Genomic DNA, 576,716 nt, shown 5'->3' with positions numbered 1-576,716 from the left:
ATTTTGCTGGTGTCTCTGCTGCCAGCACTTTACTGTTATTTGACAGACAAATTCTTTACAATGTACTAACTTATTCTTTTAAGGACTTTGTCAAATACATCTTTAACTGTTTTGTTATGCAGTAAATGCTTATTACACCCAGAAATAAAAATAATAAGCAATGAAAGAAACATATCTAAAATGTAAGAAAACAGGAGAGTGCTGAATACTTTTTCTCCAAGCTTTACATCTGGGATGTCCCTCTGCTGTGAAAATGTAAGAATCTGTTTCTGACAAACATTGCACTGAGCACTACAGTAACACGGCACGAGAGTCGAAGGCTAAAAGTCACCAAGTCTGTCATTGAGCGAGCCCCACAGTCGTGATGAAGTTGTTCGCCGTGAACTGTGAGCCGCAGCTCATGTAAAGTGACAGCTTAATGTCCTCATTACAATAGCAGGGACAGTAGCTCCTCTGATCAGTCAACAGGCACTGACAAGGCGAGTGTGCTTTGTAGAGCATAAGAGGTGTCTATCCTCTTGAACTAAAAGCATATTTCACTCTAAATCTAAACATGGAAGTCTGGGAAAAAAAGAGCTAGAAAATGCAATCGAATCCTATTTAAAATGGCATTAACACTGTGTTCTATACTTTAGCTTAAACCTCACAACACCTTAGGCTGTACACAAAAAGAGCAAACTATATTCACATGACGTTTCTTGTAAATTAATGGTGGAGGTACAGGAAGTTGGAAGAGCTTAGCTCCAGCTTGGTGGCTTCTGCTTTCACAAAGGCTCGCTCTTGAGAAACGGCTCACCACAACACCCCTCCAGTCCGCCCACACAAGGATTAAAAAGTGTTAGACGTTGCATTATGTTTCTCAAAATTAAGACCACGTTTCACCCGAATCCCGTGGCATCTTGCAGCAAAAACAATTCTATTGTGTATCCCCGGATTTCTAGTGGAATCCAACTTGGTGGCATAAAAACCAAGTTTGTAAACATTAGTGAGACTATATATTTAAACCTCCCCGACAGCAGCTGGTGACAAATGTGCGGGTTATATTACTGTACTAGGGATCAATGTGGATGTCTTCACTCCCAAAGTGATTCACTAATACCATTTGCTCTAGTTGCTTGTCTAAAATAAATAGGTCTGTTAATATTCACATGGAAATGTATGTCTGATGTCATCAAATTACTCCTCACAATTTTTCAAGCAGCCAATAGCAACTTTGTAAATATTACCAAGTAACCAGTAGTAGAATTAAAGTAAAACACTACTCTTAAAGCACTGAAATTAATTAATTCAACACTGCATTTCCAAATCCACTCCTCCTCCTCCTGTGTTCTTCAGTCATTCAACTTCAAGGGCTTAATGTGTGTATGCACAAAAGCCATGCAAATTACATTTCCCATACATAAACTGGTATTTACTGGTATTTACTTTAGATCACAGAGTTTTCTTTAATTAAAGATGGAAAAATAGTGATAAACTAAATCTGATAATACAACCTAGTTTGTTTAGGTTGCAGGTTCACTGATTTTATGTTATTTCTTTTGCAGTATAATTTGCAGTACAATGATTTGTGTGACCAATTTTATCACGTTTTATTCACATTGGAGAAGTTATTTTATTTCACAATAGTTGCATTTTTTTTATTACTATATCAGTCACCATGAAGGTGAGGCTTGCATCCAGTACATTTTGAGTCTTAACCTTAAAATCAAAGCCGGACGGAATCAATCAAGCAGGAAGCGGTTGTGCTATATGCTTTGTGAGTCTCAAACACACACAGTTACATTCATACTGGGAAGAATGAGCACAGAGCAGACCATTGTGCAATATCCAGTAACATGTCAGAATTAACAGGCAGAGTTATGGAACAGAGCAGTTGCTCAGAGGGATTCACGTGAGTCTTATTTCACTTTAGTTGGGTTACACAACAGGACTTTTCACTAAAAACTGGAATATAATGGGCTCCTTTGTGTATTTACAGGGCTTGGACCGGAGGGGCCCGATGAAGTCTGTTTTATTATTAACTGGATGAGTCATGTGTGCATCTCACATACCTGCATTCTTTCAGTACATAAAAATGTCTTGATATGTTTCTCGCAGTTACCAAGTTGTCTCTGCTCTATCTATTATAAATGTGACAGTGCATTGCTATGCTATTCAACCATCATCAGGCTGACAGGTAGGGGACATTATTATCACTGGCATCAAAGGGAAAGGGGAAAAACAACATGTCTCGCCTTTGAAATACAATTCCACAGGCGGTCAAAGTGAGAACACCCGACACCAGTGAACAGAGACATTTTAATCATCATATCCCATCTCATATCTCTTGTCATGTATAGCAGATAACATTAATAGAGAAGGCCAACAGCTGCAACCCAGGGGTATAATGTCGAGCTTGCGCCCTCAAGCTTGTTGGGAGCACGGGGATTACAGACTGTGACAATACGAGAAATGAAGAGCAATGAATGTGACTTCAAAGCATAATACAAACCTCTATTATAGAAAAAGGAGCAGGTGTCTGAATGGGGCGAAAATACTGCCAGTGGCGACCAAACAAAAAGACTGATTATGCAATATTGGTCACATTGGGGATGCTTTAAAGCTTGGTTAGGTAACATTGAAGTATCAGCAACAGTAGGCTACATTTTAAATATTGCCCAAATATTGCCCAACCAAAAAACCCAGCCCAGTGTTATCAACTTTTTTCCATTGAAAGTATTAGCTGCAAAAGTCATAAAATCTAGAGATAATGTCGAATGTCACCAAGTCAGCAACACTGAAAACCAGTCACTTCAGGCCTCCCTCTAAAGCTAATCGATTTTTTTATTATCATTATAAATCCAATCAACGAATATGGCTATTGTTAGTATTCACTGGTATATTTTTTTGGAAGTGTTGGAAACGAAAAGGAGCGTGTTTGAGTTATCAGCATATAAGAAAACTAAATTATTGACATCAATAGAATTATTGATGTCAGTAAGATTATTAATGATTATTAATAATAACGGGGCACCACCCTGCGAACAGGAACCAATAACCAAACTATAGACTAAGTCTCATTATTAGTGTTCACTCATAATGTCAACAGTCAAAGTACTATTACACATTCAGAGTGAAGGTGAAGGTGTTGAGGATGAGCACAGACCACATATCCAGCTATTATCACAATACATGCACAAAGTAATCACAGACAGCTGCTCTTTAAAGTATAATCGAGTTTATTCATTTCCAATAATAATGATCTAATCAACTAATATCCAAACTAACAACAAAACTATACATTCATGAGCACGCTATCTAAAATCAACAAACTATGGTAAAGGGGGGGAGTGTGTGTGTGCATGCAGAGTGTGTGTAAGGGGGAGGGGCAAGAGAACAGCTCAGACAATGTATGACGTAATCTGAAACGTGGCGACGTCTCTCGCAAGACCACAAGATGATGCGAGACTATAATGGCGGTAGACAATAGAGGTCTCGTTATCTACATGTGCCTGAAGCTGTTAGCACACCCCGGAGCAACATTAGCTTAAAGCTATATGTGTGTGTGTGGGTTAGTAAAAGAAGAGAGAAAGCAAACAAAATAAAAGGGTAAATCCTCCAAACAAAAGATTAAGGTCCTCCCCGTCGCGGTGGAGTACGGAAGATTGTCCTCTCATGTACCGAAGCACAGCTGGCGATCTTTGATCCGCACAGCCGCGGTTCTGGCCTTTGAACTGATGAGAAACAACTTCCGCCTCCGCTAGGGGTGAACCATCTCAACACGAATTGCGGCAGTATTGAAATAAAACAGCATTAACGATCTCGATCATTAATCTCAGTGATTATTGAGCATACACACCACGTTATAAGAATGACAGTAACTTAAGCAACACAAACAACATAATAAACATAATGACCTAACTCTGCCCAGACTCTATTCGCCTTACTATGAGGTGGTTGAAGAGGTGGTCGTTCTGAGTTTGTCGGTGGAACTCTATGAAGGTAGATTTGTGTCTTTATTACGCAAACAAAAAATGTTTTGAAAGCAAATTTCTCGCACTGCAATCAAAAATCAAGTTTGTAAGTGAAAATATATAAACTGAGAATAAATTATTTGTTAGTTTTTCTTATGAAACTATAATTTTTGGTTGCAAAACAAAAACTTTTGCTTTAAAAAAAAAAACCTTTTCTTTCAAAACGAAAAGCTATGGTTTCAAAACGAAAAGCTACGGTTTCAAAACCAAAACCAAAACGTAAAGCTACGAGTTGAGTTTGGACGTAGCGGGCGGGGCATACGCTGCTGAATGAGCCAGGAATTTCTATTGGTGGGTTCGACTTACGTTACATGCACGCAGAAAGTGAAGCTTCATGTCAACAACACCTCATGTCGTTCTTTAAAAAAAGAGACTCTACGACACTAACAACATGAAAACAAAGTGAAGTGCTACCACATTTATAATAATTGTGACAAAACAGAGCAATATTACCTCCATGCCGCTCATCACAGTAACCTCTACAGTGGAAGTAGATGCCGGGATCCAAGTCGAACCCACCAATAGAAACTCCTGGCTCATTCAGCAGCGTATGCCCCGCCCACTACGTCCAAACTCAACTCGTAGCTTTACGTTTTGGTTTTGGTTTTGAAACCGTAGCTTTTCGTTTTGAAACCATAGCTTTTCGTTTTGAAACCGTAGCTTTTCGTTTTGAAAGCAAAGGTTTTTTTTTTAAAGCAAAAGTTTTTGTTTTGCAACCAAAAATTATAGTTTCATAAGCAAAACTAACAAATAATTTATTCTCAGTTTATATATTTTCACTTACAAACTTGATTTTTGATTGCAGTGCGAGAAATTTGCTTTCAAAACATTTTTTTTTGTTTGCGTAATAAAGACACAAATCTACCTTCATAGAACTCAGGCAGCGCAGCTCCGTGCGATTAGATTCTCTCGGTAGCAGAGAATATCTTTGGCTCAGTAAGGGAATTCCCATCCTCACTCCTTGTTGTGAACTTCTTTGTAGTGGGGGTTTGATGCTTTATCAAACTCAAATCAGGATTCGCCTTTTCATTCAAAAGGGAATACCTGATTTCTTTGTCTCAAGGCACATGGTGAATCCACATGAAGTCTCCAGCAACACGCAATGAGTGCACCTCATTACAGTCCAGCAACAGCCACGATTAGCTCTTTTTTATTTATTTTTATTTTATTAAGGCATTTGATTAATTGATTGCTGTCGGGATAAGAGAATTTCAACAAATATACTATAAAATTACCTAGCTTTAAGATTTAAAGGTGCTATATGTAACATTTTAAAACAAAATCACAGTCAAACTAGCTGTGTTACCATAGAGTTTGGTAACTTGGCCGTCGCCAGTGACACAATAAGGTGTGTACAATGGAATGCGGAATAAGACATTTTTAGGCAACCAAAAACTTTCATTACCTGAAAACGCACTGTGAAAGGGTTAAAGTTGAAAGAGGAAATCACAGACAAACTCCCAGACCAAAAAACGCTGCGGTAGTGACCTGTAAATCACAAGGTAGCCACGCCCCAAAGCATACTCTACTTTATGAACTATTTGACTCTAAATGGGACTATAATTTATGAAATGAACATCATGCTGTATTGAAAATGACTTGAAACTAGCGATAAAGACCTTAAACTCATGTTTACAATGAATATTTACTGAGGTGATAAATCAAGTGATAAGTAGAGTCATTTTCTCATAGATTTCTATACAATTGGACTTCTTTTTTCCAACCACAAGAGCCGCCCCCTGATGGCCAGTAGAAAGAATGCTTATTGTTTATTGCGCTTCTAAATTGGCTTCACTTTTCAGACCTGGCACTTGCCGCCTGTGTGTCACCTTGGTATAATTACTGTAAACAAATGGGAATATACCTCTACATAACACCACTGCTGTTGTTATAATTACATTTTCCACAAACTCCATTGTAAACCATTCTCCTCCCCTTCACTAGCACCACTGCTGAAACAATAAACTAATCAATTTAGTCAGTCTTATATTGGCTTGCACAAAGACAGGAAGTAAAGGACTTTGTTTGTGTTATTTGATTATCTGTAAAATAAGTTTAGGAGACCATTGTATCTTTAGCTAACTTTATTAGCTGAAGATTAGCATAACACCGAGAGTGTTGACTGACTGGATTCATACAACTCCAAGTGCGGACTGCAGACCGTAAATGCCCTCGTCTGACATCACACACACCTGATAACTCCGCTCTGCATGTCGATGAAGTAGTACCATTACATTACAGCCTGGTACAGGTAGCCTGCAGTGGTTTATCACAGCTTTTTTGCTGTGCGAAACAGCAGTGAGAAGAAAAGTAATAATGTGCAAAACATGAAGGTTGTTGGCCGTAAAATCAAAACAATGACCTATAAGATGTTAAAGTATAGAGCGAAAGGAACTGCGGATAATTCTATTCATGACAACTGGTTAATTAAAAAATATCAATTAGAGCAGCTTTAAGATGACAAAAATGTATTAATGGTAAAATGTTGTACAGTTGTAGACCCTCTAATCTGTTTTACAGGAGGATCAGTGAGTGACCCTGGTACTGCTGTATGAATCATTGTTTATAGTTGCCCTGCAGATGATTATCTGAGCCATTGGCTCAGATAATCATCAGTTTTAACAACCAAATAAAATATTCCTGAAAATTTTCAGACAACAAACATAAACAGACATAAAAATAAACGGTAAAATAAGACAAGTCAGGCACTAAAAAAGACATTTTGTATTATGGCAGTTTACAAATAAGCCTACAGAGTCCTGTAGAATGTGGTAAATTCAGAGAAAGTGAAATTATTTTGAGAGCACAAGAAAATAGCATTTCCAGCTGGCAAATCCCTGGCCACCATTTTTCTTCAGAACAAATTGCATTTACAGTAAAGAAATCCGCCATGGTGTCATTCCTCTATAACCTGAACATCTTTTCACTTTATTAAGCACCTTCTTTCGAGGTGCAGCAGTGTCTCTGTGTGTGTTACAATAATCAAAGCAGTGTTTCTTGTTTCTGGGCTGAACCCCTCTGTTCTCTGGTAATTGTGGAGATGCATCTCTCCTCCCCGTTAATCTCTGGACTCGGTCCCCGACCGAGCCTTAATGGGGATTTTTTAACTGTGACCAGGGCAGAGGCCTCTGATTTCACAGTTCTGTCAGCCCCTGTTACAGTATTTTAATGGTCGTACTTGTAACAGACACACACTGTATATTTTTATTTTAGGTGATGTAATGTTCAGAAATTTCTCAAACAGAGAGGAAGAAGGCCATAGTGGAGAAGAAGGCCACTGAGGAGAAGAAGCAGCAGCCCCCCCCCCCCCTTTGCACTCTTTGTTCCATCAGCAAGCAGGGCAGGAGTCAGCAGGTCCAGGTCAAAATCAAAAGTATTTAATATTGTTAACAGAAGCCAAAACAATCACAAACCAAATTACACTACCGATAGTCAAATATTTCAAGAAATATGAGACCCCGTTCATACCACGGGACAGATTGATGTATCTGCCCCATGGTACGAAGGAAGTCTGATTCTCTCAGGGGACAAACAGCTCCTTTGCCCCCCCAGAGTTACATTCCTCAACCTATCGATCAGCTCCACGATTGGCTGAAGTCCAATGAGCTCCTCCTTGGATCCTGACCCATTGTCCTGGGCAGACACCTCAGTGAACTACCCTCCTCCCCCGCAGATTGACACCTCCTGGCATTCCTCAAACCCCCATCACAGACACTCAATATACATTCAATGACCACACTCCTTGGTTTAACACTTCCCAAGTAACCACACTGTGACACATAATATCCAGCACTAGGAAAAAAAACTTAAAATTCTTAAAAAAAAACAACTTAAAATTCCTCACAGTGAGATGCCGGCTGTGAAGGCCAGTAACAATTGATTTGGCTATGAGGATTTGAAGAATAAAAGAGCCCAGGCATTCGCTGGTATTATAAACAGAACATTGCTTCTCCACTCATAGGTGGCATTGGAATGATTCTATATAATGTATACCATCAATGACAAATTAGACTATTGTTTTATCAGAGGCAGACAACTATAATAATTTCCTTTTTTGCAATCAAAAATCATAGTCTTTTCAGTATTGAGTGAGAAAAACAGGTATTTGGACATTCATCATAAATCTGTCTGTGTGGGCAGGCCGGTGTGCCTGTTGCCATGGAGCCACAAAATAACCATAGTTGCACTGGCAAGTGTAGCTTACAAATCAAGGACAGAATGTTTTTGAGCAGTGCTGAGGAATGGGTATCAGACGATTTAGCTTCCAAACAGACCGTTCTTAACATTGTCCAAGAAAATGTCAAGAACAGTTGTTCATTGTTGTATAGCTGCCACTGATTTATGCAAATACGGTCTACAAATGAATTGATTTGAGTGGCTGTGTGCAAATCAATCCTCTAAGCGCAAAGCTTTTAAGATCAAAGACTGGGCTTGACTCAAAATAGCAAAAATGAGGTGTTTAAGCTGAAACTGAAATTTGAAATTGAGGACTTTTGTAATAGACTTCTTATATACAGTCTATGTAACAGACTGATTTCACCGCTAGCCGTCCCTGCTGCGGGCAGCAGTTCCATTTTCTTTTGGCCGCGGCAGCTTTCTGTGCAGCCTCTCCCGGTCCTGGTCTTTCCGGTCTTTTCCTGCTTAATGTGTGCGCTGCCAACTTCCACTATTAGATATGCAGATAGATATTGGCGTTTTGTTTTTTGTTGAAGTGTGTTTTGTTTATTACCGCTAATAATAATGCCAACTAATGTTTGACTGTGTGAAAGACGGATTTAACATGACTACGGTCTAACTCAATATATTCACAGGTGCTTAGGAGTGTTTCATGATTGCCTGCAACTACCAACATCTCTGAAACAGCTAATTCTGCAGACAAACATGTCTAAATTTGAGATAAGTTCAATATACAAAAGCACCCAGTTTAAAAGGCACAAAAATCTCTCGCTCAACGCCCCCAAACAAAAATCACAATCACAAATGTACATATGATACCTTATGGCCAAATTTTAGGCTATTTGACAGGCTTATGGTCGATGAAAGATGACATGCATTTTTTTTAAATCAACAGATATATTTCTGCCATCCCTTAAAGTCTCCATGCCACCCTTTTGCCATACCATGAATATTTCTCTAGATCCGCCACTACACATGGCATACTCTACTGTACTCACTCAACTACTTTCTCTTTTCTTGCCAAAAAAGAAATGCATTATTTTTGGATTATATTCCATTGATATGACAATAGACAACAATACATTCACAGACTAATTCTCAACAATGTTTCTATCACATCCATCATCTATATCAGATGACTGACTGCAGTGAGCATTGTTTGGAAAGAGAGTACCACATTCCTTTATGTTATGTATTATTTCCCAAGTAGGTAGGCCTTAACAGAACAGCAGCTAAGTCTGAATCATGATCCCATATTGCTGCAGCTCAGTTGCCAACTGAGTGTCCCTCCACTATAAATGGTGAAGAGGAGAGGAATTATTTTTAAAATCCTTCATAAAATCCCTACATAAGCTGTATCAATATCAACTGAACTTTTCAAGCACATGAGCAATCGTGTCTGCAGGCCTAAAGCTTGAGAAGTAATCTCAGACATATGCGGGATGATTTCAAATAAAATAAAAGGCCTTAAGAGACACCATCCCTAAAACACCTTCCCAACCCCCTTGCATCCCTCCTGCCCTGATAGCGGAACAAGGGGCGATTTAATCATTCAGATTGACCGGTAGCCGGCAAGGTATTTGACTTTGTCCCCTCTGCTCCCTGTCAACAGTTTATTTTCTGCCCGGGCCGAGTGGCAGCTACTTTGCCTTCTGCCACACGCTTGTCAACGAGCAGAGACTTGCTGTGTCAATATCTCTTAGTCCCAAGCAGATACACATCTAAAGGACAGCACTGTGAGCTGGGGGGGTTAATCAATTTTATCTGACCTTAATTTATACAGAGTAAATAATGAACTGGCCTCCTTGTATTAAACATTAACAGAAAAATCGTTGAGCGGTGGGGCCTGGTGGGTTCAGGTCAGGCAGGATGGGGATTTGCTTTGGCTTTTACAAGCTTTGCAAAGTGACTTAGAGCAGTCTTTTCCAAAGTGGGCTCCAGGGAGAACACAGGGGTCAACATGAGCAATATGTCATGTTCAGAAACCCGACCTCGTTCATGTACTCCATACAAAATAAATACTCAATAGTTTACTTCAGAATTTTTTATTTGTTGTGCACTTAAACCGGCATCATTTTGTGCCCTCTGTAATTGTAACTGTAATTTTCACATCTATCAGGACACTTATCGTTCTAGTGTGGTAATGTTTGAGGGAAACCAAAAGTAAATATAGTGTACAAATATCGAGTGATTTCAGACACAGACGTCCTTTCATTTCAGTACAGCCTTTTCTCATATTGGGCTTTGACTTGTCTTGCCAGTCATCTTTAATAATATTCATTACATCTGTGTTTGAGAGTCAAAATGTGAGAACTACCAATTCTAAAAGTAATTACAAGTTAGGGACGATCAAAAGGTGACATGCAAGATCCATCACCGTTATTTATTATATCCATAATATCTACGTCATTATGCAGTTAATCCTTTGATACACAACATGGGTCAAAAGTGACCCGACGGAGTTTTAATTGTAAATATCTTTGCAATAAATTTCTTTCATCATTCAGAATTCCAGGAATTCCTCAATTAACTAGTTTTTGATCATTACAAATTCTTATTTTCATTTGTCCAAAATGATCCGTATTCATTTTATATGTTATTTCATGCATGGCTGTGTTTCTTTGCTATATTTTTAAAAATATATTAATTTAATCATTTAATATTACAAAGTATTCATTAAAATATCTTGTTTTTGATTACCATAAATCATTAGTTTAATTTTCTCTGTCTTAATTTTTGAACTAAAATTGTTTTTGTATTACTACATCAAGTTTACACACATGGGTCAAAAATAACGAGTGTGAATTTGATAGGAACCTTTGATTTGTAAATGTTTGCAGTTAGGAACATGTTTATTGCGGACAAATTTTCACAGGCCACACTTGTCAGAACTACTAAACAGGCTGCTTTTGCTCATCGGATTCTTGTAAGTCATATTTAGGGCCCGAGCACCGACGAAGTCGGGCGAAGGCCCTATTGTAATTCAAAGAATTATTATTATTAGGCCCGAGCACCGATGAAGTCGGGCGAAGGCCCTATTGTAATTCAAAGAATTATTATTATTAGGGCCCGAGCACCGATGAAGTCGGGCGAAGGCCCTATTGTAATTCAAAGAATTATTATTATTATTATTATTTCTCCTCTAAAATTGCATTTTTCAGGGCTTTATCATACTCAAAACCTCCCCAAATTTGGCAGGCGGATCAAGACTGCATGAAAATTTGAGATTTTATGGGTTGCATGCTCATGTATGACAAAATGGCTCACTAGCGCCCCCTATAGTTTCACAGGCCACGGCCTTCACCTAATATGTCTGATTAACATGAACTTTGACACACATATTCAGCTCCATCTGCTCTACAATCATTACACTCAAATTTTTTAGCTCCGCCCATTCAGATTTCCACCATTTTCATTTTTGTGAAAAACACCTTTTTGCAAACTGCTCCTAAACGCTGTGTCAGATTGCTACCAAATTTGCTGTGGATCATTATTCATTCAATTTCATCAAAACCCCCCCAAAAGTTTTTTGATAACTTATCGCGTCAAGTTATGGGCCAATGAACTTATCAGGGGCGTGGCTCTGTACATCAATCAACCTCACTTTAAAACCATTGTGCCTATCATCACAAAATTTGAGGGAAAATGTCCACATAGCAATCTGTAACGTACCCTCACATTTTCATTTCCTTCAGCCACTAGGGGACGCTACAGTAGTTAGCTATTTTTGGCCATTTTTCCCGTTTTCAGGCTTTGTATTTTCACGAACTCCTCCTACAGTATTTAATGCGATCGGCTTCAAATTTGGTCAGCACAATCTTAAGACTTTTATTATGAAAAGTTATCAAAATCATGAGTTTTCATGCAACAACCTTGGCGTGGCGTGGCATCCATTTTGGTAAATTTTTCATGAAAATTGAAGTTGTTGTAACTCCAAGGTACATTCTCAAATCTGCCCAAAATTTCTTATGCAGGATGCTAGTCCAGGCCTAAAAACATTCCCATGCCTCAATTTTCACATTATCATAGTGCCACCTACTGGCAAAGGGAAATGACAAGTTTTACACTTTGATGTACTCACCTAGCCATTTCACCAGATCAACCTCACATTCTAGAAAGAAAGCCTTTAGACATTGACGATAGTTCATCATGAACAGGTTTCGTATAACTCTGTTGCCGTGGTAACGCTTTGTTCACCATGAAAAAGCAAGCTAATTTTTCTGTGATTTGGGATACTCAAAAACTCATGAAACTTTGTACATATGTCGTAGGTGATGAAATTAAAGATCTCATGTGGATTTTTGGCTTGGTCGTTATAAATTGTCTCGATAGCGCCCCCTGCAGATTTTCAACAAAGCAGCCCCAGCGCCTCGTTTAACCTACATGTATGAAATGTGGTTGCCACATGTATCCTATGGAGACTTACAAAAAAGTCTCTTGGGACCATGCTCTAAAATCAACCAAAAGTCGTCCATTTTGATTTTTATGTGAATTTTCCCTCGATTTCTAATCGCTATACTTTAACGAACTCCTCCTAGGGACTTTGTCAGAGCCACTTCATTTTTGGACAGTACAATCCAAAAACCTTTGTGATTAAAAGTTATCAAAAGCTTTATGTTTGAGCACATTTCCATGCCAAAATGTTCTCAAAGTCATAGCGCCACCTACTGGCAAAAGGAAATGACACGTTTTATACTTTGATGTACTCCTCCTAGCCAGTTGATCTGATGGACCTCACATTTTCTGAGGAAAGCCTTGAGACATTGATGATACTTCATAATGAATTTTGTGAGTTTTCGTTAAAATATGTTGCCATGGCAACGCATTATTCACCATGAAATGGAAGCTCAGTTTTCTGTGGCTTAGGATGAACAAATAGTCATGGAACTTTGCACTTGTGTCAAAGGTGATAAACATAAATAACTAATATGGGGTTTTGCCTTTTCTTTTAGAAATTGCCTTGACAGCGCCCCCTACCAATATTCAAAAGAGCAGCCCCAGCGGTACATTTCACCTAGATGTATGAAATTTAGTAGACACATGTAACACATTGAGACTTAAAAAAAAGTCTCTTGAGACTATGCTCTAAATTATACTGGAAGTCTGATTGATTTTTGTTTGAATTTTCCATTAATTTTTGACCATTTCTAGGCACTATACTTTAACGAACTCCTCCTAGGGAATTTTGCGGATCCAATTCAAATTTGGTCAGTACTATCTAAAGACCTTTGTGATTAAAAGTTATCAAATTCTTTACGTTTGATTGAATGGTGTAGCCGTGGCGTGGCGGCCAAATTTACGTGACTCCCCATGAAACAGCAAGCTGATGTATCTCCACTGGACTTGTTCAAATCTGTCCCAAACTTGCCATGCTTGATACCAGTTATGGCCTGAGGATGTCTACAAGCCAATTTTCCATATAAGTCAAAGCGCCACCTCATGGCGAAAGGAAATCTGTGTTATTTGACAAACAATATCCGATTCACATGTAATTTACATGATGTTGTCTACACTTGATATAGACCCTAAAAGAGCACTTGTTGTAGAGCAACATAATGCATGTTTGCATGTGTTCTCTAGCGCCACATAGTGGATTCAGGAACTAGTAGAATATTGGTGCAGCACTTGTTAAAAATTAATTCAGACATCAGGATATAAATAGTTTTCTAAAACCAAGTTAAAACTGTACAAGTATGGGTAAAAATAGATATGGGTGGATAAAATGTATTTCAATAAGAGACTCATAAGCTTTACAGTTCAAAAGTTGCAGTTCATGCAAATGAGCATAGTTTGTTTGATAAGTACATGATTCAGAACGTGTGTTCTCCCTAACAGCCTAACTTGTGTAGCAGTATGATATGTCAATCTTTGTTTTGACTTTGTTTAATCGGCTTGTCCTGAAACTAACAGCCAATCCAAGCCCATTCTCATGTAGAGGGGTGGGGCTTAGTCGTATGCGGCCAGGTTCAGTGTGTTGGAGAAATGGATAAGCGAATTATCACCATCAAGTGAATAGTGACTATTGTGAGAGTGCAATAATGTTCATAACTTAATGGCTGACTAACAGTTATCCTATGGTTTGGACTGTTGTGATGTACAAGAGGTAAATACGAGTTTGTGAATTGTTTTCTATACTGTGACTAAATGTTATAGTGTAAAACAAGTTGTGTTACTAATCGCGATTAGCCGTTAGCATTAGCATAATAACCGTTATCTTTGCTTTCATAATGTTAGCTGTGCTTTTATACTGTTAGCTGTGCATTTGAAACCAGTTGTTAAGCCCCAGCCTATTTCTAGGCCTCAGCTCGAAAATAGCATACCCATACTACAATGAGTGTAGTGTTGCAACTGTAAGGGCTATTTTAATGTTTGGTAATAAAATAACACTAACACTTGTGAGATGTGTTTATATGTGTAAATATCAGTAGATATGTTACTGGTTAAGAGTAAATTAAGATGGCACACAGCACAAATTGAAAATTCTAACTTTCGCCTGAAAAAAAAAGCAATTTCAGGATATTTTTTTTAAGAAATCATGTAGATCCAAGCTTTCAAGCTGTCCCAGATCATAGAACTATATGTCTCTATTCACATTTTCACTTAGATAAAGTGAAGCATTCATAAGCTAGAGAGGATACAGTACAGAAATTTCAGGCGAGGATTCCAATATTTACACATGTTGCACAATGAGTGTTATTTTAACTTTATGATGTACCAAACTATATATTTCACTTGTATATATCACTAATGGTGTTCACTACATCTAAATAGAGCAGTTTGGGCTTTATTTGAAGGCCCTAAGCCCTTTCTAAGCTCTTTCTAAGTCTCTGTGTTCATTCAACTTTTTTCAGATCCAGCCCTCTCTCTCTGTTCAGGGCTGCAGCTCAGCCCCCCTTTCTCCGATTTTCGCCATTGAGCCCTCCTATAAGCCAATAGAATTGCAGGGAATTGAAAGTTAGATGATTGACAGCACTAATAGCCAATCAGAATAAAAAATGTTCCATCTGATGTCAGATCTGAAATCCAATTTGCTGAGACTACATCCCTCCCCAGAAGCCGACCAGTATCGGAGAGACACGAATCGAACGGATTCACACGGAGCACATGCAGCTGGACATACAGAGACGTGGAAGTACGGAAATATTTCATTTTTTCGCTGTGATTCGACCAAAAGTGAGTACAATATTCAATAAAGCTGTGTGACTTTTTTGTGCTTGATGCTGAATATCTCTGCGATGGTTTACCGGGGAGAGAAATGGAGGATATCTCCGTAATCTGCGTCAAGCGGACATGCTTTTTCATGCAGCATTTTCGTAGCTAGCACGTAGCAGCTGTTTTCTCTGGTCAGGTCCAGTGATATTGAGTTATGATTTATGATATTTTGTTATTTGTTTGCTTGGCTGATGGGAGTTGTGGCTTGGTTCATGTTGTTCCCAAGTTTCTGATGTTTTTCCAGAACTATAACATCATTATATTCGTTCTTCGTGGGTTCTTTGGCAGTCACTTTGTACACTAAACTCTGTACGTTTTATGTACACTTGCGTCCAAATGGGGGACCTAGGGGCTTAAGCTATTGCTAGATCACCATGAAGTAGTTTATGGACTTGTTGCTTAGATGATTTATTTGATTCAGGAGACGGACGTTGGACTGTGACTAAATGTTACAGTGTAAAACAAGTTGTGTTGCTAATCGCGATTAGCCGTTAGCATTAGCATACTAATCGTTAGCTTTGCTTTCATACTGTTAGCTGTGCATTTGAAACCAGTTGTTAAGACAAGCTATTGCTAGATCACCATGAAGTAGTGTATGGACTTGTTGCTTGGATGATTTATTTGAATCAGGAGACAGACGTTTGACTGTACGAGAGAATCGGGAAGGCTCATTTGGATAGATTTATTTGTAACTTGGGATACTCAAGGAACTTTGTACATATGTCATAGGTGATGCAAATACAGATTTCATGTGGATTTTTGGCTTGGCCGTTATAAATTGCCTCGATAGTGCCCCCTGCAAATTTTCAACAAAGCAGCCCCAGCCCCATGTATGAAATTTAGTAGGCACATGTACCACATGTAGATTTAAAAAAAGTCTCTTGAGACTATGCTGTAAACCATACTGGAAGTCTGGTCTGATCTTTGTGTGCATTTTCCATTCATTTTTTACCATTTCTAGGTGCTATACTTTAACAAACTCCTCCTAAGGAGTTTTTCAGATCCACTACAATCTAAAGACCTTTGTGATTAAAAGTTATCAAAAGCTTTACGTTTGATTGAATGGTGTAGCCGTGGCGTGGCGGCCATTTTACGTGACTCCCCATGAAACAGCAAGCTGATGTATCTCCACTGGACTTGTTCAAATCTGTCCCAAACTTGCCATGCTTCATAACAGTCATGGCTTGAGGATGTCTACAAGCTAATTTTCCATCTAAGTCAAAGCGCCACCTAATGGCGAAAGGAAATCAGCGTTATTTGACAAACAATATCCGATTCACATGAAAGTTACATGATGTTGTCTACACTTGATATAGAGCAACATAAATTATGTTGACGCACGTTGTTTAGCGCCACACAGTGGTTGCAGGAAGTGGTGGACTATTTGCAAAGCACAATTTCCAGGGTCAAATACTCCAAGCAGGAAAAAAACGTCTAACTCGTGGTCGCGTTATCTGATGGTCGCAGACATTCTTGGCCGCGTAAGCTGAGGTCTCGTAAGTACCCTCGACGTACGCAAAGATGCGAGGGCCCGCTCATCGCTGCTTGCAGCTTTAATTATTTAGGGCCTGAGCCACCGACAACGTCGGGCCAGCGAAGGCCCTATTGAAATTGTATTGGTTATTATTAGGGCCCGAGCCACCGACAACGTCGGGCCAGCGAAGGCCCTATTGAGTTTCTAAGGGGTTTTATTATTATTAGGGCCCGAGCCACCGACAACGTCGGGCCAGCGAAGGCCCTATTGAAATTCTATGGGGTATTATTATTATTAGGGCCCGAGCACCGACGTAGTCGGAGCGGAGGACCTATTGTTATTCTAATGTTTTTTATTATTATTATTATTATTATTATTATTAGGGCCCGAGCACCGACATAGTCGGAGCGGAGGACCTATTGTTATTCTAATGTTTTTTATTATTATTATTATTAGGGCCCGAGCACCGACGTAGTCGGAGCGGAGGACCTATTGTTATTCTAATGTTTTTTATTATTAGGGCCCGAGCACCGACGTAGTCGGAGCGGAGGACCTATTGTTATTCTAATGTTTTTTATTATTATTATTATTATTATTATTATTATTATTATTATTATCGTACCAGTTTCATCGCAAAAAGGAGGTGCTTGGGATACTGGGAATCTTTTGAAATTTGGCACAAAATTCAATCGTGGTGAAAATTCCAGTATTATTGGGGTGTCCAGCTGCGGCATGACATTTTGGCTCGATAGCGCCCCCTACAGAGTAGCCCCAACTTTGGGTTTCACCTAGCTGTATGAAATTTGGTAGGTATGTGGAACGTGATGAGACGTACAAAAAAGTCAAAAGGAGGTATATCCTAAACCAAAAAGGATGTCGCCATTTTGAATTTTATGACGTTTTTGGACCGTTTCAAGGCGCCGTACTTTAACGAACTCCTCCTAGAGATTAAACCCGATTGCCTTCAGATTTGGTCAGTATGCTCTTGAGACCTTGGCAGTGAAACGATACTCAAAGATCAAAAAGTTATCAAACTATGTGTCCGTGGCGTGGCGGCAAAAAAACACCATTCGCCATTAAACAAGAAGTTGTTGTAACTCGGCTGTACATTGCCTAATCTGCTCCAAATTTCTCATATGTCATAACATCCTGACCCTGAACACATGTATATGACAATTTAGAATCATAGTAATAGCGCCACCTAGTGGCAACAGGAAGTCATAGGTTGTGTACTTTGACACCCTACTGCTCACAGATTAATCGGATCCCTCTCAAATTTTGTCACAAAAGCCTTAAGACCTTGATAATGCTACATTGTGAAAATTGTAGGAAGTTGTCGAAGCGTGGCGACGTGGCGGCTCTGCGAATTTCGATCCTTCGCCATGAACGAATAAACTGATGTAACTCGACTCCGCATCATCAGATCTTTACCAGATTTCACATGTTTGATTAAACTCCAGGCCTGAAGACATCTGCAAGCCAATTTTGAATCATAGTCATAGCGCCACCTACTGGCAACAGTAAGTTAAAGTCTTTATACTTTGGCTTGTTTCTCTTAGTTGGAAAATCAGATCAACATCAAATTTGTTCCACACAAATGTAAGAAGTTCATAATGCCAGTTCATGAAGCTTTTGATGTTTCGTCAAATGCCGTTGCCGTGGTAACGCAGTCTTCGCCGTGAAAAACGATGGTCATTTGGAGAGGTTAAAAAAGCTCGAAACACAAGCAAACTTGACACACAGATCACAAGGCCAAAGTGTAGTTATATAATATGATTTTATTCAATCAGAGTGTCAAATCGGCTCAATAGCGCCCCCTACAAAATTTCGACGAAGCAGCCCTCACAGTACGTTTCACATAGAATAACAAAATTTGGTAGGCACATGTATCACATGTGGACTCAAAAAAAAGTCTCTTGGGGCCATGCCCTAAACCCAACCGGAAGTCAGCCATTTTGAATTTAGTCTGAATTTCTAGTGTCGTTTTTGCAATTTCCAGGCGCTCTACTTTAACAAACTCCTCCCAGGGAATTAATCAGATCAACTTAGAATTTGGTCAGAACAATCGAAAGACCTTTGTGATTAAAAGTTACTCAAAGCTTGTTGTTTCATGAAATGCTGTTGCCGTGGCGATGCATTCCTCGCCATGAAAAACAAAGGTGTTTTTGAGGGGCTAAAAATACTCAAAACAAAATCAAACTTGTCACACACATTTAAAATCCTGAATGTAGTTATCTGATGTGATTTTAATGCTTCAGAGTGGCAACTCGGCTCGATGGCGCCCCCTACAATATTTCGACGATGCAGCCCTCGCTGTACGTTTCACCTAGATGTATGAAATTAAGTAAGCAGGTGTATCACATGTAGACTTAAAAAAAAGTCTTAGGGGTCCATGCTCTAAACCCAACCGGAAGTCAGCCAATTTGAATTTTGTATGAATTTCTTGTGGTTTTATTTCCTTTTCCAGGTGCTGCACTACGAACTCCTCCTGGGAAATAATCCAATCAGCTTAGAATTTGGTCAGAACAACCTAAAGACCTTAACGATTAAAAGTTACTAAAAGCTTGATGTTTCATCGGATAACATGGACTTGGTGTAGCGTCAATTTTACATGATTCGCCATCATCCATCAAGCTTTTGTAACTCAACCTTACTTTGTCAAAACTGCCCCAAACTTGACATGCTTGATTGCTGTCGTGATTTTAGGACTTCTGCATGCCAATATTAACTCATAGTCATAGCGCCACCTACTGGCAACCACGGACGTAAACAGAATTCTATAATAACAGCGGCCCAAACAGGGTTTGTGGGCACACCATGAGAAAAAGACTTCTCTGATCTAAATATGTGCAAACTAAGATGCTTGGAGAACAAAAGTTAATCAACAGTGTTTTTCAAACCATGTCAGTGGGCATTAGTATAAATGATCTGTCCAGAGCTTCTACATGAGAATCAGGTTAAATGTTACAATGAATGCTTCACACTACAATCTAAAGTTACAGAAGAGCTTAAAATGAAAACAGTGTCAAATTAAAGTGTTCAAGTAAAAACAAATGACACTGCTGTTCTGTTAACTTTCATGTAAGTCCAAATACAATCAGCAGGACACTGTAGGGAGTTGAACTTCGTCACAGTAAACTGACAGTCTGTTATATTTCAAACATTGAAGTGCATTTACGCACATTCATTTTCTTAAAGATCTTAACAGGCTTACATCTATGATTGTATTGGAGGTACACTTAAAACATTTGAGGTTTAAGACCTGGCAACATGATCTTGCTACGCTGCAGGTCGACGCAGGAAAAATCATCTAACTCGTGCACGCAGTGTATGATGGTCACAGAAATGCATGGCCGCGTCATCCAGAGTCTGACGGTTACAGAAATGTATGGCAACGTCAAGCAGAGTCCTGCCAGTACCCTCGACGTGCGTGAAGTTGCGAGGGCCCGATCAATGCTGCTTGCAGCTTTAATTATTATTATTATTCTGATTTTTATTTTTGTACTTTGGGCGCATATTTGGGATACTTGCCATGCATGAAAACTCACCAAATTTTGCAGACTTGTCAGGCCTGGTGAAAATAGAGGTATGATATAGGTTTCATATATGTGTGAAAAGAAATGTCTCTCTAGCGCCCCCTCAAATTTGGACCGGCGACGCCCCTTGGCCAGTATGTCCGATTTACTCGAAATTCGACACACATGTCCAGATCCACTAGCTCTACAAAAAAGCCTTCCAGACCCCTAATCTCCGCCTTGAAAAATTTTCCGCCATCTTAAATTTTGTGAAAAACACATTTTTGAGAACTCCTCCTACACACTTGGTCCGATTGCTACCAAATTTTCTGTGGATCATTATTGGATCATGATCACATGAATTTGTCAAAAGCTTGTTGATATCTTAAAGCGTTAAGAAGATACGGACCAATGAACTTCTTGGGGCGTGGCTTGTTTTTCAATACACATAACTTCTCAACCGTGTATCCTAAAATCACCAAATTTGCAGTATTTGTGCATATTGCATGGTGGAACATACCCTGCAATTTTCATTCCATTCAACCCATAGGGGGCGCTACAGTATTTCACTGAATTTCAGTTTTTTGGTGATTTTTCATGTTTTCAGCCTTTGTATTTTAACAAACTCCTCCTAGAGAATTCATGCGATCAATTTCAGATTTGGTCAGGATGCTCTTAAAACCTTTGTGTTGAAAAGTTATCAAAAGCTAGAGTTTTCATTAAAGAACCTTGACGTGGCGGGGCGGCCATTTTGCCTCATTGGCCGGGAAAAAAGAAGTTGTTATAACTCCAAGGTACATTATTCAATCTGCACGAAATTTCTTTTGCATGATGCTGCTTCAACTCCTAGCACATTTCAATTGAAAAATGTTCAATAACTTATAGCGCCACCTACTGGCAAAAGGAAATGTCATATTTTATACTTTTATTTACTCCTCCTAGCCAGTTCACCAGATCAGTCTGAAATTTTGTAAAGATAGTCTTAACACGTTGATGATGCACCATCATGAATATTGGGAGTTTTCGTTGAACGCTGTTGCCGCGGCAACGCATCATTCGCCATGAAAAAGTAGGCTGATGGATCAGTGGCTTGCGATGCTCAAAAACTCATGGAACTTTATACATGTGTTATAGGTAATGGGAGGACATATTTTATATGGGTGTTTGGCTTGGCCGTTTTAAATTGCCTCCATAGCGCCCTCTACAATATTTCAAAAGAGCAGCCCCAGCGCTACGTTTGAGGTACCTGTATGAAACTTGGTAGGATTATGTATCTCAGAGAGACTTACAAATAAGTCTCTTGGGACTATGCTCTAAACCGTACCGGAAGTCGGCCATTTTGATTTTTGTGTCATTTTTCAATGGATTTAGGCTCATTTCTAGTCGCTATTCTTTAACGAACTCCTCCTAGGCAATTTGTCGGATCCACTTCAAATTTGGTCGGTACAGTCTCAAGACCTTTGTGATTAAAAGTTATCAAAAGCTTTACGTTTGATGGAATGGCTTAGCCGTAGCGGGCGGCTACTTTACATGATTCCCCATGAAAAAAGCTGATGTAACTCAGCCGGACTTGTTCCAAACGCTCCTAAACTTCCCATGCTTGATAACACTCATGGCCTGAGGATGTCTACAAGCTAATTTTCACTAATACTCACAGCGCCACCTGCTGGCCAAAGTAATTCTGCGTTTTTTGACAACTGGCATCCGATTTACATGACTTTTACACAATGTTGTCTACAGTTGTTATAGAGCAACATAAAACATGTTTTTGCATGCTCTGTAGCACCACACAGCGGATACAGGATGCTGTGGACTATTTGCAGGGCATCATTTCCTGCATCACGCAGTCCAAGCAGAAAAAAGCATCGGACTCGTAAGAGTGTTGTCCGACTGTCGCAGACGATCTCGGCTGCATATGTTGGAGTCCCGTCGGCACCCCTGACGTGCGGGAGGAGGCGAGGGCCCGTTCATTGCTGCTTGCAGCTTTAATTTACAATTGTTTTACCTAAGAAAATATTTGATATTTTGTGAAAAGATAACTGCACATAATATTTGAACATTACTTCACCTTGACATCCATTACTGGTGGGAAAGAGAAATATGTCCAATGTCATTAACATATTCTATTCTAGCTAGCTAATGTTAGCTTATGTTATTTAGGTCATTTCTAGCTAATGATAGCTAGGTCAACATGACATTCTATTCTAGCTAGCTAAGGTCAGCTAATGTCAGCTAGGTCAACAAAATAAAACTTGAAATAGAACAGTATACTGTATACTGTATACTTGATCAACTGATAGTTGAAAATATTATTTGGATTTTCTTTATCCACAGTGTTAGTATGGCTCGTTGCAGTCATGCCAGATGTACAGCTGAAATGGCCGTAGAGGTGCTACATTACATTACATTACAGTCATTTAGCAGACACTTTTATCCAAAGCAACTTACAATAAGTGTATTCAACATAGGTATTCAAGAGAACTACTAGTCACCAGAAGTCATAAGTGAATCTCCTTGCTTACACAAGCATCTAAGAGCATGAACCAGAGCATAAACCAGAGCAAAAGTACAGTGCAGAAACAAACGAATACAATAAATGCAACAAACCAATATGAATACAATAAGTGCAACAAACTAGTATGAATACAATAAGTGCAACAAACTAGTATGAATACAATACGTGCTGAGTGGAAGGCTCAAGGTAGTATAGTACTTCTTGAAGAGGTGAGTTTTCAGCCTGCACCGAAAGATGGGCAGCTACTCTGCTGTCCTGATGTCAGTGGGGAGTTCGTTCCACCACTGGGAAATGACCACTGGGAAATGACAAGACCAGTTCTTACAATGGTAAGATAAGTTATGCGAGCAAATGACAGAACCCAGAGATGTTGTGTAGAGCGAGAAGAGAAGGGGGCCCAGGACTGAACCTTGTGGAACCCCAGTAGTCAGCATGTGTGGTTCCGACACGGCCCCCCTCCATGTCACCTGGTAGGATCGACCTGTCAGGTAGGATGCAAACAGGGAAAGTGTTTGAGATGGGCCTGAGACGCCCATCCCCTCGAGGGTGGAGAGGATGCTACATAAAGAACAGGATGAGGAAGATGAAGCAATTCTTGATCCTGATTCTGAGTCTGACATCTCTTTGTACTGATGACCTAGACTAGACTATATGAGTTTATTGAATCACTTTTCTTTTCTTTTATTTATTAATTTTATACATTCACCACAGTTCACTACAGTAACACTACAGATACACTTACAGTTCAATATCAGTGTTATCGGTTGTATGGTGTATGTTATGTGTGAGTGTGACAAAGTAAACATTTCAAATATTAAATGTGTAATTCTTTGGTCCAAATCATTGCTAAAATAATATTTTTTTTAACAAAATCATTATTTTAATGTCTTTTTTAAATATTTATCACACTTACACACATGGGTCATTTTTGACCCATGTGTGTAAACTTGATGTAAAAATAAAAAAAATAGTTCATAAAGCAAGAAAGGAAAAATTTAAATAAGGATTTGTGGTAATCAAAAACAAGATATTTAATGAATACTTTGAATATTAAATGATGAAATATATTGATTTCCAAAAATATAGCAAAGAAACCCTCAGCCATCCATGAAATAACATTGTAGGTCAATACGGGTCATTTCTGACCCATGTTGTGCCTTAGAAGGGGTTTGCATAGCTTATGTATCAAATTAAGGGAGTAACGCAAGTAAAGTTGAGCCCATATGAACACCAAGCTCTCATTATGTTAAATTGTTATTTTGACATACTATCAGTTTAACATATTTCATTTTGTAGTTAAAGTAAATGCAGTTTTGGAGGGATATTTGTTTTATTTCAACTCTTTCAGGAATGTAATTTTTCACACACACATCAATCAAAGTGTTATGTGGCATCATCCTTTATGAATGCTACCTCCTGCAAACAAACTTCCTGCATTTTAAGTGGGAGTCTTTCTCAGTGAAAACATTTTGTGATGGTAAAGTGTGTATTTTGGGATCGCCCATGAACTGAAGAGAACGTGTGTGCAGATCTGATCATATACATTTTTGTAAAAGCCACAGTCAATGTGTTTTATTTCACTGATTAGTGGAACAAGTTGGCAATCATGTGCAGAGTTTGGACTTTTACTTACAGTAAACTAAAAATGTCCTTATGGAAAAATGACTTGACTGAGCTCAGGGCTCAGACTGAGGACGGTGAAGCTTGCAATCTCTGTTACCAATCATCTGCCCGATGTGTAGAAAAGTAAAGATCAACGTCATTAAACATTAAATCTTGACTGATCCTGTAGCCGTGACGGGTAATTATAAATAATGACTGAAGTTACTGCTGCTGTGCCAACTGCGTAAAAATGCTCATTTTTAATTTGGAGATGCTCGTGTCAAGATACAGACATAACAGATTATTTAGTGACATGTAAACATAATCAAAAGATTCATCATTCCAATGCATTTCAGAACAGAAAGATGCTGAAATTAACATACAGTGATTGAGGAGAGGTCTGTGTGTGTGTGTGTGTGTGTGTGTGTGTGTGTGTGTGTGTGTGTGTGTGTGTGTGTGCGTCCAACAGAGGGATTTTGTCTCGGAGCTGGCATGTGGGGAATGCAAGCCTGATGTGTCCCGTGTGTGGAGGCAGCCATTGTATATTTTTCATTAAGGAGTGGCTTTGTGGCTTTGGCCCAACACATTATTTCATGGAGACTAAATTAAGTTATCCGTGTGCACAAATCATTGGTAACACTTCATAATAAGGGTTCAAATCAACTTGAGTACTGTTTAACTAATGCATGCTTAATGATGATTTAATGCACGGATTATGCAGGAGGTACTGGGGATTCCTGATCATTCACATAGAAATAAATAAAAAAATATTATATTTTTTGAGTGTTTTGTCAAACTGGTCGTCAGATGCAAACAAATTGCTGCATTACTGATCCTACATTTACAACCTGGGTGGAACATTTGTTCCCCTTTTGTTATTATTATTATGACTATTGCAATGTTTTTCCTACTGTTTAAAAGCGTCATAGTGCTCAATTGTTCCGTTTGGGTTTAACATTTTAGATTAATGGATTAGAAAAAGAATGGATTGCTAAACAGGAATGCTGTTTATAACATTGACCTAAGTAACCCAGCACCAAGTAGTATCTAAACTTCTCCAGTCAAGTGTGATCCAGTCGGTGCATGCATTCAATCCTGTTTGTGCCCAGTTGCAGAGAAAGATGACAATTTGTATGGCTTTGCTTGCAGCCAATTACCGCGTTCTTCAGTCATTCTTCGATTTAATTCGACATGTGATACAAACGGGGGAAGGAATTGTCAGTCAATACTGCTGTATGAGCGCTGTGCAGTTTGGCGGCGATTAGCTAGCCACAGACAGCTAGATGCAGCTTCCATTCACATTATGGGTATTGCATGAAGTTCTCTAGTATCTGCATCACTTTAAGGGTACTAGTATTTGTATCGGCATAGTCATTTTTCAAACAATACCCAGTCCTCCTTACTGTATGCCATTTTAGTAACGTCAGCCCAGATCTCAGCCAATGAACTGGTGAGTAAACTGTGCAGGTAGAGGAAGGGTAAAATGCAAAACTGGCTGTAAAAATCTTTCTACTAGATCAGATCAGGCATCATCACCACCTTTTGCTTCTCAAACTTGACACACAAAGGATTGTGAATTATTATATACCCTGATATTTTTCATTGGTGATCTTGGATGCTGCTGTAGTTTTGAAATACATTATTGCTAATAGGAGATTATGTAATGCAATCCTCCAGCAAAAATAATTTCCAACATAATTTTATGTAGCAAAATGTTTTTTCTTTGCACTTAAAACACATACACATTTTTCCTCAAAACCTGACTATCAACATCAACATATCATTTTTCTATAGCAAAGTGCATTTTTTAATTACAAAAGCCTATTCTTTGCAGAATCTTGCAACTGAGGGGTGACACAATGTGACTGTGGCTTGGTTGTGCTTTGAAAGCATGATTGTATGTTAAGGGGGCTTTGATTGGCCTCACTGAGAGCTGAGTTGCTGTTGCATGTTTACAAGATGAACGGGTAGAACAAGAGGGAAAGAAAGTTAAATAGGAGAGAGAGAAATGGGTGGAAACCATCACAAAAACAAAGGAACATATGGGGTGGCACGACTTCAAATTGGGTGGTTGGGTAAGTTTGACTCCTGCGGCCTTGGTCCATAATTTAGCATTTTGACTCACCTGAAATGGGCAGTGCTCTCTGTGGAATTGGATTTCTTGAAAATATGTAAAAGTCAACTTGTTTGTGAGACTAGAAGCGTATATGCACTCAAAAATAAGGAATTTTCGCACAGTGTATTTTTCATATATTGAACTGTGGTTTCCACTCATAAGCTAACAGATTGTGGTCCTGGACCCCTTCCTTTGCAGAAAAAAGGATTTCTCTTTTTCTTTTTTTACATAGCTGTTTAAGATTCATGTCAGGATCACAGCCTTCACTGATATCGGTCTGCAGGCAACATTCCCACTTTGCTTTAACACCACTGCCTTTATAGCTACAGTAACAATAACTGTGTTCAATTCAAATATTGAACAATAGTACAAAATGTTGTTGGTCGGAGTACAAATGCAGGTATTCACCGCTGACAGTGACTGCAGATCCTCTCCGTTTCCACCAATTGAATCACCGTGGTTATGCTGGCTGCAGCATCCGTGTTATCAGAGACAACTCTCCATGAAATACAGTTATTATAAACCGACACAAGTGGTTGCAGGATATTACTTATAGTGGGAGTGCTGATCATGAACAGGCAGACCGTTTTATCTTCAAAGGAAGCAAACAAAAAGTCTCCTTGGTATTTTTCAGTGTCAAAAGTTTCCTTATCCTAAGTCTCTGAAAATTTGAAGCGCCTGGCTTCAGTGAGGACCAACCGGGCGCATGCCAGAGTACATGTAGCAGTACTATGTAAAGAGAGGATGGCAGCCTTTAGAAAGTAGAGCAGAGCAAGCTTGGGGGGGGGGGGGTAAGTACGTTTTTTATTGAATAATTTATCATAGCTGTAATGCATTCAACACTTTGTCTTGCTCTACAATCCTGAACAAATACAATTAAAGCATTTAAGATAACTTTTAAGAACTTTTTTTAGCGCACGTCTCGTCTGAGAAAGGCCCCGACACTCCTCTGTTGGCCCACCACCACCGGGCTAGCCTTATGGAAGGCCAGCCGGATGGCAGCACCAGATAAGCCCCTTGATTTGTACTCCCAGAGCCAGGAGCCTTGGCTGGTGTTACAAGCTTGAACTCAAGTTCTAAATTTACTTGGGAGAGATAACAGAGAGAGCCAGGCTGCACAAAGACGTCCGTAATGTAGATGAAAGAAGCCTAACGTCCAGATCCCTGACAGGGTTTGTCGGCGAGGCCGAGTGCCAAACGGGTCACAGGCTGGTGACAACAATTGTGCTCGTCCATGCTTTGGAACCATCTCCCCTCGCTCCGTCTTCCTTAGGAGCACTGTCTCGACCCGTCTCATCAGGGATGTGCCACCAGGATGTCAGAGTGATAAATAGGTCTGGTTACATGCCAACAGAAGCCGTCCGCCTGTGTTACTTGTAAGCAGACCACATCAGATCCGGCTGTGTAGCCAAAGAGGCTTGTAGCTGCTTGAACACAAGGCAATGTTGTTCCATTAAGTTACTAAAGGTATATTAGGATTCATACAAGCTACAGTACGTGGCACGCATATTAGCTTTCTATTCAACAATAAAATACTGTCTGGATATGATGCAGTGTGTTTGATTGCATAGTTAGTGCAGTAGTGATCACTAACATACATGTGGTCTATGAGAAGCAGAATAATATGAACTAGTTACACCTGAGTACAAAACTTGTTATTATTATTTCTCTATGTTGGAGTGCATAGCTAAGCGTTTAGTGTTTTTCAAACTCAAACAGATAAGGCTGAATGCATGTCAGAGCATAAACGTGTCCATCCACGAACAATGGTCCGATAATGAGAACATAGTCAAGATAATTAGAATGATGACATTTAGAATTACTCTATTTAATTTGTTCCATGTATTTTCATAGCTATATTAAAAGTGATGGTGAGATTTTTTAATTTGTCTGGAAATGTGAGCGTTGTGGCATTTTAGTAACTGGGAGAAAGAGTTACATTGTATGATGAAAGAAATTAACACATTGTGGACTTTTACATTTGTCATATTACACTTTTTCTTTTCTCAATAGATAATATAAATTTGACCACATTAGGTATTAAGTAAATATAGAAATTAGACAGTATTTCCCCAGTTTTCAGAAACACATGTTCACTTATATTTGCAGAAAATATAAGTGAACAGTTAATTGAACAATTACAGCAGGGGACTAGGTGAAAAATGCAAATGATAAAAAAAAAAGATAATTATTGATTTCTTTCAAAGTTGATTAAATGGTCGGGATTGGGCAGACATGACCTCAATATTTCAAAAAACTTGGCTACAGCCCTGTATTTTCTCTTAGTCTTGTAAATCTACGTGACATTGCAGTAAGCGGTGTCTTTTCTTTATTTTACGTTTATGCAAAACTGGAGAGGCTTTTTCCCTCAACAATATTAATCAGAAAATCATTTACATGAATTAAAGCTTTAACGGTGACATAGGTTTGATAATGAATTGAAATATAATCAGGTACACTGGTGGTTAATTCACTCACACTAAAATGAGGAACAGTTTTCTCCCGTCTGCACCTGCAAAGAGAAAAGGGACCAAAGTAATTTACATCAATGGAAGAAGATTATAAAAAGACAGATGGAAGGATGAAATAAATAAGCAGGGAGTGTTTTGTTGGAGGAGGGAGGTTTCTTGAAGGGTGGCAGAAGCTCTCGCTGTTTGCTCTGAAACAGGATTGGTGGGGCTGGTAACAGGTAATCTACCCATGATAGCAGGAGGACAAGGTGAAGACAATGAACGAACGGAGGGAGGAAAAGATGAACGGACGAAATCAAAGCCCATGCCGACTGAACCTATTGCAAAGCTGAGTTAGTGTATTTCTTTGTTGGGGTCATGGATCTGTAAATGGTCATAAAGGACTCAAAGAACCCTCACATTCAGTAAAGTCGAAACAGCGTGAAATGATTTACAGTGTACTCTGTGAACTCTGAGACAGCTGCAAGCCTGCAAGCGCAGCAGTGGGTCACATGCCCCTAATTTTCTCCTCTCAGTACGCAGTGTTAAATCGCCTCCAAAATACACTGAAGGTTCACTGAACACATCCTGCCTCATGTTGGTTTACATGTCAACCAGCAACAGTGAACGCAACAGCTGTGCACGCTGCTGACAACCGTGTAGAAACGTTTTTGGTCATTTTGTATTCCCCCGCGCACCATGCACAGTTGATCACTCACAGCTCTCCGACACAGGTAAAACACGGTCGGTTCAAATCCCAGCATCACATTTCATCTATTCATTGAATAAAAACCAGCGTGTTATTGCAATTGATGAATACATCGGTTCGGGGGTATGTCAAGCTTCGCTCACTCACCAGAGACATGACACGCAACGCGTTGCACCCAATTCGACCACAACTTGCAGTTTTTTAACGACATGAGTGAGATGCCTAGGTGTCAGGGACCGACTTCACCTCTCCATCTGACAGCACAAACAACATCATTCCTTTTTTTCGCTTCACCATATGTGCAGAAAAACGTTCTATTATTAAACACTACAGGAGATTAAATGAGCATATGACGCACCCATTACTCATTTTGTTCAGCACAACATGATTGGTGTGAAAGATCGGAAAAACCAACCTTGTTCTGAAAAAAGAAAATGTGTTTATTTTTTTGCCGCGTAATATTCATGTTCTGTGGGAAGGTATTCTTGACAAACAACAATTTGAAAATATTTATTGATGTGTGAATAAAAAAAAAAGGTGTGAAAGGCCCTAAAGGGGTATTTAGGTAGTCAACAAAGAGACATTAAGTACCTCACACATGAAGTAAATTTCAATAATTTTCTAGAGGTTTAAATTGCCGGGGTGAAATTGAACCCAAGGATAAAAAAAGATGTCAGTAAATTTGAGGATAAAAGGTTGATGCAATTTTTGTTTTTTTAACAAATTTAAAGTGCAAACACAATTTATCATGTTTTGAAAGGGACCTCAGCAATGTCCATTTCTGTTATCGCTAACAGCAGTGTAGTCTTGTGTTAAACCACTTGAATTCCAGGAATATTGTGTGCTTGCCATGTTAAAAATACGATCTCACGAATTCCATTTAAAGGCGGCATTTATCCTCTTTGCACAAGGAAGCAGTGGGATTTAGGAGGATAATATTCCTGCTGACTTGGAGACATTTCATACACTTTGAAACCCTTGTTTACAGCACCATGGAAAAACCTCAACAATCCGTTTCTGTGTGAAATAAAGAGCAGACCTTTGAGCCTGTTTGCTTATTTGACCTGAGCAAGAAGAGGGCAGAGTAGAAGGAGAAAGAGGGTGATTGGAGTGGAACAGCAACACCAACCCCACCTCCCCGAAGTCCTCTCAACCCCTCAAGGCATGCCCACAACAGCCCCCCACACTTATCCATCAGGAGGGAGTGACAGAGACTTACAAGGCCAGGTTAACCCAGGTTAACCATAGAGTATTTCCACTGGGGTTAACTGTCCTCACCCCAGACAATCCCAAACACCTCCCAATTAAGGAATCTACTATAGTCATCTACTTTTCTTACCCCCCCCCCCCCCGAGGGTCCGAAGGCATATCGAGTCCCTGAGAGGTAAATAGATGGTATATTGAGAGGCGGGCCTTTTCTTCTTTTTTTTATCCAACAGCAGCCTCTGTGCCTAAGGGATTGATTATGGGTCCCATCAGACCAGTGTTTGCACACTCTCTGATCCCCTAATAGAAGCGAAGGTAGCTGCAGAAATAGCAGAGCATTTAGCTCTGACGCTTGTGTGAAGGGGATAAAGGCTTTAGTGGAGAAAATGAATAACCCCTTCTGCTCTTCAAGAAGTGCCAATTGAGCACCAACTTAAGAGTTTAAATTAGGAGATTCTTGGTGCGTCAAATGAGCTCCTAAATAAGCAAAGCCCTTTTAGTTCTCTGTCACTTGAGTCCATAAATTGAGGGCAAAGTAGATATTTCTTTTTTTCAAATGGCAGAATTTGAATCAAACTCTCAATCTCATTTTTAATTCTCCATCCTTTATTTTCTTTTGTTATTTTTTTTTAAACCACAAAGCTCAGACACGTCGCCTTGTGGTGCTTTAAAAAAATTACCTTTTATTCTTTTCTTTTTTTTTACCCAGATGCATAGTTGTCATCTGTCTCACTAATTAGTTGTCTCGAGTTCGTATTCCCAGAAAAATCCATTCACTTGCATGGATATTGCTGGCTTTCACATCTTAAAGCACATTGCTGAATGCCATCTTATCAGCAGTAGAGTATGAGGCGGGCCAAGGAAGTTGTCTCCATTAAACACTTTTAACAATTCAGCTTAAGGTGGTTTTATCGTGTGCCATGAAAATTACAAATACATGTAGTTTAGAGCAACATACTCCACCCATTCAACACAAGTGCAAAATGTCTGTTTAATAATTTTTCAATCAGAAGCATATACAGTGGAATGAAAGAGGTCACCATGATGAGGTATTCATGTTAAGCCTATCAGAAAACTGAACATATTGAGATTGTAGCTCAGCAGTTTGAATGTCTAATCCACCTGACTTGAATGTGTTTGGGAACACACATCACAGTGCTGAACATTTGTAAGTAACCCAAAAAGCAGGACTATCCCATCCAAACCGTAATGGACCTAACAGACATTTAACCTAAGACCCGTTTTGTACCCAAAGGGATCAGGAGGGACAGATGTAAATGAGGGCACAAGACCAGGTCCTACCTCCGCTAACCGGGTCGACAGTGTCAGATGCATCTTCAGGACAGGTCATCTGGTGGTCTCTCTCTCTCTCTCTCTCTCTCTCTCTCTCTCTCTCTCTCTCTCTCTGTCAATCCAGACTGCCTGCTTTGATTCTCTGCTGAATCTGGTGCAATTTAAACGGGTGGTTGAAGTTTGTTGGTACAGGTGCAGAATCTTACGGTGGAGCAAAAGACTGCGACATGCAGGGCAATCATTTTTGAGCTGAGAGAAAATGAAATATAGTGATGTGATTTATGGGTTATGGTTAGGTCAGGCAACCCACGGATGTAATTTACCACCGGGGGACGTACGGGGCATGTCCTCCTCTCTCTTCAAAATCCTATTTTTGTCATCCTCATATTTCACTGTACAGCCAGCACCATTCAGATGAGAGAAGGGAAGAGCAGATACAACATTTTGCATCCTCATCTGGTTGCTTGTAGTTATTCCTCACACTCAAAGCAGTTGAGCTTTACTTGCAGCAGCCAGTGCTTTTCAGAATTGAATTTCACCAGGTTTTTAGTTCTCATGCAATTTACAGGTCACTCTCCTACCCTTTGATTGGTGGAGGTTGTAACTGCAGCCCAGAGAGGGAGACTACAGACAATTCTGTGCTGGATTTGGCTTAAATTAAAATTTGTATTTAAAAAACAACATGCATTCTATTTATTATATTTACAGTTTCTATTCTCCTGAAACAAAATCACAATTGAAGAATCAAACTGTAGCTACACTGGTCCAGCAAAAATGGCGACGCTTCGTACTGATGTATTGATGCCTTTTATTCTCCGCATTCTCTCTCTCTCTCTCTCTCTCGTCAGCATCTCAGACACCGTGAAAACTACAAACAAACAATTTACATAATATTCAACACATGTAAATGCAAATTCAGGTCAACAACAACACACAAACACATGTACAAATCAACTCTATACCGTGTGCACCTCCCGGACCACGCGCACAATCCGTTCAAACTGGGGTCGCTCACTCCTCTCTGCTTTTGCGCCAGCAAACGACCCACAATGCAACAGCCCATGTCAACTCTGGGTGTGGCCCACCACCTCGAGACATTACATGGCGAACCACGACATCCTGAGGCACCACATACGGCACCATACAAACTCCACACATCCACATGTCTCCCTGACAGCTACACTCCCACCAAGTTACTGTGATTTATGATGACCCTTATATGCAAATATTCAAATAAAACCAGTAATTTTCAGAACTTTTTACAGTTTGATAACTGTAAAACATTTTCATGTCAACCTGATACTTTTACCTTTCCACACAGGTAGGCAAATAATATTAGTCCTACTGAAATACATTTGAGTTGTTTTCCACAAGCACGACTAATTTATGAATAGGGCGTTCAAGAATGAGTAGTGAACTTTCTTTCCCTAGCTTTCTATTTCCTATCTGTAGTGTGACTTTTCTCACAAGACCATCTTCATCCTTGCAAGCATCAAGTACTCTTCCAAGTCTCCACTCATTGCGCGAAATCCCTTCCTCTTTGACAATGACGATATCTCCAATCTTCACATTTCTTTTTGAAGAGTGCCAGCGTTGTCTGAAAGTGATGTTTGTCAGGTATTCCTTCCTCCACCTTGATGTTGAGTTTTCCTGTGGCAGTGATCTAGGATCAGCTGTGTGATTACACCATCTCTGGGCAAGATTACTGGATGTTTCAAGTCAAAGGATAAGAAAGCATTCTTTAATCGCCCTCCCACCCTGAGGACACCATCTTGCAATACTGGGTCCACCTGGGACAATGCATGACTATGTGGCAATTTGCCATGACTCAGTATTTGCATGTCCTCTTTAAAGGCATCCTCTTGTGCCAGTTTCACAAGCACCACACTGGCCGCTCTCCTGTCTTCAACATTTATGGATTCCGTTGGTTTGACTCTCTTTGCGAGTCGCTGGATTCGAGCAACAACATTCAGTGCTGTATGCCATTTGGAGATTCTCTTAAATCTCTCCAAGAAACTGTCCTCTTTTACTACCTGTGTCTGTAGTACTTGTGTTATCTTGACTTCAGGATCACCTATCAGAAGCTCTGGAGTTGAGTTTGGTATGACAAGGTCCCTTTTCCACAGGAATTCCGGTCCAGTAAGCCAATTTGAACTCATCAACTCTTCAACTTTGAGGCCTCTGGAAGCGTGATCTGCTGGATTTTGATTAGTGTCGATGTAGTGCCACTGTGCAGGATCAGTTATTTCCCTGATTCTCTGAACTCTGTTCGCAACGAAAACATGAAACCTTCGGGCTTCGTTGTTGATGTAGCCTAAGACTACCTGAGGATCTGTCCAAAAATATTCTTGGTCAATTTTGAGCTCCAGCTCCTCCTTTAGCATGCAGCTGACTGCTGCAGAAACCACTGCAGCCGTTAACTCCAGTCGTGGTATGGTTACGACCTTTGTGGGTGCAACCCTAGCTTTACCCATGACTAAGGCACAATGCACTTTGTCTTCACCTACAACTCGGATATATGAGCATTGACCGTACCCATAGCTACTTGCGTCTGAAAAGTGGTGCAGTTCCATTCTCTGAACCACTCCTAGGTCTTGAGGAACAAAGCACCTTGGAATCTGGTGTTTTCGCAGATTCTCTAGATCATTCAGCCAGTTCTCCCATTGTGGCTTCTGCTCTTTGGGCAGTGATTCGTCCCAACCAATCCCCTTTTGGCACATTTCCTGCAATACTCTCTTTCCCTGTAAGAGGAAGGGAGCCAATAAGCCCAGTGGATCAAACACAGAGGCCACAGTTGAGAGAAGTCCCCGCCGTGTTGCTGGTTTCTCCTCCAGGGAAACTTTAAAGGAGAGTGTGTCAGTGTTGACACACCACTTTACTCCTAACACGGTCTGAACTGGGAGTTCATCATGACTGAGATCAACATCCTGAATTTCACTAGCTCGCTCGCAGTCAGGAATTGACTCCAAGACTTCTCTGCTGTTCGAGATTACCTTGTGGAGGCGTAATTTCCCTTTTTGCGCACACCTTTTGTGCTTCTTTGACTAGTTTGATGGCAGTGTCCACAGATTGTACACTGATGAGGCCGTCATCAACATAGAAATTCTTCCTGATGAAGTTGGCTGCTGCAGGACACTCCTTTTCATTTTTGCTTGCAAGATACTTCATCCCATAACTTGCACAGCCAGGGGAGGATGCTGCTCCAAAGAGATGGACTTTCATGCGGTATTCTTTTGGCTCTGAATTTGTGTCACCATCTTCCCACCACAGAAAGCGTAAGAAATCCCTGTCCTCTTGGCTCACATGAAACCTATGAAACATTTTCTCTACATCACAGATTACAGCAATTGGGTGTTTGCGAAATCTGCACAGCACTCCTGTCAGCCCATTTGTGAGATCAGGTCCAGTCAGTAAGTGATCATTTCCAGATGTCCATCGGTGTTCTGATGCGTTCGTTCATTCAGTAGTTGCAGAAACTGTATATCATCCTGTGATATGCTCTTTTCCCCAGGAGTAGTATCCTTGAAGTCTGCTTCTAGGGCTCTGATGACACTGGCTGGTGTCAATAGTGGAAGTTCCTTAACTGATACACGATGACACAAACCTGTCACTTCTGTTGACGTTGCCACCAGTGAGGAGCTGCCAACAATGCTCCAGCCCAGATCAGTCTTGACGGCATATGGCTCTTCATCATCTCCTGTGATGACTTGTCGAGGCACCAACACTCTGGGGCAGTCATAGCCGATTAGGAGACCAACCTCACAGTCCATTAGCTCTGGTATTTCCTGTGCTAATCTGTTCAGATGTTTCCACCTTTTTGCAGTTTCAGGAGTAGGAATGTGAGAACGTTCAAGTGGAATGAAGTCTCTGGTGTAGACAGGTGGTAAGTTGATAAAGCTTTGTGAGGAAAAACCCCTAACTCTAAGACCACTAACTCTTTCACTCTGTACAATGGAATCTCTTCCCATCATAGTGGTGAGCTTTAACTTGACTGGCTCTAAACTTGCTCCCATCCCGCTACCTATCTCTTGGTCTACAAAGGTGTTGCTACTCTGTGTATCCAACAAGGCATACACTAAGATCTCTGTTTCAGGTGTGGTTGTTGAAGAAATCCATACAGGCAGTATCATGGATGTCCTCCCACCATCGCCTTTGTCTACACAGCAAGAGAGAGAAGACATGTTTTCATCTGCTTGACTGGCATGAGAAGGAGATGGGACTGCAGCCGCAGATGGACGGTTCTCATGAAGTGGTGTCGGATGATACTTCTTACATGTATCACAAATTGCTTTGTTTTTGCAGTCTTTTGAATTGTGTCCTCTCCTAAGACAGCCAAAGCAGAGGTCATTGTCAAATATAAACCTTCTCTTTTCTTCGACAGGCTTATTGGCGAATGTCCGGCATTTGTGGATGGAGTGGCTCTCTCCACAGCACAGGCATGTGACAGGGTTTGAAGATGAGGAGTTTATTCTCTTAAATCTGCTTGACTCGTTTGAGCTGTTCTCCAGAGCATTGTAGGTTCTCATCACAGTCTTATCAGGTGCTTTCATACTTGTGATGAACGCATTAGCCTTTGGGCGCTTTGTATCTCACTTTTCTTCAGTAGTCTTCAAGGCTTGAAAGGAAGTTATAGGATTGCATGCGATTTCAGCTTCTTCAGCAACAAATTCAGCAAACTCATTTAAATGAGGATATTCCTCTGTTCGCTTCAACTGCTTTGTGACGTGACGATTCCAGCGAGAGGTCACCCAGTCAATGAGTTTTTGTAACATTTTCAGATTCTCTTCACAATCATTTAACACCTGGAGCCCTTTGATGTGTGGCATGGCATTGCTGCAGGCTGTCAAAAAATCACTGAATTGTCTCAGTTTAACTGACTCTCTTGAGCCAATCTTTGGCCAGTTGTTCAGTATCTCTCTAAATGCACGCTGGATGACAAAGGGGTGGCCATAGCGGGCATTTAGTGTATCCCATGCCTGGTCGTAGACCTCATCATCCTTTCGATAAAAGCTTCCATCCAATACAGATCGTGCCTCACCACTGATGTACTTCTGCAGATAGAAAAACCTGTCTGCCGGATTTGTGCATCGCTGTTCTATTAATGTCTTAAAACTCATGCTCCACTCTAAGAACTTAAGTGGGTCCCCTGAGAAGACTGAAGGCTCCGGTGCAGGAAGTCTGGTAAGAACCATTGTGTCATGTAGGGCTTGTACTAATGATAGTTCGTTGTTAGTCCTGTTTGTATGTTCTTTGTTATTGCTCTTACATGTTTGTTCCCCTTTAATCTCTGTAAGAGGAACTGGAGGACCATTGGCCAGCTCACTACATGCTACGCGTCTCTCATCCAAGGCTTCACCCGAGTCAGCTTCTGAATATACCTTAAGCTTAGCAGCTATTACTTCAAGATATCTCTGATTTTCCAGTCTTTTAAGTTCTTGCCTTTGTGCAGCAATTGTCTCTTCCATCTTTCTTTCAGCTTTCTTTGCAGCCAACTGTGCAGCACATTTTGCTCTTTTTGCTGTGATGTTTTGCTGTTCCGATGAAGAGTTGGAGTGGCAACTACGAAGAGTGGATTTGGAGATTGTTGTTCCAAATATTGATTGGGCATACTCTTTGTCAAGAACCACATGAAGTCTTGCATTTTCTGCTTTAGCATCAAGCTCCTCTTGCCCCACTTCACTCATGCGTACATTCATGAGCCCCATCAAATCTCTTGTTACTGCAGTGCAAGAATCCATCTTTCTTCTAATTTCTGTAGAAGGCACAGACTGAGAGCTTATAAATTCATACGCATCTTTCACTTGTGTCTCCAGACCTTCAGCAGCATCCGTCATGAATGCCAAGTCTTGGTCGGAGCACTCATCCTTAAGTTGAGCACGTGTTGCGCTCATCTTTTCTTTCCAGCTTTGATATAGCCTGAAGAATTTACTCTCTCTGTGAGAAGCCTCTAGTTGCTTCAGCTCCAACATTTTGGAGGTTAACTTTCTCTCTCGTGAGGATTTCCTGGGTTCAACTCTCTCAGTGGTAGAGGTAGGCTCTATTATTGCTACTCGGTGTATTTCTATTTTTGCATAAATATCACCTATGAGTAACTCTAACCTTTCCCTTTCTACATCATCAGTTTGTGATTTTAATTGTTCATTCAACTTAGTCAGTTCTAATTGCAAAGACTCAATTTGTTCAGTGAGTTGACCATCCTGTGATTCTTCACTGTGCACAGACATTGTGCATTTCAGATATAACACTGTAACACTAAGTAACTGCTAACATGCATAACCTTTACCACCATGTAATTTTGAGCAACCTCAGTGCTTATGTTTTGTAAGTCTGAGTAATTTTCTCAAATGAACCACTTAATATACTCATTACGAAGTGCATTTGAACTCTCAGATCAGAACATTAAACCATTCATAACAATGCCACAAGTAAAGCAAGAACAACCATTGGGCTATAATAGATGAATACACTGTCATAAGTAGACCAATAACTTAACCACAATTTTTTTCTCTCTTTCAACTTTACAAATGTCCATAAAGTGGTGGTGTAACACAGTCAAACCTTATCCAGTCTGCGAGGAAGCCGTGTCTCCTGAATACCGCGACGAGATGAAACAGTCCCTGCACGCTAAAGCCTGTAGACAGGATATTTGCAGAGCTGTAGGTTGCGCTGGCGAATGCTGCCCTCTGTTGATGAAGTCGCGGTACTCTCAACCCGCCGATGTTAGGAGCCAACACTCCCGTCTTCTCCCGTTAATTGGCAAGCTTCCCCTCCTACGTCCTCTCAGTCGGTTAAACGCTGCCCCGGTGGTCGTGCTTCCACCTCTCTGGACACGCGCTGATCCTCACTCTTAACTGTCGGCCACGTTGGCGGTATGTTTTCACTGTAGCTACACTGGTCCAGCAAAAATGGCAACGCTTCGTACTGATGTATTGATGCCTTTTATTCTCCGCATTCTCTCTCTCTCTCTCTCTCTCTCTCTCTCGTCAGCATCTCAGACACCGTGAAAACTACAAACAAACAATTTACATAATATTCAACACATGTAAATGCAAATTCAGGTCAACAACAACACACAAACACATGTACAAATCAACTCTATACCGTGTGCGCCTCCCGGACCACGCGCAGAATCGGTTCAAACTGGGGTCGCTCACTCCTCTGCTTTCGCGCCAGCAAACGACCCACAATGCAACAGCCCATGTCAACTCTGGGTGTGGCCCGCCACCTCGAGACATTACATGGCAAACCACGACATCCTGAGGCACCACATACGGCACCATACAAACTCCACACATCCACATGTCTCCCTGACAGCTACACAAACAATCGATTCAAATTCTGCAAGCACAACCTTCATGCTACCCCACTATTAAAAAATAGTTGCAATGCTCCTGATGCCTTAAAACCTTTAACTGGTTATGAAACACAAATAAATTACCTCTTTATGACCTACATAAGTAAACAAGACCAACAGCCACCAAGATCATCGGGTCCAATGGCCCACTAAAACGATTTACTTCAGTTGGAGCTCCGGCGGGTGGTGGAGCACTCCATGCCCCAGAAGCAGTTTTCTTTCAATAGTTGCACATTGCATGGGAAACATGGTTACAGTCAATTTAGCCCGCTAAAACCACTTTGTGAAAATGTAAGGATTATGGAAAAATAAACAATGTCAGCACTGTCAGCACTGACCAATGAGGGGATTGAGAGGTGTGGGCATGGCCTGCAAAAAGCTTTACACACCATCAGCTGCTCTTACTGTACTGCAACAGGGTTGGTCATCCAGCTCCAAACAAGATGGGTAAACATCTGAAATTAAACAAATTGTCTCTTTACTCAAACATTCAAACCTTCCACTGCCCAGTTCACAGGAGTTTCTCACTTGGAACAGTTGCATTTATTTACTTCCGTGGATTTACACGTTTGCAATTACAATTTACTGTTGCTGGATGACTCAAGGGGAAAACTGCACTGCAACCAAAATGTAACACCAGCCAGTACACAATACCAGTCCACATCATTTGAGCAAAAAATAATTAACAGTATCTCCAACTTTTTGGAAAACGTGAGCGTCTTGAAGTAAAAAACTAGAATGTTTTTTTAAAACCGTAACACTGAGCCAACTGCTTAGTCATTTGTCATAGCTGACGGCATGGGGCTGCACAATGCTCCTCATTCCTCCCCTGTCAGCAACCAGCCATTGTAAATTAAGACAGCTTTAATCACGCCCAGTGCATGGGGTGGAGGTGGTGGTTGTTGTGAGTCGAGAAGGCTCAGCATAGCATGAGGGTCTCTGGGCTGAAGAAAAGCACACCAAACAAGCACAGCAAATTACTGTCATTCTCCTCTAAGTGTGTGTGTGTGTTTTTGAGTGTGTATGTGTGTGTGTGTGTTTGCACATCCATCTGCCTGTGTCACTGGCGTTCCCTCTGCAAGCACTGACAATGCAACGTTTGTGTCTCTGTGTGTCTTCTGGGAGTGTTGTTCTGGTGGAACTTGTGTGCTGTTACTCTCTCTGCTCTCATAAATCTGGGATTATTCTGCACAGATGACTGAACGTGTCCATCTACCTGCGCATGATTCAGGCAAACTAGCCGCTCTCCCGATGTGTTCGCCACGGTTCCGACAACAACCGTGGCTCATTAAACCCCCTTCCCCATAACTACTGCCCACGCACGAGACAAACGCACACTCGCACACATTTTGGAGTGAAATTTGAGGTTGCTGTGTCAGTGGGCAGGCAGTGATGGAGCCTTGTACCAGGGGAGTAATTGAGATGGCCAGTGAAAAGGGGAGCGAGGCTTAGACAACCATCCACACAAGTTCCCGGCTGCCGTCCAATTATACCCAGCAGCCTCCACAACCTCCTGAACTCCAATTACGGCCGGCAAAGCTTGGCTGGTCAGAGAACCTGTCAGCCCTCCCTGCAACCCTCCTCCCTCCCTCCCAACCACAAATGCCGGAGAAGAAATAGCAAAGTCAAAGCATTGTGTGATGTCCTCTGGTGGAGAGAGAAAGAGAGGGATGATGTTGTGTACACGACTTAAACCCGACAAACCTTGAGCCACTAGTTTATTTACATTTAAATAGCAAGTGGTGATGGAGAGATACAAAAGGTAGATAACAGAGGAAGCACTGACATGTAGAGCCATGAGGAGGAACAAATGTACTTTGCTTGAATATTTCCGTTTTCTGATATGTTTTACTTGATATTAATATTTTAAACATTTTAAAGACATGAATATTTTAACAGTTTAACCTCACATCAGCGAATATACCGAGCATGTTTCACGATACGAAGGAAAACTTAAATTAAATTATAGTGATCATGGTTTCAGTGATCTGCTTTATGGATTACACAGCCTGTACATATTCTGTTTAAATACTTTCGTATTATTATACTGTATGTCTCCCAGCTAAAATAAAGGGTCGCTTACATTACAGTCATTTAGCAGACGCTTTTATCCAAAGCAACTTACTACTCAGTATCTATCTATACACCGTAGACGCAGCTACGGGAGCAATTTTTGGGGTTAAGTGTCTTGCTCAAGGACACATTGACATGAAACTAGCGGAGCAGGAGCTGGGGATCGAACCACCGACCCTCTGATTGATTGATTGAAAGGCGGCCCTGTTCTCCACTTAGCCACGGTCACCCCTACGCTTACCAGTGTATGTAATTATTTGATAATTGCTGACATTTTTTTAACTGAAAATTTGGTAGAATTTCTTAAGTTCTAACCTGCTAAACCGGGAGATTTTTTTTTCTGTAAATCTATTTCAATAGTATTCTCACCCCTCTTGCTATAAGTACTTTAGGAAGCTTTCATTTTCAGTCAGCAATCCTCTTTGTCTTACTGACAACAAGCTCTTGCTCTCCATCTACATTTTAACATTCATACATCTTAGAGCAATTCAATTTACAATCCTTCATGGTTCAAGCCAAGCTGACATGATGCTGCAGCAGCTGTTAAAGTGGCTCCAATGCTTTACTGCTAAACTGAAAATGTAAAAATGTAAAGAAAAAAGTTTCTGCCACAACAGGTCATAGTTAAGCAGTTTCGCTTTACAGTTAGCCTAATATGGAAAAATAAGGCTAGCATCAGTTGAAGTTAAACATACCTACCTTTGACCAACGTGTTTGTGTGTGGCACGATCACTGGTAGACTTTTTACTGCACATGTTTCAACCTTCTTCAACAGCATTAGCATGGATGGAGACAAGAGCTATATCTGTCCATATATCCTCACCTGCTGTCTCTCTCCAGGGTCCAAAAGGCATCAAGGTTTGATGAGGCTCCTAAATGTTTGATGAAGCGAAAGTAAATCCAGCTACATTACTCGCTGTACATTCCCTATTGTACGAACATGTAATATAATATTGCTCTACCAATATATGTGTTTTAAAGTTTAGTAATTCCAGACATTGCCATGTTTTATGTCTCAAACCTTCTGTTTGAAAGCTTTGAGATCATACAGGGACAATCTCTGAGGAGCCGATTGTGTTTGTAAATGTACAACTTGACCTTGTCAAAATAATAGAATGAACATGCAGTACGTATCTAGGCTGCTAAGTAAATTGATCAAAGCTGCACTTATCAATATTTTGATATTAATAGTAGATCAAATGACGATGTGAAATTATCTAAGAGAATTATCACCCTAATCTACCTCATTGTTGTTTTTTGGGAACTCAGCTCTCATCAATCTCCAGCTGCAGCGGACAGCCGTTTTTCTACTACCTGCCCAACATCAAACAGCAGACTGACGGTGGTGCATTTAGCAGCTAAAGAGACAACTATTTCCCTCAGAGTTACAAAAGAGAGGTAATATTGGAATCAGATTCCTCAGGTGGACCAAAACATAATATTGCTTGCTGCGTATTTTAGCTACGTCACCCAATTATTAGGTGATAATATGTCCCATGTCCCCACTATGTAAAAATAAAAGAAAAAAGAATGCAACTTAAATTAAGTTAATAACATTGCTCACTGGCTTGTAAAAGGGAGCTGGTCTGACTGTCATCTATACAAGTCCTCCCATTTGTGGCCAGCAATGCAGTATTCCCAACACTTTACAAAAGAAAGTTTCACCCGTGCCATGTATGAACAATGTTGAAATGAACTGGCAGCACCAATCCTCAGCCACAGGTTATTTGATGAGACCTATGACTGCTATGACCACCACGATCACCATGCTGCAAAAGACAAACTAACAGTAATATACAAGGCGCAGATTAACAGCAGCAATCAAGAGCCAGTGTTTTCAAATGTAAATGAGGCCTAGATGCAAATTGCTATATCCATATCCATACCCTTGGGAATTTGATGAGTCAGAAATGCACAGCAACCTTGCAAATGTTAAATTATGTCATTAGCATTTACAACTTCCCCAAAGTTGCTTTATTGCTTTATTGTTGTTCTTCGCGGACAAGGTTTATTGTTCTATTTCCACGCTTGCTTCCCCAATGCCTGTTTTCTTCTATTGAACAAGACCTTTTAGTCATGGCCCGAGGAACTTTTGGAGACTGCTATCTTTATCAAATGTATCTGATCGTTTGCTGTGCATTGCTGTGTTATCGTGTGCTTGTATGGCTTCTTTTGTTATCCCCCCGTTGTGGGTTTCATTTGTCCTTTGGGACTCATAACCAATCCCAGCATTTTGATTGATGCATTCATTTCCCAGTTTCCGCTCGCCCCTAGAGTGATACTTGAACTCCTTTTATACTTACCCAAAGCACCCTGTCATCAGCACAAACCATAGCGTTTGTGCATCAGCGAAAAATTATCCAAAACAGGTTGTGGTTATGACTCCAATCTGGAAGGAAGTAGCTCGGTCTCAATTTTGGCAAGTAATACGAGTCTCTGACTCTCTGCTTTTCAGTGTCGTGGTTTTGAATAGAGGCAAAATGTATGCTGTACTGCGACCATCTTAATATTACTGGCCATCAAAATACCACTTTTGGGTACTTTTGAATTCCTTGCCTCTGTGTGTGGAAGTGTTGAACTGTAGCAGACGGAAATGTCTATGACTTCCTGCATGAGGCTGCAAATGTGAACAGCACTGTTGGCTTTGCAGCTCAAATACCGTGGACAGTGTTGCTGCCTCACAATGTGTTCAGCACTTTGGACAGCTCCATTGGCTTTTGCACATACTGCACTGAACTGTGCTGAACTGGCCCATTTACTCTTAAGTAACAAGAACCTTTGGATACGTTTTGACTTCCATCACCTTTTCACCCTACTGAGCAACTCAGACAGCCCTAAAGGGCCATGTAGGACTATTTACAATTTCATCCTTTACCGGGTTGTTATTTTGTCATAATGAAGCATAAACAGCAATATCCAGCTCATGGAGGGCATTGAACTGTTTGACACCTGACTCCTGCGATGATATAATTTGAAGTCTCACTCCGATTGAACTGTGTTGAATATGTAAGTAACACATTCATTTAGTTATTCATTCCTACTATTTTATATTAAGAAACATTGCCCTTCTCTCCAACAGCGGGAGCAAATCACCCATTGTTTTGTCATTTGTTTCCATTAATGTAATGCTCTTGCTTCAGCCACTGGGACTCCCGGATCATCAGAAAATGGTTTGGAGTTTTAGGGGTTCTATTAGCAGAAAGGGGATATAATAAGCAAAACTATGTTTTCAGTATAATCCCCTAAAACTAAGTTAGCTAAGAATGATCCATTCATATCTACATTGGCAGCAGGAACTCTTCACGTAGTCTGCCATGTTGCACGGCCCAATTATACAGTAGTCCAAAACTGAAAAACCAAACACTGGCCCTAGATATATTCTTTAAAGTTGAACCACGTTTGTGACACTGCTAGATGCCACCAAATCCTACACACTGCCACTTTAATGGTGTTAACATTTCTGTTAACAAAAGAGCAACATGTAGGACTTGACAAGACAAGTCATAATGTAAGGCAGTCTGCATGTAGCCTGAGAGGCAAAAGTCAGGGTAAAACTCCCCCAAGACTAAATTAATCTCCCACAGTTAACTGTTATAAAGCCTTTTAAATCAGGAAGAGACAATATTTGATCAAAACTTTATAAAAAACATTATTTTTTAACAATGATAAATGAATATAGGCGTCTATGGTTACTGACAAGCTGAAAACGGCTTGGCAAAACTTAATACAGAAGCAAAATTGGAAACTGTCAAAAAAACCAATGCAGCAGCTTTGGATGACAGATGTCCCAAGTTTCATTTTATTTAGAGAAGTTTCCAGCACACACATCTATTTAATGTCAACATATTTGCTATTTAGTTTGTACTGGAAGGGGGGGGGGGGGGGGGGGGGGTATATCTACAGATCAGGTGATTCAGAAATGTCAGCACAGTGCCTGTTGTTTATGGTCTTTGCATGGACCCAGCTTCCCTGCTAGACATCCCAGCAGGAGCCTAAGTGCCTAGTTTGCCAACTGGCATGTTTCTGCTCACAGCCTGGACTGCAGCCTAATTTTGCATCTTAGGATTTTTGTTTGTATGTTGAGTCACTGAGTAAATTCTCCTCTCAATTCCCATTTTCATTTGTGTTTTGCTGAGCGAGAACGACAGGCCAACTGGCGAGAATCTAGATTCATCGGTCTGATGGCCGTATGCATAAAGATAATGTTCTCTCTCCACCCACAAGATGACCCTCACAACCCATATACAGGCAACAGAGGAAAGAGCAAGTTGTGCTCAAGTTGTGCAGCTTGAGAAGTGCATGAAACGCTGATGTATTTTTATAGCACAGAAACACAGATGAAAGATCCGGCTGGCACTCTTTTGATGTCAAACCCTCTTCAGACACATTGTGAGTCCAAACTCTTCAAAAAGCGGCTGTCTTTTGTGTCACTTCGGGCAAAATCCACTTGTACTCCTGATATCTGTAATAATATTGCAGAGGTTCTGATGTCTCATCCAGGCTGCTTGTGTCCTGCAAAGTCAAGGCTTGTTTACCGTGACCTTTTCCCATGCCCCAGTGTTATCCATCTTCACCTGTTGATGTTGCGGTTGTTAGTGTCAGCGAAGGTCATTCCTCTACAATAAATGAGGCCAATTCAAGCAGCAGCATCCGCCTTTAGCTGCTAGTTTGATTCCCATGTTTAAAGAAAACACAGAGTGAACGCTATTTTTAAGTTTGTTTAAGGTTCAAGTTCATCATCCACACCACAAAGTCTACTAGCTGTTCTGAAGATTTTATCCCGTTTCCATGGTCATAGATATATCGTTGCTCAATATCACATTTTTCAGAGCTTTTTAAATGGACTGAAGTGGACCTTGTGGTGAGCAGTCCAACCCCATTCTTCCATAATTGTTAATTGTATAAACAGCAACATTATAAAATGGAAAACACAATTGCGGCAACAAAAAAATGCAACTTGGGGGGGTAAACCTAAAAGCTAAGTAAACCTTAAACATTTACGTTGGAAGAGACATGCATGTAAGTGAGTGTAAGAGTGGAAATTGACTCGCCTTCGCTGACACGTCCAAAACTGCCCCTGTGAATGTGTTGCAACAACACAAGAAAAATATTAACCTGGTAACAACTTGTTAGCCTGGAAGATTACTTTCATATGCAGTGTTCACCATTGATCCTATTTGTTAAGATATTGTTTTCTTGCCAGTTACATTGCTGACACCAACATTGCTTGAATGGACAATTGATATCAGCAATGATGACAAAACCCCCAAAAAACAAGAGCCAGAACTTTGAAATGTTGTTATGCTGCTTTAGATGGATCTGTTAAACAGTATGTGAGCAAACACATAATGAACTTGCAGGTATTCACCCTATAGAGCAGGTGGCTAAACAGGGATCACAGTGGAGTTAAGGCAAGGTGAAAATCAACAATGGAATCTGAGTTCAGAGTGTCACTGTGGCTTAAGGCAATGCATCAGATTGTGAGGCTGCACTTTTTCACCATTAGCTGAAGGTAAAGGTCGAGATCTTACAGCAAGGCAATTTATTTTCGCAAATACCAAGTCATAATAAGCTTCAACTTCTCGCGGCTTTGCTTAATACAACTGGGCGAAGAGCCCGTGTTATAATCAGGTTTACAGAGTGCACTTTTGGAACAGTTCAGAATTATTGCAGTTATTTAATATACAATATATCCTGCAATACACGGCAAAGCCAAGGAATGGGCTACTAAAGAGTAGTGGCTCTGGGGCCCCCTCCAATTTTTACTCACTCCTCTGTGTCCCCTTTACAGGATGACATTGCAAGAGGCGCAATGGAGCACATTCTATGGCAATTACTTCATTAAAACAGAAGAGCCCAGTCAACTGGCGGATTATCAGCCTTGTAAAAGTCTTTATTCCTTCGACACACATTAACCTTCTTATTCTCACTATGCTGCAGCCAACATGACAGCTCAGATAAGCACAAATCAAGTGACGGGGGCAGGAAAGCAGATAAATAAAATGTGACACATCTGGTAAAATGTTGTGGAGACAGCATCATCTGATCAGATATGAGTGTTTCTGGAATTTATGGAAGCGTTCCTCAAACCTTTGCAACAGTGCCTCAGAACACTAACTTGAACTTAAAAAATATATATACTTTTTTTAAAGTAAATTAGGTGATTGTTGCTATTATCAGTAACAACCAAGCATTTTTTTATAAGACTTACAGCTGCATAAGCAGTACATTCCCATAACAATGTGAATGTGCCTTGTATGCCCATACAGGTTAAATTGTTATGTGATTATGGCATCCTTCAAATTATTCCGATGGCTTTAGTGTTTACCGAATGTAAAAGCAAGTTCATCATACCAACAATTCATTCTCATTTTACCAGGTCAAATCAGGCCAGTAGCCGAGCTTTTAGAAATATTGAAGTCATCAGTCCAAGTCATACAACTCCAAAATCTGCAATAGTTGCGACGACATACATACAGCTTTTCCAGGGTTGTATGCAATCACACCTCCCACAAGTGTCTGAGAGAAATGGTTCATGATTTATGAAAGAGAGTAAGGCTCAAGTATAGAGGGCGGGTATACCAGCACAAATGAAAGGGGAACTCTGCTAGGGGCTGAGATGAAATCTTGCCCACTTCTGTAGACAAATTATTTTATTTTGTAATGTAGATTACTAAATGTTAATTCAATGCCAGCATTTATGTGTCGAGGTAGAATTTGATCCTGATTGAAATACAGTTTTGAAACTATTTTTATTAATGATGAGTTTAATTAATTTGCAATACAATACAACTCTTGGTCAATTCAGTAGACGAAGCAGTTTTGTCTCTACAGCCTTAATTGGTTTGGTAAGGTTATGTGGCCAATGTAAACTTATGTTGACACATTTTAGATAGGTATTACACTGTAATTGACATTACTGAGTTTATTTCTAAAAGCTATGGTCCCTTTGCACTCCGGTCACCTGATGATGATGTCCTCAAAGCAACTGACTCAAAACAATCTTGGGAAATGGAGGAAAATTAGAAGTTTCATTATCCTGTAATTGCAACTTGTGTCCACAGTAGTCGCTGTTGAGAAAAAGTTACAGGGTCTTGATTTAACTCTGTAGACTTGAGTAAAAGTTATGTGAAGTCTGGCACAGTTGGGGGAATCTGCAGTGGGTCAGCCTTTGAAAGGCAGTTTTATCCAAATACAGAAAGATAAGCAGACCCCCAGGTGGAGGGTTAAATCCCAAGAAACGAATATGAATTATGAAGGACAGACAATATCCGGCCGGATAGAAGAAATGTTTCAAAAACCGGCAGAGAGAGTTGAATAAGAAAGTTGAAAGACGGAAGTCAGATAAAGATTGCAAAGAGATGAGATGGCTCTAGGCATAATGGAGGCAAGCTGTGATCATCTATATCAAAAAGAATCCCCTCAGTAAAATGATTTAACCATTTTGTAGGAAAATCATCGTCAGTACAGACAGCTCAATGCATTATATGGAGCAATCACTGCTTAGTTGTAAAAAATCTTTCAGTCTAACGAGACAACTGGAACTGAGAAACCGGCAACCTGCTTAGTATTGAACACAAAAACGACTAAATGAACTCTTCTTAGCAAAAATAGACACTTGACAGTATATAAACCGGGAGGAAATTAAGCTTGAGGGTAAACGAGGATAGAGCACCCATTGACACATCTTCAAGTGGTACACTAATGCTTATTTAGTCATCTGTAAACTAGCTTTTTGTCACAGCTCCGTCATCATGTGCTCAGTGGAAATAAACAGCTTTGCAGCTGATGGCTGTGGCAGCATATGAAGACCTCCTTCCTAAACATTAGCATGCTTACTCTTTGATCATGGGCTCTGACAGATCTGTGGCAGACATGCGCCATCTTTTTTCAAACAAATGAGTCATGCAGCCGGGTCTTTCGTTGCCGGAGCCCTGCCTTGAGGCTGCATTCTGCAATTAAAACTGTAAAGTGGGGGAACCAGCAGTGCTTCGCTGTTTTACAGTGGCTGCTGCAGAGCATATGGCATCACGCAATGTTAACTCACATAAGCGTTGCTGCAAAAGTTTTTATTCCGCCAGCGAACAAAAGCAAAAACTGTTTGCCGTTTAGAAAAACAACAGCTTTAACTGCGGGACAAACCCAAACATTTTTTACTCTGCCATCTCTTCACTGCATAAATATGGACCTGAAGACCAATCCATACATTATTAGCCACATCCTAATGTGGAAACGTAAAAGGACATTTCATCACTTCTTGTTTGCTTGTGTAGGTCATATGGAAGCATCGGTATACATTGAGACTATTTCATTACCAGTTAAAAGTTCCTTTTAGTAACTTTAAACTTTAAAAGTTCCACAGGTTTTGGGATCTGGATTTTGGAATCCCACAAGGATCTGTCAAGGATAAACATGCCACTGCCTTCTTTACCTTTTCCTCTTCTTACAGGATGAAGACAACCCCAAAGACTTGAATATTGAGAGTACATAGCCGAATGTACCCACTCTTGCAATGAAACATTTTGTCTTTTGAGGATTGCTGTCAGAAGTCACATGTGGAGATGACAGCACAGCTGGGCTTATTCCCATCTTTCCTCTGTCTTTTTTTCTTTCTTCCTTCCTTCCCTCTCCTCTCCATTGCCTGCACCCATCCTCTCCTTGTTCTCCACCGATTCTCTCCCCCTCGTCACTGACCCTCAAAGACAGAGTGCCCTGTTCTGTCTGTCTGCCATTGTCTACCAGTACAAGAATACCAATGGCCAGCAGCTCAAAGCAATTAATTCCTTCGAGGTAGATCCACTGTGTGCCTGACATCAGCCTCCCTGATTATTGTCTCCAAACGCAATCCGATCAATAGCCGCCACCACCTCGCCCTCCCACCACAAAACCCCAGGCATAGTACTTAAAGCCCCTGGTTTTGAAAGCGCTCCGAGCCAAATCGACCGCAGTTTGGAACCCGAGTCCCATAGAAACCTGAATTGTTGCTTCAGAATGATTTTGATGCAGTTATTTTGAGAATAGAGTTGTTAGAAGGGGGATTATCTGTACTGTATTGAAGAATAACTTGACAGCCTTAAATAATCTCTGCGGGGCAAAAAAAAGAAAGAAAAGCTTTGGAAATACTTATTTCATTGGCAGATGGGTAAAGTTGGCAGCGCTACGAAGGTGATGCAGCGAGAGCTCAAACGGGGGCATTAAGATTCTGCCAATGCTCTGCAAATCTTCACTGATGTGCTGGGTTACTGAGGGTGATGTTAAACCATTGAGTAGTGAGAATGGTGTTTAACTGAAGCACAATAACATAACATGATGTTACAACTTTTTTCCCTTACCCTGCCAAAAGGTAATATGAGTAACTGATTTTGTTTATCTACTTCTGCCAGCAGCTTCAAAACAGCTATTCCCTACCATGTTTCATATTGCTTCAAAACAGCATAACCGTCTGATGATTTGTTTACTTTTGATATTTTTATTCTAAATGATGTCTTGGCTTAAGACATATTGTTAAATATTAATAATACTCTACGTCAACAAAGAAGTGAAGCTAGTAGAAAGATAAATGTTGCCAACATGTGCTACATTTTACTTTAGTAAGCATATTCACTGCCTGAAGCGAAAGTAAAGCTATTTTTCTGTCTGACCACTTCCTGGAGTTACGTGTCCGGTGTTGACATTTATAGATTCACTTCAGGTGAGATTTATCAAAATAAGGCCTTGACTTCATGCTAAGGTGAGAACCTGTACACAATAAGTGGATGACACAGTGTGGGGGACGTGAGCACCACCCCAGCTAACCCGCTACAAACTGACAGCAGGATATAACAGTGACAAAACTGGTTGATATGAAATTGCATATCATTTGCACAATCTACAGTATACAAGGGACGGATGGAATAACAGAAACAGATGACGCAGCCCAACAACAACCCGGCACGGGCCTTCATTGCAAAGAGCACAGGCGAATGGGATTGCACTGCTTTGTACAGTTTTTGAATTACTTATGTCCATCCCCTGTATTCTTCATTTATGTTTGATTGGTTAAAAACCTAGTGTAGTTTGTTTAAAATAGTGCAATAATGTGTGTGTGTGTGTGTGTGTGTGTGTGTGTGTGTGTGTGTGTGTGTGTGTGTGTGTGTGTGTGTGCGCGCGCATTGAGTATGCAACTACACCCTTTTATTTGCACTATGTTGGCTAGCAGCTTAAATACTGGTGTATTTGTCAGACCCCATCAGCCACCTGTTGGAAGCCACAGCAGCTGCCAGAATCAAAAGGTTAATCAAAAGGTTAATGATCTCAAGACCCCTGCTGCAACCGAAACTTTGTGTGTTCTGATTATTTGAAAATTGTTACTGCTATGCATGTGGTCACATTAACTGAGCAGTACAATGTGAAACACATTACTGACCTTTGTGGACAGCTTTTCTTTTTTTTTTTTCCTGAAGTGAGGAGGACTCTGCTTTCATGTTTACAAACACTAACTAGAGACCAGCTTGCTGCAACACCAAATCGAGTCAGGGGTGGGGGTGGGGGGGGGGGCAATGGTGCCTTCCCCAGTTACTCCCCTCCTATTTCCGGCACCTGTGGTCAGACCAGCATTGATCTTAGCCTTCATTTTTTATCTCAACAAGACACCTGTTTTATGACAGCATCTTGCACTGTTGCGATTCTTTCCCGTTGACAAAATCTGTCCACATACTGTACGGGCAGACACAAACACCTGGCAAAGTACTGAAAACCACCTCTGTGGTAGTTCTGCTACAGTAGGTGTCTCCAGGGTAAAATTTTGCCATGACGACTCACACACATACTCCTGGTTAAAAACAATACCAGCCTTGCTATTGTGGCTATCTGTTTCCAGAATGGCATAACTCTAAAATCCTTGTCAGTATGCACTTGATATGTAATGCGAATACATTTTGTGTGTTGCTGTGCATATGCAAGCTTGTGTTTGCCTGTTGTTGCTGTGCATATGCAAGCTTGTGTTTGCCTGTTTGTTTATGTGTGCAGGAGCGTGAAGGGGAGCAGAATGGCCTACAAGGCACATTGTGTATCAACTGGTGACATGAAAAAGCACCCTCCAAATCCTTGTTTTAACAGGGGCATGCAGCTGCCCTGAGGACACGGAGAGCACACAAACCCCGCAGACCAGCCGTGTCCAAACATTTCTCACTTTGTACCCATCCAAACCAAATAGTCGTGTGCCGAGCATTGCTGAATAATTGGGTTGGCCCTGCGTGAAGCCTGCCAGGAGAGCGAAACATTCATAACAACTCCAGCGGAGCAACATCACACTTCTGAGATGCAGCAAGCGTTCGTCATGTTGTATTGTTAAAGCATCTAGAGAGACACTTTGAGCTGTATCGCTCTCTCATAACTGGAGGGGAGCGGAGTCTATGTCGATGCACTTGGCTGAAGGCAGAACTGTCTGGCCACTCTGACAGACAACCACCTTGAGTCGAGGGATGGTTTCAACTTTAAGCACAAGGATGGCTGTTGTTGAGTTTTTTTGTTAGTGCTGTCGGTTTACAGTCAAGAGAGAGACAGAGTGATAAACACCACATGGCATGAGACTGCTGTGAGCAATGGTTGCATCTTTACAATTGTTAAGTATTCATAGATCTACAGTACGCTGTGTACTGTGTGCACACAGGAATAATCCTTATGGGGGTATTTCAAAGGATCGTGCAGTGGTTTTGTATCTTTTGAACCATCTGCATCAAATCGTGCACTTTCCATAACAGGTAACTATTTTTGCAAACATTGTTTTTTTGCCACCATTCTAGACATCCATTTGTTTCCATTGTTACCTGTACAAATTTAAAATGTTTAAGGAGGCTGAGGAGGGTTGTGCTATCATTACACTCCGTCTTCATTTCTGTCCAAGTAAAAATATTTTTAAGTAATCAGGGCATTTTATTTTAATCAATGTGCACTTAAAGCAGTAAAATAATGAAATAAAAGTTTAGTTTTAGACAACAATGGATCAGATGACTATTTGCAATCTGAACATGGTCGCTTGTAGTAGCATATTGGAGGAGACCAAACCGGAGCTAAAAGGAGAGTGAACACATTGGTCAAAAGTTGAAAACAGGACTCCAATTGGATAGCTGCTCAATGTCTGCCTGCTGTGTATGTAGGCAACTGTTTGCTAACATGTTCCACGTACCATAATATGATAATATGTCAGATGTTTTGTTTTGAGCTTATTTTTGGCTCAAAAATCTAGCAATTCAGCTTTAACTATATAGCCTGCATTTTGTAAAGTCAACATGATTTGTAGACGGAGCTACAATTTGCAAAAACACTGATATGGCTGTATTAAATGCAGATATGTGCAAGAACTAAACATATTCACTCAAGTTCTCCCAGGTTGAAGTGGCAGAGCTTTATTTAAGGTTCATTTTTAATGACAAGCGGAAAAGCCTGGGGCATGATGGGATGACAGGATGTAGGGAACAAGTGGGTGGCATGGAGGGTGAAGAAGGACCTGAAAAAGGTTGCAGTCTGGTACCCAGTAACACAAACAACTTTTTTATGATTCAAGCACTTAACTGTAAATTGCAGTGCATCATTGTGAACCTGCAACAATCGTAAAAGCAAGCAGTGAAGTAAACTGCATTTGGATTTAAGAGGAAACTTATCAGCCCACAAGCGGCCAATTGAGGAACGTGTCAGGGAGTGCTTTGCCGAGTTGGATGCCTTCATCTCTTTTTAGACATCGACATATGTAACATTGATGGCTTCATCATAATGGCTTTTTCGTATTCAAACTAAGGTCTCAGGAAGGCTGTAAGTGTTCTGTAATGACTCTATTCAAACATTATAGGGCCACTATGGATAGAGCTGCAATTGTTGTGGTGCATGAGATGGAGAATGAGAAATGTAATACAGTGCTCCTTAGAAGGCAGAATATGTTGCGCAAATCTCTCTAACGTTTGTCAGTAGGCAAGTTTTCCGTAGTGTATTTTTCACTGATGCGTCGGGGCGTTGGATGGACAAACAAAGAGGGTTTTGAGGAGTTTCTTTTTGGATCTGTGGAGTTGGAATGAAGTGAGTTTCTCAACGTTCAGGGAGATTAAATTACTGTTGTCTGACTGGGGTCTGGTGGCTTTAAGTAGAGCATATTAGTTTGAAGTTTTGTACATTAATAAATTGTAATATTTGTATTTATTACATAGGGGAAAGGGGCTCAAGTAAGAGTGATTTGAGTTTTCTGGAAAAGTGAGTCGGTGCAGCAAAATAACTGCAGACAAAATGGTGCAGATATTTCATTCACGACTAATTGTTTTAATAGCTCAATGAGGCATATTGGGTGAGAAGCCCAAAAAGTCTGTCATTTTGTAGCATATGAGATGTGGAAAGGCAGAGTGCTGTTGTGCATAATAGCTCACGTAATTACGGAAGACAGCAGAAGACTTGAAGTTGTTCGGAGATAACAAGATGTCGTCTCTTGTTGTGGCTGACATGTTTTCATGGCATAAAGATGATGCCATTAAGCTTGTCATCTGACAAAACAAAGCCCTGTGTAAAATTAAAAGTTGCTGAGAAATAGCAAATGTACAGAGATAAGAAATCAGCAGTGCTTTGATGGCATTTTCCTCTGAAACTCATGGTAGTAGCTTTAAATTAGGTTTAAAGCTTTCAGTGTGAAACAGAGAGAACCTTGTTTCTCCCCACACCAAAGGAGTGGAGTTTGGAGCAGACAGGATATTTACTGCTTTCATTTTGTTTTGAGACAGCAGAGTATTGGTTATTGTGTTACATTATTACTGCTTCCAACTGGGGCTAATTTATTTAGATTAAACAGCACAGTTGTTTCTTTAATGCCTTTTGAAAAAACAAAAAGACAAAAACATAATTTAGTTTTTTGGGTGGGGCATATCATTTTACAGAGAGATTGTTTCATGAAGTACCAGAGAAATAATGCTTGGCCAGGTTGATTCCAAAAGATGAACAAAAAGGTCTGGGACTGTTCTAGCCTGGAGGTATTTGGTAGGATTGTTTGGTCACATCATGAATACACAGTTCATCACTTCATCCTTACTATGCGTCTCTAATAAAGCAAATAACTCATCAATTTGTCAACACCAGGCGGCAACCTCCGGTTATTAAAAGTGAAGCTAATGTGGAGGAGTCTTAAACTTGGATTCTCTTTACTGGCCATCAGGGGGCGACTCCTCTGGTTGCAAAAACTCAGATTGCATGGAAGTCTATGGGGAAATGACCCAAATCCTCAATTGATTTATTACCTCACTAAATATTGTAAACATGAGTTTATGGTCTCAATCAGTAATTAGGGCCCGAGCACCGACGTAGTCGGAGCGGAGGACCTATTGTTATTCTAATGTTTTTTATTAGGGCCCGAGCACCGACGTAGTCGGAGCGGAGGACCTATTGTTATTCTAATGTTTTTTATTATTATTATTATTATTATTATTATTATTATTATTATTATTATTATTATTATTATTAGGGCCCGAGCACCGACGTAGTCGGAGCGGAGGACCTATTGTTATTCTAATGTTTTTTATTAGGGCCCGAGCACCGACGTAGTCGGAGCGGAGGACCTATTGTTATTCTAATGTTTTTTATTATTATTATTATTATTATTATTATTATTATCGTACCAGTTTCATCGCATAAAGGAGGTGCTTGGGATACTGGGAATCTTTTGAAATTTGGCACAAAATTCAATCGTGGTGAAAATTCCAGTATTATTGGGGTGTCCAGCTGCGGCATGACATTTTGGCTCGATAGCGCCCCCTACAGAGTAGCCCCAACTTTGGGTTTCACCTAGCTGTATGAAATTTGGTAGGTATGTGGAACGTGATGGGACGTACAAAAAAGTCAAAAGGAGGTATATCCTAAACCAAACAGGAAGTCGGCCATTTTGAATTTTATGACGTTTTTGGACCGTTTCAAGGCGCCGTACTTTAACGAACTCCTCCTAGAGATTAAACCCGATTGCCTTCAGATTTGGTCAGTATGCTCTTGAGACCTTGGCAGTGAAACGATACTCAAAGATCAAAAAGTTATCGAACTATGTGTCCGTGGCGTGGCGGCAAAAAAACACCATTCGCCATGAAACAGGAAGTTGTTGTAACTTGGCTGTACATTGCCTAATCTGCTCCAAATTTCTCAGATGTCATAACATCCTGACCCTGAACACATGTATATGACAATTTAGAATCATAGTAATAGCGCCACCTAGTGGCAACAGGAAGTCATAGGTTGTGTACTTTGACACCCTACTGCTCACAGATTAATCGGATCCCTCTCAAATTTTGTCACAAAAGCCTTAAGACCTTGATAATGCTTCATTGTGAAAATTGTAGGAAGTTGTCGAAGCGTGGCGACGTGGCGGCTCTGCGAATTTCGATCCTTCGCAATGAACGAATAAATTGATGTAACTCGACTCCGCATCATCAGATCTTTACCAGATTTCACATGTTTGATTAAACTCCAGGCCTGAAGACATCTGCAAGCCAATTTTGAATCATAGTCATAGCGCCACCTACTGGCAACAGTAAGTTAAAGTCTTTATACTTTGGCTTGTTTCTCTTAGTTGGAAAATCAGATCAACATCAAATTTGTTCCACACAAATGTAAGAAGTTCATAATGCCAGTTCTCTAAGCTTTTGATGTTTCGTCGAACGCCGTTGCCGTGGTAACGCAGTCTTCGCCGTGAAAAACGATGGTCATTTGGAGAGGTTAAAAAAGCTCGAAACACAAGCAAACTTGACACACAGATCACAAGGCCAAAATATATTTCTATAATATGATTTTATTCAATCAGAGTGTTAAATCGGCTCAATAGCGCCCCCTACAAAATTTCGACGAAGCAGCCCTCGCAGTACGTTTCACATAGATTAACAAAATTTGGTAGGCACATGTATCACATGTGGACTTAAATAAAAGTCTCTTGGGGCCATGCCCTAAACCCAACCGGAAGTCAGCCATTTTGAATTTAGTCTGAATTTCTAGTGTCGTCTTTTCAATTTCCAGGCGCTCTACTTTAACGAACTCCTCCCAGGGAATTAATCAGATCAACTTAGAATTTGGTCAGAACAATCTAAAGACCTTTGTGATGAAAAGTTACTCAAAGCTTGTTGTTTCGTGAAATGCCGTTGCCGTGGCGACGCATTCTTCGCCACGAAAACCAAAGGTGTTTTTGAGGGGCTAAAAATACTCAAAACAAAATCAAACTTGTCACACACATTTAAAATCCTGAATGTAGTTATCTGATGTGATTTTAATGCTTCAGAGTGGCAACTCTGCTCGATAGCGTCCCCTACAATATTTCGACGATGCAGCCCTCGCAGTACGTTTCACCTAGATGTATAACATTTGGTAAGCAGATGTATCACATGTGGATTTAAAAAAAAGTCGTGGGGGTCCATGCTCTAAACCCAACCGGAAGTCAGCCATTTCTAATTTTGTATGAATTTCTCATGTATTTTTCCCATTTCCAGGTGCTGTACTACGAACTAGTCCTAGGTAATTAATCAGATCAGCTTAGAATTTGGTCAGAACAATCTAAAGACCTTTGTGATTAAAAGTTTAGAATTCATCAAACGTGGACTTGGTGTAGCGGCCATTTTACATGGTTCGCCATCATCCATCAAGCTGTTGTAACTCAACTGTACTTTGTCAAAACTGTCCCAAAGTTGACATGCTTGATTACTGTCATGATTTTAGGACATCTGCGTGCCAATATAAACTCATAGTCATAGCGCCACCTACTGGCAACCACGGACGTAAGCAGGATTCTATAATTACAGCGGCCCGAACACTGAACTTAATAAGGGTTTGTGGACACCATGAGAAAAAGACTTCTCTGATCTAAATATGTGCAAATTAAGATGCTTGGAGAGCAAAAGTTAGACAACAGTGGTTCTCAAACCATGTCAGTGGGCATTAGTATAAATGATCAGTCCAGAGCTTCTACTCGAGAACCAGAATAAATGTTGCAATGAATGCTTCACACTACAATCTAAAGTTACAGAAGAGCTTAAAATGAAAACAGTGTTAAATTAAAGTGTTCAAGTAAAAGCAAATTACACTACTGTTCTGTTAACTTTCATGTGAGTCCAAATACAATCAGCAGGACACTGCACCCAGTAAACTGACAAGTCTGTTATGTTACAAACACTGAAGCGCGTTCACGCACATTCATTTTCTTAATGATCTTAACAGGCTTACATTTATGATTGCATCGGAGTAAACTCAAAATATTTGAGGCATAATACCTGGCAACATGATCTTGCTACGCTGCTGGTCGACGCAGAAATATCATCTAACTCGTGCACGCAGTGTATGATGGTCACAGAAATGCATGACCGCGTCAACCAGAGTCCTGCCGGTATCCTCGACGTGCGCGTAGTTGCGAGGGCCCGATCAATGCTGCTTGCAGCTTTAATTTAAAGTATTTTTCAATGCAGCATGATGTTCATTTAGCATATTATGATCTCGTTGGAGGAAAGTAGACAATAAAGCAGTGTATGCCGTAGAGGGGGGCTACGTAGTGATTGACAGGTCACTACCGCTACCAGAGCTGTACATGGCATACTACACTCCTACGCAGTCCAAATAATGATCACTTTCATTCACTGGTTGCAAAAAAAACAAGATGGTGATGGTGGCCAAAATGCCGAATTTGAGGCTTCAAATTCATAGCCCACAAACCAATGGGTGACGTCACAATGACTACGTCCACTTCTTACATACAGTCTATGGTCAACACACAGGAACTCCTGTTATTTAGGACTATGCATGTAGACACAAGGATGATAAACCTGTCCAGTGGTTTACGCTAATCCACTCCATACTATTTACTGAAGTTTGGCACACCAAACTATCTCCAATAAGGACGAGGTATGCTGATGAATTCAACAAATAAGTGACTGTTAACTGAGATGAGACACTTTAACTCGTGTTTTTGCTATATGAGATTTTAACAACATACTGAAAGTAACTGAAATGAATGGTCGCCTTGCAATATTGTCAGTGTTCCCACTAAAAAGCTAGTTCCAGAATTACCCTGAATAATAGGTTTCCAACAATCTCACATTAAACACCTAGCGATGACTGAGCACTCCTAACATATCGAAAGATAACAGAGTTTTTTATGATCTATGTCTGAGATTGAAATCATGGCTCACATTGGTAAGTGCCTGCCTTTAGGCCTGTGAACCGACCCCCGCTGTCATACTCCTATAACTCCTCTTAAAGTCCCTGGATAGATTTTCATACTTTGAACCTTGATTCATATCCCTTCTTCCCAGCCAGAGCCAGACGTAGTGTTGCCTTCTGTAACCCCTGACCATGAATCCCCAAGTCACTGAGTGAACTAACAGCATTCAGTATGTGACTAGAAATTCAAGCCTGCACATACTCTGACTCTCTCACCTTGGAGTGTCTCAGCTTTGCTCTCTCAGTAAGTTCTATTAAGTAAACGGCGACTGTAAGCTACTGGGCTGTGTCTACTCGCATTCTGTCTTTTTTTTTCTTCCCATACTGCCCAAACTTGTAAAATGAAACTGTCTTAATATCTTCATATTTGGATATGCAGCCAGGTGTTGTGTTCTTAGACAACACTTTGCATATAGACAGAGGGTGTCTGAGGGTGTTATTTCTGAGAGCACAACACATGGAGAATTTTCACCCAGTCACTGGTTAAGATTTCAGAGAAATAGTAGCGCATTTCAAAGATCTACAGCAAATAGTTTGTATATAAAATAATTGTATTGCATTACCTGCATGGTGAATACTGGATAAAGAACCCCTTTGTCTTGTAAAATTGCCATATTAAAAGAATACATTGAGGGCAATGGGATAACCTGTAGCTTACTGCAATGGCTCACATGGTTAATTTCATAAAAATGTCATACTCACCACTCTCGCCTCTGAGTTTCTTTTTATCTCTGAGAAGAAGATCATGATATTCTGCTGCAGAAAACTGCATAATAGTTACATGGCTGCATGCTCAAGGACCTCTCGTTGTTACGGTGACTCACACTTTCATAAAACACCATTTATTGACAGTTATTTTCTGTCATTGACAGCCTGCCGATTCCTCACTTATTACGGCTGATAGGGGCGTCTTATCCGAAAACTTCGAGCTGATTGCCTGTATTCATGATTGCTTGTTTTTAAGTGTATTTTATGATGCCTTACAGCCCCATTGGCGTCTCAACAGCGGATAGCCATTTGTGGGTTGTATTTTTTTCCAATCACACAATACTGCAGTGGTCGTTGAAGACACACCTTGGAGATCTGCCCTCGACCGAGTTTTCATATGTTAATTTATACTTTCAACAAAACTCAACTCCTTTTTTTAAATGAAAAGCCTACCTATAGGAGGAAGTGAAAATAAAAATAAAATTATTTGAAAATTATGGAAAGATCATGGTGGATTAATATTGGTCAGGGTGTAAGCCTAAGTAATGCGCCTGGCATGACTTGTTTAACTGATGGAATTAACCCTGTGGAAATGGAAATTATACAGAATGTAACCATGGAGGAAGCTTTGAATTTGCATGTGGTCCAATTTCCATCATAAATATCATTAAAAATGGGGTATCATTTTTAGGAAATTCTAAGGATTATAACTTTAATTCACGTATTTACACGTGTATCTAAAGTGGCCAGTGTGTCTATATTTCACACATAAATGTCATGTTTCTCTGATATTTCAGATCTAGTCTGATTAGTCTGCAAATAATTCTCCTTAAAGATTATTCTATAAGCACCTTTAAAATTAAATGGGGCCCAGAGTCAAAAACGAAGTTACGAACGTAACTACGGTTCTATGAATCCTGGATGACCGCCAGAGGCAGTGTTTAACACTGGATATCTTCTGTCTCGCGCATGCGCAGGTCGAGTCTTTATATCAACAAAGTCACTTGTGACCTCGGATGACCCCCGTCGTCGATAAGTTCCGGTGTCATCCTGAGATCAGTCCTACGAAATCTTCTCGCGAGCTCACGGGATTCCGAGTGACCAAGAACTCTGGCGGTCATCCAGGATTCATAGAACCGTAGTTACGCTTGTAACTTTCGTTCTATTTCATCCTTACTGACCGCCAGAGGCAGTGTTTAACACTGGATGACTTATATCAACAGAGTCACGAGGAAGCACAAGTACCTACCTCATATAGCTCAGGCAGAGGAACTTGGCCAAAGAACCCTCCCCAGTGGGTGAGGGGTGGCAACATTGACTCTATAGTGTTTGTTAAATGTGCTTGGAGATGCCCATGAGGCCGCAGCACATATATCTTCCACAGGCACACCTCTCAGGGCTGCCCATGACGTGGAGACACTCCTGGTAGAGTGGCCCTTCACTCCGGATGGGAGAGCACGGTCGCTCGCCCTGTATGCATAGGCAATGGCCTCTACTATCCAGTGGGACAGGCGCTGTTTTGAAAGAGCACAGCCCTTCTTAGGCCCACCATAACAGACAAAGAGCTGCTCCGACCGCCGTATGCACACGGTGGCTTCCACATAAGCTCTGAGGGCCCGCACTGGGCACAGCAGCCTTGACCTCTCCTTTCCTGATGGGGGGTCAAACTGTGCAAGCTGGATAGGCTAGTTGGTATGCGAGCGTGTCAGCACCTTTGGGAGAAACGCTGCATTAGGCCACAAAGTAACCCCCGAGCCATCCGAGTTCCACTTCAGACAAGATTCACTCACCGACAGGGCATGCAGCTCGCCTACGCGTTTGGCTGAAGTGATGGCAAGCGAGAAGATGAAAAAGGGCTGATCTCAGGATGACACCGGAACTTATAGATGACGGGGGTCATCCGAGGTCACAGGTGACTTTGTTGATATAAAGACTCAACCTGCGCATGCGCGAGACAGAAGATATCCAGTGTTAAACACTGCCTCTGGCGGTCAGTAAGGATGAAATAGAACAGAAATATGTGGTATTATCTCTTTAGAAAGAAAACTAAATAGCACCATTTAAAATGCAATGTACTTATAAACATATTCCTGAAGTTGTGGTTTCCAGAAAAGCCTTTTTAAATTGTAGTAAAGTGTTATAGCTTTTGAATTGACCCATTAGCAAACTAAAATTAGCTGGAGAGCATAAAACAAACACAAATCCAATACCAGCGACTGATAGGGAGCCATGGCTCATCGATAAATTCATTCAACATGTACACTTTCTGTCTGGCCGATGAGAACCACAGATAAACGACTGACCACTCTGTTCAGCCTAATATTTTATAGGCTCACTGATTGTCTGTGAATCAAAGTCAATCAAAGTGAAATTAAAAAACCAAGAGCTGGATAGTTTAGTTCAACTGAAAAGTGTCTGGTGTCTGTATGCTTTGATCAACACAACATTAATGTCAGTTCCAGTAATACTGGGAGAAGTGACACCAAGCAGTGTTTGGGTTTGACTCGTCCTGTTAAGAGTCCACCAATCCAAATCATTCTGCTATTTGCATCATCTGCTTCGCTGTATTTTTTTTAAGTACTTCACCGTATGTGAAGTCCACTGAATATTACACTGTCAGTGTAAATAAAATGCTGTGTATTCTGCTTTGTTTACCAATGGATAAACAACAAACCAGGATATTTTTCTAAAGTCTCTTCTTATCTCTTGTTCTCTCCTTGAGTCTGAACCAGTCTGTGTCCAGACAGAAGAAAAAGCACATGAAAATAATCCCTTAGACCCAGGAGCTGCACACACTGCGGGAGGGGATTAATGATTCCATGTCATGAATAGGTAATGGCGGGAAAGCATCCCTCCCCACAATTCTTCCTCCGGAGTGATATGCTGGCAATGTTGTCAGGCTTGGTCATTTTAAGAGAGACAACAGACTTGATAGGATGTGTAATGGACTTTTGCAGTTTCCCAAACAGGGGAAACTCCTAATGACAGACACGGCAAAGGGCTTTAATTTGGATCCAGACCTCGTTGCTTCAGCATATTTCCATGTCAAATAATCATTCACCAGAAGCTTATAGTGGCTAATGATAAATAATGTATATTTATGGTAGATAGTAGGATAGATAGAAGAAGTATGGTCATTGTCTCATAGACTTCCATACAATCGGACTTCTTCATAGGAAGACCACCCCAGCTGGTCAGTAGAGAGAATGCAAGTTTTAAAACACTTCCGCATTGGCTTCACTCATCAGATCCGGAGGTTCCTGCCTGAAACAGACTTTGTAACTCTTCTAGCGCTACTCTGAAGGTGCCCTTAAAGGTTCTCTAATTCAGAGCAAATTTATGATTGAGGGATTGCCTCCACACGGCTCTCAACACGATGATGGCTGAGCTGGCGGCTAGAAGCGAACGGTGCCAACAGCGCAAACAAGAGTTAACAGTAATAACCTGAGGGGGAACCGTCATTCTCTGCTCAGGACGACATTTCTCCACTATACCTTTTGTTGAGAGATCGTAGAAAAGTATGAAAGTATAAAAGTATAACTGTTATAACCTGTAACCTTTTGAATCAACGTATAACCCTTGAACCTATAAACCGTTTTACTTTTTGATAGAAGTGATTAAAACCTATAACTTGCTTTACTTTTTGATAGATATGATTAAACATATAAACTGCATATATGCCTTATATAAAGTAGTCACTCTAAACTTATACACTACTTCCTCATCTGAACAGGTTAACAGGTTAATTAATCTGGTAGTCGATCGCGGGTGGCTACGTCATCGTTTCCAAACTTATGAGTTTCCGTCCGTCCACACGAATACGCTACCCGGAGTTTTCAAAGTTATCTGGCTTCGGGATCGTTTCTAAACTCCTCCGTTTACGGTGCTCGGAAATGCCGGCGTAGTGTGGACGCTCAGTGTAAAAGTAGCAAAACATATGCGTTTCCAAACGAAAACGGAGTAATGTGGATGTACTCCAAGTACCCTGAGTGAAGATTTGGCAGTGTTAGACATAAAATGGTGAGAATGTTCACAATAGGCAATAGTAAAGTACAGACGAAGTACATAACTATTACATACAGGGTGCTAGGGTTGCATCCCATTGAGAACACCTAGGGCTTAGCCGTAGAAGAATTTCAAGAAGACAATTAATCCGAAATCCTAACGATTTAGCTACGGGGTGAGATAAAAGGCCGAAGGTTTTGTTCCAACATCTCAAAAAGGAACGTATATCCTTGCAGGTGGGACAGCCGACGGAGTGACCACCGAGTTAGGTGCGAACAACTTCCCCGCCTAGAAACGGGGCAGGCGTCGCTCATGCTTCACTTTACATAGCAAATCGTTTTCACCTTGTCTTATTCTAAGAAATTTGGCCACTGGGCAGTTTGTGCAAACTGGCTAGAAAAACACAAAACATTGCTTTTGGCAAGAAAGATTTTACTATGCAACTTCTGCTAAACAAGTGGCAATTAGAAGATAATAATACTTGCGAAACAAGGGTTACTGCAAGCACATTATGTTAGTTAGAGTCCTGATGGGCAGGTGGCACCTTGCTTGGAAGTTTTGACATGTCAGAGATAAACATTTCAATGGTATTATCAAAAAAATAAGAAAATAAGTAAACACACTGTAGAAGTCATGCGTGCCTGCATTTGGTACCTTTTGAGCCCCCGGGAACAATATTTAATACATATTTAATAAATGTTTTAATATGAATTCATGTGGCGTTATGTTCTGACACAACCCATTGAAGCCAAAAAAACAAACAGAAGCAAGACAATTCTACCAAGTACAGTAGAATAAAGAAATAATGCTCCATTTTTTTACAGTTTAAATTGACATCCTTAGTTGTTGTTTTTTAAAGGAAATCAACACTTCATTAATATCTCTGAAGAGATAGTGTGCAAAAGCACTTGTGGCAAAGCAAAGTGACTGCATCTGATGCCTTGTGACAACGGTAACACATGGTCGTTTTATCCTAAATATGTCCCCTGTCTGACTTGAGGGCTATCCAGGGGCACGCCTATGGCCCATCCGACCTCTAAAAGCTGCAAACATCTTCAGCTTGTTGGAGGCCATTTTAGATTCTGCTGCTTGTGTTGAGAGTCGTGGAAAATGTCTTTGAGAGTGCATGTTGTCCTGATGGCTCGAGCAGTGTGTGGGGGGAACGAGGGTGTTGCTACTTGTTTTTCCCTCTCCCTGTCTCTGAGGCTCGCCACAGTGTCCCTAATTAAGGCATAAGAGCATACTGGGTCAATGTTTAGAAGAGAAGAAGCAATACAAGATTCTCTCCAGATGTTTTTTATTTATTTTATTAACCAACTCCCTGCTTCACATTCATGTAGCTCCACATATTCACCCCACTGAGCTCGCTGGTTAAACATAGTCCCACTAGGAATTGGCAGCTGGTAGGGTAAGTGCTTCATGAACACCTCATCTCTATTCTCTATTCACACCTACATTGTTACAGCCGGCCTGACAACTGGAACCTGTGACCTTACATTTGCAACTGTGACTTCTTTAACCATTATTTTACCCAGGGGTGCAGGATGTGTGTGCACATCATCCGTATATTGCAAAGCCTCCTGATATTCTCGGCCTAGTTATAATGCACCATCCCAATAAACAAATATTAATGAAATAAAACAGCACTAGATGTGTGTTGTGGTATAGGCACAGAGCACAATATCCCTAAATGAAAGAACAGCAGGAGAGAAAAGAAGTGAAGCAATATTGTACCAGCGCCAGGCCTCAGGCACTTAATACTGGTGGGTGAATTTGGTTGCCAGGGCAACAGAGCACCCAGCATTGCTAAAATATATTTTTCATGAGATTGTATAAAAATGGGGAAAAGAAGGTGAAGGGAGAGCAGTGGTGTCACAGTGTTCTTGCATAACTGCAGGAGTGCCACTACAAGCACGGCAGCAGGTGGGCGCGGCGGGTGCTACATCTCCCTTCTTTGGACAACGTGTCACTGTGATCAATTATAACAGGATCCTTCCATAATCCAGCAAAAATAAATAGCCCAAAGGCAATGTAAGCAGGAGGTAATCGCAGAAAATCCCCCATGTAAATAGCAAGTGGAAAAAAATCTAATTGGCTGTTATGTTGCGTTAGTCTGATATCCTAATTGGTATGCATGCTGGAAGTGTAAAGGGAATGGATCCTGTGTTGACACATGGAATACACTTAAAGCTAAACTACAATACAATTATTCCCAGGCAGATTTTTTTTACTCCCGTCGTGCGCCCTGTCTGGAATAACTTTCAAGCTTCAAAAGCACATCAAAAGCCTTGATGGCTGTGACTTAAATCTCACAGTTGGCTGGCCATCAAATTGTGTGCATCAATGATGATGATAACGGTGGGTAATAATGGTTGCAACACGTGCCAAAGAGGAAATGCGGGTGACATTTTGACGTCAAAGAAAGCAGCTACAGCAGTTCGCAACAAGCTCAGATTACCAAATTGAAGTTGTAGGCCTCACTTTGCTTCCGGCAAATTTCTAATCTCCCTTGCTCTGTCAAACGGCTTCCAGGTCTGTGGCAAAACATTTTGGTTCACCACGCAACAGTCCTTGATATGATCCCCAAAAACTGCTCTGCTCAGTGAAAGCTTCATTCAACTGCTGGATGATCTGAGAATCCATTTCCAGCTTGCATCCAGCCGAGATCACCCCCAGTATCAGAAGCACTCAGCCAATACATTCCAATAGGGATCTGAAGATGTTTCCCAGTGGCGAAGATATAACTGCTAATCCTTTTGCTCACAAAATAAACTGAAATTGCTACTCAATGCCGAAGGATAAGTACTATCTAGAGTGAGTGATCTATTTTAGGCTGGCTGAAGCCATATGGTGTTCCACGATCCACAGGGCCCATCCTTCACTTTCACAATTCAGGAAGAGGTGCCCAGAGCTGGGATAAAGAGCTGAGAGGCTCTCCTGTGTCTGTTTGTGCTCTCTGGGTGGACGGTAGCCTCTCTGAATAGCTTGTCCCACTAATTACACCAAACCAGCCCCCACACCCACCCATTGCTGCCTTGTGTTTCCAGATCACACCTTTCTGTTGCTGCCCTCTGTCCTCTCCTATCCTGATTCTTCTGCTCCTGTCCTGATTCGCTGTCCCAGAGGCAATGGCCATGACATGGCCGCTGCGCTACATCATGAATTTTCTTCTCTTAGCCTGGTTCTTTCCTTCTCCTTTTTTAGAACCACTCCCACTGGGATCCCCACTGGCCATTGTGCTAAATACAAGTATTTGGCTAACCCGTCTCACCTACTAAATGCCAGCTTTCTGTCCCTCTCCGTTCTCTACATGCAATAACTCAGGCACAGTGATCCTGGGACTATCGTATTTGTCAGGGGTGACATGTTTAATGATGTCTTGTTTTACCACGACATAGTTGTGCTGAAAACCTCTAACATTTTGTGTTGGCTGTAAACAATTTGCAGATTTGTAGATGCCAGCGTTTGTTCCTGTTGATAAGAAAGATTTTCATGTTTTTACAAGAAACATAAACATTTGAAATCAAAATGCCTGACAATGTTTTCCTCTGCATCTATACAGACAAAGCTGTCAGTATCTGAAGCTGTACACCTGAATCCTGAATGCTACATCTCAATTTAAATAGTGTAAAAATACTTTTACAGATGTGATAATTTTTTTATTGGATCATGTTCACAAATAACTGGTGTCCAACATAAGGCAAGTACCTGTTAAATACAAGGTGCTCACTTGATATTTTTATGATACTGTTGAAAAATGAATAGCCTTTAATGGATCATGGTACACTCGGGGTCACAAAGGATTCACTATTCTTTAAAGCTGGCCAAAGACCCCATTTATCAATGCCTTTTGTAATAATGTAATGGCCTTGTGTAGTATTCAGTCTTGAAATGTGGACTCTGAAGGCTGCAGCATCTGAATTGGAATGCAGCCATAGTTTACACCCAGCTTTAGGGGAAACCTAACGCGCTTTGATACATAATATCATATCTAAACCTGGTTCGTATACCTGAAATCAAAACGAGATCTTCAGATCTTGCGAATCCAGTGATAAAAAGTCAAAAAGATATAAACTGTTTTTACTCATATAACTGTTTTTTAGGTTAATATGAAGGACTAAAAAAGCTTGTGAAGTTCTGGTATATTGAACCAGTTTACTGTAATAGATTTTGGCAGATGCAGTGTGGTGCCTAAGGGAGAACAGAACATCAGACAAATGATGTATCAGACCTAGGAGAGATAAGTGTTTGAAAAAGTTTTTGAAAAGTTCACTGATGTATTGCTCACTCTCTGGCCTTGCACTAGTTTCAAAACATGTATCTTAAACCAGGCTTAGGTATGCTGTATGAAATCCTGCAATGAAGCCATCATAGTGATACAAATACATAACACTAATAATAATTGTAGGTCATGACTGGACATTTGAGAAAACAAATGCCATCACGGTCAGAAAGTGAAAACAGAAAAAAGCTGGTTCTGAACCATGCTGATTCTAGCAACAAAAAATATTGTTCATGACCTTTCAAAACTTTAACTTTATTTTGATCAGAAAGATAAGGCATAAACTAATTACTCTTTTAATGCAAAGTCTTATTTAATGATCTATAGCGTGCGCCTACAGAATCACACAATGCATTCTCCTGATTGGTAAAGCAGCATCCTCCAATGTCCAAAAACATCTCTTCTTCAGGAGTTAATTTTGCTGCTTGACCTTCTGTATGAATAAGCAGCTTCTTGCATTTCGACAGCATTATAGTAACCACAAGTGTGCCTAAATGATCTTTCATTCACACACTCTAAATTTACACTCATGCAGGACAGCAGAGGTGGACAAAACACAGCAAATTTAAGTAAAGACAGGATCACAGTTAGATCTGCTTTACTTTAGTGGATACTGATACATTAAAATATGGCCGAATCAGCTGTGATTGGAATGGCTTGGTGCATGTCTCGTCTTGAGTTATAATGATCAGAATAAATCAGTTCTTCGTGAGCTCTTTTGGACACCAGAGAACATCATTTAAGACATAAGATGCAGTAAAAGTGCTGCATGTCTGTTACTTTCTTGATTTTACCTTGCGGTTGATTGCTGCGTTGATGATGCAGGATGACGTCACCAATACTATAAAATGAGTGACCCATCTGACCACATGACTTTATGTTTACCTCTCTTGGTAACAGACGAGAAATGGCAAAGACATACCATATCATTGGACTAATATATTTTCACCATAAGAGCGTCATTAAAAGAGGCCAAAATGACCACTGTCTAAAAGAAACCACTGTGTTGCAGACAGCTTCTTCATATTTTTTTTAATAATCTATAGAATCCTTATAAAGCTTGAGTGTGTGTTTTTGAAGCTCAGCGTATCATTGGTAGGTCATCCATATCTCCAAGGCCCAGAGTTTTAGCAGTACGACCACAGATTTGTCAGTCATCTCTCTGTCAGATGAAATGATGGTAACTTTTTTTCATTCCCCCAAAAAGGAGATCTAAAGACACTGTGCTTGAGTGTTCCCCGGCACTCGTCGCTAAGATACATCTACTCTCTGGCCACTTGTTTTGCTTTCATTCAGGATGAAAAAAAGAGACTCCTTAATACATTCCCAGATGTCAGATGTACTCTTCTTTTCAACAGAGAATCTGTCTACCTCACAGGCGACCACTTGGCTGAAATTCAAAGAGCGGTGCACTTTTAGAATGATAATCACCTCACAGTGGATTTTTGTGAGGCCCTCCAGCTTCGCTGATGTATGAGCTATTGAATCAAAAAGATGACAGATGCTATCTGAATTAACACAATCCCCCCTCCAAACTTCTCCCTGCTGTCTCAAAGCCCAGCATACAAGTATGATTTGATGTCAAAGGGGACAGCAGCAGTGACTTTATTTTTTATTTTTCAAGAGTCTTTTTAATCAACTGCCACAAAGGGAGCCCTGCTGTCAGCTGACAGGAGATAGGCAGAAGGGGAAAAGCCGAGTGTCAGATTCGAATCCCTCACTGACATTGATTCAATTGAGATCTCTGTGAGGTGAACTCAAATGATGAGATTTAGATCAATCGTGGGCTTTGGATTTGGAGTTTGAAAGAAAACTAATGACACATATATAGAGGATTCCCCACATGAATAGCAGTGATAATGTGACTAAAGGATTCATTAGCATCTTTTAGCACTGCGAGGGTCACAAGGAGAAAAATGCGACCGTTAAGCAAAGACACAAAGGCAGATATTCAATCACGTTATATCCCAGATATTATTTTAAAAACACAGCTATGCAACTGCACCAAAATCATGTGAAGGAATTTCAAAGCGGTATCAAGCAAGCATATGGTGATAACCACATTCTTAAATAAGCAAATGTATCGGACTAGTGTATTCTACAGTATTCTTGTGCTGACCAAGTAGAATCACCCTGGCTGAGAAACTCAAAACTGTCTGAACATCATTAAGGTTATTACACATGAGCACGCTGTGTGCAGGTTATTGACATTATGTGGTTTAATTTGGATATACTCTAAGTTTCATTTCTTTTACTTAATTAGTATTTCATGTTAGCAGTTGGGGGCAGAAGGAAGAAAGAAACATTACCTGACATTTAAGCAGGTAATGTTTACTATGTTCACTCTCTTAGTTTAGCATATTAGCATGCTAACATTTGCTACCATGAAAATATGCGGTGAAATTGAGGAGAAGATCATTAGTTTTCCAGATATTTGGCCAAAGCATTGGACAGATTTACTTTTTTAGGAGGAAGATTACTAAAAGGCATTAAAAAGGAGCCACGAAGTTCCTAGAGTAGCTTTAGAATTGCATTAATCCAGGTAAGGTTTAGGCTAGGCATGCAAGTACAAATTTGCTTCGGATTCACACGATCTCACAGTGCAGTTATATTTACAGTAAAACTTGTATGATTGGAAAGAAAGCTGTTGAGCAAGTAAGTAAAGAGCAAGTGTGATTTACACGTCGAACGTCTGCAGGGGAGCAAGTTACTTTTAGATATTCTTCCCCCCTCTTTCATTTTCTACATCAGAAACACAAGTGTTCCATGACTTTTCCACCCTTTCAATTTAATACATATGTTTCAGACTTTGGCAGATGTCCAGCCCTGGTGAGTTAATATGTTTCAACCTTTTCAATTATGTGCTCAGCAGGTAATAAGGAGAGAGCGTCCAAAGACTTTGATGGTGTAAGCCGATTTTCTCCTTCGCTTCAATCCTAATTGAGTCTCATCGAGCCGCTGATTGGATCCTGATAGGACTCTGCCGTCATCTGATTGCTTGCCAGCTGTAATTTATTTTTTAAATCTAATTAAATCAATCAGCAATGTTAAAGAGATTTATTACTACAAAGTCTTTTAAGCAATTCCACTGAGCTCTGGCATTTATTCATCATAATCTGGACCCTAAAGTACATTAATATGGTACAATAACATTGTTTGTTTAATTACTGAATGTAAATTGGTTACATTTAATTATCCTTGCTTTATTGTGGATCTACAAAGAACAATTATTTGAAGACCTTAAATTAAATACTAAATTAATTTCTTAATATTATTTAAGAACAAACAGTTGCTCAGAACCCCCAAAAAATTATAAAAGCAGCAATGAAATGGTGCTATCTATTGTTTATTTTAATCAACTCTTAAAACCAATTGGAAATCAGCTGAATGCGGTGACTCTCCACTGTGCTGAAGGGCCTCAAAATGGTGGGTAAATTGGCAGGCTAACTCAGTGGTTTATGATGCCCTGAAACACAAAAACAATCACTTCATTTGTCACGCTTAAATTCCTCTGGAACGATACTTCAAATTCCCAAGACATGCAGTCTGTACATCAGAAACTCATTACACGCTTATTACCAGGCAATTAGACAGCAGCGGGCATGTGAGCCAGTTCAATAGATATCTGACACCCCTTGTTATGCTAAATAATCATCTAAAACACTGGGATTTTGGCACTGCAGACTGCGGTATGCCTGTTTATTGCATATGCCAATCTAATGTGCCCTCACGCTTCAAATTGCTCTCTGAATGTAGGCACAGTGCATCCTGGAGTTAGACTGCAAAATTAGTTTACCGAGTTATATCAAAATTAAACTTTTATTAAAAAGTCAGATATCAGCAAGACAGTGTTGTGTCTCTCGCAGTATACTTTTTTGCATACATGGATTATGTTAATATTCTTATTGATGTTAGGAGCAATATTGACTTGGTGTCAATGAATACAAAGAAGTTGGAATGGGCTACACTGATGGGGCATGTTGTTTCAGGTACTGGTAAGATGATGAAATAAGATCCAGGAAGGCTAAGGTTGGATGACATATCCATGCATTTTGAGTTTTATGAGATGCCAACATACTGCACAGTAGAAAACGATGTAGACTGATTGTCAATAACTGGAAAGCTATTGACGAAAAAAAGATTTGCGAGAGCTAAAAACAAATTCAGAGCACTAACTCTGCCAGTCAACATTTGAGAGTGCACACTTACACAGTACAAGAATAGTATCCGGGCTGCCACCGAGAGTATTTTCAAGTCAGTTGACAACACCAAGTTAATAGAAAAGCAGAAGAGGCTTAGGGAGCTTTTTGTCAGTGTTGGACTCGGTACATACTGAACTTGAATATGTATCAGTAGAAAAGCCATAATTGATAGAATAAATTGAATACAAAATCTATCTTCAATGGTCTATATACGGGCAGATTTAGACCCGGATGGACCATGGCTTGGATTGCAGGCAGTAGCACTTTCAAAGTGTCGGCCTATATTCTGTATGTCTGTTTAAGGACTCTGTTGTAATGAGGCCCAAGGAGGCTTTAAAACCGCATATTCGTTCTCCCTGTGGTCCTCCCTGCTCGGCCCCTTCATCTCGGCCACTAATCCTCCCTTTGCAGATTCCCAAGGTAAGGTAAACCGGGGGAACAGTGCAGTGGTTGCAGTTCAACAGTGCATGTTAGGGAACACTTCTGATACAGGTTATTGTAATTCGTCTCACATGGGGACTTCAGGATACCCAAAGAGATGGCAATGCAGTTACGATGGACGGCTTTCAATATTTCCCATTGAGGGGAAAAAAATTGAAATACCTACAGTACATGACTTTCATGCACTTGTTGTAAGTTTTCTTTTTGTCAAGAAGGATTGTTGTACTTCAGTTGAGCAAGGAAATCTCTTCGATCTGCTGACTGAGGCGATGAAAATAATTCAACATTGCATTGCAGTTAATGAAATCACTCTTGAATTTATTTAACAGTGTGTTTTGTCAGCCTTATCTTGTACAAAAAGATAACCCCGATCCTGTAAAATACTGCAGAGTGGCTACAAAAGAGACGTGGAAAATGAAGTGTTGGAAGAGAGTATGAGATGCTTCTATTTCTACTGTTAAGGTGCAGCGCAGATGTAAGAAATGCAAAGGGTAGGCTGGTAGCAAGGAACGCTGTAAACAACAGACAGCAATAATATAAAACGTATGTTGATGCAACCAGAGCAACAAATATGGAGGAGGTCGAAGGGATCATCTTTTATTTCTTTATTTTAATATTAGATGTTTCCATACGCAGACATGAGGTATTAAGAAACTACTAATTCTCCCTACCAATCCTTTACTGGCAGTAGAAAACAATGATTAATCATTAAATAATTTGGTGATACTCTGACTTTTCATCGAAGTTGCGCTGTGCAGCCAGAAACTGCAGGACTGAGATGACGGCCTCCACCAAAAGCTTTCGGGTCTCGCATGTGTCCCTGTTTGCAAGGTGGATCTACTCTTTCAGAAACTACATATATCCTGAAACACACCTAGAAACAGGAGTTACATGTGGAATTTAAGCCTGCACATTTGGTGGCCAGTGCAATTTCATTTGGAAATACAAGCTGCAATATCATTTTTCACAGTATATGACCTAATTTCCAACAATTACAACTTCTTGTTTAAAAAGTGACTGCCCCCATATTTTCACAATGCAGGACAACTTTGATGATTTATGAATGTGTGCTTTTAGGAGTGTACTTAACTAATTCAGGCCTTGGCTTTGAAGGAAGAGCACTGGGACAGACATTCAAACATGTACAGAGTGTGCAGCGCATGCGGAGGTTTCTGTGCACAATTTCAGCGAACGGTGCCTGCTGTGAAGCAGGAATTTCAGGCACACACGTTTCTGATCTCCCCCTTGACAAATCACTTTGATGGTGATTCGCTTGTCTGTTTGCATTCTCAGCAACTGTCCTGAATTTTGTACAAGTCAATTTCCCCAGCTTGTATGCATGTGGCGCCTTTAAAATTGTCTCATTTCCTACCTCAAACTGTCAAGGGGCAGAAGCCACGATGTCATGGTTAAAATAATTATACCTCAGGAAGTGGCACGATGACTTTGTAACTGTCACTCAGGCTTATGCTGATTTATATTTAAATGTTCATTTATGTTACTATCCTTTGTGCTTTGCTCCATTTTTGTCATAGTTAGGAACAAAAAGAAAAGGAATGCATTTTGTTTTTACTTCCGGCCTTTTTTAGTTTGAAGTGTAAATTCTGCAGTATCAGAGTGAGGTTTATTTTTCAATGTCCTGCCAAACTTCCTGCTGTTCAGAATCCACACAATATACAACTGCAAAATTGTGGTTAAGGGCTGTAACATAGCAGCAAATCACAAATTCCATGTGCATTGATACAAGTTAAAGCGTGTCAGTATATATATTAGCGCTGGGCAAGTTAATGTGTTATCACGTTAACGCATTCATTTATTATTTATTTTAATGCAATACACACCGTTGATGCCAGCAAATCACCCAAACAAACAAACGGTGGAGGGAGGCTTCGGCAGACTCCGTTGGATGCAGCGTGTGAGTATAGATAAACAAAAGCAAGACAAGCTAACAAATGCCACAGTGAAGTGGATAGCTACAAACTGCAGGCCGATTAGTATTGTGGAAGATGTCGGTCTGAGGAACGTTCTCAAGGTGCGTTCACATCGCATTTGGTGTGAACGCACCTTTAGGATCGCAACGAATGACGGCACATTTGAGCCTCCCTCAAGATGCACCATCACAAGAAGAATACACGAGTTGTATGAAAAAGAGAGAACTAGCGACGGCGTTACAATGTGCACCAACTGTTGCTCTCACTGGAGACTACTGGACATCGCTGTTTAATGTTTAAGTAAGTTTGACATTAACACATTTATGTCACGAAGGGAGCTCTTGAGGAGGACTCGGACGCAGAGTAGAGGTTCAGCTGACAATCTTTTATTTCCAACGAAAATACACAGGGGAATTCCTGGAAACAAAAAACTCCTCCGAAGAGGGATGAACGGGAAATGCTCTGGCTAAACTAATAGAGCTGGGTAGTATTAAATAACGGGAAGCCAACAAAAACCTCTCTTAGCGAGGAAAGAAGAAAATAATAAAGTAGAACTAAAAATGCTCTGATTTAACTCAAAGAGCTGCAAAGTCAAACAGCAACAGCCAAACCAAAAATCTCTTCTCGAGGAAGGTATTAAACTACAAGTAAAAAAGCTCTGATTTAACTCGAAGAGCTGAATAGTCGTAAAGGCAAAAAGCAAAACCAAAATCTCTCTTACCGAGGAAACAAGAAAATAATCAGTCACTAACAAAAAGGCTGTGAAGCAAAAAACGGCACAAGGCCAACCAAGGACTCTATAACAAGGTTCGGAACCGACGAAACTATGACTTGGACTTGATAATCGCATAAGGCGGGTGTGCAAGACGAAAGGGCATGACACACTGGCACAGGACAAGGGGAGACGCAGGCTATAAGTACACATGAGGGAAGTGGGGGAACAGGTGGACACAATCAGGAATCAGGGAAGACAATCAGACTGGTGACACATGAGGAAGGGCAAGAAACCTGAAACGAGAGGAGAGTTAATTTCCAAAATAAAACAGGAAGTCACAAAACAAACGTGGAGACAGGACAAAAACCCAGCTTGACATACAGGTGTGACAATTTACTCACCAAACCCCTCTGTTTTCCCTACACACGCACACACCATTAGTTTTGCGCTGACCCCATTTGAATTCACACTAATTTTTTGTGACGGTTAGCTTTACAGTGTTGGTCATCCTTGTCTTCTAAAAATAACACACATCTCTAAAATGCTATCGGGAGCAAAAATATGCTGCTAATTTCAAAGACCAGAACATTTTAGAGTGACTAAGTAAAGCGGGTTGTCGTATCAACTGTCAAATGTATTCTGAAAAAAAAATGTATTCTGAGAACAATCATAAAACACAAATTTAAGAAACTCTATAAAGACATCTTGTGTATTACCAAACAGTGCCACAATTATTGTTTTGACATCTACTCTACTACATTAATTTAAGACACTATGGTAATTGCAATAAACACATAAGTCTGTTACCGACAACGCTCTTTATTTTACACTTTGCTGCACTGCTTTACAGCACAAAGGCTGCATGCTTTCAGTGAATACTAACAACAGATGGTGGAAGTGCAGAATGCACGTTGGCTGGTGGGCAAAACTCGAGCTTTGTAGTGGCCTTCAAAACAAGCATAAGTCAGGATGGGAGGAAGAATGATGGCACAGTGTAAGTCTGGCAGGCAGCAGCAAGTTTGTTGGGTAAAAAATGATTCAACATTTATGTGACAGCAGTTCTCACATTAAATGCATGCATTTTAATTATAATTATGTATAGTTATGTAAAGTCAGCACTGTAGTTGGCACTTCTTTCTATGATATCATTTTTTGGTCTGTAGGTTTCAATTATGAAGGATATCTACATCCTTTTCTGATAATTACAACATAGTTTAATTTTCATATCCAATTGCTACATGCTAGTTACAGAAGCATTACACATGTATTTTCATTTGCTTGTGGTATTGTACACATTTTCTTACAAGCCTTTAATTTGTCTTCGTGCACACTTTTCTTCTACCCTTTTAGCATCCAATAGTTCAATGTCTGTTTGTTAGGACTCTATGATTGTTTTTTTTTTCTAATAAATTACCGTGACGTCACCCACTGGTTTGTGGACTGCTGATTTGAAGCTCTGGATTTGGCATTTTAGCGATTGAGATCATAAACTCATGTTTACAATGTTTCCTGAGAAATTAAATCAAATCAAGTTTTCTCATAGACTTCTTTACAATCAGACTTTGCAACCTGAGGAGTCACTCCCTGTTGGCCATGAGAAAGAAAGCACTTCTGAATTAGCTTCACTTTTCAGACCTGGAGGTTGCCACTTCGTCTACATACAATATTTGATTCCAGCCATCATTTTACAACTGCAGCATAGCGTATCCAATTCTTAATTAATTGTATTCCCGAGTCTTTTCAACTGGCTACCCTTCTTCCAGCAGTTCTCATGGTGTCAGTAAGCACTACAATGAACAGAACAGAACCTTCATTTATTTCCCTCGTCACCAGCACCCTCTTGAATGGCACTCTGTCAATTATTGTGCCCTATGTCAGTAATAAGAGAAAGATGTTAATAATTAATTTGTTCGTGAAAGGAAATTCTCATTTTCCTGGAGGTCAGATGTCAGACTCCATCACAGAACAACACCCTGGAGCTGGTTGGGATTCAGTGTCTTGCTCAAGGACACTTGTGCATTCAATGAGGGAACTGGGAGCAGGGACTGATAATTAGAAATGGCCTGTGAACATCAAGAAGGTTAGCAAGTAAAATGAGAGATCATATACACTATTTTATGTCTTCTCCTCCTCTTTACCCTGATCGACAGGTGAAACTGTGGTGTTCCAGCAGAGTGAGCAACCAGCAGTCAATTTTCTCATCCTTCTCCCAGGCCTTTGCCACTGACCTGTTGTCTTTTCATTCATCAACTGTCAGCTCCTCCAATCACTGTTCATTTACACTGCTTTGCTCTCTTCCAAAACCGTAACGGTGCTTGTATACTTGCTTTTAATTACATAATCACATTTGCTTGTTGGCTGCCAAGTGTTACTTTCTAGTTTTGGTTGTGCATGTTCGCTGGTATGTCCGCTAGTTGTCCGCAAGTTGCAATGCCCATGAATGGTTGGGTCAGTGTATCAGGGTGTGAAATAAGGTCAACAGAAAGCTAAACAAATCACAACAACAATAGCAGAGAGTTTTAAGGAGTAACATATCTTCAGTCTGCTGTGTGTAGTAACCTCTTCAAGTCTTGCTAAATGTTTATGCGTGCAAACTTGGAAATTGTCAATTAAGTGATTCTGGTGTCAGCCAGGGATGATCTACCCTTAATGGATGAATATCTTTATTCTCTAGGCGCAATCAAAATACACATACAAATATGTGAATAATAAGGTGCGCATAGCAGCTGCTTTTCTCCTTATATCCTTCTCTCCCAATACGCGTTGGTAAAAAGTATATTATCAACCTTAAAAGTCCTCCTAACACTTTCTGTTTGCTCTTCCAAGATTCTTTTTCCATCTGATACTCACTTTACACCATAATGCTGTGGCTAAATTGTCACATCCTGCTAATTCTGTTAACAATTCTATGCAGATGATGCTCTATGACTCAATTTTAAACCGCAACCGTCTGCGTATATTTTTACAGGTAGATCCTCTGCCATACTCTGTCCTCTATAATTTCTTGCATTCATCGATGACACACACATTTCAACTGCATGGTAAAGTTCTGCTTGCCTTGACTCATTTTTGGTCCTGATCCCTTTCTCTATGCCATGTTTACACTGCAAAACGTAGCCACTCAGTGTAGTAGGGATTCTCAGCTGATCGTCATAGTGAAGGTCCGTGAAACTGTAGTCACATTATCTTAAACAGGATACTTGCTGACTAATTTCAAGGACAAACAGAGGATCGGCACTTTACCAGTTGTACGGCGTAGTATACATAGTGTCTAAAGTTTTGCGAGCTACAATATTTTAAGAATCTGGGTAAAGTGAAAACTGATTTTAGCTTACTATTGATGTAGCTTGGCTATTTAAAAAAGCGGTTTTGTGCACAATGTCCTGTGTTGCGCTCGTAACAATTCTGTCTGACCTGTGTTTTAACTCCGCCTTATAGTATCTTGAAGTTTTTCTAGCCAGTTTGCACAAACTGCCCAGTGGCCAAATTTCTTAGAATAAGACAAGGTGAAAATGATTTGCTATGTAAAGTGAAGCATGAGCGACGCCTGCCCCGTTTCTAGGCGGCAAAGTCGTTCGCACCTAACACGGTGGTCACTCCGTCGGCTGTCCCACCTGCTAGGATATACGTTCCTATTTGAGGTGTTGGAACAAAACCTTCGGCCTTTTATCTCACCCCGTAGCTAAATCGTTAGGATTTCGGATTAATTGTCTTCTTGAAATTCTTTTACGGCTAAGCCCTAGGCATTCTCAATGGGATGCAACCCTAGCACCCTGTATGTAATAGTTATGTACTTTGTCTGTACTTTACTATTGCCTATTGTGAACATTCTCACCATTTATGACTAACACTGCCAAGTCTTCACTCAGGGTACTTACCTTAAGCTCCTCTGCATGCTTCAGTCGTCACTTCTGATCACACCATCAACGGACAGGGGAAGAGGGTTAACTTGTTTTAAAGGACCAGAATACTTTGTTTGGTTTCAGTCTCTTACAAAATGTAAGGCTGGCTTTTTATTTAGGTTGGTCGCACAACAATCACATATAACAATTTCAAGTCAATGAAACAGTTTCTGTGGTACAAGCAATAAGTCTAACACTCCTTCTGTACAGAGTTTTCCTCTTTATCAGTTCTCACTGATTTTGCTATGAGGAATAATCCAGTCACTTTCTAAGGGGGTAAGACCCCTATGTCTAGTTGGGGGGAAAAAGCCCAAACTCACAGATTCTCTGCTCCTTTTTATGCTGCTAAAAAGCTGGCACCTCATTCAGGCTAATGAGTAACTCACATGAAGCCTCCTCTCTCTAAGTCAGACACAGAAGGTAACTGGTTTGATCCTGTTCAGATGAGGAAGTAGTGTATAAGTTTAGATTGACTACTTTATATAAGGCATATATGCAGTTTATATGTTTAATCATTTCTATCAAAAAGTAAAAAGGTTTATAGGTTCAATGGTTATACGTTGATTCAAAAGGTTACAGGTTATAACAGTTATACTTTTCTACTTTTCTACGATCTCTCAACAATCTCTTCAGCTTGCTTCAAACCTCGACAGAGGTAGTACCAAGAATGGAGTAATTCTATTGGTACCACACAACCTTTGCTAATGCGAATGCAAAAATAACAGTTCTAATGAGTAAGGAACTGAACTGGACTGCTTGGTGAAAACAAGGCTATAATCTGACAAAAACCATGACAATTATTGATCTATGATAACCCCTTTGGGGTCTTGCAACAACTGGTCTATGACTAACGTAATATCCTCTTAGCCTGCATCTAAAACACTTGAAGCTCATGCAAAATTCATTAAATCACCTCCATACATTTAGTCATTGTTTACCTCCTGTGGTCACTGCTCAGCCTTCCTTCCCAACCAGATCGCCACTCTGCCTGGTCCTGACTCTTTCCATTCATGTCGACCCAGTAATTAAGTGATTTATCCTCGTCAGTCAAAGCCGTACATTCTCTCCTGAGAGAGGTCACACATAAACATCCACCTAACTGACCTCTTCCCTTGATTTATTCTGGTAAGAGCATCTGGTAAATACTTATACTATTTTATTTATTTTCTAAAACGATGTATGTATATTTTTTATTTAGTTTTTTCAGCCCAAATAAATTTTACTTTAAGGGTACATCTGCTCCTATGAGAGCAGCCTTTAGAGAAAAACAGACAGGCATGAAGGAGACTGTCTTGGCCTTATGGCTTTCTGTGGCATGTCATTAGTCTGCCTAATTAGATAATAATGACTGCCTTCCATTACAGGCTGGTGTAATACACATGGCTCTCAGAGCTTCAGACCACCTTACCCATGCCAAGACAAGTCAACTCAGCTGACAAAGTAGTTCAGTGATTACTTGCTCTCCCATATATCTCTCCTTTTATGTCTTTGTGATTATTCACACAACCAGTCTTTTTTTGCATTCTTAGCCGCTGCCAGGGTTGAGCTCAGGCTGACCTGCTATTCTGACAGACAAACCGGCACGCTGCTCATTTGCAGCTGATGTGCTGTATGTGCTCGAAGCAAAAATGTGTGAGGAATGCTGTACATAAAAGACAGGGTTTTCTCAAATGCTTCATCCTCCTTGAGGCAATATTTTGCAGAACACACACATTATGAAGCCCACTCACATCAAGATAAATGAAAAGAAGGGTCAGCTACGGCCCCCTGTCAGTGAGCATCACAAGGCACACAATCAGGTGTATTTTCAGCAAAGTTTCATTCTTTTGTCCCTTCACAAGCCATCTCTTAGAACTTACAATGACAAATATTCTGAATTTCTTGCCATAAAGATTCCAGCCCACAGTGATGAGCTCTATTGTGCAAATAATGGAAAAGTGCAGTCAAATTAGTTAATCCACATCTGATCATTTTAAAAAGAGTGAGTGCAGCCAGAGTGTTTTTCTTAGGTTTTTAGAATTCAGTTTTAAACGTACCATTTAAAAAACACAAAATCTGGGGCAACATGAATGCATTTTAGAGTCGTTATCAAGTGAATGTCGGGTGAAGAAACGGTTCCTATTATGGATCTCTGGAGCCTTTTTTTTCTGAGGCTGAAAGTTCACGAACTCTTAACCCCAAATTCAAGCAGAATTTTTACAAGTTTCCCAAAGCTATTGGAGTCCTCAGTTATTCACATCCTCAGAAAAGTTAGGTTTGGAGCTGCACAGGTAAAAGTGAACAAAAGTATTTTATGCTGATTCTTCTTGCTTTCCAGATCCTGGTCTGCCCAATGTTCACTGTACAGGCTTTCAAATGTAAACTGAAATCTGGACAGTATTTCCAGATACACAGTCTGACAGACTGTGCAGACTGTTACTACCACATTTCCCAGGAGGGTATGCCTCCAAGCTTGCACCAGGGCAACAGGATTATGACACCGGTCTCTTATTATGCATGTTTTTAGCATTATTGTGTTTGATACTTTGTTTTAAAGAGTTCCCACTGTCCATCTGTGGTTATTTCAACCAGTATTAGGGGCAGATATGGTTAGAATGTGAGCGTGATGGGGTTTAAGTTTAGTGACGCACATTGAAATCAGAGTATGATGATGGATCAATGCAATACTCTACTCTAGAGTGAAAACTTTTGCACTGTGCATGTTTTTGTTTTGTTTTTAATACAGCTCCCTGTTGAACCGGAAGCTTTTTCTCATTAAGAAATCATCCCTACAATATCTATACAAGAAGATGTATGAATTTTAAAGTTTATTTGATAAAAAAAGAAAAGAGATTTTGAAAAACATCAAAACTAAAAATGTTGTGTATTGTGTATTCACAGTTGTTTGGTTTTTCCTGTTTTCCCTTGCAGGGCTCCCTTACTGTATTACTGTCCAATGATAAGTTAAAAGGTATTGCTATACATTTAATGCTTGTCTAATGGCAAGCATGCAGGGTTTGTGAAGCAGGCTTTCGGGCCTTTGGGGTTTGGTTTGGGGCTGTGTTCTGTATTGTCTGTGCCACCTTCATTTTAAATTTACACTCCTTTACAAAGCATGCATGAAAATGTGTTTATGTGGGGAAAAAAAGTATTACTTCTATTGAATATACCAACAATCATTACTGTGCTAAAATGCACCTATTTAGGGCATACAAAGTCCACACATTCGGATTCAAATGTAGATTCAAACTCCTTGGCTTCCTTCTACTCGCTGTGTGATAACTGAAATAATCTTCATAAACATGAATGAAATATATGAAATAACAACGTGCAAATTCAGATGTTCCATACACATAAGGATTATGGGAGTGAATCTGACTTTTAACTCGATCAAAGTCACATTCATCTCTTCTTTGGAACACGTGCTGCGGATTATAGGCTAAGCTGTGCTTTAGCCACACAATGTACGGGACAAAACGGTGAGATCTGTATAGACTGACACATATCAACATATTAACTGACACAAATCCGGTGTGCAGCAGGTGAGTGATGTGTTTACAGGATCTCTCGAGGAAGTCTACTGCATGGATAGCTGATAGCTGTGCTGATAGATCTCTTTTCATACAAGGCAAATCAAATGAAACGAGTAAACCGTTCATTCTGTAAGCTTCACACTTAATTCTAACCCACAGTCGTTATGACTACGATGTGTATCCACCACGAGCAAATGAATTTCAAACAATGCTGCCCAGAATGGAAGGAGAGCTTGCTGGTAATCTGCGTGAAGCTATCAAGAGGATTACACTGTTTTTTTTAAAGATGAAATATGACGACTCTGATGAAAGTGTGAATGTTTCATACAAGGGGAACCGGTGCTGATGTTGAGATCTGCACAAAACAGCAGAGCGATCCATCAGAGTGGGTTGTAAATAAGCTCTTGTGTTAGTGGCTGTAGCTGTGTGGCAGGGCACTTAGATTGATCCTGTTTAAGGTGTCAGCAACACAGCAAGGCACCCTGTGATCTAAGGGCCTGCTGTATACATACAGATAGTATCGGTCAGAGGTATAACATTGGTGTGTGAAAACTGCCATGAAAATTCATACTTTGGTTACCATAAGCAAATATTGTAGGACAGGAATAAAATATGTTGTTAGTCATATATGTTCAATGTGAAAATTTTGCGACTTTCCACATTATGTCAGAAAAATTTGCAAAAAAATTCCGCTGTTGCAAATTAGAAGTTTATGAACAGATTTGTTATGGTACACAGGGCTGCTCCGTTATTTAGTGAAGACAATGTTTTTTGTCCTGTTAATACATGCTTTTACTTTTTGGAGGCATTGACAGCATGGTATACAGAATTACAGTGATCACATGCGGAGTGGCCCTTATCCCACGTCCAACCCTTTATTTTGTTGGTATTAAAAGGCATAATATGCAGGAAAGCTCTCTGTTTGTAAACAGAGCATTCAAAGTTGGCCCCTTCCTCCCCATTGGTTCGACGAGACCATGAAGGACATGTCCCCACATTAAAGGTTGCCAGGACAGAGCCCAGTGTACCACCTGCAGCATCACATATGGTAGCGAAGTCTTCTCCTGATTTATTCTTGTTTTAGAAAAAGCTTTGTCCTCTATTTGTAAGAGGAAGACTTTGCTTTAGACCAAAATGTTGGATGGATAAATGAAGGTTCACCGAAACGTCAATGTCTCTTTTTTTATTTATTTTTAAAGGAGAACGTGTATTTATGACATTGTTGTCACAACAATGGATTTAAGTGTCTCTGCAGATGGCTATCTCATCTTAAAATAACTGCCAAAAGTTTAGTTATGATAAGCTTTTCTTGGCAAACATTTTAGCTTTAAATTACAGTATCTTGTTCATCAAGAATGTCTAAAATGTAGTCGGAATACAATGTCACTTCAAACCTCCCCTGCCCCCACCCTAAACACGCACACACACTCACACACACACACACACACACACACACACAGCATATCTATACCCCATCCATTGAACATGCATCACGTTCAAAGGTATGCCTTCATCAATGCAATTGTCATGTTGAATAACTGTAGTCAATATATGGCTGCCCTGAATGTAATGAGTGTTCATGTCACATAAATCCCCACAGTTCATTAATAAGATGCAATTACCATTTTAAAGACACTGATAATGGCCACAGTGATATGGGGACAACAGAGGACTTCAGTCTAAATCAAAACAATTTAAGGGGTTGATTTCCCGCAATGACTGCCAATTCAGCTGATGGAATGAACGTTCCGCTTCAGCAGCCAGGGAGTATAAAAAATGAGTCTTCTTGTCCTATTGGAGGAAAAAATGTGCCTGTCTCTACAGTGCAAATGTAACCTCTCCTACCTGGCAAACAGGGGGGTGAATAAGAAGCGGGTCTCATCACGCAATCAACCAATCAATCATAACAAGACACAAGAGCGGCAGTGATCATTACGCTCACAAATCAAACATTGCAAAAGTCGTAAATCAGAGCAAATCAACCCAGCTGACAGAAAATCACCCCACTCACCGGCGAAATATTTTGGTCTGTGCTTTTCTATTTAAATGCAAATTAAGTGGCAGGTTTCTCTCAGGCACAGAGCCTCTGGGCAAGGCGATTAGTTTAATTGTGTTTTTTTTTTTTTAGATGACCCTTTTACATCATCAAAAATATGAGTGCGTATGTAGGCAACGGAGCTGGTGTCATCAAGACTAGTTAGCAAGCTTCATACGTTGAATTAAAACTGTGATCAGCATTAAAATGTCAGTTTGTTGCATGTTCGGTTGTCAGAATCCATATTCCAACATCTCATCTCATCTTCGTCCGCTTATCCGGGATCGGGTCGCGGGAGCAACAGCTCCAGCAGGGGACCCCAAACTTCCCTTTCCCGGGCCACATCAGCCAGCTCTGACTGGGGGATCCCGAGGCGCTCCCAGGCCAGTTTGGAGATATAGTCCCTCCACCTGGTCCTGGGCCTCCCTCGGGGTCTCCTCCCAGCTGGTCGTGCCTGGAACACCTCCCTAGGGAGGCGCCCAGGTGACATCCTCACCAGATGCCCGAACCACCTCAACTGGCTCCGTTCCACGCAAAGAAGCAGCGGCTCTACTCCGAGTCCCTCACGGATGACCGAACTTCTCACCCTATCTCTAAGGGAGATGCCAGCCACCCTCCTGAGGAAACCCATTTCGGCCGCTTGTACCCGCGATCTAATTCTTTTGGTCATGACCCAGTCCACATGACCATAGGTGAGGGTAGGAACGAAGATTGCCCGGTAGATAGAGAGCTTTGCCTTGCGGCTCAGCTCTCTTTTTGTCACAACGGTGCGGTAAAGCGACTGCAATACCGCCCCAGCTGCTCCGATTCTCCGGCCAATCTCACGTTCCATTGTTCCCTCACTTGCGAACAAGACCCCGAGGTACTTGGAACTCCTTCACTTGGGGTAAGGACTCATTCCCTACCCGGAGTGGGCAATCCACCGGTTTCCTGCTGAGAACCATGGCCTCAGATTTAGAGGTGCTGATCCTCATCCCAACCGCTTCACACTCGGCTGCGAACCGATCCAGTGAGTGCTGGAGGTCACAGCCCGATGAAGACATCAGGACCACATCATCTGCAAAAAGCAGCGATGCAATCCTCAGTCCACCGAACTGTAAACACTCCTCCCCACGACTACGCCTCGATATCCTGTCCATGAACACCACAAACAGGATTAGTGACAAATCGCAGCCCTGGCGGAGGCCAACCCTCACCGGAAACGAGTTTGACTTACTACCGAGAACCCGGACACAGCTCTCGCTTTGGGCATACAGGGATTGGATGGCCCCCAGAAGTGGCCCCCTCACCCCATACTCCCGCAGCACCTCCCACAGAATCTCCCAGGGGACCCGGTCATACGCCTTCTCCAGGTCCACAAAACACATGTAGACCGGATGTGCATATTCCCAAGCCCCCTCCAGGATCCTTGCGAGAGTGAAGAGCTGGTCCGTTGTTCCACGGCCAGGACGGAATCCGCATTGTTCCTCTTCAATCCGAGGTTCGACTATCGGCCGAACCCTCCTTTCCAGCACCTTGGAGTAGACTTTACCAGGGAGGCTGAGTAGTGTGATACCTCGGTAATTGGCACACACCCTCTGGTCCCCCTTTTTGAACAGGGGAACCACCACCCCGGTCTGCCACTCCATAGGCACCGTCCCAGACCTCCACATAATGTTGAAGAGACGTGTCATCCAAGACAGTCCCTCCACATCCAGTGCCTTTAGCATTTCTGGACGTATCTCATCAATCCCTGGGGCTTTGCCACTGTGGAGTTGTTTGACTACCTCAGTGACTTCCACCAGGGAAATTGATGATGCTCCCCCATCAGCCTCCAGCTCTGCCTCTACAATAGAGGGAGTATTAGTCGGATTCAGGAGTTCCTCAAAGAGCTCCTTCCACCGCCCGATTACCCCCTCAGTTGAAGTCAACAGAGTCCCATCCTTACTGTATACAGCTTGGATGTTTCCCCGTTTTCCCCTCCTGAGGTTCCGGATGGTTTTCCAGAAACACCTTGGTGCCGACCGAAAGTCCTTCTCCATGGCCACTCCGAACTCCTCCCACACCCGCTGCTTTGCCTCCTTCACGGCAGCGGCTGTAGCCCTTCGGGTCTGTCGGTACCTTGCAACTGCCTCAGGAGTCCTCCGGGATAACATATCCCGGAAGGCCTCTTTCTTCAGTCGGACAGCTTCCCTGACCACCGGTGTCCACCACGGTGTTCAAGGGTTACCGCCCCTTGAGGCACCTAAGACCTTGAGACCACAGCTCACCACCGTAGCTTTGGCAATAGAAGCTTTAAACATCGTCCATTCCTGTTCGATGCCCCCAACCTCCACAGGGATGCTAGAAATGCTCCGCCGGAGGTGTGAGTTGAAGGTCTCCCGGACAGGGGCCTCCTCCAGACGTTCCCAGTTTGCCCGCACTACCCGTTTGGGCTTACCAGGTCTGTCCAGAGTTTTCCCCCACCCTCTGACCCAACTCACAACCAGATGGTGATCAGTTGACAGCTCCGCCCCTCTCTTCACCTGAGTGTCCAAAACATACGGCCTCAGATCCGATGATACGATAACAAAATCGATCATCGACCTTCGGCCTAGGGTGCTCTGGTACCACGTACACTTATGAACATCCTTATGCTCGAACATGGTGTTCATTATGGACAATCCATGACTAGCACAGAAGTCCAACAACAAACGACCGCTCGGATTTAGATCAGGGAGGCCGTTCCTCCCAATCACGCCTCTCCAGGTATCCCCATCGTTGCCCACGTGCGCGTTGAAATCCCCCAGCAGAACTATGGAGTCCCCCACTGGAGCCCCATACAGGACTCCAGTCAGGGTCTCTAAGAAGGCCGAATACTTTGAACTGTTGTTTGGTGCATATGCACAGACAACAGTCAGAGTTTTCCCCCCCATAACCCGCAGGCGTAGGGAGGCGACCCTCTCATCCACCGGGGTAAACTCTGACGCAGCGGCACTCAGCCGGGGATTGAGAGACCCCCCTGGCGCCTCACACCCTGGGCAACTCCAGAGAAGAAAAGAGTCCAACCCCTATCCAGGAGTACGGTTCCAGAACCGATGCAGTGCGTAGAGGTAAGCCCCACCAGATCTAACTGGTAGCGCTCCACCTCCCGCACAAGCTCCGGCTCCTTCCCCCACAGAGAGGTGACGTTCCACGTCCCCAGAGCCAGCCTTTGCTGCCCGGGTCTGGTCCGTCGAGGTCCCTGGCCTTCACTGCCACCCATGGGGCAGCGCACCCGACCCCAGCGGTTCCTCCCGCAAGTGGTGAGCCCACAGGATGGAGAGGAGGGAGGTGCCACGTTGCTGCTTCGGGCTGTGCCCGGCCGGGCTCCGTGGCAAACCCGGCCACCAGGCGCTCGCTGTCGGGCCCTCCGACTAGGCCTGGCTCCAGACGTGGGCCCCGGGCTTCCTCCGGGCAGGGTCTCCTTGACTCTTCTTCGTTCTTTCATTGGGGTTTTTGAACCATTCTTAGTCTGGCCCTTCGCCTGAGACCAATTTGCCATGGGAGACCCTACCAGGAGCTCTAGGCTCCAGACAACATAGCCTTCAGGGTTATGAGGGCACTCAAACCTCTCCACCACGTTAAGGTGATAGCTCCCCGGAAAGGTCAGCTTTTGCATATTCCAACAGCTGACTCATATTCAACAGAATTCCGACAGCATCACAACAGTTTCAGAGCAACAGGTGTTCCAGTTTAACGAGTGACCGTGTTAACTGGTGACTCTAAGTCAAATGCTGCCGTGGCTGCTCATAATACGTGAATACGTAAATGGTTGGCGTTAAAACATAAACACAGATGAGTATGTATTGAAGGCCTTTACAAGGACACCTACATGTTCTGTTGGTGTTTTCAACTGCTTCTGTCACTACGAGCAACCACAGACTCATGCGGCTGAGAGTCACCAGTTGACACGGTCACTTGTTAACGGGAACATAGGCAGCGTCTCCAGCTGCAAGCCATTAAACCTGTCTACTACAACTGGACGGATCAGACATTGCTTGTGTTTGTTGCACCCATAATATAACTCAACAAAGTCAAAACTCTAAGTCATGGTCTTTGACGTTCTGTACATGACCTCAGATAACGTAAGCATCTTGTAATGTCTCGCTGGTGTAAAGGTTACACGCTAGGTTTCTCCACCAAATATATGTATTTATCCGACCACTTAATATTAGGTCACTGTATTCTATCCACTCACTAATAGCACACGGATCTGGAAAGACAATTTGTTTAGCTTGCATTCTTGATCTTTGGTTCTTAATAACCTGCATAGCTTTTGCAACCTGCTATGCTTCCGTTACCAAAACTGCATGCACACTCCTAAGTATGTCATCCTTGTTTACAAACTGTAAAAGGGTCGGTACTTCAAAGCTCAGGTAGCATTATTGGGGCCCCTGCCTACTCTGATTTTATGTGTGCTGCATTAGTCAACTGTGGTTTTTGCCTGTGTTGTGTTCAAGGCCTCAGAGGAGCTTGATTGTGGTCCCTAAGCCAGATCTGGAGCACATGGGCCCAGTGCTCCACACGATATAAAGGCCCAGCTTCCAGTGTGGCTGGCTCTCTTCCCTGCCGGCGTCTGCAACCCCCTTTGCTTGCTAATATTCTCCACAGATAGGGACGCGCTGATACCGGTATAAGGTAATGGTGTATTGTATCCCATACTGTGCGCATGTACTTGTACACTCATAAAACTTTGATACAATCGCACCCGATACCCCTACGACAAAGTCACGTTAACCTTTCGTCAGCTGAGCCTAATAAGTCACCCAGCTGCAACGATAAACAATGCACAAACAGATTAAATCAATAATAATGAACGCTAGCTGTCGTGTATAACTGTCGTGTAAAACAGGCAGTCCCCAGTACACCCATCCAAGAGAGTGAACAGCCACGGTATTGCTTGCATTGTTGTGGACACACGCAGCCACTTTCCCCAGTACGTCTCCACAACATCAATTAGTTTAGCTGCATGTCTGCCTGGCTTTTTCTGTCAGGGTTTCTGCCAGCGTATGGTCAAAAGAGAGGGAAAGACAGCATGTGTCATGCTGAGTATGAAGTTAGGAATAACGTTGCAGCTGTGGATGCAGTGTGTGTGCAGTTAATTTGTTCGGGGAATAAATGCTGCAACCCGTGAGGAGAACCAAGTTAAGTTCACCTGTCTTGCTTGTCAACCACCTGCTGATTAAAGTGAAAGGGGTTAGCCCCAACATTAGCTCCGGCTCAGGTGCACTTAGGGTGGGCTGACCTTTAAGGAGGACCCGCGATTCTCATTTAATTGACAAGCAGCTCCTCTGAATTCAATTTTTTTTTTTTCTAATTTTATTTAATTTAATTTATTTTGACATTTTAACTGATAGCGCGGCTAAACGGTTGATTATTAACTCTGCAAACTATGCTCTGTTTGGATCAGGAAAACGCAATATTAAATGCTAAAATGTCAGCAAGAGCATCACATTGTATATTTAATTTGTTTCAGTCAGAAAGTGAACATCTGATGAAAATAAAACATGTTTTCAAAGTTATTGGTAGAACTGTAATGGTATTATTAAGTACTCACATCAGTACTTGGTATTGACAAAAAAAAAATGGTGTTGGCGCATCCCTAGAACGACTACAGCAAAATTTGGCTTTAAAGCCTCAAAGTAGCTCAACAATTTCATGGCTAGAAAGACAACACAAGGAAGAAGGGATGAATGAACCATCACAAAGTGGGTCTCTAGCGTTCCCCGTCTGTGTGCCGAGGAGATATTAGCATTCATATTTTGTTTCAAGAGGGAGGAGAGCATGGCGATGCCTGCAGAGCATGAAGTCCTCCTGCCTTGCCAGCTTCCCCCCTCTTTTTGAAAACTTTCCTCTCCTGGATCCTCGGGAGATGTAATTACTGTGCAGTCAACTTGTAAAACCCATAGTCCAAGGGAATGCATCTCCCCTATCGACCATTCCTGGTTGTTATTTATGCAGTTTTCCTTTGCTAAAATGTATAACATCATAATCAAGAGAAAAAGGGTAATATTTCCACAAGATGAACCAAGAGAAAGTAACAAACAATGCAGTCATTTTATTTAGCTGTGACATCTAACGGGTTACCTTACAGCTGAGATTAGAATGTGCAGTAACACACATGGATGGAAATATTGATCAGTAAGCAATCATGTGCCATACGTCGCCTTTTAGCAGTCACTTTCCCAGCAATGAGCAGAGAGTTGACACAATCTCTTTAATGGTGCTGCAGTCTGCAGCAGAACTGACATCCCTAATAATTTGTGCCTCTCCATGGCTCATTGCTTTTATATTGAGTTTTATAATTCGGTCAGCCATATGGCTACAGTGGAAACTGATTGTTCTGGCCTCTGCCAAGTACTCTGTAAGAGAAACCGTGCTGCTGATGTTCCTTTTAAATATTATTCTTTCATTCGCTGTATTGTGACAGCCATTCAAATTTATTAATCCTTAAAGGAACAGTGTGTAGGATTTAAAGGGATTTATTGGCAGAAATGGAATATAATATGTTTCTTTTGAGTGTACTATCACCTGAAACTAAGAATTGTTGCGTTTTCGTTACCTTAGAATGAGCCGTTCAAATCCACATATGGGTCCTCTTCACAGACGGCACCATGTTTCTACAGTAGCCCAGAGGACGAACCAAACACTGGCCTTTCGCAAGTCTAAATACCATTTAGCCGTAGTTCTCTGGCACACTTGGAAAGGGAGGGGTGAGTGGAGGGGTGTTCAGTTGGTTGCAATCTGACATCAACTCTAGATGCCACTAAATCCTACACACTGCTCCTAAGAAAGACAATACATATGCACTATTTATTATGCATTTGTATGGGTTGTCAGTCATTGTGTTTCAAATAGTATAAAAGAGAGTCAATACCAGGCAGAGAGTCATGTGCAGGTATGGCATGCCATTAGTTGCTACATGATAAATACACTGCTTATACATTATAGAACTGTGTATTTCATTATAGGAGATTTGTAAGAGACATGCCAATCCTCCAAGCCAGTCTTGTCAGTCTTAACCTCCTGCGCACACTCCGACATCACGCAAACAAACATTTACCATATCACATAGCAAATGTTTTCTCTCCCTTCAGATGCCACAGAATACTTTAGAAATTATTCAGGGTGTTGCTGATAAGAATGTGAGCTGTGCCACTTATAAGCTCCAGCGCATGTTTTATTTATAAAGTGTGAAAAATACTGCCCGTCCAAAGCTGCGGAAAACTGTGCCAAGCAAAAAAAAATAAAAAATAGACACTCGTTTAGTGTTTAGTGCAACAAGGAGATATAAGGTACATTCCGTTGTGATGAAGAGTGGATTGTTTTAGTGGGTCACAAAATCTAGCACTCAGAAAAGTAGTATCCAGATGAAAACACACTCTTTTAATCTGAGATATCATCAGAATATATCAAGGATCATTTGAAATTAAAGCTGCAAGCAGCATTGATCGGGCCCTCGCAACTTCACGCACGCCGAGGGTACTGGCAGGACTCTGGTTGACGCGGCCATGCATTTCTGTGACCATCATACATTGCGTGCACAAGTTAAACAGTATTTCCTGCTACTGGCAGGACTCTGGTTGACACGGCCATGCATTTCTGTGACAATCATAAACTGCGTGCACGAGTTAAACTATATTTCCTGCCTCAACCAGCAGCGTAGCAAGATCATGTTGCCAGGTCTTAAGCCTCAAATGTTTTGAGTGTACCTCCGATACAATCATAAATGTAAGCCTGTTAAGATCATTAAGAAAATGAATATGTGTGAATGTGTTTCAGTGTTTATAAAATAACAGACCGTCAGTTTACTGGGATGGGGTTCAACTCCCTGCAGTGTCCTGCTGATTGTATTTGAACTTACATGAAAGTTAACAGAACAGTATTGTCATTTGCTTTTACTTTAACACTTTAATTTAACACTGTTTTCATTTTAAGCTCTTCTGTAACTTTAGATTGTAGTGTGAAGCATTCATTGTAACATTTAACGTGATTTTCATGTCAAAGCTCTGGACAGATCATTTATACTAATGCCCACTGACATGGTTTGAGAACCACTGTTGTCTAACTTTTGCTCTCCAAGCATCTTAGTTTGCACATATTTAGATCAGAGAAGTCTTTTTCTCATGGTGTGCCCACGAACCCTTTAAATAAATTCAGTGTTTGGGCTGCTGTAATTAAAGAATCCTGCTTACTTCTGTGGTTGCCAGTAGGTGGTGCTATGACTATGAGTTAATATTGGCATGCAAAAGTCATAAAATCATGACGGTAATCAAGCATGTTAAGTTTGGGACAGTTTTGTCAAAGTACAGTTGAGTTACAACAGCTTGGTGGATGATGGCGAACCATGTAAAATGGCCGCTACACCAAGTCCATGTTGTTTGATGAAACCTCAAGCTTTTAGTAACTTTTAATCGCTACGGTCTTTAGATTGTTCTGACCAAATTCTAAGCTGATCTGATTAATTCCCTAGGAGGAGTTCGTAGTACAGCACATGGAAATGGAAAAAAACAGGAGAAATTCATACAAAATTCAAAATGGCTGACTTCCGGTTGGGTTTAGAGCATGAACCCCTAGACTTTTAGTTAAGTCTACATGTGATACATCTGCTTACCAAATTTTATACAGCTAGGTGAAACGTACTGCGAGGGCTGCATCGTCAAAAAATTGTAGGGGGCGCTATCGAGCCAACTTGCCGCTCTGAAGCATTAAAATCACATCAGATAACTACATTCAGGATTTTAAATGTGTTTGACAAGTTTGGTTACGTTTTGAGCATTTTTAGCCCCTTAAAAACACTTTTGTTTTTCGTTGCGAAGAATGCGTCGCCACGGCAACGGCCTTTCACGAAACAACAACCTTTGAGTAACTTTTCATCACAAAGATCTTTAGATTGTACTGACCAAATTTGAAGTTGATTTGATTAATTCCCTGGGAGGAGTTCGTTAAAGTAGAGCGCTTGGAAATTGAAAAAAACGACACTAGAAATTCATACAAAATTCAAAATGGCTGACTTCCGGTTGGGTTTAGGGCATGGCCCCAAGATACTTTTATTTAAGTCCACATGTGATACATATTCCTACCAAATTTCATACATCTAGGTCTAACGTACTGCGAGGGCTGCTTTGTCGAAATATTGTAGGGGGCGCTATTGAGCCGACTCTCCACTCTAGAGCAATAGAACCATAACATGTAACTAAACTTTTGGCTTTAAATCTGTGTGCCAAGTTTGCTTATGTTTCAAGCATTTTTAGCCCCTCAAAAGCATCTTCGTTTTTCACGGCGAAGACTGCGTCGCCACGGCAACGGCGTTTGACGAAACATCAAAAGCTTCATGAACTGGCATTATGAACTTATTATATTTGTGTGGAACTAATTTGATGTTCATCAGATTTATCTACTAAGAGAAACATGCCAAAGTATAGAGACTTTTACTTCCTGTTACCAGTAGGTGGCGCTATGACTATTATGCAAAATTGTTCTGTAGATGTCTTCAGGACCAGAGACTCATCAAACATGGGAAATCTGGTAAAGGTCTGATGATGCGGAGTCGAGTTACATCAGTTTATTTGTTCACGGCGAAGGATCGAAATTTGCAGAGCCGCCACGTCGCCACGCTTCGACAACTTCCTACAATTTTCACAAAGAAGCATTATCAAGGTCTTAAGGCTTTTGTGACAAAATTTGAGAGGGATCCGATTAATCTGTGAGCAGTAGAGTGTCAAAGTACACAACCTATCCTGTTGCCACTAGGTGACGCTATTACTATGATTCAAAATTGTCATATACATGTGTTCACGGTCAGGATGTTATGACATATGAGAAATTTGGAGCAGATTAGGCAATGTACAGCCAAGTTACAACAACTTCCTGTTTCATGGCGAATGGTGTTTTTTTGCCGCCCCGCCACGGACACATAGTTCTATAACTTTTTGATCTTTGAGTATCGTTTCACTGCCAAGGTCTCAAGAGCATACTGACCAAATCTGAAGGCAATCGGGTTTAATCTCTAGGAGGAGTTCGTTAAAGTACGGTGCCTTGAAACGGTCCAAAAACGTCATAAAATTCAAAATGGCCGACTTCCTGTTTGGTTTAGGATATACCTCCTTTTGACTTTTTTGTACGTCCCATCACGTTCCACATACCTACCAAATTTCATACAGCTAGGTGAAACCCAAAGTTGGGGCTACTCTGTAGGGGGCGCTATCGAGCCAAAATTTCATGCCGCAGCTGGACACCCCAATAATACTGGAATTTTCACCACGATTGAATTTTGTGCCAAATTTCAAAAGATTCCCAGTATCCCAAGCACCTCCTTTTTGCGATGAAACTGGTACGATAATAATAATAATAATAATTAAAGCTGCAAGCAGCATTGATCGGGCCCTCGCAACTACGCGCACGTCGAGGATACCGGCAGGACTCTGGTTGACGCGGTCATGCATTTCTGTGACCATCATACACTGTGTGCAGAAGTTAGATGATATTTCTGCGTCGACCAGCAGTGTAGCAAGATCATGTTGCCAGGCATTATGCCTCAAATGTTTTGAGTTTACTCCGATGCAATCATAAATGTAAGCCTGTTAAGATCATTAAGAAAATGAATGTGCGTGAATGCGCTTCAGTGTTTGTAACATAACAGACTTGTCAGTTTACTGGGTGCAGTGTCCTGCTGATTGTATTTGGACTCACATGAAAGTTAACAGAACAGTAGTGTAATTTGCTTTTACTTGAACACTTTAATTTAACACTGTTTTCATTTTAAGCTCTTCTGTAACTTTAGATTGTAGTGTGAAGCATTCATTGCAACATTTATTCTGATTCTCGAGTAGAAGCTCTGGACTGATCATTTATACTAATGCCCACTGACATGGTTTGAGAACCACTGTTGTCTAACTTTTGCTCTCCAAGCATCTTAGTTTGCACATATTTAGATCAGAGAAGTCTTTTTCTCATGGTGTGTCCACAAAACCTTTTATTAAGTTCAGTGTTCGGGCCGCTGTAATTATAGAATACTGCTTACGTCCGTGGTTGCCAGTAGGTGGCGCTATGACTATGAGTTAATATTGGCATGCAGATGTCCTAAAATCATGACAGTAATCAAGCATGTCAACTTTGGGACAGTTTTGACAAAGAACAGTTGAGTTACAACAGCTTGATGGATGATGGCGAACCATGTAGAATGGCCGCTACACCAAGTCCATGTTTGATGAATTCTAAACTTTTAATCACAAAGGTCTTTAGATTGTTCTGACCAAATTCTAAGCTGATCTGATTAATTACCTAGGAGGAGTTCGTAGTACAGCACCTGGAAATGGGAAAAATACACAAGAAATTCATACAAAATTAGAAATGGCTGACTTCCGGTTGGGTTTAGAGCATGGACCCCTAAGACTTTTTTTTAAATCCACATGTGATACATCTGCTTACCAAATGTTATATATCTAGGTGAAACGTACTGCGAGGGCTGCATCGTCGAAATATTGTAGGGGGCGCTATCGAGCCGAGTTGCCACTCTGAAGCATTAAATCACATCAGATAACTACATTCAGGATTTTAAATGTGTGTGACAAGTTTGATTTTGTTTTGAGTATTTTTAGCCCCTCAAAAACACTTTTGTTTTTCATGGCGAGGAATACGTCGCCACGGCAACGGCATTTCACGAAACAACAAGCTTTGAGTAACTTTTAATCACAAAGGTCTTTAGATTGTTCTGACCAAATTCTAAGTTGATCTGATTAATTCCCTGGGAGGAGTTCGTTAAAGTAGAGCGCCTGGAAATTGCAAAAACGACACTAGAAATTCAGACTAAATTCAAAATGGCTGACTTCCGGTTGGGTTTAGGGCATGGCCCCAAGAGACTTTTATTTAAGTCCACATGTGATACATGTGCCTACCAAATTTTGTTAATCTATGTGAAACGTACTGCGAGGGCTGCTTCGTCGAAATTTTGTAGGGGGCGCTATTGAGCCGATTTAACACTCTGATTGAATAAAATCATATTATAGAACTACATTTTGGCCTTGTGATCTGTGTGTCAAGTTTGCTTGTGTTTCGAGCTTTTTTAACCTCTCCAAATGACCATCGTTTTTCACGGCGAAGACTGCGTTACCACGGCAACAGCGTTCGACGAAACATCAAAAGCTTAGAGAACTGGCATTATGAACTTCTTACATTTGTGTGGAACAAATTTGATGTTGATCTGATTTTCCAACTTAGAGAAACAAGCCAAAGTATAAAGACTTTAACTTACTGTTGCCAGTAGGTGGCGCTATGACTATGATTCAAAATTGGCTTGCAGATGTCTTCAGGCCTGGAGTTTAATCAAACATGTGAAATCTGGTAAAGATCTGATGATGCGGAGTCGAGTTACATCAGTTTATTCGTTCATGGCGAAGGATCGAAATTCGCAGAGCCGCCACGTCGCCACGCTTCGACAACTTCCTACAATTTTCACAATGAAGCATTATCAAGGTCTTAAGGCTTTTGTGACAAAATTTGAGAGGGATCCGATTAATCTGTGAGCAGTAGGGTGTCAAAGTACACAACCTATGACTTCCTGTTGCCACTAGGTGGCGCTATTACTATGATTCAAAATTGTCATATACATGTGTTCAGGGTCAAGATGTTATGACATATGAGAAATTTGGAGTAGATTAGGCAATGTACAGCCGAGTTACAACAACTTCCTGTTTCATGGCGAATGGTGTTTTTTTGCCGCCACGCCACGGACACATAGTTCTATAACTTTTTGATCTTTGAGTATCGTTTCACTGTCAAGGTCTCAAGAGCATACTGACCAAATCTGAAGGCAATCGGGTTTAATCTCTAGGAGGAGTTTGTTAAAGTACGGCGCCTTGAAACGGTCCAAAAACGTCATAAAATTCAAAATGGACGACTTTTTGTTTGGTTTAGGATATACCTCCTTTTGACTTTTTTGTACGTCCCATCACGTTCCACATACCTACCAAATTTCATACAGCTAGGTGAAACCCAAAGTTGGGGCTACTCTGTAGGGGGCGCTATCGAGCCAAAATGTCATGCCGCAGCTGGACACCCCAATAATACTGGAATTTTCACCACGATTGAATTTTGTGCCAAATTTCAAAAGATTCCCAGTATCCCAAGCACCTCCTTTTTGCGATGAAACTGGTACGATAATAATAATAATAATAATTAAAGCTGCAAGCAGCATTGATCGGGCCCTCGCAACGTCACACACGTCGAGGGTACTGGCAAGACTCTGGTTGATGCGGCAATGCATTTCTGTGACCATCATACACTGCATGCACAAGTTAGATGATATTTCCTGCGTCGACCAGCAGCATAGCAAGACCATGTTGCCAGGTCTTAAGCCTCAAATGTTTTGAGTGTACCTCCGATACAATCATAAATGTAAGCCTGTTAAGATCATTAAGAAAATGAATGTGTGAATGTGCTTCAGTATTTGTAACATAACAGACTGTCAGGTTACTGGGATGGAGTTTAACTCCTTGCAGTGTCCTGCTGATTGTATTTGGACTTACATGAAAGTTAACAGAACAGCAGTGTCATTTGTTTTTACTTGAACACTTTAATTTGACACTGTTTTCATTTTAAGCTCTTCTGTAACTTTAGATTGTAGTGTGAAGCATTCATTGTAACATTTAACTTGATTCTCATGTAGAAGCTCTAGACAGATCATTTATACTAATGCCCACTGACATGGTTTGAAAAACACTGTTGATCAACTTTTGTTCTCCAAGCATCTTAGTTTGCACATATTTAGATCAGAGAAGTCTTTTTCTCATGGTGTGCCCACAAACCCTGTTTGGGCCACTGTTATTATAGAATTCTGTTTACATCCGTGGTTGCCAGTAGGTGGCGCTATGACTATGAGTTAATATTGGCATGCAGAAGACCTAAAATCACGACAGCAATCAAGCATGTCAAGTTTGGGGCAGTTTTGACAAAGTAAGGTTGAGTTACAAAAGCTTGATGGATGATGGCGAATCATGTAAAATTGCCGCGACACCAAGTCCATGTTATCCGATGAAACATCAAGCTTTTAGTAACTTTTAATCGTTAAGGTCTTTAGGTTGTTCTGACCAAATTCTAAGCTGATCGGATTATTTCCCTAGGAGGAGTTCGTAGTGCAGCACCTGGAAAAGGAAATAAAACCACAAGAAATTCATACAAAATTCAAATTGGCTGACTTCCGGTTGGGTTTAGAGCATGGACCCCTAAGACTTTTTTTTAAGTCTACATGTGATACACCTGCTTACTTAATTTCATACATCTAGGTGAAACGTACTGCGAGGGCTGCATCGTCGAAATATTGTAGGGGGCGCTATCGAGCCGAGTTGCCACTCTGAAGCATTAAAATCACATCAGATAACTACATTCAGGATTTTAAATATGTGTGACAAGTTTGATTTTGTTTTGAGTGTTTTTAGCCCCTCAAAAACACCTTTGTTTTTCATGGCGAGGAATGCGTCGCCACGGCAACGGCATTTCACGAAACAACAAGCTTTGAGTAACTTTTAATCACAAAGGTCTTTAGATTGTTCTGACCAAATTCTAAGTTGATCTGATTAGTTCCCTGGGAGGAGTTTGTTAAAGTAGAGTGCCTGGAAATTGCAAAAACGACACTAGAAATTCAGACTAAATTCAAAATGGCTGACTTCCGGTTGGGTTTAGGGCATGGCCCCAAGAGACTTTTATTTAAGACCATATGTGATACATGTGCCTACCAAATTTTGTTAATCTATGTGAAACGTACTGCGAGGGCTGCTTCGTCGAAATTTTGTAGGGGGCGCTATTGAGCCGATTTAACACTCTGATTGAATAAAATCATATTATAGAACTACATTTTGGCCTTGTGATCTGTGTGTCAAGTTTGCTTGTGTTTCGAGCTTTTTTAACCTCTCCAAATGACCATCGTTTTTCACGGCGAAGACTGCGTTACCACGGCAACGGCGTTCGACGAAACATCAAAAGCTTAGAGAACTGGCATTATGAACTTCTTACATTTGTGTGGAACAAATTTGATGTTGATCTGATTTTCCAACTTAGAGAAACAAGCCAAAGTATAAAGACTTTAACTTACTGTTGCCAGTAGGTGGCGCTATGACTATGATTAAAAATTGGCTTGCAGATGTCTTCAGGCCTGGAGTTTAATCAAACATGTGAAATCTGGTAAAGATCTGATGATGCGGAGTCGAGTTACATCAGTTTATTCGTTCATGGCGAAGGATCGAAATTCGCAGAGCCGCCACATCGCCACGCTTCGACAACTTCCTACAATTTTCACAATGAAGCATTATCAAGGTCTTAAGGCTTTTGTGACAAAATTTGAGAAGGATCCGATTAATCTGTGAGCAGTAGGGTGTCAAAGTACACAACCTATGACTTCCTGTTGCCACTAGGTGGCGCTATTACTATGATTCAAAATTGTCATATACATGTGTTCAGGGTCAGGATGTTATGACATATGAGAAATTTGGAGCAGATTAGGCAATGTACAGCCGAGTTACAACAACTTCCTGTTTCATGGCGAATGGTGTTTTTTTGCCGCCACGCCACGGACACATAGTTCGATAACTTTTTTGATCTTTGAGTATTGTTTCACTGCCAAGGTCTCAAGAGCATACTGACCAAATCTGAAGGCAATCGGGTTTAATCTCTAGGAGGAGTTCGTTAAAGTACGGTGCCTTGAAACGGTCCAAAAACGTCATAAAATTCAAAATGGCCGACTTCCTGTTTGGTTTAGGATATACCTCCTTTTGACTTTTTTGTACGTCCCATCACGTTCCACATACCTACCAAATTTCATACAGCTAGGTGAAACCCAAAGTTGGGGCTACTCTGTAGGGGGCGCTATCGAGCCAAAATGTCATGCCGCAGCTGGACACCCAAATAATACTGGAATTTTCACCACGATTGAATTTTGTGCCAAATTTCAAAAGATTCCCAGTATCCCAAGTACCTCCTTTTTGCGATGAAACTGGTACGATAATAATAATAATAATAATAATAATAATAATAATAAAAAACATTAGAATAACTATAGGTCCTCCGCTCCGACTACGTCGGTGCTCGGGCCCTAATAATAATAATAATAATAATAATAATAATAATAATAATAATAATAAAAAACATTAGAATAACAATAGGTCCTCCGCTCCGACTACGTCGGTGCTCGGGCCCTAATAATAATAATAAAAAACATTAGAATAACAATAGGTCCTCCGCTCCGACTACGTCGGTGCTCGGGCCCTAAAAAACATTAGAATAACAATAGGTCCTCCGCTCCGACTACGTCGGTGCTCGGGCCCTAAAAACATTAGAATAACAATAGGTCCTCCGCTCCGACTACGTCGGTGCTCCGGCCCTAATAATAATAAAAAACGTTAGAATAACAATAGGTCCTCCGCTCCGACTACGTCGGTGCTCGGGCCCTAATAATAATAATAATAATAATAATAAAAAACATTAGAATAACAATAGGTCCTCCGCTCCGACTACGTCTGTGCTCGGGCCCTAATAATAATTCCTCCTTCTAAGCACTGCGCTTAGAAGGAGGCTTTCGGTATGTTCCTTGATCTCACAGCTTACATAATATAATTAAGCAGTTTAAGCTGGCTTTATTGACGCAAGCACTGAACGTAGCAGTGTCATGAGGGGGGGGGAATCCCTTCAGAGCCATCCAACCCCAATACACACCAGCCCTTCACCCACCACACTCCACCGTTTCCCTCCTTAGCATGTGTGGATTGATTTAAAAAAAATGACTTTCTTGTATTGTCGTGCCAGGGATTGCCAGGAGGAACCGATTTGTTCCACAGCTCTCTGCTCCCATTGCCCTGCCAGCCTCACATCCTACCCGCTGCTACAGAGAAACTGCGAGGAGGTTGCCTCTCAAATATCGCTCACAGGGAAAACGGGACAGCAGTTAAAGCGGAGTGATACACAGACTGCAGGATCCATTCCATTTCATTATTGCGCCATTTGAATTATTTAACACAAATGCAGAATTGCGGGTGGTAGTTGGTGGAGGCGGAGTATCTGGGATAAGTGAAGGGAGATGAGGAAAAAATATAACTGTGCAAATCAAACCCTGAGTGCTGAATTTTAAAAATGAAATGCATTATTCATGACTAATCACTTCTGGCAGTGATTGCGTGCACACAATTTGCAAGTGGTGGGGAACTGACAAATGTGCAGCAAACATAACACATTTAAGATGTAAATACTCCTATTAAGCCACCAACATACAGGAGATGAAGTTGAAATAATCAGAGGTGCTGTAGCTTGACTTTTGATTTGAGACACTCAGTAGGAGGCTGGCATGTCTCCACGACAATATAGGCTCCTTATTTCAGCAGTGAAGGATGAAGAAGACTGACAAACTCTGCACAATACACCAAAAGTCTTCTGCATATGCATTAAAAAGTCTGGTCCAATAAACACAGTTTTCTAGAGGAAGAAAATCCATTATTATCCAAGTATGCAACCCAATCTCTTACAAAATGTGCTTATGTAATACTAATTTGTTTCATCAAATACATTTTGGAGAAAACACAACTGCTGGCGACATTTTTTCCAATCCAAGTGTATGACGTCAGGGTGGCTGGTGGGGCATAAGAAGCACAGAAGGTTGTTTTACATCCGCAACTACCTGTTGCTAGCTTAAGGCTAAAAAAAATAAAATACTTTACCGTTATGGTTGACTAACTGCTCTCATCAAACTTGTTTCAACACGCAGCTGACTTTGCGTTACCTGTCCAGCACCAAGAGCAGACCTCCTACTATGTCGCTCTTTATACTTTCTGGTTGACGATTACGTGGATTACATATACATTTTTTGGGAAATATAATCAATTTCTACTTTTCGCAGGTATTGCTACGAACAGCGAATGAAGGCAGCTTTAACTGGTGCACATAATGTATAACAAATTAAATACATTGACAGTGAACAGTTTTAAGATACGCTCAATATGTAATTGCAACTGAAGATTGTGACATTACAAGAATAAAGATTGATGTAAAGTAATAAACATGATGGTATACATATCCACCATTCCATTCAGTACCACAAACATTGCATCAGAAATCCCTAAACGTCCTCATGACACTGATGGATTTATCAAACTTGTTCTGAGACCTGGCAGCTGATGGCTTCAAGATTGCAACCCAACTTGCAGCACCCAGGGTACTGAAATGAAATACCTATCTAGGGCTAATATGTCATGGTTTGGATGTCTAATGTCAGTAATCAGAGTATAGTATGGCGTGACTGGAGGGGTGGATGAACCCTGAAGGTGGTAGGCGAACATATTTTAGTCTGAAGGAATAAGCTGCAAAGATACAGAGCTTGTGAATGTGTGAACGCCCACGTCATATGTCAGGGAAAATGAAATGTGCTCCTCGCTACTGCGTTACTGAGAAAAGGAGAGTGAAATGCCTACTATATGTTTATGATTTGAAAGGGCTCTAATTATGATGACTGTATAGGTTTCATTAGGAATGCCTTCTGGGAGAATGCTCTTTTTTTGTGTAAGGTAATCAGCAGAGCCTGAGAGGTGAAATCAGAAAATATAAGGGCTTTCGCACCTTCTTCTCCTGTGCAAAGACTGAGAGATTACCCAGTGTGTTTGCCATGTAAATGCTCTCACTAAAAAGTCATTTTACATTCATAAAAGGTGCTTATCTACAAATATAATTTAAACACAGAGGAGTCAGAATCATTTAGTCAATTCATCAGATAGGAAATTACACAGTCGTATATGTGACTGGACTGACAACAAGAACATGGAGAAAATTCACGATGTATTCTTGGTTCTTAATTTAAACATATCATGTGCTGTACACTTGGTTCACCATATCACTTCCACATGTGCCTGTGGTGCACCAGGGACACAGGAATTTACATAAAGATACTAAATTACATTAATCATTCAGGTAGCAGAAATGTTTGCTTTGATTTATTGTGAGTGGCTTCAAAGTTAAAGATGGCGGGGATTGTTCAGCAAACAATTCAATCACTCAGTGGCATTTTTCTTGTAGAGGGCACAGGGGATAAGGAGCAGAGGGGGGAGGGGTGTACATGGAGATGTGGGGGTTGAGTAATTAGCCAAGCCTCGGGGTAGGGCTTTGCATACTCTCCAGCATTGCAGTCGTCTCATTCCTCATTCATAGAAATGGTCCGCTTCCTCCCCAGTCATATGGCTCCAGTCTAAAAATACCCCAGAGGTCATTTGCCAGGATTATTACGATCAATATTTCCTCGCTGCCTCCCACCTCCCCAGCTGCTCCCAGGTGGGATGCCGGTGCGCTGGAAGAAGCTACGCAGCACCAAGGGGGTCCAGTAACTTTACGAGTTAAGCGCACAAGGGTCAGATCTGAATGGCATGCCGTGACAGAAAACAGATTTCTGATGTAACATTGCAGAGGTCAAAGAGTTGCCCATGTTGCAACCAGGGTTAGACCAATATATCGGTTTCCTGAAGTGTGACAGGCGGGTGTTGAATAGTGATTAGCGGAGTATCGGCCAGTCGGAGCTGTCGGCTCTGATATGACAGAAGGGAGGATTTGATTTCACTCGACAGCGTCAGGGGAGTCGCTCTGTCAAATCTCGCCCTCAGGAGTTGTTAACCTACCTAGAGTACATCTATTTAATCAGAAAGAGTTTCAGTTTCACACGGTGATGTAAAATGTTGTTGCACAGGCCTTTCCAGCAAAACAGACAGAAGTAAGATACTTAATGAATATAAACATCTAACACCTTTTTTTACAAAAGGGCCAGTTCATTCATGGTAACAACACAGGAGCAGACGTATCAGTGTGAAATTATACCTAAATCCACAGGCAAGTGCTTTTCAGAGTGGGCGTACTCCGGTCCGGCGGGACTTCATTAGTGTGCAGGTGGCAGTGCTGGTAATTGGTATGTTTGCAATAGAAACCACACAGAGATAATTGTCCTGGGGGGGGGGGGGGGGGGGGGTTGATAGTCTAATGCATTCAGTGGTCTCCTCCACATACTGCCCAGATGGCTTGGGTTCCATTGTCAAAGGTGTCAGTCGAGGTGGTGGCGTTTAGACTCATCTGGGGATTTTGGAATATTGTGTTTGGTAAAGGCTGCTAAAAAATAAAATGATGAGTAAACAACAAAATCACTTTTTGATGTTCATTATTCATCTGTCTGGACAAATGGAGTGAACCCTATTAAACGGGGTTATGTTTTAGGGCTGGGTTTTTTAATACATTGTCTTTATAACGAATGTCTTAGTGGTTTTAAATTAGGTTTTCTTTCATCTGGGACAGAATCAGTTCCAGTTTTACTTTCTCTCCATATTGTTTTCCACTTTTGTGTGTGATCTTGCCTAGATTTTGCCTAGATTTCTTATTCAACATCAAAATGTGTAATACATTTAAACCTAGAATGGTGAACAAGGTAAATTTAGAATGAGGAATTTTCTCAAGTCTGTTGTGGAAAACGTTCAACATTATAGTTTTTGTTTGTTTCCTTAAAAGATCATGCCTTCGCATCCATGCAACATGCGTTGATCTGACCAGAGCATTTACCTTGTACTCAGTGTCTTTTGAAAGCAAATAAATTGGCCCATTGGGTCACTCCTAGGGGTCCAACGGATCACAAAGCTCACGGTTAGGAGTGTATCACAGTATTGATCAGATCAGCAGAGGGAAAAAAAGAAGCAAATATAACTTTTACAGATGCCCCGATCACTTTTTTTTTGCCGCTGATATGGATTGCAGAGCGTCAATGGGCCATATCTGCCAATTTTCTTTTGCTGTTGTTTTGTTTTGCTATATCAGCTGTTCTACAAGTCTCCAGTTAATTTATTTTTTTACATTATCGTCCTCAAAAATCATTTCAACTGCCCCCAAGTCGATACAAACCATAAAAAATTCTAAATGTTGTCCTTTTACTTTGTTATAGTCATCTATGTTATTTTTTTTTTGCATTACAAAACAGAACACACACAGTTCAAATGATTAGGAAATAAAAGATTGTATTTGTATTGATCTTGTAACTCTAGATATTAGTACTTTTAGGAATTACAAGCTGCTTAGAGCTAGTGTTAGGAAGTTAAATGGGTCATAATTCCCTCTCTAATATATATTTAATATTACAGTGTTTCCCATACCATTATATATATTTTTTTACAGTTTAATTATCATAGTGTGTAATAAAGTGTTACTGCTGCTGTTCCTTTTAAAGTAAAAAGTAGACAATGTAGATATTCTCATCTTTTTGAAAACATTTTTTAAACCTTACTTACAGGCTCTGCACTGAAGGGGCTTGTGCAAGCGCATTGATCCCATTGCTGGACATTCATAGGAGAATGCATGAAAAAATTAGTAACAAGTTTTCATAAGACATCATACAAACAGTTATCAGGATATGTTGTTTAGACACACTCCCTCACAGGGCCTGGTCACCCCTCAGGCTGAAGCAGCTGTATATGCTTGTGTAGTGGGCCTAACTCATTGTGTTGATTAGCATAATGATGTAATTAAAAAAAGACCCACACATAAACCTACATACCTGTAATTGTAGATAAACAACACATTCTTGCTTAAATGCTATCTGTGCCAGGTGCACTGCCATGCCTTAGCAAATGCATACATTCAAATACACTTTATACTTTTTTAAATTAACTTAAATTAACATATAAAGCAAAAACATGCAGGCCACTGAGACTCATGAGTACTGTAGTATTTAGTGGCATTGAACATTTCAAACTGTTGAACAACAAGTAAACATGATTTCTCAATTTAAATATGTGTAACTGGTGGTAGTAACTTAACCCTAAATTATCAAGGAGACGCACCCATGTGTCTGTCTTAACAAACATATTGAGCTAAAAGGTAAACATTTCATATTGCATAATTGGAAGAAAATATTTCATGAACCAGCTGCAAGACATCATCATAAAGTGTAGTGTAATGAGCCTTCAAACATTCACCAGCTCAGGCAGCAAAGATAAAAAACACAAGCTGATGGATGTTTTGAATACCAGACAGCATTCACAGTTAAAATCATTTTCACATCCACTCACAGGACAACAAAAAATATAAGAGATGCAATATTTTCCCTAAAGTCTGTATTTTGTTCCCTATATCAGCACAACCAATATGAAGGTATATAGGTTGTAAAACCCTGTGTTAAATGTAATAATTTTAAATATGGGAGCCAAGCAGGGCTGTAAATGTGTTTTTCACCACTGTGTGCTGTTATTTCATACTGTGTGGCTTTATTTTACACGACTTAGATTTTTTTTTTGCATAGAGAACCCACCGAGAAGCTGGTTGCATCATCAAAGTTTAACAGTGTAAGTGCCTCTTTCTGCTGAGCGCTGACCCTGAGTTACAGGCCCTGCAAACATCTGACACAACTTTTGTTTGGGCTTCTGCCGTTTCTTTTAGCTAATGCGGAGAGATGCCCTGATGTGTGTTCTGTCAGCTTGTCTGCTGCTTACCTTCTGTGCGCAGTTCGGCTGGGAAAGACCAAATCGTAATCTACAAAAGCACACTGTGGCGAACTGTCAGAGTTGAAGCTTGTCCTGCTATCCTCCCCTCTGTACCAAAAAAGCTTTGCATCTCTCTTTGATGTGCCGGCACCTCAGTGCTGCTGGGTATGATGCTCCCAGCTTTTCTTTGCATTCATCCCCTGTCAGTCCAGCTGACATCAGTCAAGAGTCTGCATAAATGAATGCTTTCCAGTCGGCATGAAATGGTTTTGTCACTCAAGAAGAAACGCTCAGCACTCCAAACATTTGACTGCAAAACAGAGGTCGGGTGTTGATGTGGGTGTTTTGGAGACAGGCTTACATGGCCACAAGAGAAAGTCCAGATGTTCTTTTTACGGCTGGCTCAGTGCTAGGATGACTGTTTTAGTGTGCGTCCAACTTGACCTTTTATTTCTTATTGTAGCAAATTTCATTTGCAGAAGTTAATTTTATGATAATCCATAGCATGTCTCTCCTCTTACTCTACTCTCATTCCTAGCATCTGCCTTCTGACCCATTATATAAGACCCACCTTCTTGTAGCTTAGCACCCAATCAAAATGACAACTTGTTAATGTGACAATACTCCCACTGGACTGCGCCACTTTCTGAAATTTAAATTTGCAGAGGTATCTTGACTTTTAGTCTCTTGTGTGGATGCAGCACCAAAAACACTGGATCCATAATCTCCCATAGTGCAGCTCAATGGACCCTTCGCAATACACTTCCTGTCTGATAGACAGAGACGTTTTCACTCCACATCCCTGTTTGTGTACCCCTAGCTGTTATAAAATTGTATTCTCCAAGCCAAGATTAAGAAACAGATAACTGAGTCATAGTTCAATCATATTGTAACTCAGCGCTTGCCATGCAATATTACGTCTGCATGTTTCATTCCAAACAAACACTATTAGGCTACGTGCATAAATGTGTGTTTAGGCAGAAATATACACAGTTGTTTTCCATTTTTCCATGGCTTACTTACCTCTGTATCATATAAAATGTCTATGAGCTTAATTATGAAAAAACATTTAGCTATTATAGCCCATTGATTTATGACTCATGTGAGCAGGTCAAATTTATGATCTGATATGTTTTTCCTTTTCCGTTATGAATACATGTTATGGGTCACAAAAAGCTTTAACTATTGCTTACTTGTGCTGGAATACAATCATATTGAAGAGGACGTCAAAACACACACACATCTACAAATAATAGGGTACTCTGTTGAGACATGGGATGCATTGAAAAGATTAAGGATCCATATAAAGTGTTGTTTGAAGGTCCTCTGTGGTTTTCTTCTCTCTGCCCCATTTCTTCATCACACTCTGCTTAGCTGAGTCATGCAGGAACACTCACGTCATAGATTTGAACCATTTATTGCAACAAATGGAAATACAGTTAACTTTGGCGATGATGGCTCTGCTCTTTGAATGCTCCCCGGATTAGCCAGCAGTTACCAAGCCAAAACGGGGAGCACCGAGCAACAACCACCAAGGGTTTACAGGAATGAGCCAGATGTACACTTTTTTTTTTTTTTTATAAATACATTTCAACCATTTTGCCATGAAAGATGAACTCTGAACTAAAAAAGGGGTGGAGGCTGAGGTGGAGGAGGCAAAGTTTTGCCTGCAGTATGGTCTGTAACAGCATCGGTGTAGAATGAATCAGTGAGGAGGAAGTCTTATTTTAATAAACCTCCTTGGAGTGAGAGTGGGCTGTGATTGGTGTGTGGTAGATTGGAAGCTATGCTACAGTTGGCTGGCTGTCAGCTGGTTACAGCTGGGGGCGTATGACTTCCGTGTCCTGCATGAACTAACGTTATGCTTCATTAAGTCTGTGTACACATCGTGTACAGCAGGCAAGGAAGTACACACATTATCTGTTCTTCTTTCTGTATAAAAAGTGGTGCATTTATTTTAACACCTGGCCTGTTTAGTAGAGGAAAAAGGCCAAAACGAAACGAAACAGAACTAAAAAGCTGCATTTTCATAGTTCAGTGCCCCGTTCCTCGTACGTGGTTCAACTAAGTCGATCAAATGTCCTATTGGCCAGCTTAAATTAACCCGATGATTGATGTCAGGCTATGTCGGTTTCTCAAAGGCTGATCCGCGCTCAAACAATCTCGTTAATTCGAACCAGCCATCAGTTATCAGGATAATTGCGCATGCCCGTCCTACTTCAAAAGGGGGACGCGTCGATCACCGAAACCATGATTTTCTAACAGTAGAATGGCAAATAAAGTCAAAGAAAGAGCCTCTTTTTTCTCCGCTGGCGAGCAGTAGATAATCATGAACTCATATGAAGAATTCTAGACCATAATCATGGCAACATCTAACACCGCCACCGCTGCGAGGGCTAGACAAGAAGCATGGCAAAATATCGCAGACAAGTTAAATGCGTAAGTGTTGGGAAAATGTATAGGCTAATTTTAAGTGCCTCATCACCCCAATCAATCAGCTTATATTTCTTTAGATGTGCCTGCTGGCAGTAGGCTTAATGGAATGCATCATCGAATGAGTAATAATGATCTCAACTCTTTCAGAATAAGTAGATAATAACAAGCCCAAAGAGTATCTAATTGATACAAATTAATAGATACTTGTAGATATATAGATATATACTAATAGATAAAAGGATATATGTACTTGTTGCGCTTATGTATCATGTACTATATGTATATACATGTATGTGTAGATTACCATATAGAAGTAGGAGTTTGAATATGTGTGTGTGAATCTGTGTATGGGCGGATCAGTATGTATGTATGTATTATTCATAATCAGAAATTCAATCAATTGGAGCAGTGAAAATAAATTGTGTGTGATTCTCTCTATTCTTATCATGAGTCCACCTTAATCATTTTCTACAATAATGATATGCTATGGTGTACTAATAGCACTGTCATATAATTATGAGTGCTTTCAACCCAGCCATCAAGAGGACATGGGAGCAAGTAAAAACTAAGCACAAAAACATTATTCAGAATGGTGAGTCAATATAATATGTGCCATGGTAATGTAATGAACACATCCATAAGTTTCTTAAGCGCCGAATAAACTTTCAGAACAGCACGGCATGCAGCGGCTTTCCTGATGTTCTCCACATCGCCGACACTGTACAAAAATGTACTACTCGCAAAAAAGCGCAAGGCTATGCATACAGTCTGTGAGACAATCAATGCTCGGCTGCGGCGTGTGGTGTTCGCAATGTATGGCTTGAGAAGGGCCTTGTAAATAAAGAATCGATAGCGCTTGTATAGGAAGTCATCATGATGTGATAACGGATCTTGGCGATCTTGAAGAGCTCTCTTCCTATAAAACGCTAATCAAACTAATATCGCTCCTTCATCAATGGGATCTCTGAGGAATTGAGCTGACATTTTTTTCTGAGGGAGTGGCAAGCTTATCCAGCTAACTTAAGTTAGCCTGTGCTGGAGCAGGTTCAATTTGATGGATGTGTTGCTATGGTGATTTTGCCAAACTTGCTTTGTGGAACCGAAAAGCCTGACTTATGTAATCTTATTCTGAAAATGATCCGGCTAACTCAGTTAGCCAGGTACGAGGAACGGGGCCCAGTTCGACAGACGTTAGAAATGCTGTCTGCAAAATATTTGTCGGGGAGGGCGAACATCTTGCTCCTGTCCCAAATTATTTACTCATGATGAGCCCGTGTCAAGATGGCAGTTTGACTGTTTGTCTAAAGCTATGTCACATCTGACCAGATGCTCCCAGTGAACTAGAATCAGCTGTGTGTATTTATCTAGCTCACCTTGTGTTATCATCCAGGAGGCTGTCATTGGTCTGATAAGGGCACAGGATTGCTTCTGGATACGTGTAAATGGCCTCCTCTGTCTTCTTTAAATCGCCTTGCTTGGTTATTGCCATCAAGAGGGTTTCCCTGCAAAGATTGCTTCACAAATCAGAAGAACAATTACAGTGCATAGATGAGAGAATTTCGAAAAATGAATTTACAAAAGGAATCCACGCATGGAAGATGAATTAGCAGCTTATCTGCATATTAGTGGAATTAGGGGGAGATGTGTTCATTCACAAGCCAGAGACAGATAAGTGATGTCACATTGCCGAACGTGGCTGCAAAGGTCAATGGTATGTTTACATGGAAGCTGAAGGAAATGACTCCTATGTATCTACATCAGTTATTAGCTGAGCTGCCCACCTAATTAAGTAGCAAGCACGGTAATCAATCACAGGACAAATTGGATTTGGATTGGATTTCTGTGGTCTCTGCGGTGAGCAGCGAATTGTCAAAAGCTGGTGGTTTGACTTTGACTATGACATTCCCAGTCAGATCAGGCAGAAATTAGTCACACACATTAGGACAACGGTAAGATAAGTAGCAGTGTAATGACACACAGGGGCCAGGTTTTCCAGCTCAAGTAATGCCAAATATCCTCTGAAGCATCACCTCTAAGGTCGAATGGGAATGAGGGTCTTTTTGGTGATTATACAACATGGTGGCAACAGAACAGAAAGGGGAAGTACAAATATTTGTTTAAAGTAAAGCAAGGGAGCTCAATGAGGCACCATTACATTTAAAAGCTCCAGCAGATATTCAACATAGAGAATGGAGTAATTACTGTATATATTGCCAGCTGTATAGAATAACTCTCTGTTAATGAGACTATCCCAAGCACACACAGGCAAGCAGAGAAAAAACAGCAGGACTGTTCCAAAACTGTTCACTGTGGGCCGTATTGATTTTGGGTCACTTTCCTAATAAGAGTCGGAAACGTTTTAATGATGGGGAAGGCATCTGGGATGCTTTATGAAATGAAACCAACCAATGTGAAATACAATCAATGTGGCAAAACATAAATCCCCACCTCATGAGTTTCAGTTAACCATGTTTCTCTGTTCAACCATGTCTCTAACAAATCTAACATCAAGTGTTGCCACCCACGGCAAACCCAACATGTCAATCAAAAAGTAATTTGTAATTGGCCCATATAAGCTTTCTGATGAGCCTGTCATCATTAGTGAGCACTTTTCAGAAATGTTAAGTCACCCTTACAAAAACATTAATTTATGTGTTTTTTGATTTGCCAACTTCCTGGTGTCTCCACTGATATGCAGTAGTATCCAATACCTGTAAACAGACTTAGACATGTATAGCTAGAGTTCCCTTATAAGTTTATGGTCATTTCAACAAACGGCTGATGCTGTCATTTTTTTCTGGGAACGACAGTCATGCCAAATCACTTACAGCTCCTTTTGTCTTTGACAAAATCAGCTCTTTACTAAATGATGTAAATCATAACTCGTTTTTGTAGTAAAGCAGCACTGATCGAGTCCCTTGAGGGGTTTTTGTGCAGCAAAATACCAAACGTTGCAAATAAAAAAGCAATCTCTGCAGTTTGTTTGAGAATGAAATTGAAATATGAGGCGTATTATTGAAGCAACAGTATGTGGTTGCGCGAAGCTGAGATTGACGATGACTTTTTCCATATGCTTTGTCCGTTTGCTATAAACCAAACAAAGATAAAATCGGATGAATTGAGAACGAGGAACACAGGCAGCGTTTTAATCTTTTATTCATATCCACATGGAAACGATTACGTGCCAGCGCGCGCACGCACACATACAAACATAAACACACAGCTATTTTGCATACTGTTAAGTATGCACTAAGGAACAGGCTGGGAACCTCAAACGAAGCTGCTGAGTGAATATCAACTCACCTTGTGTAGTGTGTCAGTCTTCATGCGGTGTCTGGTTTGTGTTCAGTTTTCAGATGTCACTCAGTCGGAATCCCCCACCTTTGGTTTTGATTCTTATCTGTGGCAGGTGCCACTCACTATTCCTCCCTCCCAGGGCTTCCCTTTATTTCAAAGAATCTCAGCTTCCACTGATGATAACTGAGAAAGCAGGAGCTTTGTTGAGATGAACAAGGGCAGTATTACACTGTCTGATCATTCTCAAAACCGGTAAAAAATCGGTACTCGCATTTCTTCAGTACACATTGCTCTATTGATCTATGCTCAATTTATTTGCAACAATTTGTATATTCATTTTGTGTGATATTCTTATTGCATCAACTATTGGTGAGTCTCCTTTAAAGTTGTATATCTTTTGTTAGATAACTTCTTATCAGTTCATATTTTTAAAAGTGTGACTTTGGTAGTTAATGTGTTTTTAACTGGTAATCAGGCTTCATGAAACATCCCTTTGGTACCTAAAAAACGCAGCTAAATGTAATAATATTCTGTGGACATTAGGCTTATTTGGAAACCTTTGCCAAAACCATGATTGTATTGCTACATTTATTTCTAATGAATCTAATATCTTAAGTGTTAATTTTAGCGAATTTCAATCTATTCCAACATTCCACCATTGGTTCGATTTCCATTTGTCTCTGCTTTATTTATGGTCAGCAGGTATCAAGTAATGAGAAAATCAAAGCAATGATACATGGAAAACAACAAGTTAATCACATTGGAGAGTGTACACCTGGTAAATGCAACCTTTTATTCAAGCAAAGCACTTAAAGGAGGTCACATTTGAATTTGTTGGCGAGAGTGTGGGGGAGGGGCAGCTAGCAATATCCGTATATTGTTCTCCTGCTCAATTCTGAATATAGTATTACAATGCACATTCTTATTGGGACCACAGCATTTCCTCGTTAGTGAAATTACCTCGTAGTCTTTCATCAATCTAATAGGTACCTCTTTAGATTTTGAAGGAAGTAGTTCCACATTTCGCTGAAATTTGCTTATTTTTTGATGAGAAGAACAATACCACTTTCAAATCTGTACGATAACTATGAAGCTATACAGCCAGTGGCTGACAAGCTTATCTTAGAGGTGTTGGTGGGAGGATTGTGTTATGCTAACTGTTTCCCCCTGTTGTCTGTGCTAAACTAAGCTAACTGCTTATAGCTTCATACTTGGCATACAGACATGAGAGTGGTATCAATCCTCTGATCTAACTCTTGGCAAGAAAGCGAGTAAGCATATTTCCCAAAAGGTCAAACTATTCCTTTAAGTGCAGCAGCACTAAATTAGAGGATTTCAAGAAAATGTAGTCATATTAAACTTTGACGGAAAGTATGAGATGCAATGACTTGCCGAGTAAAATGCAGTCACATCCAGCGGTGAGGATTTAAATAAATCTTTTTTAGCTTACATTTTCCTGAACTGACATTTGTAAAGCTTTAAATGCTGATAATCTAATATTTAAAAACTAAACTAAACCAACGTGAGATTGCATGAAAGCAACAGAATCCCTGTCTGTAGCAGTGACTTAGCAGTAAAAAGGATGAGACCTACTGTGCCTTCCCACAATTCAAAAGGCCAAGTAAACAGACTGTTTTTGTCCTACCATTAGTTTAAGGTTCTTCCTTGTTGCAATGAAAAAGTAACCTTCGGAGGCTTTGAGTGATCAGCTTGTGATTTTCATTGCAGCAGCAGGGGTACAGTATGTGTACAATTTGACTCTTCAAAGAACCACAGTCTTCTGTCTCAAAGTCATATCGACAAATATGTATACAGCTGGGGATTCTTTTTCATCCAGGCATACTTCTAAACAAGTAAAAGAAAGAAAATAAATAAAAGGTGTGTACTGATCAATGTACAGTAGAAATGTACAGTAAAAGAGTGCACTGATATAAGGACACTAATGTTCAGCCTGACATCAAAATCATAAAATTTGGTGGCTGTTACTGAGACAAGAAAAAACTGGGAAAAATACGAATGTTTTAAAACAAAATCAACTCCAAGAAGGCTTCAAGAACACAGGCTTTAAAAACGACCAGTTTACACATAACTGACAATTGACTTTGTCCAATAGTAAACTCACAATCTCAGATTTATTAGCAGCAGGTGACAACCTCCAACAACCCAATGTGGAAGTGCCTTAAACTTGCATTATTTCTAATGGCCATCAGGGGGCAACTCCTCTATTTGCAAATTAAATCTGATTATATAGAAGATGACCCTACTTCTCACTTCATTTATAACCTCAGTAAACATTGTGAACATGAGTTTATGGTCTTAATTGCTAGTAAAGCAGTGTATGCTTTGGGGCGTGGCTACCTTTTGATTGACAGGCGTTTTTGTATTACAACTTGAACTTTTGCTTGAACAGCTTGCTTTTTAGCTCAGTTTCGGACAGTTGATTGTAACCTCTTTGGTTGCCTGAAAATGTCTTATTTAGCGTTCGGTTCAACTTAGCTCCACTCAAAAACCAAGATGGCGACAGCCTATATGCCAAACTCGAGGCTTCAAAGCCACAGTCCACCTTGGCAGATCATATACAGTATACCTAATAGAATGGAATAATATTCAAGACCACTCATTATGTGCACGTTTCTCTTTGACCGTTGTATAAATGGGTAAAAAAAGGTCTTCTAAACAGTACTAACTTGAGCCAATGTTGATTGATGCTGATTAACCTATGTATGTTGTTTCCAGCCTTTTAATGTATCAATTTAAAAACATCTACAGCAGGGTGACAAACCGTCTCCTCCTCCAGCAACTTTGCAAAAAAAAAAAAAAAAAAAAACTCAACATAATTCAAAAAAGCCTTTTGATGAAATATTCTTTTCACCTGCAGCAGATTGACAACAAAGAAAAAATGTCACCTTTCAACACGTTGTCTTCAGCACTTTTGGGAAGGATTGAAATGCTGTGCATCATGCTCCCTGGAACACAAAATGAATAGAATCTGGCAGCATGATTACTGTATAACTCCTCTCAGCTTTGCAGTCAGCTCTATTCAATTCCCAAATAGCCGATAACAAGATAATGTAAAGCAATGTCTTCTACCCAATGTCAATGGGCTGAGGTGGGCCATTCACACTGCAGATATGCAGCCATCATCAGGCCTGTTATTTCTGCTGTCAGACGTGAAGGAGGATGAAGGGGGATGAAAAAGGCAAACTCACAGCAGAGGGACCAAAGGAGGGAATACAGAAAAAAGAAAGAGATTGTTCACTGAAGTAAACCTCCTCATGTTATGTGGGTGTTTTTCTGTTTTTGACCAATGAAACTAACAATGTTTGGATTTTCTTTTTGCTGGAGAATGTTTATGTTGCCGCAGGGGGGTGGCGATGGTGAAGATTTAGGTGATGGAACTAGGACTTAATAAAACAGACAACACTTTGGAGGCTTGTGTTGTTTTAGGCCGTCTCTTGCCTCAATCTGCATAGGCAACAGGGTTAATTAGGAAACCCACTTTACTGATGTGTTTCAAAGGATGAAATTAAAAATTAACCGACAGCCCTTTCACGCCAGCGAGAAACTGTGGTAGATAAACAAGGAGAACACCCCGTCCTGGTTAGAAGCTCTCACAGAAAGTATTCAGCTGCTCCCATGACATAACAAGAAACAGAAGTACTACAGCACAGATGTTATGATCAAAGTAGATTGTGTTCTCCGTGTGACGTACCCTCCTTAAAAACTGCCTTCTGAAAACTTTGGTAAAGTTTTCTTTTTGATGGCAGCGAAGGGTCCGATGTACATTCAAAAGCTGTACAAGCAGTAAAGCATCAGTAAATATGTGTCCAAGCAAAGTTTTAGGGTGATATAAAACTTCCACATTTATGATCGGCCTGTCTGCAGCATATTTGATGCCACAATCAAGCCTGCTCTTCTGAATTACCTGGAAGATTTCCAAATACTGGCCCTTCTGCGATATAAAATGATGTTTGGTCAGAGTGAGTTAGCTCACAGATTCATCACTGTGGCTGATGAAGGGGAGAAACGGAAAGGTATAAGAGATGTTACAGGAAAAGATACTCATGCACTTAGATGTCATTAAAGATTTCAAAAGGATGGTAAAGAGCACATTGACGTGTAGATTGCAGGAGGCAGGTACATCCCTTGACTTTCAAAAAGGATTGCTTGATTTTATTGAGGGATATTATTGCAGTGTTAACCTAATAAACTCAGCATGATTGAGGCTAATTGAAATGTAATGGCATTATTGATTATGTTGACATCATCTAGAGGGCCTTATAATGGAAAGTGTGTTTCTGAATTTTAATCACTTTGGTAGATGGCTGCTTGGAATTATCTTGCTAGAAGTGTGAGAGAAAGTACTAACAACTTGACAAGGTGAATGAAAGTCACACTTTTATACCATGCAGTACTTAGCCATTGGGCGGAAACACAACTCTAAATGAATGATAATGTTGCTCTATAACTGCTAAATGTGTAAATAAGCAACTGTTTGCTAACACGTTCCAGTATCAACTGGAAGGATGTCAGTGTTGTCTCACCTCACCAGCTTGACCTACTCTTTCTTTTGGGCAAATGTAACTCCAATATTCTCTTTCAGCTCTGCTTTAGGTCTCCACCAGCTTTCAAGGGAGATATATGACTCTTTAGCTGTTACTGTAAATACTCCACTATGTCCACCAGCTGGTTGCTAACTGTCTGTCTGCTGTTTGGTTCTGAGCAGCTGGTTTATCGTGGGTTTTTAGAGCTTTTTCGCTGAAAATACTATGAGAGCAGTGAGAGTGAACGAAAACACTAAAGTTATGAGTCAGACAGCTAAACAATGAGCTGAAAATGTCTTTAAAGCTCCATAGAGCTGAGGGAAGCCTCAGATTCTGTAGGTTCATCACTCTGAGCAGCACCTTTGTCACATTGTTTTCACATTTGTATTTGATACGTTGTTATAAGCAATATTAATCGTAACGTTTTAAAGCTGAAGTTTTTACTGAACTCAACAAGAAGCAAAAAATGTAAAGTTGATACAGCTAACAGAATAGCAGATATTTTGAGTCCTGTTGCTTGTAATCTGACAAATGTCTGATATTCACTTTTTTTTTGGGCTCTTCTATGGTCTCCACCAACTTCTGGGAAAATTAAAAAAAAATCTTGATCTCTAGCTGCTAAAAGCTCCACTAATTTCACCAGCTAATCGATGTTGGTGTTTGTATTTTGTTTGATGCTGGGCTGGTAGCTTTTAATGGGTTTATCGTATAAGAGCATTTTCACTGACAGCTGTCTGCTACTGCGGGAATGAAAGTTAACAAGAGTGGGGAGCCTGAACCACAACAGACAGTTACAGGGCCGTAAAACCGAAACGATAAGCTGAAAGATGCTATAACGCTCTGTAGAGAGCAGAGTTGGACAATAGTTTTCTTACACAATCATTCAACCCATTAAACAGATTGGGGACTGAGCAGCTCTACTGTAGTAAAGGTAAACACAGAATGACTCTTATATATCTGTGATAAGATAAATTAAACAAATAGCTGCAGCACCTTCTGGATTTCTTGTTTGGGCTTTTATTTATTATTTCCCTATTTACACACCCTTGCTCTGAGTATTTAGGAGTTTTAAGATCCCTCAGCCTACAGTTAGAGGTTCCTACGTACATTGAGTATATGTAAGATGTTGTCATTTCATGTCTGTTGAATTTCTGCTGTTCTCAAACCCACTAGCTTACCACTACTTCTTACTTTGTGAGACACTTGAAGGCCATTGTTGGCTTTTGACCCATTGTTGTAATGCTGACTGGTCACTTACAGCAGTCAATATGTGTCTATAAAATGAACTTCAAGGCTTTTTGTCCCCTTGCTGTTACAGTTGTTTCATTATCCCCTTCATGATTGTTGTGGAAAACGATATGACAAATTTACTTCAACTATAGACTTTCACAGTACCCAAAAAGCATGGCTCATCTATCTGTCACAGCTTTTTCCTGAATCAATACCTGACAGCGAACAGAAGTATTTCACTCCTAGATGAAGGGTTCTGGGAAGGAGTCAGGAGGTCGTCCAACTTGTTAGCTTGATGAGGATTTTTTTGGTGCTAAATGCGACCAGCTGAATAATTAAACATACACCCGTTTAGCTCTGGGTGCAGTTCACTCAAGACTTGTCCCCTCAATAATTCAGCTTGTTAAGCCTTTTATTAAAATCTCCATCAAATATTTATCTCTCGCTGGGACCTTTCACAACCTTCCTCCTTTTATGATCAACCCTATGGGCAGTTACGATAACTGACAGTTATTATTCTCATGGAACATTTGGAACTGACAATTTTATTCCGTCAACTAATTGTTGTAAAACCTCACAACCAGAACGACTGCCTGGATCAGATCAAATATCTACTTGTCCCACTGAACGTGTCTGCGCCCAAAAAATAATTTTAATTATACAGTGGTATACAAACTGAAATTAAGAGCACTATAGTAAAGAGTAATTTGACGTGTCAGAAATGTTAAAGAGTAAATGAGTAAGAGCAGTGGGTTTTGGAGGAATTTGGCAGTAAAGCACCCAGTATAAACCGCTGTGGATTGTCTTTCACAGGGTAAACATTTCACTTACAGCAGATGCTCAGCAGAGCGTTAGAGTTTGAGTGGCCTCTCCAGGGAAATGGCCTAAATGGGATCACTTGTACTCACAATGGTGCAGACGAGCGCCTAGTAGTGTAATGGACTATAGTTGATCCGTTGATCTGTGATCCGTACAGATCCCCCACACATGGTTCTGCTAGCAAGTGAACCGTATATTAATTAAACATTTTAACCATCATAGTGCGCTGCTTATCATTATTGGCCAATAGTGAGTAAATGTATGCAATCAGGACATTTGCATTATGCTTTCTAGTTTCTGTCCCTGATGATGCTACACTATGAACAACGAAATCCATGTTGAAATCTGCAGGAGAAGAGCTAGTAACGTTGGCACCAACAGCTAGTGTATGGAGGTTCATGCTGAATTCTTTAAAATTGACTACTGGGCAAAGGTAAATTACAACATTGACAGGCGGACACCGACACAAACACTTAAAGGAATCATGGTGTTCATGTGTTTCTTTTAATGACAGCAGTCAATATAACAACTGAACAATTATTTGAACTGTACATTTAACTAAACATCGGAACATTTCTTTTTATGACAATTATCCACAAAGTGTGCAGCTTTTGTCACTGCAGTGTATTTTTCTGGGCTTCTGGAAGAACATTTCCAGAGCCTCTTGATATGGGAAGTCAGAAACGTCTGGCCCATTTATCGGGATCCGCATGCAGGCTGATGATGGTCTCCTTGCAGCCCGTTTAAAAAAACGCAGATATTATTGTCTGCTTTTCAGGTGGTTGATGCGACATTAGGGGTGTAACGGATCACAAACCTCACGGTCTGGTTCGGATCACGGTTCTTGAGTCACGGTTCGGATAATTTTTCGGATCAGAAAAGAAAAGGGGAGGAGACAAATATAACTTTGCTTTCCATTTATTAATTAATACAACTTCATATTCAGGTTTTGGAAAAAATTGTGGTTTGGGTTAAAATAAGTACAGTATGTTTTTTACATAAAATAAGTATGCTTGCTAAATAACTTACCTAGGTGAGGCTAGCTAATTATGTGTAAGTTTTAACTAATAAGATAAAACAAGTTGACTTGGGAGTTGACTTTTGGTTTCACTCGGGACATGGACAGCTGTCTCCTGGGTGAAAGTCAGGAGACAGCTGACTGTCTCCTGACATAATCAATCAAGTTGTTGTCTATTAGCTTTGCTTAGTTACACTGACATTCTGTGACTGTTCTTCCTTTTTGTGGGGTTCACCAGAGCTTTGTGTACATTATATAGCCCAAACCTGAATGCTCTGCTATACCAAATTGTGAGAAAATGGAAAATCCAGAAATAAGTATTTCCTATATTTTAAATCCAAAATACATGTATTGTATTTTGTTACATTTTCTGGCACCAGTATTTTGTATTTTATTTTAATACATGTATTTGAGGGGTATTTTGTATCAAAATACATTTTGATGTATTTTTGCCCATCACCAAGTACAAACAGTGAATAAGAATAGCCTGGCTAAAAGGACAAAGGGCTTCTGCTGCATTGCTGAAGTCCGATTACATACAGTAATGGTTGCTGAATGAAATTCAGCAAAGAGGAAACAATATTCCAGCACTGGACATGAGGTAAAGCAAAGACAGTGGCCTGATCAGATTCCTTCACTATGACTAATGGCCATGCTACAACTACGCTTTGTAGCAGCTAATCATCAACCTGCAGCAGGCAAGCGACATTGTAATCATGTGTTCTGGAGAGGTCTGCCATTCAGACCTAAAACACAGCAAGTGCTCCCTGTGGACCAGCCTCACCAGCTCATTCAATAGGCTCAAGAGGGACACTTTGTGTGGCACCATCTCCTTGACGAATCAGAGAAACATTAGAAGAGGTTTCTAAGCTCTAAAAGTTTTGTTACTCATCCACTTTGGTTTAGTGCAATTTTGAGACTTTGTTGTTGCTGTTAAAAACTGCAGATATCAATAGTATTTAAACAATGGGGGGGGAAATTACTGTGTTTGTCACTATATGATTGAATAAGAAAAATGTATTGAATATGTAATAACATCAAGTTATTTCACAAGTCAATTGGAAACAAACTGTTCCCAAAAAATAAGGAGAGTAATTTACAGCTTAAGTTTCTCAGAGTTTACGAGGTAAACCTGAATGCACCATGTAGTCCCTGTTGGCGTCCACATGCCTGTCGCCCACATACTGTACAAAGCCATGACATAGACACAATCGATTTTAAGTGGACATAGTGCGGCCGAGGCTGAAATTCGCCCAAAAGTTCACTAAGCACTGTTCTTCTCTGTGGGGACAGCTCCATTGGTTGCTGCAGCCTTTAAATTTTATGCAGCCAACAATCTGTAGGTATTCGGTCAACAACATGTTTGATGTTTACATAACTCACGGGGGAAAGCAAACTGTTGCCACACCGATGACTTCAGGGAAGCAGGAGGATTGTTTCCCCATCTCCATCTCCGGCAGCGACCAAGTTTTTTTTTGCCAGTCTTGCTTTTTACTTCGAAGGTTGAAACTGAATGCTCATTTTGATCGATTTTGACAAAGAATCAAAAATCGTTGACCTCCTAGTTCTATGGAGCATTTTGGCATTATTTATGTTTTGCTTTTATGGCCCACAACTTAACAGTCTTGGTTAATTTTTACAATTCTTATCAATCTTGTTTTCTGCCGAAACAGCAGCTATTGTTCAGCAGAAAAGCTCTGATAAAATACTTACCTGCACAGCCCCAAACGGCAGAAAGACAAAGTTAACAACAATATGGTGACCATATGGAGCATTTGGCAGCTAAAGGGGCAGACATTTTCTTCAGGAGTTGTCGGGGTCTAAAACAAAGCTCAATGGAAAGTGATTACTTGTCAGGTGTCTAGAAACATGACTCCAAATTAATGTAATTGTTACTTTTTCGCCTGCTGGATGTAAAATAGGCAATAGTTTGCCAATATGTTTATCATATTAGATTAGTCGTCATGTTATCACGCCAAAGGTCAAAATCTAGAATTAGTTTTCACAATTGTCAGCAAAACAAGTGGACACATCTGAAAGGAAAGCAACTTCGAGTGTGCACTGAAACAAGCAACCTGTCAATTAAACGTAACTGACAGGTTTTCCACTGAGGAAACACCTGACCTCCCTGTGCACCGTCTACCCCTCCACCGCCTACACACATCCATCTCCATTTATCTCAGGGGATCGTGAGTGAGCACACCAGCCTTCAATTTGCAAATAAGCCTGCTTAATTATAGCTAACTGTTGGGTGCGCTCAAAGCCATGAATTATATTCCATAACACTGTCTACAATCGATTTGTTATATCTCATGTGATGGCTATCAACTGCTTAAATACAAGCAGCAATCTCAGAAGCCGAGCCCGTTGGTGTAAGATGGATGGCTTCACAAGGCCTGAATCAATATGTTTCCCAGAAAAGCTGCTCTCACTTTAAAATGAAGAAAAAGATCCTGATTGGTCAGCTTGTTTGAGGCAGCCCATTGACCTGCCCTACTTGTAGATCATCACACATATACAGTACATACAAACACATTTCTTTCTTTCACACCTAAATGACTAAGTGCGTTGCCCAAGGAAACTGTGAATGGTACACAAGAAAGATTTAGAATATATTTTCCATGCACGAAAAGAGAGAAATATGGCTTCCCAGTATGAAAGCAATATGTGCAAGACATGACTAGAAAGAGGAAGCTGTTTGTCTGTAAAATTGCAGCTATAATGGTGTTTAGGTCAAACTCTGGTTCAATTACAAACTTGTAAAATTAAGTTTTTGCTCAATTAAACATCCTGTTATGACACTTACGGTGGAGAAACTTTGTGCCCACAACTAGTAAAGAGCATTTCTGAGTTCTTGGACATTTTTAGGACATTTTACAAGACACTGTCGGGTATTAAGAGGATGACATGGGAGTGAATTTTTCTTCAACTATAAACAGATCCTCTACCTAAGCACACTGCAATTATTGGATGTTTTTGTTTTATATTTTGCCACTTTAAGCGCATCTGCACTAACAATGGATGAAATGCATGGATGATGTTAATGGTGTCACTTGCAATGACGACCCCACAGAAAATTATTACCTGACTCTGCAGCTGATTTGGGAAAAAAGGCTCTTATAAACCAACAACACGCTGCCTGCCCAGCAAAAAACAACAGAGAGAAAAAGTTAACAACTAGCCGACAAAGAAAGTTGACCATCCAGTGACTAAAGAGACAAATATTTTTCTCAGTTGGTGGAGGCCAAAACAAAGCTGAAAGAAGAGTGAATATGTTATTGTATTGATGTTGTGTTTTCTGTTTGTTGCGCTGCCTCCAAGTGGCCAAAACAAAAATGAAGGGCAATTCACATGTTATTTGTATGTTGACAAGACTTTGGTCATTGTAATCATTCCTCCTGTCCATGCTGGCTATGAAGTAACCGCTTCCTGCATCCTTCCAGCAGCAGCAATCTGATATTATTCCTTAATGGACGCACCTACTAAATTACAAGCCGCTGCTGGGTTTCTGAATCAAGGTCTGACTGGGGCTGTATGAAAAGCAGCATAATGTAAATTGGAAACAGAGACTAGCTTAACAACAGCACCAGAGCTTGCGTCTTCAGCTTTAATTGCAAAATGTCATTGCAGAGAAGCATTACTGTATGGGATCAGCCCACAGGAAGACGACATTGAACAGAGGTTGAGATAAGGTAACGTGCTTCTGGCGTCTGTATCTCAGCTCTGCCCTTAAGTCCAAACACAGTCTTCCAGTCTTTCATCTGATTGCGTATGCATATCAGTGTCAAAGACAAGCAGCAACTCGTGCTGCCTACAGAGCTGACTGTGTGTTTGGGTTGTCTGTGTGTCTTCGACATGAGATTGTGGTTGCACTCGCTTCCAGCCCTCCAATACAATACTAGTAGGAATAATTTAATTTGTTGCGATTTTCCGCACAGAACATTATCTATGTGAACAACACTTGAGCAATCACTCAGTAATTTTGTCCAGGCTATAGGAAATCACATCTTGAACACGACGAGTGCGAGGCTCCACATACTGTCGCAGTGTGTGACTTCTCCAAACGCTTAATTTGCGTCACTCCCAAAACTTGGTGCCGATTCCTGCTCCTCCGCCCATTCACGACGCCTCAAGAGGAGGCTGGTAATCACTGCAATTAACGTTCTTCTAATTAAGGCTTTGCTTGGTAGTGCTTTAATGGGCTGCACAATACTGACAAATTAATCCATGCTCAGATAATAAATCTGATTTGACAAAGCACCAAATCATTAACCTCAAGACCCAATGACAGTATCCGACAGAGTGTAAGAGATGCTGTGATTGGTTGCAGCTGGGTACAGGGCTCCAGTTTCTGTCTTTGCTCTAGACCTATTATTTTAATATCCAGATATTGTGTGGCTGTGATGTTTGACACATTTTCAGGGACTGTCAGGAAAGCTTTTATAGTGCCCAACTGTACAGGTCAGTGCATTTCCACACTTTCCTTGATCCTGTTGAACTGGATACACAGGTGGTACGTCATGATCGTATAGTCCTGTGTCTTTTCAGAATCAGAATCAGAGCCGTTTATTTGCCAAGGTATGTTGCACATACCTTGCACATACAAACTTTGTTTGTTTTGTTTTGTTTTGCTTCGTTTTGTTTGTTCTGTTTGACTCTCCCCTATGTAAAGCCTCTTTGGGTACTTAGAAAAGCGCTATATAAAACAAAAGTATTATTAGGGCCCGAGCACCGACGTAGTCGGAGCGGAGGACCTATTGTTATTCTAATGTTTTTTATTATTAGGGCCCGAGCACCGATGTAGTCGGAGCGGAGGACCTATTGTTATTCTAATGTTTTTTATTATTATTATTATTATTATTATTATTATTATTATTATTATTATTATCGTACCAGTTTCATCGCAAAAAGGAGGTGCTTGGGATACTGGGAATCTTTTGAAATTTGGCACAAAATTCAATCGTGGTGAAAATTCCAGTATTATTGGGGTGTCCAGCTGCAGCATGACATTTTGGCTCTATAGCGCCCCCTACAGAGTAGCCCCAACTTTGGGTTTCACCTAGCTGTATGAAATTTGGTAAGTATATGGAACGTGATGGGACGTACAAAAAAGTCAAAAGGAGGTATATCCTAAACCAAACAGGAAGTCGGCCATTTTGAATTTTATGACGTTTTTGGACCGTTTCAAGGCACCGTACTTTAACGAACTCCTCCTAGAGATTAAACCCGATTGCCTTCAGATTTGGTCAGTATGCTCTTGAGACCTTGGGAGTGAAACGATACTCAAAGATCAAAAAGTTATCGAACTATGTGTCCGTGGCGTGGCGGCAAAAAAACACCATTCGCCATGAAAAAGGAAGTTGTTGTAACTTGGCTGTACATTGCCTAATCTGCTCCAAATTTCTCATATGTCATAACATCCTGACCCTGAACACATGTATATGACAATTTAGAATCATAGTAATAGCGCCACCTAGTGGCAACAGGAAGTCATAGGTTGTGTACTTTGACACCCTACTGCTCACAGATTAATCGGATCCCTCTCAAATTTTGTCACAAAAGCCTTAAGACCTTGATAATGCTTCATTGTGAAAATTGTAGGAAGTTGTCGAAGCGTGGCGACGTGGCGGCTCTGCGAATTTCGATCCTTCGCCATGGACGAATAAACTGATGTAACTCGACTCCGCATCATCAGATCTTTACCAGATTTCACATGTTTGATTAAACTCCAGGCCTGAAGACATCTGCAAGCCAATTTTGAATCATAGTCATAGCGCCACCTACTGGCAACAGTAAGTTAAAGTCTTTATACTTTGGCTTGTTTCTCTTAGTTGGAAAATCAGATCAACATCGAATTTGTTCCACACAAATGTAAGAAGTTCATAATGCCAGTTCTCTAAGCTTTTGATGTTTCGTTGAACGCCGTTGCCGTGGTAACGCAGTCTTCGCCGTGAAAAACGATGGTCATTTGGAGAGGTTAAAAAAGCTTGAAACACAAGCAAACTTGACACACAGATCACAAGGCCAAAATGTAGTTCTATAATATAATTTTATTCAATCAGAGTGTTAAATCGGCTCAATAGCGCCCCCTACAAAATTTCGACGAAGCAGCCCTCGCAGTATGTTTCACATAGATTAACAAAATTTGGTAGGCACATGTATCACAAGTGGACTTAAATAAAAGTGTCTTGGGGCCATGCCCTAAACCCAACCGGAAGTCAGCCATTTTGAATTTGGTCTGAATTTCTAGTGTCGTTTTTTCAATTTCCAGGCGCTCTACTTTAACGAACTCCTCCCAGGGAACTAATCAGATCAACTTAGAATTTGGTCAGAACAATCTAAAGACCTTTGTGATTAAAAGTTACTCAAAGCTTGTTGTTTCGTGAAATGCCGTTGCCGTGGCGATGCATTCCTCGCCATGAAAAACAAAGGTGTTTTTGAGGGGCTAAAAATACTCAAAACAAAATCAAACTTGTCACACACATTTAAAATCCTGAATGTAGTTATCTGATGTGATTTTAATGCTTCAGAGTGGCAACTCGGCTCGATAGCGCCCCCTACAATATTTTGACGATGCAGCCCTCGCAGTACGTTTCACCTAGATGTATGAAATTAAGTAAGCAGGTGTATCACATGTAGACTTAAAAAAAAGTCTTAGGGGTCCATGCTCTAAACCCAACCGGAAGTCAGCCAATTTGAATTTTGTATGAATTTCTTGTGGTTTTATTTCCTTTTCCAGGTGCTGCACTACGAACTTCTCCTAGGGAAATAATCCGATCAGCTTAGAATTTGGTCAGAACAATCTAAAGACCTTAACGATTAAAAGTTACTAAAAGCTTGATGTTTCATCGGATAACATGGACTTGGTGTCGCGGCAATTTTACATGATTCGCCATCATCCGTCAAGCTTTTGTAACTCAACCTTACTTTGTCAAAACTGCCCCAAACTTGACATGCTTGATTGCTGTCGTGATTTTAGGACTTCTGCATGCCAATATTAACTCATAGTCATAGCGCCACCTACTGGCAACCACGGACGTAAACAGAATTCTATAATAACAGCGGCCCAAACAGGGTTTGTGGGCACACCATGAGAAAAAGACTTCTCTGATCTAAATATGTGCAAACTAAGATGCTTGGAGAACAAAAGTTAATCAACAGTGTTTTTCAAACCATGTCAGTGGGCATTAGTATAAATGATCTGTCTAGAGCTTCTACATGAGAATCAGGTTAAATGTTACAATGAATGCTTCACACTACAATCTAAAGTTACAGAAGAGCTTAAAATGAAAACAGTGTCAAATTAAAGTGTTCAAGTAAAAACAAATGACACTGCTGTTCTGTTAACTTTCATGTAAGTCCAAATACAATCAGCAGGACACTGCAGGGAGTTGAACTCCATCCCAGTAACCTGACAGTCTGTTATGTTACAAATACTGAAGCACATTCACACGTTCATTTTCGTAATGATCTTAACAGGCTTACATTTATGATTGTATCGGAGGTACACTCAAAACATTTGAGGCTTAAGACCTGGCAACATGGTCTTGCTATGCTGCTGGTCGACGCAGGAAATATCATCTAACTTGTGCATGCAGTGTATGATGGTCACAGAAATGCATTGCCGCATCAACCAGAGTCCTGCCAGTACCCTCGACGTGTGTGACGTTGCGAGGGCCCGATCAATGCTGCTTGCAGCTTTAATATTATTATTATTATTATTAGGGCCCGAGCACCGACGTAGTCGGAGCGGAGGACCTATTGTTATTCTAATGTTTTTTATTATTATTATTATTATTATTATTATTAGGGCCCGAGCACCGACGTAGTCGGAGCGGAGGACCTATTGTTATTCTAATGTTTTTTATTATTATTAGGGCCCGAGCACCGACGTAGTCGGAGCGGAGGACCTATTGTTATTCTAATGTTTTTTATTATTATTATTATTATTATTATTATTAGGGCCCGAGCACCGACGTAGTCGGAGCGGAGGACCTATTGTTATTCTAATGTTTTTTATTATTATTATTATTAGGGCCCGTGCACCGACGTAGTCGGAGCGGAGGACCTATTGTTATTCTAATGTTTTTTATTATTATTATTAGGGCCCGAGCACCGACGTAGTCGGAGCGGAGGACCTATTGTTATTCTAATGTTTTTTATTATTATTATTATTAGGGCCCGAGCACCGACGTAGTCGGAGCGGAGGACCTATTGTTATTCTAATGTTTTTTATTATTATTATTATTATTATTATTATTATTATTATTATTATTATTATTATCGTACCAGTTTCATCGCAAAAAGGAGGTGCTTGGGATACTGGGAATCTTTTGAAATTTGGCACAAAATTCAATCGTGGTGAAAATTCCAGTATTATTGGGGTGTCCAGCTGCGGCATGACATTTTGGCTCTATAGCGCCCCCTACAGAGTAGCCCCAACTTTGGGTTTCACCTAGCTGTATGAAATTTGGTAGGTATGTGGAACGTGATGGGACGTACAAAAAAGTCAAAAGGAGGTATATCCTAAACCAAACAGGAAGTCGGCCATTTTGAATTTTATGACGTTTTTGGACCGTTTCAAGGCGCCGTACTTTAACAAACTCCTCCTAGAGATTAAACCCGATTGCCTTCAGATTTGGTCAGTATGCTCTTGAGACCTTGGCAGTGAAACGATACTCAAAGATCAAAAAGTTATCGAACTATGTGTCCGTGGCGTGGCGGCAAAAAAACACCATTGGTCATGAAACAGGAAGTTGTTGTAACTCGGCTGTACATTGCCTAATCTGCTCCAAATTTCTCATGTCATAACATCCTGACCCTGAACACATGTATATGACAATTTAGAATCATAGTAATAGCGCCACCAAGTGGCAACAGGAAGTCATAGGTTGTGTACTTTGACACCCTACTGCTCACAGATTAATCGGATCCCTCTCAAATTTTGTCACAAAAACCTTAAGACCTTGATAATGCTTCATTGTGAAAATTGTAGGAAGTTGTCAAAGCGTGGCGACGTGGCGGCTCTGCGAATTTCGATCCTTCGCCATGAACGAATAAACTGATGTAACTCGACTCCGCATCATCAGATCTTTACCAGATTTCACATGTTTGATTAAACTCCAGGCCTGAAGACATCTGCAAGCCAATTTTGAATCATAGTCATAGCGCCACCTACTGGCAACAGTAAGTTAAAGTCTTTATACTTTGGCTTGTTTCTCTTAGTTGGAAAATCAGATCAACATCAAATTTGTTCCACACAAATGTAAGAAGTTCATAATGCCAGTTCTCTAAGCTTTTGATGTTTCGTCGAACGCCGTTGCCGTGGTAACGCAGTCTTCGCCGTGAAAAACGATGGTCATTTGGAGAGGTTAAAAAAGCTCGAAACACAAGCAAACTTGACACACAGATCACAAGGCCAAAATGTAGTTCTATAATATGATTTTATTCAATCAGAGTGTTAAATCGGCTCAATAGCGCCCCCTACAAAATTTCGACAAAGCAGCCCTCGCAGTACGTTTCACATAGATTAACAAAATTTGGTAGGCACATGTATCACATGTGGACTTAAATAAAAGTCTCTTGGAGCCATGCCCGAAACCCAACCGGAAGTCAGCCATTTTGAATTTAGTCTGAATTTCTAGTGTCGTTTTTGCAATTTCCAGGCGCTCTACTTTAACGAACTCCTCCCAGGGAACTAATCAGATCAACTTAGAATTTGGTCAGAACAATCTAAAGACCTTTGTGATTAAAAGTTACTCAAAGCTTGTTGTTTCGTGAAATGCTGTTGCCGTGGCGATGCATTCCTCGCCATAAAAAACAAAGGTGTTTTTGAGGGGCTAAAAATACTCAAAACAAAATCAAACTTGTCACACACATTTAAAATCCTGAATGTAGTTATCTGATGTGATTTTAATGCTTCAGAGTGGCAACTCGGCTCGATAGCGCCCCCTACAATATTTCGACGATGCAGCCCTCGCAGTACGTTTCACCTAGATGTATGAAATTAAGTAAGCAGGTGTATCACATGTAGACTTAAAAAAAAGTCTAGGGGTCCATGCTCTAAACCCAACCGGAAGTCAGCCAATTTGAATTTTGTATGAATTTCTTGTGGTTTTATTTCCTTTTCCAGGTGCTGCACTACGAACTCCTCCTAGGGAAATAATCCGATCAGCTTAGAATTTGGTCAGAACAACCTAAAGACCTTAATGATTAAAAGTTACGAAAAGCTTGATGTTTCATCGGATAACATGGACTTGGTGTCGCGGCAATTTTACATGATTCGCCATCATCCATCAAGCTTTTGTAACTCAACCTTACTTTGTCAAAACTGCCCCAAACTTGACATGCTTGATTGCTGTCGTGATTTTAGGACTTCTGCATGCCAATATTAACTCATAGTCATAGCGCCACCTACTGGCAACCACGGACGTAAACAGAATTCTATAATAACAGCGGCCCAAACAGGGTTTGTGGGCACACCATGAGAAAAAGACTTCTCTGATCTAAATATGTGCAAACTAAGATGCTTGAAGAACAAAAGTTAATCAACAGTGTTTTTCAAACCATGTCAGTGGGCATTAGTATAAATGATCTGTCTAGAGCTTCTACATGAGAATCAGGTTAAATGTTACAATGAATGCTTCACACTACAATCTAAAGTTACAGAAGAGCTTAAAATGAAAACAGTGTCAAATTAAAGTGTTCAAGTAAAAACAAATGACACTGCTGTTCTGTTAACTTTCATGTAAGTCCAAATACAATCAGTAGGACACTGCAGGGAGTTGAACTCCATCCCAGTAACCTGACAGTCTGTTATGTTACAAATACTGAAGCACATTCACACGTTCATTTTCTTAATGATCTTAACAGGCTTACATTTATGATTGTATCGGAGGTACACTCAAAACATTTGAGGCTTAAGACCTGGCAACATGGTCTTGCTATGCTGCTGGTCGACGCAGGAAATATCATCTAACTTGTGCATGCAGTGTATGATGGTCACAGAAATGCATTGCCGCATCAACCAGAGTCCTGCCAGTACCCTCGACGTGTGTGACGTTGCGAGGGCCCGATCAATGCTGCTTGCAGCTTTAATTATTATTATTATTATTATCGTACCAGTTTCATCGCAAAAAGGAGGTGCTTGGGATACTGGGAATCTTTTGAAATTTGGCACAAAATTCAATCGTGGTGAAAATTCCAGTATTATTGGGGTGTCCAGCTGCGGCATGACATTTTGGCTCCATAGCGCCCCCTACAGAGTAGCCCCAACTTTGGGTTTCACCTAGCTGTATGAAATTTGGTTGGTATGTGGAACGTGATGGGACGTACAAAAAAGTCAAAAGGAGGTATATCCTAAACCAAACAGGAAGTCGGCCATTTTGAATTTTATGACGTTTTTGGACCGTTTCAAGGCGCCGTACTTTAACAAACTCCTCCTAGAGATTAAACCCGATTGCCTTCAGATTTGGTCAGTATGCTCTTGAGACCTTGGCAGTGAAACGATACTCAAAGATCAAAAAGTTATCGAACTATGTGTCCGTGGCGTGGCGGCAAAAAAACACCATTCGCCATGAAACAGGAAGTTGTTGTAACTCGGCTGTACATTGCCTAATCTGCTCCAAATTTCTCATATGTCATAACATCCTGACCCTGAACACATCTATATGACAATTTTGAATCATAGTAATAGCGCCACCAAGTGGCAACAGGAAGTCATAGGTTGTGTACTTTGACACCCTACTGCTCACAGATTAATCAGATCCTTCTCAAATTTTGTCACAAAAGCCTTAAGACCTTGATAATGCTTCATTGTGAAAATTGTAGGAAGTTGTCGAAGCGTGGCGACGTGGCGGCTCTGCGAATTTCGATCCTTCGCCATGAACGAATAAACTGATGTAACTCGACTCTGCATTATCAGATCTTTACCAGATTTCACATGTTTGATTAAACTCCAGGCCTGAAGACATCTGCAAGCCAATTTTGAATCATAGTCATAGCGCCACCTACTGGCAACAGTAAGTTAAAGTCTTTATACTTTGGCTTGTTTCTCTAAGTTGGAAAATCAGATCAACATCAAATTTGTTCCACACAAATGTAAGAAGTTCATAATGCCAGTTCTCTAAGCTTTTGATGTTTCATCGAACGCCGTTGCCGTGGTAACGCAGTCTTCGCCGTGAAAAACGATGGTCATTTGGAGAGGTTAAAAAAGCTCGAAACACAAGCAAACTTGACACACAGATCACAAGGCCAAAATGTAGTTCTATAATATGATTTTATTCAATCAGAGTGTTAAATCGGCTCAATAGCGCCCCCTACAAAATTTCGACGAAGCAGCCCTCGCAGTACGTTTCACATAGATTAACAAAATTTGGTAGGCACATGTATCACATGTGGACTTAAATAAAAGTCTCTTGGGGCCATGCCCTAAACCCAACCAGAAGTCAGCCATTTTGAAATTTGTATTAATTTCTAGTGTCATTTTAGACATTTCCAGGCGCTCTACTTTAACGAACTCCTCCTAGGGAATTAATCAGATCGACTTCAAATTTGATCAGTACAATCTAAAGATCTTTGTGATGAAAAGTTACTCAAAGGTTGTTGTTTCGTGAAAGGCCGTTGCCGTGGCGATGCATTCTTCGCCACGAAAAACAAAAGTGTTTTTGAGGGGCTAAAAATATTCAAAACGTAACCAAACTTGTCACACACATTTAAAATCCTGAATGTAGTTATCTGATCTGATTTTAATGCTTCAGAGCGGCAAGTTGGCTCGATAGCGCCCCCTACAATTTTTTGACGATGCAGCCCTCACAGTACGTTTCACCTAGCTGTATAAAATTTTGTAAGCAGATGTATCACATGTAGACTTAACAAAAAGTCTTAGGGGTTCATGCTCTAAACCCAACCGGAAGTCAGCCATTTTGAATTATGTATGAATTTCTTGTGGTTTTATTTCCTTTTCCAGGTGCTGCACTACGAATTCCTCCTAGGGAAATAATCCGATCAGCTTAGAATTTGGTCAGAACAACCTAAAGACCTTTACTATTAAAAGTTACTAAAAGCTTGATGTTTCATCGGATAACATGAACTTGGTGTAGCGGCAATTTTACATGATTCGCCATCATCCATCAAGCTTTTGTAACTCAACCTTACTTTGTCAAAACTGCCCCAAACTTGACATGCTTGATTGCTGTCGTGATTTTAGGACTTCTGCATGCCAATATTAACTCATAGTCATAGCGCCACCTACTGGCAACCACGGACGTAAACTGAATTCTTTAATAACAGCGGCCCAAACAGGGTTTGTGGGCACACCATGAGAAAAAGACTTCTCTGATCTAAATATGTGCAAACTAAGATGCTTGGAGAACAAAAGTTAATCAACAGTGTTTTTCAAACCATGTCAGTGGGCATTAGTATAAATGATCTGTCTAGAGCTTCTACATGAGAATCAGGTTAAATGTTACAATGAATGCTTCACACTACAATCTAAAGTTACAGAAGAGCTTAAAATGAAAACAGTGTCAAATTAAAGTGTTCAAGTAAAAACAAATGACACTGCTGTTCTGTTAACTTTCATGTAAGTCCAAATACAATCAGCAGGACACTGCAAGGAGTTAAACTCCATCCCAGTAACCTGACAGTCTGTTATGTTACAAATACTGAAGCACATTCACACATTCATTTTCTTAATGATCTTAGCAGGCTTACATTTATGATTGTATCGGAGGTACACTCAAAACATTTGAGGCTTAAGACCTGGCAACATGGTCTTGCTATGCTGCTGGTCGACGCAGGAAATATCATCTAACTTGTGCACGAAGTGTATGATGGTCACAGAAATGCATTGCCGCATCAACCAGAGTCCTGCCAGTACCCTCGACGTGTGTGACGTTGCGAGGGCCCGATCAATGCTGCTTGCAGCTTTAATTATTATTATTATTATTATCGAACCAGTTTCATCGCAAAAAGGAGGTGCTTGGGATACTGGGAATCTTTTGAAATTTGGCACAAAATTCAATCGTGGTGAAAATTCCAGTATTATTGGGGTGTCCAATATGTGCATGACATTTTGGCTCGATAGCGCCCCCTACAGAGTAGCCCCAACTTTGGGTTTCACCTAGCTGTATGAAATTTGGTAGGTATGTGGAACGTGATGGGACGTACAAAAAAGTCAAAAGGAGGTATATCCTAAACCAAACAGGAAGTCGGCCATTTTGAATTTTATGACGTTTTTGGACCGTTTCAAGGCGCCATACTTTAACAAACTCCTCCTAGAGATTAAACCCGATTGCCTTCAGATTTGGTCAGTATGCTCTTGAGACCTTGGCAGTGAAACGATACTCAAAGATCAAAAAGTTATCAAACTATGTGTCCGTGGCGTGGCGGCAAAAAAACACCATTCGCCATGAAACAGGAAGTTGTTGTAACTCGGCTGTACAATGCCTAATCTGCTCCAAATTTCTCATATGTCATAACATCCTGACCCTGAACACATGTATATGACAATTTTGAATCATAGTAATAGCGCCACCTAGTGGCAACAGGAAGTCATAGGTTGTGTACTTTGACACCCTACTGCTCACAGATTAATCGGATCCCTCTCAAATTTTGTCACAAAAGCCTTAAGACCTTGATAATGCTTCATTGTGAAAATTGTAGGAAGTTGTCGAAGCGTGGCGACGTGGCGGCTCTGCGAATTTCGATCCTTCGCCATGAACGAATAAACTGATGTAACTCGACTCTGCATTATCAGATCTTTACCAGATTTCACATGTTTGATTAAACTCCAGGCCTGAAGACATCTGCAAGCCAATTTTGAATCATAGTCATAGCGCCACCTACTGGCAACAGTAAGTTAAAGTCTTTATACTTTGGCTTGTTTCTCTAAGTTGGAAAATCAGATCAACATCAAATTTGTTCCACACAAATGTAAGAAGTTCATAATGCCAGTTCTCTAAGCTTTTGATGTTTCATCGAACGCCGTTGCCGTGGTAATGCAGTCTTCGCCGTGAAAAACGATGGTCATTTGGAGAGGTTAAAAAAGCTCGAAACACAAGCAAACTTGACACACAGATCACAAGGCCAAAATGTAGTTCTATAATATGATTTTATTCAATCAGAGTGTTAAATCGGCTCAATAGCGCCCCCTACAAAATTTCGACGAAGCAGCCCTCGCAGTACGTTTCACATAGATTAACAAAATTTGGTAGGCACATGTATCACATGTGGACTTAAATAAAAGTCTCTTGGGGCCATGCCCTAAACCCAACCAGAAGTCAGCCATTTTGAAATTTGTATTAATTTCTAGTGTCATTTTAGACATTTCCAGGCGCTCTACTTTAACGAACTCCTCCTAGGGAATTAATCAGATCGACTTCAAATTTGATCAGTACAATCTAAAGATCTTTGTGATGAAAAGTTACTCAAAGGTTGTTGTTTCGTGAAAGGCCGTTGCCGTGGCGATGCATTCTTCGCCACGAAAAACAAAAGTGTTTTTGAGGGGCTAAAAATATTCAAAACGTAACCAAACTTGTCACACACATTTAAAATCCTGAATGTAGTTATCTGATCTGATTTTAATGCTTCAGAGCGGCAAGTTGGCTCGATAGCGCCCCCTACAATTTTTTGACGATGCAGCCCTCACAGTACGTTTCACCTAGCTGTATAAAATTTTGTAAGCAGATGTATCACATGTAGACTTAACAAAAAGTCTTAGGGGTTCATGCTCTAAACCCAACCGGAAGTCAGCCATTTTGAATTATGTATGAATTTCTTGTGGTTTTATTTCCTTTTCCAGGTGCTGCACTACGAATTCCTCCTAGGGAAATAATCCGATCAGCTTAGAATTTGGTCAGAACAACCTAAAGACCTTTACTATTAAAAGTTACTAAAAGCTTGATGTTTCATCGGATAACATGAACTTGGTGTAGCGGCAATTTTACATGATTCGCCATCATCCATCAAGCTTTTGTAACTCAACCTTACTTTGTCAAAACTGCCCCAAACTTGACATGCTTGATTGCTGTCGTGATTTTAGGTCTTCTGCATGCCAATATTAACTCATAGTCATAGCGCCACCTACTGGCAACCACGGACGTAAACTGAATTCTATAATAACAGCGGCCCAAACAGGGTTTGTGGGCACACCATGAGAAAAAGACTTCTCTGATCTAAATATGTGCAAACTAAGATGCTTGAAGAACAAAAGTTAATCAACAGTGTTTTTCAAACCATGTCAGTGGGCATTAGTATAAATGATCTGTCTAGAGCTTCTACATGAGAATCAGGTTAAATGTTACAATGAATGCTTCACACTACAATCTAAAGTTACAGAAGAGCTTAAAATGAAAACAGTGTCAAATTAAAGTGTTCAAGTAAAAACAAATGACACTGCTGTTCTGTTAACTTTCATGTAAGTCCAAATACAATCAGTAGGACACTGCAGGGAGTTGAACTCCATCCCAGTAACCTGACAGTCTGTTATGTTACAAATACTGAAGCACATTCACACGTTCATTTTCTTAATGATCTTAACAGGCTTACATTTATGATTGTATCGGAGGTACACTCAAAACATTTGAGGCTTAAGACCTGGCAACATGGTCTTGCTATGCTGCTGGTCAACGCAGGAAATATCATCTAACTTGTGCATGCAGTGTATGATGGTCACAGAAATGCATTGCCGCATCAACCAGAGTCCTGCCAGTACCCTCGACGTGTGTGACGTTGCGAGGGCCCGATCAATGCTGCTTGCAGCTTTAATTATTTTTATTATTATTATTATCATTATACAAGGAATTTGACATGGCGGGTGGTGCGTAACGTTAAAGAAACAACAACAATCAATCCTAAACACTTTTCCCTGATCTCGATGGAAAACATTATGAGGTCAAGGAATGATGTGACGTAAAATTCATAAATATTTGGGAAATGACAACCCCTGTGCTTAGAGAATCTGACTGCGCCTAGAGAGGACAACATAAATATGCAACGGCGGAGGTTATTAACGAGGGTCTGCCGTGCAAAACTAAAGTTTCAAAGATGGAGTACTAAAAGTGCATCTTAGATACTTTGTCCCGTGCAATCTTACCATGTTGTCTCATGCATTCGATATGAACATGGAAAACCCAGTGAAAATATAACTTAAGTTTCAAGGTTGGGATTAAAATAAAAAAGGAATATGGAGGAATGAAGTGTCGCTTGAAATGTTGCTGCTGTAAGGAATTGTGGGATGGCATTATCTCATTTTCTTTTGTGAAGGATGGTCTAGTGTATCCCGTGCTAAAAGAGATAAGAAAGGAAGCATTGAAGCACCTTTCCTTAGTATTTAGAGAATTCAACTAGCTCTTATCATGGCTGGCACATACTTCTAGGTCATTTCACTCGTTAGGAACCTTCCAAAGCAAAAAAAGACTTTTCGACCATAGCCCCTGACTTCCAATTATGGGAAATCTTAATATTACAGCAAACAATGATATTCAAGACAATAGTGCACTTCCAAATTTCAAGCAACAGTTTGGGGAAGGTTCTTTCCTGTTTGACAATGTGTACATGACTATACCCTCATGCACAAAGATAGGTTTTTCCAAATTGGTGTGGAAGAACTTGAATGGCGTACACAGAGCTCCGACATCAACCCCATGCTACTCAAAATGTTGTGTAAAGCCTTTCTATTAGAGTCAATTCTTTCAGAGCAGCATTTTAATGCCAATGGTTTTGTTCAAACAATCCCATTTGGGTGTACTGTTTAGGTGTCCATACACTTTTTGACCATGTACTGTGTTTTTTGCATTTTTTTGTTTAAGCAATCAAAAGCATAAACAGTTAATATCAGGTTTTGGTATCAGCACTGAGAATAAAACAGGCAGAGCTTCTTTCAAAACTCATCATTTTGTGCCAGTGTTGACTGGTCACACACCTCCACGGCATTGTTCTCTCTCCGTCTCGCTCTCTGTTTTTCTAATACTCACTGCACCACTGCTGTCGCTCTCTCCACCTACATGTTTGCAGGGCACAGAAGCCTTTTGTTGGAGGCTGTTAAAAGCCATTCTGGGAAATACAGGAAATTGCTAACTGAAGCAAAAGTTGACAATGCAGGTTGGGGGGGGGGGGGGGTACACAAAATATGTAAATTAAAACATTTCAGTTACAGGAACACAAGTTGGAAATCAAACTTTTTTGATGTAGAGCAATGTCGGAGCATTTGAGGGTGGATTTATGTCACTCGAGGCTGGATCAACAAACAAGTAAAGAGGGCTCCTAACCAGACAGTACAAGACCAGGGGGAGACTCCTTACTTGTAACTTGATTTATTATCTCATAAACATGAGTTTATGGTCTAAATCACTAGTTTCAAGTCTTCTTCAAAACAGCATGATGTTCATTTAGTAAATAATGATTCCATTTAGAGTGATATAGATGATGAAGCAGGGTATGCTTTAGGGCGTGGCTATTTTGTGATTGACCGGTCTGGGAGCTGTCTATTTTCGTCTTACAACTCTTACCCTTTCACAGTGTGTTTTTTAGTTCATGAAAGTTAATTGTAACATTTTTGGTCGCCTAAAGATTGCTCATTCAATTTATTCAGTTGCACATAGCTGTGTAACTTCTAGTTGCAAAAAAACAAGATGGCGATGGCCAAACTCATGGCTTCAAAGCAGCAGTCCACAAATCAATGGGGGAGGTCATGGTGATGTCCACTTCTTATATATAGTCTATGCTCCCTACAGACAGGGGCCCCCAAGTCCCAGTTGCAATGCTTATCTTGGTCTTAGTAATTGGTTAATGTTCAAATTAGTTTGAAACACAATATGACCTAATGTCTTCCATTATTACCTTACGTTGAGGCCCATATTGTTATGTGATGAAGCTGCAGAGCATAGTGTTCTGTTTGCACTATAGTTAATGTGAGTTTGGAGGTGACAAAGAGGGCTTTAATGCAGGAGCTGAGGGTTACCAGGGGCACAAAATCAAACTGCCCCTGCACTCTCAGATTGGTTTATCAGGCCATGATGTTCCTGTATCATATATCAAACAGTCACCTCATGCACATTTGGTGGGCAGTTGATACATCCTGGTGCCTAGTGGGAAGACCAGAATATGTGCACATTATTACCCTCAGATCTAGTCTTAAAACCAGACAGATGCTGCTCACAATTCTTCAGAGAGTCTTCCTCTGCACTGTGATTGCTAAATTAAGCAGTGAATACCATGCTTTGTGGTGCACATGACTCCCGACTGAAACAGGTCAGCCAGAAACAGAACAGAGAGCCACATCATGCTTCTGACTCTTTCCCCAAAGTCTCACAGTTTAGTTAGTGTGTGTGTGTGTGTGTGTGTGTGTGTGTGTGTGTGTGTGTGTGTGTGTGTGTGTGTGTGTGTGTGTGTGTGTGTGTTCTATAAAATCCCTTTATATGAAATTCATAAGAATTGTTTATGAATGAAAAATAGGGCTTATAAGCTCATAAAAATCCTACAAAAGTAAGACATTTTAAAATGAGACGTCCCATTAAAATTACGCAAAATCTGTGAAATGTATGTAGCAAATTGGATTTTAGTACATGAGCTTATTTAATTTTTTTAAGTTAGGTATTGTAAAGCAGCGGGTACATATATCAGAGAAGTGAGCCAAATGTATGACTCATAAACACAGCCACTTTTATTTCTCACATTTTGCTGAGGTTTGGATCTGAGCCATTGTGTGCTGATCATAATAGAAGCACTTGTGAATCAGACAAATGTTATTAGCACATATTCCAAAATAGTCTCCCGCACTTTTCAAAGCTTTGTAAAATCAGCCCCTATTAAGAGATGGTTCCAGTCTGATATTTTACAATGAACGTGACACTTAGTGATGTTTGTTGCTGTAATCCAGCAGTAGAAGAGCATTCCTCGAGCCTTTCCAAGCCACCATGTTCTGCACTCGCACACATTCTCAATAATTCAATGTGCTCCCAGGAGACTATGGCGGAGGAATGATCTACAATGTGGCCTGTATTGGGAATAGCACTTAGACCTCATCCTAGATGTTGTTTGTTTGGTGCATAGTCAATATGATGGCAGCTCTATCTCTATGATTGATATGTTCCTCTGTATGGGGCCCCAGCTTTCCATTAGAGGACAATGCCTCCCACTGATTTATGCTGTCATGCGAGCAGCTCATTTCCTCATAATCCTTTGTTTTTTAACCATGTTTACAGTTGGGCTTCATTCTCCTCGACCAGTCGCTCCCTTTCAGCGGTCCTCCACCTTTCTTTTTCTCGCCCGGCATTCCTTCGTTGAATGTATTAAGAGTCAGTGGCTGCCGTTCTCTTGGGAGGCAGATTAAGTGTTGAATACTTCTTCATTTCATTTATTCACTCATTTGTGCAGAGCACGCCTCGCCGTGCAAGGTGGGTTTGTGTGGTCGTGGGCCGAAACACACATATTTCGCTTGGCAGAGGCCCACGTGGGACACCAGCAAACAGCTGTTCCTGGAGCAGTGGGCTCTCTTTTTTCAGGGTGCTCTTTTTTTGAAAACTGAACAATCATCTGAGTCATCAATGTTTGGGAAATTAAACATATTTCCCTCGAGCTCTTGCTGCTGCAGCGCCCTTTTCTGTTTCCAACCTAACCAACATGGAAGCAGAGAGAAATGCCAGTGCCAAGGGTAAATTGCTTGTGTACTTTAATCTGTATGAATGGGAGATTGCAGTGGACTGCAGGGAGCCAGGAATTGTAAATGGCGTTTTCGTATACCGATGCATGTCCCTTCTTGACTTTCTGAATTTATTTTGCACATATGTGATTGGAAATAATGTGTGCGGTGTCAAATAGCAAACACACAGGAAGAGGAAAATCTTCCCCGATGCATCCAGTGTTGGTGGCCAAGACGAGGCTAATTGAATTCTCCAGTCCAGTGGTGGAGAATTGCTGCGCGCAGCAGCCAGGGTGATGCAGACACTTGACTCGTGTTTTGGAAAAACTTCTAATTATAAATCGGGAGAAGAGTTTTGTTCACAGATTCAAAGAAAATAATGAAGTCCTCAAATGATTCAAAGTTGTCCCCTTCTATTTTATTTTGCTTGCAAGGGAAAGATGCACCACAGCCACCTCAGTCAGTGTCTGTGGTGAAAAGTTCAACATCGTACAAGATACCAAGCCATTTTATGCACACATGAGTTCACGCCCTGGGCTAAATCATAGACAAGGAGTAGATGTTCTCGTACCCTGGCTATCGTTCTTATCTAAACACATGCCAAGTGTGTTTACTGGGAATCAGTGATGGTTTTATGGTCTGTCTCAAACTTGTCAGACACTGTGTCTTCACTTCCTCTGTCCGAAGTGGGAGTGTGTGACCAGCCGTGAGAAACAAGACACTGTGTTCAATAAAACTGATTAACTACTTCGATAGGACTGCTGTGTTATGTCAGTATTTGTGTTCCTCACCTTACCTTTCAGTTTTACATCTTTTAAAACATTTCATGATATAAGAATATATTTTTTCCCATTACACTCGTGACAGAGGTCAATTAAAAGACCGGTGGCCCAGAGGTCAAACAGCTGATTGAAATTCATAAACATCACACATTCTTCAGTCTCACAGAATCACAGAGGAGACAGAGACCGGTTCACATTTTAAGTTACAATTATTCTTTGTGTTTTACTGCTCACCATGTTTCACTTCTAAATAGTTTTGCCTGTCTGACTTTTGGCAATGTCTCAGCATTTACCTTGGTGAGTACAATGGTATTACTACAGTACCAATAGGAGCATTGGGGGAAATCGAAGACAATAACATCCAAGTTGAGAGAAACTTCCCTTGAACATCTACATAATTGAAAAAATAATTTAATATAATGTGTGACATTAAAGCACATCTTTTTGACTAATATCACATAATGCAGCACTCTCATTTAAAAACATCTATACTTATTATAAATGTATTTTTTCATCTTTTAACTGTATTTTTTCTATTCAATATGTATGTTTCTTGACTTTTGCAGTACTTTTCCTGTTTATGCCCTATTAAGTTAATTTTATGCACCACACACTGAGGCAAATTCCTGATACGTGTAAGCTCATTAGGCAATTATCCTGACTAAGTATGTTAGTGTGCTAACAATTGCTAAGCTAATTAGCTCAAAAACAAAAAGTATTGCTGAGGCTGATGGGACCAACACTGCCATCCCCTGAGCCCTGCCTCCAACATGACTTAAGAGTTACCTGTTGTTGTTGTTGTTGTTTTTTAAGTAAAAACACAATCAATAATGTGTTGTAATAATATGTTTCTTTATGTGGCCATATTACCAACATTTTGATGCTTCACATCACATCACTTTAAATCTGTTGGCCAGATACTTGCAACAGTGGCAAACTTTTCTTCAAACTCTTTATAAATGTTTAGCCACAGTCTAGCTCGTATAAAAGGCTTCTGCTTTTTATTGTCTTTTCCCTTAAGGTGTCGGATACACTGTAAACTTTGTAATGATTTTGAGTCTGCACAGAAGACTTTCACTGCCTCAGTGTGCTGTAATTGTGGAAAGGACCACTTTAATTTCCTGCACACTGTGTATAATGTGCTCTGTGAAATATATTTTGTCTTATTGGAGTTTCATATATTGTACTGGAGCTCTTGTAATATTCCAGAGCTCATTTCTCCTTTTATAAAGTCTGGACGCTTATGTTTAAAACCATTAACTGAAGTTAATATCAAGCTTAATGCTAAATAACAAAGAGTGGTTGTTTATGAGATTTCCCCTGTCTCTTGAAGAACTGTTGCCCTCAGGTGGTGTGTAACCATTACATAACAGACAATATAAGGCAGTGTGGGATGGAGCTGAAAAACGACTCAAGACAAGAAAGCAAGACGTGGTTCCCTCCTGAGACGTGCATGAGAAAACAGAGAAATGTTCTTCATGATGCACCGAGAGAGGTTGTTTGAATATCACATAATTGAAAGCCAAATATGGAGAGAGGAATGAAAATAAAATATTGTTTTTTTCAAATGCAGAACGGTAGCATGAGGTTGTGGGTCTCAAGTCAAACTTCTTCCAGTAGCTGCTGTGACAAACAAATGTCAAAAACTTGTCATGAGTTGCTAAACGTGCTCTCAAAACTTTTTCATCATTTAGAATAGAAACACACAAGGCGTCGTAACATTTAATCTTACAAAAGATATGAACCCACGTGAGTCATTGTTTTTCCTTGTCTCATCGAGACAATCAATGACAAGCAGGCAGGCTAAGAGGAGGAAAAGTGTCCATGTTTTATTCACTCTCGCAGAGTGATATTAAGCCTTGTTGGAAACCCCTGTCCTCGTCCCAGGGGCAGAGTGTTGTGGTGTGCTAATGGATTTCGCAACAAGGGCGCATCTCTTGGCGGTTTGAAGATGCAATTATGCCGGTAATGGTGGTGCCACTGCAAAATGAAAGCATCAGCAGGAGCAAAAATGATCATACACAAGAAGCCAGCAGTGTGCAGCACGACAAGTTTAATCGTGTGTCTCTAATCCTCACCTCAAATAGCATTATCTGTACACTGTTGGAGACACACTGCATTGTACCGGTGACAACAAGATCTAATTATTTCAAGACTACCATCAGTTACAACATCAAAACGTGATGTTTTGCTGTTGATTTTGACAAGGTGGGTGTTGAAGGAAATCATGTTTTACTGCATTGAAAGGTTGTATTTCATGTAATGCCAATCCATTTTCTTTGTTATTGAGGATAACTGTTTGGGAGTAGGAGGCTTTCAACTGTGTCAGCTGATGCTTCCCACTATGTCCATTCCTTTTACAAAATCCCCCCCACCCCCCGAGTTGGAAAAACACTTACTGTAAGACATAAGACAGGACAAAAGAGGTGGTGAATATTTCACTCAGAATTTTGCCTCGCTTTAAAAGGAGAACGGAACATATTGTGTCAAGGACTGAATAATGCAGAGAACCTGAAAAGCGGCAAAAAGGTCATAATAATTCAAAGGGCAATAACAGTGAAATGCTTGAGATGAAGTTGTCATATCGGACCAGCTTTGAACTCCTCTCCAAACATGTGTTCACATGATAAGCACTATGCCAGGGAGGGGGCCCTCCATGCAGCACTGCTCATAATCTGCCTGTGATGTTTGTTCTGCAATCGAGTCGTTATAATGACGATAGAATCAATATGAGACGAGGTCCGTGAAAGTAGACTCACTTTTGGGAAACAGTGTCTGCTCAGTGATGATCTGTGTGTTTTGGGGGAAAAAAATTGTAGGAAACCCCAGCTGCTGGGTATTTATATATATATTAGTGCTGGGCAAATTAATGCATTAATTAATTAACGGGGAAATTTATTTTATCGCGCATTAACGCAGTTTTGTTTTTTTAGCGGACATTTTTAAAACAAGAACCGGTGTTACGGTTTAACCAGGGACCCTGTTAACTGACGACCTTAAGCCGAATGCGGCAATTTGCAACAGCTGCCATAACTACGACAACAACAGACGCATTGGTTAAACCGTAACACCGGGCAGCAGCGGTGAACAGCTGTTTGTGTGGCGTCTCTTCCATCTCTTCCTGTTTCCTTCACCTTCATTCCCCTGGGTCCTAAGTCCCTCCTGCACAGCTTCTTATCACCCTCTATGTACCAACGTACATTTATAACTAATACCACACATATTACACGGTACTCAGTGTTGCATATGTGTCTGACCAAAATACCAAAAAAGCAAAAAATAAATGATTAATTTAAATTATTTTTGTAGAGTTTTTAAAGTGTTTTTGTTTGGAAAATGTATAATAAGCATATCATTTTGATATCACCACTGAGAATTTAACAAATACAAAAAAAGAAAGAAAAAAACATGACGTAGATAGGTTTGCAGTTTTCAAGGTGTTTCAATTTGTAATATTTGAAATTGCATCTATTACACACATGAAAATAAAGTTGTGAACACCAGCTGAATATCTATTCTCAGAATCATTATAACTGTATTTTATCTGTGTTGTGAAGTGGAGCTTCTAATGAAGACCAAGACACGTCTGGTTTGAACGGAGCATTTTACTGTCTGAATTGCAGAAAGTGAACACTCGACATGTGGCTTTCTACGTATCATCATCTAGGTTAGCGTCAAGAAGCACATATCATGCTACTTCCTGGCTCTTCAAAGTAAAAGCACTTCCTGTTTTATGCTTTTCACAATATACAGCTTAACATTATATTATACAATCAAACAATTCACAACAATCTGTTACAATGTAAAGAGAATACTGCTGTTAAAAAGAACCTTATTTGTTTAAAGTGTTTACAAACCAAATGTTATTGCACTTTTGTTCATATAGCAGTACTTTTAAAATAAAAGTGCTCAATACACTACTTTTGAATTCATTATTGAATTTTGCGCATAACAATGCGATTAGTCGCTAAAAAAGCATGTGATTAATCGCGATTAAAAATTGTAATCGTTGCCCAGCACTAATATATATATATATGCCTCTCGTAAGATTCTGTGCCATCTAGATACACTCAAAGCTGATTCAGCTGTGCTAGGGATTCAACTCATATTCAATGGAATGTGATAATTTTGCTTCAGAAATTAAAAAATGCAAGTGTATCTGTATCTGGGATAATTCCTAAAATTTAGGCAGAGGGGGCTTTGATGGCAAAAAGAAAAGATCGAAGTGACTTTGAATGAGGATTCAAAAGGCACCCAAAGGCCACATGCTCTGTAAATGCTTTGGTGGGTACAAAAATAATGTACATATGCTATGGCCTTCACAGTTCATCAATTGCAACCTAGTTGAAGTCCTATGGGAGATTTTTGAGTGGTGTGTTAGACAACCCTCTCCACCATCATCATCAAAGCACCGAATGAGGGAACATTTTTTAGAGAACAATGTTCATCCTTCCAGTAGAGTTCAGAGAATATAATCTATTAGAGGGAGAAGTGAAGCTGTTCTGGAGGCCTGTGGTGATCCAACATTTTAGGACACACATCTATCTGTGTTTTGGTTACTTTTCAGAGACAGAATTTGCACTAGAACTAACAGCTAAAATGAGAATAATAATAATAATACAAAATGTAGTGCCAACTTATTCACTCAATAAATTAAAACATTGGTGGCACTACAGAGAAATAAGCAGCTGGAAAACACAATAAGGTAGTGTAGTGTATGTAATAGTATTCAGTCACTTTAAAGAATATATATAATTTAACATATTTAACAGTTTTATGACCAAAAGAATACTGTTGAAACTGAATCCCTGACATTTTACCTTTGCAGGGACAACATTACGGTAGCGGCCCAGTCTTGGACCCTTACCATGGGCTATACAATTACTGTCAAGGCTGCAGTCTGAGCTGTTAAAAGCACTTGGATACAAGCTTTTCCCGAGAAAGAACTGTCAACAAAGCACAAGCCCTCACAAAGCAAACATGCGCCATGGATGCTGTGTTCATATGCGTCGACTCAAATGTAGGGTTGCATGCAATAGGTGGACACAGCACAAGTACAAGCATGTGTGTGATTCCTCGAGGATGTGGAGAAGACTTATTATATGGTATTATAACTTATTTGAGAGAAAACAAACAATAACATCTCCATTATTTTAAGGGAGACTATAGTGTATTATAAAGATGTAATTTCTACATGTAGGCAGCCATTTTCTTCATTTATTTCCATACATAATAAAAATCAGCAAAGTAAAGACTTCTGTCTAACAGTCTCACGAGATGGATGAGAGTTAAGGTCCTTAGCAAATTACTGAAGTAGATGTGAAAAGAACAGTGGTTGTTATGCCAACCTGCTCACAATGACAAAGTTAATGCTAATAATATAAGGTAAAGGTTACCTCGCTCCCCATGATATGCAAACTGGCACTAAGGACAATGTACAGCTGAGGCTGACAGGAATGAATTCATCTTGAAGGTAGTTATGAAGGAAAAACTGAGTTTTAAGACCAAATTATGGCACTTGATTAAAAGTCTACACTATTACAATCCATTCAATGGGGAACATCCATGTGTGTACCAAACTTCATTAGAAGTAAATTCAATAATATTTCACTCTGGACCCAAACTGTGGGCCGATTTACAATATTGTAATCCCAAGAGGCATGCTACTAGAGCCAAACCTTCATAAAAAAACACACAAATATATCACTTTCAAAACTGGTCAGCAGCAATGAAGACATGACTTGTAGAAAATGAAATAAATGTGCAAAATACTGGGATGGTCCTGCATGTGCAGTTCAAACACATTTTACAATCAATATCAGACAACTAAGTCATGATTGAAAGCCTCTTTCTTTGTAGAAATAAGGAATAACCCAGGCATGGAGTTATGACAGGGAATGTAAGATGAATTTGTGACAAAACATTCTCATTTTGGCAAGACAGCGTCGGTACCTGAGGCTGCCTACAGGCCAGGTCTGCACCAACAGAGCTTCCCAAGGGCTTCTTCCCACCACCTGCTCTCCCAGCTGTGATGGAGCGTCTCCAAAAGCCCTCTTTAGTATTTTGCCATCCACAAGGAAGGGAATGGAACTTGAGTCTAGCTCCAGTTGTTTCTGTAATTCAATAAGTGACTGAAAGGTACAGATACAAAAAGAGGATTGTCTGGGGAGCCTGAGAACGAGGCTTATCGGCAGATTATAGACAGTCCTGTGTTTTGACAGGCTGAGAGCAGATACCGAATCAATCTCCACATCTGGAAATAGAGGGAAATGCTTGATGTCAATGATATAAACCATTTTTTTAGGTCCCACCCAATCCCCTGCTGCCTTATTGTTTCTCTCCAGACCCAGTCTTTTCTCCTATGGGTGACACAGGTCACTTATCACAGGTGGGATTGTCCCTCTGCTGTGAAACACTGACATCTGACTTGACTCGCTCATTACAAGAACGTACATGAATATTAAAACACTGTCACAGCTCAGTGCCAGTGACAGACAATTCCATTTGGAAATCCCTATTCTTTCAGAAATAGGATGAGAGAGAGAGCATGACCAAGATCAATAACTTCCCTCTGTGTTTGTTTATTCTTATCAAGAGCTTACTTTTATGGCACTGTCAAAATTGAGCCCCGGTGATACATGTTATGCATAGCAGGAATCCAATCTCCTCTATGTGAAAACACTGGTTGGGTGATGTCTGATAAGCTTCTACCAACCTCCAATTTTGGACTGGGTGGATACACTGACATGAATGTACTGGCCATGTAAAAAGCATACCTCTTGTATGTATGTATATAATACAATAGCTATCAGAGAGGCAATTGAGATTTTCTAATAGCTCTAAGCAGCTTATAATACATAATTAAAAATACTAATGCCAATTTGTTTTTTAATTGAAGAAAGTATTTCAATGAAAATACAACCCTTATCATTTTAATTATGTATTTTAGTGAAAGTAAATGGATAACGTTTAGAATTATTGATGGTTTACACAGACTTCGAGGCGGTGGTGGAAAAAAGTCCGGAGCCTTGCTGTCAATTATAGTTCTTAGAAAGAAAATCGAAATCAGTAGGTCAGACATAAAAAATCAAAAAACCGAAATCAGCCATTTAAATTTCAGTCGGTGAAAGCCAATACAGAGGTTGGTTGTGACTAGAAATACCTTTTCTTTTATTCTGAAAATATAACGTCATCTGTTCATATATGCTGTTGCTACCAACTGTGAAACTATTAGAACGTCAAATGCAAAAAAAAATGATCTAAAGAAACTACTGTAGAGGTATTCATAAAAGCCATTAGTTCAAAAATTTCCAGAACAACATTAATGTCCCTTTGCCTCCCCTTGGCTGTGCATCGACTTCAAATCTTTACCAGTGTAATTAATATAACCTAGTGATACTAATAGGAAGGAATTCATTTAGTATTTGTCAGGTGATAAAAATCTGGGTGCTCCACCCACAATAACCACAGCAAGCAGTACCTTTGGTTCTTACTGTTTATAGTAAATCACCAATAAATTGTGAATACAAATTATATATTTCGTTGACTATACAGTTACTGTATGTGGCTTACCATATTATCTACAACATGTACCTGTTCACACACATTTACACAGCTAACCTTAGTTGGCTAACATCCTGTTAGCAACTATTTCACACAGCAGAAAATACAATTTGCTATTGGTATTGTAATTCATTTTTTGTTGTGGTGAAGCACCTGATGCTTAATTTTTTTTCAGTCATTTTTGGTATTTGTACATAATGAAATTAAAATGTAATCATTCTGTGTACGGTATACTTTGCAGTTAAATCTACTTTGTCATTAAACACATCTGACACAAAGATCCTCTTCAGTGTGATGAATAGGATAGGACTTGTCAGGATCTGTCAACTGAGCAAAGGGAGGAGGTCACTAGGTGACTCTTTGTATTGTCACAATAATGTCCTTGTTATAAGCACCTCCCATGAAAAAGAGTATTTATCAAGTCACATGTGCAATCCCAATATAAAGCTGACATGTCAACAGCAAATTGAGTTCTAGCCAACCTTGACTGCATTCACTGCAATATCATCAATTCTGCAGACCTCATTGCAAAAAGCTCAGGCACAGTTTCCCATTGCACATTGCACATTTTCCACCTTGATAATGGAGCAAAATTGCATGCACTTACTAAAATGTTGGAAGTTGTGAACAAGAAGCATCTATTGGCAGCAAACTCCCAGAGAGTGGAGAAATGTCCACCCATGCAAAAGGGAATAATGAAGTCAATAGAGCCTGCATGTCCAGCTCGTCTCTCTACTTCCTTCACACTTGCTGATACAAGGTTGTACTAGGCCCTAATGGCTGCTGAGGGACCGTGCTTCAACAGGCAGGGACACAAAACCTGTGTTGTTGCAGAGAGCTGGCTCGTTATTGAAGGCATTAGTCTTTCACAGTAGAACTTCAGGGGTGAAATATTTTTTACGTCTGCCTTAGATGTGTGACTACCTGGGGAGCAATGCAGCTTTTATAGCCCCTGGGCCAAAGCCAGTAGGGGGGTGACACATCCATGGACACACCTGCTGGGTGGGAGTGGGAGGCTTAATCACAGGCTGAGAAAAAAAATGATATGGTGAATCAGTGCAGTTGTTACAACTGAATCAGAGGAGGACCTGGTGTACAATGTACCTCCTGCCGGAAGACACTGCGGAGTCACTGGGATCTTAGTCAATAGTCACAGTTGAACTACAAGTTACCTCATCAGCATGTAGACATGCACTCACATACCAAAAAGCCTGTGGGGGTGGCTGTTGTTACTTCCCTTTGTGAAATTGGATAGCTATTCATTGCTGTACATAGTGACATCATAATTATATGCTGTCTTTGCAGGGACTAGTCGCAGAGTCCCAAAGAGTTTCAAAAGAGGAAATGTGAGGACAGCAGGTGTCCACATCATGTTCCCATCATTCTGCACACTACATAAGGTTAAATGCTAATTTGAGAATCTCACGGAAAATCACATACATTTCCTTCAGTGGATTAGTAGTTGTGACCCCCTATCTTTGGTCAAAGGTTTCAAATTACAGAACCACGGCAGACAGAGTTTCAGCTTCTAAATATATTCCAGAAAATAAACAGAAAACTACTATTCTGTAAAATGCAACTGCAAACAACTTTATTAAAATGCACCTGCAAAGAACTTTTTTCAGGCAGCACAGAAGGAAACAGCAGAATCTGGGTTTAGACCATGGGTGCTTAAAAAGAGGTATTCGGTTTTGTGGCCAATAACATGGATGTATGAAGAGAACTGGATACGACGAGGGAGGCAGGCTTACGGTAATTCCTATGAAAGTTACTCAGTCATGCGTTGAAGCCAAAATGGCTTGACTGGCAAGTGAAAATCTTACCTCAATCTTCCAGCAATCTTACACATCCATGGGCCCATAGAGCAAGCGCATTAGCATTTCCGTTAGCCCTGCCTCCCAGTCCTCGGTCCACCCTAGGTCTCAGGTTCATTCACATGAATGGGTAATAATTATTATAATAATCATCCGCTAAGTGATGTCCATGAGTCATAGACCTCATCCAATGAAAGATTTCACACTGAATATTTAGCCCCATGAGTGTATTCAAAGGTTATCTAAATGTGTTGATTAACAGGTAAACATAATAATCTACTGTATATTTGCCATCACAGACAGTGAATGCTATATCAGTGATACTGAAATAGCATTACTGAATGTGATCGAAAGCCGTTTTCAGTTGAACAAATCCCAAAATGATATTATATGCAGATGACATATTGCTTTGTGTGTGACCCTGATACTTCAAGTGTTTGCACCATTTAAATCAAAAAGTATTGTAAATACAAAAATTCTGGGAATTTTTTGGCTACAATAAAAAAGCCTCCCCCTTTACGTCAAAGTCCAGTTGAGTTTACCAAACTTAACGTATTGCCTTGCTTTATTTAATCAGATTTTCAAATTTCTAAAATCTAAATAAACTCTCTTAAATAACGAGAATAATGTTGTCATGTACACCTGCCTTTACAACAAGGTTGATTACAAATCTCAAAATAAGGTCATAGTTTTTGTTAATGGAAACTTTTTGTCACAGAATATTATAAAAAGGTGTGACAAAGACATTTGAGGGTTATTGTAACAAGGCGTCTTAAACCTTTGTCCCTGAAGTATGATTTTCCCACCAGGCTTTGAACTTAAATCCTTTCCCCTATGGGCAGATAAACAGATTACAGTAAGTAGGGACTTACTAAAAGATAACACTGTTGACTTTTGTGGAACTTAAGGAAAAGATTAACCTTCCTGGCTCCCAGTTATTTTAGATACGACCAGGCTAAGAGTTTTGTTTTGTTTGTTCTTAAACACTGCAGGGACTGTTTATTTCAGAGACATACAAATTCAAAATCCCACCAAAATAATTTTACATTGTGTTATTGAAATGTGGAAAGAGTTGTTCTATCGATGTTCTTTTATAGTTATGTTAATATGTGTTTGCCAATAAAGCAACATTAATACAAAATAAATTACATAGACTTCATGCTTGCTTATTTTGTATACCTTTAAGTGTTAACAGCATGTGTTAGATGCCGTACCTCTCTCTTAGCAAGTTCATTGTTTGAAAAAAGTTTCTACATTTTTCGATAATGGTAAATGGACTGCAATGACACCCCACTTACTTACCTTAGCAGAATAGATAGTAGACAATGATTTCATTCACACACACACACACTCTCTCTCTCAACTACCAACGCAATGGATTCATCATGAAGGCACTAGTCTCGTCAATGTCCTTTTCAGTTACACCTCAAAATGTGATCCAATCAGCAGTTGACCAAACACAAAAGCTGTTTACAAAAACTTTAGTGAAATGTTTTCTCCTCGGCTTTACTGAAGAGTAAAAACATTTTTCTGCTACCCCTTACAGCAGAGGAATAAAACGTTTTTTTAGGAATAAAACGTAAATAATTGTACATCACTGGGCCAGGTCATTTTGGCTACCTGGGATGTGTTGGTGATGCAGAGCGGACACGGACATCTGAGGCTTTGCCAGATAAGCTGCAAAAGCAACATGCGCAGAAGATGTTGGTTCATTTTCCGTTATGAAGTTTAACAAATCGAGAGACAGATCCTCTCTCACTGACGATCACCTCTCAGCTGTCCTTCACATATCCACCTCAGACATTCAACCTGACTTCAGTGCACTCGTTGAAGCCCAACACAGACTAGATTTCTCGCACTGAACTAAAAAACTGAAAATTAAGTAATTTGACTACAAACAATAGTAATAAAAGTACTAATTTTGCAGAAACATCATCCCTGCAGTGTTTTACTATTATATATGGATACTACATATGTGTATTTGTTTAGTTCATTATTCCTGCTGCAGATGTTTCAGGTAAAGCTTATTTTAACTCTGTTATATTCTGTTGTTCAGTTTGGGTATGGAAGGGTTTGAAAAATTATAATGTGCAAAGTAACTAGTAATTAAAGCTGCCAGAGAATTGCAGTGGAGTAAAAAGTACAATATTTCCCTCTGAGATGTAATGAAGTGGAAGTACAAAGTTCAATACAATTTAAATACTCAAGAAAAGTACCTTGAATTTGTACTTAAGTACAGTTATTAAGCAAATGTACTTCCACCACTGATCATAACATTTACTCTTACCACTCACAGCCTATCAAATCCATTCAATTTACTGCTTTTTTTAAAGAGGTGTAATAATATTGAGCAGGATCGAGTTGAGTCTATTGGTCCGGCCCTTCATGTGGCCCCTTGGGAAAAATAATTGCCCACCCCTGCCTTACAGCTATCCAACAATGTATTCCTTCCTACGCATAGAGGGCTCTACACATAATACTCTGTGATAGTTTAATTTGTTCGTGGCACTTACACCAAAGTCTCAAAATGAAAGAGGTTATGATTTATTAATGTTAAAACACATCTGTATATGGGTACGCTTAACAAAAACCTCTTAGCATCAAGTAGATTCTGTACCATGAAATGAATACAGCTGAATCATTCAGAAAACCTACATGCCAAAAAACTGTCAAGCACAAGAGACTATAACTTCCAACAAATAAATGGACCAAGTCTGCAGTTAAGTTGCTCCACTGTATTGTAGAGTAGAAAATCCAACTGGATTTTGCATAATATACTGCAACATGGCAGAAATGCTTTACAATCCAAAGAGTAAATGGTGGCAAATGTTGTTATGGATATTAAGTCATCCATATTGCAGTTAACGTGGGTGGGATTTTATTTTATTCAAAACATTCTTAAAATAAAAATTAATCTTAAAGTCGGTGTTCTCGTCCATTATTAAGGAGGAAATTTAATAAATCTCACGCTGAAAAAGGGAAAGTAGTGAGTTCACTAAAACCATCGCTTTGTCACATGCTGAAAACTAGGTGACTGGCATTACAGCCTTTTATTACAGATAAATTAAATCATTATTGGTAAGGATCACAAACAGACTTTGAGCTGCCTCACAATTGCACTCAATAGATTGAATTTGCTGCTTTTCATTGAAAGTGTCAGGAGTATAACTGCACCATTTAGAGCAAATAACATTTGATAAAAGAATCCATTCTTTAATTCATTCTTACAGTCTAGGACAGAACAATCAATACCTTTTGAAGATGAACTTCATCTTCCAAAGACAGCAAACATTAAAACTAAAACAACAATCGAATGGCATCCAGATGTAAAATGGTTATTTTGAGTTTTTACACCCAAACTTTACTTTAAAGTTATATGAGTTTAAAAGCTTCTTGTAAAATCCCCCAGTCACACCCAAATGTACTGCTTTGTTTCTCCCTCTTTTTTTACCCTTTAGGTGAATGTAATGCAAAATATATAAATTAGCAGAGTATGACATAAGTACAGATGCAAATGTATGTCAAACCTAAACTGTCCACCACCCTGATATACACCAGGCAGCTTTTGGCAAATTTTACCAATGCATAAATAATATTATTTATCCTCATGGTTTAGTGGATACTTTTTTGTGGAACAGGAGACAGTAACATAGATTAAACTTGGCAGAGAGAACTTAGTCGAGCATGTGTAATTTACATACAAGCATGATTCCCTAAACATATAATTAAGTTACAGTATGTGTAAAAAAATTAATATTATAGATGTATGCATTAATTATCATTGTCATTAAAATAATAAATTCTACACCAGCAACTTGGTAAAAAAAATCCTCAAAAGTAAAAGGAATTACAATCTAAATTTAAACCATTTCAATGCATCAACAACTTGGTCAAAACAGGAATTGAAATTCCAGTATATAATGTATATAGTATATAGTAAATACATAAAGAATTTAATTGAGTAGATTGGGCTCATTGTCCCAGATACCCGATTCAGCCATTTCAGTCAGTATCAACCCGATATCGGTATCGGCCTGTCCCTACACCGCAGCACTGTGTCTGTGCTAAAGAAATGTCTCGCTGCACACATTGTCAATATGGTGTGTAGGGGAAAAATGCTCTAGCGTGTTGTCGTAAGCCAATCACAATCGTCTTGGGCACAGGATGCAGCGGCAGTTCCCTTGCACATTAGATAGCACAGAAACCGGTATGGGAGCAGAATGCCACATGAGATACATGGCAGACTTAAACCCACGGTTTACATCTGGTGCATCAAATTGAATGTGTCTAACCCCATTACTGAGATGAAGAGTTAGATTTAGTGCAACATGGACCCTGAATGATAAGTAAAGCAATAAAAAATTCTGAGATATTGAAGTAGCTCTCCAATACTCATTTTGATAAAAATGTAATTCGTAATCAATTCAGACAAACACTGTATATAGGAAAAAACAGATAAACACAGAGGAACTGTGTCTATTATAATTGGCTGTTGGAGTTTGGTTTGGTTGTAGTTTTTCCTGCTGCTTTTATTTCAAAATGACTCACAGATCAATAAGCAACACAAAAAACATGTTCAACTAGTCTTGTTAAAGTGACAGCTCTTTTCAAAGCTTTATCCTGTCTGAGTCCTTATTTGATAATGAAGGAGAATCCATTGTACATTTCACACAGACATGAAGTTGCAGGATGGAATTATTAGATCACATCTTCAGGCCGTCACCCTGTCTGAATAAATCAGGAGGAATATGATCCTCGTAGTATATTACGTTTCTTTGCCCTTACAGCAACCTTCATTTACCCCCTCAAGAAAGGGAAGAAAATTTGACTGATGAACTTAACACAGTGGAAATATATTTTCAAAAAGAATCCTAACGGCAGCATATTCACATAGACATAGAGACACAGTTAAACAGCTATACATAGCTTTTTGACAACAAACAGGAAAATTGTGTAATTATGGTGACGTAGGAATGAAAACAAGATGAAAGACAGAATCTAACATAGCACTTTATTTTAGTAAAGTTGTTAGCCAATATATGTTATATGTTATATAATAATAATAATAATAATAATAATAATAATATATGAGTTTTGCAGTCTATACACAAATAGAGGTGCATTTATAATATTTTTTTCTCATGAGTACTATTTTTTCTTAAATTACATGCTAATATTTGAAATATCACTGCAAACGATACTTTTAATATGTAATTAATTACATCATGACTGCTATAAATGGCCTCAGCTATGCCCAATAGTCTTGTGTAAAGGTTTGTTTTCTAATAATGTTGGAATTTGTGCTTCTGTTCATTGACAGATCTGGTGGGACTGACAAAACCCACGTCTAATTTGTTCCCTCTTTTTCCCTTGGTACTTGGTGCTTGGCTACGTAGCACAATAAAAGCCTTTACACGCAGGATTTTGTTTTCGCATATTTTTTGTCATGAGTACTTACTTTCACACAGAATGCAAATAAAAGACATCAACCAATCACTTGTGTGGAATGGACATTTTCAATACATACACTATAGTGTACTACAACATTGAGGCTCTGTGGTCCGAACCACGACAGCAAACTGTATTAATCCTTTCAACTTTGCAAAGGCAGCACTTACCAGATCCACTTCTTCTGTTCTTACCTTTCACAATAAAAGCCCTAGACATATACACTGTAACTGTTTGCCAGAGGGAACTCAAATTCACGAAGAGCATTTTGCTGAAAAGAAAACTCAATAAAATAGCTCACAGTTGTTGTTGTATAGCTTAAGCTATACAACAATTTACTTCAGACAGACTGCAAGACACGCTCCGGCTCAATAGGGTCCCGGTAGTTGGTCCTCTGCCTGCACAAATCTTTTCAAACCTTTTAATGAAAAAGTGTTGCAATTGTTGCAAATTTGCATCAATGCCGGTATGAATAGTCTTGATTCGTAATATTCGCAGGCGAGTATTTTGCATTTTGGTGTTGTTCATTCGTCATTCCCGCTGTGTGTAAAGGCCTTCAGTCACGCAAGTGGTTATTTTCAGTTAGCAGACTGAAAATTCAAAAACCTGCCCATAGCAGGCCTGATGTTTACCAAATAATAAACAATGGGAACAATTAACGTTGTTTAAAATGATTATTAAGCAGTACTTTCTAAATCAGTTCCAGTACATAGATGGTTTAGCACCAGCAAAATCACCGGCAAGAGTTAAATTTGTTACAGAGTGGCAAAGATGAAATATGAGATGGAATTTTACAGCAAGGGCTTCGAAGACAAATAAGTACTGCAGTTATTACATCTAAGTGGGAAGGCCAACTGACCTTATCGTACAAAATGTAGTGGTGAGTGTTTTAATGATCTCCTTTAATGAACACAAGAGCAGAATAGTAAACAGGATGTAAAGCTCTCAGAGTGGAGACAGCAGCATGACTATGAATTAAATTCTTATCATCCAGAACTGAAAGGGTAACTGCTTCAACAATCCTCTTTCTAAAACTCACAGGCAGCTTATTATGTTTCTGTACAAAAAGACTGTAAATAATTTAAATAAATGTCCCCTTATGGTGGAGACATTTCGTTGATAGATTATAGATTTAAGTCTGTGAACCTAAAACAGGGTGAATGGATTGAAGCACATATGACAATTTGCTTGTCTGTGTCAATGAGGGTTTGGCTGATAAGGACACACAGGAAGGGTGAGCAATGACAATCCAATGTTGTCCCTGACCAGCATTGTTGGATGAGCAATAATAAAGCAATAAGGCACAATGCAATATCCTGACAAATGTAAATAACAACACAAAGCATAATATTGTAGAAGTGATTTGACAGTCACTTGTTAAGGGCTGCCAATCACGTCATAATAAAAAATCATAATTCTGGGTGGACGATTGCCAAGTCAAGACAAACCCCACAAGATATGAGAAAACAGCAATGCAACAGTGAGATCACACTCAGCAATGGAACACACAATATCACCACAGCAATGCAGGAATGAGGCAAAACAGACAGTAGTTGGTTGTCATTGACACAAGCAAAGCAAAAACCAAGAAAGTAGTGTGTGTGTGTGTGTGTGTGTGTGTGTGTGTGTGTGTGTGTGTGTGTGTGTGTGTGTGTGTGTGTGTGTGTGTGTGTGTATGCGAGCATGCAAATGTCACGTCTCAGCAATGGAATACACAGCAACAAGTCAACACATCAATGAAGCAAACAGATTTAAAATTTTAAAGTTGCTGACAGAAACAAAATCAAACCCAACAATGCAGTGGTTGTGATGAGTGTGAGTGGCCGTGCAACAGTTCAAAGTTGAGCACAATCTAGACCTGCACAAACAATACGGTACCAAACTCAAAAATTCCTCTCCAGGCTTTACCACTGATCCCACAAAAAACACGAAATAATACTGATAGCGGACACCCTACCGCTATCTGCGCTATCAAACACACAGCATCGACTATTTCAAGTATTTACAGGGGGTGCTGACTGCAGACCATGAGTCAGTTAGTCAAGCAGTCGGTCAGGTTTGAAGGACTGGCGATTTTCACTAAGGTCAGGAACTCACGGAATAAGTCTGACTGGGAAATAGAAGCAGTGGTTCCCAAACTTTTGTCTGTCAAGCCCCCCTTTGATGATATAGGAACATTGTAAGCCCCCCCCCCCCCCCCCACTGCACCCAACCCATCCCACCCCAAATGGGTCGTACCTTCTTTGTTTTGAATTAAATTGCATTATATAAACTCTATAAATATATATATATATATATATATATATATATATATATATATATATATTTCTAAAATAGGTAGGTCACTTCACTTTTCCACTTCACAGTTTATTGTTCAGTTTGTTTTACTGAAAAGAAATAGCAATAATAAAATCAATTTCCAAAAAGATTGGACTTTAGATTGTTTCAAGTAGTGCTTTCAGACATATTAATTGCATTACATTCTTGAATATATTTTCAAGTAAAATTAACTTAAAATGTTAAAATTGAAGTTAGGAACAGTGCAGCAACTTACATTTCCCCGTTTAACAGTAGGTTTTTCAAACTGAATTAGTGTGCAAGAAAATAAAGAAATCCTACATCAAATAATGATCAAAGACAAGATGTGCAAGTTACTCAGTGCTTTCTCTGCATAGATCACATTCCTATTCCCACATGTAAATTGCTTCCTGACATTTAATTTGTAAATAAAATGACCTTCATTTCTTTTAAGTGCAAACAATGTATATTTCCCCACATTTAACAGCAGGTTCTCTCAAACAAGAAAATAAGATATCCAGCAATGATTGATGTGGATTTACTTTGTTCTGATTGCTTTCAATAAAAGCTTTTTGTGACATACAGATGCAGCTTTTATAAAGTGACTGCTGGACATGACAGTTTTCCAATTTATTTTTGAAAAACTCAAAGTGCTTGTTAACATGTTCGGGTGGTGGGTTTCCAAGTGTCTTTTCAATTTAGTGGGCTTCATACTGTCTGCCGCCAGTATTTTAAGATACACAACACACTGGGGTCTCTCTTCTTGGCCGACCATATTGCTTGTAAATCCCAGGGACAGATATGCCTCGTTATATTTTCTTGCTTTTACCTTTTTTTGTGCCGTTGTTGTGGTGGTCGCGTCGCCTGTTGCAGCTGTAACAAACTTGCCATCTGATTTGCGCTTTACACCAGTCAGAAATCTGTCCCTCTTGGTACATCGCTTCCTTCTTATCTCTTTTTCTCTTTCTCTTTCTCTATCTGACTCTCTCTTTCTCTCTCTGACTCTCTCTTTCTCTTTCTGTCTCTGTCTCTCTCTCTCTCGCGCGCGCTCTCACACTCTCTCTGGTTTTGCCGCTAGTTGGTCTGTAACATGAGCCGCTCTGGGGGGCGTGGTGGGAACACAGTGCATGTCACGTTGGTTCCGCTTGGTTTCTTTTTACTTTTTAGGTGCAACCATATGATATAGTGCCCTATCTTTACAACCTGTTTGTAATTGTATTTCTTATAATTTGATTTTATATTGTGTTACCGGTGTGTGTGTGGGTTGGTGATGAAGCCGCGCCCCCCCTGTAGTTCCACTGCGCCCCCCCCCCAACTTTGGGAGCCACTGGACTAGGGCTTGTTCGAGTTTTCTCACCGATTTATAGCTTCAAGTTTGTATAATTGACACACTTGGTAGTTCTGTACATGGTGTAGGACATCCAAACTCAACTGTGGCCAGATCAGGTTCGCCAGTCTCCATTGAACAAAGAGTGCACATTAAGGTCTGAATGGAAATTAACTCTAAAAGTTGCGTACCAAAACTGGAAAGTATGTAAAGTTGGTACAGGATTTTGTGGAAGAGGGTGACAACTCAATGAATAAGGTCCTCTATTATGCTGAATGAAGTGGTTGAATTGACAGGTACTTCCCCATTTTCCACAATCTTTTGATGTAGGGGCACATTCAGAGTTCCCCTGCAGTTCTTTTTAGAATTGAAAATTGGAAACTCTTGACAAATGAAGCTCTAGCGCAAGTTCAGACAGGAAGACTATCCCCTCATGCTTAGGCTTAAAGGCCTTTCTCCATACGGCTCTCCCACTAGCAGCACGTACTCTATACCGGCTGTCACTGTCAGAGGTGTCATAGACTCAATCAGCTGTTTGTCAGCCGGGTCGCCCTCAGCCAATAGCGCTCTGGCACACCCTCTTCGTCAGCCTATCAGCATGCTGCTGTCTACTTTTAAAGGTGCTGCATCCCCGCCGCCAGCGTCTGCTGCTGTTTCATGCGACTCCGTACCGACGGGCGTTCATGGAAAAACCTCAGTTGTTCGGCTGCTAATCATCGGGCGTTATCCCTCCTTACGATGGCAGACTCAGACACAGAGCTAATAGATGCCGACATGAACGATGCGGCTTCTTTCACATCCACAACTTGGCGCAGCGCTCGGATCGCCACCCGTCATGAGGAAACCGGTCTCGAAATTCAGGAGATGCTAACCGCTCAAGGCATCAATCCGGCTCCGGGCTTAGACGTCTCACAACTTCGAAGCCTGGCGAATGAAGTGGGCCTCGGATCACCAGCCCAGGATGAGCCCATCACCGCAGCTCCTGGCCGCAAACGAGCAAAGAAAACTCACCACGGAGCTCCTCCAGCTAAACGTAAGGCCGGCGCCTCCAGCTCAGCTCAGCTCAACCAATCTCCGGACCTCTCAGCAACTCTTCAGCTGATGGTAAATTCCATACAGGCCATAGATGCCCGGCTCCAGTCCATAGAAGACAACCAAGCATCATCTTCCTCGGCCAGAAATAGTGCTCAGAACCTACAGTACGTCACACCGCCGGCGCCTGCACCCCAGCAAGCGTTCAATCTAATCCTTCCTCAACATTCCCTGGCCTCCGCCATCCCCAATCCCTTTCCAGGTAGGCCGTATATTCCATCTGGAGCAAACATATCGCCTCGCTTAAGAGCAAAAATCCTGCAGGGGAAAGATATTAACCTCATCAGCCTCATACTGCCATCCCCCGAGTGCGACGGTAAAATCACCACCGGAGAGAATTTCACCGCACTTATCAAATCTGCTGACCCAAGATTGTCAAGAGACATGACAATCGCCGAATTTCTAGTCGCTTTCGGCATTTTTCGGGATGTTATATGCTCCGTCTACCCAGATCGCCGACAAGAACTGGACGGGTATTTAGGGCTGATTGGCGACCTTAATCTCAGGTACGGGAATAACACCTTCTTTAAATACCACAAAGGGTTCTCCAGCAAAGCCGCGGTATATTTAGCACAATCCAACATCTGCCTGAACTGGGGGGTCTTGGATACCGAGCTGCTAGTCTTGGTAGTGGGTGGCTCGCAGCCAGTGACTTGCCTAACTTGCGGTACCCCGGGTCACTCTGCACCTCTCTGCCCAATGGTACCATTTCTTCCATCGGAGCTAGGCGCTAAGGCCGAATACAAATGTGACTGCATGAGTTTCAACCAGGATCCACGTCCCCCGGAAAAAACTGACAGCCGTGGCCGAAAGGTGCACATTTACAACAACCAGCCTGTTTGCAATAACTTCAATGAAAATGTATGCACTTACCCCAACTGCATATTCCTTCACATCTGCAGCTACTGCCAAGATGCGCACCCCAAATCAGTATGCCCACGCAGGGCTCGGCCCCAGCAGAAGCGTCGTGGGCCAAGGACTTATTGATGGTCCACCCCTCCACACCAATAAACATCCCAGCTCTTGCATCAGAACTGTCTTCCCATCCTGATTCTGTGTTTGTCGATTACCTGCTCTCCGGCCTCTCCCAAGGTTTCCGGGTTGGGGTCGTCTCACCGCTAGCATCATCTTTCATGTCCAAAAATCTCCAGTCCGCGTTAAAAGAACCCGAGGTAGTGTCTCATCTTCTTAAAAAAGAGGTCAACAAGGGGTACGTAATTGGCCCTTTCAAGGCTTCGCCCTTCTCTGTGTTCCAATCCAGCCCCATAGGAGTGGCAACCAGGAAATACACCGGGAAGAAAAGATTAATTTTCGATCTTTCTGCCCCCCACACGGGATCAGCACCCAGCGTCAATAGTCTCATTCCTCCCGAGCCATTTTCCGACAACGCCATCAAACTCATTAAGCTAGCCGGGCAGGGCGCATGGCTCTCCAAAACGGACATCATAGATGCATTCAAAATAATTCCAATACATCCTTCTCAGTGGCATCTCTTCAGGTTTAAGTGGGAATCTAAACTGTATTTCGCAGTGCGCCTCACGTTCGGGTGTAAAAGCAGTCCGGCAATCTTCAATCAAGTATCCGAAGCCCTTTGCTGGATCCTCTTAAACAGAGTCCGCGTCCCCTCTCTCCTCCACCTGCTCGACGACTTTCTCCTGATAGACCCTCCGCAGGATAACGCAGGCGTATCACTGAGCAAACTTAAGCTCATGTTTAAACATCTTGGCGTTCCGCTCTCCGACGAAAAAACTACCGGTCCGACTACTTGCCTCGAGTTTCTGGGCATTACGCTGGACACCATCGAAATGAAAGCTTCTCTTCCAGCAGAGAAACTCGAGCGTATAGGTGACATTTCTCAGTCCTATACTACATCGGAAGTAGTAACAAAACAGGATCTGCTTTCACTCCTCGGCCATTTAAATTACGCAATGCGCGTCGTTCCCCAGGGCCGCTCGTTCATTTCCAGCTTGCTAGACCTGGCTTCATCCGTGCCAAATTTGCACGACGTCATCTCACTGAACGAAGGGTGCCGCTCCGATCTGCGTTTCTGGTCACGGTTGCTAAGGCATTGGAACGGAGTAACATTCTTTTATGATGACGTGGTTCATTCCTCCGACTCTATAAAGTTTTTTACAGATGCAGCGCCCTCCGTGGGTTTCGGCGGATACTATCAAGGCCAATGGTTCGCCAACAGCTGGCCTCACTCATTCCCCAAGCTCGATTCTTCCTCCGCTCTGTATGAAATCTATCCGATCGCAGTAGCTTGTCACATATGGGGGAAGTTTTGGAGACGAAAACGCATCGCGGTGCAGTGTGACAATCAAGCAGTCGTAGGGATTATTAACAAAGGCCGCTCATCCAGCCTTGTCATCATGCCTTTCATGAGATGCATTTCATGGCTATCCGTCACTCAAAACTTCATATTAACAGCTTGTTTCGTGCCAGGTCATACCAATGTCATCGCTGATGCCTTATCCCGTTTTAAATTTCAGGTATTCAGGAGCCTGTGCCCAGAAGCCAACCCATCTCCAACAGCCGTTCCTCCTCTAGAAGCTCTAATAATTTATTAAATCAGCCATCATTGCAGTCTTACTTAGAATCAGCAAGGTTCTACATGAGGAAAGGCCTAGCAGCATCTACCTTGAAATCCTATGACTTTGCATGGAAAACTTTCGCCTTATTCTGCATTTCCGTGAACTCGCAACTAAAGCCGGTAACAATCTGTGCCGTGCATGCATTTATTTCTCACTGTATGGATGTGCGTCGCTTCAAGCCTCAGTACATTAGAGGTCTGGTCGCAGGGATTCAGTTTAACGCCAGGTGCTTCGATCCTTCTTTTCCCAGCCTGTTTTCTAACCCAGCCATTAAGCTGCTACTTAAAGGCATTTCAAAAGTGTCCCCTCCTTACATGGATAAAAGACTCCCCATTACCCTCTCCACATTGCAAAAAATACTTACAGCTTTAAGACATGGGTGTTTTTCTCCCTACGTAGATTCCCTCTTGGACAGCTGTTTTCTATTAGCTTTCTATGGGTTCCTAAGGAGCGGAGAATTTACTACTGCCTCCAATTCATTCGATCCAACTAAGGACGTCACCTTGTCAGACTTAACCTTTCACCCAGACTTCTTCAGTCTTTTTCTCAAACACTCCAAAACCGGTGGTGCTTGCAGAGTAGTTATTGCCCGCTTGGATTCTCAATTTTGCCCGTTTAAATTCATGTGTAAATATTTAAAAAACAGGTCGGGGACCGAACCCCATGCCCCTCTGTTCCTGACCCCCAATGGTAATCCCATGTCTAAATCCTGGTTTAGCCATCATCTGGAGCAGGTTCTGAAAAAATGCAACCTACCCCCAAAACTCTACTCAGGCCATTCATTTAGAATAGGCGCTGCAACCTCTGCAGCCATACAAGGACAATCTACGGCTACACTACAACAACTGGGGCGCTGGTTGTCCTCAGCTTATGCCTCCTACGTGCGCCCAGACGTCTCCGCCATCATCGGAGCGCAAAGATCCCTAAAACCTTAACTGCCGGTTAAGCTTTGCATATAACTGGTGGTCGGTGGTTGGGGGTCTTTCACTCAGGCAGCTGCACGAAATCATAATGTTCACGTCATGACCGACCCTATAAGTGAATCTTGCAGGATTGCTACGGCCGTTTTCATGTACGAAATGCTTTAAGCGAGTGGTATCATGTGTTGTAAAACTGAAAGCGCATGTCATGTATGCTAATCACTGTCATCCAAGTTTAAACCAGCAGCAGTTCACGAGCCAATGCTGGCTACATCATGCAGTGCAAGCAGGGCACGCAGCCCTTAGCCAATGCTGGCTACATCAGGCAACGCAAGCAGGGCACGCAGCCCTTAGCCACTGCTGGCTACATCAGACAACGCAAGCAGGGCACGCAGCCCTTAGCCACTGCTGGCTACATCAGACAACGCAAGCAGGGCACGCAGCCCTTAGCCACTGCTGGCTACATCAGGCAACGCAAGCAGGGCACGCAGCCCTTAGCCACTGCTGGCTACATCAGGCAACGCAAGCAGGGCACGCAGCCCTTAGCCACTGCTGGCTACATCAGGCAACGCAAGCAGGGCACGCAGCCCTTAGCCACTGCTGGCTACATCAGACAACGCAAGCAGGGCACGCAGCCCTTAGCCACTGCTGGCTACATCAGGCAACGCAAGCAGGGCACGCAGCCCTTAGCCACTGCTGGCTACATCAGACAACGCAAGCAGGGCACGCAGCCCTTAGCCACTGCTGGCTACATCAGGCAACGCAAGCAGGGCACGCAGCCCTTAGCCACTGCTGGCTACATCAGGCAACGCAAGCAGGGCACGCAGCCCTTAGCCACTGCTGGCTACATCAGGCAACGCAAGCAGGGCACGCAGCCCTTAGCCACTGCTGGCTACATCAGACAACGCAAGCAGGGCACGCAGCCCTTAGCCACTGCTGGCTACATCAGGCAACGCAAGCAGGGCACGCAGCCCTTAGCCACTGCTGGCTACATCAGACAACGCAAGCAGGGCACGCAGCCCTTAGCCACTGCTGGCTACATCAGACAACGCAAGCAGGGCACGCAGCCCTTAGCCACTGCTGGCTACATCAGGCAACGCAAGCAGGGCACGCAGCCCTTAGCCACTGCTGGCTACATCAGGCAACGCAAGCAGGGCACGCAGCCCTAGCCACTGCTGGCTACATCTTTCATCACAAGCAGGGCACGCAGACTCTAGCCACTACAACCGGCCATTTGAATTACGCTCCGTTTTGCGGCATCAGACCAATCAGTTTGGGTAAGTGGGTCGTATACTCATATCTGGTAAGTATATCAATTCTATTGGTTACAAGTCGTTCATGGTCTTAACCTATCTGCTCATTTTCATCGCTCACAGTATCGCATTCTAATAATTATCGTCATGCATTCGAAGCAGGAGTACGGGTTTCCATTTAACCTCAATCGCAGTGTAACATTTATCTCTTAGCATTCTGCACCAACTAGCGGAAAGCCATTCAAGTACAGCTTGGTAAGTAAGACTTCTTTTTGGGGGGGAACATATCGCTGTGTTTCCCTCCTCACATTTGGGGATTGATATTGTTGCCGCCCAGGGCAATCACAACTCGATCACAAATCTCCTCGGCGAGTTCAAGCGCCAAATAATTTCTGTGTAACTAATTAATGCATCATTCCGTCATAATAAAATGTTAACTACTAATCAGTCACTTGTCTCTCCTGATTGAAATTAAGCTCTAGCGCAAGTTCAGACAGGAAGACTATCCCCTCATGCTTAGGCTTAAAGGCCTTTCTCCATACGGCTCTCCCACTAGCAGCACGTACTCTATACCGGCTGTCACTGTCAGAGGAGTCATAGACTCAATCAGCTGTTTGTCAGCCGGGTCGCCCTCAGCCAATAGCGCTCTGGCACACCCTCTTCATCAGCCTATCAGCATGCTGCTGTCTACTTTTAAAGGTGCTGCATCCCCGCCACCAGCGTCTGCTGCTGTTTCATGCGACCCTCCTCCTCCCCAGCACCATCCGTCTTCTCGCCGATTCAGCACTCCATCACCATCTCCAGCCAACTCCAGCCGATCCTCCAGCCACCACCACCAGTGTCTGGACTCCTCGGGGGGATTGATATTGTTGCTGCTCAGGGCAATCACAACTCGATCACAAATCTCCTCGGCGAGTTCAAGCGCCAAATAATTTCTGTGTAACTAATTAATGCATCATTCCGTCATAATAAAATGTTAACTACTAATCAGTCACTTGTCTCTCCTGATTGAACTCTGAGGAGGCAGATATTGGTGTAGGTATGGAGGGATGGTCTGGGCTTGTAAAAGTAGCTGAGACTGGGGTGTACTTTCCCTCACTGTATTCAATGGTGAATTTAAATTCCTGGAGCCTTAGTGTCCATCTGATTACCTAAGTTCTGGGTTTAGCAGTTTTAAACACAAGGGTAAAGCTCGTTAAGTCACCACGGTAAAGTGGCAGCCTTTCAGATCAGTCCTCCATTTCTCTAAAGACACACCACAACCAGACATTCCAATTCTGAGGGTGAATAGTCTTACAAATGTGACCACAGGAAGGGCATTAACACCTTTTCCGGTGTGGGAAGGTTTTACCGTATTCTCCAAGCGGCTGTCGGAACAAAGAAACAGGACCACAAAAAAGGTGTGTTTGGACCGGAGGAAGGGGGAGAGTGGTTTGATGCTTGCATAATTGATTATAGAAATGTTCCTCCCAGGACTTTTTGAGGATGATGTCCAGGTTCACAAAAAAAAGATGACCCTTGTTAATTCTCCATACCATTTGGCTCAGCTTCAACTTGACCTGGAACAAACAGTGTCTGTCAGGGTGCACATCCTGACAGCTGCTAGTATCTGCTATTTAGACCCATGGAGGAGAAAACAGTGCCAGAGAAACTGCCCAGCATCTCTTGGATTGTGGAAAGGGTATAAGCATATTTTGCCTTCGCTCACCTTCCTGAGAATCATAACCACTGTATAGGAAGAAGCAGAACAGGAGGGTTTCTCCACTTTCAGCATGTCATCTATGAGTTCCTTCATCACCTTCAGTTTAGGAGGAGAGACCCGGTACAGTTTCTGTCATATTGGTACTGCTTGGTGAGAAGGATCTAATGTTGCAGTCGGCCAGTGCAACCCACTTGTGTGGTACAAACATCTGTGTTGTTGTCATTAACGGTTTTCTCATGTGTTCACCAGTTTTTGGGACTGTGTGGTGGTCCTCCGAAACAGTGTGTTTCTACTACAAAGTTGATTTGTTTGCAAGCGGTGAAGAAGAGGAAGTCCAATCTCAGAGAAGGAAATGGAACCTGATGAATTGCATCCTGAGCTCCAGGATCCAGCCAGAGTGGTTTTCTAGGCAATGGAGTGTGTCTGTCTTTTGGGGCCTTTCCACACATGTTAACTGAGAGTATATCAACAGAATAGAATAACAACAGCTGTACCACTCCAATTTTTTCCACTGTGCTTCCTGAGTCAGCACCGTGTCACTGTGTGACACGGTGTGACACGGTGCTGACACGGTGCTGACTGCTCTGTGTGGGTAAATGTGAACTAAGTGGGGGCTGTTTTGATCAGTACGTTTGCAGGTGGAAGTGATTAAAGGACTTTAACTTCTTGGACTGGTTGTATTGAGCATGGCTGCCTCTCCATCTCCAGTGGAAAACTTGAGCGAGAGTATTGCTTTTTTCCATTTTGCTTTTTGTTTCATCACTTGTGAAAAAAGCACAGCTCATTATGGAAGTTGACTTGCTGCGTCTTTTTGCAGCTACTGTCCCAATGTCATTCACAGCAGAGACTTCAAAGCTGGCTTGCCATATGCAGGTTCACGTTCCTGAAGACTAGCTCAATGACTGCAACTTTCTGTATCAGCTTTCCATTACAGACATTAGGAGTGGTATAGATATTGGAGATGCTGTGCCTAGGTCTTTCATGGCTGGTGACTACTGGTCACCAGTACGTTTTTTCATCATGATAATTTTCTGTGACCTTGAGTCCACATATTGTGTTAGTTACCATACATCAGTGTGCAGGTGGTCTATTGGCTGTACCATTAGGGGCATGAATACCTTGGTATCCTTAAATGCGTTATGACAATGGATTAGTCACTACTTGAGATTAACTGATTTCTCATGAAAGTCGCATTTAATAAAGTTGTTCTTGTACTTCAGAGCGTCTTCTTGTGGTTTATTGGTGCATCCTATAAGTAGTGGACATCTCTCCTCCAAAGATTCATTGACATTTTCTCAGTAGCCTACTGGCAGATTGCCCATTAATCTGTCCATCACATCTACATTGAACAACAGCTCCGCCCTGTGGTGAGGTGCCCAGTGAAATGAACAGCTGATGTAGCTCTGAGATCACTCACTCATTCATGTCCAGTCAGGAGCATTTGGTTTGTCTCCCACCAGCTGGTGGTATATGGTTAGCATCCCGTTTCACTGTAAGGTCATTGTGGTCCTCTGAAAATACATCCAAGAAACTGGAAGCTCCGGGTGGATTCTCCAAATCCTCAAACTGATGTCCCACAGTCCTCCGCTTTGCCGAGGCACATTACCGCATTCTGAATTCAGCTGCAGATATTAAGTCCAGGGTTTAGTGGGTTGGGGAGGTGGGATGCCACTTTTTTGTCACTTGTTAAAGGGTGCCAGGTAGAGTCACATCGCACAAAATAATAGTCATCGGTTGTGGCTAGTACAGTTGTCCCAGTCAAATCAAACACCACAACATGAGCAAAAGCAAACCATAAGTCAATTCAATCAGAAGAGACAAGTGTATGATTAGTAGTTAACATTTATTATGACAGATGATGCATTAATGAGTTGCACAGAAATTCTTTGGCGCTTGAACTTGATGAGGAGATTTGTGATCGAGTTGTGATTGCCCTGAGCGTCATTAATATAAATCCCCCCGTGGAGTCCAGACATTGGTGGTGATGGTGGCTGATGAGGTTGATAGGATGATGAGTTGATGAGGCTGATGAATCTGTGAAGATTGGGCGGAAATGGGGAGGTGGAGGGTTGCGCAACAGCAGCATGAACTACTGAAGGTAGAGAGACGGTCATATTTAAAGACAGACAGCGGCAAGATGATAGGCTAATGATGTCCTTGTGTCGTTGTGCTATTGGCTAGAGACCAGCTGATCTAAACAGCTGATATCATGATTGACAGCCCCAAACAATAACAACAAGGAAATAATGTGTGCATGTATGAGGACTGACAGCAGATGTATGGTAAATAAGCTATGGGCTTAGGCATGCATGGGTATAGTCTTCCTGTCTGAACTTACGCTAGAGCTTCATATCTCAGCAACCCAGCAACATAAAAATGCAGCGGTAAGGGAAATGATCAACCAGTCAATTCAAATTTCAATCAGTTGTTATTGACTCAAGCATGCAAAACCAGAACCGAAATTGTGCTGTGTGTGAAATGTGTATGTGTACGTGAAAGGCACACTTCAACAGGTCAGAACTCCCCAAAAAACACATTCAGCTGAATCCAATGCAGATCTGCACAAACAATAAAACACTAAACTCAGACGTCCACTCCGGGATTTACAGCGGATCCCACAAAACAAAACTGTGCTCTCAGTTTAAAAAGGTATTATCAGGGGTGCTCACTACTACTCGTCCAGCAGACCATCAAGTTTGAAGGGTCGGCATTCATAGTTCTGTCTAGGCCTGGAGCGATCCCTGAATGAACGAGGCTTTGAGGCAGCCCCCAAAGATGGAGGGTGTCTGGCTGCACAAAGGGGCACCACTGTCCTGCGATCAGGTGCACACAGGTGTTTCTGGCATTCTCCTCCACAGTCTCTTCCGGCTCTGAGCCATACTAGTAGATTTGCAACAAACTACGCCGGCAATAGGAGGACGTTTTGATTGGATTGTTGGATGAGTGTGGGTGTAGCTGTGCGGGGAAACACGGATGAACTGTTGGCAGGTGACATCCGAGAACATAAGGGCGATCACAACAATACTTTTAAAATGAATAAAAATGTTGTTTGACCTGTTTGGTGTTGTTTTTCTTAATGGTTTACAAAAACTCTCGGGTACAAATAACCACCATGAGATTACGTCTTTTTTTTTTCATCTCAAACACGTATGAATTGTACATCCCATTTCATCTCATTACATCATCAACTTCCCAAGTGTTTTCAATAAAGCTCTTTGATGGAAAAAAAAAAAGTGTCCATATTGTATCATCACACCTATATCCCGGCCAGTGCTGGGATATAGGGTTACTTGGTAACGCATTACTGTAATATTATTACTTTCCAAAGTAACGAGTAGTGTAAGGAATTATGATTTCAAAAACATAAATATGTTTTTAGAGAAATGAGATGTCCTTTTCTCTGGAGCATCACATGATGCAAACTCAGGTCAACAGCTGATCACAGCTGGATCAGCTGGCTTTAACAGCCATAGAGACTTTTGGTGGAGTTTGTGTCTGTACACATATGCACTGTACTAATACAACACGGCTCTCTCTGACTTCAATTGTATCCATCATAAAATTTAATATGGGAAATAACAGATCATGAAAAGACAAATCTTTGTGATAAATCAACATGTTTTTAACCAGATGGTGAATTAGAAAACAAATAAAATATAGAACTTCGGAATGATACACTTGAGTTTAACCTGTGATGTTTCTTCACTCTGGTATGAAGAGGTATGAAATCAAATAACGGATATCCAATGAGGGGGCGTGTCGGCCATTAAAAGACTACCATGAAGGTTGCTATCTGTATGCTCACTGGTGGCTCCTCAGAGCAGAAATAAGAGCTTTGATACGGCCTTACAGATGGCGCACCAGAACGACGAGGAGCGAGGAAATATCAAATAAGAGAATTAGGGTGTACACCATGTTAGGATTACGCAAACACAAGTCAGGTCAGTATCCATTGTCGCATCAAGTCGAGTTGAACTTCACTGAACTTTTGAACAAATATCGCCTTGGGAGCATGTTTGACTGTGACCTGAGGGAGAGAAGAGAAAAGACTGATTCTACGAGCATGCATTGCACCCCGAGTTCAATATTGTTCACCCTCTGTTGAAATTTGAATAATAAATGCCCAGCCTAAGGTGATGGCTATGAAGCGCCCTGGTAACCGGATGTGTCCTTAATATCAAAGCAGAATATTGAGTTATAACCGACCAGTCTGTTGTGTGTAGAGGTCTGTATGGTTAATCTATAGCAGCCTGGTGTCGTTTTCAGGCGATTTAATGAAGGTAAACACAGTGAACGGCCGTGCTTACTGGCTCCTCACTCTGGCGCGCCACTTCTCAGAGGCTGTGGATTAATCATAATATATGTCCTGCTGCCTTCAGATGCTGCAGGGATTTCATGAATTGAAGGAGAAGCTTTTCACACAGAATAAAGCACCAATGCAGTCTGACTTAGTGACTTTCCTGTTTTAACAACATTAAAGGTTATTTTCTGTCCCAATTTTGATTGGAGGGGGTTACGAAGGTTATATAGTAATAAAACAAGTAACGTAACTAATTACTTTAGATACAAAGTAACAAGAAAGTAACTTTAATACTTTTTAAAGGATAAAATACTTAAAAAGTAACTTATTACACTTCCTGACTAACTTCCCCAACATGGATATTGGCAGTAGAACCACAAGTAAAAAGAAAAAATGTGTTTGTGGTCAGTAGAAGATCTATTTTGTGTGTATGGAGGGTTGCCATCTTTTACTAGTAGAGCTACAGAATGGTCACAAATAGATAGTGGCAGGTTGTTTGTTTAGTAATAGTAACTGGTGTTTGATTGTGTGACGGATTAACTGACTAAACCCAAATATTCACCGGTGCCTACCCGTATCTCGTAATTGCCTGCAGCTACAAACATCTGGAACTGCTCATTCCAGCACCTCCCAGACATCCATCGTCTGCAAAGTGCTCATAGTCAAGCTAATGAGCACATTCGCAATCTTACAAAGGAGATAGGCATACTGGCAGAATTTAAGGACACTCGCTGAATGAAAGGCAGAGCTTGTGCCGCAATGTGCGAATGTGTAAGAATAAACCACCTGGAACAGCTTCTAGCAATCAGGGAGAGGGAGCCCATAACTGAACACCAAAAATGTTACGAATTGTCAAAAAGCACAAGTTAGAAATCTCTCATCTGAAGGAAAGTCTCCAACTCCAGGAGGAGAAAATGGATGCCTCTCAATGCCTGAGCGAGCAGGAGAATGACAAGTTGGTCGCAACTTACGAGGCAGAGAAACAGAAAGTCTCAGACCTTAAAGACCAGATGTCCAAGACGACAGTTGAGAGCCAGAGTAAAGATGAGCTGCAAGCTGAATACCAGAGCAAGGTGAACTTGATTGAGGAACAGATCCACCAGAGGGACACTGAAATCCTGAATATGTGCAAGGAGAAGGAGGGTCTCTCCCATAAGCTCACAGAGACCATGAACCAAGTGAGCAGCAAAGGGGTTGAACTTCTCCAGAGTGAGAGAGCTTGGGAGACAAAATACAATGCTCTTAAGAAGAAATTCGCAAAAGACCTGGCCGAAAAACAACAGAGCTGGGACACAAAAGAACATCTGATGGAGACAAAAGTGAAACAGTTAGAGGAAGACGAGAAGGAACTGGAGGCAAAGTTCACAAAGAAGAAGGAACTGGAGGAGCTCTGTCTAAAAACAAAGAAGAGGAGGGGTTTCTTGTTTTGCAAGAAGACAAAGGATAGAGAGACGGAGTTGCCGACAATTAAAAGCAAAATGTATAGGATGGAGATGAAAAAGAAAGAGAAGCAGGATAAACCTGAGATGAAAAAGAAAGAAAAGCAGGAGGAGGTGGAGAAGAAGAAGTTTTGTTTTTTTTAGCTGGATGCAGAAGAAGAAGAAGTGTGACACTGAGGTGGAGGAGGCTGCTGGTTGATTAGCTACCTCTTCCTCCCACCCTTCACCTCTAAGTACAATTTCATGACATTTTGGTGAATTTAAAGTGCTGGTATGTTTTAATTGTGATTTGAACAGAACTGAAGCTGATCAATAACACAATTCATGTTACAAATAAAAGATGTTCCAAATGGTATTTTAGGTGCTGGTTAACAACAGGAGTTGGTTTTGTAATAGATAATGATATTCTGCAGGAAAAAAATATAACACTGTCATCACTGACAGGCTTATGATTATTTAACACCTGGAACTTGAATTTATCCAGATTTTTCTCCTCATTGAGTTGACTGATAACGAGATGATCCGTAACATCTTTCTCAACTAATACAACCTTCTCACTGTGAGCTGAGCTGATGAAACTCACTGTAACAACTAAAATATATGCATTTCCTGAAGAGAAGGTGTGTGATTGCTGCAACTGCTGCTGTTGCTTCTGGTGAGTGATATGTACAATAATCACAGTTCTGTAAATTGTTAATACATTTTCATAAAAACGGTGCAGGTTCTAATGACTCACCTAATTTGTCCGCATGATTGGAGGTTGCAGCTACTAGAACAAGAGGTAAATTTAAAGATAAAGTATGTGTAATATGACCTTATACAGGTCATAAATAAGTTGTATAAATAAGAAAAAAAATATTTTTGTCAAACAGACTGCAATAATGGCAACATTCCCAAATTTGGTTGCAATCCAAAATTGGACACTTCCAGCCTGTTAATTGCATCAAGCCTTCAAAATATCTTAATTTGGGGGCTTTTCCAAACAAGTATTGATTTGCGATTAAATCAAAATATATATTTCTGCCATAAAAGTCTCCATTCCATCCTCTTGCCACCCCTTGAATAGATTCGCTTTATGTAGGTTTGTTAGCACTGGGTACTGGCTAACGGCACTTTTTCCAGATATAATGGAACAGAGTGAAACAAAAACGCGTGCCCCTTCACTGCATCAGTGGAGCACTGAAAAAAAGCTGAGACCAGCTAAACCTTGATTATGCGCTTCTATATACACTCTATTGTTATAACATAAATGTGAATAAGTAATTTGTCGCCTTAACTTTCTGGCTGTTATTCAGACATAGACCTCTCCAGTTGCAGGACACAGAGCTCATCCATCGGTCACACACAGACATGACCACACATTGCTCCTGCTGTGCTATTACCCTCCACCCCAGCCTCATCTTTTATGAGCACTTATGCATTAGTATTATATAATTCTGTGTTGGATAAGTAGGGGTATATAGTGCAAGTTGTCTTTATAATTGCTTCTTTAAGCATTCTGGGATCAGAGCCACGTACTTTATCACGATGAGAGTGCACTGACTGTAAGGATCAAAATTGGCATTGCACCCATTAAGTACTTTGTTTTTATCATGACCTCCAGTAAACCTGCTTTACATTTCTAATCAATAAAGCCCTACAAGACTGAATGAGCTTGGATGTTTAGTATAATAGAACATTATATGCACTTTATTGAAGTACATCTTACTCAGAAAAGTATTTGGCATCTACGAATATATGAGCTTAGGTTCTGTACCGCTAACATTAATTTAACCACTGGGCAATTGAGCACACAATGACACATGAGAGAGGATCCATTTCACGCTGATAAACAGTGCAAATATACTCATGCATGTTAATGCTCAAAATAAATGTTGTCATTTGGTTGCTCTGATAACTGTGAGGGCAGGTGTAAATTAATTAGCTAATTAAATGGTAGGTGCTTTAGCTAACATAAGATACACATTTATACTAAGCTGAACTTCACAAAGCTAGTTGATAGTGATTCCTGCCATGTCTAAATCAAAGAGTTGGTGTGTAAATTAACACCATCAACTCTCTGAAGCAGGTGTCTTACCATATGCCGCATTAATTACACAAAAATCGCTACTGAGCTGTATGGCAATATGCCCTCTATCTCTTTTCTCTGGCCCTGATGTTATTTATAGCACACATTACAGCCTAAATAGCTGAGGAGAGACAAGAGTGTTTGGTATACAGTGAAGCAGGGAAGTGAATTTTCATATTCATGGGGGCCCAGGGAGGGTATGAGATAGAGTAAATCCAATTGTTTTGAAATTATTCCCATGAACAGAATCAGAGGCAGGCCAAGAAAAAACAAATAGTCAGATGGGATTATTTTCTCCATCGCTAAGTAGTGTACGAGCAGCCAGGACATTGAAATCACTTAAATTCAAGGGCCGGAGATTAGGCATGAGGCCTGATTACTGACCATGCACTCATTGCCAGACTCCCTCAGAGAGCAAACATGTTGTCTGTTCACTCTGTAGGCAGTCAGAGTCTATGGAAGAGCAGGTACATGCTGTGTACATGAAGAGCTTCTGCTGCTCCCTGCGAGGAGGACTTTCAGCACCACGGACAGCACTGCTGCAGAGAAGGAGCTGATCCAGAATGGAAACATGAGTCCTGCACACACAAAACAATCATGTCTTACTTTTTATAAAAGCCTTGGCAGTCACTTTTACATTAGGACAGTAGGGTGGCAGGAAAGGAAATGCGCTGAAGTGCCCACAAGCAAATGACTTGAAGGCATTGATAGCCTCCATCCATAGGACTAAATGTCAATATCTTGACCTCTGCTACTTTGATTATGGACATTCTGTTTTAATCGGTCTGTTGTGAGTCCACCAATTATATGGATATGTAACACTAAATCACTGGCGTACCCATTTCAAACTGGAATTGTAGGTGTTTAACTGAGATTTTACATTCATTTGTAAACTAAATTAGCATTTAAACAATGCAACATTAAAAGTCTCCATCACATGAGCCTGTTAATGCATTTCTGTGGAATTTAAATACATCTCCGACCGATTCTGCAATATATATGTAATCAGACTGAAACATATAATGTTACGTGAGTGTGAATGTATGTAAGCGTGTCTTATCTTGTGTAACTGCAGCACAGCAAAGTGATAGCCCATAAAACTACATTAGGCCATTCTAATAGTCAGTGAGTCTTTTGTTTTAATATGGGGTCGCCTGCTGTTTTATGAACTGTGAGCTTGTCCAGACACATCGGATCATTTCCTGTCTGGAGGCTGGATGAACCACAGCTGACTCCGAGCTCCGGAGGCCAACTAAGGGGCCGTGGGTGGTGATGCTTGGCCCTCTGCCCAGAGCCAGAACATGGAGTCTCTGTGGGCTCAAGGCACAGAGACCTGGCTGACCTCAAGGAACATGGAGTACTATCAAAGTCTACGGTGCCAAAAGGATCAAATACTGACTTTCATCTTAATTTAGGAAGGCAAAGTGCAAGTTCAATGTAAGAGGCACTTGATGGCGAGAGATGTGGACGTAAGATGCTGCTGAGGTCACAGAGGGGTCTGGAGTTTGAAGGAAATGGCAGCTTGTCCACAGGCAGGAGGAAAAGCTGAACACAAATGGAAAAGGACAGCTGATGACAACACAGTCAGCAATGCTAAAATAATTCACATTAGACTATAGCTTGTAAAATCCACAAGGCATGCTTTACTTTGTCCTGTAGCGTGCAGATTTCATCACTGGTTCAATGATGTGAACTTCGTTCTGACTAGTACTGAAAACTGTCACGCAATACTCAAAACATTTTTTAAATTCATGCAATAAAAACTGACTTAAAACCTGAGAGCTAACCAACAGTACTTCAACATGCCCTTAGAAACACTTAAAGGTACTTAACTTAATTGTCACGAGATCTGCTTTTGTTTCCACTGTTGTCCGTCCGCTTTGGGGACAAGTTTCATGTGAATGAATATGGCCACTTTTCAGCAGGTGATACTAAATCCAAGTTTCGGGTAATGTTTCGGAGGTTGGTGGCAGTGCTGCTGATTGTGATTGATCAAGCAGATGTACCATGACATCAAGATCAACTAACCCACAACGAACAGTAACAATCATTTTACTTTACTGGGATAACCAATACTTAAAAAAGTGCCACTTCTTCCATTGCTGTTTATCCCACAAATGCTTATTTCATTTGTCGACAGAAAAAATACATATAGATTAATTTGTTTTTTGTCTTTTTAATGGCATGAATCCAAAATAACCCATTTTGTAAAATACATAGGTACCAACAGTAGTACCAGGGTTCTTAGCAGTGCAGGCTATGGTATGCTCTAGGTCGGGGCTGTTATGTTCCTGCTGTAAAAATGCTATTAACCAAGCCATTAAATCTTTAGTGTGAAATTTCTGCACCTCATTTACAGATTATTCCATGTTGAACAAGAATAATATTTGGAATTCTAGACTAAGACCCCACTAATCAGTTTGGGGGTGAAACGTGGGGGCAGAATTCAACTTTGCTTCTGGAGAACTAAGTTGATGAAAAGCATTTAAATTAAACCAAAACAGTAAAGTTTCAGGCCGTAAAAAGGAAACCAATGAACCTGAAGATGCTAAAATGCTCCATAAAGCAAGGGAGAACTGCTGAGTTAGGTGATAATTATCTGTGGCACACAATCATTTTAGCCAGTGTTTATATAAATAAAGTGATTAGTACAGCTTTGTATTGTTTGTAAAATATAGTGTACAGCACACTATGTAGATTTATCTTTGGGTGTCAAATCATGTTGACTGACAAAAGCAGAAACAGCAATCAGACCAGCGAACAGGCATATTGACAGGTGACTGTTATTGACAGATAAACCTCCTGCCGGACTGTGTATGCAATAAAGATAGAAAATCACCAGGGGGCCGAATTTCTTGCATTAACGAGTCCTTGCTGACAGCAGGAAATTGGGAATTATGTAAAGTGCGAGCTTTCCATTCTGGGTTGGATTTTATGGAAAAGGTTCTGAACTGCCTCTACTCTGCTATAAGAAATTACCTGAGCTCTGACCCCTCGCTTGATAAGGTGGGCACACAGGCGAGGGCCCAATTTATCTCCCAGGGACCTCATGAATATTTACAATTTTTCTAATGCAGTGCACTCAGGTCAATAGGACCGCACTTTCTAATCAACATTGAAGCTATAGGTTAATACCTGAAATTTATTTTTTTTTGTCCCGCAGCATAATCTGATTAGAATATGATGAATGCTACGGCCGTAGTTGATCACAACGAATCTGAATTTCTGACACATGATGCGTTTAAATGCAACGTGTACATGTGAAAGGACAAGGCCGAGGCGGAAGGCAGCTTTGTAGTTTCTCTGATGTGACTGATATTGTCTCTGTACATCCCAGCCTCACTAAGTGGCTGCTCGCTCTGATGTGCAGTGGTTAAAAAGCGAGGCAGATGGGTCTCCAATAGGTCTGAATCTGTGAAGTCAACGAAAAATAAAAAAAATAAAAAGAGAAGAGCTCTTGGCTTTGAACACAGTGCTTTTCCATTGTGCTGCTTTACCTAATTATGCCAGGCCATTCTGCTGACAGACGGAAAGTGCACCGTGACGCCCAATCAGGACTCCATATGTCATTTCCCTTCTCTCTCCTTTTAACCGTTAGTATATTAAACCAGAAATCCGGTGGCTGATTTTCAAAGAGACTTGATTAAACCCAGGAAATGGGACATGATTCCCCATTTAAAATTCATAACGGGCTAACACTTAAGTAATTTAAATCCCCTCTGCCATTAGAGCAGTTGGTATCTGCATCAGATTGAATAATTTCACCTTAACAGCATCAATCCATTTCATTTTCAATTTGAAAGCAAGCAAACTCAGTGGTAGCACCGTTGTGTTCTGAGTGAGTTTTCTCTCAAATGTATGCCAATCGAAATACTGGCCTCCAGAACGAACCACTGCTTGTAATTAAATTAGTTTGACCTTTCAGTTTTGTCCAATTGAAAAGGGGCTGTAAATGAGTAATGAAGATGCTTTTGTGCATATTAATTCTCCATTAGTGTTAAAAAACCTTTTTCACTAACCCTTTCTTGGCAGATGTAGTGTTTCCTGATGAAAAGGGGATATTGTGTTGTAGCTCATGGTGGCTAATGTTAGCTTGTGTTAGTAAACTCTAGTGGACAATGCTGTGTAAATAATGGCCTGTCAGCAACAAAAAACATTAAACCTGCTTGGCATCAGCATTTTTTTAATTTATTTTTTATTTGGAGACCGGGTTAAATCCTTCATCAGGCGCTTAAGTTTGACCACACGCTCCACCATGGCTAAAAAAAAAAATGACGGAATAGTTAGATGATGAGGTGGACCTTGAATTAATTAATAAGGTTGCTGTTGTTGTAACATATGAGGTACTTATCTCCGCAAACCATCTCTGTGCAAGCTTTTCTGCATGAGCACAAATTAGGCTTTCAGTCCACCACGGAACAGAACACAGTTGGGGTTCCTGTGATGCTGTGCTGCCAGACAGCAATAAATAAGGTGATATGTGCGCAGGGGATCGTCAAGGCACTTGAATGAATGTTGCAGAAACTAAGTAAATATAAAAGCACCAGTGCAGTAACTGCTGTAAATCTGGTAATGCTGACTAATCAACTTCTGCACACAGCAGTAGTTTTAGTCAACTACTCGACTAGTCAAATAGTTTGTGAAACCGCTCTGACAGCAAAGTTATTTTAGCAACAAATCCATACGCTCAACATTATTTTAGATTTGTAGTAATCATTACTGTGTTTGACCTCTTTATTAAGAATTCTCTTAACAAGAAATCATCAAAGACACACCTCCTCAGCGAGTCTTTTAAGATATACTTACTGACCACAGGCCTGGAATTCGTCAAAGCAGCATGTGGCATGCACAGATCATCTTCCTCTTCATCTACAATGTATCCCCTCCTGCTTTATTCTAGATTCGGAAACAAACATTGTGAAGGCACCTTTTAGTAATAAATGTGAAAAAAACAATGAGAACTCTTATGCATCATCGAAAATTTCAGATCATGACAAAAACATTAATTCCTTCAATGCAGCAAAAATGTTGAAATGTTGATGTCAAGCAGCGAGGAATCCTCTCATCTGGATCAGACCTCTCACTTAATATTGGTGGCTGTTATCAAAAAGGAATATGTTAGAATGTCAGTGTTACCTTTGATCCAAGCCTCTCATTTAACAAGCCACAGAAAGCAATATCCCTTAGAGCATATATTTTATCCCAGAAATATTCCCTTTCTATCTTTTTTTGATCTTGTAGGACTTACCCATGTTACTGCAGTGAACTACACTGTGGTGGGCTCGTCTCTGGATGCATAAAAACATAGCTATTTAAATCTCTGCAGACAGAATACACATGCAAACTAGAAAATACAGTCGATTTCGCATCGTCATCCACATTATGTTACTACCTCTGTCATAAAATCTTTAAGAGGGCACTGGCCCACAATATGTTTTTGGTTTATTATTCCACAAATGTAGCCTAATGACTACAGGGATTGTTGTTGCTCAGTGTCCACAGCAAAGAGCTGGGAATGAAAGTGAAGACTTTTAAGCCGGAGGGGGAAAAAAAAATCTATTTATTTGGCACAGCCTTCCATACCACCATACCAGCAGTTGCTCTCCCCTTTCCTCTCTTGACTTGAGTTAATTTACAGTTTCAATTTGCGCATTTAGCTGACGCTGATATCCAAAGTAATTAACAGTGAGGGAGCATGTGAAGTTCACAAATTGTTCAAGGACACTTAGACCACGTCACTGACAACGGACATAATTTGTAACTGTTGCCGTTAATGAACCACTGACCCAGTTATAGAACAATCTCTCGCCTGAAGACCACCATAACATTATCTTTGGCATTCATCCTCAGCTGTACAGTAAATTAGCAGCGGTGAGCACTGATGGCTTCAGTGGCTCACATAAGGAGGACACTTATTGTGCATTTAAGACCCATAAATACACAAGGTTTTGTAGGATTCCTGACGCTGCCTGCAGTGATTATTTTTCCTCTAGTGTAAACCCGTGACATTTGCATTCAACTACGAACCCACACAGCAGTTAGGGCACTTTTCCACCAACAAAAAAAGCAATTCCTCCCCTTAACGCCACTGCATTGGTAAGGCAGTGCTGCAGCAGTGGACTCTGGTGGGAATAAATGCAGCATGGTACCATGGCCAAAAAAAAGTTGGATAGCAGCAAAAATGCTGCATCATCTGGCACAAACTGTTCGAGCTAATCAAATGCCTGTGAGTGTGCATACCAGGTAGTATTTTTGCAAAATTGCTGCTTAATATTCCAGCATCGAAGTGTCGGAAAATATTGTGTTGAAGCATCGGGCCTCAAAGAATAAACATGGAAGAGAAGGAACTGGTTTGTATTTTATCTTTCAGACCTTGTACCCTGTAGCGACACGATCAACACAGCCCCTCGCATTTCAACAATCTCAAAGTACCCTTACCCTCAATCTTCCTGGCTTCAATTGAGAGATCAATTCATCATGGGGAAAAAGTTTGTCCTTTTAAATCATCAGACTAAATTAACAAAAGTGAAAGAAGTTGCAAGCAGTGCAGTTTACCACACCCCACAATACTAACATGCTGGATGAAACCAACAGCACACTGAGAAGTTTGTCCTGATAGATAGCACTCGAGGAAAGACCATATGGGACACATAGACATTTCCTTTGTGCTCGACAGTCCGGGCTGAGGGAAGGTCCTGCAGAGACAGGTAACGAGGTAATTGAATTTCAATCTGTTAAGAGCTCCTTCTCACTCCGCCAATCTGACCCAGGTACCTCTCCCCGAGATAAAACCAGACAGCTGCTTTAACTTGACTTCTCCCTTTCTCCTGCTCTTGCTTCATTCTTCCTGTTTCATTGTTAAAAAATCCACACAAGACTTTAAAATTCCCATTTGTTTGAACCAGTTTTCAAACCAGTTGTGACATCACTGAGGCGTGTTTTTTTTCTTTCTTTCTTTTAGATTTTTTTGTAACTACTTTTTTTTTTTTAATAAACAACCCCTTAGCTTTAATCCGTGTGTGTTCTCAGTTTAATGCTCTGCAGCTTGAGGTGAAACGCAATAAGACATTCATTCTCTCTCCTTTCAGCAGTGCGAGTGATGATCCAGGCCAGCGGTGTACGTGAGGGCTGGTTGCTAGGATGCATATTCCTCCAGTTACAAAGCTCTTTGATACCTGCGTCGCTCTATCCTCTCATAGACATGCACCCACTCGCATGGCTCAGGCAAGCCACTTAGACACACACACAAAGACCATACAAACATGCACCATGCAAGTAGGCCTGTTTTTTCTCCAGAACAGGGCAATAACAGCTACTCTCCAGCATAATATCAAGGCAGACTCTCCGCTAGGCAGCTAGACGGGAGCCGTCTAACCACACTAACAAGGTGAGCAGACAGCGTGAGCTGTTGTGGCGGATGTCTGTGCTCCCTCAGGAGGAACCGACAACAACCAGACTGGCACCGCTAATAAGGCCTCAGTGCCGCTCGGCCCCACGCTGGGAGAACAACCGTGCAGCTCACATGGAAAGCTGCTGCTCAGACCAGGATGCGGGTATTTAAACTGCACACACAACCCACATGCCTCATCAGCCTACACTGCTGCTGTCAATGTTATCTTTTCTCCTGTCCACACCGGCTGTTAAGTGATGCTTCCGTTGCACGCCCAACATTGGAAGAAATCAGGGACCGAATCCACGAGCCCTACTAAAGTTCAGCGAAAGCTAACATGAGGATTTAGCATAGCCGGGTTCCAGATCTCTGAATCACTGGCCGCATCTCCGATTTGTTCAGTGATTTAACCAGACAGTTGGAGAAACAGGCAGAGTTTGGTAGGCAGAATTAAGACTGTGGACATTGTCACAAATAGCTAGGTAGCTACCGAGCTACATCCATGAAAAATAGCATCATAAAAATGGCCACCCCATCATCTGTAATGTGCCCTTTTACAACATTTGGCAACCAGTTTTGGGCCAGGTAGAAAGACGGATTGCCTCAGACATTTCATTTGTATACATCTTTTTTTTTTCATTTATCGTACCCCCTCCCCCCACACACACCTTTTCTATTTCATTTTTTAACCTTTTCTTATATCATTTGTGTTCTGTGTGTTTATAAATCGTGTATCATACTTACCATTGAACGTATGTTTTGATATGTCATATTGTAAATTTGTAATAGTGCAGTAGGTGATGGTTACTTATGAGTTTTTGAATTGCATTTTTTGTATAACCGAAAGGGTTAGGGTTAGGTTATCAGAAAAGAAAAGAAAAATGGCCAAACAGGAATTTGTCCCCTATTTCATAGTATTCAGTATATAGTAGAAAAACATCACTTCAGGGCCAGTATGAAAAGGAGGAATAATCAGAGCAACCGATAACTGTTTCAAATTACACATGGTATACAAGTAATGTATCAAGATGAACTTTAAAAGATCCTAAGCCTACCTTTAAGCCGAATGTTCAAAGTTGCACGGAGCATCTTTGAGCATAAGAACCAGAACAGGTTCTACGGGTGACAAATTACGAAGCGAATAAAGCTTTAATGTGCATTTCTGTAAGCTATTAACATATTAACATATAATAGAGGAGAAAACGAGGCTTCTGCTTCAGACAAGACGTTAGAGAAGGTAAAGATGAAGTGCATCCGGCTTGGTTGCCATCTTCTTCTTATTAGCCTTTGCTGCTGTGCCAAGGCTTATTTTGCAGCCTGCATTCTAATGAGACAGAGAGCGAGGAGGGAGGGGGCGGAGGGGGGGATTGTGTAACTCTGTGTTACATAACACAATGTGCATGGCCTTCTCTCTCTCTCTCTTTCTCTCTCTCTCTCTGTATCTCAGACAGAGCAAGCAGGAAGGTTTTTAGGGGTGCTGGTGTTAATGAGGGCGATCTGAAGAGGTGTGTGCCTCATATCTCATTAAGGCACCGTTTCTAATAATGCCGCTGATGAAGAGAAGTTGTTTGGGAGGCAGGGGGACTTGGAGAGTGGACCCCTGGCTTGTCTTTGATTAAAACTCAACCATCAAGTGGCATTCAAGTGGGTTTGCTGGGTAATTAAAGTCGATAAAATGTTATTGCTTTCACCCTCGGCCCACCTGGTTGGTTGGGGATGAACCGGCAGACATTTGCTGGACATTTAGAAAGAGGACAGATCACAATTAGGATTCAGCCTTGATGCTTATATTGATGCTTCTGTGTTGCTTTGCTGATTACAAAACATAAAATCCGTTTTTTTCTTCAGTTACTTTAGCAGATTTGTGTTTCTTTCTTGCACCCTAATTTTCGCTTTTGTACATAAAAGTCTCTTAAATGTAGTTTCTTCTTTGCTTTGGTCGATAATTCAGTAAACAGAAGGTGTGTGTTCTAAGCTTTTTAGAGAAAGTAGCTTTGCCTGCTTGTTTTGCATACGATGCCTTTGATTTTTGAGACTTGTGACCTTATTTCATTGAAGCTCATTGAGCTAACGCAAACATACTCATTCATTCATTCATACAGTACAGAACAGTCTACCTTGTACACAGGGCTGAAAACAACACGTGATTAAAAAAAAGTTTATTCTCGTCTTAAATCTGGTAGTACAAAATTGCGCACACTAAGTAGAAAATTTACAGCTCATTTGACTTTTTCCAAAAATAGATTCAAAACACAGATCAGGCAACATTTCCGGAGAGCAGTTTGTACTCGCTGCTTGAAACAAACATCACCAGTTCATGAGTAGTTGACTTTCACACAGAAGGTCTCCTCCGTCTTCTCCTCCAGGTTGTTCACGTAGACCAGTATCTCCACTGAGCCGGGACTCTGGCTGGGGGCGAATCGTAGTCCGATGGTGTAACTCTCTCCCTCGCTGATCTGAACACAGTGAACGCAACACAACAAGCATGCTTCATATTCATCTGAATGCTTTGTGAGGGCAAGTGATTCTTCCTCTCTCTTCAGCTGGTAACACTTAACTGATCTGTTGCATGAATGACGGAGAAACTTCTGACTTGATTTGATTTTGAATCACTTCACATAACTTAAATTTTGCTTAAATTGATCAAATAGCTGATTCCTCAAATGATTATATCATAAAATGAATAACTTAACAAATAAAAAGAAAGGAGCTTATTGTTTTTCATACACTAAATAACAGTCACAGTTATATGACCATGTTGTCTCTTAACACTTTTACACCATACAGGTTCCACAGTGCTGCCTATAAAATACACAAAAGAGTGGTTTCTACAGATGTCTTTATAGGTTAGATCACAGAAAGAAATCCCAGTATCAGTAGTGTACTCTGAGTAAGAGTGAGATTCAAAACATAAAAATGTTTTGTCCCTTAGAGATGAAGCGCAAGCCACAAACTGAACAATATTTGCCATAACATATATTCAAAAACTGGCCAGAGAAAAACACGTTTACTCTTTAACATGTATTCGCTACCTGCTGGCCAGAGAGCTCTACAAAATAAGAGTCCCCATAAAACATATTCAAAATGATCTTAGAAGACTTTTTTGTTTTTTTAAACAGGAAAACACACATCTAATTTAAGAATTACAAGTTGTTCCTTCCTCTTTAATGTGTGGTCCAATTTCAATGTATGGTCAGCCATTTTCACTCAAAACTCTTATACCATTGTTTGCCTCTCAAACAATATTTATCTTTCTAAAGCAACAATTCAACAGATTTATTGACATTACTCAATGGCAAAAAATTACCAACTGTAGGTAGGGCAGCCTGCCTCCACTGCTGTTGGGAATAACATGGTATGGCTTTGCAAAAATATTAAAATACTGAAGTGCTAAAGTGGCACTGTGTTATTTTATTGCAATGTAATAAATATCCTGTACATGGTGCTAAAGCTTATCCACAGTGTTACTGTGTATCCTCACTGTGGGTTTCAACTGGTTGAGCAAATGAAGATTGTGTGAAATCAGTGAAATATTTCAGGAGGAAATCTCAAATGCATTTCTCTAAAACTTTGTTTTTTGTCTCTTCATCAAAAGTGCAACTTTGATTATTCTTTCCCTAAATAAAGGCACACAATGCCTTATGTTTGGAATGTATTTGTAGCCAAAGCTCAAAGTGTGCAAAAAGGCCCTTAATTTATTAATTTTTTTCTCAGAATTTCAATCAGTCCAGAACAGTCTTCTAGTATTTTTCTGTAAAAGCCAGCAATGGATATATAGGTCAATTTGGAGGATTTACGCCGTAATTTTCCCAAAAGCATAGCAGTATTGATCTGTGCTCTGCTTTCCCTCCTGACAGCTGGTTTTATCATGGTGAGGTAGATCACAAAAGAGAAAAGTGTCTCCACATTTGCTTAATGCTGCGGGCATAGTAAATTCTTTATAAGACACCTGGCTCCTCGCTGACAAGATGGAACAAAACAATGGGCTGTTTTTCACTTTCCGCACCTTCTTCTGTCTAATTGATGCAGTGTCTTCTGGACAGCAGCAGCGAGACTCTTTAATAGTTTATGTGGAAACAGACTCCCTTTGGGTCTCATTCATTTATTTGTTAATATAAAATGCTGGTTTTCCATTTGCTTTGCCGTTTCATCACACCTCAGCCAATGGAAGGCAATGATGGCAGTGACTCTGGTACTTCATGTCTATGTGTGAGTGAATGAGCTATTAGAGACACTCAGTGAGGTAGACAACACAACAATAAAACACCAGCAGTAATGACTTTGTTGTATTCCTCCTGTTTCGGGTCTGGAGGAAAACAAGGAAACCGTTCACTTATCTAACAGCTGAGGAATGAACAGCCAACATGAGAGGCCAGAAATTATCATCGATGTCTTTTACGCACCTGTCAAGATAATAGGAAAGACAGAAACGTTCCTTCATATCTGTTACAGTTCAAATGTTTCTTTTCCACACAAAAGTTCTATTTTTTTACAATCAATATGTCAATCAAAGCGTTTTCCAGTGTCAGTCTGCAAGGCAGTATATCACTGCGACTCAAAGGCAGTGATGTTGCGCACAGCCAATTAATGATTTTAGCTGAGAGTGCACCTAAACCGATTTTTGAGGCTGATACCAGGAGGAAAAGTCAGTGCATTACATTGGTGAAATAATTTAATATAAAAATGTCTCCTCATGTCCACTGTCTTGTGTTCTGGCTGCACTACAGCTCCACCATAACTCTGTTGCAGTTCAAATGTTCACTAGAAACAAACCTACAAATATGTTTTTCAAGTTAATTTTCTTCCGTTTTACAATTGTAACTACACTGATTGTGTGTTGGGTTGTCAAAACACAGTTGACCTACACTCAATACTGTGCCTGAACACATCATGTGCAGACACAGACAGAGGACTCAAAGCTTTTTACTGCTCACGCTACACAGGCTGAGCAGACATTGTACAAGAGTCTTTAAGCAGCCTCTTCTTTTGCAGCTTCATTTCTTCTGGAGTTACTTTTGTGTCTTTATTATGCAATCAAGCAGAATAGGTTTGAGAGCAAAACTTTCCACACTGCTATCAAAAAAAAATGAATTCCAAGTAAAATAGTGATTAAATATGTATCAATGCAAATCCACAATTTTTTTTTTGCAAAAGATGTTTTTTTTTAAACAAAGTGCATCATTTAAAATTAATTTAATTTTCTAAAACTATTGTTGACGTGTAAGCTGTAGCCTGGAGCCTGATCAGGGAGGGTTTTACTGTGTAACATACAAACTGAACATTTTGTGGCGTCAATGTGAATAGAGGAGTAGATAAATGGAAACTATATAACAGAAGCAACCTAATCATAGATAGTCACAGAAAACCTTGGGAAGTGTCAAAAAATGATTTTCTGTCAGTGAAAAGCCTAGTCGCTGATAACAAATACAGCTTGTTCTGTAGCATGATTGGAATATATACAGTAATGTGACATACTCCTAACAGTATACGAAACTGAGTACTAATAAAGAATCCCAACTTATTATCACGAACGGATTTCAATTGTAAAGCCAAAAGCACAATTTGTTAATTTACAATTAAATGCCAGTGGCAGACAGCTTTCTAATATTATCACCACTGGTATGAGCTTTAGTGACATTAGTGACCAGACAATGGTAAAGGTGGCCTCAATATCCAACTTAAATCAGAATGGATGGAGTAGTTTCTATTTTAAGTAGAAAAAAAAAACCTTGCTGACATCAATAACAGCTATCAACTTTGCAGTATTTAAATGTCTTTATCGAATTAGGTTTTCATTGTTATTTCTATTATTAAATTCTAAACAGGATTTTTAAATAAGCTGATCAAAAGGGGTTCCTATCATTGGTGAGTAGGACTCTCCTTTACAGCTAAAACTAATTACGTACAGGGCATTAACAACACAAGGTACCATGTAACTACTTGTACTGATGCGGGCCTTGCTCTCCCTCAACAATAAAGACAAGGTATATAGGTGTTAATTAAAGAAAGTATTGATTTAGCTCCTTTTGAGAGTAAGAAGACTGCATCTCTTATCGCACCTGGAATTTCTCCTCTTTGAACTGGAGCAGGTCTGGATGGTCAGAGCGGAGCAGAAAGGAGCGGCTGCTGGTGTATGGGTTGGTGTAGGTGATTTTCCTAGAGCTTCCACGGCCACCACCGACTGGGACACACACTTCAAATGCCTGCACACACACACACACACACACACACACACACACACACACACACACACACACACACACACACACACACACATACACACACACACACACACCAAAACAAAGACAGACAGACAATTAGTGCCATAACTGATTCATCACTTAATGTAGATTAGATTACTGTTTAACACTAATTCATTTTACACACACACACACACACACACACACACACACACACACACACACACACACACACACACACTGGGTGCTTGCCATGAGACACAAGTAAGACAAGTGCAAGTCATCAAGATTTGAAAAAGAATGGGACTAAATTCTGTGGATTAGACAGAGAGCAACACCACCACATATGAGAGGAAAACATTTCGACACTTAGCTGTAATGTGACCATAACCTTCAATAGTCAGTCAGTTGGTTTAGAAAGGCAGACTGCAGTTATAGAGGGGATTGTCTTTGAGTGCAGGCCTGGGATCAGCTGTCCTTTGCCTTTTCTTGACACTAGTCATAAATGCATTGGGAATATCCAGCTGACCCAGGAACCCACCAGGATGGTTCAATGAGCACTGAATGTGACTCTGAGTCACCAGTGGCTTTGAGTTATACAGACCTTGAAGGGAGCTGTTCATCATATCAATGTTCTTTAGAAGTGCAAAAGGAGAGCCGCCGTAAGAACTGCATCTAAAATCAGTTTCCACACTCCAAAGAGTACTCCACATATTAAGCTTTGCACTACCGTAACATTGTTGGACTCACAATGGACACTTTTAAAAAAGCAAACAATTGATGCAGCAGAACCAGAGATTACCCACAATGCAACGACCACACACTCCTCTGTGACGTCACCCATTGGTTTGTGGACTATAGTTTCAAAGCCTTGATTTCAGAACTTTGGCCGTCGCCATCTTGTTGTTGTTTTTTTGCAACTAGAAGTTCCACAAGATGGAGGAGCTAATTACAACTGCACGCTGAATAAGTTAAAGGACAAAAACACCGACAAGGTAAAAGGATAACATTTACAACTTTTGACGGTTTACACTGACAGCTTGCAAACCAGCCAGTTTGGCAGGCTATTGCAGATGGCCAGTGGGAGCACGTTAGCGTATAACTAGCATGTTCCTGGATACCTGGCAAGCCACAGTAGATCACCAGCCAGGCGAGCAAATACGTACTACTTCACCAAGCATCCAAGAACTTTCTACATTAAAGTACACTCAGATTTATATTTAATGACAAAATGAGGAATCATTTGCGACTTAGAGGCAGTGCAAGATCTGTAAGAGATCAAGAGATTGTCCATGAAAAAGAGGAGAGGGGGCCTTGAATTTAAAAGAAACCATTTTACAGTGTTGAGTACATCATTTGGAGCAGATTAAAGAGGCTGCGATAAGAAGGTCTGTGATTTTGACTCTGCAGTGCTCAAGCCATTTGTACTTCAAACAGACACCTGGCACCTATTGCTGGAACAGTAAAGAAATGAGTGCCACCAACAGTCTCCAAAGCCTCACTAACTAGAGAGTGATGGAGTCATAATGAAAACACACATATTACATACCTTGGACAGTACAGGCCGGTGGACGTTGAGACAGAGCAGCCAGGCAGTGACCAGCCGCCGGTTCTCCACATCCACCGCATTCACATACAGGAAGCGGCTTCCTGCTCGCCACGGCTGCACCTTCAGCTGGAGCTCCTGCACCGCTGCAGGAGGCAAAACGAAGACACCCTCTGGGTCCACCTACAGAAAAAGAAAAGAGTGAGTTTGGAGATTTCTGATTGGTAGTGTTGTGAAAGTGGGAAAGAGATGATGTATGACGAGAAATAGAGGCATTGACCAAGTGACAGAAAGATAGACATTTTATATGGGGGGGACAGAAAAGGACAGAATTAATGGGAAAATGTGGTTAACAGCCTCAGAGGAAAATAAAGGTGTTCGGATTATAGGAGAGTGGGTGAGAGAAAGGGCGAATGAGGTTTTGGGAAAAGAGAGGGGGCAGACAATGAAATGAGAGAAAGTAGAGGCAGAAAAGTGACAGAGAGACAGAAGGATGTGAGAATGAGATTCACTGTGTGGCTCCTTTTCAATCTGTCGAGAAAAGCAAAGCTATTCTCTGGCGGTGAGCTTTATCCGCTTTTATAAGACTCCTCCGATGCATTCCACAGTGAGCTAACCTGCCGAGAGTCAGATCAAAGCGGGCGCTGATGCATACGGTGAAATATTTTTTTTTTTTTTTAAACATCTGTCGCTCCTTCAGTCTGTATGCCATTTCTTCATGGAGAGAACGTTCGGGTCACACTGTATGCACCCATGGTGAATATGACAGTCCATCACTTTTTTTCTTTTTAAATGAGTGAGTAATATACAATGCCCTTTAACTGCAACTCTTTATAAAAAGCATTGTCAAACTCTCTTCCCTCTTTTACCCAGTTAGGAAATTATCTTAAAATAGAGGGCAATCTGACACTCCGGGAACATATTTTCATACGTTCAGGGAGCATACAACCATTGCAAATTTTTCAACTGTGTCAAATTGTGCCCCGACATACGATATATAAATGCAGGAAGCAATAGAGAACCGAATAAAATGAAATGAAAAGAGCCATTATGCTGTCAATCCGCATTTGTACATTCCTGATAATGACTTGAATCTTAACCTGGAGTTATTACAAAAGAGACTGTTGATGTCCCATTGTTTCCTGCTGCTAAGAGAGAACAATTTGCATGAAATCATTTTTGGATCTGCGGGTTGAATATTGCAAAGACAGAAATGAATATGTCAAGAACAAAGCTCTCAACTTCTTATTAGAGAAGGAAGATTCAAGGTATGATTTGAGCTGTTTTGATTCCACTTCTTTTCTTTCTCTGTATGTTCCTTCCCATTCGTGTCAACCGTGTTCAGTTCAAAATCTGAAGCAATTTAAAAAGGGAAGGCAAAAGTGTATTGCGCCAATGCCTCATCTTAGATTAAACACAGGAATAAGGATTAATGGGGAGAATGTACATTTGTTCTAAACACTTGGCTCAACACCTTAAACCAATACTACTGTTGGTTGTCTTGATTGCTCGTCAAAATGCAATCAGACGTGATCCTGAAAAGATCGAAAAATAATTTGACTAAATCCAAAATGACCCAAATACAGAAACAAAACCCAATTATTCACCTCCACCACCAATTAACATGCAGCTAGCATAAAAAAGAGCAGCTATACATGCCACATACGCACTCTCCATCTGCCTCAAAAATAATTTTCTACTGCAATGGTTGTGAGGCTCACAAGATTGGAGCTGGTTGAGGGTCTGCTTGGATCTTCTTGGGTATTAGACATATCAATACACAGATGTACAATGCAACAAGACCCTCTCTGACTCTGAATTTGGACCTGGCGGGACAAAAGTGTTTAGTTACTCTTGAAGATGTGTACCTCGATCTCCTGAGGGTGTGATGAGAAACATTTGACCTTGCGAACGGCCTGCTTCCCCCTCAGCACCAGGGATTGACAGCTCCGCTGGCCAGTCACACAGCTGACATCCACCCGCTCCAAGAAATGCACGTAAATCTGCCATATCTGGGAGGGCGCCGCCATCCACTTATCACTACAGACAAAATCATCATCAGAAACAATTAAGCTAAGGCCCCCTTGAGACGCAGCAGGATCAGCATGAAGTCTGAGATGAGGAGGGCTGATCTACGCCTGTGCGAGCATTTTAAAAAGCAGCAACATCATCATCATCATCATCATCATCATCATCATAATCACCCTCTCACTGCTGTGAAGAAGGGAATTCAGTCTCAGCGGCCCTATAGCTGAATAAGAGAGCTGTGAGTGGGAGGCAATGCAGTCACCTACTCAGCCCCTGCTCTGTGACAACCGCACTAGAGCATTTGGAGATATTTGGAATGGAATTCAAGGGTTTCTGGAAGACATGATATCACCTGTGTTGGATTGAAGCTGCTAATAAGCAATATTTTCAGATGATTTTCAGCATTTTTACATGTTTTAGCTGCCATGCTACAAAGATTCACAATGGATTGCATTGGGTTTCGCCGTAAGGCTTTATTTTATGGCAAATTCTTTCATAATGAATAATTTCAAAAACATTTCCTCAAAACAAGGCTGGTTTATTAACACCAGAAAGATTCACAACTGCCCTGGGCCCCAAACCTCAAACCTCACAGGTTCACTGCATGTAGGTTGGTTTGGGTAATTTGATATAAAATATCAAACCTCCTTTATTAGTTAATCTATTTGCTATGTCTTGTAGAGGTGGGAAAGATGTGTCAAAACAAGCTTCTTTTAACTCCTCCTATATTATTTGAATTTGTATTGAGCTCACATCCGAATATACTTCATATTTCTGAATAACTTTGTGTTTAATCTACTTACTGCACATTAATTGACACACAGAAAAGCGTAGAGACAGGTCGTATTATTCCAACACAGGAGGACTGGATGAGCACAGTGTCTAGGCATTTAATGAAGCTGCCATGTGCAGTCTGCAATGTGTACTATATTTAAAATAAAATGTTCTTGTTATTGAGTCAGTTTCCTGTACAGATTTGTGTATGACTTTGATTTGGCAATCAGAATATCTCATTCTAAACAAATTAAAGGTGCCCTGTGGAGTTTCTGACCACTAGTTGCTGTTATCGCTGCCAGGAGAATCATGCAATCACTCGTGCGTGTACATGCGTTCATGCATGTGTACGCATGTGAGTGTGCACCTTTGTGTCTGTCCACGGCTAACCTCACATTCAGCAAACTGCACAATATTTTGGGTGGCCAGTTGTGGCGGCATGCCCAAGGACCTACCGTGGTGTGATGCCTGTGTTATACTGCCATTGACTATTTGCTGCCTCCTCACTCACTACACTTAACCATTCCCCTAGCCAGTGATAACAAGTGATAACACAGCAGAGTGCATTGCCAGCCCCCAGCCGCTGCTATGGCCCAGAGACACGGTGGAGTGTCTCTGCTCACTTTAATTGTTTTGGATGTTTGGCTATCAGCTACCTGAACTACCACTACACACACTGCTGAGTACCTAGCCGCCACTCAGTCGCTGCTAAGGTGGCAGACAGCTAGATGAATTTATTTTTGTTTTTGGCAAGGCTAAATAACTTGTATTATACAACAGCTTTGAGCCGATTGTCTGCAATCATCGCTGCATGTTTCTGAATTTGAATGGTTTATTTTAAGACTGTCTAGATTGGGGCTTAGCCACTTGTGGGTTGTATTAATTCAATCACACTATACAGACACGGTCATTGCAGACACACCTGGCAGAGATCTGCACTCTATTGCAGTCCAAAATAGAATGCTTCTTCAGGCTAAGTTGTGTGTATGCGTGTGTATATATGTGTGTGTGTTTGTGTTCACTGTGTATTAAATAATACATACGTGAAAACCATCACAAAGAACATTTTTATATGTGGACTGGGACTCCCTGGCACTTTCAAGTACACGTCCTGAGGCTCCCCTGGCGCCTAGACAGATTCAGAGTAAAGAAAGATTTTAAATCGGAGGGGGAAAGGCAGAAACATAAAGAAACCTCACATTAGAACTTTACAGTGCATGGCATGGTCTAAGTAAATGCCTTTTTGTGTATTGTGTTGACATGTGAGCTAGAATAAAGTGATTTCCCTCTGAACAGGAAATGGAGTGAAACACTTCTGCTAATATATTAGTGTGGGATATTGTAGCAGTGTCAGGAAAATGGAAGAAAAATTATGTAATTCTCTCACAAGCATCCTTGTCTGGCAGATGATGTTAGGGTCACTGCAGCGTACGGAAATGTGAGTCCTGACATCTGGGTCTCCAACTGGTTGAAAAAAATGGTTAGTATACCGATGGTAAATATCTGAACAAGACGTTGTATCTAAGCAGTGTGAAGCAGTTATAAATGATATCAGTTTTAAACACTGATTTTAAGGACAAGTTGCATGTGATATATTTTATCCTTACATGCGTATTTACATATAAATATGTGCATATGTGCTGTACAAGCTGTGCTATTTTCTTCATATTATTAATTTTATTTTTTCTTGCTTTTCATTTCCTACTCTATTTCCAGATGCCTCCCTGTTGCTATTACCTCTTTTTGTGATAGAAATTGCATTTTATTGTAAGATTGTTTTTGTTGATATTTTAGTAAAAAAAACACAATGAAGTGAAGGCAGCATACATTATTCATCCCCATCCACCTTGCATACTATTTATGCAGGAGTGTGCGCACATTTATGTTTCTGCTCTTCCTGGAAGATAAGCCGGTGAACCTGCTGATGATGTATGCATGTGAAACTAATACTAAAAATGCAATCATATTTAAATAAATAAGAGGCAATACATGTTACACAAAACTATCCAAGCTAAACTCAGGGATTAAGTGCGTAAACTGTGGGACTGATGGGGCAATGGCTGATGGGAGATGTCTGTGGTAGGGTTATGACTATGCACCACCTGTTGGATCATTCCAGGGCGGCAGGCGGATGGCTTTCTTGAGGAAGCAGAGCTCGGGATGGTATAGCCGGAACGTTTGGTCAACAACGTGAGGTGTCGGCTCCACGTTCACCTGGCAGATGGCCATCGGCTTGCCGTCTTCTGCTTTGAATGCAACCTGTGGAGGGAAGGTTGAAAGTCAGCAGTATCAGCAGCATGCCACTTCCCTACAATAAAACAGTATGTACATCTTCACAGGTGTTAAGAGGTGCAATGTAAGATAATTATAGCTTATTATAACTTTGCTCTTATTAATTAGTTTTGTAATTGCAACAATAAAGTCAACAGAGCGAAGTAATGAGCAGTCAGACATGTTTTGCCAGATTATTTAACACCTTAATTTTGGACCCTAGACCGATTTTTAGGCCCTCAGCTCGAAAATAGCATATCCATACGATGAGTGTAGCGTTGCAACTGTAAAGGCTATTTTAATACTTTTGGTATTAAAATAACCCTCACACTTGTGAGATGTGTTGATATGTGTAAATATCAGTATATATGTTACTGGTTAAGAGTAGATTAAGATGGCACACAGCACAAATTGAAAATTCTAATTTTCGAATGGAAAAAAAAGCAATTTCAGTATATTTCTTTATTAGAAATCATGTAGGTCCAAGCTTTCCAGCTCTCCCAGATCATAGAACTATATGTTGAGGGTCTCTAAACAAATTTTTACTTTGATAAAGTGAAGCTTTATCTAGTACATCTTGATCTAGTACGGAGAGGTCAAACGAGGTCAACCAAAATGTAATTTTGTTCCAGCTGTTTCATTGTAATTTTATATACTATATAATTATATATTTCACTTCTTTTATCACTAATAGTGTTCAATCTATCCATATACAGCAGTTTGGCATCATTTTGAGAGCCTGGATCCTCTCTGAGACTGTTAATGTTTGTCATCCATGGGATTTTATCGACTGAATTCCATTTTTTTTTTCTTCCAGAGCCTTAAAGCCTGTGTGAAGGGCCGATTTGACCCAATGAACGTTCCATAGACGAGTCACAGCCTGCTCTGTTGAAACAACCTAACGTGACTTTGAATGACAGAATCCGTTAGCAAATCATAAAATAAAAACTACCTGAGTGTCAAATTTCTCAAATCCGATTTGCTGAGACGTATAACCCTGCCCCTTCCGCTAGCAGGCACACGAGGCACACGACGGCATTGAATTCACACTGAGACGGATGAGCTGCGCAGATAGATACTAAACATGAACGGATTCTTTTTTTTTTTTGCTGCAGAACATCTCAAAGTAAGGAGCTGGTTTATGATGTGATCGATTATGCGGATTATGACGATGGCTTTGTTTTGTAAGTAAAACTGCGAGGCTGTGTCGTAGCGGAATGTGGAAAAATGGCTGCTACCGTCTGGTCTCTGGAGCTAACGGGTGTTAGCATTGAATTCATTTTTCAAAACGTTATTGGCATAAATGTGGCGAGTGGGACTGCCTAGGGGGCGCTATATCGATTGTGTTACTTGGTATTATACGTAGCTTTGTCATATGTTGTGTTTGGAGTGTGTACAAACAGCTGAGATGACTTTGTAGCGCAGGAGCTGCAGTTTGAGCAGGTATGCGGGATCATTAGGGCCCGAGCACCGACGAAGTCGGGCGAAGGCCCTATTGTAATTCAAAGAATTATTATTAGGGCCCGAGCACCGACGAAGTCGGGCGAAGGCCCTATTGTAATTCAAAGAATTATTATTATTAGGGCCCGAGCCACCGACAACGTCGGGCCAGCGAAGGCCCTATTGAAATTGTATGGGTTATTATGATTTTTATTTTTACACTTTGGGGGCATTTTTGGGATACTTGCCATGCATGAAAACTCACCAAATTTTGCAGACTTGTCAGGTCTGGCGAAAATAGCCATCTGACATAGGTTGCATATTTCAGTGTAAAAAAATGGCTCTCTAGCGCCCCCTACAAGTCGGACCGGCGACGCCCCTCGGCCAGTATGTCCGATTTACTTGAAATTCGACACACATGTCCAGATCCACTAGCTCTACAAAAAAGCCTCACAGACCCCTAAGGTCCGCCTACCTAGATTTTCCGCCATCTTGAATTTTGTGAAAAACACATTTTTGAGAACTCCTCCTACACACTTGGTCCAATTGCTACCAAATTATTCTGTGGATCATTATTGGATCAAGGTCACATGAAGTTATCAAAAGCTTGTTGATATCTTAAAGCGTTTAGAAGATACGGACCAATGAACTTCTTGGGGCGTGGCTTGTTTTTCAATACACATAACTTCTCAACCGTGTATCCTAAAATCACCAAATTTGCAGTATATGTGCATATTGCATGGTGGAACATACCCTGCAATTTTCATTCCATTCAACCCATAGAGGGCGCTACAGTAATTCACTCAATTTCAGTTTTTTGGTGATTTTTCGCATTTTCAGCCTTTGTATTTGAACAAACTCCTCCTAGAGAATTCATGCGATCGACTTCAAATTTGGTCGGGATGCTCTTAAGACCTTTGTGATGAAAAGTTATCAAAAGCTAGAGTTTTCATCAAAGAACCTTGACGTGGCGGGGCGGCCATTTTGCCTCATTGGCCGGGAAGAAAGAAGTTGTTATAACTCCAAGGTACATTATTCAATCTGCACGAAATTTCTTATGCATGATGCTACTTCAACTCTTAGCACATTTCAATTGAAAAATGTTCAATAACTCATAGTGCCACCTACTGGCAAAAGGAAATGTCATATTTTATACTTTTATTTACTCCTCCTAACCAGTTCACCAGATCAGTCTGAAATTTTGTAAAGATAGTCTTAACACGTTGATGATGCACCATCATGAATATTGGGAGTTTTCGTTGAATGCTGTTGCCGCGGCAACGCATCATTCGCCATGAAAAAGTAGGCTGATGGATCAGTGGCTTGCGATGCTCAAAAACTCATGGAACTTTATACATGTGTTATAGGTAATGGGAGGACATATTTTATATGGGTGTTTGGCTAGCGCCCCCTACAATATTTCAAAAGAGCAGCCCCAGCGCTACGTTTGAGGTACCTGTATGAAACTTGGTAGGATTATGTATCTCAGAGAGACTTACAAATAAGTCTCTTGGGACCATGCTCTAAACCGTACCGGAAGTCGGCCATTTTGATTTTTGTGTAATTTTTCAATGGATTTAGGCTCATTTCTAGTCGCTATACTTTAACGAACTCCTCCTAGGCACTTTGTCGGATCCACTTCAAATTTGGTCGGTACAGTCTCAAGACCTTTGTGATTAAAAGTTATCAAAAGCTTTACGTTTGACGGAATGGCTTAGCCGTAGCGGGCGGCTACTTTACGTGACTCCCCATGAAAAAAGCTGATGTAACTCAGCCGGACTTGTTCCAAACACTCCTAAACTTCCCATGCTTGATAACACTCATGGCCTGAGGATGGCGGGAGGAGGCGAGGGCCCGTTCATCGCTGATTGCAGCTTTAATTATTATTATTTCTCCCCTAAAATCGCATTTTTCAGGGCTTTATCATACTCAAAAACTCCCCAAATTTGGCAGGCGGATCAGGACTGCGTGAAAATTTGAGATTTTATGGGTTGCATGCTCATGTATCACAAAATGGCTCACTAGCGCCCCCTACAGTTTCACAGGCCACGGCCTTCACCCAACATGTCTGATTAACATGAACTTTGACACACATATTCAGCTCCATCTGCTCTACAATCATTACACTCAATTTTTTTAGCTCCGCCCATTCAGATTTCCACCATTTTCATTTTTGTGAAAAACACATTTTTGCAAACTGCTCCTAAACGCTGTGTCAGATTGCTACCAAATTTGCTGTGGATCATTATTCATTCAATTTCATCAAACCCCCCCCCAAAGTTTTTTGATAACTTATCGCGTTATCAAGTTATGGGCCAATTAACTTATCAGGGGCGTGGCTCTGTACATCAATCAACCTCACTTTAAAACCATTGTGCCTATCATCACAAAATTTGAGACAAATGTCCACATAGCAATCTGTAACATACCCTCACATTTTCATTTCCTTCAGCCACTAGGGGACGCTACAGTAGTTAGCTCTTTTTGGCCATTTTCCCCGTTTTCAGGCTTTGTATTTTCACGAACTCCTCCTACAGTATTTATGCAATCGGCTTCAAATTTATCAAAATCATGAGTTTTCATGCAACAACCTTGGCGTGGCGTGGCATCCATTTTGGTCAATTTTTCATGAAAATTGAAGTTGTTGTAACTCCAAGGTACATTGTCAAATCTGCCCAAAATTTCTTATGCAGGATGCTAGTCCAGGCCTAAAAACATTCCCATGCCTCAATTTTCACATAATCATAGCGCCACCTACGGGCAAAGGGAAATGACAAGTTTTACACTTTGATGTACTCCGCCTAGCCATTTCACCAGATCAACCTCACATTCTAGAAAGAAAGCCTTTAGACATTGATGATAGTTCATCATGAATATTGTGAGGTTTCGTATAACTCTGTTGCTGTGGCAACGCTTTGTTCGCCATGAAAAAGCAAGCTGATTTTTCTGTGATTTGGAATACTCAAAAACTCATGAAACTTTGTACATATGTCGTAGGTGATGAAATTAAAGATCTCATGTGGATTTTTGGCTTGGTCGTTATAAATTGTCTCGATAGCGCCCCCTGCAGATTTTCAACAAAGCAACCCCAGCGCCTCGTTTAACCTACATGTATGAAATTTGGTTGGCACATGTATCCTATGGAGACTTACAAAAAAGTCTCTTGGGACCATGCTCTAAAATCAACCAAAAGTCGTCCATTTTGATTTTTATGTGAATTTTCCCTCGATTTCTGGTTGCTATACTTTAACGAACTCCTCTTAGGGACTTTGTCAGAGCCACTTCACATTTGGACAGTACAATCCAAAGACCTTTGTGATTAAAAGTTATCAAAAGCTTTATGTTTGATGGAATGGCGTAGCTGTGGCGTGGCGTTCATTTTATGAGACTCCCATTAAACTACGTTTTCAGGCTTTGTATTTTGACAAACTCCTCCTACAGAGTTTATGCGATCAACATCAAATTTGGTCAGGACAATTTAAAGACCTTTGTGATGAAAATGTATCAAAATGGTGAGTTTTCATTGAACAACCTTGACATGGCGTGCGCCCACTTCGCTCACATTTTGTGCCATTCGCTATGAAAGAGGGAGTTGTTGTAACTCAGAGGTACATTGTCCAATCTGCCCAAAATTTGTTATGCATAATGCTATTTCAGGCTTGAGCACATTTCCATGCCAAAATGTTCTCAAAGTCATAGCGCCACCTACTGGCAAAAGGAAATGATACGTTTTATACTTTGATGTACTCCTCCTAGCCAGTTGATCTGATGGACCTCACATTTTCTGAGGAAAGCCTTGAAACATTGATGATACTTCATCATGAATTTTGTGAGTTTTCATTAAAATATGTTGCCATGGCAACGCATTATTCACCGTGAAATGGAAGCTCAGTTTTCTGTGGCTTAGGATGAACAAATAGTCATGGAACTTTGCACATGTGTCAAAGGTGATAAACATAAATAACTAATATGGGGTTTTGCCTTTTCTTTTAGAAATTGCCTTGACAGCGCCCCCTACCAATATTCAAAAGAGCAGCCCCAGCGGTACATTTCACCTAGATGTATGAAATTTAGTAGACACATGTATCACATTGAGACTTAAAAAAAGTCTCCTGAGACTATGCTCTGAATTATACTGGAAGTCTGCTATTTTGATTTTTGGTTGAATTTTCCATTAATTTTTGACCATTTCTAGGCGCTATACTTTAACGAACTCCTCCTAGGGAATTTTGCGGATCCAATTCAAATTTGGTCAGTACTATCTAAAGACCTTTGTGATTAAAAGTTATCAAATTCTTTACGTTTGATTGAATGGTGTAGCCGTGGCGTGGCGGCCATTTTAAGTGACTCCCCATGAAACAGCAAGCTGATGTATCTCCACTGGACTTGTTCAAATCTGTCCCAAACTTGCCATGCTTGATACCAGTTATGGCCTGAGGATGTCTACAAGCCAATTTTCCATATAAGTCAAAGCGCCACCTCATGGCGAAAGGAAATCTGCGTTATTTGACAAACAATATCCGATTCACATGTAATTTACATGATGTTGTCTACACTTGATATAGACCCTAAAAGAGCACTTGTTGTAGAGCAACATAATGCATGTTTGCATGTGTTCTCTAGTGCCACATAGTGGATTCAGGAACTAGTAGAATATTGGTGTAGCCCTTGTTAAAAAATAATTCAGACATCAGGATATAAATAGTTTTCTAAAACCAAGTTAAAACTGTACAAGTATGGGTAAAAATAGATATGGGTGGATAAAATGTATTTCAATAAGAGACTCATAAGCTTTACAGTTCAAAAGTTGCAGTTCATGCAAATGAGCAGAGTTTGTTTGATAAGTACATGATTCAGAACGTGTGTTCTCCCTAACAGCCTAACTTGTGTAGCAGTATGATATGTCAATCTTTGTTTTGACTTTGTTTAATTGGCTTGTCCTGAAACTAACAGCCAATCCAAGCCCATTCTCATGTAGAGGGGTGGGGCTTAGTCGTATGCGGCCAGGTTCAGTGTGTTGGAGAAATGGAGAAGCGAATTATCACCATCAAGTGAATAGTGACTATTGTGAGAGTGCAATAATGTTCATAAGTTAATGGCTGACGACCAGTTATCCTATGGTTTGGACTGTTGTGATGTACAAGAGGTAAATACGAGTTTGTGAATTGTTTTCTATATTGTGACTAAATGTTATAGTGTAAAACAAGTTGTGTTACTAATCGCGATTAGCCGTTAGCATTAGCATAATAACCGTTAGCTTTGCTTTCATACTGTTAGCTGTGCTTTTATACTGTCAGCTGTGCATTTGAAACCAGTTGTTAAGCCCCAGCCTATTTTTAGGCCTCAGCTCGAAAATAGCATACCCATACGACAATGAGTGTAGTGTTGCAACTGTAAGGGCTATTTTAATACGTTTGGTAATAAAATAACCCTAACACTTGTGAGATGTGTTTATATGTGTAAATATCAGTAGATATGTTACTGGCTAAGAGTAAATTAAGATGGCACACAGCACAAATTGAAAATTTTAACTTTCGCCTGAAAAAAAAAGCAATTTCAGGATATTTTTTTTTAGAAATCATGTAGATCCAAGCTTTCAAGCTGTCCCAGATCATAGAACTATATGTCTCTATTCACATTTTCACTTAGATAAAGTGAAGCATTCATAAGCTAGAGAGGATACAGTACAGAAATTTCAGGCAAGGATTCCAATATTTACACATGTTGCACAACGTGTGTTATTTTAACTTTATGATGTACCAAACTATATATTTCACTTGTATATATCACTAATGGTGTTCACTACATCTAAATAGAGCAGTTTGGGCTTTATTTGAAGGCCCTAAGCCCTTTCTAAGCTCTTTCTAAGTCTCTGTGTTCATTCAACTTTTTTCAGATCCAGCCCTCTCTCTCTGTTCAGGGCTGCAGCTCAGCCCCCCTTTCTCCGATTTTCGCCATTGAGCCCTCCTATAAGCCAATAGAATTGCAGGGAATTGAAAGTTAGATGATTGACAGCACTAATAGCCAATCAGAATAAAAAACGTCCCATCTGATGTCAGATCTGAAATCCAATTTGCTGAGACTACATCCCTCCCCAGAAGCCGACCAGTATCGGAGAGACACGAATCGAACGGATTCACACGGAGCACATGCAGCTGGACATACAGAGACGTGGAAGTACGGAAATATTTAATTTTTTCGCTGTGATTCGACCAAAAGTGAGTACAATATTCGATAAAGCTGTGTGACTTTTTTGTGCTTGATGCTGAATATCTCTGCGATGGTTTACCGGGGAGAGAAATGGAGGATATCTCCGTAATCTGCGTCAAGCGGACATGCTTTTTCATGCAGCATTTTCGTAGCTAGCACGTAGCAGCTGTTTTCTCTGGTCAGGTCCAGTGATATTGAGTTATGATTTATGATATTTTGTTATTTGTTTGCTTGGCTGATGGGAGTTGTGGCTTGGTTCATGTTGTTCCCAAGTTTCTGATGTTTTTCCAGAACTATAACATCATTATATTCGTTCTTCGTGGGTTCTTTGGCAGTCACTTTGTACACTAAACTCTGTACGTTTTATGTACACTGGCGTCCAAATGGGGGACCTAGGGGCTTAAGCTATTGCTAGATCACCATGAAGTAGTGTATGGACTTGTTGCTTAGATGATTTATTTGATTCAGGAGACGGACGCTGGACTGTGACTAAATGTTACAGTGTAAAACAAGTTGTGTTGCTAATCGCGATTAGCCGTTAGCATTAGCATACTAATCGTTAGCTTTGCTTTCATACTGTTAGCTGTGCATTTGAAACCAGTTGTTAAGACAAGCTATTGCTAGATCACCATGAAGTAGTGTATGGACTTGTTGCTTAGATGATTTATTTGATTCAGGAGACGGACGTTTGACTGTACGAGAGAATCGGGAATTCTCATTTGGATAGATTTATTTGTAACTTGGGATACTCAACTCATGGAACTTTGTACATATGTCATAGGTGATGCAAATACAGATTTCATGTGGATTTTTGGCTTGGCCGTTATAAATTGCCTCGATAGTGCCCCCTGCAAATTTTCAACAAAGCAGCCCCAGCCCCATGTATGAAATTTAGTAGGCACATGTACCACATGTAGATTTAAAAAAAGTCTCTTGAGACTATGCTGTAAACCATACTGGAAGTCTGGTCTGATCTTTGTGTGCATTTTCCATTCATTTTTGACCATTTCTAGGTGCTATACTTAAACAAACTCCTCCTAGGGAGTTTTTCAGATCCACTACAATCTAAAGACCTTTGTGATTAAAAGTTATCAAAAGCTTTACGTTTGATTGAATGGTGTAGCCGTGGCGTGGCGGCCATTTTATGTGACTCCCCATGAAACAGCAAGCTGATGTATCTCCACTTGACTTGTTCAAATCTGTCCCAAACTTGCCATGCTTCATAACAGTCATGGCTTGAGGATGTCTACAAGCCAATTTTCCATCTAAGTCAAAGCGCCACCTAATGGCGAAAGGAAATCAGCGTTATTTGACAAATGATATCCGATTCACATGAAAGTTACATGATGTTGTCTACACTTGATATAGAGCAACATAAATTATGTTGACGCACGTTGTTTAGTGCCACACAGTGGTTGCAGGAAGTGGTGGACTATTTGCAAAGCACAATTTTTAGGGTCAAATACTCCAAGCAGGAAAAAAACGTCTAACTCGTGGTCGCATTATCTGATGGTCGTGGTGGTTCTTGGCCGCGTAAGCTGAGGTCTCGTAAGTACCCTCGACGTACGCAAAGATGCGAGGGCCCGCTCATCGCTGCTTGCAGCTTTAATTAGGGCCCGAGCCACCGACAACGTCGGGCCAGCGAAGGCCCTATTGAGTTTCTAAGGGGTTTTATTAGGGCCCGAGCCACCGACAACGTCGGGCCAGCGAAGGCCCTATTGAAATTCTATGGGGTATTATTATTATTATTATTATTATTCTGATTTTTATTTTTGTACTTTGGGCGCATATTTGGGATACTTGCCATGCATGAAAACTCACCAAATTTTGCAGACTTGTCAGGCCTGGTGAAAATAGAGGTATGATATAGGTTTCATATATGTGTGAAAAGAAATGGCTCTCTAGCGCCCCCTCAAAGTTGGACCGGCGACGCCCCTCGGCCAGTACGTCCGATTTACTCGAAATTCGACACACATGTCCAGATCCACTAGCTCTAAAAAAAAGCCTCTCAGACCCCTAATCTCCGCCTACCTAGATTTTCCGCCATCTTGAATTTTGTGAAAAACACATTTTTGAGAACTACTCCTACATGCTAAGTCCGATTGCTACCAAATTATCTGTGAATCATTATTGGATCTAGATCACATGAAGTTATCAAAAGCTTGTTGATATCTTAAAGCGTTTAGAAGATACGGACCAATGAACTTCTTGGAGCGTGGCTTGTTTTTCAATACACATAACTTCTCAACCGTGTAACCTAAAATCACCAAATTCGCAGTATATGTGCACATCGCATGGTGGAACATACCCTGCAATTTGTATTCCATTCAACCAATAGGGGGCGCTACAGTAACTCACTGAATTTCAGTTTTTTGGTGATTTTTTGCGTTTTCAGCCTTTGTATTTGAACGAACTCCTCCTAGAGAATTCATGCGATCAACTTCAAATTTGGTCAGGATGCTCTTAAGACCTTTGTGATGAAAAGTTATCAAAAGCTAGAGTTTTCATCAAAGAACCTTGACGTGGCGGGGCGGCCATTTTGCCTCATTGGCCGGGAAGAAAGAAGTTGTTATAACTCCAAGGTACATTATTCAATCTGCACGAAATATCTTATGCATGATGCTACTTCAACTCTTAGCACATTTCAATTGAAAAATGTTCAATAACTCATAGTGCCACCTACTGGCAAAAGGAAATGTCATATTTTATACTTTTATTTACTCCTCCTAGCCAGTTCACCAGATCAGTCTGAAATTTTGTAAAGACAGTCTTAACACGTTGATGATGCACCATCATGAATATTGGGAGTTTTCGTTGAACGCTGTTGCCGCGGCAACGCTTCATTCGCCATGAAAAAGTAGGCTGATGGATCAGTGGCTTGCGATGCTCAAAAACTCATGGAACTTTATACATGTGTTATAGGTAATGGGAAGACATATTTTATATGGGTGTTTGGCTAGCGCCCCCTACAATATATCAAAAGAGCAGCCCCAGCGCTACGTTTGAGGTACCTGTATGAAACTTGGTAGGATTATGTATCTCAGAGAGACTTACAAATAAGTCTCTTGGGACCATGCTCTAAACCGTACCGGAAGTCGGCCATTTTGATTTTTGTGTCATTTTTCAATGGATTTAGGCTCATTTCTAGTCGCTATACTTTAACGAACTCCTCCTAGGCACTTTGTCGGATCCACTTCAAATTTGGTCGGTACAGTCTCAAGACCTTTGTGATTAAAAGTTATCAAAAGCTTTACGTTTGACGGAATGGCTTAGCCGTAGCGGGCGGCTACTTTACGTGACTCCCCATGAAAAAAGCTGATGTAACTCAGCCGGACTTGTTCCAAACGCTCCTAAACTTCCCATGCTTGATAACACTCATGGCCTGAGGATGTCTACAAGCTAATTTTCACTAATACTCACAGCGCCACCTGCTGGCCAAAGTAATTCTGCTTTTTTTGACAACTGGCATCCGATTTACATGACTTTTACACAATGTCGTCTACAGTTGTTATAGAGCAACATAAAACATGTTTTTGCATGCTCTGTAGCACCACACAGCGGATACAGGATGCTGTGGACTATTTGCATAGCATCATTTCCTGCGTCACGCGGTCCAAGCAGAAAAAAATCATCGGACTCTGACGCGCGTTGTCCGACTGTCGCAGACGATCTCGGCTGCATACGTTGGAGTCCCGCCAGCACCCCCGACGTGCGGGAGGAGGCGAGGGCCCGTTCATCACTGCTTGCAGCTTTAATTAGGGCCCGAGCCACCGACAACGTCGGGCCAGCGAAGGCCCTATTGAAATTCTATGGGATATTATTATTATTATTAGGGCCCGAGCCACCGACAACGTCGGGCCAGCGAAGGCCCTATTGAAATTCTATGGGGTATTATTAGGGCCCGAGCACCGATGTAGTCAGAGCGGAGGACCTATTGTTATTCTAATGTTTTTCATTATTATTAGGGCCCGAGCACCGACGTAGTCGGAGCGGAGGACCTATTGTTATTCTAATGTTTTTTATTAGGGCCCGAGCACCGACGTAGTCGGAGCGGAGGACCTATTGTTATTCTAATGTTTTTTATTATTATTATTATTATTATCGTACCAGTTTCATCGCAAAAAGGAGGTGCTTGGGATACTGGGAATCTTTTGAAATTTGGCACAAAATTCAATCGTGGTGAAAATTCCAGTATTATTGGGGTGTCCAGCTGCGGCATGACATTTTGGCTCGATAGCGCCCCCTACAGAGTAGCCCCAACTTTGGGTTTCACCTAGCTGTATGAAATTTGGTAGGTATGTGAAACGTGATGGGACGCACAAAAAAGTCAAAAGGATGTATATCCTAAACCAAACAGGAAGTCGGCCATTTCGAATTTTATGACGTTTTTGGACCGTTTCAAGGCGCCGTACTTTAACGAACTCCTCCTAGAGATTAAACCCGATTGCCTTCAGATTTGGTCAGTATGCTCTTGAGATCTTGGCAGTGAAACGATACTCAAAGATCAAAAAGTTATCGAACTATGTGTCCGTGGCGTGGCGGCAAAAAAACACCATTCGCCATGAAACAGGAAGTTGTTGTAACTCGGCTGTACATTGCCTAATCTGCTCCAAATTTCTCATATGTCATAACATCCTGACCCTGAACACATGCATATGACAATTTAGAATCATAGTAATAGCGCCACCTAGTGGCAACAGGAAGTCATAGGTTGTGTACTTTGACACCCTACTGCTCACAGATTAATCGGATCCCTCTCAAATTTTGTCACAAAAGCCTTAAGACCTTGATAATGCTTCATTGTGAAAATTGTAGGAAGTTGTCGAAGCGTGGCGACGTGGCGGCTCTGCGAATTTCAATCCTTCGCCATGAACGAATAAACTGATGTAACTCGACTCCGCATCATCAGATCTTTACCAGATTTCACATGTTTGATTAAACTCCAGGCCTGAAGACATCTGCAAGCCAATTTTGAATCATAGTCATAGCGCCACCTACTGGCAACAGTAAGTTAAAGTCTTTATACTTTGGCTTGTTTCTCTTAGTTGGAAAATCAGATCAACATCAAATTTGTTCCACACAAATGTAAGAAGTTCATAATGCCAGTTCTCTAAGCTTTTGATGTTTCGTTGAACGCCGTTGCCGTGGTAACGCAGTCTTCGCCGTGAAAAACGATGGTCATTTGGAGAGGTTAAAAAAGCTCGAAACACAAGCAAACTTGACACACAGATCACAAGGCCAAAATGTAGTTCTATAATATGATTTTATTCAATCAGAGTGTTAAATCGGCTCAATAGCGCCCCCTACAAAATTTCGACGAAGCAGCCCTCGCAGTACGTTTCACATAGATTAACAAAATTTGGTAGGCACATGTATCACATGTGGACTTAAATAAAAGTCTCTTGGGGCCATGCCCTAAACCCAACCGGAAGTCAGCCATTTTGAATTTAGTCTGAATTTCTAGTGTCGTTTTTTCAATTTCCAGGCACTCTACTTTAACGAACTCCTCCCAGGGAATTAATCAGATCAACTTAGAATTTGGTCAGAACAATCTAAAGACCTTTGTGATTAAAAGTTACTCAAAGCTTGTTGTTTCGTGAAATGCCGTTGCCGTGGCGACGCATTCCTCGCCATGAAAAACAAAGGTGTTTTTGAGGGGCTAAAAACACTCAAAACAAAATCAAACTTGTCACACATATTTAAAATCCTGAATGTAGTTATCTGATGTGATTTTAATGCTTCAGAGTGGCAACTCGGCTCGATAGCGCCCCCTACAATATTTCGACGATGCAGCCCTCGCAGTACGTTTCACCTAGATGTATGAAATTAAGTAAGCAGGTGTATCACATGTAGACTTAAAAAAAAGTCTTAGGGGTCCATGCTCTAAACCCAACCGGAAGTCAGCCAATTTGAATTTTGTATGAATTTCTTGTGGTTTTATTTCCTTTTCCAGGTGCTGCACTACGAACTCCTCCTAGGGAAATAATCCGATCAGCTTAGAATTTGGTCAGAACAACCTAAAGACCTTAACGATTAAAAGTTACTAAAAGCTTGATGTTTCATCGGATAACATGGACTTGGTGTCGCGGCAATTTTACATGATTCGCCATCATCCATCAAGCTTTTGTAACTCAACCTTACTTTGTCAAAACTGCCCCAAACTTGACATGCTTGATTGCTGTCGTGATTTTAGGTCTTCTGCATGCCAATATTAACTCATAGTCATAGCGCCACCTACTGGCAACCACGGACGTAAACTGAATTCTATAATAACAGCGGCCCAAACAGGGTTTGTGGGCACACCATGAGAAAAAGACTTCTCTGATCTAAATATGTGCAAACTAAGATGCTTGGAGAACAAAAGTTAATCAACAGTGTTTTTCAAACCATGTCAGTGGGCATTAGTATACATGATCTGTCTAGAGCTTCTACATGAGAATCAGGTTAAATGTTACAATGAGTGCTTCACACTACAATCTAAAGTTACAGAAGAGCTTAAAATGAAAACAGTGTCAAATTAAAGTGTTCAAGTAAAAACAAATGACACTGCTGTTCTGTTAACTTTCATGTAAGTCCAAATACAATCAGTAGGACACTGCAGGGAGTTGAACTCCATCCCAGTAACCTGACAGTCTGTTATGTTACAAATACTGAAGCACATTCACACGTTCATTTTCTTAATGATCTTAACAGGCTTACATTTATGATTGTATCGGAGGTACACTCAAAACATTTGAGGCTTAAGACCTGGCAACATGGTCTTGCTATGCTGCTGGTCGACGCAGGAAATATCATCTAACTTGTGCATGCAATGTATGATGGTCACAGAAATGCATTGCCGCATCAACCAGAGTCCTGCCAGTACCCTCGACGTGTGTGACGTTGCGAGGGCCCGATCAATGCTGCTTGCAGCTTTAATTATTATTAATATTATTATTATTATTATTATTATTATTATCGTACCAGTTTCATCGCAAAAAGGAGGTGCTTGGGATACTGGGAATCTTTTGAAATTTGGCACAAAATTCAATCGTGGTGAAAATTCCAGTATTATTGGGGTGTCTAATATGTGCATGACATTTTGGCTCGATAGCGCCCCCTACAGAGTAGCCCCAACTTTGGGTTTCACCTAGCTGTATGAAATTTGGTAGGTATGTGGAACGTGATGGGACGTACAAAAAAGTCAAAAGGAGGTATATCCTAAACCAAACAGGAAGTCGGCCATTTTGAATTTTATGACGTTTTTGGACCGTTTCAAGGCACCGTACTTTAACGAACTCCTCCTAGAGATTAAACCCGATTGCCTTCAGATTTGGTCAGTATGCTCTTGAGACCTTGGCAGTGAAACGATACTCAAAGATCAAAAAGTTATCGAACTATGTGTCCGTGGCGTGGCGGCAAAAAAACACCATTCGCCATGAAACAGGAAGTTGTTGTAACTCGGCTGTACATTGCCTAATCTGCTCCAAATTTCTCATATGTCATAACATCCTGACCCTGAACACATGTATATGACAATTTTGAATCATAGTAATAGCGCCACCTAGTGGCAACAGGAAGTCATAGGTTGTGTACTTTGACACCCTACTGCTCACAGATTAATCGGATCCCTCTCAAATTTTGTCACAAAAGCCTTAAGACCTTGATAATGCTTCATTGTGAAAATTGTAGGAAGTTGTCAAAGCGTGGCGACGTGGCGGCTCTGCGATTTTCAATCCTTCGCCATGAACGAATAAACTGATGTAACTCGACTCTGCATCATCAGATCTTTACCAGATTTCAAATGTTTGATTAAACTCCAGGCCTGAAGACATCTGCAAGCCAATTTTGAATCATAGTCATAGCGCCACCTACTGGCAACAGTAAGTTAAAGTCTTTATACTTTGGCTTGTTTCTCTTAGTTGGAAAATCAGAACATCAAATTTGTTCCACACAAATGTAAGAAGTTCATAATGCCAGTTCTCTAAGCTTTTGATGTTTCGTCGAACGCCGTTGCCGTGGTAACGCAGTCTTCGTCGTGAAAAACGATGGTCATTTGGAGAGGTTAAAAAAGCTCGAAACACAAGCAAACTTGACACACAGATCACAAGGCCAAAATGTAGTTATATAATATGATTTTATTCAATCAGAGTGTTAAATCGGCTCAATAGCGCCCCCTACAAAATTTCGACGAAGCAGCCCTCGCAGTACGTTTCACATAGATTAACAAAATTTGGTAGGCACATGTATCACATGTGGACTTAAATAAAAGTCTCTTGGGGCCATGCCCTAAACCCAACCGGAAGTCAGCCATTTTGAATTTGGTCTGAATTTCTAGTGTTGTTTTTTCAATTTCCAGGCGCTCTACTTTAACGAACTCCTCCCAGGGAATTAATCAGATCAACTTAGAATTTGGTCAGAACAATCTAAAGACCTTTGTGATTAAAAGTTACTCAAAGCTTGATGTTTCGTGAAATGCCGTTGCCGTGGCGACGCATTCCTCGCCATGAAAAACAAAGGTGTTTTTGAGGGGCTAAAAACACTCAAAACAAAATCAAACTTGTCACACACATTTAAAATCCTGAATGTAGTTATCTGATGTGATTTTAATGCTTCAGAGTGGCAACTTGGCTCGATAGCGCCCCCTACAATATTTCGACGATGCAGCCCTCGCAGTACGTTTCACCTAGATGTATAACATTTGGTAAGCAGATGTATCACATGTGGATTTAAAAAAAAGTCGTAGGGGTCCATGCTCTAAACCCAACCGGAAGTCAGCCATTTCTAATTTTGTATGAATTTCTTGTGTATTTTTCCCATTTCCAGGTGCTGTACTACGAACTAGTCCTAGGTAATTAATCAGATCAGCTTAGAATTTGGTCAGAACAATCTAAAGACCTTTGCGATTAAAAGTTTAGAATTCATCAAACATGGACTTGGTGTAGCGGCCATTTTACATGGTTCGCCATCATCCATCAAGCTGTTGTAACTCAACTGTACTTTGTCAAAACTGTCCCAAAGTTGACATGCTTGATTACTGTCATGATTTTAGGACATCTGCATGCCAATATTAACTCATAGTCATAGCGCCACCTACTGGCAACCACGGACGTAAGCAGGATTCTATAATTACAGCGGCCCGAACACTGAACTTAATAAAAGGGTTTGTGGTCACACCATGAGAAAAAGACTTCTCTGATCTAAATATGTGCAAACTAAGATGCTTGGAGAGCAAAAGTTAGACAACAGTGGTTCTCAAACCATGTCAGTGGGCATTAGTATAAATGATCTGTCCAGAGCTTCTACATGAGAATCAGGTTAAATGTTATAATGAAGTTACAGAAGAGCTTAAAATGAAAACAGTGTTAAATTGAAGTGTTCAAGTAAAAGCAAATGACACTGCTGTTCTGTTAACTTCCATGTAAGTCCAAATACAATCAGCAGGACACTGCAGGGAGTTGAACCCCATCCCAGTAAACTGACAGTTTGTTATGTTTCAAACATTGAAACGCATATACGCACATTCATTTTCTTAATGATCTTAACAGGCTTACATCTATGATTTTATTGGGGGTACACTTAAAAACATTTGAGGCTTAAGACCTGGCAACATGATCTTGCTACGCTGCTTGTCGACGCAGGAAAAATCATATAACTCGTGAACACAGTGTATGACGGTCACAGAAATGCATGGCCGCGTCAACCAGAGTCCTGCCAGTACCCTCGACGTGCGTGAAGTTGCGAGGGCCTGATCAATGCTGCTTGCAGCTTTAATTATTATTATTATTCTGATTTTTATTTTTGTACTTTGGGCGCATATTTGGGATACTTGCCATGCATGAAAACTCACCAAATTTTGCAGACTTGTCAGGCCTGGTGAAAATAGAGGTATGATATAGGTTTCATATATAGGTGAAAAGAAATGTCTCTCTAGCGCCCCCTCAAAGTTGGACCGGCGACGCCCCTCGGCCAGTATGTCCGATTTACTCGAAATTCGACACACATGTCCAGATCCACTAGCTCTACAAAAAAGCCTCTCAGACCCGTAATCTCCGCCTGGAAAATTTTTCCGCCATCTTGAATTTTGTGAAAAACACATTTTTGAGAACTCCTCCTACACACTTGGTCCGATTGCTACCAAATTTTCTGTGGATCATTATTGGATCAACATCACATGAAGTTATCAAAAGCTTGTTGATATCTTAAAGCGTTAAGAAGATACGGACCAATGAACTTCTTGGGGCGTGGCTTGTTTTTCAATACACATAACTTCTCAACCGTGTATCCCAAAATCACCAAATTTGCAGTATTTGTGCATATTGCATGGTGGAACATACCCTGCAATTTTCATTCCATTCAACCAATAGGGGGCGCTACAGTAACTCACTGAATTTCAGTTTTTTGGTGATTTTTCACGTTTTCAGCCTTTGTATTTGAACGAACTCCTCCTAGAGAATTCATGCGATCGACTTCAAATTTGGTCAGCATGCTCTTAAGACCTTTGTGAAGAAAATTTATCAAAAGCTAGAGTTTTCATCGAAGAACCTTGACGTGGCGGGGCGGCCATTTTGCCTCATTGGCCGGGAAAAAAGAAGTTGTTATAACTCCAAGGTACATTATTCAATCTGCACGAAATTTCTTATACATGATGCTACTTCAACCCTTAGCACATTTCAATTGAAAAATGTTCAATAACAAATAGCACCACCTACTGGCAAAAGGAAATGTTATATTTTATACTTTTATTTACTCCTCCTAGCCAGTTCACCAGATCAGTCTGAAATTTTGTAAAGACAGTCTTAACACGTTGATGATGCACCATCATGAATATTGGGAGTTTTCGTTGAACGCTGTTGCCGCGGCAACGCTTCATTCGCCATGAAAAAGTAGGCTGATGGATCAGTGGCTTGCGATGCTCAAAAACTCATGGAACTTTATACATGTGTTATAGGTAATGGGAGGACATATTTTATATGGGTGTTTGGCTTGGCCGTTTTAAATTGCCTCCATAGCGCCCCCTACAATATTTCAAAAGAGCAGCCCCAGTGCTACGTTTGAGGTACCTGTATGAAACTTGGTAGGATTATGTATCTCAGAGAGACTTACAAATAAGTCTCTTGGGACCATGCTCTAAACCGTACCGGAAATCGGCCATTTTGATTTTTGTGTCATTTTTCAATGGATTTAGGCTCATTTCTAGTCGCTATACTTTAACGAACTCCTCCTAGGCACTTTGTCGGATCCACTTCAAATTTGGTCGGTACAGTCTCAAGACCTTTGTGATTAAAAGTTATCAAAAGCTTTACGTTTGACGGAATGGCTTAGCCGTAGCGGGCGGCTACTTTACGTGACTCCCCATGAAAAAAGCTGATGTAACTCAGCCGGACTTGTTCCAAACGCTCCTAAACTTCCCATGCTTGATAACACTCATGGCCTGAGGATGTCTACAAGCTAATTTTCACTAATACTCACAGCGCCACCTGCTGGCCAAAGTAATTATGCGTTTTTTGACAACTGGCATCCGATTTACATGACTTTTACACAATGTCATCTACAGTTGTTATAGAGCAACATAATACATGTTTGTGCATGCTCTGTAGCACCACACAGCGGATACAGGATGCTGTGGACTATTTGCATTGCATCATTTCCTGCATCACGCGGTCCAAGCAGAAAAAAAGCATCGGACTCCGACGCGCGTTGTCCGACTGTCGCAGACGATCTCGGCTGCATAGGTTGGAGTCCCGCTGGCACCCCCGACGTGCGGGAGGAGGCGAGGGCCCGTTCATCGCTTCTTGCAGCTTTAATTATATTCGTTACTGATGAGTGCACGTTATGAGTGGATTAACTTTTGGATGCATGCGTTGCCCCCGCCGATGGGGGCGCTCGGGCCAGATTGGTTAAATGTTGGTCATTGACAGAAAGTCAAAGTTGAAACAAGATGTCGGCCTGTTTACTGTGATGGACTGTGTTTACCATCGTCATTTTCTCTTCCAAATAAATTTGGCTATGGGGGTTTGTTTAAAACCATTTGCGTGATCATAATTTTATTAGTTCACCTGTGTGCTCAAACAATACTGGTTCTGTGTCATTAGACATTTAGAGAATACCTACATTTGCATTTCTTGACTTTCTACAGAACTGGTATTGTCATGTTTTCCTCCCAAGGCAGTTCAGCTCTAAACAACATATACAGCTTTTTAAAAAGCAGCCTTTGAGAAGTTTTATTTAAAAATTCCCCAGAGTATGATGATGATGGAGCCCGCTGTATACTAGAATATAAAAGTTGGCTTCAATCCGACTACTGAAACCCCTACAGACCTGATGAATGTGCTTTGAAGTTTACTTTGCATTAAAACAGCCCTCAGGATGTGATCCGTGCAAACTGACAGAAATGTGTTCATACGTATGCACTAATTACATATGGTTACATATGATAGCTGGTATATACACATAATGCATAGAAACATATGCAAACACATTGTAATGTATAACCTTCTCACGTACCATCATATTGTAAACCATTTATATGATTTAAAGCTATATGTAACTAGAGCTGAGTTTAGGGATTATGGATTACATGTAACTGAATTTCAGGATGTGAATTATAAAGAAACTGCCAGATTACACACTATAGTACTGAGAGCATTTTATTGACTATTTCAAGTAATACTTTGGTACAAAGCTATTCAGAGGCAGAGACAAGTTTACAATGTGGCAATGTCAGTCTGTCAGTAAATCTGTCAACATTTTGGGTCACATTAATTCAGATATTTACTCTAGATATTCACAATCCAGGATGATTTTATAATTTTGTAAACCTCCTGTCCACTAATGTCACTGTCAGGTCAGACAAACTTATCTGAAAATTTCATGGACTGATTCATATGAAATTTGGAGTGAATATGCATATTTCCAGTCAATGACGGACTGGCCATCTGGAGCAGTTTTCTTGGTGTTACTGAAATTCCCACTGTGCAAATATCAAGCCAAAATTCCTACTTGTCCAAAAAAAAAATCACTAATTGGCAGAGTGCCAAGAAATGTGTTGAGCACATTCATGATCCCCAGAAGATACACCATTTATAGTCTAAGTATTTTACAGACTGTCTTATTAGTCAATGTTTGGCCAAAGTCTGTTCCAAATATTTTGTAATCTGAAAACATGGTCACAATCATTGTTTGTTCTTACCAATACTTTGCTATTGTGAGGTCCAAAAAAGATTCTGCAGTGTTTAGATGACAGATTATGTAAAGTGCAGACTAACCAGGTGTTTATGTCAATAACATAAATGAGATACAATGACAGCTATGATGGCTATCTTATGGTTTATAAGGGGGAGATTACTCAAAAATATTCCTAGTGCTCTAATGTTTAAAATTAAAGCTGGGGAACCCCAACATCATAAAAATACAGCAATCAATAAACATGTTATGTGAAAATGTTTTTAGTTTGGTGTGGAAGAACTTTGACCTCAACCCCATGCGACACTTTTGGGATGAACACTGACTGCGAGAAAGGAATTTATGATCATAGGCTGACTTCAGAGCCTGCAGTCAGGTTCCAAAATCTTGTGGAAAGCCTTTCCAGAGGAGTGGTGGCTGTTAGAGCAGATCGATGCTGATTAACAATGTTTGGGTGTCTACATACTATAAATGCTGTTTTAAAGTAATAAAATGTTTATTACTGCATATAAAATGGAAATTTGTGCAATTGGTTTTCACATTTATTTATACAAGTGAATCTATGCAGTACTATACAACTGAGGAGCAAATGTAAATATCTATTCATTAGTGATGGACTATTGTTAAAAATATAGAAGTTGACTTTCCACATTTTGGTCACCAATTCACAAACTTAGAAGTTGATCCCTGCCAAACAGCAGCTGTCCAAATCGTTGATGCCCATGCTGACCTGCAATAGTGGCCCATATCTGGCTCTGGTGATGTGTGCTGACTGACAGCGGTGCCAAAGCTGGCATCCTGACAGCTCTGCTGTTGGGGCTTGTCAGTTTTAGCGGGACACAGATTTGATCCAGACCCAACCTCTTTGACCTCTTGACAGGATTTTTGCTCAGAGCTGCAGTGCTGACACTGGCACACAAACACACACACAAACCCTAGGCAGACACAAATACACACACACACACACACCCTAGGCAGACACAGACACGTGCACAAACTTGGCAGACTGGCAAATATTTCATCACCCCGTGTAATGGAGGAGCTTTAGGGTGTTGTACTCTACAGGAACGACAGGATTATTGCGAGGTACAGGTCAGCGAATGGCAATGGATATCCTATTTTTTTTGCAGCATAAGTGTGCCCATTAAAGCTCATGTCAGCGGAGACAGGGCCGCCATTGCAATTTGAACAGTTTCATTAGGAGCAGAAGTTCATTTTTGTGACGGCCGCAGCATGCAGGCGCTGCAGACCTGCACGTTACGTCACATGGAGATGTAGAGCACATCGTCTTATCTGTAGTACATTCGAACAAGCACATTCACGTTGTTTCTCCCTCCTCTAAACTTCTTCATATTATAAATGGTTGAATAAGTGCATAAAATGGGAGAACAACTTCAGAGTAATACTATACGTGCATGGTTCATTTAAAGTAGATTAGCCAGACTTGTCAAGCTGTCGTCCAATCGGAGATAGTTTAACCCTCCAGCCAGACATTTACCAGTTGGAGAAGATAAACAATGTTCGGTAAGATAAAAGTGATTTCCAGCATATAATTTCGCCTGACAATCTTGTCTGGCGAGTGTAACTTTTTTTAAGTAGTTGACACTTCAAAGTGTTCTTTGTGTCTGAGCTGCGACCGTGTGGGAGAAGAGGGGAGGGAGGAGGCGGTGCACTGCCACTCCGCAGAGACTTGTCTGGGAGTGTGTGTGTACACTAGATGTTGTTAGACTTAGGGATGTACCAGAAAGTTAACCCGAATAAATTCCAGATCAAAAGCTTCATACAAGTTTAGGTGGCTTTGTCTTCCTCTACTCCTGTGAAAATAACAATCAATTGAAATACGCTAAGATACTAACAATGTTTCAAATGGACTATATTAAAGCTCTTATCATGGCAGAAACATGATGTCTATCCACATTGCATCTAAAATCCATAGCTTAGTATAATTCCAGCCTGGAGACAAGCAACCAAGGGATTGAGAAGCAGGCGACTACAGAACGAGATAAGAATGGTCCAAATAATACACAGAAAATATTGCACAAAGCATTAGCGGCACACTCTGTACCTTGATGGTCTTGGCAGCAACAATGTTGGACAGATTCTTTTTGGCCACCTGGAAACCTTTGCCTGTCGGTTGAAAGCTTGGTCCCTGTGAGGATTTGATAAGAAAACAGAATAGTTATCAACGCTGATCATCTATCAAAAAAAAAAGAGCAAATGGCCGCAAAGAAAATATCACACGTGCACATTAGGCAAGAAAACTGTAAAAGATCACAAAAAGCAGAAAAGGTCCAAAGGGTGTAAAAACCCCAGTCGTCTTCAGGAGATAAGAGCGCAGCATATGCAAACGGCCCCTCTGGCACCAAATTAACTACGGAGCCTAAGTTGCCATTACACGTGTATAACTTGCCCCAGGGATAGATCAGTTATGTTTAACAACCCTTGAAATGTGGTGACATTTATATCAATGAAATTTCAACTTTCACTGCTCCACCTCTTATTCCCATACTGCTCTCACACCAAACACATGTTTGGACCACCCAAGGCCAATCAATTTAAAAAAGATTTCCTCACATTTGGAATCAATAAGTAGAGGTTTGAAGTACTGCAACATCAAAAGCAAGAGGGAGATCTTACATTTGAGGTGATGGAAATATGCAGTGACTGGACAAATCCAAGCATAACATCTGACTGCTGAAATACAGTCCTATTTGTCAAAAATGCCGCAGCCTGGAAAATGTACCGTTCCTTAGATATGTTTTTCTAAGTTTACCATTCCTAACCGTTCCATCAGCATCAACCTCTATACTCCACTGTACCTGAGGGGCCATGGTGTGGTCGCAGAGGAAACTCTGGTATTTCAGGGGGATATGGATGCTCTCCTTGGGCCGAAGGTAAACCCTGGGACCTGGGGCACCTTCCTCCAAGTGGAACATGTTCTCCTCCAGCGGGGTTGGGGTTTTGGTAAGTGCTTTGAAGTAACTCCACTCCTCTGTATTAGTGATGGCACTGGATGGAAAGATTAAAGGACACGAGTGAGATGAAAGCAGGCTCCTGTATATTTTAAGGGATCTATCCAGGATCAGAGAGCGACTTGTCGCACTATCAGGAATAGAAGTCTAAACTGAACATTATTCATTACATCCTACAGTATGATAAGATGGAACCAAATGGAACATCAACATGCTGGTGCTGTCCCTACATGTATTTTTCAAGTCCTAACATAAGTTTGCCTAAACATACTGATTGCAGCGGTAAAGAAAATAACAAGGGATTAAAGTCTGTTGGTATCATTTTAGGAAACCGAATGTGTTCATTTAATTTCATGACAATGTCTTTATGCGATTCCACAGGAAAGGTCATGTCTGAGTATCCACAAGGGGAAATCATCAGGAGAGTCTGAATGTGCTCAGTAAATTTAATTAGATTTTATATTTTTGGGGTTTAATGGGATTTTTTCACCTGATGGTGGTGTCAAATGTGTTGTCTTCAAGCCCATGTTGAGATAATAACCCGGAGGGTATCATCTGATTTATTTTTATCAGACTTGATAAAGTGCCTACAGTACAGACATTTTCAAAGGCTGTGTACTCCCTATGACTAGTAAGCTGATCTTCATGAGCACAACCAGTGAAAAGGCCCCTTTAAAGTTAAAATTCCCAGTTTTTTGTTTTGTTTTCTAAATTATGTCCTATAAATCATGTCAGTAAGTAAACTTCATAACAAATGTTACCATATGCTGTGGATTAATGAGAAACTGTAAAACATGCATACACATAAAACCTGCAAACTCTAGTGAAACAGATGACAAGATATGAAACCAAAATCAGGTAGGGAGATCCAGGGGCAACAACACTTTAGTGATTTTAATACGCAAATTAAGCTTTTTGGAGTATATTTTGATTAGAATACAATGAGAAAACAACATCTTGTTTGATGAAAAAAAATACTTTTAACTGCATTTTGATTCTTTCAATCACAATGTCTAACAACGGGCAAGATGGGCCCACAGGATAAGCTGGCACTTGAAGCCAAGTTCACACTACACAAGTCGTCAGATCGCTGTACTGTTCACACTACACAAATTGCCATCTTGTAATCGAAAGGCTTGAAGTCGTTGTAGTTTTCACACTACATCACTAGCCTGCTAGAAATCTGGGATGCGGCTGCGATGCATCAGCCTATGATCTTGGGCATTTGTCAGGGAGATGGAAAAACTGTCGGCGAGTGGAAAATCAGGGCTGAAGTCAAGCAGTGTGAACTTGGCCTAAGTAAAAGTACAAGCATTGAAATATACTTAAAGTACCGACAGTAAAAGTACTCATTATGCAGAATGGTCCATTACAGAAAATATATATATATATATATATCATATGATTGGATTATAATTATTGATGCATTAATGTGTTCATCCTTTAAATGTTGCAGCAGGTAAATGTGGAGTTAAGTTAAATGAATTTATATATATTTTATATTTTACTTTACATACTGCTGGATAGCTTATGCATTTTCCCCTGGTAATAAATAAGGCCTTACTGACATAATAATATTCTGAATTATTTATTGATTACATTATGTATTATTAATCCGAATCTGCAAAGTAACTAAAGTTGTCAGATAAATGAGATGAGAAATGTCAGAGACACAGAAGCCACAAACACCAGAACAACAATGATGTGGTGCAATTTATCTTTTGCATTTACAAAGATGTACTGAACTGACACCAGGTCAGCTAGTAGAGCAGTCTCTATCTAAGAATCTGCAATAACTTTTTTTTTTTTCAGCATGGCAAACAAGTTGTGAGCTCACATAATTCAGCAGTTAAGGAGCAACAAATTACTTGGTGTCATGTTTCTGGCCACCTTCAGAATGTAATTCCAATATTTATTCTTTTAGCAATGTTTTTGGTCTCTACTGTATTTCCTGAGGGACATACCTGGCTCTTTAGCTGTTAAATGCTCCACTATGTTCACCAGCTAGACTCTGAATCCATCTGTCTGCTGTTTGGTGCTGAGCAGGTGTACAGTGGGTTCTGAGCAGGTGTACAGTGGGTTATTAGAGCTTTTTCGCTGAAAACTGCTGCCTGCTTTGGCAGATAATGATGCTATGAGAGTGGTGAGAGTGAACCCAAACAGTGAAGTTGTGGGCCTGACAGCTAAGCAATGAGCCGAAGCTCACTATAATGTTCAGTGAACCCGAGGGGAGCTGCAGATTTGACTATAAAAGTTTTGAAGTTTTGATTTTAAATCGTTGACTTTTTTTATTTTTTTTTAGAAATATCCTTTACATTTGATGCATGACTATGGGAAAACATGGGAAATATTCCTTACATACCAGATATATTCTCTCCAACGGATCAAGCAATAATACAAAACAAAAAACAATACAATTACCTTTAGTAGAGACATACAATTCGGATTTCCCATTCTTACAAACAAATTCTAGCAATGTAAAGTTCACTGTAGAGCCAACAATCGAAGTGAGCTAATTCCACGGTCGAGCAGTCAACACACAAAACACAACGCTTTCCTTTAATTATCGCCAGCAGCTTTAATAAAAGTGTATGGAGGTCAGTGAAAGCCCCTCTTCGATCCCCAACAAATGGATTTCCAGGGAGAAAGCAACAGGTACAGATAAGACGCTCTGACAGAGGGAGGTCTCGTCTCCGCTCTTTCCTCTTCCTTTGAATGCAAACATTTCATGCTCAAATGCATAAAGGGAAGTGCTGCTTTAACTTCAAAGGTTCCAACCCATGAGCACGGAGAGAGGGATTTCTCTAAATAGGAGCACGAGAGTTTATGAATTTCTCAGGGCCCCACCTCGCTAACATTAGGGCGAGATGCAACAGTCAATTCCATTCAATTTAATTGGAGATTCCCACCTGTGCACTTGGCATAAAACATTTTTGTCCGTGGCTCATCACGACAACAAAGAGTCTGTGTGTGTGTGTGTGTGTGTTTCACCTGAGCATAAATAAAAATAAATATATGGGTTGATTCATTTTCAACAAAATAAAATAGAATAAAGTAGGAGGTGAAGAGGACAAACAGGCTGAGACAAATTGAGGAAAAATAGAGAAGGAACAGAATAAAGGTGATTCAAATTATATCAAGAGGGAGACTTGAATGGAGTTGGGAAAGCACAGAGAAGACAGATAATGAGAGGGAGAAATAATGAAAGAGAAAGCAGCAGCAGCAGCCTGGAGAGCAGCAGAGGAGCTGTAGTCTCCTGTCACTCTGCTACTCTGCTAGCCAAACAGTCATGGCCCCACACTTGGCTCTGTGAGGCCAAGTGTGAAAGGTAGCCATGCAAAATGGATGGCAACAGGTAGCAAACGTGTCCTCCACTTCAAGAGGAGCCTTCGGGCTCTAAACAGACATCAAAGCTACAGCGGCCCTAGCCTCTCTCTGAGTACTCTCCCTTCAGGTTGAGGGTCAAACTTTTCCTCCGTTTGTTTCGCTAGAACAAAGCGCTAACCCAAGGCCTTGCTTCTTTTTTAAAAGGAAGCTCCTCATCAAATATTGGTTGAAATATTGACAAGGAAGTCACAGCGGGGTAGCCTCTGCGCACTGACCAGGATAGCAGAGGTATACGGGCCAGTTTTGTTGTTGTTTGCGTACATATTCTTTAGCCCTTCAAAGACTTGGCAGGTTCGTGTAAAAACAACAAGTACAGCTAAGAAATCTCAAAAACAGATACGCATGTGGCAGAGACATAGATGAGGGTTGAATACCGGGAATTCAGATTCTCAGCACAATCCTTTTCCCAGGAAACATTCCTGTGTTCCTATTGTTTGTACCGAAACCAAAAAAAAACACTTAAAGTCCAACTTGAAACGCATTATTACAGCCATTTAAAAACTACTTCTTCAGCTTTGTGTAAAAATATTTTTGTGTGTGTACGAGTACAAAATTTGTTTAAGAAAACTATGCAGGCGGTTCGACAAGTGGATTAATCAGACACAAAGTCTTCAGTACACAAATAAGGGTGCAGGGCAGCACTCAACAAGTAATTTTGGGATCACTATTGCAGTGCCCGTTCGAATGGGTCGATTGCTTGGAATTGGTGCTTGCAGCGTTGTATGACTCCAGGGAAATGAAGCAGAGTTTGATTGTGATGCTAGTATATCCAGCATTAAACTGCATGCACAGCATGCTCGTGGGTCCTTTGCAATACACCCGCCAGGTGTGTAGCAGAAGGGATGGACGGTTCTCGAGATATGTAAAGGACATACCCACAGACAGACAGAGATTCCTTCCTTTATGATTAGATTCAACTCTGATACAGACCTAGCTAATAATTACATTATTACATTTTCCTTCTATCATATCTCCTCATCTCTTCAATGGAGATCACGGTCGCATACAAAACAACATCACACATAACAGCGCTCCCTTTTAATAAAATACAAACCACAGTGTCATAAAATGCAAAAGTGTTGGGGGCAGTGCTGTGTTTAGTGACCTGTCTCAAAACATCTGGAAAAGATGCAAGGTCTCCACCACCAAAGAGTCTCTGAAGCTTTGCTACGCGTGACCTGAATTTGACTCTTGAAACCCGCAGTGTTGCGTTTGAAACACATCAAATGCAGAAGCTTCCTCGCTAATTTACACGTTTCTGGCTCTTGGTGGAGGTGGCAGACGGTTCGGTGTAAAGTGTCACGCTGCCTCATCAGGAAATATATAAATAAACTAACAGGGCGCTAAGCCGGAGAGAGGACAGATGCGGGGATTGATGACTCTCAATTAGACCTGGTAGGCCCGGTGGCCGGGCTAATGCCATAATGATTCATCCATGGCGCACTCCAGCCTTTGTTGATCAACATGATATATGTTAATCCACAACTCAGGCATGAGCAGAATCCATAACAAAAGATTCAGCGCTAGGGGATTAACAACGACGCAAACTGAAGGAAACAAACACCGCATGGATACCAAAAACGGGTGATCCAGAAAATATCAGCCATAATGGCTTCTATTTGTGGATTAAAAGGGTTATTTAGCATCTCCTCAGCTTTATGTCTGCATCTGTGTCAAGGACAACTGATGGTGTGTTGCTGAAGGAGCTTTATCATAGTTATTCATGCAGACACACACATGAAAAATGTGTTCGGAAATGTGTTCGGAAACGTTCATTCATTAATAAAAATACTCTGCGAACAAATTGTAAATGTGTAAGGCACACACACAAAACCAGCTGTCTCAAATAAGAAAATTCAAAGGCTAAATAATGCACCCACTACATACAAACAAGATGTATCTTAAGAGTAAATAAAACCAATTTCAAACGTTAAAACAGGCACACATGCAATCACACGCATCAGTACACACCCACACACACACGCATCATATCAAACTAGCAAGGCGTGAATCAGACTCCCAATAAAACACAGTCACACAAACTTCATCGTGACTTTCTCGTGCTGGATGATGGGATTTTTTAATCAATTTTGTAAAGCAGTTTTGCTTGCATCACTTTATGTGAGGCGCTCCATAATTTACTTAATTTACAGCATCACCATTCCTTTCAGACCCTGTTTATGTTCTCATATTGTTTATGGTTCATTGATGACCGAATGATGGCACCATTAAGGAATGAATCAAGCATCATGATTAAGCAGTCATGGCTGGCAGCACTATCAGCACCATGTGAAGTTTTATGACGCTCCAGTTTCACTTTTGTTTCAGAGGCAGCCTTGGTCTGGTGAGGCCTCCCAAAATGAGAGCTACGAGTTGGTTTAGTGGTAAATTAACTTCAGAATAGGATGCCACTCTTGACTTGTCATGACAGTCCCAATAGTAAGTGTGGAGAGCCATCTGTTTTCCTTCTTCTTCTTGTGTTAATGATGAATATCCAGTGTAATGTTGCTTTACTGCCCTCTACTGTTAAGTCTTTTGTATTCACAGTAACAGCAACCCTTGATGCCAAGAGTGGTGGTGAAAAATTCGGAGCTAAACCATCTCTTCAAAGAACAAAGTTCCGGATTAAATACGTCTCACATTGCGAAGAGACAAGAGCGAGGAGGCGGCATCCTTTCTTAAAGCAGGATGGAAATAGGTTCTATCTCCAGAGCTGCTGAGTCACCTTTGGAGACACGATCGGAGCGTGTGAACACAGTTTCACGGCGGGGCTAAAGAGGGGTGGGAATGGAAAACACATACAGCACAGAAACACATACTCGCAGTTGGTGTGTTAAACTCGGGACACACCTATCAACTCACAACGTTCCTCTATGTTCGTGTCAAATGTAAAAAACAAATAGTTATGGGTGGGATGCCAGCCTGACACCACCACCAGGGTCTCACCTGAGCTCAGGGTCGTCACTGTGAACGGTGACCGTCTGAGGTACGTTAAAGGGATTTTTAAGGACAAACTCCATGTACTCAGCGGAGCCCAGGCTGGCGTAGAGCAGGTGCTGTGTGGTGAAGGCCTGGCTCAGCATGTTGGCGATGCCCTCTGCCTTGCTGCGCTTTTCACTGGGTTTGATCTGACAAAGTTCTCTGGCCAACCGGGCTTCCAAATACTGAAAAAGATGCAGTGTCATGACATTCTGTAAAATATGGAATATTATTACCCAAACTTTCCACTGTACATAAGCATTGAGCACAGTTTACAGAGCAACTTCCTGGTTTCACATTGACCTACCATACTTGACGTCATTTGCATACACTCTGCAACATTTCGGGTGTGCTCACTCTCCGTTTTACCTCATAATATTGTGGTTTAGATAATCTGTTGGATAGTTTGAAAACGTATGACATTTTGGTAGCGATGTTGCCATGTTCCCACATCTCACTCATTACCTTGGTGGTATTTAAAGGCATACAATAACACATGACTACATGACCAATACATCCATGGCTACAGTGTGAGTAAATGTTATAGTTGAAACATGGTGTAGTTGGAATGAATACTCCGCAAACAGGCCAGCTTAATGTTACAAACTTTCCGTTATGGCCATGTGTTGAAATGACCTTTTCAAAACCTTAAAGACAATTACATTTCTCTAAGGCCGGTCAAAACAATTCCACACATCAACGATTTCCATCCCCCACTGAGTGGGGGATGGAAATCTGTATTTTGAAAGAAATCAATATTTTATCCAGTATTTTCTCTTATTGTATCGTTTGCTTCATTTAAACCCTTTATATTATTTAAACAGCATGATGCCAAGGATTCCGGCCAGTAGGTACACTTGTCTTAAAGATACATTTAAAACCTCAAATTGAGTTTTGAAATCAGGTTGGTGTGTGACAATAAATAATACTGAGGTTTTCCACAGGTCTAGTGCATTGAAATTGTGCCGGGGATAAACCTTGACCAAATTAGGCTGTGGCTACCAGCCCAGAAAAGTCAAATTCAAATTGAATTGCAAAGCAACTCTTAAAATTGTGTTCCTGTGTCGAGCAGGACTCAGTAATATTCCACATAGTATTGGCTGTGTTGTGAATGCTTACCACAGGAAATGTAATGTGTAAAATGTCTCAGACAGACATGCACCAGAGCCAAAATCACATTTAGCATGTGCACCCATGGGTGAAAGTACAAGATGTGCCTTCGGGTAGAAGAACAATTAACACCTTCTTATACAGTCACTAAAACACAGAGGGTAGAAGGGCACATCGCCACGAGAATTGCAACACCGGCAAGCTGTGTGGGAGACGCTCCACGCCTGTAAGAAAGCTCCCTCATGACATGTTAAAGAGCCAGAAGGAAAGCCGTTTCTCAGCCTTTGTTGTCCGTTTGAGATTTAAGTGAAGGAGGCACACAGGGACAGACTATTGTGGCTCCGCTTTACACGAGCAGTAAGCAGCTATTCCTGTGTCTCCATTTGCTCAAGTGCGACGTTTGACCTCACCGTGATCTTAGCCTCTTCCTTGCCCTCCCGCTGATGCACGGCAGCCATGCAGTTGAGCTTGCGGCGCCTGCCGTCGGCCTCCTTTAGGTTGTGCTGCCTGTATGTCTCCAGTCTGTGTGCCTGTGCAGCGTTCCTCGCTGTGAAGGAGAAACAGACCGCAATCATGAATACATTTACTGAACAGAGTGGAATCTAATCTCTTCGCCATTTTGACCATATGTTCTGAAAACCCTCCAAATGTCCAAGGGAGAGAGGCGCTGACAGATTAAAGTATTGTTGGAGCACAAGACACAACAGCTTGTACACAGACAACAGTCCAGTCGAACAACTGGCACTGCTACAACTGGGCCGGAGCCCTACTGCTGGGTAAACAGACTCTCTCCTCCCAAATTATCTTTCACCTCCATGGCTATTTACCCTTTACGAGCACAAAAATGTCTAATTAAAATACCTGATTCATCTACAGTCACCAGATAATCCATCCTCATTTGAACTGGATCATGCAAATTACCCATGTACTTTAAACACTATGACTAGAGAATTTGCCTAATCCGGCACTTTGAACAACAGTCAGAGCTGCCCATATTTTTGTCATTTAAAAACAGATTTATTTGATGGACTACTTTTTTTGCAGCATGTAGGAAGATAAACTGACTCACTAAAGTGTGTCTGTAGCACTGTCAAGTACCAAATGCTGATACTGATGATCATACGGCTGCTTGTGTTTGGACATTGAACATTTGCAAACTTAAGCTTCTCTAGATAAATGAGAAAAAAATGAAAAATGTGTATATTCTTCAGTGACTCAGGTATCCCATTGGCACTAGTAAACTTTCCTGGCTCTACTCCAATCACAATCTTCAATAAATGCCGACGGCCGAGAGAGCTTGATGCACTGCTTTTTGTCCCCCGGAAACTGAATTTGTGTTTTAACACAGTTGAAAAATGTCTACATGTGTATTTGCATTGCATTTCTTTAAGTTGTATTTGTTTCTAATTGACTTGTGTTCACAGTGTTTTGCAGATCTCTTCATGTTTTGTCAATTTACACAAGTTTTCTTTAGCTGCAGTGAGTTGAGTTATCTCGACCACCATGATGACCTGATTATAAAGCAACAACAATCAATGTCATCTAAGCAGACGTTTAACCAGCAAACAGCCTTGTATCTTTTTCTAGTCATACTGTGATTAAGCAAGAAAACACATCAGATATACATGGAATGGAAACACATTTACTGATGTATTGAGAAAAAAGTGGATTTTTGCTGACACATGAATTTAGGTATATATTCTCTCTCTGTTTTTTTCTCCCAGAATCACTTTTTCTCCCTGCACATTGTTCCCAAGTCTCCTTATCGGAGAGGCATTGGGTCGACTGCCTGTCACCCAACCAGATAGTGTCTGGCAACACTGCTTACTTCAGAAGGCAGCAGTGGGACAGAGCGCACACACTCACTAACACACAACACAGCTTCAGCGTGGCTAACTGTTGCGACTGGACTCCAGTGAAGGCAATTAGGCGCATTGTATGCTTAAATGTCACAAGACGGTGGAGTGGAGAGAGGAAGGAGTGCAGTGTGTAAGAGAGACCAGAGCAGCGGAGAGGTGGCGGCGGTGAGGAGGAGGAGGGGGAGATACTGTAGGTAGGAAACAAAGCAAAGAGTGAACAGACCGTGTTTGCACAGTTACACGAGTTGTGAATAAATGATTGCAACAGTTTAGGGAATATGTTTGGAGTGAGCATGCATTCATTTGTTAAATGTGTGTTATATAGTACATGTTTATTCAGTCAGGATTTTATATGCTTAGATGTATTTTTTTTAATCGGTGTACTAGTATGTGCTGTGCTCGGTGCAAATATGTGTGAAATATAATACAATACACAGTCTTTCAAAGGTCTGTTCTTCTCAGAGTGTGATGTTATTCTGGAGCGGCCAGACTTATTTTAAATTATTATATGCAATTATTTACTTGTTTGCAACTTTCCCTGATGCCTCTTACTGTGTGTGTTTGTGTGCGTGTGTTTGAGTCATAGTGCACACTTTAAAGACAACTTTAGTAATACACACCAGTTGACTGGTGAAGGCTTGTCTAATTGAGGAAAAAATTGGCTTCCCCAGTGTGTGTGTTCCTCTGCATGTGTGCACACACACACACACACACACACACACACACACACACACACACACACACACAAAATACAAACAGGACTGTGGCTAGCCACCAGAGATGCTTCTGCAAGCTCAATTAGGCTGAAAATTGAGTGGTTCAGTGGTGCAGCCAAGAGACAGGATGTGAAATGGATCCGGTCGAGTTGATAAAAGCAGGAGCATGGTCACCGCCCAAATGAAGGGCGTTAATTGCTCCGTTGCGTAGAATACACACACACACACACACACACACACACACACACACACACACACACACACACACACACACATGTGCTTAGTCACACACTGAGTGGAGAAAAACATAAACTGCACAGCTAATGAACGTGACATTAGCTGAAATGTTAGTCCATTAACGCTGACAGGATTCAGTGGGCTGTGGATTTTAGTGCTTGCCATTGAGTTGGAGGATGTTTCTGGAGGACAGGCTTCCTCCTCTGAAGCCACCGATCACTTTGTGAGGAGTTATGATGTTAGAATGAGACGCCATCACGTCTGCTGCCCTCCTCCTGCTAGGATCTACTGGGCACCCTGTAGAAGAGAAATACAGTTCTCAGCTTGACATTCAGCATCTGATTATTATATCTACATGTGAAGCGCCTCATAAAACTTGCTTTGACGTCATCCATGGGCTGAAACTCAAACCAACTCATTTTAACTTTAATGGGCGTCAGAATCGCCACAAGATGGAGCTGATTGGTCAATGTCAGACCAACTGTACATGCTGACCTGCGCCACCTGTAGGGAAGAAAATAAACAGCTGTTGTGAGTTTGCATTTGTGCCACCTGCAGGCAATGAGTGTTATTTTCTCTCTCCATGTTTTATTTAATACCTGCAAGTATAGCTGCAACATGCACATGTTTTGGCGGATTCTCTGTCACTATAGCAGACACTGAGAAATGTATTGCTTCAATGGACTACATTTACCATCAACACTGACTGGACATCCACGTAAAAGGTGCCAGATTGTTCCTTTAAACTTTAACTATTACACTTACATGCAACAGATTTGGAAATTATTTCAATAACAGCCCAGTTCTTATTTCAAATATTTAGCACCGAAGACAAAACTTGGTCAAATGTTGCTTTTTTGTTTTCAATTGTTCACGGCATCTCGCCCACTTCGTTTTCTTGTTTGTCATTTGCGTGAGACCCCCTTCTTCCCTGTCTAAATTATTCTGGAGCACAGCCCATGAGGCCAGAGGACATATGCTGACACATCAGCATATGTCCATCTACAAGTCTAAACACAAACGGCTCCAGCTGTTACTTTTCTTGTTGATGAGTGGGCAGGTTGACCTGGGACTGCAGGTCTACTGTACAACTGCTGGGATTGGGACTCTGAACCTGCGTGTCATTTCAGGTGCTTTGGTTTGATGAACCTACTCCTTTTTTTTCCAATGAAGAACTTGTAACAGAGCTTGTAAAACATCCGACTGAAACTATTCTCTTGTGAAGAGTGGTTGCTAATGAGCAAAAGAACTAAACCAGTGAGAAAAATCCCCGACAGAGGTTCCAATGAGGAATACGAGCCTCGCCTGTTGTTTGATCACACATTATGCCTGAGGTTATACTTATACACAATCAGTATCAGGATCATAACTGATAGAAGGAAATGTATCTCTGTAAAGCTAGATTTCATTCATTCAATTTTGAGGCCAGATCCGTGTAACTCCAGCAGTGGCTCAGTGGCTCGAGACTCGAGCGTTTGCCACTTCTTGAAGTAACGAGCCAAACTGAGATCTGAAGCCAGATCCGGCCAGTTTGCCAAAACAATATCTGTTTAAAGCCAAAGTTCGCTTTGAAGTCACATGTGAAACAATACATTTTCATTGTAGACAGTGCCAAAGTCAACACAGGCCAGGTTAAACCCTGGCTTAGAACACTCGAGGCAGGATCAATACATGAAGACAAGCCTAGAGTGATTAATTAGTGGCCTGAAATTGCCAGAGGTCTGGACACCGAATGCTTGCAACACTACGAGTGTCATGCTGATTGATGGTGAGTGTTGGACTCTGTCCGGTTTGGCTGAATGCTGCCTGCCAGAGATGCAGTAGGACAACAACAACATGAAGATCAGCCATCAACATTTCTGGAGGTGGGGGCCGACCACATAATTACAGATCGTTCTTTTAAAGAATGTGATGTTTGAATTGTGCTGTCATTACAGATGCTTAATGTGCCATTGTTTGAATGGCCAAGCTGATGGTTTGGAATTATCCTGCAAAACCGGACTCTTATGCATCTCTCTTTATGCTCCTAAATGTCAAAATCACCATTTCCCCCCTCTTTTTAAGAGGCGGGGAAAGCAAGTGGATAAGTACGCACTCCAGGGTGCTCTTGTACAAAGACAGTAAATGATGGTCAATATTAGGCCTTCTTCTGACATTAATTCTGTCCGTGCAGAGCCCCTACAGTAGCTGTGGGAAAGGCTTGCTTATGTTTTTGAACAGCGCTTCATGCACAAAATGCCCGGTAATGGTGACAGATAATTGCTTGCAGTGACACAACGCCAGCCTGCAGCAATGTACCATCTTCGCAAGAAGAGCATTTTCAAATACCACAGGTCAAAAGACTTATTTTGTGCAATTTACAGGTAAACTGAGGCCAACGCATGCAATCTGTTTGATATAATTTACAATGCTTGACTGAAGAAGTAATTGAAACTAACTTTTTAAAGCACACTGCACTTTGACACGGTGCTACCATCATTCCCATCAGCTTTCAAGCATTGCAGCACCACAACACACCCGATTGAGGGGCTTAATTGTGGTGTAAGAAGTCTCTGAGAGGCTCTGGGATACCTCTCGTATGACATATAATGAGTGCTGCAATGAAGTGGCTTTACCGCCCAAAACTCACACCTCTGAGTATGCAGAAGTTTTAGAAGGGGAGCCACAAGTACCATCCAGATCTTTTTAGAGGCAAACTTTCTTCATCAACAAACTGATAATGGGCAGTAGCTAAATGAGTAATGGGGAGCTGGTGTTGCCATGCAAACAGACACAGACAGCACAGTTCTGCAGATTAATGGGTGAGGTGTCTGCCATCCCAGTCCATTCCCCTGATCATCCATCATCCTTCCCTGGCCACACAACTCAGCCGAGTGTATTTGTTTGAGTTATATTTCCCAAATATTACTGTGAAGATATTACTTCTGCTGTCGCATAAACATCTCCAATCAATATCAAAGCTGGAGAGAGCTCACTCTCAACGCCTCATTATGGGCCTTTTAGCATGCTTTCTTTTGTGTTAAGTAATGCTTCGATGACGGATAGAATAGTACAATAAGCCTGCGAGGACGCGATAAGATGAACACCCGATGCTACTTTCCCACAAGAAAACAAATGGCCTGATGATGAACCCAATTATGACCCACTGATTGTTATCAGTCAATCATTTTAATTAATCGGCTATCACTGGAACCATCATAAGGCCCATCAGATAATACCTTCTTTAGCACTAATCCAGGTTGACGTGCATGTCTTGCTCTCGGTCACATTATCCGTCCCTGACTGCTGAATCACGCTGGCAGATTGTTGAGACAGAGCTGATGATCCTCATCACTGAAACGTAAGCTGATACTCCTGGTTTGTGTTGCAGAGAGAAAGCCCAGCACAGCGTCTGCTGCTCTGTGTGGTCTGTGTGGAGGTGAGTAATTGTAAATGTGCCAGGGGGCTGAACTCTATCAAATTTATTGACTACCTCTCTCTGTTGCATGACAATAACCCTACTCGGCACTACCCCACCTGCCTGTCCTATTTGCTCTGCTGGCGGTTCTTGAGGTTAAGGCCACAACAAACCACTGATTTACTGGCCTCCAGAACAAACGGGAGCAAGCACCAAGGGGGTTTCAAAGTAGTCTGCAATATTCGATTTATTCTGCCTCCCCATTCCAGGCCACTGACCTTTCAGAATAAGCAGATTCCCTCTCACCTCAGGGCTAAAAGCAAGGTTGATAAAGTCAGGCCTTAACGCGCCAACAGCAAGAGCTTTTAATGAGTGAGACATACAGTATGTGAACCCCTTAGGGAAACCACCTAGCTAAACTAATTGTCAGGTAAATTTCACTGATATTTTGTTCCACTGGTGGCAAGCTTTAGGCAGGGTTCTCTCTACTTCCTCCTGCTGCAACAGTCAGTCTCTCCAGGGCTTATCTGGACACTGCAGATGAGAAGCACTGTGAGGTCTGGAGAAGAAGGTGCTAATCTGTCTTCTCTACTGTGCTGAAGGGGGGAGGGGAGAGAGAGAGAGAGAGAGAGAGAGAGAGAGAGAGAGAGAGAGAGAGAGAGAGAGAGAGAGAGAGAGAGAGAGAGAGAGTGTGCACGTGAGAACAGCAAAAACGACAGCAAGTGAGAGTTAGAGAGAAACGATATACACAGCTCAGTCAGCAAAACAATTTCATATCAATACACGTTCCCTTCTGTCACATATCGTCCTTTTTCCTGCTGGCAAATATTACCTGTTTCCAAACTGGATATTAAAAGCACTCACTGTCTTCATTTGTATAGCTAATATTGGCTTTTTGTGATGCTAAACTCAAACAATATGCGTGTGAGATGGAGTTGGATCATTAAAAGCTATTCTATATCATATCATCAAAACGTTTTCAGCTCGTCTTTGCCTTCATTTGCACCATCCAGAGCATATACATTTGTTCACATTTACTTGCATCTTTGCACTAACTTTATATACAATCACACCACATTCAACATTTGCTTTGTGACAAGTCTGAACACACCCGACAGTGGAAATCTTGCCTGATCTGACGATATGGTGAAAGGGTTAATGAAAAGTTAAGGGTTCTCAAAATCATTTGCAATTATCCTCCAGGGACCATGAATGTCTGTATCAAATTTGATGCCAATCTGGCCAGTAAATGTCAATATAAAAAAGCTCACTTTTTAATAAAATGAATGGACAAAGAGACCGAACAACATTGCCATTCTCAGGTCACACCGCTGGCAAGAAAAAGATAAATGTAGACACGCAGGCACGACTAAATAAACACCCACAGGACAAGCAAATGTGGACGTACAGAAACACAATGAAGGCTGCATTGCTTTTGAGTCAAGTCTATACCCCTCTGTCATTGTTTCTTACTTACACTAAAGCCACAGCCTCAGATCTATTAAGATGTCTTGCCTTTACTTGCCTCTTTCATTCCATCCATCCTTTACTTTCTATCATCCTGCCATCTATCTATCTAGACTGCCTGTTTGTTTGAGAGAGATAATGATTACAAAGATTACACACTGTTTATTTTATTTTCCATCTTTGGGGCAAAGTTGATCACACATGCTGATGATTCTGCTTGGACTCAGCAAACTTAGTACCAGCTTTCAAATGTTGTTTAGGTTGAAGATCTCTCTTTAATGCGTCTCTTCCCCTGCCTCCATCTTCATTTTCCGCTCAGAGTTCATGTGGATTCAGCAGATGAAATCAATAAAGCATTGTAGCTTTCCTCTGGATTCACCAGTCAATCAGTTTCATGGGACGAGCAGGTGGTCGTCATGCTTTATAGACTCCTCATCTGCTCTCACAGTTCTCTGTGTGGGAGCGCTCCTGTGTGGGAGCGCCCCCCCCCCCCCCCCCCCCCCCCCCCCGAGTTCCAGCCACAATTTCACAACTCTCTATTATTCTGATTAAGCCGCTTCCTTTAGTCCTTTACAACGCTATTAATAAAAGCTGCTTTACAGAATGATTGAATAGGCCCGACAGCCTATATCATTACCATTTCATTAATTACTTGTCAATCCCACCTTGTGATGATTAAAAAGGATATCATTCAGTATTTCACTCTTTTTCATTTGGAAATGACAGTCTGCCACTCACTTTTTTCCACTGAAGCCTAATTCTGATGAATTCCCAACGGGGCGAAGAAAAGACATGATTAATAGCATGCATGAGTGAAACACATCAAATTAGAAAGGGGAGAGGGCAATATGTAGTCTGGACTGCATTGCTTATGAATTACAACGGTATAGAGGGAGGAGAGACATCCACATGGTTGTATAAAATGAATACATATGATCATGTAATACCTATAATAAGAGACAAGTCTCACATTCTTTTTAGGATGACTGTGTAACACCATGGCTCACATGGTGAATGGAAATGTCCCATCAGTGCAAATAGATGCTATACTTACTCACCACTCTGCTGCTCTAACCTTTTCATTTCCTAATCAATTTCAATCACCTCCATTCTGAGTGCTATTAAGTTACTGTCAATGAAACTCAACACTTCTTGGTAATTGCAAAACTAGAAGCCTATCAGACATGGGAGGAATTATGCCCTGTGAATCACTGGAAGGCATTCAATATGAAAAGTCTGAGCACAAAGCTTAACAGCAAAATCAAAAAAGGGCTAATTTAAAGCAACTGGAAGTAGTGAACAACATTGCTGAATATTACATGGCTCTGCCAATGTTGTTCTGTAGGAAGTAGTGCTGTGAAAATGGAGAGTATGCTGAATTTATGAAGTTTAGAATTTGCATTAAAAGCAATTACTTTTTAACTAAAACTAAATCAACATTATTCAAAATCAACCATATACTCACAAAATGCCACAGGACATTTCATGCTCGCTGAAAAAAATAAGCTTTTACTGCTTTAGCTACCCTTCCCGTCACACTGCTGCACATCTCTTCTTTTTTTTCTCTCACACTCTGTGCCATCAACCATTTTCAAGCGACCTTCCCTCACCTCTCAAGCTAAAATCCAAAAGCTGTATCTGCACACTGTCAACACAGAAATATAGCCTGCCATTCAGCTTGGCCAGCGTGCATTTTTGAGTCCATCCAGTAGGGATTTAGGGCTAGTAGAGTTTTCACAAACCATAAAGGAGCCATGTAATCCTTCTATTGAACTTGGAAAATCTCAAATATTGGAGTTGCAGGGTTCTCACATGATGTCAGCGATATACTCTACCTGCCTCATCACACACAACCTGTCTACGTTCTGCTACACCTGTCTGTCAACATGTCTGCGTGTAGGCATGAGTGCATGCCTTCTTGGCATGTTTGAGTGATTTGATATGCACACATGCTTTTGTGTGTGTGTGTGTGTGTGTGTGTGTGTGTGTGTGTGTGTGTGTGTGTGTGTGTGCGTCACTGTGTCTGTCGTTCATATTAAATCTCCATCAAAGTCGTCATACAGCAAATCCATCTGTCATATTGTGAGTAACTTCTGATTGTCAAGCCCCCATTAATGACCGAGCTTTACATCCTTTACCACCCACCAAATGAGAGCGCTTATTTATTACAGCTTGATGGCAGGCACAGAGAAAGACAGAGGATATAGGGGGAGGCGAGAGAAGAAAACAAACCGCCACAGAGAGGCAGGAAGAGAGAGCGTGTGATAGAAGGGTAAGGGGTAAATGGATGGATGGGAGAAAACAGGAAGACAGTGATAAAGAGTGAGAATGTGAGAAAGGCAATGACAGATGGAGGCAGAAACAAAGAAAAGTGCTCGCGAGTCCTCCCTCCCCAAATTGATTCTGACTGTCGGCCGGGGCGCCTGATGGATATCTGAGCCTTAATTGGAATTTACATGCCAGACACGACCATGCGCCTCCCATACCCCAGCACACCCAATAACCCACTGTGCTCTCAACCTGCCTTGAGTGATAAGTGCTGGCATGTTTAGCCCCAACAATGGGAGTTTCTGAGGCCCCCAGAATGATGCATTGTCTATGAGAGGGAGTACCGTTTCAACAGTTGATTAATGACAAGGAAGCTATCGTCAGCTGCCATCGCACCGCGGGGGCACGTCGGCCCCAAATTGGATGAGTGCGAGGGAAGAGGAAAGGTGCTCAGTTGCTAGACGGAGTGGAACTATCACATAAAGATATTTCGCTTTGGCACAGTGTTTGCTTTGCAAGCCTGCACACATCCAGAAAATGGGAACTTTCAACAGCAGCATCAGCCCTGGGGATTCACTGTCATTTCCCAACCCTACACATCAATAAAAGTAAACAGGCAACATTACTTTATAATCCAAGGCTCCGAATGGATATATGACCTGAATATAAAACACACATTTCAGAGGTAAAAGGAGATTTGGGTGATATTGAAACTGGATTTTCTTTTGAAAAAGGAGAACAAATACAATGTCCTGGCTTTCGTTAGATTTACCGTCACGTTTTGGGAATGCAAATACCGAGCTCTTCGCAAAAGCCCTCATCCCAGGCATTCGCTCTCCGCCCTCTTCTGTGTCCAACTGGGGGCCGCGCTTGATTTAGTTTTATATTTACAAGTTTCTCCAAAGTGAGACAACTATCTGGTTGGTCAGATGAATCCTCACTAAATACTTCATTCAATTCTCCATGGAAGTACATTTAATACAGCATCTTAAGCTCATTCACAACAATTATGACTTTACAATCAGCACAATCAGATCATTGATAATGTATGAAGGACATAGAGCAAGGAAAGTCATTATTTGCTTTGAGATCAATGTGTTTGACAAAACAATATCAACCTTGGATCGCATGATGGCAAATGTGAGCCAGATCCATTCCCTGGTGAATACCACAAGATGCCGTTGAAAGCTCTGGAAAGGGAAGCAGGTGGACCTTGAGTCGAGTTCATTTTGTCACACAAAAAGGAAGCCGTTCGAGTGGTCGGTCCATCTGTTGATATTCTATGTTGACGTTAGTCATGGACATGTCAGTATTTGCACTTCAACAAAAAGTATTGCGGTACTTGCCTATGTTGCCTGTGCGTATGTGCAGCCGGCCCCTGATAATGGTGTGGACCGTCACGGGGCTGAGAGCTGGCCGTCGGCCCACATCTGCGCTCGTCAGCAAGGTCTCCTCTCCCACGTAATCAGTGGTCAGCACCTCCACCTCGTGAAGGGCCTGCACTGCTGATTTACCCTGACGCAACATGTACTGGGGATGCAAAATAGGGTGTGAGAAAAGGAACCAAGTGGCATTATGCATTGAACACAAATGCGCTGATTAAGACACATTCAACATGATTAAATGAAAACAAGACAAATAAAAGCACATATACGCCAGGAGTGGGAGTTTGAGTTATCTCTAAATGAATAATGTCAAAACAGCCCAACCGGGTTGTAAACGACTCCCTTACTTTTTTCTCATTAAATGCTTTACAAACTTCACCAAGTTGAAAAACAAATCAATTCCGCATCAAGGTTGGCAAGAGAGTTTCTGTCCAATCAATGAACAGCAGGGTTGAAAAGTTAAAATTAAAACGCCTTTAATGTGTTGTTTGTCTTCTCTTTTAGCGGTTGATGTCGGAGGGAAACTCGCTTCGGTCAAACCCTTGAACACACAGGGACAAACACTAAAAAGTGCGTTTGTTGAACGGCCACATTTCATAAAACAGGATCATTTGTATTTGTTCTGGTCCTCGAAGAGGTAAAACCATTTACTAAAACTATTGTCAAATGGGTATGATTTGCGTATTTGAGGAAACCTGGGTAATTTACAGTATAATGAAGTGTTTTTTTATTTAACATTCTATTATCAGAGGCAGCTTTCTCTGCAACGCCTGGTTCCCGCTATTAAATGTGTTAAAACAATCTGCAAACGCTGCATGAATCTATGACAGATGCACTGCGTTACAATGAGGGTGCGTCACGAGTTGACAACGCATGTGTAAACAGGATGTGTTTTTCTGTGGTTTGATGCCCAACTCTGTGAAGTTGGACATCAACAAATAATCACTTTCATCTTGATACATTTGAATCATATGTCAACCTTTTACCTTGAGCTCGACGGCAGTAGAACCTATAAGGAGCAATGAGTCGCTGTCCCAGATGTCAACTTGCATGGTGTGGAGGGCCAGGTAGCGCAGGAACCAGCGCTTCTCTGCAGGCTTCAAGAAACCCCCATCTACTCTGAACTGCACCTGCAGGCCCGGGGAGCCTTAGACAAGGAGAGACAGGACTTCAGCATGGAGGGGAAAACATATGTAATGTGTGATGTAAAAATGTATGATGGTGTGATTAGCAGGATAAGGAATCAGGACATCATCTTCTTACATAGCTCGCTACATCAACTTAAAATGAGTTAGCTGCATTGGTTGTTCAACAATAACAACACATACTTTGGCAAATTTCTTCTATTGTAAAAAAAAACTGTTTAGTTAGCTGCTCTTAGCAACCCCAGCCAATGCGTCAATTGAAAATAACATGAACAGGACACTCCCAATTACAACATGTTAGTTGTGAAGATTTGCTGCTTTTCTTTGAGTTATCATAATAATAATAATAATAACAATAATAAATGTTATTTGTATCGCACTTTACATTTTTTTTTTAAATCTCAAAGTGCTACAGGCTAAAACAGGGCAGAATAAAATCATATATTGAACTAAATAATATGTATGTGTTGGAGTGCTCATCGAGCGAAACAGAAGACATTTTTTTACATGCATTTTTCTATTTTTTATTTATTACAACTTTCCTATCTTTATGGAAGAGCATATGACACACATTTGTATCGTACAGTACATTGATGCAATAGCATGTTGTTACTCAACACCACCACCAGAAAAAGTGACCGATCTGATGATTATGTGGGCCTTTTGTTTCCATCCAGATGGCTTTGAATATGGAGGGAGAGCCATAATATCTGTAACCAGCTGTCAACCTTGTGGACAGAACTGCACGGGTGCAGCAGCCATCAACGGGAAGTCATTAGGTCTGATGATTGTGCTTGATGGGAGTACAATAACCAAGGAGTATGAGGCCATTTCACAAAATCAGAAGCACCCTAGGGTTCCCATATTTCAAGATGATAATGGCGCCTAACACGGCCAGAAAACCTTGAGAGTGATTTTATGAACAGCGGGCTAAAGTCATGGCATTAATCGGCACATCAACCGTAGATTCCCACTTCATCACTCAAGCTGCTTTTCTTCTTGAAACACTATGCAAAGGTTTAGGACTGGAGCTTTTCTGAGGACAATGGCAGCCTTAAATAGTATTCATGCTACCAGTATAATCAGTGAGCCATTTGCTATTTTGTCCACTCCTGCAAAGTCACAAGCAGAGACATACACACCAGCCCATTTTGTTATGATTAAGCCCAGACTGATTTTGAGAATGTACGAGTGCCCTGTGATTCTCTCTTGACCTCTCTGAAATCTGACTCATCCTCTTACGCCGAGCAGCTCAAATGGAAGCGACCCCATCCCTGATCCAACTCAGCTGGTGAGTGGGTACAATCAGTCAGCTGCAGCCCAAACCCAACCTGCAGCGGCGTGTCCGTGTTACAGCGCGTGTGTTCAAGGTGTGAGTATGTGTGCCAGCTCTCACTGAAATCCCCCCCCCTCCCTCTTCGACATCCCCTCCATCTCTGTATCAAAGCCCCAATGCTGTTTTTATAGCCATAGGATGAACGTGAAGAGAAGCAGCTGGCTGGATAGAAGTGACGGCCCTGCAGACATAACTCTCCCCACCCATGAACGGATAGAACTATTTTTACATACACTCTCTCTCTCTCTCTCTCTCTCTCTCTCTCTCTCTCTCTCTCTCTCTCTCTCTCTCTCTCTCTCTCTCTCTCTCCCCAGCTTCTGTTTCCCGGGGTTCAAATGTAAAGTTTTGTTGGAAGCAAATGCCAATACCTAGTGCACAGTCAATATAGGGTTGGGGCTCCATAGGATTGTTTCGAATCTGACCTCCAATCCCCAGACTTTTAGAATCTGAATCCTTTGAAGTCACTTGCTTCTGACACTTTTAAGTGTCAAATTAATGAGCTGCTATCAGCCCAAATGAGAATCTGAATTTGAGAAAACACTCACCTCACACAGTTCATTTAGTAGCTGTTAAGAAGCTTTCGATCATATCAAATTAACTTCATCAGCAGATGCAGTTTGCCCACTTTGCGTCACATTAGATTTGTTTTTCTGAGCGATTTAAGGACTTTGCATCTTGTAAATTGAACTTTATCTAATGTAATAAATTTAGCTAGGTCACTTGCTTGTGTATAACTTCAGTTACGTGATGGCAGGTGGTCCTGTGTGTGTGTGTGTTTGTGTGTGTGTGTGTGTGTGTGAGAGAGAGAGACTGGCTTTGGTCTGGTCTTCATTTTAATTTTAATTTATCTGGTCATATACTGGAGTGAAGTTCTGTTTTCTCCTTTTCAAGTTATAAAAGCTGCCATAACAGCATGTAGATCATCATGAGACACTAAAACTCTGGAGAGAAAGGCAACATACAATTCTTTCGGATGGGTTGCAGCTAATTATAGTGACTTGAAGTTACAGAGGTAACCTAGGGACTGCTGAGTAGAATCCACCCACAAGGGAATGTTTCTTACTGATCAGATATCTAAAATGAAAAAAAACATACCGACTAGGGAAACCTCCATTGTAGCAGTGACAGGGCATTACAGACTCGTTTGACAGTATTCAAGAAAAAGATAAAGGGAAGACAAACAAAGACCAAAGAAGTCTATTTATATACAGTATTTCTGTGCTGCTTTTCCTTTTGCCTAACCTACAGTGACTCCCTCACCTCCCCCCTCTCCCCAACCACCCGCCAACTCTCTCCACTTGCACCATTAATTCTCCCAGCATGCTCTTGGCTTGTACACAGTGGATGGGTGGCAATGAGAGCACAGAGGGAGAGCGAGAGAGAGAGAGCGACAGAGAGAGCGACAGAGAGAGAGATAATGTGCAATGTGTGTCTGTGCTCACAAATGGGGAAGAGCTGACAGATCTGGCCCAAGGGTTGTGTGTGTGTGTGTGTGTGTGTGTGTGTTTGTGAGTTTGTGTGTGTGCAGCTTGGTTTGCAGACGAGAAGCGGCACCCAGCCGACCCCCCCAAACCTGGATGGTCTGCCTGGTGTGCACACAGCGGGATCAACAACTCTCAACAACTCTGTGAAGGCTGCAGGCAAAGAAAAGGGTGAGGATGAGCTAGATGGAGATGCTGACGCAAACCAGAGCATCACTGTAGACTAAGGTTACATACACCAATATATTTTTAGTTTTAAAAACAACAAACATGTTGGCCATTCAAGGTTTTCCACTAAAATATGAGAGATACGACGCACTTTGTTAGATTTTTGCTCTGTTACCTCTAAACAGCAATGTAAAACTCAGCCAGATAGTTTGACATTTTACCTCATCCACTGCTGGAATGATAACTAGGGGCGGAATACATCAGCAAACTAATGTTTCATAAAACAAGAATCCTGTAAAATTGCTATAGCAAAGCTACTATTGGTTTAATTGCATATGCACTTAAAGGAGGATCGCCCAAATAATAGGAGATTGTTGACAGAGGTTGATTAATTATTCTGCTGGATTTACTGAGGTCACGTTATTTGCGACATTCTTTTTTGCTGGGAAAATTCTCCGCCTCTGAAAAGGAGGCGGAAACACAGTGCAGACGGGATTCACAAGAGCCATAAGGGAAGGTTGTAGTGGCAAAATAATTACAGTTAAAGGAATACTTTACACTTAAAATTACCATTTGTATATCAATTTCTAACTCTGTGTTGCCTTGAATTTATGTATAAAACTGTTTTTCTTGCATGCCTCCACGGTGAATGGGGAATCAAAACATCCTTTAACAGACTCTCACACAACTCGTGCAGAATGATCCAAGTCTCATTTATCCAGAAAGTAGAGTACACGACTGGATAAATGAGACTTGGGTTATACTGCACAAGTTGTGTGAGAGTAATTAAACGGATGTGTTGATGTATAGTGTATAGTTTTGCTGTTGGCCTGCATTTACCCCAATTCATCAAGGATTAACTCTGCAGGCAAGAAAAAACAATCTGTGAAACCAAATGGGGACACACTTCACTATGTAAAGTTCCTCCAATTTTAAAATCATTCTCACGACACTGTAGAGCTGGCAAACGTCACATCTTTTTCACACGGGTGTTGAGGTTGAGTGGAGCTGCAGCATGTTGGAAGTTTGCTGAGGTTACTAAACCTCCTCTACTCAAAAGAATCATAAACATGAAAGTCGTCCTAATAGTGGTACTGTTCAGACCGAACGCAAAGTGAATTTTAGACGCATGTAAAGGTGATGTAAACTAAGGAGTGGTTGAACCCAAATCAAATAATTTAATTTGCATGAATTTGAGAGGACAATTTGTACTTTTCCCAAAGCTTTATGATTACAATTATATATTTAAAAAAAGGTACAGAGCTAAAAAAAAAAAAAAAGGAGGAAAGTAACAACTGGAGTTCCTGGTAAGGTTTGAACTGAGCTAAACCCACAGAAAACTCCAAGTGTAAAGTCAGACATGTCAGTCAAGCACAGTCTGAAAACGCCCACACAGTCCTGAGAAGAGTTCTAATCAGGAGGCAAATGAAAACAGCTGTGTGGGTGGACCCTGGCTGTGTAGGGCAATATGCAGGATTATTCCCATCAATGGCAAATAATTGCTAAAAATAAAACTGGTCACATATTGACCTGCTGTTACAATTGGCTACTCAGAACTTCCAGTGTGTCCCACTGCTACCTTTTTCTGTCCGCAAAAATACAAATTATTTCTAAGGGAGAAAATTGCATAGTCCTTTCCTCTCTGGTGAATTATTTTAATTGTTACTACCTACAGTCTAACCATTGTGATTGCACATAATTGTAAAAATGGTACACCTATTGCCTTAGCGAGATCATTGGTGGAGGCAGAGCACTTAAATCTCTGTGTGAGCTAACTTGAATGAGGTAAACAGCAGGATGCCAAACTGTGTCTCACTTCCTTACTCTGAAGTTCTTTTTAGTGCCACAGTAGGAAAGAGAGTGTTACGGAGTGAAGAAGCTGATTGTCTTCTGGCACATGTATCAAAACGACTGCGAGAGTCATACTGGCTTGTATGTAGTGAGAAAAAACATGAAAGTTGGAAATACATGTAATATTCTGCGACTTTTTCGCCCCCACAAAGCAGCAGTTGGCAAACTCGCATGATTGGGACCCCAATTTGAAAATGAAGGATTTACAGCTCAACCAATTTGCCACGTAAGTGCACAAACAAAGTTTTGAATTTTGCACTCAAGTTTTGTATATATCACTTCCTGTGTAGAGAGATGATTTCCTGCCTGGGATATTCCTCTTTTGCAGCATGATTCAGGCTGAAGAATGGCTGTATCTTTACAAAATGATCAAGTGCTGCTGTAAAACTAACTTATTAATGGGGTTTAAAGACATTTTCTGAGACCTGATTTGTGAATGGAGGCTGACATGATAAGACTGTCCAAAACAGGGTTAAGGAATTGAATGGCTTTCTGAGGAATTTCCACTTCCACTTTGTGCAGGACACAGAATCACAACGCTGAATAACTCCAGCAGCTTTGAAGCTCAGACATATTCCATATTCTCTCTCAACCGCTGTCTCTCACCCTCACACACACACACACACACACACACACACACACACACACACACACACACACACAACTTTCAAACGCTCACACTGAATGGAGAGGGAGCAGTCAGTGGATCATTGATCTTGTACAATACTTGGATCCCACGTATCTTTATAGTTCACTTCTGCAGCCAATAAAGAGCATGTTCAATGTTTTACATTAACATCCATTTATCCAATTAGGGAGTAAAAGATTACAAAAGACTACAATAATTTCATTGGAACGGGGGAATTACATTTCCTCACTTAATCAGTGTCTGTAAAATGTAGTAGATTTGTCATTGTAACTTCAATAGCAATTTCTTTGCAATGGGGGTATAAATAAGGTGAGAGCAGTTATGAATTCACCACTTTTTTGGTTACATTGAATGGCGGAACAATACAGCGATCGTGGAGTGGTGTCACAGAGTGCTCCTTATTTCGACAAAAAGCCTACAGCCTTGCTAGCAGCTCTGTGAGCATGTACTTTGGCAAAGCTACACTCTGAGCTAAATGCTAATGCCAGCACGCCACCATGCTCACACTGACAATGCTAACATGATGTTCGGCAGGTATAATGTTTACAATGTTCACCATCTTGGTTTAGCATGCTAACTTTTGCAAATTGGCACTAGCAAACGATGTACAGCTAAGGCTGATGGATATGTCATTAGTTTTGCTGCTGTAACTCTCCACAACTCAGCCGCTGCTAAGTGGGCAGACAGCTTTGGTGAGTTGAATTTTGTATTTTCTTGCTTGTTTTTGAGTTTGAATGAAGTGTGTTTTAAAGCGCCTTACATCCCATTGGTTTCTAGACGGGGGCTAGTCAATTGTGGGTTGTATTCATTCAATCACACAATCATTGAAGACACATCTGTTGGAGATCTGCACTGTAATGAGTACACCCTTCTAGCTACTATTGATCCTGAGGGAAAATTGAATGTATGTACCAAATTAATGAAAAATTCCTTTCAAAGCAAAAAATGTTAACCTCATAGTTCTCCATTTTAGTAACAATAAAAGAGCAAGGACAACCTCATACCTTGTGAATCAGAATGTCGATCAATCTGAAACCAGCCTTCACTTCTCCACGCCACCACTACAGGGCAGTGAAAGGAACAGCTCCTTCCTATCTCCAGGCCATGGTCAAGCCCTACACCCCCGCCCGACCACTTCGCTCTGCTGCCTCGGGGTGATTGGTTGCCCCGTCGCTCAGAGGTCCTGGCGGCCGATCGACCCGGTCACGGCTGTTTTCTGTCCTGGCCCCACAGTGGTGGAATGAACTTCCCACTGACGTCAGGACAGCGGAGTCGCTGCCCATCTTTCGGCGCAGGCTGAAAACCCACCTCTTCAGGAAGTGCTACCTTGAGCCTTCCACTTAGCGCTTATTGTTTTCATACTAGCTTGGTGCACTTATTGTATTCGTATTACTTATAGCACTAACTGTTTTTCTTGTTTCTGCACTGTACTTTGGCTCTGAGTTATGCTCTGCTTCATGCTCTTAGATGCTTGTTTGGGAAAGGAAATGGACTTATGACTTCTGGTGACTAGTAGTTCTTTTGATTACCAATGTTGAATGCACTTATTGTAAGTCGCTTTGGATAAAAGCGTCTGCTAAATGACTGTAATGTAATGTAATGTAACTTCAGGGACTGTTACAAAATCTGTAAAAATGTGTGTATAATGACCTCTGGTAATTGGAGCCAGTCCAACCAACATGATGGTATCCAGATATGGTTTAAAGGTGTCCTGTCCCGTCCAAAAGACGCCTATTGTTTTAACAGTGACGTGAAACATGCACCCGTCAAAATAAATGTCATTTTATTTGGACAGAGCTCTCATTGTCACAGATTTATTCATGACGACAACACGGAATAAGGAGACACTACGGAGTAAAACACTTAAAAAGGAGAGAACAAACATGCCTATTTTGTATTTTTTCTCAAGGCCACACTGAACACTAACAGCTGCTCTCAATAATGAAGCACGGAGGGTGTAGCAGAAAGAACTGCATTAGTGTACAAAGACTGACAATTCACAGAAAAAAATACTAAATTCAATCAACTAAAAAAATGTACTGAAAAATAATTTTGCCTGTTTTTGGGTCACACGGCCAATGCCACTGAGTAAAGCAACAGACATGCTTAAAATCTGTAACCGGGGAGCTTAAAAGTAGAATCAATTTGCAGTGTGTAATGGCAACGTAGAAACCATGACTTTAAATCTTTAAACTTTCACTTAACTGTTGGGAATGTCTAGATTGTAGCTACAACTATTGAGTATTGCTATAAAGTGTTACAAAATCTTACTCTCTTTAAATGTTTTTCCCTAAACCATAAATGCTTAAAGCAGTGTACATTTTCTTGGCCACTTGGGGCCAAAAACAAAAACAATCTGAAGACACCACCATGGACATATTATCCCCTTGTAAAGTTTTATGTTGATTGTGTTACACACCAATTGTTTATTTACCTACTCAGCAGACATCGAGCAAAGACTCAACTCAATCCAATAATCATACTCTGGTTTTGCCAATATCCTGCTTATATTTAAAATTAGCATCGAGATGTCTGATTTTCTCCACCAGCTAATCACAAACTTGTCTTTCACAATTATTATTTGCTCCATTGTTAATACAAACTAATTGATTAGTGGAGCTTTAAAGGACCTTTATTGGACAGCAATCACTGTGGCGACAAGTGACAAGAGTTGATTTCTTAGTAGATGTTATCCTTTGGTGCAGGGATGATAAAGGAGCAATATACGGCATTCAGAGCATTAATATATCATCAAACAACTATTTTCTATGAGTCACTGACTCAGGTGTCGCCATGTTGAGAGCTGTTCAGAGGCGATCGAAATCAAAACCCCGACAGAGTAAGCCAGGCAGACACACAGCTGACAACCTCGCAGCTATAAACTAATTGATGCGGTGGAGACTTACTGGGAGAGTGGCGCATGTCCACCACACTGTACAAAACGTCATGGCTGCTAACTCATTGGACTCAGACGCCTGTTTTGCGCATACACTGCAGCTGGTGGTAAACGATGGATTTAACCTGTTTGGTGACAAAACCACTGAAATGTTTATCCGTGACATGCCAAAGTTTAACTTGTGATAGGAACACCGAGTTTCTTTTTCTTTCAAACTTACAGGTTAGTCTCACTTCAATAACTGTTTTGTATTATATTTTAGTTTTTTTATGTGATTAGATGTTTAAACAAGTGTAGTCCTGGGTGTCTTTTCTGCTTTGAAGTTTGTGAAATTTGTGTGTTAAATTTAGATAATTTCCAAATGTTCACAAACCTTTCTCACATCTGATTGTAATGACATGACAAAAAAAAAATTATTTAATGCATCAGCATGATTTCCACTTAATGCACTCAGTTAAGCTAATCTTTTTGACTTACAATATCATGACAAACTATAATAAAATCTTTCCAGAAAGGGCATGTGTACATAGAAATAATTTTACTTTTGTTGTGGTTCAGTAAGTAAAGTTGCGTAACACCAATGAGTCAGCTTTAAATACCTAAGGAAACAATAAACTCTAAGAGAAGCTGTGAATAAAAACTGTTAAAATGATAACTGTAGCGCTTAATCCTCCAAATAAGTATAGTTCAGCAGTTGTGAGTAAATAGCTGGAAGGGCTCTTTGGAATATATAGAAGGATCTGCCTGAATGTAGGAGGGCTCTGTGGAAGTGCACACTGGATGATATAGACTGAGAAAGATGCAGGGACAGACAAAGATATATTGACTGAGTTAGACTGGAGCGTGTGTCTGGGGAATGGAGAATTTGAGTAGGCGTAGGAAGGAGGAGGGGGATTGTTTGTGTGCTCGATATCACGCTCCGTCAAAAGCTGTAATATCTCTTCCATTTCATTAGTTGCTACATGAATAGACTTGACAGCAATCAGCGCCCGTCTGGCTGATTGAAAGAGAAGTGCCTCAGCATCAGAGAACACCACGGTGCATCATGGAACGAGATTGCAGTTTGTTGGCACAAATTTGTACAATGTTAATCGGGAAAACGGGAAAATTAACCAAAGCCTGGTTTATATCCAAAATCTGTAACGGATACGACTGCAATACGTTGTGTTATCAATGGCAGGGATTTACAAGGGTTTTCAAAAGCATGCAATACATTTTTACAAAGGTGAATGCATTTTCCCACCTTTCAACATGGACATGAACGCACCAAACAGCATGAATTTGTTCACATTCTCAAACATATCACTATGTATTGATAACATAACTCTGCTTGTTGTTCACTGTGATAGATCAGTTATCCTGTGCTAGTTTCTAGTCCCTGGAGTTTCATACCATGCTAATACAATTGGAAGCCAATGGCTGCTAGCAGGGTACGAAAATAAATAAAGTTTATTTTACTGTAATTCTTTTCTTTTAAATGCTCAAAATGCATCCACACTGTTGGGACCAGAGTACCAGGATGGTTTCATTCTTCATAAATGTTTACTGGGGAGATGCACAAAGTCCAAGTCCATTTGAGTGAGGAAGTGAGCAGTAATATTATCTTTCTTTTTTGTTTTGTTTTTGCAGCAGTGGATCCTTACCAGAGTTGACAGTGCCGTCTTTGTTGATGGAGGCCAGGACACAGGGAAGTGGAACAGTAGCTTTTTGTTGAACCCTGTCACTGGTCAGTAGTTTGAGCTGCTGCGATGTGACTGTTGGAAAGCGATAGAACTGGAAGGTGAAGTAGATGTTTTCAGGCCAATCGGGACCGACGCCTGCCGCTGGTATTCTGGCAAAAGATAGACAGAGGTGGATGCTTATTCAGAAAAAAAGTGATCGCTCATGCTGCAATATTTAAAAGAAATATAGCGACGCTGCATGCAAATAAAAGAAAAGGTGATTGATTTACTACCCTGAGTATGATCAATTTAACACTAACTGTGATATTTTTTATTACAAAATCTATGTGGGGAGTAGAGTGGTATGCATATTTGAAAATGGATGGTTAAAAATGTCATTAAAAACCTGGAAGGGTAAATCACTTTTCAGGTTTTGATTTACCTCAAACAATTCTAGCAAAGAAAAAAAATCAAATATGCATGTCTTGCACGTCCTCCCAGAGCCTTTAACTCAGCTTTACAGCTACTTAAAAGTAAAAAGCCAATAATAAAAATGAGTATTAGAACTTCAGATGGTAAATCACACCTTTAAAATTGGCTCTAAATTAGACTGCTGATTGAGTAGGTACAAACTCAGCTCTATACTTTTGATATATTATAAGTGGATAGCTTGGCTCCTTCTTAAAACTTAAGGCAGCATGAAAACTAGTTATTAGATCTGTGAAGGACAGGAAGTCTCGTCTGTTTGTGTAAAAAAAAAAAGTGTATAAATGTGGTTGTATTCTGTTAACACAAAGGGAATCATTATATGTAGTTTGTGTTTGCTAGGACTCATATGGAGTATTTCTCACTAAGAGAACCTCCTGGTGCTGTGTATTCCTTTTCACACAAACGCCACCCTCTGAGTGTGATTTCACATACACGTACACAGATCTAAACACACACTTGAAACTGCTGATGGCCCACAAAAAGTCCTGGTGAGCCTGCAAGCGCTCGATTTAGCAACAAGCATATTAAATAATGAGCGGGTTTCAGGATGAGCCTCTCTCTGTTTCCGTCTGATGAACAGATTAGCAATCAGTCATCGGGTATTTAATAATGAGGAGAAAAGATGAAGGCACTTGTAAACAAGCAGGGAGTGCTGGGAGCCCCCCCGCGTTCACGGAAGGGCCGTCAGAGCCAGAGATTTCAAGGTGCAGGAGCGGCGTGTGACCTCCCAGTCGATCACTTGCTGTGGAATTCCACTGTTTAAGAAGCCGCCGTGCTCCATCTTCACAGAGGAGCCGGCATTAATATTAATTCTGTAAACAGACAATATTGATAATTATGAGAGCTAGAAATTACGCTGCCTATGCAGAGGCTCCCCGCTTGCTAAGCACTGCTGCTGGCGCCGTCTAACTCCCTGCCTGCCATACCTGTTTGTCATAATTATGAGGCAACCCTCGACCCTCCCCACAGGGAGCTACAGAGATATGCGATGTATGTTCGAGTATGTGGTTTCAGATTGCACTTCAGGTTGCCTTGAAGAAAAAAACAGAAGAATCAAATAAGCTTTGATAGCTTCACAACAAACAAATTAAAGACACAAATCCATACTTTTGGATATTAAAAGTATGCTTTGTCTCACTGTCTCCGACTGATAGTGTTTCAACTTACCCAGGGGCTTTAAATATTTGGTGTTGTAATCTTACAATATAACTAGGTTTTTACTACCAAACTTCCTTGCAAATTGCCCGCAGAAAGGAAGTACTTTGATTGCCAGCCTGTATGGAGTAAACAAGATTATGCTGTCCCGAAGAAAGCTTGAAAAAAATGTGTCTTTTGTGTATAGTGTGTGCACAAACAACTACTGCAGTATCGTCGGTTAAAGTGGAACCTGGAAGTTTGTCTGACTTCTTTTTAGCGATGTCACCGTGTCCCCAAACCACAATTGTACTTTTACTGGCCAAGTTCTACTTTACTTGAATGTATTGATTCATTTCTATATTTTGCTATGTTCTTAAGTGGCAGCAACTTCGGCAGCAAAGTATTTCACACATTTTTGTGCATCTAATTTGCGAATGGCAAAATACATTAAAAAAAAAAAAAAACCACAGCAGCTGAACAAAAATGACTGACTAAACTGATTGACAGAACAAGTAATAAAAACACCGCAACGGCACTTTTTGTTCTGGAAAAAAAACTCATCACATTATTTGACAATCAAACTCAAGTAAACAAAATGCTTGTTGATGTTTCGACATGATATGCCTAGCAATATGTCCAAGGGTTGTCAGATGGTTGTGGAGAACAAAATAAAAGAATGTATCAAAAATGACATATTTTAAACTTGTTCTATCCTCAATACATCACTGGTATCAGTGATATCATTTGTCTCAGATTAGATTTTATCGAGTGTTTGTGAGTCAAGTTGTGCCTGCACAGGAGTTTCTGATGGGGGGGATTTCCGGCGGGTCATGGGTAGAGAAAAAGTTACGAAACGCATACAAATTCCACAGAGCCAGCACCACAACGCCTATGTGCTAGCTGTTAAAAGTAAACAAAACTGGGGGGGTCGCTCACACCACCCTGATTATTCTGGGGGGTTGCAACCACTGGTTTAGAGCACCCTGAGGTGAAGCTAATGCCATCTCTTATCACACAGGACGAGCCAAACATTCTACTTATATTAATCCTGAAAACAAAGTCGATCTATTCACACATGATATTGAGAACAGCATTATGCACCACATGTCACTGCGTTGAGGTTGGTACACAGGAAGTCATGGCAGCATGATGGCGAGTATATGATGAACGAGACGGATGCGAGTTGGGTTTATCAAACCGCTGATGGTGCTGATGACAAGAAGTAAAGGACACAAAGAGTGGTGTGTTTTGTCCCCATCCTTCAGCAGCCCCCCTCCACTGTCAGCCCCTGACAGAGGGGACACTGGCTCCAGGGTTTTTGAGATGGGCCGCTGACGGGAAATGTGTTTATGTTTTTTTCTTCAAGCGTACGTTTGCGTGCTGCTGTGTACGTATATGTACTTGACATGTGTGGAGAGGGTGACTGGCAGGACTTTATGCCTGCATGGTTTAAGTGCATTGATGTTTTGGCTGCAGTCCAATAAAATAAAAAAAGACATCTCAAGGCAGGCGGGGTGTCGTCGTGCATAAAGTAAGTACCTACTTTTTTATACAGCGAAATGGCCGGTGACTCAGAATGCAGTAAGATGCAAATCAATGACTGTATCAAGAATAATTCTGACATTTCTGAAAACTAAATTGTTATATTTACGTTAATATTTAAAGTAAAAAATCAAACCTAATCTATCATGGACCAAATGTATACTGATCTCTATGACAACAGCAACAGCTGATTTCAGTCAATAGTAACAGTGCAGCCTCATGTGACCCGGCACTGCAGGCCTCACCTGGTAAATGCCAGGAATTGGAACACCAGCAGGTTGCCCTGAAGAGGGTCAGTCTCTTCACGCTGAAGGTCAAAGGGCACCGGCTCTGTGGGGTCCAGGACTTCCGCCGCCTGCCCGGCACAGTCCACGATCTCGGGAAAGCCAGCGCAGTAGAGGTGGGCCAGCGAGCTTCTGGAGCTGACCGAGCAGGAACTGAGAGGAGATGGGTTGAATTAGTGGAGGGCTCCAGAATCATGAGCGTACATCGATCATTCGCCGAGCTACAGAGACTTCAGCAAATGCCGTAATGCAGCAGGAGGTAATGTGTTTAGCCTGTGATGCACCGGTCTCACTTGGGTGATTTGTGGTTGTAAATGAGGCAGAAAAGAATGTTTGGATCTGAGTAATACTGGGCTGTTAGATTAGCTCGGATCTGTTCCATTTTGACTCCAGATGTTTACCTTTTGGGAGATAACTTGAAACTGAATTTGAATATCCCGCCTGACTTAACAAAAATGCAGTGAAACAATGATCAGACAGCATGAGTATGTCAGCAATATCTGTCAAGCGGCGGCACCACGAGAACGCTTACAGGGGAGAGAGAACGGGTGCCAAAGCGCTCCCTCAGGATTTTCAAACATAATTGGCAGTTATCTCTAATCATAGTGGCCACCTGTTTTTCCGCAACTATGGTAACATTCATAACTTATACTTTCAGTGCTGACACCCAACACTCTGGTTATGATAAACACAGTGCACAGATGGCTGGCTAAAGTGCAAGCGCAGGAAAATGAGCGATAATGTTTGGGCTTATCATAGCAGAAATGCTGCCTGAGTCCAGTTGGTAAACAGTCAAGCCCACAGCTTCACGTTTTGTGACAGAATGACGCCTTGATCAAACTAATTAAGGCAACAACAGTGAAGAAGACAGTCGATTGGGTTTTCTTCTGCAGCTGTGTCAATTTCATGCTTTCAAAGTTATATCTTAAATTACTCCAAGTGGATTAATATTCAAACCATAATTTTTTTTTTTTATTTCAAAGGGGGCTCAATCAGATATGCGCGGCAGCTTCAATTAAACTTCTTTAAGACTTCATTGTTCTTCTCAAAGAAGTGGGTCATTCCACCCCGAACACAGTCAAGAAAATGTTTTGGCTCCGAGTGAAGCGGCAGAGATGCTTCAGCCCACTGAACTGAACGGCATCGTGTCTGGATCCAAACTCTGGAATTGCGAAAGTGTTTCGATGCCAGCTGCTTATTTACAGACACTCTGTGCTAATGCCAGGCCTTCTTTCTGAGTTACTGTGACCATTATTTGCAAGGTGCACTTTCTCATTCGGTGTCCCACCTCAACAGACCTGGCTGGTTTAAGTTATCCTCTCCAAAATAGCTGCAATGTAAACCGTGGGCACATTGCATTGCATTCTGTGAGACCAAATCAAAGTCAAAATCTCTTGCTTACAGCTGGATTTAACAATGAATTTCCACACAAACAAACAAACATTGCTGAGACCATTACCTAAAGTGGGATGTAAAGGCTGACAAAATGATTTTTTTAATTGGCTGTGAGCTGCATTCTCCTGCTTGCTGTCAACTCCGCTATACTACCCAGTGAACACATGCTGCCAATTAGAGAGCCGATCGATATCCCTTTGTAGATAGGGAGGCAGTGAACTATTGTGGTAATGAAGGACTGTAGTGGTGTTCACACAGAGATACTGGGCCAGATAAAACAGTAGCATGTTGAAAGCGGCTTCCTTCAATAATGTCTCCTATCCAACATGAGTAATACTCATGTCACCCTCTCGTGCTGCCATTTAGAAGTTAGCCACACCAGAAACTGGAGTGAGGTCCCGATCATAGAAAATACAACAGGAAAAAATATGTATTAATCTAAAAGAGGCCAAATCATAGTTTCATATATCTGGAATAAACTAGAATATCCTTTTTACACTAACGTGTTAAACACCAATTCAGTTCCAAGCCAGTGGATTTTCAAGTTGACACATCATAAGCATCTATAGTTTAACTGGCCAGTGCTTACCGTTTCACAAATAACAGCTGGCGTCTTTATTGCCATTCATATCAAACAGCTGATGATCCCCAACATACATGAAGAGATATTCCGCTCACTTCTCATACAGGATCAGGGATAGCTTTGGGTTTCAAAGGGCAGAATGATCCCCATACTGGATTTAGTTCGGCTTATGTGAATAACTAACCTTATTATGATTTGAAAGCAAAGGGGAGAGCATGAAAAAGGATGCCACAAAGGAAATCATGTTCAGCATGTGCTATGAAGGCTGTCGTGCTTACTCTTGGAGTAAAAAGCCAATAAGATCAAACAAAAGCCATCGCATGACATTTTTTTAAAGGTTTCAGACACTTCAAGATACTTTGGGACTTTCAACTGGCTTTTAACCCCAATTGTATTTGTTCATGACAGGTTCAAACAAAGACTGTCATAGAGACAACAGAGGGGGCTCACCTGGGCATATTCATCCCCAGTGTGATGACAGGGGCATGGACAGGGGTGAAGGGCAGCTCCTGAAGTTGGTATCCTTCGTCCTGAGCTGAAGGTGACACATCCCCTCCCTGATGAAGGTCCATCTCCAGGTGGGCAATGTTGCTGACACCTGAGCAGGCCTGTACCAAAGTGGGCCGATACAGATACAGCAGGTGATTCGAAAACAGCTAAAGATGACAAATTATTTTTAGTTAAAATAAAAAAAGGGAAGGTCAAGGGAAGGTGTCTGCAGATCAGGCTGACTTGTCCGTGTATGAGACGCAAATAGTTAACTAAAAAGTGAGAGGAAAAGCCAAGTACAACAACACGAAACGACTGCACTGTAGTACACTTACGGGCAGAAAGGAATCCAAAAAAAGGACTTCACTAATTGGCAGCTGGATGCACGGAACTTACAGGCAGTAGAGCTATTGGTAGAGTTGTCAGAATTGATCCTGGATATGGCCTTATACTCTAACTGCTCCAACCCCACGCTTACCATAGCGTTACAATTCTTCAATAAACAGAGGTCAAATATCTGTTCTACGTTCTTGTGAATGCCTGCATAAAATAGCCTTGTCCATCAGTGCACAAACCTGTTTCTTCTTAGTGGTCCACTTATGATTGCAGCATCATCATAGCAAATTATCATGGTGTGAGTCAGTGTTTAAAGCAGCAGGAGGCAACTCTTCTGGATTATAATTTACTTGGAACAAACTGTAAATCGACATTTTTCTGTGGCTAAAAACGAACAGGATGACGTGTGAATTTCAGAAACTGTGAATCTGCTATTCTTTAAAGTGACGTGTGGAAAACCATGAGACTTCGGAGGCAGAAGGTGTGACTTTGTTTTATCAATCATTCCCCACAATTTGCCTTTCCAATTATGAAATCATTAATTACAGTATGTATGTTGGTTTGAATATTGAGATGCAGCTCTCTGCAAGTTGCTTTTGTGTTGAACTGTTTTATTGCTGCTGTTTTAGAACACTGGATTTTCTCTGCATTTGTACCCCTTGTTTTCTGGAAAGACCTCTATGACACACCTATTTGTTAAAAATGCTCTATAAATAAACTTGACATGAAGACAATGCATCGCTGAGAGAAAATGGTATGGTGTGCCAATGCAATTTCTCAAGCTATAGAAGGAGGGAATATGTGGGATAGATTGTAAAGAGATGAGTCAGCTCAGATATTGCAACATAAAGAACAAAAAATATAGGGTATGCAACTCCAAATCAGGCTTTTATGAAATGCACTTCACTGTGCTATTTGTATTCTATATATTTTTGTTATCTGCCTGTTGGCCCAAGCCCATTAGTTCCTAGTGAAAATGCAAACCTTAAAAAGTCAAAAATACCTAGTTTAAAACAGCTGGGCACTGTAGTTTTTCAAAAGTATTCCTCAAACAGGATTAATAGTGTATTTGTTGGGGACTATTGATAGTAGTGAGTATTCATGTTAGCAGGATAGTGTATGTGGATTTGACTCAAAATAAACTACAGTGCCCATGTTTAATGGTGATGAAGGAAAGTGTTACCCAGTGCAATGGTAGGTTTCATCAACACACATCAAACCAATGTGTCAAATAATGCAGCCTGGTCAGTGACTCAAACTGAGCTTCAAACTATGACACTCTATTTACCTCTTCTAGAGTCAGTTTTGAAAGGCAGCACGGCAGTTTTGACGGCTTGTCAATGTACCGTATTTTCCGCACTATAAGGCGCACTTAAAAGCCTTTAATTTTCTCAAAAAACGACAGTGCGCCTTGTAATCCGGAGCGCCTTATATATGGATCAATTGGTTAATTGGTTGATCCATACTGGTTGTACACGGCGCTCTGTCAAAATGTTTCAGTACAACTGGTAAACTACAAAGCCGCACCGCTTGCAGCATTACGGCTACCGTAGTCAGGGGCGTCGCCGAAGTAATAGCGGTAAACACCGGTACTGTGCTGTAGTAGCTTCTATTCTATGCGCCTTATAATCCGGTGCGCCCTATATATAAAAACAGTTCTAAAATAGGCCATTCATTGAAGGTGCGCCTTATAATCCGGTGCGCCTTATAGTGCTGAAAATACGGTACTCATTAAATGCAAAGTGTCTTTTCAAAATGAAATGCCATCTTCATAGGAAGTTAGGTTTAGGAAACAAAACCACTTAGTTAGGGTTAAGTAAAGAGCGTGATTAAAGTTACCTTGACTAATGAATCACATGAGTCATTTGTCTAACGACACTAATGACTAACATGACACTAACAGCGGTCTGCTGGACAAAAGTCCTATGTTTCTTTGACCCATTGGCCTCCACCCCAACTCGCCTTGTGTGGACGACCAGTCAGTTGCTCTGCTCATAATGCCAAGCTATTTGACGCTTTGGGAGTGAGAACGACGACAGTGAGAATAAGAAAAATCTAGTTTTGGATGCAAAGACAAAACTTAGTAGTGGGATCAATCAATTGTTGGTTTTGGTTATGGGGTTTGTTGACAGTAAGAAAAAAATTGGCCTCGTCCTTTAGAAATAACATAAACATCTTTGGTAGCGATAATGAATATTTACTTGGGTTTGAAAGGAGCTTTTCTTTCAAGGACATTCCTGCTTTCCCAAAATTAGTGCCAAGTTACACAATGCTTTAGGAAACGTTCAAGGATCCATAAAGTAAAGTGGTACCTTCTTTTTTTAGTGAGTGAAGAAGACATTTGTGTCCCTTTCTGCTTTGAGAATGAGCTCAACTATGGTAGCTTTTAATTTAACCAAAGTGCCAATGACAGTCTATTTCTCATTTTAATTGAAGTAAAAGTAAACAGGACGGAATTAATAACACAATAGTGATGAGTTAAATGCCAACAGCATATTGTTTATGTTTTAACTTTGAGGCAGCCTTGCATTTAATCTACAATTCAGTTACTGATGTTCTTTTGTTTAGCTTGTGATTTGTCTTTCTTTCTCCTTCACAATATCAGCTTTTAGCAAAAGAAAAAGAACTGTTAATGCCTGTGGATCAATTCAATAATGATTTCTAAATGTTTTGTGGGAAACATTAATCCCTTCTTCTTGTCAGTGACACACATGCAGCTGGAGGGGTATTAGCACCGATAATTAGCTAAGGAGTGCTAATGGTGTCATTTTCCAGTCAAGTGTTTTTTCTGGTCTGTGATACATGTGCATGGTTCAGTTGGCCTATCAGAGGACATGCATGGCCGTGCATCATTGGGCTTTCCATCAAGCATGCTGGTAATAACCTCGACCAAAGTCATGCAGCAACAAACACATCATCATCATCATCATGCTCCTCCTCTGATCCATCAGCCTGCGGTATAATAACCTTAGAGGATGCAAAGGCATGGTGTAGAACCCTTAGCATGTTTAAAAGGCTCAAAGTAATGGTTTTATACTGTACCTCAACCTGCTGCTATAAAGCCTACGCTGTGTGATGACATATGAGTAACTGCTCTTTAGGCTGTTGAGGTTATGGACAAATACAAATGGAGCCTCAAACAGTAAAATCTGCAAGCTGATTGAATGACTCAATATATGCACAAAGAATGCAACAAAAGCTCGTTCAGAGTATCATAAATGATAATTAATGGCAGCCGGGGGACAAGTGATATAATGCATCATACTTATCCACTGCTTTGATGTTGACAGTGTTCCTCAATTTCCAATAAAGCATTGTGCAGCTGCAAAGTTTGAAATAAGCAACCATAATCAAGCAACTGTCATCTAAATTTAAGAAAACATGTTTATAAAGAAGTGAGTTTATGCAACTATTGAAAGAAGAAATACTGCATTCATTAGTATATCGATAAGCTACTGTTACACTATGTTTTAGTATTTACCATCACGCCACAATTTCCACTTGAAATTTTCCACATTGAAAACTGTTCAGCAAATATTATATCAGCTCACTTTAACACTAATAACCTGTGTTTGCATTCAAACATTAGAAGAGCTGTATGGAAACAGCAAAATTGGAAAAAACGTTCTCAACTGTGCAAAAGCGTTTTTACGGATGAGGTGGTTTTTGCCTTTGTCAAATAAGAGTTGATGCACTAAATGGGATATGCTTTCTGCTGTCGGCATCTTTCCGGTTATGTATTTATATTGTCTTCGTCTACGGACAGCATGAAATCTGGCCAATATTAGCTGACAAGATTGAACAATTCCAACTTGCCCAATCAAATCAAATGCTAATCCAAGTAATTTCTGTCTGTGTGTTGGTATTTCCCCCATCTTGCCGAATTAGAGTGTGATTTTCTTCTGAAGCTGAGTCTATTCACTCCTAATCTCTATAAACAGATTCTGCATTCATAGGCAACGGTACAATTTTGGTATTGGAAGCATACTAGTGTCGGTTTGTTCGAGCAGTCTTTTGTTGAATTCAGGTAAACAGTCTGTGTGGAGAGCAAAAGAGGCGATTTCACAACCGACCACCTATCATCTGATGATGATTTTGATTTTGATTGGTTTAAAATTAGCTTGTAAACTGGCTACTTTTGAAACGATCCCGTCGTACACATTGTCTCTCAAATCTAACTCCAGTCTTGCATCTAAAGTTACTAATCCGACTATAAACAATGAGCAGCGCATGGAAAAGGAAGTCCTGGCCTGGATATCTGCTGGCTACACCGCAACCCCAGAAATATAGCCCCTTACCTCCAGAGGCTTATCCATCATCAGACCGATAGCCGATGGGATCCGAGATTTATTGAACTAATTCATTTGATTTCCTGAGCTCTTGGTTTATAATATCTACATATCCCTTACGGCTAATCATAACTACTGAATTTCAGTATTTCACTTCAAGGTGGATTAGTGATCCCAAAATGTGTCATCTACAAGTGAACATGCTGTTCCTGGCTAACAGACAGATTCATAACTGTCTTGGCAAAACAGACCAGTAATTCACCCTCTCACCCAACATGAGGGATAAAAAGATGAAATTTAACAGGCAAGCAGATGACTACAACCATTAATGCCCTTTATGAAATAACACTGTGCTAACTTTGACAGCAGCAGTGCTATAAATAATTGGTGAATCAGAACAAAAACAGTGTTCTAAAATTAGAATTAGAATTTTACTACATTACATTATTACAGTATAAGTCATTCCAGGTTAAATTAAAATAAAATTGACAAATCTAAGGCTGCAATATTATCTTGGGAGTGCCGCAAAGAAGTAAGGGCATTAGTTAACGTTGAGTCAGAGTTTCACATTTAAAAGTTTCTCCATATCTGATAGATGAAAGTCAGCTTGTGGTGTATGTGCCAAATAGATCTCTTCATGAGGAAAAACTGATGTGACAGTGTGTTGCCGCCAGATATGGATGATTATTTCACTTGAATGTGTGTCATGTTATATGGTATCAAAAAATATGCACTGCTGGAGATTCAACCTCAAATGCTAAAATACAGAGTGTTCTTTTGACTACCAGTGTAGTTATCTAGATGTATACAAAATAGTTAAGTTATTCTGACAGTATTTCCACAGCACGACCTAGCCAGTCTTTTAAAACCCAAATTGAATTGTGTCTTTTATTAGCCATTTGTATGTCTGATTATATTGTAAGCCTGAACCACAGTTCCTGGATTATTCCTGCAATATGATTCATTGCTTAAGCTATATGGATTTCAGGCATGAAATATGGGAGAAAACCCATTAAAGCTACTGCTGTCTATAGAATATGAGCAAAGTCCTTCTGAGCTGTGCTGAAGCGTAAAAGAAGGTGGAATGGCCAGGATAGCTCTGAAAAAAGCCTCCCAATCGACTGTGATAACAAATAGGAACAAAGACAACTTAATGCAGAGAGGCGAATGAAGAAATGAGACATTGATTTACTGTATCGACATGCAATGCTCCACATTATCTGTTTAACTCCTGGATGAACTACAGTAACTGAATTACTAAAATTACAAAAGAAGTCCTAAAAAATGTAGTGAAGTAAAAAAAAAACGCTGTTCCTTCACAATAGAAGGTTAAGCACGGCAAAAAACAAATAGGTTAGACAATATATCCGTTTACATTATGTGTATCCTCGCGTGCTATAAAGGTGAGTGTGTCTTTGAACTCTAGTGAGTGAATGTCTGCATATCCTTGGGGATGCATATCCAATGTTGTGTGTTCAAGTTTTGCTGTGTTTGAATGTGTAAATGCACCTTTCCATTTCCTTTTGCTTGTGTATTTTTCCTCAGTTTGAATGTGAGTGAGCACAAGGCCATGTGTGCGTGTGAGCGTACGGGGGTGGGAATCTCACCACATGTGACAGCTGGTGGGCCGACGCCAACAGGGAAGGATAGAGCAGAGAAGGAAACGACTGTTGCCACGGCAACGCCGAGCTTGAGTGGCTGATGGTCGGGTAGCGTGAAGTAGCTGCCAGCTGAGACAGTGAGAGCTGCAGAGAAACAATGCAAATGATTCATTATTATTATTATGATTATGAACAACAGGGATCAAGAATATACTTTACGCCAGAGAGACACATGTGCCGTTTCAGACGACAACAACAGACCATTACACTGCTTTGGCACTTATCACACCACCCGCTCCTCCACCCAACATCCTTCAACACTGTCATCCCCCAGCAGGTTAGAATTCTGAATAGTTTGTCTGCTCCCTCTTTTCTTCTGAAGACTTTTGACTGGAAACCAGAGACAATGTACTAATGTGAGAAAGACCCAAAACAACATATGTTTAACAAGTAGTAGATAAGTCAAGAGCAAAGGAGGAAGTAAGATGGATGGTTGGATCCACAATGCATCGGACTTAAACATCACAATCCAATTTTCTCTTTCAAACCGTCATTCACCGTTGTTTTTTTGAAGTATAACCATGATCGTTAACCACATATTTATTATTGTAACCATGACAATTGAGGTCCCTCAGCATAAATGAAGTCACAATCATAGCGTTGTCCCATCATTAAACAAATACATTTTCCCAGCAGTGATTTGCAATGGTTTATGACGCACAGAGAAATGATGTTGTCCTGTCGTCAGGGGCCTCAGATTGTCGTTCTACGGAGCATTGGACAAGGAGCGTATTTTGTTGATTAATTTGAGGCACTTGCTGAGATTTTAAATCTTAAATTTGTGAAGTATTTAAAGTTAAAAAGCAATGTTAGTGTGTTTAATAAGCACTCCTAGTGGTGGATATAATGTTATAACATGTTTGTTTGGAAAAGTGTTAAATCATAAAAGTATAATCATTCTATGTATCAAACTATAAAACACAGTTACTGAATGTTTTGAGGGAAAGAGAGAGACCTTTGAGACAGGCTTTTCAGATCCAAAAACAACTGTATGGTAATGAGATGAGTTTGGTGAGCCGACTTCAGGAATGTGAGGTGTAAACAGTGGCGGAAGGAGATGTATTGATCAATCAGAGATGTTGATGAAGATAGCCCCTAAGGAAGCGTGGGGGTCGGGTACATGCTGTTTTACGAGGAGGAGGACAGGTCGGACCAGAGGACACTATTCAGACATTATGCGGATCACTTGGACCAATGGAGAGCATTGTCAGAGGACAGGAGGAGACAATCGGATTTCAGCCAATCACAAAGCTGATAATGGACTTTTGAAAGTAAACTACTGACTTTTGGGTATAAAAACATTGTTCAGAGAGACGTTATTCAGTTCTTGGCTATCTTCTTTACTGTAAACTGGCGTTTGTCGGCCGGTTGGGGGGGGGGGGGGGGGGGGGGGGGCTTTGAACTCGGTTTCGCGATTCCTTACTGTCGACAGTGTAATTCAGTTTGTAATTGTCTTTTAGCATTTGTGAATTATAAATACTTTTTCATTGTAAGCCGGATCCAGCTGATTTTTCTTAGCGTGACTTCATTGCTCAAACAACAACAAAAGAGCGAGAGGTCCGCGGCCTCCTGCGAGCAGAGGTCTCACTCCACCACAAATTAGAGACCGCATTTATACTGAATTTCTTCACAAGTTTTTTTTTTTTATGGCGAGGGTTCCCAGTTTTCTGATTTGCAACCATTTTAATTAGCTTTTGATGGTGTTCGTTGTAAATGTGACCTCATCACTTCCTCCATGTTTATCTATACATTTGAGATGTTTCAACTGTTTACTTCTGAATCATCTGCTGTCGCTCTCTCTCTTTTGTCTCTTGTCAATTGCTGTCTGTCTGTCTTTCTCTCTCTCCACAGTTACTTTTAACATTGGGCACACTTGGAGTTTTCATTAATAGTAAAATTAATTGTTCACCCTTTTAGTTGATTTTGAAATATAATGGGCATTTTCACAGCACTACTTCCATCATGCTTTGAGTCTTTCTCCTCTCAGCTGAAACTGAGTTATTTTGTTCTTTTGGCAGCAGACATTTCACATAAAAGCTGAGGATGGTAATGGTGAGATACCAGCAAGAGTCATCCAACCGAAAATCCCAGCCCAGTGTTGCTTACTCTTTTCCAATGAAAGAAGCTAGCATTACTAGCTCCAAAAATCTCAAAATCTAGCGAGAAAGTCGCCAAGTTTTTCAGTCAGAGCTTTTGATTTACTTATTCCTGTCGTGATGTTAAAATAATTTTGAAAAAATATTTCTGAACAACATTACCAACCCTAGCTTTAAAAGCCTGCCTAGAAAGAGAGGCATTACATCCTTTGAGCTGCTGGAAGGCTTTTCACAGGAAGTGGTGAGTTTCATTGATGGTAGCTTAATGCCAATAGGATTGGAAAGTAATGAATTAGAATAAATGAGTGAAAGAAATCTGTTAAAAGGGGAAACTCAGAGCAGTGGAGCGGTGAGTAACACAATACAGTGGAAATGTACTGAATGCTGAATTTACTCGTCTGTCATTTTAGGTCATGTAATTCCACCTCCCCTCAGTGGTTGAATGTCTTTGTAAAAATGCTGTAAATGTTATTTCAATCCAGAATTATTTGGTGTTCATTGCATCATTGCATTCTTCACTTCCACTATTGACATTCAGACACCTCATCAAGTATTATAACTTAAATGCTATGGCTTCAGAAAGCAAGATGTGAGCTTGTAATTCAGTGCTGCTGTAGCTGCAAATTTGAAATATGTCTGCCCAATGACCAGAATTGCAAGTCAATTTTAACAATATATATAACATGTGAATTCCTCTCATCTTGACAGTTTTGTGTTATTTATCTGATTTCGGATAGCCGAGGCAGCAAAGTAAGTTGAGGAGCTTAGACGTCCATTCCCTGGCCACCTCCAGATGCTCCTGGGGATCCTGTGGCTTCCCCTGGCTCGACAGGATATATCACACCTCTGGCATGAGTCTGCCCTGAGGTTTCCTCCCAAATGGATGTCCACAGGGAGGCATCTGGGAGGAATCTTTATCAGATGTCCCAACCACATCCATCGGCTCTCTTCGCAAAAGAGTTCCTTCAGAAAATCTGAGTTTTTTACTTTGTCCCCAAGTGTGAGCCCAGACATCCTTTGAAATAAACTTACTTTGGCCTTTTGATCATTGGAATGTCTAATCTGACCTGACGAACCTGGCCAACCAAATGTTCCCTCGATGTTCCTACTTCATATTTATAACTGCATTTTTTTTTACCCCAAATGGTAGTGATGGGTTGATAGTTAAAATTGTAAGGGCTGCAATACTTTAGATGTGATAAAATCCCCAATATTTTGCACACTTCCCATTGGGAAATGATCCACCAGCAAGACCAGAAATATATTTTGCCAAATTAGCCGGATCGAAGGAATCTCGTTTGGGTGAACAGGGCAGTCTTCTCCACTTTATGATTGTCACCAACAAAGTAAAGACAAAAAACAACTGTTAGATCAATCAGCAATAGGACATTGATTCGATTTTTCAGTTTTTTGGGAGGAGGGGCTCAGTAGAGTTTATCTTGTTAAGTAACACAAAAACAAAGCAACAATGTTAAAAACAGCATCATGGACTTCTTGTGGTTAATATTCCTCAATAATCCAAATGTGTCTTTCAGTTGGCCTCATCAAACAGTTTGAGTGTTATTGAATCCGTTATAGTCAAAACAAAAGGCTCTCTGGTGGACAATAAAGATACTGCATTGAAACCTATTGAGCAGTAAAAGAGGAGACGTTCACCCACCCAGTGATCTGTTGGACACATATTCTTACTGGATCTGCTACGCTTGTGAGGACATTACATTGATTTACATGAATTCCCTTGGGCTTTGAAATAGATCAAACAGCAGCAATCCCACCGTGCAGACTCAATGTGCCACTGTGACAAGTGTCAAGATGAAACACTAAATGTACTGTACATAAGAAAACATTTAGTGTGTGACGACACTGCAGCTGTGAGCCGAAGAAACACCAGAGAGATGTACGACCTGATTCAAGCTGAGGTAACCTGGATGCATTGGTTACAGTGGTATCCACAGCAACTAGGGTAAACCTGCTCCTAGCAACAATCTGGAGGTAGCTATGAAAATGGACACAACAAATCTATACTTTACTATTTCATATCTGCATACAAAGCCCAATTTTCCCCTTGATTTTCCCGTTAAGTAGCTTTAAGATTTGAAAAATCGTATTCCACACTGTCTGACAGCATCATCCTTATCATTCATATTGTTATAAATATCTACTGAAGATATATGATGTTTACGCTGAGTATTTGAAATATTTAAACAGCAGACTGCATGTTTTTGATGACTGCACCATTCAATCAAATGGGTTCTTCACCAGAAAAAAATAGAAAAAGAAAATAATAAAGCTATATGGGGTTTGAGCAATGATCGCTGCTCATCTCGAGCTTGTGATGGCTTACCCTTCAGGAGGAAGTGTAGTCAAGACCACCTAAACCGAGACCAAGTCATGACCAAGACTAAAATATATCGAGACTGAGACAAGACCATGACTTTGAGGGGTTGATATAGAGTCAGGACCAAAACCAGATCATTGTGAGTCCCACACTGCATGACACACTTAGGATAAAATGTGGAACATGCATACTATAGGAAATCCTCAAATTGATCTGAAAGGTCCACATTCCCATAAAAACACAACAAATGAAGATTCCTCCCATTCACCTCTTGTATTGTCTTATATACTGTATATGTGTGTATGTATGTGTGTGAGTGTACATGAGAAATATCTTATATCTAAAGTAAACGTCACTGCAGAGTTGATTTTAGTTTGTTTTATGTGCAATCACAGTGATAATGTTAACAAATAAATCAGACAATGCACAGGCAGTATAGTCAGTTGTAGTCTGGAAATAAAATCCAGAGTCCTTTTTGTCTGAAAGAAGACGAAACAAAACAAAGTAAAAATGCTATTAAGTCTGAGACAACATCGAGATCTTCTAAAAGTTGTCTTGAGACTGAGACTGATTTTGATCACCAAAAAACTTCCGGCAGGTCATCATCACCATATCAAAAATGTTTGTTTATACTACGTATTAATGCTGAAAAGAAAATAGGTGTGAATACTTAAACTCTCAAATATCAGTATCTGCCTTAAAGCGTTTAGTTTAGTTTTTGAACATTTTAATACCGACAACATAGTTTTGGGGTCCATTTTTAAAGGAAAGGTGCTGCAAACATGTCTTTTTTTGGTTTGAAGTGGTTTAGCTCACTTACGTATGGTTTCAGAGTGGATACCCTCATTCCAAACTGCTGGCCACTCTACAGTTCTCTCACTCACAAATGCTATGATTGGTGTAGGTGTAACCGTAAAATGAGCTGTTCTGGCTGTTGGATTGGTCAAAAGTTGCTCAAAATGTGCTCAAAATGTCCCAAAATGTCAAGACCAGTGGGCTGTCACAAGTCAGTCCTCACAAGTACTGCGAAGCCATATCGCATTTTACACACAGACACACGCACGCATGTGATCTCACATTGAGTCATCACGTCCTGCACACAGAGGGTGTGAAAGACTCTGCATGTGAGGATCTTACACACACACACACACACACACACACACACACACACACACACACACACACACACACACGCACTCACTCACTCACTCACCAAAAGAATACGCAGAGGCAATTAGTAGTGGCAATGCTGTGGCTGCCAATGTTCTGCACTTGTTTGCCCTGACAGCCAAGCAGATCATCTGTTCACATTATGGCTTCATGGGACCTGCATGTGCGTATGTGTGTGTGAATGTGTCTAAGGCACTATGTGTCTGTGTGTACACATACACTATATGATACCCACACTTCTTTCTCTTCTGTGTGCAAGGTGTGTTCTAAATGTGGTTGTGTGTGCGTGTGTGTTTGTGTGTGTGTCCGTCCTAGTCTGTTCCCAACAAAAAAAACCTGCATTGTCAATTGCATTTCGAGGGAAACATATTTTAGAGTTACATAATACAGTTTGGTCGTATGGGACCACAATTGTGTAGGAGACAAGCTTGGTGTTTCACCCTCATGAATGTGAAATAGAGAGACACAAAGACCTTCATTAATGTACATTTGGCTGTTTCCTGATGTGTATATGTGAGAGGGGAGAGACCGTGACACGAAGTCAAGCTCATCATATGCCTCAAACAAACAAAGTGAGAGGCAGGGGTGGTTTGAAAAGGGGGAGGATCAAGAAGGAGTTGCAGTTAAAAAGATGGACAGATTACTGAAATTAAATATGGAGAACAAAAGGTGGAAGAATCGAGCACACAAAAGAGAAAAATATTAGCGATGCATGAGAAAGAGGGAGTATCAGGTCAGACTGTGAACAATGCGTGTTGCATGCCAGTGAGGAGAAGTGTTAATTGTGTGTGAGTGTGACGAGAAAAAAATAAAAGGTGAGGATGTGCTGCACGGAGTGAAATGTGACAGGAAAGACACAGAGAAAAGTGACACTAACCTCTATTGAACAAAAAGAAAAAGCAGAGATTTATTGATAATAAGTCAAAATGGAGCAAACAGGGATAATAATAATGTAAACATGACAATCAATGATTTAAGAGGTTAAACATTAACAGCGTACATATCTGCAGGTTTTAGGAAGTTGATCATTAGTGGTACTGTGCCTTAAATTGAGTTTAATACGGTAACAAAAACTTGATCAAAGCTACAGTTGGTAACTAAATAAAGATAACTTTTATCATATTTGCTCCAACTGTCACAATATCCTGACAGTAGTACAGTAGAGACAGCTACTATGTGGAAGAAAAGCAGGTTACTTTGTCTCCTTTTAGTGCTTGTAATGGCATTTACAAGATCCCCCCCCCCCCCAAAAAAAAAACAAAAAAAAAAAACAATCAGAGCCGAGGAGTCTCTAACGCAGCGTCAATCACTGTTTGTGAAGCTTGAAGCCTGATAATAAGCTTGACAACAGAATAACGGAAGTGTTTTATTGGAGGACATGCAGGTACCCGTTGATATCAGTATATGTTTGGGCTAGAGCTAAACAATTTGACGACATTATGTGAAATGGCTGACCAATATTGTGTTGCTGATTTCAATTGAGATTCTTTTCTACCTAGATAGTATTAAAGAAGTATGTAAGAAATATGTTTGTAACGAACCTTTCATAAATCATCTGTTGGTCTTTTTTGAACAGAAAGACACAGCGTAGATACAACCAATGTTTTTAGGACTTGTCAACTCACAAATTCAACATTAATTAAAAACTGCAGCTCACAAAATTTGCCATTGACAGTTTTAGAGATGGAATTAACTGTCACTTGCTACAGCTTGTTAAGACACTGTTAATTATAAGAGTTATGAAAATGACATGTTTTTGTCAAATTGCAATTTCGATATTTGAGGCCAGTTACCAAGATTAACAGATTATTTTTGCTCTGATACGTATATTACACACTCACAAAGGTGCAATTACACCTCTTCATTCTTGTAAAACTGTATATGTTCTGATCTGGCAGCCTTCAAATGCAAACAGCAGTTTCCATTTAGATGCCCCCCCCACACTGGTATAACTATGCAAAACATGTTGTTTGACCTCATTTACAGCTAATGCGCCTCAACTTTGCAAATATCTGAGAAAAGAAAGTTCAAAGTAATCAAATACAAACTACCAAATGAGATAATTGCAAAAAGATGGACGTGAGGTCCCCCCAATAATCACTGAGGTAGCAGTAAGGGGTTGAGCTATAATCTACACGCTGTGATTATCATAAGACCAATATCAGCATTATCAGAAATCCATCGCAATTTCAGAGAAATCTATTTATGCTTTGTTTAATAATTATCAAAAACATACCATAACAATAATCAATTTTGACATATAGCTCAAATCAATACTATATATTGCTTAACCGTTTACTTTGTAGCATGAGTTTCCACGACGTGTTTGTAACTATATTTACTTCTCTTTGTATTGTCAAGACAGAAGGATTCGCACACAGTACTAAAGGCTAGAGTGCCAAAAACAGAGTCATACAATAAACAATCTTTAGAAAGTCCTATTCTTTTGAGAAAGACATCTGATACAAGGCACTAAGTGCCTCTGCATAAAAGAGAGCAGCAGCAATGAGTTCTGACTGAGCCAGAGCCAGCTGCCAAATAGCCCTCTGCCAGCAACAAACTGAAACATGGCCTCACCTCCGGCCCACGGACTACAAGACCACCTGGGTCGACAGAACACGAGCACGACCCTGAAACATGACCGCAGCCCGATGCGAGCGATCATCATCAGCACAGGCAAACAGACTCAGCTGCTCTCCCAAATGCCGGCTATAAATACCGCCAGATCCTTAGCATTCTGCATGGCGGCACACCGAGAGTGTCAAGGATCAATAATTTATGCGAGCAAGAGAAAGTTGTCAGATCCAACAATGTCTACAGACAGAGCCGGAGAGCACGGCTTGTTTACGGAACCGTTTTTCAGAGAACGATAACGTTGATTAATCAGCGTCTGACAGTCACATTGAAGAGGAAAGAATGTTTTTGTTGAACGGGCAAAATCATTTTAGGATTGAAACAAGTGTATTTTTATAACAGTATCTTTGAAAGCGTAGGAGACAGAGAGATAGGGAAAGACACAGAGAGTGAATTTTGTAGCAACACTGGAGTCGTGATGAATTGTCGGGTGACTGCCAACAGCAGTGGCATGGCTTCACACAGTGTTTTCTGTTTCAGTTCTTCGTGCAGAATCCTGGACACCCATCAGATAGATGTCTATGTTGCGCACACTGAGCAGCCGCTGCACTAATGATGACTGCTGCTTATTTACTCATTATTGTATTATAGATTATGATATTATGAGATTAATTTGCTGCAAACTTAAAGCATTCTAAAAGAGGCAAAAACCACCTGTTTCCAGTGTTTCGCAGCCTCATAGATGCTGGTTAGAAGGCACCTGCTACACCTACTAGTAGGTCCAGTAGGCCGTTATCATCTATTCCAAACATTGATTACCAATACAAAGACAAAAAGACTATGCTGACCTCTAGTGGCTGTAGTAATCCTGACGCAAAGGCTGTAAATGTCGCATGTGAAACCAAAATACAACTTGGACTTATTTTATCATTCTTTTGTTACGTAATTTAGGTAGTAATTATTCTAACACAAACCAGGATCTTTTCCAAAAGGCCCAAGCACAATCACTGATTGTTTTTCTAGTCCAAAGAACTCCAACAGAGTGATACGTCTTCCGTCTAGCGGATCGTATGATGCCAATTTCACATAATGTAGTTAAACTTTCATCCATATCAATACGTTAAGGGGTATCTGTAATATACAAAAATGTTTCCTAAATAGCGACCTTGTTTTTAAACACTTTTTTTTCTGCGGTGTTAGCATTTCAAATCTGACGCCTGCAGTGCACCATAGGATAGGAGCATCAATTGACGCGCATCAAATGAGGCGCATCCTTTATATATATTATCCTTTACATTTATATTTGGGCCTTAAACCTAACCAAGTACTTTTGGTGCCTCACCCCACCATCCCCATAATGAGGATGTCTTTGAATTCAATGTGCTATGCTGTAACTGCCACAGTGGTTACACTTACTTTCAATATTTTTCCCCTTTGGTGCAAAGTTAATTGCTCCTTTAGGGGAAATGGGGTTGAACTTTAACCCTTAAACTTTGGAAATATGATAGAAGCATCTACTAATTTGCAGTGGAAATACTTGTAGGATCATTCAAACAAAACCAAAATACACTGTGGAAATAACTTTATTTTATTTTTTTTTTATTAATTCTGTCTGTTTGCTAGCCCGGATGTTTTGGGAATTACTAGATGAAAAAAGACTATCCAGACGTATCCAGCTGAGCACCACCATCTTCTAATATCATCCCAGAGGAGCTGTCCAGTATGACCACAGTCGACTCTTGTTACCCAGTTGGAGCAGCCCATTTGCAGGCCTCCACCGCCCTCGCTGCTTAATCAAAATGAGGGTTGATTTGTAGAGTTCATGGGTGTAGCGCTCCCACAACTCCCAGCCAGTTGGTTCAATTTAAAATAAGTCGACAATACAGACTGTGGCTCATATTGGCCCAGAGAGCTAACACTGAAACAGACCAGATCTCTTTCCTCCTCCACTCTGTGGCACAATGTCAATGTGTGTGCATCTGTGTGTGTGTGTGTGTGTGTGTATGTGTGTGTGTGTGTGTGTGTGTGTGTGTGTGTGTGTGTGTGTGTGTGTGTGTGTGTGTGTGTGTGTCCCTAGCCTCATCCTGAGAGAGAGAGCAGCATCTATCACAACTCCCTGCCTCCACTGACACCTCCACTCAGGCTGAGGGATGGATGGTAACGGTAGCTTAGCTCAGTCAGGACGAACAGACACACAAAACACACACACAGCAAAACACACTGTTACATATGTTGGACCTAAGACTAGGAGCAGTTCAATTTATTACATAGTTATTGTAGGATTGATCAGTACTATATATCTGTTGTCTCTGGGAAGTCTCCAACATACATATGCTAATGTGACATTTAATCTCATTTAATCGAACTAAGCATGATTATTACTCCTATTCGGCAGGTTTCTGTGGGGATTTAACTGGTTCATTGACACACACAGATATCTTGTTGTCTTTCACCACAAATAACATTTTCACCAGACACACACCCACGTGCTTCCTTTCTTTCAGTAAGTCAGCTGTGTCCATATTCAGTAAAACTCTGGCTGCAGGATAAGTTCATAGACCCAATCATTGTGGAATGTCATACAGGTGAGTTAAAATATTTAAATATGTCAATTATGCTTCATGATCACATTGTTGCAGATCAATTTTTTTCCTGATTTAAAAAAAAATGTGTTTAAGCTCAATCTGCAATCACTGTTGACAAACCAGACACAGCATGGCCATCAAGATTTATTTTATATTATTTTTGTTTAAAGAGCACAGAAGGGGTGCTGCATCCATGTAGAGGGAACCACTAGAGGTGCTTCCTGATCCTGTCTTTCAGCCAGGAATCTCGCCAGGTCAGCAGTTAACTGGAATCCATTCTTATCGTCAGGTACAGACAAGAGCCACAAAGCATTGGAATCTACTCTGAACACATTATTTCTAGATACAGTAACCATACTGAAATTATCTAAATCTAGATCCATTGTGCGTTTTAGCTTTTAGCTCATTGTTTTGGTTTTCTGGCCCACAAACCCTGCACACATCAACCTTGTTTTACTGTTCTCAGCAAAAAAAAATGACAAACACAGTGTCAACCACAAAAAGGACAAACAGACCGAGTTAGTTACTCGTTGGAGAACAGTCAGAAAGTTAGCAGCTAGTCAGATGGACCAGAGGGGACACTAGATTTGTTAAGTGGAAACACAACTCCAACTTAATAGTAATCTTGTTTCAGCTAATATGTCAATAGATGTCAGCCATAACAACTTCATAAGGTGCTAAAATGTCAGAGGTTGTATTTTTAGCTTGTTCCGATGCTCTGAGTGGCCAAAAAGCGGGGTCCTTTGTTTACCCACTGATAGCAGGATTTATTTTTAAAAGAGAGAGAGAAAATAGTACAAAAGCAGCTTAAGTGCTTGTGGTGTAGTCTTGCTTCAAGTGAAAAACAAAAGAACTTCAGACAAAGCCTTTTTGTCATAGCACTAGCTGTTATAGCACTTAGGTTAAGTCACTAAGTTGAGTAGGTGACGAGGTGTCTTACCCCGGGGCCTGGAGGCGATTCTGGAGGAGAAGCTGGTGGTATATATCTTTGGCCTGAAAAACACAAGCAAAAAACCCCCAAAAGATTAAAAAAACAAAAACACAAGCTTATAACCATAAAGTGTAAACTAATAGTACGTATGAACTAAGTGCAACGTGCTTCCATTTTGTGTTCTTGTTGATGTCTTCATCTCACTTGTGCAAAAAACTCCAGTTCAATGTTGAGCAAGCTCAATTTAACAACATCGTAATGTCTTCCCCATGCTCTGCCTACCTGGCAAAACTGCTAATTGTATAGTTTGGTTACACATTTAATGGAATGGCAGCTTGTGAGAGGGAATGGAAGATGACAGCAAAATGTCTTCTTTTCAGATTGCTTTGCCGTCGATTGGATTTTGCAGTTGGGTGGCATCCTGAGGTATAACGAGTACACTGGGACAATGTGACCTGCATAACTTGCATAACAGTGAAGTACAACTACACTAAACATTGCGATGCAAAACTACTCACAATCAGTAAGAAATCTTCCCACAGATCAGGCGGCATGGATTTAGATATCACACTGAGTATAAAGTCTGACAATGCTTCCTGAGGTTTTTGGTTGGTAGCCATGGTAATACTGAAATGAAAAGCTTTCCAGCATCTCTTTGTCCTCTTCTCCCACTCTTTCTCGCTCTCTGTGCCGGGCTTGACTGGCCTTTTGGAAATTGCTTCAGTTGCCTGGGGTGTCTTACTGTAGCTCCCATCTGCTCAGACTACATGCTCACAGAGTGGACACGGAGCAGAGATGGCTGGCTCTCCGTCACAAATGTGCTCTGGCATCCTCCCGGCAGCCATTTTGTTTTTAAGGGCTCTCTGTTTCCTCACTGTTTCACTTCTTGAGCCGGTGAGAAAATGTTTTTCACCTCATTAGTTGCTGGACTGTAAGCAATTGGCCACTGATTTGTGATCAACGAGAGGCCGTCTTGACAGCTGAGCAAACTTGCAGCTGTACGAGAGACCGACACAAGCACCTATACGTGCAGAAGGCACCAGGGATTGAGGAAAAATATATTTAAATATGTAAAAATTATGCATCATCAAACTTCATTAATGAAGCTTTTCTGTCAAAACAGCATATTTTATGCCTCTCAGCTTATCATTAGAGGCAGCGAGTGATGTGTGATGGTCATGTAAACAACCAGAGATTCTGTAAATAAATTATAGATGAATAAAAATGTATGGACTTCACGAGAATTTCCACCCGCATGTAGATGTCTACCATGAATAATTTAGAGGTTTCACATTTGGCTTGTCTGCTTTTCCCCCTGCCATGGATTAACTCTCCTGTCGTTTCAGATCGTGTGTTCACCACCACCTGACATCTCCTGCCCATCTGCACCCCAGTAGCATATATGGCTGCCCATCCATTCATTCCCAGCCAGATAGTCGATTGTTCTTCTGCCTTCGCAATCCAGCTATTTTCTCTGCCAGCCTGAGTTTTACCTGTTATGACCCCCAGCCTGCCTTTTGAACTCCAGCTCTGTAGCCTGATCCCCTGTTGGCTAAGTTTGTCTCATCTCCCCTGCCTGTTTGGTTTTGACTTCTGGCTGTTTTCAACCTAAAGTAAACTTTTTATTTACCAGCCTGGTCTCAGAGACGTGATTTTGGGGTTTAAACCATTGACCTTATATAGAGATGGACAACATGACAGCGCTACAAATTGAAGCCAAAACATCTCGATCGCCCCCTGGTGGCTGGCTGCAGTACAGGTCATAAACCCTGCCCCCTCCAATTAGCTGATGGGACATGGGCGGAACTTTAAAAAGTATACGTCAAATGTATTTTTCCCAAAGATGCTTTCTGTCACTTTAGGTAGTTTTTATCACGTTGATGTATGGTCAAGTGTTCATTTTTCTAATAAGTTTGGTTTTAATTAGATATTTGATGCTTAAAAAAGGGGGTGTGGCGTAATGAGTGACAGGATTGGCTCTGATCAGGATGGCTCAGGTGGGTATATCAGTTTTCACTACTTCCCAGACTCCGGCACTAGATGACGTAAAAAAACGCAAGACGGCAGGTTATTTTGGCTTCACTTTTGTACAGTTGGAGGAAGTGGAGATGCGTCGTCCATCTATATATATACACATGGTCTATGGTTCAAACCAGTTTTTACTGGGCCTTTACAAAGGTTACAAGTAGCTTGTTTCTTTCTATCCAATGACTGTTTCAAAGGTTGTATAGCGCAGTGAGCTTTCCACATTAATAAATATACTTGCATCAAGGACGTGAATTCCATATTTGAGACTGGCTATGAATTCCATATTCGTCTAAATAAGCAATCTGCAATGGAAAGCAGCACACTTGGATACGCCCCCGCACACGCACACACAGACAAAAACAAAGTCAAGGATGATTAAGGCTCTGAAATCAAAGAATGACAGAGATTCATGATATCATTCTCCTCTGAACACAAGCCCAAATCATTCGGGCTCCTTGGGGGATCCTCTGAGGACACTTGAACACTGATTAAAATGTCATTAATAGACTTTGCCAAAAGCCTTCTCTACACACCCATGAAGTAGGCCCTGATCAACGCTATTCTTCTCCAGCAAGATAAGTTAACAGCATCATTAGTGGGGAAACCATTGAGTATACGACCGGGGTCCACTCAAGTTCTTTCTGCTGTCACTGGGATTGAGTGGCTATGCGTAGTGTTTACTACACGTTTAATCAATTCACTGACGGGCACAGAGCAAATCAGCAGTATGGGCTTCAGTCAGAGATGCAAACAGTGGCACATCATTTATCTTTGGCTGTAAGTGGGATGTGGAATATTTAATCAGAACTTTGTTTCAGTGGGAGGCATCTTTAAAGCTCTGGGTTCAGGTTATTTTTGGAAAGATATCGTGGAACGGTCATGCTTAATTGGGAGTGACAGAATAAAAATGCTTCCGTTAGAGAAATTCAGTAGCATACACTGATAACCCCTTAAAATCTGAAGGAATGGAAAAAAAAGAAAGAAACAGGGACTTGGTTCAGTTTTATTTTCACATTTTTAGCCACTGCACTTATAGAAAGCAAAGAACAGACAATATGCATGGAGAAGTGGCTGGTGTGTGATGCTGCAAATATTTTTTTCAAATGCACACTGAAGCTGTTTTGCTTCAATGATCACTCTTGTATTGATAAACAGTATGCGTCACTGGGAGTCATGTAATTGAGTCCGAGAAGGTATTTTTAGAATTTTTTTTAGCACAATAATAAACAAACTCCGTGCAGGTTTGGAGAATTTTGAGAATCAAAGCTGGTTCAAAAAAGGTCGAAGAAACTGTGGGAAGTCATACTTTAATATACAATCTACACTCCAAACCAATATAATTACTTACACTTGGGAGAACTGGCATTAATCTCACAAAAACAGTATTATGACGCTAGATGAGTAAAAACAACTCTTGAATCTGGTTTTCGAAGGTTTCTTTTTATCCCAAATACAAAACAAGCTTGAGGCAACGGTGACCTTTCTATGTGAGATTACAAGAACAGGAACCAGTGGATTCTATGTCAAAAGATGGATAAATAGTAATACAAAATGTTAAATGGCCAAAAAGCCACTGCAGAACACCACAGGATTAAAAAGTGGTTCAGTGAATAAAAGAAAATCCAAGTACAGGTTGTATGAGGTTAAGAATGAATCTCCATGCTCAAACTGTAAAAAATGTCTGCAGCTACTATATTTATTACATTAAATTACCTGAGAATATGTGCATGAGTCCAATATGAGTCATGACAAAGGACTTAAAATAAGCAAAAAAGATATTAGCTATGGGCCGAGGCCTAACAGCGTGTGTTAGTCGTATTTACCTTTAAAAGCATAATTTAGACCCGAAAAAATGTGTGTGTCATTGTCTATGTTCAGGCCAAAGTTCCTCTTTCAGAGCAGACGTCAGCATGAAGATGCAAAGCAATGCTTGTTCAAGATCAAAAGGTCCTAATGGACTGCCAAAGTTGTCTCCTTGCACTTTGTGTTTATTCCCCTCAGACCCCAACCGTTAAATGTGCTAATCATGCAGAGAGCAGGAGGTGCAATTGAGATAACACTGCAGAGGTGAGGGCTTCATCACATGCAGAGGACAGGCTAGTTTGATGCTTAGAACTTTGGCTGATTCCACCTGGGTGTTGCCGCACACTTGAGTCGTGCCCACAAAAACAATTTGCCGTAACAGGCCACACACTTTCTGGTCCAATAAACAAGAAAAACAAACAAAAATGTGGTTCCTTTAAAGAAGAGAGCAGCAGAGAGCCTTTCACCTCCTTCCTTGAGAGAAACTCTTTATATCAGCTTGCTGCTATTCCTTTTTTTGTGTGCTTAAAGAGCCATTGTGGATTACATGATGATATTTACCCTGTAAAGGTGATGATGGTGATCTTCTGTGACGGGACACGTCCTCCTGCTTTGTCCTCAGAGATGCCTTTGGGCTGGATGCCTTCCTTTCCAGACTGGACGACAGCCGAAACGTTATGGTATCCTTCGCCTCCGCGAGAGAAGAAAGATTCACACATTCCAGTAACAAAAGCAAAGTGTCGGAGAATTAACAGTTGAGATTATGTAGGGAAGGACACATCTGGAATGAATGAGATAGCAGCGGAAGGTGGAGATATGTGTCGGTGACGTGTGGTTATTTTCTAATATCTGAGCTGTGTGAAAATTCACAGCTAAGGTGCGAAAAGTGACTTTTGCACCCTTTGAAATGTCTGATTCTGTCACCAAAAAGATGTGCCTTGCAGACAATCATTTGTCTACACGTGTGCTGTAGACCGTGATGATGATTTACAGTGCAGAGCTTTAAAGGATGATGTCATCTGCCTTTGTACTGTATGAGGCCCTACCAATAAAGACAACTTATCTTAATGCACCACATTATGTCAAAAAGAAACAATTAAAATATATGAGAGTTTTTGCCTTGAGGGAAACATCTGTGTGACTCCCGAAAACAGCACAATGTCTTGCCACCAACGCATTCTTTACATTTTGTTCCTCCGACAAAGACATGCCTCTGTGCCTCTTGTGTTACCTGAGCTGAGCCTGGAGCTGAGAGCGGCGCAGGGCTCTGAGTTTTGGCAGACATCTCTGTGCTGTAGACCATGACTCCGTGAGGGTTTGGCTTTGCACCACCTTGCAGAACAAGCTGTATTTCTTCCCCCTTCCAGTCAGACGGATCCTGGAAGGGGCACCAAATCCCCCAACGGAGGCACTGCAAGAAGGCCGCTCGAGACGTGGAGGTGGCAGACAGCTGCGTGACGGAAAAAGACACAAGATTAGAGGACACTGACATGATTATTACCGTTTCCATATATGGAAACAACATTGATTAGCCTTTTTGTAACCCCACAGAGTAATATAGCAATATTTAGAGTAACATAAAAGGCAAAGCAGTACTACTATTCTGCTTTCAGATCTGGCCTGCATTTCTGTTCCAATAGTCCCATAATGTTGGTAAAAAAATGGATTTAGAAGAATATTTGCTTCAATCTGATTTTTCTTATCAAAAATAAATTAACAACCAGTAATAAGACATGACAATACGACAATCATACTGCCACTATAAACACGTGCAAATCAAAAAAAATGTAAAACAGTAAAACAACAGTTTTGTCTGCATTCAATATCACTATGGTCACAATATAGATATAGTGTGCCACAATAATAATAAAGTGTTTAATTACGGGCAATTAATACATTGACCAAAGCAGAGCATTAACTCAAATTAAAAATATATCAAACTATTTATTTAATCACAAAATTAATTGTAAAATGCTTTCAAAATTGACTTTGCACTTTTACTATTGTACTAGTGCTATACTCATATAAGCACATACGAGTTTGGAGGGTGGTATCATTTTTAATTGCCTTTCCAAAACCAAAAATACAAGATCAAGGCATGGATCAAACAGTTTGACATAAGCCACTAATGTTAGTAATGATGCCTTGTTTTAGTTAGCCGTTGTAACTTTTTCATCATGTTGGGATATGTTAGAAAAATTCCTAGTCCAGGATTGACACTAGATTCTTGCATGCTGTGTGCCCCATGCAAACACAAGTCCAACCCACAGAGCAGCAGCAAGAGCTCTGATTGTACAGCTGACATGTGTTGGCAGGAGCCATGTGTTGGGTCAGTGGCACACTCCAGTTTCATACCAGAAACCCTAAAAATGTGAATTTAGTTTGGAACATAATAAACATATGGACCACCAATGGAAGAGTAGATAATGTTTTTTTTTTACAAGTAGGGAAAGTTGATTTGCAGTCAGGTGCACAAGATTTTAAAAAAAGGTGAGGGAGGGACTGAGGGATGAGTTTCAAACTCAGAGAGGAAGGGGTGGGGTCTGGGTCTTCACTGGAATTTATTGTAAGTGCTGTCAGAGTAAGTGCTGTTTCCCTTTAAGCAATTACTTCTTTCGCACTATCCCCTTCATATGGAGACACGGGCGGTGCCATGCAGCATCAGGGATTCTGATGACAGCATGTCACAGCAGCACTTTGCAGCCCAATGAGAAACCTACATTATACAGAAGATTAGGAGTTACTGCATCTCCAGGGTTTAGTCAGACATTTTCAGGAGAATGGCAAAGAAATATATACTACTGGCATGGACATTTAAATAACCAATACATCATTTGCTATATTACTGTAACTAAGTCATTAAGTACTCAACTAATCATGTAAATAATTTAGAGGGCAATGTGAAAATAGGTTGTATTTACTACAAAGCTTTGAAAGGAATGTATTGCAGTGGTTTTGCGTATAACCAACGCTGACAATTCTATATGGTCAATGCATTAGGGGATTAAGTACTGAGTCACACCTACAGTGTGTTGTGTTTGGTTATGATTTACAATCAGTCCCATAGCACCTCTACTGCAACCATACCAGGGAAAATAAAAATAAGGCATTTTGTTTCAAATGATCCACAGAGGACTCAAAGGTTTTGCTGAATCAATTAATGAGCTGGTCAGCCTCAGACAATTGTAATCAATCATAGATGGGACAGCATATAGACTACACAACAAGCCTGCTAGTCCACATCGTTTCAAGATAAAGTGGAGCATATAATGGTTCACTCAATGCTCAATTCCCCTGAACACATTCTTTACATGTAATACCATAATCCCAAGCTATAGGTCATCACTCTGATACAGTAACCACTGCCTGCATTATAAGTCATGCAGTGTCCGTTGGGTGGTATTATGGAAAACAGAAACTGCCTGCAGTAGTTTTGAAGCAGAATGTGCAAACAGAGATGTTCTTTAAATGTGCTTCAAGCACAATGTCAGTGATTCAATGGAATGAAACAGCACGATTAAATCTAAACATTCTTTTCACCTTCATTTGATAGATGAAGGGAGACAGAGAGGGTTATGACATGCAGCAAAGGTCCCAAAGCTGGAATCGAACACGGGGCGTTGCACCAATCTGAACATTTAAAACTAATTGTATTAATTCTTCAAATTCTGTATTCTGCCAGATATGGAGTTGATTTGCAGTTCTTTATGGTCTGTCCAGGTTTGGGATGGCAGCACCGGCAATACTAATGGCCAAGAGGAGAGGAGCCTGTTTCCCCAAAGTTTACACCAGACTTGGAACTTTAAACTCAGCTGTCATTGTCCTCAGAACCACCTTTTCCTTTCAGCAGCACAGCTGAGCGGCTGAGAGGACGTGGCCAGAAAAAAAAATGTCTTCACAAGGCTAAATAATGTCAAAAATTCAATGGACAAAAACAGTTTTCCAATAACCTCCACAGGGAGTGTACGGATGAAAAAAAAAAGTTTTCCCTGATTGATTTTAGTATTTCTCACTGGCACCACACATGCCCACAGAAACCGGACAGTTCATAGTGATATACAGTAGTTCCCCAGCTGTAGTAGTAGAGCCCCAAAGAGGAGGAAAACTCAAGTGGTGTATGACATTGCATGTAACAACTGTAGGGAAGACTACTGAAGAGAAGACTGAAGGAACACCACAAACAGACCATATCAGCTGTCTGCGAATGCAAGACCAAAACCAGAACCAGCATCCACTGGGGCTAGGTCAACGTCTCCAGGTGGCAGCTGTTTGCAAGAGGTTTCTGGGCTCATTCATGGCGATTCACACAGCACGGTATATCACCGTACATATATCAGTGTCTATTATTTTGCGGTTGTTGATGTAAATTACTTATTATTGCTCTCTCTGCAGAATCCTTGTCGCTGCTCTGATTCATTGAGAGCTCCCTTCAAACAGCGGAGCTTTTCCTGCCAAATAGAACTGAATATCTGTCATCTGGAGCAAAAATGTAAAACTAAATGACGAAACCGGTTTGTTGTTATTGCCAAGGTACAAATACTTGGTTAGAGGTAGGGAATAAATGAAGTTTAATTATTAACATGCCACAAGAAGTCCCTGTCAGGTAAATAAAAAAACAACTCACAACCAATGCTGTCTTTGTCTTCGTCTTTGAGGGCAGTTTCAAAATGTCAGATTATTATGCGAAGTAACCTCGCTGTCCTGTTAGTTTGCTACCAAAGCCTAAAGTCAAGTGTTCAGATAATGGGGCTGACATTTCACGCACTGCACTACACTACAACTAATAGTGGACTTCGGCAGGAATCAAGGGAGCTAAAGGTGTAAAGGTTAAAGACATGCCATGCCCTTGTTTTGAGGAAAGGAACAATTTCTTCAGTATGCCGTCGGCCTCGTCTGTGTGATTTGTGCCACAGCTATAAAAACAATGTACATATAAATTGGTCAGTCGTATTGTGTTGCCTGTGCAACATAGTCCTATCATTACATATATGTTGTATAGATCTTTTTTCAATGCTTCACACGTTTCAAGCGGCTCCGGATGCAGATCAAAACCAAATTCCTCTCAAAACAGAGTTGGTTTCAGACTATAATTTTACCCCCAAGCAGCTCAGACATTAACAGCTATTTATTTGAACTGTAACTCCAGAAATATGTGGCAGCCATAAAACAGATAGCAGCAAATTCCCCCTTGAGGCATTGCCTGTTTCTCCATCTCATGGTGTTGAATTAATACGATGCTATATGAAAAACTCAATCAAACAAGACTATTTTCAAAGTGATGATTTTGAGAAAAAAATATCCAACTAGAGAAAGATCATTTTATGGCGCAGGGTGAAGCCTGTAAAGATCGTGAGGGGATTTATCTAATGTGTCTCTTTCCTTTTTATTCCACTCACTGTCTGTCTCTAACATGTCTGCGCTCTTAACAGAATGCGAGGGAAAGAGCAAAACGAATATCCAGCACATGACTGAACACACCCTTCTTGTATTATTCAATGAATGTATTCGGTTGCTGGGATGATTTGGGAGCAGAAACGGCGGCTGAGCTCTGTGACAATGAGGCAGACAAAGGAGCAATCAAGGGGCCTCTTCTACAGGCACACCTACAGCCTAGGAAAGAGCTTTTATCTGTCCGACACTCAACGCTTATCACACACTTTCAGTCTTCCAATCACAGGAAACTGAGAATGACTCAATGTTCAAAATTGTAGTAAGTGAGTGCGAGTGAGGATGAAAAGGACTGTGAGCCAAAACACCCATCGTGTGAAGTTAACATTCACGACTGGGATCAAACAGACAAGTAATAACTTATTAATGGTCAAAATGAAGGATTTCTTACCTCTGAAAATTCGGTAATTACAACAATAGCACGAAAACATGCACAGCGCAAACTAAAAATTCCCTTTTAGACCAGCAAAGCTGGCAGCCACATGAATCAATATCATGAGTGCAGTGTTTTTTTAAAGTGCTTCAGAACAGTGTGATCCACACATGAACTGCATGAAGCGCTGACAGCTCAGGCTGACACACAATAGGATTGAAGGGATCTCAAAAAGAATCTTTGGTTTTGGTTCGAGTAAACAAACAGGGATAATAGTTTCATTCACAGCCTGGCAGAATATTCACACAATGCGCGTAATCCTCAGACAAAAACAGTCCACAACGCTCCGGCTCGCACGTCAGCAGAGATCAGTGTTGCATCCACATGCGAGTGTAGGTGGTTTAATGGAATTGTGGCAAGGACACGGTGCTGTAGGAGGTAGTTAGCTGATGTATGCATGTGTTGAAGGCTTTCAGTGAGAGGAAAGTTGCCCAGAGGGTCAGACACATCCACTCATTCTGAGCACCACAGTACCTCGGTGAGTCTTAATCAATTGCAAAGCCTGCTTGTGACAGCAAAGAGACATCAAATCAATGGCATTATATTTCAGTGGAAATAAAGAATGATTTTTACTTGCTCTTGCACTGTTTTGGACAGGAAACAGTTGAATTAATCCGGGAATTTGCCATTTAAAACAAATAGTTGCTTTTAGAACCGCTTGCTTCGGCACCGGTCATTATGTCGGACAGGGCAGGATGATCAATAGCCAATTTCTCCAAAGTGTGATTACACTGTTTATTCGAGTGACAAAAGCTAAATTTAAAATAAGAATCATTAACTTTCACACGGAGAGCAGCCAAGCACTTGTTTCAATAGTGCACTTTGGGAGAAAAAAAATAGAAACAGTAGCCTCAGGCAAAAACAAGGAAGCAGCAAACTTTTTCATGAAGTTGCACTGAAAACAATAACAGGCGATGTCACTGCACACATAATTGCTTCACCTGGCAAAGTGTTTTCTAAGGGAAGAATCCATCAACCTTGTTTAGAAGTATAAAATATATAATGCTGCAGCATCTCAAGACAAATATGAAAAAAAAAAAGTGTCAGACATACTACGGGGTGGAAGCAAAGATCTCATGTCTAGCCTGGAGCAAGAAAAGTAATCATCAAACTTTTTTGGGGAGATGGAGAAAAAAAAAAGGTGAAATTATCAAAAGATGACAGAAGGTGAATTTTGCACATCAAAGACACCAGAAACCCCATTTCCCAGCAGACGAGAAGAACTGGAAGAGACACAACCACTCCTATTCAGCACCACTTACTAACTGAAAAGGTTATGAACGGCCTGTTCTCATACATGAAAGTAAAAACACCACTCATTTTAGAAACTGCTTCCAATTCAAAGCTGCTGTTGCTGTTATATTAAAAAAAAGAAAAAAGGCCAAGTTTGTGATAAGCTGAAATAAGGCGGTTTGCAGCAACACAGTTTTGGAGAAGCTCAAAGTAAATGGCAGGACATACAGCGACTCAGGGCTTTCTCGAGTACAGCAGGAATTAATCCTAAATTAGGAGGATGTGGGCATTGATGGGAGACGGAGTCTGACAGTTATTACTATTACCTCAGTCTGTAGGGGAGTTCTATTCATTATTTCAGCCAAGGCCCTGTGACAGGCACCAGCCCCACATCTCCCGCTACTTATTCTCCACAATGAGACGCCCTGGAGGAAGTGAGGGAACATGCACTGAGATCATTAACTTAAGAGCACTAAACCACTCACATTTTCATCCATCTGCACGAGTCGTCCAAATGAACCCAGCAGGCTACTGTGCTCTATTCAGCTCACCGAGGCCAAATAGGGATTGGGAAGAATTGCGCTCCGTCTCAGATCCTGCCCTCATTGATGGTAAAACTTCAAGGAGACCTTCACAACAGACGTGTTCACTGCTCAGGCCAATTTACTGTGAATGTGAACACTTTTTATCTGTAGTTGGATACTCGTCTATTAAAGTGGTTGTGCATAGCGATAATAGTTGAACTGTACATGTAATTCAAAAAATAATTTAATTTCTAATTTAGGATTGAGACTTATTTGATTGTATTCTTTTTTAAACTAATTGTTCTGGAGTGTAGTAGAATGAATTTTGATGTGCTTTGAAGAAAGTAACAGTTTAGACAAGGACCAAGTAACTGCTCAAGATCGGTAGGTTGATGTTGGGATCTCGACAAATATGAGACTGATTGCCGTAAAATCGTGTGCAAAGGTTCATGGACTCCCAGTGATCCTCGTGACTTTGGTGATCCCCTGACTTTTCCTCTAGCGCCACCAGCAGGCTGACATTTTAGGTACAGAGAAAAAATGTCATGAAATGTCAAACAGACATCTGTTCTACAGAAGGTGAATTGTAATAACTTTGGTGATCCCATCACTCTTCCTCTTGCACCATCACCAGGCCCAAATTCCAATCTGTCCAATGCTTTGGTTTATGGCCAAATACCTGCAAAACATAATGTCATTCCCATCGGCATGATCTGTGCTTGCTAGCACAGTAAACCAATACCTTGAATGTGGGAAGCACTACCTGCTAAACATGACAACCACTACCATTTTTACGTTTACTTCACCAGCTATCACTAAGGATCTCAGTTGGATCTCAACACTTATCCACCTTACTTTTAATGTGCTTTACAGCCTCGTGGCTATGGCCAGACCATTGTAGTCTTTTTACAGTGTAGGTAGAGAAAAGTACCACAGACTGAAAGACATATTCACCTTCAAACCACATATTATTAAAGCCTAGTTCGGGCTCCAGCGCCAGACGCTTCCTCATTTAAAATAATAGGAATGCATTTAACTGAGAGCAGTAATATAAAGTACCTGAGATGATTATCCATCGCTCATCAGAGCAGCATACCATGCATTCTCCCTCAGATTGAAATTCAAATCACCTGAAGATAATGATAATGTGAAAAAGATGACAAATCACTTGCTGAAAGTAAATGACATGAGGTGCATGTGCAGGATTAGGAGCACATTGTACGGCGACGACTGTCTTTTCCATAAAAATCTGTGAACATAATACCTCATCCATACAGTCCCAAATTAATCTTGTGATGATATTTTCATCTGCACTGCATGAGCACATTCCACAAAATATAACAGCTCTATCAGATTTCAACGCTTGCCGTATTTATCTGGTCAGCACATGCAATCTGATCTGTGACATTTTGCATCTATGTAACCTAGCATGAAGACAAGTTACTATGGGGGAAGTAATACACATTCCTCTACATAAATATAGGAATACATGAGTGGGATATCAAAGGCCTAAACTTAATGTTCAGGTATATTGCCTTTCAGATTTGAAATGAACCCTGTTAAATCACACTATTTTCCTGCGTTAGAGTAGGTGCTGGAGAGCTGAAAGGACTGCTGTGTTACCAACAGGCAAATGGCAGACCTCTAATGGTTTAGGGCACGGGAGAACAAATACACAAATGTTTTAGCCAAGTGCCCTTGTTGAGTCTCGAACGATAGGAAAGCATTACCACCAGGCTTACAAGATTCTTACTGATTTAACATTTTTGTCACCGTTTACCATCCAAAAACTCTATTTGTTGTAACTTGCTATGTGGAACAGTGGACAGCTGAAGCACAATGTTATACAGCTGGTCAGGCCTCAAATGGTCCCAAAATGCCCCTGACCACTTTATAGAACTGCTGTTTTAAATAAAAATCATTTAGGTCTGGGCCAGTCTGAGGTTCCCATCGACACGGCAGCCATTAGATGTGCAAACATCATCGCCATTGCCTCTCTGGCTGCCAGGGCGATGCATCCGTCTGGAGAAGGATAGCACTGCTGGCATACATTGACAGGGTAAGACTCACTCTGGGCCTATCGCAGGGGGAGATTGATGCACTTCGCAGTGGGGGGAGAGCTGACATTCATTTTAATTAGGCGGGCAAAATATTGTCTCCGCGGCATCTAGCCTCCCTTGCCTTAACCTCAACTTCTCTTCTCATTGCGAAAAAAGGAAAAGGGGGGGGCCTCCAGGGAGGAATGACCCCGGAGTAGGCCACAAATCAGCTAAATATATCACTTCAATTCCTGACAACATTACTGTGCTTAAGATGCTTGATTAACATTTAATTAACATTTGTATGACATTTCAGATCAGAAGCAAACCAAAATATGAATGGTATCTATGAGGGCGAGGTCTCCTCCAATGGGAGGGGCTCTGTCGACACATGTCATGTAATATAAATAGTCGAGGAAACTCAGACAAAGGGAAGGGTTCATAAGGTCAGGGGACAGTGTCATGGTAAAGAGGGCATTTTAATGAGCATGTGATTGGGGAAAGCTTCACAAGATGCTTTTCATTCAGAAAACATCATTAAAGCCTGCAGGGGCACACAATAACTGCACACAGCAACACACAAACAGCCACTTAAGAGAAGTCACAGGAAAAAGCACACAGCAATCTATACAGCATGCACCTGTCGGCGAGCCAATTAAAATCCAAACAAGTGTCCGCGGCACAGAGGAGAAGCTGTACACCGACACCTTTAATAAACCCAGCCACTGGCCATGTCACTGTTTTTCTGCTCCACATATTGTTTATCTTCCATCCCCCGGCAGTGACATCTGAGACACAGAGAGGAATAAATAGATCATTAAAGATATTTGTCATTCATCTCCACTAATGGAACGATTGTCGAACACCACACGTAACGCATGCTCGTGTAAGATTATTTATCACAATCACTAAGCCATTGGTCAAGAGTCAACAATATGTACGTAGTAGATTCAATACTAACAGGAGAATGTTCAATATACAACCGAGTGAATAATTCAGTATTCAGTATTTCTAATTATCTCTGCCAGGCGTAAGCCTGGAGGGAGATCATGCATTTGGTTGTGTGTGTGTGTGTGTGTGTGTGTGTGTGTGTGTGTGTGTGTGTGTGTGTATCTTTCTGTCTGTCCACGACGAATCTTGCATACCAGTTGACCCATCAGTCTAATATTTTTTCTGCACATTACGACTATATGCTTCAGGATCTCTTGTGGTTGGGGGGATTCACAATTTTTGATTAAAAAAAATTATGGCAGGGCAAGTTAACACATTCATTAATTAACGCCAACAATTATTTTATCGCGCATTAACGCATTTAAGTGAGGTATCATTTAAATGCAATACACACTGTTGATGCCAGAAAATCACCCAAACAAACAAACGGTGGAGGGAGGCTTCGGCAGACTACGTTGGATGCAGCGTGTGAGTATAGATAAACAAAAGCAAGACAAGCTAACAAATGCCACAGTGAAGTGGATAGCTACAAACTGCAGGCCGATTAGTATTGTGGAAGATGTCGGTCTGAGGAACGTTCTCAAGGTGCGTTCACGTCGCGTTTGGTGTGAACGCACCTTTAGGATTGAACGAATGACGGCACATATGAGCCTCCCTTAAGACGCGCCACCACAAGAAGAATACACAAGTTGTATGAAAAGGAGAGGACTACAAAAGCGACGGCGTTACAACGTGCACCAACTGTTGGTCTCACTGGAGTTACAGTGCATTACATTGATGAACAGCTGCATTCACATGCTCTGACTGTCATGAAAACAGAAGACAGACATTTTGCTGAAACGTGTGCGGAACATTTTATTCATGTTGCACAGCAGTGGAACGTTTCAAATAAAGTCAGCACACTCAGCACCAGTGGTGGGCCGTCAGGGCCAGCTAAGCCTTCTCTGCTGGCCTAAACAGAATCACAAAGTTATAGCTATTTTATAATTTAATGCAGGCTGTGCTTCCAGCCTGCAGCGCTGCTTCCAGCCTGCAGCGCTGCTTCCAGCGTGCAGCTTGTTTTAAGTAGAGCTCTTATCCAATCAGATTCAGCCTCTATTTCTCTATGTAAGGAGAGAGGCCCGAGGTCCTCTAGGTAGACTTTGCAGATTAAAGTATATGGGGACGATATTGTTGATTGTCATCGTCTTCAACAAATTAGATCTTTAGTTTGACATGTTGGGCGTATTCTTTGACGTCCCAGAGCTACCCAGGTAGCCTGCTAAGTACGTCAGCATTAAGGTGCGCCGTGATTGGTCAGTGGGCCAGAGTGACTTTTGTCAAACAGAAAGCTAGCAAGCAGATCTTAGTGTTTAGTAAGAGTTCACGTTGAAACATATGACATTGACATGACATGTTTAGCGTTTTTAAATGGATTTCTGGAGAAGGACATTTTCAGAAAAACTGGACATCGTATCAAAGGGTTGGTCAAGCCCACAGCTAGCAGCCCTGACCCAGCATGGAAAAGGATTTGTACGAATGGTATTTCTGACTGACAGCGGCAGAGAAGCGTTGCACATTTTATGGCTAAGAATGCGTTTCATTTGCAACTGAGCTCTTGGTGTTTGAAGCTGTTAGGAGCTACGCTACGCTAACCAAGGCAGCTACAGGACAGGACGCGCACAAGCTACGTGCTTTTGAAAACTTTTGGAGAGACCTGAGTGGACTTTTTAAGTGAAGAGCAGCTGTGGTAAGTTAACTGTTTGGAGTCTTTGCGCTGTGCCGCAGCCTCAGCTGTTTTTGAGTTTATGAGCTTATTAGGACATCGCCCAAGTCAAGTAGGACAGCACAGAAGGCCCAGGTATGAAATGCACGGTCTGCCACTGCTCAGCACAGATATATAACTGCTACTGTGTAAAGGGAATACTGCTGTTAAAAAGCACCTTATTTGTCTAAAGTGTTTGCAAACCAAATGTTATTGCACTTTTGTTCATATAGCAGTACTTTTAAAATAAGAGTGCACAATACACTACTTTTGAATTAATTATTGAATTTTGTGCATAACAATGCGATTAATTAATTAATTACAAATTTGAATCGTTGCCCAGCACTAAAAAAAACACATTTTATTGATTGTTTTATAACGTCACAGACTGCTGAATTTTGACTCTACTTAAACCGGCCGATAGGGGCTAAAGTGATCAATGACTGCTTCAGTAGAAAAGGAATTTCCAGCAGTTGGCAAGGCTAAAAACAAGCACTCTCGTCTGTTGCAGGCCACATTTTGGCCTTTGTTGTGGCTCAAAAACTGAAATCCAAGCAAAAGTTTTGCCACATTTTGAACCGGAGCATCTGCAGATAAATTCCATACCAGATATGTTATGATCCACCTATGTTTAGCACGAGATCAGATGAATAAATCCCCATTTGTGTTATCTTTGCTGCCATCTTGATTGTAAGGGAGCCAGGATGGAAAACTGAGTGTTTACTGCTTATTTGGAGTCGGTGTACGAAATCATCCCATATGTTCTAATTATTACATCGTATCGGGCAACAGAGTGACTTTACCTGTCGTAAAGGTACAGAGACAAGATGGAACTGCAACTCTGCAACTGTCAACCACTGTGTGAAACAGCTGCTAAAGGGATAAGGCTTAATGAACAGTCAGTTGTGGGCACATATTAAGGAATGAGGAAAAATGGAATCACACATTCCTAGCATGAACAAAAAACGGCCATTCAAGAAAACATTGAGAAGGGTTGGAATTATCGGAAAAGCCCAAGCCAATGTACGGAACATTAAAAAATAAGCTTCATCCATGAAATGTGATGTCGTGCACGTACAAATGAATAGTGGGATCCAGCAACCTTTATTTCCAAAAAGCTAAGAACAAAGTCTTTGAGTGGTAAAGTCTCGTCTATCAATTAAATAGAACACAATTACCATTACAAAAATATTCTATTTGGACTAGTATTTTTATCATTTTCGTAGGCATAAAGCAGTGCCGTCTAAGAGTTTTGTAATTTGCTTGATTTCAAATGCTGCATTGCATTAATCAAGTTACCGTTGACTAAAAAGCTTTCCATCACTGATACAGTATATTGCCACATGCCTGACCTTGACGCCAGATATATTGCAGCAGGATGTTTTCCAGTGCTGGAAAATCTGTGTCCAGTCACACTTCAGAATATGTGAAAATGCATGAAAAACGTCTCCATGAGTTCTGTGTCCACTGCACTCATCAATCTCAGTTATTTGAAAATTATTCTCTGTCGCCCCTCTGACAGCTGACAAATGTTTCTGGTTTGTAGTTCTAAATCAAACCACGGACAGAAAATAAGACAACATTCATGAATGTGGCCCAATGAGTTATGTAGGCGACCACCACAACAAACATCTCACTGATGACCGTGTTTTCTGTGAGCTGGAATGTTGCTTTATATAGCATATGAGAAACAGGCATGCTGCCAAATTCAGTCCTGCGTCTGCATATATCCAGATGAAAGCTTAGTAGAGGGCAAAACAGTGAGTATCTTTAAAGGTTATGCATTAATGGTTACGCTTCCTCAGACGCAGAGTAATCGACTGCACTCACTAAGCCCAGTCGGGGTCAAAGGTGACGCAACACGAAAACATGACGCCAGTGACACATTCATTACTGGCTGTGGCGTTGGCCCGGTTACTCAAATGGAGAACCCATTTTAGTGCATGAAACGTATCACAACTGTCGACAATCCTTTCTCAGCAACACAAGTTTGCTGTGGTGTAACAGCTCGTGAGAGTCGGCAATTACTGTTCCGAGAATGTGATTCGCGTTTGACAGACTCTAAGAAGCGCAACGGTGGTTAGTAGGAGGATGAAACCGAGTATTTCCTCTCTACACGACCCTCCCTTCCCCTCTGTTCCTCCGTCTATCTGCTTTGCTTCCATCCTTGTGGGGCTGTGACCCACAAGCAGTCAATCATTCCCCGTGTCAGTGTTTTGGATGACTGCAGCTGTCACGCCTCCCGACAAATTGTTTCCTGGCAAAAGGACAAAGACGCACGGGCCAGCAGCGCCTCGTGCTTCCACTTCCCCTGGACCGGCCCCTCCATTAGCGATGAGCTAGTGCTTGTCAGCGGAGGAAGGCAGACAACAATAAGCCCCCATCGTCTCGCATTAAGCTGTATGCAACTATGTTACATTACTGAATTGACGAGCAGGGCCAATGGTGGTTGGGGAGAGGATGCGATCGGCAGGCAGGAGCAGGCCTGAGATGTCTCGGATGAAGTTACAAGAAATTGGTGCTGACAGATAACAATTAGGAGAGTTGCCGTCGCCTTGCGTCATTTGTGAGTGAACCAAGTCTTCTCACGGTGAGTAAATCATGAACTGTTGAAGGCGTCCACTTACACTTTTGAGTGGATAACTGAAAGCATGATGTACTATGATAGACACCCCTTTTTCATTAATCAAACAGATGAGTATGTCAAGGAACTGAGGGAAAAGTGATCGAAAGGGTCACAATATTTTACCAGTATACTTGCTCTTATCAATGCTGGAATCTGTATAAAAGACGGATTGTTCCTGTATCAGATTTAGAATTTAGCTCTGAAAATCAACTAATTGTAGGGTCAGTTTATCAAAAAATAAAACAACAACAAAACAATCTGTTGGGGTGTTCAGTCATGAATGGTTCTGAATATTGAAGCTTGTTCTTGCCCTTGACATGATAACAGGATGGTTGTGTATGTGAGGTATCGTAACCCCCTTCTCTATTCAAGGATGGTCTCTTTTGGTGGATGGTCGTTTCTCCAGCTGTCCACTGACCAGTGGGGCCTGACACATAAAACTCTATGAAGGATCTCTGTCTACACACAAAGGCAGAAATATGCATACACATGGTTTTCGTCAGATTTACAAAGCTGTGCATAATGGTTCCGCTCTATGTATCTCAATTGTTACGGAACTGGGTGGACATTCACAAATCAAAGTGCTGTTTCCATCTGTCCATTTGATTTTACACTGTTCAATCGAAGTTGTGTCAAGTGCACCTCGCAGCGTTCGTTAAATCCCTTATATGGATAGGCTGAACCATCAGTATAAATCAAACTGTAATATTATATCATCATACCCAATTAATACCATGTTTCAAACTACCACTCAATACAGTACATAAACAAGCAATTACAGTAATAATATGGCAGGAGATGCAAGGATATCAAGGCAACCATGATCTTATTGTTTTGGGGCGTGATAATCACTGAACATAGTAATTGCAACTCTCAGTGGCGGGCCGTGCATTTCATACCTGGGCCTTCTGTACTGTCCGACAACCACCTCATTATGACGCCACAGCTATGGTTATTATTTGTTTCTAGGGGTGTAACAATACACATATTCGTATTAAACCGTTTGGTACGAGGCTTACGAACCGAAAAATACATTTGAATAATACTAGTGCATTTGGAAAATGCAGAAGTTTAAATTGTGGGAAATAAAATGTTTTCGGTGGACTACGCTCACGTAACAGACAACGGGCTGTGTGACCTTTTAAACCCGGAACAATAACAAAAAACAACTGAGGCACCGCACGTGTGTATATGACAACAAAGCATGACAAATCAACCCAGCAACACTGCAGCGCTAGAGCACGAGCCATTCATATTATTCATAAAAACAACACAGACAAATTAACACAGTAGTAACGCTATTGCAGATGTAAAAACACAAAAGCAGTTCACTTTCCAAAGCTGCTGTTCTCTTAAAGACAAAGTCCATCCTCCTTTCTTTGTTAACAAAGAGTTTAATACCGCGGTTAATCCTCCTTGAGAAATCCATTTCTCCTCCTCCTTCAGCCATTGAGTGTTAAAAAAACAAAGCTAGGTAAAAACAAAAAAAAAAGAATCTACAAGCAAAACGCTAAAAATGTCATAACTTCTTACATATGTTTCAACCTGAACTCTTACTAAATACTAAGATCTGCTTGCTACCTTTCTGTTTGACTAAAGTCACGCTGGCCCACTGACCAATCACGGCGCACCTTAATGCTGACGTACTTAGCAGGCTACCTCGCTACCACTGGCACGTCAAAGAATGTGCCCAACATGTCAATCTAAAGCTCTGATTGGTTGAAGACGATGACAATCAACAATATCGTCCTCATTTACTTATACTGCAAAGGCTTCCTAGCAGGCATCGAGCCTCTCTTCTTACCTAGAGACATAGAGGTGAAATCTGATTGGATAAAAGCTTAAAGCAAGCTGTGCTGGAAGCAGCGCTGCAGGCTGGAAGCAGAGCAACAGAGGAAGACAGGAGCTGTGCAATGAGAAAATAAGCTAAAAATATATAATAGTGTATTTGTGAAAAATTATTAAATTCTAAAATAGCTATAACTTTATGATTCTGTTTAGGCCAGCAGAGAAGGCCCTGACGGCCCACCACTGGCAACTCTCGAATATACTTTCACTTTGTCTTTCTTTTTCTTTTTCCAGGTTTCTTCTTCAAATCGGTGGCAGAGTGATGTGGAAAAGTGTAGCTGGAGTGGACACGGGAAGACAGAGTTTCCACATGTGCAGCCCATCAAGGAATAAGCACAAAGGGATGCTGGGTAATACAACAGAGCCCCTTGATAAGGGAGGGAATAGATACAGAGCAGGAAATAGCAAAAATGCAAATGAAAGCAAGATGGCAGGAAGTGGACATTGGACTAAAAGAAAAGTTGATCATTTGAAGTTCGTTGACCTCAGACAACCTCTGAGAACAGCCTATCAGTCAAATTCCCACTTCCTCTCCTCTCCCCAGCCTCCTTAATTTAAATTGTTATCTCCATCCTTCTGACTGCGCCTAAGGAGCATGAAAGAAGTCCGCTCAAAGGCTCTCAGAGAGAGACAGTAGGCGGCAAGAGAGACAAGACAGAAAGAGCTCAAATCAAAAATACTAAAGAGAACAAATGACGACACAGCATGGTTTTCTTTCTTCATAACCAAAGGCAACGATGGCAATTTTGTAAAAACAGGCCATCTCCTTTCTTTGTCTTATAGTGAGAACCAGACTGGCTTTTCAACACAGCGAGGAAGAGACATGTAGGCAGTCTCAGAGCACCGAGTGATTGCCTCTGGATTGCGGTGGTTGTGTTTTAGAAGAGAAGGGATTTCAACAAAATTGTTTTACTCTTTGCACCCACCTTAACCCCCTCAGAATACATAAAACGACATAATTCTATTTAATCAGCGAACAACAGTAAGGCAGTCTGCATGCTCATTCCCTCCACCCATCCGAGCACGGTCCTGTAGCAGAGGATTCTCCTTCAAGTTGCACTACACAGCACCATCTAGTGGCAATGTATACAGTCAGAGGCAGTGCAACGTGGGAGAAATGAGAGAAAGCAGGTTTAGTACTCCATTGTTAGTACTCCATCAAGGTGTCACTCCTGGGTGAAGCCAAACACACACACGCACGCACGCACGCGCACACACACACACACACACACACACACACACACACACACACACACACACACACACACACGACAGCGTTTCAAGCATCTGTTTGTGCTCCCTGCCAAAAGACTGCTCAACAAAGCCATTTATATTGTTATTGAATCCTAGAAGGCTATTCAGAGGGATGACACAAAAGATATTATTTTATCAAATTATGTAAAATATCCTTCCTATAACACTGTATACTTTTCCATTATCCTAGAATGATATAATATATTATATGTTTAATTTTACATATGTGTATATCTATTTTATTTAATTACGGTTCATTGCTTGTACTTCAAATAATTTCAGCGCTTAAACTTCACTCTTCACTAAACTTCAATACCTTTTCAGCACTTTAATTTGAAATGCCTTTTCTTTCTACTTCTTTCAGTAATTCTCTTTCAGCTGCCACTTCAACTTCTTTCAGTGCTTTTAAGTACAACTTTAAATGTTTTAATATCTTCAACCTCAGCTATTAAGACTATACACAGCCATTCAAAAACTCAAAAGACTCAATTGAAAATTATCAGCATGTACATTTTCTTCAGAATCTGAATTATTATGAAGTATATTGTACTTCATTATATTACTAAACATTTTATTGTATTATATACTATTAAATTGTGTAAACAGACGCAAATGTATATTTTCTCAGAAAAATGCATTACTGGTTAAATTAGTTTTTTTATAAACATATATTACTCTCTAAGTTGGATTCCCCATGCATAGTTTACTCCCTAAGTGTTGCATCTCTGCACATCTTTGCAATTTTTATTTATGGTGTACTTATTTTGTCCTTTTCTCTGCTCAACCTGTTCTGTATCTTGATCTTGTCTCTTTTTGAGCTGCTTTAACACCTAATGTCTCCCTCCATAGTCACTAAAGTACTATCCTATCTTAAATACCATAATTCCACATTAGAATCCAGCTGTACATACCAGGGCGAGAGTATACAGACACTGTTGTCTGTATACTCTCTACTCTGCCATATTCAAAGTATTGACATGTCTGCTTTTTGACTAAACGGCTTCAAAGGTCAAAGACCATAGCAACTTGATTGATCTTTGCAGGTTTAAATACCAGCCCAATTCCACAAGGGCCAGACAAGTCTCAGAGTTGGTTGTGGGGGCAATCAGACATGAACCCTCACATTTGTGGTTCACAAGTGGTGTTGAGTGCTGTGAAGTGCTCTTGACAGTGTGCAGCTGCCTGCCCTGAAGGCACACCTCAGCTCAACACAGCTATAACACCTCAGGAGCATCACATGTCTGACAGCTGTGACTCAGTGCAGGGACGTGTACACTGTCCCATCACACTTGCCTTGGTAACCGAAGATGCAGAGACTGAAGTTATAGCGGTCTGCTGATCGTACAACCCACTGAAACATGCACCTAAGGGTGTCGGGGCTGCTGCCGTGTTCAGGAGGCATCATGTATCAAACCCTTATCAGTCAACACCCGAGACACGTCGGGCTCTGGATTAACACTCACAAACAACATATGCACACATTAGCACACAAACACACACTCTCCACTCCCACACACAGACAGAAATTACTCTCCACCTGCTAAATATCTCTCACCTCATCAAACATTCATGCCAGAGAAGTAAAGTGAGGTAGGAGATCTATTTTTTTGGTCACCCACACAACACTTTCTGCCAAGCTATTCTAGGATGATGTAGACAGATATCAGTTTGATGGTTTCTATCAGGTTTGCTAGAATTTCTAAACTTGAGTGAACTTTTTCCACTTAAAGCGAAGAAAATGTATCCCATTGGGAGCATGGGTGTTCTAAATACAATTTTATGGCAATCTGTCAATTAGATTTAGAGCTATCTTGTGTGAAAAGTTGATATTTTTTGGACTAGAGCTGGTAGGCGGACCAGGAGAGCTCATTAAGTGTCCAAATGGGAAAAGCTTCAAAAATTGTTGAGCATGAATGTGCTCCAAATTGAATGTCAATCTGCCCTTTAGATGTTGATATTCTCTGTGTAGAAATGTTGGTCCTGTGGTGGTACAAGAAAAAGGATCAGGGGGTCATCAAAATCATTAGGCTTCATCCTCTGGGGAATATGAACCTCTACAGCAAATTTGATTGAAAACCAGGCCATAAGTTGATGAGTTATGGTCTGAAACAAGCTACGCAGCAGCTACGGGCGTGGTTTAGGTGAGTGTGACACGACACAGGGAGGCAACACGGGGAGGCAATTGTATGCAATTATATCAGAACTGGAGAGTATTTCTTAATTCAAAGAAGAGCAAAGAATGGCACAGAAGGCTTTTCTCGACGGAAAATATGTTTCCGATCTTCTCCCGAGTCGCTTTAGTAAGAATTTGATTGACAGATGGTTCATCCAATCACCAGCCAAGTATTTCTTGAAAGTGACTTCCCTCGTTCGTCTCAAATGACGGCTCCTCAGATGGTTCAGAGTGTAACAGACCATCTGGCAGGGTCAGGATAGGATAGACCAACAGCCAAGACCAATGTCCAGTTTTCCAACAAAAAGTGCTGTTTGAAAATGGTGATTGTTCATTGGGTGGAAAAAGGGTGCCCTGCATCACCCAGGCTCTATAACTTTTCAAAAACCAACAAGCACACAGACAGTTTTCCCCAGAGACTGGCCATGTGTGCACAGATGTGACGATGGGCAGAGCCCTAAGCATGCTAAAGATTCTCTCCACATTCCTCATATCCCTTCTTCCTTCCTTCCCTCTGTGTTCACTGCTGAGCTGCACCAATTGCCTCCATTTTGGCAGGAATGGAGTGGCAGTTTGCTGTCAGAAAAAAAAAAAAACAGATAGGCTGGCAGAATGCAACTGAAACCTGGATCAAGTTATGATCAACTGCTGAGACACATTTGCTCAGTTTCTTGGCGCTGAAAGAATCATAACATGCATCACATATGTGTACTGACTGTCAACGCAATGTTTCATGCACTAAACATGTACTCCTTAGGCTTTATAACTTCATTCCTCACTATGACAACTCGTTGTTTTTCCACCACCAAAAACAGACACTTTGAAAATACCAGCCTTTAGACTATGTCAGTAGTAGGACACAAGAAGGACTAATACTCATGGGGAATTTTCAAACAAACAAATTAATTAACTGCTTTAAATGCAAGAATGCAGTCGTATGAATTTTAGCCAAGTTGGCAGTGTAGCTCTGAGGATGGTGAAGTCTGTTGGTCAGTCAGACTTGGGTGATTCCCCTGACGTCTAATCTTGTGCCAACAGCAAAAACATTTTAAGCAATTTCAATAACTCTCTACATCTGTGTGCCTTCGTATAAGCAGTGTTTAATGCAACTTTCAGATATCAGGGATATTGCTTCTCAGTTGGGAAAATTATAGTCTTGATAATTCAGATCATTATATGGTAAGATCAGGGGTTCTTTTTCTTCATAGAGTATTGAGCAGTAAAGCAGCGTTACATGGGCAAACTGTATGCAACAAAGATGACAAAAGATAGAGATATGTTTCATGCTTTAGAAAAACCCTCTTCAGTAGAAACTGTTTTTTTTTGTCCGTAAACAATATCCATTATATGTCAACAAATCCATGGAACAACTCATCCATGGTACAAAACCAAAAGGGAGAACACTGTCCATTTACAACAGACGGATTAGCTGTCAAGTGGTTGCTGAGGTAAGAATGGGAGAATGAATACATAAATGCAAATGTCCCATTGGGGCTCCTATGACCGAGTGGCTGGTTATTTTTCTGCTGCTTATAATTGGTGATCCGGTGACCCCTGATTGTATAAAGTATTACACACAGTAACACAATGAGAGCCCAGCCTTAGCATGCGTTAAGTGTTGAAGGCTTACCCACGCACATAATTACCACAGTCTTTCTGAGGTTTTCCCATGCCATGAGCGGTTGTTAAGTGGTGTTGACTGTGTTGGTCTGTACCTGGTGCCAGCTACTGATTTTTGTAATTCATAGACACAGGATAGGATTCAACAAAATGAAAATACTTTATGGAGAACATTTTTTATATTTTTATGTTTACCATTAAACATATTTTAAACAACGGTTGCACAGTGGTGTGGTGGCTAGCACCGTCTACACACAGCAAGAGGGGCCCGGGTTCCAAAGACATGCAGCTCAGGTTGATTGATTACTCTAAATTGCCTGTAGGTGTGGATGTGAGCGTCTCTTATGTGTTCGCCCTGCGACAGCCTGGTGACCTGTCCAGGGTGTACCCTGCCTTCGCCCGGTGTCAGCTGGGATCGGCTCCATGGATGGATTTTAATCACAGCAGTATTGTTGCAAAAGCTTTTGACGTGCTTCTAATAGACCATTTACATCATCGCACAAGGCTCAAACTAAACTAACTCAACTAAAATGTAGGTTTTCCCAGAGAAAATGTAATCTTGATATTTGCTCTACAAAAAAATATAACCTAATCTCAATCTCCATTTTACCAATAATGACCAAACTAGCACTGAACAACAATGACTGACCATTATTACATTTTTGATTGAAGCCTAATATCTGCCACTATCAACAAACCAATATAATGGGTCAGTCATTTTTAATTGACAGGCGACCCAAGACACTAATTGCATGCTGTCAACTAATGCAAACAGCTGCAAAGTGAAAATTGCTATTGCACAGAACGCAAAGGAAAAAAAGGTAGATTTCCTAGATACAGTATCAGCCACCATATATGCCGTCATATACTTCATCAGTTAGGCTCTTGCTTGTAAATCATAGGTGTTTATGGGGACTACATTATAATACTAATTAAAGTCTTATTTGATTCACTCTAGCAGTAAGTGGAAAAAAACAAATAGCAGCATCAAACTCACAGCTTGTTTAAATCCCAGAAAGCCTCTGAACAACCCTAAAAGAGCATCCCTGTGCAAGCTGCATTTCAGCAGTGGCAGAAGTGATTGTACAGTAGACCTTCGCAGTACGTTTTTTTTAAGGGAATAAAGTGAGTCATGCTCATAGTCTGTAGAGTCAATGATGTCAACCATCACCCAGGCAACCAGGAGTTTGAGTTCACTGGTCATTGCCACTGTGTTGCTTACTGAAGCCAGAGCATCCTAACTTAACCCAAAAAATGTTGGGGTGAGACAAGAGGTAACCAGCAACACAGCCGAGAGTGACGGGCTGTCGAACTCCTGTCAGTCAAAGGCTTCCTGTGGAGTTTTTGACCTCACTTGCTCGACGATGCACAAGCATGCACACACTCATGCCGGTGATGCAATACACGATCCTGCCAATGGTTTCACACTATGCCACGACAGGTGGTGGTAACACGTCAAGATATGTTGCAATGCGCCAGCAAGGGTGGTGAGGAAGAAGAAGACTACAAGCTATGTAGATGTAGCGAATGCAGGATTTAAAATACTTTAATAAACTCAGCTTTGCAAATGTTTTATGAGGAAGGAAATAACTTCAATGCATTTCTCAGAGCCTGAGGATACACACAACACGTTTTGGTTGGTGAGTAAGACAAAGATAAACCTCTCTTGAAGATGTTGTATCTTTTTGATCAAAGTGTACCTTTTTCAAAAGTTGAAAACTTTATTGAAACTAAACCTTTGTGCAAAATTTCAAGAGAGAAGTTGGAAAGTTGTCTCTAAGAAATACCCCAGATTATGGTGTCTCCACGAGACCAAACGTCAAATCACCACAACCTAACTTGATCTCCTCTGGTTCCTTACTGCAATCTCACACCCTTCTATATATTGTTCTTTCACTCTTGTTTGTTTATAGAGGACTTGTGGCAAAGGAAGCCTTCAGTAATTTCCTCTGGGAGACACGAGCAAGAGACGGATGGAGTGATACTCCAAGGACAAGAGTGAGGTGATGAGAGAACCAAGGCAGGATGAAGAGAGGACAGTAGGGCGAGTGTGTGCAGGTGTCTTTAGTACATCCATTATTACTTGTGAAGACCTGTTTGACTTGAGTGAAGAGAAGAGGTCAGTCTGGTTTGTCTTTATTTCATCGAAAGGTTTAGGCTAGGACCTGGATTTAAATCATTAAGTATGGTTTAGGACAAGTGTGTGTGCTTGTGCATCCCTCTTACCATCGTCTCTCGGCCTATTGGAGCGGAGAAGACCCACTCCAGCTGGAAAACAATTGCCAAAGCGTGATGATTGGTCAGCCTGAGCTCCAAGCTGCTGCGAAGGCCCAGCGTCTGATGGAGGGTTGATATTGCAGAGCTGAGGAGAGAGCAGACACACGCATGTAGTGAAGGAGTGAAGAGCGCATGTTAAGAAAGAGAGAGGCGCAAGGAAAGAAGCAATAGTGGGACAGACATAACTAATATTTGTGACCTGTGTGCTTCAAGGCCATTACTGACAAAAAATGATAATGCCTCATGTCATCTCTGTTTCAAAACAGAGTTTTATTTTTCCTTGAAAAGAAAATAAGTCAATGTGTCGGAGGATTTACACTCGCTTCCTGGCAAGCACTGGCCTCCTGTGTAAGCATGGGAACAGCACGCTCGGTATTCGTCATTCACAGTTTGCATACACCATAGGCGGGGAGCATACTGTGGAGCGCCGGCGTGTCACGAGGTGGGGCCGAGCGCCTTTTCTTTTTTCGCTCCACGGACTCTCTGGAGAACGGAACAAGCGAGCACTTCAGATTTTGTTTTTCTCTCTCTCTCTTTCTCTGCTGTCTTGAAGCACCAGGCATAACACAAGACTGTCAGCATTCAAAGGTAGCACCCAAAGAAAGATAAAGATCATAATCATTGCCTACCCTGTTGTTATCACACTCAACAGCTTCTACACAAACACTTTCTTCTTCTTCAGAAAACAGTGAAGTGCGGAACAAATAATGTTTGCCGTAGTTTGACGATGGCGATGATTGTTATTCGAATAATACAGTAATTGAGCGCAGATTGTCGGCTAGCATGTGATTGTGGCGATTATGCGTTCCCGTGTTTGTGCACACGCTCCCAAGCTTGTAAGACACCCATACAATCATCCACATAATCATCTAGTGTCTCAGATGGAAGTGGCAAACACAATACATTTTGATTCAGACATGCACTGAAACAAGGCAATCATCTCTCACTGTCTGTGTGTCATCTGTACAGTTTTACAGCATATTCTTTGGCATATTTGACTTTATTTAATAGTGGGATTATACCTTTTACCTAAAGTCCATGTTCATTATTATTTCACGAAACTGTACAATATACTGTATATCCCACCTAATCGTGCTGAGGGCCACAGCTTAAAGAAATGACCTAACAATGACAAAAGAGTGTGGAAGAATAAAATCAATGCATCCAGTGAACGCAGTGGCTTTTTCTATTGATGCCCGCTGACAGTATGTGTGTGCAAGCATTATGCTTTCATCAATTACGTATTTTGCAGACAGTACTGTCGCAAGCACATGTGTTTGCACTTTTCCAGGTGGACATCATTGAGGCATAACAAATGACTAATGACTTTACAATATGAAGATGAGAAATAGCAGCATCTTAATAACACAACATATAGCTATACATCACAGCTATTCTTCAATGCTTTCCTGGTACATGTTGTAATGTTCATTTGTAGTATTTTGCATACTGTCTGGAGGAAAATGCTCTTTTTAAACCCAAAGCAGTTCTGCTTGATGACTCACTGATGCACCCTGACAGCTCATTAATTGAAACCGCTGGCTGTTGTTTACTTGTGTGAAGGTCAAAGGTTGGCTCGCTCTCAACATTTACGTTAGGAAATACTTCCAGTGATTTACCAGCGGGATGGGATGTCTGTGACAGCTGGTGTACCTAGGTGGCTACAAAGCCATTAGCAAAGTGCAGTGACCAAGCTCTGAATCTGAGGACCTGAATTTGTGTGCCTTAATACTTGGAACTTTCTGAAATGATACATTTATTTTGTTAAGTGTTTCTCATCCCTGGAATTAAAATTAGATTTAGGATCTCTATGTGATGTGTGGTGCAGGTGGTGGGCTTCAGTTTCCAGCAGTGGTCCTGCACCTCTCTAGCTTTGATCCGTTTCTGACATACATAAAACCATTCCATCCACATGTTTTACTGCTGATGTAAGGCAGACGCTTGTGAACTTACATCAGCACGTCCACTTTGACAAGGTTAGCATTGATTGTGATGGTGTCTCAATAAAACCCAGGGGCAGAGGCAGCAGGAGCCGTATCGCCTCAATTGGTTATGAAGTACTAGCACGTATTGGAATGTATTGTAAGGCAGTTTTATGAGGGTGGGCGCCAGTGTAGCACAGAATAGTGTATAAATTATGAGGCTGGGGTTGGGTTGTAACATGTAAGGCCTTATCAACCATACAGTGTTAGGTGCATGGAATTGATGGATACATAACCGTTGATCCATGCAGCAACCAATACATTGTGTTAGCTTTTTGGTCTTTTTGACCGAATTGATGAGCATGTACAGCCTCATAACTCACAAATAGTAGATCGGTCTTAACCAGGCCCACACAGAGAGGTTTATGGATTTTAAATTTGGGGATAAAAGAAAAGACCTATCAGATCGGCATTCATCCTGTACCCTGAGTTTGGGTATCCGTGTTGTAGAGAAAAAGTCTGATCGGTACATCCCTATATGACAGTAGAGAATGACAGCAAACATGGGGGGAGAGAGGGAAATCAGTTATTTTTTGTTTGCCATTCTGTAAATCACCCGAACCCAAATCTTTTACTTTATTCTCTATTTCTAATTTGGTTAATAAAAGTTATATAGATACAAACGGGTAACGAGGGTAAATCGTGTCTTAATAAGGTGTTGGGCCACCTCAACAACTGCTTTAGTGCTCTTTTGTCTCCGAACTTTACTGGAGGGGTGAACAACAGTCTTCTACATGATATTGCCTCATTAGATGTAATTTTTAAATGCGTCTGACTGGGTTGACATGACATGGCGAATGTAAAGGCCACAGTAGAGGACGCATCATTTTCATTCTCATCAAACCTTTTAGTGAAAAACTTTTTTTATTTTTTACTTGCCAGAGGCATGAATTCACTTACCGGGGTTTGGGAGATAAAATTTGGTGCATTTTGTCCATGATTTGTTTTCCTTTGCAAAGTCACCAATTTATGCATTAAAAATATAACTAAAACATAGCACCCAAACAATATACTATTTATCTCCTTACTGAATAAAAACGTACTTATTTTAACTATCCAACTATATTTTAGAATAAAAATAACATAAATATATTTTGTCTTTACCACTTTAAAAGGGATAATGAGTTGGGCTCCAGTTTGTTCGTTCCTCGGTGATCGGCATCTTGGTGACGCCGTCAAATGTGCGTCAGCATTTTCAGTGTGTTTAGATTCAGATACAATGGTGAAGCCACAGCGTCACATCACCCTTGTCTTATACACAACTCTCTCTCCGTTACTTCGCTAGGCGGGTCTTTCAGCTCCACAGTCATATTTGCGCTGACTCGCAGGTCGATCTTGTGGCTAACCTCAGCACCTGTTGCTAATTGTGCTGAGAAAAAGGACTGTTAAAAAATAACAGAGAGACGTCCTGTAGGTTTGCATGTGTGGTTAAGTCTTCCTGTAAATGTGGCACAATGGAAGCAGCTCAACAAGGAAAGGTTGTATTAAGTAATTTTCAAATTTACGGCAACAACTTTACAGCTGAACAGTACACTTAAATGTGTTTTTTGATATTCATATATTTCTTTCTGTCTCCTTATATGATGAAACGATGACACCACTGTATAAAATAACTTATCTCAACCCACTATGTGTGATAAGGAAGGAGGAAGGCAGAAAGTGAAACACACCAAATATATGCTGTACATCTTGAAAGGTAGGAGAGTATGACGCAAATGGACACCAGGGAAGAATAAGATACAAGTCTGCAATGTTTCACTTCTTTCAGACATCTCCCAAACACTATTATACACAAATGAAATTCATACCAACTTATAGCTTTTTGAAAAATACAATTTTTGCTGACTTTCCAGGATAACCTTTCAATCACTTGCCTACCAGCAAAAGGACCAGCACCGGGAGAGTCTGATGAAATACTATAAAAATAAGCACCCCTGAAATCACTTTTCGCACATCTGTGGATTTTGTCTGAGAACAGATTATTGCTCCACCATCTCATGTAGCCGACAGTAACAGCTTCACCGAACATGTATTTCCTCTGCTCACCTGTCCTTGACCAGGGTGCTCTGTTTGGAGGTGCTGTCGGATCGGCCTCTGGCCCCCGAGGGGAGGGGCTCCAGCACCACCACTTGAGGCTTGTCGAGGAAACACCAGCCGTTGTGGACCCCGACATGAAGCCTCCTCTCCTGGATGACGACTGTTCTCAGAGTACCCTCTGGCCCTGGTTGTTTCTGAGAATCAGTGAGAGGAAGAGTTACAACACAAACAGAAAACACACCACACATATATCCCCATTCGTTTGTGTGCTTTTGATAGGGGTCTGTACTTCCTGGTTTTGGGCCCGTCCCCTTAGTTACAATGGTGAAAAATCTTAAAGCTATGGCATATGTTAATAAATTAAACAAAAGTGTGCTTTCAATCACTGTGGTTACATTCTTCTGAGGAAGAACTTGACCAGCCTGTACAGAGTATTATCTAAAGCAAAGGGCAGACATCTTAAGATTCTCAAGACTTGAAGCTCACTTACTCGTATTTTAAAATATCATGAAAGATTTTTAGGGCTGCCCCCTCTTAGTCGAATAGTTGTATAGTCGAATAGTAGCTGAATGACGTATTTCCATTAATTTCCTGTATTAACACATATCTGGTAAACACAAGATTTAATGTGCTGTTTTTGCTTGATTCTTTGCGGAGAAACTCAGAAAATCAACTAATCGATTAGTCGACGAAATAAAAAATAAAAATGGTTGAGGACAGTCCAAGAACTTATGCAAGAATGACAAAGGATTGTGATTTGACTTTAGATAATGTGGACCAAATATGAAGAATGACTATATATTCAATGAATTTTGATATCTCAAGTACAACATGAAGAAAACATATACTATTGTACATAAAAATACATATTTTGTTACAAACAATAAGGATGATGGCGTATCTATGGATCTATTCTTATCTAAGGAGTCAATGACAGCTTCTCCCAATTATCTCTTCACAATATTCTCATAGTGGCTGTGGTACTCCACTTTGCTCTTCTTCTTACTACACAATTGATGAGTTTGATTTCGGAGACATTTAGCATCCTATTAACTGAAAATTCTTTCAGGCTTTAATAAGTGGCACTTAACTCAGTTACTCTGACAGAAACAAACAACTTATTTACTACAAAGGTCCACATACAAGTCCAAACACTTCCTGTTTACTTGTGACCTTGTTGTACCATCCTAATGATATTATGTCAAATCAAATGCCTAGGGATTCCAAAGTGCATGTTTTATGATCTTAGGTTAACACTAGTTTATTCTAACTTGGGTTTTATAGCTATAGTTGTGGTCTACAACAATAACAATACGAGGGCTGGGTATCGAACCTTATTTATTTTTTGGTGCAGACCAAACTGTGTCTGTAGCTGGTATTGAAAACTGTACTAAAAGTACTAAAGGCTGGCCTAAATTGTCCTGTCAGAATTGTATTCTTGTTTTTGCCTTGTTGTTGGATTATTAAAAACGTTTGTGGTTACATTGTCAGTTTTACTTACAAATAAAGAGGTTTGGAGTTCCCCAATCTCAGCAATTACTTTGGTAAGTACAATGTTATTACAGGTGATAGTAATTATGGATAAAATGTATGAAAATAAGAGTAATAAGTTGTTATAAACTGGAAATGTACTTAATTAAATAAGTGTATGTCATATTTTATCTGAATAATGTTTATTTCATTTTTATTAGCTTTTAATTAACAATTTTATTTTTTTTTAAACAAGTGAATGTGTCAAGAGGTGCTGTTGGAGACTGTGCAGCTGCCACTTACAATGCACAGCTGACTGACAACAGCTCAGTGATTGACTGTAAACTCTCCAACCCCGAAGTGCAGAGCCACGCTGAGCTCGCCTCTCGTCCCACTCCTTCCCATTTGTTTCATTTCAACCTCTTCCCTCTCTCCATCACATCTCTCACTCCCACTCTCCCTTTCTTTCGCTCTCTCTTCTTGTCACTCTCTCTGCCGGTCCCTCTCGCTGCTTAAAACCTTCTCCATATCCACCCACAGCTTCTCAATCAAATTAGCATATCAATTCAGCTTTGGGTTTGTCTTTTAAAGCAGCAACAGCAGGAGCAGCAGCCGAGCCTGCCAGGCTACTGTACAGCCCACATACAGCACAGCTCGCTGCGCTGCTAATATTACAGCTCTGCACTGACTCCATCCCTCTCCCTGTCTGTCTCTTTATATCTACCCTCCTCTTGTTATCGCCGCTCATTCTTTCACTCACAGGCGACGGGCAATATGTGCTCAGTGGTGTACCATATTTTTCTTTCGGCGATGAAAGAATAGGGTTCTCGTCAGAAGCTCATGTGATTCCTTTCCTCTTCTGTTTCCTCTTTTAAAAAATATCTGAAAGCTTGTCTCAAGTCCATGTTGGTTAGACATTTGTACAATTCTAGCAACAGAAGCCACACAGGTAAAAGAAAATCAGAGTTGATATGCTAAAGTTTTCAAAATAGAGCCTCACACAACCTTGTCTATAGGTCCACCCAAGTGCGTTCACTTTTTATTTACCTGAAAGAGGATGAGGTGACTCACTAATGCAATGCACTGCTTATAGCTTGTGCCAGCTCTCCTTTGCCGAGGGAGTGTTACATAACCGTCTTCCAGCTGGATAACATGGGTTCAGGCTTTGTTCAATTAACGCTTGCCGTCTGAGTGCCAAGACGAAGATGTACCCTCACAATCCCAGACCCAACCGCATGCACCGTAACAAGTTGGATGATTACTACTTAACAGAGAAAATAAAACATTGAATCCCTTTGTGTGCACTATACAGTTAAGGGGAGGTGTTGCATAAGAAAAAATATAACTATATCTATCTTGTTGAAGTTATTGTGTTCAAAAAACACAAACATGGTTTTAATAGCGGAACATATTCTAGGCCCCCATAAAGTATTCAAAAAGACGCTCTCAAGCTGCCCCGTTGCGAGAATTTGGTCCAAAATTCTGACACAGGTTGTCTTTGATTGAGAAAGCTCTAAAATCGGTTTAGCGGTTGACTCGGCTGTTGGTTGTTGGTTGTTGCAAGTCAAATTACTCTGTAATTCCACTTGCAACGACTTTTGCAGCTGCATCAAACCTTGTCGCCAGTTTAGTTTAGCATGGATTCAGGCTCTCACACAGAAAGGTGATGTCACCATCCTTAATGCCGCCTACAAAACTCTGATTGGCTCGATTATGTCATCAACCAAGGAAACAGGCGTCAATGAGCAAAGCACCACACCTTTTGAGTTCACGAAAAAAACAGAGATGTGGGTCTTGAAAGATGGAATCTAGTGTTTCCTAATTTGACCCTTATTCTATTCTATTGTATTCAGATATGCACACACAATGTCTTTATTTTACCATGTATAGCAAGCAGCTTGGCCTGAATTTTTCTGATGGCTGAATAAAGCCCTTTCTTACCTTATTGTCTTTCGTACAGCTGATGGATATTGGCTATATAGTCTGTTTTTTTTTAAGCAAAGCATTACATTGTATTTGAATTGACCTATCCAACAAAAATCTTTTTTGACGAGAGGCAGCAAGCAGCATAAGTGTGACAGAATATCTGTAAATAATTGCCTTCAGTGACATCCAGATTATAATTACGATTGTGTCGGTTCCTACGCTGTCTACTCTCGCCTCCTCCCTCCCCTGCAGCCAGAGGAGATGACAGAGAAATGGCTTTGTCTCTTGTTGGACAGGTCTGCCATGAAGTGTTTCACACTGAAAATAAAGAAAGACAGGGAGAAAGTTGTTTATAAGAGAACATCAGTTTAAGTGCTGCTTTCTGTTCTCTGCATCCCTCTCCTCACACCCCTCCTCCGAGTTTTTCTTTCATTTATTTCAGTGCACTTCTCTCTCTCTCTCTCTCTCTCTCTCTCTCTCTCTCTCTCTCTCTCTCTCTCTCTCTCTCTCTCTCTCTCTCTCTCTCTCTCTCCTCTCTCTTCTGCCATCACAGATTTCTTCCTCCCTCGCCTGAAATATGAATATTTTAGAGCTAAGAAGCTTACAGGGAACAATGAAATGGCCCCCCAAGTTAAATTATACTTCATTTCCAGAGTCATTGAAGAGGGACTTTTCTGAGTGACGAGCACACCGGTGCCACGTGGGTGTGTCTCTCTCTTTTTCCACACTCACATAAGCTTGTTGTCTCCTGCTTTTATGTAATATTTTGATATTCTCCCAGATCTTGCTTTGGAAAAAAAGATATAACAATCGCTAAACCAGGCAGCTGTAACCGATCAACATGGTCCCTTCAGCGATCATAATGTACACTTGACACCCGGGTTACAGAAAGTGGAGGTTCCTCTGGGCTAACATGCCTAGATGTTGTTTGGGTCATTAAAAGGAAAAGGAAGGGGGAGGCAGAGTGAGACTAATTTGCATGCTTTTGGAGGCAGTTTGTTTTAGAGCTTTGTTAACAGAGTAAACAAAAGCAGTGCATTGTAAGGGAAAAGTCCGTGGCGGGTTTTTTGTCTCACAATGACACGAGTCACCCAGTGTGGGCGTTGCAAACGGGAAACTAACCGTTCTGCTTAACCATCCATTTCCTGTTGGAAAACAATAAACTGAGAGAAAATGCATCAAAGCCAGTGCATCACAATTATCCGTGATGGTTTCTCTCATGGCTGTTAGTCTGCAGTGCATCAAGAGCAAGCCCACTTTATACCAATACAGCCTTGAGGCCACAACAGAAATGTTTCTTAAACTGCAAAACCCACATTGTTAATATGTCTGCAATCTCGAGGAAAACAAAACTGTATTCCTTTGAAATCTGTTTTGGGGATGAAGTGCTCGCCAGCAAGTCAAAGATAACTGTGGTAGAAAAAGATATCTTATCTTGGTAAGAAAAACTCTACAGAAAATACAGGTAATGCACTTCTGTGGCGGATTGTAGTGCATAATGTTTGTTTTTGATTCCAGTCCAGATGAAATGGTATTTACACACGTTTTTGCCTTTTTTCTATTTTGGATGGTGGTGTTTTTGTTCTTTCTTCCCTCATCTGAACTTCAATCCAAAGTAAAATGACAAAAACAACCTCTGAAGTACAGAAGTGGAAGATTATTTCCTCACTTGGGTATTCACACCTGAAAATTGCATTATCATTGTCGAAGAGTAACAACAAAGATTCTCTTGGATTCAATTTACCGGTCCAACTGCTGGGGGAGGCAGTGGGAGACAGAGAGGTGAGGGTGACATATTAGTAAGCAAAATTGATTTAGTTGGGGAGAGTGTCATTTGACACTTCATTTGAATAAAATAAAACTGCTAAAAAAGAAAGAAAGTCATTTAGAAGGAATTTAGAAATAATCGCAGTTGGAAGAGAAATGGAGAGCGGGCGGCAGCTGCCTCATTGTGCGAGTTTGAGGGAAAATGGGTGTCGATTTTCAGAGGGAGATGAATTTGTTTTTGAAGGTTATTTCTTTTGTGCTCAAAGGGCAGGAGATGAAGTAGGAAAGCACGTTCTCTTTAATAGCTCCAACTGGGACATAAGAAGCTTGAGGCAGAAAATGGGTCTTGACCCTGTAATCATCGAGCAGGGACCTCATAAATGGTCTTGACAGGGCTTAGAGGCACTGATCAATAACAGGGTCACAAGTCCCAATATGGGCTTCTGTACCTGCTACCAAAAATTGTGATAACAATACTAATACTAATAATATTAACTTTATTTATATAGCACCTTTAAAAACAGAGTTTACAAAGTGTTTTGACAGCCAATTGATAGTAGATGCCAAAGATCATCGAGCAGAGACAGTGGTTACAATACTTTTGGGTTTTGGACTTTTGGTCAGACAAAACAATTTGTAGATGAACAAGAACATTTTCGTTATCTTTTATTAATTAATAAAAACATGTCTTGTGAAGATCTAGTTTCATACTCTCAGGCAAGATAATAGTTTAAATATGAAGATAATGACACACTTATAGACAAGTCTCTCAAGGAAGTTTTTTCATAGTGTTGTTCTCAATTGCACACACAAAAACTGACAAATAGTTGAGTAAAAAACTATCAAATATCAAAATATGTTGAAGCTTCAGCACTGCTTACTGGCAACTCTTTACACCTGGCCAGTCGCTGCGTAACTGTCGATATAAAAAATCCCAAAATGCAACAAGCAGCACTTCACTTGTCAGTGATGGACAAAAATAATTAGATTTTGGAGAATCAAACTCTACCACATTCTATAAAAGGTACGTCAAAGCGTAACGCCTCTTCAATACAGTATGGTGTCCATTGATTCAATTATGGTCCCAATTAGAGTAAAAAAAATGACAATAAAGCAGCATATGCTTTAGGGCGTGGCTACCTTGTGATTGACAGGTTGTGACCAGAGCCATGTATGGCGTCTCTACGTCACTCCTTTGCAGGCCAAATATGGTCACTTCTGTTAACTGGTTGCAAAAAAACCAAGATGGCGACAGCCGAAATCCAAGATGGTGATGCCCAAAATGCCTCAAGGCTCAAAGGCTTCAAAACTGCAGTCCACAAACCAATGGGTGACATCTCAACGACTACGTCCACTTCTGACATACAGTCTATGGGTCCCCCCCCCCCCAGTAGCTCTATCAGCACTGGTGTCATAGTTTGCACTGCTGTTAGCAATACCAGCTGCTAGCCGCCTCAGCTGCCACCATGTTGAGAGCCGAGTGGGCCAAATTCAGAGCATTTCTATGACTGAAGAATTCAGTCATAGAAATGCTCTGAATTTGGCATTTAGTAAGCAAAATAACTTATTAAATAAGATAATATGACTATACAATCATTATTGATTGTATAGTCATACAATCAATAATGATTGTATGACTCATCGGATAATTGCATCTTTTCACACACTTGTCTTGACAATTTAATTAATAATGTCCCCTCTTAATTCTGATTACCCACATTATATCTCATTACATTTGATTATCTGTCTGCCATTATTGCTGCTCAAATACACACACACGTATATAGAGGGTATGCCTGCAGTGGTCGTGTGCTTTGTGAGCTCTACAAAACTGCACACTTATGAATGCCCCGGAAACTGAGATATATAAGAGCCAAAATGGTTCCAAAAGTTATTTAAAAAAATGATTATGGTAATATCATGGGGAAACGCTTTGGCTGAGATGGGCTTGCTTTGTCTAATTTCAGGGTTCTAATACAAAGTTTATTAGAGGATTAATCTGAAAGAATCAGACTTTTCATTTGTCACAGGTCAGCGTAAGAACAGGGAAGATCTTTGTCATGGCTGCACAAGAACCGCTGGCGTCTATTAATTCTGGTCAAATCTAACATCTTTTCAGTGGTTGCCATTTAATTTCTTGTTGGGAAAATGTTGCACTAAAAGCTATAAAAGGCTAATAAAAGCTAATAACACCTAGGTGGTAAGTGTATTTTTTTTCTCTCTGTATGGCACCATAAAAGCCATAAGCTATTCGTCAGTAAGTTTTTGTGTCAGTACTTTGTGAAATCAATGTGTAGGCTGTTTAAAAAGATAACAATAACTCCACAGATGGCAACTGTCATCTCAAGGGTTGTGTGTGTGTGTGTGTGTGTGTGTGTGTGTGTGTGTGTGTGTGTGTGCGTGTGCGTGCGAGAGAGGGAGCGAGAAAGAGTGTGAGAGAGAGAGAAAGCAGATGAAATTATGTCCCACATGAGTTTTGTATAAGCCAATTACCAAGTGAGTTACACAACTGTGTGTCTCTTACCTTATGAAAACCAGCAAGCAAAAGAAAAATGTATCTCTGACTCTTGGTGACTATCACACATCGCTCACAGTCACAGAGAAGATGCTCGTTGGCTGTTAACTTATCATTTTCCATGTTTTAACCAACTGATAACACAGCAGTCAGGGCACTGCCACATCTGCATCCATGTCAAGATGTGCATGTGTGTGTGTGTGTGTGTGTGTGTGTGTGTGTGTGTGTGTGTTGCTACCCACACAGTGGATGTTAGCTCCCACATATTGAGGGTGAGTCATCCATGGCAAGAAACAGTGGCAGCATCATTAGCATGCCGCTCTCATCCTCCCACTCCCCTGCTCCTTAACAGATTTTAACTGGCACAGCGCTTCCACTGATAAATCACTGTTGCCCTACTGCTGAAACACTCCTATAATTCACAACCAAAAATATTAAGTCAAACACACACTCATACTGCTGCCTTCCTCTTTCCCTTCTCGTAGCACTTCTCGTCCCTGAGCATAATATAACTTGTGCCACTTTCATCCACTGCACATATTACACCACCGTGAGCACATGATTGTCTCCACTTAGAAAGAGACCCCTCGTGCTGGCACAGTCCAACTATGAACACCAACAGCACACAAACATGCAATAGCATAACCTTAAAGGGTAAGGCATGGTATTGTCATACAATTTTCTTATTGCCAACGGATTCCACCACTTCTGTGTCTCTAAATATCTTCACTCAGCACTCTGCTCCATGCCCATTTATTCCTACTAAAGGAAAAAATCTTTAATAACATAATATATAGTTAATACTCCGTAATTTCCTTAAGCAACTGGGCAGTGTAGTTTTAAGTTACTCTAACAGGAATAAATATTGCAAATATTGACTATTTTCAGTTGCGGAGTAATATACATTTGGTGCTCTATAGAATATCTACAGCAGAGTGATGGTATATATGGGACTGACTCAAAATAATCTACTGTGTGTGTGTGTGTGTGTGTGTGTGTGTGTGTGTGTGTGTGTGTGTGTGTGTGTGTGTGTGTGTGTGTGTGTTCATAATAATGCGGGGACATGTTACCCAGTGTAACAGTGTGGCCCATTGATGTATTTCTGATAGTCTTTGGAAAACAAAGGAGCTCTACGGCACAAAGGAGAAAGTTAGGTTGAGTGTTTGTAGAATTGAAAAACTGAATACCACCAGCAGTATCCTTTCTTAGAAACAAGTTGCAAGATATAAAAATAGAGTGACGAAGATTTGCAAAAGGAGGTAACAGGATACTAAAGATTATAAAGTAGCCTTTGATGGTTCATCCAATGTGTAAAGAATAGTTTCCTTTGTGCTTTGTTCAGCCAACAGTTAATGCTTAACACCACTTAACCACGACTCACTCACTACTACTCACTTACGTAAATAGAAGGTAATTACTTGAATTCACACAATATACAAACATGGCAAATTTAGCTCATGGCAAATTTAGCTCATGACAATGACGATCTCTGGAAATATTACTCCCAAGCAAGTAATGCTTTAATACAGAAAAGACATTCATATCACTCATTTTCTCCAACATTGAATTCACAAAATAGCCAATGTTAGGTGAGAAAGAGCCTCATTTTCAGATGTTATTGTGCTAAATAACCACTGTTGATCATTGTCAGCAACATCTGTATCTGGAATTACAGCACCTGCATTGACAGCCCCAGCCTAAAGGAATGCAATCGATATATATGACACTGGATACTGGCACTTCAACTCGTTTTCATGTTTTTTACATCGCCCACTGTAGTTCCCCTACACGCTTGGTTGCAATCTGCATCCTCACCGCTAGATACCGCCAAATTCTACACACTGCACCTTTAGAGACCCTTGTCACCTTTTCTTTGATCAGATCACGCAAATTGAAATCTGAATCTGAAACGTTTCATACTCACCAGTTGGCCGGACAAAAAGGTGCAGCGACTTCCAAAAGACTCCCAATAATGCGAAGCTTGCAAAAGTTGAGATCCCACTGGTGATTGATCCAACTGATACAGTAACAACTCTGTGTTCCGTTTGGTCCAAATACATCACTTAAACAGAGGGCGAACGAGGGAGAGAAGCAGTGACTCTAAGACTTTCAAAGTTTATGAATCTATCTCTCTTCCTTCAACCACTGTGCACTCTCTGTCTTGTCTGACTTATAGGGTCTATATCCAGTCGCAGTCTATTTCGTCTAATCATTGGATCGTCAATCATTACGAAGACCTGCATTTCATGAATAATTGATGTGAGCCAAGTGCATTAAAGCACATTCCTTCACACTGCATCGGTTACAGTGGTTGCAGGCCTAACAATGATAAGGAGAAGGCACTCGGCTGGCACATTCAGGAGGTACAGCCAAACTCGGTGTCCTTAGAGAACAGAGTGCGAGACTCCTGCTATTTCAGAAATGCACAACCTCCTTTGTCTTTTTTTTTTTCAATAGTACCACGTCCACAGGGGCAGTCCTACTTTGAGTGAGTTTTCTTCTTTTAGGACAAATGAAAACTTCCTGGAGCTTTGTTGCCAGAGCCTTTCTCCATTCATTAAATCAGCCCTGGGCGTTTTGTTCTGCCTGCGGCGTGGCATCGGTCCTCACCCGCTTCTCTGCTCCTCTTCATCGTCTGCTGTGCACCCAGGTCTTTTGATCACAGGCCAAGATGCTACATCATTCCTGACAAGATCTCAGGCCCTTTCATGAGGAGTCATTTATTTTATTGAAGATATAGGTGAACGGTTGCTACAGGTCATTTGAGGTGGTGTAGCCTCTGGCTTCACTCAAACTTGGGCAAAGCAGACATGTTCAAGCAACCCTGAAGATGAATAGTGTTAGTTTCTTTTAAACTCTAAGTCAGCGTGTGTTTTGTAGAGGTTCTAGAGTTCAAATCAGCCCCTTTGCTCGTTAACGTATGCTGTGAAGCTATGCAAAGTAGCTGTATTTCACATGAAAAGCCCATCAACCAGGGCACAGGCTGAAGAATATATGGGAAAGTGAACTGTAAAAAGAAGCCACACTGTGTGATAGTTTGTCGGGCTAAAAATAGCAATACTTATGGGGAGATTATGTGAAGACCGTATGTCTCATGCTGCACTGTACATCCATCCGCCACCTCCCATTCCTCTTCCTTTTTGTCACTCTGTTTCTGCCTCAATACCAATTTAAGCGCAGACGAGCTGGCATGGAGTCACGAATGCGCACACACACCCTCACACCGCGGTGAAAGTGAGTTGGCAGGTGAGGTGTCAGCATCACTTCAGAGACAGCTTGATGACAATCCAGCTGGAGTCACACTTTTCAAAAGGTCACACAGAGATCACACACACTTTCTCTGTCTGTCTCACACTCACACACTCACACTCACACTCACACTCACACACTCACACACACACACACACACACACACACACACACACACACACACACACACACACACACACAAGCACCCTTTAATTAAAAGTTGCAATCAAGCTGACTTCTGCATGTATTAACACCTCTCGCAGACATGAGAATGTCGTCATACCGCTGAAGTTATAAAAGTCTGGAACATTTTACTAATCTACACAACTTGTGAAGACCATCGCACAAGCGAGAAACAAAAAAAACAACTGTGAACGCCAAAATGATTTGACTATCCGTGCTAACATATCACTTACCTGACAGTAGAAAAGAAGACAAAGTTGTAGCCTACTTTCCATCGTTTGTATTAAATTAGATACAGGGTCCTGTAATATACAGGTGCTGCCACTCCTTATTTACCCAAGGGATTGTCCAGACAATCCAAATGTCTGAACAAACAAAGTCCATGTTGACAGAAAATAAAAAGCAGTTTTTCAGAAGCTCCTCAGGGGGAGGACGACTCCCGCCGACACAATATGTGGATGTCAATAAAAATGTCTGGACTATTATGGTGAACATTTCACCTTCACATTAAGCTTTCAATTTACATTCACGCCCTCGCCTATAATCATGATCTCTGTGCAGAGACCAAAATGATGAAATTGCGGACAAAGCAACACCCGTAGAGACAAGCTGAGGAGCTCAGAGTAGAACCACTGCTCATTCATGATTGTAAGGAGCCAGTCCAGGTGGTTATATATTTACTACCCATATGAGGATGTCTCCTGGATGCCTCCCAGTGGAGGTAGTCCGGGAATATCCAACTGGGAGGAAAAGTGGGGGTCAAACACAAAACACACTGGAAAGATTACACATCCCGATTAACTTGGAAAGCCTTGGGTTCCCACCAGGAAGAGATTGAGGATGTCACTGGGGCAAACAGATGTCTGGTCTACTTTGCTCAGCATACCACTGTGATCCAGGCCCGGAAAAGCAGTGGATATAGATCAGGGGTCAGCAACCCGCGGTTCCGGAGCCGCATGCGGCTCTTCAGCCCCTCTGTTGCGGCTCCCTGGGGCTATATCCACACAAACGAAAACGATCTCCATCCACATGGCGTTTCAGCATCGTTTTCGAAATGATCTCCGTCCAGACTAAAACATCTGAAAACGAATATCACGTGACTATTCACGCACATTGAGCATGCGGGTGGGTGCCGATGTAAACAGGAAGTCCGCTCCGTAGGGCCGGTAACGCCGCTGGACACGCCGCCAAAATAAAAAATGTTTTAATAGTTTGTCAACTAAAATGTGCGTCACATCCTGCTACGTCGCTGTCAAGCTAATTATGATTTGCAGACCTCCACCCTCTGTAAATTATTGTAAGCTATTATGTTGAGCACGTTAAGAGCTCTCCAGGAAGCAGCAGGAAGCAGTGTTCCTGTGTATGTGTTTGGTGCTTTTACTTTGGAGGATGAGACGGAAAGAGAAAAAGAGGTTCTGGTGAAGTGTGGGAGAAGTGAATAAAGTTGCTGCCATCTTGGCACAGATTACGGAGCCCCGTGTTTATTATTTTATTATTATCATAAAGTATTGGCGCAACATTAAGGCTCGGCTACACTATCAATGAATAAATCCACAAAAAAGAAAAGTCACGGAGGACAATGGAGAGTTTAATTCTGCGTGGACGTATTCATTTGCGTTCACTGCCAACAATGCTGACTCACCTGTATGCTTGAAATGTGGCGAGAAATTAGCAAACAACAAAAAATGTAATGTTGAAAGACACTTCCAGAACAATCATACATTTGCTGAACAGTATCATGCTGGAGATGAGCGAAAAAGAGCGATTTCTCAACTGCTGCAGCAAACTGAGCAAGTTTTTTCTCCTCTTTATAAGAGTTTGATATTATAACAGGCGAAATAGCAATAAAATATCAAGAATTGTCTTTATTCTTGTTCTATAATTTCATAAAACAAACTATAGTTTTTGTATATATATAATATAACTATATATAAAACTTTATAAGCTGTAATATCAAATAGCTTTTTGCGGCTCCAGACGAAATTTATTTCGTGAAAAATAGGGCAAAATGGCTCTTTGGATAGTAAAGGTTGCCGACCCCTGATATAGATGGATGAATATATAGGACTGTTTACTGTTCCCTTTTTTTTTTTAATCAGGCATACACATACACAAGCATACAGGAGACAATGCTTCCTTCATGCACCCCAATGAATATGGGGCTAGCCAGTACTATAGGGGGATTTCTATTGATGCCTATTTGTACTCAGACTCTGCATTTTTACAATATATCGTACTTTAGTAGTAGTAGTATTCATAATATCTGACAAAAGTCTTTGCCAAAATGTAAAACTCAGGTCAAAGAAAAAAAAGTCCTCAGCCCCACTATCAGCCTAGAGGCATTAAAAGTTCTTGTCCTGAGGGTGGGCGATGGTGGGGCTTGTACCTTTGGGAGTACAAAATATGCCTCAACAAATGTAATGGCAATGTGCCTATTAAATTAGGATTTTTCCTGTGAGCCCATTTATTAATGAATGTGTTTTTTCCCCCCCTCTCTCTCTCTTCTTTTCTTTGGTCACATAATCTGCGCTGGGTCCTTCCAGAGAATATTGCTGCTACTTTAACATGGACTTACTGCACTGGTGCAGGACAGCATGGAAAGTTAAGGAGGGTAGATTGTCCATGACGCCTCCCTTTGAATATAACTTAATTTAATTTAAAAAGATAATTGGGCTTGCTAGTCTGTAAAGAACCAGCTCCATCCCCTTGGGTTGTAGGCAGTTCGAAGCTCTCCCATAAGGGTCTGAGGGTGGCCGAGACAGGGTCAAGTTGAGACAGTCAATAACATACTAGAGAGAATAGAAGAAAAGCGGAAAATAATTCTTTATGTAGTTATGGAAGCACTTTCATTCTGCTGCTTCTTTTTTTCTTATGTTCAAAGGTTCCCTGTGGAGATATAGACCTCTAGTAGCTCTATGTTTTTGTATCAACATGTCCTGCTTTGTTTTAACACGAGGATGAACATACAGGCGCACGTTGTTGACACGATACAGTCCTGCCAATGGTGTCACTGTATTCTACTGATCAACAGATGGCGGTAATATGCTCAATGTGCCAAAGAAGGCAGTGAAGAAGAAGAGCGCAAGCTAGTAAACATGGATGTTAAAACCTCTTGGACCCTGGGCCTATTTTTAGGCCTCTGCTCGAAAATTGCATAGCCATACTAAAATGAACATAGTTTTGCAACTAAGAGCTGTATTTTTATAGTTTTGGTGTTAAAATAAAGGTAACACTTGTGAGATTTGTTCAGATGTGTAATCATCAGTATGTTACTGGTTAAGAGTAAAGTAGGATGGCACAAGCACAAATTTAAATTTAATTTTCGTCTAAAAAAAAAAGAAAGAAGCATTTTCAGGATATGTATTTTTAGGAATGATGTAGCTTCTCTCCCAGATCATAGCACAATATATGGACAGTCTCTGGGCAAAGTTTTACTTTGATAAAGTGAAGCATTCAAAAGTTAGAGAGGTTTTAGTACAGAGAAGTCAGGCGAGGTCAGCCAAAATGTCATTTTGTTCCAGCTGTTCCATTGTAATTTGATATACTATATAATTATATATTTCACTTCTTTTATCACTAATAGTGTTCAATCTATCCAAATACAGCAGTTTGGCATCATTTTGAGAGCCTAAATCCTATCTGAGCTTGTTAATATGGGATTTTGTCATCTGAATTCCAATTTGTATCTCTCTTCCAGGCCTCCCTAACCTATGAATGGTCGATTTGACTCAATGAACCTTCTGTCAATGCGTCAGTGCCCATTCTATTGAAAGGACCCCTCGTGCCTTTGATTGACAGAATCATTAGCCAGTCAGAATCAAAAAACTCCCAGAGCGTCAAATTTCTAATATCCGATTTGCTGAAACGTATAACCCTCCCCCTTTAGCTAGCAAGCACAGAGAGAGCCGAGACCTCTCTAGTCAGACAGAGGGGCATCCGGTAAGCACATTGATCTTGAAACTGAATGGATTTATTATTCTTTTGGCTGCGAAACATCAATAAGTAAGGAGCCATTTATGATGTAAATCGATAATGCGGTTTGTGATGATGGCTTTGTTTTGTAAGTAACTCGGCGATGATGTGTCAGTCACTCTTTGCCAGGTCATTTTCATATCTACCCGCCCGTTTGGCTTGTCTTGTTCCCGTTTCACCGTCTGCCAGGCCTGCTGGATTTTCCCCCTTCATCTCTTGTCTAGTCGTGGATTCCCTGTTTGTTTTCCGGTAACAATTCCTATTTTGTTCAATTATCATTAAAACCTGTTTTCTCCCTGCATCCCCTTATGTCTGCATTTGAGTCCTCCACCACACCCCGTGACAGTTTGAGCAGATATGCGACATCATTATATTCGTTACTGATGAGTGCACTTGTTTGGCATTTTGCGTGGGTGAATTTTTGGATGAACGCGTGGGCCCCCGCCGGTGGGGGCTCTCGGGTACAGAAGGTTTTAACAATGCTGGATTAAAAATACTTTATGAGAGAGGATATGCGCTCAACATATATGTTAGGCCTCAAGGACAAACGCAACACTTTTTGTGGGGTAACACTGAACGTAGACATAACTTTTGTTTGTTCAAAAGAAACCTCCATAGAGCTCCTTCAATTGATTTATTCTATTTGAAGCCGTGCACACAAATTCATAACCTCTGGCTGATGAGAAATGTTGATCAGACAGACCAGGAACCAATTTCCAACAACATGTTATGGAGGTTTGTCGCTGACAAAGAGCACGGAGACCGGAATGAAAAGCATGCAGGGCCCTTACTCTATCAATTATTTGGTATCTTGAACACCTTGTCAAATGTTGAAAGGTGGTGTGAAATATATAAAATGTTGATGAGCTTTTAGTGTGAGTCTGTGGTATTGGTCTTTCCCACCCGTATTAAATATATAGATTTGGAATGTGTAAAAGCCCATTTAGCCTTTTCAATGTTCTCAGATCACAAGTGCTACATTAGTTTTAAAAAGCCCCTATACTGTGACTCTTAAATGGCAGAAATCTTCTTTTCATTAGAATTGAATGTTTTAAAATTGCAATTATATTTTGCAAGATATAACACAACATCTTTCACACAATCAGTCCACAAAACAGATTTCTGCACAGACTTTTACATGCATATTCTTTGCTCATCTATCAACATAAGCATGTGAGCTCAAAACCACCTACACTTCCCTAACACAAATGTTTATGCCGTTAAATTTACAAGGTAGAGACTGCCTACCATTTGCTCCACTTAATGAACTCTAAACACTCCCTGGATCCCCTGTGTTTGAATTTGAGGATCGAGCCCAGCAGTATCAAAAAGCAGCGGGAAAAAGATGCAGAGTGACAGCACTGTCATATCAATTCTCAACCCTTCCAAAGACACATCTCACTTTAGGCTGAAGTGGACAGATAGGGCCTGTGCAAAGCCACTGTACAAATAATTGCTAGTGCATAGTTGCACCTGTCAAATGCGGTTAACCATCTGGGTTTCCGTAGACAAGAAAAAAGGAAGAGAATAGATAAGCTCCATTTAGTTTGGGAGGTGATGTGCCTTAAATTGCAGTGACAGCTGTAAAAGGGCTTGTGCTTGCACACTGAAGAAACGGAAAGTGAGATAAAGGAAAGCATCAGGCTGCAGAGAATAATCTTGGCAGAGGTGCGTCAAAGCCACTAAGGCCATCGTTACTTTGAAGAGGGTAGTAAACCGTTAACTCAGAAAGATGAAATGTTTTCGGGACTATGTATTTGCGTTTTATATCACAAAACTATAAGGTGACTTGTTTTTCACTTGTAAGCGAACCATATACATTTAAAGGAAGTAGGATGTAAGATAATGAAGAGACATATGTGCTTTACGCGTGTGATAACTAAATTCCCTTCACCCTGTATCAGTAGCCGACTTTAAAGAACATCTATTCATAGGTGTACAATTGAAATGCCCAGACCGTAGAGCCACAGTATGAGAATATGGATCAAAGGATGATTGGACATGGTTGCACACATGTCGAGGCACTGTCGCTGTCCCTGATGTGCCTTATGCATGGGCAATCAAGGCTGTGCGTGTTACGGAAGCCTGGCCTTACTGTGTTGTGGCAGTCGGCATTGATCAGCTGCAGCAGCTGGCTCTCAAACTTCTCCAGGGACGGTTGGAGGGAGACGGTCAGTCTGTTCAGGGTGAAGGGCAGCATCTTGAGCAGCTGAGGCCTCAGCAAAGCATCTCCTGTTGACAGTATAAACATGCAGCATATAACATGTCAACACTGCATTGACATTTGCATGATTATATCATATTTAGAGCTCTCCTGGGTCTAAAATAGGATTCCTCTTCCTGTGGTTTGTTAATTATTATTTTTTTAAGCTCAGAAAACGTCTGTTCTCTTGTGGAGGAAAACCACCATGTAGTGTAATACATGTATGAAACAAGTGGTGAACTATATTTCAGTAAATTCCTATTTGTGACCCATTTGCAAAGTCCCATGACGTTCTCCATCATCCCCAGAACATTTATCAGGGCACCCCAGACGGTCTAGAAACCTAAGAGAAGAGAGGTCAACTAGAAAATGCATGGCTTGATAGTGTTATAGCCATGTTGATTCTACTTATATGTGTGTGTGTGTGTGTGTGTGTGTGTGTGTGTGTGTGTGTGTGTGTGTGTGTGTTTGTGTGTGTGTATGTGTTTTATCATATAAAGTGAGCTGAACTTTTCCACGTTACTTTTTCAGTCGTTAATAAGTTTGCTCAACCTGGACTCACTTCAAATGTTTTATACTCCTTGAATGTGTAGTTAACATTTTGTCGTTTGTATTTTTTTTTACCAGGCTTGACTTATTGTGATATTTCATACAGGATGAGGAAACAAACCCCCCTTTTTTGGCAGCAAATGGTTACACGATCAACCCTTACTCTTGATTTTGCATATATTTAACCACAACTTGTCTAAGAGACAGCAGCTTCATCTAAATGACTGCCTAATGCCAACAACTAGGATATTTACACCACAGACGGGGATTCCGGTGCTCGTGTCAAACAATACAAAAAACTGTTTCTGGACGATTGATGTAAACTGAATCGATTGGAGAAGCTCGGACGCCTGTGAGGTCCACAATCACCCCTTTCAGACACAACAAAGAGGAAAATAGCCAGTGTGATTCTAATCTCTTCAAGAGTAATGTAGCCATCAAGCGTTTCATTGCAGCCCTTGTCTCTGGAGCGCAGAGTTGGACTGTTCTGAATGCGGCATGAATATCAAACCGGTGGCTGTGGTCTTAAAAGGCAGCTTAGGTCTGTGCTGCTCACAGCCCCAGAACATGAAGAGGATTAGCCGGCTACCATACCTCCCACTGACTCCCAATGATTATAGCTGTGCACTGTCAGACTTCATTACATTCCCCCTTACAAACTTACTTTCTAAGTACCGCAGACATTTCAACTTCTGATGGAACTAAGTTTCCAAAAAATGGCCACTTTTAAGTACCATGATGAATGTCCTGTTTGTTATCTTGGCAGTTGGAGAAACACAAGTGAGCAGATGCAGATGTGTGTTTACCTGATAAGTGCTGAAGGTGTTGGGATGAGACATGTCATATTTTGATTAACCTAGCTTGAGGTTTGATGGTCTTATTGTTAAATTCATTCTTTGTAATATCTGTACAGTACATGTAGTGGAAGAATCAAAGGAGCTCCACCATTGATTACCAAATCACTGAACACAAATATGTAATAAGCTACACAGTGAACACACACTACATATGACTCCATCAATATAGATTTTTTTTGTTCTTTGCCAAAAGAAGTATATATTGAACGAAGGAGTGAATACAAAGGATAACACACTGAACAAAAAGTCTGAGTTGTGTCAATGGATAAAAGCCTAAAATTCTGAAAAACACAAAATCGGTACCACTACCTCAAAACAGAGACTGACAGAAGTAAGACGTGGTTATCTTGTAGAGCTGCAGTTTGTGCCGAAAATAAAAAATAAATGAACTAAAAAATGTAATAAGACACAGGACACATCCCACTCACACGTGCTGTTAACCATACTTAATTTAGTTTTCAAAATCTAATCTGTTTGAAATAATCTTGATGAGAATAATAGGGACACCACTCGATCCAAAGGCAAACAACTCAAATTCGTAAAACGTTGTAAACTGACTTGAACTTCTCACGTATTGTCCTGTTTTGTGTGTTTTCATCTTATCCTGATAATTTACACATGTTTACATTTTTCAACAATATCCACATCTAGGAGTAGCACAGCTTCATTACAGTCGTCTAATCTTGCCAACTGAGGCCATCCACAGAAGTAACTGTGAGTCAAAGTTCTTAAAACATCCTAAAACTGCATCTGTTATTATAGGGGAGCGTACTGCTCATGCTCTGACCTTCCACCTTCCCAGTGATGTGGACTTTACCTGTTGGAGAAGCTGCAAGCCCGGGGATGTTCTCATTCCCTGATATAAGGACATTCTCTGGCAGGAGGTGCATCACGGAAACCAGCGTGGGGTGTTTTTTTATTGCACAGTTCAAATGTGCTCCATCAATAGTCTTCAGGAGACTGCTGTCTGCAGAAAAAGATATACAACGCATTTATGTCAAACTGTTTTACTGTTTCACATGCATTTCATGACAAACAAGCAAAACGCCACTCTGAATACAAATGTGTTCGATACTTCAGCCCGCCGTCATTCCCAACACACCCAAAGAATCAATCTCCTTGGCGCTTCAAAGTCTAATATTTCCCCAAAAGCAATGAGTCACAGACAACACAACACCAAACACGCAGACTATTTTTCAATATTCCATCTGGGTGTTGGTGACCTAGGTGCAATGTTCCATTACGCTGCGAGCATCGTTTTCCGGGTCTAAACTGAAATGACAACCATTCAACTTGGAAAAAAGGCGCTCGTCCGGAAGAGCACTGCAGCGTAGATGAGGCTCGAGGCATGAGCAATGTGGTTGTCATCGTTCAAGCAGGTCGTCCAATGACAAGCGACGCCCCGCAATCCCAGCCATTAACGCGAAGCGCAGACTATTTAGGAGGTGAGCAAAGTGGTGTTTGATGCGCTGCATATGTTGGCTTCCTTTTCCAGCCTGAACAGCATCACAATCTTTCACTCTGACGGGGGTTAATGATTGCACCTTCAAAAGCATCAGTGACAATCAATACAGGGCGCTTCATTCACCCCCATAGGCTGTTTTGACAAGGTGACAGACAGTGAAACGGTGGTGGATGTCTGAAAACATTGCAAGTGTCGCTGATTTCTGTGAATTCATAGGTGTGTATGCAGGGCAAAGGTATTCACTACTCCAGAACAAAATACTGTTTCTAATCTTCCTGCCGACGACTAGAGGCATGTTCGTGGAAACCCAAGAGAGCCTCCACAGAAGCCTGCCATCCTTCTGGCTTCAAGTTGTTTGGAAGACTATTCATTTCCAGCATGACATCACATGACATCAAGCTAAACGTGCATCAAAGCGATGCCAGGTCTGTTTGAAATCCAAGGAAGAGCCAGGATTATTGACTTGCAAGGCTTTTTCCCACCACAGTCACCACACCCCCAAACATTTTAAGGAAAATATGAAACGAGAAAAGATGAGACACACTTAAACATCATAAGACACTGTGGATCCCCTGAAAGAGTGCTGGAGTAATGTCAATTTTAAAATTCTGCTAAGGCTTGGAGAATAGATACCAGGATTCAAGCTAAATATTAAGAAGTTCTGACTTGCAGCAAATATAAATACATTAATTACACAATTGTTTCACTTTATTTTACTCTTGGTTTCAAATTATCCAATGTCTTTAGACAATCTTACTTCCCTGCAAAGGACATTGTCTGACAACAAAAAATACTAGTCAATAAAGCCCAAATGATACTCACGTCATGTGACCCAAATTTTCACATTTAACCCAAAATATAGACTGCACGTGCTGACAAACGTGCAAACACATGCATGTATGCTAACATCTTGAGTCATGTAGCCATCACTGTTCATGTCCGTTATATCTGGCCTTTAGTGTACTGCAGAAAACAAAGTGTCCTACCAGCCATCAAAATATGCAGCTACAGCATCACAGTTCTAATAAAAACGACTACTAAAGTAATCCACACAATTTGTATTAACTATAAAATGATTAACTATATGCGTCAGTCAGCTTTTAAAACATCCGTGCATTTCCCTGACTGCCTTACGAACTTGAAAAGTTACCTGGAATTGAGAAATAAAGTCCAAACCTTTGTAAGGAAGAATCTAATTTGTTCAGATATTGCCCAATGGTAGCTTCACAATGAATTACATTTTTAAGACGATTTAAGACATGATGTTACACTTCAAAACAAACTGCTAAATCCATCACTTACACATTTATGTTACCAGATTATTCTTTAGAACCGCAGAAGTAATCGTTTTACCAAGAAAATAAATGCAGTAACAGAAGTAAGTAGAGCAGTAATAAAAGAAAGTTGATTCTATGTTCAATTTATTTGAAATGAATGGTATCTTAGAGACTTGAGGGAAAATGACATGTCTGTTGTTAAAGAAGTTATTTTTCAATGACCGTTCCTGCTGTGGACTGCTTTTCATCAATTTCCATGAGGAAGAGCCAGCGCCTTTATCTTTAAGTCAATGGAAAAGAGATTGAGAAGGAAAGAAGATGATGGAGTATGTTGCTGTGTTCTCCTCTCCTCCCTTTCCATGACTCATCCCAGCCAAAGCCTTTAACTCAGTGAACAGTAAACTTACTACAAACAAATTGCTTATGTGTAAAGCCAAAAAAAAGGGAAAATGGTTTGGGGAAATCTCTGAGGTTGCAGCACCACATCAACTCTGTTCTACAAACGTTCTCAGTGGCGACAGCAGCTTTCGTTGGAAAGGTGTTTCTCACCATAGACACAAAAGAAAAGTAGGGTGAGTACGAAGTGAGAAAAAGGGAGGGGGAGAAAGTCAAGCACAGAACTTTCTTGACACAGATGCTGTCCAGGTGTCGGCAACTTTTTTCATCTTTTATTTCTTGCAATTCATTATGCATCAGGCTTGGGTTTCAGATGCTGTGCATGCATTAGAAAACTACCCCAAATTTCCTTACAGCAGTGGTGTCGTATCTCAGAGTCGATTGAGCAGCATCTTGGCAAGAGATGTGAAACCAAGGAAGTGGAGGGAAAAATGGCTCAGCATCAGACAAAAAGAGGCAGTGGTTTGGGGAGGTGGTTGAGTGGGAAAGAGGAAATGATGAAGATGAAAACAAATGAGGTAATTTTGGAGAGTCGGTTTTACTGCAAACTCGGGTACAAGTGAAGGGATTTGAGTGGTGACTTGCATTTGTTTCTGTGTTTCGGCACTGTAGCAATCATTACTTTGATGCTTCTGCACGTCACTTGCCAGAGATTACTTGTCAAACAGTGAAGGTAGCACTAGGGATTCAAACATCAAGCTTTGCCACAGCTGAATTTATAAAACAATTCAATATTTGGTGATTTGGGCTGAAATGATTAGCTGCTTTACTTTTTTATACAGCTTTGTGAATTGTTTGGAGTTGGATTGGTGGCGAGACATATTAAGCAATCTGAAAACGTCCACTCAGGCTCTCGGAAATGTTGATGCACATGTTACACTGATTTCCAGACCGATTTTTGAGGCTGATACTGATTTGATTTTGGGAATAGAAACACCCGATACGGATATATATATCAGCCAATACTTAATACACAAGAACATGTAACTTAAACATGCAAGAATTCCTTTAAATTTGGTTATTAAAGAATTGTTACCAACATATGCACTGGAACATAATACAATTAAAAAATTAACTTGCTCTCTGGTGGACAAACCATAAAATCTCTGATTTTATTTTGTACCGTGCCATTTCTTTTTACCTTTCAGCCGAGACATGCTGTATATCTGCAATTGCTAATATCAGCCAAAAATAACTTGGCGAGAACGTTGATGTAAAAATAGGACTATAGCAGCGCCTTGGTAACCAAATAGTTACAGTGTAAGAAAGCTAAATTGTAAGTTATAACTTTCTGTTAATGTTGCTCTCTTCCTTGTTCATTAAGGGGGTTTTGCTGCTTCAGATACCTACACAGCAGTACACAGCTGTACACAGATATCTTGGTCTGAATCAACGAAACTGTTGTTGCAGCTGGTAGAGATGTTGGCAAAGATCTGGGAATAGTTTGAATCAATATCAATCACTAATAGAGACGCATCTTCAACACACACATAAAAGCACTATGTTTAAATGTTGTAAAGCAAAGTTTGTCCCATCTCAATATGAGCCTAAAGTGGAAATGTTCCAGGTGGAGGAGCCACGACAGGGGAAAATTGTTGTTTAACTTCATTAAATTTGTTGGAAGTTTGAAGTTCACCCAAATAGCAATAAAGCTTGGCGTAGGTAGTGAAAAACAAACACTTACGTGGGTTGCCTTTGAGTCAGATATGCAAGGAAAACCCTTTCGAAGGCACCAGTAAACCTTTTTATCTTTGCCACAGGATTTTTTTGGTATATCAATGAGAGCATTTGTCATGGCATTACCTCTCAGTCCCCCCCCCCCCCACACACAGACGTACACACAATAAATTGATTCATCGTGGTGTTAATTCAAATTAGGATATGCTAATGCAAACACAATGTACCATCTGTTTGTCCTCTCATCACACCAAGAGGACCCCAGAGCAGCCCTCCATCCTTCTTATTCTTAGATCAAGCCAATGAGCTTACTGCCTGCCTTCGTGCTTGTTTCCTCCTCCCTTTTTTTTGCCTCCCTGCCTCTTAGAGGACTAAGACTTTCAAAAGCCCCACGGCAACTTCCTTTCCTCTATCTTCTCTTCTTTTCCTATTTCCTGCCTCTTGACCCTGACTCCAGCTCTGAAAAATAGGGATGCTTTGACTTCTCTGCCACTACCACTATTTCTTTCTTCCCTAGTGTTCCTTTTTCTGTTTCAATTCAGGCCCACTTGTCTCCAATTTATGTTTCAGCATTTGGGTTTTCTCCATTGATCTTATACTCACAGGTTAAAACTGCGTTTAACCTATAACTTGCTTTCATTTTCTGCTGAAAAGTGAGAAGCATGTTTATCAAAACTGCATCCTTTTCAAAGCCATGAAAAAAGCTTGTTTGTTTTTTTCTTGCTTTTAGCTGCACCACTTAGTATCTTTTAATCAGCCCAGTGGCTGTATTCTCTCAAATCTCATCTATCTATTTCATTATGTAATCTGGTGACAATCATGACAATTCTAATTGTCATAAGAGTTATGAGAATCTACCCATCCCATCCCCTTTCATTCCCATTTTTCCATCAAGTTAGTCTTCTACTAGGCAAACCCTTTCTACTCTCCTCCTTCCTTCTTCCTCTTCTTCATGTATTCATGTTTTATCTCTCATTCATTGGCCCATCCCAAAGGGGTGTGTGTGTGTGTGCGTGTGTGTGTGTGTGTGTGTGTTTGTGTGTAGCTCAGCCAGTGGCATAGAGCCCTGCTAGGCAGTAGAACATAGAAACATGCATTGTTTGGCAGCCATGCACCTACAGTATATACCCTGCCTGACCGCGCTCATACTCTGCCAATTGCATCCCCCTACACACACATATACAACAACATGCCCTGGCAGTAAGTGGCACTTCTCTGCAATGATGGCCGGCTGTCAAAGCTGGCATTGTCAATGCAAAACTATGGACTCTGTTGTGACAGAAATATGGAAGATCTCAATAAATGCATCCATTAAAATGACATTTCTGTATAAACATGCTGTACAATTGCATGTAAATATGAGTCTTTCTTGCTGCCCCTATACACTTCTATGACTTTAACATGCCAATTTTTTTTCCGTGCCGTTCCGTTTAAATGATAAGGCCGGCGTTATTCTTAATATTTCTTACTGTCAACAAATGTGTTCTCTACCCTGTAGAGGTGAGAATCTCATCTCATGATTTGATTCAGATTCTTAGTATCATAATTCAATTCTAAACCAACAGGCCCTTTTAACAGCAGCCATTGTCATACGTAGGTGGGTAAACACAGGTGTCACTGATAAAATTATGGTCTCATTCTATTTTGTGTGTCACAGCCATTCCGGTGAGCCAGCATGCACAACACCAGGGCCCTCCTAAATGGAACAGGGTCATAATTAATGTTATTAACACCTGTGTGTACCCTGCTTTTGGGTGCACCTAAATGCTGCACTAGTGCACCTAAATGAAAACGTTAGATGCACCAGTGAAACTAAAGTAAGTCTGGAGCCATGTAGCGCGTTTCTACCTGAACAGTCAAAGCACTTTACACAACCCGATGTCAGCAGAGGTACTTTGCATGGCGCTGCAAGTCACTGAAGCAACTTGGGGCTCAGTGACTTTGCTCAAGCGCAGCTTTCTAAAGTAGTTGGATTCAAAATGTTGTCCAACTATTTTAAGTAATGAAGCTTGCTTGGAAATTGGATTGTCTCTTTTCTATTCGGTTTCCAATTAACTAGTTCTCTTTCAGGTCTGTGTGTGTGTGTGTGTGTGTGTGTGTGTGTGTGTGTGTGTGTGTGTGTGTGTGTGTGTGTGTGTGTGTCCCAAAATGTTTTAGCAAACAACCGTGTTTACCAATTGTTTTTTTCTGGGGTGAAAAAAGCTTGCCCTTGTTTGCCATTGACTATAAAAAAACGGCACTGTTGGCAAAATGGTTCCAATAGATGTGGTCTGGTGTGAATGTGTAAAGTGGTCTGGGTTGACATAAATTATTATCCCTGTCCTGTCCAGCTAAAGACTGGTGAAAGACTTACTTAAAGCTCACTTTGCACTACAGAGCGCCCTGAAAAGTGAAATAAAATATGCAGTGTAGCTATGTGTAAATATGCTATGTTATGCATGTTGCTTGTGGGGAAAGAGAGAAGGGGAATATCATGTGGCAAATGGTTTGGCCAGCTGGGAATTGAACCGGGGACTCGCCCATAACAGTTTTGATTCAGTTTCTTAGAAGAAAGAGTTACCACAAGGTACACTGTCTTTTCATTCATCCGTCTTTATTGTGAGAAGAACCCAGTGAACTCATTTTCCATTCAACAATTCTCAGTGGATCGCGAAGACAAAGACGTCATTTGCACCACGAACAGCGGACAGCATGTTGACCTACCTGTGTACTCCAGAGGACGGAGTACAATTACTGGCCTTGGAACGGACAAAAAGTCCCATTGTGTAAATGATAGGGCTGAGGTTTGTTTGATCCTCGTACACTAGCATACCAGGAAAGTTCATACAGCATTAACACAGTATACACTGAAGACATAATTGGAAGCCCTTTTAATGCCCCGAAGACACCGAGGGACAAACACTAGCTCATGCTAATCAATAGCCTGCTGGTCAATATCAGCTTCTTTCAAAAAGTTGTTCTCAATGATACAAAATCAACTAAATGTTTCAAAGTTGCTTGTTATGGCCAACAAGCAGAAAAGTCCAGATCTCAGATCTTCTCACACTAACAAATCACAAAACAGAGCCTTACAGAAGAGCGCTCTGCCTGGCCTCAAGCTGTACGGATGAGGCCGTCTCAGAAAGCTGCTTGGATCATGTTTACACCAACATTTGCACTGCATAAAAACAAAAATCAGCCTCCTCATTCAATAAGACCACTGTGTGGGAACATCGGGGGTCTCAACACAGAGGGCAGCCCACCTAAAAAATATAACTTCCTGATTCGCATTTTGCAGTCTCTCCAGTACCTGGAACAACATTCCCACACCAACACGGCCCCTTGTGTTTCACACCGGGGTATTTTCTGTACAATCACGTTCACAAGGTGGCATTTGGCGTTTTCCGATTGGTTGCAAACATCCGAGGGGGCAGGTCTTACGTAACGTGAGCCGCCCTTGAGGGCTAGACGGCAAAGAAGATAAAGGGAGAGTAGAGCTTACCTGCATGCTGAATGAATGAGAGAAACAGTGTGTCGCGTCTGTGACGGACAATGAATTATAACCCTCATCCCTGAAGTGTTTCTGTCTGCATCTATTTGTTTATCTAAATGAACTGAAACCAAATGAGCTCAGTGCACCATTGCTGACGCATTGAGATGAGCCACGCAGTCCATTTTGTACTTTGCTTTAAGGCATCCGCTTGTTTTGAGGAAGCACACTCTATTGCAATGATGGTGGGTGACACTTGCTATGGCTTTAAAATGGTAGACGTGTGGAGATACAGCCGTTTATAGTTTAAATTCATTCACTTTTAGTCAATTCATCTTTCAACCCTTTAAACTTCATTCGCAGCACATCAAGAAGTAATGAAGATATTATTCTGATCCGGAGCAACGGTATTTTCAAAAAACAAAGTCGGTGAAACTGAATAATGTGGAATCTGTAATGAATGAAGGATGAAAACAACGTCAGCCCCCCGGGGCACGTTTTCTCATTATAATTCGTTCACACAATGAGACATGAATGACTACCATGAGGAAATGTACTTATTTCACACCAGCACAGAACAGTTTTAGATACTTGCTTGTCTCTACAAACTCAGACTCACGATGCTTCACATCAAGAAGTAGATACAAGGACTGCGTGTTCCTGTCACAGTGAATGAGACGAAAAGTGATACAAAGAAACAAAAAAGGGTTCCATCCATAAAAGAGCCGCAAGAGTGGCAGCAATATGGCCCTTAGAAAAAAAAGCAAAAAGTTCCACTAAACAACAGGCATGTGGTTAATAATTCAGCGAGTATAAGAGTCCGTTTGAGAAAAGGGTTTCTAATATTCATGTGACATGATAGCCAAGACAGGAACTCTGGCTCTCACTGGGCACAGTGTTATTCACACTGCGAGGTACTACAGTGGTTTGTAATTCATAGCCGTGGTTTTTAGGCCAAGCAAAGACATATCTAGACCAACCTTGAGCTTCAGCGGCAAACTCAATAATTCAGGATTTATTCTGAAAAGCTAAACTGATACAAGTCTATTATTCAAAGATAATCCAATCAGCAGTCGTGAACCACACCCGCAGCCAGATGAATAACCAAATTGTCAACCTCCAGCAGGGAGATCCACAGTTAGTGTAATTCAATCAGAAGTAATAGCTTTCTTCATTACCTGTTCATTGCATATGTAACTGTTCGGCATCATGCAGAGTGTGTGGATCTTTAAAATCACTCTGGGAGCTTTTGGACGCAGCTTGCATAGAAGCGCTTAAAGAAATATATTGCTAAAAAGTACACCGCAAAAATAACCAAAACTTGCCTGAGGAGAAAAATACGATGGTCAATAATACATTGACCCTGGCTGCCTGGGACTACTTTCATTTCAGGCCAAACGCAAGGAGCATGGTGTTGGCTCCTTCAAATGTGTCTTTTGTCTTTGTTGGACATCTCAGTTAGACGGTCCTTACATGCAGGTGACCCGTCCCTCTGTGATGGTACCTGGCAGGGAATACAGATACTTGACAGACAACTCCTCTTTGTGTCATTTCACATTGTTGTTTTCCTCCGAAATTTTCATTTTATTGTTTTCTCTCAACACCTCCTGCACTGGTATCTCTTTTTGAGTTTTCACACAGAATATTTGTTTTGCTTTCCCTCATAAAGGTTTGTACTGGAAGTTATTCCAAGTCAATGAGATTTTAGGATAGCGGTGCCAGCTTAGCTGGGTTTAATTAAATGTGTTGCTAGTCAATCTACTTTATTTACTATATCTCATCAAAGCATAAGCCACCACTCTGATGCTCTATTATTTTACTTTGTTAGTAGCTAACAGATTAATTCTCTGCCAAAATAAATTGACACAGCAGGGCCACTACCCCATTACAGATTATAGTCTCTGAAAATACATACAGTTAAGTCCCACGTGTATTGCGGCTCTCTCATCTTTTCCTGTTGCATTACTCAGGGGACAAATACTTAAAGTGAGTCAGCCTAATAAATACTTACAATACATAGTATATTAAAAAAAAGCTCCTTACAGTCAACGGTGTCCCTCAGGAGGGGATGGAGGAGACTTCTTGGTGATCCATGGTGTAGATTCAGCCTAGGAGACACATTGAGAGCAACCTGAGTGACTGAATGAATGAATGCAGCTGGAGCCGCTATAGTTTCCAATGTGTCGAAGGCTGTGCTAGCTACATTCAATCCTAGTGTCAACAACTGGTGTCTGTTAAGTGTGTGCCCTCTGGTTCCCGCCTCAGACGACCATCAATCAAAACTAATAGATATAAATTCTCTTTCACACACTGACATTTCACTGCTCAACTCTATAAAGTACAAATAGCACATCTTCAACCATGCCTTTTCTAATATTGTATCTTGTTCTACTCCATGTGTTCACCTGGTATTTATGTGTTTTTAGTATGTGGTTATGAATCTGCGTGTTTTTATCTTTTGCAACTGCGGCAAAACCAAAAAAAAAAAAAAGGTCTTGAACTTGGACTAGCTGACTGTGGACAACAGAGCAAACCCAAAACTAGTAGTAGTTCTGCAAGCATGCTATACGTATGTATAACAATCTTGCAGCTCCTGGAGGATATTCAAGCAGTAAACCCCTCACCACAGCCACACCTGTCCTTCAACCATCTCCTCATGATAAACCGAATTAATACCTGGCTAGTGTAATTAAGGATGGGATAATCACCTGCTGTCCCCATCAGCAGCCTGAGCCTCGGGCCTGTTGGTAAAAAGTTCCAGGATAGTGAAGCCTCGCCCCAGGGCCTGCTGGGAGCCATCTGGCCTGGGTGACAACGACACCAGCTCCAGGACCACTACTGCGCTGGGCAACCGCAGAGACGTATGGAAATACAGGACCTAAAGGAATCATTAAAACACACAGAGAGGATTTACGTTATCAATGCCACATCTTTGATTTGTTCAGAATGCAGCTTGGATTGTATCTAATGCCAATGCCTGTCATCTAAACCGTAGTACATGTAATTGTGTATCAAAACATGGCATCAAAGCAGCTTTTAAGCAGAGTTGGCAAGTTATACAGTACATCTTCAAAACAATATCGTTATACCATAAAGCACTGATATTTAACTCTGTTAACACACTGTTAAAACATAGGTGTTTAATTAAAAGCTGTCACACCAGCCCAAACGAATGGCACTTAACAGGTGTGAAAGAATCCTAAAGGAAAGTGGACATTTTTCTTTAGAAAAAAAGGTTTTGCAATTCAATCATGTTTTGCCTTATTGCAAAGCTTTTTGTAAAATATATTATGCTATAAAAACAGCATGTTGACTATCACAGGGAAGTGACAAGTACAATATGGTGCACAGTCCCATGTCCCATTTCAGCATCAACTCTTGCTGGATGGTCATCACAGGTGAATTTGGCTCCTGATGTCTACATCATATGAAGTAACAACTATTATAGGCATATTTCTTCAATCATTGTGAAAAAAAGGTAACTGCTACCACAGCTCAAAAGGAAAAAGACATCAGCAGAATGAATACGTTCTTCACTATTGATTGGTTAGAGGAAAAGAAAATACCCCCTCCCAACAAGACATGGGCTAAAACCAACATGATGTCAGGCTGAATGACTGAAGTGAAACAAAATGGCAGTTAATTCTGATTAATTGCCAAAACGATTGTTTGCCTCCATTATTATTGTTGGGTTGTATCTGTGACTTAGAAAGATTAACAAAACTCGTTATTCCATCCAATTGTTGTGCTGCGTTTGATCCTCTGCGGTCATGGCATGCACGTTGGTGTCAATCTCCACATTGCTGGTCTGGAAAAGGAAAGAGCCAAACATCCAGGCTTGATAAGAATACCTAACAGGCGAGTGCGTGACACCAAAAATCTCACATTCAAGAGGCGGGTACGACAATTTCAGAGGAAGACAGTCGGGTCCTTTGGCAGCCTGTTTGTAGTCTGTGCCAGGTAGGTGTAATTGTTTACAGGCTCGGATCTGCTATTCAAATTGGAAATAATAGCCTACCTACAGCCGAGCCACACTGATTTACATGCACAAAGGCCTGAATATGATAAAGACCCACGAATTCTATGTGATCCATTGGTCCCCGAGTACAATAAAGCCTGTTATTTTTTTTAAAGCCATAAAGAAGAACATGACAGCGTCAACAGACAAAAAAAATGGCCTAAGTAGACATGAGCTACCTTGAAATACAGAGCCAATTTCTCCCAGCCCACTGTGGCAGAGCCTGTTCGTCTTCAACCCCAGCTATCAGCCACCACAGAGCAGTCCATTCAAGTTTAAAACCTCTGAGGCGTTCCTATTTTGGCCACATCCGTCTTTTATCTATGTGCATGGAAGGTTTAAATTTCTAGTGCAAATACAAACGCTGCAGAATACAAATGAAAGATGTGGGAGGCAAAGATACTCGTCTAGCCACGGTTTGATTTAGTTAAATGTCTGTTTGCTTGTTTTCATACATTCACCGGACTTTGCCAAGGATTTTTGAGATTCACAAAATAGCTCATGAAACGGGTTTGTCTGCTAAGACGAAAGTCTCCTGCTGGATGTGATTCAACATTAGCAAATGTTTGTGAAGGATTTATCAACAAGGGCGATGAGACAGAACGGGATAAGTACAATGTCTGGTAACTCAACACAGAGGCTCAAAACTTTCAGTTGGAACTTTGAGGGGAAAGTCATTTTATGAAATCTTAACACAATATCTCTGTTCAGATCTGACAACTGACTAATTTCTCCGTAACGGTGATGCACAGTTTCTGGAATTGAACATGTATTCTGTGTGTTTGCTCAGCTTTGAATGCAGATAGATAGCCAGGCAAACACTGGCTGAGTTGAGAAAAGTAAAAATATCCCCCATCCCAAGATGCATGTCATTCAGTATTCATGGTCTGAAAAACTTTACTTTCCCTCAGCTTATTTATTTATTCCCCTCCAACCTTAACTCCCAAATCAAAGCCTCATCTGTGACTGAACTTCTCTTGAACCTATCCCAAGCTGTATTAACGAGACATTTTCTATCACGTTCCCCCAAGTCCCCCCCCCCCCCCGTGTGATACGTGGGATTTGCATTGTGGTCAAAGACGTAGTGCCCAGTCTCAGAGCGATCCAAACGTGGACATTGTTCACCACGAATTTCCAATTCAAAAGGTAGAATTTCTTTTTCATCTCCCTCGCTTCTTTGATATACCTCCAAATTGATTCTGCTCCAATCTCAGGAAAAAATAATAAATAAACACTCTGTCCCCACGGAACAAATATCTCTCTGACTCGATTTGCAGAGTTTCAAAGGATGTAGTAAATGCTCAAGAAAACCACTATCACTAGTTATGAATATTTTGTTGACAGACAAGCTGAACTAAGGATAAAATAGTGTCAAGTGTTTTGATTAAACATTTTTACCTAAATTCTCAATACATGAGCTGATTTGTACAGTGTTTCTATGACAGCATACTTTAGCTGCACCTCGCTCCGCCTCGCACAGCCTTTTTTCAAAGCTTTTAACAATACAAACTCACAGATTTCTAAGATGCCCTGTGTTGTTTAGATCCTGCTTCAGAGCAGCCCTGAAGCATAATGGTGCTACATCTTTCACCGAGTTGGGAGGTAGTACTGCAGTGAAGGAGTGAATGTACTGCAACGCTTTGGAAGGAGAAGAAAAGTGTGTGCCAATAGAAGTCAGTTCAATTTAGTTTTAGTTGTTGATACAACTTGTTGATATATGCCAACAATATTCATTTGACTTGTGTTGGCACTCACCTTTCTTCTTTTCCTGTTAGTACAAATATATTCGTTCTCACATTCAAATATTCAACAATGACACTTACTTCAGTTTGCCTGAGAGAAAGCTCAAAATGTGCCCTGTTTCAAGGCCAACAGAAATGACTATACTTTTCCCCAGAACTTTACGTTATGGCAATCTCATGAGATCTCGCTCCTTCCCGACGCCACAGGAGCACTGCGAGATGTCATTGAGAAAACAGCTTGCATCGGCAGCAATGCCAGGCGCAGCATATGTCGGACCTAATGAGAGGTTATAGTGTGCAGCGACTATCAACAAAGCAGTAATCGATTCTCGCAGGGGTAAATATCCACCCCCTCCCCACACACACACACAACTTGAGTGAAGAGGGGCTAACAGCATTGTGGTGACATTAAAACATCATCAGCACAGAGGCATGGAGCTTGAAGTCACTGTCACTACCAACAACCAGCCTGTCTGCAGCTTCTGTTTTTTTTTGCTGAGACCCCTTTGTGGGTGACAGAGAACCAAACTATGACAGGAAAGAAGGCAAATGAAAGTGAGTGGGAGCTGCTGTGAGATGTAAACCTACGGTAGAAACCAGAGAGCAGGAGAGATAAAGGGAGAGGATTGTGGTGGTGGTTCTGCCTTGAATCGTTTCACGGTAAACTGGTTTTACTTGCTATGGTAGCAGGTAAGAACTGTGTCCTGGTAAAATGGTAGAATGAACTTTAATCATGATACCTTGAGACAAAAACCATGTTGTAGGGTGAGAAGGGGGACATTTAGTAGACAATCTAATCAATTACATAACATAAATACAGAGAGAAAGTAATATATATATATATATATATATACATATATACACATATATATATATATATATATATATATATATATATATACACATATATATATATATATATACACATGTATATACATATGTATATATATACATATTTACATATACATATATATATATATATATATATATGTATATATATAAAACATATATAATATATTAGTAATAAAGCTGACTTATTGTCTTCTTAAAGTGATTGCAAAAACTCTGATTTGCAATCCATATAAAACTTGCTTTTGGAAAATAAGAATAAAAAGAAACCGGTGTAACAGCTTCATAGAGTCCATTTAGTGGCTGCTGGTGCGAAACAAACAATTATGAGCCTCTCATAGTGCTCTCAGGCTGTAAAAGCAGAGGCTAATTCTTCTTGAATTCTTCTTGGGGGGGGGGGGGGATCACATGGCATTGCACAAGGAGACGAAGAGGCTGCAAATGAGCATTGGTTTTTGCATAGAGGTCCAGAGCAGCTGGGGTGTAATTGACAGGGCTCGGTTGTTTGACCCCTGGTGTCCTCCCAAAAGAAAAGCAAACAGGGCGTTTCTATTTAGCCAACACGCTGGCTGGGAAGCTGGGAGCACTATAGTGTCAGCTACCCGGGACTTAAATAACAGGCCTGTGTTAACTGTTCATGTTATGCATGGACCTGTATGAATGCATGTGACTCTGATTGCCCATGTGTCTAAGATGAATAAAGGCTGATGTAATACAGCATTGAAAAAAGCTCATAATACACAGCCTTTAATGCATTTTATAAATGTACAACTGTGAGCTCTTACTGTATCTACGACAGTTGCTGTGTACCTTTGGCCTTCACCCTGATATTTTGTTGTTCAAAGCAAAAGCTCAGCTCATGAAGTCCTATGAAGCTAAAGTATGAAGTGCATGCACTCAGGAAGATTCTTGGCTGACTTTGATGCTAGTTTTGGCAGCATGACCAATGCCTGAGGTGCAGGGGGAGGAAAGTGAGAGGAAGGGAGAGTGTTACAGTAAGTCATTTGACAGGCACAGAACCAGCGGGTATCAGCATCACAAATCCTCCCGGTGTGAAATTCTGTGACTGTCACCAGCATAGGAGAGATGAGAGATGGCGGTGTGAATGATAGAGAGGCAGAGAAAATGACAGGGATGGAGGCTCCAGGCTCCCTTATGACCAATAATGTCGGTGGATTGCAGCTGGGGCCGGTCGGACGCATATGTATGACAGTTGAATCAAATAGATTTTCAGCAAGAGGTCCTCACAGGTCGAACACTTTGGACATGATGTGAAGCTGACCAGTGGAACAGCTAACCAAAACACACTTCTGAATAACTTCACTAGATGTTTAAAAATGTCTGTAGTCTAAAATAGACCGTCAGAATGGAGGATAATTAATCACAAATAGAGAGAAAACCGGGAACGCTAGCAGCGGCATGATGTGCCAGAAATGAACAAACAGAAAAGCAATACACGTCCCATGAATCAATGTAAAGTAGAATTCCAAAAATAAGTCCCAATTAGATGGAATATAATTTGGACCCAGCCAAATTCAGACCTCTGAATGAATCACTGCCACCTTTTCAAGCCTAATTTATTTTTTCAGAGACTCAAATAGTTCTGCTGCCGTCATCATTGCTTTGCAGGTGGGATAAAGAATGGAGACGTCATATCGTGTCAGACCCAGTAAGACTGACCCAAAATATGGTGATGGCAAAAGGGTGGAGTAGATTGATGTAGCTAAACTGGTTGTTGTTAAGTCAGAATAACGAGTCCTGTTAAGCCCGACGGACCCAAATTCGGGTCCGCTGTAGTATTTACCGTTGAAAAAAAGTCCATTTATGCATGTGTACAATTTATGAATGTGTACATGTTATATACCAAAAAAATAAATAAATCTGGGTAAAACAAACAATCTAAGAATTTTTTTACAAACTCCAAACACCATTATACACAACTATTATACGCAACTAAAAGATGTATCACAATATCACGTATTTCTAGCCATAACTCGCTCTTCTCCGAGTTAGCATCACAAAGCTAACGGTTAGCATAGACAACCAAGATAGCAAAAAGCAAGAGAATTCGACACAGATTCCAGAACTACCTTCATAATTTCGCTCCGGTAAACCATCACAAAGCTGTGAGCAAACAAACACCAGACGCACAAACCGCAATATCCTTCAAAATCATACAAAGCTCCTTACCTTTTCGTTGATCTCCTGTAAATCTCCGCTTAATTCCATCAACCATATTTCTACGTGTTTCCGGTGCGTCGCTGAAATGTCCCCGTGTAGAAACAAGGGTCTGTCTAACTAGGGGCCGTGGGGGAAGGGATTTGATTTTCGGAGAATCTTTACACACGTTTCAGGCGATGCGCCACGGATTTAATCCTCACTGGCTAACGCTTCTGTCAATCAAAATCATGATTGGTCTGTTCAATAGCATGGACTCAAACGCTTCTAAGGAGGGTCCATTGACTGAAATCGACCAACCATAGGCTGAGCTAGGAGACATGGACTGGAAGCCAGATGAGAAAATCCCATGGATGACAGACATAAACAGGCTCAGAGAGGATCCAGGCTCATTAAATGATGCCAAACTGCTGCATATGGATAGATTGAACACTATTAGTCATAAAAGAAGTGAAATATATAATTATATACTATATAAAATTACAATGGAACAGCTGGAGCAAAATTACATTTTGGTTGACCTTGGCTGAAATCTCTGTACTCAAACCTCTTTAGCTCCTGAATGCTTCACTTTATCAAAGAAAACATTGTGCAGAGAGACTCTCAACCTATTGGGCTATGATCTGGGAGAAGTTTGAGCTTACAACTACAACATTAAAAAAAAAATATCTTATCAAAATTGGATTATTTTATAATCGGAGATGAAAGATTTCAATTTGTGTTGTGTTCCATCTTAATGTTCTCTTAACCAGTAACATATATACTGATATTTACAAATCTGAACAAATCTCACAAGTGTTAGCTTTATTAAATACCAAAACTATTAAAATACACCTTATAATTAGACGAAATACACTCTCTTTACTATGGGTATGCAATTTTCGAGGAGAGGCCTACAAATAGGCTTAGGGCTTAAAGCAACAGTTTCTTTGACCAGCATGAAAAATGTCAAAGTAGGGCAAAGTAACACCGCCTCCCAAAGAGAAAACTTAAACACAAAGTCGGACGGATTAATGAAGGGAAGACTAAATGGCAATTAGTCTGATAATCATACTCTGATGCTCGGTTGGGTCTCAGTTACTAGGAACCACTGTATCTAAAGCATATAGGGTCTCATTCACTAATATGTCCACTGAAATGTGGATGTTTCATATTGAAGAACGGCGCAAACCAAGCAGCAGTTTTATCCCTTGCTGAGTGGGTACATTTGGATCCTTGTAAAAAATTATACCTACATCTTACCATTACCATAATACACTCCTGAACCTTTACATACTGTATAAGGAGGGCCATTCTGCAGGGTTAGGGATGTAGAAGTGGATGAGGCAGCTAGTGAGAACCTGAAGCATGACAGGGGGAAAAAATAATAAGCAGAGTAATGGAGCCGATTGAGAAGTTGAAGGCACAAAAAGGTGTTCCATTCTATCACCTGAGTGACTGGTGCGAGGAAAAAGATACGCTTGGGTTGCAAAGAATGTCTCTCCTGAGGTGTGCAATGTGGCGGAAGTAAAAAAAAAAAAAAAAAGAAGAAGAAGAAATAAAAAGTGATTTGATATAAAAGTTAATGTCAGAAGGACCAAACAGAAAGAGGAACAGAAAGAAACAGAACAGGTGGAGGACTGGGAATAGCTGATTTATCGGCCAAAGATGAGAGGACTGCAGCAATTACTGGAGAAACAGCCCAATTATGTGGAAGCCCGCCAAGGAATCAGGGTGACAGTGATGCGATTTCTATCCAGCAAAGACTTTCATCGACCAGCGATTCTCATTTTAAAAAAATCTCCAACTGAGGCTATTTAAGACTACGGAGAATTTTAAATATCTGACCAACCTTTCATTGTCCTTGTGGAGGAGGATGTCTGGCCAGCATGTATACAACTGAACCTCAATATATTATATACTTTTCTGGTACCAATCGAAATATGTCCATAGCGCCAAGAAGAGAAAACTGTCAAGTAGCGAAAGCTATATCAAATGTCAGATTTGTAATCTTGTTTACTTGTTCTTTGATCTGATAGTTCCTGATTTAAATACAAATTTGGGATGGATAACTGCACCTATAGAGGGTATTACTCACAATTAAAAGGTACAGAATCAAAACATTATGTTAAACGTAGGTATAAGGCAGAAGAATCCAACGTAAAAATCATGTACAGTAGTTTCCTAATGTTTGGCATTAACATATTGGGCCTTATGTAAAAATGAATTATACCTGTATCGTCTGAGTTAATTCAAAATGTGTTTCCGCAGTGGGTATTCAGTTAGTTTTCATCATAAACAGAATGTACACATGGCATCAGTAGATTTGGGTTAACACAATGCTAACAATGTAACGCATTTGTGTGACAGAAATAGGTTGTTGATATATAATTGTTGATACATTTCAAAATCTTTTTAATCCTGCATCCACCAACATCGGAAAATAAAGCATACAAGTGCATGCCAACTCCAGATGTGCCTGTTTTTTTCCGGAACTGTCAACCGCATCCAATGGTCTTCTTTTCCTTTCACATACACCATCTGAGATGCAAAAATAAAAATACCTTAAACATTATTCCACTTTGGTTCGCAGGTGGGAGGCCAAATGTTGAGCATAGAGCACAACATTCCTTATCTTCAGTCAGATTCTGAATGAATGAAGTCTTGTCTCCTGCTGCACTGGCTCTATGTCCACTGTCTCGCAGCACTCAATCTATGACCAGTATCATGGCTGACCATCTTGCTCCACTGTAGCAGCAGCAATTACACGTCAAAGCCACACACACTCCTGGGTGTTTCATTTACCTTTTGAGCTTTGCCTTGCTTCCATTTGCTCTCACAAAAATCACTGTAAATCATGAGCTCCACTGTGGTTATGTTGCTTATGATGTGGTGCTCTCAATGTTAAACCAAGCAGCAACATTAAAAAACAAGTCAAGGAGGATAATGTTGTTTGTGTTGTTGGACAGTGGAAAGCTTGAATTACGTAGCAGCAAAAACAATTCTTGAGTTTACACTAAGCAAAATGAACTACAACTCTATGAGCTTTTTTACTAGTTAGGTTGTGTGAGTGATGACAAGAGATGAGTTGGAAAGAACCATTGTGTCTAAAATTGACATTTTGGTTTGAGGATGGCACAAGAGGAAAGAATTGAGTCACTGAGTGTCGGAATTGGAAAAGGTTCATTGCCTGAGGAGCAAAAATGTTCAGCTAATTGCATGGCAATCCGTCTTTCAGATATATAAAAGATAAAATAGACAATCGTTTTTCAATATTAACATGGATCAAAGCTCTGGTCATGGGGGAATTCTGACCTGTTGATAGTGCTAGAAACAATATATTGGGGTCTTCAGGGGACATCCACCAAAGACTATGCATAAAAAATGGCATGCTAATCTGGAATGTACTAGTTGTCCAAAGGGACAACTTTGGATCGTCTGATCATCCTCAGAGCCCACAGAAGGTCAATGTATCACTATTCAAATTGTGTTTTTGAATCCAAATGCCATCAGTCTGAAAACACTGTTAATACCTGAAAGAAGCGGGCAACTCTTTCGCTCAAGATACAACGCAGGGAAGACAGACACGACTATGATGGATAATGGCTCCAGACTGGCTCGGGTATAACAGATGACGTTAAAAACTGACTGAGGTCCTGAAGGCAGAGGAAGGTTGAGGGTGAGTTACATGTGTCCTGGCAGGTTATAAATCCCTGAATCATAGCCAAGGATGGTCTGAGGCAGGATGAGAAATCAGATGAAAGAACAGTAGTCGTGCAGTAGTTCTGACATTTTCCTGACAGCTAGCTCGCTTTAATGACAGCCCGAACCTATTGTCAGCGTCAACACTGACTGCAGTTTCCATAATACATGCCTGCACACAATGAGAACCTCCTAAACAGCACAACTCCCATAACCTTTTCCATAAATTCCTAAATTTTAGCTTCAGCGCCTCTAGTGTTCGCTGCCTTGTCCCCGACTTCGACAGAACCCAAAGAATCTGTACTCTACAACAGCCCCAGCTTTGCCCGCGACAGATCTCTGCGCTCGCTGGGTAAAGTCTTAGTTTGTCACCCAGGTTTCAGGTCTCCTGACATTTTGTAAATCCCATCTGAAATGCCTCACAGACAAACCGCGGGGCACTGGCTGTTGATGCTCACGAGGCAACCACAATAAGGGAGGGGGATGCAGGAAATATACACGCGATGAAACGGTCGGAGGAACACTGCCAGACTCAAAAAGGTATTCTGAAAAGGTACATTTCAACAAAAGTTGATATTGGCAATGTCAAAGCCTGGAACAACAAAGCACGAGAAGGACAGAATCTCTTCAACGGTTCTCTTTCCCTCTCTACCCCACACACACAGTCAATGCAGAATTATAGGGACAAGCTTACTTTGTTTGTGTGTGTGTGTGTGTGTGTGAGTGTGTGTGTGTTTGCTATTTGGAGGGAAAAGGGAAAAGAGCTAGGAGTCATGTAAGAATCAAGTCAATACGCACCACACACAGCAGAAATAAGTCTCACACACACACACACACACACACACACACACACACACACACACACACACACCAAACACCTCCTCGAGGCTCTCATCTCTCCCTACTGTCACATCCGCAGTAGCTCTTGTGGCCCTTGAATTCCCTCGTACACACACACACACGCACACACACACACACACAGTATATAGCTGTGTACTATGGGGTGTGCCACTCCAGCATGTAAAGCTGTTAGCAGCAGCTGCTCCGCTAGATGTTTGGTCCCCTTGTCGCTGAAATATTGATCAGTTCTCGGGCAAGGCAGCAGAGTCTGCGATCCCACCGTCCCGATGTATAATTGAAGCGTATATCTCTTAGTGTAGCTCGGCAGTTGGGAGAAGGAATTAAGCCCAGAGGAAAGCTGAAGGCCTGTCTATGCTGCTGTAGCGGTTCCTTTGTCCATCAATCATATGGCTTTTTTTCCACACAAAAGGGTTTTGCTACATTTACCGTGGGAAGTGCCATGCCTTGTAAAAAAAGAGAATAGAAGGCAGAAGATAACAAGACTCAATATAGGTTCACGTTTTACTGCTCGCCATTTATCTGAGCTCAAGGCAGTTCAAAAGAGGACTCCTTTGGGCCATTTTGTACTCGTGAGCATACAGGAGCAATGTGTTAAAAGATTATTGGGATTATTCTTCATTCCTCATCGTCATCAAATCTAGAGAAAATCAACAACGTGTTAGTCTTTGACTTCCAAAAAATAAACTACGGTGCCCGTGTTCATAATGAAGGAACATGTCACCCAGAGCAACCGTGTGTCTCATTGATGCGTTTTCTGTTTTACTACAACAATGGAGCTCTATGGCACAGAGTAATTAGCCATGTCACTGACTGGTGGAGCCTTCCCAACAATCATTCTGCTGCAATCGCTGTCAGCGTGGGCAGTTCTTTTTGTTGGATGCTGTCGCACAAAATTGTTCCTCCTCATTGGGACAGAGGCGTGCCAGAGACCATCCTCAGGATCCCGAAGATAAACTGGAAAAGACAACTAAGACCAGTAGGTTTTGGGGACATCTTTGTCATTGTATTTCTTCTAATTTAACGGTCTGTCCCTGAAGAAGGAGTGAGCGCCGCCAACAAGTCGCTACCGCGAGGCAACAGGGAGGAACAGCTTGTAGAGTCGGCATATTCTCACATCTTACTCAATGAATTTAGGACTTATTTCGCGAAAACCAGAGTTGCTTATTGTTGGAACAGTGGAAAGACGAACCACGTCGCATTTTGTGAGCTTTATGTTTGTTCTTTTTTCTTTAGAATTCTGAAAGGTTGTCCTTTTTTTCGGTTTAGGTGTAAGAATATTTTATTTGTTTATTTGTGAAACTCAGTGGAATCGCCGCTCGCTCGCAATGCATCCTGGTACACGGAGGCACAGCCGGCACGGCTCAGCAGCGGGAGGGATCAGCTTTTCTAGCACGCACTGGGGAATTTACTTCTTCAGACAACTAACCATCAACCCTGATTGGACGGCCACATGAAAGGCGCCGAATTTTCCCTTCAAGACTAAACATTGATAACAAATCTAGTTTCCACAGCCTATTTGTTCTTCTTATTCCTTCATATATATATTTGCCACAGTGGTGGTTATGTTTACAATGTCCTGTAAACATGCACTCGTGTGAACACAAACAGCACAGACAGCTTCACAAACAAAGCCACAAGGAAGCAGAACGACTGAAAAACACATAATACCACAGCACATACTTGTGTACGACTATGACACACAGAGCAGTATAAACACACTGATTAATATAAATATCACCTGCTGTTTAAGTTTACAAAACATTCTGCTTTGAATTTGATGGTTTACAGACATCATAATTATAGCTATGCACTTTCAAACAGCCAACATTATGAAACCAGGTGTGATGCATAAATGTCAAAATTAAGATTGTTGGCAGATTGTTGTCAATAATGTATCTCTGTGGTGTGGTGGTGTGTGTTTATACCGTGTCACCAACTTGACAGTCTCTTCAGCCTTGCAAAGAAAAGGCCTAATCAGTCTCCTTTTATCAAACCTCCCCAGTTATGTAAATCAGTAGCAACAGGTTGAAGAACCCACAAGCAATGCATTTGAAATAAAAGCTGATAATTGCACCATTAGAGAAACACCTCCCACACAGTATACGGTAGAACATGCAAAGTAGTGTATATATACAAACACACCGTATATATTGTGCAAGGTTAAATCTCTAGTCGCCGTCTCTTTTACTGCAGGATCTCTGACATCAACCACCATTCTTTTCTGTACTAACAAATATGAAGTGCACCTTGAGTATTTTGGATCAAGGAGGTCAAGAACGGACGTTGCTGCTAAAAGGCTCCGCTCATCCACACAGCTGTTTTCAGTTGACCTGACTAATGGCACCTCTGCTCAGGTTGATGGTGGGCTGATGGAGGAAATGACGGGATGTCACCGCTCTCAACACACCAAGAGGAATGATAAAAGTGTCATGACAGGTGCAGCTGGAGAGAGATTGTCAATCAAGTGCCGAAAATAGGTCTAATCGGGCCTGACTGTGGGGACGGAAATATTGTCCATTTTCCTAACATGATTTCATACTGCAGCTGTTCACTGTTTAATGGGATTACTGTTACGTTTCCATTGTTAAAGAGTTAATTACTTCTGCTGGCAGTAGGGACGGAGACTGATGAGTGGGCTAACTTTAACAAAAGAGAGTGAAAACACAGCAAATGCTCAGCATGCATAGAATAGTTATTTCATAAAAACTAGCTGTTAATTGCTCACAGATAGTGTCTCTCTTTTATTTACAGAATTATGACGCATGTATGTACTATGTATCAATAGAAAAAGTGATACTTACGAACAGTATCGATACCAGGATCAATAAAATTCTAACAACACCTATCCCTAAATGTAAAAACTGTAGAAACCCTGACATCATGCTATGCTGCCCATAACCTAGAGCAGTATATGGATACATCCCAAGTCTCTTAATTGCATCCACATTTCCATTACTTGCAAAACCATGTGAGGAGAGAGGAAATGAGGAAATATGTCTTAATAAGAGAAAAGAGACGTCCTTTCCTCTAAAGCGTCACATGAAGCGACGCCGGTTTCTGATGACGGCAGATCAGCTGTCAGTCGGCTTTAACAGCTGGAGAGACTTTTGAGAAGTTTGTGTCTGCACACATGATCATTGTACTTAATAATAGAAACTAATAATACTAATAAAACTAATAGACACACAGTAATCATCACTGCCAGAGTAGAAGTGTTGTCTCTCTGTAGCCTGTTACTCTTTAACAAACTGCATTATACACAGTCTGTGGTATTTATACTGTGTTCTGTGGTATTTATACTGTGTTGTGGGTCCTATTTATAAGCACAGGACCGATTTCTACCGACGGAATGTGTTCGTATTATTTATGAATTATTTTTTTTATCGTGACGTCATTATTAAATAACCCAGAATATGATTATGGTTTATCTTTAACACTGGAATTAATTTATTAGGCTCAATGTTTCAGGTTCAATTTAAATGATAAAACTCATCAAACCTGACACTCAGGAATGATCAGCCTCACGTGACATGATGTAAAACGTGTTTTGTCTCTCCAGCTCTCTCTGACTTTAATTGTATCCATAATAGAAGTTATTGAGGGAAATATAAGATCATGAAAAGACAAATCTTTCTAATAAATGAAGAAAGTTGTTTGTGCTCCTTTTGTTGTTCAGACCTCCAATGAACATATATTTAAACCAGACGGTGAATCAGAAAACTAATCAAATATGAAACTAGAGTTTAATCTGTGATCTGTCTTCACTCTGGTATGAAACTCAGTCCGATCAGCTGCAGCGTCCAATCACATAACTGATGAACAATGAGGGGGCGGCTGTTCTCGTGCGTCCTCACTCATGGCTCCTTGGGTATCCCTCCTCGCTCCTCGATCCTCAGAGCAGAAATAAGAGCTTTGGGACAGCCGTCAATATGGCGGAGCAGAACAACTTCCGGATCAAGTGAGGAGCGAGGAAATGACAAAAAAGAGACTTGGGATGTACCCATTACCAAACTTTATTTTCTGGGGACCCACTTTTTAAAAAATGACCAAATTCACAATAGGCCTAGTCTATAAATTGTGAGAAAGGGCAACAAAAAAAACATTTTTACTGCTATTTACGCATCACCTTATATTATCTTGAATATATAAACCAGCCATTTTGAAGAGTTATCGTTAAGGATCCCTTTTTTATGTGTTATTGAAAACATATACAAATGTTTAATCTTTATAAATGAGACCAAATAAATGCATTTAGGCAGAGTTAACAGTCTCACATTATTTTAATTTCCTCTTATCAGTTAAGCAAACATAGTGTACGCTAGCCTTTCGTATTAGATTTAATGTTATAAGTAGACTACAATCATCAGTAGACTACAGGTGTTGTAAATTAGCATTTCGCTACAAACACTTAACACAGTGCATCTGGTCCTTGTGCATAAATGTATGTTACAATTCTAATGCCACTGTGACGTCCATATCAGATAAAATAAACATCAGAACATTCAGGCTCCCTTGTGTGGCTTAAAGGTGTACTGCAGGTATAAATGTTAAATAAAGACTACAGAAGAAAGTCAGCTAATATATTTGGTGACCCTATCAAATATTTTCTTTGGAATGACTGATCTAGGGGACAAAACAGAGCAGCATGATCATATTCAAAACCAGTTAAACTAAAGGCTGAATCAATGGGCCTCTTCCATCACAGATGTTTGCTGGTAATCAGCCTGAAACATCTAAAAAGTTAACAGGGAGGAACATCATTCATTCTCCAATAGTTTATTCTTTTCTTGTGGAGTCAAGTTAAGAGTTGACATGAGAGATGATATAGATATGAGTCATGTGTGCAATCAAACGCGATAGACCGCAAACGCTGTGAATATTGCAGAGAACAACAAATATACCAAAAGGAGAAGTTGTTCTTCAGCTGAGCCAGCTGGGAGGGGGTGGGGGCTTCAGCTGTAGCGTCGTTACAGCGCTGACAGCTTCAACTTGGCAACGTATTGTATGCTTTAAGGAGAAACTTGTGCTTTACAGGACGAGCGTGACTGCTGCCATGTATTCATTACTCCGAGCTGAAGTTTGAACCATGTGGGACTGCTCACTTTGAAACCAGCTTGCTCTTTGGAGAACAACTACTCAGGAAACAAAAGTGGAGGAATTGCATGACTGATGTTCAAATGTTTTCCCATCGGTGGAGCGCTGTTTTTCTTCTGCTCGTCAGTGCTTTGAAGTCATGTAATAAGGCTGTGTGTGTTAGTGCATATGGTGGTGAGGGGTTATTGTTTTCATTGCATAATGGGGACCGATACACGGGAGTCCGTTCTGCTGTAGGGCTCCTTTGGTTCGGGTTATTGGGTTAGCATATAGGTCAGGGGTAGACATGGGTTTAAAGTTAGGAGAAGGGACAAAAGAATAAAGGGTAGAGAAGTAAAATAGGCATGCTTGTGTGTGTGTGTGTGTGTGTGTGTGTGTGTGTGTGTGTGTGTGTGTGTGTGTTACTCCCAGCTTTGTCTGTGCGGTGCAGCCTACGTCATGCCAAACAGCATTCGGAGACCTAGAAAAACAAGAGGTTGCGCGGACAGGAACAAAACTTGGCCTTTTCTCCAAAGCCCTGCTGTCGGCCTGATAATGTTGCACATATGAGAAGAAACTACTGGCTCCCCGTGAAGGCAGGGAGTTCAAATGGAGTGATCACAGTGAGAGACAATGCAGAAAAGATGCACATTTCTCTCTTCTGCCTCCTCCCGCCTATTAACTCCTCCGTCTGGGCTGACTGTGTGTGGCCCAACATTGCCCTCTACTGGCTAATGGCCTTCACTCCCTTTGACTGAGTGCAGCAAAGGAGAGCAACCTTAGTAGAAACCATCCAAACGGTTATCAAACAATCATGAGTCATGATGTGAGAAAAACAGCAACTAGTATTCTGGGTGATGGAAGACATACTGGACTTTGTACTAGGATTTTTAAAAATACATTAGTCTACAGATTGTGAATTGACTTTGCTTAAAAGAGTTGTTTTTTTTAAAGCACATACACAAAAGCCCATGACATGGCATTGTTCTTCCTCAGAATCCAATCAAAGGAAATGTGCAATAACCTAAATTGCCCTTTGTGCATCCAAGCAAATAGACCTAAATAGAAGCAAAGGCCTACATTTTCGGTGTGAATTTAAAAGGGCTGTAAAAATTGAATTCCATAAATAAAAGCAGGTTCCATGTGATTTGAAAACCATTAAAGCATTTAAAAAAAAATTTAAAAAATCAAACTGTCTCAAAATGTGCACTCTACTTTTTAAAACAAAAGCTCCATAAGCCAGACTTGACAGCTCGACAACAAACACGTGGAGGGGCACAAAAACAAACGGACGTCGTCATTGTCAAGACTCGTCTTGCCTCTGCTGGGGGAAGAAAGAAATGCGGAGACTAAGCAAGAAAACAGATCTAACAAGAGCTCTTTCTCTCTTTAATCACTGCGCATATTTGCTTTTCAGCCGATATTAAAAGCAATCCATCATGGCTGACCGGGGGGGGCCTCACCGCACTCCTGTAACTGAAGAGAGGATTCCCCCCTCTGACATTATTTAGATATCAAACAGCAATTTGCCACTCATAAACACCAGCCTGAATGCGAGCGCATCGGGGCCAAATCCAATAAAAAAAAGCTGGTGCAGCTCTTGCGGCACGACACCGAGAAGGCCAGCCCCACTTTATCATCCTGATGGGATATGATGTGGTTTATATTATTACCCTGGATGGATAATGGGATTTGGACACTTATTGGGATACCGAGTGGGTTTTTATACAGGCTACGACTATTATGGCAGATCAAAGTGAGGCCATACGCTGTGAGAGATTGTTCGATCAAAAAGGACATCGAGCAGAGGGAAGGAAAGAAAACAGATGGTGATAAAACTGGGAATCAGAATGTGCCATAGCTGTGACTCATTGGTGTCTCTGTTAAAAAAAAGACTTCTGCAACGCATTTATCAGCCAGCTACAGCTCACAGTGTTATTTCTATCAAAAAGAGTTTCTCAAAACATCTCGAACAACAGCTCGCACCGAGAGCAGATCAGGCATCGTGAACATCGGAGGCTACAGAGGAGCTCGGCGGCGCTCTGACACGATCATAAAACAGTGGGTGACTGGCCTCCAACCAGGATGTTCAGAGGCCTTCAGATGTTTGATTGAGAGAGAACACAGACATCCAGCTGTTCCACAGATATCTGCTCAAAAATAACATAATGACTTAAAAGAGACGGTAAACACGACGCTGGGAGACGGATGAAACCACAGAGGGGGGATTTTTGTTGTTCACAACCGAGGACCCTTTCACAAGAAACTCCTCTGGCTGACTGCATCTTCCCACTGGAGGATCGAGGTTGAAGCTATACGCGATTGTAGGGATGCCTCATCGGGTGTCTTAAGCAAGAAGGTGCAGAACAGCTGCCATCGGCAGTGATGCTGTTTTGCCTGATGAACGAGGAAGAAGGGTAGGAAAAGTCTGGCTCGTTCCCTCATTCTTTCTCCCTTCTTACTGTAAAACGATTGCTTTCAGTGCGACGTGTATAATAATAAGTTACCAAAATCAGAGACGTTTCTCCCAAAAAGAAGTCTATTTCTCATGTTTTACCGACATTGAATGTCGCAGCCATTTTCACATGTAATTGCAGGGTAAACACAGGTGTGATTGAAAAAAAATCCCTCTTTTTTGTTCCATTTAGGTGAGCTGGGGCCCTGGTGTTGTGCATGCTGGCTCACTGTAATGGCTGGGACACTAAATAGAATGGGACCTGTATCAGTTTTATCAATTACACCTGTTTACCCTGCTATTACATGTCAAAATGGCTGCCGTGAAAAAGGGCCTATTGGTTGTGAGGGCTGTCTTGGTTGCACAATCGTCCTGGCCTCGTTTCCTGTTTCCTGAGGACCAAAAAGTCTCACTACGACTGTGTGGTTCTGCTGCAGCAGCCTGGTGTCGTTGTCAGTGAACGGCCGTGCGTTCCTCGCTCTAGCGTGACGCTTCTCAGGGGCTGTGGATTCATCAACATATGTGTCCTGCTGCCTTCAGGTGCTGCAGGGACTCCCTGAACTGAAGCAGACGCTTTTTATACATGTTTTTTTTATACATACATTAATTACTCTGGACACAAAGAAATAAGTAAAAGGAAGATTGTTCTTTTGAAAGGAGCAAAATGTCAAAAGCTGGCATTGAATGTACATCATCAATAAAAATGAAACTATTTCATTACTATACATTACTGGATTTAAATGAATGGCAGTAATCAGTCATTTATTTAAGGATGCAAAAAGGCATGGACTTAGTAAATGCATCTAAATATCTTGTGGTGAGATGTTTCTGTTGTTGCAGGTTCAACACTCGTCTCACTTTTACCTTTTTGAATACTTTGTCTTTTGGGACTACAAGTGAAATGCATCAGAGTTCTCAAAATGCCATGGCGTTCTTGACCAACAGTGTAAACTTAAAGGGTTGTTGGAAGCCATCAACTTTAACTTTGTACCACTACACAGGAAACAGACCAGAGGGCGCCTCGCTAAACAAAAGAGATCCTTTCAACTCGAATGGACACCGTGAAGATAATCTGATTCATATTTTATCTTTCGCGGCAACGACGTTCTCTTTAGCGTTTTCAAGAAGCAATTGGAAATTTCATCATCAAAGCACATCTTTCAAAGAGTACATCACACACTTTACACATCAAAATAGGTGTTTCTTTGTTCCCTCTGATCTAATGATGATTACAGAGGAGAAACGACACAGAGAACAATGATTGGGAAGAGTAAAGAAATGAGGTGCAACAAAGTGAGACTGAAACTGCAGGCCAAATTCATTCACAGAGAAAAGTACATCACGTTTACAATTACAAGACAATACAGCAGTAAGTCTTAAGTGTTGCTTGTTCAGAGCCACTCGACCACAGCAGAAATAATACGACAGGAAGTACGTGGAATTGCACCAGATTTACCTCCAAACCACAAAGGACTGACTTCCTATTGACCGAAGTTTTCGCTTTCATTCATACGATCTGCATCCGAACACTAACATGAGGCTGAAAGTGACACTATGAGTTAGAATAAAAGGCGTTTGTCTTGTAAAATGAACAAATTGGAACATCGGGATGTTTGGATGCTCGCCTCAGTGTGCTGCTGAGTCGCCAGTGAAAGGCTCCACACAACTCAGTCGTGACGTTTAAGGTGATTGATTGTTGCAGTCAAGCCAAATGGTCCATTTTGAATTCACTGGGCTTCTCACAGGTTTGTATGCCTCTGCTGCTAACAATCTGCCGCTGGTTCTTAGCGGGGCTGCTGAACCTGTCGATCGTGAAAATTAAACATATAATGGCAGCGACAGAGAGCTGACGGAGGTGTCTGTTATTGCTCACTCGTGCGGATGAGCAGAGAACTAATTAGTTGCATCTGCGAAACACCTTGAAGGAGGCAGAAACACCGCTATGGAAAGCGCTAGATGTTGAGTTATTGTACCCGGTGCATGCTGTTTGCAAATCAATCAAATCGTTTTGTTCACATCTGGCCGGAAGGAGTGTGAAAACTGAGAGGGCTGAGTTGAAATAGCAAAATACACCAAAGCCTCCATAAATGCGAGTCTGCCAGGATTTCTACAATTGAAATGCACTGTGTTTGGAAATGGACTTTTTTTTATTTTTGCTTGTGTTTCATCACTATTTGTAGTACATTATCACACCAAAAGACTACAAACTGTAGCGTCACACTCACACACACTGCTTAAAGTTAATGATCTCTGATCCTGTTTTTATCTAGTACTCTCACACATGTGGCATCGCACTTGTTAGGGTGAAGTTTGATGACTTCACATAATTTCTAATCAGTGAGCAGGACTGCTTTATCGCAATATAGAATTAATGTATGATTTTTGCATCAATGTGATGAATTACATGTATTGGGGGGAATATAATTATCTGGCTTAGCCAAAAACAAACATTTAATTTATTTATCAACAGTTTCTATATAAATCTTCCAGAAAATGTAGTAAATCATGTTATATAATGATACTGCAGAACAAATGTATATATCATAATAGAGGATTTTATCCATATCGCCCGTTCCTGCTGGGGTTGCTTGCTTACCTTGACAGATCAGCATCATCTGAATCTGATCAAACCACACACACACACACACACACACACACACACACACACACACACACACACAGTCCCGAGGAAGGAGATATTATACTCAAAATAAATAATACTTCTGGATATTATATTGTTGAACTTCAGCTTTGTTAAAGTTTGTTATTATTTCTTAGTTAGTCACGACTTTTGACGAACATTTTAAATCAAGTTTAGGAACAGTTTAACTTTATACATTTTGTCATTGTGTGATTTTTAAAAGTATGAAATCTCTTAACCCTGTAACAATAACTGAACACGTTTCATTAGTGGCGACTGCCTGATCACTAATTGATATATTATTCATTGTGTCTATATTGTATCCATCATGTTCTTATGAAAAATCCCCTGTAATAACTCTCATAAGTTGTTGCTTTATATAAAAAAGTGTTCTTCCTCAACTTGCAGGGTGAGGAAAAAGACGATTATAAGATGGGATTGTTGAATGCAACTGGAATCACGTTTTTGGCAATCAGGGCACTTTGTAACTCGCTGAGTTTAGACTGACAATGTTCTCAAGAGCGCAGAAGAACACAGTGCAATCATCAGTGCTAATTGAAAGCCTTGAGTGGTGGAGCTTTTGAGATGGTTTTAATTAAGTAATGGCTGTGCCAAATTAATTTAATTTACACTTGAATGGGCATTGATTTCACTATATAACCATCAATCCACTGCTAATCAAAAACAACATGAGAGAAGTTTGAAATAGAGCCTACAAACCTAACGCACAGTACATCACATCTGCAGTTTTCTGGCCTTATTTCAGTGTGATAGTAAAGATACCTCATTGAGGGAGATCTTGTTGTTTTTCATCCTCTGGGGTGGACTCCTCCATGTTTTCCCAAAGAAGTGCTGATGGTTTCTGTCAAAAAGGGTCACTCGCAGCTGGTAGGTCACATCTGGTTCCCCCCCTGACATCTCCTGGGTCTAAAAACGGAAACACCCACATTAGAAAAGTCACAGGTAAACGTTGCCTTAAAATATTTACGTGTATGAAAAATAAAACCTTAAAATCGAATCCAATTTAACAAACATCCACGAGTGGGTTTCACTCCAGAACTTTATACAAGATCCAAACGCTAAATTCTGCATACATGTAATACTTTGTGTATAGAACATACATTCTACAAAAATCAAAGTTATCTTAAAAGTGTTTCTTATTTCCATGAGACACTTATGTAACTTACTGCAGTGGTGTTTGGGGAAATATCTCTAAACCAAATTTGCAAAGAGCACCCATAGCATTCTGACATGGGTATTTTTCAGTGGTCAATGTAATTGCCTGGTTATTCAAATGAAAGGTCACCTTTAAGTATTAAACGTTTGCTCTTTGCTCCAGACGCACTGTGACGTATCATAAAGTATAGGGGCCTGTATCATACCTTTGCTAAATAAAGACACCCGAAAGCCGACTTCAATTAAAAAACTACACCGAATATAGGTGTGTTCAACCCCCCCACCTCATCTCTGCCACGAGCAGAACTGTTTTTAAATCTTTATCAAGCGTTTAGAGTTAACTGTGAGCAATCACCTGCGGGAGGTGAGCTGCAGTGAGTCGGCTGAGGCTGAGCTGGAGACCGGTGGACTGAGTGAAGTGGTTTTCCAAAGCCAGGCGAACTGTCTGGCGGGGCGGAGGAACCACCCGACTCCTTTCAAACACTTCTCTCCAGCCGTCCGCCATGTTGAATGTATCTTCTGTTTTGACCATATCCTGTAGCTAATAGTAAAACGATGATGCCATAGCGAAAGTACAGAAATACAGCGTAAAAATGAGTTGTTACTGTGAATGTTTATCTCCTCCACCCGTTTAGATTTTCAAACCCGCGGCCGCCATATTGAAATCGGTCTGTACTACTCAGTGCACAGGGGTTAGATAAGTAACTTAGTGATTTCATTACTATATTCACGATTAAAACAACAATGCAAATATTACATATTTAACATATGATAAAGTTACTAATGCGTCGAGTAATTTTACCCCGAAACTGAACGTTAAAACAGTGCTTCACAATGTTCGCATTTAAACCTCTAAACCTTTAATTTGGTATGTCCCGTCGCGCTGCATCAGTTGCTATGGTAATGTTCACTTTGCCATACGGGTCTACAGTTTAAGGTCGTAAATGCAACAAAGTGAATAAAACATCCACTGTTATATCAGTACAATATATACTTAGAATAGTGCATATTATAATAACATAAACGTATCATTATTTTAAAGATATCTTAACATTATTCGTAGTAGGAGTAGTAAAAAAGGTCAGTGGTCCTTTTTAATGACACAATGTGAGAACATGTCCCGTGACTGCCTGATAGAGTTAAGGATTAATAACAAGGAATAATGTTCAGATTTCATTTTTCCCAGTTTATCTGATGGTCCTCTTTATCTGACTTCAGTGTGTCTTTGATAAATGGAAATATAACTGATCCCCGTGTGAAATGGCTAACCTGCCTGCAACAATGAGTTCATCTCCTAACAATGTCAGACACATCCAAGGCAGTATGGTGCTTCTACTGGGTGCATGCTCAAAATAGACATTGCAGATGATTCTTGAGAAGCCCTTTTCAGACAGTCAAGAGGTTAAGTATAAAAAAAGATGTATTAGTGAGAAGGGCTGCTTTCTTTTAAATTATTGCTTTAGGTTAGGCCACTATCAGCCTATATGATGGGTTCCTCTGAGTGCCTGAAATCGAGGGCAATGGTGGATGACAGGACTGCAAAAGTACAGAGCCCCCAAAATATCACAAGATTAGTTTACTTTCTATTATACAAGCTACCCACATAAGTGACCCTAGAGTCAGTGCCATTACTAGTGGAGTGGAGTAAAAGTTATTAACTCCAAATGGATAGGGCCAACAAAATTCAAGTTGATTTATTTATTCCTGTGACATTTCGTGGCCCATCACTTTGAATGTAAACACCAAGCACTTTGCCTCCTAAGTGTTCTGTCTTGCATGCAACAACCTGAAGTGATATAATTTACTCTAGTATTGTACATAAGCAGGTATTGAGGTCATTGTACTTTGATTATAGCCATATACTGACACTCTATACCTCTAATTTTAACATAAAAGTGTAGCTTCCCAATGTTACGTCATCAAAATGCTGCTTACGCATTAATGCATCATAATATAGTTAATATAATAATTAATCAATTAATTAATTAGTAGTATACAATATATCTATATGACCCAGCGTGGGGCCATGCAGTCATAGTCTTGCCTTGCATGAGTTGCCTTCTTTAAGATTTTATTCATTTAGTTGACAATGATGTATATTTACTTTTGAACGCAGGACTTTTAAAGTATTTTAAAACGGTATCTCTGCTCTTACTTATATATCTGAACGCTTCATCCAGCACTAAAAGCAGAGTCCCAACAAGCAAAGACAATGGAAGAACACGAACACGAGGGGGCAGCAGCGCCCCGCCTGTGAGCGCAGTCAGCCCCGAGAGGAAGGAGGAGGAAGCGGGTAGGTACAAACTACCAAAACAGTGCAATGTTTGGACTCTTCAGGAAAAATAAGCCCGTGAAAATAAGGAGTCGCAATGAAAATAGAAAGTATGGCGTTGCGGCGAAAGACATGAACGAGTTGCTTAAGAAGGGCTGCAAGCTACTACAGGTGAGCTCGTTTGTTTTCTTCTGGTTTGTTTTAACAGCTGCTGTACCGAAAGTTCCGCTTTCTCGACAGACACTTTTGGTTAAAAGAAAGACAGAAAATGCAGTCCGACCGGTATGCTGACATGTACACGACACCGTTATCTGCGTATAATATGAGATACAGCTTTATTCATAACGCCGGAGGGACATTTAGCATTACAGATGCACGTAGAGAGGAAGGTAGATGTACAGTTTATTACACTACACCAGTGTGCGTAATGTACACAGAAAAACAAGTGATTGTATTGTAGAGATCATTTAAAACATGTTCCTTTCAAAATTAAATGTTACACAGGATCAAGTGTGTCACAGAGATAGCAGCCAAAACAGTTGATCTTCATTCAAAAGGAGGGCAGATAAGCAGATAAGCAGACACCGCCTGCGCTCCTGCTCAAGATAGATGTATCCATGTAATCTGAACAGACTGTGTCACAGATATGTCTGTGATGCAAGTGAACATTTAATCTAAAAAGAACCACAGGAACTACAAGGACACACACACACAAAAAAGCAGATCATCGTATTTCCTTTCTTCAGATTGTCTGCACATTCTGTAAAACAAAAAACATCTTTCATGAGAACACAGCTGATTAGCACAAGCCTCCCCCACTTTTGTTGTCCTTATCACAATATTCGCAGTGGTAATAGGGTGAGAGATAGTGAGCATTCCTTTTGAATTATGTGACACTTGAAAAATACATTAAAATTAATAAATTTTTGCTTTGTTCTACACATCAGTTAGAATAAATCCCTTATAAAATAACTGTTAGAATAAAATTAAATAATAACCCTTTTGGGATAAAAACAAAGAAAATATCTTAATTTGGTCCTGCATTTCACTTGTAAATAAATATCTTGTATTACTATTATTACTACTGTTGTGTACATTTATGTAATTTCCAGTTGCCATCTTCTGGCGCACACGTCTGTTTGTATGCGGATGGGACAAATGTTACGGAGGAATTCTTCCAAACTCTGTCGGACAACACGGAGCTTGTTCTTCTCTGCAGGGATCAGACATGGAGTGGAGGTAGGGCAATCATCCAAACAGACACCATTAAAAAAAAATCAAGACAAATGATTCAACTGTATATGTATATGTTCTCCTGACCGGACAAACTGTAGGTTTAGAAGTAGAATGATGTCTGACCCCCTATAAACCCTGTGGTTCCAACTCCAGTTGTGTGCGACATCGGCCTGTTACTGAGCGCAGACCGGCACGCCGATGGCCTCATTGAAGCGGCCAGAGGGCTGCTCTCTGATGAGCAGTCTCCTAAGAGGCGTAAAGTCCTGACTGACCTGCTGCGCAACCTGGAGGACAGATCTGAGCTGGAGTGCAGAGAGGAGGATGAAGACTGGTTCAAAGGTACAACAGGACACACTTTGTATTTGTTGCGAAATGTTCCCCTTAACACTTGATACGACTCCAATTTCCTCTGTGTTTGACGTTAAGTGGGGTTTCATTCCAGGTGTTGACGCTCGATTCAAGACAAAGTCGGCCTACATGAAGTTCAACTGTGAGAGCCGGATACGAGGCTACATGAAGGAGGTAAAGCTCCTTAATTCTGTTCAGGAATCTAAAGGGCGAGTGGCATGACAATCTAAAAGTTTGGCTTTGTGTCTCTGTTGTCAGGTGGATGCTGCTGCTAAAGCCACACAGAAGGCTAAAGTCAAAGTGGAGGTTCTGAAAACATCCAAATGCCTGGCGGAAATGCTGAAGACGGCGAAGCACAACGGCTGCTACTTCGACAGAACCGAGAAGGAAGCAGATCGCCTCTGTACTCGGGCGGGGTGGTTTACCTGCCAGGTATTACAGGAGTCACCTCCCCCCCATTTGATGCATTTCAATAAACTCCTGGTGACACTTTACAACTTCCAAGACATTTTGAAAGAACTGGACCTGCTTTTGAGCATGTCGTTTACGCCTTTCTTTTCTGTTGCCTCCTCAGGGATCATTTGAGCAGGAAGTGTGCCCGTCCCTCCACTCCATCAACCCCTATAGCAGCCGAGAGAGCAGGATCGTCTTCAGCACATGGAATCTGGACCACAGGTCAGACTCTATAAGGAAGGGAGGGGGGAAAAAAAAAAAAAAAGCATTTCAGTCACAAAGGGCAAACCAAGCCTAGTTATAAGCTTAGTATTGCTGGCATATTTTTTAAAAAGTATTCATTCATATTAATTAAATTACATTTCATTTGGCATAGTTGTCTATGTGTGATAGATCTGACACAAAGGCTGACATCGACATATTAAAACAACATACCTGCTGATTGAAGAACACATTTAAAAACATTTCTTCTTCTTCTTCGTCTGTGTGTGTCCAGGATTGAAAAGAAGAGGACGATCATTCCCGCTCTGCTGGAAGCTCTGCAGAATCATAGGAGCGCTGACGTCAACCTGGGCTACTTCTACCGCCTGCTGTTCACCAGGGAGAACCTGAAGCTGGTCCACATCGTGTGCCACAACAAAGGAGCTCACAACCTGCTGTGCGACACCTCGGAGATCTTTAACTCGGGCGACGCAAAACAGAAGGGCAAAGGCAGGAAGAGGCGCTTGGTGTGAATGTTGTCACTCTTACCTCGCTCGATTTTTTTTTTAAAAGCCATTTTCTACTTTGTGAACCAGTGAAGCCTACAGAGCTTTAATTAATACAGACCAACGGTGCTTCGTTAGACAAACGGAAGAACACTTAAACCAGGAAATCATGAAAAACATTTATTTTTGTATTTGTTGGCACGGTGATGTAAAAATGCATGAATTGATTACAATGCGGCGTTCACTCAGTCAGAAAGTTGCATAGGAGTGAACAGCGCTAGTGCAATTACCTCAAAGTTAGATGACTAGATAACTTTTAGTCGAAGTCAGGCTTAAGTAATCATCACTTCACTCACATGCTGAACTATCACAAACCTCGACCTTTTTAGTCCATGTTTTTTTTTTCTTATATCTCTTCATGTTTGCAAATGTAAACCTAACGGCTGCATTAATATATATGTAAATATATATGTATATATGTTGTGTTGTACAGTATGTTAAGCAGCTGCCAAAAAAAAAAAACTGGGCAAAGATGTGTTGAGGATGAATATTAGACACTTGGTGAACAATGACATTCATCTCAAAACACTGAATTTGATATTAAAAGCTCTCAATATGGAACTGCTCTTTGACGCGTGTACCCTCCTTCCTCTCCAAATATATACAACTTGTAATTTGGAGATTGTTTTTCCCTCACAAAACTATAAATGTTCTAATTTTATTAGTGCTGTTTGGCATTACTCAAGGCTAATCTCAAACTTCAAAACCTGCATTCAAAGTATGAAGCAGTGTGTTCTGTAGCCTGATCCTTATCTAAATAAAGTGCAGCCAACACCGCCCTCCCCTCAGGAATGACCAAAGTTGACTGAACAATGGGGGGTGTGAGTATAAATTCAGCAATAAATAACAAAACAGGCACTATTGTACATGTCCCCACAGGTGGCCATATTAACCCCAGTACTGTAACCGTGTTAAAAAGTATCAAATGAAATAAGATATTCGGGTATCAAGCTAAGTGAAAACAATTTGGCATTTTTTTTGTGCTTTTGGAGGGTCCTTGTCAAGTCATCAACTAACTGTTTACCACCAACAGCTTGCTTTGAAGCTTCCAACAGAGTCATAAATACCGGTGGTAAACGGCTAAACAACGACGGCCAACCGCAGAGTCGGCTCCAGCAACAGTTCATGGCGTCGTAGCGGGCAACTTCATCAACGGTGAGTCGTGAGCATCGTCACACATGCTGTAAGCGCAGACTGAATCTCAACAGTAGTTTCATTTGGCTGCTTTTTCTTGAGTGCTGAGAGTTTTATGTGCCTCCACAGGCATGACTTTCTGAGTCCACCACAGTCATCAGTGCAGTTCCTCTTCACTAAGTGTCCCCTCTGTCGTCTCCCTTCATACTGAGGAGGCCCGCCTCCTCTTCATCGCTGTCCTCTGGTGCGTAGTAATGGCGCCTCCTGTGCTCCCTTTGAACACGGGAGGAGGTCTCCGACGATCTCTGAGGGAAGTCCTGCAGCATAGAAGAGTTGATGTTTGTAATTCATTCAATCTTCAACCAAACAATCAAATACTGTGTAACTGCTGTGCTGCAACATTCTAAAGCAGTACAGAAGGGCCCTGCATTCTAAAGCTTTTAAAAGGGTATTCTGAGTAATTCAGATAATATGCAGACATACGTCAGCTTAATAATTAAAATGTGATATGTTTACGTCAAAGATGCTGAGATACTTCTCCTCCCAAAAACTACACAAATATCCCTTTTGTTTTTCGTTACAACTCAATTGGCTTCGCTGCCGTCCTCTCTAAAACACATATCACATTCAGCCATAAGTAACAGCTAGATTTAAATATCATATTCGCAACAAATATTTGAAAATATGTATTTATGCATCACATATCTGTGCATGTTTTGCCGTTCGCTGTCCCTATTTCTTAAGTGTTAAAAAAAGGCCAAGAATTGGTTATGGTACACAAAAACCTTGTGATGAGTGCATAAATAAATGGATTCAGAATAGTATAGTCAGTTTTTCAAACAACTGAGCACCTAGTTCGAGTTCGTCTTTGATTTTACTTGTACAGCTCAATTAATCTCCTTCGGACTTATACCAATCTACTTCATCTAATACTAGTAAAGACGCAAGACACGTTGAATAGCGACTCACTGTACGATACAATTTTCTTGCCCTTTCCACAGGACATAACTGGTTATTACATTGGCTCTGATGAATGTAAAACAGAAAAATAATTGTGCAAACTATCTAAGCAATGTTTAAATATTCTGCAATAACAAAGGCATGTTTGGGAGCAACACAATGTCTTCCTTTCTGAACCTTTACAACCTATGTTTTGTGGTTTATTTACACAAGAGAATGTTGTTAATCATGAATCTCTTGTTGCATCCAAAAATGTGCAACTGTTACAAATTAGCCCCTAAAAATATTGCGTGTACTTCAAAAATACAAAGTCCTGTGATGTAAGCTATGAAAGCTATCAAACTGTTGCTTTATCTTTGTTTAGTGTCTTATCAACACAGCCACTGCTTAACTGGCCATCAGCTGGGGAAGCTTTCCACTGCAGGAGCCTCAAGCAACATAATCCAACCCTAGTTACAGATTGTCCCTAAAGAAAAACGACTTCACCTGTACGGCGTCCAAGTTTCCAAAGAACTGCTCCACGGGGAGAATCTGATTGCTGTCGTCATCAGGGAAGATGTTTTTGCTGGTTTCTTCACACTCCATGTCCTCGGACTCCTGCTTGTCACAGACGCCCTTCACTCTGCGGCCGTTCGGTTCCAGCCTCGTCCTCAGTTCGTTTTCTTTGCCCTCCTGTCCCTCGAGCTCCGGTGACGCCGAGCACCTCCTCCTGCCTGCAAGCTGGTGGCATTCACAGCTTATGCGAGAGAGTTTCTCCAGAGGAACGTCCGCTTTGCTGCAAACACCGACCACAGAGCTGCTCTCTGCTGCCAGCTGCGTCTTTGGACTTTTCGTACATCTACTTCTTGTCGAAGCCTGCGAGAGGGTTAAAGATCAGGGTTAGGGTGATGCTACAGTTCACCATGATCAATTTCCGTTTGCTCTTATGCCAACCTACATCATCCGACATCCGCAAAGGACACAAGACACACTGAACTTCCACTAAACTTAACACAAACCTTCCTGGAGCCGCTCTTCCTCTTTCTGGGCCTCAAGCCATCAAGTTGACCCGGAATCTGCAAAGCAGCATAACGTGGTTTGTTTCATCCCGTGTGGCAAAACTCAATCAAAGCAACCAGTTCATGGAAAAGGTTGGTTTTATCTGCTTTAAGCCGAATGCAACAAGCTTCAGTGATATCACAAGCCAAGCAACTTTCCAAAACGCAGCCCTGTAAAAGAGTGGGTCAGCATCCATTAATTTTCTTATGTGAGCCAGCTTTAAAAGAACAAGACGTTAGAAGTATTTTACTGCAAAAAGTGCATACAAGCAACGAGTAACGCTGGATTATGTCTATGTGTGCATTTCAAATGGCTGCCCTGGATAATAACCATCCCAGCGTTTGAGTTTGGCATATTAACTGTGTTATGCAAGGTTTTAGTCGCCCTAACCCTAAAGTAAGGGTGCTTGGAAACAAAATAAGATAAAACATTCATCTGTTTTCATCTTAAAAGTTGATATGGGATAGACATGCTGGTTAAAGATGAATCAATGATATGCGGGAAAGCAGCACAGCACCTTTTAACATTTAAAGTGTATATATTTGTGAGACCCACCATGGCTCTGTCAAGCCACCTGAGCAGTTTGAAACCCGCCAAAAAGTCCCGGTGGACAAGCCCCCCCCCCTCCCCTAAAATGTTGTCGTCAGCCACGACCCCGTGACTCAGAGACCTCCGGTCAACTCCGGGGGTTTAATCGCCTTTAATCGTCTAACGCTATCAGGCTTTCTAAGCAGTGGCGAGTTGAAGTTCACAAAAACAGTTCCAAGTAACTATCAGTAACTGTGAAGAAAATACAACTGCACCAGTAACATAACTGAGCTTTTAGGTCATTAAAGTCCATGTGCACTGTTAGTAAATAAACCATCATGGCGAACGGTAACTGACGGTAGTTAGCTGACAGGCAGCGTTACTCCAACTGTTAGCTCTTAGCTGTCTTGCTAGCTTCATTAGCTTGTAAGTTAGCTAATATGTCGAGATGCTTTATCGGACACTTGCGTTAGCTCTGGTGAGGTCTTAGTTGTTCCCTATCTTCCTAGTCTGTCATTGTAACCACGGACAACACTGAAAACAGTATTGTGCCTTGTGAATCAACCTAATGTTACGTAACTTAACGTTAGCTTACCTGAACGCCTTCCATGTGCTCTATCTACCGGCGCAATGCCTCTGCTTTTCAAGTATCGACTCTGTACTTTGTTAAAATTCTTCAAACCAAATTGCTCGGATTAGCTACAAACTATGTGGCATGTGATGGTATGGATGATATATGGCGTCTTCAAAAAAAATCATCGTCGGCTTCTTCTTTGGTTTTTAACGGCAGCTTGCATCCTACTGCACTACTGTCACCTTCTGGAGCTAGTCGACTCCTACAGCGTCCGATTTGAGATTCTTCTTCTTCCCACACTTTTATAATTCCTACATTTCCCTGGTGCAGATTCCTCACCACCACCTTACTTAATTATCCCATGCTAAATGGGACATTTTGTTCATCCTCAATGCTTCACTTTCCAAATTATTATTATTTTTCACTCTGGAACTGTGTGCTGTAACAGAAGTACTATTACCTCAGCCTCTTCCTCATTGGTTATCCTGCTGCAACATCATTCCACTACTCAACAAAGGACACCTCCACTCCATCCTGTCCCCGCCCATCATTTTATTCAGAGAGTCACCAGATCCCGGAGTTTTGTTGAGGTTCGTCTCTTTACTGCTAGATGATTAAAGTACAACTTTTAGCTTTATATGTACCTGTCTAAAAGACAATTCCAGACAATTTAACCAAGTACTAGTGTAGGCTATCGCCTATTAAAAAGGCTGTAGCAGAATCTTTATTTGTATTCCTCATTTTGATAAAATCATTTTTACTGTAACCGTTTAAATTTGTTTAAGTGTTTGTGTAAAAGTGTGGGATGAATGCCATTTTAGTTTAACTTCTGATCTGAGGCTTTGGTTTAACTGGGTCGTGTGAGGTGACAAAATGGGAGGAGACATTATTCCATAAATTGTCCACAAGACGGAGCTAGAGTCTTTATAATTCCACCTCCTCACAGTGATACGATATTTAGACGCAACAGTGTGTGCTGTCGAGGAATGATAGGAATATTCTTATCTATTTGAGAATTGGCTTCAAATACTGTTGGGCCGGCTTGGCAGTTACTTAAACCAAACGAGCTGTATGTTAATGTAAGTATCTAATAACAATAAGTCCAAAATAAATCACTTTTGTTTTTGATACTATTGCTTTAGGAAGTTTACTAGAATTGTGATTGACTGTCCCTGTTGTTCCTCTGTTAGTTTAAACAAGGAAATCAGGACTTTTTCAACAAGATGCTGTACTGTTTCTAATATCACACTGAGATAAAAACAGCTGAACACATACATTGGAATAAAACGTTTGGAGCATGACCTGTTAACAAAATAAGGTGAAAGGAGAACTTTTTTAAATGCAGAGAGGGTTGTTGATATCAGATATTATAGTGAATCCATTTCTAAAACGACTGTGTTTTGTCCTGTATTCACACTGGAAAGTGTTTGGATCTATTTTCCTTAAAATGTGTTTTCTTTGGAATCGTTAAACACGAGACAAACAGTGAAAGCACATATATTTGACAGGCGGATTATTCTTATTTCTTAATAGCCAAATTATACACATTTAACTACAGGCTACATTTAGTAAATTGGCCGGCCCCTCTCGTATTTGAAATTGAAATTTTTTTTTGTAGTACATGTGCGTTAATATATATTTATTATGGTTTTGCTCTGTTTGATGATTATTTTACTGTATATGTTTGCATTGTATTGCATAGGCTATACCTTCTATCGAATTATGTGTATCACCTCATTGTCTCCATTTATTTCTAAGTAACTCATGGTGTATTTTACTTATGATCATTATAATGTCTCATCATGTATTGTAGCCGAATATTATTCGAAAGCAATGGCTAGATCGATCGAAAAAAAATTAAAGCTTAATGGTCGGTTATTATGTGTGAGAAATGGGAAACATGCTGGTCCCAGATCAGTGCCGGTCATTTAGGGGAGGAGATATTTGGAAGGGGGGGGGGACTTGCAGGAGGTCTCCAGACAGACAGAAGGCAGAGGAGAAGCCTGAGGAAGTGTTGTGTTTCCTGCATCCTTGTCCCGCACTGAGAAGCGATGCTTGACTCCGCTCAGCGCCGTCATGGGCAAACGGAGCCCCGAGGCCACTTCAGTGTCAGCGCTCTCACGTGCCCGGGTACGCGACCTCTGGTGTCCTAAATGAGCAGGGACGGCGGTGATGGAGACTCCACCCGCGGACGAAACGTTTTTTGACACACTATGAAGGCAGACGGTCCAGCATCTGAGGGTCTCTGTGCGCCGCGCTGAGAGCCATGGATCACTTTTCCCGGAGAAAGCGGGTCGGTCTGCTGAAACCCCTGCTGAGTCTGTCTCTCGTCTTTGCCTCTTTCCTCATGATCCACAAGCTGAAGCTGGCAGAGAAGGACGGGGTCGGGGTCAAGTATGCGAAGGACGCCGGTTGGTGCGGCTCCAAGTGTTTTCCCCTCAAGAAAGGAGCCGTGAAAAACAGTTTGGGTAGTTCAGACTCTCCGGTGGTTGGTTACGCATTGGACGCGCAGCGGGTCTCCAACGGGACCCCGGCTACCTGGGACGCGCAGGTTCTCAACTGCAGCGAGGACGCGTCGGTGAGGACCAAGGACTGGTTCCGGCGCTTGGACCCGAGGTTTCACCAGTTCGTCCTGCACAGACACTGCAGGTACTTCCCCATGCTCATCAACCACCCGGAGAAATGCGCCGACGGAGAGGTGCACCTCCTCGTGGTGGTCAAGTCCGTCATCGAGCAGCACGACCGGCGGGAGGCGGTGCGCAAAACTTGGGGCAACGAGCGCACGGTGGACGGGAAGAGAATCAAAACTTTGTTTCTTTTGGGAAGCCCGACGACCGGCAAAGACACCAAGAACCTCCAGAAACTGCTCGAGTACGAGGACAGGATCTACGGGGACATCCTCCAGTGGGACTTCATGGACACCTTCTTCAACCTGACCCTGAAAGAGGTCAACTTCCTCAAGTGGTTCGACATCTACTGCTCCGGCGTGCGGTTCATATTCAAAGGGGACGACGACGTGTTCGTGAACACGCACAACCTGCTGCAGCTCATCGGCTTCAAAGTGGAGGAGCGCAAGGACGCCGACTTGTTCGTGGGGGACACCATCTCCAAGGCGATCCCGATCCGGAACCGGCAGAGCAAGTACTACATCCCCAAAGAGCTGTACGACAAGCCGTATCCCCCGTACGCCGGGGGTGGGGGGTTTCTGATGTCCTCCCAGCTGGCCAGGAGGCTCTTCGTGGTCTCGGAGGACCTGGAGCTGTACCCCATCGACGACGTGTTTTTGGGGATGTGCCTGCAGAAGCTCCGGCTGGCCCCAGAGATACACCCGGGCTTCCGGACCTTCGGCATCACCAGACGCAAGGTGAGCCCCATGAACAGCGAGCCCTGCTTTTACCGAAACCTCATCGTGGTGCACAAACTGAGCGCGCAGGAGCTGCTCCGGATGTGGAGCGTGGTGCACAACAAGGACCTCGTCTGCGCCCAGAGGATGTCCATATGACTGATCAGCGTATATAATGTAATGGCCATGTAAACTAAACTATAGACTTAAGTAATTCACCAAAGCGGAACAGAATACACAGAAGACTTGTGATCATACATGAGGATCTTTACGCATCAGTCCTGTAGCTAAGGGAAGCAACAACTATGATCAAATAATATATATGTTCTGCGTTAAATTCAAAAGGCTGCAAACTCCTCTAAACAGGTTGGGTTTTCATCCACTTGTCCCACTACTTAGATTTTTTTTCCATTATGTGAAACCACTATCACACAACTCCAAAGTGCGCACGCATCCCAGAAAGGTTTCTGACTCTCGGTGCCAGGTTGTGCTTTCATCATCACTCTTGTCCAAGATCCAATGTAGATGTAGAGACGTGGTTGTAAAGGTTTTAGTGCGAGTTTGTGCAGGCATGAATAAGACTGGAATTGTTACATCCAGGTGTTCCTCTGAAACAGCAGATTTGTATTGTCCATATCTTGATTTCAGTGTGACTGTCATAAGTGAACTGTATGGACTCACGGCACACATCATGGAATGAACAGTTGCATTCATATATATTTTTTTTTTGTAGGGTGCTGAAATTGTACAAAATTAAATGATTTGATTGTTCTAAGTTAATATATTGCAAGTGTCGATTCACGTGTGTACGATTTGCAGAGGCAGGCCAAAAAAACAAAGACGCTGAAGGGCTGTAATACTGCAGATTTATGTGTGATCATGTCAATAAAAGTGGAGCTCTCTGTCAACTTTGTAAATGCAGAATTACTGTTACAGCATTTGATTCGTATCAATGAGTGAACTGCTGGAGAGAGATTTGCAAAAAGATGTAAAAATATCAGAAACCTTCTGTCAAGTGAAACCACATCTGCAAAGTCCAGCTTCATGGAGCTTTATTTAAACAAATACAAATACTTTTTGCACACAAAAAAATAGCCATTTGATGCCATAATTATTCAGAAAATACTGACTATGCACATAAAAACAGTTGCAATATTCCTCAATACAGAAGCATGTTAAAGTCAATGTGATGGATTGGGTAGTTAAAACCAAATATGCATCTCCCAACAGTAAATTGTATCACACAAATTAATAAGGAATTTATCCTAATATTACAATTTGCAAAATAATGTTCAAAAAGCCAATCCTCCGACTGTTTTATGGATTGTTTCCGTTTTAGTTCTTCTTGGTTGTGGATGAATCACAGAATATATCACAATCAACATCGTCATAACACTGTGCAGTACAATAGAAGTAGTACAATTATAGCATGAAATATAAATCTAGCAAATTGTTATCAAGATTCATAAACTCTTAGTTTGTTGTTAAAATCAGTTTAAAGACACTGAAGTGCTTCAAACTGTGTGTCTGGGTCAGCCTCCGTCACATTCAGCAGAAAAACAGGTGCTACAGAAATTCTACTGCATACAATGCATTCATCTCCTTTGTGTGTGTTTTTCATTTATTGTTAAAATATCTACTTTGTCGCCCTCTTTGGACTAGTAGAGTTTATAAAACTGTGCTATCTGGTCAAGATTGTCAGTCAGCAATAAGCAGGAAAATAAATAAAAGGTCATACTGTACTGGAAATTCCGCTTCATCCATTTGGCAAAGTGCTACTTCATTCCTTCTATATCATTTATTTACGACCAGAAATGAAAGGAGAAATGTAAACAGTGTGTGAAGCTGAGAGCAAAGGTACACTCGTGTTGTCAAAAGCTTTAGGATGCTGAAGTGTGGCCAAGGAAGGAAAAGTTTTCTTCTTGTAACCAAAGCTCATTCCTCCTCTACAAAGAGAGGAGTGTTTCTAAGTGTCAGCTGCTCTACCTGTCCTCTGGTAAGATGGAGCCACTGATTACAAATTTCATTTTATTACACTGCTTATATCCAGGGTTTTTACTGAAGAGCTTGTGATCTATATCTCATTTTAAATACAATGCTGAAAATCATTTTTTGGATGTAAAAAATGCCATTTTTTAAAATTGTGCAATAAAATGTACAGGTGCATTAGATAGCTTGTGTGAATTGGTTAGTTTACTAGCTTTCCCCGAGTCTGATGAAATAACCCTGATGACATCACTATGACGTCATCAGGGTTATCTCAGCTCGTTAACAACGACAGCCTGTATAGCAAACTGAGGGTGTGGACAGACAGGGTCTAATGAGAAGATTCCATTAGGCACTAAAAGTCAGGATATCTTTGACCGTTCGTTTTTAAATCTGTCTGTTGTGAGTCACCAAAACTTAAAAAGGTACAGTGTGAAGGATTTGGTGGCATCCAGCGACTGCAGTAACGTTAGCTCTCCAGTGCAAAAGCGTGGTAGCGCTGTTCGCCTCGCTCAGAGGGCCATCCTGACCACAATAACACGGCTATAGGAGCAACGGAAGTCAGACGGTTACTGGTGGAACAGTGGTTTTGCACTCCGTGGCTCACACAGTGGTTTCACAAGCATGTCGGAGAACTGTGGCCTTCAGGTAACGTAGAAAACATGAAAGTGTGTTTGGTTTGTCCGCTCTGTGCTACTGTAGAAAACATGGCGGTGAAAGATGGCGGACTCCGTGAAGAGGATCCGCTCCCTATGTAGATATAAACGGCTCATTCTAAGCTAACGAAAACACAACTTAGTTTCAGGTGATTTTACACAATACAGAGAAACATAGTTATGAATATTATATTCAATTTCTGCTAATAGATCCCTCTAAATCCGACACACTGTGCCTTTAATGGAAGTCATATACCAAAGCAATGGTCGACCCCTTTAAGCTGTACAATTCCTCACCATGGTGGCTCCAAACGTCAATGAGCACTCAAAACAGAGACATCCTGTAAGGGGATATCAGGAAACAGCACACGGTGTGCACATGTTTACTAGCCCAGCAGGTGTGAGATGCCAGAGGCTTGACATATAGACAAAAGAGGCAAGAGATCGAACACTGAGTCCAGCTGTGGCCTCTCTGTGTAGATTTTCTGTCATTGACCACCACAACAGGACTAGAAACAAGTTAAAGAGTTAATATGGGAAATCTACAGTGTCTCAATAAGTGGATCCAACACCATGCTGTAACGTTTGTGCTGATAAGATGGGTGGTATTCACTTACAATTCACTCTTAAAAAAAGTGTGAGACCTATCGAATGTCTCATCTAAAAGTGCTGATATGCAGGAACGTTGGAGCAGGAAATGTGGGAGCGGGGTGTCACGACAGCTAAAGTTTGTTACTACAGGCACGTCTGTCGCTGTTGGGCGTCTCCCTCTTGGTGCTTCCAACCAGTTTCAGTGCTTCCCTGTGGTGTGTCCTCTGGCCCGGGGTGCCAGGGCCGGGATCCGACTGCCTCTGCCCATGGCTCTGGATCTGGCCCCGACCGACCAGGACTGCTTCAGCTTGGCTCCACCAACAGCCCTGCCTGGACACACACGCACGCACGCACGCACGCACGCACGCACACACACACACACACACACACACACACACACACACACACACACACACACACACACACACACACACACACACACACACACACACAGACAGGACATCCTTAAAGTAAACCTTTGTATGAACTTTAACAGAGAGGACCTTCCCCTTCCTGTTCTTGTGTACTATTTACCACTAAACAAAGCAGCCTGCATCACCTGTGATGTGAGTGTAAACAGACCATCAGCACCTCATGGGGATGTGGCTGCATACTGGGAGAGACCATCTCTCTCTGATGACACACTGTCACAGAGTCTATGCTGCGGTCACGTCACAAGGCTCACTTTCAATACACAGTGAGCTACTAATTGGGTTCTGTCAGCCAACTAGTGGAATAAGAAAAAACGTCAAAATGACAGAAGGGAAAAGTTCACAGATCCTTTACTTAATTAAAAGCAGCAATGCCACTCAAAAAAAAGTTTTTACAAGTAAAAGTCCTGCATTCAAAATGTACTCAAGTATGTACAGAGAAATTAACAGAGGCAGGCCACAAAGCCTGACACGAAGACCACTAACATCATACAAAATGAATACGCTTTTGTGAAATAAAACACGAATCATCAAGGGGGAAAAAAGGGCAGAGGCAACGTTTCAAAAAGCAAATGCTACATTTTCAATGAGGCTCCTGTTTGGGCCATAATTTACAAGATGTGTCAGGATCTGAGTGGCTTCAGTTTCCACCTTTAACAAACTATTTCCAGGAGGAAACCCTGAAAAAGTAAACATACGAGCCACATTGAGTGTTTTCTTTTATACTGTATCAAATCACTCTCTAGATGATGGGATTGGCTTATTTGACTGGACGATTTCAGTTATGGCTAATTTGGCGAGAACTGTTCTCATCTCATCTCATCTTCAACCGCTTATCCGGGATCGGGTCGCGGGAGCAACAGCTCCAGCAGGGGACCCCAAACTTCCCTTTCCCGAGCCACATCAGCCAGCTCTGACTGGGGGATCCCGAGGCGCTCCCAGGCCAGTTTGGAGATATAGTCCCTCCACCTGGTCCTGGGCCTCCCTCGGGGTCTCCTCCCAGCTGGTCGTGCCTGGAACACCTCCCTAGGGAGGCGCCCAGGTGGCATCCTCACCAGATGCCCGAACCACCTCAACTGGCTCCTTTCCGCGCAAAGGAGCAGCGGCTCTACTCCGAGTCCCTACTGACCGAACTTCTCACCCTATCTCTAAGGGAGATGCCAGCCACCCTCCTGAGGAAACCTATTTCGGCCGCTTGTACCCACGATCTAATTCTTTCGGTCATGACCCAGTCCACATGACCATAGGTGAGGGTAGGAACGAAGATTGCCCGGTAGATAGAGAGCTTTGCCTTGCGGCTCAGCTCTCTTTTCGTCACAACGGTGCGGTAGAGCGACTGCAATACCGCCCCAGCTGCTCCGATTCTCCGGCCAATCTCACGTTCCATTGTTCCCTCACTCGCGAACAAGACCCCGAGGTACTTGGAACTCCTTCACTTGGGGTAAGGACTCATTCCCTACCCGGAGTGGGCAATCCACCGGTTTCCTGCTGAGAACCATGGCCTCAGATTTAGAGGTGCTGATCCTCATCCCAACCGCTTCACACTCGGCTGCGAACCGATCCAGTGAGTGCTGGAGGTCATAGCCCAATGAAGACATCAGGACCACATCATCTGCAAACAGCAGCGATGCAATCCTCAGCCCACCGAACTGTAAACACTCCTCCCCACGACTACGCCTCGATATCCTGTCCATGAATACCACAAACAGGATTGGTGACAAAGTGCAGCCCTGGCAGAGGCCAACCCTCACCGGAAACGAGTTTGACTTACTGCCGAGAACCCAGACACAGCTCTCGCTTTGGCTGTACAGGGATTGGATGGCCCCCAGAAGTGGCCCCCTCACCCCATACTGTTGTGTCTTAATAAAGCTTGCGAAGTTCAGTTGAGCAGCTCCTCCTTCAGCAGCGCAACAGAATACGAGCGACTGGTTAATAATATCGGTCTTTTGAAACGTAAGACATTTTGACTTGTCACAGTAGGAAAAGCACATGTGTAAATAATGAAGTTAATGATGGCTGAATTACATTCAGCTGCTTTGATTTTAGGTTCCTGTCACTCACACTGGAACCCTTGAATACATCCGAGCCATCGTTAGCGTTATTAGTCACAGGTTTTTCCTTCTACGACAGTTCAAACTGTGCACCGTGAGAAAAGGCCTGTCCTCACAGCGCAGATCAACCCACCATGTGCTGAGAAGATTCATGGCAAAGATGTCCAGCGTCTTTTCACCAGTAACACTAAAAACTACTGTATAGAGACCCAATCATGGAATTCAAATAAACTGAATAGTTGTTGCTGAAAAATGTCACCCATAAATAGTATCAGATAAGGGGTGTGGTATAATGAAAACCGTAATAACTTTTTATATATAATCAGCAGTGGTCTCTCACTCTGGCATCAAGATGGTTATTAAAGTAATGTTAGAATACCCTCGACAAAAAAACAAGATTTGGCCTAATACAACCCTTCTTGTTGTAGGAAACCACTCCCATGATTGTGAAATATCACACAAAATGGATGACACCCACTACACCAGGGCTCCAAATTTAATCCTGACACCTTTTTTAAATGGACCTTATTCTGTGCCCTGAGGCAGGAAATCATAAGGGAACGGTTACATGAAAATTCTACCAACAAGCATGGGCACTTTGTATAGCTTTTACATGGAGCGTTAGGGAGGCGGGTGTAAGCAGAGGGTGTATGAATGCTTTACCTTGTGCTGGCTGGGTTCTCTGGGACACCGCAGTCCTGCGTGAGTTTTGTTTACAGCCCTCCCTGCCCATGAGGTGAGCCTTCCAGGCCTGCAACAGGGACAAAGTAGCTCAGTGAGTAACGTTCCTCTCCCAGATACTCTCTCAATTGGGACGGCCACGGGTGACTGTAGGCCCAGTCAAGGCCCGAATGGCTGCCCTCCCTCCCTCCCACCAACACTGCAGTCTTTCATTGAGTCAACACTCACAGCTCTGGCAGCGAGAATGTGACTCTCTGTGAGTTATTTTCTTCGTTAATTTTTTTAAGGGTGTGAGAGGTGGGCGACTGAGAACACAAATGAGGTACAGCTAAGGCTGCATAATAAGTGTCACTGTACATTTGGGCTTAATCTCAACATCTCTCATGTCTTATCCTACTTGGACATTAAGTTGTTTGCAGGGAATGAAAATGGTTCAACAATAAAGTCCTGGAAACTGGAAACATGGTATATAATTTATGTTTTATGTGTTTTTTTTTTACCAGGACAAGCCAAAATGTTGACAAAGAGACTCACATTCCTGCTAAGCACACAAACGAAAGGCTAACAGGCCACAGCAAACACTAGCACATTGGATTGGCCAATCAGAAATCAGGAGCGACACTTGAATTCTGCCAGCACAATATTTACAAGGCAGAAACGACATACACTATGATGAAGAGGCATTAAATAATAAATGATCTCTATCGACCTATGAAGCAACAATCCATATGTGCACCAATTACAGGGTCTCGAACAAGACTTTTATTGGATATTTTCAGAAGTTGCGTAATTTAAGAACCTTCCGCCTACCTCGGCTGTGGTGGCTGTTTGTCTGGCTACGTCTCCAGAATCAAACCCAAATCCTCCCCTCCCCCGGTTCCCCGTGGTCACCACAGAAGTAGCATCATTTGAGTGAGATGTCTATCTTCCATCAGAGATTGGTAGTGATTGTAATAACACTGATGGGAACAATCTTCTCCAACAAGACCCCCCACATTCAAACTGAAGTCTGAGGGTTTTAGCCACCGGTTTGGATTCTTGTTTTTCGAGTTTTGTCCAGAAGTTTAATTTCCAGAAGTGCTGCTGCAACCAGGGACAGGCCAGGTCAGGACAGGTGACGGTCAGACTGACTCATGGAGCTCTTGTGGGTCCTTGAAAGACGAGTTTGCATGATTCATTAGACGCCACGATGACAGAAACGTAACGGAAGACAAATGAAAGGCTACACTGTTGTTTCATCTTTTAGTGTATCCATTTGAAACTTCTCTCACCAAAAGCCTGTGGACGGTCACAAAGGTTAGGTGAGGAATGAGGAGCTCCTAGAGCGCTGAAATATGAGCACTGATTACTTGTGAGAGATAAGAGCTAACTATTTCCCCTGTGGTTATATTACGGCATATTAAACACTGATGTTACTCAAGGTATTAGTGAGTGCTACTACTACTATACTGCTACTATCGTTAAACATTTTGATTACATTTCCCCATTTATACATTCTATATATTGATATATATCGAAAAAGGATTTCAAGTTAATCTTTAACTGCTATCTTTTCCTGTCATTGATCAAACGTTGCCGACGTATTAAACAGCAGGGAGCCACCTCAGCAGGAAAACTGTCAGCACTGCTGGAATCAAAGGAAACTTGAACTTGTACAATTTTACAACAGATCTTTTGTCCAGTGTTTATAATTAGTATAACAATTATTTAATTATCGTAAACCAGCTGGACCACAAAAAAGATTTATGGAAAGCACTATCTATTAAAAATATATATCAAAAATATATTTTTACAGCTAAATCTGGTTATTTTTGTCTTTACTTTACTCAAACTAATAGGAATGTAAAGAATGTGATGGTATCTATTTCATCCTGAGACAAATGAAACAGCCCATTATGAACAAAGGCTTCGCCTGCTTTGAAGCCTTTAAAAGACCAACAATAGCAGTGTTTTACCTCAACACCTGTTTGCTCCTCAAGCCTCATATTAGATGTTTTTTGAGTTTCTGTGTTGATATAAAAGATGGAAAATATAAACGCTCACAGAGTGAAGTTCAGGCCCAAGTTCTGTGAAAATCCTAATCGTACCAGGAGTTGCCCCATTATAACCTTGGAAGCAGCCCTGTACAAGAGACCTAGGTTGTTGTTGTTTTTTTATTATTTTGTAAGGAAACAATAAGCTTGATGTGCAAAAAGGAAATGATACCGCAAAATTCACTTTTTTGTTAAAGTTCACTGAAAGGACACGCTTCACATCTTTTTATTGCTTATGCCACATGTTATAATTTTCTTTAATCAGGCCATTTCTTCACACAAAACATGATCACTGAGATGTCAGTGGCACAACTGGTACAGTTTGTCTCTCATGCAACCTTTTTCTTTTACACTAGAAACAAGTATTGTTGGTGGAGTGTACTGTTTTACCTGTTATTGATTATGCTGATGTGTGAAGTCAGAACTGAAGTGGGAAAGAAAACTTTTAGATTTTCTCCACCTACTGTATGGACCAATCTACAGACAGCACAATAACCTTGAATAAGTTTCAAAACTATTGTAAAATCTATTGAGGCCATTTTAAAATCTCAAATCTACGTGCTTTTATGTTAAAGTTCATACAAGGAACTTTCATTTTTGTTGATTTTGGCGGTCCCTGTGGATGAAAGTGGTAATGTGTCCGAGCACCAGAATCCCTTTAGGAAACCTCTCATTTTACTGCAGCGGGGGTTTGACAGTCTGCCTTGCTAAGTCCTGGTTCTGGTTCTCCCGTGCCTCCCTTCCCTACAGTGGGCCCAGCAATACGGCTTGGGCCAACAGCAGCTCTGCTCTGCTCTGCTCCTGGCAGGTTGAAGGCGAAGCCAGATCTGGGTAGGTCCGCGTCGGGCTGCTCGCTGCTAAACTGAGTCTGAGCTGATGGAGGTCCTGGAAAAGGACCTGCATGATTTCATCTGATTTTGTGCGGAATCCAACCCGGTGGCACCGATGACGAGCTTTAAGAATGACTTCATAGACATAGACAGTCTTCTCGCTGATTGTCTCGTTTACGTATGTAGGTCATATAGAGGCATCAGTATTAAACTGAGACTGTTTCATAACCAGTTCCTCACAGTGACTTTCATTGTGTGTGTTGTTCCGATTCTTGGCCAGGTCTACCATGTGAGAGAGATCTTCAATCTCAATGGGACAAACCTGGTTAAATTAAGGTAAAAGAAAAAAACAGAAACAGAATCTCACCTTCTCTCCAGGCATGAAGTTGTTATGACACAAAGGACAGTGGTTGGAGCCTTTACCCGAGATGGGGGCTGAAATAGAAACACAACACCTTTAAACTACCTAATATACAATTACAGAAAAGGTCCCGAGAACATGCCAGAGAAAATGAAAATTATGGGAACATAAAAGGCTCACTGATATCAATTATCTATGAAGACATATGACTGGTAATAGAGACGTAGTGCAAGTCTTGATACTGTCATCAGTTTGGATGCTACATTGACAGTAAACTTTGCCTTCAAACTGGAACAAAACAACAAGAACAGGAAGTTCCAATAGGAAAAGCTGACCTCAGCGTTCAGATAGTAAATACTGGCAACAGGGCTGTTTGAAACCAACACTGTGGAAAACTACTGAGTTCTGATTTCTTCAAGGCTCCGTGTAGCATAGTGAGAACATTGAGAATATTTTTCATGTTTTAAAAGAGCTTTGAGCTGTAGGCCACCTGTCGGAGGATGACTATCCGACAAACTGAGCCAAATATATTAAAAGAGACATCTGAGCTGCACTGGGTGCAGAACAAAGGTCAGCTCAAGCACTCCAGGCTGTTTAGAACCAAGGTACAAACCAGGAAGTAAAAAACATGAGCAGAAGTATGTTCATCCACCTGAGAAGCACCTGTGAATCAAATGTTATGCTTGATCTAATTGAGGAAATTAAGTTTGTTTTTGTGTGTGCTCTGTGAGAGAAGGAAAGAGAAGTTTGAGGTTTGAGGGCAAACACTGTCAGATGTACATAAGAAAAATTGCCTATACTCATCCAAAGGATAATATCAAGTAGAGTTTGTCTGAAGTCAACAAAGTCGGCTTAAAGCGGCAAAAAACAACAACAAAGACCTAAGTAGCCTCACAGCCATGTGTTGGAGTTGTATTGGAATTGAATTGTGGTGTTACTTATGTGAGCTTAAGCATGCATAGGTAAAGTTGGAGAGAACACTCACTGGCCACAAATGGAACCAAAGAGAAGGTCCAGCCAGAATACACCGGATAGATGCAATCCCCCAATTTAAGGACAATACAGCAAGACAAGGATCTTAACTCTTTAACGGTTTAACAGACAAAGTTATCAAATAGATTTTAGGCCAAACAGTGGAATCTTTTTGAAATGGCCTAGCCGATGACCTGACCTCAGTCGAACTGAGCATGTGGTGCCCCCCCCCAAAACAAGCAAGATGTGCAGCTGGCTGCAGTACAGGCTTCACAGAGCATCACCAGGGAAGACACCACGTTTCTGCTTCACCCACTAATTTATCCCTATCCCTATGAATGAGGATGTAAACACCATCAAATCAACTCGTTGCTTTAACCTCATAGTCCATGTTTCATTTCAAATAAATACAAACAGGAGTACAGAGCCAAGACAACAAAAATCACAGTAACAGTGAGAATGCCGTCTCTGTTCATGTTGCAGCATTGCATTCAGTCTTGAGTCTCATACGTTGTCTTGTGTAAATGCTACTAAATTCTAAGTTGGCAGATTCTGAAAGCAACCATTTTAGAAAACATAGATATGTTAAATTGGCAGCACGTCTACATAGAAGAAAAGCATGTCTGAAAGGAGCTCATGTCCTGTTGTACTCATTTGCTTTGTTACATGAATGCTCACCATATAATCTGACACCAACCATGTCCTATGGATTGAGAGAACTTCAAATATTGTTGTTAATAAATAACTTATATTATACTAATAACTAATTCTGCCAGAGAGTGTCTCCCTTTGCGCCACAAGGTGCAACAGTAAAGCAATATATTATGAGGTTATTTTGGTTTTATTTAACAGTTGTGGTTATCTAAGTGGTCATTGACAAATACAAAATGACCAAATTTTTCCAGTACATTTTTTGTCACATAGAAAACTACCCATTAAAAGTGTCCTGATAGTCTAGCGGTTAACACTTTTACTACTGTATGCGCAATGTCCATCATTCTGGCTTGGGACCTTTGTTTCATGTCATACTCTTATGTCCTATTGATTTTAAACTGTTACCATCCAATAAAGATAAAAAAGAAAAGAAAATGTACCCATATTAAACGAACTACACGATTTTCCACACATAAGTAATTTTCAGAAAGTTTCCAATGGCATGATGAGAGTGAGACTGAGAACTCACGGTTGCAGGCGGGGCCCTGGACATGGCGAGTCAGCGCTTCGGTGGCCACGGCCTCTGAGCAGCGCGGGCACTGGCTGAACTTGGACCTGCTTTCACATTCGCCGAGTAGGTGCTCTGTGAGGCTGGCTATCTCGACTACCTGTGAACACAACGCAGAGCTTCATGCAAAGTCTTCAAGCTTTGTAACTGAGCTGGTGATTCAACAGCTTCTTTTAGGGGGACTACATACATGGCGACACCTTTGGAAATCTACCTGTCTGCATTGGTCGCAGCGTCTCAGCATAGGACAGTGTTTCCAGTAGTGAAGGTCCAATCCGTCCTCTGTGAATGACTCATCCTTTTTACCACAAAATATACACAGGCTGGAATAGTGGGAAAAAACACAAGACTGTGTGAAAACTGCACAGACAACATTAAACCTGTGATATCAGGGCAAGGCTAATATGCTATATACATTCTTTCTATTATTATTATTATTTTATTTTTTTAAAAGGTCTTTGTTTTGAGTCTCTTACTTGTCCAGATAGTTGATAGATTGTTGGACGTCAATACTGTCTGTTACCTTGTTCTGCAGCACTTTTGTGACAGCTGAAAATAAAGAAGACAGCATCTGTTACTTGTCATGACTCGCCTCGAAATATTTAAGTAAAATTAAATAAAAATCATTAAGTTGTGAGCAGCAAAACTTCTTATATTTTGTATGTTTGCTGTTACTGATTGTGTTGTGCCTGCAGTCTATTTCCTTGGGTTCATGGTAGGATTGACTGGCAGCATCGGTGTAATATCTTATTGTTATATTGTCTTTAAATGGAGCTTTTGTTTCTTTTTTATTGACATGCTAAGAGAAGCACCATACTTTGGGTTCAAGTGGTTGAACTCTCGAGAGCACCGTTGCTGGGCAACTAACAACAAAAGTAGACTCCCTATCCTCTTTGGAAATGGTCATTGATTTTTTTTTTTTTTGCATCTCAATGCTGTGCTGAAGCAAAAGTGTCTAACTACTGTGGGCTCTCCCATTTATGTCACAAGTCCTCAGAGATACCTTCAAAATAGTCCACTCATATATCACAGGTCACATTCGAAGGCATTAGCGCCACATGACTCAAAAGACTACATTAGCACCATGTTGCTGTTTTGTGCCATAAAGCAATATCCCTCTGTGCTTTAAAGCAATCCAAATCAGAGCTGGTGGAGCACAGTATAAAATGGTGTTTAACTCTACTCAAGAACATTTTTAATGTGATTCGGAACCGAGAGGTTTTTGTCTGCTTCTTTCTAGTCAAACATGTGTACGTACTTGTTTTGACTGCTTTTTGGGACTCAGGTTTGGGGGCTTCTTTCTTGGGCATTTGTCCGTTGCTGCTTTCATTCCCTCTCTCCTTCACAAGCAGACATAGAGAAATATGAATAGGTTTCAGAGAGCACAGTTCCAAACAGAGATGCTGTAATAGAAGGAAAGCTCTACAGTGACTACAGACATTGTGGAACAATAGTGGACCTCCTCTTCGTACGACTCTTAAGGAGATATAATGTACCAGTGTTGGTATCTGTTCATGTGAATAACTGAGTTTCTGACCACCTAGAGAGCCAAAATTCTACCAGAGTCATAAATCCAAATTAGTAGCCATTATAAGAAGTGATGTAATCGCAGTCTAATGACAACTCCACCTACTGTGATCTCTTTCAAGGCGGCCAGCTGCTCCTGAAGAAAGTGGATCTCCTCCTTCTCTTTTTGCCCATCCTGCTGACCACCTCCCTTATTCAAAATCTGGGGAAAAAAGTGACTCATAGTCAGTTTTTCAGTTGCATTTGAGTTTCTCCCTTTCTTCTCTCTTTCTCCTGTTTATATAATTTCTTGATCACAGATATTTCTCGCTCACCACGCCATCTTTTAAACTGAACAGCTTAAAGCTGTCCAGACTCTTAGAGCCATTATGTAATGGGAGGGCTAGGTCGCTAATAATGCCAGTGAAAATTGAGAAACATGGTCACTGTGTGAGTCAGAAACTTTACGGTAACTCAAGCTGACTTGTTTACCGGCTGCGTTTGTGGTTTCAGCTAACAGCTATCCTTTACCACATTTTGTGAAGATGGGAAAGTCCGGTTTGTCGCCAGTGCAATCTTAGTCCAGTTGGTGATGACATGAAGGATTTGGTAGAGATGCAACCTCTTCTACATTATACCACCAAATATATTCATGCATGGATCTGTTGTGAATCATTTGTTTAACCAGGTGAGTAAAAGACAAGACTGCCTGTGCTGGCTTTGGCAAAAGGAAAGCAGCGGAGGAAACATGAAACTCTGTTACTGTCAGCTTGGAATAAATAACAAAAACATGACGTCATGCAGTCCCCTCTAAAACGTTCAAGAGAGCGCTCCCATCTGCCATGTCTGACAGTTTCACTGTCCATGTACCAGCTGCTCCTCGCTGACTACAATCTGTTTGAACAAGTGAACGCGCCGTTGGCCTGTCAGTTAGATGCAAATTTTGTTTTTAACACCGACAATATAGACGCTAATACAAACATCTGAAATGTTACATTTTCACAATAGAAATAGGAGATTTCAGTTATTTTGTTGTGTGTATTATATTCCTTATTTAAGTGAATGAGAGATTAATTTGCAGTGAAGAAAGAAAAAAACAAAAACGTCTTGCCTGAGTGTCCACCAGCCTCCCATCAATCTTGGCAAAGCCATCGAAGAGGGTTTTGAAAAGGAAGTTCTTTCGTGCAGCAGCATCGTTGGGTGGCAGGTAGTGGAGGACAGCAGCTCTGTGCTGCTGGTACGTGGATAAGATGATGTGCACCGCCAGCTCTCGAACCGCTGGTGCATTGTGCTCCAAAGCTGCTGTGCAGAACTGATGGAGGAAAACAGGGCTTTCTATTAACATGTGGACACTGAGCAGGAATTTTTAAATGACTGGGTTTTACTGTTCTAACATATCTCATTAGGCAGTTTCAGCTTTGGTTTGACCTATTGAACTGAGACACCTTTAATGGAAATAAGAAACTTATATGGAACTGTAAGCAAGATTTCATTTTGAATGATAACAAAGAGAAAATTAAAAAAGCACCTCTTCTTTACATCTAGACACAGAACTGTGGGTTAGCCTGTGCAACTGGTGATTATAGACTTGAGCTGATCGCCATCAGTACATGCACTTACAGCTTTCTGCAGTGACCTGATTTCATAAACGTCAGGCATGGTAGAAACCAGGTCGCTTTCATCGGGGTAAGGGATTAGAAAAAAAACGGACTCCCCCAACTAGAAATCTTCTGGAGAAAAACACTTTCTTGGCCATGAGAACCATGATGTGACAAAGAGTTTCAGACCGTTTCACTGCAAGGAAGCGTGACGAAAGGAGAGATCATTGCACGTAGCGGTGCATCCAAGTTGGTTGCCGGCACTCAACATATTCATATGCTCAATTCACATGACAGCTATCAGGAGATAATCTGAAATAACCTGAAATAACCAAAGTTCCCTTTGTAACCCTTTGTCGGTTTTCCTGTATAACCTGTTTCTTAGAGTGTTCTTCCTCCTTCATCTGACTTCAAGGAACTATAACTATCACTGAAACTGATCTGACTTTATTCATCCTTATTGTGTTTTCAGATGTTGTTCTACTGCGTTTAAATTGCGTTTGAAAGGTGCCATTCAATTGAACCTGACTGGCCTTATCTCACCTCCAGTGTGCTGGGGAAACCTGGCAGGCCACAAAGAATATTCAGTGCTCGCTATTTAACAAATAAAAGTATTGTGAAGCAATATTTGCAGTCTAGTTTCATGTGCAAAAAACAGCAACATTGTTCAGGGAAGTGCACATTGTGACGTAAAAGCAGCCCATTATCCAACATAATCTGTGTACAGAGAGTCGCAACACAATGGCCATCCCGCCAGAGGAGAACGTTAAAACTAAACTGTGTATAAAGACCAGCCGCCCCTCGTTCAACTGGCTCTGGGACAGTTTGCCATTATTCTCTGTTGTCTCAGCCGCCCACTTCTCATTTTAATTGCAAGAAATTCAATCACCCCCCTTTTTTCCCCCTCTGGCTCCCGCTTCGGAGCAGATCACCCAGGTGACAGCATGGTGGAAAAGGAAGAATGCTCAAAATATAGCTGGGCTAACACTGTAGAGCTATCAAGAGGGCTAGTCAGGACATTTAAAGAGGCAGATAACAGCAGAGGAATTACTTTGAATTTCAGGATTCAGTCATCCTTGTGTTTAATTAATCAGGGTTCCCAAACCTGTTTTTAGATTCTTCCCTCTCACTCCCACTGCCTTTCTCTGTACTCATCCATGGCCTTTCCACTACTGGAATAAGGTGGTGTGGCTCGTAGGTCTGAACTGAATAGTTCAACATTTCTAAGCGTCATTCATGACATTGAATTATAATTATTATTAATAACTTTGGCTGTCCATAGCGGTTTCTTTTTCTGAGCGATCCAACTCTTTTGTGTGGACACTCCGGGCGCTTCTAGTTGAAAAGCACTGCCAGCATTTGTTTTTTTCTGGCAGAAAAAAGTCTTATAGAAATATTGCAGAAGATTGCACCTTCTCTTTCACTCTCTCTCTCTCTCTCTCTCTCTCTCTCTCAAACACACACTGTGAGCGCTGTTGTGTCTCTATAATTGCCATGTCAAAAGATGTAATTATTTACATAATTCACATGTTTTTATTTCTTGAAATAATGTCCTTCAATCTATATTTTTAGGCCTTTGGCCTCTCAAAAACAACATTTTCACTGTAGCCTAAAATCTCTCCCGCTTGCCAGCGCACAAAAAGGGAAGCAAGCAGCTTTATTAACGGACCTTCATAGCTTCATTCGAAAAACCTCAATAAAAGCTTTCAATATAAAAAATGACATTCGGTACAGCCCTAGTGGCTCGGGCCGATCCTCTTTGTGGTGGACGATGATGACATTGATGATCTCGTGTCACATGCGAGTGTGTTGTGGGTGTGGCAGGGGAGAGATTACCGCACAAATAGACCATCATGTTTTATTGTTGTTATTCTGTTTTTTAGTTATTTCTTTGCCATTTCCCATGGGCAAACGCTTTGTGGGCAGGTGCTGGTCCACGTCCGGGTGGTTGGGGAAAGCTGCAACAGCTAAATTATTAAATATGAATTAATTAAACAACAGCTGTTCCTGTTGTGCAACTTGTTTGTTTGTGTTTGGTGGCTCTTACCACTAAATCAAAGGCCCCGTGATGGAATTTGTAGGTTCATACATACATACTGACAGGGTGAAATCTGTGTAGAGGTGCATATATTTCCGTTCTTATTTTGAAGGGAAGATTTGATTATAAGCCCTCCTCCTCCATCACCACTTGCACTAAACCTGGTGTCTCCTACGTGTTTCTCATCAAACTGTTTAATGTGAAAATTCAGAGAAAAGGCAGGCTGTGAATTAAAGCACAGCCCTCCTGTCACGTCTCAATCCAGACTGGAAATGTTTCCCAGGCAAACACGGGAGGCAGCCAATACAAAGACGACAGGCGCTGAGCAAGCATGCGCGGACATGCAAACACAGGCCACCCAATGCCATCTGTGTGGCTCTGGCTTCAGAGGGTGGAGAAACTCAGTGGACAAACCCAACAATTTGCTCTCGCTGATAAAAGATGTGCAGAGTCAAGAGAAGGGCTGAGAGAAGGGGGATGGGGCGGAGGAGCGGCCGTAAACTAGAGAGGGGAGGACCCTGGTCAATAGTTGGATAGTTTGCACGTAGAGATTAGGTCACTGCTGGAAACCAGAGGAGTGCAGGGGACGTAAAGTGGATGCCAACGGTGACAACATTGTCTCAGCTGACCGGAGTTTACTGACATGCTGTCTGGGGGAACTGAATGGCCACAGAAAGTCAGGGAGGGACTGATCCCTTTTTGGTTAGTCACAGTGTAATATTTAAGCCAAATGTAATGGAAAATAAGCCAGATGGATGACTACTTCTATGTGGAATAATACAGGCACTGCACTGTATGTATCTATATACAGTACTTGTGCTATCATGTTATAGAGGATATGTCGTGATTGCTAATTCCAGATTGGGAAGAGATGAAATAGACACTTTGCCAAAAAAACAAAAGTAGTAGTTGTTAACAGCTCTAGTATTGAAATCTGTGACCACAGATACCTACAGTGGCATTTTACATTTATTTGTGAGATTTTAAGGGTATAAAATCCCCTGAAAACATTTAAAGAGTATGGAAACCGAAGGCTGCTGTGGTTGAATTGTTTTCCCTCTATATAAAGGAATAATGTTGTCATTATCTCAAGATTTAAGAAAATCATAGCAACCAAAGCTGTTCTCAACTTCCATTCTGAGAATGTTGGGGTTAGACTGTCTAAATGTGGTTCCTACAGCAAACAAAAGGTTGATTTCCCAAGACAACAAGATCATCAACTTGTGATCTTGAGCTAACAGAAAGCCACCTCGGCCTCTCTCAACTTCCGTACCAGAGAAAACACAGATCCAAAATATAGATGCATTTCGCATTATTTAGGAATTTTACCATCATGACATTTTCCAGGGTGAAGCCAGAGTTTTCTGTACCCAGGTCAGCGAGTAGCTTCTGGAGCAGCTCAGCCCGACTCTGAGCCAGACGAGAGGGGAAGTTGGATTTGAAGGGCTTCACCAGCTCACCAGGGATCACCTGCAGAGCGCGTACATCCTTCAAAACAGCAATTTCCTAAAAGAAGGACATAAGAAAGAGACAATGACTTTGGAACTTACAGTGTAAAAGCCATGCAATGTAAATTCAGTATCCTAATATCTGTGCTGTACAGTAAACATATCTGTGTGATGCTACACGTGGTGATTTGTCATTCAACACAAGCATCTGTTTGAGAGACAAGTCATGACAGAGAATACAAGTGTACAATTAAGGTAAGAACGAGGATGGTTCTTGGAAAAACTTCTCTCAGTTGTTTGCCATTTTAACCTCACCAGGTGAGTGGAATGTATGTCGGAAATTTGACACACACGCACAAAAAATGACAAATGTGTCATCATACAAAGAGGCATTCAGTCATGATTTCAGAGGGCTGGGACTCATGGTAACTGTCTGCACAGTTGTGGCCTAAGTTAAACTCCTTGAAAGAGAAGCTAGTGTAGCTCATAAAGACCTCCATCCCTTTATTAGTCATCAGACACACCGATGCACGAGTTACACTGCAACAGATTCCGGCTATAGCAAATGCACACTACGCAAGGTGCACAGAGAGTTGGACATTAAAGTCACCACTCAATCCCTCAGCCCAGTAATACTTTCTGATCTCACCCGCCAGTGAATCCAACCCTGAGGTCAACATCATGTTAGGCAAGCTAACTTAAGACGTGACAAGCTCTTTTAAAAACAATAAACACATACGATAGGCACACTCTCTTTGATTAGGATTACTTTGTTTATGTATTTACATTACATTACATTACATTACAGTCATTTAGCAGACGCTTTTATCCAAAGCGACTTACAATAACTGCATTCAACATTGGTAATCAAAAGAACTACTAGTCACCAGAAGTCATAAGTCCATTTCCTTTTCCAAACAAGCATCTAAGAGCATGAAGCAGAGCATAACTCAGAGCCAAAGTACAGTGCAGAAACAAGAAAAACAGTTAGTGCTATAAGTAATACGAATACAATAAGTGCAACAAGCTAGTATGAAAACAATAAGTGCTAAGTTGAAGGCTCAAGGTAGCACTTCCTGAAGAGGTGGGTTTTCAGCCTGCGCCGAAAGATGGGCAGCGACTCCGCTGTCCTGACGTCAGTGGGAAGTTCATTCCACCACTGTGGGGCCAGGACAGAAAACAGCCGTGACCGGGTCGATCGGCCGCAGGGACCTCTGAGCGACGGGGCGACCAATCGCCCTGAGGCAGCAGAGCGAAGTGGTCGGGCGGGGGTGTAGGGCTTGACCATGGCCTGGAGATACATGTAACTGTCCTCTCAACCAGGTGAGTGGTGGACGCTTAAGCCCTTATTAAATTATTTCATTAGATTAAAACGCCAACCAACAAAACTGGCTGAATCTGAGAACTAAGGACTATGACGCATACGGCCCTGGTTCAGCTACTCGCTGCATCAGCAGGTTGCTTAAACACACACAACCTCATTCATCATACCTACAGACATCTGTATAAACTCTGGGGGAAAAAGCCACACACGTATGAAAGGTGTTAAAATAATCTACAGCATACAGTGGCAACATTACATGCGGCTCTTATAGTGTCATTACAATGGGGACCGTAGTCGTGTGAAAACAACATGGAGCGTTTCTACTCCACTTTTAAACAAAAGGCATCCGTGGCCATGATTTTACATTATGCTGTTGGAACAATATCTGTAAAAAATGTAAAAAAAACTAGCTCATTCTGTTTTCACAGTACTAGTTTGATAATCTCAAACTTTTTTTTTTTTTTTCAATCATGACTTCATAAACTGTCCTGCTTCTGCACATGCTCACTCAAATGAACACAGTGTTCCAGCAGAGACACACTGTCTCTCTTTGACTGTTTATAAGTTAAACGCTCTCTGAACCGTTTCTATGGGTGGTGCATATTTCTTGGAAAAATCGTCTGGTTTCTGAGAGATAAAGTAGTATATTCTGACTAAAAGTGTTGCCTCAATCCAAAATCCCAGATATAGAGAAAACACGTGCAGGCAGTGTTTACTAAAGTTTGCCCTTGGAGGGAAGTTGGATTGGATTTCACACTTGTTACACACATATGATATTCCCTCTGTTTGCTTACTCTGGAGCGTGTAATTAAGGCATATTTTTTTTTAATGCAGACTGATTTCATCCTGAATGGAGGCAAACATGCTCCATTCAACATTCATATAAAAACCCACTTAAGTAAACAAATGAATAGAATCAGTTTGACCTGCAGGGGCACGGAAGCCATTGTCAGTGACGTTTTATGTGTATTTATCTGATGTGATTATTAATTATAACAATGAGATTATTATTTTACTGACATCAAAATTATTTAGGAAAGGGCTTACAGGAGGGATTCAGCCTTAAGATTACCCTTTTAATCAATTAGCGGATCAACAACAAATGTATTAACGGTTTAAGTCATTTACTAATAGAAATGCCAAACTCTTAAAGTCAGGATTCAATTGAAATGAGACAATACAAATACGCTTTTCTTAGAAAGACTTTTGATATACTACTGTGTTACAATACTATAAGTGTTGAATAATGGAACAGATTGTTTTTTCTATACGTTGAGGACATGCCAACATGTTTACAGCAAAAACACACTTGATCTTATTGTGTATTTATAAGGTGTTTTAAATTCAATGAGGACTGTATTAAAACAACATGGAGAGTCACCTCTTACATGGCACCCATGGCCAGACAGGAAGGCTTCTGTTCAATAAATCGAGTAGTAGTAATATTATAACAATACAGTAGTACTAACTACACACGGTCAACCTTTTACAAAGTTTGCCTTTGGTGTAAAGTTTTATTGAGTGTTGGATTCAGTTATTTGCATAAATACATGTCAATTTAATCGATTTCTCCTGCATGTGTAATACAGCGGTTGCTGATGAACACATCATTTAATCTACCATATTTTCACCAATATCAATACGAGAAAGCAGACAAAAAACTACATACAGATATCACAATGGTTCTGCCTGTTTGACCAGGAGGTGTCATTTTCTAACCTCATGAAAAAGATCATTCAGTAAAGGAATAATTATCTGCTTTAACCTGAACAAAAGCGTTAGAATTAAGACATTCATTGATTCATCACTTCACCATTTAGCTGTGATCTAATGAATTTCTCACACTGCTAAAAATCCCTAACCATAACAGATCCACCCTTATATGAATCATGGCATATTTTATGAAAAGAGTTTAATGGAAACCAACTGGTGCCACTGGCGCCACATAAACCTGTCAGTCCAGTGTGTTACAATACCTGAATGAAGGCCTTGGCCGTGCCGCGGAGGCGGCTCGCTGAGTCTCCAGTCCTGGCCAGCAGGTTGGGCCAAGTCTGGTCTATGCAGTGGGTCACCTCAGCCCGGCCCAGACCCAGACCTGGGATCAGCTGGCTCAGCAGTAGCCGCAGCAACTTCAAGGAGGCGTGGAAAACCTAAGGAGAGAGCCAGTGGACGTTTAGCTCCAAACTTAGTGGACTTTCCAAGAAAGGCTAGTGTAGTGGAAATTAAAGTATTTCCTTGTGAGAGATCTAAAAAGTATCTCAAGCCTTCTGTCTTTTAAGGATTTATTACAGGATAAGATATAGAAAAATTATAAAAGAATAGTGAACAGATTAATTAACAGATTAATCTAACAGAGTCATAGATTACGATACAGCTGTATAGCAGAGAGCGTTCCTTCACCCATGGTAGAACAAAGGAAGACTCTGCCTTCTCCGTAAAGAAGGCCCTTCTTAATGCTTGTCTGAGCGGAGTATCATCCTCCTCAGCAGAAACTACGTATCAATCAAAGTCCAGCTGTCCAGTTCCATGTGGCCTATGGATGTTTATATAAATCAGGTAACCATCTGTTCTCTATAAGGCCCTATCAAATGGAAGTTGCCCCCCTTTGTTCCCATGAGCCTGTTTATCCAAAGGCCAAAGTTCAAACTAGACAGAAAACACATGATCAACGGATCTAAGTAAGAAATAATCATTAGAAGTTACATGAAACCAATTTTCCCCCGACATCTAGCACCAGGATGACGTCAATTAGCAAAGAGGCTCGACTTGGCAATGTCCACTTTGAGTTGGTTCGAGTATGCAGATGGAGAGGGACAATCAGTGAAGCAAAGATTCCAACTAGCCGGTTTTTACAGGTCAATTGAATTATCAATGTTTGTAGAATTGTGTGTTTACAAGGCAGATTTAGACATGTAACAAAACACCCTGGGCTGCATTCAGACCCAGGACGACATGACATGCAGATTAGAGCACAGAGTTGGCAGATTAAGTTGTATTAAATAAGTGAAGCAAGTTTGTGGAGCAGCAAATCAACCAGTTGACTTCTTAATGGAGTATTCTGTGTATCAACGTGGCTAGGAAAATAAATCACGAGAATTATTGAGGCACTACTTTGTTCATTACCATACAAGCTGTAGGTGAGAGAGGGGTGACAAGGCCATCCTTGTCAAAACTGTTTGTTTAAGGAAGCCAGCTCTGGGAGAGAGAGCACTAGGGTTGCATATGGGACAGGGTCAACATTGTGTGTGCTTATGATTTGACTACATGAACGTTAGCTCTGTTTGTAAAAGAGAACGTGATTTATTGAAGACTCTGACAGTGATAAAGTAAACATATTTATAATGCCTAATAGGGCAGCTTTACTGGCGAAAGTTTCTGTTCGATTAACGTTCACAGCATCAACTGTCTTTTGAGGAACGTGACTCACAGATGACACTTTATCCAGGAGGGCCTTCTTGACCAGGAAGACTGCAGCTCTTGTCATGTTTCTCAGCTCCTCCTTGGGGGTGGCGGGTGATAGCTCCAAAAGCTTCTTGTGCACAGCCAGGAGAGCATTCTCTCTGTGGGACCAGGTTTTGGAATACGCCCCAGCCACCTGGAAAAGAAGAGAGGGCAAAAGATTAGCCAAGAGATAGCGCAAATATCAGTGATATAGGTATTACAGCAGATGTGGATAGAGATTTGCATATATGCTGTGAACTGTAGAGAGATCATATATTACCAGGGACGTGCGGCCAGGGGAGGCAGGTGAGCCAGAGCCTCACCTGCCATCATGAAAAGTAAAAAACAAATAATGCTAAAATAAAATAAATATTAATATTTCTGTACTGATCTGTGCTATAAATGTAATTTCTCTATGATTCCAATCATTTCAAGCATTTTTATAATCAAAATTGCTGAATTAGCGCATGTCCTGTTCAAACAGAGGAGACACATGAGGTGAGGCAGCGACGAGCTGTGCCTCACCTCAGCTTGCGCAATCCCTCACAAACTGGGTTGAGCGCGTGTCTTTTGCTTTCTCATTGTTTGTCACCACTGTAATATTTGTAGACACTTTTATTATATATCCTTTCATTCCATATAATAGGTAGTGTATTTCACGTGTGTGTAAAACATATTTAGTGTTGCTGATCTGACATCGAACCGCAGTGAAAAAGCACAGAGGGGAGGCAAACACTACTCTGCCTCAAAGAAGAGGGCGTGCGAGAGCCCACCGGTCGGGTTTATGCTTGTTCTGTCGTTGCTCTTCTTCTACACTTCTCTTCTTCTTATATTTTGCTTTGACCACAAAAATGTAAGATTATATATCCAAGCTTAAAAATGTCTAAAAAAAACAGGGAAATATGACCAAATCAACAGCAGTTCAACGTCGGACAGGTAAAGTAACCTTTTATGTGTTTGTTGTTCTCTTTTTACATCCGTGGTTGTTACACAGATTATCGCGGAATCTCACGATTTTCACGGGTGGCGCCCGCGAGCGCTCCGCTTCTGAAACGCTCCCGGTGGTGCGGGTCGGTGGGGCAGATCGCGGCACACACTTTCCCGGTGGAATCAAATATGTACCTTACCTATGTGTGTGTAAATAATGCTGATATGAAAAACAACCAGTAGTCAATGTGCAAGCTGACAATTGAATGGTGATTTAAGCTTCTCTATTGGGTTCATATATTTGTAAATCTGACTAATGTAGTGTCAGTGCCTCACCAGCCACAAACCTCACCGCACGTCACTGTACATTACAAACCCACGTTTTTGAACAAGATCCCTTAAAGCTGTGCTAATCAATACTTCTTATATTATCAATGGATCAAATGACTGTGGAATGAGAAAAAATAGTATCTGGCAGCTACAGAGCGGATATTTTTCTCAGGGGTTGATGGAAACCAAAAAAGAGCTAAAAGGAGAGTTAATCTTAGATTCATTGGTGTGGGTAAACATATATTTCCAATTTTTTATCTCAACTTTTTCTAGGTACCTTTTTAACATATCTTTGGTATTTCTGTACTACAACATCTTGTTACTTATCGGCTGACATATACACCAATACAAATATATTTGGGACAGATAAATTAGGGCGATAATATCTGGCTTATACATAAGAATCTCCTGAAGAGATACCAAAAAAGTATTTTTCAGAGTGCAATGTATAAGTAGAAATAAAAACACTCATTTAACTTAGCAAGCCAGTTGTTTCCACTTTATTTTCTTACCAGGCTTTCTCCATAGACCTCTAGTGGAAGGCTAGCCTCTCTCTGGGCCTTCTCCGTCAGGGGCTCTGGCTCTCCACTCATCTCGGGGCTGTGTGGAGACCTTTGAGCATCGGGTTGGGGGGAGCGCTGGTCTTCAGGGCTCAGAGTGGCCTCCACAGGCCGTTCTTTCCTCTGAAAGGCTGGTAGAGGCCTCTCATCATAAGGCACACAGGTAACCTATCGGCACAAGACAACATTGGTATTGAAAGCTTAGAATAAGCTTTGAATAAGACATTATACAACTTCAAACATTTTTTCTTGCTAATTTAATTAAAGAATAATAACAGAATAATTTTTAAAGGCTCCAAAAAAACTGATCTACACTTTCAAGTCTGTCCATACATTAAAAAAATGTATCATCTCCACCTCTCCGTTCTTTTTTCACTGACTCTCACTTGATCCCTGAATAGGTGTCATGATGACAATGAACGTTTAACCCCACCTATACAAACCCAATCTCCACACAGTCAGCACCGTCTCTTGTGCCCCGAGGCCAACTGGCACTCTGCTGCCTCGTACAAGGCTCAAAGCCCTGCCTTGAGGCCAGGTTGGCAGCCGCCGGAGTCAGCCAACTGTTGCACACTTTTAATTAAATAGCGAAACCCAAACCTGCAGTAGGACCAGTCTTAGTAGGTGCTGAGTAAAGCATAAAAGCCCCCGCTGGTCATAATCTCCCTGTGTGCTCCGTGTTTCGACACTACAGCGGCCTACGGCAGCGGACATGTTCCCAAGGTGCTACTGTAGGCTACGGTCATTCTTACAACAATAAAGGAATTTCATCCAAGCAGAACAAGCTACTGATATAGCCGTCCAGACTACAATCCATATCATCTTCAACAAATATAATATAAACAAGTTGTTACGGTTTTTAAGCGTCTGCAAGTGTTGGTCGTGATTCATGCTGAGTGAAGATGTTGTGATGTGTTCCATGATTTGATAAAGTGTCACTTACGTCTATCTTGGGTACAGCAGCAGGGGTACACGGCGTGTCAGGCTGGCTGCTTAGTTTGGCCACAATAGTTTCTGCGTCTGATTGTTGGTTTTGAGGAGCGTTCATTTTTTTCCCCTCCCTGAATGTGTCTGTGGACCCAAGGGGCTTCATGGGGACTGAACGGCGACCTGGAGAAGGCAGAAGGGCCGGAAGATCCTTTGCTGAGGATGAATCTGCGGCCCGTGAGATCTGGTGACATGACGGAGGGACAGAACAGAATTCAGTTTAGGCAGAATGACTCATGAACACCAACACTTTGTATAAAAATGTATCTTTTCCATCACACAAACGGTGTGAACAGGTGAAGACTGACCATTGTCATGTCCAGCAGGTTGTGGACCTCCAGCTGCTGGTAGACGCTCCTCCGGTACTCTTCCATCAGCTCCTTCTTCTTCTTGGCCAGGTCATAGTCTTCCTTTTCGATTGCACATCGCTTCTCCACATCATATCGAGCCAAACGCTCGCCCACCTGGAAGAGTCCGGAAAAAGGAGAGGTAAAGACAGCCTGACCCTTTACTGTATGTTTACCCAGGTAAACATGGCGGCAGGGCTATTGTACGGTGTCGATGGTCTCATGATAGCTTGAATTTATGTCTGTGTGAGCCTAGATTGACCAAAAGTCTATTGGATATTTGCTATCTTTATGTAGCACTGCTGACAGTTTAAGGGATTGTTTTCCATTACCTGTACACTGTTTATGTGCATTGCCTTGGCACTGATCTTAAATACAATTCCATCTGCTTTGGTAACAATACCATTGTACTCCCCAAGCTAATTGCTGACATCTGGAATTGTAGTGAAATTATTAAGAAGAAGTTTATATATATATATATATATATATATATGAAAGATATATGTGCAGTCACGCGTTAGTCAAACTTATTTTGAAAAGAAAACTAAGGTGAATGGTGAAATTATTCCCCAAACTGAGTTGTCAACACCCATCACAGTATACTGCTCAAATTCCTGGTTCATCTGGTCCACCTAATGCACTTTCTGTAGTTGTTCACAGTTTCCCTGTGTGACGAGGGATTATTTACAACAAATGCAGATGCGCTGACTTTCAGTTTCATCTCTGAGTGAAGTGATTTAGATACTCTTGCTCAGTCGTCAGCGTGTTTACAACCTGTCTGACCGTACAAATGCTTGTTTTTGATGCCTTAGACCAGATTGTTCTGATGTCACTGTGTTCCCAGAGCGATTAAAGCAATTACTTTTGGTGAGCACAGTGTTATGATCAAAAATAGAAACATTGGCCGAAACTACACAAATAAGACGCAGATTGCAATAATCCAGAATCATCCTTTAAACCCAACTGGAGCCCCATACAGCCCCAATGCCTCATAACAGTAAGTGAGCCACATGGTGAATCACTCATATTTAAGGGCTAAAAATTTCCAGTAAGTCAGGAAATGACATGAAGTTGTAATAAATTGCTAACAAGGTGCCAAGTGACACAGCATGAACATCAACACTGTGTGATTCTTTACTCAATTAGACAAAACCAAGTGGTGCAATGAACACGACAACTGTCATGTGTTTTCAGATATCATGTAACACCAAAAAAAACATCCTTTGACATCCTGAGGGTGCGATGACAAGGGATTTTCAGCATGACTACCTTGGCAACTGCTTTGTCTGTGGTGTTAATATGCCAGGCTAACAAGGTGTGTGTGTGTGTGTGTGTGTGTGTGTGTGTGTGTGTGTGTGTGTGTGTGTGTGTGTAATCTGGTTACAGAAAGGCTTGTGGGAGAGACACTACCACAGGACCATCATTGCAGCTGTTGAGCTTATTAAGAATTCATGGTCAGCATGGTAACGCTGTATACAAAGGAGGTCGCTAACAGGAATTTGAACAATGTTTAACAACTACTGTTACAAACAGTGGTGAAGTTACACTGTGTAAAAGGAACACAGGTCTCACAAAGTTGAGATTTGCAAGAGAGAACTTTTTTGCAGTGGCAGTGGGTGGAGGATCATTTCTGCATGTTATTTACATAAGAGCGGTCAAAAACCAATTAAGATATCATGGCTTAAAGGAGTCCAGAACAGTGGTGAAAGAAGAATTCAGATTCTTTTGTTAAGAATAGTAACAATACTACAATGTCAAAATCTTCCACTAAAAGTAAAAGTTCTGCATTCAAAATGCTTCAGTACAGAAGCAATGTACTTAATCTATCATAAGTTATAATGCTCATTATGCAGTGTGACCGCCTTCAGTGTTTATTTGTTAGATATGATAACATTTGATTATTATACATCCCACAGCGGTCCAGAATGCATAACTGGGAGTAGAGATCCAGGTACTTTCCTGGGAATTCTTTCCAAATCAGGAAGTCTTCTGCTTTTTGCTGGATGTAAAATACTTCCAGTAACCAGGGATATTTAGCACATGTGTGCATATGTGTGTCTATGCGCCTGTGTGTTCACGTACTACTTGTTTGTACTGAAACAAAGGCGTATTCTTCAAACCCCATTAACACAATGCAACTGTCTGTCTAAACACTGAGGTCCAACCTTAAAATGCTGTTGTGGTAAAATAACTGGATGTAAAATCTGTAATATTAGAGGCTAAAAGGAATAGTTCAACAATTTGTGAAAAGTGGTTATTGGATTTCTTGCTGAGAAATACAGGACAAAATTAAGACCATTCTCCTGTTTATGTGGTCAGTATAGAGCAGGAGCCGGTAGGCGATTAGTTAAGGTTAACTTAATATTAGACTTATAACTGTATTTAGGCCCTTTTTAATCATTGAAGGTCTTAAACATGAATTATTTAAGACCTTTTCAGACTGCGAGTAATTCATTAATAGAGAGAGAGAGAGAGAGCACATCCTGGTAGTTGTTGTTGTACAACAGTCTACCCCTCCCAGAAACCACGGTACCTTTTGCAGGTCTGCGATGGCCTGCTTCAGATTCTTGGCCTGCTCGTATTTCTCCTGCTGGACCATGTCCTGCTTCTTTTGATCCAGGAGTCGGACGATGTGGGCAACTTCAGGGTCCTGGTACATATCGAAGGCCAGGTCGTCCAAGGGGGAGATGGACTCACATTTACTGGGTGCAAAAAAGGACAACAAAAACAACAAACTGAAACATTAAAACATTTCTTTCGACAAATCAGGTCTGAGCTTGTTACACCTGTAAAACATGTTGAATATGGAGAACAGAACAGCTGATTTAGTGTCTAAATTAATTTGGGGTGATGCCATAGTAGATTAGAAGATGTGTCATTATCAGTTAAATGGGCTCAGTATTGTGCAAATCCTGATCAAAGGGGAAAAACATGGATCGACCCCCAAGGAGTGAGACCCTGAGGTGAAACGTCCCTTGGGGGTTGATGTATTTGAATAAAAAAAAAAAAAGAAGGAATATTTCGAAATGTGTTTTCCTCTTTGTGCCGGACCGCCACCTGCATTTTCCTCAAATGCGTGTGACCTTGAATGCCTTATTGGTTAGCTTCCAGACTAAATGGCTTTGTTGAACAATGTTATTGTCACAAGACAAAGAAACCAGGGTTCAATGGCCTCGCCTCACCCCATGAAGGTCGAGTCCAAGGCGGCTTCCAGCTGGGTACTGTTGAGGTAGTGTTCGATCAGCTGCTCTCTGCTTGGCTGGGGGTAAACAGATGGGGGAAAATGACACACATATGCATTTATACTCTTGTATTACTGTGTTCAGGAAGACCTGATAATTATCTTCTTATCCCACTAGCTTTAAGGTGACCCTCAACTTAAACCCTTCCCCGAACCTAAAACTAATTAAAACACTGGATCAGCCAGAATGACTTCAACAAAAAACTCCTTGGACCTTAAAAATGGCAATAACACAAGTACACTCTCACACACATACATAAATTAAAAGCTAATCATGAATCAGCACTTCAAGGCCATGGCCATATGTGGAGACTTGTAATCTACTGCATACACTGCTATCACCTGAACCAAGTGTCCAATCATTATTAGAACAGAAAGTGTCTACTGATGACATCATTCTTGCAGTACTGCATGAGCACCAAACCACAATTCATACAATGAAAGACATGAACTTCCTGTTCGCCAGTGATAAGTAGGAACTCGAACAATAGTGGACACTTATCTAATCATACAACATGAAGTTATTAAGGAGAAGCTAACATATATTCATACAAAGACAAAGAGACAAAGAGCAGCCAAGTGTGTCACCACTTCATACAATGGAACACTATTAGGAGGAAATAAAAAAAAAAAAACTGTGATAGATAGTCTTTTTCTAATCTAGTTTACCTAACCTAAACCTTAACTGATGGTTTAATATGTACCTATTTTGAAGTGTCATTGGCACAAATTAGATCTGATGTGTTTTGCACTGGCCTTAAGAAAATGTTTTTATCTCATGCAAAGACTTTTTGCCTCCACTCCAATTAATAGAGATGTATGAAATTTAGTTTGCATTTTGTATAGCATTAAAAAACAATCTACCTTGTTGCTCTGGACAAATCCACAGGCAGTGAACAGCTTTCTGGGACTATTTTGCAACAAAGATATAGCCCCTATAAAAAGTGGCAACCGTGTGTTGTTTAAATTATCCAGCGCAAAGTCCACAAAACAACATATACCTATGAGAGAGACCCTACACCACATACACCTACACCTATAATATCTGAATTTATTTTTGGGTTTAGATGTTGGATGGATGATTGTGGGGTGGGGTGGCAGGGATATACAGTAGCAATGATAAAGTTGTTTGATAAATCTCTTTGTCTTTCTTTTCTGAGAAGTAACTGCTGTATGGGATCATAATTTAACAAATGAAGAGTATTTAAAAAAAGAACTACACCATTACGACGGTCAGGTCTAGGCCTCTTTCCTGGAGCACATCTTGACATGTTGGAATAGGAAAAGCACAGGTGTAACTAATGAAATGAATGACGGCAGCGTTCCATTTAGCTGCTTCAGGGTCCTGGTATTATGTATGCTGGCTCAACGTCACGCTGTGGGTGGCATACCATAAAAATTGCATACAACAGAGCCATTGTTAATGTTATTAGTGACACCTGTGCTTTTCCTACTAAGGCAAGTCAAAATGTCTGCTGTGTCCAAGCATCATTGAAAGGATAGACAGTGTGATGGAGAGTTATTGGAGGCCATGAAGGCAGCTTCAGCACCTCTGTGATAGTGAAAACACTTCTGTTTACCATCAACCATCACACTTCTTTAGTGCTGTGAGCCCCATGAACACAAGTCCATTCACCTCCATTGCATCGGAGTGCAAAGACAGACCTGCGTGGCTGGATACCCCCTAGAGGTAAGTGAGAAGATGTGGGATGTTTTTTTAAAGCGGTACAAACTTAAACAAGCTTTCTCTTTTTTTATCCACACCCTTCCTTTTGTCCACATCCCTCCACAGGACAAACACAACTTCCACTCACAAGAACAGACATAAGAGAATGAGATCCAGCCGACCCACCAGGCGAGATCGCTGCTGTGGTGGAAGGTGCTCAGAGTCAGATTAGTGGAGCAACAATGCACAGCCTGTTCACTGGAATCTCTGCAAGTGTGTGTCCTTGTCTTTCCATGTCTCTGTGCCCGTGTGTGTGTTTTAAGGTGCTCTCTCTCCTCCAGGACCTGTCTGTCTGCAGGACTATCTGATTACACTGGCTAACTAAAGGCCTCCTGTGTGATTACATACTGCCCTCCCTTTGTGTCTCATTACTACATTCCTGACACGTATACATGCACCTACACACACACACACACACACACACAAACCATTCAGGTAAACAAGTATGCACATAGACACACCTATGGAGTGTCTTTTGGATCAGTCAGTACAAATAAATACGACATAAGACACTCATACAATACAGTACATCCTTCTCATAAAAGTATCTAATACACCATCAATACTGCTTCAAAACTTACAGGTAAACTCAATCAGCAAGTCTCACATTATTCAGTAATATTTCAGTGGATTTGCATATCGTGTAGTTATTTTTTGTCCATCATCATTACTATTGTTTCTTTGTATTATAAAAAAATAAAAAATGAAACATGTACAACTTTGCACACAACAAATGGCACCATAAAAGGAAAGAGTATCAGAATCAGAATATAGAGGTATTATTAGGAATAAATGATGGTATATGATATGTGAGGAATACTTATAAACATGCCAAAAGTCTGTCATAGTGCCTACAATGTCAGCGGATGGATGAGGAAACATAAATCAACCCAACTCTAATTGACTGATGGCAACACAGCAATGTCTCAAAAAAACCACAGCACAACAGCGACACCTGGTGCTGTGCAGATGTAAGTACGGTAATGAGTGACGGTTGAAGAGAACTTACAATTGTGTTAAAAGCATCGCCATCCAAAGAATCTCCCAGAACATTAATGGCAACCAAAGCAACCTGAAATCATAAACAGATGTTGGTGAGGTGGTTGAACCGAACTAAGAGAGAAAAACAAAAATCAATGCATGCGATAAATGGGTGTGTTGGGAGGTTAATAGTGGAACTAATTTACCTCAGTTTAAAAGATAAGGCTGTTGATATTCTATATATGTTTTTTATCAATAACAACAAATCACATGAAAAGCCCAAAACCAACAATGAATTGACCTTAATAACAAGTACTGTTTGTGTAATCAGAGCCTGATCTAACTTATTCCTTTGTTTCATCAGTGAACCACACTGGGCAACATGTTCCTTTGTTATGATGAACACTAACTGTGATAAGTGTTGTGTCAATCCCACATACACCGTCCTGCTGTTGTAAAGAACACCAGCCTAAAGCAGCATAATAATTTAGGAAATTTAAGACTCATTTCTAAATCAAATTCAAGATACAAATCTGGTAAAAGCACAATTAGGTATGCCATCACCAGGTCCACCATTGGAAAGTTTAAGAGAGCCGCAATGCATTTTGGGGCGTTTGAGTATGTCCCGTAAGCTCATGTCTCATTATAAATATTTGAATACATTTTCAGTCAATCAACTAAATGATTATTCAACTAATCATTTGCATGCATGCACTATTGAAAATGCAAATGAAGCTTATGAAGTTGAGGGTATAGTTAACGAGACGATATCAGGAAATTACTTTTCAATAGTGTCTCATAAACCAGTCATTCAACACACAACATTTCAAAGTAAGACATGTAATTTGATTTTTCCAGACAAAATAACTTCTATGTATTTCAAACACTGGAGGAAATTCCAGAAAAATAGCCGATGAATGATTGATTGATGATTAAATAGATAGATAGATAGATAGATAGATAGATAGATAGATAGATAGATAGATAGATAGATAGATAGATAGATACTAACTTTATTGATCCCGCGAGGGGAAATTATTTTGTTAATGATCCAAAACAAAAATTTTGAAAAGAAATGGCTGCGTCTGGAGCTGCTGTTATTGGTTTCTTTTAAACATGATTTTGTTTATTTATCTTTAATGTAACCTAATTAGTTCTGGAAGGCAGAACTCACAAACAAAGTAGAACAACACTCACAGTTTGGATCAGTCTTCTGTATCAGACAAACGTTTGAGGCAGTGAAATGGTGGTGTAGATGCATCATTACCGCCCGACAGACTACCTGATTGTGGTGATTGTAATGGTTGACATGGTTCCGATGGAAGGTTATTCTCAGGTACATTCCGATGGCGTCGACATGGACTGACTTCAGCTCCCGAGCTTTGAAGCCTGTCTTCTCATTATCCGACAAAGACACGTACCTGCAGGGTCGAATGTTGCTTTTCAGTTCAACTCCTCTGCTGAGATACACAAGGCTTAGATGCATTTCTACATCTTTATTATGTGATGATATAAAGTACAGATACCTTTTGATACCTCAGTTAGAGGTTTAACACCTGAGGTACACAATTACAAGGTGGAAGACTTGATTATCCTGATATTATGATTTGTGATACTGTATCGATTCTCAAAAACACTGTAGATATTTTTGATCAATAGTTTCCATGAAAAGGTTCAGATTGCACAAAAAGTAGTGCTATGATGTTGGATGCAAATGCAGATCCCACTGATTGCAGGAAACTAGCTAACATTAGATTATATATTGATATATATATATTCATAAAAGTTATCAATATATCGCCTTGCTTACGGAAATGCAATATATTGCAATAAAATGAATTGTAACCCCTGCATCGTGATAAATATTGTTTTTCCACATTCTTGCCATTACACAACTATACTACCAGAAAAATATCATTGAACACATTGGATGTCTGCTTGATTGCAACGTATGGCTCTGCATTCATACAACCTTTTGGAGAGATCCAACCTTGCTATGCCACAAAGCTTTCCTGCCTCTTTGCTGATATGGTTAGTTAGATACCAAATGAAAACCAAATAAAAGGAACAAAGTTGAGTGTGCAGTAAGCATCAGGTGCCTGAACAAAACTGTCCATACCAGAAGAAGTCAGCAGAAAGCATTCATCATTTAATCACCTAAGCACGTAAAAACAACCTGTTTGTGTATGCTCTATCATCCAAAATCTACGAAACCATCTTGTATCAACCTCATGTGCAATTCTAGTAAAAATACGCAAAAAGGTGTCAGTAAAAAAAAAAAAAATGAGCCTGGTCGAGTCTGCAGTCTCACCCGAGTCTGCGAAGCTGCCCAGGGAACCCTGAGGTGCTGCTGGTTTCAGGAAGGGCGTCTCCAATGTGGAACTCCACCTTGGCTGGGATCAGGTACTGGTGGGCCAGAAGCTGCAATTTCCTCACCCTACTTCTCTCCACCAGCTGGAGGGTGATGTGCTGCGGGTAGGAGCACAGCCTGTGGAATATTTCATTCACACAATGTTGAGTTTCTTTAAGAAGGTAGACCAAACTAATGACAAACTGCTGCTGTAAATAAATGAATACAAGTTTTTGAAAGTAACGTGGTGTGGTAATATATATTAATTTATATATTTACCAAGGACACACATTAATCAAAATTTCAGTTTCCACCTCAATGTGAATGTGCAAAAATTAGCTAGAGAGCTAAACTTCATCTGTAGTCTCTGTGCAGGCTGTTACAATTAGTGGCCTTATATTATCAATACAATGGTTTATCAAGCACTTCAGGTCAACACAGTACAGCATGATACAGGGCAATATGATACAATACAATAAAATATATAGACATATTACAAAAGCAAATAAGTAGAAACAATTAGGTATTTAACGGCGGTGCCAGAGATGAGGTAGTATGATTAGTGCTCGCTCTGAAAAGACTGTTGGCCCAAATTTGCTGGGTCTGTATTGTACCACACAGTCCCCCTCTGGTAGTTTCCCTTGTTGCCCTGCCGCTACTACACTTCCACATTATGAAATGACTCAGTGTGGGAGGTGCAAACCCATGTAGAACCGTAAAGACGAGGCAAGCGTCTGCCAAATGTTCAAAACCAGCAAATATAAATAAATTGTACTTCTGTACTATATGGCAATCGTGATAGCTTGGCCTATTTGGTCAAGTGTCTTTAATACCTGTAGACTCAATGGGTTTCAGAGTTGTCCAACTTGCTCGTGACCAGCTTGCAAAACAGTATGTTATGTGAGAGAAGATCATGACATGGTGCCTCTGTTGTTAGGTAAGGTTAGGGAATGGGCAGATATAGACTAGATACCATCTTAGATTTTGGATATCGTAATATTGCTCAAGTGTTTTCCTGGTTTTAAAGGCTGCATTATAGTAAAGTGATGTCATTTATTGAACTTACCAGACTGTTTTAGCTGTTCTATTATTTGCCTTTACTCAATTTGGCATTATATCCCTATCACTGATGATTACTTACTTGATTTTCTCAAGCCCTCAGTTTGGTCTCATATGCATAAAGTTAGCCAGGTTGAAATTGATAGTACTGACCACCTTTTTAACGTAGTTTTTAAATGAAAGATTCAAATCTAGAATGATTCCAAATTATTTCAAATCGGACAAGAGCTTCAGTGTTTCTCCTTTAACAAAAAACATCTGTTTTTTGAGTATGTACCTGCTAGATCTCCAGCCGTTGACTGTGGGTGCATGGACCATGAGCTCCTTGGCACTGAAGTTGTCCTCATGACTTGAAGAGTTGACCACAATGAATCCTATCTTCCGGGGCATCCCTCTGATGGACACTGACAGAACACAAATAAGAAATGTATCTAATATTTAATATCTGAAAAGAGCAAACAAATTGAATTTGTGACAGTGATGAAGGTAAAGATGATATTGAGGGTGATTGCACAATATATTTATTCATTCTACAGGCCTGGAATTGTATTTCTTTAGAGCTGCTCTACTGACAATGAGAAAAATTGTAAACTACATCTTCTTAATGTTTGGGTATCAAACCTCGTTTTCCCTACTGACGGAAATGTGTCCATATTACAAAGTACTGTACTGTTAAAGATGGAAAAATGTAATTTAATATCTGGTCAGATGGTCAGTCCACTTTACTAATTATTTGATCAGATAGCTCCAGATTAAAATGTTGCCAATTATAGACAAACGCAGTGTTTTGTATGGGTGCTTGTGCTTTGTTTTCTGAATGAAAAAATGATTTTGTAGAAACACATGTGTATATATTTCTCAAGGTTAATAAATGAAAGAAAGTATGTTATAAGTATCAGTTAATTACCAAACTTAGGAATTGTATGAGCACTAGTACTGACAAATGTACCCAGCAATGTTTAAAAAACATTCTAAAGGACGCCGCAGTCTGTCCATCTAAATCGCTTATAAAAAAAGAGGCAACATTGAACAACAAAACTGTTAAAAGTCATTAGCTAGACTTGACCACATGATGCTCAACAACTTGTCAGCAATTACACAGAAATTACTCATTTTAAGGAAGAAAAGAATATAAACAATGTATGTATTTATATCAGTCCATTAGTTTTACGCTAACATATTTTTATAATAACAATCTTTGGTTTGGTAATGTTACATAGTACTTAATTCATCACCTACGTGTTGAATATGTGTGTGTCGCAGTAAGTATGGCGATAGCTAGAGGCTTACAGATTTGTTGAAGGGTTTACTTATGACATAGGAAATATTAGTGCATTAAGTCTGGCGTATGTTTCCCATCTCTCCTGGTAAAATAAACTATCCCGGATATGGCATACACAACCCCCTTGTGTAGGGGCATAGGTAGGAGCAGAGAAGCCCTGCTAACTGACTTGAACATGTTGGGGGCATTAATGCTAGCTAACAGTGAACGACTCAATCAGCCGACGTAGCTAGTCTTCAGTCACGTTAGTTGTAGTTTTAAAGGTATTTCGACCAGCTAATTGTCCTGACAACTGTCATTCGCCATATCCTACAATTTCTTGGTACACATTATAGAGTAAATAGAAGTTTTCTGGCAAGTATTCAAAATATATCTTACCACGAACATCACAGTACTATTGACAACTCGTCGACCCATCTCATCTCCATAACCACCGCTGACAACAACCAGCGCGCACATGCGCAGTAGTAAGGTCGTCGTCATTCGCACTGGATTGTCGTAAATGTAGTTTTATATATATAAGTTTTTTTTAGACATCAACCTTTATTTGTTCAAGTCAACTCTACCGGGACACACTTCTGATTGTATTATCTGTCTCCCTACATCTTGAATCAACTGTTACATCGATCCACATTCAATATACATATTACAATGCGCGTTCACAACTTCTTCTCGGTCCTCGGGCGGAAGAGAGCATCGTGTCTGTTTCTACTAGGCTACTACAGGAAGTCAAACATGTTGTCTCCAAAATAAAGTCATAGCATGTAAAGGTAACTTCGTAAACACGTTAGCTCTTACAATATCTGCAGGGACAAGCAAATGTAAGACTCGTGATATAAATATCACACAAAAAAATGCAATCAATTAAAAAGAAATGCACAGGCCCTCTCATGAAAACTCGCAATTCTGTATTAATTGCATTTTTAAGTATTTATCCATTTCCAGTTATGTTTCGATTATAATTATTTGGTATATTGTGGCAGACCTACATTTATCATCCACAAACCTGTATATAAAAAAACGTGCTAATTTATTTTGAAATATAAAAAAACCGGTGTCGTGCATTTTATTGTCTCGGCTATCTTGACAACTGGTGTCCAGTCGTCAGCATGGGGGACATGGAGAATTGGCCAGAAATAGAGAAAGCGGCGACAGAGAAGAGGCGTGAACTGGTCTTTCAGGGTCCAGCTTTCGACGAGAGGATCTCCTCTGACGGGGGACTCGCCTCTGCCCTCTATTCCCTCACACTGCTCAATTATCTGGAAGTTAGCCAGTGTCCGAGTTTGACAGAGATCCACGAGGACATCCAGCGTCTGACGAACCTCCAGAGCCTCATCCTGTGCAGGAACAGGCTCGCCTCTGTCCCCAATGTCGTCGGGAAGCTCAAATCCTTGAAGGTCCTGGACCTTTCAGTCAACAACCTGAGCAGTTTACCGGAGGGAATCACTCAGTTGAAGGAGCTAACCACTCTCAATGTGAGCTGTAACAGCCTGGAAGTCCTGCCGGAGGGGCTGACCCAGTGCACCAAGCTGTCCACCATCAACGTCTCTAAGAACCGCCTCACCGGCTTCCCCGCTGACTTTTACTCCGAGAGACTGGATCTTCTCAGCACACTGGTCGCCTCTGACAACTCCATTGAACAGCTGAGTGGAGATGTTCATAAGCTAGCTGCTCTAAAGGTGGGTAGAACTTAACTCCCAAACAGCTCTTGTATGCACATCAAGTCATCTTTAAGTGGCTTCTGTAAGGATCAAATGTACGCCGAATTTTAAAAAAGCTGTCCGTATGTTTTGTGGATATCTGAAATTATAGCTAACGAGTTTTCACGTTTGCTAATATGCAATGCAACATGAAAATGTCACATTTTTAAACGGAGTTTGGCGGGTAAGCACACAAGACAGACTGGCAAGTATGCATCTGTGCCAGCTTAAATGCAGTGTACTCTTGTCTGTTTTTCTTTGCATAACACTTCAAACATTAGGGGTGTCTGATGCTCTTTTTCCATAGTGCCAAACTCAACATATGCACTCTGTTTTGTGCTCCTCAGGTGCTGGACCTCTCTAACAACAAGCTAAAGGAGATCCCCTCCGATCTGAGCGACTGCTCCAAGCTCAAGGAGATCAACTTCAAAGGCAACAAGTTGAGCGACAAACGGCTGGAGAAGATGGTCAACGGCTGCCAGACCAAGTCCATCCTCGACTACCTCAGGGGAAAAGGCAAAGGAAGAGAGGAAGGCGGTGACGTGGACGGGGGTCGCAAGGCAGACAAGGGGAAAAGGCAGCAGAGGAAGAAGAAGGTGGCCGACGACCAAGATGAGGTGGAGGAACTGAACAAGATGGTGGTGAGGGTCCTCCATGTTTCAGACAGTCCCGCTGCACTCTCGGTCACGGTGAGTGCGGAGGTGAAAGATGTCCGACCGTACCTGGTGTGCTGCGTGGTCAGAGGCATGAACCTAAAGTCTGGGAATGCTCTCAAACGGTTCCTGGTGGCTCAGGTAAGGACAGACCCCCTCACAAGGTGGTATACATTGTACTATTTTAGTGGGACATGACTGATAAGTGTGCAGTGGAAGAATGAAAAATAATCACCTTTTTGTTTTTTCTAGACGAAGCTTCATGATGACTTGTGTGGCAAAAGGACCATCGCCACCATTGCAAGTCACGATGTGCAGCTTATCAAAGCTCCACTGACGTATGATGTCAAACCACCTACCCAGCTGAAGGTATGCGAACGCAGACTGATTGGCTCATTGTAATCCCCATCTTGTGCCAGCCAAACGATAATAATATGTAATTTACTGAAAAACATCACATTAAAAAACACAATGTTCGACAGGTTGTGTCATTGGGTCGCAAAGAGATGACGGCCATCGAGCTGATAAGACACCTTCAGGTTGAGGCCGACGAGCTGAGGAAGCAGAAGAAGAGGCAGAACGTCACTGGCCTCCACAAGTCAGTACAACCTTGACTCTTCTCTACAACATGAGCTCTTTTGAGGAAAGTGTTTCTGATGGATCCACATTAGTTAACTCAAGTCGAGGGAGGGAAGTTTTGGTTAAAACCTTTTGTGTTGAAGACGCAAACAGATTTTCTAAACAAAATAACTTAAAAAAAAAAAAAATTGACATTAAAGTGGTACACAAGACATCTGTATAACTTGGTTTGCTGTTGTGTTTGAACACATGAGGGCAGTAGAAGTTTGTTGGACCACAGCTTTAGTCAGATTTATTTCAACCTGCAATGAATTGTTGCACATTATAAGGTATCACAAGCTGAAATAAAGTCCTTCATGACTTTGTCAGTTTAACAGTGACAAGTCAGGAAGACCAAGCAACTACTTGACAAGCTCAGTGTCTCACACGCTGAATGAAATGCATCAAATCAAAGAATCTTGACAGCTGACAGAGTTGAATCTGATCTTTCTCAAGTTTAGCTTCGAAAGAATATCACCAGCTATGCATCTATTACATTGGCTTAACCCCTTTTGATAATGTCGTCACTCAGCTATTTTGTTTTTTACAGATACCTGCAGCTTCTGAAGGGAAAAGCCATGTATCCCTGCTTAGTGGATGCAGAGGGACATGTGATCTCATTCCCACCTATTACCAACAGTGAGAAAACCAAGGTGTGTATATCTCTTTTCTTTCTGGTTATCATCATTTTATCCTCCAATAAGGAAAGATTTCATACGGTGGATATGATGATGGCAGAGAAAACTGAACCCAACTAGAACAGCTGCACCCAGAAGAGAGCAGATCTCCACTAGGTGTGTCTGCAACAACCGCTGCTGTATTGTGTGATTGAATGAATTCAACCCACGGTTGGCCAACCCCCGTCTAGACACCGATGGGAGGTGAGGTGATGTAAAGCAAACTTCATTCAAACTCAAAAACAAGCGGCAATGTATGCAGGTAATCGGCTCCTATAACATGCGTCATACATTCTTGCCCAAAACAAAATTGAACTCACTGTGTACTGATAGTTTCGTTAGTTGTTAGACAAACACACCGCAAACTGTTATCCCCTTACCTCTGGGGGCGCAGAGTAGCAGTTGCACACTCAGCTGTGTTATTACTAGCGGCCCCCATCGGACGGGTGCCGGTTACAAGTAGTGAGTGAGGATTCAACAGGCAGTCAATGGCAGTATAAAACAGGAAATAAAAGGTGTTTTGAGAAATTGTGAGTCACCACACCCACAATAGGTCCTTGAGCATGCAGCCAATAACTGGCCACCCAAAGTATTATACCGTTTGCTGCAGCAGAATGCAAGATTAGCCGTGGACAGAAACAGGTGCACACTCACTCACTCACGGACGCAAATGCGCACAACTGCAGCTGATCGCATGATCCGCTGGTGGAGATAATAACAACACGTCTGACATCAAGCCGTGTCCTACTGAGGCCCACAGTTTGTGTCTGTCTTCTCATGATATAATAGAAATAATTACATGATCAGCTGATTGTACTTTACAGATCAAGAAGACGACCAAAGAGTTGTTCTTGGAGGTGACGAGTGCAGCCAGCCTGCAGACCTGTAAAGATGTTATGGACGCTCTGATTGTGGTAAGCTTCACTTTTTCTCTCTCCTTTTTCTTTTAACGAATTAGAAGTTTATTACAACTTGGATTTTATTTTCATAATTGCTTTCCATGTTGATGATCGGTGGCTTGGACTTTAAAGTTGATTTAACCTCAATATCTAAAAGCTGGCTTAATACTTATTTGCTATCTGACTCGTGGTGAGATACCACAGGATTCTCACTTACCAGGAACTCAGTAACGAACACCCACAGAACACAAGAGAGATTGAAGTTTCTTCAGTTCATGCAGGTTTATTTGCATCACACAGAGTACAAGCAAACCGAGTTGTCCGGATTCAACTCTCCACAACAAAGACTTTACTTTATAACCTCGTCCCCCTATTCATGATCGCCCCCTCCTCTTACTCATCAGCTCTCAACTTTCCTCTAAACGGTAATTTTGTTCATCATGCATACAGTAGGGATTCATAATGTTTTTCAGATCAGGTTCCTTGGGGGCATTTTGGACATCTGGGCACATGAGATGTACTGTTGGTCTACTAATTAATCAATATCAGGAGAGACACCTGTCAGAGGATCCTACTGGTCCCTGTTTGTCGTCAGACTAACTCTCAACAGGAATGCAGTTAAATGACCAGTGTCTAAGCATCTACTATGTATGGGCCTCTGTGCTGTTTGGATTTAGCTTCGATCTGTCCCAGGCTTTGTCTCAGTCCCCCCCACTGTTTTATTTAATGATTCTGCCAAACTTCTGGCTTCGACAACACAGTCATATGTGTGTCACAGTGACCAGAGATATGCCGAACATACTGATCCAGCCGCCTATACACAAAGGACATCCTGTTTCCTGGGGACATTGTGTGGGTGACGTTGCTGTCGGTCTCAACTAGACCATACCAAATTTTAGGTATCGTGACATGAAACGCGTGACTATTCATAGGTCTGTGAATATATGACTATGCAGCTGCATGAACTGAGTTTGATCCAAAAGAGTATAAATGTAAGATTATAAAGATAACTGAGCAAACGTATAAGATAAACTCAAAACAAGGAATATAGTTGTAAATGCATACATTTTACAGATAGATGAACAAACGTATGAGATAAACTTTGAAGCAAGTAATATAGTTGTAAACGCATACATTTTTCCTCCCTCAGTGGCGCTAGAGGAAAGCTCATGGAGAGTTCAGTGCTCAGTTTATTTCAGTCTTGTATATCCTGTGGACATTTTGGCCTGATGGAGTGAGAAGAAACTTCACTTTTAGGTCTCTTTAGGAGTTTTCATCTCAATTTTGAATGAAATGCATCAAAGTGATTTTTGTGGTTTTGATTCCAGTGTCTTTGCTGCAGTCATACACAATCTGTTTTGAAATATTGTTTAAAGTGCTCAATTCCAAATTCAGAACAAATCTGTGATTGAGAGATATTGCCTCCACGCGGCTCTCAACATGGTGACGACTGAGCCGGCAGCTAACCGAGCCAACAGTGTTAACCTGAGGGGGAACTGGAGGGTGGGTGTTACGCTTCTGAGGCGACGCAGTAGGCCGTGATGGCGTTATCAGCGGTAACCATTGTATGAGCACAGCGCAGAGAGCCCAAACACTGGGCCTCACATGCCCTAAAATACACAGCTGGACCGGCTACATAAACAAAACATACAAAGGGAGAGCGACAGATAGTGGTTTGCTGCTATATTAATGCTTTGAATTTCAAATCACATATCGGGCATTTAGAGTGCATTCCCTGTTTCATCACAGAAAATGGCGGAGTTGAACAAGTTCACGGCGGAGCATCGGGAGGAGGCGGGGTCAGATGGGGAAGTGGACGGCCCACCGGACACGGCTGCCAGCAGTGAGCCCTCCAGCGAACTGATCGTGCAACAGGTTCGCACGGTGGACCAGGACGGAAACCTGAAAGTCGTCTACCCATCAAAGACCGACCTTTGCAACGACATCAGCAACTTGACCGTCATCTGGTAGACGTTGTTGTAGATAACCTCTGATAGTTACACTCGTTCAAATGAAGTCATTTTAAAAGATTAACATGATGGGACATTAAGGCTAAGGTTTGACAACATGCAGCTAAATTACATCCTTTTTACTTCAGGGATCACAGGAAATGTTTTTGGGATTGAAGCGTTGCTTGTTGGCGAATGTGTTTCGAAAGCTTTGTTGTTGGTAAATCTTTTTGCTGCTTCCTGAAAACACGATCAATATGTCAAAATGTATGACCAAATATACTTATTTTGTATTATTTACAAACTGAAGACAAGTTGTCTGTATTGAAAGGTCATTTTTGTTCAACTCACATTAACTTGGACTGGTCACTTGTCTGTAGTACTGGAAGACTTGTGTTACTATCACCTTATAATAGTGTAACTTTCCCTTTAAGCAGCAGCATAATGTCTGACTTAGACTTAATAAAATGTACTCCTGTTTTCATTCATTTTATTTCATATGCCCCACACACACACACACACACAATTTATCTTGAGCATCTGTAGGTTTGTTTTTCTTTGTTCAGCCGTTGCAGCTACATCTGCTAATTTGTTGATTGAATGCATGATTATAGGTTATTATATGACTGAAACTTCAGCATGTTAACACAGGTTAATGCTCTGCAAGCTGCTGTGGAGTGACCCCAGGATCTGCAAAAACATAAAATATTCAATTCAGTTTATCTAAGCAACTGAGCATAAGTTGGATGCCATTTTCCCTACCCCATATTGTACATCACGTATTTGGCTGTTCATCAGAGTAACCAGCCTAATGGGCCTTTTAAGATACTTACATTCACATATGTAAGCCACCTCCAGGTACTTGTAAGTGCCGGAACAGGGGTCTCCAAACACCGAGTTGCTCGCTCTGATGGTACAGCTATTATTCCCATTGCAGCTGTGGATGTAGAGTGTCATGAGTGAAAACATATTGTGGCTCAATTTTACTTTCTGTTGGCTTGCAAGAATGACAAATCTTTTAGATTTATGTATCTGTGCCAATAAGAAATTGTTTCTTGAGATCTGGATTTAGTCCTTATATTTAGCAAAGGGTTTGCAGCTGTACCTGTCAGCAACTTTGCCAGTGGGGCTTGAGCAAGTGACATTATTAATCTGAGAGGCAGGCCGCTTGTAAACGCAGGTGGTCTTGTCACGGCGTCCATAGTCGGCACCGTACACAACTATTACCTGTCCTTCATCTGTCAAAAAGAGGAACAATTGACAAGGTGGAGAGGTCGGATGCATTGCAAATGTGATTATGCTTAATCCAGCATGAATGCAAAAAATAGAAAAAATATATATTACCGCACTGGAGGTTTGCCAAAGAGCCCTCACATGTAGCAAAGTGAACTGTCAAAGTAACATGAGTGAATCACATTAGACATCACACCATCAAACTTTTAGCTTTTTATTCACCGTTAGTTTCATGCAGACATGTGACTGACTTGCTGGGAAGCAGGTGTAGGTGGTTTCCAGGTATTTGGTGGTGCCAGGGCAGGGATTAGAGGTCTGAACGACGTTCACGTTCAGTTCACAGTCCCTCTTGCCATCACACCTGGAGGAAACACATTGAGGGAATAGGGTCAATATTTAAAAGAGAGCAAATACCACAATGAAAGTTCCCCAGTTGATTACTTACATACAGGCAATTTCTTTTTTATTACATGTTATCTGAAATGTTCAGTTTAAATGTGCAAATGAGTTATTGTCTCATTAAATATGTTTCCAAAACAGAAACCTGAATATTGTTTACTGCCATGTTCAAAATTCTTGTTTAATTTTGTTGACATTAAATTAAAAGAGAAATCAGACACACAGCCTGTGTTAGCGTGCACACAACAAAATACGTGTTCCACGTGTGAGGATAGTCAAATATATATGCACTTGATTATGACATGACAAGACACAAAAAATCCTCATCACTGGTGTTTATGATTATGTACAAAGTTGTGTGTGGCAGAGATAGCATGAAAATCAGGATGTTGGAGCCATGGTGGTAAGGAAGAGGACTGGGACCAGGAAAACAGTGGCTTCACAACACAACATTGACAGATACTGAATACAGTGTGGTGTGTGATGAAGGGGAAAACTGTAGGAAGACAGGATGATATAAAAGACATACAGTACATAGGAGTATCACAGATGTGAGCTGTTAGTTTGAAACAGGTGCATTAGGGACTCTCAATCCTAATGCAAACCAAGGGCCTGAAGAGGCGTGCATTTCTTTTGTTAGGTTAGTCGACCTCGAGACAACTTGGTTTACTTGCACTTTGTATTGATGCAAGTAAATCAATGTGGAGTTAAGATCTCATTTGTGGTTTGTGAGTCATTATTGCGTTACTTTGCAGTGAAACCCAGCAGTGTCTCACCTTTTTTCAGACAGCAAAAGTAATTAAGTTAGTAGTTAGATATTAATCATGTAAATCCCTGCACAACAGAAGAAACGTATCCTCAAATTTCAACCACTAAATTACTATATTTTGAGTTTTTTTTCAAACTCTGTGACATTGAATCCATGACCTGATTCTGAGACTCATCTCCAGCAGTATCCACATTTAGAATGCATGCAATAACAACAGTATATTTATATTTTATTACTGTACATGTACTGTGTACCTGTTCTTGAGGACGTCCACTGTGCCCTCCTGAGAGCACTCTGTATTGGCAAGCTGACTCTGAGGTCTTCCCTCACCGCAGGTCTCATTGTCTGCACGTCCATACAGTGCTGCCTGCACGCTGATCACTCCAATATCTGTCACACACCAAATGAGAAATTCAGCAACAGGAGAATTCACTTCATTATATTTGTTTGTGTGGGAATAAAATACTCTCACAGTGGACTTAGAGAGTTTTGTCATACCGCAGCTCAGGCGCTGGACATTCCGGCTGTTGGAACAGGTGGTGACTCTCTCTGTGGAAACAACTCAAATAAAAAATGTGAAAGCATTAGTTGAAGTGCGTTCAAGCCACATCCGGTACGTAACAGAAAAAAAAAATACATGCAAGAATCATCAATAATGCATTCGCTAAGATATTTACCTGCAGTCATGAGCGAACATGTTGCCGCCAGCACTGGAAAAGAAACATCGCTGTCAAACATCTTTATCAAAGTATAAACATTTTTTTCACAGCAGACATTTTGACATGTCAAAGCAGGAAAATCACAGGTGTCCATCCCCTCATACTAATAAGGTTTGAGGAGAAGGGCTGATTATACTAACTGTGAAATTAGATGTTAAGAGGCATGGACATCAGAAACACAAATGTATTTACCAGCAGGAAACAAAAAAAATACTATGATAATAGTAATAAGCCCTTCTATGACGAAAAGATTATGGAAAATAAACTGAAATATATGTCACTCCCAGGCCCCTTTATGTGCCTGAAAAAAAGTGCATTTCTCATCGAGTAGCAACACTGATTATGTGTAGGGCCGACTTTACTGCTACCATCCAGGACCCTGAAACATCCACTCAAGTGTTAAAACATTAGCTTCTTAAGTCTTAATTCTTGCTTAAACATGAACCCACATAATTATTGTTCTAGTTGCCAGTCAATTGTGTACTCACGCAGTGAGGTGCTGAGTCTGAAGCTGAGCATGATTTTAGGAGATCCAGGCTGATGTGCACAGTGGGACTGATGATTGCCAGAACAGACACACCTGTATTTATACTGCTGGGTCAAGGGATGTCTTTGCTTCAAAACAATAGCTTGACCTTGCGCAACTGGCTCCTATGTGCCGAGTGACATTACAGAAAACACCACGAGGTGAGGCATGCATAAAAAAGCTCAGAACAAAAAAAAAACCTGAATGTTAAATGATGCACAGCATTGCAAAACTCACAAGAAGGGTATTTACAAAGCGCATTACTCGCTGTGTGCTTATGTTGTAATATGTTGTCATCACCCTGTTCAGAGATGGTCTTTCCAGCCTGACAACAAGTGCACTCATTCACATGTACTTCCCAAAAGAAGGGCTCTTTGTCTTGGAGAAAGTCCTCCTAATGTATGTCTACAAACTGACACACAAATTCATTTTGCAATGACTTCCTGGAGCAATCCACAGCCCCTATTGTTATCTTCTTTTTGTCTCTGGACTTCCTGGAAGAACCCAAAAACAACACACACTAAGAATCACTGCAGTGGAGCTTTGCTTGTCCACAATTCTGTCGATTTTTGTTCAATAATCATTTGCACAATAGCAAAATAATAAAACCAAATCACAAACTGCGACAAGCCACATGCTGCTGATTTAACATATTTTATTTTAGACATGTTTATTGTGATGTTATTGTGGTTACAGCATGTTTACAGAGACTTCTCTGGAAGGGTAGATGGATCTGTAAAAAAACAGACGAAAGATTAACTTCAGATAAATATCTAAGTGACTGGTTGCACACAATGTTGTGTTTCTGCAGGATGGCAAAAATGCTGCATTTTACACTTCATCAGCACAGCTCAATGTTTCTTAAATCAAGAACCAATTTAACCACACTGAAAACTGAATACTTTTGGATTACTAGAGCCTGATTTTTTCAAGCATTTTTATCATTGAAAAGATAGTTACTTAAGCATTACATTACATTACAGTCATTTAGCAGACGCTTTTATCCAAAGCGACTTACAATAAGTGCATTCAACATTGGTAATCAAAAGAACTACTAGTCACCAGGAGTCATAAGTACATTTCCTTTTCCAAACAGTCATGTCATGTTGATTAATCTCTCATGTTTTCCTATGCACATTTAGACCACAGACTGGCATCAGTAGGGTGAAACAGTGCTAACTGGCCTTCAAGCTACTTACATTCACAAATGTAAGCCAGCTCCAGGTACTTGTAAGTGCCGATACAGGGGTCTCCAAACACTGAGTTGCTCGCTTTGATGGTACAGCTATTTTCCCCATTGCAGCTGTGGATGTAGAGTGACATGAGTGAAAACATTGTGGCTCAATTTTACTTTCTTTCGGCTTGCAAGAATTACGATTCTTTTGGATTTATGTATCTGTGCCAATCGGAAATTGTTTCTTGAGATCTGGTGTACAAACACTGAGTTGTCCACTATGCTAATACAGCTGTTTTTCCCATTGCATCTGTGGAGGCAGAGTAACATGAGTGAATACAGGCTTGAATGTGCACTGGAGCATACGGGAAAGTGGTTGGCATCACAAACTTGCAGCAATCACTGCAGATATAAAGTTAAATACAGCATGATTTTGATTTCAGCAGCCTTCAACCTGAAGCACAAATTGACAAAGAGTGGGCAACTGCACCTGTCAGAAACGCTGCTGGTGTGGAGTGAGCAGTCAATATTTTGGATCTGGGAGGCAGGCCGTTTGTAGATGCATGTGGTCTGGTCGTAGCGTCCATAAGTGGCACCATAGACTGATATAACCTGACCAACATCTGACAAGAAGAGGGGCAAGCAAAGAGGAAAGACAATTTAGCTTTGAAAGGTCAACGGACAAAGTGACATTTAGATAGGAAGTGACATGAAAATACAATAAAGCTTGTGTTTTTCATTTTAATGCACCATACACACAATGAAGAGAAGATGTGATCTTACCACAGTGCAGGTGGGCCAAAGAGTGCTCACATGTCACATGGTGAACTGTCAAAATAACATGGATCACATTAAACATGCATTATTAACACCCAGTTGACGCATTTTGTGTCAACAGTCACACCTTTTTCTTCTTGCGATCTTTTCGAATCAGATCACACTGATAAAAACAGAACTTAAGTGTAGCCCACTGCTGACTGACTGAACTCCATGGAAACATAATGCCTTCAGTTTGAATCCCCCAAAGCACTTAAAGCTTAAAATGTGGAAACGAGTAAAGGAAAATTCATTGGAATCTCAATTTATCTTTCATGCAACAATTAATACATTGCGGACAGTACAGAGGTACAGTTTAGGCTTTTTGCAGCCTTGCTTTAAGTTCATGCAGACATGTGACTGACTTGCGGGGAGGCAGGTGTACTTGGTCTGTATATATTTCGAGGTGCCGGCGCATGGATCAGGAGTTCCAAAGACATTCACGCTTACTTCACACACCCTTTTTCCATCACACCTGCAACAGGGAGAACATGATGCAATGCAGAATCACAAGAAAACACCATTGTTGTGACGATGTAGTAGACCAATTCCTTCCTCATTCTGTGATGATTTAATCACCGTCAACATAAGGAAGCGGAAGAATACACTCAAAACTATTGCACATGGGATCTGGAACCTGTTTAGGTCAAACAATGAATAAGGAAGCAATCAATGGCACTGCAGCTTCTTGTAATATGAATAGTAATACAAATGTTTGTTCTATTGTTTTTGTTGTCTGGTGTAACGTTTTTTAATATTTTTTTGAATATCTTTGTAGCTACATTTAGAATACATGTAATAAAAACTGTGTATTTTCATTCTATTACTAGTACATGTAATGTGTACCTTTTCTTGAGGACGTCTGCTGTGCCCTCCTGAGAGCACTCCGTATTGGCAAGCTCACTTAGAGGTCTTTCCTCACTGCAGGTCTCTTTGTCTTCACGTCCATACATCACTGTCTGCACGCTGATCACTCCGATATCTGTCACACAGTAAAGAGGGAGAAATTACGAAATGAGTAAAATCGTCATCACTGGTTTTGTCTGATCGCAGTGATCACTTAATCCTTAATTGTGCTGGGAATAAAAATGCACCGTTGCGGACAGAAAGCGAGGCATACCACAGCTCAGGCGATGGACAGTGGCTACATTACAGGTGACAACCGTCTCTGTGGCAACACCTAAAAAGAGATATGAAAGTAGTAGTTTAACACAAACAATACACACATAAAACTGTATTCAACACACACACACACACACACACACACACACACATACACTTACCTGGGCTTAGAAGCACACAGGTCGCTGCCAACACTGAAATAGAAACAGCACATAAGAGATTTAAGGGATCCTTTGGCTTGTTCGGCAAGAAAACTGAACTTTTACAAAACTGCATTTAAAATTTCAGAAATAGAAAGCCATATTTCTATTATTATGGTCATCAGTATACTCACCAAGCGTGGTGCAGAGGCAGGGCATGGTTCTGCAGACGTCCGTGGTAAATGACCAGTGAGCCTGACGGACACTATTTATTCATTTGGATCTAGGGCAGTCAACGTCTATTGTGCAAAACAAACCAGTGGCTCCTATTCAACTGGCTGAAGTCTGCAAAATGAGAATAACATCACAATCCCATGAGGGATGACAGACATCCGGTCTTAGAGCACTTTATTGACCCTGGCCAAGCATACAGACACGCAAGCAGGGAAACTAAGGAAGCTGAGAGGAGCAGCTGTCTGAAAATAATTGGCTTTTCCTACTGTTTTAAGTTCTCGACAAATAATAAGTAACATAGTAATAGTAACATCAATACAATGTAAATACACTGAATACTTGTAGTACTTGTAATATCACTAATATACTAGTTATACTTGTGTATTTGTTACATGGACTTGACGAAGCTAAATGTGTTCCATAGCTTTTCTATCTGGTCACTTTTTGTACCATAGTGTCATATTTTGGGAATGTTATTAGTGAACAAAACAAGACTAACTAACTTAAGATGTTTCTCAAAGTTAAACTGAGTAACAGTGTGCTAATATAAAATGTCAAAAGTATGATTTGGGGCCAAGACAAGAACTCAGTGTTGTTATGATTTATAACTGCAGAAAAATAGACTAATCTCAAGAAAATTATTTAAAATAGACAAATTAAAAAACTCCCTAGATCACAAATGCATAAAGCTGGACATCGATACAGCAATGATAAGTGACGCTGCCAAACTGACAGATAATAATAATAGATATGACAGGTCCCAGGTTTGATCCTTGAGGAACTCCACAGATTAGATGAGCTCCATATGATAGCAACAGATATAAAGAAGGGGTGATAAGATAAATATGACCATACAATAGCCAAAGCCATAATAAAATATTATGATCTACAGTACTGTGTTGAATTGAAAGCAGTGCTTGAATCTAAAAGACTGCCACCGGGTATTTTCTCCATATGCGCTTATCCTGTTTACATTGACTTAAAGTGAATATCATCATTGATACAGAGATAGATATGCGCTTCAGAGGGACCCAAATATCCAAAGCCGGCTGCCAAACATTATTTAAACAAATTACATGTTCTTAAAAATGCAAGAGAGTGCAGTGTTCTTCTGAGCTAAAGTATGGCACATTTACAACCTAAATTGAGATGTTTGTCTTGTTTTGGAAAACGTGAGTCCAAGTGGGAGTAGGAAATACAACTGCAGGAGTACAAAAATAACAATGTTTTTGTCCTGATAACTGGAGACAACTGGCAAAAACATTATCCAGAATGGGAAGAAAACATGGCCACATACAATTCCAGTCAACAGTGTTCAGTTGGCGCCTATGAGTCTGCTACGAAACACGTGAGGAGATGGTATGCAATGGTTTGTCCAAAAAAAAAAAAAAAAAAACTAGGTAGAGCCAAGGGCCAGACATGGTTGGCTGCATGAAGAGTATCACTCTGAAACAACGTTTGGTTATAATACAGGGACACAAAGGGAGAAAAGTTTTGATGTTCATCAGAGTCAGAGCCCGACGCTCTACTGATACAATGAAGAAGAGACTTCACAATAATGATGAAGAAACTCAGAACCAGAATTGATTTTTAAGGACTTTTTTCGCATTATAGAAACACACCTTTCGGTACAAAGTCACCAAACCGGTTTTTACCAATTTATTATTCTCTAAACTCTACACTAGTGATCCCGGATAACCCTGTTATCTAGGCTGCCTGTCAGCGTTCACAAGTCGTGATCATCAACAAATCAACAGTGCAGTATTAAAAACGAGATTCAGCTGTATTTATGTAAACATTTTAAAAAGGAGATTTGTATTGTTTTACGGAGTGTAAATAAATTGGGGAAAAATGTATCGTGTGCAACTGTGTAGAATTGTCATTTTACACACCTATTGTACTTTATACTTGGACTGAATTATTCTCATTTTTTAACATCTTTCCATCATAGGCCGTTCGGGGGACTTATGCATTTCCATTGAAATGCTTTCCGACAGACCATGTCCTGATACAGACGGATTTGTTATTAGAGAATATGGTCACATAGCTTTGTTAAATTTTTGGCAAACAAATTCAGGCTAATGGGGGACGGACCATTTCAAATGTAATAGAGAGGGAAATGAAAGACTCACAGAAGATACCTATGCGATCTTGAGTCTTCTGGAAGTCACAAACACCATTTCCTGATGTCTGGAGTTTAGATTTTAATCAAATGTCTCACTCAACCACTGGCCAACTATGTGCATGAAAGCTTCTGGAGCACAGTTTGAGCTGACAGCTGGACCTGGGCTAAGCAGCTGTGGAAAACAGCTGCAGAAATGAGTCACTGGGGGTCGACACTCTTGGATTCAGATACATATTTAATTATGCTGGAAGAAATGGGAGGACACATTTAACACTCATATGTGGCTCATACTGTATGTAGCCAATGAACAGCCTTTCCTCCCCTCCACCCCCATTAAAAAAAAAAAAAAAGACTTGAAATAAGAGTCAGAAAAGTTTTTTATATCATTTGCAGAGAACGATTTTAACATTGATTGAAATTTGACAGCTGCTGTGATGATAAGACACCAAGAATATAAAAAAACTAACCTAAACCACATTCGCACAGCACGTAAATATTTTCTCCCTGAAATGTCACCTATACCCAAATAGTTAATTTTTAAAAGTTGACAACTATTAAAAACATAGTAAGACATGACAAACAATAGAAATGTACACTCAGACATTATTATTGTGTCTGTAAAATTACAACCACAATTTTGCAAATTCATACAACTCTGCTGAGGAAAAATCCCAAGAAATCATAGTCAGGCCTTATGATGTTGAAACAGACTAACATTTCTTGAAAGTGAAACTGAGAAGTGCAAAGCTGAACTTCGCCGCTATGCTTGGGTTTGAAAGTGGAGAAGTTTGCGGAGGAAGTTAAAGGAACCAGGCATTTGCTTGTAGAGCCCTTTTGCAGAGTTCTGGGAGACTTCATGGTTAACCTGGACAGAAGCACAATCAATAACAATCAGGTAATTAAAAAGCTTGAAATGGAGACGGGGATTCAACAGAGCCCCAGCTAATTCTGCTGGTATAATAAGAGAAACTCACCATCATCAACATTGTGACCAAGTCATCGGTAGCAGCGTTTTCCTCAAGGATACCGTCTAGTGTCTCCACGTACCACGAGCCGGACTGGGTGTCTCTCCAAGAAACATAACCTGCGTTTGTCACATGAGGCATTAGGAACGCATGCATGGCAAGTCAAGTCTATCTGTGACTGTGAACGCATGATTGCAACACACACACTGAGACGCAAACACACCTGGAAAAGTAGAGTAGGACACCAGAATGTCGCTCGGGGTCGGCAGCGTGGCTCTGGCGTCCAGTTCGTCGGACGTGCTCAGAGAGTCGCTGCTGGATGACATCGGGATGGCGTCCGTCTGATCGTCTGCTCCACCGATGGACGGTTCAACCTCATCAGGGGACACCTCGAATCCTGTGTCTCGTTCACCTCAAGCACAAAAGCAAATGTATCCCTATGAGACTGCTGAAATTTATGGATTATGGATGCTACTTTGAGTTATTCAACAGTAAGTACAATGTTAGATACCTCCTCCGCAGGCCTGGATGAAGAAAAGTTTAGGTTTGCCCTGTAATGACGGACAATGCTGGCCATTGAGGTAGTTTGTGATGAGCTGGACTGGGACATGCTGTCCGTCCACGCCATACACGGCGCCAGGGAAGCGGTTGTGACTCACCTACAGACATAAATATGAGCATACATTACAAGTCATCTGGATCTGAACCTGAGCAGGTCGGAGAAGTGATGAATACATGACGTGGCTTACCTCAGTCCCATGGGACAGCATGATAACCACACAGCAGTCGTATTGTGAATGGTCTTTCTTAGATAAAGCTGACAGTACATGTTTGATTTGCTGAAATGCAGAGAAAACTGTTAGTTTTACAACTGTGACCTCTAACTTTGTGGTTTCAAACAGGGGAAGCAGAAGAAATCACTCTTACTCTTTGTTTCAGGTTGGTCTTAACTTCCACAATAAAGTTGAGGGCCTTGAATCTTGTCTCCAGCTTGTCACAGTCTATGTTGGACCCTTTGCGATTGCTCAGCTCGCTCTCGGGTTCAAACTCTACGTTGTTTATTATGAGGCAATGTCCACAAGGACTGGCATCCATTTTATAGCTCTGACACACACATAAGGGGGGGAAAAAGGAAGCGGGGAAAGAGGCATGATGTAAATATATATTCTGAGATTTAGCAAAGATGGCTTCTACAACAACTTTTGTCTTTCTGTTGGTTTGAACAGTGCACGATAAATAAATGGTACTTACCTGAATACTATCCCGTCGAATTCTGCCTGGTGGCCTTGTTCTTATGTACTCCCTTTCAGGGGCTGTGACATGAGCATCACAATGTGTTAAGCATCAAAGAAAACGTACCAGACTCTTACCAGCATGTTAATTAATCACAAAGCTTACATGGACTGGGAGTAGGACTGGGTCTCTGTGTTGGATAGACGGGGACAACGTCTTTTCTCTGCTGATCAACATCAGTAGGAAGGGCTATAAAAGAAACAAAGAGCACATTATGAGCCAAGCGTTAATATTACAAAATCAGAGAGTTACAAATCAATGTGATCACGTGCCCACAGAGACTATTTTTAAAAGACAGTTATGACATGAATACTCCTTAAATACACCACAGTATCCCCACACACTTACAAAGTGGGAGAGGCCGGACAAGAGGGAGGTCAACCTGATTAGGAGTCGCAGGCTGCAGCTGAACTGCTGGAGCCCCACACTGAAGAAGCTCTGCCAAACTGTGCTGGCCTGTCTGCTCGAGGCACACCAGAAATAACGGAAAGGCCCGACTCCCACGGGTCTCCAAGTCCTGCACTAGCTTTCTGGCCTGGTCCCGTCTGGTCCCAGCGCTCTGACAAGAGACGGCAAGAGGTGTGATTTTGATTTGATATTGTATTAGGATCTCTTGAAGCCCAACTGGGAACAATAGATACAAATAAACAGAAACAAACACTTAAATCCCACAAAAAGCCTCTTACATTGTACAGCACACAAAATAATATAATAAATAAAAAAAAAACAGAGTACAACATCCTAGTGGTGTCAGGTAGTGTATTTCACATTTAACAAGGTACCAGCATCACATTAAATGCAACGTGCACATAGAATTGAGCTGAATCTTGATGCTCTGGTCTACACAGCTGGCTCACCTTTATCTCATCGATCATGTCTTGGGTAAAAACTCCTTTTTCAAGGAGGCCATCATAGAGGTTTGATGGGTGCACGTCTCTCACGAGATTGGTCCTGTTGCGCTGAAGAATCTTCTTGTGGACTTCCTCCATTCCCAATTCAATAATAACGAGCTCAGTGAGGGAAACAGACGAGTAACGTGATCATAAGAGTTGTAACTACAGAGAGTCGCTATCCTAAAACGCTCCCACTCATTTGCGAAACGGAAATGAAACCGTGTTCATGTACAAACATGATACGCTTCTTTCTCATGTATCGTATTTGTGCTCGGTTGCATGAGCCATTTCCTTGTTTACATCAGCGTCGTCTGTGATTGGTCCACTGAGAGAGCACAGAGGGGAAAAAAACAGAATGCGTTTGATTTAATTTACCGCGCGGCGCTGCTACACAGCCAGCGTACCGCAGTACATGTAGACTAAACACCGCCGCACGCCGAGCAATAAACCAAACACATGCACACGAAGCATATGAAGCCACTAAATACTCAATCTCCCAAAATGAATGTCGACACTGGGCGCCTCCCCCTCTTCTCCTGCTCCGCAGCAGCAGGTTGTGAGCTCGCGCTGGAGAGCTGTGTGATGCTGCTGAACACACCCTGAGCATGTCGCTGTCTTTAGCATCAGTGTGAACCAACAAGCTGGAGAACATGAACACCTTCAGATATGAGGCGTAGTACCGGTGGACTGCATCTGCTTGAGGTGAATGTAGAGCTGTGTTGGGATTGTTAGGCTCCACAGCAACGTAACTAAGGTTAACCACAATGAAAATTAAAAAAAAGAAGCTGTGCGAACGTTTCCACCCGCGAGGATAATTAATGCAGCCCAGTGACATGTCAGCAGGATTATGATCACGTAATGTCTGTTGCTGTCTTACTTAGCCGACATATACTACCTAGCTTCTGTAGTTAGCATGCTATAATGTCATTTCTATTTAGCCACCCCGGTTATCTTCATCATTTGTTATCATTGACGTTACTAACGTCAGTTTGGAGGAAAGGCTGTGTTAGATTTGCATGTCAGCTAAATTAAATAAAAGATTTAAAGGTCTGATTGTCCTCAGAATGAATCCACTTCAACGTGATGGCGATATTTCTCGTGATTAAAAGGTTTCTGTGATGGCAGCGTCAAAGATGTCTGTGCCACTGGCTGTAGTGGTGGTCCTCTCAGTGCTGCTCACAGGAGCGACCCATGCCGGGCCGGAGATGGACCCGTACAAAATCTTGGGAGTAACCAGGACCGCCAGCCAGGCTGAGATCAAGAAGGTCTATAAGCGTCTTGCAAAAGAATGGTAAACATGTCCACGTGACACCGACCTGTTTTTAGGAATCTCATTAAAATCTTAACTAATAAGCATCTTCTTCTCAAGGCATCCGGACAAAAACAAAAACCCAGGTGCTGAGGACATGTTCATCAAGATTACCAAATCTTATGAGGTTAGTCATTTTTTCCCCCCAATGCAATTCATCAATATATTGTATGAGAGAAAGATGTCTGCCATTCGGATATCCATTCTATCCCAAATCTAGATCCTGTCCAGTGAAGACAAACGGGCCAATTATGACCGTTACGGGCAGACTGATGACACCCAGCCATACGGAGGTGCTCGCTACGCCCATCGCCATGACAGCTTCTACTTCGACGAGTCCTTCTACAACTTTCCCTTCAACAGCAAGAACCAGAGGGACTTTGCAGACAACAAGTACACGCTGCACTTTAACCAGTACGTGAACGACGTGGTGCTCGACAGCTACAAGAGACCGTACCTGATAAAGATCACCTCCGACTGGTGCTTCAGCTGCATCCACATTGAACCTGTGTGGAAAGAGGTGGTGCAGGAGATGGAGACTCTAGGTTTGAAGTTAACCAATAAATTATCCAGAATTATACAGCAGCCCCCATCATCTATGAAATTGTGTGGATGTTTGTGGATGTCTCGTCTTTGCAGGTGTCGGGATCGGCGTGGTGGATGTTGGCTATGAGAGACGGTTAGCCAATCACCTCGGGGCTCATCGCACGCCATCAATACTTGGAGTCATAAATGGCAAAGTGACGTTTTTCCATTACGCTGTAGCAAAGGAACACCTGAGGCAGTTTGTGGAAGACCTTCTTCCTCAGAGACTTGTGGAATGGGTACGTGTCTTGTGATGAACATTGTGGATGCAGCACATTACAGGGATGTTGACTAAAATACTTGATTTATATGTAAAGTGTAGGTGAACAATATTGTAATGGCTATACAATATACACAATTCAAAAACACTAAGCATTTTCTATACTTCAGGTCACCGACAAGAATGACCTGCAGTTCCTGAGCAGCTGGCATGAGCTTAACAAGCCACACGTGCTTCTGTTCGACCAAGTGCCTGTGGTTCCTCTGCTCTACAAAGTAGGCTCTTGCCTTGCAGTTTCTATGTGAAATGTACCTCAGGTTCCACTGACAGTCTTTATATAACTAACACAAACATGCCAATCATTTATCTCTGCATCTCCATAGCTGACAGCTTTTGCTTACAAGGACTACTTGCAGTTTGGCTATGTGGACCAGGGCCTTTCAGAGACGGCTAATCTGCAGAAACAGTTCAATATCAACACTTACGCTCCGACCATGTTGGTCTTCAAAGAGAACATCGACAAGCCCGCTGACATTATTCAGGTAAGTCACAGCAGCAGTGAGCTATTATTCTCTATATACACTGATCTACGCGCAGTTGTGTTCACTGAAATGTTGCCTCACTCCTTTTAAAAAAAAAAAAAAAAAGTGATTACGTTTGTTATCTGCAGGCTAAAGGAATGAAAAAGCAAATCATCGATGAGTTCATGTCAAACAACAGATTCCTCCTCGTGCCACGGCTGGTCAATCAGAAGCTCTTTGATGAGCTCTGTCCCGTCAAACAGTTCCACAGACGCAGAAAGTAAGAGAACCAAACACCTACTTCATTTCTTTGTTGTAGAAGTAATTTAAAAGATATGTAGTATGCATTTGCCAAGTCACTGTTTCGTCTTTCGTCCCCCTCAGATACTGCGTCCTGCTGATCACAGGTGACGAAGAGACCTTTTCTTTTGGGAACCACGCGTTTCTCTCATTTGCCTCTACCAATACCAAGGATGTTGTGAGATTTGCTTATGTGTACCAACGGCTACAGCAACCTCTTTGTGACATCTTCATGCAGAACAAGGACAGTGCAGAGTCATCGGCACAGGTACCCTCACACATGTCCAACACTACAGCCGCAAGTTCCACTTGAGTCGTTACTTGTTACTTCCCTTCTATACACATTAAATAATCCACTTTTATGTTATTTTCTAAATAAGTCTTTGGACTAAGATTTCCATTTTTCGGCGAATGGATGGCAAGCTTTTCTGTTCTGGAAACTGCTCAGAAACCCTCTTATTGTCAACATACCTCGGGAAGCCACACATCCTTTGAATGCCCTCAGTCTCTTGTTTGTGGTTGTAAAGTGTCCTGATGCTGCGACTATTCTAGAGGTTACAACATGTTATTGTATTAAGTGAGTTAACCTTTTAAAAACGAGACCTATTTTCAGGCCTCAGCTCGAAAAAAGATAAGAAATACCTAATTGAGTGTATAATTAAGTTCCAAAAAGTGGTCTCACTGTGTGAAATGGCTACTTTGGGGACTAACGTCATCACAAATTAATACAATTGAGCTCATTGTAACCACAACAGTTTCAGCTTTCTGGTTATACCCTAAAAATGTACGAAAATCCAAGAAAATAACATTTATACTTCATGCAAAAAACAACAACTGCTTGGTTTTTGCCCTAAACTGCATGGGTATCCTCAGAACTCATCTTCATTCAGATATCCTGAGGTGAGAGGTCAAGGGAACCCTTTGAAAATGGCCATACCAGTGTTATTCCCCCTTCCCATAATTTTTGCTCTAGCTTTTAAACGTTGCCTGCTACAGCCTCTTAAAGACAGTGATGTCAGCCGGGATCGCCGGCTACCACGCAGGTCTTAAAATAGCTCATGCCCCCCATAAAAAGTTTATCAGTCAAGATTCATATTAACGAACCAAAGTGCTTTTTTTTTTTTTTAAATCAGGTGGTGATCCTGGAGAGGCGTAATGCTGCAGGGAAGGCCTTGTTCAAGCCAGTGACGGCCTGGAACGGCAGCGAGGAGGACAAGCAGCGTCTTCTGGAGGAGCTGGAGCGACTGCAGAAGGACCCGTCCATCCTCGTCCACGATGCCATGCTGCCCGAGCTCAACAACGAGTTTGCCTCAGTATGTTCTCTTTGTGCTCATCTGTGTTAAACGTCAACCACCAGTTCCGGTACTTAATGTAATAATCTCACTCAATAGATGTTTGTGATCCGATGGATCTATGCATCGTACGATTACCTCTCTGAAGTCATTGATGATATTCTGCACAACAACTGGTAGGCAGAAATTTAATTTTAGATTAATTTGAGCCATTCCACGTGTGTGTGTGTGTGTATATATATATATATATATATATATATATATATATATATATATATATATATATATATATATATATATATATATATATATATATACGTATATATATATATATACGTATATATATATATATATATACGTATATATATATATATATACGTATATATATATATATATACGTATATATATATATATACGTATATATATATATATATATATATGTATATATGTATATATGTATATATATATATATATATATATATATATATATATATATATATACGTATATATACGTATATATATACGTATATATACACGTATATATATATATATATATATATATATATATATATATATATATACGTATATATATATGTATATATATACGTATATATATATATATATATATATATATATATATATATACACGTATATATACACGTGTATATATATACGTATATATATATATATATGTGTGTGTGTGTAATGATTTGACCGTTAAAGATTGTGTGTCTAGTTGCACTAAGTCGTGTGTGATGATTTGCAGGCGTGAGATGATGCCTCTTCTGTCCCTCATCTTCTCTGCCTTGTTCATCTTGTTTGGAACTGTGGTCATCCAGGCCTTCAGGTTGGTTGCTTTGCCCATTCATCTAAACCACTAAAAACTTTAACTATAGAAACTTTCGCCTCTCCTGGGATTAGTGCGAGACAAATAAAGGAAGCTAAAGACAAGCCAGAGAAAACAAAGTAACAATACACTCATTTTTTACTCTTCTACGCCTGCGCATCCCTCTTTTTGTTGTGTGTTTTCAGTGACTCAAGTGAAGATAAGCAGACTAAACCAAAGGCAAAAGATGGAACAAAAGCAGAAAATGGGTCGCCAGGGACTGGTAGTGCTTCAAGGCAAGAATACAAGTATAATTTCCATATATATTTATGCTTTATCGAGTGCAGGATGTATCATCATGTTTTCAAGCTTTTTGTCTTTTTGCCATTGATTACAGTCGGCCTCCCAAAAAGAATTTTGTAGAGGTGACGGAGCTGACGGATATCACTTACATAAGCAACCTGGTGAAGCTGAGGCCGGGACACATGAACATAGTGCTGGTGATCACCGACGCCTCCAAGAACATCCTCCTCAGCAAGTTTGCCAAAGAGGTCTACTCCTTCACAGGGTAAGCTAAACATCAAATAAAGTCCATTGCATTTCGTTTTTAAAACATTTAAACAGTCCTGCTTATTGATGCGTCATCACATTCATTCTTTCTCCCAGGAGCCCGACACTGCATTTCTCCTTTCTGAATATTGACAAACATGGCGAGTGGATGAACACACTGCTGGAATACGCCCAGGACGCCATGCAGATCGACGAGGACGACGGGGGAAACCACAAGATGGACTACACCGGCTACGTCCTGGCACTCAACGGCCACAAAAAGTACCTTTGTCTGTTTAAGCCCGTCTACACTGGGGAGGACCCCGACAGCAAGTCATCTGAGGACGAAGGGGCCGGTTCGGGGGGGAGGTCCAGGTCCAGCTCCCGTGACGACCACCCGCCGCGCAGATCCAAGCGATCCCGCAGCTTATCCACTCTGCAGATCCACCACAAGCTGGATCGCCTGGGGCTGTGGATGGAGAGGCTCATGGAAGGCACTTTGCATCGCTACTACATCCCCACATGGCCAGGACTGGACAAAATCACCCCCAGTAAATAGATGGAGGCGAGTCCCGCCCAAGTTAGGCTGGAGCTGCCTTTTTTTTTTTTTTTGCACTTGAGAAATTTAATAGTTACAGATGTCTCTAAAGTTGGGACAATATTACAGATTAGTGCAACTACTGTGGGACAGGTCCTTTAGCCAACCCCTCTTACACTCATCGCATGCTATTTTCAACTGTTGGTAGTCATACTATATTCAGGCAAATGCTGCTGCTGCAGCCTTGTGAACAGAAAACTAAATCACTGTGGCCACCTGAACTCTCCTGCCTTCATGACCATCAGTCATAATCACACAGGCTAAAGGAGGCGGGATAATACCTTTGTCTTCATGTATGAATACTGTGAATAGAGATGCATGTTTCTAACACCAAATGTCTCCCCTTGTCACGCATCTCAGCCCAATTTATTTTCAGCTACAGATGATGCCGACGTGCTTGTGCATTACGGCGCGCTCATTGCTGCAATGACGAAGCCTCGGCCTATTTAACAGCCTCAGTTAGCCAGTAGCTTTGTGTAGCAAACATTACGATCAGGCTGTGCAGTTCATTTTCTGAATGTTTTCATTCAATTCAATTAGTTAAGTCAAACTTAGCTCGCTTGGGTTATCAACTCCTTTTAGCAACACAAAGTGTAAAAATGTCATTCATATACTTTTGTTGGTACAATGTGATGTAAATATTGTACATAATCACACCATCTATAGGACCTGTATTTTAAAGAGTATGCAACTTAAAATATAAGGTGACTGTTTTACATGGATTTATTAAAATGCTGTAGTTTGTTAAAGTCTTAATGTTTTCATTAAGACTTTCTTTAAGTAGTAAGTGTAAAAAAAAAAAAAAAGATGTCTGTTACGTCAGATGTGTCAGTTGGTCTTCAGTGGCACATTTATCCTCTTGTTGGTTGTAATAAAATGCTTTATGTTTGTTAATTATGTCTGCAGAATTGGCCTTTTTTAACCAGCTGATGGCATTTGACCAAAAATAACATGTGCAAAGTACTAACAATGTTCATATCACAGCAGCGCTGCATAATCTCGGTTCCCTAAATCAACAAAAAATATTACAAATTATTATTATTATAGCAAAGCAGAAAAAAATTGTATATTTCTAAATTGTAATGTAACCATCTGTGTATCAGACATTTTGCACAAGTGTTTTTTTATATTAACGATGACTCTATTGAACTGTCTCCGTAAGACATGCCAGTGTGGCACTTTACCCAACGCCTCAAAGCGCAATCTTCTGTTATTAAGAATAAAAGAATACTGTTCGCACCAAAAGTGAATAGCAGCCACATCACAAGTATTCTGAGACAAAAATAGTTACAGATAAGGGGAGGAGCTAAGGAAGTTCCGATAATTGTACTCTGAGGTGTTGGTGTTGGGTTAAGTTTCTTATGTGTGTGAAGTGTGTGTCTCACAATGGAACGTCAGCAGCACAGATGTGAACCAGTGGTTTATCTAATCCTCTAAGTACAGTTTCCGATGCAGATCCATAAACGACACTCCCATAATCTAACCTTGGATCTAATTTGAGCTTCATAACATATTTCAAGCATACAATACCCGCTCCCCTGTCCAACCCTACAAGGCGTTTCTTACACTTATGCACAATAATTTTAATGTGTTCTCTTTATGACGAGCTGGAGTCAAAATATACTTCTAAAATCTGTCTATAAATCACTTTCATACCATTTCTAATGACTGTTTTCCTCTAATTCTCAATCTTGATTTAATCCCTCTTACAATTTTATAACTAAAAGACCCAAATTTCTCCCTCTTTTCCACGAAGCCCTATCATTTGCAAATAACATTTTATACATTTTTAATAATGTCATTTATCATAATTAAGACTAGTAGGACTTAGCACACTCCCCTGAAATTTCAGATCCTACTGTTACCTGGATAGTTCTCTTATTCAAAAAGCCCATTGCCCAATTAAAACTTGTCCTCCAATTCCCATTTAATGTAACTTAATCTTTTCCTTACATAGCATGTTGTGCACCTTTTCTACATCCACTGCAGCTACAGTTTCTTTACTACCTTTCCTCACTTCATCCTCTGCACAAGACACTGGATCCAAAGCACTCCTTCCTTTCCTATATCCACCTTGACTCCCTAGACACAGTAGATTCCGTCCCTTATTAGCCTATAACTGCCAAATCAGACAGCTTGAAAGCGCTATTAGGTCAAATGACTCAGTATGTCTATGAGGATGTAACTATGTGCGGATGAAATCTGTTCTAAAGGAAGGAACCAGATGGATTTTAAGAAAACTTCTAGTGTGAAATATCCCCGACAGGCTGCACTGAATCTGGGGTGACTAAGTGGAGAGCAGGGCCGCCTTTCAATCAGAGGGTTGGCGGTTCGATCCCTGGCTCCTGCTCTACTAGTCTCGTGTCAATGTGTCCTTGAGCAAGACACTTAACCCCAGAATGTCTCCCGTAACTGTGTCTACGGTGTAGATAGATACTGAATTGTAAATAAAAGCGGATGTGGATAAAAGCGTCTGATAAATGACCGTAATGTAATGTAATGTAATCTACAAACTACAATGCAAGGTAAGAAAAAACTGAAATAGGATGTTATTGCATTTTAGTGGAATCTGCTAGTTTGTGTTGATTTAATTATGTTATATATTATTATCTACTTTGCATCACTTTGAATAACTTGTGTCGTCATTACTTTGCGTGTTCATTAATAGTTTTTTATTGGAGTATTAATGTGAACGTGTTTTATTATGTTTTTATCTTCTATAATGCCATACAGTAATTCCGCCACAAGAGGGCACCGCACCACCAGAAATATGTTTGGTCTTTTCAAGCTGTTGACCTCCCCCTTTGTTTGTGTTTACTCAGTCATTGTCTGGGTCAAGTCCTCATTTACAGCTACGAACACTGCTATTAAAGATGCTCCATGACGGTTGATTACGCAAATTAAGGTTTAAAAACTCATCTCATCTTCAACCGCTTATCCGGGATCGGCTCCAGCAGGGGACCCCAAACTTCCCTTTCCCGAGCCACATCAGCCAGCTCTGACTGGGGGATCCCGAGGCGCTCCCAGGCCAGTTTGGAGATATAGTCCCTCCACCTGGTCCTGGGCCTCCCTCGGGGTCTCCTCCCAGCTGGTCGTGCCTGGAACACCTCCCTAGGGAGGCGCCCAGGTGGCATCCTTACCCGGCCAATCTCACGTTCCATTGTTCCCTCACTCGCGAACAAGACCCCGAGGTACTTGAACTTCTTCACTTGGGGTAAGGACTCATTCCCTACCTGGAGTGGGCAATCCACCGGTTTCCTGCTGAGAACTGTGGCATCAGATTTAGAGGTGCTGATCCTCATCCCAACCGCTTCACACTCGGCTGCGAACCGATCCAGTGAGTGCTGGAGGTCACAGCCCAATGAAGACATCAGGACCACATCATCTGCAAACAGCAGCGATGCAATCCTCAGCCCACCGAACTGTAAACACTCCTCCCCACGACTATGCCTCGATAGCCTGTCCATGAATACCACAAACAGGATTGGTGACAAAGCGCAGCCCTGGCAGAGGCCAACCCTCACCGGAAACGAGTCCGACTTACTGCCGAGAACCCGGACACAGCTCTCACTTTAAAAACTCACTGCACAAAACTTATTTCTGTTAATGACAGTATGTAATGAGTAAGGAGAATGTAATTAGTAATGGGGACGTAATTCCAGTTCTATAAGTATGTACGAAGCAGTAGCTCAAAATCACAACGTAAATGAAAAAGTATAAACAAAAAAACAAAAACTATAATTACACAGCACAAAGCTATGCCTCTGGTGTTGTGGTGTCGATATCAACAGGTGAAATCTGACGCTCCACTATGAATAACTAACCTACGCCTGCAGTAAGTATCTGATGCAGGACTCCTGTTCACCTGTTCATTCCTAATAATGTGTTCTTTACATTCACAGGCAAAAGGTCCTGCTGCAGGCAAAGAGAACGACTTAGTTCAAGGAAAAAAAGAAGAAAAAACTGCTAAATAAAATGTGAATTTCTATTTACCACTGTTGTGGGAATGTTAGGAGGTAAAAGTATCATAATAAGCAGTTAGTGGTACAAATCGAGGGCACAATGAGGTGGCGTGGTTAAAAGAGAGCCAAACCTCAAACCATGCATTCATGTTTGGTTCACGTATTGATTTGGAGGAACATTACAGTCTATTTATTGCCCTACAGGGCGTCAGTGCATGTCTAAGTCACGTGCCTCGTGTGGTTTATTCGCCAAGTCTTTTTCTGGTCTACTTAGTTGCATCTTGCCTTTATTAATACACTAACTTTTTCATTTCAGGTGGATGGAAACATGCTTCCTCTGAACTGCAAGGGGTAGCCACAGTAACTAGGGCCAGGCTTTGTACCGGTCTCGCCCGTCTCCCTCTCTCTTGCTTTATTACACTCACTGACCCGTCTGAATTGAACCTATGCCGCCAATACAGCCCCTCAGGGCTCCCAAGTGTAATCACTTATCTGATAGAGAAATAAGGAGCAGGGACAGAGAGGAAAGGTCAGTGTGGAGTGGAAGCAAAGTATACATTTGATGTGTTTTCCTCATCGCTGCAGAAATCCATGCTTACTTTTAACTGTCTGTCGTTTATGTCTTCATTTGAGGTAATAGTTTGGCTCAGTGAGTGTTTTGTGAAAGGAAAGGCCCTCCCTTCCTCTCAGAGCAGATTTGGCCCACATCAAATTTTTTGGCAAACATTCCACCGTCTCTGTGAGAGAGATTCCACGTGTATCCGTGTGTGTTTTGTGCATTTAGTCTTGAGTGAAGAGCTTGAGTTCCTCTCCTTGTGTTTAGTTTTAATCACTGGAGCCTCACTGACTGTATCCTGTGTTTGTACGTGTGGGTGTATTTTTGGCTGCGTGATGTAAACTGTGACAGCTAAACCATAAGTCGCACACACATTGGATTTGTTTCATCCCACAGGTAGATCCCAGAACTTCTGAAAACAACTGGTCACTGTAGTTTTTTTAACGAATAAAGTAAATGGTGCATTTGTTTGGGACTATTTTCAGCCGTGGAGCAATACACAGCAGGATGGTGTATGTGGGATTTATTCTAAATAAATTACAGTGTTTATGGTAATGAAAGAGCATGGCACCCAGTGATTTGACCTCATCATGACGCCTCATTGATGGGTTTTATATTGTCTCAGGTCAACAATGCAGGTCTATGGTACAGAGACAACGTTTGTTGAAGAGTATGACATATATTAGATTTGGGAATTATTCATTCCAGCAACTCAAACCTTTTTGAAATTAAAAAAGGGTCTAACTTCATCCTGTGAAGGATACTTTTTACTTTTAGTCTTTTACCCAGCTCCCCTCATACACCGCCAACCGATTCTCAGAGATAGATGGGCAGATACAAAAGAATACTGCTTTGACATAAAGCCTCCTCAAGCTTCCTCTAATACTGACCTATTTTAGCTAGGTTTAGATTACACACACACCCACGAGGCAAAAGTCTAGAAAGATAAAAACAAGTAAAAGTTCAGACGAAGTTAGAGGTATGTTTAGATAACGCTCTCTTGTATCTCCACATCCTGTAAACCCACATCCTTAAGTTGGTTGAATTAACAGGGAAATCTAACTTTCCTGGAGTTGAATCTACATCTTAGTTTGACTGTTGGGATTTGGGCTCAGTGAAATTGCCTACTGAAGAAAATCCATGGAATTAACTGAAGGCGTAACACGAGGAACAAGTAAATCTATACTTGCTGAAATATTTATGCGCCCTGATTGAGTCAGGTTTTTTTCAGCATCATGAGTAGACACTTAAAGACAGAAAATTAGCTTTATCATTTAACAAGCTAACAGCTAACAACCTTCATGTGTAAGTATTCCAAAAAATCATCTCACTCGCCGATCATGGATGTCATGAAACCCAATAATATAATTCTCATTTATGTATGCATGTAGGTCCAGGTCTAAAAAAGTAAAAATAACAAATCAAAAGAAGCATAAATTTAGATAACAAATTTAAATTTAAAATAACCTACAATGTCACAATTTCCAAAGACAAATTCACTTTTTAGTAACATATCAGTCAACAAAATATTCAAAACTACCCAGTTCTACCATTCCCTCTCTGATGTGTTTGTTCAGTCAAAACAGGAAGTGGTTCTTTTGTTTTTAAAAGGTTGCTGTAATGAGGTCACTTCCTGTCTGTCCATCAGGGCCGCTGGCATCCTTCTCTAGCTTGTTTGCGCTCTTATAATTAAGACATGTTGTGGAAAAAAGCAGGAGGAAATTGAACAGAGAGAAGAAAAAAGTGGCAAAGAAAGCATGCGACTGAAGCAGTAAATACTGGAGCTTTAATAAAGTGAGACACCTGACTTGATGAGAAACCAGGAGTTACAGTCAAATAGGCAGAAAAATGGTTTTCCTGAACACCTTTTCTTGACTTTGATGGAAAACATCATGAGGTCAAGGAAAGCTGTGAAGGAGAATACATAAGGACATAGGAAAAGGCTACTGCAGGGCTAAGAGAATCCAACTGCACAAAAAAGCAATTTACAGCTGTGACTCAGGCTTCCTGTTCAAAATAGAATCGCACCTCCTAAGAAAGATGTTTTCAATGTATCAATAATGTACAATTAAACAGCAGGGAATGTTATTAACTGCGGGATAAGCATCGCTTTAAATGTTGCTGTCGCAAGGAATTGACAGACGGCATTATCGCCTTTCCTTTTGTAAAGGATGGTCCAGTGTACTCTATGTTAGAGGATATAAAAAAGGAAGCACTGAGGCACCTTTCCTTAGCATTTAGATAATACCACCAGCTCGCATCCTAGCTGACACATACTTCTGGGTCATTTCACTCAATTAGGAACATTCCTAAGCTTAAAAAAATTATTTGACCACGACTCCAATGTTGTTGGAACGAAGTGGAACCAAAAAGGATTTGGTGTGAAATGTCCCATCTGAAGCCCCCAGACCCGAATCCCGGGGCATGCAACACATTCATAAAGAATTAACATCCTATATTTGGTGATTTGGAGGTCAAAATGTTGTTTTTTTATCTGAAAGTCAAGATTACATTTAACCATTGTTCCAACAGCATTTTAATGAGGATATTTTCTTTTTAAAAAACATTACTTTAATAACCCTATAACAGTGTTAGAGTTATTAAATGACTATATCAATACGTAAAACATTATCTGAATGGTAGACATCTAATCAACTTTCACATTTCAAACACATTTTGCCCACTGATTGTTTTGTATCTGCCCTACGATGTCCAAGAGCCAAGATTGTGTTGCATTGTACTCTGCATTGATTGATTAATTAATTTATTATCTTGCTGGATATTGGTTGAATAGGCTTTGCAAACAGAAAATAAATCCACAACAACAACCGTGGGAGCAGGGCCCTGTGTACTCATCAGTACCACATTTAACCACCTGTGAGCCTGCAATGTAAGGCAGAGGTAAAAGAGTAGTAGATACCATACTCAAGTAAAAATCACTGTTACTTTAAAGACATTTTATACAAGTGAAAGTATTTGTGTGAACTTAAAAGGGCCCCGTCTAGAGACAGTATTTGGTTTGTCCATTCTGGGCTACAGTAGAAACAAGGGAGCGGACGAAATGACTGAAGAGGACCCGTTTCATATATAGATATAAATGGCTCAACACAACTATTCATATTTTCAGGTAATGATACACTAAAGAAAACATACCTATTCATATTATACTCAATTTCAGCCAACACTAACACTGGCCCTTTATGTAAAAGTAAATAGTAGGGCATTTAAAACGTTATGGAAGAGGAGGGTGATGATTTATTATATGATTATATTAAAAAACATCTTTAGTGGAACAACATCAGCAACAAAACCACAAAACCAACAGATGGGCACTCTGTAGTCTGTGCATAAAGCTGATTATCAATTATACATTGACAACTACCTTCCCCAGTGTATCTTGACAATAATTAAATAGAAAAGAGACAAAACTCATAAAAACAAAAATGATGGGCAAAAAATAAATCAAGTTGTGGACAACACAATGAATAACACCTCATGGAATCAACAGCGGAATAAAACATCACCAAAGCAGACATGTAAAGAATATTATCTACATATAAACACACACACATTACAGCAAAGGAGAGACACAAGCACATATTTAAATATCGCCTACGTTACTGGGCAATGAAGTGGGATTTTTTTCTCACGTTCTCATCTGGAGAGTCCGGTGAGGGTGTCTTTGTGCTCACCTTTTTGAACGGCACCGCGGAGTCCTCCACAGTCCGTGCACCAACAGGTCACGAACATCGTGGGTGTGTCACTCAGTCATTAATTACGATAGAGGCAACCATTTTTTTAACCATGCTGAGGTACCATAATGCTAACTATAACCACACCCTTTATGTGGTACTTAATTTGATTGTGCTTGAAGTAGCCTCAGCCCGTCAACTCGGCCCGCAAACAGTTATTAAGTATTAATGACTGATTTAAAAAAATGCTTAAATGAAGTAAAAGTTCACAAAAACGACTAAGCACTGCGTCAAGTGGGTCCAAAGACGCAGCCCGCTCATTCGTTACAATGAGGCCAATGCAACATCAGCATGTTAACATTGTGTTAGCATTTGAATACTAGCATTTAGCTAAAAGCAACACTGTGCTTAAGTACAGCGCCACAGAGCTGCTTGCAGGGATGTACTCTTGTTAATTTCCTGCAGGGAAGCTCTCCTTCTTCTCTTCTTCCACTCATTTTTCCTTTTCAGTCTCCCATCCTGCCGGAAGCAGGTTGGGCGACCATCCTTTGTATTTGTTGCACAAACAACAGATTCAGCCGAGGCTAAACACACCGTGCTAGTTTCTTAGTTTCACTAAGTGTTGAGGACCTTTGTTCTTTCGGTTGGTCTCTATTCCTTCCTTCAAGCAATTTTACTCGTCTACTGTATCTTGTTTTTCAGCTCGTTTTCATTTTCTCTGGCCTTTCTCTCCTTCTTATCCCATTCAGTTTTCTCTTTATTGTCTCTCTCTTACCTTCACAGATTTGCAAAACATACCAGCTTCATTTCCACTTAGAGCCATATGGGGATTCAAGACAAACAAAGGGATAAAATGACTATATAGCTTCACAAAAACTGAAAATCAACTACAGAATTAGTTTAGTCTGCAGTTCTGGCTGCTTACGGCGAAAAGGGGAGTGCTGCCTAATTACTTTGTATAATTCTATCTTTCATAATGTGTGTGTTTTCCAAATGCTGTCGCAACAAAACACCATTTGTCCACTCCACTCAGTGGGTTAGGTCTCCTGTATTCATAGAGATAATAAGCACTTTAACAGCCGAGGCATTATGCTGACATTTTATTCCCGTCTGTGATACTGACAACTGTTGCCATCCCATCCACTCACAACAGTCATCGTTGGTTTCTTTCAACTATGGCCGCAACATAAACCAAATCGTTTTAGGTGCCTATACTTGTAGCAACTAATCTGTTATCAAAGAAGGTAGAGGACAGGTGGACAAAAAGGGGACATTTTACCCAAGCTCAATATATACAAAATGATGAGAAAACAAACCGTGCTAAATTCCAACAAACATTTATTTATGAATTCTATGACAAACAGGAGGCAGTTATAATATCTTGTTTTACAAGCTACATCGGTTGAAAAAAGAAAAAGAAAAAACTTTAAATCCTCAACCTCTTTTTAAAAATCCACTTGGATCAAATTTCCTCATCTTACTCATTAAACGTCTGCCTTTTTCGTTTTTGGTCAGCTTCAAAATGCACCTATGTACAGAAGAAATGCTCAAGTGTGGGCCTATAAAGGGAGAGAGCTACATACTTCCACAGCGACCCGGCTCAGATCAGCTGTTGACATTCAGCTGTTCTCAAAGAAACAAAAGGAGGGAGATAGTACAAGTACAAACCTTTTCTTTCTTTTCCAATTTGCAATACAAGGGGGACACATTTATATCATTTAATTTGTCATTCATTGAATTCTCATTTTATTCAAGAAAACAGGTGTTATTAAAAAAAGACAAGAGCAGGTTATATAAAGCAAATATACAGGCAGTCTCTAGGTAATCGTTTAGCTACATTATGAACAGCTAAGAATTAATTTACATATTCCCAGGATGTAACAATCATATGAATGGAATGGAAACACGTTAAAAAGGCTGCTTTTCAGGCCACAGGCTTACAGACACACAGGGAATAATGAGACTTGTGGTTTGTGCCATGCAACCTGTAAGAGCTCATCAGTTATTGGCTGGTGATGACGTGCGACCCATTAAAACCGCCTGTCATTGGCTGCTATGTCTGGTACTTATAACCTGAGGGGGAGGAGCAAATATAACACCTGACAGGTAGGTGGAAAGGCTGGAGAGGCCGAGGTAAAAACTGACCAATGACATCTGAGTTGAAGAGGGTTTTGAGTCTTCTATGCTGGCGAAAATACATCCACGTTAAAGACCAGAAGGAGCTGTGAGGTGTGTTTCCAGCTATATCAGTCACATCTGATGTTATTATAGGAAAAATCACGAGTTTTAAAGCATTAAAGACAAATTATTTTATGTGTTCAAAATAGCTAAAAACATTAAACATTCTGTATTTTTTTGCATCATCTAATATGAAATGAAAATAGTGGCAGTTTTATCCACAGTCTCAACGTGTGCTGGAATTGTCTATCGTATCATGTCTAAAATACCGGCCTACGTTCGATTCTGCAATATCAGCAGAAAACATAAGATTGGTGGTTGGCTGATATCAAAACATAACCTTGGTCCGAATTGTTAGCCGTTTGGAGGTCTGGTCACACAAAAGCAAAACTAATTTCTATGTTGTACTGTACTCCTGACACTGAGGTCCCTTATTGGTCAGTCAAAATGTATGAAGTAGAGCAACAGTGGAAGATGAATGTAAACACAGATCATTCTACACCTTAAGACATCTGATCTGAACTTCAGATGTAATGAACCATCATGCAGTTTGTACTAGGTCTGTATTTGCAGAAAAATACAGTGTTTGAATTCAAGCCAGACATCTTTGCAGAGAAGAGGCACAAAGTGACCGTCTCATTAAGGGCGATGTACAGTAATGTTAAAGATACATTCGTATCTTATCGTCGTGTTACTTAATGAGGTGTCTCAGAGTTTGGTAATGGTGTAAGAGGTAGAGCACAATCTTTCTCACAATAAAGAATTCTTGTTTCACTCGTGTCATTGAGCTGGGCCACATCAGGAACTTTTGAAAAGATCTACGTTTCGCATCACAGCTTAAATATTTGTACTGAAATTATGAAAGATTAAATGACAATTGTTTTAGTAAATGATGCCAGCACTTCTCTAGTAGTTGTCAATAGTGTATTTTGTAAAAAAAAAAGCAGATTTGTTTCAGGTTTGTGCTTTTATTTTGTAGGGTTTGCGTTCTTTCAATTAAAATAAAAATCCCACTGCCTTCTTGCCTTAGTATCATCACTTACTCTGCCAAGGTCCTCCTCTTTCTATAGAATGCTTTCTTTTATTTCATCTACTCACTCATACATGCAGTGGTTTATGTATGGTTTTCTTGTTTTTACTGTTGGAAATCCCACAAATAAATCAAATATATAAAGACCTGTTACTGGCATTTGGTTGCTGTTTCACATGTTACATGCATGAATTTCAAATGGGATGTATTAATGGCTTTACTATGACATATTCTGTAGTTATAATCCAAAAACAGAAATAGTGCCAGACCTAATATCAATATGTCATTATTGGACTGCGGTTACATTCTGCACTGTGTATCAACTTCTCAAGCTATTTTTTTATGTTGAACATAATGGAGACAACAAACTCATGGGCCACAGTGAAGGGAAAAATGTATTCAGTAATTTTTGATTTCTCTCTTACCGTGACACTACTAACGCGTGTGAACTATTTTGAGTGAAGCTAACATGTTGGCTAGCTTGTCAGCTATCACTGTCTTGACATGCAGTATGTGCTGTAATTTGTGCAGGAAGATAGCATTAGAGGCTAATATTTGGTCAAAGTGAGAAATGTATCATTACCAGTCTTGATTCTTTTAACTGGTTGGTGTAGTCTTTATATGTTTATTTGTCATTGAGGTATATCTGTACTGAGTTTTGATCAAATGTGCCAGACCTCCTGACTAGGAAAAAACTTTACATTACTACATTAGCATACATAGTTGTGTGCAGCAAATGCAAACAGCTAACCGTGCTAGTGCCAAACTAGTATATAGTATATTCAAAGCAGTATATTTAGCCACATTTTGAATAATTGTAGGAAACAACACGGAAAGGCAGCAAAGAAGTGGATTATGCTGCTGGAGTGTGAACTGAAAACTGGGTCGTTGTGGAATCCTTGAAATTGCCAAATCTAAGCAGACAACAGCTGCGAAGAAACAAGCTAAACTTTTCAGAGCCACCTTTCTGGATGTCAAGTTTACAGTTTGATACTACAAACGGTAGATTTTCTGTGGAGTTTCCCCTAAAAGTGTTTTACTTGTATGGAGTATGGAAAAGCTAGTTCTGACTCACAGGTCACTGCTTTGCTAAGTGAACCTGTTAGCGAGCTAAGTCTTAGCGAGCTCTTTCGTCCTTTTCTGCCGTTATGTATTGTCAGTTAATTCTCTTAAGTGTCAACACCAGATGTAGTTTGTAATTGTGTGATGTAACTACAAAGCTTTAAAAGATAATATCATGGAATTTAGACAGGGATGGATGTGTACTCCACCATATTAGCGGTGCTATTTGGAAGCATTCTAATGAGGTTATATGATTTCATGTGGTCTTTAAACAATTAGAGTGCTTGGCTAAAACAACCTGTTGTATAATTGTGGTCAAACATCTGACCGTCTATTCCCGTGGCAAGTAGCTTTTGAAGCCGTGACTGGTTTCAGATAATTGGGTTTTCTACCAGCATTGAGGGCTGATGTGGAGACAGACAGCCGCATGTAGACTGTGGGTTTTCCTCCCTGTGTTATTTAAATACATGCACTGTTACTGTAATGCCCTATTTTAAACTGCAGAGTCATTAAATCGTGTGCAGAGATGGAGAAACACGCTCGACTGCAGCTCACAAATAGACAGCGGGAGAGACATAATTCAAATAGATGAGCCCACAGCAGACTTCACACTAAGTAGCACCATGATAACTAAACAGAAATAATAGAAACAGGCTAATAAATCAGCAAAAACATCCATATAAAATAAACAAAACAAAAATAATTTACTTTCCAGAAATACAATAACCCTTGGTATAAAAAAAGTTAGTATAGTGTGCATACTATGTCCTACTATACCTGTAAACCGTCTTGTCCTTCCTCCACTGTGGTACAGTACTCTATTTTAGCTTTACTTATTACAGCCTGATCGCAATTATGTGCAGAAAAACAATCTCGCCCATTAAAAAAAAAGGCCCGCTGTGTTTGTTTGTGTTTTATTTTTTTTATATGGAGTCCAGTTTTGGTGTGAGCTGACTAAAAAGTAATCTGACAGGCACTTTGAATATCTATTGATTGATTGATTGATTGATTAGAAACACAACATGGCAAACAAAGGGACAGGAGAAAGAAATGGAATTAAAAACCCTTCCAAATATGATTGTTTTCAGTTTACAGTATTCTTTTTAGGTTTCCAATTCACCAATAAGACCATTTGTATCAGTACCCCTGTAACATTTTTTTTTGTCTTTTACTGACTGTCTCGAATGTATTTGTTAAAAAGTAAAAACTCAGTGCTTTCACTACTCTGGCTTCAAATGGACAGCTCTTAGCTGGTTGTTTACCAAGATCACGTTATAATGCTACCTTTTACAAAATGCGTATAGATTTCGTAGAGTAGCTGTAGTACTACAACACGAGGACAGTTGTGCGTGAGAGAAGAGTGGAGGGAAAAGAGGAAGTATTTAAAAACTATCCCCTTTACGAGACCTGGAAATGATGCACTGGTACACCATAACGCTGAGAATTCAATGACTAAACGTACACACAAACCAGACACACATACACATCTGCGAAAGACTCTAATAAAAGGAATGCTTCTGAATTCTCCTTGGACACTGCTTAGAGTTAGTGAGTGTTTCTGGTCGATGAGCATTTTGAGTTTGGACACACCTCATATCTGATGCCATGAAGCACAGTAGGGTAGGGATGCACTGATAAAGCTGATGGAACTCAGATCAATATCATAAGTGTTGTTAATTATTTAATTCTGAAAGTCACATTGATATTTAGTGTAAACCACCTAAATGTTCTGTACAGTTTTTTACAGAATGGAGAGAATTGGAATACTTTTCATGTTTTGGCTTGGGCTTGTGTAGCAGGATGCCAAACTAGTTGTTGAGGCACTCAACAACTAGTAAAAAATAAGTTTGAAAAGTCATATCAGTGCATCTCCATCCAATGCCAAGTGAAAACTGCAGATGGACTTTTTAGGTTAACGATGATCAAAGGGTTAAAGATGAATCCTGACATCAGTTAGAAATATCTCAAAATAGGAAACGAGCAGGCACTTTCTGCCTGCTGTAACAGGTCGAAACCAAAACTATAATTTTTCCAATCAGACTCTGGAGGGTAACATGTTTGAAGTGGGTTTCATAGGGTTTAGGAACCATGACTACGATGCCACAAAACGTCTCCGTATTAGTGGCCAAAGTCCTTCTGTGAGCACAATGGACAGATACTTCGAGCAAGCATGGGGAGCTTTTTTGTTCTTTCTGTTTGCTACTACGCAACAATGGTAGGAGGTCCACTCATATCAGTTGTATGGTCTCATTTATAAAGCTGACGAGTCCAAACATCAATCCATGGAGTCCAAGTCTGGTTATGCTGGGATTTGTTGTCCAATAGAACTCAAATTTCTCCTTTCGTGATCTAACGTAACAGGAGGACTAGTTGAATACCAGGCTGCAACCGAAGCAGAGGCGTCATCAAAAAGTGGCATTGTCAGATCCTTGTTGGTGACACTCGCTGGAATGTTATTGTGCTAATGAATCAAAAAGGCATAATTGCATTTCCCAGCACAGCATGTGTGTATATGACGACAAAGTTCAGAGAGAAATGATCTTAGACTGATGGTTTCAGAGTTGCTACCACAATGTGGAAGCTCTTTCCAGCTGTGACGGATGTCCCCTCTCCAGTTTTATACTGTGGCTCTCAAAGTAACACATGCACTTTCAACGCATACTCAAACTGGGACCACGTCCTTTTCTCCTCCTTGCTTATCTGTAATTCCAACATGGCTACTGGTCCAACAGCATAGTGGCAAGACGACGTCGTAAAGGTGGATTTTCCAGTCCAAAACGGACAATTTGTAGTACCTTATTCTGTAAATGTGGGGGGGTTGAAGGGTTTAGTAGATCCGGTCCTGACATCATAGTTTTACTTGTTAGACTCTCTTCAGTTCGTAGAGTTACTCTTGTTTAGTAAAGCGTGTCAAATTAATGTGTTTTATGTCCTGCTGGTAGATTTGTGATGGTTGGATCTGTTGCTGGCTTGGAGTTTCTGACCTCCCTGTCCTTGGCATCAGAATGGTACAGTCCAAGAGCAGTGTTATGGATGTGTGCATGTGGCAGTGGGTTTGTGGAGCAGTCTGTGCAGTGTGCTAGCAGTGTGTGTGTGTGTGTGTGTGATGTTTGGCAGTGCACCTGTGTGGCAGGTTGTATGTGTGAATGTACATTTGCTGACGTGAGGGGTGTGAGGAATTGCGTTTTTCATGGCAGTGATGTACAGTGTTTGTGAAGAATCAGTATTGAGTGTGTGTGTGTGTGTGTGTTGCGTGTCTTTGAAGTGTCATCACTCGTTGCAGGTGTCCCCCTTCTCCTCGGTTGTCGCCGGAGACTCTTGTGGGCGGTGCTTGCACTGGCCGACCAAATGGCGAGCTCCTGCTGCTCTTGATGGTCGGGCGAGGCAGGAGGAGGACTGGGCAGCACAGTCACAGGGTGCATCCTGGGAAATGGAAAGATGTCTTATTTATCCAAACACGTAGGTAGGTATGAATGTTTTGTGTTTTCATATTACATTATGAACATATTTTTTTTATTTTAGATTGAGTTTTAAAAAGACCACACCAGGGCAAAATCGATCTTCTCAACTACAACTTTTGAGGACCAGTTTCTAATGCAGTGCCTATTTTTCCATATTTACCATCTCAGGCAGCTATCTGTCTCCACTTATTTCTGTAAGCTGAAGACATTCTAGCAGACGTTTGAAACTTGCTTAAGATCGGGACGCACACTGTGATTGTTGACCCCATAATAAATAAGATTTGAGCATGATGTTGAACACAGTGTGTTCCAGTCTGGTCAGTTGGTGTTGACAGTAGGATAATATGACCAACGAGTGTCGTTTAGTTTTGAAAGTCCAATTGATTTTCAAACGGTACTGAAGTGAATGGAAACGGTCGGAAATACATACAAAAATCTAAAACTGTTTAGCATGCTTTCGAAAAAACCCACTGTTCTACTGGAATAGTAGAGTGAATATATAGACTTTTCTAAAACACAGATTCATTTTTGGCAAAAGAGCTGTGATGTACAGTAAAAGTGAATTAATGTAGATGGGCTAAAACAACTACTGGTATGGTCCTCTTTAAAGTTTATAATAAAAGTACATTTCCAATGGCTGCACCTCTGTCCCAGGTCCTGCGGCACCAGCGTTGCTCGTCGTTTCTTTCCCTCCTCCCATGATACTGACCATCTCCTCCCCGACCGTCTGCCTCATGAACCTCTTATTGACGATCTTGGTCACACTGTCGTTGCTTATAGCCAGCGCTCCGAATCCCCCGACCACGACTGACACGCACTCCGGCTTGGGCTCATCCACTCCGCTGAAACTTCCCGAGACACCCAGACCTCCGAGGCTGTAATTGGAGTCTTTTTGCACTCTCTCCTCAGACAGGACGACTGCTCCTGGGCCACGGCTGCTGCAGACATTCCTGAAGAACTCCTGGACCAGGCCTCCGTACCGCTGAGAGCCGGGGTCAGGTCCACAGACCGGTGCACTGGTGGGTTTCCCTGCGGCAGAAGACTGCCGTGCTGGACTGGCTCCCTGGCTGGCCCCTAATCGCAAAATAGTGATTCAAGGCAGCGATTATATTTCTTTTCCAAAAATTGTGGTTTACAGGGCTGATTGAATCTTGGACTCATGCTTGCACTGTCAAGTCAGTGACAGTCAGCAGGAATGGAGACTTTAGCTGTAAAAGCAAGATTCTGAATTTTCACTCATGGTAGAAGTTTGTGTTCTGCCTCTGACCTCTACTAGTAATTTAATATTCTAGACAAAACCCTAATGACATGAAACACAACAGTTATATTGTGTTGCCATACTGCACTGTACACCTGACATATTAATAAAAAACATCATTGATTTCTACTCCAAATTTAAAATATGTAAATATATTTAAATAACTGATGTAGTACTTGAAATGAAGTAACACCAGATTTGATAAACCATAAATAGGTAAGGGTTTGCTTTGTTCTATAATACTGTCAACAGAATATGTTTGAGTTTTGGACTCTACTTCAGATAAAACTAAATGTCTAAAGTTTTGATTTGCTTTCTCAAATATTTTTTGACATTTCATAGAGTTTGTAAAGATGGGTGATGAATCCTTAAAAGCAAAACTCAGGGAATAAGACTGCATTCCACTTGAGTTGTTTCATATAAAATAAGAAGAATAAGATGTTAATTTATTAATTCCGAAGGATATTCTTGTGCCAGAGATTGATGAAAAATTACCACGGAAGAATAAGAAAAAAACAAAAAAAGTAAAAATATAAACAATAATAATAATAACTCTGTAATAATAGAGTAATAAATATATAGTGTATAAGAAGTAATACGGACTGGATAGAATATAATGGCAAAAAGAGTAAGATACATTTAGTAAAATAAGTAAACTAAAACAGAAAAAGTAAATTACAAGAACATAAGAATAATAACGAGAGTACGATTATTAAGTGTAAAACAAATAATGCTAAGACCTGCCCCTAATAGAAAAAAAGAATGTATGCATTGCACTGTGTGCAGTAACAAAATAATGGTAATAAATAATCAAAGTGGAGTGATGTCAAAGACCTGACAAAAATAACACGATGACTCCAATAAATGACTCCATTTGAAATTTTAAGCAAAAAGTAAAAAGTAAAAGTTAATGAATGCCAGCAAATTTGGTTGATTGTCTTTGTTTAAGAGCAGACATTTTGAGCAGACATTTTGCAGCAAAACCACAGGTGTTACTAAAAAACAGTTTCCGTTATAATCTTAGTACGCTAGCATGAACAGGATCCTGAAACCGAGGCATTCTGCCATCATTTTATTTTTTACACCTATGCTTCTCCTACTGTGACATGTCAAATGACAAAATGTCTTCCATGAAAACGGTTTTATTTTCACACAGTATCTTACCTCCGTCAGCCCTCCAGAGCGACTCTGTGCTTCCAGTGTGTTCGACCACACTGAAGAGGCTGGAGAGGCCGTCGGTGAGGCCGTTCAGGACGGGGCTGTCCCTGGTGGTGGTGGAGCGAGCCCAGGCCGAGCCTCCTCCTCCACCGATGGATCTTTGCTGGAGGCTCCACAGGCTCCGGTCCCTGGAAGAGGAACTGCCGTCCAGTCTAGAGGTGGAGCCTAAAAACAGAGCAGTCGGATGTCTCCTTCTCCCAAGCAATAGTGTTTACAGTGGATGTTAGAGGCCGGAGAACAAACTCTAATTACCAGAAGACACTCTGCGTTGTAGTTTGGGTGAGCCATACTTGGGTGAACAGCATGGCCTATCGATGCGGCTGTGAACTTTATCCAGGGATGAGGATATCTGCCGGGTTCGAGCGGACACCAGCGAGGATGTGGTTGTTGGCGAGGGGCGAGGAGACCAGGCTTTATGTTGGAACCCTCTGCTGTTGGAAAGGTTGTCAGTTTGAAGCCCGATGCTGACATATTGCGCAGTGGTCTGCGTGGACCTGGTGGACATGCCCTGGGGGGAGAAAAGGAAATGATGGAGAACGTTTAGTGTGTTATTGTGTTAAGAGAAGGAGAAAAAACAATGAAGAGTAATCGAAACAGCCACTGAAGAGAGATGATCCTGAAAATTATGTCTTAGTATACTGCAAAAATATCTTAATAAGTGAATGTTTTTTTATTATTATTATCTAGTAACATCTTTTTTCATAAAACACTAGACACACAAAAAGCTGTTTAGAATTATAGGTTCAAATTAATGCATCTTTTTGAAAACATGCCTTATAGGATTAAAAATATACCAAAATTGCTTGATAGGATGGGGAATCATTACAAAAGTGATGAGATGTGATTATTATAAATCTTACTGTATAATCTAAATAAACATTCAAAAAGTCTGCACATACCTGTCACATACCTGCTACAGTTATCTGAAGTCCATTGACCAAAACTTTTAAATAAATTTACATTTTCAACAGAGCAAGTATTGTTACTACAAAGTATTTTCATTCTTAAAAAGAAAGTACCTGACTCCCAGGTTCCTTAGAGGATTTCCTCTCCAGAGAGGAAGAGCGTATGGCCTGGCGGACACAGTTGGTCATCTCCTTCATGTCATCACTCAAGTTGGCGGAAATCTCCCCGATCTCCAGGCCGTGGAAAGCCGATGAGGGTGCCATCCCATCAACCGAGCCGCCAACGCCATTGGCGACACTGGGGATCGAACCGGCGATGCAGCCGCTTCTGCTCTCCAGCAGCTCCCTGTGCTGCTTGGACAGTGAGCTCAGCCACTGCTCGTACGAGGACGAAAAGGACGATGGAGGTTGTTGCTGCTGAACCTCAAGGGTTCCCACCGCAGTCAGGCCCGTGTCTGAGCCACTCACTCCCAGGGAAGAGGTCCCGTTCTGGGCCCGCTGTGACTCTTTGGCCTCCTGGCTCCTTCTGCGGTGCTCCATGCGTCTTACCGCAGGAGGGCTGTAGTAGATCCGGATGCCGGTGCGGTCTGGAGCAGTGTAGCTCCTCTGGACGGTTTCCAGATCCAGCTCTGATCCCACTAAGCTGCTGCAAGAGCCGCTGGGACCGTCCCAGGTTTTACAGGTGTCCCCAACCTCTGGGGTCTGAGATGAGAGAGTGGGGACAAAAAAAACAAAAAACAGTATAAAAAATAGTGATCAGTATACATTTTTACTATGCTGTCTTCAGCTTGAGGAGAGAACAGATATTATGACAATTGTTATACAAATCGTATAACTTTTAAAAGTAAAATCCAGTCTTTGTTTCACTAGTCTTGTCAAACATATCAAAGCAAAGAAATCCCAATAAACTGCACATTTTAAAACAGTAAATGTGTAAATTCACAACGTGTTCACCTCATTGGTTAGGTAGGTCCAGTTCTTCCTGGTGAGGTCACCCAGCTCTGGGACAGCAAACTGAATTCTCTCCTCCTGATTGGCCCCACCGTTAACTTCTGGGCCATCCAGCTCTGATGTGGATTTGGCTCTTTTCATTGAAAGAGGAGGAAGGAGTGGATGAGAAAAGAGAAGCAAAGTTATGCTCTGTTCATCGAGATTACAAATTCACACTCCTTCATGAAGCCGTTTTGAACATTTCATGCTACTAATTGATTTAAAACTGTGAGGTAATGTGTTGAAATTGTTACCTTGGTGATCCTGTTCCATTCGTGACGACTGTGTCTGCAGAGGACTCGCTGCCGAATGACTTTGACTGTGAGGACAAAAAACACCTGTCAGTGAAACCACACAACTATTTATTTTGTTTACATCTTATGAGCATTTTTGAAAGATTGCATCATTTGAGCAAAATGTTCTTTTGGCATTTTCCTTTTCTACACTTTTTTTTTTTCACACCTTGGCAGACATCCACTGTAGACACATTCATCTCATTGCTGTCCACTTCCTCTAGAGCTGTTTTGGCAGAAGGAAGTGGAGACTGACAAGTATAATCTATCTGTGACAGACAGCATGCAAACACACACACACACACACACACACACACACACACACACACACACACACACACACACACACACACACACACACACACACACACACACACAGAGAGATGGTGATGCTGAGTCAGTTCGTTTCACACTTGAGAGGTGATCTCACACTCTCATTTCCCCTCAGAGGAAAGAGACAGAGTGGGAAGAGGGGAAAAGGACATCTGCAGATAATGTGCTTAGTTGTGCAGATACACTGATGGACTTTCACCTGCAACTCACTGAACTGCAGACCACGCTGCATGGGTGTGTATAGTACACTGACAGATCGCTAAATATAGACCAGTTTTTAGACTACATTCCCAAACAGAGTTACTTGGACCCAATGGGGTACTTCTGCAGTTGCCAGGGGGACTGCCACTTCAAACTTAACCAAACTGACCTAAACGCTGACAGTTCAATTGCATGGAAAATATTGAAACAATACCCACTTAAATAATTAAAAGTGTTAAATAATAATAATCCAGTTCAAATCAGTTCAAATAAACATATTGGAACATAACTGGCGGTGTCTGTGGGGGTACGTCGGACACAAAAGTACCACTGGTTAAACGTATGGACTGTATGTTTTCTTTAAAATACATTTCCTCTAGAAAATCTAGCCTAATCCACCCCAACATCCCATTTCAACTGGAAACAGTAAACATCAGATTTCTACAGTAACTCCGAGAAGCTCAAATTACACTAAAATCCAGCTACTTTTACACTGACTGGCCTGATGGGGGCACTGTAATCAAAAGTCAGAAGTCTCTGGATGACCCAACAGCACAATACGAGTAGAGGAGACAGTAGATGAGATTTGTGTGTGACAGAGCATGACACAGACACACTCTGAAAGACTGAGACAGAGTAGATTAAAGTATGACGAGCTGCGGCCTCCTGCCAAGTCTCCAATGCAGCACACGGCCACTTAATGGAAGGAGTGAGACGGGATCACACGCAGCAGACAGGAGGAAGGAAAAGGAGGGAGATGGACGAGAAGAGGAGTGAAAGGAATGAACAGAAAGGAAAGGGAAGACAAAAGACACCCTCAGACTGAGAACCGGAGGCACAGCAGACAGAGATATCTTAATTCCTTTGTGTATTTATGGAGAAAAAACTAACTACCACTTTAAAACACTGATGAAATCCCTCCCAGACATGTTGAAGCAGCTTGGCAGTGACTGCTCTGATGTATAATCAGAAGATCAGAATGACCACAGTAAGGCAATAACACCAAAGAGGCTCCTCCTCCTCACTCACATTATGTCATCAACAGCTGCGGTTACTTGTCTGCATCAGCAAAGTATCCCAAGAGAAAAAATATCACCCTATAGACAACAGTAACATGCATTTTTGGTCTATTTTGACATTTCTAGTGTTGCTTTCGACTTTAACGTACTGCATGATATGTTTGGTTGAGTTTATAATGGAAGGAGGCCCAGATGGACGTGAAGTTGCTTTGAAGTAAACTGACAATAGGCAATAGTAGATGTTGCGTAGTTGTTAGTTACAAAAATAGAGCTTGTGCACACAATGGGAAGAGTTTCACATGAAAAGTGTCCGTGAAAAACATGCATTTAGATTTGACTAAGTTGTAACTCAAAGTTGAAATATAGACACATTTTTTTTCTATATTGTTTTAGTTTTTTTGGTGAAATGCTAATGGGAGTCTGAAAGCAGCCATATTGCACTAGCTATGGCTTTGGTAAAATGTTAATAATATTTCAGAGAAATCATCAGATGTGATTGGAAGTAATTGAAAAAAGTGTACCAAGAACCCCCACATCTGATCCAATGACTCGATACACTTTAGATGTCCTTCTTATCTCAGACACCCTCATCCTCTCAGATTCCATCACCCAAGATACGCTCACTCCTTATCTCTTCTTCATCTTTGACATTTCTCTCTTGCTCACACACACACACACACACACACACACACACACACACACACACACACACACACGCACACACGCATGTCATACCTTCCCCTGTTGTGCAGTGGCCTCTCCCAGTCTCTGCTCCCACTGAGCTCTTTCCTGGCTGAACCTCTCCAGCAGCTCCAGCTTCTCTCTGCCCCAGTTCCTCTCCCCGATCTGAAGCTGATTGGTCCGCAGGTGGGTCACAGCGGAGAGACGAGAAGAAGAGGAAAAACATCAGAGGAAGAGGATGGATTTGGTGTGCACACCGCCAGAATATGAATTTTAACACTAGATCAATGTTAAGTAAAACACAACTCTTGAGCCGTCACAGAAATTTAATAATACGTTTTTACAACCGGAAATTGAGCTGGAGGGATTTATCTCTTTGTGATAAAATCTCGCAACACAGTTTGCTCTGTCTGTGCAAACAAAGTTTCCTTCCAACCTAACTTGGTGCATTCAGACAGACATTTACCTGTTTAGTTAGGTCCATCACGGCTGCGTAGGAATCGGCCAGGAGGTGCTGGTGCTCTTCACGCTCCCTCTTCAGCGCCACCTTCAGGTCCGGAGGCTCCAGTGCATCAGTGACGGACAGAGACGCTGCTTTTCCTGATTTGGTCTCAAGCTGATAGGAGAAAAGACATAGAAGATCATGGTAAAAATGTAATTTACACCCATTTCCCCCTAAATCCTAGTAAGTGGAGATCATTATTCTGTTCGCAAATTGAAAACTTTCATGAACTTAATTTTTTTATAAATCACTACTGTTAGATAAGTTAAGTTTCAGTAACTATAGCAATATTGCAATGTAAAAATACTGTTATATAAAACATTATACTATTATTCTAAAATGTAATAAATATTAACAGCAATTCCTCTTTTGGATAATAAAGTTCAATTTAAACATGTAAAAAGGTATCAAAATAAGCACTAGTAATAAGTACTTCTCATAAAGCAGGATTGTTAAAATAATGCTGAGTGAATCTATAAGTGGCATCATAACATGATGATCTTATAAGATATAACATCGCGATACGATCTCTCTTCATTGGGAACAACTGAAAAAAAGACACTGGTGCTCAGAACAACATGGACATACTCAATTAAAGTATAACGTCTGTAAAATCTTGCTTTAGCTCTGCCCTTAAGTACATTACATTACATTACAGTCATTTAGCAGACGCTTTTATCCAAAGCGACTTACAATTCAGTATCTATCTACCGTAGACGCAGCTACAGGAGCAATTTTGGGGTTAAGTGTCTTGATCAAGGACACATTGACATGAGCCGGGAATCGAACTGCCAACCCTCTGAATGAAAGGCGGCCCTTTCACCACTTAGCCACAGTCACCCCAAGTAAATGTACTTAGTTACTTTCCACGTCAAACACACACACACACACACACACACACACACACACACACACACACACACACACACACACACACACACACACACACAAATACTTATTATTATTATGTATTGGGAAAAGGTCTGTTATATGACCTCATCCACTAGAAGGCAAAGTAAAGTCTCCACACAGATGAGATCCTTGTGATGGCTTTCTGCTGCTCATCCAATGATCTTCATGTTGTGGTGAGGGACTGATGAGGAGGACAGAGACCACAACCTAGAGAACTGTCTCTTTGTTCTTCTCCTTTGATTATATCTTTGCTACTGAAGCTCTCTCAGCTATTCCTTCCTTCTCCCTCTGTACCCCTCTTCCCCATCTCTATCCCTCTCACCCCTTCACCCTCTCTCTACTGCTTTCTCACCTTCTATTTCCAGGTCTCTCACCCCCTGTTTTTTTCTCGCTCTGTATAAATCTGGCCTGCTGTCACAGAGCCTGGAAGGTGGGATCGCTTGAAATTTTTATGAGCAGCTCTGCTTTCCCTTTTCCTCAGTGTGAGCCTCATAGTTCACACAGCCGACACTATCAGGCCCATCAGCCTGACAAGCAGACACACACACACACACACACACACACACACACACACACACACACACACACACACACACACACACACACACACACACACACACACACACACACACACACACAACCCCAGGCCCATCAATCCCCCGTGGCTCTTTGGCACTGGCGTCCGTATATGGTGCTAATGGAACCGTCTGGCAGCCAATCACAGCGTAACACACACACGCCCATCCAATCTCCCGTCTCCTATGGCAACGGAGCGTTGCTCGTTAGAGACGAACGCAGCTTAACAAGCCCTGCGTCTTAACGAGGTTTACTGCCGAGGCGTTAAGAGGGGGGCGATTTCACCGGATGAATACCATTTATTGGTGGATGAGAGACGTCTGGTTCACGACTCTCCACTCACCATTTAGCAAGTTCAATTACTTTTATTTATTCAGCTAAAACCATTAATATAAAAGCAGATTTATTAATTAAGTTTTACTAAAATAATCCCAAGAGGACACTTCAGGGCTTGGTTAGTGAGGAATCTGGTTTAGCATAAAAAAAATCCCCCTAAAAGTCAGGCATTGATTAAATCTTTGCCTTCACAGTTGTCACATTCATCATGTGGGTTTTTCCTCAAGTATCTATGCAGAAGCAATTTTTCGTAGATGTAGAAAGAGACATAGAAACTATTTGTGGAAACACAGAGCTGAGAGCTACTAACAACAACAGCGCTGTGGCAACAAACCCCAATCAAACCGACAGGGGCCCTAAAGTGCCAAGTGGGAAGTCAAGAGGAATTACTTAATTTTACTATCATTAGATCCATTGTTATTATTATACCAATCAGAGAGTGTATAAAAAGGAAAAGCTCCATGTTAAGCCACTGTGATCTTCCTGTAGAATATTTTCAATTCAATACCAAATTAGAAATACAATTCTTAATACTTTATACTGATACTCTACTGTAGTTCATTCTATTAGCAATGATCTGGTAACAAACAGTAACTGTTGATGCAAACAATACCACTGGTCAGTGTCAGATGGACCCACAGGGTATGATGTGCTATGTTGGGCAGCATGTGATTTGCCCGCAGCTGATTTTAACTACAGGACAACAACAAGGTTTGTTTCCTCTGTTAGTGCTATCAGTACTCCATATCAACCATTGGCTGTTAATTCTAGGGCAAGCAGCAACCACAACAATCCTGAGAGACAAAATGTGTGCCAGGTTTATAAATAAAAACAGAGCCTAGCTATTACATAATGCATGCAGATGTTAAATATAGCAAAGCTGACTGCGTTGCATCTACAACTGAAGCTGAACTGATTCTCAACCTCAATTTTGCAATTTTTCTGTCAGTGGCAGTGCTTTCTGTTTTCAAGCTAAGGATGCTATATTGAGTTCTTTGAGCTGTATCGGACTTTTCCCTCAAACCTTAAAGGAAGAGTTTGACATTTTGGGAAAAACATGATCAGTTTTATTCTCATGCCTTTATGCTAAATATGAAGCTGGAGCCTGGAGACGGTTATTTTAGCTTATTTTAGCATAAAGGCTGGGACCATGAGATTAGATACAACATGTTAATTAAATGAGCTTTAGAGGGGTTGGTAGGCAGTTATTTGTATTACCTTTGGACAGAGCCAGGCTAGCTGATTCCGACTGCATTTAGCATACAGTTGTGGAAGACGTATCGATCTTCTCATCAAACTCTCGGCAAGAAGGTTTTTCAAGTCTTTAAGTAGATTAAGCCTCAATTTAACCAGAGCTTGACTGCAGAGGTGGCAGATCAGAAAACACTTATACTAGACATTCCTAGACAGTCACATGTGTTGTTTTGGAAGAAACAAATAACGTAGTTTATTGTTTATGTATGAGGACTCATTGAATATTGAGATACAAATGCGTTGGAGTTGCACATTGACGTTTCTGTTGTCTGAAAAGACAATCTTTTTTATCTTCATCTTCATACTCCCTTCAAGAGTGAAGTGAATTCAACAGATGTGAGCGATCAGAGCTTCCAGCTGCGCTCGACAGGTGTTTGTAACATGTCCCAATGTCAGCACGGATGACTGATTAATGGACAAAAAAAAAAGGAGGCAGTGTTGTACTGCACGCTTTCAGGGCTCTGGATATTGTTTCTACTTCGCTGACGGCGTTTGTTTATCAGGCTGAACGGCGGAGATAATTTCCTGTCAAGCCGTTTGACAGGTAGGACAGTGTTTGAAATTGAGTTGACTTGTTCAACAAAGCAACAGCTGGAGCTACATGCTGCCAGGACGCCTTGGCACCGACGTGGTTCAGTGGGCTGGTGAATGTCTACACACGCACGCACGCACGCTTATATTACAGGGCAGAAAAGAGAATAATGCCAATAAAGTTTTTCAAATGTGTGTGTGTGCTTCTGTTTTAATTTGACAAAATCTGTGATAAAGTGCAACACAGTTAAACATAATCAAATATTAAAGTCATATTTTTGTGTGTCGACATCCAGCCCGACATGACATGGTTGGTTTCACTCAAAATGAATCGCAGCCGTGTGATTGGATTCTTTGATTAAGCCACAAAGGTTAGTCTGTAAATTTAATCTGATAAATAGCCTGCTGCTACGTCACGTTTAAGAAAAGGAGAGCGTCCCATCACTTTGTAACGCTGCTCGCAACTCCTATTGGTTGCCAAGAGGAGCTGCCAAACCAATCAGAAGACAAATGATCAGGCACCACAGCGCGAAGGCAGAGTCTCTCTGATCATGACGATGATTAATGACTCTGTCCGTGTGCGAGTGTCTCTCTGTGTGTATCTTTGTGTTTCGGTACTGGTGTGGACCAAAACACACCTGTCATAGCCAAGGTATTTATTTCTTCACAAAGGGACATTTCAGTTTTAGAATTAGGATTTAAGATTAAGATCATAATTAGCATTAGCATAAAGCGATCAGGCTAATCTTAACTAAACCCATTTCATTTTTTCAACCTAAATATATTAAAATATTGATAATCATCACTTTGCATTGAATTTGAATTCCCTTTAACATTCCTTATTTCTTTGTGTTTATTTTGTGGTCCTGTTTTTCCTCACCTCAGTTAATCATAGCACTCAATTCACTATGAGATGCAATGATTGGTCCTTTTTTTAATGTATTTTGACTTGTGTATGTATTTAGATGAATCTTTTAATGTCTAATTGTTTCTGGTGTACATGGTTTGTCCCCCTTTGTGACTAGTTGTTGCAGCCTGTGGTTATAATATAGAAATGCTACTTCATGCATCATTTGTTAAACAATCTTTTTTGACTGAACTGTAGCTGCTCTGGTGATACATTTTGCCACCAGACAAAGTGTGCAAGTTTTAAATTAGATTTCATCCTCTTGCATACATGTCTTACAGATAAGCAAGAAAATTATACATTTATGACAAAGTGTTATTAACTTTACTTAAGACTACCTTTCAACTAATCCAATGGAGTGAATTTGTTATGTTCAGTAAATGAAGGAAAACAAAAGAAAAAAGGCAAAACTTTTTTAAAGCTGCACTGCATTCTGATCTTTTCCTGGATTTCCTTTTAGATGCTTTAACATTTTGCAACTTTTAAACATGGACTTTTAAACTCCATGTTGGCAGCTGGAAAAGTCCAAACATGAATTACAAAAAATATATCAAATACAAGGTGCAAACTGTTCTTTATCTAATCGTGTGGCTTTTTGCTTTTGAGTTTAGAATTTAGGTTTGGGTTCATTTAGGGTGAGGTTTCTATGGATGGTATAATTTACTTGCGTGGTTTTACAGGTTTTTACGTGAAACAGGATGTTGAAAGAACTTAATGTTGAAAGGTAATATGAGAAAATATTTGAAAACGAATGACAATGCATGTATAATAAACTACTTTGATGACATAAATTACAACCACAGCACATGGCGTAAATGAAAAACATGTTTTTGCAAACTGACACCCTCCATCTTGTGTTAATGCTGCTGGTTAGTTTGAGGCTAAAGATAAACCTGCAGGTATGGGCCTGCCACAAAATCTGCAATATGTTCACATTTTGTCAGATGGCCTTTAATGATAGAATAGCAGAATCATATACACTCAGGGAACAAAGGTAACATATGAAAAGGCTTTTCAATTGCCAAACTTTAACAGCCCTCTTTGTCTTTCTTTTATCTCTCTCTCCTCTCTCTCTGTCTCAATTACCAGGCGGCAGCACACAGGCTGTGTTCTATCTCAGAGGCTGTTAATTAACACTTACACAGTTACCACCTCTGCTGCTGTTATGAGACAGAGAGACAATGAGGGAGGAGAGGAGGATAAAACATTAATACCATCACTCACGGCCTGCAGATAAGACAGACAGACAGACAGACAGACAGACAGAGAGAGGGGATGAAAGGCTCAAATTCACAAATACATAAGCCACTTGGCAATTTGGAAGTAGACATTGACCAAATAGCAGCAATAGTCAGCAATTCCAAGAACCACTTGTCAAAATTAATATTGGCCACTTCAGAACAGAAACACCACATATTATTCTCTTTTTGTCTGTTTGTTTCCAACTACAGGTCTACTATAACTGTCCAGTCACATGCAAGCAGGGAGCACAGGCTTGGAAGCAAAAGTTACTTGTTTACCGAATCTTTCCACTGTATTGATCTTTTGTCTTGTCCTGAATTCGTTGAGCTCTGCTCGACTTTCCCACATCTGAGTTTCTGAGTATCTGTTGGCTTTTAAATGTCAACATCTGTCTCCGTAAACTCAAAACTGGAGAGCAACCGAAGGAAAGTGGATCATCGTATTCCCTTAATGGTCAACACAGTGGGTGTAGAATATAAAATCAAAGAGTATGATGCATTTTGTACATTGCACGTTGCATCAGTTTGTCTCCTAATGGCCTGCACCATGATTTTGTTTCTTTGAGTAACATAAATAAACATGGTGATTGATTTCAAGTAATGTTTAATGTATCACTAGTACATTTTGAAGCTCTGTTTCAAATAGGAAGTATTCCTCTGCGATATTAAATATTCATGACTAAATCAGCTAAAATATCTAATCAAAGTTAAAGTCAATTAAAGTCTGGATAAAAAGTTGATTGACAGCAGCCTGGCAACATGAATTCTAAATCCTGATTGGTGCAGAGAAATATGTGACATCATCTTTAGTCCAGAGTCCTGCCCGCTTCAAACCAACGACAGGAGCGTCAACAGCATGAAGAGAAATCTTTCATGTGAAATATTCTTAATTTTGCCAAAACTGGCAGAAAATAAGTTCACGTATTACACTGTATAAACTTACGGAAATACTTCTTACCTGCGTAATGAGGCTCTTTAGTTCGGTCCTCTCCACCTCCCATGACGCCTTGGCCTTGGCGAACTGCTGTGTGAGTTCTTGGGAGCCTTGTCTCTCCTGTCGCAATTCTCCACTCAAATCTTGCAGCGCCACCTTTAGGTCCGCCAAGGTGCTGCTCACGGCGCTAGACTATATGGAAAGATACACATGTAAGAATATGTGTGTGGGCGTACGTATGTGTGTGTGTGTGTGTGTGTGTGTGTGTGTCACTCAACTGACCTTGATAGTTGGGCTGAGTGGTTGTTCGTCTGCAGCAGCCCTCTTGTCAGTCTGGTGGGCAGGGCTCGTCAGGTTCTCCTCCTCTAACAGCAGGTACAGGTCCTTCAGACTGTTCATCTGAAAAAGAAAAAATCACAGAGCAGAATCGCCTTTCAATCAATTAGCCTCTGTGTCTTTATCTATCTACATATTTATACATTTTCTTACTTCTGCAAAGGCAACAATTGTTCACATTTACATCCAGCTACAATATTCAAAATATGTTACAATACAAAAAACATGTTATTTCACATTTGATGTTGAATTAAATCACTTTGCCTTGTGGCCAAGTTACTTGTCCTCTGCATAGAACCTGGTTAAACCTGGTTAAAATATTTTCTCTTAATTCTTTCTGTGATTGAAAACCTGAGATTACATCATTTTTGAGAACAAATGGAGATATCCTTTGAGGACAATAGAGTATTGATTTTAGATACATAAATACATTTCTTGGTTAAAATAATAACAGTATGTCAACGGTGTGGACAATCAGCATTTTCCTTTCCCTTCCCCTCATACCTCCAAGATGTCTTTCCACTCTGTGTCCTTCCTGCAGCCCAACCTCCACTGTTTGAGGAAGCACCGTAGTTTGAGGCTGAGCAGCACCAGGGCCTGTTTGAGGTGCTGGGACTCCTGGACCAGCAGAGTCCTCTCTTGGCTCCACAACTTCTGCTGGAGCCGAACCTGGAGGGCCAAACTCTGCAGCTGGAAGTCCCGACGAAGCAGAGCCTTCTGGTGCTCATCCTGGATCTGAGAGGGAAAGGCAGTTTGACACAGGACAATCAGGGAGGACTTGCATTTCTCTATAAAATGGTGTTTCTGCGTGAGATTAAGGGGTCTTTTGTTTCCAGGTCAGTATTTGTGTGTTTTGGCAGTATTCAGTGCTGCAAACTGACCTGTGAGAGTTTAAGAGTGGTTTCTCTCTGAGCCTGCCTCTCCTCCTCCAGCTCCACTTGAGTTCCAAGAGCCGACTCCTCTGCTTCGGACAGCCGAGCCCGGAGGTCATCGACATGTATGGGCTGGAGGAAATTAAGAAGGAGATGAGGAAAGGATGAGTCGGGGGGGGAAAGATAAGGAAGAAGGGGGTGGAGTAAAAGAAAAGAAAAAAAGAGTTGAGGGAAAGAAAGAAATAAGGAAAGGAGCAGTGGATAGGGAAACATCGGTGGGTAGGGAACAAGGAGGGAGGCAGCCAGAGATCAAAGAAAAGAACAAAAAGCAGTAATGGGAGGAGAGGTGGCAAGGGACGAGAGAGTTAGAAGGAAATGAAAAAGGGAGAAACAGCCAAGTGTGAGAAGCACATAACATGGCAGTTTTGTGCTAGAACACCCTTTAAATCACATTTCAGCTTCGGCACGCTAACTGTATGCCCACAAATACACACACACTCTCTCTCTCACGCTCACAAACACACACACACACACACACACACACACACACACACACACACACACACACACACACACACACACACACACACACACACACACACACACACACTCTCCTATGCCTCATTTGGCTGCTGAGTGAGTGCGATCCATCGACCCACCACTGTACCATTAATGTCCTCTTTCACCCTCCACTGGGCTCAGCCTCTGCCCTCCATCACCCTCCACCCCGAACAGCACCCGGGCTGCTCACAGCCAGAGTTTCTGGTCCGGTATGACTCACTGTTGTGAGAAAGTGGCATCTGCTCATGCAAAAATGTGCATTACAAAACTGAAGCAACATGTGAACAAATGTGCAAAGAATGAGAGGATCCAAATATACTAATAACACCATTTTGCCAACACCGTAGCCTAGCCTAGCAAAAAGACCGGAGGCAGTGGGTTACAAGCTCTACCGTTGAATATTGCAGAGAATGAGATGGTGTTTCTGTAACACCGGGTGTACACTACAGTATGTGCTGCTGAGTCACTGCTCTTCATTCTATTTTACATTCTCAAGCTCGGATAAAGATGCAGACACACAAACACACACACACACATCCCTGGTTACCATGGAGACACGCCAGCAAAAGGTCAGACAAACAAAGAGGTCTTTTCTTCCCGTCAATCCCACAGCTGACAGTGAAGTCACTGTTTATGTTTGTTGACAACACTGTGTTGCTAGCATGAGTTCACCACTACTGTACCACATCCCGAATTTCAAGCTTCAATTTGTGTGTGTGTGCACATGTGCATATAAATGAGCCTTTGATTAACCTTTCCTGTCATTGTGTGTTTGCACAGGAAGAAGTGATGCAAGCATACGCAGCCCACATGTACAGTCAAGGCCCGTTTTCATGGGTTTGTATCTGATACAATAACGCAAATATTAATAATAAGAAGACTAGTCGAGGGTACAAGTTCATTCTTAATGGTCTTTAAGCAGGAGTTTGACCCGCCAAATCTTAAGGTCCACTTAACTAGCTTTTTCCAGAGCTTTTAACCGCATCTCAGATCTTCCTCAGGAGATGGAGCTTGTTCGGTTGTCATGGAGATGGCTCAGTTGCCATCAGGACCATCTTTGAAGGCAGTAGACAGGACAATCCACTACATACGAGCTATGACCCATTATCACTTGAAAGCTTTACAAAAAGCTATTAAGTGGGCCTTGACTATCTAAGTACGTTAGTAAGTATGTTTTTTTTCTTTTACATTTTGAACAAGATACACGTTGAACAAAGTTTCTTGTTACTTATTGGTAGACACATACACTAATACCAATTAGCTAATTCATCAGCCGGGACGATTTGGTGGTCACGCTCTAAATTACATATTTGTTCAAATCCATATCTGATCATTTTGTCCTTGTCTTGCTTCATCCTACTGTCCTCTTTTCTTCCTGAAACACACACCAACGTCTTCAGCAGGCGGGATGGCAAGACAACATGTCTTCTCTCTAACTGTGTTTTGGATGTTTATTCAGAGAGAGTATTATGGGGTGTTATTGTAGCAAATGTATCAAAGCTGAAATTTTAGGTTTTTTTGCCACAGTGGAAACAAGCTGTAACCATAACGCTGACAGAACACCACCCTTTAAAGTCACAGGGAAACGGCAGATAGAGCGCCTTTTTGTTTGTGTTGTGTGTTTTTGATCGTTGGATCATTCAAAAGTGAGAGTGGTTTAGTGGATTCAATCGATATATAAAATATTGAGCTGTAAAAACTGTTGGCTTCCACCATCTGCTCCCTCACTCGCTGTTTGACCAGACGGACAAGGAAGAAATGAATAAATTAGGGCTGCAAAAGAACAAGCTGAAGAACACTAAAAAACACTGAAGATAAATGCAGAGTTGATTACTAATTGTTATCCCTTACACATACATAGTAATTTGCTCCATTATTAATATGAAAACAGCAGTTATAGCCCCTTTCACATTCACCATCAGCTTCCCTAGTTACTTTACCCTCTCGGACAGACTGTTAAAGGAGCAGACTCGACATTTGTTTGTTGCCCTGAAGGCATGTTGAGACTTCGACCAGCCAAAAGCCTATGAGTTTGTTTGTCTGTCTGCGTGTGAGACATTTGACATTAAAGCTTCAGGCTCAAGTGTGTGTGTCTGTGTCTGTCCTGATGGGGATGGTTGTGTTGTAGAGCGACTCACCAGTGCTTCGTCCGTCTCCTTCTCTCCCCGTTCCAGCCGGCCGTCATCCTGCTTTTGCTTCTCATTGCGGTCTGATTGGCTGTTCTCCTTGATTTCACCTTTCACCTCCGGCTCTGATTGGTCCCTATAATCAGGCTGCTGCATGCATGCATGGGCAGGTTAATGAATAAAAAAAACAAAAGAAACAAAAAAAAAAACATAGAGGACAGAGGGTGGGAAAGGGGAGGAGGAGACGTGGTGGAACAAAAACAAAAAGGAGGGGAGTGATAGTAATGAAAGAAAAAACAAGACAAACAAACACAACCATAAGAATAAAAAACAATTCAACCAAAATGGCGTCGATCCATATGACAACATTGAGAAAAATGGAAAACAACGGACAAAACAGAAACAGTTGAGTATGGATCTCACAAGATGAAGAAAAGGATGTAGAGGAGAAAGAGCTTGGTCAGAGAGGAGAAGGAGAGGGTGGAGAAAAGAAAGAAAAGGAGGATGGAGGGCAGAATGAATGGCTGAGGGGGAGGAGAGATACATGAAACAGAAGAGGACACAGAAGAGTGGGAGGAAAGGAGAGACGGGGGAGAAACAGCAATGGGAGAAAGAGGAGGGAAGGGAGAGGCAAAGAGGGGAAAAAGAAGACGAGAAGGAGTAAGGCGGTTAGGATGAAAAGTCAGAGCGAAGGGGCAAAAGGGTGAAGAAGGAGAGGGGAGAAACGGGTGTGGATGGGGAAGCAAAGCAAGGACAAAAGGAGAAGAAAGAGGAGGAAGAGTGGGACCGAGGGAAGGAAAGGAATGTGAAGTGAGCAAGGAGTCAGAGGAAAGTAGGTCAGCATTTAAGGATATGACCAAGAGGAGGAGGCATGAGTACCGGGAGAAAGGAGGCAAAGTGGGAGATGGAAGTAAAGTGCAGAAACCGGCGATTATGGTGCCCATGCAGAGAGAGAGGGGGGGAAGGAGGAAGGGGCAAAGGGAAGGGGAGGAGAGATCGGGGGGTGTTGGGACTCAGAATTTGGCCTCTAATGGAGTCTAAACATGATGATGTATTCTCTTAAAACTTTGTATAATTTCACCACAGCCTCCTCCAGACAGGCAAGCTAGATTAGATTAGAAAAGACAGACTTTTACAAGAAACAAGTTTCTCTTGTTGTAAAGGCAGGACACCAAATCACAAAAATATCCATCCCAAGTAAATTGTGTCTACTGTTGAGTCTTGAAAGTCAGTGTGGTGACACAATCTTTAAATAACCAATTACATTTTTTTAAATTTTTTTTAAAGCACGTTCCTGACAGTTGAATCTTAAACTAGCAGCTGCACTTCAGTCGAGTGTAACTTCTAAATCTTTGCTGATTCCAATGTGTCTTTATAAATGCGTATCTTACACTGAATATGGACCATCATATAGTTTAAAATAAATTTGATGCTCAGACTAAAACATAAATCACCGACAATCAACTGTAACCCAAGAATTTCCCAGAGGAGAATGTCAGAAATCTGTTGAGACCGAGCTCACTGTCTCCTCCGCTGCTTTAAGAAATCTGTGTGGACAACTCTTTTAATAATAATCAAAGGTAGATTTCATCACCATTTCTTTCTTGGATTTGAATAACTCAGATATTTTGACTCCAGATTTGGTATTTTAGCGATTAAATTAAAGTTTATTTTTAAGTGGATTTGTCGTCTTGCGTTTCTACCAACGTTACTCCTCTTATTATAAAAAAACACAGTCATTATAAAAATACAGTACTCACTATCTGGTGTCAGAATACTAATTTGAATTTTAAGTATTCAAATCAAAAATCTCAGATAGTACTTATAGACTATGTTTATAGTTTATTATTTGCTAATCAACTACATTGCATGATGCTACATGAATCTTAATATGGGCCAAACAATGCTATTGTCCTGCTGGCCTTTATTCTGATAAAATAATAATAAATGTGAGTAAATCTATATAAATTTATGATAGATATTGCACAACCTCACTCGATCTAAACCTAGTTGGTTTTATGATGCTGATGAAAACATATATAAATAAATGGTGCTTTATGTACTCTTAATAACCCTACTGTGTCCATGGATACAAACAGGCTCCATTTGAGGCCTAAAGCAGCATCTAGATACCAGGTTAGGAAGCAATTTATTAGCATGCAGAGGACATGGGTGGCATCGTGTGGACAGGGTTACACTGGCAGCTCAAATCTGAATTCATTTAATATGCCCATACAGCAGGGGCAGTTTTTGTTTGTTTGTTTGTCACCAAAGGGATATTTTTCCACTCACAACTGTGTTGGAATCACGTCAGGTTAATTTATATTTAAAATTGCCATTGTTCATCAGATTTGAGCGTGTTGTGTAAATCCATTCTCCAGTGTGAGGAGAAACTAAAGCAGCAGGGTTAGATGGGATTGGGAGGATTATGCAGCCAAACTAATGGTTAGGCACTGGACCAAACACAAAATTGAAGAATAGAAAAACAAACTAGTGACAACGGAAAATAAAAAACCCCAACAAAAGTAAAAGCTTTTGAAAAAGAAAGACTGATAACAAATGAAAGAGACAGAGTGACAAGGAGTGAAAAGGAGGAGTGTGTTTCCCGTCTTTTACCTGCTCCACGGCAGTGCTCAGTTCATCCTGCCCGTCCCCAGAGCAGAGGAGGGAGGCGCAGGGTGAGGCCAGAGGAGACGCTCCTTCAACCTGAGGGTCCCTGCCACCTGCTGGGGGTTTACTCAGGCTGTCGACATGCTCCACAAAGGCCTGTAGCTGGGTGTGCAGGGCCTGGAGTCTGCTGGTCAGAGCACCAACCAGGGGGCGGTCCGCCAGGTCAGACAGCTCTGAAATCTGCGGAAACAAAGAAATAACAAACTTTATCACGGACATTATTGTGAAAAGCTATCTCTTTGAAAATAAAAAAGGGTTCCCCCTGACAGTATTGTGGAAGAACAACACCCTGACGCGTACCTGGCTGTGAGGCTGAGGTTTCTCCAGGTCACACGGCTCTGCGGCCTCGTTGCTGCAGACCTTTTGATAGATGGATGGGGAGGAGGAGAGGCAGTTAGACTCTGGGGAGGTCAGGAGCTGTATGGCGGTGGAAACCAAGCGAGCCTGGTCCCTCATGGTTAGCAAGGCATCATGGTCCTTCTGCCCCAGGTACCCAGGGAGTGAGGTTGTTGCGTCAGCGTTGTCCTCGATCTTCTTTTTCCGTTCCTTGATCTCCAGGGCGTCGGTCTCACCCCCTACTGGCTCTTTGCGGTGCGGCGGGCTGAGGGAAAAACACAGAGAGAGTGCGTTTAGGACTTCTAATACATGTCGCTTTATCAAGATGGTGGTTGAGTTTCAACAACATATTCTCTCACTGAAATATTTCCAGTAGAGAACCACAATTTCACACACAAATGTTGTGAGGGAAACTGAAAACGTAAGACTACCTTGGGAGGCACTCAGCTGAGTCTCCGGCCTCTGCGTCAGTCTCCAGAGCCAGTCGTAGAGAGGAGGAGGAGGAGGAGGAGGAGGAAGGGGCATGGTAGGAGGCCAGATCACAGCGCTGCAGGTTGGACAGAAGCACTCGGTTTTCGTACTGCAGCTTCTTCACCTTTCCGCCCAGATCTCCAATTTGAAGCCTCGCCAGTCTGAGCTCCTCCTCCTGGGCCGGGGCGTCTGTGCTGATAAGCACCGCCCCTTCCTGTATGGAGTGCACCGGGCTGTCGTTGAGCAGCCCGTCCGTCAGCGACGCCAGTGAGTTGGACGACAGTGCGGACGTCGGTGGCGGGAGATCAGATTTATAGCGGTTTATCTCATTCATCAGGAGTTTGTTCTGTTCCTCCAGCTCGATGAGAGACCTCCTCAGTAGCTCTGCCTCCTCCTCGACAAACTGGAGGTGTCTCTGGAGCTCCATGACGTTTTCAGATGAAGCCCCTCCCCCGAGTACCATGGCTCCTCCTCCCAGACTGCCACCAACACCAGAAAGCTCCTGTGGACAATCTAGGGAAAAAAAACAATGAGCGGTCAGGCAGTTGAGAAAAAGAAGAGAAATTAAAATGTGTGTGAAATAATAATTACAGATGAATCATGCAATTATAAATATCCACAACATGTCTGAAAGCAGGTATAATCTGAAAGAAATAGTTCGACATTTTATTGCAAAGCGTTTGATAAGAATATTGATACAGCTTTTATTGCGTATGTGTAATAGAGATGAGTTTACAAACTACCTTGTGGTCCCTTCATGTCGTCCATCTCAGCTCGGAGCCCCCTGTTCTCCACCTCCAGCTCAACGATGCGTCGACTCAGCAGGTTGGCCTCCTCTTCTACCAGCTTCAGGTGGACTCTGATCTCCGCCTCGCGCGTGTGGGGGGAGTCAGCAACCTGAGGGGGAGTCAAATAAAAAACACACTTGGAGAGAAGAACCATTTTCTTAATCAACTCCCACCTGTTCATTAAATCAGCTGTTGACCTTTAAGACTGTTAGCATGAAATACTGAAGGGCTTATAAGTGTTTCTACCCCCATTTTCTTACATCACGAACTGTCCTATAAATATCATTATCAATAGTAATAACAACATTTTCAGTCGTGGGTATTCAAATCCTAATCATTATGCAAGTGACTGGAAAGTCAATATTGTAACAAACGATATATTTGTTTGTTGTTTTCAGCATCAGTCACTGAATCGGCTCAGAAGTGAGTTGGATTTAATGAGCTTTGTGGGGAGTTTTGGCTGTTTCTAAAACAATACAAATGCAGCTCTGTAGAGTTTTCCAAGGTGTTTTAGGCATTTGGGTTTATAGGGGTACAAGGGGGGGGGGGCGCACTTTACAAACTGGGACCACCATAATAGCTTATTGGTGACGTTTTGCATCTCTCAGGCAAACATCAAGAGGTACAGAGGTAAATGGTATAAAGACGGAAAGTCAGGGTTTATATTTTCCTTAAGGTGTTGTCAGAAAATATGTCTGTTAGCTGTCTCACTAGCCTCTAAATATGAAATCCTATGAAATCCTCCTCCATTGTGTGGTGATTTTTGGTCTTGTTCACTAACCACTACATTGTCTGCCCTAATTTGCTCATCTATCACTGTCTGACGATGACAGAGTGCAATGTGATAAACTTTTTGCTCCTGTGTAAATTGGCTTAAAAACAAATCTCTAGCTATACATAGATAATATCTGTCCTCCTCATCCTCCCCTCACCTCCTCCACGGTGAGCGAGGCGTTGACGTCCCCGTACAGCGACCTAAACTTGGCCAGCTCCTCCTTCATGGCCTCGCTGTCCTTCACCAGTTTGGTCAGCTTCTTGCACATCAGGGCTGACTCCTCTTTGGCAAAGTGGAGCTGACATTTCAGGTCCGAGCTGTCCTCCTGCGGTGACGGAGCAGAAAGAGAAGAGAGCGCCGAGGTGACATTGATACAAAAACTGCCATATCACAGAGAGGCCGATACGTACACGCGTCTGTTATCAAGCAATGTACAGTTGTGACACAGTGACAGACGTTTTAATAATTGATTCATCATTTTAGGTAATTCATTTAACTGAGAACCGGACATGGATGGAAACACACACAGATGGATAACAGCTTAAACACGCAGACAACTGGACAACATTAGAGGTTTGGAGTGAAGTATGTGGTGATTCTGTTATTGAATTATGTCCTGATGTTTTGTTTTTCTAACCATGGTGATGTTGGGGCATCATCTCTCTCAGTTATAATATGCACTAAACTGTTTGCTTGTCTGTCATTTGAACACAAGCCACATTTCAGTACAGTCCTGCAACTCAAATGGGATGAATTGGTTTTTCATTCTATTTAAAGTCGCCTTGAACTTGAAAAATAATGACTAAGAGCTATTTGAATAGCTCGCGGCTTTCAGCTACCAAATGGTGAGGTAAGAGTCATGCTGTGTTTGTTCCTTGTGAGGCTTTTAAGAAGAAAAAAAGACATAACACAAAGGAAAGAGTGAAAGTCCAGAAAACAGTCATTAGTGGTTTGCGTCAGACAACGTCATACAGCATATTAAATTAATGTTTACCATATCTATCTTAAGTTTGCTGACATTACACCAAGTAAGGCTGTAGCAGGAAAAAATGTGGGTATGGGTGTGTTTTATTGCTTATGAATTAACCTTTTAATCTGTAAAATAAAGATTGTATTATTTACTTTGTTTTAAACACTGATCAACTCTGTGGCTCTGTAGAGCATGTCAGTGTCTTTTAAAAAAACTCTGATAACCCCATAGTACACTACCTGCCCTGCACCAAAGAGCAAACAGACACAGTTGGTGACAAGCTGGTGAAGATAGTGGAGCATTTAGCATTTAAAGAGCCACATAGCTCCCTCAGGAGTTGGTGGAGACCAAAAACAGAACTAAAAGAGAGTGGGCGTTTTACATTCATCAGGTGGCATGACATCAGCTAATTGCTATTGTGGCTCTGTGTCTGCTGGATGTGAACAGACAACTGTTTTGCGCCATGTTAGCTAAACCAACTACAGAAGGGCTGCGTTTCAGCCCGTTGTGGTGTTTTTCTGTCCCCTAGTGACCGAAAAAAACCCAGTTGATTCAGCATTAAACGTCCCCCTTTTTTTAGGAATTGTATGAAGCTCTCAACATAAACGTACCGTATATTGATGTATGTATCTCTATCTTAAACTCCGTTGTAGCTACTGCTGACCCTGTGCGCCTCATTCCTCATAAGCAGCTCCGTGGCTGTATTTGTTTTACGGCCTGTGGAGTCTTTCCAACCACATTAAGCAATGCGAGCGCCAGCCAGTCGACCATTTATGGTATGTGGCTTGGAGAGGAAGCCTGGGTTTGCGTTAGCAGATGGGGAGAGATGTCAGTGAGAGAATTAACTTCACCACAAACACCTTCTGTGGGGATAAATTACTCCTTTGGGTTTTTAATCTGTATCTCTGTGTACTCCGTTGCTCTGTTAAACCTGATCTCATACACTTCTAACTCCCAGAGTGCCCTTTTTTTCTTCGCAGAGGAAAAAACAAGTATTTCAGCTGTGTTTGAATTATTTTAGCGATTTGGAAAAATAAAGAAGGGAAGGAGACCTCAGAAAGTGAAGTTAAGGATTTTTTTTTTCTATTTGTGGAAGAGAAGTGAGGCAGAATGAAGAGGAGGTAGAGATTTAAAGTGTGGTGTCTAGGCATGATCTGTAATCCAAGCATAAAGAAAAAACAGGTATGCAAGGATTACAGTCAGTACAAACACCTGCAGGACAAGATGGAGGGAAGAAAAGAGAGAAAGAGATGATGTGAAGATGAGGAGGAATAGAGGAAAATGCTGATTTATTTGCTTCAAACTGCACACGGCTTGTTTGGACAGATAGAGTGTGATCCCCAGAGGAAATAGGTCACAGCCGACAGAGAGACACATAGACAGCCCAGTTGTGAGCTGTGAGGTGAGAACACACTTAAAGGATCAAACATGATAGATTTCCAACATGACAGTCGTGGTCGGGTGCCCCGGACAACATTAACATGTCTATTCCGAACTCAAATGGTGTTTGAAACAGAAACAAAAAGAATAACACAGCTGTTTCATGGAGGATTGGCTGTATAGGTGATAATTAACTGGGTAAGTAATTTAATTAGAGTGCCAGTCTCCAGAAGCAGCAGGTTTGCTACAGCACTTGCTCTATGTAAATGAAAATAAGGGGATGTTATGCAACTGTTTTGTGATTCTGTTTATTGATTCCATTCAGTTCATATCAAATCCTGATTCTGGTGGTTTGAGTATAAAGAGAATAAGGGGCTGTGTTTCTGGGGTGTAGCCAGCAGATATCTGGGCCAAAACTTCCTTTTCTGTGCACTGCTCATTGTTTACAGTGAGATTAGCAACCTGAGATGCATGCATGACTAATTCTAATAATTCTTTCTAATTCTGAATCAATAAAAATCTATATCATGGGGCGATACCCGGTGGGTTCAGAGATCTCATTTTGGCCAGTGTGTTCCGCCTCTTTTGCTCTCTGTTTATCACTACTACTGATTACAAAAGGCAACCAGAACGCTTCCAATACCTAAATCTTCTCCCGTTGCCTCCAGATTCTACATTTGAATGAAGAATCTGTTTATAGAGATCAGGTTGCCATAAATACTTATGTGACATGAACGACAAGGCATTTTGTGATTCTTTTTGGCTACAAAATAATAAAAATCTTTATTTTTTCCATGAAGAAATTAAATGTTCACTGTTTGACTTTTGTTTTTAAATGAACTGAACATAACTGAATTGAGTCATCATGTTCCTCTGTGCACAAAATGATTTCGTGATCACGTTTTCCTTCATCACGACTGAATGGAATCATCAACTTGTCGATGGAGAAAACGAACTGTCCTTGCAGGATTCAAGAAGCATGTTTCCAATTGACTCTGATTCTTACAGTTTGGAACACATGCTGCTCTGTTCGATACACTCAATGTTGAGACATGTAGGAGGAAATAACAGTTCCTGTCGCCTGCAGTACATGCAATTACATTTGTGCAGAGACGACACTGCCTCGAGCGATGCTGACACCATAAAAACTGTCAGCATCGATGCGATGCTGACGCCATGAAAATATGGTGGTATTTACTTATTTATTTGTTTATGTTTTTAGGAGATCCTCAACTACTTACCTGGACATGACTACAAGGAAATTGACAAACATCCCAAACAGGACTGTCGTTGTGGTAATATGTAATATTGGAGTGTGTGCCTGTGCACAGTGGGCGCACAAGTCAAATCCTGTTGATGTTATTCCTTTTAAGTATTTTAGATAATAATAATGAGAATAAACTAAATGATATGTGTGGGTAAACTGCCTCATAAAGTAAATAAATGCAAATAGATAAAAAAGAATCTTAACAGGAACAACAGCAGAATCAAAAATAAACAGCTTGGTATTGTAATGTTTGTATGTTTCTCTAGTTCTGCAGATGTTTCAACTATACACACTCAGCTATTTGTTATTGGTGATTGCGTTACATGTCCTTTTGAAAGCATGTGTGTGTGTGTGTTAGATAAATGTCACTCTCTCCAGGTCTAAATGTCTTAAAGGTTTAGCAGCTGAAACAGCACTTTGTCTCTCTTATTGATTTGTTGGACCATATGGAGGAACATAGGTGTGTGTGTGTGTGTGTGTGTGTGTGTGTGTGTTACCTGTGGACAGAGCTTCTTGTCAGGTTTGTTGTTGGCTCGTGCTCCTCTTTTCCTCTGGGAGTTCTGCAACATAGACACATACAGAGTGTCATTAGTAAGAAGTGACACAACTGTGAACTGTTTCGATAGGATGAAGAATTATTGTAATTCAGTCTGAAACAACACAGAGGGACTACTACCTGTAGTGGAATGTCAAGATGTAAACATGTGTAATCACAACATACACTCAAAGTTCCAACTCTTTTCAACTAAGAATTTTCTTGGCTGCATTTTTAACCTTCCCCTAAGAGCAGACATTTAGCAAAAATATATTAACTACTGACTAAAATATATTTTCCAATGAGTTCCCCTTTATCTCATCTGAACAGAGCCACTGCCAGCTGATGCACAGACATGAGACAATAATGCATTTAAGTGCCTTTTCACATCTCCAACCCTCCTGCGTTCTAGTACAATTAAAGCAATTTTGTCATTTTTCAGAACGTTGAAGACTGCAGATTTTCCTGGATGCATGGGAATGTTGACAGTTCCCCCCATTTTACCAAGATGCACTTGGATTGAACCTCGTTAAAGGTATAGTTTGACATTTGGAGTGGTATTATGTATATATATATATATATATATATATATATAAAAATATATATATATATATATATAAATATATATATATATATATATATATATATAAAAATATATATATATATATATAAATATATATATATATATATATATATATATATAAATATATATATATATATATATTCCTCTTCTTCTTGTGCCGAGCCCCAGATGTCATTGCTACAGTGATGTTGATCATCCCCATAGTGATTTTGATCACCACGGCGACACTGATGATAAGAGTGTGAAATTACAGCCGTGAGGTGGAGGTAGAAGTGTGAAAAAAGAGAGAAATAAAGAGAAGGAGAAAGAGTCATAAAGGGGAGAAACGAAGAGGGAAAAACAAAGGCATAGATCTAAGCCCTAATGACATGAACCAAAAACTGAGTTGCGTTGCTAAAAACTCACACACGTACTCAAACACACAAACCATCCTCTTTATCTAAGAGTCGGCCCAGAGCATTAGACTCTCATAAATCATCATGCTTCCTTCTCTTAAGACCCAAGACCAATCATGCGCACACACACACACACACACACACACACACACACACACACACACACACACACACACACACACACACACACACACACACACACACACACAGTAAGGACAGGCGCTGCAGTGTGAGAAGCTAAGCTCATCTGGCTCAATCCGTTTCCATGGAAACAAGCTACTCTCTCTGCAACCAAGCACCGACAACAAAAGAAAGAACTGGAGGGCAGAAAAAGGTGAGAGAGGAGGACAAGAAAATAAGAAACAATTATAATGTTGTCATTCTTTTTCCTTTTCGATTTTCCCAAAATGTAAAATTGAATGTTATTTTAATGTTTAAAGTGAATTGCTGAAATAATGAAACCTTGTAATAATAATAATAATTCCTCTCATGTCCAGGTGGAGTTGCAGTGCAGCATCAGCATGAAGGGGATTTGATCATTTGTCTGATGTTTATTTCCACAAGTCTGTCAGCCTCCCTCACCTCTCCTCTTTCTATCCCTTCATCACTCTTTGGGTTATTTCCAGACCTTTTCATTTTTCATGTCCCGCTGTCCTTCCCTCCCTCGCATCTCTTCACTCCCCCCCCCCCCCTCTCTCTCTCTCTCTCTCTCTCTCTCTCTCTCTCTCTCTCTCCCTGTCACCTTACCTACTTTAGCATCATTCCCGATAATGGAACCACTGATTCTGGCTGGGTGTTGAAGAGATGTCGGGACTATTGGATCAGACTTTGGGGGGGGGGATTAATTTGTGCTAATTTGTGCATGAGTGATTTAGCAATAGGAAACGATGAGAGTTTGCGACACAAAATCCTAAAGCGTATTTAAACTAGTACTATTCACTACTCACTATTGGAGGGTGAGTGTATGAATAAAAGAGATATTCCCATATCACTAATCAGGACGGAGCCAGAGGTGTGATACGTTTTCAAATGTACAATGGAGCTTTTAAACCTGTGTTTTCGCCTTTATAATATAATTTTGGGAAATGTTGAAATAATTAAAGGGATCATACAAATAAAAATAAAAAACACACATTTTGACTGGTCACAGCAGGAAACGCACAGGTGTTACTAATAACATTAACGATGGCCCTGTTCTATTCAAGTGAGCCAATAAGTCATGACAGTGAGACAGTGAGCCGGTAATAATAATAGCAGACCTGCCAAAGAGTTGTCTGGACTGTCAGTCAGCTGTGTGAACCTCCAGCGACCTGCTATGACTGTGACATTACAGCACATAGTATGAAATCCCAAATAGCTGCAAAAACTGGCAATTAGGTACCCGAAGAGGAAAACAACACCAACAACATGCTGAGTCAGTTTTGTCAGGTAACATTTCACTATATTTCACAGTAATCACATTGTTGGTTCTGTGAAAGGGACAAGTTGACAGTAGTGGTAAAAGGACGACAGAGATCGGTAGATGAATTGCCAAAGACATAAATGCACGCCAAGCCCTCCTTTGCCGGGTGGATGGAGGGAAACCGCTCAGGACAGAGAGGGAAAGAGGAAGAGATGGTCACTGACGAAGAGAAAAAGATGGACAGACAGATAACAACGGCGATGGCAGAGCGAGAAAAAAAAAAAAGGGGAGAGTGAAAGATGAGAGATGTTGTCGTTTCTCCATCATGGATGAGGAGGCAGAGCAGTGTGAACTCTCTTCCTCCGAATCCAATCGGATCTGCAGCTCAACCGGCCGTGACACAGGGGGACACAGGGCGGGGCGGGGCGGGATCAAACACATTGACAGACCCGATCAGAGAGTTAGGAAAAGTCTGGAAGAGGAGAATGTAAGAAACGCGAGGCACTAATGTTGAAACTCTGGATTTGGAAAGGTTAAGAGACTACAAACAGGGAGCATATGAGGACAAAATACACTGAAAACAATGTTGAAACTGAATAAAGACAGGAAAGTAAACAGCAAATATTCTTAGAAAAATGACAAAATGCAAAAATATTTAGTGGTAAGAGCTGAAAATAGACACGGAGGAATGAAAGCAGCGTCCTGCCACCACGAGAGGCAGCAACACACTGACGAAAAGATTAAAAAGTGCTTTTGATTGAGATGTTGCCGTCCATGCGACAGACCGGAGCAAAGTACCGTAAGTTTCAACAGTGTGCTGATATGGTTCCTGAACGGAAATGGTTTCAACAGCGTAGTCAGGTTACGGCCCATCACATAGGTTAACTGACAATGGATGAGATTGCTCTCTGAGAACGGGAGAGAGAGAGGGAGAGAGGAAGCAGCACAGAAATCAGATTTGCTCTCGGTGTACGGACTCACCTGAAGCAAGAAGGCATGAAATCCTGAGAGCCGCACAGCAGAGAGGAGGAACCATTTAAGTGTATGTGTCCAACTGATATTTTACCAAGCAGGAACATGTATTATTTTCTGTTTTCACTGTCTTGTGAAGTCCTCTGTGACGCCTGCTCCAGAGAGGTGCTGTACAAATACACTTTACTTACCAAGTTATTAAATTTCTATTCACGATTTAGAATTTTGAGCTGACTTTTCTGCTAGGTAAAAACTACTTGCCCTGCACACTTCTGCTGCAGGGCTCAAAGAGAGTTAGGTACTGCTCTTATGTCATTATGTGAGTTGAGCATAGAGCTGGAGCTGAGAGGAGACTAGCTTAGCTTAGCATAAAGAGGGAAGCAGAGGGAAAACAGCTTGCCTGTCTCTCTCCAAAGTTCCAACTACCAACCCCTCTAACTAATTAACAGAGGTATTAGCTACTTTTAGAGGTTTACCTCTTGTTTCGTAACACAGACTGGAAACGTACCGAGATGTCATTTTGAAAAAATATCTCCTGGTTTCACAGCTTCTGGTAGGTGAAGAGAACGGTTAGTTTTGGACACAGCTGTGACACCACCAGGCATTTCCAGTGGTTGTTTACGACCAGGCAATGATGTCTTGATGACACCACATTTTGAGCTACAGATTTCCAGCAAAATGAGAAACCTATGTTTTTCTGAAAAAAATAGCATTCAAAGGCACTAGTTACAGTTACAGGCTAGTGACAGAAAAGAACTCAACACACCGCAAAGTCAAACTCTTAAGTTTTTATTTGATTTTTTTTTTAAGGTGGCATTGCTGAAATTCTACAGCTAATACTTTCCTCTGAGGGCAGAAATAATATCTGATTGCCAGAAAACTGTGTGTGTGTGTGTGTGTGTGTGTGTGTGTGTGTGTGTATAAAGAGAGCGTGGTTTTGTGGAAGGGAAAGTGATTTATTTGAAGTGCAGGCGAGGGGCCAGTCTCAGACTGAAAGAACACCACACTCATGTCTCTACATCATCACCGCCACACACACTGGAACAAAGGGTCTACACAACGCAACGCACAATGAGTTGCATAACCAGAGTGTGTGTGTGTGTGTGTGTGTGTGTGTGTATATGTGTGTGTGTGATAGCGATGGATGATATTTTCCGCTAAAATCCTGCTATTTACAGAGTAAAAAAAAAATCCACGAATGTAAATATAACAATACAAATGGATGCTTGAAACAAATTCTAACATCATACTTATTCTTAGTCACACTCGATAACAGCTTTTAGTGTATTCCAAGGATGCAAATGCAGCGTTAAGCAGCTCCCCCCCACTTGTCTGCTGCAGAGGAAAGCAGCTCAGAGCACGACAGAGCCGAGCAGATAAGACGGAGGCAACACCAGCGTTTCCCCAAATCCCCAGTCTGCTCAGCTCATTACTACACACTGGTACTGTTTCCACACTCTGCAGTGTCTCACGCGCTTTAACACACTTTTGGTGAAAACGGCTATAACACTCTGCTAGTGCTGAATTAGGAAATAAACAGGCCATTACTGTCGGCGCTTCGAGCATAAAGCCTCTTTGTCTGCTGCAATGTTGTCGATATGCCTGAATTGGGGATCAGAAATGAAACAAATCCGCTCTTTGCTTTCTAGTTGTTCATTAACGCACACCAGTGGTTTGGTTTGCTTTCGTCTATTTACTACAAATCAAGATTTACATCACCTGGGCGTATTTTCTTTACTGTTCATTTCAATTGAACGATTTGAAAGTCTTTTTTTGAGTTTGTGAAATCCATCACAGTGAACATCAAGTCTACAGTAACTTTTGCTACATCATCATTATGAGGAATGCAGAACAGACAATATTGTAATGCTGATGGATGATCATAGATTACACAACTCAAGCGAAACTGCAGACTCAAGTCTGCAAACAGATTTTTATACTAGAAGTACAGACAAATATAAAACTGTTTGAAAATGATCCACAAACATTAGAAGTACATTCCTTATATAGTATGAGGCAAACACGTCTCCTGGTGAGGTACCGTTTGTTTACTTCTTGTTTTTACTTCTGGGATAAAAGCATTGCAGTGTTCATCTGTGAGATGCTAAAATGTGCAACAGGAGCACAAGAAGAGTCATGAAGTCTACAGACTGACTCTGTATTATTAGCTACAAATATATATCAATTTAAAGTTATCTGATATTAGCAACAATAAGGTACTGGTCAAACCAGACCAAGTAAGTCTGTAGCTGCAAAAAAACCAAAACAAAAGTGTACTGAATTGAGCAAAGGCCTGTTTTATGGCAAACTAATTTAATTTATTTGCAGGAGGGTTGTGTTATTTCCTCATTGAAATATGTCACATGATGTCACATTAACATATTTTGATGAAGACATCTGTGGTTCTCGAGTAGGAAACTGTTAAGGTGTCAAATGATCTTTAAAAGGCACAGTACAGGACCAGACTGAATGAGGCAAATGTGTATTTTGACTCCTAGTGTTTCACCCTGTCACACTCTTACAGAAAAACTATCAAACAACTGTAAAGAGAGAGAAAAAAAAAAAAGAAAGAAAGGAAAATATATGAGCTTTCCAAAACTGTTGGGCTCATTAACACCAGAAAGACTGATGAACTCCAGGAGTCCAAATGGAGGCCAACAAAAGCTGTGAAAATACGATTTAAACTCTCATTTCTCTGCATGATATCACACCTCTCCTTTTTCAGGCTCAACATAAAATCCTGACATGAAAAATCTGGAACACTGAAGCAGTTTATTTCTGTAATTTAGCATTTTGTTGACGTCAGCTTGGACTTTTCTAGTTGACTGTAAAACAAAGCCCTCTTTCTCTCCTTTACACACATGCACTCACAGTTACTGTATGGCCTCTCTGCTTGTTCACATTCATTCCCTGTGTCCACGTTATGGCAAGGAAGGTTGTGAGGGCGGGGGGAAGGAGATGGACATGAAACATATTTCAATTTAACAGCTCTAGGAATAAGTGCTGCTCAATTAATCAAAATTTGAAATCGCAATATGGCCTAATGAAATTTTTAGGCGCAATATTTGTTAAGGCTGAAATGTGTGTATAAATACTATCTTAAACTGAATATTATCGTGCTGCAGGGATGTAATCACATCATATTGTACAGACTTTTTTATATTTTTCAATGAAAATGAGAATTAACTTTTGAAATCGCAAATAATATTGCAATTGCAAAATCAGGCAAAATAATCGCAATTAAGATATTTCTTTCCTATGAATACACTTTGAAGCTGTTGAATGAGTATTAGAAAGAACAGCGTTGCAGTGAGAGAGAATAAACAAGCGACTTCATCGAGACACGAGGAGGAGCAAATGTGCCGAACGAGAAATATTCATCTCATGGTTTCTCTCTGGTGAGGTGAGGTCATGACTTGGCAGAATGAGACAAATTGAGTGTTTTTTCCTCCTCATTGTTTGCCAGCCACTTGAGCAACGACGACCGCTCACAATGACTCACAAGGAAAACCCATCATGTCAGTATTGATTAGGTTCAGATCAGATCAATACAGTCTTGTACCCAGTTAAAGTATTTCCCGTGTCATTATATATTAGTGCTTAGAGACATTTTTGAGCTTCATAACATGTTTTTTTAAGTCTTGATTGTAATGCTGCATAATGACACACTACTGCAAATGTTACTTTACAGGACAAGATCAATCATGAATTGCTCCTTTTGGGTACCAACACAATGATGGATGTATTGTAAAAATGAAAGTAGGAAAACAATCAGTGTTTAAGTTATGCTTACATTCATTAGAGATGTCAGTGAATTTTACAAAATAAATCATATAATCCTTCAACTACATCAATACATGCCAAATTTAAGTTATTAACGCAGGCTACAAAAACAACACTTCCAAACAAAAGCTGCATGGAAGACAACTACCTTCTTTGTTTGAGTTTGTTGCGGCAGCTTCACCACAACTGAGTGCATACACCTTTTCACCGGCTCTCCTGAGACAATTTTTCCCTGTCAAAAAATGGGTGTTAATCAATCTGCCGCAGGCTTAGTGAAAACTCTACGCAGCCTGATATAAATGATCCGACCCAGCTGTGAATCAGCCACCCTTTTCTGGTAAATCACCTGAAGCTAAACCGACGCGCTCCAAGCAGACAAACACTACAGCTCCTGCAGCTACCATCCAGCTGCATGAGCTAAGTTCTGTTTTCTTCTTCATTTGTATGTCATTTAAATATGATTATTTCAAAGTGCAGCTCTGCTTGATGTTTGACGTCTCACAACCATCTGAGCCCTGCATGTCTTTAAATCGTCCCACCATGTCTGTTGTTGTATGCTTAGTTGTGCTGATGAACGCTGACACGATGCAAGCCAACGGTGATTCAGCTCACATCCGTTTGTGTGCATCAGCACGGCCAACGCTAAGAGAGTGAATGGTCAATTAGCATCACATTAGCATAGCATTAGCGCAGCAGCAAAGCGCCTGCTAGACTGACGGGGGACGGGCATGACACTCTAAATCTGCAGACGCACATGTTCAAGTGCATCAGCAGCTCGTCCTGCTTTTGTCTCCCCCTCCTCCCACTCTCCTTCTCTTTCCGTCTCTTGGCTGCATTTGAGTCAGACAAAACCAGTCTCCTCCTCCTCTGCTGTTTACTTTGGCTCGTCACACACAAACACACTCGGAAATATGCAAACAAAGCATCAAGGAAGGGAAGGATGAAAAAAAAAAGATGGAAGGAGGAAGAGAAGAGAGGAGGAGGAAAGGAGGGAGGGGAAGGAAGGGCAGTTCTTTGTTACCAGAACCGCTGCTCACTTCCAGCTGCATCCATTACAAACACGTGTGTGTGTGTGTGTGTATATATGTCTGCCAATGTGTGTGTGTGTGTGTGTGTGTGTGTGTGAGTGTGTGTGTGTGTGTCTCCAGACACTCTGCTTATTAAGGCAGTGTGTTAGTAGGTGACCTTGCCCAAATGAACACCACTTCGTGTCCAACCTCAATGCTTTATATTGATCTGAATTATTCATGTGTGTTGTGTCCATATATGGGTTTAGCTGTGTGTATTTTGTTGTTTGTGCAAGAAACAACAAATGGGTGTGTGCAAGAACAGACTGAGAGGAGGTTGTATGTGTGTGTGTGTGTGTGTGTGTGTGTGTGTGTGGCAGAAGTCAAGCCTCATCCTAAAATGCCCCTCTCGCCTCATCGCCCATCCCTCCTCAGGGTCCTGTTGCCCCTAAACCTTCATTAAAGGGCTAATTGTCTCATACAAACCAGCTCATTTCTGTTTGGTTTGCAGGATTCTACGATGAAAGTTTCTTTTCATTATCAACTGATGTATCAATTATTTTGTTCTGATACTGATTTATTGTACACCCACTTCAAGCCAGAGCCAGACGTGCCTCCTTTTTAATCTCTTAATCTGTCTGAACAACGATGTAAGAGAAAGACTGCAAACCCTGAAGATGGAACCTACATATTTACAATAATGAATTTATGATTGTTATGGAGGGGCGAGAACGTATTAAAGAAAAGCTGTTTTCCATTTCAGAATTAAGCATTTTTTGCTTGAAGTCTGTTCGGGACATTTTCTCCAGTTCCAGAGCAGAAAACACCTAAATATGCAGCCTGATTCCAACCAAAACACAAGCTGCTATGACAAGGCTGTGATGTAGGCAGAATCAGCATTACTTAACAAAGATAGACACATCCGTGTCACGAAGCCATTCAAATAGGTAAATGAACTTAGAGACAAAGGAGGAGCTCAACGTCTAGAGAATTCAATATTTGATTGACAGAGGATGCAGCATCCATTTACACCCCCCTCCCCCTCCTCCCAACAAAATGCCTCCACAACCACAGACTATGATATGTTGCCGTGGCGACAGCTTTTGCAGCCTGTCGCCATGGCACCCTGTTGGCAGTACATTAATGAAAAGACAGAGAAGAGGAAGAGGAGGAAGGAAGGAAAGGAGGAGAAACAAATGACAGAGGGAGGGAGGGAGGGAGGATGGAGGGGAGGATGAAAGAGGAGAGGGTCAGACCTTTAGAGGAGAGAAAGTGAGTAAAAAAGATGGAAGGAGAAGAGAGAGGAGGAGGAGATGAAGGGCGGTTTGATGGAGTAAATCCCTAAAACGCTATTGACGCGAGAAAGCGATACTTCCTCAAAACAAAGCCCACATCACCACTAACAATTAAAGCTCTCTCCTCACGTCCTCCTCTTTATTTGTTCTCGTTTAGGAAGCTCTTTGTTAATGAGACCAGATAATTAAATCATTTGCACGCTGCCTGCATGTAGAATCAGGTAAACCCAATTTACATAAATACCATCAACAGCAAACAGTCTGTGTGCGATGGTAAACATCATGCCTGGGTCTAAAAACTGAGACATGATGATGCTGGACTGTAAACAGCGGCGTTGGGTAGAAGAGACTACAGCTTAACACTTCTTTGCATCCTCAGAAAATGTACAGATTCAATAATAACGTTTCTCACTAAACTGTAGTTCTGCAACAGCAGTAGTGACATAATAACACAAAACGGTGAAAATATTATTGCAGGCTGTGAAATACTTTCCTGCCACATTTCTACTTTTCTGCCATTTCTTTTAGTTTTTTCTCTGTGCAGAACAAAACAAAAACAATATCCCTCTGCGTATATTTGGAAGTATGTTGTAATTCTACTGCGAAGCATTATGTGAGACTATCATAAACATGATGTATTGTTTAATATCTCTGCAAAGTGTGTAAACACAGAAAAAGCGTTTCTCCCCAAAGGTGCTGCATATTATCATATTTCTAAATATGAGCACAGAGGAAAGACTGCGAAGATGATTTATCGGTACGTGAGTCTCATAATGTTTTCCATAATTTTTTTGACACAAAAGCCTTTTTTCCTTGAAAAAAAACATCATCAACTTTAAAAATAAATAGACTTAACAAAAGTTACAAGTCATTCTAAGGGCTTACTAAAGTGGCTATGGTCAGTGTTTTTACATTGTGCGATGGCGTTACTAGGTTGTGACAAATGTATTAGTAAGTCATTATGTGTGTGTGACAATAAGGAGCAAAGTGATCAGCTGTTTAGTATTGAGTTAGACCTATGGCACAGAATCCCTCTCCACCATCCACTAAATCCATCGACATAATGGATTCTCACTAAGCCATGACGACACCGTCCTGAAACTGAATCTAAATTTTACCAAATAGTGAGTCCACAAAAATCACGCTTGGTGATTTACAACCTCACCATTGATCTCAACAAATGGCTAATGGCACAGACAACCCTTCTGGCTTCCAACAGCCGAGATCTGTCACCTGTTATCTCTGCAGGATTAAAGCTGCAATCATTGAGTTTAGCTGGACTCTGGCATCTGAGGAAATAAAATCAGTCAGTTTGACATTCAAACCAAAACTGGCTATTGTTCACGAGTTATGGTTGAAATGCTGGTATTCTTTGCTGGTGCGCACAGTTATATTACAATATTAAATACATTTTCATTATCCTGCCACTGGTCTATGCAGCAATGTGTTCCGAATTGCTGTAAAAACAGTGACTGTAATATGTTGTAATTACATGAAGAAGTAATTTAAGATGCACCTGCTTCTCCTGTCTTCAAGGCAAACAGATTCAGATAATTTCTGTGTTTAAAGTTGATGTAAATAGTATTTAGTTTTGCTCACCATAATGGGTTTACTTTGTCATCTTGCCTGGCTAAACAAGGGTTAAACTTCATCATCAACCTCCCTCCCTATGTTTTCTCACTTGCAGGCACCTGAGCTGCCAGCAACCGTTAGCGCAGCGTCACATAGAGAAACCATATGTGAACGAGCCCAACACAAGCTCCTCCACCAACACGGAGCGTCTCCATCTGGTGTGTGTGACAGCAGGGTGTCCCAGCGAACCACAACACAGCACCCTGTTACATCCTATTAATAGAGAGCATCGTGCACTTACACCTGCCTGCTCGCTTCATCTCACTGCACAGTTTATATTTTAGACAGGAAGTGGCTTCTAACGAGGTGAAGGCTGAAATGAACCTTGAGCTCATATTTGACTAGATTAAAGTCAGAGCTGAACCAAGTTGAGATTTATTTGTCTTGGTTTGTTTCTAGGGTAAAAAGGTAAAGGTCTTAAAAATTCAAAAGGCAAAACAAACCTAAAAACTAAACTATAACTCTATATCTGTAGAATAATAGGATTATTGTGTTTAATAAGTTTTGCAGATAAAAGGGAGAGGTGATACAACATGATACCTTTTACTCCTCAAGCAAAGCTGCTCTGCCAAAGCCTGCACTCAGAAGCTCATGCATATGAATGTACATTTTAGACGCATACATACACGCACACACACACACACACACACACACACACACACACACACACACACACACACACACACACACACACACACACACACACACACACACACACACGTCCATATGACCCCCATATGGCCTGTGGGCTTCTCGATAAACGTGGTTTCCACCTTTAACTAATCCGGATGTCTTGTCATGTGTGGTTTCACACCTGACACACACACACACACACACACACACACACACACACACACACACACACACACACACACACACACACACACACACACACACACACAAGTCAGTAGTGATAGTTGTAGCATATCAGAGTGAACTGTATGTGTGTGAGAGCGTGTATGACAGGTTGACAGGGTTGTCCAGAATTTTGCAACGTGAACTGCATTAAATAATAATAGTAATGTTGCTGCAGCTATTACGCTATAATAACAGCAGTAATTACTTCTCATAATAATTTAGTGACGAACAGGTCAAGTAAAATGTGAAATTTGCTGGACAGACTGTAAAGGCAAATTTGTGATTTTGGTTCTAGACAAATAAGTAATTGAATTAAATACTGAAAGTATGTGCACTTTATGAGAGCATAGCGTGGCATTCATTAAAGTAGTTTCAGAAAATATGAAAAATAAAAGATGATGATGATATTCTATGAAGGCTACTTACCGGCGGGTCTTTCATACGTTAACCAGTTGAAGGAAACTATTGTGTGTTTCATAAGTGCTTCTGCGCTCTTTGTGCTTTGAAAAATAACAGCCTGTTTGAGCTCACTGATGGCAGAACAAAGCGCGGCTCTGATGGACAAGCCGGGGCTCTGGTTGACCTTTAGGTGCGTCTGACAGTTCAAACACACGGACAAAGATCAAACACCTGACACCACACACAAAGCAGACATGGATAACTGCTGAACCTACATCACTTTCAGCAATTTATTTGAGACATTAGTATGATGACACTGCTGAGATTACTGGCAACCTTTGGCGACTCCTACATTGCATTACTTAGGAGTGTGTGCGTGTGTGTGTGTATAATTATATAGTTAGAGCTAGCAGACAACTGTAAGCATAAAGACAGGAAAGGGAGAAAAAAAATACCCTTGTCTCTAAGTTTACAACTTCTAAAGCTCATTATCTACTGGAAGACTCCAGGAAGTCACTGGTCCCATCTAACGCTCAGCAAGAAATATCCTTTAATATTCACAATAAATAATGGAAATTCAAAGATAAAGTCAAAACAGTGATCCTTCTGCACTTTCCATTCTAAGCCATTAACAGAGCTCAATTATTGATGTTATGAAAATGAATTAACGTCTGTTAAACTAAGAAAGATCCATCATTGTTAAGGAGGTTTGTCTGATTTCATGCTTTTGTCGGGAGTTGATTTGTAAAGTGTCTTTAATATTCATGCTGTAACGCTTCAGTATATCTGGTATAAATCTTTTTAACAATCAAAAAGGCAGTGAAAGAATAATGGAGAAAAACAACATATTTTTCTTCCTTAGTAAAGACAAAAAAAGGAGGAAGAACAGGCAACCTCCTCGTTACCGTGGCAATAATGGGAAATGATGGTCTTCATTTTGAGAAACATTGTTATAAACACCACCAGTGGTGTGAGACAGAGGCGACCGCTCACCTTCTGTTACGTTAGTTGCATCAAGTAAAAAGTTTGCGGGTGATTTACCGATGTTAAAAACTGCTGAGGTTTCAACCTTTAATACCTTTCAGTACTATGTTTTTACTGCGACCATTGTTAGTAACTGACGAGTGAAAAAAAATAGTTTCGCTCCAGTGTGACAAGCATTAACCCTCAAGCTGTCATTCCAGCTGACAAGTCATCCCAAAAAAAGTGTCAGAGATCTCCCATGTTTGCAGACAGACATTAAACACACCATTTGTTTATTTCGTCCATTTCTAATCCTTCCATCGGAGTGCTGTAATCCTGGTAATCAGCCCCTCTGACAGGAAATCAAACAGGATATGACACGCTGATTGGACCCCTTTACCCCGCTGTCTGGGGAGAAAGAGATGTGACCTTGTCTTGTCCCCAATAATAAGTTGTCTTAAAGTCAAAAACCCTGCTCTTCTTGATCCATATGCTCTGCACATGTATAGGACTTTGTGATGTGCATGCGCAGCATGTTTAATGTTAAGGTCAAATCTGTTTTCTGCTTCTTCCTCATTCTCCCCATTATGCTTTAGATATATATTCATAGTGTGTTTCTACTTACCGTTGCATACATTTACAACTTTTGGTGCCGCAATTCAAAACTTTCTTAATTGCGATAAATTCTTAAAAACTTCTTGATTTCTTTCTTTTCTTCAGACAGAGTAACTGATGAGTAATACACAGAACCACAGACAGAAAGCCTCAGCTATCCCTATGTGAATTAGTGATGATGTCTGACGTGGCATTGATGATTACATAGCGAGCAGGAGTGTAAAGTGAGGAAAACAAATGTTCTCCACATGGCACCGTTTGCCCTGATTTGACCCAGTTACAAGCTGCTGTGGCCTGATTGTTGTGGTTAACGTGACTCGCACAGATGCTCATGCAGGCACAAAAAGCACACACAGACAAACACAGGCGTGAATGTGTTCCTATACTAGCGTTGAGTTAGGGGATGAGGCTAATGTGCTTTTAACAGGCCAGCTTATCGACCTGCTGCCTGGCTGAAGTTATTACGAGAAAGTGGGAGACGCCGAGAACAGACATCGTTCCCTGATCACAGATAAACAACTCTAATGAACAAGATCATCATGTGATGCTGTTGGGTTTTTATTGTGTGGCTGTAACTGTGTGCACAGCACATTTTTGCAATGGGACAATAAAGCTGCATAGATTACAAACAGAGCAGGAGACATGAAAGTAAAGGTCTGAGATGGAAGAGAGGTCGGAAATACTGAGAGATGTTACGTTTTTGATTATTACATCTGCTTGTTTCTAACATTAACACGTTTAAACCCCAAAATGAAAACCTTATTATTTCTCTATAACATTAAATGTTTGTATATAAATATGTTTGATTAAATATTTTTTTTAAATAATAAAAATCCAACTTAAAGCTGCAATAATTGTTGTTTGTTATTTGCCACTTGGGGGCAGCAAACAGAGCTGTAAGTGACATATTATCATCTTAAAGTTGTTGATTGTAACGTGTTACAAAACAGTTACCCATTCAAACATCAAGCAGATACAGCAAATATATGTCTGCTGCATCTGGAAACAAGCTTGATTAGAGCGACAAGAGAGGCGTACAACAGGAAGTAAAGCTACGGACCTGAAACCAAAACAATGAGCTGAAAGATGCTAAAATGCTTCAAAAAGCTGAGTTGGGTGATTATTCCCTTTTGGTTCTGGCAACTTCTTTCACTTTAAACAAACTATCATCATTCGATATATTGATACTATAAATATATTAATTAAATAATAAATGAAAAATAGTTTTACACTGAAAAACTGAAGCTAGCCAGCTACATCAGGAGCATGTGGGCACCCTTGTTCCAGATCTGTAAATCACCCACATGTCGGATTTCTTCATCAACTCAAGAGACCTTTGTGTCGTGTTCATCGACTCCACTTTCTGAGCCAATCACAACTTTGTAGGCTGGACTGAACATCTTCCTGAAGAGCCAAATAACAACACACAAAAAATCCACAATAGGGATTGATGCAGCCGTTCATGTTCAAGTTGACTTTCAGAAATGACAACTCTTCTATCATCATAGTTCTTCTATGAATATGACAAATGTTAACTGCTCCTTGCATCCGCAACGGCAGCGTCTATGTTGACTGAAAATTATGATGGAAGGGATACGTCACTCGCTACAGAATAGTGAGGCCAAAAATAACATGAACACAATACAAGCCTAAATAATGTAGTGAAACAAAATGGCAATTCAACCAGTGAGACGAGTGCAGCCTGAACACAAATACAATGATTTCTCATGTGAAACTTTGGAGGATAACTGTTTTCATTTAAGATCAAATTATATTCACACACACACACACACACACACACACACACACACACACACACACACACACACACACACACAATTCAATCTTGCAACAGTGAGAGTCTTAACATTAGAACCCTTCACTTGCTATATTTAGAGGGCAGTGTGTCTCTGTCTCTGTTGCAATAAATTACTTGGATGAAGCCTTTAGCAGAGATTCAGGCCCGCGAAAGGAAGACACACACACTCATACAGAGACAGAGACACAGACACAGACACACACTCACAAATAGACCCCTTCTTTCTGCTCCACTGCTCCGATCAGATCAGTGCTACTGGGACCAGCTAGGAGACAGCCATTCATTTTTGACCTGCAGTTTGACAGAATATCACAAACCAGCTATACTGAGCCCTCTGAGAGCTGGGAGGGGAATCACCAGAGTGCTCCGAGTACCCAAAGATATGTCGGGGAGGGAAATCACCACCACAGTCATAAATCCTGACTCCAGATGGCTTGTCTCTGCTTAAGAGCCAATTTAACAGGGAGCCAACTATTACTCTGACATCCATTTCTGTTAAGTAAACCTCAAATGGCCTGTAAAAAGATGAAGGCATTTGAAAGGTGAATTTTGAGAAGTCAATGACAGTTTCTTTCCTACTCTTATGATTCTTGGCCCACATCATAACATTATTTTTTTTCCAATCCTGTGTGAAGCACCTCTTCAGTCTGCCAGCAGGAGACGGCTGTCAGAATTACATAACACAAAAAGGACTTAAGTACCCAGAAGCCCAGTGATCAGACTTTACTCCTCCACATTTTATAAATTTTTCTGAATAATTGTTGCGCAGAGAAGACATCCTTCAGAGATAGTTTACCGTAACCAGCTACCTCATAACATAGCAACTTATTTTGACATCAATTTACATGTAGAACATTCAGTTTGACTATATGGGAGTATGTATTATTTTGAGTAAATTAGTTGGTGGTTTATCATTTGCAACGTGTGCTTCCATTGTTGTGGGACATGTAACATTCCCTTGCATATTTTCTAGCAGCAGGTTGGAAGTTTTTCAGGTTTCGAGTTGTCTGGAACGCAGCACAACTCTCAGCTAGCAAGCAATTTGTGCACAACTCTCATGACATGTGGAGGGCTGAATAGAAGTGGAAGGGGTACCACAGCTCACACATTACACAGCTTCCTACATCTTGGACTCTCTGGCTCTGAGTTCCCTCAAAGGTTAATAAGATGGCTTCCTACTCGTCAACGCCGCAAACTTACAGGTCAGAGTTCACTTAACCCAGTACATGCAAATGTACTTCACCTCAGCGAGTGGATCCATTGAAATTGAAATTATTGAAATTACCTTTAATGCTAAAATGTGAATAGTTTAAAGCCTTTTTTTAGCCCATTGTTTCCCTTTTATGTCATCAATTTCTTTAACTAGCATTAAGTCAACGTTTTTTTTACAAGAATCTTATTCACTTTGTCCCTGTGACACACATTTGTCTCTGCTATGTCGTGCAGCTTAAAACCCCCATGGAAGCAGTAGTTAACTTAGTGAGAAAACCAAAACAGTGGGTGTTTAAGTGGAGTTTTTTTTTCTAATTATGATCACATATGGGTGAAGTCCGGGCTTTCACTGCTGCCGTGGGCGATGTTTGTGCTAATTAGGAGAAAGCCTATTCAAGGGAACACACAGGGACACATGGGGGAGCCTATGTTGGAAGTAGGACATCAGGATACTCATAATCAGTCTGAGAAAACCAATAAGTGTGTGATTCATCAATTCTTCAACTAGATTGAGTCTGTTTCCACATCGTAACAGCAGCATGTACACAAAGCTGCCTCTTCAGACTCTTCTCTCATACAATAACAGCCTTTGACAGTCAACGTGCTTCAGTTCAGCAGAACTGACAACATGTACAGTGTGGATGTTTATCACTGAACCTGGCGACAGTGCTCCGAGGGTACAGAACACTGTGTGAAAGCAGCTGAATGCAGGTGTCCGTGAAGGGGAGAAGTGCCGTGGTAAAGTGGACAAACCTTCAGCAACACGACCTTGACAACAGGACGCATTCAGAGGATGCTTTTTACAGTCAAAGCTTTTTACAGCAGGCAATTTCACTTCCTGGCAGACAACGCAGCTCTGAGTGGGAACTGTTTGAAATGTTATTTCCAGTCAGTAAAGGGAAGCCAATAAGCTTATATTGTCCAAAGCTGTATACAACTTTACAAACTTCCATTTTTTAAAATCATGTAGGTTTGCCAACGTGTGCCTACTGATGTACATGTACCTTGTCCTTGTGCAAAAAAAAAAAAAAAATTACCTCTTTATCTGTTAATAGACTCTATTATCAGTGTGGTCCTGTGGAAATGGTGCTCTCTGTAATGGTCCACTAGTGTCCTCTACCATCATACAAAAGGACGGAGATAAATCTCTCTGAGGATTACAGAGTCATCCACTCCACTGAGCATGTCCAACCCCTACAGCTCACACACCTCTCTCTGTCTTTCTTGTATTCTATCTTATATGTTTCCATCATTAGAGTTTTGGCCTTTTTATTTTCTCCTCCAACCCAAGTTCACCTATCTGTCTTTCCATACTACCTTCACCTCACCTCTCTCTCTTTACCAGTGTTCTTCAAGCTCCCTCCGGCTCCATGGTTCTCACTTATCCTTCAGTCTCTCTCTTGAAATCCACTGATTCTACTCAGTCTCACTTTCTCTGTCCCCCCTGCCTCGTTGTATTTTCTCTCGACATATTCATTCTGCCTCGGCCAGTTTCTCATTTGGTTTCAATCCAGTTCAAATCAACTCTGTGAAAGCGTTGGCATTCTTAAACTGATTTATTATAGGCATTGAACATGATGCTGGTAGCATCATTGCTGTAGCATTATTACTAAACTGTGATAGGGCAATGAGACAACTCATTGTCACTGCATCACACTAGCTGGTATTGTTAGTGTGGGGTTTCAGTTTGGATAAACAAAGTTCCCATCAGTTTGCTGTTTAGCAGCAAGCAGGTTTCCCACCATATAAAACCAAGGTGGCACATTCCAAATGGAAATATCATACAAGAAACGGTTGATAAGAAAATGGCCTCGTCATTTAATGAAAAGTATAACAATGTTTCAAGATCAACGTGGTTATCATTCATCTGAGTTCAAGACACAATTTGTGATTCTTGACACAGCTTTTTTGATCGTACCTAAACCTCCTCAGAGTCACACAAATTCTGTTCAACTCAACCTTCTGTGTTTAATGAACATGAGTGCAATTACATTACAGAATATTCACAGAGACTCACATGCCAGTACATAAAAAGAGCCCTGCATCTTTCATACCTTTGCACAATCCACAAAACTCGGTCCAGCTGACGGTGACTTGTTAGTATTTCAAAACCTGTCCAATACCACCTTTGCATGTTTTGCTGGAAGTGTGAAAGAGAGCAAGAAGACAAGGCGAACAACATCCTTAATGTAATGCGATGATGAAAAACATATTTTCACATGCTCTGATTGTGAGGAAAGAAAGGAATTAAAAACCACCTGACAAGGCCTGAGGGAACTGAGAACAGGTAGAACCAGAAAAAAAAAAGTTTGGTTGGGGTAAGTTCAATTTCAAAGTTCGGAGCAAAACATCCACTTACTAATAAACATTATGGACAGTGTGTCACGACATAAAGGTAAATGATTAATTTTCATTGGAAAATGACCAAGTCAAGGCAACACCGTGATCACATCCAGAGTCTGCCTCTGTGTCATCTGTGTGCTGCAGATTGTAGCACCTGATTAACCACATTAATATCTTAATTGACCCTAGCCCTCTCTGCAAAGTCCCGTCATGCAGTAAAAGACTACATTTTTCCCCTCTCTCTTTCTATGTATATATGTCTCCCCTCCTCCTCCTGTGTTAACACAGGGACCCTTGAAGGCACTTTTCTCTTCAGGCAGTTGCACAATCAGTCCCGCCGCTGCCGGGGCCATCACATAATGATTCCCCTATTTCTATCTATTCTAGCCAACCGGTCAGTCACTGTGTGATTACATTAGAGCTTCTCTTCTCTCTCAGTCAAGCTTCAGATACCCACGGCTCCATTCTGCCCCATTAACCAGCCACTGATTGTTTTCTGTCCTGGATGACGGGTTAAGGCTCTTTGCTGTGCTGCAAGTGAATTATCACATCCTCGGACAGTTTGGAGAGAGTTGACAATAATCTGACAAAAAAAAGTTATATTAACTAGTGCTGCTGCACTTTTCAGCAGTTGTTTCAATATAAAACATAATTAAATTAATTTAAAAATACATAGCTTAAACTGAATGCCTAATTGCTTCAGAGCAATACCAAAAGAATATATGTTGACAAATTTTGTTTAATCAAGGCAGTGGACCTTTATATTTGTGTCCCATTAATCAGACAATACAATGTCTTTGCATGTACAATATTACAGTAACATCCAGAAAAAGTGAGATAAGATGTTGAAATTTCTTTAACTTTATTATAATTTCTCCAAAATGGTTAACAACCTTTAAATAGGTTAATATTAAAGTCCACATTTTTTCCACCACAGTCAATATGAAGCCAAAGAAGAGGTTTTAGATGGTGATAGCAAACCTGACGCACTGAGTGCTAACTCACGCAGGCAGATCGAACAGCAGACAAAAACGTTTGTGTCTTCCTCCTGATCCTAACAGAAAAGACTGTCACAGCCATTCAGCCTCTTTTATGTGACCTGGTCATCGGTGCAATCGAAGGACCATAACCGGTTCATCCATCTCAGTTACATAATTCACTGGTTAGGAAGTGGAGACGAGGATTACATATACAGATGGGACTGATAGATTTAAAGCAGATATAGGACAGGAGTAGAAATAGAGCAAGAAGAGCTTCTTCCACTCATACAACAAGTGGTTATGGTTGCTTTCAGGTTCAAAATTCACATACTATATGGCACGGCAAAATATGTTTCGATAGATCTTTGGAAATAGTTACAAACCTTCATATTAAAGTATTCACAAATCAATACAGGCAGCACCTATGGAACATGCTGGACAGTATCTAAACTGTTGACAGTAACCTGCTAAAATATATAATTTGTCTAAATCAGACTTTGAGGTTCGCTCCATTGTTCTCCACTGGTTACAACATTTACGTGGGTTGACCAAGATCCAGGTTGCATGTGTAATTACAATTTCCCAGGCATGGTAGCACTGCTCGTAAAACAAAGAAAGCAATGAACAAGAGAGTGAACAATGTGAAATGTTCCTGCTTCCCTCGTTCATTAGAGAGTCCCTGCAGATTTGTATATCTAACAACACCTCAGATGAAACCCACTCAGAGAGAAAAATACTGATCTTACTACCTGTAACACGCTAAAAACCTGTGAACATAAATACTAAAATCATTATTCTGTCTGACACTACCTGTGCTGATTCATGAAACTACGATCTGAATATGTTTGTGGTAGGTTAGAGGAATCTGTAGAGCTGCATGTTTTAAGTACAAATGATGTCCTAATGATTGTGAACATTTTATTTAAGTTAAGATTGATCCTCACTTTCTATTCCCTACCAACACATAGTGGTCCCGATGTCTGGGGACCGTCCTGTCAAAACACGACATGGCAGCACTAACGAGCACAACCCAATGAAAGTGCGGGACTGAATTATGCAACACAGGCTTACAACTATGAAACAGTGACACTGAAATACTACGAGCAGACATGTGAGATCCTCTCCATGGGCGTGTTACAACAGCTTAAGAGTTTCTTTATCAAGAAGTCACTACCGGGAGCATCAAAGAACAAAGTACATTACTAATAATAGCTCCGCCATAGAGGCTCTAACCATCAAACTATTACTGCTCCCCCATTACATAATAGGCCAACGCACGGTGAACGGTGAACGGTGAACGCACGGTTCATCATCCGCAGTGAATGAGTGAATATCACGTGTGTGATTGTATGTTACAGGTGGATTGTATGAGAGAACCGCTCTTTAGAGAATTTAAGGCCCTTTATCTCGTAACAGAAAATGCTTTGATGAGGCAGATAATTCATTACACTCGATGTGTGTTGATGATAAGGGATGAGTGCGGCACCGAATTCCTTCAGGCAACTTTTTTTTCAGCACTTCAGCAAAAGTCTGACGAAAAGACGAAATGTTTCAAAGAAAGAATTGCTGTAAAACAAAACTAAAATATCCATGTCTAATATAGCTCTACAAAGTCTTTGATTGGACTTAAAATACCTTTTACTTGTACACTTTTCCATTAGATGTATAACAGTACAGCTGCAAGAATACTCCAATCTAAAATGGTGACAGATCTGCTTTTATTTGAACAGCAATTCAGGCAATGTCCACTGACTTTATTCTGCTTATAATTGCCAGCTAGAAATGTGTCTATTCAAATTAGTTCAGATTAGTAGTCCTTATTTTATCTGAGCCACAAATAACTTCAATGGTCAACTATGCCACAAAGTGCCAAATAACAACAACAACAACAACAAAAACATTACTTCATGTACCTTCTTCTTACAGTAGCCTCCTTCAGCATTTGATATGATCGAAACCTCCCTAAAAAGCTATTAAGTGAACTTCGGTTGTTGAATATATGTCCCCATGGTCAAGAATGAATCTCCATGGTCAAACTAATACACCTGCATGTTAAATTTGCTGTCTTTGAACTACTGAAACTCTAACAGAGGCTGTATATCATCATGTGTGTTAAAGAAACCTCAAACAAAATTTATCAATCAAAAAACATAACGATATTTGAATTTTGTATCTGATTTCAGAGCGTGCTCTTTCTCTTTCCCTTCCGGGCATACAGCTGCTGTGGGACATCACAGCAGCACTGTAACCACGGCAACACGCAACACCGGCAATGTAGCCATAGCAACCGCGGTGCAGCCAGACGAGCATCAGCGGGAGGTGCCAGCTACTCATTCTCCACGTCTACGCTTCCACATCACAACACGGGACGGCAGCACGGTGATGATGTCACACGGCCTCAGTTTGGGACCAGGAAGAGGACGATGGAAAGAAGGAGGAGAAAAACAAGGGGGGGAGGGGGAAAAAAGGAGGGAGGAGAAAAGAGAGGAACAGAGAGGAAAGGAGGGAAAAAAACAGAGAAGAAGGGAAGGATATTTGGAAAAGAAAAGAGGAACACACACACACACACACACACACACACACACACACACACACACACACACACACTGTGAGCCTTCCTATACTGTATGTGTGTTTCTCCTCACTGTAGTTTCATGCAGCCAAGTGTTGCAGCTCCACGTCAATACACAGCAGAGCTCACATTCATGATCCATTAACAATAAACCTCCACATCCATCATCCGCGCTCGGCCTATAAACCTCTCATCCACTGGCAATAAACAAGCAACAAGGTCAGTCAAGTCTTCTCATGGGGGAAACTGCTCCTTTCAGTTGAAACATCTGAGGTTGCTTTTGGACTAATTAAATTAACCAAGACGCTTGTTTTGGTTATTTCCTGGAGATCAGCTGTCAATCAAATGATGCCGGTGGGACGGTGGAGTCTAGTTCACTGGATTGCTGCTGAAAAACTTTCTTCTGTTGGTCTTTTCTTTCTGTGCTAATGCCAAACAAGTTCCACAAAAGATGGAACTGTAAAAAGCATAATTTTGTTGAGCGTGAATTGTCATTCTTTCTATCGTTATCTTAACCGCACACATGAAAACCTGTAATCACGAGAATGTTAAGAGCTAGATATCTATCAAGGCTGTTGATTTATCACTATTGTCCAATATATTGTTGTCGGATCTTTTCAACTCACAATTATCGATGTAGTCTTATCAATTAACAACTGAGAAAACTCTTCTTTTTTTGAATTAGAAGAAGAATGTGTAAGGCGGTTGAAAACTCCAGAAAAGCCAGTAAGTTGACCTTGAGTCATTTTTTGTGTGACAGAGAATTTTTACCTTGAAAGAACTTCCACAAACTAGATGTTAGTCCTCATCCTACAGCATGCTATAAAGACTATAATCATGCACATGTAGGTTTATTTGGGGCAAATATCTCCAAATTCCTGGCTGTGCTTCAACCTCACAGAAGAAGAAACAAACAAACCCTGAAATTCAGCTGAATTCAGTAACCTGTGATTTGTTTTCCAGTTATTATTATCTCCCAGCAATATGAAAAGACAACTCTAGTTTACATTTCACATGTTTTAGCGTTTAAACTTCCTCCAGTGAAAATCTTCTCAATTGGCCTTTAAGGTTTTTTCAACAGCCACAGTGACATTAGACCAGTTAGTGAGGAAGCACTGTTTAATACTTTACACCTGTGATGTAGTTAGAGCTGCCAGTTCTGCCAGGTAATACCAATGAATGACCACATGCAGGCTACTTCATCCATCCTCCTCACAGCATTAAACTCTTTGTCATAAATCACTGCAATACCTGCATCTTGTCTCATCTAACTGCAATGATGAGTTCAAGTACAATGTTTTAATGAGGAATACAAGTCAGACTACCAAAAACAACCTGGTGAATATTCAACCTGAATATGCCCGTTTAAAAACGGGAAGCACTGAAACACAGTTTGACTTCAACACATGGATTTCAACGTCTAAATACAACAGACATTATGGGATTTTACCCAAACTTTACTCTTACACAGAAAGTATCAGAACCACACAGAAGACCAGATTTAAAGACGGATGGTGTTCAGGGTTTTTTTCCCACCGCTTCCCCCCAGAGGGGTTCAATGGAAAGTGTGGCGTTTTCACTTAGCAAAGTGTGAAGCCATTAAATTCAAAGGCACTCTGTCCTTTTGAAAAATTCAAATGCCGGTATTGATTTGAGCTCTGCTGCCTCCAGCCTCCTCAGTTTATCTGCTCCACAGTGAGAAACCAGCAGTGAAGCCACAGACGGACTGAAGCTGCTGCGCAGATGAACTGTCACAGTGAAACGGGGTCAACGTTTGTATTTATTACTGTACAGAAGCCAATTATACATGAAATCAGAATAATCTGGCTTCTAAAGATCATGTAACATTTGTGTAATGTTTTCTACACGGCTCAAATGGATATAAGTAACATTGCATGTAATGGTGAGTTCCAGTTCAACATTCTTACACATATGAGAGCATTTTCGTTTGTTGCTGCTCTGTTAGCCTTTATAGTTCTGCTTACCAGATAAAGGCCTTTTCACAGCAGATACTTTGGATATGTAAGAAATGCACTGGTAATATTAATAACATTAACAGTGGCTCCGTTCTATTCAAGTGTCAAAGTAAGCCATGACAGTGTGACAGTGAGCCAGCATGTCCTGAAACTGAAGCAGCTAAATGGAACTCAGCCATCATTCATTTAATTTAAACCTAAAAAAACAACAACTGATAAACACCTATTTTGGTTCAATCTGTAACTGTTCTGTTAAGTTTGAACAGAGTCAAACTGACTTTTAATGAAAGCCTTTGTTACATGACAGCAATTTAAACCGATTCCTCGTGGTACTGTAGTGCTGGAGTGTTTACTGTTTAGAGTCTAGCACAGTGGTACAGTAGCAGTATAAATGGTCTGCTGAGCAGATCACCACTGACATCAAGACGTATAATTCATGTATAATTCATGAGCCGCTCAGCTTCACAGTCTGGTGCAACACTAACACACACACACACACACACACACACACACACACACACACACACACACACACACACACACACACACACACACACACACACACACACAGGAAAGGAAAGTACAATCCAGAGGAACGAAAATTGTATCAAATAGCTTCCAGACTGTATGGAAAATCAATAGATAATCACACTAACACTTGCAGCACACATACATATTGTACGTGTGTGTGTGTGTGTGTGTGTGTGTGTGTGTGTGTGTGTGTGTGTGTGTGTGTGTGTGTGTGTGTGTGTGTGTGTGTGGTTCATCTCCAGACACAATGGTTCCCAACAGAGACCAGAGTGGAACCTTTTTAGCAAACCCCAGTCTGTCCCCCATTCAGTAGGTGAGATAATCTGCTCTCCAGCCAGTTTTTAACAGCTGCAGACCTTTTAATGGATGAGAGAGAGAGAGAGAGAGAGAGAGAGAGAGAGAGACAGAATACCTCCTTCCCTCCCTCATCCATCTGCTCTGTTCTTTCTCTCAGTGTGTGTACAGTATTGTCCTCCATGAGGCACCTCTGAGGTGTCTGTCCACCAACGGTGTTCCTTTCTTTCTCTATCCTCCTCTTACTCTCTTTTCTATCCCCATCGACTCCATCAAACAGATGCACCGCCTCAAGCTTCTCATCCATCACCGAGTGTATCTACTCCCCATCTAACCTCCATCCATCTTCCCTTTAAATCTATCCTTCACAAGCTGCTCTTAATTGGGAAATGCTGAGCTCACACCCAAGCAGGAATTTGGTTAGGCTGCCATGGTAATGCCATTCCTGCTCAGGATAATCCAATCTTGATTATAGGGCAAATTATATTTTTTCATTTCATAGTGTGGTTATTAAAAATGCATGTCAGAAAAAGAAAAAAAATTATGACCCAAAAAAGGATTTTGGCCATTTTGTCAAGAAAAAAATCATAACTTCTATAATAAACTGTAGGCTACACTTATATATATATTCAAATGTGATTGGCTCATTTCTACTGGGTATATACAGACGTGTTCAGTACTTTTTCATAAACATCAGTGATAACTGAAAGGAGCAGATTTCCACCTTTTGATATTTACAGACTTGTTGCCACTCGAGGCAACAATGGAACAATCTGAAGCTTTCAATATTCCACCTGCTGCAGACTAATGTGGGAGCAATTATTTTTGACATTTGAGTTGTTTTAAGTCCTTGAGTGAACGCAATAAAGCTGAAGCTGAATCACTGAATAAAACCAACAGACGACAACGGAGAGGCGTTTTTACGAAACGGTTTCCAAACCAGTAAAACAAATGAAAGAATGGAGGTTACCTACGAGCAACGCTCCTCTCGGCTCCTAATGAGGTGACGATTCAGAGAGATGAGCTTACAGATAAGAGAGCCTTGCAGCAGCTTTTCTGAGTCATTCTCTGGTAAAGCATTAGCACTTAAATAAAGTGTCTTGCAGTCAAAGGGGAGCATTCATCAGGTATTTTACGACAGCTTATAAAATCAAAAGTACAGGTCAGAAAACTGCTTTTTAAGAGTCTTATCACATCTGTCCACCTGTTTCACTTTGTTTTCCTGTTCTTATTGACAAGCAGAAAACATTTGCCTCAAACTATCAGCACATCTTTCCATTTATCCCTACCCTATCTATTAATTATGACAATTTTGGCGGTAAATGCATTTATTTATTAACGAAAAATGCCTACTCTTTGGTTCAAGCTTCTCAAGAGTCAATATTTGCTTTTTTCTCTCTGTTATATGATTGTAAATTGAACATCTCCGGGACTAATGGACGGACAAAACAAGTAATTTGAAGATGTCGTCTTGACAAAAGAAAAGGTGCTGTTTGTGTTGTTCTCCTCCCTACAGGGTTTCTATCACTTCCTCACCAGATCCTTCCATTCATCCGTCCTTCCTCCTTCCTTCTTCGTAACACCCTCATCCTCTCTTCCTCCCCTTCCCTCGTGTGTTTTTACAGGTTTATTACTCCCCCGTCACATCATAGTGTCTCCATCAGTGACTTGAATAGTTCAAGGCCCTTCGGTACATGGGGCCCTTCAGACACACTTGTGTTCCAGCTACTGAGGCATGAAATTACCTCCGCACCGCCTCCGGGCCCCCAAAAAGATGCTTCAACCGGTCAAAGATTTAACACAAATATTTGCAGTAAGGAGAGGGAACGTGAGGCAGAGACAAACACAATGCTAATCAGCTAAGCATCATCACGTCAAAAAGAGGCATAGCGTTAGCTCGGTTCCTCCTCTGGGCTCCTAACAGATTGTCAAAAATGGAATAGCATATATATTTGAGGTTGCACGGTTAAATGTGGGTTTTCTCTCTGAAATGAAAGAGGCAACAGTACTGATTCTTGCCTGTGCTTTTTGTTGGCTTGAGACTGTCCAGCGCAGAAAAACAGTTTGTTCCGACAACTCAAAATGACCTGTGTGTGCATTCAGAGGCAAAGCAGAAAATAGTGTGATGTCGTTATTGCAGCAGCTAGAAGTCAGAGCATGGAGGTCGGAGTGGTGTTTGGGAATAAAAAGTGTGCCACTTTCACTTCCTATCTCTGAACAGCAGATGTTGGTTTCTTTTAACCGTGACTGCAATATTTCCATAACCTTAACCAGGAATGTTTTTACAAGTTACAAGTAATTACCAAATGCACAATTTTATTGGATTAGTGCTCTAAGTGTGTGCACAAGTGAGGCTCCCGTCAACTCAGAAATGCTACCGGCAAAATTCCCTGTGTCTTCCCCTGAGTTCCCTCTTCTTCTTCTTCTTCTTTCTGTCCCTTGAGATTTGTTTCTCCTTACACATTTTTTTATTTTGTTTTATACCTCCTGTACATCTCCTGTATGTCTGTCGATCTCTTGTTCCCCGCTTTTCCATCCCCATCCTCTAAATCTATTCCTTCTCTTCATCTCTTTCCATTCTTCATCTGTCACTCACCTTAGTCTTCCCTGAATCTATTGTTTTTTTCTCCATATCACTCTCAATCTCTCTCCTGCTCCGTCTCTTAGCTCATCATCTCGCCAAACAGTCTTTCTTTGATCATTTCTCCCTCTATCAATCTCCCCTGTCTTTTCTTTTGACTGTATACAATCTTGTTCCGTCTTTGTAACGCTTTCTCACATTCCCTGTTTGCCTCTCTCTATATCCATCCGTGCTTGTTACATGTGCGATGTAACAACATTCTGATTATGGCAGCTGTAATGAAAACCACAAAACAAAACTAACTTCTAAGACCATCTTCACTCTAATCAATCACTCTGACCCAGATAAAGCTAAGTTTAAACCCAGGCTGCTTTGATGCTCTGACCTATTTAAGGACACTCCGTGTCCCTAGGACAACATACTGGACCGCGGGGGAAATAACACAGCGTTACCTGCGTGCTGCAGAAGAGTAGATATGGAGGGGAGAAGGGGACTTGGACAATGAATGATTGATCCTCGACTGTTTGGCTGAATTATATCACTGTGATAAAACAGGTTTTTACTGCATCAAAGCAGCAGCTGTACTCCTGAGAGATACTGTTATATTCGTGCAACATCTATCCGTGTTTCAGGGTGCCTTTTGCAAAAAGAAAAATTTAAGATCCAAGGCTGGCAGGACAGCATATGTCCTTTTTTTGTATATCTGACAGCAATAGTGCTTTTTTCAGGAGCACCCTTGTGCATTACATTTACAAATATGTGAATAGGGAGTATAATAACCTCATTGTTTTCAAACTCATGCGTTAAGGGCATGAAGAAGATTCACCTGCAACTATTTTGTTAATTGATTAATTGTTTCTGTAATTATTCAAGCATAAAAACAAATCTTCTCTGGTTTCAGCTTCTCAAGTGAGAGGAAGTGCTGCTTTTCTTTGTCACATAGGACAGTAAATTCAGAATATTTGGGATTTGAACTATTGGTTGGACAAAACAAGCAAACTCAAGACATCACATCACATTGGAGAAAAAGTAAATGGCATTTATTTCACTATTTTCTAACACTTTATAAACTATGTGAATAGAATCAATTGACAGATTAACCAATAATGGAAAAAAACGTTAATTGCAACCATTTCTTTGATTAGATTTCCCACCCTCTGAATCAGATTGCTGTACTATGCTGAGCTTGTAAATAAGGGGAGTGAAAACCCAAGTACAAACGGCCACAAGTTCATCGGGTTGATTGTGGCCTTAAATATAGACACTCTGGTTTTACCATCAAGTTGTCACACCAACTTTACAGCTCAAGTGACCTTCCATTAACCCTTCCTTCCTGTGCTCTCTCTCTCCTCTCCTCTGTTGCTGTGCCGAAGGACGTCACACTTGCCTGTACATAAATTACACCCAGGCTGCCAGCTTTGCACACATGCATGCAGGATGAAATATGGACATTAACACCCGCTGCAGGCCAACCTGAATGTGAACGCCCTGACTTCACATTCAGAGAGAAAGAACACACACACAAAAATGCACACTGCAAAGTCTCCGGCTACCCTTGCCCCACATCCCTCAAACAATAGGCAGCACTTCCTGAAAGTCAGAAATAACAGGGAACAGTTTCCTACAGCAGTAACAGGGGAATACGAGAGAGAGAGAGAGAGAGAGAGAGAGAGAGAGAGAGAGAAAGAGAGAGAGAGAGAGAGAGAGAGAGAGAGAGAGAGAGAGATGCAGACTATTGAAAGGCCACGTTCCCTCCAGCCTTTAGCAAAAAGTAACATAAACTCTAGTGACGACTCTTTTTTGTCCATTGTGGGAATTTTTGAGAGGATTCGCTGGGAATTTGGAGAAATGCTTTTACACGGCTGAGGCGGAAGAGTTTATGTATCAATGAAATATTAAACTACACGGCACCCATTTCTATTCAAGTTGTTCCCCAGCACAGACGCTCAAAATGCACATCATTGCTGTCCTGTGAAAACCATGCCTCTCCAAAACCTGTCTTGAGCTAAGGAAAATAGTCCTGTTTTTCGGCTAAATGGTTCATTTAGTTTAAGAAGTAGGAGAATTTTCTCACCCTATGAGGCACTTATTCCTATGTTTATCTAGAGAATGCCAAATTTGGAGATGTATGAGTTTCTTTGGATAATGACAACAGGCACATTAGCGTCTTTTTTTGTAGGATCCAGCTCCCTTAAGAAATCCACGTTTCTGACAGAGCCACAGAGTCAAGTGTCTTCCTGACACAGCAGGTACATTATGGGAAGATTGCGTGAAAGCCAGAGAGAAACAAAGCATAAACATGTCCACTTTATATATGTGCCCATGCAGACAGAGTGACCTTATCGTCCTCAACGGACTAACTCTAAATCACCATACTATCAAACACACAGAGAAAAAAGAGAAAGAAACCCCTGGAATGAATGACCTTCAAGGGAAACATGGGAATTAAACACATGCAGAGAGAAACAACGAAAAGAGGCTGAAAGACAAAGAAGAAAATGCAAGAAAAAGAGTAGCAGAATGAGAAAAGAGAATCAGTGAGTGACATGCTGCTTTTTTCCCTTCGCCCTCAAGTCCCTGATTTTTTTCCAATTAAGGCCATTATCTCCTCGACTGCCAGCACTGCTACAAAGACTCCACATGGTACAGTCCCCCTCTCCACTGCCTCTCTTTTTCTCTCTCACTCAGTCCTACTGTATCATTTTCTTCTTTGTTCTCCGTTATTTCCTCCTGTTCTCTCTCTCAATCTAACCGGAATACTTCAAGCTCAACCAGTCAACCATGCTGCTTTGAATCCCTCCATTTCACATCCCTCCATCGGTCCACCTCTCCTTCTTTTAACCTCTCCATCTCTCTACAACTCCTTTGTGTTTGGTCACCTTGAGGCAGTGTGGCCACAGCTGGAGTACAAGCTCTTATGCTCAACTTCTACTGCGGTCTATGAGCGAAGGAGCACCAGGACTCAGGCTGGTAACACTGCGGCAACATACGAGCGCTTACAGTACTGTGAGCATGTTTTGTCTGGCAAGAAGACAAGTAGTGATGGGAATCAATGTAGGGCTGTTCTGGTTAACAAAAGTATAAAATGTTGACGTTAAAGGCTCAAACCAGAAAGGATGAAAAGTATAAAAACTTGAAAAGTAGCTCTTTAAAAAGCACACACTGAACTGACTTTCCATACCAAGGGGCTTCAAAAAAAAGCTCTAAAAGTACAGGTCACTTAATGCTTATATAATATATACATTTGAGTACTTATACTGTAAACGTTTGCATCCCCTGGACAATAATTTGCACATTCCTGCAACTGTACACTTCCAAAACATCTTTATACTTTTGCACTGTGTATACTTTATGCTCCATGTATATGCTACTTGGCAATAAACCATTTCAGATTATGGTTCAAACCAATCCAAATAGATTCATTATCATATTTGACTTTAATCAAATTGTTCTAACATTAACATAAAGTAGGTTTTGAGGGCCTTTAGGTTAAGTCACATTATTGCAGATGTTATATTGTAGAATGTTCATAAAATATTCACATCTGGTTGAATTGGTGCATTTAAATAAATTTGCAATGTGTGGAACTAGTCGTGGTTTTCATATTGAGATATACATCCAGCAAAATAAGAGGACATATTCTGACTGTGAGCAGTCTTTGTATGCCTATCCTGTACTGGCTATAGATTGAAACAGGAAAAGAGGAGTGAGCAAAATAAAACATGATACATCGCGTGGAGGTGAGCAGCAGCTGGAACACATTGAATGTGTATCTATCCATCTATCCATCTATCCTCACAAGGACGAAGTCCTTCATTCGTTCAGCTTATAATCACTTCATGAGCGCACTTCATAATCCCCTCTTTGCCTCGCCATTCCTCCTTCTTCCATCGCATATTCATTCATGGGGCAGAGACACGTGTCAAACAGCGCAGTCAAACCTGATTTAAAGCACACAAACAATTTGGGGACACATATACTGCAGCTGGTATTGTTTGACTTTTTGTAGTAGCACACGTCGGGTTTTTTTATGTTTTGCCTGCAATTTTGTCTCCTTTTTTTATAGCAGGCTGCTGAAATTCAACTTTAACTTCCGATTCCATCCTTCAAATCCCCTAAACATCAAACTCTGCTTCATTATCTTCCCCAGCATCCCGTCTTCCTCCATCCCTTCAATCAATCCTCCCCTCTAGCCTCACCTTCAGATGACAAAACCTCTCCCCTCTATTTCTACAGAGACCATTTCTCTCCCTCCTGCCACAAATCCTAACCTCCGTCCCACTGTAACTCTCACCCATACCCCCCTCCCTCCATCAAATCTCACCTCTTTCAAAGGTCAAACAGCTGGAATGAATGGGTCGATGGTTTTGGAGAGGACTGGAAGAGAGAGAGAGACGAGAGGAGGGGGAGGAGAAAAACAGAGAGGTGTGAGTGAGAGAGGGAGAACAGGAGTAGGTATGGGGGAGGGAGAGGGCCATGAGAGGGGGAGGCCAGGAGGAGGAGGAAGAGGAGACGGGCAAAGGAGATTTAAAAAGAGAGGAGGGAGACGGGATAAAGAAATCCCTGCATCAGCATTCCTCTGGGTCTCTGTGGGAGCAGCGGGAGAGAAGGTGATAATAAATGTTGAGAGAGGAGAGAGAGAGAGAGAGAGAGAGAGAGAGAGAGAGAGAGAGAGAGAGAGAGAGAGAGAGAAAGAGAGAGAGGGAGGAAGGGAGGAGCAGTTGGTCTGTGAGGGAGGGAAGGGAGCAAATGAGAATAGGACAGAGAAAATGAAGGAGAGGGAACACCTCCCTTCTCCTCGTTCCATTTAATTGCATTGATTGTCTCCTTACCCACAGGAAGGTAAACAATACTGACTGTGTGTGTGTGTGTGTGTGTGTGTGTGTGTGTGTGTGTGTGTGTGTGTGTGTGTGTGTGTGTGTGTGTGTGTGTTGGTCACAGTGTGCTAAATATACAGAGACTGCTGCTAACGTGCTACTCACGTTACGCCTCCTTTGTACACAAAGTGGTACAGTTCCATCAACCGTGAGTTTCTCATTGAGATTACTGAAGCACTTTCTCTTTTTGTTTTGTGCAGAAAGCATTGAGATTGTTATGTCTGCAGAAAGTAATCCCTCTCCAGTTCCCAGTAACCTATTGACGGCCTGCAGCAGCAGAATAAAAGGTCTAGACGAACACTGCATAGCTCTGCTTCGTAAAGAATATCGACATCTGGACAGACCGGAGCCTGCAGCCGCCACCAGGACACAATCAATAATTCACAAACCTCTTTTACACCTGTGAACCACCAAAGCCTTCATTGTCTCGGTGTTCTTCTGTCTCTCTTTTTGTTTGTCTTTTTGTACCCACATGTATTTATGGTGTGTGTTTCTATCTATGTCTCTACTTGAAGGTCTCTGTCCAGTTTGTCTTGCCTCTCTGGATACTGGGGACCTGAATTCTCCAGTTTATACTGAATGATCACAGATGAGTGAACCATTCCTGTGTGGCTGCACACACACACACACACACACACACACACACACACACACACACACACACACACACACACACACACACACACACACACACACACACACACACACACACACGCTTCCCTCAACCATATCAGCTATGAGAAGAAACCCCTGAGCATAACTCAACACAACAGACCTAAATACAGCTTATGAAACCATGTTAGTCAGACAACAAACAACTAGAGAGACCCCTCAGCACGTGGGCGGTCACCTGGTCAGTCAACAGGCGGTTCAAGGCTTGGATAAGCACTGAATCATCGGGACAAAAGATGAGCAACTTTTTTCAAAAAATATCTGGATCTTGTAATAAAAGGTGAAAGCAAGCCCATGTACATAAACACCTAAGGAGAGAAGTCATGGAACATTTTGTTAAGAAACATCAAAGCACCAAGTTTAAATTTCTGTTGCATCCACTGCTAACAGCAAGCACAATGTAACACTTTGTAAAAAATCCCAACTGCAACGACAACGTGTTTTGAATTCACTACGGCTCTGATTCACGCCTCTCACTGGCTTCTTCTCCATCGGCTGATTACAGTACTATCTAAGGCCAATCCATCCACCATATTGAATTGATGGAAAACATCAGCATCAGAAACATGTGGACATAACAGAAATCCAGAGTGTTGTCAAATTATCCATGAGACACCAGGGTTTCTATATTAAGAAATATTGAGGATTTAATTTAAAAAAAAACAACTACTATTAAATGGGAGTATAAAATGGGTACATTTAAACGCAAAACATATTAGCCAATACTGGATGGAGAATTTGAACCAATTTGAACCACAATTAAGTACTACATTGAGGTTAATGCATCAATTATTGAACACTCATTCAAAGAGGATTATTTGCAATGAGCAGGAGATAAAACAATCAATACAGTGTGGTTGAAGGAAGAAGTGAAGTATCTGCTGGTATCTGCAATCTCATTCATTCTGTCACAACCCAAAGCTCAGGACTGTATGTGATGGCTAGAATAAATATTCAATGTTGAATTCATGTTTCACCAATCTGCCACACATTTAATTTTTACAATCATTAGTGAACAAGAAAGGTAATGAAAGCAACCAGTTTGGGATACATTGAGTGTCCCTCTCAGCCATCCACAAACAGAAAACTAGCAATTGTATCGAGAGAACACACAGTCCAGCCAGACCGGGGCAGACGGACCCAGATCTCCTGCCAAGAGAGCCAACCATCCATCCAACCCTGACCCACATCAGGGGCCTGGTCCTGGGCCAAGGCCATGAGCGTCAGCCAATCAGACAATGAGCAGAAGCAACAGAGAGACGAGGGTGGAAAGATGGGGCCTCGCTCTACTTTTCGCTCAGATTAGACCACTTTGAAGGGAGACAGCAGAGAGGTCAGTCATGCTTAACTCAAGTCCAACACCACTTTATATAAATTTATTTTCCTTTCGAAGGAGTGCAACGCCAACTCCGCTTTGTTTATTCTCGCTTCAGCTGGCCCTGACATCAAATCGTAGTCTCCCTTTTCAATGTACTGCTTTATTGGCTACACTTGGAAAAACCAAAAAAGTCCCTGAAGTGGCAGCCGCGTGGCAGAACTGAAGTCGACGCTAGATGCGAGCAGAGACGGGCTCTCCTGAGGCCCGCAGGCAAACGGAGCACCATAAACATTGTTTTCTTGTAAAGGCCAAGAGGCCGACAGTCTAAATAAGGATCTGCCTGAACCTCAGTGTTTAGCTGAAATTTCCAGGTTGGTCCAAACTCAAACAGACACTTTAATCTGAATTTAGACCATAATCTTCTACATAAAAATAGAGTTTACTAAATAACACAGCGGTGAAATGGATACTGCTGCTAAAGCGACACAACTTTAATGCTGTTTATTGAGAGGAATATTACAGCTATTTAAAAAACTAGTAACTGTACCTCTGCATCAAGAGAGGTAGCCTTCCAGCTAAGTCAAATAATTTACATTACATTACAGTCATTTAGCAGACACTTTTATCCAAAGCGACTTACAATTCAGTATCTATCTACACACCGTAGACGCAGCTACGGGAGACATTTTGGGGTTAAGTGTCTTGCTCAAGGACACATTGACATGAGACTAGTGGAGCAGGAGCCGGGGATCGAACCGCCGACCCTCTGATTGAAAGGTGGCCCTGCTCTCCACTCAGCCACAGTCACAATTTACATATCTTTTAGCAGCCATGCTAACAAACAGACAACTAGCCCTGTTGAACCTAGCGTGGCCTCTCCCGGCTCCACACAGCACCGTTATGGGATTTAGATCCTACCTTGTCGATCTCCTGCTGCAGGACCTGCTTGGCTACCTCCAGGTCCTGCAGGCGGACCCTCAGCTCCTCGTTCTCCCGCTCCAGACGACTCCTCTTCTTTTCCACGCTGTCCAGCTGGCTGTGAAGACGGATGGACACGTCCTTCGCCACCTGAGAGGATGAAAGAAGGAGGGATGGACGGAATTTAGCTCAGTGGGTCTTCCAATCATTCTGCGCGGATGAAAAAAATTATATTCTGCATAACGATTTAAATATAGCATGTGGGAAAACAGGAATAAAACAAGAGAATACTACATTTGGCTCCAAATACTCCTTTGTTGGTGTTTTAGGTATGTGGTAAGTTGGAACATTGAACTTTTATTGTCCGTTTTTGATTAAAGTAATAGAAGCATAAGAAACGCAACACAAAAACACAGTTAATAAATAAAACCCACATTCTCACAAATAACATGTACAGGTTAATAAGAGAAGAATTCTAAAACAGATGACTCATATTTTCCCCAAAAATAAAGTACATAAGGTGGAGTTGTGAGTCATTTCTGTAACCTAGATCTTAATTTGTCAGAACATATATACACTTTAAACTGTCATCATGGGATATTGCTCAGAGGATTACTTTTTATGTTACTAATCTCTGTTCAGGTTAAGGAGATAAACCTTGGCTCCATTTCATTTCATTTTCAAACGTGAGATATGTTCTAGGAGCGCTGCCAGTGCAAACAAGACCAGTTAAATGCCGGGTTTATTTTAGCTGAGTTTACAAAGTGTGTCATCTCTATCAGCAGGAACTTTTTTGGTCTTTTATTCAAATAAAACCAAAAAGATCATTATCGCCATTCTGGCAGGAACTGATCTTTCATACATAATGTGATCCTATGAAAGTCGGATCGTTTCCCCCTGAGGGGATTCATTCATTAAAAGTTTCTAATGTCAAATAGTCAAACTAGGACAAAGTCAACTCCATGGTGTTTGAAATGAAAACAGCACAACAGGAAACAAAAAGCAACAGTAAAAGACTCCATCTGGGAGCTGCATTATAGTTTAGTAGAGTACATGCATATAATTGCATAACATGCATTATAATACTCAAAATTAGAATCACTGTATTATGAGGCAACACTTTGCTTTATTCTTTATCGTTAGTTTAATCCGTTAGATGGTACATGAAGTGAGTGGTCGTGTTACAGAAACACAGGCAGTGATCCAGATCCAGGTTTAATGTCCTAATGACGAATAGATGAAGTCAAAGCAAACACTGAGAGCCCATATTAAACCACAGTGTTCATTTCTGTACCTTCAGTTCCTCGTTATAGTCTTAAGACCAGCAGTGGACATTTAGGATGGGCTTTTTGTCACCCTAAGATATTTAGGATCTGGGCAGCAATATAAACGGCATAAAAATCATATTCTGGGCCATAATGAAGGCCACTTCTGACTCATGCTGCAAATACAAAGTAACGCTGGTATCTGGCAATTTTGCTTTTATGCTGAATTACTAGCATAGCAGTAAAAAGTTGTATTTTCCCATGACAGCATTATTACGCAGCGTTATTACGGGTGACTGTGGCTAAGTGGAGAGCAGGGCCGCCTTTCAATCAGAGGGTCGGCGGTTCGATCCAGCTAGTCTCATGTCAATGTGTCCTTGAGCAAGACACTTAACCCCAAAAATTGCTCCCGTAGCTGCGTCTACGGTAGATAGATACTGAATTGTAAGTCGCTTTGGATAAAAGCGTCTGCTAAATGACTGTAATGTAATGTATTAGGTTACAGTGCAAATACAGTTAAACATCACACCATTTAAATTTAGGCTGAGAGACTCACACTAAAGTTAGCAGTACTTATAAAAGTGTCTGACAACTGCAACACAGATGCAGTTCACACATAACCACTGTATCACACTTAATCAGTGCCTTTAGGTTATCAAAAAACATAACTTTAAAAAGATTTTTAAAAAGTCCAGATAAAAGAGGCCGCTTGTTTTTAATTAATGTCATTTCAAACCTAAAAATAATTGCTTTGGCTCCAATAAAAGTGGCTTTTATTCTAAAAGGCTGTATTAGATTGGATGAAATCAAACTTTGATGATCCCCATTGGGAGCGCAGTAAATGGATGTATCTAGTTTTAGAGACAAACGCCTGTGTTAAATCAATAATAGCTCATAACTGTACTTAGACCCCATTAACCTCAACGCTGATTTAATCTGGAGGGAGATGGTCTTTATTGTGTGATGATTTAACTGTTCTGCGTTGATAGATTGTACTTTTATGTTAACAAGTGAGAGTAGGCTTTAGTCATGTATTACATTCACAATCATTTTATTAAGTATTGTGAACTTTTTTTGGCCCCATCAAAAAGGACGCAAGAACAGAACTACGTTGCCCTATTAAAGCACTGCTCTGCACACATGACCTGCCAGCTGCTTTCATTTGATTATATGGAAACAAGGTGAGAAGGTCGCTCAGTTCAAAGCACAACATCATTTGTTAAATCATATGACTTGGAAATTTCTGTGCCTACATGATTTTTGTGGTACAGTAACCTAACACAATTTTAAAAAGGGTCAATTTTTATCCATTATTTTTAGAAGGCACATCAGTTAGCCAATTATTGTTACTGTTATTCTGTTATCATGTTACTTTTATTATATATTGTACAGTATTTTCTGTTCACAGAGTGGAGGGAAGTCTGCAACTCTTGTGTGAACACTGTATGACAGAGAAGATGTATCTCAATGTGAATCAGCATAATTGATAATCAAATTGGTATAAGTAAATGGCTGTCTGCATGGGTCTCTTCTTTCAATACTGGGTGTGTGTGTGTGTGTGTGTGTGTGTGTGTGTGTTTGAACCAGTGCCAGTGTGCAGCTGAATCCCACAATGCCCCTCTGTACTGCCCACTTTCATTCTACCCAATGGCTCCCTGAGCTCCACCACCCATGTGTATTTCTTCTTCTCTCTGTACACCTCCTGTATTTATCTCAATCATTAATTGTTTCATTAGTTCCATTATAGTTCTTCTTGTTCCCTCGGAAATTGTATTACAATGCTGTGTCTCTTTCTCTTTTCTGTGTTCATTTTTCCGCTTCACCACTTCCCGTCTAATTCTCAGTTTTGCTCAACCGTCACAGATTTTCTGATAATCGTACACCTGTTTTAATTTAGGTTAAACCCTCTGATTTACAATAAAATGTAATTTTGCTTCTCACTGTCATTACAAGGCTGTTCATTGCAGCCTTTTTCCACTTGCTGGTCAAAAACACACCTTCCTCATGTTGTAATAAATAAAAATGCTGAGTGCAGTACTTTGGCAGTTAGCATTAATGTGACTGTCACACTCTACTGCCGACTTCCAATTTAAAAACTTCAAAACCTCAGCTAAGACGTTTGCCCAAGGATTTGCTTATTAATTTATGGCTTTTCCAAGCTGTCACTGGAGTCTTCTGTGACAAGCAGCTCCTCCTCTTCATATCGTATTGAATTAAAGACAACAGCATCCATCAACACTACACAACTTTCAGTTGCTGCTTTGCGACTGACAATTTACTTTTATTTTTTTTTAATTGTTTTGTGTTTTATCATCTATAATTAATGAATTAAGTGTATGCAGCAACAAAAAATGTTAAATGCTAAAAAGCTTTCTTTGGCCATTCATTTGAACCCAAATCACGATATTTGCCTCCTCCTAACCAAGTTGTTTTTGTGCCTAAACCTAACCGAACCTTAACCATAGCTGTGTCAGATCAGAACATGTTTAACTTTTTTTAATCGTGGTTTGTAACGATGTTGAAAGGCACTGACAAATCATGTTGTCCTGCCAATAGTTTAAAACTTTATATGTGCCGTTCTAAAGGGCAATTTCCACGATGTATTTTGTCATTTAATTTTGAGGAAGTCCACTTGTAGCTCTTTATTCAGCTTGTTTCTCGTTATGAATAACAAGATTAAACTGCTCCTAAAAAACACTAAAGCATTTTATATGTCGACTGAAAACAACACTGGACGGATGCAGGAAGTTCATTTTTGGATCCTTAGCAGTGACTGGGGCAGCCTCTCTGGGGGGTGCAGTACAGAAACAGAACCGCAGTGAGAACTCACTACTGAATATGAGATGAAGACACTTGGATCTCCCAGATTACCGCTTTCACCAAAAGGATATTATTTTGCATATCAATTTGCTCCATCTCTTCCTTTGAAGCAGATCAACAGTACAGTTTAACATCATTGTTGTGTATTACAACACAGAGGAGTTCTTAGTGTGTGCTGGCTGAAAGCCACCGAAGCTTTATGTGGATCCAATCGGACAGAAGAGGTGATTGATTAACACGGTGCATCAATATATGAAAGGAAAAAACAAACAGCTTTTATTAATGGGATGCTTTCAGCACTGCATGTTTAGGTCTTCAACTCCCCTCCTCCAGCTAAACCTTCTCCTCTTCAACGCTCCTTTGTCAGCCTTTGACTCCTAATAAATGCTGTATTGTTCTTCTATGTTAAAAGGAAACGTGGAGGAATTCAACGCCATCCGAGCTGTGGTTTCACCCAGCAACAGAGCTATAGGATGTAATTAGCATTCAACCAGGGTGCTGCTGAGCTGAGAGTGTGTGTGTGTGTGTGTGTGTGTGTGTGTGTGTGTGTGTGTGTGTGTGTGTGTGTGTGTGTGTGTGTGATGTGTGTATGTGTTAAATAGTGTATGTGTGCGTGTGTGACAAAGAGAGCATGGAATCCAGAGAAAAGGAAAAAACCTCCAGAAGCAGAGAGAGAGAAGGTTTTTTGACTGTTCCTTTACTCACACACACCAAAACACACAACAAACAACCACACACACACACACACACACACACACACACACACACACACTCACACACACATTGGCCACAGGGCAAACAGCTATGTCTTTCAACAAGAGACAGTTAGTCATCAAATAGATCTCTTTCATGTACACTGTGCGTGGTTTGTGTGTTTGATTGCGTTCAACAGCCAGTCTTGTTCCTCCTGTTATCCAGCCGGTCTGCGCACACACACACACACACACACACACACACACACACACACACACACACACACACACACACACACACACACACACACTTTACTGGCTGCATGTAAAACCTCTCTGATAAAATCTATGGGGGGGGGACCGTTATGGAAACACAACAGCTGTGTTTGTGTGTGTGTGTGTGTGTGTGTGTGTGTGTGTGTGTGTGTATACACTTCCACTTTCTTTATTTCTGAGGATCAAACTGAGTTTTGACTAAACTAAAAATATGAGGACATTTTGTGTGGTCTCCACTTTCTCAAAAGGCTGTTTAGGAATAATACTGTAAAGCATTAAGGTTTAAGTAAAAGTTGCGGTAAAGGTAAACATTTGTTAGGAGCTAAGGAAGGCATTATATCAATAAATGTCCTCACTAGAAGATAGAAGTTCAAAAGCATGTGTGTAAAAACAGACACACATAATCTACCTTGAAAAATGTATTCATTTTCTGAATAGAAGGGATCAAAGTCAATGGCATTATGTTATATGATGCAATGATAGATTTCTTTTAAGTTTCTTACTCGTCTCACTCGTGAGCACAAAGTAGCCACGCCCTAAAGAGCTCCCTGCTCTATGGTCTGTTTGACTCTAAACTAAATGAACAGCATGCTGTGTTGAAGAAGACTTGAAACTGGCAATTGAGACCATAACCTCATGTTTACAATGTTTACTGAGGTAATAAATCAAGTGAGAAATAGGCTCATTTTCTCATAGACTTCTATACAATCAGAATTATTTTTGCAACCAGAATAGAGGCTCACAGTATTTCCCAGGTTCCTACTCATGCTAAGCTAGGCTAAACACATCCTCGACCCATTCTGAGATGAAATTGAATTATTTCTTTATCCAACACCAAGAAAGCGATCATATTTCCTAAAATGTCAGAGCATCAGAAATGTATCCTCTAGATTTAAACTCTCTCTTTTCGGTGGAGTGGGCAGCAACACAGCACCTGCGACAAGTCCAGCCCCGGAGCGCTGACAGAAGAACTTCAAACAACTACTGAAACATTCATGTCTTTTGGTGTGGGAGGAAACATGCAAACCCGAGGAAGGCTTCAGCCGGCTCTGACCTTCTTGCTCCGAGGCGACAGTAACAAACACAGAGCCACTCTGCTTAAAGTTAATTTATCGCACCACTTGGCCCAAAAAAAAACAAGCTCAGCATCCAAGATCCTTTGTTGTTTTAAAATGTAATTTCTGGCTGAAAGCATTTTGAGTGGAGGCCATTACAGTATATTGTCAAGTACAATAATAACATAACCATTTATACAGATGTTAAATCTGACAGAGACCCTCCTCCAATCCGTAGTTTTATTCACCTCAGCACACCGCATGCTTCCGGTTGGAGAACGATGACTCCACTGCAGCTGAAAAGCATCCGAGGTCTCAGAGTCAACCTTGGAGGTGACTATATTGTTTTTTTAATGAGCTATGAAATGTGCTTACAAAGTGCAGCTCCCTGTAGAATTATCGACCGCCTGCCGTTTGTCCTAACTTCGTAGAGGAGAGTAATACAGAATCAGCTCGTAGATGTGCAGACAGATAATACGTGTTTTTGAATAATTCTGTCTCTGTCTGGTTTCATTTCAGATCTAACGTGTTTCATCTCTACGCGTCAATAACAAATTGAAGTCATATTTCGTAAGATTAAGAACCAGTAACTTATGTGCAGAGGTGATGCAAAACTTTTTTCAGAACAATTCAAAAATATTCTTGGTTATGGCACCAAGTTTATAATCTCAGATGAAGCTGAAGATGCTGGACTCCTGGCAAACATTAGCTTCTGAGTATAATGTGCCTGGAAGAGAGAGGTGGTTGCCTAGAGATACATTGGTGAGCGAGACAGACGACACAACTGCATATAAAATAAGGAATGAATGACACCAGAACACATTTTTGGTTTTCTAAGTGTTATCTCTCTCATCTACGCTGTGTACTCCCTGTAAAAGCCTCATATACTTTACATAAACTTTATAAATGAGACCAAATAAATACTTTAAGGCGATGTAAACAGGCTCTCATGTTTTTTCCTGCCTATCAGTTAACAAAGAGAATGTGCGCTAGCCTTTCATATTTGATTCAATGTTAAATAGGCTACAGTTATCAGAACAATACAAACATGTGGCTAAAAGAAGTACTGCAGTTATACATTTCAATGGAAGAAATTCTGCAATTTTGGCGACCTAAGTGAAATCTCCTGAGGGTTGTGACCAAGTCTTTGTGAATGGCTAGTATAGGCAGGTACAAAAAGTATTTCCATATCACTGCTGTCTTGCTCACAATTTATGATAAGTGCTTTTCATATTCAATGCTTGTCAGAAGTAAAATACTGTCTAACATGAGTGAACGGTTTACATATTTCAATCAAGTCTGCTCAAAAGAATAAAAAGATTTTTGCAAAGAGGCTGTGAGTAACTCTCAGGCAGCCCTGGTGTTGATGTTTGTTGCTGTTGACCTTTTTGACATTCGTCCAACATCCTGGCCTCTCAACAGCCATTTAGTGGATGTTACATCACAAGTAATCTGCTTCGTGTCTATATATAAAACCATTATGTGCGAAAGAGCGAGAGAGAGGCAGTGGCGTGACAGCTGTTCCAGTACAGGCTGTGATCCATCTATCTTTGGATCCAGAGAGAGAGAGAGAGAGAGAGAGAGAGAGAGAGAGAGAGAGAGAGACCGCTGGAATGTGATGAATTTCCACAATCCTTGGCATGTCATTTGGCAGTTGGAAAAGTGTGATCTAACCTCCAATACCAACCAACCATCATTCTGTCCATCCATCCATCCATTCATACATACATCTATCCAGTGGTGTACTTGATATCATAGCAGCGTTAGTAGTATTTGCAGTAGTACTTGATAAAGATAATGATTGTTTCCATGATTAATGTATCACTCAATTATCTTTTCAACTCATTGCTGACTTACAATATATTCATTGTCAAACTTTCCGCAGATTGATCATCCAGTTAATTAGCCAATCATTTGAGCACATTTGAACAGCGATTGTTTAATCATAGCTTAGCAAACATAACTAGGTGCGGCAGGTCTGTCAAGCTTTGGGTTTCTCCCATTCTGAAACAATGTGCATAGTGCTCTAATGAGAGACTCAATCACCAGAACAACCAAGCATTTTTTTCACATTCACACTACAATTTTCATTCTCACATGCAGTTGAATGCTGCACTGTATAGAACCCATCTAAAGGAGACCGCTCTGCAACACCAGCAAACTGAAGTGGATAAAGCTGACTCAAGTACTCTGAAGAAAAGATGAACTATATACTACCTGTTCAGGGCTGGAACATCCGCCCCGTGTGGAGTTTAGAGCAACAATAGACACTCTGTTGTGCTCTTTATTTGGTTTGGGGAAGTTCACACTCCAGTTACTCCATCAAAGCTTGTGTCAGATAGTGTTATGTTTACCAAAGTCATCGTCTATTCTTCATCCTTTTCTCTAAGGTGAAGCTTAATGTTGCTTTGTGACCATAAAAGTAATCACTGTGTTGATCCATTTAAGCATGTTTTTTCTATACAAAGCTTCAATAATCAGGACATGCGGCAAAAGTACGACTTTGTTCCATACTCACTCTCTCACACACACACACACACACACACACACACACACACACACACACACACACACACACACACTGGAAACCACAGTTCCTAATGTGAACAGGGATGTAATGATTGATAGTCGCATGGAAACTGTACTTCCTACAGTGAGTGCATGACACATGATGCAAGACTGGAGGTTGGGATGCGTGTGTGTGTGTGTGTGTGCATGTGCATATTTGCGTGTGAGAGAAATGCAAGAGGAAAACTTTACTGGAGCTCAAACAGAACAAAAAACTAGACTGAATCCAATTTTGGCAATCTCTCACACACACACACACACACACACACACACACACACACACACACACACACACACACACACACACACACACACACACACTGCACCTAGCAAGACATATGGAGATGAGGCTGGGAGCTGGCCCTGTTCAGATAAATGTACCGGATACTGCTGCTTCCCAGCTCTAATCTAATGACTGTGTGTGTGTGAGCTCCCGTGCTTCTATCTTTGTGAGGACCAGTTTGAGTTTTCTAAGGCTTTGATAGTGTGGAGAGCTTGGAAATTGAGGTCCGATCCTCACTTCTTAAAATGCCTTGGCCTTTTTAAAAGTCAAGACTTGGAGTATGTATTCTTTAAGGTTAGGGTTAGTCGCCAGTGAATGTTAGTGACCTCATAACTATAGCAGGATATATGCCATATGCGTCCGTGAGGGAGTGAGAGTGGTGACTCTTAAGTGTGTGGTGAAGCCCATAATATCCTCTCCAGGACAGCACACAGACACTCAGCAGCAGCACAGATGATGTATCTATTAAGTATAGAGATGGTCATGGGAAGGGTGGGTGGAAAAACTGAGAGGCGCTTCAGAGCAATGCAAGAGGGACGATATAAAGAAAAATGCTTTAAAAAGAGTGGACTATTTCTAATAATTACATTCACTGCCCATATAATGTTTACATTACCAATGGCACAGACTGTACACTGGTGGTATGTGTAGATAAATATTATACAACCCACCATAAAGCTGTCATAGTTTACAGTCACTGCTGTAGTGGTCTGAGGTCTCTCCTTATTTGGGCAACCGGCAACTAGCTATGCTTAACAACACATCCTGGAGCGCTCTCTGTACTGAAGGCACAGAGAAGAAGCTGATATAAATCTTCTCAGCTAACACCTGGTGAGACAATAAAAAAAAACAAGCAAATTTTCAAAAATGTCAGCTATGCTTTTAAAGAATCTGTTCACTCATACTGCAGGCACACATATTGGCTGAGATCCTAAGTGTCAGATAGTTTATAGTCAGCCCTTCAAGGCAAATGCACAACTGATTCTCTCTGGAGATAATGTAACTGCTGTGTCGACTTCATGAGAATCCTAACAACTATTTCCTCTGTGTGTGTATGCGTGTGTGTGTGTGTGCGCGTGTGTGTGTGTCCAGATGTCCGTAGGAACATGTAGGAATGAGAGAAGTGTGTGAGTAAGACAGGAAATGATGTTAGACATTCTCACGGAGACTCTGACAGCCGTACCGCACACACACACACACACACACTCATAAGGTCACATGCAAGCCGACACACACAAGATGTGTAAAACAGCACAAGTAAGAACATGTGATATACAAAAGGAGATGTTTTTGTCACTTAATATTCAAGTGACAAACACATTTACACTGACACACACTCTTTTTGTTTCTCCATTTCCCTCAGTTATCCTTCTATCGTTTCTCCATCTGTCTTTGTCACTCACACCAGGCCCCCATGTTCTCCCTCGAGGAGCACTAAAAGGTCACATGACCAGAGAGACACAAAGGGAACAGCAGAGGGAAGGACAGACAAAGTTTGCGCGAGCGGAAAAAGAAGGTGTGGGAGAGTCTCTGTGTGTTCCGGTGCGTCGCTTTGAGTCTGTGTGCCTTTGCCAATTCTTGTGCATTTGCATGTGGGTGAGTCATCACATCAGGGCCTTTAAGGATCAACTGTAGTTAAGCCAATTTACTTTGTGAAGCAGCTCAGTGAGTTCAAGGTCAAGTTGGACCATGAAGGCAACACTCAATAACAGCAGCACTTTACCTTTCAGACACTGCTGAAGAATCTCTGAAACATCACGCGATTATCCAAAAAGCATTGACTAAATTTGTCTCAGATAACAAGGGTATTCATTGTTTTGAGTGTCTCAGTAGCAGCTAAACACCAACTAATTTGCATTTTATCCCAAGTTTTCTCTCCCCACTTTCTATTATATGAAGCATTTTATGATTTGTACTCAACACACCAAGAGGGGCTCATTTAGAGCAAAATTTGGCAATCAGAGTCTCCTTGAATCAGTAAACAAAGACTTTTGGGGGGGGGTATTTGAGGACATTCAAGGCACAATCAGTTTAAATCACTTCAACAAAATCATGATATTTTCATACAATATATCTATACATATACATACATAATGGCAAAACCTGAAAACAAAGAGCATTACATGTATTCTAAATGTAAAAGTTCCTTCTGTCACATCGCATCCAAAAATCACACCTAAAAAGCCTAAAGTCAGTCTTTCCCAACGTTTGTGACTCTGGACCCTTTAATACAAAGAAATGTGTACTTGCAACCACATCTACAGGTTGCATATGTCCATGATCTGTTAGCAGATAATGCAAAGAGTGTTTTTTCCCTTCTCGTATTGTTTTGATTCGAGTCATTTTAGAGGGTATAACTTTCCTTCTCAGATAGCCCCAGGCATCCCTACATTGGACATTGCTGGCTTAACTATCTTCGGGAGGAACAATCCATTAAATGTAAACAACCGCCAAATTAAATGAAAGCGGTTTACTTGCTGTTAGCGTGCAAGTTATCTTAGCGTGATGCAGTGGCGTGGCAGATTGCAGCGTATGCTTTGTTGCTTGCTAAGGTGATGTAGCTGAGGGTGAATGTTTGGCTGTTGCTTGGTGGGTCGAGCAGCATGCTGCCAGTGATAGCAACATGCTAAATAGCATATTTGTGTTATTCTTGAGTTTAAGAGTCTTCAGACCAATCAATTGTTTATAGTAATTGTCTGTTTTTTTTAATGTCTTCGTTTGTGTTTTACTGCTTGGTAAGTTGTTTTTTTTCCAGTAGAGCTGAATCAATGTTGAGTGACAGAGGCAGTAGTGAGTGTCTGTTTTTATAAGGCTAAGGATAAAGCCACCAGAATAAACAGAGAAGTCACTGAGAGAGGCTGGCATAAAAGGACCTGAGCATGGGATTAATGCACGCACACAAACACACACACACACACACACACACACACACACACACACACACACACACACACACACACACACACACACACCAACCACATAGTGTAACTTGACCTGCCATCTGAGTCTGGCAGCAAGACGACAATCAGCCTGTGAGAGGTCAGGTTTGTCTCCCTGCAGTGTATATGTTTTCAGTATCTGGTGTTTATGATCCCTCAACAGATACAGACTTTACTTGTTTGTTTGTTCTCAAGCTTTGTCTTTCTATTTCATCCATCACTTATGACTTCACTCTTTATCCCAACGCTACTATTGGCTACTAAAGATTAAAATTCAAGTCAGACCTCTATTCAAAATATACTAATCCTTCTTGAATTCCTTGTCTTCCCTACTCTATTTTATCTCTGTTTATTTCTTTGATTCTTTTTGTTAGTTTCTCTCTTTTTTTTTGCAGTTCTCTCTATGTATTCCTCCCACCTCATCCTTCCTCTCTGATTGGCTGATTTGAATTTTCAAAAAAGGAACCAATCCCCCTTTTTCCCCGTCAGAAACACAGGATGTACGCTCATCCTTTTTTTCTCCCTCCTTCCTTCTAATCTAAAACAACCAGATGGCGAGACAGCAGCGGAGAGACAGACAGCAACAGCAGAAAGCCCATGACATCACAGTCTCACTCTCACACAGTCTCTCTTAGAGGGTATAAAGGCCTCATTGTATCCTCTATCACATGAAAAAATGTTGGCGGAACGCTGTGAATTTGACCGAGTGTTTCCATCGTCCAGGGTCGGTGTGACAGAAAACATACACAGAGGCTTTAGCCTGCACTCAGTGTGTTTGTGTATAATTGGCCTTTACCAGGGATTCCTGAAGCGATTGTGATGACTGGTGTGTATGTGTACTGTGTGGGACACTTGTCTATATGTACTTACTTTATATTTACTTCATCTGTGTGTGTGCGAAGTTGGTCTTAAACGTGAGATGAACAACCGATCGGTATCTGTATGTGCCTGAATTTTCTATTCAGATCATTTCCACTAGCTTAACAACATTAGAATAATAGAATCTATCATATGAAAAATGTTTTTACACAGGTGACCTTATATTAATTGGGGAAACATATCTACATTTAAACAATTCTACACAAACTGAGCTTTGATTTTTGGAGGACGAAGACCTTTAGTAGAAGCTGAATTAGCCTGCTGGCTATGTTTTGTTCGTATATTTATTCGTAGTTCACTGAGAGCTCAGAGCGTTTTGCAGTTGAGACTATGCACTTTAAAATCAGTAAACAAGCTGACAGCCACACTTTGACATGTTATTATTCCAGATATCTCACTTTCTCTATCCTGCTTGTATACCGTTTGCATTAACACAGCTAATTTCAAACCGTGGCACAACTTCAGAGCCTCTTCCACACAGAGCTCCATTTCAATCACTCTCACTCACTTTGACGTCTTGCTCCAGCGTTCGTATCAGTTCTCCGTCCACCTGCCCTGTTTGGGCCACGCGGAGAGAGCGCCGCTCTGCCTTCCTCAGCCGGTACTGCAGGATGCGGCAGGTCTTGTTTGCCTGAGAAACAGAAGACGCGTTATGTGTCATCTGTCTAAGCCCTCTTTGCTTCACTTTTATTGTTCCTTCAAGGAAAATTTGCCTTGGAGCAGCCATTAAAATACAAAAGGAGACATGCAGACGTTGCACCTGGCCTTGTGTGTACGCCCTCCTGCTCAGTGATGACATTCTGATGATTGATTGCCTGCTATCTCACTTGCCCGTTTCAAAACATTTTGCAGCCTCTGTCTGTTTTTATACATTTAATGTTCCAAATCAGGATATCACGTCAAAACGAGAACACAGGTTCGATGAGGTCTGTCCGCCCACAGTTGTACCTGCTCAAGCTGCTGCCGTAGGTCCTGCAGCTGGTAGACGTCATCTTCCATGTACATGTCCCGCATCTCCAGCATCTCAGACCTCAACTCCTCCATCTCATCCTGGGGACGAGGGAAGAAGAGCGAGTGTGTAAGTGCATCTGTCATTTTAACAATACTACTCAACCTGCAGGGAAAGAGTGGTTATTGCACAGACTTCCAACTGACTGTAACGGAGTGCTGACAGCATTGTGAGCACATTCAGTATGTGGGCCATGAAGGGAATCCTGTCATGTTTAATAGGAGTCACTAAAGCTTTTAGCATCTTTGTCATAAATGCAAAGACAATCGTCTTCATCAAAAAATCATCACCCATTAACCTTGTTCACAATCCACCCCATCAATCATTGCTCGATGTCGTAAGCCACCACATGTTTGTCTTCATCAACCTCATTATCAGTGTAGCCATTACAATCATTGGTGTCTTCTTAAAATGAACTGCTGTGTAATATTCTCTCAAGTCTCATAAAAAGGGTCATTAGCTATAGAAAGCTCCATGTTGTAAGTAGCAGAGAGGTGTAGTAAGTAATATGATACTGTATTGATTCTCCTCTCTGTCTCCCACCGAGGAGGTCAGAGGTCGGGGTCAGGTTATCAGATTACCTTCAGAACAGACTCTAAACAGTCCCTGCCGGGAAATTGAGAGAAAAGGAAAGTAAATTCCTACACTCTAAAAATCTAAATATCTAAACAGAAGTTTCAATTTAAAAAAGGTATGAAATACCACTCATAAATAAGCCAGTACATGTGACTGATTTACTGTAATGTTATCTAGCTCTCATTTGGACATATTAGAGATGAATTATTCATTTAAGCCTGAGAGCATAAATTGCATCATCCCTCTGAATCATATCTAAGGTGCAGCTCTTGAAATGCACCACACCCCATCCCAAGAAGTCTGTGTCGCTGGGCTTTAAGGGACAGCAGGTGGGCTGTTACACAACAGCGTGCTTCCAAGAGTGTGAAATGTGTTTGTGTGTGTGTGTGTGTGTGTGTGTGTGTGTGTGTGTGTGTGTGTGTGTGATGTGTAAGCAAAATAAGCAAAAGGAGTACAAGCGGCTGTAGTAAGAGTAGTAGTAGTGCTGTCAAATGTACTACAGTGGATAATGTGGGTCAGCCTCTGCTGAGCCTCTACTGTAGCAACTGGGATTGGTTGTGTGTGTGTGTGTGTGTGTGTGTGTGTGTGTGTGTGTGTGTGTGTGTGTGCGTGTGTGTGTGTGTGCGTGCGTGCGTGCGTGTGTGTGTTTGGAAAAAAACAGCAAGAAAGGGATTGAGTGGGTAGGGTGTGTCTACGCTGCTACGACCTGCAGTATAAACAATTTATACGAGTATGGATTGTCAACATGTTAATGATTAAGGTAACTTGTTGTGTGTGGTGCAGCATGCAGCAAACAGTGTGCTTGTGTGAGTTTGTGTGTCTCTGTGTGTGATCGAGCTAAAATAAACTGCAGCAGGAAGCAATCTGCACGACACACGGCTAAGTGGAGAGCAGGGCTGCCTTTCAATCAGAGGATTGTTGGTTCGATCCCCGGCTCCAGCTCCGTTATTCTCATGTCAATGTGTCCTTGAGCAAGACACTTAACCCCAAAATCGCTCCCGTATGGTGTATAGATACTGAATTGTAAGTCGCTTTTGATAAAAGCATCTGCTAAATGACTGTAATGTAATGTATGACACTGACCACTGTGCTACACATCTGCAATACAGAGGAGAGAGGGGGCAAAGAAGAAATGAAAAAGGAACAAAGGCTAGGAAAGAGAAAGGAATGAAAAGAAGGAGGGAGAGAATAGAGTAAGACAGAAGTCTAGATGACTAAGAAAGATCAGTAATGAAATGAAAATAAAGGAGAGGAGAATGGAGAGGAAAGAAGAAAGGAACGAAACAGAAACAACAGAAAGAAAGAAACAGGACAGGGTTGGGAAAAACAGAGCATGAGATAAATGTAGACGGGGAGGGAGATAAAACACGACAGTAGAGAGTGAGAATGTAAGGACACGAAACGAGGGAATCACAAGTTAATGTGGCGAGAGACTGAGAAAGAGAGAGGTGGTCCACTGACCTGCTTTACAACTAAAGAAGAACAGGGAAGATGCTTTCTGTCATGTGAGCAGCCAGTCAAGAGATTGAATCAACCAATCAGATGTCAGCTTTAAGTAAGCCAGACTGGTTAGAGCGCTCGCACATCTGCTGTGTTAACGGTCCATTTACAATACACTCTAAAGCTCACTAATTAACAGGTAACTGGTTGTTTGTTTACAGAAATAAAAGTAAAAACGACACGTTGTGTTTTTTGGGGCCAGATTTTGTTAATTTGGGACAGAACCAGGAGAGCTGTTACCCCCTGTTTCCAGTCGTTGTGCTAAGCTAAGCTAACTGTCTGCTGGAAGTAGCTTTAAATTCGTATTCTTATGAAACACTTAACAAGAAAGTAAACTATATACAGTTGTGATCAAAAGTTTACATACACTTGTAAAGAACATAATGTCATGGCTCTCTTGAGTTTCCAGTTATTTCTACAACTCTGATTTTTCTCTGATAGAGTGATTGGAACAGATACTTCTTTGTCACAAAAAACATTCATGAAGTTTGGTTCTTTCATGACTTTATTATGGGTTAACAGAAAAAGTGACAAAATCTGCTGGGTCAAAAATATACATACAGCAACATGAATTAGCAATTTTGGTGACTTAGAAAGTTGTGTCAATGAAATGAGCTTCATAGCATGGCCTCTTAACTTCTTGTGAGTGATTATGAGTGACTACAGCTGGTGACTTCTCTGAGGCCATTTAAATAGGGCTCATTGGATACAAACGCCCACAAACGCTACAATGGGAAAGTCAAAGGAGCTCAGCATGGATCTGAAAAAGCGAATCATTGACTTGAACAAGTCTGGAAAGTCACTTGGAGCCATTTCAAAGCAGCTGCAGGTCCCAAGAGCAACAGTGCAAACAATTGTTTGTAAGTATAAAGTGCATGGCACTGTTTTGTCACTGCCACGATCTGGAAGAAAACGCAAGCTATCACCTGCTGCTGAGAGAAAATTGGTCAGGAGGGTGAAGAGTCAACCGAGAACCACCAAAAAGCAGATCTGCCAAGAATTAGAAGCTGCTGGAACACAGGTGTCAGTGTCCACAGTCAAGCGTGTTTTGCATCTCCATGGACTGAGAGGCTGCCGTGCAAGAAGGAAGCCCTTGCTCCAAAAGCGGCACCTTAAAGCTCGACTGAAGTTTGCTGCTGATCACATGGACAAAGATAAGACCTTCTGGAGGAAAGTTCTGTGGTCAGACGAAACAAAAATCGAGCTGTTTGGCCACAATGCCCAGCAATATGTTTGGAGGAGAAAAGGTGAGGCCTTTAACCCCAAGAACACCATGCCTACCGTCAAGCACGGTGGTGGTAGTATTATGCTGTGGGGCTGTTTTGCTGCCAATGGAACTGGTGCTTTACAGAGAGTAAATGGCATAATGAAGAAGGAGGATTACCTTCAAATTCTTCAAGATAACCTAAAATCATCAGCCCGAAGGTTGGGTCTTGGGCGCAGTTGGGTGTTCCAACAGGACAATGACCCCAAACACACATCAAAAGTGGTAATGGAATGGCTAAATCAGGCTAGAATTAGGGTTTTAGAATGGCCTTCCCAAAGTCCTGACTTAAATCCCATTGAGAACATGTGGACAATGCTGAAGAAACAAGTCCATGTCAGAAAGCCATCAAATTTAACTGAACTGCACCAATTCTGTCAAGAGGAGTGGTCAAAGATTCAACGAGAAGCTTGCCAGAAGCTTGTGGATGGCTACCAAAAGCGCCTAATTGAAGTGAAAATGGCCAAGGGACATGTAACCAAATATTAGCACTGCTGTATGTATATTTTTGACCCAGCGGATTTGATCACTTTTTCTGTTAACCTATAATAAAGTCATGAAAGAACCAAACTTCATGAATGTTTTTTGTGACAAAGAAGTATCTGTTCCAATCACTCTATCAGAGAAAAATCAGAGTTGTAGAAATAACTGGAAACTCAAGAGAGCCATGACATTATGTTCTTTACAAGTGTATGTAAACTTTTGACCACAACTGTAAGTAATACAAAATGTAAAATAGTTCCTTTAAAGACACTGAGATTTTATTTGATAGCCATATTATACAGCACTAAATGGGCCATGGGCTTACATTTGCACACACATTAAGTGGATCTGGATGGAATCTGAGTTAATATAGAAGCATGGCACAAGAGACATAAAAGCTGCCATCATGTGTCTGTCTGTCACGTACCATAACTTCAAAAACCTTGATGATATCAGCACATCAGAGAAGGAACGGCATATTTAAAGAGGTCAACATTTAGAGAACTGCCTCCATACGATACAGGAAAATAAACTAAATCCAGCATTACAAGCATTTAATGCCACATAATCTTTCTTTGCTTTGTAAAATATTGTGAGTATTGAAATGTAGTAGTGAGTAGGCTAAAATACTCATCCATACATGTTTAGCCTGGACAGATGCTCAACTATCAGCCTAAATTGTAGTCACAGGGCAGACATTCCTAAAAATTAAGCTCAGAAAAGGCCCATGTTTGGAAAGAACTACATGTTGTTTATTATTATTATTATTATTATTATTATGTCGGCTGTTAAAATGTCACATAGCAATACATTTACATTTACATACAATTACAGACTCCAACAGCTGTTAGTTGTATTGATCTCCTAATTTCCGACCAAATGGTAAACAGTAGCTGCACCAACAAACAGCACATCCATCAGCACTGCATGAAGCTGTAGTCAAAGACGGACTAAAAGTCTGCACCGACGGAGAACAGGGATGGGTGGAAGTAGAGAGAGGGTGCTGGAGAGCGTGGATTAGAAGCTAGATCTAAAAACAAAAAAGTAATCAGACTCAGAGTGAGAGATTGAGGGAGCCTGACACTACAGCAGCATGTTGTTTTCATCTTCTGATTACTAAACAGGTGTTCCTCACAGCTGCAACAACACACACACACACACACACACACACACACACACACACACACACACACACACACACACACACTTCAATGCCAGGCCTCCCATGAGGCTTTGAGGTGGTCCATTAAGCTAACTCTGTTACATGATGACCTATATATTCAGGCAACAGCTCTGCCTGAATGTATAGCCATACGCAGACAGCAATACGCACACACACACAGCTGCAGATCTGCACCTGCTATAATTATGAATGTATCTTATCATATGTGGTATATAAATAAAAGATTTAAAAGCAGGCCTTTGAATCCTAATGGCATCTGAAAAGACAATAAATCATGATTTTAACATTTTTTGCTTGATAAATGACTTAAATTGAAGCTAATCGTGGCTACATAACAATAGGAAGCAATGATCATAATTATTAATAACAGTGGAATTGTATTACGTGTTATATCGAAGGCATCACGGCTAGTGTTGGGGAAGGGGGAAAAAGGAAATGCATCACCACAGTGATCAATAAAAAACCCTTCTGCTGTGTGGAGCCATCTTTAAGATGAAGGTCCACCAAGAATCTAAAGTCTCCAACACTGTTGCACAGCTCCATGCGAAAAGATGAGGAGGTCCTCTCCTGTTCAGGAAAGTGAACAATCACCCTCCACAATCAATCTGACAATTATCGGCTTGTCTGGTAACTGCCAGTTAGTGCTCGGGGACATGCTAATATAATTAATCCTTCCTCTCATCAATCACTCTCAGGGCTGGATGGATCCGCTTGACTGTTGGATCCATGGACGTATAATACATGACGCTGAGAGATGCCTTTAGTGTCGAAGTCTGATGACATGTAATCCCACAGTGAGCCCAGGTACTTGATGATGCAGTGGTGGGCTGATTATTGTTTTGAGGGTTGATGTTTTGGTTGTTTTTCAGTTTGACACAACAATATAATTTTGGTTACTGCTGTCAAATTTTCTGAATACATGATTTTGAATTCTCATAAAAGGAAATCCCCTAAATTGCACATGCATATATTCCATATGAAACATTTGAGGCCACAAGGCTGCATGTTTTGCTCATGTGCTACTGAGGGGGCAAACTCTCTATTCATAACATCATCATCATCCTTGTGGTGAGTAGCCTTGGACGGCATCCAAAGGCATTTCTACACACTGGGAAACAAGTCAGAGTGAACTTGGTAAAGAACCCCAACAGACTATATAATAAAACACCATATTTATAAATCCGAGAGTGATGATTTGTGTCTACACATTTATAGTTGGCACATGCGAATATAACGAACTTACTTTGAGATAATCGTTCTCAGACCTCAGATCCTCTATTTCCCGGACAAACTCCTCATGCATGCCGTCCATAAACTCCTCTGTGAGGTCTGAGAAAGCCAGGGATGTGCTGGCAGGGACCCTGCTGTCATACGAGGTGACCGAGCGCTCCTCACCGGGGGATATGCTCCCTTCCCCAGTCTCCACGCCCAGAGAGAGCCGGTCCTTGCAATCCCTCTCTGCGGAGCAGCAGGTGGTCCTGGCGGCGGCTTTTTGGCTCGCTCTGTCCGCCAAGACGCCCTCCCTGGGCGGCTTATCGCCGCCGCGGCTGCTCCTTGATTCGGCGTCGCTGCTCGCAGCGTCCGTGTAGAGCTTGTTTTCCTCAGAGGCGCAGTCCGACAGCTCGGAGCTACTGTCGGTGGGGGACAGCTTCCCAGTGGCGCAGCCGGAGTCCTTCGATGCATCGTCGGATCCTATGCTGGCGTCCGAAACCTTCCTCCGCCCACCGGTGCTCTTGGCCGCTTTGGCCGTTTTAGACGTCGCAGAGGAGGAGGATTTGCCCGCCGGTTTACCACCACCGCTCTTCTCCGCTCTGCCGTCTTTTCCAACGAGACTTCCCACGGGGCTGCGCCTGGAAATGCGGCTCCCCAGGTGGATGGCTCCTGGTTTGACGCTCAGCGTCGGGGTCCCAATCCCTCCGCGGATCTTGGTGAGCGACCAACCGGGCACGTCCTTAGGTCTGGCCGGGGACGGAGCCCGGTTTATCTTCTTCTTCTTCTCGCCCGGAGGATGAGCGGCCACCATCGCAGGGAGCTCCGCGTGCTGCCCGCTGTCCGAGCCCTCCGTCCCGCCTCCGCTTTCCATCTTCTGCCGGAGATGGAGTCTCCGTTCCTTGGGCGAGGCGAAGGCGAGGTGACTCGGAGAGTTATGGACATCAACCTCCTTTGTTTTTGTCATTCATTCCGTTTATGCCGAAGCGAGAAAAACTGAAACGAGACCTCCTATTTGGTGGAACAGAAGGCAGAAGTTGGTGTGTGGATAAACAACTGCAGAGCAACACAAAAGGAGCGGATCCTCGCTCCAACCACAATGAGAGCTCCCGTAGTGCAACAAGGCGAAGAAGCAGGAAGCGGAGTCCAAACGCTGCAGAAACGCAACAAATAATCCCGTTTCCCACTGTGTATGCGTGTAGGAAAATAGTAATTTATTCCGCTTTGTTCTGATAGATCCCCTCCTCTCTTCAGGATGTCTGTCTCGATGACATCAACCAGCCGGTTCCTGCTCAGAGGAGTTGTGGGTGAGAACAGAGAGGCAGTGTGGTGGATATGGTCTACCCTCTCTCCCGGTTTCTCCGCCCAGATAACGGACCTGGAGGAGAGAGAGAGAGAGAGAGAGAGAGAGAGAGAGAGAGAGAGAGAGAGAGAGAGAGAGAGAGAATTACTTCTGCAGCTCTCTGTCGCCACCATTGCAGAAAATTGGAAGACAGTAGGGAGCAGGGTAAATAAAATAATGTATGGATGCTTAGAGAGATGCAGCAGGATTCCCCCTGACTCGCATTGCATTGCTATACAGCCATCATATAAAATGGGACAGGGGTAATTGCATTTAAAATACACTTTACTAAAAGATATTTATGTACAGGTCAGTGTATGGAAGGTCATAGGCATAAAATGACACCAGGCTATCCATTGACCAGTTGTGCTAAAGCCCCTCCTCGCCATCTTTTTTTTTGTGTCTGCACACGATCAGGATTTATTATTTGTGTTTATTTTTATGGATAGATATTTATACATTTTGTTGCATGCAGCAGCTCACCAACAGGCTCAACAGATAGACAATACACACAATAGACAGGAGGAGCGAAGACACGGTTAATAACCAAAGTGACCAAATAATCAAAAACTATGCGCTTAAAAACTATATGTTGAATTTTTAATCAATGAATAAATACATACTGATTTAAAAAACAAGCAAAAAAAGACAATATTATTTCCGCAGAAGGAGACATAAACATCACATAAACATGAACCCTTAATTTGATTTGGCAAAAGTCTCTCTCTCATGATCAAATTATAATAATCTGGCATCTTTTTGTTCAAAGTAGTCTTTTCTGCCAAATATTTCCCAATAATTGGTACCCCCTAATGTTATTGGTTGATGGGTTGGTGCATTCTTTTGAATAGACTAAATCAGACCACACAAATAATAATCAACTGAACAAAACATTTGGTAAATTGAATTAGCAGCAATAAGAATATTTCAATTTGTCAGTTAAAGATAATTGGGTATTATGTTCCATAAAATATCCAACCTAATCTTTAATACAAAAAGATATACAGCCATTGTGGAATTCCATGTGCACATGGTAGCATAGCACAGTAAGTCTCAGGTTACCTGTCTCTCTCTCTCTCTGTGTGTGTGTGTGTGTGTGTGTGTGTGTGTGTGTGTGTGTGTGTGTGTCAGATATCAGCTAGAAAGAGAAGAAATCCTCAGTCAACACATTTTCTGATGCAGTTACTAAGGCACAGCCATCTGCACTCTACAGCTACAGGTTAATGATTCAGAATGTAGGCAGCTATGCAGTACTGGAGCCTTTCTATCAATGACTAAAGCATCAAAATACAACATGTTCTCATATCATTTGCATTAGTTTATAACAAGAGTCTACAGCCATGCTAGCAGCTCTGTGCAGCTGTAATTAAATGGTTCTTTGGTCAGCATGCTCACAAAGACAATGCTAACAATGCTATCACGCTGATGTTTAGCAAGTTAGATTTTTACCACATTCACCATCTTAATTTAGTGTGTTAGCATTATTAGACACTTTCTAATTAGCAATAAAGACAGCGTGCAGCTGGGAATTGCATTCGTTTTTGCAAGTATTTAGTCATTAATGTAGTAAAAGCATTGGACAAATTGAAATTCAGACTTGATGGTGGCGCCAGATGAAAAGTTAAGGGATCACCAAAAAGGAACAACAGGTCCTCCTGAGGTGGACATGAATGCCAATAGAGAAGACTTTTCACTAAATGTCAACCTCACAGTGGCGCTAGAGAGAAAGTCATTGGATCACCAAAGTCATTAAGATTCGTCCTCTGGAGACCACGAATGTCAGTGCAAAATTTCATGGCATTCCCATCAATAGCTGTTGAGACATTCCTCTAAAGCAAAACATGTCTTGTGTATGAAATAAATAGGCCATCACCTTTTTATTATCACACATTACAGATGGTGTTGTCAATAGTGACATCATTACATATATATGTACCTGATCATACTGTCCTAAAATGTCATGTAACTACATTCCCTTATACAGCATGTTTCTTGGTACATATATCCAGACAGAGCAAGTAGGAACCATTAAGTTGATGAGTAAACGTGTGTTCCTGCAGTATTTTCCACAAGTGACAGGGACATTATGTAGCTGACCTGTTTCATTATTAAAGCTAAAAAGCAGAACGGGACATCCTCCTCTGCTTTCATCTATTCCCTATCTCTAATAATAACCATATTCATGTTTCTTCTCCCCGCGTGTGCTGGTTCCTCAGTAGTATGACTACTACTATGCATGTATGTACACACTCTTCCATCACATTTTAACTCCAAATGTTAATGCAACAGTTCAGCTCTATTCTGATCTTTGTCTCTTTTGTCTCTGTTGTGGCTGCTTGTCGAACCGTGACCATCATCAGATTAAAGTCTCCTCACTGAACCAAGGCAAGATGTCAATATAGTCTGCGGTGGCATTCAGAATCACACTGCGTGAATGATTTATGAGCAGTAACTCTAGAACAGCAAATGCAGAATTAGAGCAGTTTCAATAGATTTTACTGCTCAGGGATTCGCTATAGTGTATAGAAGGTCTCGTTTGATACTGGCCATGTTTACATGCACACAAATAATGTTTGACAATAGTGACAATAATGCAGGTCTCATAAAAAGTAAACTGATTATGGTGCCATTATGCTCTTAGTCCATGTTAAGCAGTCCTGTATCACTGTCACGTTTCACTGTTTGTTTCCACTTGAGCGATTACATGGGTCTGTATGAAGAGAGGAGACTATTCAACATTATTTACATCAAGACCAACTGAAATAATACGGAAGCACCTTTTTACTCAGTTGGTTAATATACTGGCTTTATCCTGAATCCAAGCCATGCTGGGGCCTTTGTTGATATTTCACACTAAACTGTTCATTAAAGAAAGAAAATAAATCTTAAAAGAAGAAATCTGATGTGTTTTCTCACCAAACTCTCTATTCCAGTCACATTTTCTTCCTTCTGCGGCATTTGTGAATCCTCTGGCAGTGATCTTACATTTATAGAAAGATACCATTATGAGCTGGAGAGGTGAATTTGAAATCATGCAGTCTTTAAATCATTCAACGCCGATGATCTTGCAGTGGCAGCCACAGAACTACATCTGACAGACTGTGCATTTTCATTCACAGCAGAAATACTGCCAATAAAAGGCTCACTGTGCTGAAAAGGGGGTTTACATACTCTTGTGAAGAGGAAGTGATGTATTTTAACTTTGTGGTTTGTTTTGCAGACAAGACAAAAAAATAAGCGGCTGTGTAGTTAGCATGCAAAGCCACTTAGCTGAATGGTGAAATAATCAAACAGACAGAAAAGACAGGAGGGAACAACATATATTTGGAGAATTTGGAAAATACAATTATTGCGAAACAACCAACATTTTGTAACCACCATAAGATCACCTCTTGATTCATATATTGATAATAGGCCTTTGTCAAAGCACAGGTGTTACTAACAACATTGCCAATGTGTCCCAGTAGGCCACAACAGTGTGACAGTGAGCCAGCATACACAATAACAGGACCCTGAAACTGAAGCACCTAAATGGAATTCAACCACCATTACTGATTATTTACCTACTGTGACATGTCAGAATGTCGGCCTATTTTGCTGAAATCATCTTGCGGTGATATCGCACAAGCCTGAATCCATTTACAGGAGAGGTCCATGTCATACCTGGTTATTTTGTTTCCTTTACGTGCATTGTAATTCCATGCTCAAATTGCACATTTATCAAGGATCCAATTCAACATGGAAATTGCAATTTGGAGTAGTAGAATGGATCTTTGAATCATTAATGAACAGGCCATTCATTGTATAGGGAGGTGGTAAGAGGCGTTCATTAATTAATTAAGCAGAAACCTAAGTGCAACGCAAACAGCCAGTCCACCACCGATAACCCTATACAAAACACATGGTACTGTACTAGTGTAGCAAATTCATAATTACGTGAAATACCTGTATAAGAACAGCAGTGCTGCAGCCATCCCCGCAGTGTTGATGTGGTTTGCTCCTTGCTGCTAGCTCTTTCTAAAATGAAAAGTGACATTAATTAGGTCCACTGTAATGAGGACTCTATTACCCTCAAACACACATATTAGTACCTGGAATTTGTGTTGCAATAATGCTTAGCCTGGTACTTGCATTTTGAACTGAAAGACATTCAAGTTTTTGTGGGATTAATTTACGGCAGGGATTGCATTAATTAAAAGCAGAGTGAGTTTAACACAAATTTAGTAAATATGTATGATGTGTATGCTATTTTGGCTAACATCTATCTATTACATAATTTTCTTGATGTGTTTTGGAACTCAGCGACTCAAAGTATAGACGCGTCATCTTCTGCTGCTCCATCACCGCCTGCGGAAGGTTTAGTCAAGTGGGGTTGTTTATTCAAAAATTGAGTGGAGTTATTATTATTATGATTGCGAATAACAGTTACAGAATACTTATTGGTATTATTGGTACCAATAATGTTATATTTCTGAGCAACATTCACAAGAGGTATATAACTATTTGCATGCATGTCTGTCTTCGTCTGCAGGAACACAAATTATACCACTAGCTTCATGTTCACTCACTACAGAGGCTCTGGATGCAGAGACATGCACATCATCAGAGCACAGCTTGCAACACTAAGGTAGCACCTTGACCCTGCTGATTGGCCAGACCTGTCAGATATGATGGGAATAGAGTTTGTCAGCAGAGGTCACTATGAGTTAAAAGAGTAAAAGAGTATTTTGCTCTTCATAAATTGAGGATGGACGAAATGGCCTCGACCACATCTTTCATACAAATCTAATAAATGGGGGGGGGGATGAAGAGAACAGGCTGATGTTCTATTCTGAGACAAACAATACCCTCTTTTATAAAATAAATATGAGACAAGAAATTAAATATAAATGATATATTTATATTGGGTGGTATTTTATTTAATTTTTTTAATGTCTGTGTGCAATATTTGTAATTGAAGTGCAGGGCCCAAACACTTTATTGGTTGATTAAATTAATGATTTGTACAACTTGTATAATCATTTGTATTTCTTTTTTTTAGGAAATATTTTTGCGTGCTGGTTTGCAGTTACTTTAGTTCCTATTTTGTTTAGGTTATATTCAAGAAATAGAATATGTAACTCAAACAGATCTTGCTGAGGGCTTATCAAAAAATGATAGGGCCAGCTGTTGGATGGTGGAAATGTGTCATGGACAGTTTAACTGCTCTGGACATCCCAGTGCTGTGGACACAGAGCGTTCTCTGTCAGAAACCAGTCAGGCAACCGGCCAGCATGGCAGACTGACGGCCAATTAACCAGTCATCTACCACTAAGTCCTATTTTTCTCTGAGAGAATTTGGGAAACTTCTAAACATGGTTTCTTGGTTATTCTGTGTATTCTTTCTTGTGTATTAATCTAACTTTTTCAGGACTGATAAATTGTTTTGCTTAATTACTTGTTTGGCCTGATGTCAGTCATTGAAACAACCGGCCATTCAACCTCTCATCAAGAATGCGAGTGTAAACGAGGTGATGAACGCCTCACCCCACCCGGCTGACGTTTATGCCTCGATGACTGGAGGGAGGAGACCCAGCCGACCAACCAGCAAATACTCGTTAACAATGACCATATTTTACTAATTATATGTGAAAAAAACAACCCTGATGGGCCTTTAATTGGCGTCCAATCTGAGTATTAGAGTTCATGATTTCCAGTCTGCTTTGCTGAGAGAAAAAAAAAAGACAATAATGGAAATTTGCTGCCCTTGCAAGTTATCTTCAGTCAAGTAATTGGAAAGCCGTGGGTGTGTTGGTGGTTATGAAGAGGAGCTGCATCAGCGGTGCCACTGCTACGCTCTGCCTGCTGCCATGAGGGGACAGACAATTTGCTTCTATAGAATGATGCAGGGATGAGTCCTAAAACCTGGAAATAAGTGAGCATTTTTGCATTTTCAGTTCCCTTGTCTCAAAGTCAAGGTCACTTTTAACGTTGTTTTCTACGATATGAAATACATCAGTAAATATCCCTTGGGAATTTTTAAGTGTTTACGTGTATTAAAAAAGGCGGTTGCTAAATGGGACTACTTAACGTCATTGAATATAATATAGTTTAATTACAATACAATATAATTTTCTATCTGTGCCACATTCATCATTACTATATATTTCTAATCACACATTACTGTGCTATTGGACTAAACCTCTGTGGGTCTTCCCTTAAAGCTGAACCTAGTGATTCTGCAGCAGTGTTGTAAGCCTCAACCATTTATTTTGAATCCTTCCAGAGTCAGTGGGGAATTTTGTCTGAGTCTCATGTGGCCCGCTTTATCTGGAATAACACGTTTCTCCCCAGAGAATTTTTCTCCTAAAAATGTGCAGTACATGAAAGCGATCCCATACTCCTATAATTGTTTAAGATCATAAAAATGTCAATATTATAAGGATCTTGGCTTTAAAAGGCCTCATTATTGGATTTAAAATTCTGATTGTCATGTAGCAGTTCTGTATCATTGTTCCAGACCTCATCACAACTAATCTAAAATGATAAAATGAGATAAAAATGAGCCTAATGCTGAACACATGAAGACCCAGTTATTAAAAGACATGAACAAATACAATAAAATATCAGTTATCCAGAGTCTGTTCTACATAGAGGACAGTGATGAGTAGATCATCTGGGAGCAACGTTTCTCTATCTTATACCTCCATCTAGTGTTGAGCAGAGAAACATACAGTAAGAACTGACGGTGAGGTGTAAGGGAACAACAACACATAAGGAAGAAGAGGCTTGTTTGCTGGTACGTCTATTTGGTGGAGACAAACACATTTGCTTGGACAGAAGTGTCTTTATGTTGAGAGACAATTTGGCACACGCGCACACACACACACACACACACACACACACACACACACACACACACACACACACACACACACACACACACACACACACACACACACACAGGAAGTAACCTATTCAAATAATTATTTTGGTGCAGAGATTGATGTTGAAAGGCAGAGAAATTCAAATGTTTAACCAGCTGCTGATTCATGCCATCCTAAATAATGCTTTTTTTGTTCTCAAGAAAGATATTTTTGAAGCTTTCATGGATGCCCTCTTTTTTATCTAATGTATTTTAGAAAGCCTTTTAAACTGCAAGCCCTGCTTTTGCTTGTTTTTGATGTATTTTAGGAAGCCTTTTGTAACAACATGGCTCGGGACTACGGATGAAACATAGCTGCCTTTTGGTTAATTCTGGCATTTTTATTTGTATTAGTCCCTTATCTCAAATAAACCATTTACATCTCTATTTGTCTTACTCGCTATTCAGTGAATGTACACAATGATAGTAGTTTTGCTGAGTCTCTGTTTAGCCTGGTGGGATATTTTTCAAATATGCAGCATCCCTCTTAACACACTGTGCATATAAGTGTATTATGTATGCTTTTGTGAGCATCTGTATGTACAGTGCATGACTGTCTGTGTGTGTTTGGTTGTGAACCAGCATGACTGTGTCCCACTGTGAACATGAATAGAGACCTTTTTCTCCACCGCGCCACCATTCTCTGCCTGTTCCCTCCTCCTCTCCTGCTTTCTCTCATCCTATCCTCTGTTCCCTTTTCTTTCACTCTCATCACACCATCATAGTTGTTATGTAATGATGGGAGAAGAATTACACTGCTTGTCTGTTTGATGCTGCCCACAACATCATATCATTAGTGAAGATTCCACTTTTCTGTGTGCAGTCTTATGCAGAGTTCAATTTTAACAGCAAGGAAAACTGGCACTTTGTACAATTATTTTAATGCTTTCTCAACTTTTAGTGCTAAGCCCTTTTTAAAAATATTTTCTGTTGATGGTGTTTTCTGTGTTCAGTCAAGATGCTCATCTTAAATTATCCAGAAATGCATCAAGACTTGTGTGTCTGACCAGCAAGTGTTGAGAACAACAAATTGATGATATGAGGAACAAAAGGGTATTTATTAATAAGGGGAATCCCTGACATGATAAATCAACATAGTTAAGACTAATTTAGTAACTTGATAACACAAGAACATGACAATGACAGATTGTATTAGAGATACTGTCAGTGTAGACCAGTATGCCTAATTCGTCGTCATGCCTGTACTATTCTCTAAGCAGCCAGCCAGCTGGATCAAACATATCAATGACTGATAGGCTGCATTATTTATGAGAGAGATAATACACACTGGACAAGCTGATGTCTCACAAACAGGGCTTGAAATAAACACCAGCTATCCAGAGGTCAAATGTTATATCACAAGACCTGTAGAGCTGAAAGAAGTAACATTTTCTGTGGCGGAAGTTATCAACTGTGCACATTTAGAAAATCTAATGGATTTAAACCTCAATTTTTTTCTCTTCAAAAACATAGAACATAATCAAACATCATCTCCTGATGTGTTCGACACCCAGAAAGACCATATTAGGATATGCAACACTTCAATATGTACCGTTTTCTCCAAATTTTCTAGCAATCTTCACATCACCATTTTTCATTATCATCATCATCACTGTCCTAGTCAACTGCTGGCATGAAAAATCCACAAAGTCATCGTGATCAGATACACGAATTCCAAACATTCTCATCATGTTCAGTTAATCTTGTTTAAGAGATAAAGAGAGGACGCCTGGAATATGAAACCATCAGGGTGTGGTGTTTAGTGGCTACCTCTGTACACAATCCACCTGGCTTTATGTTGGTCGGACCCACACACGTTCAATATCACCATTAAAACAAAATAGTTCAAAATACTAGCGAGATCAAAGAATTAACTGAGATATGATCATATGTCATGAGTCCAGGTTTAATCTGTATATCATATCTTTTTTTAAATCTTATATCTTAATAGATGTACATATTTAATTCAGTAATTAATAATAATAAAACTACACAAACAAAACAATGGTGTGACTTGTTATAGTAATGCTCAGACTGCAAAAGATCCATAACATGATATAAAACAACAAAACCAGTACATTTCAAACAACATGTATTGTAATTTTTTTTGGCATTATCAATTATATTCTACCGCCCATTCAACATGTGATATTAATTGGGCAAGCGTTCCACACCTTACACCTGATTGGCTGCGGACCATGCCTGTCATTCATCTAACCACGCCCCCACGGCCAGTGACTTCCGCTTCTGTGTCAATCCCAGCCTACACACTAAATTCCTGCTCATATCTCTGGACTTGTCAAAACATTCCCTCTGCACACAGCGCCGAGGTAAGGCGATAGACATTTTACTGCTCTGACTATAGTCTCCTGTTCAAGGACACGCATTTAGCTTGTATTTATTATAATAAGAAAGGTGCTAACTATGCTTGTTAGCCACCTTTTTCTTTTTTTTTTACCCCACTCACTAACGTTAATGCTAGCTGTCAAACTGCTCCCTGATGTCCTGTCAGAGTTGGAGCTGTCAGCTAGGTTTATGTCCTTAAGGACAAGCAGTTCCCCATATGCGTATTTACTTACCTTGTTCTCATTTGACATTGTTGATTGTTAATTAAGTTTAGATTTGTCAAGCTTGATCAATCGCTAGAACAGTATGTGCTAATGTTAGCGAACAGTCCACGGTAGCATAGCATTCTGGGATGGGTTCTCGTCGCTTCTCTAACGAGTTAAACGTTGTTAAGTTGTCAATGAAGATTTTCACTAACAACAATCAGCTTTACGGTTGAGTGATGTATTATTAACTACCGTTTGTCACCAGGCTCTTTCTAAATGTATTAGCAAACAGCTACAGTAAGTTGTCTGGTATGGTAGTCGCGTTAGTGCGACTGTCATTTCGTATCTGTCCAAAGTGAAATGTGAGGGAGACAGTTCATCATCAGGTCGGAAGAAGAGTAGCGTTACTGTGTGAAACCGGTCAGATCCACTTGTGTAACAGAGCTTGTAAATGGTTACCAGCAGCACTTATCTCCGTAAAGGCGTAGGTTAAAGTCTTTACTGCCTCAGCACACAATGGGAATGTCCCCCTGCCTGTTTGGCTTCCCACTGCCTCCATCACCACGTAGGTCCAACTCACAGGAAAGACCAAACAACGCTTTGTCTTTTAATGTCAGTGTACTGGAGGTCATTGACTCCACACAACGGGCTGTTACTCTGCTCTCCATGGTATAGACGTATCCCTCAGAGGAAGAGATTGTATTGCTGTATCAACTGGTTTGTGATGCTGCTGATGCCCGGGAAAGATTAGATTTATTGTCCCAGAGGGGTATTTGTTTTCATGGCCAGTACACAAAAACATACAGATGTACACATTGCAACACTGAGAGTCTCTTCAGATACCAATACCATGTTGTTTAGCATAGTCTATTTCAAACATTGAGAGCTTGGTATTGGCATAAGGAACTGATATTCAGCTCTTGAGACCCTTTATCTGGTTAACATTAACGGGACACTGGATCTTTTGTCGATAAATCAGTAACAATTGTTGCCAAATGGACAATACGTTAAATGCTTTGATTATATTCAGCACAAACTGAACTCCTCATATTTTCTTACATTTATAAATTAATACACAGTTCAGTTGTATCAAAACAAATTGTCATCAAAGCAAGTGGTTGATTGGCTGTAATTTTGTAGGTGATTGATAATTTGACTATAACAAGATTCAGGTAATTTGTTTGTCATTATTTTGATGTTTTGTTGACAAAATTGCAAATCGGTTGATTGATAAAAAACGAAGAAAACAAAAGAAGAAGCAGACACCTGCTAAGTTTATTGCTTCATTACATGAGAGAGCCGGCCATTCTCTGTGAAATTACAGCTGTTGTCATTCTGTTATTTGTCTCGACTTCCTCCCAAAGGTCCTTAATTATCTCTTCGTTAGTTGCTAGGGGATGGTGGAGCATCACTTTGGACCAGCGGACTACCTTCAGTGAGACGGGATAAATGAGAGATGTTTGTTTGTTGACGTTGTGGTTGGCTGGTGAAGTGTTAATTCTGTGAACACCTCAAGAACCGAATGTGCAATATGTATTGTTTTAGTTCTGTGGTTCAATTTAAGGGAACAGGAAAGAGATTTTGCAAGGCATGTCCTAATAGCCAGATTTCAACATGGTAGGGAGGAATATTGCAGTGATGGCCGGTCCAACACACACTAAAGCAGATGTAACACTAGTAGAAACTACTTGAGCTGTTTTGGCAAGGTGTAGTTTTGGTCTTTCAGGAAGAATGAGATGTTTTACAATTTCCCAATGTGTGTCCTACTTCCTGTTAAATCATATTTTGCATATAAAATTAGCTACTGTGTGAATCATTACATATACAAAGGCTTAATTTTGTTTCTGTGCGTCGTACATCTGCAGTGTGTTGCCACCTGGGGATAAAGCAACGTTTGCACTAGTCCAGGCAACCATCCAGGCAACAGAGAAACAATACTGTATGTATAATTTATGATGAGAGCGAGCCAATTAGCAGCGTCTCATACACAGCTGTTGTATTGTTCCGCTCCGCTTTGTTTGGCTCGTGGTCGTAGGGAGTGCATGCTGGTCAGCAGGGACAAACTGTCTGCCATTATATCAGCGTACTGTCTCATTATTGGTGGTAATAAGATATATAGATTTTGATGCATTGTTCATTTCCATGACAGATATTTAACTTTTTAACAACATTATTTCTTCCAACTTGTCAGGACAATTGGTGGACTGTGTGCAAGAAATGTGATTGGGCAGCTTAGTTTGCTTGTTGTTGTTTTCTTCTTCTTCCATCTTTCTTGTTCTTGTTTACTCATAGTGAAGACGACATCAACAAACACTTCTCATTTATCAAGATGAAGAGTCTATCATGTTCTCCTTTTCAGTAACACAAGACAACAAAGTGTTATTTGATCTAGCAAAGTTGCAGTGCTGCACAAACTGACTGAAAGAATGTCAACACAACTTGTTATTGTCGTACACGCTATAAAGTTAAAGTGTATTTCGTCCAGATAAACCTGAAACCTATTCATTCAGAGCTGCTAAGGCGATCAACAGGTTCAAAAACAAAAAAATATATTAGAAATCCATCCCTGCGTAGAACCTTTGGCGGGACCACCAGAACACTGCGACACCGAAGCAAAGAAATCCAGTTTAACCAGATTTTGCCAGCTGAACCAGTTGCATGTGAGCACACTGGAGAACAATGTCAATCACAGAAGTTGCTTTTGTGCGCTTGTTTTTTTAATGCACTCAGTTGGGAGTGTCAGGGCAATTAAGGGTGGACACGTGAAAGAAGTTTTAAGCCAAGATGCTGAGCTGGCTTTCTATCTATAAACCTGTGTGAAAGTAAGACTCATCCTGGCAGGTTTTACCTCCTGGCAGGTATCAGCGGAATGTGCTGATGCACACGTGTGTGTGTGTGTGTGTGTGTGTGTGTGTGTGTGTGTGTGTGTGTGTGTGTGTGTGTGTGTGTGTGTGTGTGTGTGTGTGTGTGTGCGCGCCTGCCTGCCTGCCTGCCTGCCTGCCTGCCTGCACACACGCACGCACGCGTGTTTTCTCAGCATCCTACTCAGAATGAACCAGTGTTTCGTTCCCAGAGGGTTTACACTGTAGCTTGAGGAGGACATACTTGTCACCACAGTCAGAAGCAGACACACAAAGTATCTCTGTGAACACTGATGATATTAAGTCTAGTTCTAAGACTATAGCTTTAGTCTTTGCTTGGTAAACCAGGTACTGAGCCATTGTTTTCACTCGTCAATGATGACTTGACGGTTGACGCACATACAGGCCTTGAAAATCTTGTTTTCAGATATCCACTGTGTGGAAGCTATTTTCTCTCTTAGTAGCGTTCGTTTGACTCATGCAGCCGCGGTTGTGTAGTTGTGTGGGCATATGTTAATTTTTCTTTCCTTTCTTCAGCCATCCTTATTCATCATGCATTAAATAATCACATTAGAAAGGGTTTCGTCTGGTTTCAGACAACACTGTTGTTGGTGGATATATTTTGAGTGATGGTAAAAATGTAATCTTTATTTTTTCCCTCCCACTCTCATCCTTTCGTCCCTCTGCATTAGAGGTGTGGATCTTCACTGTCCTCATGACTCAATGACGGTTCACCTGTCAACAATTTGAGTGCATAACGATTCTCAATGCAACCCGATGTTTTGCGTGTTTTACAGGGGTATTCCTTAATGCCTGTGCCCTTTTGCACTTGATGAATTAGCCTAGTGGCTGGTGGACTTGTCTTTACTCATATCTCCTCTACTCTCACTTGGTTTAAGTCACTGCATCTCCCGACACAACACCACTGATGAATTTCAGCCTGCATGCATGTCTTTTTTTAGCCTAACCTTTTTGAAACAGAGCAGCTAATGTTTGTAGCGAGAGTGTTTGAATGCATTACATGTAATGCAGTGTGACAGTAAATTACAGCGAAACGCAGTACAGACTGCAATGAAACCAAACTCCAGATTATGTTCTGTGACTGCATCGATGCAGCATCGTTCAAGTCTGCATTTCGAGATGCAGCTTAGAATCAACTACTCTACATGTTGTTTAGTTTTGTGGGAAGAGAAATAAATGCAACGGGGTGAAAGGATGGAAAGAAAAAAAGATTTTCTTCACAAGTAACTAATTGACAATAGTGCATTTTCAGCCTCTGTAAGGAGTTCTTGCTTCTCATAAGATTTATGGTCTCTTCACTCTTTTTCATATTTCTTTCAGCTGCACCAGTGTGTGCTTTAAGCTGATTCGGCACAGGATATCATAGATGTTGACGTTAGCACTTACAAAACTTACTCCGACGAGCTTAGTCTTGTGATTGAGGTCGAATTAACTTGATTTCACACTCGCAGTCGTGCTTTGATAAAAAGGTCGTTTGTGGTCTATTGACATTTAAACTCTCTCCTGGTAATGGTCTTGTGATATGCACTTCCATGTCACTTCCCTCAGCACTGATGCGTCCTACTGTGACTAAATTATAGATGATATACAGCAGTAGAGGATGCTCTAAAGGAGCACTCAGGAAGAACTTTCAAGAACATTAAACAAGAACATTTTAAAACATTGGAATTAGGTAGCTACGACCTACTGTGAAGTACCTGCATGGTAGATTTTGATCAAATGAAACACAGTCTCTGCTCAGAAACAACATTTAGTGAGTTGAAAGTACGGTGGAGGTACCTGAAATATTAATAATGAATACATAATCTTGTTGTGTAGTTTGTGCACTAAAATGTTGGTGAGACAAGAAACTAAGTGCAAGGATGTTGGTCAACAAAGAGCTGACATTTTGGGATTTTGTCAACTATATAGTGTGTTGCAGACTTAATTGAATCCATGAAATTCATTGCAGTCTTTGTGTTTGATGCCAGTCATTTGGCCTTTTCTAAAAATATATTTTTGGCAGTTCTGCTACATTGGAAAGTGATAGAGAGAGAAAGGGGATTACATGCAGCACAGGGCTCGCATCACTGCGCTAAGGACTCTGAATGCTCTCTACCAGGACAGCTACCGAGGGGCCCCGGTTTGGTCCTTTAGAATCCTCTAAAATCAACCTCAGGATCTGAACTCAACTAAATCAGGATTTTAGGAGTCAAATACAACTTTGTTAGCTTGCTCATTATTCTCTTTTTGCTATTGTTCAGGCTAATCCAGACAAAGGTCAATAACATTACAAGAAATCCATGTACAAATATTGATACTAGACCACCAGTGTTTTTGTTGCAATCTGCATGAACATTGTATACTAGTTGTTGTTGTCGTATCAGAAATTCCTGATTGGGGAGCAGAAACTGCAGTTGAGAAGCAGAATGAAATGTGTGTGTAAAGGTTCAGATCTAGTGTGGAACAATGGTCCACTGGTCAGGCAGGATTCTGCTCAGAAGAGAGATGAGCTAGTTACTGAACTCCACCAGTCCTGCTTTTGTTTCAGGCAACTTGAATTTTATTGTTTTTCCATTTTTTTTTTACATGTTATCGGCTCCCAATTTACTCCAACAGTTTCTGATTTTTGTTGTTGTTGTTGGTGGTGACATTACAGCTTGTTATGGTCTAGTTTCCTAACTCAGCATTCAACCTTGTGTGTTTTTATGGAATTTGACTTGTGGTATGCATTTCACAGTATGAATAGGTGTGTCACCTATTGAGGTAGGTGTGTGTGTAAAAACAAGAAAGGTGTGTGTGTGTGTGTGTGTGTGTGTGTGTGTGTGTGTTGCTCAGCACTGGGCTCCGTCTCGCATGGCAACAGCCCTCGTCTCTTAATTTATTTCTCTCTCTCTCTCTCTCTCTCTCTCTCTCTCTCTCTCTCTCTCTCTCTCTCTCTCTCTCTCTGTGTGTCTCTGTGTGTCTCTGTCTGTCTGTCTCTGGTCCTCTCTCTTTTTGTCCCTGCGGCTTTGGATGTTTTCTGGTCTGGCCTCCGAGGACAGAGGAGACAGACGTTGAGGCTAGTATCTGTACACTGGAGTTATGAATGGAACATTCACATCGGTAGGTTTGCCTTTAAGGTTTTCAGTTATTAGCAGTGATGTTTTTTGCCGTGTTGCCATTGGAAAGTTTAACAGTGGTTGCTACAGTCACAAACTTTGGTATAACCTGTTTGTTTTGAGAGTAACATGAAAAGATGAGGCCAATAGGGTCAGTACATTTTTGGTAGATTGGAGGCTTTAATAATAATTTGAAATGCTAACATGCTAATACGATTATCAGATTATCTCGACCAACAGTATTAGATTGAATTACATTTAATTTGTTAATTTTGTCACTTTAAATGAAAGGTCATCCTGTGTTGGTTAAATCTGGTAACTATGATGGGGAACTTTATTAAACTCTAAATCTAAGGGTTTTCCCATTGTTTATTTGTTTAGTATGACTGGTGATCTTTTTTTTTTCTACAATGTGTTAATCTCCAGCTAGATTGACATGTGATCATTTTAAGGCCCAATAAGGTTCAAATTCTGATATAAACAAATGTGTGTAACATAATTCTTAGCATCTTTCTTTTCATTCTTGGCTGAAAAATGTTTTATAACCACTGTTTTATTTGCACTTGTTATCTTTAGTGAGAAAAAGTATGTGGGAACAGTAAACTCTTTGAACTGTGTTAACATGGTCAGGTTGTAGTCAGCAGTTTTGTATGGAATCATGTGCAAGAAACCCATAGATGAAGTTAATATCAGAGGAGACTGTGTTCATCTCCGCTGTTAGAAAACTTGATCTCTACAGCCATCATGTCAGACAGGTGCTTTTGTGTATTTGTAATGGAGTAAGAGCGCCTTAGAGAGAGTGTGTGTGTGTGTGTGTGTGTGTGTGTGTGTGTGTGTGTGTGTGTGTGTGTGGTACAATGCCTGTCATGGTTACGTCACAGGCGTCTAGAACAGAGAGCCAATCAGAGAGCTCTCTCTGCCTCTCCGTCTGTGAGTTTGTGGATTTACTTAATTTACCAGAACAGTTATGGAATATAAAACAAGTTCATAAAACTGAGAACAGGGTTTAGTGTGTACAAATGCAATTGGTGTAATACTGTCTTATGACAGGGATATGGAAGTGTTTCATTTCACTTTCGTCTTGTTGATGCTGGTATCGGATTCCAAGAAATATTTGTTCTACAAAAATGAGACACTGACATGAAGATCTTTCGTAAGATTCATTCCCAGATATTGCGTGGATTCTCAGTTCCTGTTTTTTTTCAGACATGCAAACCTAGTTATTGATGTCTCCACGTTGAGTGTTCAGGAAGACTTCAAGGAGCAGAATCTGTTTTAACATCTTAAAAAGGCCGAGGATAGCCTGGGGGTTGTAGTTCAACCAGTGGTTGTCATACTCTTTCTTCAGTGTCTCCACCAAATCAGAAGGAATTTTCTTGTCTTTTTTGTGAGAACCTCTGTGCGCTTATTGTCTGCAACCTTAAGCTTCTTATTGCTTACTACAAAATAAAAGTTGTGTGTGGTGACCCCCCCTGGCGTGGTTCTGGCTCATAACTGGAAGCACAATGCTACAAGATTACAGGTCTGTTTGGCACATTATGTCTTTAATGCAGTGGGATCAGTTACAGCGAGAGGGACTCCCAAAGAATTAGGTGAATTGTTAGTATATGCGTAGTGTGTTACATGAACATGAGAGTCAGAACTAGTATATTAGTCTATTGCATCAAAGCAATAATGCAATCATACTTTTGAGATGAGTAAGGAGTTTAACTGTGGGAGTGCAGCTGGACAGATGTTCATGCTCCATATTTCCATATATGAGTACATGCTGGTCCTGTAACTCATGCAAATCAGATCGTCAGCCGTGTTTGCTTTATTCACAGACAGACAGGTTGGCAGAACTTACTTTTTGTCTGCCAGATGCCATGCTCTGAAATATTATTTTTTTCTTATATTTAGCGACTTGAAGCCTGCACACCCTTGTCTGCCAGTTTTTGTTGTGAAGATGATCTCATGGTCTCAGTAGCTGCTGCGAAAAGACCTAAAGAGTATTTACGTTTTCGTTTGCTCTGAAATTGAGTTTAAACGTCAAACTTTCTGCATAATGGTTGAATATCCCCACTATTCGGAGAATGAAACTTGTTTCCTGTTAATTTTACGTAGATTTTCATGATCTTTGCAGAACATGGATACTAAAGCGCTGATAAAATATGCGAGATAAGGGTTATCACAATTAGGCTTGGTCATGTTTTGGCACACAAACTTGGACTTGAGAAGCAACCAACAGTTTGTGAAAACTGTCTTTGTATCCTCAGACTCAGGAGACACATTTCTGACACTTAACACCATGATAGATTTAAAGAATAAAACTTAAGGTCTGACTTTGAATTAGCTGTTAGAACAATTGAATACCAATTTGTCATCCTGTCCACCTTATCTATTGAGAACACCGAGGCCAGTTAACTTGTGTGCTGAAGGCGTTCCCTACCACTGGGAGAGGTACGAACCCTTCCACTGAATAGAAAAAGGCAGAGTGGGAGGAAGGGAAAGGAAGAACAAGCACTGTTTCCCACCCAGAGTCAGAAATGAATAGACCTGTATGAAAGGATTTGTCTCTTTTGGGATTTAATTTCACTGCAGGTATGTATAGACTTTGTAGTGCTGACAAACTGAGAAATAGTATGATGATCGTTCAGTGTTTCTATTGAAGAACAAAGCTATTTTGACGAGAAGAGCAAGTGCAGATGACATTAAGTGATGTCTAAATCAGGAATGATGAGCCGTCGTTCTTTGAATTGTTTTACGACATTCAGAAACAACTAAGAGCCCGAAAGCTGTTTTGTTTTTTTTAAATAATGAAGGAGCCAAAAGACAATACAACTTTAGACAAAGATGGAGACGGACTAAACAATGCTCAGTAACATTTTATTTCAGACATAAGCTTTTCCTGTGTTTCATCCTCTAGCTCCCCTTTGACGGGGGTCACTATCCTTCTAGGGTAGAGACTTGACAAAAATATAAGATTTAAATAAATGCACTGAGATTATGTCATGATTAGGGTTTTGGTATTAGTTTTTGTAAACTTGCTCAGCTTTGGGACTGATACCAAAACAACCCAGTTAGATTAATATGAAAAGGTCTTTTTATGCTTCTGCACAAGCAACAGCCGTGGCCGGAAGCATTGTATTTTTGGGTTGTCTGTCCATACATATGTACGCTCCATTCCTGTGAACCTGCTATCTAAGGAACACCTTGAGGGAATCTCTTCAAAAGTGGCACAAACGGAAAAAGGACTCTGATCTGATCAGATTTGTGTGGTCAATGGTCACGTTTTTGGCCATAAGCTAATTATGACAATTTCAAACAAATGTGTAATAGGATAAAATTATGAAGTTCTGACATTTTGGAAAGACATGGATCTGAAGTACAACTTGACTGGTAGACGGACGCATACAACCGTGAGGCGTGTATTCTAGTTTCATTTAACAAAATTACGCCCAACCGCTCAGTGCATCATTGTTACATAAAGACACATTTTGGTCCCAAAAAGTAATTGATATCCAGCTGTAGTTGGGATGTTTAGAGCCTTTAGCCATGATGTATGACTTAAGATCAAGAACATAGAGAACTGGATTTAGCTTTACTGTGTGATTCATGCCAGTTTGGTGTGACGTCAGGCATGTTGGTCATAGTGGTGAGAGAAACAAATGGGTAAATCATGTGTATTTATTCTGAGTCACTGTGAAGAGTGTGGTGAAGTGGGCAGTGATACCAAACAATGAGTACATGATAGAAATGAAATATTAGCTTTTTTAAACAGCACAACAATGTGATCTGCTGCCAGCACAGTGAAGCATTTCCTTCCAAAAGCTTTTTAAGGGTGACTGACTGACTGACTACTTTATATACTAATGTTTCTGTTTAATCACTTCACCCTGTATGTTAAAGGATATTCAACAGGATAAGAAAGGGTCATCTATGCATAGCACTGTGACATGCAAAGTCAATCAAAGGCTAAATGTTATGTTTTTGAAAGCTAACTTAGTCAAATGTTAAAGGAGTAAATGCACATAACTTGCTCAGCCACCAATGCTGAGCAAGTTACGCCAACCAAAAAGAAAAGCCTCCCTAATATTTTTTATCTTCCAACAAAACAAAACAAAAGGCTGTGATCCAGATTTATTTCTGTTTCTTGGAGCAAACAAAACAAGCAGCCAAACAGAAACCTGTTTCCTACATGGCCCAAAACAAACGTCAAAGGCAGACATTGAAGCATTCCAGTATTTATTGCTCAATGCTAATTTTTAACTTGTGCTTTCAGCCCTGAATCTCAATGTCATGCTGTTTCATTTTGTAATAAATCGCTTGTAACTATATATCGAAATTTTATCTTTTTTTTATTTTGGAATTTGAAAATGAAAGGCCATTTGGGGACTTGAGTTTAAAATGACGAAGAGCCAGACAGAAGGTAACTGTTACAGCGGTGTCCCCGTTATGTAACTACTGGACTAGAAAACTCTGTTTGCAGTCAGTGGGCCGTGATGGACAAGACTGTCACTCAGCCAGACTAAGCACATTTCTTTTTAGCTGGTAGCCTAGATAGCTGGGAAGGACCCTTTGTGTTAATCTGAAAACTTAAAACAACACAAGTAGTTGTTGCTTTGGCTCTTGATAACACAGGTTTCATGGTAAAAAAGGACTCTTAGTTTACAGAAACTCAAGAATTGTGTTTTGTCTTCCTTTGTCTCTACAGGTCACTAATCATCTTCTCATCGAAGCCAAAGAAACACAACCAGAACTCAGAAGTTACATCATTTGTGCTGTCAGTGACTCAAACAGCAGATTTGCTCTGACTGACGTCTCCTGGTGTTATTCCTCTCCGGTTCAAAGCATCTGCCCAAAATTGTCGTCACACTGAGTTTTGGGAGGTTTCCTGGATATTGACCGAAAGTTGTGCTGTCTCCGTGGTGACACTCCAGAGGGACACTGAGGGATCGCCCCCCGAAAGGAACATGTGCTAGAAGTTCACCTGTCCTCAACGACTGGTCGCCTTTGACTCTAGAAGATGAACAATGAGGATGAGTTCTACGATGCCATCACAGGTGTGTGTGTGTGTGTGTGTGTGTGTGTGTGTGTGTGTGTGTGTGTGTGTGTGTGTGTGTGTGTGTGTGTGTGTGTTATTGTGTGTGCTGGTTTGTATTTTTGCAGATGGTCTTAAGATCTTTCTCAAAAGAAAAGACAAAACGCTGCTGCAGTTTGAACTGATTTTTCTGTGCGAGTTTACAAAAAAGAAAGTTCTTCCTCGGCGAGACAAATCACTAATGCTGTTATTCTTGTTGATTTGAGAAGGCGGGATCCTAACAGACTGTTGCATTTCACAAACCAAACGTAGGTATTGATTATTGTTTGTTAGGATCTCATTTTGTCATCAGAGATCGTGGCCCCGTTTTTGCTGCAAGAGGCCGTCATTCCTAATTAGATGGTCTGTGTTTGTCTCCATCGCAGAAGCATAATAGCATCCAATGGAACTTAACCTGCCTTAGTCTAATGATTGGTTCAATAATTCAGAGGTCTGCTGTCTTGCGGTCATGATCAGGAATGTTAACAACACACAACAGTGCTCAATTACAGAGGAACATATTTCCGATGGTTTTGGGGGATCAGTTGGGAAAATCAGACCAAAAATCAGACCAAAAATCAGCACATAAATCAGCACATAATACACTTCATCTGATCTCCTGTCTTGAGGAAGGCCGTTAAATACATCCTGACTTGTATTTATGATTAATTGGTTTCAGATTTCTGCTACTGTAGAGAGATTAGACAAGTAGTGATCCAAGTCAGCACTCATGGGATGCCATGCATGCTAATGTTACAGTTGCCATGAAGGGCTTGATACCATGCATTAGCTAATTACAAAATAGAAAAAATTTAGTTGAATTGGCTCGCGAGTAGGTTCTACGTGAGTTTTGTGTCCCTCCAGTGTCCTCATGACTATTTACTATGAGAGGCGGAGCTTCCAGGGGTCTGACTCTTCAGACTGTGGAGGGATGAACTTTGAACAGATGCGTTTTTTTGGTGAGCAATCCTCCCTGCCTTTGGTTAGTTCCCTTGGAACTTGCTGAAAAACCTGGAAGTAAAAGTCGTACAGTGGTGAGAGCAGCAATGAATCCTGGGATATGGTTATGAGAAATAAGAGCATGTAGATGACATGGACTTTAAAGTTACCTTGCTCTTGTGTCCATTCGGTAGCGTTAAATGCAGTGGCGGGTCATGCATTTTATACCTAGGCCTTCAGTGCTGTCCTTTTACCTCATATAACCTCATTATGACGCTATGGTTAGTATTTAGTATGGTTAGAGGCACCGCACGTGTGTTCTGGCAGGCTACGCTAAACTAGCATAGCAGGTAAACAACAGCAGCACACAAGCTACGAACTCCCCCCGCAGCGTTTAGGCAGCTGTTCCCTACTGATTCATTCAGGGCTAAAGCAATCGCCACATAATCCCCATTTCTCCATACTATAATTCTTGCTTTGTAACAGAAAACAGCCCAAACAGATTCAATTGTCCAGACAATAACAATAACTTTAGATGTAAAAAAAACAAACGCAGTTCACTTACCAAATGGTGTTCACTTAAAGACAAACTCCATCCTCCTTTCTTTGTTGACAAAGAGTTTAATCCCGGCTGGGTTCGGTCCTCAGATTAGTGTAGCGTAGCTCCAAACACCAAGACGCTCAGTTAAAATGAAACACTTCTCCGACGCTATCAGCCAGGAACACCATTCATACAAATCCTTTTCCATGCTGATTCAGGGCTGCTAGCTGTGGGGTTGGCCGACCATTTCTCACTATGTCCAGCTTTTCCTGAAATGTTGCCAGTAACTCCATCACTAAATCCGTTTCTCCTCCTCCTTCAGTCATTTGATGTTAAAAAAACGAAGCTAGGTTAAAAAAAAAAAGAATCTACAACAAGCAAAACCCTAAAAATGTCATAATTTCTTCCATATCTTTCCACTTGAACTCTTACTACGACAACTAACTTGGACTGCCAGTGTCCTTAGGTTTCACATTGGTCACGCACTCGCCCACTGACCAATCACGGCGCACATTACTGCAGCGCTGCACGTTAATACTGAGCAGCACGTTAATGATGACGTGCTTGTAGGCCAGCTAGAAGGCTCTGGCAAAGAATGCGCCCAACATGTCAAAATAAAGATGTGATTGGTTGAAGACTATGACAATCAACAATATCGTCCCCGTTTACTTAAACTACAAAGGGCTTCACTTGTGAGTCTGAAGGCCTCGGGCCTCTCTTCTTACCTAGAGACATAGAGGTGAAATCTGATTGGATAAGAGCTCTACTTAAAACAAGCTGTGCTGGAAGCAGAGCTGCAGGCTGGAAGCAGAACAACAGAGGAAGACAGTAGATGTGTAATGAGAAAATAAGCTAATGGGGAAAAAAATATTGAATACATGTATTGTATTTATGAAAAATTATAAAATAGCTATAACTTTGTGATTCTGTTTAGGCCAGCAGAGAAGGCTTTGCTGGCCCTGACGGCCCACCACTGGTTAAACGTGTTCATGTTGGGTGGAAGGGCAGGGCAGATCAGGGAGTTGTTCTCTCTCAGTAATTATGAGCACCATTGTTTTCATACCTTTACTTGTGTACTTGTTGGGTGATATTGCTAGGCGTCCATATTGACGCACAGCCATTGTTCGCTCTTATGCAGGTTTTTTCTTTTTTCATGCAGATATAAATAAAAGATTCAAGCGTGTGTTCGTGTGAGTCTGCCTGTCTCTGTGTCATCGTTATGATCATCTTACTGATCTGAGACAGATGCAGACCAGGGCAGATGTATTATTCATTAGTACATGCGCACAGGGTTAGCTGTGATCAGCGCCAGGTGGCTTCCAGCTTGGCCTTGTTGTTGAGTCTTTTTTCCTCATTGGACCTCTTATTTATGATAATAGGTTTTCACTGGGATTTGATTAAAATGTCAATATTTCCTTAAAGTCCTTAAAAGTTTCAAGTCCAATGATGAGTTGCAGAAAGCAAGACAACATTATTATCCTTTCATCACAGAGCTCTGCTCCTAGTTCGCTTCATGACAGCTGCAGAGGCTTGGAGAATATTATCAAACTGCTGTGTATGTTTACATTATAATTAAATATATACATTGAGATGAGCAGCAAATGACAGGATTTAATCTCTGTTTTTTTGTTTTTGATTGTGATTGTACTCTTCTGGTCTGTGCATCACACAAAATGTTAGTGATTCTGTAGTGTAACTCATTTACAATGAAGCTTCTGTTTCACATTACCTTTTAGTTTTTCAGATTTTGAGCCACATATGACTGAAAAATGTCCACGTAGTGAAGGGCTGTTCAGTAATATTCTGTTCCTCTTTCCATTTTATACATATTCATGTTAGAGGCCGTTGTGATACATTTTTATCGGAAATAGCTTACCTGATATGGTTGCAATACACAGCTGTTACCTTTGACACACAACTGACAGCTGAGTAGGTGTGTTTAATAAATGATAATGAATACTTCGGTCTATTTTAAGCTGTTGTTAAGGCCCCACCTCGAGGGCATCACAACTCCACCCTGCAGCGCTTAATACTTGCGCATTGTTTATGTTCTGGCTACCACATGGGCGGAGGTCAACGCCAGCACGTATTCTCATGAACAGCTACTGCTTATTTAATCACATGCAGGTTTACTGATGTCAGGCCGAGTAATGCAGCTTTATTTACAACAAATAGTAAAAAGGTAGACGGATATTTAAACACCTCTCTTAGCCTGGCATATGCTGTATCTTGAAACTTTGGAATCTTGACAAAGTATTAAAATGAAGGGACATAGTATTAGTGTTTAAAGTGACCCAGTGCTGTGTCAGTGTAAACAGTTACAGGCAATCAATACAATTTGCCAGTCAAACACAGGCAAGAAGTTCCTGATGCAAAAATGTATGCAAATGTATGTAGTTTGCAACATTAAACAGTCACAGTGTAATATTCACATTTGAACCCATATCAACTGCCAGCAAAATAAAAACGTCTGCTGTGTCTCTATGTATTTTACTCTCTATGTCTTTTACTTGTTGCTTTTTTATCACACTGTTGAATGAGCAGGTGACGCAGGATTCGTTGTAACCGTGAGCTTTCCTGTCCCACAGGCCTGGATTCTGACGAGTCCTATGAAGGGGTGTCGGAGGCCAGCTTCAAAGATGCACTGGTGTTTGACGGCAGCAGCCGGAAGAACAATGGGTCGGTGCCACAGGAGAACGGCATCAAGAAGCACCGGTACTGCTGCATTCCTGCACCGCCTTCCATCTGCACTGTGTTATTTGGATGTTTGTTGCTGCATTGTATGTGCATTGTCCAGAAAGTCTCCCACTAAAACCAGTACAATGTGTTGGCCAGGGTCTCTTACTGGTTTGGGTTGGATGTTTGTTTGATGAACCCTGCTGCCATTTTGACATGAATAGTAATTGGAAGCTGTGAGGTAAAAATTGAGCAAGTTAACTTAAGAGGCAGCTTTGTGACAGTACATATGGCAATCTGTAGTAAAGATGGAAGAAGGACACACTGGTGTTGTACTGTAGTGAAGGATTCTCTGGTAGTTTAGGGCTGATTGAGGAAACTTGGAAGGAAACGAGGAAGGAACAGAAACGTTTACCTTAGTGAGGAGGTGTGGTTGACCCCGTTGTTACGTATGAGGCATTCTTTCAAAGAGGTGTGATTGGTTGATCATCTTAATGATTATTGGCATTAAATGGACAGTAAAATCAATAGCTCTAATCATATAATTTGGTCTCTATATCTATACATGGTGTGATTAAGTAAACTATTATATGAAAATAAAAATAAATAAATTGGAAGCCAAAAGCCGATTTTAAGTCCTCCTCCTTACTCCTAATAGTTTTTCACATTAAAGCTCTTACCAGGATCTCATCTTAACTGTAAGAAGAAATTCTTAGAAAATGTCTAAGAATTTCGTTACGAGCAGCAACTCTTTGTACTAGGAAGCTGAAAGAATACGCCCCCAGGACCTTTATTCCTCGATTTCATCACATAAGTGTGGCGTGATTATTATTCTGCTTGTACTGTGAAATATGATCATGTCGCCACTAAAGTTAGCATAAAAGAAGCAAGAGAAAAAGATAGGAGATAGGAGCTTATAGCTGTTAGTGGGGGACTGACCTTGCTGTTTGCTACTTCATTGCAGTGAAGACACACTGTGTGGAAATGCATCACTTCTCCATTCACTCTTAACGGAGCAAATCTAGGAGAGAGTGCCTCAATGATAAATCTGTCTGGATCCGTCCACAATCATCAGAATATGATGACAGAGTTTAGTTGAATGTCTTACTTTGTTGTTCTAACCTTTGCCATTTCTTTTCCAGTCTACATGTAGCATTTGAGGCACGCTAACAAACCAGACAGACCACATGCTCAGCTTATCTACAACCTCGGCTTTTGAGAAAACCTGCATGTAATTTCTTGTTTCCTTTCATTTCAGGACGTCATTACCTGCGGCCATGTTTTCTAGAAACACTGTCAGTATCTGGAGTATCCTGAAGAAATGCATTGGACTGGTAAGGATTGGCTGTGTAATGTTTCTCATTGTTTCAGTCTGTAAGATCACGTTACCTTGTTTATTACATTAACATTGCAGAAGTTCAATTGAAAGGAATATTGTTCTGTTGGTGAAATGTAAAATACGGACTTCATGTTGTGCTTCTCACAGGAACTCTCAAAGATCACGATGCCCATAGCCTTCAACGAGCCTCTGAGCTTCCTGCAGAGAATCACCGAATACATGGACCACACTTACCTCATCAACAGAGCCTGCTCTCTGTCCGACTCCATAGAGCGCATGCAGGTCAGACGCACGCACACGCACACGCACATGCACACACACCTTTTACATCATCTACATCTATATCATCTACATGCTCTGTGGAACTCATGACGGTCGCTGAAGGACATATACTCATTTACTCATTAGTGTACACACATGGCCAGCCAGCCATCACTGTATGGATGTGAAATTAATATATAAACATCTTCTTTTTTTTTTTTTTTTTTGACCTCTTCTTTTAAAATTTTGTAATTTCTTACTGTACCTGTGTGCAAGTTTTGATTTTCTTGGTTTGAGCACTGACACATTTTATTCATTTTGTTTCCAATTTTATTATCAAAAAAATGACTCAAAAATAAATTTCAATTTCAATAGCAATTTCACTATACAGAAAATTACATCACGTAAACAAATGGTGCCCTAAAAATACATCCAGGTGTTCAGCAATCAGTACTTACTGCTTTCAATTGCAGTTTTGACTCGTATATGCTCAGTTGCACTGGTGGTGTAATTAAATAAATACATATTATAAATTATTAATGATCAAGGATTGAGATCATTTTATTTGACATCTAGTTACGCACTTAATACACTGATCCCCAGTGTATCTGATCAGTCAACCTACTTTTGTGGAAACCCTGACACACACACACACACACACACACACACACACACACACACACACACACACACACACACACACACACACACACTTATGGACTAAGCCCAGCTCCAAAGGATTAAAATGAGAACAAGCAACACACACGCATATAGACATCGTCATGTCACACACTCACTAACATGATCTGTAAATTGTGTGTCTTCAGGCAGTAGCTGCTTTCGCTGTGTCAGCAGTTGCGTCTCAGTGGGACAGAACTGGAAAACCCTTCAACCCTCTGCTGGGAGAGACCTATGAGCTCACCAGGTAAACACACACACACACACACACACACACACACACACACACACACACACACACACACACACACACAACAAAACACACAAAACAAAACACTCTTTTTAAGTTCACCCAGTTTTAGCACTTCATTGATCCTCCCTCTTCTCCTACAGAGAGGATCAGGGTTTCCGGCTGGTATCGGAGCAGGTATCCCATCATCCCCCAGTCAGTGCCTTCCATGCAGAGAGCCTGGTCGGGGACTTCGTCTTCCATGGCTCCATCTACCCCAAACTCAAGTTCTGGGGCAAGAGCGTTGAGGCTGAGCCCAAAGGGACCATCACACTAGAGCTACTCAAGTGAGTCCAAAAGAGAGTGTTCATATCACAGCTTTGTGATCTAAAATCACTTCCTCATCTTCTATTTATTACCTCTCCCCAATGTTCTGCCTCTCCCTCGTTTATCACCTCTGTCATTCTTTCATGTCATTTCTTCTTCTCTATTCCTCCCTGCCCTTCATCCCTCCTTTATTTGAACTCCCTTCCTCTTTTCTCTCCTCTCCCCCAGGCACAACGAGGCGTACACATGGAGTAACCCTTACTGCTGTGTGCACAACATCATCCTGGGCAAACTGTGGATCGAGCAGTACGGCACAGTGGAGATCCTCAACCACAGGTAAACTACACATGGGAGATGTAGTTCTATTTTATGTTCATAACCTTATCATTTGTAGAGATAAGTTTATTCTTAACAAAAGATGGAATACCAGTAAAAAAAGGGCAATTATTTTCATTGATTAACTTCATGATTGTTTTTCTATTCATACTTTAGTTTATAAAATGTCAGAAAATAGTGAGAAATGTTCATCACAATTTTCTTGGTGTTCAACAAACAGTCCAAACACAAACGATATTCAATTTACAAAGAGATGAAATTAAGAAAGGCAGAACATTGTCATTTGAGAAGCTGTAACCAGCAAATATATGGTAACTTTATAAATTACTTAAACAATTAATTATATCATATGTTGGGATTAATCTTCTTTTGTGTGACTAATATACAATAAAGGTAATTTAAAGGGGATTCAAGTCATCAATGGAGCTGATTGACCTTTATTGGTTCTCAAGAGCGACGACTACATCATTGAGCCTCACACACACTCCCCCCAGTCTTCACCCATGGTTGTCCAGAGTTTAGACTCCTCAGTTCTTTAGAGGAAACTGAACCACAGTGAAGTTCAAATAAAACCCATTCAAAGTGACACTGTGATATCTGTTGTTCACAGAGCTGTTCAGCATTCCTGCCCGGCTCCTTCGTTGACTCTGATACTTCAGACTGCAGCTTGTTTACTCTCTGCATGTCTTCTCAGGCAAACAATCCTCGGGTCTCTTTTTTTAAACCTTTGTTTATCCAGGGAAGCTCTGCAGGGCTTGTTTTAGTCTTACTTCCGTCACGCGTTGTGTCATAGTCACACTGTAGCACACATTCAAGGAGCTGTGAAGCAGTCCAATCACAGTCTTGCACAGTTTGCTGGTGCTGAGCTTTACTGTTCCTCTGGCTGGATAAGTGCCTCATATGGACAACAGGGAAAGCTTGATTGACATTCAATTTATTTTGTATAGCCAAAAATCACATTTTCAGTGCCAGATCAAACTGGCAACCTTTTGTCACAACATCACACCACTAAGGAGGGTTTAAATTAAATTATGCCAATGATGCTCTTAATTCTAATTGGTAAAAGTACTCTTTTTTTTTTTTTTTTTTTTTCTTCTTTTTTTTCTTGATATTAAAGTTCATTGTTTGAGCACAAATGCATACATTATGTACATTCAATTTTACAAACACATTTGTTTGAATTTTACATTCAAACGAATGTATGTTTAATGTTTTATTGCATACTCTTTATTAAAACAAAAATAAAATAAAATAAAATAACAAAAAGCTCCAATATGCCAGTGTCTAGGAATTATTATTTAATTTCACTTTTTACGTAAAGTTATATGTTTACAGGGAAAAACAAAGCTATGGAAGAAATGCTGATTATTTCCTCTTCTCCCCTATTTTCTCCTGCAGCACTGGAGACAAGTGTGTGTTGAATTTCAAGCCCTGTGGGATGTTTGGCAAAGAGCTGCACAAAGTGGAGGGATACATCCAGGATAAGAGGTTAGTAGCAAACTGTGAGAGTGAACTCTGTCACCTACAGCATGTACAGTTGTGGTCAAAAGTTTACATACACTTGTAAAGAACATAATGTCATGGCTCTCTTTAGTTTCCAGTTATTTCTACAACTCTGATTTTTCTCTGATAGAGTGATTGGAACAGATACTTCTTTGTCACAAAAAACATTCATGAAGTTTGGTTCTTTCATGACTTTATTATGGGTTAACAGAAAAAGTGCCAAAATCTGCTGGGTCAAAAATATACATACAGCAACATGAATTAGCAATTTTGGTGACTTAGAAAGTTGTGTCAATGAAATGAGCTTCATAGCATGGCCTCTTAACTTCTTGTGAGTGATTATGAGTGACTACAGCTGGTGACTTCTCTGAGGCCATTTAAATAGGGCTCATTGGATACAAACGCCCCCAAACGCTACAATGGGAAAGTCAAAGGAGCTCAGCATGGATTTGAAAAAGCGAATCATTGACTTGAACAAGTCAGGAAAGTCACTTGGAGCCATTTCAAAGCAGCTGCAGGTCCCAAGAGCAACAGTGCAAACAATTGTTTGTAAGTATAAAGTGCATGGCACTGTTTTGTCACTGCCACGATCAGGAAGAAAACGCAAGCTATCACCTGCTGCTGAGAGAAAATTGGTCAGGAGGGTGAAGAGTCAACCGAGAACCACCAAAAAGCAGATCTGCCAAGAATTAGAAGCTGCTGGAACACAGGTGTCAGTGTCCACAGTCAAGCGTGTTTTGCATCTCCATGGACTGAGAGGCTGCCGTGCAAGAAGGAAGCCCTTGCTCCAAAAGCGGCACCTTAAAGCTCGACTGAAGTTTGCTGCTGATCACATGGACAAAGATAAGACCTTCTGGAGGAAAGTTCTGTGGTCAGACGAAACAAAAATCGAGCTGTTTGGCCACAATGCCCAGCAATATGTTTGGAGGAGAAAAGGTGAGGCCTTTAACCCCAAGAACACCATGCCTACCGTCAAGCACGGTGGTGGTAGTATTATGCTGTGGGGCTGTTTTGCTGCCAATGGAACTGGTGCTTTACAGAGAGTAAATGGCATAATGAAGAAGGAGGATTACCTTCAAATTCTTCAAGATAACCTAAAATCATCAGCCCGAAGGTTGGGTCTTGGGCGCAGTTGGGTGTTCCAACAGGACAATGACCCCAAACACACATCAAAAGTGGTAATGGAATGGCTAAATCAGGCTAGAATTAGGGTTTTAGAATGGCCTTCCCAAAGTCCTGACTTAAATCCCATTGAGAACATGTGGACAATGCTGAAGAAACAAGTCCATGTCAGAAAGCCATCAAATTTAACTGAACTGCACCAATTCTGTCAAGAGGAGTGGTCAAAGATTCAACGAGAAGCTTGCCAGAAGCTTGTGGATGGCTACCAAAAGCGCCTAATTGAAGTGAAAATGGCCAAGGGACATGTAACCAAATATTAGCACTGCTGTATGTATATTTTTGACCCAGCGGATTTGATCACTTTTTCTGTTAACCCATAATAAAGTCATGAAAGAACCAAACTTCATGAATGTTTTTTGTGACAAAGAAGTATCTGTTCCAATCACTCTATCAGAGAAAAATCAGAGTTGTAGAAATAACTGGAAACTCAAGAGAGCCATGACATTATGTTCTTTACAAGTGTATGTAAACTTTTGACCACAACTGTATATTTCATAGCATGTGAAGTTTACAAAGTTGTTATACTAATCTGGTTCTTCCTCATCTCCTCTGCGCACCTCTTCCTCTTAATTCTTCTTCCCCAAACTGTTTCTTCTTTTTTCTCCACTTCTTGCCTCTCCTGCCTTTTTATCTTCTCTCTCGTTTCGCCATCTTGCCCCCCGCCCCCAATTATTCCTCTACTTACTCTTCTGTCTTCGGTGCTCTGTCTGTCTCTCTCTCCAGTAAAAAGAAGCACTGTGTCATCTATGGGAAGTGGACCGAGTGCATGTGGAGTGTCGACCCTCAGGCCTACGAGTCCCACAAGAAGTCGGAGAGGAGAGGAGACATCAAGAAGCAGAAAAATGTGAGAACAAGTTAGAAAATCTGTGAACTGGCACCTGTATTGCTTTTATTTCTCCCATATTCTGAATATTATTGAACTGCTTGTGAGTGAAAAGTGATTTTGGTCTTAGTCCCATTTATTTCTTGATTTCCTGATGACGTCCACAGCATTCTGGTCTTATCCAGGTAAACCAACAGGCTTCTGTAGGCTGTCGCGGAGGTCTTTAGCTATTCAGCATGAGTCTGTTTGGTTAGTTGTGTTGAAGCGTAATATCTGCAACAAGCGTGTAGCTTTTCCTGGTGGGTTTTGAACAAACTCTATTGAAGCAAGACAGGTGGTGACACATGCTTCCTGTAGATAAAGTTTAAACAAAGTCACTTCTAATGTGACGTAAGACGTAATTTAGCCCTCAGCATATTGATTTTAACAGCAGTGACAATGAAGTGTGCTGTTTCCAGGAGGAGCAGGAGGGAGCGGAGAACGATGACGCAGACGACATGCCCGAAGTCCAGGAGACAGTTTCTGTTGTACCAGGAAGCACTCTGCTGTGGAGGATAGACTCCAGACCGGCACAATCTGCTGAGGTATGAAAATAAAAAAACACACACATAACACCAAGCCGGAAAACCAAAAAGCACTTAATGAGTTATTTTAATTCAACAGATTTTTGTCAGAACACTCTTTGTGACTTTAGTCAGTGGTAGAACAGCTATAAGTCATGCCAGATAAATCCATTTACAAACACAAACGCACTCGATGTCCCTTATTCCTTCTCTTCCTTCCCCAGATGTACAACTTCACCAACTTTGCAATGTCTCTCAATGAGCTGGAGCCTGGCATGGAGGCCAAGGTGGCCCCCACAGACTGTCGCTTCAGGCCAGACATCAGAGCCATGGAGAATGGCAACATGGGTAATTTAATTAAAAAAGTCCCTTATCAGTGTTTAATGGAGTTCTGTTTGCCCGGTTTGGCAGCAATACCCTGCAGAAACCTTCAAAAATAAAAGAATAATCAGAAGTTACATCTGACTGCTGGAACAAATTATTCTCTCAGTAACTGAAAAAAAAAGAAAAAAACTGTTTCCTGTAATGCTATCTGCTGCTGAAAAATGCAACTGAAAGTCTGGTGTCTTTAGTGACTTCTGGTGTGATACAAAGAATAGACAGTAATGAGACAATGCTGCCACCTGCTGGGTGTCTGTGTCACCGTCTCATGACGTCTTGCTGATCTCAGTGAGTGATCCGTAAAGAAAGAAAGATGCAAACTACTTTAAAATTATAAATAAGTTCTAGTCTTTGTTTTTACTGTGATAAATGCTACAATCCATAGACGTGTGTGTTGTTCTTCTGCAGATGAGGCCAGTAAGGAGAAGGAGAGACTGGAGGAGAAACAGAGAGCAGCCAGAAAGGAGAGAGCCAAGAATGAGGAGGAGTGGTCTACCAGGTGGGAAACGTTCAGTGCTCCCAGTATTCATTTAAACATTCACATGATACAAACATCACATGGCAATGTTGCTGTAAGCTTTCAGAACAAACATGTTTTTTTATTTCATATTGGATCAAACTGATTACCGAGCAAGTAAAAAGAGCTTTGTTAATGTGATGTGAAGACGATACTGTTTCTGATGGTTAATAGTTAAAAAAAAATTAACTGGTAATTAAATTTTTCGTCCCCTCACTCTCTGAAAACACACATTATTCATATATACATTTTTTTAACCCAGTTACACTGCAAAACAAACAAGAATAGTGCCGTAAACAGAGCAGATAGTCAAGATAGATACAGTATTAATAATCCGTCTCTTGTCTTCTTGTTGTTTTTGTATATTTAAGATAAGACAACTAATGACGATAGCACCTGCCTGAATTTTGCATTTGAAGCTGATAAAGGCCTAAAAAATATCAGCGTAGGTACTTAAAGTGGCAATAGACTACTTTTGAACTCCCCCTCCCCCAACAAATTGACTGACGTATTCAGACCTTCTGGGGAAAAGCAACAAATGTATTCAAATCTATATTTTAGTAATTCATACCCAGTGCTGCTTAGAGTAATCCACACTCCTCTGTGCAGGCAGTCTCTCCCTCGCTGCAACCAACACAACCACTAAGCCTTATGCAAATTAATACAAAATGATGTCACCAATATGCAAATGAGCATATACCATCTTTTTTTGACTTTTAGCGACTCTTGTAGTAGCTAGCTACTTTCCTTGAAAAAAAAGTTGGCACCATGGCACAGGACACAGTGCATTTTGTTTTCCACAGTAACTTTGGTTGTTCCACCGTTCACCATTGCCACTACTGGGGATAGTAATTCTAAAGAAGTAACATTGATACTCGGGTAACTGCGGATAGCTAACATACAAACCCGCTATGCTCTTTGTGTTTTGGTTGCGCAAAGCTTGATTTACGTCCACTGTGCCGATAATGAAGCCTCTTTGTATTGCACTGCACATGATGCGATGTTGTTAATCTCTGTGTGTGTCTCTCAGGTGGTTTCAGATGGGCACCAACCCGTATACCAACTCCCAGGGCTGGCTTTACACCGGCGGCTACTTCAATAGGAGCTACCAAGACCTGCCTGATATCTACTGAAAGCCCGCTAGCCTTCATCCGCCTCCTTCTCTATGACCTGCAATGACCTGCCTGTCACGAAATGGAGAGAAATGTTAAGAATCCACATACCCATTATCATCATCATCATCGCCTTTAAACTGACCGACACACCCAGCACAGAGTGGAAAGACTTACAAAGGATCCAAATACCTGTCACTCCTCTTAAACAGCGGCCTGCTTGATGACGACTACTTCTTCAGGTCTTTCTTTTCTTTCTTTTTTTAATCTTCACTTCAAGTCTTATTCTCATCATTTGTGGTTTCACATCACATAATGACCAGCACATGCTTCCCATCTCTCTGCCCCGACATCGCTTAGAGCACAAGAACCATTTTATTTCTGACCAATCGCAGCGGCAGAGAGCTGGTACAATAATTAACGGCCCACAAACCCACAGATCTGAATGTTTAAATGTCTTTACAATCAAACTCACCACCTGCCAAGCCTCTGGACGACGACACTTTGAAAACCCTCACGTGTCATTAATGAGTGAATACGAGCTGCAACAACATGAAGTAAAACACAATAATCACATTGATGGATTCATGGACATGGACGGACACCCAGTCAGCAGGGAAATCAGGGATGTGAATGCTCCTTTGACTGAAGATGAATCTTGAGAATGCTTTTTCATTTTTTTTTTTTTAAAAAGCTCAGAAAATAAATATAAGTACTCTTAAAGGAACAAATACTAGTTTAAATACTGATTTAACCGGACAAGATTAATCAAATGCAAGCATGATCTCATTACTGTCCATGTGTTGTATTCCTAAAACATTTAGTATCCACTGTTAGCCGCCCATTAACCTCCTGCTTAAGGTTTATGTATTGAAATAAGCCAACTACTAGAAAACGGGTGTTTCCTCGACAGCAGAGTGGAATGTGCAGCTGAAGTGGGACCAGACCTGGGATCAGAAAAGAAACCACATGATGATCTGATGTTCTCCTACATGGCAACACGTGAATGAACAAGGCACAGGTTCACTGATGACTCTGTTAACGTAGCATTGTGCAGTATGAACGGCCCTCAGTGAATCCACTCTGTGCTGGATAGAATATTTAATTCCCACATTAGACAGAGCCACCACTGTTGAATAATAGTGATCCCCAATGACTGTTGAATAATAGTGATCCCCAATGACACCTATTTCATTTAAGGAATGGCAACATTACGTGCACATTCCTTGTGTGAATGAGTATATAAGTATGCACAGACACTTATTAAGCCATATTAACTACTAGAGAGGGAGAGAGTTTGCCGTGTCAGTGATGAGAATTTGACGATGTGAACCCTCAAGATTTACATTATTATTAATCTCACTCATTAAGGCATGTTTATAAAATAAGAAAACATTATTCATGTTGGCGTAATATACTGTAACATGCTATGCTAGATGTTGCTGTGCAGCTGGATTGGATGTTAGAGAATTGATGTATAGAGGTCGCCTGCAAAACAAACTCACCGAGATGTAAAATGACTACAAAGCAACACAAAACAACTACAGACGTAAAGTTACCACAACAAAAAACTACACACACATCTGTCCTGGTCGTCTTGCCCCCACACAGGAGGACCCAGGGGTCTATTGTCTCATTAGCCGTCCATGTTCTTTTTTTCTTTTTCTGATACTGATTGTAGTGAAGAGTGAATGAGAGTCAAGAGTTTGGCAAAAATAAAAATAAAAATCCTAAAAAGAAAGTGAAAAGTACTCTAATGAATGTTAGCACACAAAAAAGAAAAAAAGAAAAAAAAAGAGAGATGGTGCTCCTGAGAGGGACCGTCGCACCGCTGTGCAGACTGGACATCTAGTATTTGTACAGAAACTCTTCACTGTGAGTTTTCCTTAAAAGTCCCTTTATCTGCTGCTTCGCTCTTGTGATTTTAATTAGAGAAAGGTATAGTGAACCGGTTTCAACTCTTCACATTCCCTGCAGACCTGTTTGCACAGGTGAGAATGATTTTGACAAAGAAAAATAACTAGTTTTAAGAGCTTTTGTTGAAAAAAAAAAACAAATTATAACTGAACTTCTAGGTTGCTTCAACTAACTATAGAGAAAGTGCAACAAATCTATTGAGCTGCCCTTTGTGATCTTCAGAAATCTACATTCTCCTGCTTTGTGTTCCCTGCTGTTCAAATATCACGGCTATCAGTGCATTTAGGAGCTGTGATGTATTCACAACACCAACTCTATGCAATGTTTGCACCTCGACAGGAACAGAACACGTCTGAGCTGTTGTACAGTCGGGTTACATCCCCCCAACAACACCTACACGCACCGTGAGCCTCTCCGCTTCAATAATCAGTTGTATCTCCAAATATTGACTTTGCCTTCTTAGTTTATCGTAATATATTCCAAATGATTGGACATTCTTATAACTTTTGGGGACTACACATCTTGTATCAACTTAACTTTTGGTTTTTGTGTTTTAAAACAACTTAAATCTGTCAAGCTTAGTGCCTCCTTTTTTCATTCCCTTGTTTTCTGTGTATTTTTTATTTATGTTTATTATTTATGTTTGAGGTTTTATGAAATAATTCTGTTGTAATTTTGTTCTTCTTTTGCTTGTGTAGCTAATTCAAACAGTGCTTAATTTAATTATTTCAAGTAAGCATGAATCTGAGCTGTTTTATAGAGGAGCATAGCGCGTAATCGGGGCTTGAAGTGAACATCATTGACCAGTTTAACACTTGTACACGTTACTGCGGCCGTTACGTCTGTCAGATTTACTAGCCAGTACAGTGTGTAGGTAGATTTGTCATTAAATGAGTAATTCAAAATCAATCGCATAAACACTACTTGAGTTGAACTTTACACCGGCCAAATGCTACAGTTGTAAACGAACCCAAACAGGAACAAAGTTGACTGTAAAGCTGGTGAACTGGTGCAAGTTGCTATAATAGACTAATGCTCATTAAACTAGATCTCTGTTGCTTTGAGTGTTGGTTCTTTCTATAAAAATAATGTCTTCTGTTGAGTTTGACCCTCCTTCTCCTGGACTGTATCACGGGGTTCTCAATGTTATACGTATACAAGTGCTGCACAGAAGTAATCACAAACAAAATGGCAAATTATTTTGTGCAATTGATTTCTTTTTTATAGTATTTAAGCAATAGTTGGTGAGAACATTGTACCAGCTGTTTTATTTTCAGGTGGGTGGCTGTAAGGGGTCATATCCAATCTGTAGACAACTTGAGATTAATGTACGGGGGGAAATGTCAACTAATAAAATCCTAATTTCTGTTTATAACCGCGTCTCCTTTTTTTCTTTTTTAAAATGAAATTAATACTAAGGAAAATGTTGGCACAACTCTGATTACTGAGTCAAAACACACAATATCAACCAGTTGTCACTATTGACTGCAGTCTTCAGTGTGACAGTTGTAAAAAAACAAAGAGAGAAAACAAACCACTTGTGCAGATTATTAAAGATAAAATGTCTTTCTTTTGTATTTAATTTACAAGATGAATCATAATCATTTAATTTGACTGATAAGTATAAAGAATTAGACTTGAGATGTGTAGTTACAGAATCCTTTAGTATTCTGTGTAACATATGACACATCTGCAAAAGTTACAAAATTATAAATATAGCTTAAAAAGTCATGTTAGCATTGTGACTGTAACAGCAGGGTTAGCACAGATGAGAGCTGTGGTTCATGTGCTGCTGGTCATTCCAAACTGGGACAAAGACTTGGTGCAAAATTCAAGAGGAGACCAGTAAGAACCTACAGCCTTGTTGGTGGCTGTGAGGTATTACTAATGCAGAGTGTTGTTTTAAGCTAAATGCTAACACCAGCATGCTAACATGTCACAGTAGGAAAAGCGCAGGTGTTGCTAATAATGTTAATGGCGTTAACCTGTTCAAAATGAGATCTTTCTGGACCAAAGTGGTTGACTGAAATAAAATAAAATAAAAAAGGTAGAGGAAGGAAACTCTCTTCCCAAAGAATTTTTTTCCCACGGCCCCCTGCTGAATGTGTGCGAGTGACATTGTGAATGAAAAACAAGCAAGTTTAATGAGGAGCATTGCATCTTAAACTTTAGCCAGGTCATGGTGGTATTGATCCCTGGGGAAAAAATTTGATATTGGGCAGTTTCATTTGTACTTTCTACCAAGAAATAGTCCCTAAACGGTCCCGTCTGCAGTTCATCCACATTAACTAGGATACTGAAAGATATTTTACTGTTTCTTTTGTTGCAAACCAACCCCCGAGTGAACTCAAAGATTGTATGATATTATTCTAGAATGTATGAAACTTTGAATCAGGATGCAGGGGAAAAAAAGTCAAAAACTAAAATAAGAGCTTACACAAAAGTTTTTTTTGTTTTTCTTTATTTGTCTTTTCTTTATTTTCCTGATTGAAATGTATTGTAAGGTCATAATTTGTCATTCATCACATTACATGGCATGATGCACCAGGTCTACTACACCCATTTACAGGAGGAATACACGGAAACATACACAAGGTTTTACAATGGGGGAACAGGAAGTTTAGCTCATTGCACTTACAACAGTGAATGGAACACTTTGTAATCATTTGTAGGCTCTCGACCTTTTTCTGTATTTTATTTTCACCCACTTTTTTCATTCGTTCATTTTCATTTTCATTCAGTTGGGTTATTTTATATCTTTTTTCTTTTTTACACATCTCCATTGTCCATTCGCCATCTCACCCTCGTCATCTCCATCTCCCCAAAAAATTACATGGAAGCCAGAATATTTTTCCCTTTTTTTTGTTTTTGATGTCATCTCATTTTACAAACACAACATGTATAGAAACTCTACACAGACCAATATGTTTTTATCTATTTTTTTTTTTCTAACCGAATACAATTTTTTTTTAATAAGTCTTAAACAATCCGCACGAGCCAGCCACATACATACACAATTTTGTCCTTTATGATTCAAATCAACAACTGCTCTTTGTTATGTAGGTTTTGTTGTTTTTTAATGCACACAAAGCACAAGTTTGGGCAAGGAGGTTCAAGCTTGCATACGCTCCAGCTTGTGTCGCTGTTTCGTGTGCAAAGGCCTCTCTCATGCCCGTGTGCATGTGTGTGTGTGTGTGTTAGCATGTTTGAGATTTACATGTTGTAAAGAACATGTCCTTCATTTACATGTTGTTGTTTGTTCAAAGCAGACTCTGGTTCTAATCTTGTATTTACACTGGTGGGAGGTCAAGGGAGGTTTAGGTCGGGTGGAGGAGGTGTCCAGGTCATGCACTTGTATTTGAATTTTACAGATTCAATACAGGTGAAAGATGAATAAACGCTCCCTGATGGTTTTACAGTGAGAGATGGACTTTTTCCTGTTTGTTGCAACATTCTTGCTCTCTTTTTACAACCTCTCACCTATGAAACATTTACCATTTTTATATATTTATAATATACTTTTGTGTATTTTATAATCTTTCTCCGGTCCTGCTATACGTCGACTGACAGCAAGAGCAGTGGTGACAGTTACTACACTACGTACTGTACAATCAGTTGATGCTACCTTTTTGGTTAAGAACACACAAACACACACAGTCCGGGTTTCCCAAAAGCATCACAAGCTGCATTTCAATGCCGTCAAGTCTTTTGAACTCTTTGTGGCGCTAAAAGTTTGTAATTTCTCCTTTTCATGGCTGTTTATTCGAGAAAAACGCCTGATGCAGATACCAGATCAGTGCCACAAAGGGTAAAGAAAATCAGAACCTCTAACTGTGCGACGTGTAAATGCAACCTTATTGCTGAGACTCTTGATGTCGGATTGAACGACAAGTCAAGAGTTTTGGAGATTTTACTTCTTTTAAAACACAGATCTGATGGACGAAACCTCTCTTGGCTACATGTCTGGAAATCTGACACTTTATGTTCTATTGCAAACTTATAAACACAAGAGTTTTACTCCAAAACGTGATTTGAAAGAACACACAATTTCAGCTCCTCGTAGTTAGAAAAATCTTTTGCACTCATGAAAACTAGTTTTTCTGTTTGTTTTCTTAGATGGGGGCTTACAGAAGCTGTTCGCAAGCAGAGCCCAATTCAAATTTGTTAACATTTTGATGTTTAACCTTCTATTTATTGTCTACATTTTGTGCTTCAAACACCTCTGAAAAACCAGGCTTGGTGGCGGCTTGGTGATTTTGCCCACTGGTGATTGTTGTGGTCTGAGCTTGCGCTCCAGGATATAGACAGACACCATGCAGAGTATAGACAGAGACCACGATTGGCTAGAGGGCAGTAAATGGATGGCTTTCTTCAGTGACCAGTATTGTAGTATATAAGCCCTTGCTGCTATGCATATTTAAGTCACCTTCGGTGGCTGTATTCACACAGGAGCAGAAACATTTTTTTACACATTTTGACACAGATCTTGTTACTTATGCCTTCGTGGCTGCGTCAGTCAAATATTACTGAATCCCTCTTAACAGCAGCCACGGTACGATCACATCAGTGTTGTAAAGTGTTAAAAAAAAAAATCTGATTTATTGCGCCTGCATAAACGCACCGATTATTTTCTAACGTCTATTGAACATCTCAGTTGTGATGCTGCATTTAGTGTGTGCTTTCCTGAGGCAAAGGTGATTGAGGAACATTTTATTGAACATTTCATTTTTTTCTTTACAAACTTCCAAAAACATACGACATACAGTAAGAGGAAGTTGGTATTCATTTGGGTAACTTTAAACTCTCATATTATTTGTTCTACTTTGAAACTAATTTTAAGCTTCCACGGTGAAGTCACTGATCTGGTGGCAGTGTACCTGGGATCTGGTCTCTCAAGGCTCGGTGCTGTTTGTCGGGGCCACAACCAGATGAAACAGAACCAGAATAATCAGACTCTTAAGAGGCTGGAGAAAAAGTAAAAGTGAAAGTCAGCCACAAGCATGATAACCTGTGCTGTTGAACAAAAAGTATACATAACCAGAACATTATTTCACAGCTACCAATCTGAATTACTGATAACATAAACACACATTTCTCTGTTTATGCAGACCCAAAAACAACAAACAGAGATTTTTAACAATCTGATTATTGTGGTTGTGCATAAATCCAGCGATAGATAACATCTGCATAAACGTAATTTCTCACTCTGTGTCTATAGATTTTAAACGTAAATCTTGCTTTCTTTGCTCCCAGCCGGCTCTCTATCCCCTCTCTGTATGATAAAATAAATTCTGACATTAGATAAATCATCTCATAAATGTTTCACAAAAAAATATATACTGACTTCTTTTACAGTTTCAGTGACTTGAAATAAAGTGTAGTTGTAAAGGAGTTGGTAGTTAGGGAATGTTTTCAAACTGCATCTTTTCAATTCTGTAATTTCATAAATAAAATTCTATAAAACCTTTTTCACAGCGTGCTGCAACTTAAATAAATACAAATACAGATGAATATGCAGATAACTTTTCCCCCCACAAATGTACGTTCCACAGTTTACTTAGCTTTTAAATCTGAAGTGTGTCGTGGCAGTGCACCTTTAAACACACACACACACACACACACACACACACACACACACACACACACACACACACACAAAATTCAATTTCGGAATGCCTTGAATAGTACTTCACTAGTAGCCTCCAGCAGTATTTTTAGTCAGATGATTTTAGTCTATGACCAGAACTTTTGGTCGTCAAACTAAATCAATAAAACAAAATAAAAAGGAGCTTTTCTTCTTCTTCACCCCTGAGCAGACACAAACCATATAAAGGAATATATTCTTAATTTGTTATTGTTAAACATTTCTAAATCTTTATATATATCATATTTAGTCTATATTCATATAAATATTTATTTTTGTCTATATAAATCTCTGGACAACTTTTCTGTTTCTTTTCTGGACAACCGCCCATTTAAAATGCATTTTTATTTCCTTGTTATTTCTGGGAAATAAGTTGAGAACAACAAATAGATTATTGTTTACCGTGAAGCATCTTTAGCGAGACTTTTACTTTTGCTCATTCACATTTCCTGTTTACTTGTATGCAGTTTTCCTTTAAAACAAACTATTTAGAATGGGAATTACTGACAATTGAATGTTCTTCTACAGGTAAAGAATTGTATTTTATGACAAATAAAGAAATTCTACTGCTTAAAACGTTTTGATTGAAAACAGTGTCGCATCTGTGGCAGCGACACTCATCCTCTCAGCTCTTATTGTCATTTCCCAGCTGTCATGAACGCATCTTCAGAGAGAGAGAGACACTTCGGCAGAGACTCCCACATGGGGGGGAGGAGGGGACCATGAAGCAGGAGCCAGGTTAACACAAGCAATACAAAGACCCTTCTTGTTATTTCCTAACTTACCGGTGACCTATATATACTCAAACACACTCCCACAATCTCCTTATCTTGATCTATGAAGGATGCCAAAGCAATCTTGATATTCGTTGTATCAAGAAGCCGATTATGAATCAGGTGTGATAAATGATTATTGTGTGACTTTTCCCATTTGTGTATTCACTTCCCTTCTCCTCTTCTTGTCTCTGTTTTTTTTCCAAATATGATTCATTGCATAGAAGGACTGGAGATGAGAGGTCGCCTCTTCTGTCCACCATATTTGTTGTGGTTGAACTTGTGTTCGTCTCATTTTCTTTTCTTTTCCACGTTGGATGATGGCTGTTAAATACACGCATACAGACCCCCACACACATACATACAAACATTAGGAACAGAACAATATAGAGGTGACTTCGAGGTTTTTCTGCGCTGGGCAGCATGCAAAGGTTCCCAGCGAGCGTTCACACAGACAATATACAGCAGAAGTTGGTTGGTTCGTTGGTTTTGCTTGAAGGCCTCGCAATGTTTGGCCCGACAAGAGTATGTTTTTGAGTACCGAACCGCAGATCCCACAATGCACTGCAGGAGCAACAGCAGGGAGAACACTGACCTGAGAAGTTTCCATGACAACTGACAGTCTGAGAGAGAGGTTTTCGAGGGGTTGGGTTACAGGTCTGGACGCCACCACAATAGAAAATGAAGAGTTTAAAAAAAGGCGAGTGACTTTGTGACACAACCAAGTGTGTTATTTTTGGTTCCCCAGTCACATGAGTGCTGACTTTTTATTTTTCTTTCTTTTTGACACCATTTTTTAGTGTGATTTCACGTGTGCTGTGCACATTTGACAAGAGTGAAGACACACACTGACACACACTGACGTGTGAGTCAATGAACATCGATCTCGAAGGGTCAGAAGGATCACGTTGAAACCCAAACCCCTGCAGGTGACGACGTCTAGTCCAGTTCTGCCGCGGTGTGTGACCGGTCTGCGTTTCAGTGCCTCTCTGCTGCCCTGCAGTGCTTTCAGATCAGACTCCAGTTAGCCATCATGAGCAGCGCATCACTCCGATCCACTGGCTGATGGCTGATC

The 576,716-nt window shown here is 40.9% G+C and overlaps 12 protein-coding genes across 18 annotated transcripts in view; 5 read left to right on the top strand and 7 right to left on the bottom strand.

Moving 5' to 3' along the window:
- Nucleotides 1-186,227: 186,227 nt before the first annotated feature.
- nphp4 (nephronophthisis 4) lies at nucleotides 186,228-358,891 on the bottom strand. Its single transcript, XM_068733608.1, has 29 exons — nucleotides 358,604-358,891; nucleotides 357,856-357,999; nucleotides 336,283-336,452; nucleotides 335,618-335,682; nucleotides 326,108-326,257; nucleotides 323,777-323,913; nucleotides 306,609-306,793; nucleotides 302,530-302,665; nucleotides 279,642-279,860; nucleotides 278,972-279,101; nucleotides 274,589-274,641; nucleotides 262,832-262,969; nucleotides 256,561-256,718; nucleotides 254,094-254,285; nucleotides 250,663-250,850; nucleotides 240,480-240,640; nucleotides 239,455-239,638; nucleotides 231,139-231,273; nucleotides 228,575-228,711; nucleotides 227,022-227,239; nucleotides 220,536-220,725; nucleotides 219,782-219,865; nucleotides 196,734-196,890; nucleotides 196,019-196,095; nucleotides 195,675-195,760; nucleotides 193,698-193,869; nucleotides 191,833-192,012; nucleotides 190,143-190,286; nucleotides 186,228-186,539 (listed from the first exon to the last, which is right to left on the bottom strand). Exons 1-29 carry the CDS (start codon nucleotides 358,778-358,780, stop codon nucleotides 186,399-186,401), a joined length of 4,308 nt encoding a protein of 1,435 aa, XP_068589709.1. The 5' UTR covers nucleotides 358,781-358,891; the 3' UTR covers nucleotides 186,228-186,398.
- Nucleotides 358,892-360,417: 1,526 nt separating this feature from the next.
- dffb (DNA fragmentation factor, beta polypeptide (caspase-activated DNase)) lies at nucleotides 360,418-363,797 on the top strand. The gene is made up of 7 exons (XM_068733346.1): nucleotides 360,418-360,691; nucleotides 361,633-361,759; nucleotides 361,910-362,095; nucleotides 362,199-362,278; nucleotides 362,363-362,536; nucleotides 362,679-362,779; nucleotides 363,054-363,797. The coding sequence occupies exons 1-7, from the start codon at nucleotides 360,569-360,571 to the stop codon at nucleotides 363,289-363,291; spliced, it is 1,029 nt and encodes a 342-aa protein (XP_068589447.1). The 5' UTR covers nucleotides 360,418-360,568; the 3' UTR covers nucleotides 363,292-363,797.
- Nucleotides 363,432-367,958, bottom strand: cunh1orf174 (chromosome unknown C1orf174 homolog). Of its 2 annotated transcripts, XM_068733347.1 has the most exons (4): nucleotides 367,580-367,958; nucleotides 366,417-366,473; nucleotides 365,905-366,273; nucleotides 363,432-364,775 (listed from the first exon to the last, which is right to left on the bottom strand). In XM_068733347.1, exons 1-4 carry the CDS (start codon nucleotides 367,592-367,594, stop codon nucleotides 364,635-364,637), a joined length of 582 nt encoding a protein of 193 aa, XP_068589448.1. In that variant the 5' UTR covers nucleotides 367,595-367,958; the 3' UTR covers nucleotides 363,432-364,634. The 2 variants fall into 2 exon arrangements, with proteins under 2 accessions (XP_068589448.1, XP_068589449.1); XM_068733348.1 differs by lacking the exon at nucleotides 366,417-366,473 and having other exon boundaries at nucleotides 367,580-367,957.
- Nucleotides 367,959-369,556: 1,598 nt separating this feature from the next.
- On the top strand, nucleotides 369,557-371,809 carry b3gnt7l (UDP-GlcNAc:betaGal beta-1,3-N-acetylglucosaminyltransferase 7, like). Its single transcript, XM_068733032.1, has one exon. The coding sequence runs from the start codon at nucleotides 369,825-369,827 to the stop codon at nucleotides 371,058-371,060; it is 1,236 nt and encodes a 411-aa protein (XP_068589133.1). The 5' UTR covers nucleotides 369,557-369,824; the 3' UTR covers nucleotides 371,061-371,809.
- Nucleotides 371,810-371,936: 127 nt separating this feature from the next.
- Nucleotides 371,937-408,313, bottom strand: cep104 (centrosomal protein 104). The gene is made up of 22 exons (XM_068733031.1): nucleotides 408,239-408,313; nucleotides 406,856-406,982; nucleotides 405,481-405,657; nucleotides 404,452-404,590; nucleotides 403,198-403,260; nucleotides 400,404-400,480; nucleotides 399,755-399,923; nucleotides 397,183-397,338; nucleotides 396,831-397,058; nucleotides 395,840-396,055; nucleotides 394,057-394,224; nucleotides 392,606-392,779; nucleotides 389,187-389,363; nucleotides 385,333-385,533; nucleotides 384,349-384,444; nucleotides 383,974-384,055; nucleotides 383,192-383,264; nucleotides 382,930-383,038; nucleotides 382,677-382,815; nucleotides 380,528-380,595; nucleotides 377,280-377,367; nucleotides 371,937-374,464 (listed from the first exon to the last, which is right to left on the bottom strand). The coding sequence occupies exons 2-22, from the start codon at nucleotides 406,966-406,968 to the stop codon at nucleotides 374,334-374,336; spliced, it is 2,844 nt and encodes a 947-aa protein (XP_068589132.1). The 5' UTR covers nucleotides 406,969-406,982; nucleotides 408,239-408,313; the 3' UTR covers nucleotides 371,937-374,333.
- Nucleotides 408,314-408,950: 637 nt separating this feature from the next.
- lrrc47 (leucine rich repeat containing 47) lies at nucleotides 408,951-414,988 on the top strand. Its single transcript, XM_068732986.1, has 7 exons — nucleotides 408,951-409,539; nucleotides 409,908-410,354; nucleotides 410,466-410,582; nucleotides 410,696-410,811; nucleotides 411,382-411,484; nucleotides 412,333-412,422; nucleotides 414,157-414,988. The coding sequence occupies exons 1-7, from the start codon at nucleotides 408,970-408,972 to the stop codon at nucleotides 414,376-414,378; spliced, it is 1,665 nt and encodes a 554-aa protein (XP_068589087.1). The 5' UTR covers nucleotides 408,951-408,969; the 3' UTR covers nucleotides 414,379-414,988.
- Nucleotides 414,956-421,587, bottom strand: LOC137889101 (rhamnose-binding lectin-like). Its single transcript, XM_068732731.1, has 18 exons — nucleotides 421,449-421,587; nucleotides 421,276-421,308; nucleotides 421,113-421,172; nucleotides 420,839-420,974; nucleotides 420,358-420,467; nucleotides 419,960-420,004; nucleotides 419,667-419,799; nucleotides 419,198-419,305; nucleotides 418,708-418,735; nucleotides 417,965-418,127; nucleotides 417,435-417,467; nucleotides 417,256-417,318; nucleotides 417,012-417,147; nucleotides 415,841-415,950; nucleotides 415,701-415,745; nucleotides 415,462-415,594; nucleotides 415,190-415,293; nucleotides 414,956-415,046 (listed from the first exon to the last, which is right to left on the bottom strand). The coding sequence occupies exons 1-18, from the start codon at nucleotides 421,471-421,473 to the stop codon at nucleotides 415,009-415,011; spliced, it is 1,503 nt and encodes a 500-aa protein (XP_068588832.1). The 5' UTR covers nucleotides 421,474-421,587; the 3' UTR covers nucleotides 414,956-415,008.
- Nucleotides 421,588-423,830: 2,243 nt separating this feature from the next.
- casp9 (caspase 9, apoptosis-related cysteine peptidase) lies at nucleotides 423,831-427,044 on the bottom strand. Its single transcript, XM_068732919.1, has 10 exons — nucleotides 426,729-427,044; nucleotides 426,220-426,430; nucleotides 425,977-426,060; nucleotides 425,830-425,891; nucleotides 425,506-425,682; nucleotides 425,328-425,417; nucleotides 425,090-425,237; nucleotides 424,802-424,990; nucleotides 424,588-424,697; nucleotides 423,831-424,478 (listed from the first exon to the last, which is right to left on the bottom strand). Exons 1-10 carry the CDS (start codon nucleotides 426,858-426,860, stop codon nucleotides 424,374-424,376), a joined length of 1,308 nt encoding a protein of 435 aa, XP_068589020.1. The 5' UTR covers nucleotides 426,861-427,044; the 3' UTR covers nucleotides 423,831-424,373.
- A 235-nt stretch (nucleotides 427,045-427,279) lies between these two features.
- dnajc16 (DnaJ (Hsp40) homolog, subfamily C, member 16) lies at nucleotides 427,280-433,970 on the top strand. 2 transcript variants are annotated; one of them, XM_068733607.1, is made up of 15 exons: nucleotides 427,280-427,466; nucleotides 427,890-428,055; nucleotides 428,134-428,200; nucleotides 428,294-428,618; nucleotides 428,713-428,897; nucleotides 429,049-429,153; nucleotides 429,262-429,420; nucleotides 429,549-429,679; nucleotides 429,784-429,967; nucleotides 430,833-431,012; nucleotides 431,091-431,167; nucleotides 431,758-431,838; nucleotides 432,024-432,113; nucleotides 432,215-432,385; nucleotides 432,484-433,970. In XM_068733607.1, exons 2-15 carry the CDS (start codon nucleotides 427,898-427,900, stop codon nucleotides 432,923-432,925), a joined length of 2,355 nt encoding a protein of 784 aa, XP_068589708.1. In that variant the 5' UTR covers nucleotides 427,280-427,466; nucleotides 427,890-427,897; the 3' UTR covers nucleotides 432,926-433,970. The 2 variants fall into 2 exon arrangements, with proteins under 2 accessions (XP_068589708.1, XP_068589707.1); XM_068733606.1 differs by having other exon boundaries at nucleotides 427,874-428,055.
- Nucleotides 433,971-442,495: 8,525 nt separating this feature from the next.
- On the bottom strand, nucleotides 442,496-533,453 carry mtcl2 (microtubule crosslinking factor 2). Its single transcript, XM_068733823.1, has 24 exons — nucleotides 532,116-533,453; nucleotides 525,806-525,907; nucleotides 525,366-525,488; nucleotides 512,081-512,230; nucleotides 476,046-476,108; nucleotides 472,089-472,256; nucleotides 471,112-471,265; nucleotides 470,329-470,881; nucleotides 469,862-470,162; nucleotides 469,508-469,741; nucleotides 466,904-467,041; nucleotides 464,214-464,336; nucleotides 463,837-464,067; nucleotides 463,279-463,395; nucleotides 463,021-463,188; nucleotides 456,270-456,419; nucleotides 455,858-455,974; nucleotides 453,531-453,595; nucleotides 453,241-453,370; nucleotides 452,401-452,988; nucleotides 451,634-451,889; nucleotides 451,328-451,546; nucleotides 449,549-449,979; nucleotides 442,496-448,867 (listed from the first exon to the last, which is right to left on the bottom strand). The coding sequence occupies exons 1-24, from the start codon at nucleotides 533,046-533,048 to the stop codon at nucleotides 448,715-448,717; spliced, it is 5,667 nt and encodes a 1,888-aa protein (XP_068589924.1). The 5' UTR covers nucleotides 533,049-533,453; the 3' UTR covers nucleotides 442,496-448,714.
- Nucleotides 533,454-542,569: 9,116 nt separating this feature from the next.
- On the top strand, nucleotides 542,570-570,599 carry LOC137889248 (oxysterol-binding protein-related protein 2-like). 3 transcript variants are annotated; one of them, XM_068733016.1, is made up of 14 exons: nucleotides 542,570-542,657; nucleotides 553,535-553,883; nucleotides 557,969-558,095; nucleotides 559,315-559,390; nucleotides 559,543-559,677; nucleotides 560,484-560,581; nucleotides 560,728-560,910; nucleotides 561,119-561,226; nucleotides 562,625-562,714; nucleotides 564,635-564,755; nucleotides 565,193-565,318; nucleotides 565,522-565,645; nucleotides 566,087-566,177; nucleotides 567,226-570,599. In XM_068733016.1, exons 2-14 carry the CDS (start codon nucleotides 553,847-553,849, stop codon nucleotides 567,326-567,328), a joined length of 1,419 nt encoding a protein of 472 aa, XP_068589117.1. In that variant the 5' UTR covers nucleotides 542,570-542,657; nucleotides 553,535-553,846; the 3' UTR covers nucleotides 567,329-570,599. The 3 variants fall into 3 exon arrangements, with proteins under 3 accessions (XP_068589117.1, XP_068589118.1, XP_068589119.1); XM_068733017.1 differs by lacking the exon at nucleotides 542,570-542,657 and adding an exon at nucleotides 548,634-548,845; XM_068733018.1 differs by lacking the exon at nucleotides 542,570-542,657 and adding an exon at nucleotides 551,339-551,421.
- Nucleotides 570,600-571,222: 623 nt separating this feature from the next.
- The window catches only part of bsna (bassoon presynaptic cytomatrix protein a), a 152,418-nt gene continuing 146,924 nt past the window's right edge, over nucleotides 571,223-576,716 (bottom strand). For 2 of the 3 annotated variants that reach the window (XM_068733091.1, XM_068733093.1), the window contains exon 16: nucleotides 571,223-576,716. This exon is cut by the window's right edge and continues 1,889 nt beyond it. The gene's annotated coding sequence lies outside the window, so the exon portion shown is untranslated. The other variant, XM_068733092.1, reaches the window with a different exon arrangement.

This window comes from Cebidichthys violaceus, unplaced genomic scaffold (genome assembly GCF_023349555.1).
Source record: "Cebidichthys violaceus isolate CVI_PGR_0920_01 unplaced genomic scaffold, fCebVio1.0.p SCAF_6, whole genome shotgun sequence".
Classification (NCBI taxonomy): domain Eukaryota; kingdom Metazoa; phylum Chordata; class Actinopteri; order Perciformes; family Stichaeidae; genus Cebidichthys; species Cebidichthys violaceus.
Note: the sequence above shows the minus strand (reverse complement) of the source record. Positions and strands in the feature narration are given on the sequence as shown.

Excerpts from the sequence above, each read along its gene's own strand:
- nphp4 (XM_068733608.1), bottom strand. The coding sequence starts at position 358,780 with ATGGTCAAAACAGAAGATACATTCAACATGGCGGACGGCTGGAGAGAA. Across the intron at positions 279,861-302,529 it reads CAATAGGCCGAGAGACGATG|CTGTCTGCCACCTCCACGTC; the intron begins GTAAGAGGGATG and ends TCCGTCACGCAG. Across the intron at positions 228,712-231,138 it reads AAACATCCTCCAACTCAATG|CGAGGAACGCTGCACAGGCA; the intron begins GCAAGCACTAAA and ends TCTCCTTCACAG.
- dffb (XM_068733346.1), top strand. The coding sequence starts at position 360,569 with ATGTTTGGACTCTTCAGGAAAAATAAGCCCGTGAAAATAAGGAGTCGC. Across the intron at positions 361,760-361,909 it reads GGATCAGACATGGAGTGGAG|TTGTGTGCGACATCGGCCTG; the intron begins GTAGGGCAATCA and ends TTCCAACTCCAG. Across the intron at positions 362,279-362,362 it reads TACGAGGCTACATGAAGGAG|GTGGATGCTGCTGCTAAAGC; the intron begins GTAAAGCTCCTT and ends CTCTGTTGTCAG.
- cunh1orf174 (XM_068733347.1), bottom strand. Across the intron at positions 366,274-366,416 it reads GGAAGAGCGGCTCCAGGAAG|GCTTCGACAAGAAGTAGATG; the intron begins GTTTGTGTTAAG and ends ACCCTCTCGCAG. Across the intron at positions 364,776-365,904 it reads GAAACTTGGACGCCGTACAG|GACTTCCCTCAGAGATCGTC; the intron begins GTGAAGTCGTTT and ends TCTATGCTGCAG.
- b3gnt7l (XM_068733032.1), top strand. The coding sequence starts at position 369,825 with ATGGATCACTTTTCCCGGAGAAAGCGGGTCGGTCTGCTGAAACCCCTG.
- cep104 (XM_068733031.1), bottom strand. The coding sequence starts at position 406,968 with ATGCCCCGGAAGATAGGATTCATTGTGGTCAACTCTTCAAGTCATGAG. Across the intron at positions 397,059-397,182 it reads ACCTGCTGGACATGACAATG|ATCTCACGGGCCGCAGATTC; the intron begins GTCAGTCTTCAC and ends TCATGTCACCAG. Across the intron at positions 384,056-384,348 it reads CCGCCTTGAAAGAGATCACA|GAGAGAGGGAATGAAAGCAG; the intron begins GTAGGTGGAGTT and ends CTGCTTGTGAAG.
- lrrc47 (XM_068732986.1), top strand. The coding sequence starts at position 408,970 with ATGGGGGACATGGAGAATTGGCCAGAAATAGAGAAAGCGGCGACAGAG. Across the intron at positions 410,355-410,465 it reads AACGGTTCCTGGTGGCTCAG|ACGAAGCTTCATGATGACTT; the intron begins GTAAGGACAGAC and ends TGTTTTTTCTAG. Across the intron at positions 410,812-411,381 it reads AACGTCACTGGCCTCCACAA|ATACCTGCAGCTTCTGAAGG; the intron begins GTCAGTACAACC and ends TGTTTTTTACAG.
- LOC137889101 (XM_068732731.1), bottom strand. The coding sequence starts at position 421,473 with ATGCCCTGCCTCTGCACCACGCTTG. Across the intron at positions 419,306-419,666 it reads ACCAGCAGCGTTTCTGACAG|CTGCAATGGGGAAAATAGCT; the intron begins GTGCAGTTGCCC and ends CTACATCCACAG. Across the intron at positions 415,746-415,840 it reads CTACACCTGCTTCCCAGCAA|TTCACTTTGCTACATGTGAG; the intron begins GTCAGTCACATG and ends TTACTTTGACAG.
- casp9 (XM_068732919.1), bottom strand. The coding sequence starts at position 426,860 with ATGGAGGAAGTCCACAAGAAGATTCTTCAGCGCAACAGGACCAATCTC. Across the intron at positions 425,683-425,829 it reads TTCGACGGGATAGTATTCAG|AGCTATAAAATGGATGCCAG; the intron begins GTAAGTACCATT and ends TGTGTGTGTCAG. Across the intron at positions 424,698-424,801 it reads GTCCTACTCTACTTTTCCAG|GTTATGTTTCTTGGAGAGAC; the intron begins GTGTGTTTGCGT and ends TGACAAACGCAG.
- dnajc16 (XM_068733606.1), top strand. The coding sequence starts at position 427,431 with ATGAGGCGTAGTACCGGTGGACTGCATCTGCTTGAG. Across the intron at positions 432,114-432,214 it reads GGGACTGGTAGTGCTTCAAG|TCGGCCTCCCAAAAAGAATT; the intron begins GCAAGAATACAA and ends CATTGATTACAG. Across the intron at positions 432,386-432,483 it reads GAGGTCTACTCCTTCACAGG|GAGCCCGACACTGCATTTCT; the intron begins GTAAGCTAAACA and ends TCTTTCTCCCAG.
- mtcl2 (XM_068733823.1), bottom strand. The coding sequence starts at position 533,048 with ATGACAAAAACAAAGGAGGTTGATGTCCATAACTCTCCGAGTCACCTC. Across the intron at positions 470,882-471,111 it reads CGACATGAAGGGACCACAAG|ATTGTCCACAGGAGCTTTCT; the intron begins GTAGTTTGTAAA and ends TTTTTTCCCTAG. Across the intron at positions 470,163-470,328 it reads TCAGCTGAGTGCCTCCCAAG|CCCGCCGCACCGCAAAGAGC; the intron begins GTAGTCTTACGT and ends TTTTTCCCTCAG.
- LOC137889248 (XM_068733016.1), top strand. The coding sequence starts at position 553,847 with ATGAACAATGAGGATGAGTTCTACGATGCCATCACAG. Across the intron at positions 559,391-559,542 it reads TGAAGAAATGCATTGGACTG|GAACTCTCAAAGATCACGAT; the intron begins GTAAGGATTGGC and ends TGCTTCTCACAG. Across the intron at positions 564,756-565,192 it reads ACATCAAGAAGCAGAAAAAT|GAGGAGCAGGAGGGAGCGGA; the intron begins GTGAGAACAAGT and ends TGCTGTTTCCAG.